This window comes from Annulohypoxylon truncatum (assembly GCF_022578515.1).
Source record: "Annulohypoxylon truncatum strain CBS 140777 unplaced genomic scaffold F4807scaffold_10, whole genome shotgun sequence".
Classification (NCBI taxonomy): Eukaryota; Fungi; Ascomycota; class Sordariomycetes; order Xylariales; family Hypoxylaceae; genus Annulohypoxylon; species Annulohypoxylon truncatum.
The window spans coordinates 1-478,547 of NW_025953796.1; the positions used below are offsets into that span (position 1 = coordinate 1).

Consider the following 478,547-nt stretch of genomic DNA (forward strand, 5'->3'; position numbering starts at 1 on the left):
AACCCTAACCCTAACCCTAACCCTAACCCTAACCCTAACCCTAACCCTAACCCTAACCCTAACCCTAACCCTAACCCTAACCCTAACCCTAACCCAGATGCTATCCACTGATCCTATCCACGCGTGTTACCCAGCTGATTCGTCGGAGTTTCCGTGATGCGAGTTACCCGGCACAACAAACGATACCTGGTTAAGTATTTTATTATTATTATTTTTTTAAAAATTTCAAAATATTGTATACAATATAGCTTCACTTGTAGCTGCGCAAGTTCATTGAACCGACGATCAGACTGTGTACGCCTCTAATTGCATGTCAATTAGATGACCCACCGCTCGTCCCCATGATCCTAAGTCGGCAAGTATCCTTGACTTGTCCATTACTACTTCGATCTCCAGACTCTCATATCACTTTATGTCTTTTCGATCCCTTGCCACTCGTGCTTCATTTAATTGCATGTTAACTAAACAATCCACCGTCCGTTCCTATAAGTCAACACATGTTCTTGACATGTCCCTTGCTACTTCGATTTCCATACTCGAATATCCCTTTGCGTCCGTTCGATTCCTTGCCACTGATGCTGCATCCAATACCTCGTACCCCGAAGCTTCTCATGCCTATCGCCTACTACACATCACTGTCTCCGAATTCGTGCCTGTTGAACCCTCATCTTGATCTGTTGACACTGTAGTAAATCATATCTCAGCTACAAGTTTAACTATAACTAAATCGCAACAATTGCAAGTACGCAAATTCAATCTTTGTGACTAGTATGTAGTTGAGCAGCAATATCAAAATACAATGACCCCGATCGAACCCCTTTTCAACTGACTACCCCTAATCCACGCCTCCTGTTAACATTATTTACATACCAACTCTGCTGGTCGACCCTTAATCCCACAGTTATGTAAACTCTTCTCCTCGTCTCCTTGTCCGTCTCCTTGTCCCTTGATCGATCTTCAAGTCTTTTATTTGTATGCCGGCCTTAACTATCTGTCCGCTATTCCACCATCCTGCACTTTCCGCTCCTTTGATCCGATCTAAAGAACTCGAAGTAAACGCTATACAATGACATCCCTGACCTCCAAGCTGTTCCGCGAAACCATTCCGGACCGTCATCTCATCGACTTCTTTATATCCGCTGGTCCCTGCAGATAAAGATGTAAAGATTTACTGCCATTATATATTCGCCTACCTTAATCTCGCCCGTTCCAATGTTCAAGCTTTTCAAGAACATGCTTCTCCTTATCTTGCAAAGTCTTAATAACCTTAGTTAATGCCTCGTCCGGTTTAATCAACGAGCGCAATGCAAACTAATTTTCAAAACATGACAATTCAAATAGACTTAATATCGAGCATTATAAGTTTCCCCAACCCCTTCCAAGAAACAACAGCTTTCCCTTACCTTAAACTACTTAGCCACTTCCTCGGCATCCTCCAACACCGTTTCAACGATATATACATCGCGCTCTTTAGCACCTGAAACCCTAAACGAAATTAGTCGCAATCATCTGGCAAACCATTCTTACCAAGCTTAAACTCTTTTATCCCTATGCGTGTCCTGATCATCTACCGGCTGCTCTACCTGCCTACACTTCTTAACCCTTTGATCCGATCTGAAAAACTCGAAGTGAACGTTGTAAAATGACATCCCCTGACCTTGAAGCGGTTCGGCAAAATCATTCCGAACCTTCGTCCCATCGACTGCGCTATATTCGCTGCTCCCTGCAGCAGATCATTGGTAAAGATCTACTGACTGTCTATGTTTATCTGCCTTAACCTCCCGCATGTCAATGTTCGAACTTTTCAGCGACCATGCTTCTCCTCATTTAACAGTCTTAACAACCTTGGCTAATGCCTCGCCCGGCTTGATCGACAAGCGCAATGCAGACTGATCTTCAGATAATGATAATTCAGATAGACTTGTATCCAATATTACAAAATTTCCCTGTACCCTCCGAGAAACGACAGCTTTACTTGAACTACTTGACCACTTCCTCAGCGTCCTCCAGCACCCCCTTCGACGATACGTATGGCCCGTTCTCTAGCTCCTGAAGCACCTAACGAAATCGGTCACAGTCATCTGGTGCATCTCTTCCTCATCTAACCAGCCTTTCTTATCGAGCTTAAAGTAGTTTGTTTGTATGTCTGTCTGTCTGTCTGTCCTATCTAACCGCTGTATTATCCCTTGCTCCCGTTCCTCCGGTCCTTTACGTCCCAGTTGCCGCATTTCCGTCCTCTTGCCTGTTCCTTCCATTAAGCGGTTTCCGGCGAGCTCTTCTTGTCGCGGTTCACACTATGCCATCCAGCAAACTACGACGTGAAAGACATGCTTGACTTACTCTTGTCCAAGCGGTATTTGGTTAATGAGCAAGAAAATAAATGCCCTGGCATATGAAATTAGTAAGACGGCGTTTTATTTGCTCGGTAAAATGAGATGATAAGCATACCCTACATGTTGTTCGCTTGTCGAAAAGAACCCCTTAAAACCTCACCCGTCCTTAGAACGTTCCGGTATGAAGATGCAAAGATCAGCTTATTAGATAGAATATCCCATTTGCCTTGTAGACGCTTTTCTCATAAACCGCTCAGCTTCTGGTACCTGACAATGTCGCCCTCCGTTTCGCAAAGACTTCCCGTAGAAAAAGACGATCCATTCAACAGCAGTAATGATGAGAAAGCCACGGTTGTCACTCGTAAACAAGTACCAAAAACTTATTGGCGTGATTTACGGTCGGAAACGTAACTACGAAGCATGCTTACTATAATATGCGTTGCAAGTTACAGTAAACCTCATTGGCTAGAAACTAATCCATAGACTGTATTGATATATGCAACAAGAACCAACACACCATTATGAAGCACTTGGCTCCAGAATGTAACTATAACGCCTTGGAACGAGATAATTCCGTTTGATCCCTTCTAAAAAGAGAAGAATCAAAGACGTTGGAGCCAAGAAAATCACTAGTTGAATATGAACACACGTTCCAAGCTATACCACCTTGTCATGACAGCCAAGTTTTGTCTGCTATGAGTAACAGTACGTAAGATTGCCCATGTGCGCACCCACTTACCTACCGCTATCAATAAGATTCTCCGTGTTGCCAATTAGCAGTATCTATATAAACGTCCCTGACCGAAGCCGAGCGACGCTTTAGTTGATTGTCCCGAAAAGAACTTGACACCCGAAGTCTTCACTTATCCCGGTGGTTGGCACAAGACTACAACTCCATCAGATTTTGTAACTACACCGAGAACAGCCCGAGTACAGTGGCACCCTCAGATATCAAGCTTGGTTGGCTCCATTCACTGTACAATCTTTCTAAGAACCTTCACTTTTACGAGACTGTTCCACCAAGCGATCATCACCATGTACACTGCCCGTTTTGCGGAGAATGTAGTCTTGCGCCAAGATATCCCACTCGCATTATGATCTAGTCAAGAGCAGCATGAAATTGGTGGCAGATTGTTATCTCGCAGACTATGGCTACACGCCTTGGAGCCGACGCATTTGGTTCAACATGGTTCACGAGAAGTAAAGCAGTGCAGCGGTACAGACGCCGATGCAGAAGTAGTATCTTGTCCACAGCCTAAATCTTAGTCAGCTATTTTGGCCCTGTGAGAAGAGATTACTCCTGCCCTGTCCTATCTTCCAGTTTCGTGGCTGAAGAATCTTCAACATACACTTAAAGTATGCCGCATGACTACCTATGTGTGCGCTGCCGCCAGCAAGCTTGTTCCTAATCTTAATTCAATTTCCGGAAGATGTTTCATTAACAAGTCATTCCGACATGATCGCCTCTACATCCCCCCCTCGCGCTTTCGCATCAGACATCGAGTAAATGGAACACCAGACTTCGTTGCGCTACATGGAGTTGTAAGTAGCGTCGACATCCTGGTTGCCACCTTGGGCTGCTAGATCAATACTGCTGAGAAGGTGGGAAAACGCCTAATCGCTATTCATTTGGAACCTTCCCCTGTTTGCCGGTGACATACGAACTTCAGCCAGCGGATTTATGAAGTGCGATTTATCTGCTGGCGGTTTTATATGGAAATTGAAACTATGTGCTGCCGCCAGCAGAAAACTCAAATCGCCATATGAAACTGCCAGCACATGGATTCTTAATTATGTGCTGTCCAATTTGTATGGACAAATGAACGATGTGCGGGCGACAGCAGAAAACTTAAATCGCCATACAAAACAGGCAGCAGATAAATTTCCACTCCTAAGATTTATGTGCTGTCGGATTTGTATGGGGATTTGAGTTTTGTGCTGGCGGCAGCACATGCTTTAAATTCCCATACAAATCAGCCAGCACATGGATCGCACTTAATAAAAGTTTATATGCTGGCTGTTTTGTATGGGGATTTAAGTTTTGTGCTGCCGCCAGCACATCCTTCGTTTTTCCATACAAATCAGCCAGCACATAAATTCCACTAGCGATATTATCCCTTAACGCCGGCATGAGTGAAGAACAATCTACTAGAAATGTTTCCTTGCTTCCACGAAGTGCCCCTGACCATAATAAGCACGTTATCGCAAGATTTCGCAATACAATTAGTGACTAGAGTACGTACGTATTTGAGTATCCAGGCACTCAATCTAATATTTACGACTGCCATTCCAAAAAGCTCATGCAATGCATTTGAAGAGTCCTCTACGGTCTTCTAGCAAAAGAGCTCAATGGACAAGTCGTTGACGTCGTCGCCGGGGGTTATGGTAATGGTCCGTATCGCGTAGTTTTGTATATGGTGCACTTGTTAGACTTGATTCTTAGCTGATGACGAAGGTCATGTCTCTTCACGATGATAATCAGATTCAAGGATATCGAACAGATCTATTATTACTTTTCTCCGAGATAATCCAACCGAGCTCCAAAAGTAACTGGAACGGGCCAGGTGTTTACGAATGGCGATGGAGTACGCCATCGGCCAAATCGCGTTGGAGAACACGCTCCTTGTCAGCCATGATAAATCTTGAGAAGCAGTTTCCGCTAATCCCTAGTCGAGAGAAGTAGATCTTGAAGATCTCCTCGACGAGCGGGCTTTCCGACACCTCTCAAATGGCAGAAGCATAGGACGAGGAGGCCGCAACGCCTTTTATTTTAACCAGCGTTGATAGCCTGCAGTTAGGAACATTTCTGTATCTTATATTATCATGTGTTATGCGATTGTATCAGCTATGTATCCGCGTTTGAGATTTTCCCTCTTATTTCGCGGCCCTACCCCCCGTGAGCTGTAATCGTGCGAATATGTTGACGGGTCTCTGCTATTTTATGAGATATGCGCAGACGCGTGCAAGTTAATCCCATTCGACGAGAAAGTCCAGCTTATATGAATCCCCGTCTCCAATGCTATTAAGGCCGGCTGGGCACGTATGGCACTTCACCATAACGGCCAGAATCGATACGCCATTATAGTATTACGGAGCCGCAGCGGCAAAAGTCGGACGGCTTCGTAAAGTTAACACCTCCTATCTCAAAGTTATTGTGACGGATCAGCTTTATCACCTGTAATATCGCAAGGCTGTTCGACTTGCGATCCTCGTCTTTTGGTGGTTGTCTGGCTCAATTGGCAGGTGATAGCTTCCACCCGCAGGTCTTTGTCCCTGTCGTGACAGTTATCAAGTTTTTGTAAATCCATGGCTCCTAATGAATCGCTTGTGATGTAACGGTCTGAAGTTGCTAGCTTCTACTTTCATCCATTGCCGTGACGATCATAAATTTACAGTTAGAAATCGCCCTCTCGCTAAAGAGGACGATGGTGAAATGAAGTTAGTTGACAATGAACAATTAGAAAGAGAGTTGTAGGTATGTTTATTTGTTTAAAGTCTGTGGGAAAAAGCCGGCGGACTTTATTCCCAACCCCCTAAGTCTATGGGACGTCACGAGCATGTGTGCATGAATTCAAACAGTGTCTCAAGAACTCAACATTCCCGCAGCCAAAACCTGAACGCGTAGTAATCTTAAGGCTGATCGAAACTTGTTGCCCTCAAGATATCGCCGTAGTGCGTGGTCCTCCCCCTGAGTCCTGCCAGGACGTAAGGACTGAGCCCCATGCAGCCATGCTTGGTGATTCTTACCTGCCGATTAAGCCAGACCACCAAAAGACGAGACATTACAAGTCGGAAAACTTGCAATCTATTGCAAGTGATATGGTCAGTCCGTGACAAGCCCTTCAGTCATAGCCGGAATTTCCTCCGCCCCAGTAAGGCAAACCCCGTGGGCAAAGCCATCTTCGTTGAGCAGGTAATGCAGGTACCTCCCAGTCGCCGGTATCGAGGTTCGAGCAAATCACACGCGCAATCAGTGCCTGGTAGCCACCGTTCACTCGTACCGCGTAGAAAAGGGGGGAGGTTTACTAGTGAATTATTCTGCTGGCAGAATTGTATGGGGATTTGAGTTTTCTGCTGGCGCTAGCACATACTTTAAACCCCTATACAAATCTGGTAGCATATGAATCGCACCTTACAGAGATTTATGTGCTGGTTGTTTTGTATGGGGATTTAAGGTTTCTACCGCCGCCAGCACATGCTTCGATTTCCCACACAAATCTGGCAGCACATAAAATCCCCCTCCTAAGATTTATGTGCTGGCGAATTTATATGGAAATTCAAGGTTTCTGCTGCCGCCAGCACAAAGTCGAGATCCACATACAATTCCGCCAGCACAAAAACCGCACCCTTCAGATAAGTCTGGGTGCATATCCCTTTGGCATACAACTACAATTTCCATTATAGGTCAATTGCAGGTGCGCAGTTCAATGAACGTACTCTTAGATACAGGCAAGGTCAAGCTAGTTGACTTTGGACTGGCTGCTCCGGTAAAGCAATATAATTCAATGCAGCGGCTTAAATTAACGGCGCCTGCTCGTCGCTGGCTTCGGCTTCCGGTTCTGCCATCTGTCTGTTGCCATCTGCTAGTATATAACCATGAACGTGCGGCTGTAAACAGTTATCTATGATGAGCTTATTTAGAGCTTTCCTTACTCTTCTACTCTTGCCCCTTAGGATCTCAGCCGGGCGAATTGCTTTCCATGGCACGACAAAGTCCCTCGAAACGTCAAAGCATCGTTTGACGAGGCCATGACACAGGGGCGTTATGACAAACTTGCGTGAAGAGACCTCTGACAGCACCAATGTCTTCCGCATCTCCCTAAGCTGCCGGATTGAGGTTCAATCTTGAACGGTGTACTTTCTCTGACTTGCTTGATGTCGGTGTCGGTTTTCTAGCAAACACTACCCACAAAAGTCGAATTACGCATTATCATCGATCGTGCCAGACTTATGATGCGCCGCTCCGGCAGCTTGGGGTATAGCGCCGCACCCTCAACCGCTGCGTTATAGTCTACGGCGAGCCCGACTACACAAATGCTTGAGAAAGCGGCCGTGGAGACTAATTTGGATATCGGACGGATGCATCCAAAGAATAGGTAGCGAAGCCTGCTCATTTCCTTGATAGTTACCTGAATTTGACCATGGTGGCCGACCGGCGGCGTCTCTGCACGTCAACACATGCGGGGGAGCGCGGCGGCCTCGGCGGTGTATCTGGGGAGCGACGGCGTGGCCTCCCGGGGCGAAAAGAACTCGGCGGCGGGTCCGGTCAGACATAACCTACTCGGAGCATCATCGGGCGTTCTCGTCTATCAGGGTAGTGGCTCGCCATGGGATTGCCATAGGGGTTACAGCGTTATGACTCCCCGCAGGGTTCCCTGATCTCCTAGCTGCATGAACGCCATGCTTTGTCGCCGCGGTTCTTTTGCCTCTCTCGGCGTGAGAGCCATGCATTCTATTACTTAGTACATAGTACGTAGCGCGATGGGATCGTAACAACAAGGCTCGCGGCTAGCGGCATACTTGATCGCCTCAACATCATGAAAAGACCAACCGGCTTCTTCCGTGGGATAACGTCTCCAAGGTGAAATAGTATGCTAGTATGGGCTGTTTAGCTAGAGGCGTTGCCCATTTTCTTCCTTCCCTATATGAGGGGGTCATCGACGCGGATCCTTCGCAACCAGGATATGTCCATCAACTCAGCGCTGCAGTTCTATACTTCCGAGGGCTCGGGCTATCCCGGCCACGTAGAAGTTGTCAATTTTACCCGTTATTAACAGACTGAATTACGGGTCTAATTAGTTAAGATGATGCTAAACGCTACGGAATGATCCTGGGACGATACGCCTCGTGAAAGGAAAAATCAAAGTCTCATACACGTCTCGGTATTAATATCGTGCCCAAGTTGCGCAACTTGACGAGTCCGTATTACTGCTGCTCCATTGTTCTTGATATTCAGCTGATAGAGCGAAGGACTTGGTCCGCCGTCATCGCGTGTGCGAGCGGCGTCAGTGGGTACGCCGGCAGCGGTTTCGGTAGCGGGTCCGTCGACTCCGGCACCGAGACGCTGCGCGGCCCGCAGAGTGAGCGCGCCCTGTCAGATGCTTCTATGAGCCTTCCTTGAGAGCGGGAGACAATACGCGGGGTTGATTCTGCGGTAACAGAGATGACGCCAGGGTTGGATGACGTTGAAGGAGCTGGAATTCATCGTTGGCTTGTCGAGTCCGACCATTATATATCTATGTTCAGTTGTTCTCTTCCGGATCAAGCAATATCATGGTAGCATGGTTTGAGTTCGTTAACAGCGTGGCATGTGAACTAGAAAATCAAGGTTGATGCATCGTTTGGCGGCATCAGCATCGACATCGGCATTGGCGTTCGCATTAATGCGCTCGACAGCGGAGCTAGCACGCTCTCGACGCTACCACCGCCGCCCCATCGGCTCCCGTTCGCGACGGCGGACACGACCCGCTGGCAGTACCCCACCGAAAAGTACTACGAGCACTACCAGCTCCGGGCCAACTTCGCCGTCGCCATGAGGGCCGGGGAGTTCTCGCTGATTTCCGTGGGATTTTGTATGATTACATGAGTTTATGTCAAAGACTTTGATCCGGGGTTGCGGAAACAACGGCGTCCTCCGTCACCCCGTCAAAACGATGTCAACGAGATCCGCAGATAGATCCCTTACGAACCCCTGCATCTACCGCCCCTTTGCGTGCACTCGGACCAAACCCATACCGGCGTGTAGCTTTAGACGAATCGAATCGAATGGTGCTGTACGGAGGGCCGGCGAATCAGGAGTCGTGTTGTTGGTCCCGATTTCTCTTCCCGGATATCCCTTCCCGGCGTATGTACGATCCGATTTTATGCGCTCGCCTGCAGCCAGCCTTGGTTATGGCAATCGTTAATCTTCTTGATCGCATCAGGATCCCCAACAATGAGCTTCAGGGCAAGGTCAGGGGTTGGGGCTCTTTTCAAGAGAAATTTATTATAAAACATAGCTTTGGAATCAACATCATTCGGCTCTCTAATATCCCCCGTCCATCGTACCGTAAGTACGAGTCCGACCCAAGTTTCCTCCGTTCCTGCTGCTGCTGGAGCTTCGATAGTGGCATATCGACGGAGCTTTTGCTAGTGAAGCGGTTCTTGATCGCGGCGACATTTGTGACGGTGTCGTTCCCAGTCCCCATTATCCGACCTCTGCGTAACAACCAACCAGAACGTGCCGGCAAACAGCTCCAAGTGCGCAAGGACAACAGCTTGCTCGGAAAGTTCGAGCTCACCGGTGTCCCACCCGCAGCATTATTGCTCACGAAGACGGCTGAAGGCATCCGGTTGTGACACCAATCGATGGAGAAACAAGTTAAAGCCAATTCCAGACCATGATCATCATGGTGTACCTGCAAGGCGGCGACCATCGGCCCTTCCTCGAGACCGGGTTTCCGGCAGCGAGGTTCACGGAGATGCACGAGTCAACACTAACTGAAACGGCGCGCCGGGCGTCACGATGCCGTTGGAGTGTAGAGGGATCCGGAGCCGACGATGGTTCCGTATACTTTATCCTTGTATTTAGTCGCGTTGGTAACGACGGCGGCATGCTCATGCCAAGGCGCCTCAAGTCGGGCGTCAGGCCCACGATCGCTCACAGCGGCAAACTCGTAACGCCACCGTTGAAGTCGAACAACAGCGCGAACAAGGGCGCCAGCAGCCAGCTCAAAGTTAATGGGAAGCCGTTCGTCTCAACATTCGAAGGCCCAACCTGGACCGACAACTGAACTTCGGCGAGCAAACACCGTTCTTGGCCATCACTGTTACAATATCCGTGGTCATGTGGACGCGGACGAAATGCGACTAGCAATATACACCTGCGCCTCGGGGTCTGGCTTTGCTTCGCATATTATAGGTACCTAGTGATATGTTGGGTCATGCCCGACTCCTCAAAGCTTCAGATAGCCCGTTACCGTGTTATACATTCTACTTGATACAGTGAAGAGGAAGTTGGCTTAACAGACAAGCTTTCTAGGGACGTCACGCACGATGCCCCGCTGTAGGGCGGCGGCTGGGCTTGCAGGTCCCAAGAGGAGCGCGCACCCGATGTTGGCGCAGATATAAATCACGATGCGCAACCAGCGATTGCAATGGGTGGTGATGAATCCTGTTCTCTACTTTCCCCTGTTGCCCTCTATTAATCCCTACTTCTCGCGTCCGTACCTATGCACCGGTCTTGTCGGTTCTTAGGACCGGCCAACCATATCAACATATACAAAGCATTGCTTCCGTCGTTGGCTCTTTTATGCATTAAAGCGTAATGGCGAAAGCAAGGGATGGCGTCAAAGAAAGCGCTGTGTTGGTACCGATTGGTGTTATTCCGAAATGTGTATGCTAGTAGGATTACCCTTAAGGTAAGGGGTTGGACGGCACGGCATTGAAATATCAGTTTACAGCCATAACATCTCAAGCAGAACTGATACCTTAACTTCTCTTTCTCCAAGCCCGAAGTTTTGACTCATGATATCTTCGATTATTTTGCTTGACCTGCTTGCGCATTTATACCGACATGAATTCGAGTTATATGGACAGCACTCCCGCTAGACCGCCGCCTCCAGGACAGGAGTCCAACTTTACTAATCCCGAATCAAGGTGCTACCAGTTGATAATTCCCATTGCCGTATTTACTGCTCTCATTATTGTGATTGTTTTTTTGCGCATATACGCCCGGCTAAGGATCACCCGTTCGTTCGGTGCAGATGACTGTATGTACTCTAACGCATCCTTTGGAACGAGTTCACAATTTAACTATTTCGCTAGGGCTATGTATTGCTGCGACGGTTAGTCGCTTCTTCCCTGGTGTTGTCAACTTGCTGATAATGAATGGCCTAGATTCTCACCCTGTCCTACTCTGCTCTCATACTTAAACGTGGGTAAACCTCATTCCCATAACTACGCGTCTTACTAAGACAACGATACAGTTCTCTGGAGGCCGGGGGGCGGTATATTAGGGATTCATCTCTGGGATGTGCCGCTTTCACATTATGTCGAATACGCCAAGGTAGGCAAGACTCCAGCCTCAGAGGAAACAGCGATACTTAATCGGATCTATCTCCAGGGCTCTTTGGCCGACTCGGTTCTGATACGTATCACCAACACCACAATCAAGGTGGCTTTTCTAGTTTTCTATCTTCGGTTGTTCGGCCATGTCAATTATGTCAGGTACATGATCTGGGCTGGCATGGCCGTGGTGATTACCTTCTGCGTCGCCTTTGTTATTATCGATATTGTGGCATGCGCCCCATGGCCGAGCGAACATGGGAACTGGCTCGCACCATCTTTAACAGACCGTTGCGACAATATTGCGGTAGACCTAGTCACTGCTGGCGCGTATTTTAGTGTCATCAGCGACTTTTACATCTTGTTTATTCCACTTCACCGAGTACCGAAGCTCGGCCTTTCCAGGAGAAGAAAGATAGGCGTGAGCCTTATCTTCCTCACAGGTTTGTTGTATGTCATCAGCCTATCCTAAATGAGCGGTCATTGACATGATTACCTATAGAGCTACGTGTGCTGGGTTAGTTAACCTAATCATCCGCCAAAATAAAAAGATCTTCGATCCGTCAGATTTCTCGTGGACGATCGTCCCCGTATACGCCACTAGGTGTGTATAGCTTCTATTACTCTTCTTCCGTTTTTTAATAGGGATTCATCCAAGGCACAATGAAACCTAATGTTAATTATTTCGTATCCATACTAACCCGCGCCGTGATAGTCTCACCGAGATCAACGTCGGGCTGATATGCCACTCATTGCCCGTCGTGTTCGTCCTCTTCATCGGCCGCTTCACGAACCTTAGTAAGTCCGTAAGGTCTTGGGTTAGAGAACGGCCTAGTCCGCGACAGAGCGCGGGCGACAGTTCTTCAAATCTGGCACCGAATGATAGCGCGGCACCGCGTCTTTCATCTGTTCCAAGTGATACTGAATTCAGGGCTTGATTCCTTATATTTATTACACCACACAAAAGTTGGATAGAGGGATAACTGCACACAACCCGTAATTACATGGTTATCGGTCTTGGTGGTTGTTGTTCCCAACTCTGTTCATCGTTTTTTGTTAATCATTGCTCTCATATCGTGAATACGGTTATACGATAAGGTTGCTGGATCGAGTCTGGTTGCATATGGTCATGGCTTTCACGACATATATCCAGCCATTTACGAACCACATCCAAGTCAACCTCTCTCAGGGGTCGGTATTTGGCGCTCCCACATCTGAAAGTCATGGCTTGGGACGGGTACATCGAGATTTAGATAGAGATCAGGAGCTTCGAGCAACAGTTCAAGGTTCCTACCAGCGTCCTCCGAACTATTGCCTCGACTAAGCTTTCTCAGTAAAGTACATGTGACGCATGCGATAGGCGCAAAATCGTCCATGGAAAGGTCCGCGTCAGGCCGATCCAACATCGGGTGATAGGCACAATGCGCAATCTTGTTAATGAAGGGTACCATCTACGTTCTAACCGCGGGTCGATACCAAGTATTCAACCCGAATTCTTTTTTCTCTTCGTGATAGAAACCATATAATCTTGTCCCTCCTTAACCGATATAATACCCAACACAGGTCGTCCTACATCCGCCTCCGGCATTGGTGGGTCTCCTACCATCTCGATGTCGAAACGGTGCAGCACTGTGGCCACGAAGGCGGTGACAAAGTACTTGGCTAGAAACCTGCCGCTACACTTTGTCTTGCCACCGCCGAAGGGTCTCCATGATGGGCTGTTTGGCAGCTTCCGGGCCGCCTCGGAGCCGAGCCACCGTTCGGGCCGCCAGTTGTCGATATCGTCGCCGAAGACTTCCTGGTCAAAATGTAGCAGGCGGTGCGGGACCATGACTCGGTTTCCGCTACGCATACGCTTACCGCCGATAGTGACGTCGCGAGTGACCAGTCGCACAGACGCTGCCCAGCCGGCAACGCGTAGCGTCTCGTGCCAGATGGCGTCGATCTGCGGGCACTTGGTCGCGTCCTGGATGTAGCTCACGTCCACCAGCTCGTCGTCGCGGAAAGCCGGCGCCATCTCCGAGCGGAAGGCGGCAAGGTAGGACGGGTTGCGCATAAGGTGCGTCAACATCCAGAAAGACGTCTTGCGCGCGTTGGTGTTGATCCTATCCAGCCACGCATACCTTGTCAATAAATAGACGAAACCGGTTGTATTCGAACGATAGGTGAATAATAGATGAGTGGTACTTACGCAAAGTAGAGGTGAAAAATCATCACTGCCAGATTCTCATCGTCCACTCCTAGACTTCTCATCTCGTCCTCCATGGCGTTGATGATCCAGGCGGCTTGATCTCTCCTCTGGTTCGGAGGAATCTGAAAGTACGCCTTCAACGACGCCATCATATGGTCGCGAGGCTTGGTCATGTCACGGCATAGGAATGACGGATACTGGTACAGCATCTTCCATATTACCTCGTCAAAGACGACGTAAGCCGTTGCGTAGTCCGGATCGACCTGGTGCAAGACATCCCCAAAGTAGATGTACTGTCCGAGCCTGACAAAGTAGTCAGATGTCCACTGATAAAGGGGCAGCTGGATGTGCTCCGGACTCCGCGACGGCGAATACGTACATTCTTTTCCGAGAACGTCAAGATTAAGCTTGCGGTTGATCCAATCTTGGGCCTTTCTTTGGAGCACGACCATGTTCTCGCCTGGATAGAGCTGGTGCTTGTGCATGCGCTGAGCGAGGACGCCCAAGGATAGGCCGTCGGGGTTTGGAAAACCGTCTTTTTCTGTTGGCAGGGGGGAATAGACGGTCCTGATGGTATCTTCGTCATTTCCGTTAATCCTCATAAGGGTTTGGACGAACTCCTCAAAAGAAAGCGAATCCATGTTCCTGTACACCTCGGCGGACTGCTTCGCGTTGGTGACGACGTAGAAGGTGTGGCCGAAAGCGGTCAGGGCGAAGGGCTCATTATCGTTGGAAAAATACCTTCTGATCATCGCGGTTAGCCAAAGGCGAACCATACAGGCATCATTCCACCAGTTACTTGCCTTGCTCGAGCGAGTAAACCGTTTGAATCTTGGAAAAAGGCTTGACCGTGGCCTATGTATTATGTATCAGGACCACCGCTAGGCCGGGCTCGGTCGGTTTAGCAGAAGTTCTTACCCAGGACTATAATATGATTCAATGAGCAATCGTGACCTTATATGGCGCGAACAAGAAACTCACTCGGTATCAAGTAAGGTAGTTCCTTTGGCTCGTCAGGGTGCAGCTTGGGATGGATGGCGAACCTCCAACACCACCACGAGACCCAGACGAGCACAACGAAACCCAACAAAGACGATATGGTAGTGTGTTCATCTAGGACAAAAATCATTTTTTGCGCGACTATCTCGATATAGTTGCTCAATTGGTGAGAAGACATCTTGACGTAATGAAATGGATCAGGAAAGCTGTGAGAGGCAACTAACGGCTGAAGACGTATAAACAACACAATATAGAGATATTGGAATGCACGAACACCAACGTCGCACTAATATATACCTAATGAAAGGGGAGATGGCAATAATATACCTACCTATTTGGAGGGAATATGGGAAAATACAACGAGGCTTACATATTGCCATGGTTTGAACCCCCAACGTCAGGGGCAGAATCCACCGTGAAGAGTCTTACTACATTAGGTATACAGCTTACGGCGTAACGGGTGTGATTTGACGGACGCATGTCTGTAGCCACAAGTGGCTTAATTGAATAATGGTCGTTATGAAATGTATGAAATTATCCAAAATATGGTACCTGTCACTTTATTTACCCCCTTCCTCAAGCTTATCTCCAAAAGTCCTACCTACCTAGGTATCAAGTAAGTAATATTAAGCTTTCCTGCTGCCAATATAAATTTTGGCTTTAATGCCTCTTCGAGGCAGCACTATTTTCCTTGTCTCACAAGGCGTCTTAACTAACAGTATTGTACGAGCACCGTCACTTTATGCTATCGGTTGAAATCTACTATGAGTTCTACGCAGATAGACCTTTGCGCCGTTCCGGCAGGACCGTCCCCGGACGGAGAATACAATTTCGAAAATCCGACAAACCTGACGCCGGTAATAACTTCTATCAGCACTATCCTGCTAGCAATCTCTGTGATTCTCGCTCTTCTTCGAATGCGCACAAATCGGGAAAAGCTGCACCCCGCCGACTGTATGCCAACCTTGCAAGCTGGTTTTCAGCTTAGTTGCTAACAACGTACACTCAGGGTGGACTTTGGTCGCTGTTGTTATTAATATCGTTTTCACCGGTGTCGTATTGGCTCGTACGGATCCAGTATCTGTCACTTTCTTGGTCCATTCTGACGTTTTGCCTTCATAGAGCATAAATTCAACCGCCATCAATGGGACATACCGGTATGTTGGTTCACGGGCACGTACTTCAGGATCGTGTACGTTCAAGCAATGCTCTTCGCGCCCGTTTTCTTCACGTCGAAAGCCGCCATCTTTTTGCTTTACCAGCAAATTTTCGGGGTTCAGAGACGTATCAGGATCGCCGTCAAGATTGGCTTGTTATGTAGCCTCGTCTTATATATTCCGAACATACCTCTCTCTGCGATTTTCGTGGCTCCTCCCCGGGGCCAGCCGTGGGTGTCGATGTTGACGTCCGACGCGCCAAAGAAGATGGTTATATGGGGTATTGTGCAGAGTTCTATTACTATCCTGCTTGATTTCTACATCTTCTTCCTCCCTCTCCCCGTCATTCTGAAACTCAACATGCCAATGGGACGGCGGCTGCAGCTTTTTGGTGTTTTTACAACAGCTCTCATGTGGGTGAAATTTCTGCGCGAGTATTCCACTCCTTGATGAAAAGCTCACACGTATTTAGGGGTATTGCTGCAAGTGCTCTGTCGCTTGCCTACCGCATCACGCTTTTACACACGACCGACGCGTTGTGGCCGCAAACTATAGTAACCCTTTGCGCGTGAGTTCCCTCTCGAGATGCTGCTGCACTTTCCTGATCGTAGGGCTAACGGCCTGATTATGGCTCTAAGAGTGGTCGAAGTCAACGTGGCTATCATCGTTAGTTGCATGCCAGCGTCGGCCCATCTATGGAAGTTGCATATTAGCCGATCCGTTCTTTTCCAATCGTTGCGGTCACAGCTCTTGAACCTTGCCGGTAGTAGCGGTAGCAGGCGTTCCCGTGATGAACCCAAGGACGACAGACCCAAAATAGCAACCATTGGCTCGGCTGAAGCGCCCCGGCGACGCGATTATTACGAATTAACGGATACTGCCATCTTAAAGTCGCAGGTCACAGTCGAAGATAACATTCCAGGGACTCGTAACTCCCCACCGAGCGGCATCGTCCGTTCCGTGGGATTTTCTCAGCACTTCGGGTCTGAGAGCAACGAGAATTTGACATAAGAGAGCACTTGGAGCAAAGATCCTCGCATTTTGTTCAGTTCTGGGCGGTAAGGCATTGGTTGCTTGAATTGTTTGAGGGATGTAATAGCCTGCAAATGGTATATACCAACACTACAGAGAGAGACCTTGCGCCAAGTTTGACAACATTTGAAGTTAGCAACTATGTTCACTCCTAATAACTATATTCATAGTATAATCAGATTCCCCCCATAGTGTGCATGATTAAGACAGCAACTCTTGAGATATTTTAGATTACCTATGCATCTAACGGGGTTTGCTTTACAGCAACAAGATGTCTACTTCGCAGTAACAAGAGAATAATGTTAGGCGCGAAATTATTCCTGTCCATCCTCATCAGTTACGCAGTTGGATGCCTGGGCACCTGGGTATGGATCAGCTTCGGCCACTTTACTTCCTTAGACATATCTTTCAGCTTACATGGTCCTTGGCAATTAATAGCCATACGTCCTTGCCGGAGTAACATCTGGGATGGCTGCATGAACGGATCTTTCCGTTATTGAAGGTTTAAGTATTAATAGCAACACCGTTGAACCCCCTTCGCAGATATGGGATATGTAATACGTCAGTTTTGCTGTAAATATGCAAAGTCTTTTGCGTACCTAGTCTAGTGAAGACCTAGGAGTTCCTGTGGCTTGAGGTTTTCACCGTGGAAGCTTCCCTCCGCCATTCCTAATCATAAACCTTCCTATAACGGCAGTGAAAAGCAATGGGGCTTTCTTGTATCAGATATAGAAGGATGAAATTTTACGCTCCTCGAGAAAGATCACAAGAAATAACAACAAGTTTATCTGAACGATAATTGGTTGCTACTGAATAAACGACGATTGTGTTGGTTCAAAGTATGATTGATGTAACCTAGGCTTATGGTGTTATTGTACCTACATATGTAAGAGCGGCAACATTGCGACGGCCCGTTGAATAACTATCCCCAAAATTCTTGGAAATCGTGCGGCTAGGTCCCTACTAGGTACGATAATGTCCAGCTTCGCGGAAATATCGCAAAGCGCGACGAGAGACCATCCAACAATGAAATAAAATGGCACTCGAAGTAACCTACGAAAGGAGCGGTGTGTTTAACAGCACTGATAGGGTCACATCCAGAAATACGAAGCTAATTGTGTGCGGGAGCCTTATGCGTGGTTGAGTTGACATGTGCGGATGAAGATTCGTTGGCCTGAGCCTCGTATGTATGCTTGCTACAAAATCTCATCAACTATGTATTGTGATATTGTGATACGGAGATTAATAAAATAGTACACCCTGTAAACTCGCGTATATAGTTGCTTTCCTTATTTTCAATAGAGCTATGTTGAAGGAATATTATCTGGATAACTGATCAATCGTATTTACTTGGATACTTCGAGGAGCTGAAAAGTGTAAGCAAGCTGTAAGCGAGCTGAATGATACCGTTTACGGTCGATGTTAACCGGTTTGAAAGATTACACAATATTTAAATGTTGCTACCTACTTCCTCCCCTCGCTCAACCTCTTGACTGGCACTTGCAACCAAAGCCCACCCATCAGATCGTAGCCAAGAAATGATTCCTAACACTAACATCGGTCTCGTATGTGTGAGAGTTCCTAATTTTACGTTTTAACCCCCTGAGGTAGTTTCTAACTAGCTTATAGTGCGAGACGTTGACTGCTCTTTTAGGCAGAGAGAAGGTGTCGCTTCCAGGAAGTGCATCTTACAATGCATCTCTGTCGTCATATTTCTCGTTGCAATCGATCGCCGTGCACCCCGTATGCATTGTCTCACCACAGACGGTTCGTGACGTTTCAGCCTTGATTGGGTCGCTGACCGCCACCGCCTCTAATGGCTCATGCGAAGTTGCCATTCGGTCCGGCGGCCACATGTGGTTTGTCGGTGCGTCCAATGCTCCGAGTGGGGTAACGGTAGACCTGCGGGGTCTGGACTCGATAGATCTAAGCGCGGACAACTCTACCATATCTGTTGGTGTGGGCGCGACGTGGGATGCTGTCTACGGCAAGCTGGACCCCCTTGGGCTCAGTGTTGCCGGGGGTCGGGTGGCCGGCGTCGGTGTGGGGGGCCTTACCATTGGGGGCGGAATCTCCTACTTCGGGCCTCGCTATGGTTGGACTTGCAACACGGCATCTGCTTTTGAGGTCGTCTTAGCGGACGGCTCCGTCGTCGAAGCCAACGAGGAGCAGAATTCCGATCTCTTTCATGGACTTCGCGGGGGGTCGAACAATTTTGGTATCGTCACCCGCATCGATCTAAATACGTTCAGTCAGGGACCAATTTGGTACAGCTCTACCTATAATCCGCTGTCGACCATTGACGACCAGATCAAAATCTTCGCCAAGAATGTTGTGGCGGAGAATTATGACGAGAACGCCTCCTTCATCACCGGATTTGGCTATTCGCAGTCTAAAGGATTGACGGTCATTAACAACGAGCTTGCCTACACGAAGCCCGCGGAGAGTCCGCCGTCGTTCTACCAGGAATTTCTGAGTCTGCCATCTATCTACAATTCGTCGTCCGTGACAAATGCGACGGCGCTATCGCAGAATGTGGCGCTGCTCCTGCCTCCGGGTGTGGCTCGGTAAGCAATCCTTTATGTTGCACAGCATGATGATAACTAACCCCGAGAAGGTACCTATTTGCGACGGTGACCTTCCGGCCCACGGAAGCGATGCTGCGCGCCGCATTTGACGCCTGGAACAGTAGCTTGACGGGGATTAAGGATATTAATGGGCTGACGTGGTCTCTTTCGCTAGAGCCCCTTCCGCCAGCCATCTACCAACGCGGCTCCAAGGACAATGCGATGGGACTTGCCGATCGTACCGACACGCTCGTCGTGTGTTTGCTATCGCAGGCGTGGGCTGACGAGGCGGATGATGAGCGCGTCTACGCCGCGAGTGCCGCACTTGTGGTCGCGCTCCAAGAGGTTGCTCGTTCCCTAAATGCCTACGACCCGTTCATCTACCTCAATTATGCCGCCCCGTGGCAAGACCCGATTGCGAGTTACGGAGAAGAAAGCGTGCAGAAGTTGCGCGAGCTGCGAGCCAGGGTGGATCCTACGGGCGTCTTTACGCGTCTCGTTCCCGGCGGGTTTAAGATCCCATCGGATGACGTGCGCAAGTAGGATTCACAGTATGTAGTCATACCTGGTTATAGATCTCTCGAAATCTCGATTCATGTTGGTGACCAATAGCCGTTTCATCATAGTCCTGGATATGTGGAAAGGGGGCGGGGGCGGGGCATTTCGGAAAGCCGCAGAGCCGGTAAGGCTGTAGGTGGATACGGTTTAACCCTGTAATCCATGCAGGCCATGCATGCCATGTTAGTGGTGACATATGTATCCATGTATGTATGTGACATCTAACATCGAAGGATTCAATTAATAAACTAGGTATGCAACGTCGAAGAATTAGCCTCATATAATTTGTCACCTAGCAACTGTTGGCGGCCATCATCCTTCAGGCTTTGTAAAAGTGCATATTTATCTTACCAACACGTCACATCCCCTTGAACCTATCAGTTTCTGTAACTGCCCAGCTATATACCTACCTAGGTATGTCTCACGACGCCACTTCAAGGGCCTAGAACTTGGAAGTACCTAGGTAGGGATTCAATATGCCGGATTGAGTCGAAAACCCCGCCAAATCATGTCAAAACATGAAAATATTCAAGATATACATGGGCATATACTACATATCCGCCCATACTGACTATACGTATCCGAAGACGAATTCATTGAACAAGGCTCGAAGACTATCGTATACAAGAATATGCATGTTCTACAGGTGTGTGCCGGTAAGCTCCATTCCAGCCTCTTCAATACATTAGGAGGTATGTACCTGAACCGTAGAAGCTAACCGTGGTTCTCCTTTCAACGCCTGAGCTAACAGCGATGCATGTTGGTTCTTGTACTCCGAGGTACAGCATAAGTACCTCCTTTGTCGCACAATATGACAAGATAATGGAGTTAGTAATGGAGGGCGCTTATGCTCTAGCAGCTCCATTCCTGGCTTCTCAAGCTTCTCGCCTACCTTTTCTTTAATCTGCGAGCATTTCAACCAAGGTCCACGATGACAGCTCCCAAAGGCACAATCCTCGTAACGGGTGCAAATGGCGGCCTCGGCACTGCAATTGTCAAGAATATTATTGCGAGGCCTGATCTAGCAGCCTATCATGGAGTCTACACGGTGCGAGACGTAGCCGCGGCGAGTTCGCTCCAATCAGCTCTACGAACTGCGAAATCCCACCCGCACGACGTATTGCCGCTCGACCTTTCAAAACAGTCGAGCGTGCGCGAGACTGCGGCGGTTATCAATGCCAAGGTCTCGAACGGGGAGATCCCCCAGATCCGGGCCCTGATTCTCAACGCGGGTTATCGAGAGTGGCCGGGCCGGACCCGGATCGAAGATGGATTGGATATCACCTTTTCGAGTAATTACTTGGGGCATTGGCTGTTGACTTTATTGTTGCTGCAGAGCATGGACCGGGAATCGGGAAGGGTGGTTATTGTTGGAGGATGGGTTCACGAGTAAGTAGAACCGGCATCCTAGGCTACGGTGTCTTCGCAGGATAGGAGATTAATCTTCTCTTCTAATCTTCTTGTTGAGATAGCCCTCTCGATGAGGCCAATAAAGCCAACGGCGCCTTTGAAGACGAACAGTGGAAAAAGATCTTCGCCGACGCCAGCAGCGAAACCGTCGAATCGGTCGCCAAAGCTGCGTGGAGTCCTAGCCCGGACGACCCTTCCAAAGATCGGAAAGGGCTCAGCGGAATTCGGCGTTACGGGGCTGCTAAGCTGTGTAGTGTCATGATGATGTATGTTCTCCGTCGGCCTTCGACGAGGGATCAATTTAGGCGGTGTTAGCTAACCAGACCATTAGTTTCGAGCTTCAGCGCCGACTCGACTCGGACCCGGAACTGAGCGGCATCTCGGTCCTTGGTGTCGATCCGGGCATTATGGCGACCAATATCACAACTATGACTCTCGGCTGGCTCGTTCGGATCATATTTTCCGTCGTGGCGCAAATCGCGAATTGGGCCAAGCCCAACGGCATCATGCGCCAACCTCACAAGTCGGCTGGTGATGTCCTCGCGGCAGCCCTAGAGACCGATCCGCCTTTTGGCAAGCGGCCGAAAGGGATGTACTTTAACGGATCCGATCTCAAAGAACCGAGCGCCGAGGCGAAAGACGCGGCGAAGAGGGCAACTGTGTGGAAAACCAGCATCAAATACACCGAGCTGAAAGAGGGAGAAACTTGTCTGACTGACTGGTCATGATTGGAGAGACATGAGCAAGACAACCTACGAACACTCATTTCGGAAAACTATCAAATGGCTTGCCTAGCTTACATTATGTGCTTATATTGGATGATATTTTCATAGGTACCTATGTATTATGTTAAAAGTAGGTACTTCCAATTAGGATGTATGTCGTGGAATGTTTATGGCTGCTCGGGTGGCTAGCCTGCTATTAGTTAAATTCGTACTCGAAAGCTTTCATATTGACTCTAAAACAAGAAACTCCTGTCAAATCATGAAAATCAGTAGATACTTTCATCTTTTTCTTGCCCTTCATCTACAACGTTCAACTGGATCCCCCCCGCCCCCTTGCCAAATCCAACTCCACTTTTCGGCTCCAAAGATACCTAGGTAAACGACGTGTTAGTGCTATATTCTTATGTTCGTTTTAGGAGTTCTTATGGAGGTTACATACATGAGGCTTGGTCGGCATTATAGTACTACTACCCTATCTGGGTACCTAGGTATATTGCCCTCTGGATGCAGCTACATCGTGTGTTACGTGCATGCATATTCCAAGGTGCAATGCAAATCCTACTCACCACCACCAAGGTGAATGTACTGCTTACGACCCCAACCTTTTCCCCGATAATCCTGCCTCGTAATAAAGGTAAAGACTAAGTCAAAACGTACTGGAAGCTACTGGGTCTTCTGCTAGCCGCTCGTATGCCTACCTAGGTAGGGTAATCTACTGATTTCCAAGTATACCAGGAATAAGCTACTAGATCTATAGGTATCCTATTTGTCTCTAACTTTCTTACACCCGAGCCCGGTTACTCGACAAGCTGCAGCGTTCTTAATATTCCATCACTCTTGTTCGTATCATGATTCTCTCACTACTCTCAGGCTTAATCCTAGCCTACTTTGGGTGGAGCGTAGCACGCTTAGAGGTGAATGTGCGTAAAGCTCGTGCTATCGGAGTACCCGTTGTGCGCATTCCGTTCGACTTGAACAATTACGTCTGGGTTATCGCCCAACCGTTGGTATGGGCGGCCATAGCCTGCGTGCCGATCCCCTGGAGTTCTTATCCCGACTTTGTCCGCTTTTCTCACCGGAACTGGCATTTTCTCGAAAAGAACAGCCCGAATTCCCGCTTTGGAGCTGTCTGGGCTCTCGTATCTCCCGGGGGCGTCCATCTGCATATCGCGGATGCGGATGCTATCCAAGAAATCTGTACACGATGGCGAGACTTTCCTCGCCCTACCCAGATGTACCGCAAGTGCACCTCTTAGCTTTCGAGCGTTGACATTTCTAATCCGCGACCAGGGATGTTAGCTGTCTACGGGCCGTCCGTCTTCACGGTTCAGCAGAACGACTGGCCTCGGCATCGTAGAGCTGTGGCGGCGCCCTTTAACGAAGCCATTATGAAATCGGTATGGAATCAGTCGCTCCGTCAAACTCGGTGTGTATTTCCTCCATATTTCGGCTGGTAAACTCTCAAGCTACTGGTCAGCGCTGACTTGGACGGGCGGGAGGGCGACGGTGCACGATTGGATCTCTAGATCCGATACCGGTATTCGAGGTATGCCGGAGGACATGCAGACGATTACGCTTAGTGTGCTCGCGGCGACGGCGTTCCCGGAATCGTACGAGTTCGAAAGCTCTGCGCACCCGAAAGAACACGAGGCAAGCTCTGAAGGTATCCGAGATGCCTTTTTTATCGTGCATAAATATGCAATCTATCTGATGCTGATCCCTTATGGCCTTATGACCGGACCCTTGATGCCGAAGAAACTTGTGAAGATAGGACGAGCAGCTGCGTCGCTGAAGAATTTCATGGAGAAGACGGTCGTGGAGGAGGCGGGAGCGCTCTCTCGGGGCGAGCCGGGATCGGGCGGTCTGATAACGCATCTCGTGCATGCTCTCGAACGAAAGGCTATCCGGCAGACTGGATCCGGGGAAGATGAAAAACCCGTGAAAGGGGGTCTCTCTATGGACGAAGTCCTTGGTAATATCTTCGTGATAAACTTTGCCGGCCAAGACACTACCTCCATAACTCTCGCTTTCGCCGTCATGCTTCTAGCCGCGCATCCGGAGGTCCAACAGTGGATCCGCGAGGAGATTGCCGTCGTCACCCGAGGCGAACCCGTGGATCGCTGGGATTATGCTCTATTTCCGAGACTGAAACGCTGCCACGCCGTGTTCCTCGAGACGCTGCGTCTCTATCCGCCTATTACCGGCTTGCCCAAGATCACATCGGAAACGACGAAGGCTCTTCGAATTGGTAGTCGCGTGCTCGAGATCCCCCCAGGTACTGAGACGTACCCCATGATTCTGGGAGCCCAGACGGACCCGAGGTACTGGAAGGATCCTCTTGTGTGGAGGCCGTCACGCTGGATCGTGGGCCCGGAAAGGGGTATCGACGAGGAGGTGGTCTTTACACCGCGAAAGGGCTCGTTCTGCCCGTGGTCGGAAGGTCCGCAGGGCTGCGCTGGGAAGAAGTTCTCTCAAGTGGAGGGGGTTGCCGTGCTTGCCTGTTTGTTCCGTACTTGCAGCGTTCGACCGAAGACCAAAGCGGGCGAGACGGAAGCGCAGGCTAGGAGACGCGCCCAGAATTGTGCTGACGATGTCAATTACCAGCTTATGCTGAAGATGAACCACCCTGATCGGGTCACGCTGGAGTATGTGACAGTATAGAAGTTTCAAGACAGATGTATTGTAACGAATTTGGTATTATAATATATCAAGCGTCACTCGTCCAATTCATAGTATTTAACATGTTACCTAAGCAGATACACAGGCGAAGACTCCGATCAGCTAAACCCTCGCTTTGGAGCTTTCGATAAAGACAACGCCGTGAACTCTCAGAGTACGTGGCCCGCCTCGGGGTTTCGACCGGTACATATAAGTCCCATAGGAGTGCGCGTCACGTCCTGTGACCTTCGTCGAAGAGACAGCCACTCCAAGAGAAATTGAGCAGGGTCGTCCGCCAGCCGATTAATCTCGGCGTCATTCGAAAGACTCGGTTGGAAATATCGAGTGAGTAACTTCCCTTCGTCAGGATCGACGTAGAGCCTTCCGGCGAGTATTCCCAACTCAACTCGGAACCAATCAGGAAAGATATGATGCGTCGGGAGTTGCGGCAGGCTGTAATATCGAAATTCGTTAAAACCCGTCATAGTCTTCGTGACCGGTGCGGCATAGGCGATTAGGTGAACGGCGGACCTACAGCCCCGTAGTCGGAAAAGCGGTATGAGCAGCTCAGCCTCCTCGGGGATGATGACCACGGCAGTTTGGGTCGAAGGACTCCATAGAATCCACTCCACTGGACGCTGCAGGATCTGTAAGCTAATTTATCTCTCACTGTCGCAAAGACGTCTCGAGCACGATCGCGTAATCGCACACTCGCACTCACCAAGAAATTATCGATCAAGTCATATTTTCCCGGAACGTTAACCGTTCTCTCAAACTCGTTAGACACGAATAGTGCCGACCCTGTGATGTGCACTTTGTGTCGTTTTCCGATGTCGGTCCTCGCTAGATAAGCGAATGCGTGCGCGAATGCGGATGTCTGGCCGGCCGGTGCGAGGTCGAGTATGCCGGTCTCCGCGAACTTCCGAAGAGCGCGATGGAGACCTGGGAATGGGAATGCCCCGTATAGGGGTGGTCTCTGTATCTGCCGGACTTGCTGGACTTGATTCTGTACCTCACGCTCCCTTTCTACTTCTACCTCCTCGAAGACGCCCGTCTGCGCTACACCGGTAGTGCGGCGGGACCGAAGTAGCTGATTTAAAAATCCTTGCAGCTGTGGAGTGGACATCACTTTGGTGGAATCTGTGGCGGGTGTCGCTACATCATATCCGTACATTTGCTCTAACGTCTGACGCTCTGGCTGTTTCAATATCTGAAGCAGCCTTCTACGGTGCGTGAGTTTGGTTATAAAATCTCCGTAGCGTGACGCCGCGTCGGTGCGATCGCAGAAATCGACACCTTGGGCCACGTATAAACCCTGCATGTCCACGATACCGCGACAGGTTTGCTCGAGTAGCCAAGCAATGACATGCGAGGAGTCTAGCCGCTCGTTATGTTTTGGGTGGCAGCAATCTCGGATGCTCTGATCGACCTCGGGAGGAGCAAAGAAGGTTACGCGCTGGGTGCTACGGAGTTGGCGAAGCCGCATTGCCGCTGCAAGATTAGATAATTAGACCTTGTATGCTTGACGAAGAATACGAATCGGAAGAGACGAGGGTGATCACGGGGAACACATTGACAAAAAGATGTACCACTGACCTTGCATTGTAAAGTCTTTTGTTTGCTTGGGCGCGAGCGTCAGGGCGCCGTGGGCGTCCGACGGGAATTTGAGGTCTACGCCTCGTGTGTGCGCCTCGTCGAGGTATACGACGCATTCGCTCAGATCGTCCGCGAAAGGCGTGGCCAAGAGAGGCACGTCGCTCTTCGCCTCGCCTCGGTAGTGGACCCAAGCTTTGCTATCCCTTCCGAAGTAGATAGCAGCCTTAGCTGCGTGATCGATCTTCAGCCACGTGTCGGCGAGTGTCTTATTGTCCATCTCGAGTATGTACGCTCCGGCGTCGATGAGGACTCGAATTTCCTGTTCTTTCAATTGGGTCAGAAGATCAGATTCGCTCAGACGTTTGCCACGATGATTTGTGGTCACCTGGTATCCGCGGTTTCGACGCTGCAGGAGGTATGAGAGAACTTCGGCGTTTGTCTGTCGTAAGCTGGGTAGCTCGTCTTGTCGAATTGTCAAGGGTAGCATCATCCGATTATCGTTTGTCCCGCTGAAACCCGTCGTCTTGGCCTCGTGCTGTGCCTTCGACATGAGCGGAATATCCCATGCGGATGCCTGCAGCTTGGTTTCAAATTGTCTCGCGTATGAGGGGAAGACGAAGTTATTCATATGATAATTAACGACGATACGGTTAAACCGCAGGTGCTTCCACATCTCTTCCATCTGACCCGCGTCCTCGACGTTGATGGCTCTCCAGTGCTGCAACGACTCGGGTAGGGTGCTACACCCCGAAATCCACCATCCGTACTGCAGAGCCGGGTCGTCCGACTGGAGGACTTGCTTTACGCTCCGGCGAAGGTCCCCAAGTGGCAAACCTGTGTAGTAGAATGACAAACACGTAAACAAAATCGCGACGTCCGGGTGGCCGAATTCAGACTGCTCGGACGGCGTGCCTTTCGCTTCGAAAGGTACGGCGATGGGATCGCGGTCCGGATGTAGGCCGTACTGAACGTTCCAGCGTCTGCTCAAGCAGAAGAGCAATATTTTATTTACCACGAGACCTCGGACGACGAGGAGTGTCTTGGATGCTCTCTGCGGGTCGACAAACGCGCTCGACGCTTCGGTTAACGTGCGCTCGTCGGGTCGCTGCGCCGAGAGAGCTTGTCTGACACTTGCTTGCCGTTTCGGAAAGCTCCCTTTTGCGGGACGAAGGAAATTGGCTCTTCCCGCACAGATATCGTCCAATATACGATCTCGAAGTTTGTCTTCCATGTCACTTTTTAGGAAGTGCGCCATGGGGTACGATCCCGGGCGTTCTCGTACGTCGATGCTGCCGGGAAACTCGTCTCGCAACGACGAGATATGATCGGCTGCCAAGGCGAGCAGCTCTTGGGCAACTTCCCACCGATGAGGCTGCCCGTCGATGGCCATCTCGGATCCGCCGGGATAGTTGAGCTGGGTCTTAACTGACAGCGTGAAATCGCATTCGTCCAGCACATCTCTGCAGTGATCGTTCAGCCATCGCTGAAATTTGGTCATGGTCGACGCCGTCTCAAGTCTGCCGTCGGCCACGTGCTGCCACCCGCTTAGCTGGTAGGATAAGATGTGTTCGTGGCTGGTAAGTACCAGGCCTCTGTTAATGCGCGTGTCGTGGTGGAATCGGGCGTACTCGTCCAGCATTCCAGGGGACATCCGAGTCTTGCGCGAGAAGGGGATGTGGCATATCTCGCGGCCTACGAGACCTCCTAGTCGAGACTGTACCATCTGCGCAGTCTGCGCTAGAAGTGCCTTAGGCACGACGAGGCGCGAGAGGTTTTCCCCGTCGGCTATGACGGCTATAACCATAGGGACGATGCAGGAGGTTTTTCCTGAACGATGTTAGCATTCTTCAAATATAGGTGTCGCCGTGACCCCGAAGCGAGACTCACCCTTGCCCATGTTCATCTGTATGACGCTATTCTGACCTGACGCTGGTTTGATGATGGCTCGTGCTACGTCCACCTGCTCGGGCCGGATGAGGATGTCGCTTTCGATCTCCAACAAGAGCCAGTCCGGATGTTCGAGGGGCGACCAATTCTGGTGGCCCAGGTTGCGAATCTCCTCGCTCATCACCCGTGTATCTGCTCTTAGCAGGGCGTTTCGAATACGATGGAGTCGTTGCAGGCTTGTGATAGCGAGGCCGTACTCTACCAATGCTTCTTTCATACCCGGGCCAAACTGGTGACATGAAGCAGATCTAAGCAGCTCCAACAATTCAACTGGGGTTGTACAGGGCCAGATACCGCCCAGTTTCAACCACGTGGATCGACCATCGTTTGCGGAGAGGGCTGTAAAAATCTGACCAGCGTGGGAAGCGGTGATTTGGCGTAGTGGCTGTAGGGCGTTTGCCACGGAGTTAGACGCGGGTGCGGGATCTCCGTGGTCTCTCTGCGTAGCGGAGCTGGCGTCTTTAAGAGCTGCCAGACTCTGAAGAAGATCCGTGCCGTACTGTGCACGTAGGTCGTCGGGGGACTTTGCGAACCCTCCCAAGATTCTCTCGAGCTCTTGAACTTCGCTCGAAGGGTCGCTTCTAGATACCTTAGACGTTTCGGCATGCTCAGCCGCACTTGCGTCCTTGAATGTTGTCCCAGGACCTAGATTACCTAGGTCATTGCAGTTCTTCCCTACCAGTTCCCTAGCGGTAGGCGGGATTGCTCGCGATCTCTTCGGGGAGATGAACGCTGGCTCTTCGCTGTTCCGGACGCTTGGTGAAAAAACAATTTTCGGCCCGCGGCGGCGCGAGTCCAGAACTAGTTGAACTTGGTTGATATAATCCTCTAACTCTGCGTTTCCTCTTCTACGCTCCCACTCGACGACTATCGCGTTTAGGATGGTTGGGGCATCGATAAGGTCCATTCTCAGGCTTTTGGTCGACAACTCTTCGGCAGGAACCGGCCACTGAGACAGTATATGGGTAGCAATCCTCTGGCTCTGTACTCTGTCTCGTAAATGATGATTGCTTCTGGTTGTAGAACAGGTTTGAGTGATGATTCTCTGCAAGACATCAACCGAGGGTCGCCCGCGAGATGCAAAATCCGAGAAGCTACCATACGCGGGCTGTTCTAAACTTTTTAGCTCGTCGATGCAAGAAAATGCCGCGAGCATGCGGAGAGTGTCCATGTCGGGGCTGGGGGCGAATGCCAACAACCCAAGACGAAAGAGCACGGAAAATTGGTTTTCGGCTTGCCGACTGAAATTGACGAGATCCCCCCATTGCTCGTTTATCGGGTCCCCAATTTGATTAGCTAGCGGTTTGACGTGTGATAAAGAGACATTTTCGCTGTTGAACCCGCTAATAATCTTCCAAGACTCGAGTATGGAAATCAGTCGGGTATTGAGATGAATATCACGGCAGCTGGTAAGGACTAGACGAGCGATCTCGTAAACTCTACCGGCGTGGGGTTTCGTCCTCTGGTCGCGGGTTCCGCAGACTGCGTCATTTGTGATTTGGTCAGACGTATCCAGATTTGAGCGCCGGTAAAGATGCTGACATATTTCACCGCGGCGGCGGAGGTCGGTTGGCTTCGCAAAGTTGGAACCTCCTGTCTCGGGGCTGTCAAATTCTGCGAGTCGGCTTGACCTCTCTATGATATCTCCGATTAAGGACTCGTAGCCGTCGTGTTGGACAGTCATGGTTAGATCTGGATCCCACTTGACCCTCTGAAATCGCTTCAGATGGGGGGGATAATATTCTCTCTGCGGAAGTAGCGATGTCAGTATTATGAGCGGAGCCATGCCCTCTCTTTGTGAAGTCCATGGCTGAGCAGCGCCAGACCGGAGAATGTGAGATGCCTCTTCCGTGCCTGTGCGACCGGTCAGGGGGTCGGGTAAACAGAAAGATGTAAATGCGTGGTATAGAGCCTTCGTATATAAGAGCCACGGCTCTGGGGGGCACGAAAGCCTATTCAAGGTCTCGTCGACCGTATACCTGCCGTAATTCTGCGCTTCCTCCGTCCGGACCCTGATATGCATGCCATGCCTAATGGCAACTACCTTATTTCCAAGTGGTACGATGATACTTCTTTTATGAGAGATGACATCTCTCAACACGATCTTGCTCTCAAGGCCATACCAAGTCCCTGCATCCTGATCAGGGTCTATCTCCGCCTTCAGCTGACGGCATTCGAGAAGACCACGTGTATTCACAAAGAAGGACAGCTCTAAATGGCGTAGCTCAATTGATAGCTTGCCGTAATCTGTCTGGGGCTGGAATACTGTCAACCTTCTCGGGGTCTCGAAATATTGAAAGGCTCGGGCAACGTTGCGGAATAAATCCGACTGAGGATTGACAAGCATGCTATTGGCACGGATAGCTTGCCGTTCCTGAACGTTAACAATCCAATTCCGCATTTTCTTTTTCCAGATTTCCGGCTTTCGGCGTACTTCTAAGCATTTCGAATGCAAGTTAAGCCAATGTACGCAGTTGTCAAGCAGTTCTGTTGGCAAGTCGAAGTTATCGTGCCCTGGGCCGACGAAGATATCCCTAGGCACGTGTTCGAGTAGACCATCCCTCGAGACGATACGAATCACTACCCGTTCACCGCGCAGTCCAAAATGCACCCACTGGCCGAACATATTGGTAGCCAACCGATGTGACATCCCCGGTAGGGGCGAGGGATATGTCAAGAGATGTTTATCGCCGAAAATTTCTTTGACCGATGAGTCGTTGCGAATCTCGAGTGGGAGCTTCCCTCGTGGTTTTTTATTAACCAACAAGTGACCTTCGAGGACGTGGCAGTGCACCACCTGGCTAGAATGGCACATTTCCTCGTTTTCGAACATCCCAGCAACAACCCAGAAGGTATCTGGTTGCGGAAGAAAACTCCACTCCGTAAAGGTCAGGGGTACATTGTCCGACGAGTCGGTCCAGCTCATACGAATCCCGTCTCCGATGCTAGCAGGGCGGGCACGTATGGCACTCTGCAGCAGCGGCCAGAGCCGATGCGCCATTTTGGTATCGCGGATGAGCATGCTTTTCATGGTTTGTGGTAATTTTTCGATCTCGTTAGGGATGTTTTCCTGCAGGGCTATCGAAGCCTGGACCCATGATGCTAGATCTTCGGAGCTGATAACCTGCCCCAGATCGGCGTGAGCGGTGAAAGTCCGCCGGCACAGCAATGCCGCGCAAAAGCCGTATTTCGCAGCCCGCATCGCCGCGTGAGCATCGCCGGCGGATCGGGTTTCCCGCCCAAGACGAACCGTCCAGTCCAAGGTCGCGTCTCTCGCTTTTCGGAGAAATGTCTTACCACGCTCGTTAGGTAATCCGGAAGATAGCTGAACTATCCGCAACGCGAGTGTGATCAGCAACTCCATTTGATTGTGTTCCCGCCAGTTTGTCGATATAGCGTCCAGTCGTTTCTCAATTATATCCGCTAGGCGTTCTAAGAACGCCGGCTCCTTAAAAACGGCATGGACGGCTCTCAAGTCTTCGCCGTTTGACTCGGGGCCGGCTTGAACGGCGAGCTGGCATAGTAATCGAGTAGTGTCCTCGCTACTGAAGTTCAGATTTGAGGAACCCAACTCGACCAGGATATTGGGCCAGCGGCGTAGCTTACCCGCGAGTAGTTTCTGACACGCCGAAAACTCATGGACGGACATATTAGTGGGGCACTGGCCCTCGTTGGCCTGGATTTGATAAGATGACGGCCCCTCCAAGATGTTAGCGGTGTTTTGAACTGCCGGAATGACAGTGTTTCGAAGCCCCGTAGGGATATGGACGCCGCATTGACGCTGGAACGTTAGAGGCTCTCTAAGGTCCCTGATCCAGAGCTGGGAATCGCGGTCGTAAAGTTCGAAATTTGCCCCAAAGGGTAACATGATATCCGACAATGGGGCCTTGCCACGAGCAAACTTATAATGCGTCTGCTGGAAGCACTTGATCGTAGATCCCAGCGAGATCCCTTCCGCTTCGGCCGCGAAGTATGGGCGGAGGGGCTTGCAGTCCGTTAGCTCAATTGCAGGAGCCGAGGATCTCGCGAGACGGTCTGGATGTGTCAGCGCTCTCGCGATACGCCAAGTAGCATTCCTGTACGCGGATATGTGGCCAGGGATAGCAAGTTCAAATATCAGGGCGGATCTCTGCGGGTCTTTCGCTGGGAGGAACGCCTCGTGTACTTGAATCTCGATACGATTCCGAACTCGCCAGTGCCAGCATTTTGTGCAACCCCGAACATCACGTTGGCCGTCGCGCCAAGTGCAGCAGCATATGTCATCCGCGATAGCTTCCGTGTGCTCGTCATACTCTCGACAGGACGATTTCCATTCGAATTCCTTGACTATACGAGCTTCGTCTGATGCGTTTTGGATTGTTGAGCCCAAAGCTTTCATGCTACGTGACTGGGCGACATAACGCACAGCCAGACAGTCTGAACTGATATCGTCAAGAATACTACCGAGATGAGACTTCTTGTGGCGTTCAGATAAGTAGTCCTGGATTTCTTGAAGCTGGCGCATAGCACGCAATGTCGGGAGCTGTAAGACGTCAAGTATCTCGGGGCGGAAAAGGGGGCGGTGATCGGCTAAAATGGGACAGGCTTCGATAGCACGTTTGTCAAGTTGAATCCACAGGGTGAAGATTGAGAGAATCATATTGGACATCTGCTCTGGGTCCGAGCCGTACGTCGTCCCAACGTCTTCAAAGACGCGGCTTATTTGCCGAGCAAGTTTGACGCACTGGGCTTTGCAGGTTTCGTCATTTGATTCGTGATCACCTGCCGTATCGTTACTAAGTTCCATACCGCGACGTATACGAATCTCCTTCGATGCGAGATTATGAATATGATCCGTAAACTCTTGCATTCGTTTTATGGTTTTGTCGAGCGGTTGCGGAAGATCGAGAGATGAGAGAGATTGCCGCTGCGGCGCTGAGAACGACAACAAACGGTCGAGGTAGTCACCGCTGTTAGGGAGGGAGAGCCGAAGAGCATCATCAGTTGCGCGCAAGGGAAGCCGCGGAATCTTTCTCGTTGTTGCCTTTTTGAAGGAGTTCCAGGCAGCGTCGATTTGGGCGGTCACATTCTCTATAGCATCCTTGACTACGGGACTGATTCGCGTAAACGGCAACTCGTATATGGGCATATCTACCGGTCTAGTCTTGGTCCTTTCGACTTCCAGCTTCGCCATACGACGGCAGAGTTTAGCGCGCAGCAGGATGGTCAGTTCAGGATGTAATGTTCCGGCGGATTCCTTCAATAGTTCAGAAAAGAGTATGCTCATGAGGAATTTGTAGCTCATGCGGCCCTGCTCGTTCCCCAGTAATAAACAGAGGTGACGTTGACTTGCGACGCGTAATACTAGCCAAAAAGGAAGTCTTCGCCATGGTAAATTCCCCTTCACGATGTTAACATCGTCTCTGACTCGTTTTCGGAGTATCGGGGCCTGAAAGTGGTCACCCATAGCCTCGAGAAGAGGTATGAGCAACTGCGTGATAAGCGCTGGATTGGTCGTGTCCCTAGCCTCCGTGATAGATACTCCCGTCTTCTTGGCGTGAGCTTGAAGGCTATGAAGTGATTCGATGCAAGCCTGCTCGAGAAAACCCGCGAGAGTGTCCTGGAAGGCTTGATCAAAGAAGACACTAAGAGGAACCTGGGCGGAACGACCCGGAAAATCCCATTGCATAGCCTGGTCTGCGGCGAGGACTTGTTCGGAAGTTGCTGACGCTTCGAAAGCCTCGAAGATGACATGATCCTGGCCCTCACTATATTATGTAAGTAACGTCAGTCTTCGAGGGGATTATATAGTTTGTGAAGCACTAACAAAACTTCGCGCCGAATGATCAAGGCAGCGTTCTGCTCGACGACATGCAAGATGAGCATATGGTTGGGCTCAAGCCGGTGGAAATGCTTTAGCAATGTTGTCTTCTCTAAACGGCCAGTATTTAGATCAATACAAGTGGCCAGGGAGACCCGAAGGCATTGAAACGCTTGAGACCAAGGCTGATCTACGAGACTGCCAACGCCATCACATGCGGCGAGAATACGTTTTCCGATCTCGTGAGAGATTATTTCGATATTCTCATCCTGTTCCCCCGGAAGCTGGGGAGGTAGCACGAGATGATTGTAGATGCTTTGAAGCATGTCCATTTTCGTAGCGACTATGTATCAGTCAGTGATTACCCTCCAATGTGGTATGACAGGGACACGACAGTTATACGAGAAGCAATCTCGGAAACGTCAATGAGGAGTTCTAATAGAAGGGGAGTAACGAAGTGAGAGTTAGCATCACATACTATACTTGCAAGAATATTGATTTGGTTGTTTTATGCGTAATAATTCCCTAGCAAAGAGATAAACACTAGGTAAAGGAAGATTGGACGAAGTGAGCAGACTCCTAGCTTCTAATATCAACGTCAGGAAGGCTACCTATCATATAGAAATCAAATCGACATATCAGATTGACAACACATCCATAATCCTCATATGTGTTTAGCCCGGAAGACGGCAGGAGGCTACTTCCCCCCAAAACAAGTTTATAGATACGGGGACGTGGTGTGAGAATTCAAACAGTCCTAGGTGCTCCGTGTAGTTCGCAGCTACAAGGACGGGAAAATTAGATGCTGGTTAGAAGATGCATCGTGTCTTCCCCCTCACATACCTGTCGAACAGATATGAAGCAAACGGACTCGAAACCCTTGCCGAGTGGCAAGCCTCAGTACTTAGGTAGTACTGATATGATTAGTTGGGCATCTCTGTTTGGATTATCCGTTTGGCAAATTGATATCTCGTCTCTTGAAGTTGATTGCCTGAGGGCGTTTGTTGTTGACAGCAATTCATGCTCCCATTGGCAGCCTCGCCGCGTGTACCGGCGTCTCGTGTTGCCGTCGTGCGCTTATCTTCCGCTGTCGCTACCCGCGCACATATGTACCTGACCAAAAAATCATGACGAGACCTCCTTTTGAAATAACTTTTGCCATGATTATGCAGGTGAGTATTAAGTGAGTACATTGTATCTAGGTACTCGGGTACCTAATATCTATTAGTTTTGCGTATTGGATCTGTCAGTCAATGTCGAACAAATTTCGTTCAATCACACGCAGTTAACCACGTGGAAGAAAACTAGAGAATAGTACAGAGAAAGATGATTTATGAGATCTTACAAGTAAGATTGGAATTGAGATGAAAATGCCCGGATTGTGGAATGACAGGAATCGGAGTTAAGGGGTTCGGCATCGGAATAAGCTTACTCCGCTAATAATGTAAACAAATGTCGATGTAGAAGTGGGGTGGCTTGGAACTCCACCAATAAAACATCAATTCACCCCCTATTCTTTTCCTACATACAATACATACTACTAACGGAGCGTGTCACGGCACCCCTAAATTACTGCCAGGCCGCAGCAAGTTTTGGCACCGCCTCCCCGGCCATCTTTACATAAGCGTCGGGCTCCATGTCATCATCGATACCCAGAAATCTCTGGTTGGTAGGGAGCTCGTTATTCCTCAGCAGAGGCAATATCGCAGTCCCCTCATTCACTTCGTCGAACATGGCGCCAAATATAAAGTTAGGCTTCAGGTTTACCGCGCCATCCAGTTGCTTTTGATAGAACGTCCCGTTCCATCTTGGAAAGTGGTCGAACGTCTCACTTGGGTTCGCATTGCTGCTAGATCCTCCGGGCCACACAACAATGCTGCTCTCTATTCCCAGATCCCGCAACGCGTCGGCGTCTTCGACAGCCTGTCGCCCGTCGTGGAAGCTATCGTAACTATTGATGTCGTAAGCGCCGACGGTCCAAGGTTGTAGCATGTCGGCGAGTTGATACACTGGTCCGTATCCGCCCGGTTGGTTCGCCGCTAGCTCCGCGTGCCACGCCTGTTGTACACCTAGAATCACGTACCAGCCGGCGTTCTTAAGTGCGGTAACTATCGCTATCCCGTCGTCGACGGTGACCTCTGTGACGATACCGAAGCCCCATATCTCAAGGACGGGCTTCCCGTTATGGTGCATATATGCCGGAGACGATATTATATAATTCAGAGCCGCAAGGTCGGCGAGGAAGGTGCTCGTTACGTTCGTCGAGGCTGTGGCGGCGCCGTTAAGGTCGTATTCTATCACGAACCCTCGTCCGTATTTCTCCGCCGCTGTCTTCGTGTAATTGAGAATCTGCTCCGTAGTTAGAACAAATATAGCTACCGAGGAAGTGCTTAACAGACGTTGACCCAGCCCCCGTTGGCCTCGTTGATGTAGCCGTAGAAACGCTGCATGAAAGCGCCGCTGATGCCGTTGTCTGCCATGATCTTGAAATGAAGATCCACGACGCCTTCGCAGTCGTTTGTATAGAATGAGGCGTTTCCGCCGTCTGGGAGCGTAAAGGGCGTGTCGAAGAGACATTCGGACGGGTAACCCGTTATATTAGGTATCATATCGACACCAACTGCAACACTGGTCAGAATATGACTGGTTTATGAATCTTTCCATGCTCACCGTGCCCAACCTCTGGCGAAGGAGTGTCTCTATGAAGAGTTAGTCTAGTTGGTAAAAGATCATATAAGCGAAAGGTGCCTAACGTTGTCCAGTGTGAGTTTCCATCATCTTCCAGTGGTTTGCGGAACCATGCTTGGTAACCCACAAATAGCTTCCCGTTTAATGTAGATCTATCAATGCTTGAGGTTTGTCGCTCATAATATTGGGTTGGCGCTGCGCATGCTCCAAGACCGATGAGAGCGGCAGCCGCCACGCAACGTAATAAAGATGCCATCGAAGATATCTTTCTTTGTAGGACACTCAAATTTTTTCCCTGGGTCGATAAACAATCAAGGAATATGGATAGAACCGCTCCTATTTATAACTAGGTAGAGTACGTGACTAAGCTTACATGAAGAAACGCCTTGCTGACGTCTTCATCAAGACGAAATGCCTAGGTCAACAACCAATTCGATTCCATTTCCGTACACGAATCAATAGATCAGCTTACTTCGCAACTATTTGATTGCGCTCACACTTGTCAGCCCTGTTACTCATTCCCCTTTTCTCTTTTCGGATTTTATTTTCAATTTGTTTGGTTGACCTATGTATACCACATAGATACACTTTTATGCCGGCAGCTGGCCCTAGATCTCAACTTTCTGTTCACAATATTGAGGATTGTTAAGTGCTGAATGTATATTATTTGATTGAGAAGCCCAAGATGCCTTCTAATGATCCATGCCGTTTGGTATTACAACGCCACTTGATCGCGCTTAAGGATCGCATCGATATTTTCACCGATCGTTCAACGACACCTGGTTAGATTTGTCTCATTACGTACTCCACGACCTGGGTAGGTACCTATTTATCTACCTAGACAAGCTTCATAATAGTAAGTCCAGATAGTAAGACTGGTCTGGAAACACAAAGTAACTATATGACTTAGAACTCATTTCGTCGTTGTATTTTATAATGATTATAGGTCTATTTATTCAATGATCACCCATTCTATGCCCAGTCAGGTTTATTGCAAAGAACCTAGGATCATGAGCTCAAAGATAAACTAGGTAGGTAAGTGGATTTAGTGGAAAATAGCTAGGATGACATATTATAAACAAAACTCATATTTTAGGACTCTGGGCCAAATAGTCGCTGACTGCCCAGAACGACGGCTGCCTACATACAGATCTCCCAACTTTTTCACCACGATGATTAAATGCGTTGCCCCGTTGCGTCGATGCTGAATATATCGCTTTCGACTGTTTTCGTTGCCTCTCGGCATCTCACCGACAGCCTCTATAAAATACCGTGCACATCTAAGTAGGTACTATGAGTCGTTGTTCGCCCTAGGTTATATTCACTCAAATAAAATGTCAATTGGGGATTGCTCATGCACTCTCGCCGAATATCGAATTGACAATCTCCCCGGAGCGGGTGGCCAATACAGATAGCAAGGTATCGCTCAGCTAGAATGCAAAGTTAGCGCATGCCGGATTTAGGAGAAATTCTCAAGTGTTCCTACCCCGTGTGTTCCCTCGCAACAACCTTGAAGCCAAATACCGGAGCGCGGTGATACTTTACCAGGGGCAAACTGAACGCTGTAATCACGCGAGACTCGCAGCGCATGGTCCTTAATCCTCGATTCGGAAAATTTAGATCCGAAACCGTTGCTCGCCGATGTTCCGTTCGACTCGTTGGCTCTGGGCAGAAGGTCGGCCACGTCCTCCATCATAGCGAGGTGAGATTGTCGCTTATAGCCAGTTGCTGCGATGACGAGGTCCACTTCGAGGATCTCCTCTTCGCCTGTACCGTTTTGAAGACCGTTCTCGCCCGAGCTGTAGTCGTGAGGTTTTGTCAACCCCAGAGGACGCACTGTTAGTCGCAGTTGGCCCCCCTTCGTATCGAGACCGACGACATCCGTAGCACTTAGGATACGGTGCGGCCACTTCCGCTCGTCGCTCCCGATTTCGCGCCGCTGATCGTACATTCGTTCGTAGAGGCGCTCGATAAGTTCTAGTCGTACTACTCCGTAGTTCGTGCTCCGCGCGCCTTCTAGCAAGGAATGCCTATTCTCGGCAGATCTTTGGTATAGAGAATCCACAAATGACGGGTTGAAGATCGAATTGACGCTGTCGTGTGTTAATATCTAGGTAGGTAAAAGAGGAAAGTCCGACTGAAGTATCGGGAAGACATTTAGTATCTGGGTGAACTTACAAAGGCGAATCGTCGCTAGGCTTCAAAAACTCGGATCGCATGATTAGCGATGTTCGGGAATTCGGATAGAGCGTCTGGACATTGTTGAAGATCTCGGCCGCGCTCTGCCCCGCGCCGACTACGGCTACGCGATAAGGAGAATCCCGGTTGTCGAGGATTTGCGGCACGAGGTGGGCGTACTGGGAAGAGTGGATCACTCGAGGGTGGTTCGAAGGAAGGCACTTTGGAATCGACGCCTGTCCTCCGATGGCTAACAAGACGTTCTTAGCTGTATAACTGGTCAAGGCTCCCGTCTTGATATTCTTCGATGTGACCGTGAAGGTGGAGACTGAGCCTGCGGATTCCGATGCCTTGTTGGGAGAGACCGAGACGACTTCTGTGTTATATTGGACGACGTCGTTGAAGAAGCTTGCGCACCATCGTAGGTAGTCCTCGTATTCGACTCTCGCCGGCAGGAAGGTGTTTAGGTTTGTGAATTCGACGAGCCGGCCGTTCTTGTGGAGGTAATTCAAGAAGGTGAACTGCGAGGTGGGGTCCCTCAAGCTTGCCATATCTTTGATGAAGGAAATCTGCATCTTCGCGCCTGGGAGAAGCATGCCGGCATGCCATGCGAACTTCGGCTGCTTTTCCAGGAAGAGGACTTTCGGCGACGATGCATCTCCCTTTTTTAGGAGGTTCCCGCGTTCGATAGAATCGTGTAGAGCAACCGCGATTGCGAGACTAGCAGGCCCGAACCCGACGCAGACTAGATCATGTACGCTCTCCAGAGGCGTCCTTTTCAAGTGCGACTGGTTGTTGGAAACACCGTTGCCCGGTTGTATGCTAGAGTCGGCGTGGGAACCGTTGTGCGAAAATCCGTTGCTGGTGGGACCATCGTCGTGGCCGTCTAATAGACTATGCGGCGCCATGGCGGTGATTTGTTGAATGATACCGCCGCTTGCAGTCGGTAAGGTGGAAATAGTAGTTAGCTATGACGAATGACGTAGTTGAGCGCGACCTTCGCACGAGCCAGGTTGAACCGAGGTGGAAACACGAGGAGGTTTCTCGATTCTCCAAAGGTGTTACTTAGAATGACGCAAGAGACTCTCCGCTCACCAAAGAGGATGATGGTAAGATGAGGCTACTTCAGACTTGTAAATAGAGCAGAGAGGGTGGGAAGGATTGTCTTCCTCGGTATGGAGGACGAAGGATGCCGGAGCGTTATTAAAATAATCACGACGGGGTTATGTAAAGGTAGCAGCAGGATCTAAGATATATATAGGGCGGGTCTTGCCTCACGCATCCCTATTTGGATCGTGGAAAACTTCAGCAGCCAGGGGTCGGGATGGCGCAAGCGGTATGGCATGACACACCATGCATATCGGACGGTTGAGTAGGCGTGTAATAGTACGAGGGAGAGAGGAAAGAGAGGCATTCATGGATGTTCTACGGCCTTGACCTTGTGGAGTTTTGGCAGGCTAGTACTACCCGGGTAGGTACCGGAGACTTCGTAAAGGAGATTATACATGTAGACGGGAGCGATATAGATCGACAGCTGCCTCGGGTTCGAGAAGCAGGATACATGCCCTAGGTGACTCAAATGTTGGAAACTGGTGGGTTGCGTATATTTGGATTCGGACGGCTAGGTTCGATGGAATGGCCCGAAGAGGATACCTGAATTCGAAACGACCAATACTCCACGCCCTCGCCGGTCTCACTTCGAGACTAGATTAGCCGGCTTCGACGCGCTAGCATTGGCAGTTTCTAAGATCAGCTTAGGCCTCGCGGGCTGCTCCCACGTAACACGACCTTAAGCTCGCACTCATGTGTAATAGGGTGTGCGGAATATGGATTTCGCTGGTCGGCCGTTCGACCCTAACCAGGACTGAGGGGAGAGGGGCCGCCGTGGCCGCAGTGGCATTAACCTGGCGATATCGGCCTTATCTTCGGATCAGATAAGATGGTCGTGCATGAAGACTAAGTAAATAGAATGCCGATGACGGCCAGATCTGTAGTCCGGCTCCTTCTTCCCCCATCTTTCTCGGTCTTGGAATTCCCCACAGCTTGGAACTTGGGCGTACCTACTACGGATGCTTCGTGTATTTCATCCCATGCGCCAGGCGAAGCAAACAAGCGTACGGTGAAGATTGTTTGCGGCATCCTTTTAGCGCCGAGCCGGCAGGAGATAGCATCAGTGGATATAAGGGCGCGCTTCGCATAGAAACTCTCGATATTTCAAGACCTCCTTCAAGTCTCGTACGTGTATAATCTCTTCCTGTCCACAAAAGAGCGTCTCGGCTAGAACGAAGAAACGAGATCCCGAAGCCTCGGACGGGGCCGGTCTAGTTTTTTCGAGGCCGTATTCTCATGCCACACTATTTGAGCGCATACATAGTAACTCTTCCAGGTTTCGAGAAGGGTTTAATACTCTTACTGACTACTCCCATCGTTGCATTCGCGATGGGACTCCTTTCGTAGTAAGACAGGCATCCTTGTCACTTGGTTACCATGGCAAACCTGGTCAGCTAAATGCCTTCGCTCTAGTTCCCGGCCGAGCTAAATGGCGGATCAACTACCTAGAGCAGTAACCAAAACGGATAGTTGGACTAATTACCTACATATGTACGCTAAAGGTGCCAGAAGAAAAATAGCATCGTCGCCCTTAGGTCTCCCTCAAGGATATGTTGGGTACGCGTCGCCTACAATTCAGCAATCTTCAAAATTCTATGAATTGACGCAACTTCATATGTCGCGGCGACAACTAGGATGGCATTGGCAAGAGGCTAGAGGCTTAGCTGAAGATCGGCATGAACATACGTTCCGCTTATGACCCGCGAAATGGTGGAGACGGATCGGAGAATAGAGAGGGTTGAAAAGAAAAAAAATAGGAAAAATTTTCCCTCTCTTGCATCGTTACGTGGGGAAAATATGTTTAATGAGAGAGGGCGAGTTGTGGATAACCCATACGACCAAGCGACTCGCTTTCGCTGCGAATCGGTTTCCACAATGGCTTGACGAGAGGTACATGTGCAGTAGTAATTGGTCCGTGAGGGCAATGTATCTGATGATCTGATAAGATCATGTCAAGATCTCAGCCTAGAAGATGGGTCTTGGCATTGCCAGGGTCCTGGATGAACGCCGGAGCTAGGGGGTACGGTACGAACAGAAGAGGAATCGATTCCGAAGCAATCCGTCCAAATTATTATACATCGGTACGTAAAACGTTCCACGCCCAGCAAAGGAATCTTCGTACCTAATGGCAAATCGAGAAAAGGGAAAATGCCGAGAACACGAATACGCAGTTGAATTGCGCCTATTCGCGTACGTGTCCAACGTATAACAAGTTTGCCGTTTGGCAAGTATTTGCTTATATTTCATGTTTTCGTCCTTCAATATTTCTTGAATATTTCTGGGTTCTCATGAATGCTACTCCTCACGATACTTGCTTTGTCACAAACCTAGCAAGAGTACCTGGGTCTGTAAGCGACGTCCTATCTTTCTACATAGACGTAACTAGGTAGGTAGGTAACTTGGATGTAACATGAAAGTATGCACATGCCCAGGTAGGTACCTACCTAGGTACCTAGATAATTTCTCTGGAAAAATTCGTCGAGTCCCGCTGTGATCCATTCCGCCGGGTATCAAATATCATCCCATAAGTCTACCTCTAGGTAGTACAGTAATATTTTGACAGCGGGTTATACCTAGTATCGCGAGTACTACGTATTATCGATAAACTAGGTACTAGGTGTATGGGTATTTAACTACAGGTAGGTCATGAGGCGTTGGGCAACGGAACGAATATTGATATTAACGCTAATAGTAGAAATCGCCCAAGCCTCTTCTCAACAAAGTCCATCCCCCACCCTACTTTGCTTCGTTACATAGATAATATGTATTAATGGATTTCGAATCTACGGAGTCTTCCTACCATGTAATTGGGTGTAATCGACAAGTATCTACTATACTATTAGTATGTGTATATGCATGTGCGTATGCATCTACCTACTAAGTAGGTACCTACATGATCTAGTAGATGGCGCTAGCATGTGATGATGTAAGGTCGTACGTTACAAGTACATACATAGTCTCATGTATTGTACTTCATTCATTTAGCGTTTCTATTAGTCAATCACCTAGGCAAGAAAGTAAACGTAATAGAATTGTGACGCTTGACGCCAACCAAAAGTCAAGAAAAAAAGCCTCAGGGAAAAAAAAATCGACCGGCTAACCCACCTTTCAACCAATACCTACCTACCCAAGCTTCGCACCAAATTGTGACGAGCTCTTCTCGATCTGGCATTCATCTAGTTTGATTAATCTGGTTCAGGTTATGGCCATCATTGGCGTACCTTTGTACTGTGGCTTAAGCGATCCGGACTCGCAGAAGGCATCGAACCTTGGAACCTCAAGCTTCTCGGCCAGTTGGCGAGGTAATTCCCTGACTGCCTGATTGCCCAACCTATCGTGCCGTTCCTACCGCGCGGGGAAAAGCCACAAAAGCCACCTAACGGCCCGTTCCCCCTTTTCCAGCTAGCTCTGCCGCCCTGCGCCACCCGGCCTTAAATAACCTGTGGACCAAATTCGATATCGAGGTACCAAGATACCTGAAAGGACTCAAGTTTGTAAGTTCAGATTCAACCACCCGTGAGGACCATTCTATGCCTTCAGGTCGAAACGACATGCGGTTGTGTGTTGCTTCTGTTTGGTAACTTAAGGCTAATTCTGATTAGGGTCGACGGCAGCTATTTCTTGCCTAATGATCCTCAATGTACCTAAGGTTATGATAGGTAGTCGATGCTAAACAACGACATCGTCATATGAAAGACATCAAGCCATCCTCCGACCTATAACTTCGAGTCATAGTCTTCTTATACGTCCACTCGTGGAACTGGTGTCATAATATGACATGCTTGCACGCAAACAAGAACAAGAGGTCCTCAGCTCATTGCCTTTTCCCTTTGTCTCGCTTTCTTATGAATAACTTCGTCCACATATCACAATGGAGCTAGCAACGGACTCGAGGGGGTTGTCAATCCTCAATCCTTCCCCTAGTCTTGTCCGGGGACCGACGCTCTTGCATGATCTCGTGGCGCTGTCGAGTAACGATGATATGCTAGCGATAGATTATCGTTTCCTTGCTGGCGATAGATACCGCCTCTCCTATTCCGGGTTACGTAACGCCGTGGCAGCCTTAGCTGTGCGGATATCTAATGTCTTGCGCTCTTTAGCTCGGGAAGACACCGGTGAGAATCTCGTCATCCCGATCCTTCTGCCGCAGTCGCCGGTTCTTTACGTTGGGCTCCTTGCGGTATTAAAGGCCGGCGCTGCTTTTTGTCCTCTAAGCCTTGACGCCCCGAAAGAACGTCTAAATTTCATGTTGAAGGATGTCAGGGCTAAGATCGTCCTAACCGACGCCAAATCTGAGCCGAAACTCCCGGTAGATGAAGAGGTGTATAAGATTTTGATAGTCGACCAACCATCGGACAAACCTGCGCAAGAAGAAGCCCAGTTGGCTCCTTACAGAGTACCCAAGGCTGAGGACTTAGCATATGTCATGTATACGTCTGGCTCGACGGGTCTGCCCAAGGGCGTCGGTGTATCCCATCTCGCCGTGACGCAGAGCTTGCTCGCTCATGACCGCCACATCCCGCCGTTCGCGCGATTCCTCCAATTCGCGGCGCCTACGTTCGACGTATCTGTGTTTGAGATTTTCTTCCCTCTATTCCGTGGCCGCACCCTCGTGTGCTGCGACCGTGCAGATATGCTGACAGACCTCCCTGCTATTCTAAGGGATATGCGCATAGACGCGTGCGAGCTGACTCCCTCGGTTGCCGGCAGCCTTTTGAAGAAGAGAAGCAACGCCCCTGGATTGAGACTCTTATTGACCATCGGCGAGATGCTCACCGAACCAGTCATCCGGGAATTCGGGGGTGATGAGAATGAAGAAGGCTTACTTTGGGGAATGTACGGCCCCACAGAAGTGGCTATCCACTGGTAAGTTTTTCTCACTTCTTCCAGTCTCGATGACGTACTCATCTGCGAGAGCATAGTACGCTGCAGCCTGCGTTTTCGAAATCGTCTACTAGGAATAATATAGGGGTCCCACTTGACACCGTGTCGGCATTTATAATAGACACAGACACGACCGAATTTCGAGTGCTTCCTATCGGCGACTCTGGGGAGCTCGCCGTTGGAGGCCACCAGGTTGCCACGGGCTATTTCAACCGACCGGAGCAGACGTCGGCGGCTTTCGTCGATACGCGTTGGGGCCGGATCTATAGGACCGGCGATAAGGCGAGAATGCTGCGAGATGGCACTATTGAGTGCCTCGGGAGGATAGGCGGCGGTCAGGTAAAGCTGAACGGGCAGAGGATAGAGTTGGGGGAGATAGAGCATGCTCTCTTACGCACGCCCGGATGCCACGGCGCTTTCGCGGTTGTTGTCGCTAATGTTTTGGTGGCCTTTGCGGCGGTCGAAGAAAGCTCGGAGCCTGCAGGGATCCGTGCGGCTATTCTTTTCCAATGCAGGTCCTGGTTGCCGGCGTTCATGATCCCTACCGATCTCCAGATAATGAGACATTTCCCCTTGCTACCTTCAGGTAAAGTTGACAAGAAAACGTTAGTCGAGCACTACGAGGCGACAGCTTCTCATAGCCCGTGTGCGGAGGAGACATACGAGAATGACCTGGAATTTCGACTCTGCGAAATGGCTGGGGCAATCCTTGGCCAAAAGGTTGCTCCGTCGACTCGTCTACCCTCCTTAGGGTTAGATTCCTTGTCGGCAATTGAATATGCGTCGATGATTCGAGCCGTCGGAGTTGTCGTCAACCCGGTTGATATATTGGACGTGCCAACCGTGCGAGAGCTGTCGCGCCTTGTTAATGGTCGACGTGATTCGGTAAACTCGCTTAGCTCCGATGAAGATTCTCTAGGTTCTATGCGTTTAGAGCAGCGCGTAAATCTTTTTGCAAATGACGGCGCGATGCAATCACATCTAGATGATGTCGAGCGTGTAGAACTGTGCAGCCCTCTCCAGGAAGCGATGATTGCGGAGACCCTAAAGGATGCAAGATTATACATCAATCAGACTAAACTCCATTTCCCTAGCTACCTCGCCATCGAGTCGATCAAATCGTGGTTCTTAGCTCTAGCCCAGCGCAACGAAATCTTACGTACCGGGTTCTCGCACTTAAGCCACAAGCTCTACCAAGTTATTTGGAAACGGCTTAGGGAAGATCAAATCAATATTCTTGATCGTACTCGCCCTTTTGAATGCCTCGAAGTCGAGCATTTTCTTCGTCGTCCGTTCCAACTTGATATTATTCCTAACGAACCCGGGCCGAACTTCCATACGGCTATACTAACCCTACACCATTCAATATACGATGGATGGACTATAGATCTGCTAATCGAAGACCTTTCTTCGCTGGCGCGCAATGAACTGCCAACTGACAGACCTCAGTTCAGACAAATATCTCGCTACCTTGCTACGTTGCCGGAAGCCGAGATGATGAGCGCTAGAGAATTCTGGGCGGAACATCTCCGTGGACGCACTCCCCCAGCTCTACCTAACTTCAAAACCAAATCTGTGCCAGAGTCACAAATCAGAACGGTGTGCAGGGAGATGGGGCTTAACCCTACAATAGTGAGGGACTTCGCTCTCGGGGCGTCCGTCGGCCCTCAGGTCGTATTCCAAGCCTGCCTAATGTGGCTTTGGGGTACAGTTTGTGGCGTCGACGACACGACATTCGGTTCTGTATCATCCGGTCGCACTCTCCCGATAAGTGGCACCGAGAAGGTGATGGGTCCTTGCATGACCACGCTTCCGTTAAGAATAATTACTAGTAGATATACTAGCATTGTTGAACTCTTACAGGGAATTCACGCTATTAATCGGGAGACTCTTAGACATGGCAACATTCCCCTTGCCGAGATCAAGCGGGCAGCTGAGATCCCGCTCTCTCAGAAACTGTTTGATGTCATATTTGCCTACCAAGAATCCCTTGTTAGCCGCAGGCGAGACATTACTATCATCCGCGAGGACTCGCATCAGGATGCCGTAGAAGCTAAGCTTCTCGTCGAGATCTCGCCCTCGGAAAGTCAGTATTCATGTCAGATTACATGGCACTCGGATGCATTTTCGAAACCGCAAGTTGAATGCTTATTTCAACACCTAAGCCATTTGGTCAACTACTTTGTTAGAAATGGCAACGAGCCACTAAGCGGTGTCTCGCGGAGTTTCCCACTTGAACGGTTGTCTCTTTACAACGAGAAACCAAAGCGTCTTAAGCTACTATCAAGCTTGTCGGAACTCGTAGAGAGGTCGGCCTCGACCTTTCCAACTCACGACGCTCTGTGTTTCGCTTCTGCCATCGGCGCTTCGGGTCTAGAGGCGCGCGTGTTGACATACAAAGAGTTAAATTCGAAAGCAAACCGTATAGCTAGGTATCTTCAACGATCCGGCGTCGTCGGCGGGGGGGTAATTGCGGTAGTGATGGATAAGTCGACATTGATGTATTGCGCCATACTCGGAATCCTAAAATCCGGCTGCGCATATCTTCCCATACTTCCTAGCACCCCGTCGCAGAGGATACGACTGATTCTTGAGCAGGCTCGAACTCAATTTTGTCTCATTGACGGATCCTTTCATCTACAGCTAGTCGAGGGGTTCCCTTGCACAATCATCGACATCGCGTGCTCGACGTTGGCTGAATATTCTGATACTAATCTCGAAATTCCCAAGAACGCGTCCGATCTTGCCTATGTTATCTACACCAGCGGAACTACCGGCACTCCAAAAGGCGTCTCGGTTACTAACACGAATATATTGAGCAATATCGAAGTCCTATCCCGAATCTACCCTCATGAGCCTTCCGACCGAATGCTCCAAGCTTGTTCCCAGGCCTTCGACATGTCCGTGTTCGAGATATTCTTCTCGTGGGGTACCGGCATGTGCCTGTGCTCTGCTACCAACGACGTCTTATTTGGGAACCTTGAAAAGGCTATACGAGCGTTTCGGGTAACGCATCTCGGCGTGACTGTCACCGTTGCCTCTCTGCTAGAGCCTCTTCAAGTGCCTAGTGTCAAGTTCTTAGTCACAGCCGGCGAACCAATGACTGATAGAGTCTTGGAGAGATGGGCGGAACAGCTCTGGCAAGGTTTGTAAATACCTGCTAAGTCCAACTCACTATTTTGGTACTGACATGCTTAGGATACGGCCCTTCGGAGACCACGAATATTTGTACCGTAAGAAAGGTATCGCAAGGAGACTCGTCGCAATATTTAGGATGGTCTTTCGAAAACACCTCAACTTTTGTCTTCTCTCCGGGCACCGAAGAGCTTGTCCCTCTGGGTTGCGTAGGCGAGCTGTGTTTCGGGGGCGATCAGGTGGCCGCGGGCTACCTGGAGACGCCCGAATTGACAGCGGCAAAGTTTTTCGAGCATCGTGACTACGGTCGCCTATACCGGTCCGGGGACGTTGGGCGCATGCTTCCCGACGGCTCCTTGGTCATTCTCGGAAGGATCGACACCCAAGTGAAGCTCCGCGGACTAAGGATCGAGCTTCAAGAGATACAAGCGATTGCCCTGAGGAGCGGGTTTGCGAGCTCTTGTGCGAGTGTGCTTATTACGCTCAGGGGCACTTCGTCCCAGCAGCTGGCGCTATTTTATGTTCCTACTGACCACAGATCTACGACATTTGGTTTCTTGTCTCTTACGGACTCGATAAGACAGGGGGTCAGCATGATACGGCGGGAACTGAGAGCCTTTCTGCCAGATTACATGGTGCCGTCATTCATCTTTCCTATATCTGCCCTTCCATTGACGTCATCTGGAAAGGTCGATTATAATCTACTAAGTCGTTCTGTCGACGACCTCTCCGACAGAACTTTGAGTTTATGCAGTCATACGGAAGATCCTGATGAAAGTTCCGTGGAATGGACCGAGACCGAGATTCTCATATCAGAAGTGATATCAGAAACACTTGGTATCGATAGAAAGGCGATCAGTCGTTGGAGCTCATTCGCTGCCCTCGGAATAGATTCCATCTCCGCAATGTCTCTAGCTCGAAGACTTCAAGTGGTATTTGAAAAGAAGATTTCCTTGCCCGGCATTCTGTCAAATCCGAGCGTCGGAAGACTAGCTTCGGTTATTAATAAGGAAATGTCTCCCGTGATGGCTCATCCCGAAGGACGAGCTAGTATCCTCCCGGGGCGGTTAGTTGAAGCGATCCGACGCCGATTTGTGAGCCGCGGATTTGAGGAGGTGGAAAATGTTCTTCCGTGTACTCCGCTGCAGGAAGCTATGCTCTCGTCTGCTTCTCAATCTAAAGCGGGCTCTTATTGCAATCAAATGCTTTTCCGACTCCATTTACCGTCCCAAAATTTGAAGAATCATTGGGCTATGATGTTTGAGCGACATGGAATCCTACGAACGTGCTTTGTCACAACCGAAGATCCCCAACATCCGGTGGTCCAAGTAATTTTAAAATCCTACTTTCCTACTTGGAATACCATTCAAGTAGATAAGGACAACTTTCAGGACCGTATCGTCAGCCACGGGAGATCCCTTCCGGCCGTGCTCGAATCGGGCCAGCCTCCCGTGTCACTCGCCTATTTTATGCTCGATGACGCTACAGAATATTTGTCTTTTATTTGTCATCATGCTGTCTATGATGGTGTTTCGATGAGATACCTACTCTCTGAGATCGAGGCGGCATCCCGCGGTGAGCAGCTGCCGGCTCCTCTGTCGTTTGAGCCGTTCCTTCGGGAAACCCTTCCTTTACCTATTGAAGTAGATGATTTCTGGGCAACCCACTTTGCTTCCTTTTCTCCTTTTCACTTTGACAAGTTGCTACACGGAAACGATCCCGAACCAGATGTAGTATCCGGAAGCGCTTCCAGCAACTCGTTCTCGTACGTTGCGCGGCGGCTCCGAGACCTAAGCGTGTCGCTACTGCCGCTATGCCAAGCCACGTGGGCTATTACTTTGTCTTTGTTACAGGGAAATGGCGATGTCTGCTTCGGAAACGTCGTGAGTGGACGCTCTATCGATTTAGATTCAATTGATACCCTTGTGGCGCCATGCTTTAACACGGTGCCTATGCGATTGAACTTGTCAAGTATCACTTTTCTTCACGAGATCATCAGGAAATTTCAACAGCTCAATACCGAGATCATGCCATATCAATTTACTAGTTTACGCCGGATACAATCACGGCTTCCCGTATCACGGCTCTTCGACACCATACTCCTCCTTCAACCCCAGTCTAAACCCCTGGACGAAACTATATGGTCCTTGGTACAAGAGAACGGCGCAATGGACGTAAGTTGTAATTGGAACATTATCCCTTTGCACCCTAAACTAAGATGGTAATAGGTACCTCTTGTATGCGAGATCACCCCTTTACCAGAACAAGATGTCGTAACATTGCAACTGCATCGAGATCCGTGAGCACTAAGCCCTGCCCGAAACCCCTTCTAGCGCGCCATAAATCCACGTACTCACTCTTGAATAGTTCGATATTTACCCACCAAACCCTTGTACTGATTCTAGATATATTTCGGTTCGTTTTTGACGCCTGTCTTGAACACCCATCTGCGCATGTATTTACCGTCCCCGAATTACCTGCGCCATGGCAACACGACATCGCTCAAATATCTGTAACGCATGAATCACCTCGAGAGGATGCATGCGCTGCAATTGTAGAACAGCCTAACGACAGCGAGAGTTGGACCCAAACTGAGATGGCTGTTCGTTCGGTATTATCTAAGTTAGTCAAGACCCCAAAAGAAGAAATTAGACGCCATACGTCGATATATCGCTATGGTCTAGACAGTATCGGCGCCGTCCAGTTTGCGAATCTCCTCCGTCGAGAGCTCTTTGCCGTTTCAGCGGTGGACGTAATCGAAAACCCGACATGCGCCGGTATCGCCTCTCGTTTAATGGATCAAGGAAATGGCGAACAGTTATTTTCTTATAACTTCGATGCTTTCCAAGCTGCCGTTAGACGCGATCTAACCAATGTCCCAAGCCCGGATAAAGCTTATGAAGCATTGTTGCCATGCACGCCGACTCAACAAGGCATGATCTCGCAGTTCCTTAGCTCTAAAGGGGCGCATTATTTAAATTTCATGAGCTTCACCTTAAGACCGGAAATTGACCCTCAGCAAGCTGTCGGGGCGTGGATTCATCTGGCAAGCCGCCACCAAATACTCCGTGCTGGGTTCATGGCGGTTAATCATGAAGACACCTCCTATGCGATGATAGTTTACCCCAGCGTAGACTTCTCAGCCCCGATATCAGTTCGTTGTCAACCCAAAACGTTCGACGATTCTGAATGGCGTGCGGAGGCCACCTCGGAGGTCATAAATAACCTTTTGAAGCCTCCTTGGCAAGTCGTGATTGTCAATCATATGCGTGGTCCTCCAACAATGCATGTTGCAATGCACCATGCATTATATGATGAGAGGTCACTACGACGGTTGCTTTGCGAACTAGCAGGTGTTCTTTCAGGCAAGGTAGAAGATGGGGAAGCCTTGCCGATTCGATCAGCCATTTCTACGTGCCTTGAACCCGTGTGTTCTCAGGCTACCGCTACCTCTGAAGCTTTCTGGAAAGGGAAAGCCGAGGATCTCGTGATTAACAAGTTCCCAACAATGACGCCACTTTACGTTACCGAACGAGTCCAGTCTACCGTATCTAAAACGTGCGATTCGTCCTCTGAGAGTCTTCGCCGTAGTGCTGCCAGAGCTGGTGTCACGGTCCGAGCCGCGTTACAGGCAGCCTGGGCCCGTGTCCTTTCTTCCTATCTTGGGGAAACATCGGTTGTTTTCGGAGTCGTCCTTGATGGGCGGACTACGAAGGAAGAACAGGACGTAATATTCCCGATGGTGACGACTTTGCCTATTCTCGCACGTAATTCCGACTCCAATGCTGAGCTTCTTGAATACATGATGCGATACAACACTGATATGCGCCGACACGAGCGGACTCCCCTTACTAAGGTCCAACGATGGCTCGGGCGGCCTGATGGTCGACTCTTTGATACGATAATAGGTTACCAGACTGAAGATGTACCAAAAGGAAATCTTCCGTGGGAATTGTTAGATGAGATTGTGTCACTTGAGTACGTGGCCGCGTTAGAAGTTGTTGAGATATCTTCAAACGAGCTACAACTAAATTTAACGCATGACGCCCAGGTTTTACCACCGGGCCAAGCACATATTCTTCTACGACAATTCGACGCGGTACTTCTCGACCTTTTAACGAATCCCCAGAGTTATGCCAACGAGCTTCCGCGTCGTGATCCGGACCTTTTCTCTATCATTCCGGCGAGCCATCCAGAGCTTCCGTCTCCCGCCAGTTTCCTCCATCAGCTTGTAGAACAAACTGCCCAGCGCGTACCTACAGCAACTGCCCTTGAGTTCGTTGAGGAGTTAGGCAGCCCAATCCGACGAAGATACTGGACCTATCGTGAACTAGATGAGATGGGCAACCGTGTGGCCAACATGCTTTTGCGTCGCAAGATGCCTCCGGGCAGTATCATCGCAACGTGCTTCAACAAGTGCCCAGAGGCTTACTTTTCGATTCTCGGGATTCTCAAAGCCGGTTATGGATTTCTTTCCCTAGATCCTAGCGCCCCGGCATCCCGGCTCGAGTTTATCCTTAGCGACTCAGCAGCTGCGTGTTTGCTAACCGAGTCGGAGTTGAGTGTTATTTTGAATACGAATACGCCAACGTATACAGTTAGCGAGCATGAGCTCTTGGATTTCCCGGTTTCGTGCTGCGATGCGTCGCAAATATCGCCATCGGATACATGTTACTGCCTCTATACGAGCGGCACGACGGGCATTCCAAAGGGCTGCCTAATTAGTCACGACAATGCTGTTCAGGCCATGCTTGCTTTTAAGCAGCTTTTCTCTGGGCATTGGGACGCGTATTCAAGGTGGCTACAATTTGCCTCGTTTCATTTTGATGTGTCGGTATTAGAGCAGTACTGGTCATGGTTTGTCGGTATCACTCTCGTCGCAGCTCCGAGGGACCTTATACTTAGCGATATAATAACGACTATATCGACTTTAGAAATTACTCACATTGACCTTACCCCAAGCCTTGCGAGACTTATCCACCCTGAAGACGTGCCAAGCCTATGCAAGGGCGTCTTTATTACCGGGGGAGAGCAACTTCGACAAGAGATCCTACAGGCGTGGGGACCTACGGAAGTCATCTATAACGCATATGGCCCCACTGAAGCCACCATTGGAGTTACGATGTTCCAAAGGATGCCCGCGGATGGAAGATCGACTAACATTGGCACGCAATTTCCGAATGTAGGCACGTACGTACTGGAACCAGGCACCGAAGTCCCGGTCCTCAAAGGCGGTGTTGGGGAGTTGTGCGTGTCCGGGCGGCTAGTTGGTAAAGGGTACCTAAACAGAGAAGACCTTACCAATGAGCGATTCCCAGTTCTGGAGCAATACGTAGATCGCGTTTACCGCACGGGAGACCTCGTCCGTGTCCTTCACGATGGTTCGTTTGACTTTTTGGGTCGCGCTGACGACCAAGTCAAGCTACGCGGTCAGAGGCTCGAAATTGGTGAAATAAACCACGCCATCAAGACTGGTCTCTCTGGTCAGTTAGCTGATGTGGCTACCTTCGTTACGAGGCAGGCTGGGCAAGAGCGAGATCTCCTCGTCTCCTTCTTAGCTCCCATTGACTACCAATCCGGCTCCACGGACTTGTGCATCTGCGCTGACCATCGTTCTCTCAAAATGTCTCGGGCAGCGCTTGAAGCCTGTAAAAGCCGCCTTCCTGGGTATATGGTTCCTTCTTACGTATTATGCGTGCCGTTCATTCCTCTGTCAGCAAATAACAAAGCCGACGTCAGGCGTTTAAAGACTCTCTTTGCAGAATTGCCTCACGACCATCTACGAAGTCTTATGACGGACTCCACTATGTCCCGAAGAACACTCGACGAGAAGGAACATTTAATATCGTCGGCAATCTCGGCAATTACACAAATCAGAGATGTTGAGATACTCCCGTCGTCGTCAATTTTTGAACTCGGGATCGACTCAATAAACGTAGCGCGCTTAGCTATCATATTGAAATCCAAGGGTTTCGTCCGCGGGAGCGCTTCACTCATCTTACGCTATCCTCAGATAGACCGTCTCTCTCAAGCTCTGCAACAGGCGGACCCCATTTCCCTTGATAGACAGGCTCTTCAGGTCAACCAGTCTATTCGTGCATGTTACCATAGGCATATCGGCATGGTTTGTAGAGTGCTGGGGATCGACAAGGCAGACGTGGACTACGTGGCGCCATGTACTCCTCTTCAAGAGGGGATGATCACAAGATCAAAGATAGCCGAGAGTCAGTCGGTTTACTTCAACCAATTCCAGATTGATCTTAACACGCATGTGTCAGTCGAAGAATTAAAACGCTGTTGGGACAGTGTATTTAGAGAATGTGATATACTGAGAACGGCATTTCTCGCAACTACCGATGGATATATCCAAGTAGCCACCAAGCAAAAAGCCATCCCTTGGTTCGAGATTAGTGTAGGGGAAAAAGAAATCGATTGCATTGTATCAGAACGTCGAAGCATTTGGGTTACTTCGAATCAAAACATCTTACGAAATCCCGTGGAAATCGATCACTTCGAATATCGTGGAAGACAAACTATTCTAGTCCGACTCTTCCACGCCGTCTACGACGGACATAGTTTCGAACTTTTGCTTCGAAGAGTCAGTTCGAAGTATCGTGGCGAACCACCTACGCGCGCCCCCGAATTCCTTGACGTGTTATCTCGTGGACCATTGCTCAAACATGGTCAATACAGAACGTTCTGGGAGAATGTTTTCCGAGATCACGCGTTTCGGCCACTACCGGCCTTGACCAGTGAGCTTGGCGCGTCCGATGTCTTCGTTTCTCGGGTTTTTCGCGTAGATAAATTGGAAGCTCGACGTCTGGCTCTCAGGGTAACGCACCAGACCATGATACAAGCTGCATGGCTAGTTACGTTGAGCAAGCGCGTCGGATTCGTACCAACTATTGGCATTGTCTTCTCTGGGAGGTCCCTGGTTCTCGACGGCATCGAAGATGTAATAGGCCCTATTTTTAACACGCTGCCATTCCGAGTAGACTTCTCCGGACGGACTACTTGGGTATCGCTTGTTCGGAGTATCCAGGAGTATAACACTTCCGTTCTTGAGTGCGTGCATACACCGCTCCGAGATATTCAGAAATGGTGCTCAAGCGGACAGCCGTTATTTGATACCCTCATGACCTTTGATCGTGAAGATGTTTTTTCGGAAGAAAAGACGCCTTTATGGTCTTCCGTTCATTCGACAGCATCGCCAGACTATCCTCTTGCGCTCGAGGTGGTTCTATCACGAGACAACTCCCTAACAGTTAACGCTGCCGCTAAGGGAAATTTTGCTACGGACGCTGCGGTTTGTCTGTTACTAGAAGAACTCGGACAGGCTTTTGAAGACCTCGCTAGCTCGGATGATGATACACCCCTTACTAGTAGCTTTACAGAAAGTAATGGCTCAGCGACCTTACAAGAAGCACCTCGTGCAACAGATCCACATATTCCGAGCACGTCGACTACGGGTAGAACAGAGCTTTTCAAAGATATCAAAGCAAGAAACGTTCGACACGAGGTTGCTTCCTTAGCTGGATTGGCAGATGAAGACGTACTCGAGAACACAAGTCTCTTCGAGCTGGGTTTTGATAGCATTGATGCTATCAAGCTCGCCGCGAGGCTCAAGAGACTTGGACTTCATATCACAATCGGCGAGCTGATGAAAAACCCAACTATACGCAGCATCATTCTGTCGTATAATGCCGCAAATACCAATGGCACCTATGGACAGAATGGGATGGCTAGTCTAATAAACTCGGCTAACTCTTTGAGGGATCATCTTATGCGGGACGGACTAGACCTTCACAACGTCACAGCCTCTCTACCACCGACGCCGCTGCAGGACTCCATGGTTGCAGAAATGCTTTTATCTGGCTTTCATCGATATTTCAACCATGACGTATTAGAGATCTCTCCCGACACGAATATAGATCGGCTAAAGTCGGCCTGGGCGCTTGTGTATGCCAACTCTCCGATCCTGCGCACCTCGTTCGCTGTCGTCGATCATCCGAACAGTAAAACCGCGTTCTGCCAAATCGTCCGTGATCAACCGCTTAAGTTCAATTCGGCCGCGGAGTTTTCTAGTCTAGACGATATTTCAACGGTGATTAGCCAGGCCCGAGATAGGGCAGCTGCGGCAAATGGAACATCTGATTTATTCCAACTGACACTTGCGACGACACCGACAAATCACTACCTAGTCATATCCATCGCCCATGCTCTATATGATGGGTGGTCGCTTGAGTTGCTCCATAAGGATGTGTTAACTGCGTACGAAGGTCACTATCGATCTCGAGGAGGGTACGAGCCGTATCTTTCTCGCCTTCTTTTTGATTCTGTGACCGCAGGTGAAAGCTTTTGGGCCGACTACCTAAATGATGCCAGACCCACAATACTTCAGCCAGTTGCGAAAGTAGTCGATAGCCGTGAACCAACTATACATCGGTCAGAGCTAGTATCAGCGTTGAATCCGGATGCATTAAAGTCGTTATGCCGAAGATATCGTATCACTCCGCAGGTCTTAGCTCAGGGATGCTGGGCACCAGTGCTAGCTTCATTGACCAAATCCCTGGATGTGGTGTTTGGCATAGTCTTGTCGGGAAGGGATACAGACGATGCACAGGATCTCTTATTTCCAACCATGAATACCGTACCATTACGGGTCGTGCTTCATGGGACCGTCACCGAGTATTTTAATTATCTACAGGCTACCATGTCAGATATCATGGAATTCCAGCATTTTCCGTTGCGGGAAGTGCAAAAAGTAGCTAACCTCGCAGGCGAGCCGCTGTTCAACAGTCTTTTTCTCTTGCAAAATACCAAGGAGCCCAGCATCGGACCATACTCACCAATTTACAAGTCTGTTTATGCGTCGTCGGCCGTGGAATACCCGTTATGCATCGAAATGGAACTCACAGAAAGCACAGCTCTATGGCGCATAGCTAGTGACGAACGTTATGTGTCTCTTCATGATGCCAATCAGATTCTAAAGGATATCGAACAGATCCTATACTACTTTTCCGGAAACCACGACGATATTCTCGAATTCTACCACCCGTCCGAGCAGGTATCCATCTGCGGCCTTAAGCCTTTTAAGTTAAGTAATGCCGTCAATGGCGGAGCGGATATGACACCGTCGGATATGTCATCATGTAACTCGTACTCCTTTAGTCTAGAGTCACCCATACTCGACATCTTATCAGAGTTGTCAGGAGTAGAGAAACACGACATCGACCCTAATCATTCCATATATCACCTTGGACTGGATTCTATAAGTGCTATCAAGGCGTCATCCATGCTTCGAAAACGCGGTCTCGAGATATCCGTTCGAGATATGCTGAGAGCAACATCGATCCGCGAAATTGTGAATGGGCGAACTGAACGCGCCGACAGTCCGGAACATATCACTCTTGATACGCCTCTGCGATTAGAGACAGTCTCAGGTATGGCTAGAATGGAGACACTACTCGAGAGCGCCGGGGTGGGTCAAGACGAAGTGGAATCCGTCCTTCCAGCTCTCCCCATGCAAATACACATGTTAAGCACCTGGCAAAATACGGATGGGTTCCTCTTCTACCCGCGATTCGAGTACAGTATCTCTGGCAAAATAAACTACGAGATAGTCGCGAATGCTTGGTCTAAGCTAGTCGCTGAAAATCCAATACTTAGAACGCGCTTTGCTGCTACTGGGTCGGTAGAAATTCCCTTCGTCCAGGTCATCACGAAGTCAAAGCCGACAAACCCTGCGAAGCAGGTTACGCCAAGCCCTAGCCAAGAGAACTGGATCTATGAGGAGGCCGTGACGCCTTTTGTCTCAATCTGCGTTGATCATTCGCACCAAGGAACATTTCTGTATCTCCACATCCATCATGCGTTATACGATGGTATCAGCCTTTCTGCAATAATAAGTCGCTTCTCAGAATTATGCGCCAACATCTCGACTCCTTCTCTGGGACCTCGCCACTCCAGATGGTACGAGTTTGTCTCGAACCATTATTCTCTTCAGGTTCGGCAACGGAGACAAAATTTCTGGTCTTCATATCTTCGGGCCATAGAACCGAGACATCTGCTAACGCTACAAAGGTCGGTAACAACCGGCCAAAAGCCTCAACAAGTCGGACGGCTTCGGCGCGACGCCATAAAAAGCGTATCTGCTCTCAAGGCAAAAAGTTCGATTTATGGAATTACACTACAAGCGCTCTTCTTCGCGGCATATTCCAAGGCACTGGCAGGTTTACGGCGCTCCGAGCTTAGGGGGCTGGGTCAGGACGTCATATTTGGTATATACCTTGCGAATAGGACAAGTTTCGGTGGTCTTGAAGAAGCTGTCTTTCCAACGTTGAGTATTGTACCTCTGGTAGTTAGAAAACCGCTAGCCCGGTCAACTGTCGAATTAGCTGTGGATATTCAGAAGGATATCCTCGAAGTTGGCAAGTTCGAAAATGTCAGCGTCGGCTTATGGGAAATATACGAGTGGACCGGGATGCAGATCGAGAGTTCTGTTAACTTTCTCCCTGCCTTGGAGGATTCGATCACCGCATACACGAACCGTAGTGTTACAATGACCGAGGTGACTAGCCATTCAAAGTCAACCCCTGAAAGCAACGAACCACCGTCGAGCCTTGCACAGCCAAGCGCAGACTTTGCATCGCGGAATAAAGCAAGGAAAGCATTTCTAGTAAGTTATTCATCATTCATGCTGGTACTAAGGAGTCATATCACAATGCTAATCATAGACCCGTCAATAGCACACGATAGATGTCGAAGCGGCGGTTCATGGTGATGCCATGGATATTGGCGTATTCTGTCCGCCTTCCTTCTCAGAATCCAACGTAACGAGTTTGGTTGACGACCTCATTATTTCATTGGAGGCTGTACGTTAGGCTCCAGTACTTCGACGACACCTTCTGAATGGTGATCGAGATGACTGCCAGAATAGATGCCTCCCGACGCCACGATGCTATCAATATAGAATTCATTGGCATTGCATCTAACAGATTAGACACCATAATGCCCGCGCCAGCACGCCTTAGCTGTGTTCTTTAGCGGAAAAGCATAGATAGCCTTTGAATTCACTCGACTTCGGTTACAAGCTTCTGTAACTCTCGTATTATCTTCAGGCCTAGTATTAGTCTAATTTACCCCTGGTAAATGTCACGCTAGATGCATGTCTGGGTATGGTTTGGTAGCCTTTCGTTATGAGGCTATTGTTACAGCAAGACATTTATATATTCTCAACTGTCGAGCCGCCATGGTATATCAAGGTCTGTTGCTAGAGATATATGTGGCATGGTTATCACGAAAAGAAGAGAAGAACAAAGTGCTAATACAAGAGCCAACGGTCGAAGACAAAAGGAAATATCCTATTACGACATGTCCCATTGAGATTCTAGCCAATGCCTACCTACTAAGTACCTAGGTAATCAATGTTTACGAACTTGCCAAGTTAACTTCCAGACAATATAACATGCTACAACTAAACCGATGAGGAAGTTGCGAGGTTTTGCATGTCGCCATATATCTACCAGGTAGGTAAGTACCTAGGTGGGTAGTTCATGCGATGACCGTCAAGGCACTAGCGACGAAAAATGGAAGTCGGTCGGAAGCGGGGAAGTGCTCAAGAAAAACGTCAGCGAAGGCGACGATTATTCCTAGGGAATTTCCAGTTAGCTCAGTCCGTTCAGGAGTTGAGAACAGGAGCCGTTTCTTAATAATGCTGACATGAATGTCGGCCAGAGATCTCTACCCAAGTATGCCAAGGCTAAGATGTCGGGGATTAAACCGTCTAGCAGTGGCACGTTACCTAGCAGCCCCTCCGCCGTCCGTCAGCCGTACAGCAGTGGCACAACCGCTACAAGGGCATATAGGTAAGTATCTCGTGCAGCTATCCGGGGAAATAAGGTAAGGCCTGTGCGGAGAATTCGAGCTGTTCGTACCATTCATGATCGTCCCTAGGATGTGATATGCGCTGCGACGGCTGCATTTGTAGCCTACAGTACCTAGTCTAAGCAGTATCCTCTAGGTACTTTTTCGAACACTACGCGCTAGGTGCTGGATGGGGATGGTGTTGGGGATGGCATCGTGACTAAACTAGTAGATCAGATACCACGGTTAGTATGTAAGTTGACTAAGAGATAATTGCTTCGTATCTCATTTGAGGTTTTGACAAAATTGTAATACCGCGGTTCAAGCTTCGGCTGGCTTACTTCTATAGGAAGGTCTGCAAGATGAGAGAAACAGGAACGGACCAATGCCAAAGCTTTAGAGTTGTATCGACCACATATTTAAGCGCGACCATCCCGCAGCCAAGACTCGCTATAATATATTCATGTCTTAACGATATGCGTTAATGTCAGAGTCGCCTCCCAGCTAGGCAACACACGTCCCATCTGCCAGGCTGAGTCCTTCTTATCTCAACACGCCATGGCGTACAGAGTATACCTACATACCTGTAGCACATCACCACCGACCGCTGCGATTGTGCTTCCTTGTCCGCCAAGCTGTATATTGCGACATTGGCGCAGCGAAAGGGTCAGCCGATGCGCCAAGGCTGCCCTCTCAGAATACCAGGAGATTTATAGACTAGGCCTTGACAAGAATGTGCCATGGTCAAGAGGTCTGCTCGAGGCATCGTGAACAGAGAAGAGGTTCTCGAATTGGCAGTCGGTTTGTCCCATGTTCAACTTCCAACCATATTGACGACCGCAGAGTTAGGCTACCTAGGCAGCAATAGCCGGACCCTAGATATTCTACCGAGAGAAATTTCCAGAGTCGATTTCAGTCCTTCGTTGCGCTTCAGCAGCCTCGGTTGTGCTGGTTCTCGGCATATCTCTATGAAGAGAAAATCTAACAATAAGTCCGGGGCTCGTGAATAGGAGAGGCACTATCGTTACCCACAAGCGCCGGGAGAAACCTATCTGGAAAGCCTGCCGTATCGTAGAATTGAAGCCCTCTCGATACACCAATCCGGCGCTATTTCGTCCCACTCGTCCCTCCGATAGCTTGGCATGCGAGCAAGCCGGTCTACCGCGCCCAGGGACCTACTCCGAACGTCATAGGCCCCTGTCAAGACGTGCGGTATACCACTGCAACCGATAATCACTTTCCTTTCGTGAACTCGTATCGGGCAAGGGGGGAAGGTTATCAAGCTTCTCGTGCATCGCCGCCAATGGCGTTAGGACGAACATACCCGGAAGACCTTCTCGAACAAAGGAGCTTTCTGCGAAGAAGACGCCCGAATGATGGCACCCGACCGTATTCAGCGGGGCGAGGTAAGGCATGCTCGACCCCAACCCTGCCGATAAGCACCATGTCTGGTCCGTCAACAATCACGAACCTCTTCTAAAGAGGAAGCTCAGGGACGATGAGTGTCGAGGTCCAAATCGAATATCAGGCGCCTCGAGCTATATAAAGCTCAACGCCGGGCTGCCATAGACTAACCAGCAAGCTCAAGCATCTCAGGTCATCTCTGCTGTCCCTTTTTCATCATGATGCGATCTCTGCTATTACTCGGCCTTCTCGGCGCGTCGTTGCCCGCGCACGCCCACCCCACGCAGCCCTACAAGGCTGGCCTCCGACGCCGGACGGTAGACCTCAACACGTACCGCCTTAAGGAGACGGCTGAGTACAGCAATAAGGCCGCGACGAGCTCCAACAAAGCCGTGCGCCTTCTCAAGCGGGATGCGTACGTCGACACCGCGACCGAGCTTGTCAAGAGCGTTGCCCCGGGCGCTACTTTCCGCCTAGTTGACGACCACTATGTCGGCAACAACGGCATTGCGCACGTCAACTTCAAACAGACCGCGCATGGCTTGGACATCGATAACGCCGACTTCAACGTTAATGTGAGTCTCCGAAGCGATCGCCAGAAGCAGCTTAATATCCGGTGCTAATCCTCATCAGATCGCCTCCGACGGTAGCGTTTTCTCATATGGCAACTCCTTCTTTACAGGCTCCATTCCCGAAGAGAGCCCGCTGAACAAGCGGGAGTTCTCGGACCCTACCCAGGCTCTCACGGGAGCGACCAAGGTTCTCGAGCTGCCAGTGACCGGGGAAGCCTCCGCGGAAGCCGCCGAAGGAACCGAGACCTACACTCTCAAGGGGACTTCTGGCGCGCAGAAAGACCCTGAGGCTCGCCTGGTCTACTTTGTCAAGTCCGACGGTAACCTAGCCCTTACGTGGAGGGTAGAGACAGATGTCCTCGACAACTGGCTATTGTCGTATGTTGACGCGAACACCAATGAGGAGATCCATGGTGTGGTCGATTATGTTGCTGAGGCTACGTACCTCGTCTTGTAAGCGAAGTAGATTCCCCAGATCGGTTCCCACACCTGACAATTCTACTAGCCCCTGGGGAGTGAATGACCCTGACGTGGGCACTCGCTCGGTTGTAACGGACCCGTGGGACCTCCAGTCGTCCGAATTCACTTGGCTGTCGGACGGAAAGACCAACTACACGACGACTCGCGGTAGTAAGTTAACGACCGAATCCTGAGCTTCCTCTTTCCCGCAAGGAAAAATGATGACTGACGTATGAATTTATCGACAGACAACGCTATCGCGCAAACCAACCCCGACGGCGGCTCGGATTACCTCAACAACTACCGCCCGTCTAGTACGTCTCTCAAGTTCGAGTACAACTGGGACGCAACTTTGACGCCGCCTTCGACCTACGCGGACGCTTCGGTCGCTCAGCTCTTCTATACGGCGAACACGTACCATGACCTGCTGTACGACCTCGGTTTCACGGAGGCCGCAGGCAACTTCGAGTCTAACAACAATGGACAAGGTGGCCAGGGCAACGACTTCGTCATTCTCAACTCCCAAGACGGCTCCGGTACCAACAATGCCAACTTCGCCACGCCTCCGGATGGACAGAACGGACGCATGAGGATGTACCTCTGGACCGAGTCAAACCCTCCAAGGGACTGTGCCTTCGAGGCTGGTGTGATCATCCACGAATACACGCACGGATGTAAGTGACTATGCTTTCGTCGACTCTCACCAGTCAGAAGTCTCAGAAGCCGATCTAGCTAACCTTCCCCTCCGGAACAGTGTCTAACCGTCTGACCGGTGGCCCCGCAAACTCCAACTGCCTGAACGCGCTCGAGTCCGGCGGTATGGGCGAGGGCTGGGGTGATTTCTTCGCGACGGCCATCCGCCTACAGCCTAGCGACACCCGGGAGACGGACTACAGCTTGGGCGCTTGGGTCTACAACGACCCCGCCGGCATCCGAAACTACCTGTACTCGACCAGTCTTACCACAAACCCGTACCAGTACACGACCCTGAACACGTACAACGAGGTTCACGACATTGGTGAAGTGTGGGCCACGATCCTATACGAAGTCATGTGGAATCTCATCGACAAACACGGCAAGAACGACGGTCCCAAGCCCGAGTTCGATAGCAACGGCGTCCCGACCGATGGAAAATACCTGGCTCTGAAGCTTGTCCTTGATGCCATGGCCATGTAAGTGATTCAGACCACGTTGACTCGGAAACGAGCGACAGCTAACAACATCTCTCCCCTAGCCAACCCTGCAACCCCAACTTCATCCAGGGTCGCGATGCCATTATCGACGCTGACGAGGCCTTGACGGGTGGCGAAAACGTCTGCGAGCTGTAAGTAACATTCCTCTCAGCTGGGTTTCACTGTAACTAACACTTGAAATTTCAGCTGGACTGCTTTTGCTAAGCGAGGTCTCGGCCAAGGTGCTGCATACTCGAGCACCAGACGCACGGGAAGCAACACGATTCCGAATGGAGTCTGCTAGATGCGCTTGAAGCCGGATTATATGTATAATATTCACGGGATAAAATAGTTCAGTCTCTTGGTTAGTAAGGAACTCCTGGTCGCAATGGCTGCCATCGTGTGATAGGACGTCGAGTGTGTACCTTGCAAAATCGGAGTGCTTCAACTAATTTCAAGCACTGAGGATGATCATATAATATAGTTAATTCAAGTTTCATTATATTGTTCACAATTTGATCTTTTATCTTTCTTTTAATGAAAGGATAATAGGCCAGGGAAATTATTGAAATATTGAAGTATCAATGTCGATACCTAGGTAGGTAGGTAGGTAGAAGTAGATTGAGGGGGACAGGGCTTGTATTTGTAGGTACCTACCTAGGCAGTCTAGGTAAGATACCTACCTAAATAACAGTCCAGCAAGGTACTCATGTTTTAAACCCCCAAACCCATCCTGTTTTGACATGTCCCAAGCAGTTCCCTAATGTAGGTAGTAGCTGTCGCAAGCCGATATGGGTTTACATCCGATAATACCGGTACAATACTAATTTAGATGTTATCCCTTGCACCATGAGTAGCATGTGATGCAATCCAGACTCATAAAGTATCAATACCTATTCGCCTACGCACTATCGAGACTTTCTTCAGACCATGTCGTACATCGAAGTGTTCTAGATAGAACCCTTCAGTTTTGCTTTCTCTCTCGAGTCCTCATTCACTAAAGATTCTTAAAGAATCTGTCCATCTCGTCGCTAATCCAGCTCGATCTCTCTGCAATATCTTGGACAGACCAAAGCCCTTCGTCGGTGATGTATCCGTGTATGAAGCGAGCAGGAACCCACTCGAAATACGTGTTTCTCACTTGGAGCTTTTGCGTTGAACTACCCTGAGCATCAGCAAGGGCGCCTTGAATGATCTCAAAACTTTTAGAATTCCCCGTCCAAGCCTGTATCACCTCTGACGGGTCATTCTCTTCTGCTGAATGCTCCTCCATCAGACCTGGACAGGCTATTTTTTCGGTTTCGCTCAGTATCACCACTTTTGCATTAGGGGCGACATGTCTTTGGCTTAGGACAATGGGTAATGATCCGATTTTCTGCATTCCGCGTCAGTAGCTATCTAGAATTATTATAGAAAAAAGAACTGTGGCAGCGCCCTTCGCAATTCATTTCTGGTCCAAAAGGAGAATATAGGTAGGTAACAGAGTATAGAGATAAGCCGACTTACGTTGCTGACGTCGCCTGTCGTGCTAATGCGATCGGCCCCGAGCACAACGACATCGACGGCTTCTGCTGCTAGGGCCATTGAAGCGTCCGTGTATAGTGTCACTGTGAAGTCTACAGACCCCTCTTGAAGTTCGAGCAATTTTGCGGCTAGTGCTACACCTTCGCAGAGAGGTCTCGATTCCAAGATACGAAGGTCGAGCGAGACATTCAAGTAAGCAGCGGCCTGCAATAGGCATGCTGATATTGTAGAGCTAGAGGATAAGGTTAATATGCAGATCCTCTTCTTCGGTTCCGTTGTTTGGATGACATTTTGACGGAGATAGTTAGAAAATGTATCGCGGATACGGTCGGTCGTAGACTTGCGCTGGATCAGTTGATCATCGATGGATTCGATCATCTGTCGGAGCTTTTCTGGGGATGGAAGATCTTGATTGAATACGACTTCGACCCGATCAAGGGTTTTGACGATGGCGCTTGTGATTGCGGCACCCATACTCTCGCGGGCCTTACAAATATGCCAGGCGGCCATTCGGACATTTGCCCACCACGTATCATCAATAACATCAGATTTCATTTCCGTGATGAGAGTCTTCAGAATGGAAACTGCTTTCTCGGCGAGCTGCCTAGCACCGCTTTCATGGTCGTCCCGTAGCCTCCGTAAGCCGAGCGTTAAGACCTGGCCCGCATGGTGTCCTAGATCATACTCGGGCCACACCCTACGCAAACTATTTACGAGTTTGGGAACGCCGCCAAACTCGTCCGTCTCTTTCACGTCTAAAGGGTCAAACCATTCAAACCCCTCGTGCTCCCAGTCGATGGTGATCCCCTCTTCACCAACACCTCCCTCGGCTTTGTCCTTGAGGCGGAAGCCAAAGGGGTTAATAGTCCACTCACGCCCGATAGACGCGTCGACAAAGGTGTAAGGTTTGCCGACTCGAAGAAGTTCGATCGAGGAGAGGGTCAGACCGGTCTCCTCATTGATCTCCCGCAGTGCCGTAGCATATGGGCTTGCGTCATCCTTCTCGACACTGCCGGATATGGGCGCCAACTTATGTTGGTAGGTACTAACTTTGCCACTACGTCTGAACAGAGCGACTTGAACTGGCTTGTCAATACCGTTGGGGATTTTGAAGAGAAATGATCCGGCAATAGATCGCTTCTTCAGTCCGCCGTTCCCGCTTGTCGCCTCCTTTGAAGCCATATTTCGATTTTGATCAAGTAGATATCTGGAGTGAATAAAAGCAGGGAATCGTCTCAGGAGATGTCGCAGAGAAATTGCCGATGGGGAAATAGAGAAGAGGGTGCCATGATACATCCCAAAGTTGCCACAGATCATGTAAGTCGGTGGTACGTTTAATTCGTGATTAGTTGTAGTAAATCGTGAGGAGCATATGCTATAATCTCATAATCGAAAGATTTGGTAATATGAGGATATGAAGGAAAGTAGATTTTGACCAAGAGGTTATGAAATAAACTAAGATTAAAATGTTAGCGAGGTTACTGGAATACATGTATGAGTGACTAGGTAAATTCGCACGCAGAAATACATATAGATATCTTAATATTTTAACCTGCTTTACAGCATATATACAGGTACTTTTTATGCAATCCCGCTAAACCTAATGATAAAAGCCAATATACCGCCAGCCAATGATTATAAAAACATAGTTACCAAGAAATAAAAAGACATAATGAAGAATTGAGGTTTTCGAAGAAGCGCTTCTACAGTTGTAATTGGCACCCGTCCAGAAATCATACGTTCTGTTCTCCCTTCGAGCTCTGCGTACTCTGCGTGCTCTTTTCCGCTTTGTCGAACCTTGCGTATGGCTTATTCCTCAGCGCATTCCGGATCGCCGACTCCGGTCGCTGCACCCATACGTTATAGTTTGACTCGCTGTGAGGAAATAGGACCTTGTTCCTCGGGTTGTCGACCCATTCGGAGAGACGCGGCTTGGGGCGCGCCGCGATGGTCTCCATGTCTTCTACGATCTGCTGGCAAAAGAGCTCCAGGGGCAAGTCGTTGACGTCGTTGCCGAAGGGGTTCTCAATTTCGTGTCCGATGAAAAAGATGCCGAGAATGATATAAGATGCGGCAACGGTAGCCGGGATTGTGATCCAACCGAGCTCCAGAAGTAATTGGAACGGGAGGAGAAAGACGTAAAGCCATGTGATTTGAGAAATGGCGATGGCGTAAGCGATCGGGAGAGGCGTGTTGAGAATACGCTCCGTGTTGACCATGACATCGTTCAATGCTTGAAGACTGTTGTCTGTACCGAGGTGGCCTGTCAGCAAGTTTACACACACAATCAAGCCAAAAGCGACTTACAGGCAGCGGTCTGTTGCATCCCGACAGGCAATTGCCCACCGATAGCTAGTTCGTCTACATATGCCGTCAAGTAGCAGAGGATCTCTAGGGGGAGATTGCCAAGAGGGGTCTGAGCCTTCTTCATCAATTTCCGCGGGTTCGATGCCGCGAATGATAATCCGAGGTTCTCTCCAATTGCCTTGAACATCCCAGGCTTCGGTCTCATCTCGTGTTCCTCGGTCGCGGCTTTGGCAAAAGTATCGATGTGACCAACCAAATCTACAAGGTCGTCGTAATATGTGTAAGGCTCAAATCGAAGCTTGTGCTTCATGCTCGCGGCGAAGGCCACGATCAGGTTCATGGCGGTTCTAAGCTTGGTTAGGTAGCTGGCCCGAGTTTAATGTAAGTGAAGGGGCCCTACAGTTTCGCCAGAATGTCTTGCTTCTTGGAACCCTCGCGTTCGACGGCATGCAGCCAAAACACCCTTCCAAGCGCTTGGCTGGTGAATATCAACTGACTCCAATACTTTCTGCCCTCAGCGTATCGCTCGTACGCGGTCGAACTACGGAAAGACAGACCCAAGCCCACGACGAAACCGGTAATGGTAAGCAGGATAGAACTGATTCCTAAGTTGACGTTCGGGACTAGTTTTGATATAACGGTCACGAGAGTTGCCCAAGCAGCCACGACAAGCAACGGGACGATCATCTTGGGGAGGATACTGCCGTGCATCTGCATGAACAGAGGCCATTTCGAATGCTTAGATAGGTCGCGAGGTCCCGTCTATCGGAGAAAGGGTTAGCAACCACGATGAACTGGTGGGGTTAGAGCGAGTATCATACAAAATAATCGTCTATATCCATTGTCGTGTTTCTTCGGCTGAAGGGGTTGGGCGTTGCCGTGTGTCGCTGCGGCGACATGGGATATTCCTCTTCTTGGATGACGTGCGGGCTCTTTTGGCCGATGGAAACGTGGTGCCCCTGTTCGCCATCGTGGTTTGTATTGACCGTGATGCCTGAGTCCTCCGACATCTTGAGATATGGTAGAGGTCGAAGCGCGGGAACGAGTGGAGGTCGTGATCGACAGCGACCAGTATTGCTCAATTAATGGGAAATCTACAAAAATAACGATTGGTACACGCCTCGGCAATCGACTCGATCACGATATAACTTTATCTTGTGTACCACGACTGCGGATTGGAACCTGCCAAAATAAAAAATGAGCGGAAGAAGAGGCGTAGTAATGATGGAGTTTTAAGATCGGAGATCAAGAGTGAAAAGAAAGCACCTTCATGACAAAGGCCTAGAACATCTCCCTGTCGAATCCACTCCTTGTACGTACATCAGGGGACGGGCAAGTTTTAAATATCTGCTGTCCGTCAGCCTGAGATGTTGTCGAAGTTATTGGGTAGCGTCCAATGCAGGGCCTTGTAAGTCGCCCTAACTGTAAGGGTCCTTCATAGCTAGCTAATACCGTAGTGGAGTCGATTGAAACAAGAAGAGGTTTTCGAGAAGACCAATTAGAAGGGAACGGATAGAATAATTGACGAATCATACGCCACTAGCCAACGTAGAATTTCCACCGTTCCTGGATCCTAGAATAGGACCTTGGCAGCGCAGGGGGATCATGCATCGCTGGTATTTTGTATCATGAGGTGGTATTCTGTCCGATTACTCCGTCTTGTGCCTGAGCGGTTTCATACCGGTCCAAAAGCTAGTCCGTTGAAGATCGAGGTGAAATGGATACCTAACAAGTCGAGAGTACTCAAGTTGCCATCTCGAGCTGATGGAATCATGAAAGTTAGAGGTCCTATGGGGGAGACCAAGAGGAGCATACGTGGACTACGTGCAATTTCTAAGGCAATTTCTAGGAATACGAATCAGGCGGGCTCCCTTGCTCTGTAGGTACCTCCACATAATCTAGCTGAAGAAAATGATGGATCGATCTGAAACGCTCGGTCCAGAAAAAAGAAGCTTCTAAAGTTTTTCAATGTCTAGAATTCCATCTGTTTAGCAAGTGTCGCCTGCTTATTTCATTATACATACACCTACCTAGGTAGGTATCTACATGAATACCAAGTATGTGGTCTTGAATTGCTTTAAATCGCCCGCCGTTGGCGTAGGATTAACAGAAAATTTTGAATCCGCAGAAATTAGGGGGACCGTCACATACGTAACGTATGCAAGCGATCCATCGCCTGCCCCTAAGGCAAGTGATGACTAAAAGCCGCGCACTGGGGGCCAAATCGTCCGAATCTAAGCCACGCGAATGAGCGGCTGAAAAATCTACATTCTATGAATATAATTAATACCAAAAGTACCTATAAATCGAACACCTAGGCTCACATAGGATATTTTACAAAAAGACACTCTAAATCTGAGCTGAGGATATGTATGCGTCGCATAGTCCGATAGCACCCAACCCTATTGATGAACTAGATGCAAATCAAAGCCTGTCAACTGACAGATGCGTATATCAAATGTGTATGTAAGTTACCTTAGTTGGTACCTGGTTAAGTTCTTGACATATACTTTATATTGTTCTCCGGCCCATGCTCAGATGCTATAAACTCGAAATAAACCGTACATACACTTTGAGACCCTTTACATTGTCTTCATCCCTAATAAACAGATCCTGTAAGGCGAGATCGCTCACTTTATGCATCATGCCCCGTTCAAAATGTTGCCCCTATAACTCCGATAAACTGAGTTTGACATGTCTTCGACCCTGGTATCCCCCTATTGCTGTATTGTGTACCTGTACCTGTAGAAAAGAATTGAAGCCCGGATAATGACTACCGAACCACCGAGTAAACTCGTTCTTTCTCCTCCCGATCCTTCTTCTTCTTGAACAAGGACTTAAGCATGTTGTCCTTCTTAGGACGGAGCACCACGTTGATGGAGTTATCTCGGTCACTGCGACCGTCATCGATCGCCTTAATTTCCACCTTTCCGGGTCGCTTGGATTTGGTGGTGCGCTCCGTCGTGTCAGTCCGATGACTTCGGTGGCTCTGGGTACTCCGATGGCTGCGGTGACTGCCCGCCTCACTCGCATTGTCGGCCCCCTTCTCGCTACGGCTATCTCCGGCGCTGTCCCTCCGGCTCTTGTGCGTCTTGCTCGTCTTAGACGTCTTACTCGTCTTATTCGTTTTCGCTGTCCGGCTGGTCTTGGACGTGCGAATGCTGCGAGTGTCATCACCGTTCTGTTTGCGAATCGCGCGATCAGCCTCGGGGCTAATGAGCTCGAGGTCGGCTTGCTCGTCTTCTCCAAACGGCACGATGCCTCGGCGCCAACTCTCGATGGTGCTCAGCTCCTCTTCCAGGACGAGGGCCTCGTCGAACCCGGCGCTTATCTCCGACTCCGGGTAGTGATGTCGCTCGGCTTCGGCCGGCCCTGGCTGGTACGCCGGGAAAGCCATTGGCGTAGCGGCCATAGATTCCGCCTCGGAGACACGTTTGACGATCTTCCAACCGCCGAACATGACAACCGTAACTCCCACTGTCACGCCGGCGGCGATCAGGAACTGTGGGCTCGCAAGAAGAGCGAAGATCGCGGGACTGCCACCTTTGAGGACGGAAAGGAAAGAAGGCGACATCTTTCCCAGCAGCGCAGACAGCTCGGCGAGCGTAAGCGCGACGGCGGCGGCGGCATCGGGATTCCCCTGTAAGTGTTGAATGATGTGCGTGGCAGTGTGATGCAAGCATTGGGCCTCCGTAAGCAGTTTTTCTATCTTCTCTATCAAGTCTAGTGCGTTACGTTCCTTCTGGGCGGCCTTATAAGCAGGGTCTAGGTCGACCCTTTCCTCTAGATCCGGTGGGACATTTCCATATGCCAAATCCATATCGATCTCCTTTCGCTTCTCTCTCAATGCCGGATCCGAAACTGATCGAGGTACAGTTACGGTGTGCATCGAGGGCGCGATAGAAGGTTCATCGGCATAGGCGGGCATCGTCGGCGCATGCGCCAGAGTAGGGCGACTCAATGTCATCTCTCTGCCGGCAGTTTCCGCATATGGGGAACGGTAGGTAACGGGAGGAGGGCGTGAAGGAGCTGTAGAAGAGACTTCGCTATGAGTCTGGAGGTTGCGCTCGGTCAAGGCTGATCTCGTCTGCGATGCGGCCCGTTGTTTAGATCTCCTGGATCCATAACTCCTACGAGACGTCGCTTGGGAGGCACCATCGTCGTGAGATGCTCGCCTAGGCCAATCCCCATATTCGACTTCATCATAATAGCGCGGTGAGGGCGGCACATCAAAGGTCTCGCTGCGCTTCACGGCACGCTCTGCTTTGAGAGCAGCTTTCTTCTCTTGGTAAGTGGCCTTGGCCTCTTTTAAAACGTTGAACAGGTGTTTTCCCTGTAGAAGCGATGATTATTAGGTTGTGAACATTTAAGATACGGGCTTCGCTTGAAGTGCTAGACTTGGCTGCGGAGCGAGATATTTTTGTGCGGGGCGTCTATGGAGAGACACCCATAGCGTAGACGTAGCGCCGGGAATAAGGGTGATTAAAGCAGATTGTGAGAAATATACGGCTCGGAGTCAGGAAAACCAACGACCTCAACTTACATTGCTAATTATCTTCCCCGAAGAGTTCACAATGGTGACTATTTCCACTGGCATGATGGCAGTACTGTACTTATCCTTCTCGCAAACTTGGGAGTGAGTGAGCGAGACAAGAGAAGGGAAGAAGTGTATTATTTAGTTGCTCCTGAAGTAGCGGGAAAAGGAAGAGGCGGGAATGCAACCGGCTAGCTAGCCAGCACGGTTGTCATTCGTCTGTCAGGGCAACAACACGCAGCGGTGAAGGGATCGCTGAACATTGACGGGGGTAATAAAGTGGAAATAGGAGGTCTACCGTAGACGTACGCGATGACTCTTCTTATGTGAAACAAAACTTATCTACATAATGTCTATGTACAGTATGAGAAGCCGACGAACCGAATATTATATATGTAGGAAAGATATATATATCGAGAGAGAAACGGGAAACGCCTGGGGTAGCAAGAATCCACAGAAGGGCCAACAGCGCATCCGAGCCATCGGTCTCGGAGAACAGGTGTTGGTGATTGGCTGGGTAGGGGGGCAGAAGTAGATCAGGCGTGCTTGCAGCGCTTCGGCCGCACCACGTCGTTGATGGCCTTCTGGTGACCGCGAGGCGCAAGAGAAACAGGCGAGATCAATATGCAATATGATGTATACTTTTTATTCGAAGACCCGGTTTGGTTTCCATTACACCGCATCTGCGTAAACGAAACGGCGTACCATCTGCGGCCGCTTTCGCAATCCCAGTGGTTTGGATCTCAAAATGATCACGTTGTGGTCTTGGAGGCCGCCTAAAACCCGAAAGGGGAAATCGTACATGTAGGTACAACCCTACGTTGAGAATAAGGCGAGGAGACAAGATAGGATCACGACCAAAACAAGAGACGAGAAAAGACCAGCGACGAATTGGGTATGCGCCGGGTGCCAATTGATCGAGCTCAGGGACGATCTAGCTAGCTCAGGTTGTAGTGAAGCCAACATGCTCAGCGCGTTCGCCTCATTACTAGGTATGTGTCTACCTACCTACCTTCGCTGCTTCAGTACATAGCAGGAAGAGGGGTGAATGGCTGCTGATCGACGGCAATCGGGCAGCGCTCATTTGCTTGGCTTCTGATAGTAATAAGCAATTTGGCGAAGAAATGCAGGCTTTGAATGGAGACAAGTGGCGGCTATCGTGACCGCCCAATCGCTCAATCAAGCATCAAGCCAACGATCCCCCTCCCGTCGACGGGGGTCGTTGCTGAGCATGGGCAGCATGGGATGACAGCGGCTCTGACGGGACTGCGGGAGATGGCCGCGGAAAGAAATCTAAGGCTGGAATGGAATATCACTAACTAGTTCTATTGTAGTGTAGTATAGCGTAGTGAGTGGCTTTGATCCACATCGTGACATCCCTCTAGTCGTCGGGGTTCATTGGCCTATAAACCCATTGATCGCCTGTGATGCGGTGGTTTTCGACTTGCTGGCTCCTGCTTTTGTCCACCGCCATGACGATCAGAGGTTTTAGAGATGGAGATCACGAAAACGTCAATACCTTAAAACCCACGTTCCGCCCTCGTGAGCAAGGAAAAAATTTCGCTGCTGGGTCTCTGCACGCTGGCGGGATGACCATATAGACATGCGCGTAGGGCATTCGTGTCTGTTTCAAATGCTGCAAAATGCTGCAAAATGTTGTAATGCATGGCCTACTTATTGTGCCCGCTGTGCATAAATCCAGGTTCACGACAGAAAATATGCGAGTTCCCTGAGCTGGAAGTGAGATCTGGTCTGGAAAATTTGGAAAATTTGGAGAATTTTCAAGGTTGTATGACCCGTCTGTCTGTTCGGACCATTTATTTTATGTGCCTAGCACGTAACTCGAACTCCTCTTGGGCTCTGACCGGCGCCACATTGTGGCTAGTCGTCGTGTCCACGAGGACGAAAGCACACACCGACTTCCCTATTGTGTCTATTCTCGAGAACTGCAAGGTGGATATATCCATACCTGCTATGTATGTAGGTACCACGTACTACTAGTAGATGCTGCATGCAAAATTCTATGTATGTCTAGCAAAATTACCAACCAGGCAGAAGGGCCTCGGAATTAGTGCCCCATGTAGTAATAATACTGTGATACACTGTATGCACTTTATCACATAGGCGTACAGTGTATTACAGTATTATTACTACATGGGGTACTAATTCCGAGGTCCTTCTGCCAGGTAATTATTAGCGGGTCCATTTCGCCCAGTTGAAGCATTAGACGACGATGACGATGACGATAGGACGGATGCATAATTTTTATTCGATGCACAGAACAAAATATGCACATAACGTATTCTCAAGTCCTTCAGTTCATAGCTTGCTGTACAATTTTCGACTCCCTGATGCGAAAGTTATTATTTCTCGTCGATGTTTCTAGGCATGCGTGGGCAACATTGCCAGTCTGGAGGGAATCGCTAATCCGTCTTATATGAAAATCTCTTGGTAGCTGTGTAGGCCCAGAGTAAGTAGGTAGGTAGTTATCAACGTAAAGTCGAACATATTCCACAACTAAAAATTAAGAAGAATTAAGAATAAATACTAAAATCCATTGACTAGGACCTATGATGCGAATAACCTCAAAAGAGCTTGCGCGTAAAATTCCCGTCCCCTATTCTCTAGCCCCGCATTCATATACGCATTACCGGTACCGTCTCCCGTTTAGCTCTGTTGGAACGCGCTATCCTCTCTCCTCGTCTGACTTCTCGGTTGCCGGACATCGCCTTCCAATCCGAAGCCGTAACGCACATCCCCACCGTCCCAAACTATTCTTTCGTTGTATCCCGCCTGCTCCTGTAAAACGCCGAGGCCGCTCGCGCGATGGACAATCCCGTAGCCAACCCTGAGATTTTTCACGTCCCGTGGTAGGTCGCCCCTATCGTCCCCTCCGATCCAACCCAGCTTCTCTAGCGCCGGCCCACGCGTCGCCGCCACGATGCTCGAAAAACGGGTGCTCCGCAGCACCCACTCATTTTCCAATATCGCTAGCGTGCCTAGCACCATCCCCACGATGGCTAATAAGATCGTGAGGCTGTACACGATCCATAAGTCTCGCTCGTGGTAGTCGTAGACATTCTCCAACCGGGACCTCATACACGGATATCTGGTCGACTCGTCTCCCGCGGCTGTTCCGGAGCTCTCGCCCGGCTTGGCCGCCCACACCACGCTCACGAACTGTTGGTCGGAAAACATGGACAGTATCATGTCCTCGTATAGCGCCGGTATCGACTCCAGGAGATTCGACGACGGAAAGCTGTCCTGCGTCTGGTTCACCAGCGCTGTTTGGTCCGCCTTCGTGTTCTCGATCGGGTTATTGACTTGATGTGAGTCGATCGTGCCTTCTAGAAAGCCCCGTAGCTGCGTGCCCATCGCATGGTACGCCGCCACTCGCCTATAACGGCGAAGATCTCTCGGGTAGACATAGTTGCTCTTTGGGGTCGCCGTTGTGTTGTCGTTCGTGCCGTCGTTCGCATCTTCGCCTTGGATCCAGGTTGTGCTAGCACCTATCAGTATCGTTCTAGTTACTTGAGGTGATTGTGCACCGATATACGGGCACTGGATATTTGAATTTGACCCAATCGGTTCATGTTTAGGTAATCACATCGAGGGGTAAAGCGTTCCTATTCGAAGGTATTCACTTACTCCATGACACGACCCAGGAGCTTACGCTCCGTCACATTCGTGAACTGCCGGCCGCCAATCCAGTTGAACAAGACAGTATAATGGGCCTCATAGTGCTCGCACCCGATGACTTTGGGAACGAAGGATCCGTTCCAATTTGGAAACGAGTTGTTGAGAGGTACGGCTTCGTTCGGATTAGAGATTACGGAATATCCCACCCAGATGGCTGGTTCTGTACGGAACGCTCCTAACGTTTTCGGAAACGGAGGCTGGGTTTTCGGAATACCGGCTTGTCCAGTCTCGTTCATTTGTGGGGAAGCATAGTCACCACCGTTCGTAAAGGCATAGTAGCTATAGTTACCTTCGGGGACCAGGAGTGTAGTGTTGAAGCCATCCGGCGGTTTCTGCATACCGAGCGACTTGACCTTGGAGCCGACGCCGCTCGCTAGCTCGGAACACTCGTACGCAGGTGCCGTAAAATTGATCGTGTAGGAACAATTCCACCCAGAACCGCAGATGTCGATATCGGCGCCTGTTTTCCCAATTGGTTGTCCCATAAAGGCCGCCTGAGTCGCAACTCGAATTAAGGGGTTGGTGGGACCGGTATAATAGTCGAACCAGTCCGGCGAATTGGTATCCAAGCTTGTCGTATTCCATAGTGACAAAGATTTTCCATATAAACCTTTGATCTTGGTAGGAGTTCTCCATTCCTACAAATTTGTTAGACAGTTCTACCATGAACAAAAAGGTGGCAAGTCACCTCGAGTTCGTCCCGCGTAAAGTTCAGAGTTCGGATGCCGGGGCATGTCGTGTTGTCTGTCCGCAAAACCAGTCTCACCGTCAAGGTATTACTCGTCAATATGATCATGATAGGCGTGAGCCAGACGAACATCGCCAAGACCATGGCGATCTTGGCTCGCTGGTAGACTTCAGCGTTGAACAGGGCCGACATGTCCTCTGTTGCGGCAAATAGGGAATCCAAGGCCGCCACGCTGAGGAACTTGCTCCTTACCGTAGTCCATATGCGCTGTTTGAACGCAATGACTATGGCTGCTACAAGGCCGGCTTTGGCTAAAAACGATAGAATCGTCCCGTACCGAAGCATGGTGATCTGGGCGTTAGCCGGCTTTCCATCTAGGGTCTTATAAAAGATATGGTGGCCGACCGCGCAAGCTACGCCAAAGAAGAATGCCAGATACATGGACCATACCGGCCGCCAGTGCCACCACTTCCTAGCCGGGGGGATCACGGCCGAGTAGGGCGGTGGGGTTCGCGGACTCCTCCACGTCGTCGTGCTAGGCGTTGCTAGGAGATGTGCGCGGGAACTCGTGCGACTATGCTGAAATCGACCACGAGGGGAGAACGTCGTGTGGGAGGATCCAGGGGGAGAGTAATAATCCATAGGAGCATCTTCAAACTGCATCGGAGCTGGCTTGGGCCGCGGACCTTTAGACGAGGGATCCGGCAGACCTTGGAAGCTATCCATTTTAGGATATGATTGAGATGAAGAACTTGGAGTAAATTTTGATGGTGCGAATGATTGAGGACCTAGGTCGATCTCACCAAGCCGATCCACCGTTAGAGTCGATGCTGGTGGACTGGCCGGCCCAGTTGCGCCCATAATAGGAAGCCATTGTTGCGGTTCGGATGATACAGAGACAGGGCGAGTGGAACCAGATATGTTGTCGATCTGAGATCTTGAGCTAAGAGAGACATCGTCACTATTAATTCTACGGTGGGTGGTCGATGTTGAAGAAGAGGCTAGCTTCCTCGCAAGCGATTGCTGGCTCTGCCGAGGCTGGATTATGTGTTGACTAGTCGAATCGCCGGTATCAGCCATGTCAGGATTTGTGTCTTCGTCAGAATGGTGAAATACATGGAGCTTCCATTGAACTGTTAGTTCTAGGAGTAGTATGGTAGCATGACAGATAACGGTCTACTACTTAGGTACCACAGCCAAACTTTGGAAAAGCAATAGCATATGTAGAACCAAGGAAGCTCATCAGATATAGGTCCAGACGACGGGCTGACCCCACAACGAGCCCGGGCTATACAATATAGGACACTGAAATTATTCGTCGATGCGATGGAGAGGATGAGTAGGTAGTTTGTGATAGACTAACAAAGATAATAATCATTTATTATAGGAGGTCGGTTGCTTAAAAGAGGGGATACCTACCTACCTATGTCCTTGACCAACGCCCCATGACAACTAATCTGCCGTGTCTGTGTGCCCAGAAGAATTACACAACAGTTCTCCCCGAGCGGAGAAGCTTCGAAAACCGGTCCTATGGATCGCAAGTGCAAGACCGGTAAGATGGCATATCAGCTCTTGCTGACGATAGACAAGTCTATAGCGCCACCCTAACCTGTCTGCCACGAGCTCCGCCCCCGAATCTCCCAATGGAATCTTCCCAGCGGCGATCAACTCGAATGCCAAGTAAGAAAGGTTCTAAATTCTTACGGAAGCTTCAGCCACTGATAACTCCGTAATCATAGTTCGGTGCGGCTGAGAAGGAAGACAAATTTTCCGTCTCGGTACTCGTCGATCCTGGCAGAGGGATATTACGGACCTCATGTCTACCCCAGATCCTACCCATCACATCGTAGCTGACAGGGAGTAGATAAAGTTCTGTCTAATCCTGAGTATAAGGAAGTGCAAATATGAGATACTACCTAGGTGCCTATGTACCCTACCCTAGCAAGTGCTGCACTGGGTTATATGGATATCGCACGAGGAGTGAGACATGAATCAACATACCAGAAGACCCAAATTTGAAGTCTTTTGCTGCTTGAGATATTGGTCTCGTTTGTATTATACCTACCTAAGCTCCGATGTCTAGGTCCAACGTTGCTTTTTCGAAATGAATTTACAATTACCCATCTAGGTAGTTGGTCATGGTGGTTATGCGATATCTATAATTCGGTTGCGCTATTCTCCAACCTCAGATGCTATCTTAATGACGATCTAGATTACTTGGCTTTCTGAATGACCGGATTATTTACACAATACTCGTTTTCATTCGTTAGGGTGGTGATTCCATGTACTACGCACTATGTCCTTTATAAAGAGGATACACAATGCTCTTGTAACGGACTCGGCGTAATGAAAACACACAGCTCGGCACGCAGTATATGTCGCGGGTGGTTTCGGTGATTCCGTTCTGTATGCATACTTCTACTTCGTCCGGCACGATTTGAACGATAGGTACCTAGATAGGCTGGTATGTAATGCAATTGATGTAAACGGATCCATTGCGATATGAAGTTCTTTTGTTGTTAGAAGGTAGAGCTGAACAATCTACCTAGTAGGTAGAATTTCACTTTGGGGAAACACATCACCTAGTTGGCTTACGAGGCTTATGACGTTTTTATGAAGTACTCACCGAGAGATACGGCCTCACTAGTTGTGATATTGGGTCAATGACGAGAAGCTTTCACCAAGAAATACATCTTACCCAGCTAGTGATGATGCGGCGGACGCATATTCGTAAAGGATGTTAGTTGACTTATGCTTGAGCTTTAGCCTTGGCCTATCTAGCCGCGTCATGTTCTAGTCTGACATCAGTTTTGGTTCCAGCTACATCTCAAAGACGCCTGATTTAGTTCCTATTAATAGCAATCGAGATTCCATTTCTTCGATGGTGGTAGAACTTAACCACTCTCTTTGAATTTGAGCTGCTATTACCACTATTGCCCCAAGGCTAAGGAAACTCCTACAGGCCATTCTTTAGCGGATACATTTTCGAGGATCTCTGCCACCCTGGGCCTGGAACATGACCATTTCAACAAATCGGCGGCGGACGCGTAATTTGCATGTTTGGATGTATCTTTGAGTTTAGTCAAATGCTCAGGGCCGAAGCTGAAGGTCGAGACGTCTGGCCAGAATCATATATCTCCGGTGGGTATCAGGCCCCGCCGAATGTGTAGATAATTCCAAACACACTATTGACACTTGGATTTGGCTATATCGACGTGTGTCCTGAAGTGAACCTGCTTTAACCCGACGGTCGCAACATACCCCAAAGTAGTCTCCTTCACAATGAAGAAAGAAACTTCGTTATGCGAGGGGCGGTAGGTATGTAGCACATTGAGGTAAACACCAGAGTAGAGAAGTATCGATTTATTCGATGTTCTACGAAGCCCACGTCAGCACCATCGTCCACTGATCCTGTCGGCTAAGGGGCAGCAGGATGGACTCGGAATTCCCGTCCTAGACACGAATGGTAATAGGTCCATGGGTCACTAGGCTTCGATGGGGGTATGAGAACAGAAGGTTAGTAGATGGTGCATAGAGTCACAGGTGCGTCATGGAGCCTGTTAGAACAATGGATGTCCCAATATACAATGGGGTTCCTCGTCTAGTATATCATCTTTGTCGGATATTCTTGGGTTTTCTCTTTTTGAAGATAACAGTCGGGGCATCGCCCTCTGCGTTCTCTTCTTGCTTGACCGAAGCTCCTTCGACATGTTCAACAGCTGTTGGTTTGATATCTGATAACGGTGTATCCTCGTCTGTCTCCTTTTTGATGCCCAGCGAGGGATCTTCCTTCTTAACACTTGGTAGATCTTCCTCCTTAGGGGTATTTTCTGACTTCTCTTCTACCTTGGACGGGTTTGTGAGGGTTCGGTTGAGGAGCGCATCCAATTCTGCGTCGCTTTCGGGGACATGTTTCGTATCGCGACCCCATTTCTTAGGTTTCTTGAAAAGCCCTTTTATGGCATTCTCCTCCTCTTCTTCTTCCTCTTCAGGCTTTGGTCGCTTTCGCACGCCAGACGCGATGGCGTCGACGTTGCCTGGCTTGCTATCTGGGTCGTCCGCGTTCGATGTGTCTTGGATAATTCTCGTGTTGGTAACTGTCCACTCTCCAGCCATGGCCATCTCTCTTCTCAGCTCTGTAGGGAAATCGATACCCATCTCTGCTAACTGTTCCCATTGCTTTTGGCGCTGAGAACCGTCAGCGCGCGGCTGTGGTGGCGCTGGCACGCTGCCACCCGCGGAAGCTTTGCTGGTACTCGCGACATTGGCCGCAGACGCGGAGCTGACAACACCATTCAATCTTTCAACTTCGCGTTTCGCGCGCTCCTTCTCTCTTTGATCTTGTTCATGGTTGCGGTGTAGGTCTCGTAGGAAGCGCTTCAGGGCGCCTTGGTGCTTAGCGGTGGCCTCGTGGTTCTGTCGTTCGAATTTGGTGTCGCGCACATAGATGCTGCAGTGCTTACACCAGTATTTAGGCGTTGATTTCCAATATTCCGACATGGCGATCGAATAGATAGGCGTAGGTGAATATGACTTAAGGGTGGTGAAAGGACGAAATACAGTGAGAAGGTAGTGGCTAAAATTAAAGTGTTAACTGTACCCAAGTAGGCATCGCGTCATCTGGTATAGTGGGGTTGGGGTACCGGGGGCTCTAGATGCCGGCCCCGGCAGCTTCGATCCAGCTCTTTTTCTTTAGTCGTACCTACTAGAGCACGGATTTATTTATGTAGGCACCCAATCTAATCTTTACAACTACTAATTCCAACGAGATCATATAACGGGTTTCTAGAGTAGACATATTCACCCGTTTGAAGAGGCCAGCTACCTTAATAAGTCATTGTGATGTCCCCATCATCTCCGACAATTACCGTGTTATTTGGAATTAGCCCCTATCCACGATCAAGTCACGATGTCACGATAAATCCTCGTCTCACTGCCCCGGTCGTCGAGCATCAGTTCTGGTCATCAAAGCCACCATTAGATACGAAGGAAGACAGGCAAGCAGGTAGGTATCCGTTGGCATGACCCATTGGATAGGTACAGGTAAAGAGCCCCACGGCGAAATAGTCCTAGAGATATCAATTTATGTATGAATTGGAGTTTGCATTATTTCCCAACTCCTGCTATGCTGCAGCTATTATCAAGTTTGCTTCTCATTTCCATTGCAAAGCCATTTCACGCATTAATTCCATCTCATCGTTACCAGCATTAAGTCCCTCCTCGAACCATTGTCCGTCATTCTCCGGCCTATTACTTTCGAGTCCTCCTTCATGAACCTCGCAATGGGGAATGATGAGTTATATTTACAGGTAGAAGAATGCTACCATGGCCGTGATCACCAGAGCACCGACAGATCCCACCGAGACGCGCGATGATCCGCTCTGAGGCGGTGCCGAAGTCGCCGCCGGCGCACTGGAGCTTGCCGAAGCTGAAGACGGGCTTTCCGAAGAACTGGCGCTAGCGCTAGCACTGGCGCTGGCACTTGCACTTGCACTGCCGCTGGATACAGCCGCGCTGCTGCTAGGTGCGGGTGCTGAGCCCGAAGCAGACGGAGCAGGCGCGGAGGGAGCGGAAGGTGCGGATGAACCAGCCGTCGGTGTGGCCGAGGGAGCCGGTGCACTTCCGGGGGGAGTCACTTGAATCTGACCATCGGTGTACTCGCTCACGGGCACATACGTGCTGGTCGCGCTAGCCGTGATAGAGGCACAAGGCGTGCTTCCTTGCTGAACTTGACCATCGCTGATCTGGCAGATGGGAACAGGAACCGTCGTGGTGACGACCTGCGGTTGACCGTCCGGCAGAGCGGTGACGATAGTAGTTTGCACGACGCTGGTGCCGATAACCTGACCGTCGGGGATTTGCGAAGCCGGGTCATCTGAGCCGCATGGTACGGCGATGATCGAGACGGGCGAGCACTGAGCGGCCCAGTTACGGTCGTAAAGGTTGTAGAAGTCGCCTGATAGGCATCGGTAGAAAGTCTTGTTGCTACCGAGCGCGAGGATGTTGTTTTCGCAGAGAGAAAATCCACTGGTGTACAACGCACCGGCTTGGGCAGGGTCATCAAATTGGAATTGGTAGTTGGATGCGATATAACCAGTTCGGTCCTTGGCATCAGAAATAGTCCCGTCCTTCAGCGTCGACACAAGAACACCGTCGCTACCACACTCAGCACGCTTCTGCAACGAGGGTTAGCCAATCCATTTAGGTGCTTCAGTTGTTGGTTGGAAGAGTCAGCTCCCATCCCGGAATCTCATGTCCATACCTCTGGTTGAGAGAGACTTCGCTTCTCGGTGACCTCTGCGACGGTGATCTCGAACTTGCCGTCGAAGGTGCCAGTGCAACCTGCCGGTGCGGCACCGGTAGGAGTCAGCGTTTCGGTGACGCCCTGGGGGGCCGCGACGGCGACGCCTAGAAGGGCGGAGACGAGAGCGAGCGTGTATCGCATATTGTCGATGTGCGTTGTTTTTATTCTTAAGCGATCGGGACTGTACGTATGTCGACAGTGGTTTCGGAGAAAAGGTTGGATATTGTACAGACGGGTTGAATAGCGAGTGACTTTTTGCCTCCAATGTCTCACTTTTCGCCTCTTGCCTCTTCACCCTACTCTTATTACGAGACCGGTGTAAAATAGTTAAAGGGATGGGGGAGGAAAAGGGAAAGAGGGAAAAAGATCAGAGGGGGGGAAGGCGACCTTTCTTCCAGATTTATATGACTGGCGTTGCTGTTCATCAAAGCTTGGATTCCTAGGATGCGTATGCCGAGCCTTGATTCGCTGATCTGTGCCTTACGTGCCTTCACATACGCACCCATCAGCTAAGGTATCATCTAACCACTCTGCATATCCGAAGTCCCATTGTCTTCGACTCACACCTTATTAGTGTAGAGCCAAAACAAAACAACCCGTGGATGTATTTGATGTACGTACATACAGACAGACTAGATGTACGCAGGAGTCACCCCGGTTCACTCCTCATGCTTCCTCCAACCAGGATTCAGGAGCCCCAGAGGGATCGGCTCTTGTACCCTGCCCTACACGTAATTCACGGTTGTTGCCAGTCGATCTCCTTACTGTCCATGGTAGTATTATTGAAATCTCCTATAATTATGACTTAATCTTGGAGGTCCGGAAGCCCTCTTTGGCCGTCGAGAACCAAGCTCTCAGCTCAGATATTACTCCTTTCTAAGGGAGACCAAGCAACGTAGCTAACCGGTTTTGACATATATTAAGGTAAGTGATATAAGTAGGCTGGTAGGTACTTACTTCTTTGTCACACCTACCTATTGTCGTCCTTAGGTATCCCTCCGATTACGAGTATCATAATTATTTTCTAAGACAGGACTGGCACTACCTTTATGCTGTAGTGTATGATTGGACCTGATACATTTTGCCTGAATGGACTAGGAGGCTTGGGAGTTTCGTGTTTTCTTTGACGAAGAAAAAAAAATCTTCACGGCCCAGGCCATAATATTCCTGAGTCTTCTCTGTTGATAAAGTTGATAATCATTTCTTTTGAGATGAGATGCTGATCACCTTTACAGCTCCTCCTGTTTTCCCTGTTTTCCCAATTAGTGTCAGTTAGCCTGATGACGATCCTCACTGTTATCTACTTTGGCATTTCCAATACACGTACTCTGGGCTGCCGAGGAGGCCGTAGTATGCTAAGTGAATCAGGTAACTGATGTGTGTATGCATGTGCTCTGTTATCTCTTCTACAAAGGGGATCGAAAGGATCAACACCGACCAGCTCCATAGTCAAGGCTCGGTGGGGAGTGGAGTAGCCCAAATGACATGGGCTTGGTGCCGCTATCTTTCCAGTCAAGATCACACCAGGGCTTGGATAACTATGACTGTATCTATATGAATACTAGGTAGTAGGCACATGTCGCCGGATAATATGAGTTCTCAATGCATACTCAGATATATAGCAGTCTAGGTAGGTACCATAGGCAAATTCTAAGCTGTGATCAATGTCACTTGGTTACATAAATCCACTTGCAACCAAGCGTCACTAGTTTTTTCAGCGTAGCCACATTTGTTTGAGACTTCAAGCGTGCTGTAGCCCGTGACACCACTACTGCCATGAGCCTATGCCTGACTGCTGTACCCTCGTGCTGTAGAACCTTTCAGAAGCACCAACCTAGGTGGGGTGCTTGAGCTTTGGAATTAGCGGACGCGTGCAGCAATGTTGCAGTAGCTCCGTGGTGTTCCCTCTTCGGGCACGAAGGCTTCTCTGGTTCGTCCCCTGCTTTGACCTTAAAACCATCTACATGCAACTAGAGTAATGTAGCCGTCCTAGCCGTCCTACAGATATCCTAGGCCATGGCTGGACTTTTTCTTTCTATCTGAAACGTGTATATTTTAATAGCATCTAGAGACGGCCCGGGGAAAGACAAAAGATAACGACCTACCTAGTCCGTCCGCCTATGTCAGTGCGTATCTCCTCACTTGACAGTTTTCTGGGATGGAAATCAAGCTTCAACCGCCCCAGACCAGCATCCCAGGCGCCAATCACCATTTCCCGTCCGCGGCGGCAATCGAACGACGGCAACCCAGATCGGAGATGACGTTCCTTACCTGGCGACCCACCGGCATAGACGAAATGTATTGGTGGGGAGACAGGGGAAAGTGAGCTAAGTGGCAGGGGGGTGGTTGGGAAGAAGATTAGAAGCTGAGGAGATCTTGAGTCTAAAGGATGCTTTCACATTCTCGTTGATATTTCTATCGTCTCGATCTAAATCCTACTCCTTTTTTTATCGTGCCATACGCATCCTACGAACTGGAATACTTGACAGCGGTATCGATGTTGGGAACTGTGCACGAAATTTTAATACTCGGCGGAATAATAACAGCCTGTATCAATGGCCTGAGAGAATATTCCGCCTACTCCAACCGAACAACCGACCTCACCGACATAGCACGAGGTGAGTTGCGCGTAAATTTCCCTTTTAAAATAGGTACAGATAAAAAGAACAATAGCACAGTATCAATTGTAAGCGGGGAGGATCAGGGGGGATTCAGATCCCGCAGTCTGGGGTAAGGCAGTGGAAGAACAGGGGCAACAGAGGCCTATAAATCTCGGACAGTGTGCTATTCACTGTCCATTATGGAGTTAACGACCTGGACGCTCGAATGTGTCAAAATGCAACCCTACCCTTGACTATAGCCAGTGAGGCTCGCACAGATGGGCGCAATATTAACTAATCGTAGGGCCGTTCTATTCGCCTATTGGGTAGAGTTCCCGTCAAAAAGACTCACTTGCATTGGAAATAACAAGAACCAAAGAAAATTCAACGCAGCACGCAGGGGGAATCGTTGCAGTGCGCCAGCGAAATGCACGACCCAACCCTCCCCGACCTGCCAGCTTGACTGGGCAGGGGAAAAGAGAAGCTGGTGTGATGGTCGTGATGTGTTGTGGTACGAGACAACCTTACTATGTATGAGACGTTGGCTAGCTGCCGGTTGGCGGACGGACTGATGTTGTTTACCACTTCAACCAATACGAAGAAAATTCGACACGAGCCAACCTTCTCAGGATAAATACCGCTATAGAACGCCACGTTGGCTGAAGGTTATATCGTGAGTGTTTTAGTCAGCGCCAGAAGATGTAAATTTCCTACAAGGTAGCCGATAGAAGAGACGGTGGCTAGAAATTGTCCGTCAGTCCTGTCCTTGACACCCACAACTATTCCTTAAGTAGCCGAGGGAACATTTATGCGGCCTAGAACCATTGAACTATCTGCTCGTCAAATAACCGCCCACGATCTATATCACTTTGACCTCGCTTGGGTTTCGTCGACCAAATCTCGGTTGCTGGCTGATATCAGTTAAATATTGCAAGCGATTCACCAAATTTTCCAGCATCCCAACCACCTTTCAAGCCTAGTTCCCTCCTGCCATGCGTTTCATCGCTGTATGTTGCTACCTACCTGGTTATAAGAGACATTCCGAGAGACAGGAGAAATAAGATCGAGACATCTACAGCGGAAGGGGCTCATACGCGTGAACATAAAGCAGAACACGACGAAATTAGTGTTATGGGCATTGGTCCCCGTGATATGTTCATTGGCTTTCGTCGAGATGAGTGAGACCTTGTCATCTCGTCGTCTCGCGCACGCGCTCCTTCAACGAAAATAAACCTTCATGCTAAACGTAGTCACGTACGTAGCGAGGTCCCATTGGCCTGTGGATAGTCCGAGGGTAGGATCACAGGTGACAGAATACCGTAAAGAGACTGATCTGCGGGGCGTCTGGTTGTAGTATCACGTACCCTGACTCAGTGGTAGTTCTTGAAATGAGACATTGCTACATGGCTGGTTCCGAGGCAGAGCAGGTAGGATCTGAAACCTCGAAGATACCTGGAAACTGGCAGGTAACTTACTTGGTTCGGGAACACCGACAACAACTTAATCACCAACTTCTAACGTTAGTGTCGATGGTTAAACTCTTCTTATCTAGCTATACTTCAACAATGAGAGGCCAAGGGGAGATAATTTGGCAGGGATCGGATTACCTATTCCCGGAAGGTATGGGTTTCCAAAAGGCGTCGGTTCAAAGTTTTGTAAACAGATAGATGTGCATATTCCAAATGGCATCATATATTGTTAATATTGAATATGCTCTTGAGTCTGTCTCAACCAATATCACTGTTGTTGACTTCACCTTATTGTGATATCTCACTAAGAATAATCGTACACAAGGCCTTGAGTTCTGCCCAATGTGCTGATCGAGGTTTTGTTCTATGCAAATTTTATCATGCACTTTCGTCTAACGCTAAAGCATCCAGCTAGCAGAGCACGGGGGGATAGTCCTGCAATGTGACATCTGGGAATCAACTGTTGGGGGAATCATTTATGTACAAATCCGATGACCACCGTACCTCCTGTTCTTCATGGACTCATACGACTCGTCTAATCATACCCGTTTGCCGTAATGTCCTTTTCCTAGTCGCCATTTAACTACCAGATCAAACCTACAATCCTACCCAGAGAGAGCGGAAGTCATGCCAAGGACCAACTCCTTCGTATGCGGATCGAGCTGATCGTCGTTTGCTTCGAGAAGCCCTCGGAAGATGTTCACAAGCTTTGGAGAAAGCTCACGCACCGTCGGGTTTTCCACTGCATCTGAAGACGCGCTGTTAGAACGGTGAACTCGGAAAAGAAATTATCACAAGGCTGATGAAATTGATGACTGTGAGCGGTTAAGTAGGACTTACAGAGCTGGTAGATGCATTGGTAGATGGGCTTGTTCTCCTCGAAGTCCTCTTTCAAAGGGAGCAAGTCGACGATAACAGGAAGCACATCTGCGATTGGAACCTTGTCGGGGTGGGCTAGGATCAGGCGGCATGCGCATCCAGCCGCATTGTCTTGTAGTCGGGCATCCGTGATCTGCAACAACGGCTCTAGTTTACTTAGAATCTCGTTATACGCAGGGAGATACGTGTTGGCGTCCTCCGAGTGATACACGAGCTGTCCAATTGCATACGCGGCGTTCGACTTGGTCTCCTTATCCTCGTCCGAAAGACGGTGCAGCAACGGGCGCAACAGAGTTGCGGTGTGGGGAGTGACTGCGCTGCCCATGAAGGACACGCATTCAGCCACGACACCAACAGCAGTTGATCGCTCGATGGCTTCGTTGGAGCTAAGAAGCTTAACGATGAGCTTCTCGAAGGCCGCCCAAATCTCTGCAAACTGCAGGCCGAGCGCGGAGGCGAGCCCAATCAAGACGTCCAATGCCGTGTCTACGACGAGCCAATCCCATTCAGAGCTTCCTTGGGCTCCATCCTGCTCATCCTCTTCGCTTATATCCGTCTGGCAAGGGTGCGAACGATTGACAATAAGCTTGAGAATGGAGGCAGCCTGGAGTAGAAAGTCCTTCTGTCCGAGTATCGCCGGCCCGCAGGTCTTCAACGTAGAGGCAACGCTGCGGTTGATTTCTGTGATAACGTCCCTGATCAAAATTTAGTATCTGCCTTATTTATAATATGTCATAGTGAAAGTAGGCAAGAACGGTTAAAATCAGATTTAGTTCAATTACGTGTTCTCAGCAACCGCATGTAGCGTCTGAGTGAGCTGGGTATAACGTAGAGTAGTCATCATTAAGACCTGCTAGGAAAGGACAAGGAAAAAGAGGGAAGAGAAAACTTACCGATCAGAGTCTTCCGTCCATAGGTGTATAGTGGCAGTAGAGACGATTTCCCCTAACTTCGCGATGTGGGGAGATACCTCAAACTTAAGGGGCAAGCCCGGTTCCCACTTACGGTCAGCCTGGGTTTCCATGACTTCCCAGACGCAAGCATACGACCGCCACAGAGTCCCGATTGCGGTCTTCCGGCATCCTTCGTAGTTATGCTCGACGAAGGGGGCTACAAGTTCGACCGTCTTTTCGATATAAGGCGTACTCTTGGCTTTGGCGGCGTAGATGACATCGCCAAGAACCTCTAAGGCGATTTCTTTCTCAAACGCTTGAGCAGAGACCCCAACCATGTCATCCCAATCATCATCGTCGTCGTCGTCATCGTCCATGATGTCGACGTATTCGTCATCTGCTTCTTCAGAGCTCTTGGCCTTACCTTTCTTCAAGATTTCATCTACAAGGCCTTCCTGGCCTTCTGGTTCATCCTCCTCTTCTTGCTCAAGGCAATCGAACAGGCCTTTGAAGATTCCGGCAAGGGAATCGCCGAGGTCCCCTTCATATACCGTAGCTAGTTGACTCCATAGTATAAAAGTCGTTTCTCGGAGGCGGGGATTGCCTAGATGAAGGGCTTTCTCGCTTGCCACTAGTAGCGGCATCACGTAGGGACTGAATTCTTGAGCACCGACACCGACGGCCATACGGCCCATAGCATCACACACGGAGCTTCTCAAAGCCAGCTCGTCTTCGCCACTCTCGGCTACAATGTAAGTCGATAGGGCTTCCATGGTCTGTTTGAGGTAAGGGATAAATGCGCTCTTGATGGAGGCGGCGATGGCACCAAGCGCGCCAGCAGCCGAAGACTTGACCTTAGGATCCGGATGAGACAGGAAGGCTCCGATGCGCTGAATCATACTCTCTCCATACTTAGCCATGACCTCGGAACCTAAGCCCTCAGCCAAGGACTCGACAGCGCCACAGACAGAGCGAATGATCTCGGTATTCTTTTCGTCAGATTCATTGGTGCTAGCCGCATCCAGGTTCATAACCAAAGCTGTCATGATTTCATCATGATAGGCTGACATACTATCGGATAGATCTTCCCCCAGATGAATCAAACCTAAGAGAGCAGAATGACGAACACTCTGCTCGGGGTCCTTGAGGAGATTCAGGACTAGTGGCATGACTGACGAAATCTGAGTGGAGACGAAGTCTGGTGCACCCTCAGCACAGGCGCCGAGAGCTAGAACGCAGGCCTTGCGCTGTCCGGGATTTTGCGAAGTGGCATAGCTTCGAAATTCATCTAGCAGAGGAACGACGACTAGACGTGGCGGCATGTCAGTGGCGAGCTGGTCTATGACGGTTAAAGCCCTTCTGGCTGGCGTGTTATCCTCATCGTCGTCGTCGTCGTCCGACAATTCGGACAGGATCATTAATGATTTCTTCATGAGCTGGGCGCCCATGTCACGGATCGCCTGGATCTTCAGGCGACGGTACCTGACACAATGTGCCAGGAATCCTAGTGCTTGGGTGCGTACATCATCTTCCGCTGCCGTGTTCGTAGCTAGGTCAAGCATAAACTGTACCAGATCCTTGAAGTAACGAGTGAGCAAGGCACTGTCATAGGCCAAGAACGTTTGGAAGACTTCGAAGCATTGTTGCACTTTTTCATCATCCCCGTTTGCAACGGCGTCCTTAAGAACCTCGACCATGAGAGGGGTGAACTCTTGGATGGTGTTGAGAGATTGCTCATCCTCGTCAGAATCAATTAACATTAACATGGCACTGATAGATTGCATGGTGTTGATCCTAACATCACGACTCTGGGGGTCTCTAATGGTCTTGGCGAAGAGTTCGAACAGGGTGGACAGATGATCCTCGAAGTAAGCAGGGTTTGCTTCGATGAGGCTGAAGATGATGTATGAGCCAACCTCGCGATGAGTGACATCGTCGGAGTTGGTCAGTTGCATGACAGCAGGGAGTAGATCAGCCCACTGTCCATCGGTGAAATCTACGGTCGCGATGGCGGCAATGACGCGAGACAGACCGTGACGGCACTTCGCATTCTGCTCTCGGATGATTGCTTGGAGAAGTTCATTGCGAACCGAAGGTTTCTGATCGTCGCCAATATTCTCCCAGTGCTTCTCAACGAGTCGAAGGGCCTGGACAGAAGCAAGCATGCGTACGGTCGCCTCGGGATGGGACACGATGACATGAAGGAGGCCCAGTAAGGAGTCAGGATGGGGATAGAAGTTCTTGCGCAACTCTGCCGTTGCTGCCTTAACCTTCTGCGTATCGGCTATAAGATGATGTATGTAGGGTCAGAAAATCGTGTCTCATAGTTACATGTTGATCTTGTGACTTATCACTTGAGACTTAGTGGCTACATAAAGAATGAAAGGACCTGAAACATACGAATCTGGGATGCCTGAAGCAACTCGACGAGTCTTTGTTGGTCCATGGCCAGGGGGTAGTGGTGGTCAGCGCCGAGGCTGACCGTGTCAAAGAAGGCGAGCGTAAACGAAGGTGTCTAGCATAGGCTAGGTGAATAGATTTACGAAAGTAAAACTTCAACCGGATTTCATCGAAGACCTAAGGTCAACGATGTGATCCTCGATTGTTTGTTTTCTATTTTCAATGAGGCACCCTGGAAGATGTGAAAATTTGCTTGGTTTATGCAACCGGAAGGAAAGTGAAAAAAAAAAGATTTATTTATTTTGAAATAGATAACCTCGAAGGTGGGGTTGTCGCAATCAAAAAATTTTGATGGGTCGCATTTGATAAGCGCGATAAGTGATCCATTGGCACCTACCCCTCCATAAAGATCATTAAATGCATAATACTCTCTATATAGGTATGCGTATAAAGGTTGATGCTTGCCTAGATCCATAATTGATTAGCATACTTGATTTCTTCGCGATAATCCTTTCTTAAGCTTCATCTTTACTTCTTTCTGATCCATGATTTTATGCGATTGTTCTCATTTCTCATGCTTAGTATAAAATGATTTATGTTACCTACCTACCTAAGTATTTAGCTAATTAAGAATGAGATTCCTATGTCTTCGTACGGTTCGCCTATGATTTATTCACGCAGATGAGCATCTACGCAGTAGGGGTCTACCAGTCTTTCAGTATGCTTTAGCGCGTACGGTTACCGATCACCCCTGCTAGAACCGAATATCATTAGGAGCTAAATTGGAGTCCCAATTGTAGGTAACATTCGACTACCGGAGATCCTAGGACGAATTCAATAAGAATTCAATGAGGATTCAGCTCGCACTCTGTACAATGTCTCTCCTACAGTTGACGTGGAGAGAATCAATCAAGTCTCAGTCAGGCATCGCAGAATTGCCGTTCAAGTGAAGAACACGGATCTGGATTTGCCCTACCTACTAAGACATCGTGAGCCGTATCTCTGGTGTCTTAATGGTGGCTACTGGTCGATTAGCGCCGCTAGTCCTAGCACCACTTTCTACTAATCTCAGCTCAATCTAAAACATGGCGGAGTGAGTCGGAGGGGAGCCGGTGAACGAGTTCGAGGTGATTCCGAGGGGCTGAAAATGGCCTGTCTTCTTGGCAGCGAGCTGAACGTCCCGAGTCTCTCGCAATCTCGACAGACTTTCCTTTCTTTGTTAGTCACTGGGACAGAGGCAGAACTTTTCATCTCTACGCTGTTGGTGAGAGACGACTTCACGGAGCCATGGGACACCCACTGTTCTCGATCTTACTTCGACTCGAGCTCCTCCTTGTAGCTTCAGCCTCGAGGCTGATTCTTCCGCCCGCCGTCACCCAACCAAGCGATGGCGCATTTGCAGGTATACGGCATCCCGCGCCGACTGCTGCTCCCGAGTCCTACGCGTCTATGGAACTACTGAGACGGGATGGCTACAACATGGGTCACGATACCTGTGGTTTCGGTTCCCTTGACCGTAAGAATCCCCCACTCGAGATAATGTCGTTGCGAGCCTAGCTGACCTCATACTACAGCTGGAATCACGTATACCTGTTATTCCAGCGCCGGAACTTGCGAGGATATTGGTAACTATAGAGGATGTTGTACAGGGGGGTTGAAGGCGTGTTCATCTACTTTCTGGACACAATGCGATGACTATAACCCGACAAGTGTTTGTGGAACGAGCGTGAAGACCCGTTGTTGGTAAGCTAGCATCCCCTTGCGAACCTCTGTAGCATCTTGGTGCTTATACTTACTTCTCGCGCTCTAGCCAATCAGCCCTCCCGTACTGTATCACATGGTTGTTCTCTGTGAGTGTGAAACCCCCAGATCTGGAGTAACGATTCCTCTGGAATTTCTTAGCTTTTTGAAACCACAAGATATCCTCATTTAGTATCTATTAAGAGAGATCGAACGCTGACTGGTTGCTCAAGACAACTGGCTCAACGATTACTGCGTGGGACTGCGATACTCAAAGCGACATCCGAGTATTTGACATGCTTGCTACGCCTCTAAGCCTAATAGATACCACCGCCTCTTCAACCGACGATTCGACAAGTGAGTCTGCGACAGGGGACGCTACCGCTTCATCTTCCACTACAACTTCCACTACAACTTCCACTACAACTTCCGTAACGACCACTGATGCAGCTGTTGAATCTTCAACGTCAACAACCGACAGCTCGTCTTCCACCGGTGCTGGTTCATCGTCGAATAGTAAGTCTGGGACTCCTGTTGGAGCCATTGTCGGAGGTGTTGTCGGTGGTCTTGCCGTTGTTGCCTTAGTAGTAGTAGGCATCTTCTTCATTAAGAAGTACCAACGAGGTGCCTCTACGACCGAATCGCCGCCACCTGCGCCTTCCGGGCCTCAAGAGCTTCCTGGTTTCGGAACGCATTCTTATTACGCCCCGGCGCAATACGACGCTACAGGACAACCGAAGTTTGAATTACCGATGGCCGAGACTCCGCACGTTTACGAGGTCCCAAATACACCTGCCGCCGGGACCGGCTACAACCGAGCTGAATTAGCATGATGCGATGGAAGCTATGGTAGTTGGATATATATATAATAACAGGTTGTTTAAGTTATGATAATAACGCGTATCAATAAGTAGACCATCATCAGGGGTTACAGTGTCTCGTCAGGTTAGTTTAGCGGTGATTCGGGTTAGCCCTGTTTATAACGGCATCGGTTTAATTTGATAGACTGTAAATAACCATTTTTCGCTGATAAAGGGATATTATACAAAGATAATCGCATGAATGTCTAATATGGTTTGATCAACCAATCCAATTGGTGTCGGACATTCATAGTGTTTCCATACCTAGGTATTAAACTTGCAACTGCCTACCTGTGTATATCCTACGCGGAATACGTTGGATAAGAAGGTTCACTATCCTTCTAATGATCATAGTTCGGGAGAATTGGGAAACGACATTCCACATGGTACAATTAAAAATTGTTCCACATGCCGTTACGAATATTAAATAAAGTCAGTCAATATTTATGATCTACCTAGGATATTCAATTCTTGCCCACGCTCGAGATGTAATTCCTACCTACATAACGTGGTAAGCAGTCAACGCGCCTCGTGGGCTGGGATCGTTCGTATTCGGTTGTATTATTATTACGCCCCCTTAATATCTACCAATGCTTTGATATGTCTTGGACGAAGCTACTACTGAATAGCTCCTAGCGCTTCCGACAAAGATTTCATCCAACTGAAGTGTCCCATCCTAAGAGTCACTTCAGTGCCTACCAAGAACATACCTATATAGGTGAACATACACTAAAACGATAACCAGAGCGTAGTTAAACTGGTAGGATGAGGAGGCGGTCGAGGAAGAAAGAGACAGCTATAATCGACTACAGGCATCGATGGCCCACGCAGCAGACTTTATACGAATCTCGAATTCTCGACGAGAATGCATCAGGGAGCCAACCCACATCGCGACGGGTCAAGGCACTAGAGGCGGTATCGGTTCCCCTTCACTGGATAAACCTGAAGATTGAGTCTTAGCAAGACGATATTGACCACCACGCGGAGCTCATCGAGCTGCGGAAGCGAAAACGATTCAGCACGTCGACCTTGTCTGAAAGTCCTCAGAGACAAAGGTTCATACCTACGAATGCCAAGCCTGGAAAGAGTACGCACCCTTACGATACGGGAGTTGGAGAAACAACTACAGTAACAGCAGAGGACAGCATACCGCCGAGAACATCATCTAGGTATACGGAACGAATCGCTACACTAAAAGGCCAGTCAGCACGGACTCCCGATCATCTGCGAAAAGTCGATAAGATCAAGTCGACTCCGAGTCTTTTTAGAGACAGGGCGCATGGCCATACACCTCAGAAAAGGGATGATACAAATCCCAGCCCAGAATCTCACGATAAAGGTGGTTTCCCGAGCCAACGTAGAATTACGTTTCGAAGCATTTCAGGGCTAGATAGAAAGAACCGGAGCAAGATTTCTCATACGAATCCTTCGGAAACGATTTCAACATCCCCACCTCAGACACCAACAGGACTAGACACCCCAACAGAAAATCGGCGGGCAAGATGGTGGAAGGTCAAGAAACAGAGAAGCGTGCATGAATACGAACGAGATCAGGACATCACATCCGGTCTCATCGAGGCACCACCGGTGCTAGACGAGGACGAAGACGAGATAGGGGATGATCTAGCAGCAATGGTTAGACCTCGATGCACACGGAAAAACGTCAAACCTCGCCACGGAAGTAAATATCACAAAGGAGAGGTTACGAAGAAGGTGCCCTCAGGCGATATGAGAAGGATTCTTAAGAATTCCAGAGGAGGTAGCAGGCAACAGGAAGAAATCCACCAAGGAGCATCGAAGGCTGCACATTATTATCCCTCTTCACAGCCAGATAGGGATTCCTTGAAGACTTCGGGTCCCGGGATCCAGAGAGGTCATCGGAAGAGCGTGTCCTCGTCCCAAGCTCACCCAAGCACGACCGGGACAAGCTCCACGCCAGGTACGACAACCGTCCACAGGGACTTCGCACAAGACGATTGGCGCGAGACACCGTCGCCGATGACGCCAAACCAGATCCTACGCTTCTTGTTCGGACCAAGGAAAACCCCTCTGTCGGGAACAGTAACCCAGTCAGAACTTCCCGAGGAACCCAAGATCAGCGTATCGACAAGCACTCCTCCACTTAGACGGCAAAGCCGGGAGAGTCGCACTTCTGGTAGACCGTCAACGGAGAGCAAGAACAAGACTTGGTTTCCTTTCCGGATAACGCCTAGGCCGCAACTAGACGCCTCACCGCAAGACAGCGGCGAGAAAAGCTCAAGAGGGGGAGGACAAGGAGAGCATCTGGAGCCAATGGCGGGAGAGCCGGTTCCAAGCAGATCGCCAAACCTGAAGAAACCTTGGGACAGGATATTGCGAAAGAGATGGCGAAGCGGATAGATTGTTAAGGGCCCGGCGTTATCGAAGCAGATTCAAAGCTGGTGTCGTGAGAATTCGAAGGGGGATATCCGGAGTTAAGTGGGTTTAGAGGTGTGGTTTGTTAACCCGATGAGAGTGGGTAATAAGTATGTACCTACTCCCTAGTAGTAATATACCATATCCTTTCTATAGTGCCTGTTGTAATTGGCTTTGTAATACGATGTATAATCATACCTGATGTATGTATGTATTACAATGCTTCTGACTAAAGGGACACTCTCACTTTTTATTGGGTTGATGAAACGACACTTAAGTAAAATATAGGAAGCTGTTCTGGGTAACATGCAAGTAACTTGACGTGCTTGTCCAAAGGTACCGACGCTGAGGTGCTGATGGATACAGGTACAGGTCCTCGGATACCTCGCTTTGCGCCTCAAGAGTGGGACTGGGACGGCGGGGTTTGTCTTAGACCCCCGACGCCAGTGGCCAACCAGGTATTGTATATAGGTAGCACTATACGTACGTAGTACAGGGCAATGGAGGGGCGAGTGGGATTTAGAGGGGTCGACGAAGCCGGAATAGCTAGAAGGAAGCTTTTCTCTAAAGGAAATAAGGAGCTTCGTTGCTGATAAATATCTGTACCTCGTTCCTCCTCTTTGCGCCAATTACTATCCTGCGTCGCTCACACACCTTCAACTCTTCTAACTCTTTTTGATAGCTATCATAGCTCTCTGACAGTTTACATAACCCACACACGTCTGCTTACATAGGACCTACATATAAGTACCTAGTCATCGGCATAAATCGAAAATGGCATCTAACCCTCCCGGAGACTGTTGCACCAAGGGCTTCAGATATGAGTAAGTTCTACCTCTTTTTTTTTTTTTTTTTTGTGTCTTCTTTTCTTTCCTCTCTCCTTCACTTGTTCTATGGGGTTCCTAAGTTGAATCTTAACTGACTAAACCACCGTGCAGAGGCACCCCAACAGGCAAAGACTTCAAAGTCGGCGAGCACGATGCTTACCTGGCCACTCCCGCCTCTAACGCCAAGGCGGACACTGCTATTCTGTTCATCCCGGACGTCATCAGCATCTGGCAGAACAGCAGGTTGATCGCTGATCAGTTCGCTGAGAGAGGCTACCTCACCCTTATCATCGACCCCTTCAAGGGTGATGCCCTGAGCCTAAATCGCCCCGACGGCTTCGACTTTGTTTCCTGGTTGACCAAGGGTAGCAATGGCCAAAACCCTCACACCACCGAAGCCGTTGACCCTATCATCGAGGAGGCTATCAAATATCTCAAAGACGCGCATCACGTCAAGAAATTAGGAGCTGTCGGCTACTGCTTTGGTGCCAAGGTATGTCCTTGATCTCCTTCCTGGCAAGTAAGAAAGTTGCTAACAATCTATCTCCGCAGTACGTTTGTCGCCACTTTAAGAACGGTATCGAAGTCGGCTTTGTTGCTCACCCCTCCTTCGTAGAGGAGGATGAGCTCGAGGGCTTCAAGGGGCCGCTGTCTATTGCTGCCGCCGAAACGGACGCCATCTTTCCGGCTGAGAAGCGCCACAAGTCCGAGGAGATCCTCGCCAAGAAGGGTGACCCTTACCAGATCTACCTGTACTCCCAGGTCGTCCACGGCTTCTCTGTCCGCTGCGACACCAGCAAGAAGATTGAGCGCTTCGCCATGGAGCGGGCCTTCGAGCAGGCTGTCGTCTGGTTCGATACCTGGCTGATCTGATAAAACCGTAATCTTGACACACAAACCCGAGGAAGTCACAGGTAGTCGTCATGCGATGTGTGCTATGTCCGACGGAAGGTTATAGCCTACAAATAAATCCATAGATAAATGAAGGCTCGACCTAGACGTTCGAGATATCTCTTGGTGTACATTAACTGATGCGTACCTAGGTATTTGCCCATCGCGAGACCTCTTGACCGTGAACTATGCCCATTGTGAAGTTATCATGTAGTGAAAGAGTACAGTTACTCACCGGTCTCGCCGGTCTTTTGCGCAGCTAACAGTTGACTCTGCAAACCCTTCTTGCCCACATTCATCGCCTTTTCCAGTTCGCGCTCTTCCTCTCTTAAGGTGGCCTTTCCATATTCCAATTGTCGCTTTTGTCGGCGCTTTTCCTCGGCTACGACGCGCTCACGCTCTTCGAGCGCCTTCTCCCGCTTCCTCCGCTCCTCCCTCGCTTTCTGCGCTGCCTCGTCCTCTTCGATCTTATCTTCCGTAGGTGGAGGACTAAACGTCTGGATGTACGCTTCGATTAAGGGGTCTCGCGTCTGCGGGTCGAGACTGATGTAGCGCACATCGGCGAGCACTTGCGGAGGGAGATTTGCTAGATGAGTAGTCTTGTTGAGGTCACGAAGGGATACACTGCGTAGTAGTGCAGTCAAGTCTTTCTTAAGGGTATCCGGAGGAAGCTTTAGTCGATTGATATGTTCGCGGTACCACTTCTCGCGATCGCGATCGTTGAGGGAAGAATCGCGCATGGGCGGTTCCTTTTTATACTTCCGGCGGAATTCAGGCCAGTACAATTTAGGCGTTGCTTTCTGTTGCAGAAATGCAAGGTAAGGGATCTTGGGGTCCTTCTTTTCTTCCTTGGCGCGCTGCTCTTTCAGAATCTGTATCCGTTCACGGCTCCACTCCTCCCAGACTTCTTTGCGGGCTTTCATGGTGTTAAGCACAGTATATCGCGAATCGTCGATGATGCGGCCCTCCTCAATCAGCTTCTCCCACGGCGAATAGGGGTTGATACCATAGTCATTTAATAGGTCTTTGAATAACTCTTTCGCATCTGCGTCGGAGAGAGGCAGACCCTCAGCACCTTCGGGCCACGCGTCGGGGTTCCCATCGTCATATTCGCCGGGGTCGAGACCATAATCGTCACCCATTGCTTGCAGTTGATAGGCAAAGTCATCCTCGTTGAATTCGACCGGCATATCTTCTGTGGGTTCTTCCGTACGCTGGCGTTTTGCGTGGTGTTCATCGGCATCGTCTCCTTCTTCGCCTTCATCATCCGTGACCTCCACTTCTTCGTAATCGGAACCTATATCAACCTGGTCTTCTACTTCGCTAGCTGCCACACCAGCAGAAACTTCTCTTTGAGGTTCCGCGGACGTAGATCCCTCGGTATTTGCTCTTTGGCCTTGGATACCAGCGGCCTTCTCCTGAGCACCTTTAATATCTAACTCGAGCACGCCCTTCATTACCTTCTCAGGTATCCTCCAGTAGCTTGCGTTCTTGACAGGGTTATACGCAAACCGGCGACCGTATTTGGTGTACACCAGCAGCCACGGCTCGCAACCTGGAATGGCGACCTTGGACTTTGGCTTGTCGTTGGGCTGCGGGCGCGGGCGATCCCCTCTCCCATCTGGGGTCCCACGGCGTCCGCCACGCCCTCCATGTTGCTGCTGCTGCGCTTGCCGTTGTCGCGCTGGGTCATACTGGGCGAGGAAGGCGTTCGCTGTCGCGGGGTCGGAGAGTTGGGGTACGGTCGAGTACTGGAAGAAACTGGCGTGAGGGTCTCGAGGAGGCGGAGTAGGTTGGGCAACAGCTTCTGTTGTTGGAATTGGTGGCGCAGCTGGTCGTGTATATGTTGATTCTTTCGTTTTGGCGTTGTAATAGTATGTGTGGCCGGTAGGTGCTTTATGTTCTGTCCAACCAGGAGGTAGAGGCGGTGGGGCATTCGAGGAGGGTTTATACGTTGATTTTAACATAGCTGTAGAGTTGACAGATGAGAAGGGAGGGATGTTTGGTATCGAGGTTCGGGTGATCTGGCGCGGGCGACAGAGTGGATGGTTGTAAATACGATGTAAAAAAACAATTGCGAAAACAATTGAAGATAAAAAAGTTAGATAGGTATGTACTTAGGTACCTACATGGCTTAATTCAATTTAAGTTTGACTTACAGCGAAAATATGGGGTAAATGCAGGGTACCTAATGGTACCTGCTAGCCTGTAGGCATACATGTACTTTTCGGCACCTAAAGGCCAAAATTGAACTCTCGTCATTGCTGTCAAACTCCTTATATGGTACATAATTGGGCACGCGACTTACAATTTGCCCTTACAGCCTAGCCTCATTGTTCCTATTTCTTTCCCTTTCGACATTGTCTTCCTACTAATCGATCTAGTTCCAATTGTCGTCGTCGTTTTTATTGTTGTCGTGCTTCGATTCTCTTGTGCTTCCTTCTAGGAAATGTTGTGGAGTGTCTTTAAGGCTCTACGTGGACGGTGACTTGCAGCTATCGTGGCAATGACTCGGAGCGACTCTTTTCAGCAAGGAGGAATATTGGGATCTGTTGCGAGGTTCTGGACTGTATGGCTACGTCTTCATCCCTACCTACACATCTACCTCGAGAACATCGTCCAGTCAGAATGTACCTAACCGTTTCTCAAGCATTCATATGCGCCCGATTATGTAGGATTCGCCGGCCTACTGACGGCATACCTTCTAATCCAATTCTTCGTCGAACCCTTCCATCGCATGTTCTATATCAACAATCTAAACATATCGTTTCCTCACGCCGAGATCGAACGAGTGCCCGTCTGGCTTAACTTCGTATATGCCCTATTTGTCCCCCTTGGGGTTGTGTTGCTGTACAATAGCTTCTCCCGAGCCTCGTTTCATAAACACCATAGCACTATCCTCGGTCTCGCCATTGCCCTAATCCTCAGCTCATTCCTCACCGATATCGTGAAGAACACGGTCGGCCGTCCGAGGCCGGACCTGATCGCCCGTTGTAAGCCAGCCCACGGCACCAAACCCAACGTCTTGGTGACCATCGATGTGTGTACCGAAACGGATCACCATACTCTCCACGACGGCTGGCGATCCTTCCCTTCGGGACACTCTAGCTTCTCATTTAGCGGCCTCGGGTACCTGGCCTGCTTCTTAGCTGGTCAATTGAGGATCTTCCGTGATAGGAAGGACATAGGTCGTTCATTAGTCTGTCTTGCTCCTCTAATCGGGGCCACCTTAATAGCTATCAGTCGCTGCGAAGACTACCGTCATGATGTGTATGACGTTTCCGTGGGGTCGATACTGGGCTTTACCGTAGGCCTCTTCACCTACCGCAGATACTGGCCTCGGTTGAGTAGTCGAGAATGCGACGAGCCGTATCCACCTCCTGGAACAGAGGCAGACGATAGAGAAGGTTGGAGAAGAGTCCGAGATGAAGAGGAAGGGGGTTCGATCGTGGGACGAAACGATGGGTATGAAATGGCCAACCTGATAGGGAGTCATAGCTAACATGTGTTTACTAGATGATCAAATCTGTGACTCGTGCGAAGTATTGGATATGTTGTTGCTTCGGTGCTTCATTATTGATAGGGATAAATCGTAGCTTCTCATCTGAGGCTGTAGCTCCTTAAAGGCACGAAAACATTGCTGAGTTCTTCAAACAATCGTTGTCAAATATGAAATTGCAAATTCTAACGGAATCAAGTCGGCTTGGAGCTATGTGAGATTTCCTCCAGTTCTTGATACATATGACCAAGTAATAGCATTGTAATGCCGGAAGTGGGATACATTGGGAGTCGTGAAGTACTAAGGTAGGCATTTAATTGTATATATTATAGGTACTAGTGGCCAGAGTGAGTTGTGAAAAGTGAGGCCGTAGATAGGTAGTTAGTAGTAATAGGTAAGTAAGTATATGAGGTAGATTCAGACATTGACAATGGTGTTTACAGTGTGGATAGCATCCGAAGTACTCCGTGCGCATGCTTCTCTGCTCTTCCCTGTTATCTAGAAATTGATAACTGATATCTTCACGCGTATTCACCCGATAGCATAGAGATTTGTATAAGGAATTGTGAATTGCAGTTTGCTTTTTCTAAGGTTTGTCCTCAGCCAATCATCTTCATCGAGATAACTGCGCAAGTCCCAGGACTGGCTGAGGACTGCTGCCTATCCCGTTCTTGTACCCCGCTACCAGCCACCGAATGTGCCTACCCCCAGGCAAGTCAGGCACACCCCGGCCGCTACCTAGGTACCATAGGTTTAAACGTGAATAGCTACTCCCTTATACTCTGTACTTAGATGGAGAATGTTAGTGTACTCGCATACTTTTGCCTGTTTCGCTAACAATCGCTATCATCTCATCGAGTTTCTTTTCACTCAACATCACAACAGTTACTTCAGCTCAGATTATGACTTCAAGGTGTAATGCGAGTCTCGAGTCTCAGGTCCCTTCAAATTTTTTTCCCTCTCTTCTCCCCCTCCCAGTGTTTTCCTCTTCTTCTTTTGTTTTCTGCCCACTAACATCCCATCCTAATTCCTCGTTTCGCCCCATCACGGTTGTCTCCTACATGCATGTCGTCCTCAGGACTTCAGAAACTCATTTTTCTACCACCTTACTATATCAGACACCTGGTTATGATCACCCCAATCTCATGTTAGATAATTCTCTCTAAATAGTTATCCGGAGTTGACTTACTCTAATAACCGTCACTATACTCTACTATTCTATAGCTACTCTCCATGTAAGTCCGATCCTCAAATTTCCTCATTATCGTCAGTGCGTGTTTTCTAACTAAAACGTAGCATGACTCGTCTTGGTAGCAAGGTAGTCAAATATGAGCGTCTTGGCTCACCGGCGGCAAGCTTGATATCAGACAATACCATGCCGCCGCCATCTCCTAGCCCGCTAAAGCGGAAAACGCCTCCAACTGAATATCTACCTGATAATCAGTCTGTAGCCAGATCATTCATTAGGTCTCATGCTCGTGAGTTCCTCCTCAGTCTCCTACGTATTACTTGGCTACCTGTAATAGTGCTTAACATCGTATACTTATAGCTAGCGCTGAGACGTGGCAACGACGCGACGACGACGTGGAACCTATTTTTATGGAAATGAGACGCCTGCCTGATAGTTTCAAACAAGGGTCTCCGGTTTCCCAGACTGCCGACGCCAGTTTTGCCCATCAGAGCTTCGCTCACCCAACGTTCACCGACATTGGCCTAAAGCAGAAGGCCTGCAATGACACGCTTGGTGATCTTCAGACGCTGGGAGTATCTCGTAAGTAATGATTACCTACCCTAGGCCCTATTGTTTTATAAGTGCTCTCACGAACATACCAAACCACTTCCGATATCCCCCCTATCCTCGTATCCATATAAACCACAAACAGAATAGAAACGTATTAATTAGATACCCATTAGATGTGGCCGCTCTGCCCGAGCTGGTCCTCGTTGGCGACCAGTCTGCTGGAAAATCCAGCTTGATGTCTGGTCTAGCACGGGTTAACCTCCCGCGGAGCGCCGGCGTCTGTACGCGCTGCCCGCTTCACATTCGTCTGATCAGTAGCAAGGTTGACCACTGGTCATGCAGCGTATCTCTTCAGCGAGACTATGACTTCCGGCCTCTCCCGGATCGGAAGCCTAAGACTTCGGACGTTACCGCGGCGAACCCCTTTCCCCCCTGGGTTAAGATGACCCATCGGGACACCAAGCCGTTCAAGACCATTTTCGATCCATCTGAAATTGAAGAAGTTCTTCGATGGGCTCAAGTCGCCATATTGAACCACAACCGGAACTTCGAACTCTTTATCCCTGGCGAAGGTGCCATGGCCAAACAAGAATCCCTTGACAGTAAGTCCGCACTCAGCTATTTCAAGTCGTAACTCCCTGTCTAGACATCCCCATCGTACCGTACCCTTCATATTCTGTATTCTCATATCCCTATTAGATATACATGTTTTGCTTACTCTAGACTACTCCAGCGGCCGCTCGTGAAACAGATGCCCAGTTCTCTCCCAATATAGTCGCATTGGAGATTAAGGGCCCTGGCCTTCCCGATCTAAGCTTTTATGACCTACCCGGTGTATTCCAGTCACCAGAAAAGGAAGAGGATGAGTACGTAGTGAAGGTAGTCGAGAAGCTAACCCTCGAGTATATCAAAAGGGAGAAAGCGATCATCATGTGGGCTCTTCCTATGAACGTCGACTTGGAGAATTCCACCTGCTTGGGTATCATTCGCAAGGCCAAAGCAGCACCCCGAACAATCGGTGTCATGACCAAAGCAGACCAACTCCCTCCTCAGAACATTCCTAATTGGTTAGCTATGTTCCGAGGAGAAAAACAGTTGGTTGGACAGGGCTTCTTCGCTACGTCGCGACCGCCAAGCCAACCTCTCGAAGATGCTGCAAAATGGGAAGAACTCTTTTTCAACCGGCAAGTGGATGGTAATAGCCCATGGCCGATCGAATTTGCTGATTTTGCCGGTCGTTGCGGTGTTGAGGTGCTGCTAAACGTAAGTACCCGTTCTCCTTAAGTTTCAAAGCAAGATGTGGCATCGCCTCCCGTGTTTTCTCACTCAATGCACTTCTCTAGGTAGCTTGTCATGTAGATAAGTGACTAACATGTAGTAGTTCCTGTCCGGAAAACTCACAGAGGCTTTTGCCAGAAGCCTACCCTCCATCAAGGAGACGGTGCATAGGCGTATCATCACCATCAAAGAAGAACTGGATGCTCTCCCTGAACTTCCTGCGAATGTAGAACACGAAGTCAAGAGGAGTCTGTTCAAATTCCTAGAGCAAGTAAAAACTGCTATAAGGAACACCGGATTCTCTTCCGAATGGAATACCTTGAATAGCCAATTCCAGACTTGCGTGTTCAGAATGAAGCCGACTTGTAAGGTCAAGGACTCGGAACTTCAAACTATCGACATTTCTGGTGGTGATTCAGAAGTTGCAACGCCCAGTCCTTCAAAGAGGCCACGCCCCAGCGACTCAACTATGCGGAATGTTTCTACACCAACCAGGAGGCCGCGCCAGGACAGCGTCGCTACCCCAGTGAAGCATGAGGAGTTCGCAACAAGCAGCCTATCCCGTGCCTCATCTGTCATGGGCGCGCCGGAATCGCGGCAGAGCCCATTCGTCAAGTATTTCAACCGCGGCCGGTGCGCGATGGACATCAAAGATATACGTAACAGGATACTGAGAACCAAGCGACCTGGCATGCCACGAGACTTAGTCCCAGACGAGGTTCGCGAGACTTTGTGCCTAGACGCCGTCAAGAAGTGGGAGGAGCCACTAGACACTTACATTCTCAAGACGGCAGAGCTCTTAGAGAAGACTGCTAACGCCGCTCTCGAGGAGTCTCTCGGTGTGTTACGCCGTCGTCTGATTTTTAAGGACTGCCAGGACCACCTGAGACAATTTATCGAAGAGGCAGTCGCTTCACAGAGAGCGCGTCTCTCAGACATGTTCAACTCTGAGACATACCAGCTCTATATGATGAACGACGATGCCTTTCACCGTTATAAAGCGCAGGAGATGAGCCAGCTTCTACGCGTGCGGGGAATAATCCGTTTGAAGTCTTTTAGTATGATCGATTGGGATTATACTGCTAAGAGGCTGGAAGATATGTCGGAGGAAGACAAGATCAAAGAACGCAAAATGCTCGACGCCAACCTTCCCAAGCTTGGAAAAGACCCGTATGACACCGAAATCGAGGTGGCGGGGTTTGTCCGTGGTTACTACATGAGTATGTGCTCCCATTGATATTTTACGATATCAAGACCTCTCGAATGCCTTTCAGCATTGCTAACTCGTTTCCTTGTACAGTGGCCGCGGCAAGATTCGTAGAAGGAGTAACGATGAACGTCAATTCAAACCTCTTGCGTACGTTTAGAGAACAACAGCTAGACATGGCTCTGGATGAGAAGTTTCATATCTACAGTCACTCTGGTAAGTCGAATACTCCTAGGCATTTTGCCGTGACGACGAAGTTGGTAAACGATACTAATGGTGGCTGGCAGATCCGAGTCAGTACAATAGGTTGATGGAAGAGGATGACAGAACGGCGAAGAGGAGGCTACGACTCAAGGGAGAGATGGACAAGCTGTTGAGGGCCATGCAGAGTATCAACGAGCTAGGGAGCTTTTCCGGCGATGCTATTGACGCGCACAGTTCTAGCGGTGTCCACGGTACAAGCGCCGACCACCTCCACGGCACCGTCGAGTCTGACTGCGAAATGGACGATGCCGTATTGTGATGGAGGATGTGGTGGGTTGTCCAGGTTTGATATTATCACAGGAGCTGTCCTTGGTACACTCGTTTTCCGTTTCATGTTAATGGCTCATCGACTGGGCATGCAAGCCCAGAAATACGGTTCAGAGTTCCGTGGTTATGGATAGGTCACAAGGTATAAGGAAAAGGGCGATAGGATGTACTGGAATTTGGATCCCCGGAATATTTCTGGTTTGCTAGTGTGTATCAATTACTACTATGTAAAAGCATGTTGCTTGACTGAGTGATATCAATAAGGGAATGAAATGTCAGAAATGCAGAGGCCTAGCTTTCAGAATTACTCGAATTTATGACTTAGTATGTTATTCTGTATTGTGTCTGTGTCGGTATCTCAATGATTTTGGCCACAGCTATCTCGTGCTTCTACCTAGTCTACGATACCCAGCTCTTTTAATAAAGAAAATATATACCTATCTAGTTATCATGTCTATCCCTCTGTCTTAAGTCAAAGACGACGGCAATGTTGTGCATTATGCGATGTGTCATAAGAGAGATCTAGTTACCTAAAGAGAAATAGAGGAATAAAATGACTGGTTGGAGCTTGTTGGGCTCTGGTTCCGCGTCTAGACTTATCTTGGTAGCCATGTTTCATTCCGACATTTGCCAATTAGCCGGCCGGCCCTTTTCTGGTCCACGATCAATGCCATCACCTTCAATGCTGCTACTAAGTCGAGAAGAGAGATGACCAATGGTAGTCGAGCTGTTGGCTAGGTTCCCCGGACTGCATGCATGCGATGGAAGATGCAGCCCCGAAGTCTAGAAGAGTTCATTTTTGTATCCTGTCCTCTAAATCTGGACAAGTCGAGCAAGGTTCCTTGTCCCTCAAACCCGGGTAGGTAGGGGTGTCTTTCAACTCTCGCCGTCTTAAGTTCCATCGTGAACCAGTGCTGTTGCACAACCTGGGGAAGTGAGCCATCATTAGGTAGCTTTATATCACGTTCCACATTTGATTACAGACTGATATTCCCAATCTAGACAGATGCCCTTATGAGTATCCCTTAGATGTAATCAAACTGAGGCAGGGTGTCACACATCATGTAGGTAGTTATGAGTCGTTCTCAATACCATCGTCACCACCATTGCCTTGATCAAATAACTCTGATACCTATATGATGTGTAAGAGGTAACCTAAGGGCCAAGCTTGAGGGTGGTCTGAGGGTGGTCGAATACGGATTCCGCAGCAGCTGATGACCGCGGACTTCCCAAATATGACAATTCGGAGCCTCAGACGTGCCACAAGTCTCTTCATTCTGGATGCGAGGGGGGAGAATCTCAACTAGATCGTAGCCGGGCTGTCGGTTTGATAGGCCGCTAGTCAGCAAAATCCCAGCGGAATCCTGGTCGAGGGTCGCGGGTCACTCTCCAACTACTACCCGTCTACGATCCTCTATATATTATCCCCGCATTATCGTGACATGCATTAGCCGTCGTCACGGTATCAGCGTGGTAGAGCCATGGAATCTGGCTCATTTATACGCTGGATACCTTCTTGGCGAAGGGTGCAGGCGGACATGCTTCATCATGCTGTTAATTACCAGCCGCAGCTGTGCTGCCGACATAACATATTTGAATGGCATCATATCCCTCCTCGCATCTTGCGGGCTCTGCGTTGCTTTCTTTGCGTTTGTACCTTGGCTTACCTATCGAAGCTTACCTAATAGTTGAACTAATAAAATTGACTTCGACAACAACCTACTTATATGTGAGGAAGGCAATTCGTAGAGGTCATCATGGTCCATCCTCGCCAAGCCATAGCCAAGGGCCATGAGGAGGAACATGAACAGTTAGCGCAAAGGGTGGCGCCGGAATTTGAATATGTCTACTGGACCAAGGAACCGCATCTACGGAAACTATATGCCTGGGCCTGTGTACTGATGATAGCGTCGGCGACTACTGGATACGATGGGTAAGGGGAGCGTTAGGACTTCTTATATTTGCTTCATGGTCGACTAACAGCCACGTAGAATGCTCGTCAACACTTCTCAGCAAATTGATCGTTGGAAGCAGTACTTCCCTAAGACTCAGGTCGGCCCCGACAACTCCCAGGAGGTGGCCGACAGCTGGCTCGGGCTTCTCGTGAATATGTTCAACATCGGGAGCATATTGAGCTTCTTCCTCACGTAGGATCACTCCCACGGTATTTCATCTAGATACGGGACCTTGCTAATTATGCCAATAGACCGTATGTTGCCGATAATTGGGGCCGGAAGACGGCTATAACCCTCGGGTGTATCTTCATGATAATTGGGGGATGTGTATCGGCGTTCTGCAACGGATATGAGAGTACGCGAAGGAGACCAAGCATGTCCACCTGCGCAAATGCATCCTGCTAACACATGGTCTAGTGTTCATCGCCGGTCGTCTGATCCTTGGCTTCGGCAACAGCTTGTCACAAATGGCATCTCCTCTGCTTCTTACCGAAATATGCCATCCCCAACACCGTGGACCCGTAACGGCGGTCTATAACTGCTTGTGGAATCTGGGCGCTCTCCTCGTCGCGTGGGTGGGCTGGGGAACTGCTCAGATCCGGAACGACTGGAGTTGGAGGTCGATCACTCTGATCCAGATCCTACCCTCGTTAATACAGATCATCTTCATCTACTGGATTCCCGAGTCCCCGCGATATCTCATAGCGAAGGATCGCCACGACGAAGCGCTCGATATATTAGCTCGATACCATGCCGGCGGCGACAAGAACGACGTGCTTGTTCAGTTCGAATTCAGGGAGATCAAGGAAACGATGCGAATGGAGAAACAAGTCGCGCGCGCTGCTGGTTATCTTGACTTCCTACGTACCAAGGGGAACCTCTGGCGATTGGCCATCCTCATTTCCTTGGGTGTTATATCCCAGTACAGCGGAAACGCGTTGTTCTCAAATTATATGGATACCGTCTATGAGGGTGCTGGGATAAAGGTTCAAGACCAGAAGCTCGCTGTAAGGTCACTCACATAAGACGTTGGAATCGCGGAGTAATTACTGACGTGTTTTTTATAGCTGAGCGGTGGGAAAACAATTCTCGATCTCATTATAACAATTCTCGCCGCCTTGAACGTCGATAGGTTTGGTCGACGCCCACTCTTCCTATTATCAACATCGGGGATGGTGGTGTCGTTCGTGAGCTGGACGATCTGCGGTGCCATCTACGAGAACTCGAACTTGACTAATGTAGCTTCTGGTTACGCACAGCTTGTTTTTATCTGGCTGTTTGGTATTTTCTATGATATCGGCTTCTCGGGTCTCTTGATTGCTTATGCACTCGAAGTGCTCCCTTTCAAGCTGCGCGCCAAGGGCATGATGATAATGAACATTACAGTACAGGCCATCCTCGCGCTCAGCAACCAAACAAACAAGATAGCTTGGAACAGGATGCCGAAGCACTGGAACTTTATGCTTTTCTATACCGTAAGTCCTCTTTCTTATTTTTATTGATCATCTCATTAAGATACAGTAAATGCTGATATGTTTTTTCTTGCGCAGCTATGGGATTTCTGTGAACTAGCCTTCGTCTATTTTTTCTACGTCGAGACGAAAGGTCCCACGCTAGAAGAGATCGCATGGATTTTCGACGGTGCAGACGCCGTTGCCAATATCGACATTCGGCAAGTTGAGAAGGAGATGCATGAGATGGAGAGGGAACAGAGTTTCGATTCGACGGCACTGTCATCTAGGGGAAAGGGAGCTATCTAATAGGTCATTTCATTTTACGGTTAGTCGTGGCGGGTGGCATTATGTTGGTGGGTAATGAGTTAACAGTAGGTTATGGCGCAATGGTTCATAGGTAAGGTGAGTGGCCTATTTCATTCCCAAGTTAGGCGTCGGAAATATCAAAAAAAATAATCGGAAGGGGACTGGACGATACCAAAATATTCAGCGTAAATTGCATCCAATCAATACTTGTCTTACCAGGTGTGAACCACCGTCCTGTTAGACACATAGTGACCTCATGTAAGCTCGTATATTTTTATACAGTAGAGGAAATAGGAAAGAAGTAGGTATATGGACACAATAGGCTCGTGCTATGGCATCAAGAGCTGCATAGCGAAACAGCTTATAAGTCCTCGCAGTTGTATCGAACTTATCACCCCCGACTATATGAACTCCTTGGCAAGTTGAACCCCTTATTTCCAGAACCCAAGAGGTATCTATTTAGAAAGCTCGAATCTCAAATACAAATCCCCGTTCACATACCTAAACCACATATACCGCCATGACTTCGAGCGAGAGAACAACACTTGAGGAACCAAATGCTCTCGCAGGCTAGCGCTTCATGTCTTGAATTATCTTGGAGACGCCAACAAAGTTAAACTCCTCCAGCGTTTCTTCCCATATCTGTTCTTTCAAAATCTGTCCATCTTTCGTGTAATAGCACGAGGGAAACCTGTTTTGCGGTTAGTTTATGCGTCAGAATCGATAGGAGAGAGTATCATACGGTTGGATAGTCCAGTCGCTAATATAGTTCCCATGGGTCTCCTTGCCCCTCGCAACCACAGCGTCGAGGATGGCGTTCGTCCCAGCACTCACATTCCTGCCATTTATGCCCTGGAATATGGTGAAAATAGTCCTACTGACGAAGCCCATATTGGCGCTCGAGCCGAATTCGGTACCTCCGCAGAGGCCCGGGTTTGATAAATTGATGATCACGTCGTCAGGGTCAACATATTCCGCGAGCTTAGACACGAAGAACATCTGCAGTAATTTACTCCGCGGATAGGCCGCCATCGGTACGTAGTTCTCACTAATGTCGCACTGTGGGAGGATCGGGCCGGGTGACTTGAACGGCGGAGCCCAGTAGGCCGTGTCAGACGTGACGATAGTGAGGCGCGGCGGCATCGTGGCCGGGTTCACCGACTTCTTAGACTTGAGGACGGGTAAGAGCAGGATGGCCAGTAGAATGGTGGAGAGATAGTTGATCTGAAAGACGATCTCGTGGTTGGTGACGGCGTGGGGCCGGTACACATCAGCCCGTATACCGGCATTTAGGATGGTGATATCTATGCGCGGGAGCGTTTCGCATCTCTGCACGAACGCCTTGATAGAGTCATACGACGCCATGTCTAGAAGCCAGACGGAGACCGTGGAATTCGGAAATTCTTTCCGCAGCTTATCCGCAGCCGCATCGCCTCGAGCTTGCGACCTCACGGCCACGATGATGTGGGTGAGGCCTAATTGACAGAGCTGTCGCGCGGCTTGGAAGCCGAGGCCGGAGTTTGAGCCAGTCACGATGGCCGTCTGGCCGGAAAGATCAGTCCCCTTGGGCCATGGCTTCGGGTACATGAGCCATTGGCGGTATAAGAAGCCAATGAAATGGGTCTCAAACGCGGCTCGATGCTCAAGATGTTGAGACATACTTGATATACGTATAAGTATATGGGTATCAGTTGGTCGGGAAAACTGAACTCCAGATTGTAGATTAAGAGACCATCAGTGTTGTAATGGGTGGCGTATGTAGGTATGTATGTGAGTTAAGCAGTCCTCTATGAGTAGAAATCTATGTCCAGTTATTCCGATCCCCTGCCTTAGTATATATCCATCTTTTTCCATCTTCTTGCATAGCGCAGGTTTTAGATCAACTTGCGTCACCTATGGTGTACCTTTGTCGTCCTTCGGCCGATTACCATCCCGCTGCCGTGGCTGATTATTAGGAGCTCGAAGTGTTTAACAAATCAACGTCTCCATCTAGCGCCCTGGATGCGGTACCGTCTACCGCATGACGCACTTGAGCGGATGTATCGGTCTGTTCGGACGCCGTTGATATAGTAATATTATTTCCTGTCCAGGTAATATAACGAAGAGAGGTTTATCACTGTCACACCCGAGAAATTATATGGTGGCTTTCTAGGAAGGAATCAGTGCTGACCCAACCTCAACTACACGTAAGCACGGTATCCCCAATACTGGGATAGGGAAGCATACCGGTAACTTCGGACTTAGGTACCAGCAGAGTCACAAAACACCGAGACACATGCAGGTGAAAAAGCAAAACCAGTCCACAGGAAAGGCTGATTGATTATCCCTGCAAGAGGTCTTAGCTTTGATGGGATTTGAGGTACATAAGTCATAGATTCCGGTCTGCATAGTCGGTCAACTGACTCGGGACCGACATCATGTCGCTCCTTTCTGACGCCCAGTTTGTACTACCGACCCTGCCACCCTGAGCGACATATTTCCTCCCTTAGCTTTTGGGGCTCACTGTTCCTGACACCTCGTAGACACCTACTAGGCAGGCATTTACATGCCTCATATTTCTTGCGAGACCAGCACGTATAAATAAGTACGCAGCCTCATCTGCCCTCATCTGCCCAATGTCAGATCCGGGTCGTGTCACTAACAATCTTCAAGACATGCAGATTTTTGGACTGCTTATACACCTAGGCTACCTACCTACCTAGGCTATAATAATATCTACATGACCTATCATTTCCCCTACAGTCGTCCGCGGGCTCGAATGGCTTCCGCCACGGCTTTTTGCATAGGCGGAGGGGCCGCCCCGATCAACCGGTCAATCTCCAGATCCGGATCCCCTTTCTCCATCGCCCGCTTATACCCATCTCGTGCGGCGACGCGCTGGAGGTAAGACAGGACGTTGGGGTAAGCGCCGAGGTCGTAGGGTGCGAAGCAGCGCATCGTCGTGAGGCAGCAGACATTCATTATATCCGCCGCGGTGAATTGCTCGCCGCCGAGCCAGGGCACTTTGGATAGGCGTTGGTCCATGAATTCGATGAGCTGCTTTTGCCTAGCGGTATAGCGCTTGAACGAACTGTTCTCCTCATCTACTCCCATCCGAGACATCATCATGAGCGTTAATAGAGTTGGCTGCAGAGTGCCGTTTGCGAAGTCTCGCCATATTGTTAGCTACGCCTGCTCGTACATTTCCCAGATGAGGTTATAATTTTGGCTTACGGAACCAGTATAAATACTCGGCGTAGTCCTTGTCTCCCGGAACAAGCGCCAGTTTCCCACCGCCCCGGGTGTGCAAGATGTACTCCACACAGGCACCGGATTCGGCTATTTTAACGTCGCCGTCTTCGATGACCGGCGCTGAGCCTAGCGGATGCAAGGCCTTGAATTCTTCCGGTGCCATGATCGGGGCCCGGTCGTACTTCTTCAGCTCATAGTCAACGCCCAGCTCTTCGCAGAGCCAGACGACTCTCTCGGACTGTGATATGCCAAGATGGTGAACCGTGAGAGTCATCTTGATTGGGATTGGAGTTGCAACGATCTCAGCTTGGGTTTCTATGCGACTGTGATGCGAAGATAGACGATTTGGCTGGGTAACGTATATTCTTATATTGGACGTTGATAGCTAGAATAGACGACTTACTGTCAGAATAACGTGAGACTTAATAATTTAATTAATTGTGTGAAGAAAATTCTATCTTCTTAATCTAGGAGATTCTGGCTAAGACTAACTGTAAAATCTTTAATGGTCTTTATATTGTGTCTTAAAGGAGATCACGTGAAAACCAGAGATTTGAAGGTATTAAGGCATTAAAACATACGGACCACCTGATAACACAAAAATTATGAAATTGTATCTGACACTTACCGAGGTAACTTTTACGGTATCATTGTCGATGCTCAGGGGGTGGAGCAATCTTGCCCATCGCGCAGAATCGGGTGTCTCCCGAAGTATATCCGTCACTATTGCTCAGTTAGGACGTAGCTATAATACTATATGTCAGATACAATTTCATAATTTTAGTGTTATCAGGTGGTCCGTGTATTTTAATACCTTAATACCTTTAAATCTTTGGCTTTCACGTAATTTCTTCTAAGACATGATATAGAGACCATTAAAGATTTTGTAATTAGTCTTGGTTAAAAATCTCTTAAATGGGGAAGATAGATTTTTCTTGACATAATTAATTAAATTATCAAGTCTTACGTTATTTTGACACTATATTGGTTTGGCCGCATAGTGTACTTACTAATAGTTAGATAGGGGAATCATCGAGATGATATGATGACCTACATACTCTATTTAGAACGTGGGGTAGGTCAATCCAGTGAGACTCATAGGAAGATGGCCTAATAGGGTAATTGAAAGATTTTCTAAGTTTTTCGGCATTGATAGGTAGGTAGTTTTCCACTCAAGTGCCTATGGGCCTATGGATGATATTTACCTAAGCATTCGACATTAGGTACCTACTTATATAGCTAGGTATCTACCTATGATGCATTCCATATGGGCAATTTCAAAAGGTTCTGAGCTAACTTAGCGTAAATAGAATATGAAGCTGTATTCTCAGCTCGAAGCTTCAATTTTCATTATCATTTGGTCTTCATCTTGAAGAGACAAAGCAAACCTGAGGCAACTCCTTACATACAATCATACAACTGGGCAACCAGCAATTCTCAGAATCCCACTATATAACGTAAGAATATTCATGTTCGTCTTTGTCGTAAGGTAGGTATCTATGTAACTAACTTGCCTAAGCAGCCTAAGATGTCACAGTTTGGGGAAGGGATCATCTCAATAAAGAGCTCAGCTTTAACAGCAAAAATGGGTAGGTAGCTCAGTAAGACCTGATATTTGACCAGGCATCTATGAAATCGCAAATTCATTGCTTAGATACCTACATGGATACGGCTGAGCAGGCGACACGCGCCCAACGCGCAGGTGACATGTCGGATTTGTAGGACGGTAAACGGTTGGGAGCCGTTGTCAATGGCTACGCCGCTGAGGCCGCCGAGGAAAAACCATGCATGCCCGCGTTTCATCATCAATAACATTTCAGCGTTGGTCCTGAACTATCGTCAACTTCATGCGAGGCTCTGGCTTTGCTTTGGGTCCCCGCCGCCCTCTCAATGGTTGGCTACACGTGGCTGTGCTTGCATTTTGACGCATTGGTCATTGAAGCGACGCCGAGATTGGTCGCACCACATGGCGGACGAGACCTTCGCGTCCATCTCTCATAGGTGCCCAGGCTGAATTCTTAATCCCCAAAATACCACATCATATCACATCACCCCGCCTCCATTCGTAAAAACAATGGGAGTTCCTCTTCCCATCTACATCCATCGAAAGAAAAACTCCCCCTTCTTCAAAACATACAATACATTGGGATATATAGGTATATCCAGGTACATGAGAGTCGTCGCCCCGGGTCTAGCTCAGCCCGACAGCCCCAAATGATCTAGATGCCTGGTATCACGGTAGCATCGGCAACGGCGACGTCGGTTCGCAGGGGAGCGCGCGAGCCTCGCGAGATCGAGACGCTACGGCTGCCTCCGCAGCTGGCAGGATGCATACTATGGCTACCTCGCAAGGAAGAGCAACCCAACAACCGCGATGAATACGATTCGGAACTCGAAGAAGACCGATGCAACCATCCGGTCGTGGTGCTCTCGCCGTGTCTAGAAGATGGAAAGGTTGTATACCTTATGGTACGTCTTCCAGATAGGGTATCCATCACAGCTTAATTCGATTCGTCCTAATGAAAAAATGCACTAGATGACATCGCTCAAGGGAAAGAGACTCGAGACGCGCTTCCTGAACCAACCCAACGTCAGACGCGAGCACCTCCCTATCCGGCCCTGTGACCCACACCCGGACAATGGGATACTACTCAGCCTCGAGGATGTTGCGCTCGAGTTGAAGAAGAGGACGTATGTCAAGACGAAGAATCAACACCGCATCCGATTTAGCTCACTAAGGGCCTACGACCGTCATGGCCCAGACTACATCCTGTCCAAGAAGTCTTACCAGGACCTGATCCGGTACGCCAAGTACACACCGGCGGCTCCTCATCCGGCCTCAAATACCGTATTTTCACCTCCGGTGTCCTCTCCTAGACGAACCCAGCAATCCCACCCTACGATCGCTATAACCCGAGAGCGCAGGGGCAGTTACGGCGAGTACGTATCGGCCCTCAGAGGCCTGGAGAGCCCGACCAGTCCGCCTCGCGCACAGCATGTTCCGATCTCGAGTCCGACCCCAACTCGGCATACCCGCACGGTTGTTCCAACCGAACGAGATTCCCTACTGCCTTCTCACGGATATTCTCGTCCTCCATACACCAATTATCCAGGCAGTTACCCGAGCAGCCACTCTTTCGGCTCTCCGGCTGCTCATCCGGCATACGGATACAGATCGTCGGTCCAAGCTGGATATCGTGGACCGGAGCCGCCAAGGCCATTCAACTGGGCGATTTTCTGGAAGAGGCTAGGAAAACTCTTGCTGGTCGTGGTAGCGTTTGGCGGAGCATATGCAACGTACCGATTGATTGGCTGGATGATAGATCTCGCTAGGGGGGCAGGTTATCTTCTGAAGGTCACGGCTGGTGACGTCGGTAGCAAAATCGGCGGGCTCTGGTCGACCTTGACAGGTTTGCCAGGCCACAAGGCCCAAATCAAGAAGAGTCTTCTATCGCGGGGTTTAAATAGCCTGGGGATCTCTATTTGACTACCTAGGTAGTTTTACGACTGTATGATTTAGCAAGGGATGGGTGGCTTGGGTTGGATGGGCGGTAAAACGGGAACTGTACGGATGACACTTATGGACTGGCGCATATATGGGGACGGCCCCTTGGGAATTGACGAAGTAGAATGATGACCTTGACTGATTAATGAGAAGCTGATTACTGAATCGCCGCGGTTGCCTCCAGGTCAGGAACCGTGCACTCATTGATATACTGAAAAGCACTGCTGGTCTCTTGACAACTCGGCTTGAGTGTCGTGGTAGAAATATGCCTCACGGTGGACCTGTAAGTGTTTGGGCTTAGCATCTTATCGACAATTTTACAGTTGCCGTTCTTAGGAAGGGCAAGCGAGGAGACATACTGATCGCCACAGCTCCAACTTTGGTTCACACTCAACTGCCATTGGTCCCAAATGATATGCGCACTGGTACTAAGAGGAACCTCATCCCCATTCACCTCCAAGCTCTGATCAACACACTTGTACCAATAATTGCTATCGTCCCCCCATTGACCGTTAACCTCGACGTTCTGAGGGCTACACCCAGTTGAGACGCCGTTGGCGTTGTTAACCACTGTAAAAACTAGTTGCGTCGAGTTGGGAACCGTTGCCATAGTTGGATATTGTTCTATTTTGATGTACGATATCTGCGATAACGAGAATGTTGTTGGAGCGGCTATGTCGTCGCAGGACGAGATTTGTTCGGTCTCAGAAGACGGTAGAGCAAGACAGAGTCCTGCTTGGACGACCGACATCGTCAGTAGGAAATGGTATTGGCGAAAAGGCTTCATTTCAGATATGTGCTGTGAAAAGGATACGAGTCACAATTGTCGTAGGACTTGATTCACCTGGAAAGAAAGGCTTTTGGACGTTTTTATCCGATCACCATATCCTAAAATATCATTATCTTACGATCAACCGCCCTTCCCGTTATGGCACCGAGAATCTGGTACCATAGTGATCGTTATCATACGGCAGAATCGGATATCCTGGTTGATGTGGCATTATCATGACTTTATCCAGGACGGCTACCTGCGTTGCGGGTAATTTATTGTATGCAGGTGAGGTTCCATATGCAACGCAGGTCATTCCCGTTTTATTGGTTGACTTGATGGTTCGGCTTCCTAAGAGAGAAAGAATTAGACGCGCGTCCTCACAATGATACCATGGTAGTAATGGTAATAGACATTGCGTGAATTGCCCAGGTACATAACCTACTGATAGTCACTATTCGAATTCTGCTAGAATTTCGAATTGGGCATTACTTAGGTAGCTTTAATGGGCTGGTTACTGACAAGTTCTACCGTCAATTAGGAACCTCCGTATTGTGTAGCACTGTCAATAGACTCCAACACAGCATTGCATGTATTGTGGGATCTTTGGGCACTATCCAGCTGTGCTTACCGGCGGGCCTGAAATATAAGGAGAGGAATGAGGACACAAATCGACACCATACGTAAGGCAGAACGAGGATACCTCCCCCTTCTTCCTTCGTTACCCGCCTTCATTAACGCAGACCGATGGTAACTCATTGTTTCGCTTCCAACTCATTTGCTTCCTCGCACGCCTTGGTGAATTCTCTCAGCAATGACTAAGCCACAGTGTGTTAGTTTAACTATCACCCAGAACCGTTCGTGGATTATATACCTTGAAATCGTGTTCAACTAGCGATCCGAATATCTTTTGATAATGGAGCTTCAACTGAAGAACCCGGGGACTTTTGATGCCAAAGGCGACACGCGTTAGGAACCTAGGATCGTCCCGCACGCGGCAGACAGCTAGAACTTTTCGGATGGTATCCATGTCAGCAGGTAGATTCGGCCGAGGCGACATCACGATGCGTTTTCTTGAGAGGCAGTGAGTGCAGTGACCGCATTTGGTCTTCTCGTCCGGCAGACCCATGCCGAAATGCTCAGCTAGGGCTAGAGCGAAACACTTATCGCCGGTGATCAGGTCGACGACCTGCTGCGTGCGTTGCAATGCATCCTCCTCGCGTGATTCCATGTCGGCGAAGAGCTTGTCGGTCATCTCGTCAATTTCTTGCGGTTCGCTAGGGAGTTTCTTGAGGACCTTGTAACGATTCTCGACGCCGCCTACTTTCAACATGATGATGCCTCTATCATGATAGTCATTGAGCTTCCGTACTAGGTCCGCTCGTAGGAGTCCGGTAACCGACACGACGTAATTCATATCGAAATTGTACCACTTCGTGGCCTTTCTGGCGTGTTTAAAGATGGCCTTGCCCTCCTCGGACTTGTCATTCTGGGCAACGTGATAGTAGGTAGGCATCGCTTCGAACTGATACGAACCATACTCGGGGGTGATAGCTCTGAGCAGCCCGAAGCGCAGTTCCAATGTGGCGAGTAAAATGGCCAAGGGGCTTGCACGCATGTCATAGTCTCGGCCTAGAGCTGTCTGGTTGAGTTTGATGACTTCACCCTCTGGTGTCTGGTTAGTGTTCATATGGAATAGGTCGTGCAATAGCCGACGGAGCGATTGTCGTGACGGTAGGTCGCCTCGCGCAAAGTTCTCACGGATATAGAAATCATCTGGGCAGATGTAAAACATGCAATGGCTAGTCTTTCCATCTCGACCCGCACGTCCAATCTGTTGCGAATATTCTTCTATTGTGCCGGACAGGTCGAAATGGAGAATATTTCGTATGTCTGGCTTGTCGATCCCCATGCCGAACGCAATTGTTGCTACGACAATGGTTACTTTATTAGCCATGAAATTGTCTTGAATAAGGGTCTTGACTTCTGTCTTAAGCCCGGCATGAAATGCCACCGCATCAAAACCTTGGTCCTTGAGATCGTCTGCAAGCATCTCGGCCTGTTTCTGAAGAGTCACATAAACGAGAGTAGGGCCGGGATGTTGTCTTAGAAATTGGAACATCTTGGGATACTTATCCTGCTTCGTTTTTACCGATTCAGCTAGTAAGTGTAAATTGGGCCTATAGGGAGAGGTGCGAAATATGTTGGGCTTCTTGATCTTGAAAGCCTTTGCAACATCGTCAGCGACGCGGGGAGTGGCCGTAGCGGTAAGACAGATAACTCTTTCGGCCTTGATCTCGTCGACGAAGCGGGCGACCTTAAGGTAATCAGGGCGAAAGGAGTGTCCCCATTCGGAGATGCAATGAGCTTCGTCGACGGCCACTAGCCGAATGCCTCCGGGGACATGCTTCATACTTTCGACGAAGCCCTCATTGTTCAGTCTCTCGGGCGCGCAGTAGAGCATTCTCAGCCGGCCTTCTCTGATGTCGGCCTTGATCAGCTGGTTTTGCTCGTGGGTCTTGGTAGAGTCCAGGCAAGCAGCGGTAATGCCTCTACGTAATAGGGCGTCTACCTGGTCTTTCATCAGAGCAATCAGCGGCGACACGACAATAGTGATGCCTGATCCTATGTCATCTCTGTCGTTTTTCGCAGCATCTATCTTCTCAAAGGCAATTGCGGGAATCTTGAAATTAGGCGAGCATTAGTAAAGGAACATGGAACAGGGGTTAGGGGGCTTAACTTGATAACATAGGGACTTCCCGGCTCCGGTGGGAAAGACAACTAACACATTCTCGCCTCGCAGGATGCTTTTGATAGCGGAGAATTGTTCGTGACGGAAATCGTCGAAACCGAAGGTCTCCTTCAAGATGTTCCTAGAAAGGTCTCCGAGGAAATCATCACCGCTGCCTTCACTTCGTAGATCTTGTACTTCGGAACGCTTGGCAAGCTTGGTCTCGCGCGTTGAATGATCGTCATCCGGAGAACGCGAACGCTTCGTTCCGGTGACGAGAGCATCCGCATCGATACTCTCTAATAGTTCATCGCCTGAATCATAATCAGACATGATTCGTTTAGCTACTGGGTTTGGGTCTACTTCATCAGGAAAAAAGTAGTTGCTAGTATTTTCTTGGGAGGAGAAAACGCGAAAAGAAAACCAGGAAAGGAAAAGGGAAAACAGGAGACAACAAACGCGTTTACTGTCAGGTGGTCAATGCTTTTGACCCTGGTTTTAAGGTTTGAATTATGTCAACTGATGTTAAATATACAACTTTGTTACTTGGACAACCTCAAAGGCATAACACGATACATACATACATACTATTGTATCAATAAGTACCTACTACACTTAGGACATAAAGCATCACAACCTAATCGCAACACAGCCTTTCGAACAGCTCTAAATGTGACTCTTCCTAGGAATAAACTAGAAGATCTAGCTACTTGCGAAAATCCAGGACCAAGAAAGATATTTGCACCCAGGGAGTACGTCTCATGTTTCCAAGACGGTCAACAGAAATACGGCTTAACCACAGGTATGGATATGCCAACGAGCACAGCCTCGTCATCAAGACTTCAAAGAGTGGCACGGAAGTTTAGAGGGGAGTATTCTAGAGATATTCATTATACTTGTCGAGAATGGATCTCTCATTAAGAAGTATGAGAGTCACTAGGAAAGGTGACGAGTTGCAATGTCTCGTTTCATATTATGGATAGGCGGACCCGGTAGGTAGTCCAAGGATGACGAAAGGAAGCAGCGGCGATGCTACTAGAAGTTTATCAAGTCTGTTTAAGATATATATTACTTAAATAAAATGCCCCCATCAGGTACATTGAACTTACGAAAGGATATTATGTTGAAATTTCATGTGGGCATGTAGGTAGGTAGGTGAACGGCCTCACACAGGTCTCTGCCTATTGTACCATTCGACCCTTTTTACTTTGATTGGATGATATCCAGAGGTCCTTACCCAATACCTCTTAGCAACCCCTATCTTCAGCAGTGTTACATAGCTGTCAACGTTAGTACCTAGAGGTAAGATACCAAATCTCAGTACTCAGTGGAAACCAATACGAATCACTTATAGTAAGACTTTTGATTAATCTCATCAATGTGCTATGTGCTTGTTTATGCCGACAAAGTGCCCATTACGCCTTACAATGCTTTCTCTCGGGTACATGAACGCCCACCATGTGTAATGCCTTGAACGCCTCCCCTCGACCTTGATCGATGCTAACTTAATGGAAGTGCATTCTCACATTTGCGGAGCTCATGTTCAAATTAAACTTGACAATGCCCCTCCCCAAATTCTCCGTTGCTCGAGCTCGTCCAAGAGCCATGAATGAATTATTAGCAGCCGGCGACCATACGCCCTCAGTTGCACGGCCGATGACGGGCATTTGTGTGACATATGCACCGTCTCAACATATTCCCATGAATAGTTGAATGTCGTCATTTTCGTCCTAAAAAAAAAGCTTCGGCCAGCGGTGGCAAAAAATTAGAAAAGGTTGCTACACTAGCAACGTTCTCACGGATGAATGTGGTCCTCGTAGACACTTATAATGTGAAAGACTAGGTAGGTATGGAATGTCTGTCCTATACTGAGTATAGAATATGGGATGGTAATTGCGCATATCGTCTCATGCTTCGCCTCGTAGTAGCATATTATCATATGCTCATGGTATAGTAATGGGCAGCAGCCTCAAGCTGCAGAGTAAACCCCTTCTCGATGTCTTTGCGGTTTAGTTGAGCGGATATGAGAGTGAGCGCTTCGAATCGAGCCACGCCGCAATCGTCGAAATCAACTCACGTCCACTCGGGTCGCTTAATTGTCTTCGTCTATAATTCGCTGGACCTCGGGGGCATTCAGGAGAATACGCTTGCCAAGTTCCTCGGGAGATTTGCCGTCACGGACTGCACCGAAGTCAAGAATCTATCTCAGGGTTAATAATCAATCCGTTATAAGCCACAGTATGAGTATAATGGTTCAACTTACCTCGACATATGTCAAGTTGTCTCGCTGGACAGCCGCGACACATCGGCGTTCATCAAACCTGACCTGCCAGACCCCACTAAGGTCCGTGAGAAGGTCTTGGATGCATTCGCCTGTGCGGATGTCCCACATCTTGAGGGTTCGGTCGCTACCACTAATAACCTTTCGCCCGTCATGTTGGAAACAAGTAATCGCACCGGTATGGGCTGTCAGCGTCGACTGGCATCGCCCGCTCTCGGGGTCCCAAATACGAAGAGTGCTATCCGCCGCCGCCGAGACGAGGCGTTCGTCGCGAAGGTCAAGCAACCCGACAAGCAACGAATGTCCTTCGAGAGTGTGCATACACGACCCGGTTTCAAGATCCCAAATCTTCACGAAGCTATCCATACTACCGGAAATGCATCGGTTACGAGCGACGTCTAGTACGACGCTGTACACTTTCTGGGAATGGCCTTGCAGAACGTGAACTGTCTCTCCCGTGCTGATACGCCACACACGAACGGTGTTATCATAACTTCCGCTGACGAGTGTGTCGGCATGAGCAGCGATAGCACGGACAGAGTGGTTGTGACCTTGAAGCGTGCGGATGAAGTAAGGACAGTCGGCATCATTAGCCGGCGGTCCGGTTTGTATGTATCTCCTAGACCCGGATTCAGGCAGACGCCAAACCCGTAGCTGGCTGTCGCGAGACCCCGTGATAATAAGAGGCTTAGGCGGCATCATAACAGACTGCCCGTTCTCCACCTTCCCGGTGTCTGTCGGCATGAGAATCTGTAGACATCTTACAGTACTAGTGTGACCATAAAATACTTGGGTGCAAAGACCCTTCTCGATGTCCCATACGCGAACGGAGCGATCCGTTGAGCCAGATACCAAGACGTTCCCTTCGTACTGCAGGGCCCATACACCACCTTCGTGACCTTCCAGGCGGCGACGGAGCTTGCCGGTCTTGGTGTCGTAGACGTGGATAAGCATATCGTCGCTCCCGGTAATAATCTTATCCTCGTCGAACTGCAGGCAGGTAATGACGTGGCGAGGATGAGCCGCGAATGCGACGTGACTGGGCTTCACCTTTCCACTTGTCCAGCTCTTGCGAATCATGTAATGGCGGCGATAGAGCGACTTAAACAGGTGGAGCTTCCTGAGGCTCGGAAGGCCGATGTGCGGATCGGGAACGGCTAGAACAGCGGCGTTGGCGGCAGACATGGGTCCCTCGGACTTGTGGACTCGTTCGCCCGTGTATGTCTTCTCATCTTTGACCATCTCCTGTGCGCTGGCTCGTCGTTTCGATCGCTCAGATCCAAAGCTATTCAAGGCTCTCTTACGCTTTGAAGTCCGCGATTTTTGCGGAGGCGGGTCGGGTTTTGAGGATCGGATCAGTTCAGATTCGGTAGACGTAAGTCGAGCCTGGGTACTATAATCACGCTCACAACCTTCAGGTCCCACTGGATCTTGCCAACCCCATCCTTCTTTAATAGCCCTGTCAAGTTCGCCGGGCGCTAAGGTGAAGCCGTCACGATCGAAGAGTTCCTTCCATCCGGTCTCGTTACTGTCGATGATGCCCCGCCAATGCTTCGAAACTTGGGCGGCGCGGCAGAGATCACGGAGATCTAAGTAGGAAAGGATATGTAGGGTCAGTTCAAGGGGTAAATCTTTCAGGATGTCGCATTTCAACGCCGGGTTGACTACGTCAGCAACAACATGTAGCGTTTTTCTGGAACATCTACGTAGAAATTGGTACATCATGAACGATTTCATCTCGACGGGCATGGCATCGAACGTCTCCAGCATCGAGCGGGTGTCCAATATTGTCGGCTGAGAGGATTGGGAGGCGTCTTCGAAACGTCTAACAACCATTGATGGGGGGTCGGTGGCAGCAGAAGACGGGCCAGATTCGTAGTCCATCGTGTTCTGGCTATCATCTTGGAAGATGAGGGATACCTCCTCATCCACGACGTTGTCCCCATCGTCCTGTTCGAGTTCATGAAACCTTGAAGCCTGCAAGGTTGGAGACAAGCGCGGACTAGGTAAGCTTGCATCCTGAGCGGCAAGAGTGTTGATGGGTCGCGGGTGATGAAGAGCCCGAATAGACTGCTGGAGGGACTCGTCGGCATCGGCATCGGCGAAGGGTTCCGCATCTGCGTCCGCATCCGTAATGGGGGGAGTAGCCACATTACTGCTGAAGACTGTATGCGAATCGCTGCCAGAAGGACTCGAGATATCAAAAAAGGACTGTGATTGACTGGTATTATTCGATTCCGGGGTGTCGAATGAGTCGAGATTCGAATTACGTAGCTTGAGAGATCGGTTCGCGTTACCGGGGATCAACTCAGATGCGTCGGGAGTAACCGGGAAATCGCTCGTGGCCCTGCTGGTATTGTTTTTGATAGCATCCCTGCGGGAGCCGTTTGTCAAGGCGCGACGTAGTTTGTCGGATACCGCATTCGGGAGATTCGGGGTAAACGACCGTGTCGACTGCTTCTGCGAACTCTTCTTAACAGATCCACCAACAACAGGCGAAGCGGCTCGAGATTCAATCCTATGGCTTCTGCGTGAAGATGACTGTAGATGAGGTTTCGGTGCACGCCGACTGGTTTGGGAATGAGAAACATCCAATGATGGTTCTACCTTGATCTCTTGACTAGGTTCATTACTAGTGAATTGTTGAGACTGAGATGAGGCCTAAAGTCCGTTAGTGACGAGGAAATAATAGACTGAAATAAAGGAGGAACATACATCTTGTTGGCGCTGATGCTCGATATCGTCATCAACAGGCCAAGATACGCCGCCATAATGGGCAATATTGAAGGTGAATTTGGCTAACTCGGGAGGTGTGGGCTTCTGGGCTAGGGGATATTCCTTGGCGTCGAGAGTCGAGAGTGGTTTGGACTCTCTCACAAGAAGCGGCGGGTAGGATCGCTTGGTGGTGGTAGTAGTAGTGATCGTTTTGGTCTCGATGCACTCCGCGACGCCGAATTTGATACGCGGATGGGGAGATAAAGAGTCGGCATCGTCGAAGTTGACCGAGACCGTAGTCTGGCTAGATTGAGGTCGTCCGGACTCCATCCTTTCATCTGCGGATGGTGCCGGTATCCTCATATTATTCCCTTTATCGTTCTAGAAACCATGTATGTCGAGAACTCGAAGTCGTAATCGTGACACTGGCGTGAAAGAAATAGAGATGCCGTGGGTCGATGTTGCAAGCGAATCAAAGGATTATATCACTAAAGAATCTAGGTTTGAAGAATAGAGTCGAGGTTCTAAGATGTCGAAAGCCGAGGTCGGATCCTAAGTAGTGGGAAGAGGCGAGCCAAGGAGAATGAAGGGAGGAAGCAGAGGGAAAGCAGAGAAAGCAGTACTTCGAATAGGGCGTGGCCGCGTATTCTCTAAAGTTGTCGTGACGTTTCCCTTGTTTCTGATTGCAGGTTAGAATGGTTCGAGAATAATAGTGGCCTTCGATACCATATCGCGGGGTTGCTTTGGATACGGGTATGTACAAAGGTGGGAGATGATAGAATTTTGGGATTTGGCGGTTAGACGATTTAGCGATTTGGACGATTTTGGCGGGAAGGTTTTTGGTTGTAAATGACAAAATGCAATGTTCAGAACTCAAGGAGGGGAGGCGTCGGGAATGGCCTAGGCGGCTAGGCACTAGAGAGTCACTAGCCTGGTACTGTCAAACAGTTGGTGCCAGCAACTTCCCAAGGTACATCTACTGTACATGCCTCAAGGAAGGTACAACACAATCCTTCCCCAACTTTACCACATTTAGGTACATCCAACCTCGCCGAGGCGCGCTATCCAGCGCACGTACCAACCAGCACAGACGCGCTTTCCTGAGGACATCCAATGTACTGTGCGTTGTACCTTCAAACTGAGGCACAGTGCCCGCATTAAGTGCTAGCGTCACAAAAAATACTCAGCCGAGGGCAGTTACCGTCGAGGTGGCGATTATGTAAAACCTCACTAAAAGCAAACTGACAAATCTCTACTCACCTATTTGACGAATATTTCGCATTTACTCAGATATGCACACCTGTTAGATGCATGCTGCCTCGAGAGTAGAGTTCACACATTACACTAGAATGATAACAACAAATAGACTGTGCTTACCCCAAAATAACGTACATCTTATTCGACCCCACAGCCATTCACAAAGTACCACCTGGTTTCCGTTCTTGGGGAAGTGACAACAAAAGTTCAGATGATCCCAAATTTCATAATGACATTTCAACATAATAATATGCATCCCCTTATCCATCCCCTTATTCATCCCTTTATTATACCTGATGTAAGAATGTACATGTACATTTCTTTTCCATCCTTTTTTTTTCATCCCTCCTTTTCTTCCACGAGGCTCGACTGGATGTCTTCGTGACCATCACGCATATGGTACCTAATATCAGGCAGAAGAGAGAGGTCGATGTTGGAACCTGGATCCTCTTTTCTGTCTTTTCTACCCCTTCCCTTTCCTCACCTTTCTTTCCCTTCCCCTTTTCCTCCTTCGTTCGGCATTTCCAAGCCATCCAGCCTCTAAATATACCATTCTTCATTCCTCGTTCTCAATCTTACATACCTACACATGTGTATCTGTCGCCGAGGGATGTTTGTGTGGATGTGTGTCTGACTGAGGATTTGGAGTCTAGTGGGACTATTTACAAATGCGTGCCAACACCCGCATATGCTTTCCTTGACTGTTCCCTGCGGCGGGAAAAGAAACCCGGTGTCGTTCAAACGCAATGCATCTCGATCATAATGTGATCTGACTACCTGTTCTGCGAAGGGTGAGAAAAAACGAGTGGTCGATGGTTTAAATACTATACAGATCCATGTGTTCGGGATATAATATGTGCGTGTATGTGTATACTTCCATATTACCTGTACCTGCTGTACATAGCGTGCTTGGGAATATACATGTAGACTCCTCGAAATCCTCTAAACAGAAAGTATTCGTCTAGCCAAGACATTGGAATCCGTCCGAGCACAGTAATGGGTACCGGTAACCAATACAATACTTAATACCGGCCTCTGCTGTTGCACCCTCTGCGCATCCCGCGCAAACAGGCGGCCACTGAGGAGTACCTGTCACGCGTGCGTCTTCCGTGGGATGAAATCCATCCGTGATCTATTGATGAAAAATTCCAGGCGTCCCCGAACTGCCAGACTGCCAGATTCTGTCCGGATCAGGGCTAGGCCACAACCGGTGCTAGTTCCGAAGATGCTTAGCCTTAGCCGTGTGTCTTCACCGCTGAATCCGAGCAGATAATGGAATCGGCCTGTATACTAAATAAGTAATAGGTAATTTCCATTTTCCGAGGTTATTTAGCATGCCCTAAGTCGTCTGTGTGTCTTGTTTCCCTTCTCCCTCCCGTCCTGATACTCCGTATTGAACAACTTTACCGAATGACCAACACAATACGTTGAAATCGCGCAACAAAGAGGTAACCGTACAGTCGAGGACGGTCCGGCCTTATGGTACCGGCAAGAACCCCTCGTTCTAGCCATGCGTAGAAAAGCTCTTCCGCCAATCAAGTGGCGATCTCCAGACCTGGTTAGCATCTCGATGCATAGGAGGCGCCGTTGGAGAACATGGAGAACAACACCAAAAATATTCTCAAGAGTTACAATCACTTTGCAGGTCTGCATCTACTTGAATGTCCGCTGTCCAATGGCGAGGAGATTGAACCAGACTCTCAAATGACCCGACCGTTAATGCCGTACCGTCATAGGCCAACAGCTTACTGAGATATGAAGCAACCGTTCCAATGATGTTAGTCTTTGCGATGGTGGTCATCGGCTCGTAAATATCTTCAGCATCGCCCCGAGCTTGCTTTTGATGCCTACCTACCTAGGTAGTTATCGTAGTAACGCGTTTTGATTCAAGAGGCAACGAAGATAACAAGAAAAACGGTAGTTATTCATAGTATCCGGGATAGGAATAGGTTTCCTTGACTCAGTAAAAGGCTATGTTTTGTCCAGGTCCCAAAGTGCTAAGCACACTCGTCCAGTATCGTATGTATAGTACAGTAACTTCAACAGCTTCCAGCTCGGGTTTATTTTTAGCCAGCTAGCTTGCGTATAGGATATGTATAGAAGATTCTTCAAGAATCACCAGAGTGGGCGGCTACTGAAGACTTGAGCGATCTAATAAAACAAGTACGTAGAATGACGACTAGCACTTCCTACCAGTCAAGCCACCACGTAGCATATCAAGACGCAGTCTATTGTACATCGTAGGAAGGCCAATGTGGACATCTGCCATAGTAAACACGTGAGATTCGGCTAAAGCAAAGGCGATGAGAAATTACACGGAGTCATGCGATGCGTAATCAGACGCTAGGAATGAATCCAAGCTGAAGGCTAGCGGGTGGCTTTGCATCGAACTTTGTACGTATGCCGTGTAAGCCTTCACGACCGACCACTCGTGCCAAGACGATAGTATTGGGGCTGTTGCTGTGGACTTTTATTTAGTGCAGCTCAGCTGAAACTATTTCGAGCCGCACCGTTCCTACGACAAGAAAATAGGCAGAAATATACATCACACTCACTCAATGCATAGATTGAACCATATTCAATCCGTCAACTTGCTAGTGGATTGAAGTGTACCTGTCTCCGGTGAGAAACTCAAGCATAGTAGCCACATCTTCATGAACTTCCTATCATAAGATCCAACGAACTTCTGTAGCTGAATCAGCTAAGTCGAACTTTATCAGAGCAGTTGGTAAGGCATCAAGTCCAGGTGAAGAGGACGGGTATGTCTTATTACGGGCCCAATAACCCGCCGCCGCTCCCGCCGCGGAGCCCTAGACCGACTAGCCACCTCACACCATCTTCGACAGGATACCCAAACTGGAACTATCCGCCGCCTCCCCCCGGACCTCCTCCTCGAGGCTCGGGATATCCACCCGATCCCCAGCCCCCGCCTCTTCCTCCGAGACCCCCTGGATATGAACCCTCGAGTACACAATCTAGTCCGAGCCTGCACCCTCCTCCAAGCTTCACTATCCCACCTCCACCTCCGGGCCGGCCTCCGGGAATGGTCACACCGGGCTTACCTAACTCGCCGGTGTCTCCGTATCCTCAGTTCAATATATCCGGTCCGCCTTCGCCCTTAAACCCAGGTCCCCAGAGTCCTGATGCTTTGGAAACATTCCCTCCACCTCCACCAGGACCTCCTCCTCAGAATGCCAGGTACTCGAACCCGCCTATTCCACAGCGTCCGATTAGCACTTATACTTCATATACGCCAACTAATTCATCCACAACGCCAAATCCTACCCATCAGATTTCCCCGGGAGGAACTCCCTATTCTCCCCCTGTGTATATGCCCCCGAAAGAAACATCCAATAACCGACTCCCGGAAAAGTCACCGAATTCTTCAGTTCCACTATTGCAATCTTACGTCCAGACATCGAATCCTCAGCCACCCAGTCAGCCATCACCTTATGCTCCTTATGTCGTATCTTCATCCCCATCACCAAACACATCGCCGCAACCTAATAATATAGAGACTCGATTTCAGTCTCTAGCTATAAATAACCGGCCAACAACTAGCCCACAACCACCCGCTTCCCACCGTACCCCTCAAACTTTGCAGTCAGGTAGTCAAGCCAATCTATCAAATGTTCCCGCATCACTTTCTCTTGGTCCTCAGATATCCCTGCCGGGTCAGCAGATCTACGAGTTACCCGCAGAAGATAAATCCAAAGACACGCATGCCGAACCCGCATTATCTACGCCATCAGCGGTCACATCGTGCATCGACAGCCCCCTTACCTTCACAACAGACTGGTACTGGCACCCCTCCGCGCCCGACTTTCTAATCTGCTCAAGATGTTACGTCGACCACATACACAGAACCAAGTTCAGGGACTCCTTCCAAAGCAAGCGCTTTGACGACGGCAAGGCGCGAGTATGTCGACTCAGCAAGTCTAGGATGCGGGACAACCTCTTCAAGGACGCAATCACGACGGGCTCCCTCGAATCAGCACTGTCTTGGATGCACACGCGGCCGCAGATCCCAGATTGCAAGGGCATAGACGGCGTTAAGGGGACAGTCGGTATCAAATGGTACAAGCCAAAATCAGGTGCCATCCCAGGCTTCGTAGCGTGTCAGGCGTGCTACGAGGACTACATCCTAACGAACCACTTCTCCGCCAACTTCGAGCCCGCGCCGCCGCAGCCAGAAGGCGAGACCTGGGCCTGCGACATGGCCGTGCCCTTTATCGAGAAGGAATACGCGGCGCGGGGCAAAGCCTCCGATTGGGCCGGCTTCGCGAACGAGACGAAAGCGCGGATGTCCATAAAAGCGTGTCCGGGGCGCGGCCGGGCTTCGACCTACGGCAAGAAGTGGTTCGTCCCCAAAGCCGGACCGGAGGGACTGGTGCTGTGCGCGGCATGCTACTGCGACCAGGTGATCCACACCGGCGAAGAAGCGAAGTGGGAGGTGGCGGAGAGCTACGAGAAGGCCACCAACAAGCACGTCCTATGCGGGATGGGCATCTTCAGCATCAGGATCGCCATGTCGCGCGCGCACGAGACGAAGGACTACGCGTTATTCTGGACGGCGGTGCGCAAGATCGCGAACGAGAAGTTCTGCGAGGACGACGGCATCGAGGAGGGCATCTGGCACTCGTTCCCGTCGGACCCGAGCAACTTCGGCGTCTGCGCGCGCTGCTACGTGGGCATCGCGGAGCCGCTCGACGTGGCACGGTTCTTCGTGCGGAAGCGCGAAGCGCAGCCCTCCGGAACGAAATGGCGGTGCTGCTTCAGCGTCGCGCACCCCCGTTTCAGACAGTTCATGCAGCAGCTTCTGGAGATGTATTATACGCTTAACCCGCGCTCCTTTGGTGAATTTGCCGCTGTGTATGCTTCCATGCCGATATGTCCCCGCGACGAGGACGCGAAGGACAAGCGCTGGTACGGGTGGATGGACTGCACGATCTGTCCTGAGTGTTATCATGAGTTCGCTCGACATACGCCGTTGGCAGCGAAGATGCATTTGAACAACACGCTGTTAGAGACAACCGCGATGTGCGAGATGTACAGTCCGCGTATGCGCAACCTGTACAAAGAGTGTAGCGACGCATCGCCACCAGATGCGGGACCGCTGCTCGCTTACTCGGCGCAGCGGCGGCTCGTGTGGGCGGAGACGGTGCCGCAGATGCGAATGATGCTGTTCCGGGCGAAGATGGCGTTGAAACAGCAATCTTTCCTTAATACGACAAGTACATTCTACAATTCGCTCGGCATGCTCCAGCAGACCTCCATGGGATCGTCGCATACGTACGGCGCAGCGGGGGTTGGGTATGGCTACGCGAATATGAATCTCTTGCAGGGAGCCATGTACGGCCAACAAGCTATGGCGGTGAGTTCTAGCGCGGTGAATGGCGGTACGGTAATGTTAGTTGGACAACTAGAGCAGCGATGGAGAGCTGTTGAATAGGTATGGACCTATATAAGGGATTTTGCTGTAGCAATTTGTAAATACCTAGATCTCATATAGGTAGGTTATAATGTAAGACAGCAAATACTCTGGATACATCGGCTGCGTTCTCGCTAATCTAGTTCCCAAGAGTCTCAAATTGTCTTGTGAACAGTATTATATCAACGAGACCTTGGGTTAGTTGTTCAACTGTCTTACCGTCTTACCTTTCGGTTATCATTCCGAGCCAGATCTTTAAAGTGTCAAGTGGAGAGTTATCCAGCGGGACGGAAAGCTCGTTTTAGTTAGATCTTGGCTGCCCTTATGGCCATATTCTGGGGTTGAGCCGGAATGTTCTCGTGAGCGGCGCTGGAAGCGGAAGATGCAACATATATCATACGAATTCACAATTACGTAAATGCCTACATAACTTATGTTTCGCAATCTCACGATATTTACATAAGGTTCGTTTCATCGGGATTTATTACTAGACCCTGTCTTCCCGTCTGATTTACATACCGGGTTCAGGGGTCGACATTATGACACTTCTGGGTAGGAGGATCTTACATACATACTGCCTGCAGACCTTTTAAAAAGGGGTTTACAGTAGCATTCGCTATGGCATTCGAAGATGGAATCCTTCATTATAAATCACTTGCGCAATCCGCTTTCCAGCTTTGCAACCGAATGTTACCTACCGTTTCAATCGGAACAGGGAATCATTTGCTTTCCTCTTCAACCCCTAAATGTTCTTCAAAATCCCCTTTCCCCGGCCACCGAACCTATTTAAATATAAGTTCCCGTTAGTGGCTCCATTCGTGAGAGTAGTCAATTTCCTGTTTTGAGAATACAACGCGCTAGCGAGCTCCGGGATATGATACGTACCGAGGCAACTAATACCGACATATGTAGGTATGTAGGTACCTGGACATTCTCTTATATAACATCAGTAGGTAAATATCCATATTCTATCTTTTCGTTCTTTCGTCCTTTCATTCTTCTGTTTCATTCAAGTCCAAGAAATTCTCTAAATTCCCGGAGCAGGAAATGTGTAAGCCGGGCGAGACACGGAAGGTCTTAGCGTTTCGATATCACGATATTGGCTTCTCATAGGTTGGCCCGGCTTATTTGAAGGTTGTACAAGAAACGCCATATTCTATGTCTGCATATGTCAATGCCTCGATTGGTTCGCTTGCCCTTCTGCACACCATCTTCTTAGTTTCCGCATAACCGTTCATTCGTTAGGTGCATGCGTGTGGGATGTTCAAGGCCTATGTAGCATCGGACGGCTCGCCGAACTCCCGGAAACGTGAGAGAAATATCCATTATATCCGTAACATCACTCGCTCTTTGTTCTGATACAGAAACTTATCAACGAGGGATGGTTCGACGAAGGGGAATACCAACGCCACAGATCGCCTGCCTGCCACCAACGGCAAGGGAATCCCGTTCTAGCGGAAGGGGACATGAATGTCCCAAACACGTGGCGCCGACCTAGTATTTCCCAACAACCAAAGGAAGACAGACTGCGGAGTATTTCTAAAGATCTGCATTACCTATTTATCGCCCTATCTTTAGACTATGCAGAAGCTGCTCGTGCGTATCCGACGATACAGTCGTTGCAGCACACCAGCCGACGACAATAAAATGAATAGCAAACATCAACCAGATAGACCCCTGGACTTTATCCTGAAGGGCAAAGTCTACATCGAAGAACTCCCTCCAGATATCGAGCCGATTAAAAACTTTCTCGAAAAGTACAGCGGCATCCGCCCCAAGGATATCGACGAGCATGTTCACGAGATAGTACGTATAATCCCCCCTTTCTCTTCTATCCTAGCCTAATACGAATGTTACTAACTTGGCTTATTAGAGAGATCGGTTATGGGATATCTATCCTTACATCTGCATTGGCCACTTTCGCTTCCTCTCGCTCAAGTTCACCCAGGATCCTCGATACCAAATAGCGTTAAATCGACTACTCGCACCCAACTCCGAGGCTAACTTCCTAGATATAGGCTGCTGCGTAGGACAGGTGCTGCGACAGCTCGCCTTTGACGGTGTCGATTCTTCGAGGCTTTTCGGTACTGATTTGGACCCCCGATTCCTCGAAGCCGGGTACGACCTCTTCAAGGACCGTGACAAGCTGAAAGCCACCTTCGTAGCAGGCGATATGCTCAGTCAGAGTGACGAGGGCAATGATAGCGAGAGAAGCCTTGAAATATTTGATGGGAAGATGAGCATTATACATGCGATGAGTTTCTTCCACCTCTTCACACGGGAGGACCAGATACGGGCAGCTCAGCGGATGGTGCGGTTCCTTAACCCCAACGACCCAGATGTCATGATATTCGGACGTCAGGCCGGCACGACGACACCCGGCGACAGGGAAGGCGCTAAGAAGACCAAGAGGTTCCTACACAACGCTGCAAGCTGGCAGGAATTATGGGATGAAGTCGGCCAGCTAACGGGGACGGCGTGGCGAACCGAAGTGGATGAGATAGAGGAACCCGGCATGCACCCGGATGGCAATGCTGACGAGACGCTTCGGCGCATACGATTTGGTGTCTTCCGGGCTTGAATTGTTCACGTTTACTTAGCATGTTACGATGGATATCGGAGTTTGGAGCATAGCCTATGGGATACTGTATTAAAGATAAGCATGGATGAATATTGGACTTGGGTTTTCTTTGGCCTACTAAGTTGCATAGGTACCTACATACCAATCAAAAGGCTTGCCAGAGGAATGACTTGTTTTTGGTTCCAACCCTAATCTGACGAGAATATTAGAAAAGTTGACCTCTCCCTAAGATACGATGTAGGCTAGAAGGTGGTAAGCTGGTCAATGAGATACGGGTGCATAAACACCAGTGATGAGCTGATGATCCTAAGTGAGACGAGATAATCAATGATAGAGTAGCAGCTACGATACCAAGGACTCAATGATATTAAAATGCCCTCAAACGCTCAAGAACTATGCTAGACGCCACACGATGCGAAATATAATGCAATAGTTAGTCTAAAGACGTTAACGCCATATCTTGTAGGACGAGGCTGGATAGGCCGGATTACTATGGCTCTTTACCATATCCGCTTCGCCACCATTTCGTACCTCACCACTTTAGATAACCCGTCGTCGCCTTTCTCCTTAAACTTTTCTTCGGCCTTCCTCTCTCGATCTCGCATCTTCTTTAAGCCCTCCTTATCGTCCTCATAAATCCACTTCCTTCGATCATCTCCGATCTCGACCGTTCCCCAAGACCCAATGCGTTTACCAGGTTGTGAGAAATTCTCAGGTTCTGCTTTTCCAGCAGCGACCGCATGCTCCTTGAGCTTCATGGCTGCGTATCGTTCTCTAGAATAATGGAGTAGAGCCATGCCTAGAAGCAGCTTTACAATAAGCAGTACAACCCATGTGAGGAAGAAGAAGATTAGCATCGTCAGCAATGCAATCGCATCGTCGGAAGAGAAGGTCCAGAACGGCCGGACGTGAGGAGACTCATATGGGTAACCGTATACGGCTCGGCCAAGAGCGTTCCTAAGTAGCGTGTCGAGATGCTCTAATGCGGCAATCATGGCAGGAGAAGACGGAGTTGATGATTCAACTGAAAGCTCAGTGGTTGAGGTTGGGATTGGGGGGCTAAGGTGGGTGGCGAGGAACATGTGGTAGACCTGAACAGATGCCCGGATGAAAAGGCACGATAATGGCAAGACCGGCAAACCCAACCGTCGAGTCAACGAAGGTGCAGAAAATGCCTATATATAGATATATTGTGAGTAACAAGCCTGAAAGAGCTAACTTGACGAATTTGACTTACGTTCGTATAATAATCCTTACATAAGATGTCTAGCATCCTGTTGTAAAGTGTTGGTTTAACATTGTTGAACTTGTTGATGTATGCATGTTTAATCCAATCTACCATCATCTCGATGCCTATGACGACGAGGAAGGGAGAAAGCACTTCGCCAGAAAGAATCCATGACGGTAGGACAGTGAAGCTGTTGGGGATGCTTGAGCTGGTATGAACCGGGCCCGGTTTTACAGCGCCACCGTCTAGTTCGCTCCCGGCTCCCACTACGGAGAGCCCTCCTACTTCGACAACGTTCCTCATCCCGATGATTAGGAGAATAATCCATAGCTGGAATCGCTCAACGACGTCTGAGCAAGTCAGCTGGAATAAGTTCTCCTTTTCGATCCTCTTGAACACGCTTCCCTTAATCTCAACGAATTGGTTGGATATCAAGAGAGTGAGTAGAGAGTTCGAGTATGAGTTTACGGCAACATTCAGGGTGATAACCTGATAGAATAGACACATTGTGTGGATAACGTTGTAGATCAGTGAGAGGATGAACATTCCAAAGGGCAAAAGGACCTTAGATCGCCCAGAGCTGTTCCTAGAAAGGGTCTCGGAGCTGAAGAGACACTCCAGGATGTCTTGACCGACGGCCGAGAGGAGCCGATCCGCAACCTCGAGAATGTTATAGATGACGTACAGTTTCATTGAAGACTGAGCGCGAATAACATGATACATTCGACTGGCGTCTAGGTTCATGAGTGCCATGGCGCTACAGATGAGGACGAAACCTTGGAGGAGGTCGGCTTTGTGGTATGATGTTAGATTAGACGGCATCGACTTTGTTCGACGGTGACGATATCCTCCAGGCCGAGATATGGGGTGTTTTGGAGGGTGGAAAACACCATTTCCATTCAACCGGGATGTCTCTTGGACCGATATGCTTGAGGCGTCAGACGAGGTACGATGTCGCATAGTCCCGTTCTGGTGAGGAGTAGTGTGATTCTCGCTCGCCCGGCTCTGGCTTCTCTCAGATTCGCTGACAGCATGACTGCTCTCTGATCGTTGCCGCAACATGGCCCGCCCTCTCTTTCCCCTTTGCCACAGACGCCAAGTGCCTTGCCAGACATAACCGACAACCCATTTGGCTTCCTTCCATATCACGTACGCCCACCACTTTAAGAGTACACCAAGAGCAATGAGAAATCTCATAGGCAAAATGGTGAAGGTATACAACCAGGCATCAAGACAAGCTAGGGTGCCAAAGGTCAAGATATGCTCGAGGTATGGTGGTAAGAGCAGAGCATTAAGCAGCCTCTCGAACTTGACCGCACTAGATTCGTACGGCGTATCAGCGGACTGTGAATGGTGAATGTAGAGAGGACTGGGTCGCTGGCCGGCAAGTTCGAGCTGAAGATGCGTAGGGAGCGACATAGGCGGGAGGGGCACGGCAGGAAGTATAGGGGATGGCGGCGATGGATCGGCTCGGTCTGTTTTGGGAGGGGGCACGGGAGGGTTCGGCGCAACGAAGGAGAGATTCAGAGGAGGCGGTCGAGGAAGAGGGTTGAAGGAATTTCGTCTTGTAGCATTCGGCTCGCCTCTAAAGGGGCCAGTGGAAGATCTCCTGTTGATAGGAGGAGTGGAAAGTGTCCGTTGCGATGCAGGAGGTCGTCTAAAGTCGGCCGCCGTTTTGGGAGCATCGTTATAAGCTGGCACGGGCGTATCCTTTTCTGCGACTGGCACGTGGACACTATTTCGAAGCTGCTCAGCCATCGATGGACGAGACCCCAGCTCGGCAGCGCCAGCAGACATGGGATACTCGGTGCCGTTGGGCTTGCGTTGAGGAACTACGGCAATAGGCAGTGAGTCGGGCGACGAGGTTAACGCTTGCATTTGAGAGGCGGAGAGCTTCCTAACACTCTCATGGCTCGCCTTCTTCGTAGCAGATTTTGAAGTCGACTGTGTACGAGGCTTGGTAACGGAATCGGCAGTTCGGCTAGAGACAGCCTTGTCTGCAATATTGGGTGTGGTGATGGACGAGTAAGAGTGTCCCTTGACATGTTTGTTGCCATAGCCGTTGGCATTATGGTTCTGGTTGCTGTTGGGTGCCGAGTGCTCGTCTAATGAATGTATTTGTCTACTTCCGTTACTCACAGCCTTCTCGTCTGTGCTACTTGATTCGAAGTCTGATTCGCGTCCCTCGAGTTTTGGCGTGACAGGCGTCGAGGAAATGACTTCGAGGGTAGGAAAAGGATCGGCTGGCGGTGTGGGATATTTTTCAGTCTTGACTACAGAAGTATCTCGATCCTGCTTCTCTCTCTCTAAGCTTCTCCCACACCGATCATCTACCACCTCCTTCTGCGAATTCGTGGGGTCTTCATTATTGCGGTTGTCGTTGACAAACCCGCCTTCACTTTGGTCTCGTGTGATAAATTCCGGCATTAGGGAGACGACGTCGTTTTCGTTCGGCCCATCCTCTCTACGACCATAGCTTGTTCCGCTACTCTTCAAAGGAATGGTATTCACTAGCCTGTAGGATATAAGGTCATCGAAAACTAAAGACCACTGAGCTTATTGAACGGACGGGCAAGTTAGCGATCGTAAATTTATTCGTCGGTGTAGGTGGGAGTTATGGAGACGACAGATAGTAAATAGGTACGATAAAAGATAGAGATAAAAGAGGCCAAGTTGAACAAATTCCACCTTTTCCCCAGGGTCCAGAACCTTATCGATCAACTATCGTTAGCGTTGCAGAATACAGTGCGGGAAGCTGCAAGCTACTACTCCAAAAATAGCTGGGTTGTCCCTGGTCATGAGATGCCACTGCAACTTCAGCAAGTACGAGGTACGTCATTTTGTTGTCAGCTCGTACAATCCATTGTAACCTTGGGAAATCGTAGATCCGACGTCGCACTGTATTTTACCCCTGAGCCAATTATCCACCGGTAATATTCACATCAATGTCTTTTAATGTCCTTTATTAAGACATCCGATTTCGAAAAAGATATCTAAGTGTATTCATAACTCTACGAGATGACGTCTAATTCAATTAAATTCGACAGAAAAATAAGGCTATGCACTCGCCGATAGCTTTTAGATTCGTTCTATGTTCTATTGGATGTTCTAAACTACGGGCTGCGCAAGAACCGAGAGCTATGGTGCTATGTATATCAAGCCCTACCTACCGCTGCGGCTGATAACCCCTCATCATCTAGGTACTATCACGGCAGAATCGGAATGGTGGTCGACGGGCCAAGTCCGGGTTTCTATTCCGGTAGAGCTGATCACCCCGTGGGGCCAAAGACCGATCCAACCAATCAAAATACCGAATGAGCCATCAAGTTGGACTCTCTAGTCTGTTAAGCAACGGCGACTATTTGAGCGGTGCGAATTACATTCTAGGATTTTCAGCTTCTTCCTTCGTCCCTTCATTCTCTACTTCAATTTACTCATATCTATAGGATAGTATCATAATCTCTTACTACCAGTGGCTGAGTTGTGATGAGGGTAACTCGCACTTGGCTCCATACCGGAGTCAAATTAGCTCCATGCTACGGCCTGGCGTTGTCTTCTCATAATGGGTTCTGATGGAAGAAATGAGTGAATCAACATATATATAGCGGCGATTAGGCCCTACTTAGATCGACTAAATGGTAACTCGACAAGATTCTTGATCCAGCTACTCAGACGCAACATGTTATCTCGACACAGCCCCTTAACGAACGTTTTCGTTGCGTTGGCATCCAGCAACATTGCCCTCGCTGCTCTCAATGGACATTGTCCCCCTTTAGGGCCAGTCCTACCTGCTCCGACGAATCCCGCAGCACACGAGTCGGTCCAGTTAGCTGTACATAATGTTGTAGATACCCTTCAGAACCTTACTGCTGATTTTGATTCTACCGGTATATCGATCGCAGTCAAGTCCATACATGAAGCCTCTCCGCTACTGGAGTTCCATCACACACCTGCGGTTCTTAACTCTAATGGAACCTCCGTTATCGACTCCCAAACGGTCTACCGACTTGGAAGCATTTCCAAGATATTCGCGGTTCTCTCACTTCTACAGCAGAGCCAAGTAAAGATGGATGACCTCATCACGCAATATGTTCCCGAGTTGCTTGACTTGAAGGGAGAGACGGACGAAGTCACTGATATTACGACCGTCAGGTGGAACGAGGTAACGCTGGGTGCACTTGCTTCACACATGAGCGGTATCGGCACGGATCGTAAGTGAACATGATAGCATATGTTTATCTATATTCTTGCTAACCATATGTAGTGGTCAATGATCTAGCTAGTTTTCCGACAGACTGGACCCAAGTTGGTTTGCCTAAGTTGAACGCGACGTCTAAAACCGGGTGTGCGGGAGTCCTTGGCCTTCCACCGTGCAACCGAACGGAATTCTTCCGAGATTTCGGGAAACGCCATCCAGTGTACGCGCCGTTCACGAACCCTGTCTACTCGAATGTCGCCAGCGTCATTCTTAGCTTTGCTCTCGAAGCCATCACTGACACAACCTATGAAAACTATGTGAGGCAATCAATCTTCGATCCTCTCTCCATGACGAATACTACGATATTCACTGGGCCGAAGAAGAATTCATGGGGTTTTATTCCGGTGAATGAGACTTGGTGGGGGAGTAGCTTAGGATACGAGGACGTGTAAGTCACGATACCAACTAAGTATAACTAAGACTGACAGTAGATAGAGCTGGTGGTTTCTATTCGAACACACTTGACTTGCTCTCTTTCGGCACTGGTATTCTTAAGCACACCGTACTAGAATCGGCCAAGACAAGGAAGTGGATGAAGCCGTTGACGTCGACTTCCTCGTCTGGCCTCCTTCTGGGAGGACCCTGGGAAATTATCCGGTCCAACACTGTGACAAAGGACAAGCGCCTCATTGAATTTTATTGCAAATCTGGAAACCTGGCTTCCTATAACAATCAGCTGTGCCTCGTACCAGATTACGACCTTGTCATTACCATTCTCTCGGGCGGTCCACAATCCAATGCTGACCTAGTCGATTTGGCTCTTTCGAAGGTTGTCCAAGGCCTGCTTCCTGCCATTGAGGATGCTAGTAAGGCAGAGGCTATGCCAAAATTCGGGGGTACCTACACAGATGCTACTACGAACTCGACTATCACCCTTTCTCTCGACGACGCGCCTGGCTTCGCCGTATCTGATTGGGTTGTACGCGACGTCGATATCATCAATAACTACGCCTCGTTCACGGCATTGTCGAGTAGTCCGACGGATCAAACGGTCTCTGTCCGACTGTATCCTACGAACTTGGATTCAGAATGCCACACTGCGTGGCGGGCTGTTTTCGATATCGGCACCCCTGAGCAACTCGCCGCAAAGGAGGCAACCTTATTCTGGCCCGATGCAAGTTGCCATACATGGGGGACCATGGATAGGCTCACCTATGGATTTCGCTCGATAGACGAGTTTGTCTTTGATCTCGAAGGCGACGGATCAGCGCAGAGTTTGAATCTTAGGGCGTTTCAAGTTGAGCTGAGGAGGGAATCTTGAAAGGCTGGATCGCTTTGACTTAGGGGTCTAAAAGGCATGGCTCTACTGGGGCTAAAGAGATATACAAAGGGTTGTAGTAATGTCTAACCTAATTTACTTCACATATATTTTACTCACTATTCCTCTAGTATTAGATCATTTTTTACATCACGTATTAGCTATATGGATAGAGATATTGTAAACAGCAAACTTTCTTATTAACCAGGAAACAGAGGGTAAACTAACTCCAACTAATGCAAGTATAAGCTAAAATGCGCCCCCTAACTTACGGAGTAGATGAAGCTCAGGTCATCCAATCCGTCAGCTAGCAAGAGCCTGAAGTACTCGCCCCGGTAGATGGGATCACTGGAGATTTACTTCGCCTTTGCTGCATTCACTGCCTTCACCTCGATAGGACGCTGCTCCTTGAACCCTTCCTCCAAGGTCTTGCTCAAGCCCGCGCGTCGAGCAATGGACATAAGCGCGGCTCTGTCGCCGGAAGGCAAGCCCTTCCAGACCGCATTCTCGCGATCGCGCCAGTCCCAGACGACGTGCGAGCCGAAGAGCTTGACGAGGCCCTTGCGGTCGATCACATCCGGCATCTGGATTATCGTCTTGAGCAGGATGGTGCGCTCGACCTTGCCCTGCGCGCGCTTGCCGTGCAGGTAGTACTTGACCTGCTCGCGCGCGTTCTCGTTCAGCTGGGCGATCTTCTCGGGCGTGAGGAGCTCGCTGTTCTTCTGGCTCTTGTTCGCGGCGGCGATGTGCTCTTTCGCGAGCTTCTTCGAGCTCGCCTCGCGGGACTCGGCGTACCGCTTCGTCACGTACTGGTGCTTGTCGGCGCCCTTGAGGCCGTTGGCGAACGCGTCCATCTTCACCTTGCACTCGTAGCAGGGGTGGTTGTTCGTAGCTGAGGCGTAGACGGTCGTCACGGCGTGGAAGTCCTCGGCCTTGTGCGGGTAGAATAGGCAGAACTTGGCTTTGCCCATGCTGGTGGTGACTTGGTGACCACAGCTGTGGTTGGTCTGGCGGACGGTTCGACACATGGTGGAAGATTGGAGTTTGGATTTGCTTTTCTTGAAGAGAAGTTTGAAGTGCGAGAGACAAGAGTATTTGCGAGATTAGTAGACTTGAGCTTTGAGTACGCTGTCCACGTTGGCTTGGAGTTGCTGTTGTTTCTGGTTCTGATTTGAAGAGGTGAATTAGACTGATATATATAGAAATATCTTTGGTGAGGGTCCTGTCGATGCTGTTCTATTCTTTGTTGAACAATAACATTGTTCCTTGACTATCTCATTACAACATCGTCAGAGTCAAAGCAATTGTCTGCGTTAACAATGCTAGTTCATATACGAATCACAGAATTAACACTCAACCTTATGAGCCGTCGGAAGATGCATTACTTAGTCACAGACATTGTCGTCTTATAATTGTCTTGATGCTAAAGCATACAAAATCTTCCCTCCACCACCGTGTTAGAAGAGCTCTAGAGTATATCCTTTCCCCATTGACTCATCCAGAGGTGAAAAGAGATGAAGTTAAACTTTGATGATGTGTTGCTATTTCAAATCCAGCATATTAGGTACCTATATACCTCTTATATATCTGGAGCTCTTTAGGTATTTTCCTCTAGCATTTTGTTTATCATGAAGGTTTTCTTAACTACGAATTTCTCAAGTGTTTGTACTTTGTTGAGAAAGCATTGACAAAGGTTAGGTAACACATCTGATCCACATCCACCTATTTATAGGATACGATTACGTTATACTTCCCATCACAATGTGCCAAATTCTGCCTCTTCTACAGCAAAGCTCTGTGGCGCAGCGGAAGCGCGCCGGGCTCATAACCCGGAGGTCCTCCGATCGAAACGGAGCAGAGCTAATTTTTATCGAATTCTTTTTTCTTTCGGCCATACCATTAGGGCATGCCCCTATTGTATCCACATTGTGGGGACTTTGAGTCGACGAATTTTCCTGCTTAGATTATATTTTTCAAACATTCTGTTATAGATTGTGCCTGATTAACTTTTCGAGCGTTGATTTACATATGACGATGCATGGTAGAGACAATTGCACGTGAATCACCAGAAGTCTGGAGCGACAATTGCTAAGATGACCACATAACCTCCTGTCAGTGATGCGATGCGAACTAAGTCGAACTAGAACTAGGATTGGTCCTTGTGAGTGAGGACGGTATTAACCGGGGTTATGGACGCGTTAGTTGCCGTTTGAAGTCGGCCTTTGTTCCGGCCTATTGTCTCCGATTATCTCTGCCACATCGGCGACCATTCCCCGCAGAGGTGAATACCAAGGTGATGACGTGATCACTATTGATATGGCGATATATTGGCGGAATCAGTAATTCGATTGCATATTCTAGCAAGCATGCAGACTATCTGGATACCGAGGTTGCCTGCATTAGCCATTGCGTCACTGTCTGTTGACCTGTAAGGGATGTATAAGACTCCCGTCACCAGTCTCAAGATACGGTGACAAACATGAGGTCCTAACTCGTATGCCAATCAATACCAATCATCACTTAAACAATTATTTCTTCCAATCACTATCACAAACATGACTTCGCCTATCCAGAAAAATCTCGTGGAGAAGAATGCTGGGTATGCCAGCCATTTTACAAAGGGCGACCTTGCTCTCCCGCCAGCCAAACACTACCTAATTCGTATGTACCTAGTATTATTGACACCATAGGAAGTACGAAGTTCAGAAGCTAACAATAACTAAGTGACTTGTATGGATGCTCGTATCGACCCGGCTGCTGCATTCGGCATTGACCTTGGCGATGCCCATGTTATCCGGAATGCTGGCGCCAGTGCGAGAGACGGCCAGCGTTCCATAATCATATCGGAGCAACTTCTCGGCACAAAGGAGATCATCCTCATCAAGCATACCGGGTGCGGCATGTTGACCTTTTCTAACGAGGACGCCCACGGTCTCGTCAAGAAGAACCTGGGTCCTAGTGCCGCTGTAGAGATCGCTACGCTCGACTTCCTCCCCTTTAGCAACTTGGAAGATGCCGTTAGAGAGGATATTGCCTATCTGAGGAAAAGCGCTACTGTGCCGGAAGATGTTGTTATCAGCGGTTGGATTTATGAGGTTGAGACGGGCAAGGTTAGACAGGTTGTGTAAGGAAAATGTGGACCGGGAATAGTGAATAGGGTTAATGAGAATGGAAAAGGGGTTGGAAGGTTGGCGTGTTGATATCAAGCTTCTCCTGATGCTCATTTCCATTATCCAGAAAATACATACCTAATGATTGAAACCAAACCTGGTCCCCTGTGTCAGTTCATGCCGTTCGTGTCTCTCTGGAGAAGCAACATGTGAAACTAATACTTACGATAGAAAGGGGTTGAGAAGTAAACTCGACTGGGAGAGCTGGTATTTAGGCAAGCGATCAGCTGCGATTATTAGCATATTCAATTGGAAAAAAATAAGAGAGTGGGCAATGTTTTTTATTTTATCGTTTCCGAATCCATCGCGAACTAAAATCATTGCAACTTATGAGATTCATAATTCCCACTATCTTCGGGAACTTCTCATGACCATGTTTGTCCCTGCAATTGGTAGCAAAGCCGAATGAAAATTGCATATTCCCCTCCATCACCTTTTCCCCGTCTCGAGAAGCCATGAGTTTGAAATAGCCTTAAAAGAAAAGCAAGCATCATGTGTTTTAAAAACCAGACCCTCCCTCGTCCGACCTTTCATCCCTACTCCTTCTGCTTTCAATAGAAGGTCGTGAATATTGTCGGCAAATGTGGACAGCATCGTACTGCTGCAAATTATGGGCACGTGATCCCATCCAAGCTTGTCACAGATGTCCTTTACTTCTTCCGGTCGTAGGTATTCTTGGTCATCAATACTGAAAATGCCGAAAACGAAGAAGACGTGTTGGTCTGGTTCGAAACCGATGCTATTGTCCATAATGTCGAAACCGCAAAGCTCTCCTTGTACTACGATGTTTTCCCGAATCTGACGAATTCTCTCAATAATGCATTGTTGTTTGGCGACTTTCCAGTATAAGGATGTTGAGGATTCGACCAGATCCTGTGTTCGATTGCATATGCCAATACGAGTTGTTTCGATCTGCTGTGAACCATCGGGGAGAGGCGGCAGGAGTGAATGCCATTTCGAGTTTTTCTCAATAGCATAGACACTCATCGGGATACCGTCTAGCTTCTCTGTAATTTGCCACGTTTTCTCTCCGTGGTCTTTGAAAAGATCCGGCAAGTTCTGTACTCTTTCGCAACCAGGTTGGGGGAAGAATATCGGTGGGCAATGGAATTTAGGGGTAGGATCTCCATAACCGATATTCTCCCATTTCTTGACTCCCAGGATTCCTTCGAAAGACATTTTTGTTATTATCATTTCGGTGAGTTCTTTGCCATAAAACGTCTTCATTCGGGAGTAGAGATCGTAAAACTCAGCGAATTTGTCCAGATGGAATATGAGACCCTGGGAAAGATGTTTGCATATGATCATAGTCGTGACCACATAACCAGATTCTTTGTTCGAGAAAGCACCAAACTCCCAGAAATTGTGGTTGGGCGGAAGTAGGCTATCAACCTCGAAGTATAGGACCAGCTGACCTTCGATGAAACTCTCTTTTTTTCCTACTACCACCTCCCATCCATCCACTGAAACGACCTTGTACGGCGATCCAGTAATAGGCTTGATATTGGCTATTCGTCTTACAGTGACGAGCCTTCGGTGGATTTGTTGCGGCATGATGAGAATTCGTGGTTGGATAAAACGAGATTGTTTGGAAAAGAAAAGGAAAATCTATCAAGATTTTGAGGTTAGTATAAGAGATTTAGAATTGGATAGTTGAATAGTTGTCCAGTTAAAAATAAAGAAAGAAAGGCGATTGACAGTGCAAAGATGACGAAAACGCGAGAAAACTTACTTCGAGTTTGTGACTAGTTGAGCAAATTCCACCTCGAGAAAGAAAGAAACGCGCAGATAAAAGCAGATAAAAGCGGAAAAAGAAGCTTAATCGAAGCCAGCAAAGTTTTCTCGCGTATCATGGAGGGTTGTTATTGCCTACGCAACGGGAATTGGCTGACTGCCACCCGTGCCAGGAGGATCACGATCAAAATTGCCGCCAGAAGGACCATCAGGCTCGTCGGGCTGCTCCACGAAGAGGGATTCTTCCTCGTATTCGGCGTCATCTGAGGCGTTTTCTTGCGCCTCTCTTTCCGCATCCCGCATCTCCCGACGCTCTTTCTCGGCCATTTTTCGACGAAGGTTGGTCGCTCTCTGCTTGAGCGGCTTGGAATCTCCCTTCATTCCATGTACGGAACGAGCGTGTCCCACCAACGAGTGGAAGTTGGGGTAAATTCGGCCCTCGTTGACACAATCCTCGTTCACGCAAGGCCAAATCCCTGCTCTCTGATTCTTCTTATAAGCAGAATCATCGCGGTGCTTCTTGGAGATGTGAGATCGAATATTGTGTTTCGCGTTTAACATCTGCGCTCCGCATCGTCGTCCTCCAACTGGCACACGACACTCGTAGAGGCCGTTCTGGAGGATACGGCCAAAGGCATTCGGCACAGCCGGATCTGCAAGTCGGTTGTGCGTCAGCTTCTTACCAGCCACCTTGGTCTTCTTGTTAATCGCCATTTCCTAGTAGAATGATTAGTTAGCAGACGAATCACACTGAAAAAATTGTAGGGAATCAATCGTAATATGAATGTAGTGATAGTAAATAGCAATGGGTGTGTATACGCAACGTGTTGATGATGAATATACGCATATTACTTACTGCTCAGAAACCACACGAGCGTAGATGGTTAATCAAATTAGGATGATGAGTGAGCGACTCAGTCAGAGTCTATTGAACGTTGACTGAATTACCTGGATAGTATCGTGAAGGATAGGATAGGTGTCGATGTGGAAGATTGGAAGAGAGAAGTTGTGTTGAGGTAGAGATGGATGAGTTGTGGGATGATGAGTGGGATGTAGGTGTGTAGGTAGGTGGTTTTAAATACTTACTGTCACACTGTTTAGAATCAGTAATTTGGAAGGGAATATGGAAGGAGTATACTACATTACTCACCAAACTATCCCCAAATCAGGTTGATTTGGCCGATTTCGCCCAATTTTGCCCGATTTCGAAGAGTCTAAAGGAAGGTACATGACCTAGCCAGCTGCAAATAAGTGTAAACACCTTTCCGAGCAACTGATAACAAGGGATGGTAACTGCTTTGAGAAGGGAAGAGGACGACGAGGACGGCGAGGTCATAAAGGATGGCAAGTACGCGGCTAGGACGGTAAGCATAGTAAGGGTAAGAACAAGGGAAACCATAATAACGGCGAGAATGATGAGACGACGAGGGCGACGAGAATGGTGTTATAACAGCGAAATCACCGCTTAAGGAAAAGACGGCGGATATCCTGATGGAAATATTAAAACGCCGAATTCGACAGTTAAAAAGAAAATGGCGAGTTTGTCAAGGTAAGGAGAGCTTACCGTTAAGCTCCTGTCTTACGTCCTATCATCGCCGCCTTCGTCGTTTTCGCCTCTTTCTTCACCTCGTTTAAAGTCACTTTTAAAAGGTTACCGTTAACGCCGTTTCCCCTTATCTTACGTCGTTTTCATATTCTATATCGCCGTTTTATTCCTTTTGCTACATATTTCTCGCTTCACAACACCAAGATTCATTCAAGACGTCTTATCCTTAACGCCGTTCTTTGAGTTATCATATTTCTGTTCATTGAGTATCAGCATATATAGTACTAAGTAGATTCAATAACAGGTAGGTGCCTACTTTAGCTACATGAAGAATGCTTATAATATGGTGATTGCAGAGACAAAAGGGGGAAACTAGACGTAGAACTTCAGGCAGTATGCTCCGCAGCACAAACAATCACGGAACAACTGGATTGTCTACGCAAATAAAACTCACAGCCTCCTTGTTTTATATAGCTATCTAGAATGTTCATTAAGAACTACCCAGGTACTTGTCTTGAGTAGATTCTCCCAGGGAGGACCCCTACGAGGAAACTATCATTCTGGTCAATACTTACATGTTTCCTCACGGCACCGAGAATAATAACCATATAATTATGGGGTACCTAGATATGGGAGAAGAAGGGAAGAAAATCACGTACTTGTATCAGCTCAGGATGGCTCAATCAAAATTGACATTGGTATTATCTATTCATGTAGTGATTTAATGGACCTAGACACAGGCAGGTGTCAAACCTCATGGCACTAGGCCTCATTACGATAGCCTCCCGTCCTAAGATATTATATAACCGTTGCGGGTTACTTGTCACTGGATTTGCCTCAATTCGGATTCTCCATTTCATCCCACGTAACCGACGATTCTGAGATCCTTCTCTGGATGGAGGTTTGGGACTGTGCTAAAAGGGAGGAATATTCTTGTATCTGGCCCAATACTTCGGTGCTTCGGGATAGCAAGCCTTCAATATCTCGAGCGAAGAGCCGTAGGTCCCGTTCACGATCCGTCTGGTTTTCGAACTTATCAAGAAATGCCGGGTCAATGCTAGAGAGGATAGTAGACGGAACCTCAGATTCGTAGACTCGTAAAACTTTGTAAGCGAGAGAGGCCAGTTCCTTGTGGAACTCTCGGAGCACCTGCGCGACCCTGATTATCTTCATGACGTCTGAACTAGAAGCGAGCTTGGCGGTATCTTTGGTGTCTTTAATAGGTTCCGACTGGTCTCGCACCTGGCTCAAGCATGCAGCCCAGATGGAATTTGAGGTCGTTTCAGTCTTGTCGGACGTGCATGCGGACAGGATCAACTCTCGCAACTTGTCGGCACTTTTGCCATCGATATGGTTGGTGATGGGCTCAATAAATGCCATGGTTTATTGCTATATCCTTATATATTGTCAATCATGAATCTTGTTGTAGGTGATATCATCTTACAAGTCTGGACGTACCTGAGTAGAAAGGTGCTCGGTATTCATACGCAAAGATGTCGGTACGCCGTAATTCAATCTCCACGGAAAATGATGCAGCTTCTATGAAAAGGAAGAATTATTCTGTTTGAGATGTTTTCCAAAGTTGTTGACTAGGTAAGGAAAAGTGCAACATGTACCTACCCTCTTATGTACTTGGTAAGGTATCATTTTAGGAAGGATTCGTAGAGGGCATTTCAAATGGAAGTTACTAATACTAAAAACATATGGGGAGAACACATGGATGTGTTCTAATCCAGGTAGCTACTGCCTGGTAAATACATAGATATCCATGCAAAGAAAGAGTAATGCCGAAACCAAAGCAAGGACGAGATCAATAATGAATGAGATCAGCGACGACTTGGCCGGGTTGAGTTGGCACATGCATCAATCCATGATTGATCTTTGACAGACTTGTCGGTTCATATGTACCTAAGTAATCTTATCCGACGAACAGAATACATTCTCTCTGAGACGTAACTACCAGCTAGCTATATAGGAAATATCAACCTGGAACAAAATGGATGCGCCCATATTTGTCGTGAACGGGACGTTCGTTGTCTTTACATATCCATCTCGTCTCGGGTTCCGAAGTGTTCACTCCGTTGGGGTGGATATTTTCCATCTCAAGTCTCATCTCAGACTTCGGCTTACCGTCTTTGATCCGTTGTTTCTCAAAAAACACATACGCGCCGTAGAACACTGGGCTGGTGTTTCCTGCCATGGACCCCTTCTTGTCCAGGAATGCTTTTAGCTGCCTGGACTGTACCTTACGTTCCTCTTGGGGGAAGCTCGTAGAGATCATCCTGCAGAAGGCGGCTTGGCTGACGTCGGGCTTCCGCAGAAAAGCCCGGATCTTCTTGCGGATTTCGTCGCAAGTATCGTGCACCGGCACTTCTTGCGTATCCTCGCCCGCCAATTCTATGTCCCCAACGTCTGGTCCTTTCGTTACTTCGCTCTTCTTAGGCTTCTTGGGCGGTGAGGTTCTTAATCCCTGCAGCTCGCGCTTCTTGAAGAAGGCAAAGGCTCTGCCGTGCACCACTGATTCGCTGCCCTCGTATGTACCGTTCTGTCTCATGAACCGCTGATATGTGCTCGGGGTCACCTTGATGGCTCTTTGAAACTCGCTTACTTTCATATTTCCGCCCTCGATGAAATTCTTGATCTTGCTGCGGATCTGGTTGCATGTTTCGTCGACGCAGTGAAGGCGGGGATCACTGTCGTCTATTTCAGGTACGCTCTCGTGGTCCTCCACTGCATCCGACTTACGCTTCCGGGACGCAGCGGCGGGCTTGGTTGTGTCGGTAACTTTGTCGCAACCATTCTCTTTGCCTTGCCCAGGTAGAGGCTACAATTGCGCGACCTATTAGCAAATATTCATAATGTCTGGTGCATCAAAAGAGCTTTAATGCTTACCGCTGCCGTAGAAGGAATATTGGTCTTCCCTCCGTTCTCTCCTAAAGGATTCATGTTACTGCGCTGATAGGAATTTTGTATGAGTAATTGGGGTCAAGAAAGCTGTCTCTGTGGTGCTATGTAACAATTCGGAGTAGAATTACTTTGCTCGATTCATAAGACTTCTATTCTTTTAGATGCTTAAGTAGAATGTTGTCTTCTAGATGTATAGATTAATGGTCATTTGAACATGCCGTATGGAATCTGACGTCAATGACGCGGGTACCTGAATAGATCAACAAATTGACGTAGGTGGTCCAGGGGAGTGAGAGCGACGAGCAAACAGTTCTAGCATTAGGGCGTTCGGGACGGGGTCCCAAGTCCCTGGATGATCGCCAAACAGTGCAGCCGAGCGCAGATCATGACTTCAAAGTCGTTTCGTCCCGTAGGTATTCTTAAGAATTACCAACTTCTGATCTCGATGACAAGAGCTTTCAATCGAAGTTACGTTAACTGTAGGTTATCCAAATGCTAGATCTGACAGCGCTCAGACCTTGCCCCCGTTTCTACTCAGCTCGGTTCCATTGAAATCACCGCGCCTCCAACGCGTTAAATATTCAGCTGTAACAGGTGGTGGTACGCAAGCCGATTCGTCTCGAAAACCGGGATTCCCTGCCTCTCGTGACAACTGAAAGGTTAGGTTCTCATTTCTGCATCCGTCAACTAACATCATAAAAATGGATCGAGCGAAAGGAAAGAAGCCAAGTCAGGTCTGGAAGACTGGAAGAGTATGTTTCGTACGACATCATGCGCCGGATAATGTCCCTGAATCGTGAATCCCATAATGAATTATTAGTATATCTATATTTCTAAAGTCTTACTCGCACGCGTTCCCGAATGGCTACCGATCGCCATACTGTTCCTCATTATTCTTTAACGCCCATCCACATCTCGTAAGCCAAAATATCACCATGGGCGGTGTGGTCAGCAGTCCCAGCACGGCTCCCTGAATGAGCTTGAAAACCTGCGGTGCCCACACTCTGTCGTAGTACCAGTCGTCCCCTTGCCACCTGCCCGACAAGACGAGGAAGCCGATGCTGGGTCCCCAGATGATAGGGAAAAAGACGACGGCCATAATCAGAGATCGCAGGATCTGAGAGCGGAGGAAACCTAGCCAATGCACGATGCTCCTGACCTCGTGCGTCTGCTCAGGCCGATCGAGAAACATGAACCAGCGTACAAGTCGGTTCTTGGGCTCTGGGATGAAACCGATAGGATGCACTCCGCCTTTCCTCAGATCCCGATTGACGAGGAAGAGTTCTATGTGCCATGTGATGAGGCACTGTACAATGATAGTGACAGCCGCATCTCCGGCAAGGGTGTTGGGGAACAGCCATAATCTAATGGGTCGTGTTGCGATATCCTGGGTCGCGTACATAGCTGTGGCTGTGTCAGCAATGGAAGTGTGGCTAGGTAGTTAAATGATGCGATGCAGGGATCGTGAACCAATACCACCCTACAAGGTAATTGAAGGAATGATGAGTCGATTGAAGAAGACCAAGAAAGATTCAAGTGGTCGTTTCTTACCATATGCAATAGCGAAGTTGATTCCGCCGGACAGGATCATGGCACCTATTCCATCAAGGATGAAAATATAGAAGATTTGGTGAGCGGTGAACTTTTCTGTCGGCTCCTTGAAGCCATCATCACTGCTTGGAATCTCATGTCGCGCGCTAGAACTAGGCTCGAGAGCCTGCTCAGGATTAGGATCAGAATTAGCGGCGGCGGCTTCAACATCAGCCGTAGCCTCGACCGTCGGCGGTTTGAAGAGAGGATTCGTGGCCCAGGGCATAGTTGGGGATCTACGGCTGTGGGAGAAGAGACAGGGAGAGGTAGCACAGGTAGGAAGGGCCTATGAGTCTATGGATAGTTAGGGATAAACGATGGGCTTATGCGTCATATCATGTTGTTGGTGTTAGCCAGGAGAATGGAGTGAATGCTTCTTTCGGGTGCTGACAAAGAAGGAGCAAAAGCAAGAAAGGGAGAGAAAATAAACAATGCGGATCGTAGGCGATGCTGCTTTCCGCCTCATATAATAATAAGCTTTCTGGATGGATTCTCTGGGTACCGGCAGATTAAAATAAAAAAGACAGGGTCCAGCTGGCGATCCTAAGGGTCTAACCATCCCCCTGTCCGACGAGTCCAGCATGTCCTTCGGCTGTCCGCCTATTTTTTTAGTGTTAGTCCGTCGGTCCGCAGTACTCAGTGCTCACATCGCCGACTGTATGTACAACATCGAGGCTGGCTCGTGATGGCTCCTACCGGAAGTCTCGGCGCCCACTCGGATCACGGCAGGTAAGCACATACGGCCGAGTGAGAAGGTCATTGGACGCATGCGATTTCTTGTGACAGGCAGCCATAGGGCGATTGATAAGCAGCGATCTTGCAGAATACAGGAACATGCAGGAATTAGCTGCGGCCAGCCCTAGGTAGTTGGCTTAAATTTGTTGAAGTTCCAAAGTTCCAAGGGTTGAGACTGGTCCAAATTAATTGAGAAATTGCCAAGCCACTTAGCTGCTGCTAGAACTAAACTAAACTAGCTCGATAGTACCACTAGTCTTTCCCGGATTCGGCCACAAATGGTAAAACCGAAATCTCCGAATACTCTGCTTATCTAGGTACGTATGTAGGTACCCGGAGATATATGCAGTAATAGAGGCCCTAGCAAATATCCAGCAGATTACTCCATGAATCCTGATTCTCACTCCTTCAATTCTCATCTTCATCACCAGAACGAGCACCTACAACGATAGGATGACGAGACGCATCACGAAGACCATGAACCAACAAACTTTGAATTATTTGCGATAATACAAGTTACAGTACTACATTCGTCAGCTTGTCTATGATTTTCCAAGCCCCGAGCTCAATGATCGCCTCAGCCGAGTTCGAATATATCAGGAACCCCATTTTTGAGATACGGCGTCGTATAATGTCTGGTTGATGGGTAGAATGCTTCCGTGCCGTAGGTTAGTCGGAAATGCTGATCGACTACTCGCTGTCCATTTATTGCCGTCTGGGTCTACGCTCTCGTACGGCCTGTACCCATCGCCGCCGTAAAAGTCCAAGAGTACATGAATCTTGGCATCGTCCTCATTATCGCGGTACGCGGCAGGGCCTTCTACGCCAGATGTAATGATGCCTGTACTTCCTCCAGCGCGAGTCCAAGTCCCGAAAAGTCCGGTCGTCGAATACTCAACGAATACCGTCTTAGCCGTCTCGTCCTTCATGAATCGCAGATAGCTCTTCCCCTCGGTGTCAAGCGGGAGGATATCGAGGTCGATGATGTTCGTAGGTGAGTAGTTGATGTATGTCTGAGGTGCACTAAACGTTTTAAAGTCGCTTGTATAAGCGTACCTAATCTGAATATTCGACGCCGAACCGGTATGCTGAGTGTCAGATGACGAGTACTATAACTCAATGTTAACAAAATCCGCTACTCTAGAACAAGTCCACCTACAAACTTCGAAGCCCAGTGAACTAGGTACTGATCTGGGAAAAGTCAGCACTATCTTTCGAAAGATCAAATACTCCCAACTAACTTTTCGACGCGTCCCAAATTGCTTCTGGCGCCCATACCATGCCGGCGGTCTCGTCTTCCACAACCACGAGACGCTCGCCGGTCCAATTAATGAGATCGGTGCTGTCCCAGACGAGTATACCCCTAGAGCCGGTCCTCTGGGATGCGTCCCATGTCGTCTGCGATGCCGTCAGATACGATGCCATCTCCATGCTAGCAAGTCACTCACTTTACCAATATCGAGATCGGTGCCAACAATGTACCATTTTTTGCCTGCTTCGGCACCGCCGCCTTGTACAAGATAGGGATCTCTCACACCACCAGTGCCCTTCGTTGGACGTAGAATAGGTTGGCCGCCATTCATCGCCTTAAAGGAGAGCGGGTCATTGCCGTTGCTCAGGTAATAATATACATAAGGATCTGCCCCAAGAAATATTGCGCCGAGGTAGCCGACCAGTCCAGCGTCTGCCCGGCGCTCAGCTCGGAGGCCCAGCTCGTTAAGGTCAACCGGGTTGGCTAGAGACAGATTAAGGCAGACGCCAATCGAGATGGCAAGGTGAAGCGCACGGCGTATAAACATGGTTGCGACGATCCCGAACAGAAAATAAATGGTGTACCGTAGACCCGGTTCTCGACTTCACACACCTGGGATAGATCTCGCATTTGTATTAATGCTTCTCGGTAGATCGGTGTCCGAATTGACCAATCCAAGGCGCTGGAGAAATTGGCATTCCGGTACTTTAGCCTCAGATCTCATGATGCGAAGCCAAGAAATAAATATGGGGAACCCTTGTAAGTTATAAATACGAGATAACCGCATGAATAGCATCCATCCATTCCCAGACCGCGGTGGAGAGGCTCACATCGTTGGAATACAATTACAATGGGACGCGGATGCTATCCGCAGTATCCACACGCGCTTAGAGGATACAGAAATCATACGGGGCGACGTCCGATGTCATACATGGATTCAGTCAACAATTACATCCCTACCTAGGTAAACAGACATACGATGGTGTTTTACCATAACGCAAACTCGTGCAAAAAAGGGGGTTAGTGCTTTCTGAAAGCGTTTCATGAATTCGTCTTCGAGGCTAAGTTGTACATAGATCTACGATTAGATCTAGCATGTTGGCAACTAATGATATTAGCTCGATGAATCAATACGTGATATAATCGTGGGAATCAATGGCACTCGTGTATTTTTTGGCACTAATGAGACTTCGTCTTAAATTCATGAGACGTCGTCTTAAATTCATGAGACGTCGCCTACGACTAGAAAATAGGACGGTAGCGGCCACGAGTTCCCCATTTCCACTCATCTTCATTTCCGCCAAGCTTCCCAAGTGGCCCGAATTCCTTAGGCCGACTCTGCGTGCGATGCCTCCATTAAACGCAAATGACTTTCAGATTTAGCAGTTTCCCTGCTTCGTTTCCAGTTGATTGCGGTATTCGATCATACCGATTCCACCCATAGCCTCGGTTGGATATATTCCCCTACTCGGAATCGTAGTCGTGGAGCCACCACTTGATCTCGACCTTTCGATCAAGGGCCTGAAGCTCGAGGTCGCTATCCACGTTGATCTTTCGCGGAGAGGCGATGCAGAGGTGGTAGAAGACGAACATGTTCGTAAGGGCCAGGACAGCGAGCATAAATACCATGATGCAGACGAATATCTTGTCTTCGAGGGCGGATGATGCTTCCATGGCGGCTGCCTCTTCGGGTGATGGGTAATGGTAGAATCTAGACATCTTTGCTGTCGATTGAGTGGTTTGGCTGTTGAAGTTGTTCGCTAGGCATGGTTAGATGCCAAATAATATGTGCTCGAAGGTCAGAATTACTTACGTGTATCTTCTGCTGAAGCAACCTGTATTGGCTATTGGCTGAGGATGCCTTTGATGGGAAGTATCAAGAATGAATGCGGTCTGAAGAGAGATGTTTTGTTCGAGTTTGTGATTGCTCTGGTAAAGAGCAGCCTGTGCCTAAGAGGTACTGAGTCACTCTCATACATCACGAATTTTCACCGTCTGCCCCACGGCTGCCGTTGAGGACTCAGATTCGATTACTCAGATGCTCACGCCACGACGCTCAGAGGAGATTTGACGTATTCCAAAAAGTGTTCCTCAGGTATGTATACGCCGAAAAAGAGGTGATGCTTGCAGTAACTATGAGATTTCTGTAGTAGAGCAAAACTCCGTCATAGACTGTATGATCAGGTCACGGCTCTTGGACATGGCAGCCACTTGGAATATGATGGTATATAGCTTATCATTTTCATCCTACTACGGGGGGAACACGCGCCGATTCAATCCGAGCAATGCCAAGTGCCATATTGAACATGATGATCGTTTAATAGTGTTAACATACTACCTAGTTGACAGTCATGTCAGCTACAGATAACAATTACTCTGCACCTACTCTATGATATTGGATACCGTGGGGAGAGGCCCAATACGGATACATGGTTATAGCTTCATACTAGGTACATGACGCTATTCCTATTCGGCCTCTTTTGGCGCCCCGGCACGACGTTTAGACGCGCTAGGGGGCATGTGCCGATGTCTCGCGGGTCCAAGGCACCGTATCGCATACTGGACGCGACAGGAACCTGTTTCCTAGGTACCAATGTGACTAGACGATTAATATAATAACCCGAGAGCAGGGACATAAGTACCTAAGTAACTAAGCGACCGCGTGAAACACGCGGGTCTTAATCGCGATATATTATCTTCCTAGGACAGCGCGTAATCAATCTTAAGATCCCGTGATATTCAAGTATGCCTATTCCTGCATAAACGGATAGCTTGCCTCCTCATTGTCTCGAGAAGCGCGCTTGGAGGTTCGGATGCTTTGCCGAATAGAAATGCTGCATAGTGGTAACATCCGGTTCTCCAGTTTCCCCAGACTAAGCCCCGTAGCTCTATGTAGTTGGACCTAAAAGGAGTTATGAACATGGAATACGGTCCGATGAGCGCGTGGAAGTAAATTGTCTATATAACAATAGGCGCAGGCGAGGCTCCTACGAGGTTGGCAACCCCAGCTTTATGGCTAAATATACGAGAATTCAGCCTACTATTGGATAGCCCTACCGCAGAACAAGCCTTATTCATTTAAGGAATTGCCGGGGAGGACTGGGAGCTAGATTAAGTCTCATTTAACCGGTTAGATGGCATGAATGAAGACGGCGTTGCCTACTTTCTACTTGACATGTGGGGTCTAATATCAAGGGACATCGTAGATAGGTATGAACTAGGAAACAAGTTTGTGGCATGACATCGTATGTTCTAAGTGACAACATATCCAGACGTTTATATTCGACGATAATCTTATAGCCTCTTGCGAAACCCAAAGCGATGAATAAAGTCACGGGGACAGCTTCTCATATATAGCTCAATATATTTTAATTTTGAAATACTTTAAAAGTCCTTACGGTGGAATAAGATGAAAGTTAAGCTACATATAGTACAAGCTCCGACGACATTTCAGAACGGTGCTCCGGATTTTGTAGATAATTACCTAGTGAATAAGAGATATCTCCTGATACATGACCAAGGCCTGTATTAAGTTGTATCTTGAAAGAAAATTGATACGATAAATGAGAACTTGAATCTACTTGATACCTAATATCTTACTTGGTAGTAGGAAATGTCACAAACCACTTTAAGATGAAAGGATTATCAACCTAAGTCGGACTCCATATCAAACCATACGTGAACAATCAATTAAAATAGGTACATATAATCTTGAATATGTACATTGTGAACAAAATGATGCTTCAACCCAACGCCGACAACATACCTAACCACAGCGGAACCGGACTCCGGAATGAAACTATGCCCCTATCGGAGGACACCGTAGGAAGAGCGCATATAATTAAGTAGGGGTCATCACGACGTTCTTCAATTTCTAGAGATATTAGCGAGTTCTACAGAACAAGTAGAAGACGATCGCAGATAGCATGCGTAAGCAGGAAGTAAATGACCGAGTTATTAGTATACATGAATGTGCAATTTGACCCTTGGGTATTCTCTAAGTATTCGCAGCATTGTTTTTTCCCGATTTCTATCCCAATCGTTTATAGCAAAAGTTTTCCTCATCACGCTTAAGCAGTGTCCCTTGAAGAGTATATCAGAATACCTGAACGTTAAAGCATGGGAAGGACATGTTTTGCTATGACGCGACGGGAGAATGGGCGAAATACCGAGCTGAACGCAGCAATGCAGGCAATGCAATGACGATGTGGACGAACAGAGGAAAAGATCAAGTGCCGGACGAAAAGGAAGGGGGATCACGTACAGTAAAGCCAACTCTAGATCTCCATGAATCCGAGCTTTCAGCGTAACCTCGACCTCGAGGTTGAGGTCAAGCCTAAGTTTCAAAGTGTCCGACTTGCTACCACCACCGTCTCCGCCTCCCTGGTTGAGCGCGCCTCCGGCGACGTTTCCTAGCGTGCCCGTGGCGGAGTTGGTCAGGTTGTTGGCCGTCTCGCCGACGTTGTTGACGGGGAGCATCTGGTCGACTCCGCCGACACCAACTCCGCCGAGTGGACCGCCGCCACCTTGTTGCTGCTGCTGCTGCTGCGACTGGTTACGCTGGCGTCGACGGCGCTGTGGTTGTGGCTGCGGTGCTGCTTCGGCGTCTTCTGTGCTGTCTTCTTCCGAGTATTGCTGGTCTTGGGGTTCCGGCTGCGGGGCGGTAGCCTGCTCCTGTCTTCGGGACTGGTTGCGGCTGCGGCGACGGCCCTGGCGGGATCGCGACACGGAACCTGAACCTGAGGGAGTGGGAGAAGACATATTCGAAAAGTTGGTGAATAAAGTGTAGGTGTTGGAACGGATGACCTTGGTGCTTAGAAACCGAGGTGAGTTGTGTATAAGAGAATTGATATCGAAGTGACAATATTATGGGCTTCCAGCTATAAGCGATGTGCACCAAGGCGACATAAATAGGATGGCCTATCTATAAGGCGTAAATTCGCCAGCCTAGACCATGTACATAGGTAGGATACGGTCGAGGAGGGCTGTGAAACCTCATCGATACATCGACCTCGAGTAGATTAGGTATGTCATACTTGGAGACGGTACGTCACCTGTGGTCTAGATCGGGAAACTTGTCTTGTTCGTCAAAAGCAATCGAATAGCAAAACCCTGATTTTACGCCTTCGTAACTTTTGCACGTCTCTTATCCCATATGTAGAGAAGTATCATGTGTTGACGCCGCCAACCGCATGCAATATCTAATACGGTGACTTCAGGGGGTCTGGATATATTACGCGTGGCATACATATTGACGTCAGCCACAGAAAGTCCGTCGATCTCTGGTCCCTAGCTACATATCCGACAGGGGTGCGGATTTAAGGGAAGGGTGTGGAGGGTTTATTATTAGGTACTGCAAGATAGTTTACTAGAGCCACATGGATGTATTTGGGATGTATTCGGCACGTCCTTTACTATCAGACGACCCTTAGTTCCCCATACCGCTATCACTGCATCCTGAGGTTCCTGCATGTGAACCACTTTCCCCTGAGAAATTGTCCAAGCTAAATCCTGTTTATTTACTTCGTATATCGACTAGATACTCCAAGCTGCAGGTCGCGATGTAAGCTGATATCTACCACGTCGCAGTCTAACACCTCATCCAAGTCCCCGGCTTTATCGTAATGCAGGTTCCAGGTGCCTTCATCATTCTCCACGGCCACGAAGTCTTGGCCATCCTCGAGCGTGAGCCATTCCTCATCTTCCGTCCAACTCCAGGGCCCGATTACATGACCAAGAGAGTCTGATCTTGATCCGTGGCGTAGTAGTCCCGTTTCTTTATCAGCGTAGATCCAATTAAGCATTGGCGGATCGTCTGCTATGGGCGCTACCAAGCCTTGATGGTTTTCCGGCCCTGGGTAGCCGAAGTAGTAACCGTTGAATGGATAGCCTTCCACTGGACATGCCGGATGGTTTAGGTAGAGCTGTCCTGAAGATTAGAAGATTGGATTGTTGGTTGGTGGGATGATAGCGTGGAGTAGGTTCTAGACGCCACACCAACATGGGTAGCTGTAAACTTACCTTCTTATCTTTTAACACTACCGAAGCTTGCTGCGCCGGTGAGACGCCATCATGTGAAAAGTTGGCCGTTAACTTGAACTTGATTCTGTCTTTCGCTTGCTGGTTTTGTTTCTTCTGGGCGTCGATTGCTTCTGCGACGCCAATGACCGTTGGTATGGCGCAGACCGTGAGTAACCCGAGGGTCGAGAGAGCCATGTGTCTCGTAATTGAGAGGTACAATGCAGGAACTTAGCTGCGACCTCGAAGATCCCCTTTGTCCTGTTCGGAATAAGAGAATGGATTAATGGTGAAGTGATGGAGCCGAGAGCTTGGCCTCACTGATGCTGATATGTGTGGGTGGCAAAACAGGTTTTGAGCCTCCTCATATCGCTATTGGGAATACTCAAGGGTCAGATGATGAAACTAAACAAGGTGTGCTTTGCTCCATACGAGCTGCCTATATTCTTAGCCACAGTAGAAGGGGGCCAGCTGGAGGGACCCGAAACTTTGTTCGTGCTTGTGTAAGACCAGTACATGACTTCATCCTTGATAGACCACTAAATCTGACGTTGGGGTAAGGATGACTCTGCACGACTTCGGTGCCGGAGTCTGTTGATTGGTGAAGGAACTTTGAAAGCGGACAGGGGTCTAGATGCCGGCCAGAGCAGGGTTACGAGCAGTTCATCTCGATTGGGATGCGACTCAGTTCACTCGACAGCGCCCCATTGCGTCACAATGCCGACGCTTATCATATGTATACACGGTGTATCATATGGTATTTCGAAAATAGCATTCTGGTTCGAGTAAATAAAACAAAGGTGACCGCCACAAGTACAAACAGTCTCTGCTCACTTCATGTTATGACATTTATTCTCTGCCATATCTATACACATCAAACGGAATAAATTGCAGGCCCCAAGCTAAATCATTATGTCATCAAATGACGATAAGACGTCTCAGCAACCCAGTGAGGGAGGTGAGGTGAAGCAGGAACAACAAGAGCAGCCCTCCCCGCAAGCTGGACAAGCACAACATGAAGTGAAGCAAGAAGACGGTCAACAAAACGACGACGTGTCGAAGCAAAACGGCGGGAAAGAGCACGACGACATTAAGAAAGAAGAGGACGACAGTGCAAAATCCCGAGCTCACTCTCCGGCGGAGCCTGAGAAGAAGCCACCGCCTCAACCACCTAGGCCGTCGCGTGTGGAATCGCAAAAGCCAAGTCGGTCGCGGCGACGTCGCCGCAATAATCAACCGGCGTGGATGGAGGACGACAAAGAGAACGATTACGGGAAACAGATGGCGCCTCGCCCACCACGCCGGGCTCCGTCTCAATATCAGCAGCAGCAACAACAGATGCAGATGCAACCGCAGCCAATGCAACAAGTTCAACAGCAACCTCAAAAGGACAACGGCGGAAAGAATCCGTTAAAGCTGCGGTTAGATCTCAACCTCGAGGTGGAGGTGACGCTAAAGGCCCGGATCCACGGTGACCTAACCTTGTCGCTATTGTACGTGATACCTTTTCTTCTATCCCTGCCCAACACCCGATACTCCCCTATCACATTAGCGTGCGCTCCTAGTCAGGGGGTGCGCCAGCTATTTATTCATCCACATGTCCACGAGACACCCAGAAACTTGTTATGCTGGGTGTCAACCGAACTGACCTCTGCCAAAGCGACACTTAGGGAGATGAGTCAATAACTAACAGCCTTGCTTGCTGCTAACAGGGAAGGTCTGTGAGCCTGTATCGTCTAACCGCGAGCCCATGCAAGGGGGAAGTGGGTGACGAGTGGTTGCGACGGCTGGGCAGCCGGAACAAGCGACTAGTGTGATATCTTTCATCTCGCATGCATTTAGAGGCGCGATTTTACCTTCGGATTGAATATTGGGCAGGATATTTTACTCTTCCCAGTCTTCCACGGTTCCAGTAACGTAGATCATCTCGATCCTGGTCGGTGCCGAGGATTTTGGACTGGCTGAGCAGGATTAAAGAAATTTACATATCTATGTACTCAAATGTATATAATTATGACGGCGCATGTGGTGGCTATATGCATAGAAGAGGATATATTTGTAAGTGATAGGAGGGGTTGGCTAATAATAACTACAACAATGCGACGAGGATGGGAAAAGTGTTGATATCATTCCCCTAATAGAGAAGTTTAATAGCAGATCTACTGCAGTTCCGACTGTCGAGGTGTGAAGTCAGAAGAAAACAGCTTCAGGGGTAAGAATTAGTGGATGTCAACTCTAGCTTCACTTTAGCTTCACTTTAGCTTCACTCTAGCTTCGGAGTTTGGGGGGGAAATCTCCACTTAGCCCTATGCACAGATTCCCGACAACAGCCCAGCAGCCCAGGGAGTGGATACCGGTGGATACTGAGCGGGTACTTAAGTAAGCAGATATCTAGATATGTACTTGAATATTCCTCGAATGGTGTCAGCCGCAGCCTCTATATTCGTTGAAGGATCACGCAAAATTGGGAATATTCCAAGTTTATGGTGACTTAATACCTGTAATGTCTTAAAGCTATCAGGATAAGTCCAGGAGAATTCAAAAGAACAACGAATCTTACACAACCGATTAACTATCAAATTGCCCAATAATGGAAAGATACATGTAAGTACCTTGCTTACGGGAGTGACGGAGTCTCATAGCCACACTCGTGCAAATTCGTGTTGAAGCCACAAAGACAGCTCCCACCAATTAAAAGGCGCTAATGTCAACCCACTTTCTTTAATCTTTCCAACTTTTCCAACTTTTTTCAACTTTCTCAATTGCCTATCCCACAAGTCCGACAAGCATAACACCCCAGAATCTGTCAAATTGATCACAACGTAGCAGCCGTGAATTGGCATGGCTCGCTAGCTGTTACTAGTCAATGACATATCTACGGCACGGTTCGGCTCGGGTGTCATCCGCATACCGGGGGCTGAACTGACCAGGCTGCTACGTAGTAGGTCGCTATTCTTATCCCAAATGGTCTCCCCTTTATGATCCAAAAGAGAAGTGCGCCCGAAACACGCTACCCGGCCTGCAGATTAAGTGGTCTCAGATACTCGAGAAAATGGCTATCTAAAAGTTCCGATATACGTACCTCGTATGTTTCGATTAACTTTTTGTTATACGCCTTGGGAATCGTGGCAGAGGATCACAGAACAAGTGTCCATCGTTTCTTCTAGCGAAAGTGCTAGTATCTAACATCAACTAAAATGTTCGATGTTTACCTAGCTGCTTAGGCTGCCTAGCTGGAGCTTGCTAAGCTTCTAGCAGGACCGGAGCAAAATGACCGACAACCTAGGGTTCACCTACGGTGCTAGGTGCTAACATGAAGCCGAGCCAGCGGGTGAGGTAATGGACTGCTCAGTCCCCTGTCAATCTGTACGCATGGATGGGATACTAAGATCGCGATTCGGCGTCGATCGCTTTGGAGCTCCCCTCCCTGTCCTCCCTGCTTTTTATGACGCACGCGAACCACGCCGGGGGCGCTTATGAGATGGGGTAAGATGTAGGTGGTGCAGGTGGTAGGATGAAGTACCTCTTCAGCTCCTGTGACTAGTAGCAGGCTCGTTACTAAACACTCTAGTTTATTGTTAATGCTTCACCTTTAGAGTTTCATGCTGTCATTCCTCCACTTCGTCTTACCCCTATCTCATCTCCATACAAACTAATTTCGTAGGTGAATGCCCTCGTAGCTTTACGCTGCTGCTAAGCTCGTGTTAGTGAATGATATCTCTCGCATGGTCTGGGATTTCCGGATTTGACCTCTTCTGCCACATTATCCTGGCCGTATACTTTGCTGCATTCCTCTTTCTCCATGCCAATCACATCCGCTCCCTGACCCTAGCCATGGCCGACATGATGAACCCACAGACACCACCAAGGAAGTTATTCAAGCCTTCCAGTAAAACCAAGACGCCAACCCCCGTGAAAAGGCCTAGGCCAATCACTCCCGCGGCCTCGAGCACCCAGTCCCGCGACGTCTTCACTCCTACCGAGACTATTAGTCGAAGCACAGACGGGCCTAGTGATTTAGATACTGGAAAGGACCCCATCGACAGCTCAATTGAGGAGGGCAGTGCTTCGGATCAAACTATTAGCCCATCCAAAAGCATTGCTGGGAAACCTCGAGAACTTCTTTCTTCCTCGACCGACGATCTACCTGAACCCTCCAATCCCACGGACACTCTGAACTCCCCAACAGACATCGCCAAATACTTCGCTGAACAGGGGAACTCCGAAATGAGTGCATTTGTATCGGCGCTATCTGGCAAGACGTCGAGTGACCATGCGATGGACTCTGGTAAGGGGGCGTTGGATGAGTCTTATAAGACGATGAGCCACGTCACCGACGAATCGATGAAAGACGTATCTAAATTCGTGAAGGGATTACCTACATCCGAAGCCAATGAGGAAGTTACTGGAGACACAACGTCAAAGACACCGGATCTTGCAAATATGACCGAGGGTTCTACTGAAGTAGATACGGCTGAAGCGGCAAACTCGAGCCAAAGTCTTCCTGAGAAAACCGCAAATATTCCGAACCCTGCAGACGTTTCCAAGAAAGCAGAGGGAACCACGAACGACGTCAAGGCCCAGACATCAGGCCAGGCGCCAATTAATAACATTGGTGAGCCTGATATGTCTAGAATCTCGAAGGAGGCACACGTTGGGGTGCATACTGGAGAGGGAACCCCGAAGGACACTACTCAAGGCGCCACAGAGGACGTCGACAAAAAGGCAGATACTGGCACGTCAGGAACTACGGAAGACGGAACGCGAATCGCGGATAACATGGGTCATCCCGCCCATATTGAACGAAGAATTGAAATCCCCCTTCCACGCCCCGAAAAAGTAGTAAATAGCCCTCCTCAACCGGCAAAGCCCGATATGAACAATATCGCAGCTGGTCTCAATGACCCCAACGACCTTCCCGGTACGCATGGCTTACCAAGCACCGACGACCTACCTGAACTTTCGGAAGAACTACAAGATCCACCGGAAGAAGTGCTAGACCCATCAGTGCATTCTCCATCCTCGAATGTCTCACCTATTCCAAAAATCCCGAAGATCACACCCATTGGCGCGGCACCGCCTCCCGATCTTCGTCGTCTCGCTCATGGCCTTGGAGGTAATGTCGTCGACGACGTTGGTAATATTGTCGATGCGTCGGAGAAGGTACTCGGCCATGTCACAGGCGATCTCCCTGCCATGGTAGGGAAGAAAGTTTCCGATAATGGCGAAGTCTATGGAAACAGTGGTGAACTCATAGGATACGTTTCAGAAAATTTCACCGGCCCACCACCTCCTACAGAGATACCTGAGAAGGTATTGGGAGGGTTGAAAGTGGATCACGAGGGAAACATTCTTGACAACAGCGGTAACATAATCGGTCGCTTCAACGAGAAGGCTGGGGAGAACGACGACTTAGCTCCATTCATGAAACCATCCAAAAAGGGTGAATCTGAACCCGATGATGAACCTGAGGAAGAAGAAAAGCCGAAGGTTAACGCTCACACAGGTGGGAGCCCTTCTGATATCTTCTTAGATGTCAAGTCTACGACGGATGGTATTCAACTGACCATCCGCATCCCGACAACGTTCGGGAAACGACCACAAGAACTATGAACGGTGTTTATATATCTAAGTAGGAAGGTTATGACTCTGACTAAGGGGATGTGGAAAATGCATAATGTGTGGAGCGAGATTGGCGGAATATGATACCTTGGGTCTCTTTCATTTGACGAAGCGCGCGCCGCCATCGTTCATGAACAGTACTTCATTAATATTCCAATCTTGTACACTATATGAATACATAATTTGAGTGCCGTGTACCAATCAGGTACATACCTAAATATTGTTGAATTTTCAAAACCAGCTTCCTTGTGTTACTATCATCAGGTGTACTCAATGCAAGGAGGAAACACTGAAGCTCTCAAGCTCGAGATACAGTACGTTGAAAGATATGTCGGCCGAAGGAGACGGCGCTTGCGCCATCCACTATGCCGTTTATGACGTTAAGCTGATGCCCACCCATGTCAGGTGTGGCTTGTCAAACTGCAGGGAAAACCGGTTAAGACAAAGGAGACCGCGTATGCACGAAAAGTGGGTGACGTTAGCTATTACCCCCTAGCTGTTAGTCGCTGGCGAATAAGGCAGTTGCATGTAGCAACTCCTTGGTGTCAAGCCATAAAACGCTATGATAGCTAGGGTAGTGTATAAACACCGGCAACGAGGTGGCGTTCAATCTAATATAACCTAACCCATACGACCAATGATCACTTACTATAGGGACCTAAGAGCTAGGGGTGTTGTTTAGATGTGGCTGGAATGACGACTAAGACTTATAGTGCCAAGAATTCCTCAACCTCCCTCGTCCATGTCACAACGAAATTGCCATCAATGGATGCGGTCAAAGGTGTAGAAGCTGCTGCAGACTATCAACAAATTTCCCGACAGCTAGCCCAAGATCGAGATTTGCAAACGGCGCCCCCCAGGGTGGCTGATAATCTGTAACCACAGCTTCAAGAGGAATCCTGTTTTCTATGCCGCCCTTTGGTAACGCTCGACGAATGATAGCTCAGAACTTCCAAAGCCTTTATGCTGGAAAGCTACCTAGGTAGCTTGCAATAATCGTTCAATCCTATCAGCTAGTTGATGCGGATAGACGGCAAGCCACGGGCTCAGCATCCTATGCTTGTCGGTGGCGTATCATGGTTCGAGATTGCTCGAGATCGACAGAATACCGGCTTACACCGTAGCCTCATTCGTGGTCGGGCCTCATCACGAAGTTTGTCTTAAGACCCCATGGCTAGGTATTCCCTACTCATGACGTTCACAGCCGTTTATCGAAAGTAGACAGCCGCAGTCATGACGTCGAACAGGATGTGTGAAGGGTCTTCCAAAAAGAAGCTGGGAAAGTGAAAGGATCACATCGCACCCGAGCGATTGGGATGAGGTAGGTGATTCTCCAACCCTGTGACGTAAGTACTGGCCTTAAAGGCAAAGGCCAATATTTCTTCTTGTTTTCTCGTCATGATCATGTCCTCATAAAAGATCCAATTCGTCGTTTCGTGTACTGTGGATTTAGAGATCAACACTTTATGACTATTCCCCATAACTATACCCAACCACAACCACAGCAGACACATCAAGAACAATACGGTCCAGTAGAGATAACTGTCACGACACGAAGAATCACTACAAGTGAAGATCCAGTAGAATTCATCCACCCAGCCGCCATGTCTAGACTCGGAGAGGCTGTCGGCGGGCTAAGCAGTCCGCTTGGCAAAGCTACGGAGAACGTTCCCGGCGGAGGGAAAGACGACCACCCACAAGAAGCCGCGTCACAAGCTTCGGTACCCCGTTCCGTCCCAGACACTTCTGATGGAAACGAGGGTGAAGGCGAGATGGTCCCGGCAGCGGGACGCATCAACGACAAAGGAGAAGTGATTGATGATGAAGGGACCCCCATCGGTAGGGTGACTCATGCCGAGGTGAAAAACCTTTCCGGCCTCATCGTCACAACAGAGGGTGACATACTAGACGAAGACGGAGGCGTGGTCGGCAAGGCTGAACCCCTCGAGGATGTCGCGTCAGAATTCAACTACACGACAAAGACTGGCAAGGACACCGCTACACAAGGAGGACAAGAAGGACAAGAACAAGAAGGAAAAGAAGGACAAGAAGGTGAACAGCCACAGCGCGGCGGTGGAAGTAGATTTGGTGGTGCGCTCTCTGGAATCTCAGGGACCGCGCAATCAGCCCTCGGGGGCGTCACGGGTGGACTTGGCCAGACTGCCAAGAGCGCTACCGGGGCTGCTGGTGATACGGCCAAAGGTGTCACAGACACTGCCGGTGAAGCGACCGGAACTAAAGATGCTACGGGTGAGGCCGGGGATGCGGCTCAAGGCATTACGGAAGCGGCCGGCGACACCGCCGAAGGTGCAACGGGAGCCGTAGATGATGCTGCGCAAGGTGCGACAGGAGCTGCCGAGGGGACCGCAAAGAACGTCGACGTACCAGAGACTTCCGACGTTGGTGGCGATGCTGCTGACGTTGCTGAGAAGGCAGCTGAAGGCGACGTTCCGGGCGAGCAAGAGCTTGAAGAGGGAGGAGCTCCGATTGAACTTAAAGACGAAGAACCCGAACTTGGCTCCAAGGTTGGCGATCTTACCAAAGAAGGTCTTGCCCCAATTGACATCCCTTCGTTATCTCCTTCCGTCGCGAATAAGGTCGTGGCGCTATTCGAAGGTCCCTTTACTATCGCAGATGGTGGCAAGGTCACCGACAAGCAAGGCAAAGTCATCGGCAAGTTGGCCAACGGCTCAGATATTCAGGACCTAGTGGGCAGAGATGTCAAGGAGATCGATAGCCAAGGAAACTTAGTAGCCGACAGCGGTACCATCGTCGGCAAAGTCGATATCGCGCCAGAGGGCTCAATCGCTCAACGCATCAAGGAAGAGGTTCCCGAAGCCGCAGACCGCCTCAATGCCATCGAGCAACAAGCCGAACAAGCCGAAAAAGCTGCGCCAATCCAAATCCCCTCATTTGCCCCATCCGTAGCCGATAAGGTTATCGCAATGTTCGAAGGTCCTTTCAACATTGCCGAGGATGGTCAGGTCACAGACCAGAAGGGCAAAGTTCTTGGCAAGCTCGCGGAAGGCCAGGAGTATGAGCATCTGGTCGGCAAGGACATCAAGGGTATCGATGGTCAAGGTAACTTGCTCGGCGACAACGAGACCGCCCTTGGCAAAGTCGATTTGATTCCCGAAGGCACGATAATCGAGCGGATAAAGGAAGAAGTGCCAGACGCTGCGCCCAGACTCGATGCCCTCGATGCTGCTAAGCAGCAAGCCGAAGAACAAGCCGAAGAGCAAACTAAGTTACCTGACATTTCCACTCTTGAGGGCAAAAAGATCAACAAGGCCGGCAATGTTGTCGACGACAACGGTAATCCTATTGGAAAGGTGAAGAGCGGTGACATCAAAAAGATGATCGGTAAGGCTCCCGATAAGAACGGAAAAGTATGGGATACACAAGGAAATGTTATCGGCGAAGTCGAAGTTCTCCCCGAAGCAGTTCAGAATGTGGCTGCGCCGTTCGAAGATTTCCCGGATGCTACCGTGGATAAATTTGGCAAGGTCATCTACGACGGCCGCCAAGTTGGTGTTGTATCTGGTGATGATTTCCAGAAGTTGATCGGGAAGAAGGTAGATGCTGACGGCGACATCATCGACAAGAATGGCAACGTTATCGGGCATGCTGAGCGCGCTGAAGCCGAGGAGCCCGAGGAACCAGAGCAGGAAGAAGTCGACTACTCTATGCTCCGCGACAAGAAAATCAACAAACTCGGCAACGTCGTGGATGATAAGGGCCAAATTTGGGGCCATGTTGTCCAAGGCGTTCTGAAGAACCTCGTTGGCAAAAAGGTTGGTGACAAAGGAGAGATATTTAACGACGCCGGCCAGGTCATCGGCAAGGCCGAGCCTCTCCCAGATAGCGAACGCGCAGAAGTTAAAGAGCCCGCACCATTCGAGGATTTCCCCGATGCCATCGTGGGCGACCAAGGAAAGGTTATGTCCGGTGATGAGCAAATCGGTATCTTGGTAGAGGGTGATCCCAAGAAGCTGAAAGGGAAGTCCGTCGATGCCGATGGTGACATCCTGGATAAGGCAGGAAATCAGTTGGGCCGTGCGGAGCGGTGGGAAGAGGAAGAACCTGAACCTGAGCCAGAAATCGACATGTCGGCTCTTGCTGGCAAACGCATCAACAAAGCTGGTAATGCCGTTGACTCGCACGGCGACATCTATGGCCGCGTGGTTGAGGGTGATCTCAAACGCCTCATCGGCAAGATGTGCGATAAGAACGGCTTCATCCGCAACGAAGGTGGTGATATTATCGGAAAATGCGAGCTTATCCCCGAAGCTGAGCGTGAGGGCATGAAAGAAGGCCCCTTCACTGAGCTCCCTGGTTGCACTGTCAACAAGGAGGGTAAAGTCGTGACACCTGGCGGCGACGTTGTCGGACGACTTGTTTCTGGTGACCCTAAGATTCTGTTCGGTCGCGCTGTCGACGACGACGGTGATATCTGTGACAAGAATGGAAACGTGCTGGGTCATGCTGAACGCTGGGAGGAAGAGCCAGAGCCTAAAGACATCAACCCCATGTCTGGCCGTAAGGTCAACCGTGAGGGTAATGTTGTTGACGAGAACGGCGACCTCATGGGTAAACTTACATCAGGTATCTTGAGCGAGTGTGCTGGCAAGAAGATTGACGACGATGGTGATGTGGTCGATGGCAAAGGCAGCGTCCTGGGTCATTGCTCGCTGCTTGAAGAGATACCTCAGACGCCCGAGCCCGAGGAGAGTGAAGAGGAGAAAGAAGCTCGTCGGCAGCTTGAACAAGACAAGAAGATTGCGGGGCAGATCTCATTCTGCATTGAACAGTCTCTCGATAAGATTAAGCCTATTTGCAAGATGATTACTGATGTAAGTCTACGACTCCGTTGTGCTGCCTTACGGTGGAACCCCTTTACTATTACCAAACTCATATACTAATAACAAATTCTACACCACAGAGAATCGACTCCGAAGAGCGCAAGCCAGAAGATGAGCGTGATGAGGAAGAGCTTGTCAAGCAAGTCCGCCCTCTCATTGAAGAAGGCGGCAAGATCCTAACCGAGGCCAACGGCGTCATCCGGGGTCTCGACCCTGACGGCCGCATCTCAGCCAACGCCAAGCACAAGACAGCGGCGCGAGAGGCAACGCCTGAGGAATACCGTCTCGCGGATCTACTGAAAGAACTCACCGGCACGGTAACCGAGACTATTGAGAATGCTAAGCGCAAACTTGAGAACCTACCTCATGCTAAGAAGGGTATCAACCCACTGTGGGGTCTCCTATCCGAGCCTCTATTCCAAATTGTCGCCGCCGTCGGTCTCCTACTCAGCGGAGTCTTAGGCCTCGTCGGAAAACTTCTTAACGGACTTGGCTTAGGCGGCTTAGTTAACAACTTATTGGGTGGTCTTGGGCTGACGAAAGTCCTGGATGGCCTCGGGTTGGGCCAGATCTTGTCTCCTATTACTGGGCAGAAGAAGAAATGATCTAATGTGGATTCTGAGGAAGCTTGAGATCTTATCTGCACGATTGTAATGAATTGACTGTTTTGTATTATTTCTCTACTTATGTCTTGTTCGAAATCTTTAAGGTGGCATTTGAAAAAGTTACAGATATATGAGCTGGATTGTATTTGGCGGGCAGAACTAATTTCCATTTTACATACGTAGTTACATAGTTATGAGTAATAAACAGTGAATACTTAATATCGCGATGTCCTCTGTTTGCATGAGAGTTTTTTCTGCATTTTCGCGTTGTAAAGCACGAGTAAGGGGTGTCGACGAGATACTGACATTCAGGAGGTGGCTTTCCTAAGCGCATTGTGGCGTCTTTCATCCCTGGACTTTTAGTCTGAACTAAATCAAGGATATAATCGAGAAGCTGAAGCTTTAGTGACGTTATAAATGACGTGTTGATGCGAATATGGAGGGTGTGTGTGACAATACGTGTGACAATGCCAGAGGCAGTTGCTAGTTGCTAGTTGCTAGCTGGTATGCCCTACAAAGAGCACTGGCACGTTTTACTAGCACTGAACTAAAGGCTCCTATCAATGACCAACCAGGATCCTACCTCATATACCTACTTGCACCTTAAGAAACCGTCTCAGTGTGACTACCTGATATCTCACAAGTCGCTTATTTTCCTACCTACTACCTACTACCTATGAAATCTCACTTATCTTCAGAATGCCTCGAACATTATTACTCTGCTTCATCCACGGATTTAAGGGGGACGACGATACCTTCCGAACATTCCCAAACGATTTGCAACAGAGAGTAGCCGGCAAACTCCCGGATCATAACGTCGAGTCCATAGTGTATCCGAAATATGACACGAGAGGCGAGTTGGGTCCATGCTGCTCATCATTTCTATCATGGTGAGTTTCAAGAAACGAGAATTTACTGAGTTATTCAGTACTAATTAATGCGCTAGGCTAAAGGAAAAGGTAATGGACGTGAGAAAAGCACGTTCTGAGAAGCCCTGGCCGCCTCATGACAGAGACGTAGGAGTTATCTTAGTCGCGCATTCAATGGGGTAAGATAAACTCCGTATCATACGTACACAGCACATGACTGAGAGAATCTTCAGGGGGTTCGTCGCTTCAGACACTCTTTTCCTTATTCTGAATGAGCGGATTGCGCATGGACAGGAAGGATCACCAATCTTCCCCCTAATCCAGGGGGTTCTAACCTTCGACACACCGTTCAATGGTCTAGCGCGATCTATGTTCGTTTATGGTGCGTTCTCAAATTACCAGAAAGTGAGCACTGTTTTCAACGTTATGACTGCCCTCTCGGCGGCACCGTCGGCTCTCGGGAAGTCTGCCTTCAAGAAGACAGCGGCGCGTGTCTCGTCCACAAAACCATCCAACCCAGCTTGGAAGGGCTGGCAACTCGTTGCGGTGCGTACCGGTACGGTCGGTGCCATAGCCGCTGGTGGCGTTGCCGCTTATGTGCACCGCCAAAAGATTATAGATGGGATGCGTAGCATGCGAAACCTCAACAAAGAGTCAGTTAAAGAAGGGTATCAGCAAAGCATGGATACGCTCAGTCAGGGGCTAGCGTATATCAACCGCGGAAATGTCGGAAAGTCATTTGAATACCTCTCCGACCACTTCACCTTTGTCGGCACACTCATGAAGCAACAAGAACTGGCTCGGAGACTAGAACGCATGGCTGCGCTTCAAGGCATCGGTATTCATGATTTCTTCACTTCTCTGGGGGAGAATGGAATGTGGAGCGGGGGCTACTTCGTACCCGAGCGAACATTCTGCGCCATCCCAGTGAAGGATCATCAAGCGTACCACATCTTCTCGCGGCAAGTCATCAAGAAGGTAGAAGATGAAGTTCAAGCGCACATGAGCATGTTCATTAGGGACAAAAACGAACAATACGATCAGATGACGGAGGAGGCTAGTAATCTCGTAATTCGCTGGTTCAATGATGATTCCAACATCGTGGATGATCCCAAGTTTGCTTCGCCCCCGCCACCAGAGCCCGTTGAGCAACCTGTCACTACGACGGAAGATGGCCAAGAAGTCCCGATAATAGATAAGGACACCGAGTCAACGCTGAAAGAAATGGAGGACGAAGGTCAGGACGACAGTGAACTTCCCGATACATCACCGTTGGACATTACTGCTGCTGCATCTGTCGTCCCATTGCCCGACAGCGACGAGGAATTCACGCAAGACGACGAAACCACAGAGGCGAGGAAAAGCACATACATGCGATACCTCATGCAAGTTGCACAGCAAGCAGGAACCGGGGTTAAGTCTTACGTACCAACTAGAATGCCCGAGATGCCTCAAATCCCGTCGGGGTCTAGCTTCAAGTCATATCTCCCTACGCAAATGCCACAGATGCCGAGTATACCGAAACCATCTGTCAATATGTTTTCCAAGAAACAAGAGCCGGCGGCTTCTGAGACAGATAAACCCGTAGAAACGTCAGAACCCGAAGCCACCGGAGAATCCACCGGCGGGAGGGAGAGAGCGGATAGTGGAGTGCACCTTAGTTCGGAGCCTACCGGGTCAACCGAGCTTCGTCAAGACCCTGACACGATGGAAGAACCGACCATAGCGGCAGCTAAATAAGAGATAGGGGACAGGATGCTAAGGTCCATAGATGTGTTTGGGGATGTTTTGCGTTAGATGCGTAAGGTACCTGCCTACAGAGTATCTACAGTACTCACCTGCATAATACAGAACGGAATACGATGAAGTCAGATTCAGTAACAAGCTTTCGCAGTGCATCACGAGCACGAGAAATCGCCCCCTTAATTACTGAGTAGCTTGAATCAAGGTAGAGTTAAGAGATGCAATACATTTGATAAAAGTCAACCCATCGTTGTCGCCCCGTACACAATAACTCCATACCTTCATGGCGCTGCACTTGACTAGCTCAAAACGGGAACCGTCTGGATATAGCTTCGATCTTGAGGATAGATTTTACATCGCACTATCCGTACGCATTTCAGTAGCCGTACCTAAACCCAGCGTCGCGTAATATATTGAGATCATTCATCTTGCTTGCCGTGTATGTGACCTCATAGCCAACAGTCAGAACAGCAGGAGTACGTCACGAAGATGTCTAGCGTAAACTCTCTTATGAACAGCAGTACGACAATTTAAGAGAGCAAGACTAAGCCAGGAAATGCCTTTCGACTTCAAAAAAATCGCAATTGAATACTTGCCCTCCAAAATTCCCAGCCAAAATCATTCGCGTTTCAAACACATCATAACTCGAGGAACAATCAAATAATCAAAAGATTCTAATTCATCCACACCATGACCGAAAACAGCGGAAAGCAGACCAAAGAGCAAGGCGGCGGCAGCGGCCTCATCGGCAGCGTCGTCAGCGGCGTCGACAGCATCCTGACGGGCGGCGACAAGGCCAAGGGCCAGGGCGGGCTCGTCGGCGGCCTCAACAGCGCCATCGGCAAGACGACCGAGGGCGCCGGGAACGCCCTGAACCAGACCACCGAGGGGCTCGGGAACACCGCCGGGTCGGCGACGGAGGGCGTCGGGAGCGTGGGAAAGGACGTCACGGGCACGTTGGATAATACTGTTAAGGGGGTTGCTGGGTCGGGGCAGGAGCAGCAGCAGCGGAAGTGAGGGAAGGGGCTATTGCTGTGGTCGGAATGAATAACGGGCTGGAACAAATAATGGCACGGCGATGAATTCGGCGTGCAGGCTTTTTTCTACGGGGGCTATGATAAGGAGGCTGGTTTACTAAGGTCCGTGGCGGGGGAATATGTACGATTGATTATTTGTTAGGTGGTTTCTACGCTAGTGAATCATTATCTTTGTCCCATCTCTATTGTCGTTACAATTAGCATTGTTTTATGAGGCTCCTCGAATGGTAGTACCTAGTATCAATCGCATTTTCTGCTGATTTCGGGATGGTAGGTAGAAAGTAAATATATAAATAAAAATAAAATAAAATAAGAGCTACTTCGCTCAGACGCACATTGATGAATTGTCGGCTTGCTAAATGGCGCAGTTACAGCGAGCGCTCGAGCTTTCAGGGTATCATGGTGCGCACCCATCTGAAAATTGGGATGCCCGACTCCATCTTCATCTCATAACCGCGGACCTGAAGAATGTATTAGGGGTGGTTAAATCTGCATAAGTCATCTCATTGCTTAGATATTAACTTTTCGCATTAATTATGTTACTGACCTTGCCCAAGCTATGCCAATATCTTCTACTATTCCCTAGAGGGCCAAATGTCCTAAGATCAAAACGATCTACTCGATGTCGGCTCCAAGCGCCACCAATTCAACCGTCATTTCCGGCACTGGTTACAGCGCAGCGGCGCAGCAAAGCCCATAGCCGACAATCTACCCAAGGTTGCTCTAAGCTCTAGCGGCTTTCATACTAGCATAGCGTCGACTTGGACGCTGTTGAATCATTGACTTGGGCTGCGTAGTCAACTTCCACAACGGCCAGAGTTGAAAGGGAAGATCGATTGGGTTGGCGGGAAATTACCCAAGGACTAATACAGGGAGATGCCAAATTATGATGTCGCTCGAGTTTTCGACGTCAGGTGCCCGTCTTAGGCTTAACCGGATCGCATTCCTAGCAATGCCGTAGAGGGGGCTAAAGAGTTAATTAACGACTCATGTCGTACATTGTAGGTAACGTCGTAAGTCGGGTCTGCTCAACTCTCTTGGCGATCAGCCACGATGTCTCACTAACTAGAGGCTATTCTTGTATATATAGTTGGCAACTTCACGATCTTGTAAGATGTTCATATCATAAGAAGAATTCAACTAACTCGACCTGTACTACGTATTTTCCCAAAGGATGAAGAATTGATATAAGAGGGAGTGGGGAGGGGAAAAGAAGAGGATTCGGGTCTAGGCTACTCCCTTCTAGGGTTCGTAATATTCATGCAGGATAGTGGAGAATCTGCTCATCGCCCCGGATTTTACCCCAGGTTTTGAAGCTGTAGAGCACTATACCGATTCGAGTAAGTATGATGTTGCAGCTCACCGGCGGAGCTCAGCGAACCACAGCTCGAGATGTCACGCGATGAGCACACCATCCGTGTCTCGACAACACCTTACTGTATTCCACCCCGCCCAATCATTACGAAATCTAGTAGCATGGAACTGCATCAGCTGGTCGCCGATCCATTATGGTTCCTCGTACGTACATTTCGGAACGTCAGAGAAGGCCAGGGGCCCCTCTCTTCTCCCGAAGCCCCCTTTTTCCTCCCCTTCAAATTGCCCTCACTTCCCCTCTTCCTGCTTTCCTTCTTATTTCTCCTCGTCTGTCCTACAGTCATCGACTTCCCAACAGTATCTGTACCTGCATTCATCATCATTATCATCTTCCCTAGCTGTTCCAAGGTAGCTCTTAACTTACTCCCAACCTAAACATAATTGGTTTAATCCCTTTACTAACAACTGCCGGTTTAAAGTAGCTAGGCCAGTATAAGCTCCAATTCGATATATATAATCCCGTATATATCACTTCTAGCATCAATCCATCATGGCGGAACCTCTCACCAGAGTAGACTCAGCCGTTCAAGGTCTCGAGCCTTCTTCGCCCGTGAAGGAGAAGGTCTCCCACCGGAGAACTAGCTCAAGTGTAGCTGGAGTCCAAAGCATGAAAGATCTGAGTATGTGGTTTCCTCCACGTAATGTCCACCGGATATTTCGGATCGTAACTAATTGGCACTTGCACAATAGAAACAAGCCAAACGGAGATACAAGTAGCGAAAGAATCTCAAGGAACGGGATGGTAAGTAAACCAATTCATCTCATCCAGGCCACCCGACTTCAGTCTCTCCCTCCTCGATGTTGCACCTAAGATACCATTACCCCGCATTAGACTAATAGGGGTTCTCGATTAGGAAGATCAACACATCCCCTATGACGGTTGATGATAAAGACATCTTAAAGAAGCCATTAATAACACCACTCGTGAGAGCTGTTGACCTTCACTTCCAACATGGCGTTGTTGTAACAGCGCGGAACCGGCAAGGCGTCACCATCAAGGATGCCATGGACGCCATACATAAACCGAACAAGAAAAGAGTATGTTCCATCCGATCTTATTGCATCCAATTTCGCTTAGTGATACCGTCCGACTAACATACGATTGCCCAGGCTGACGATGAACTCTCCGAACCGTACCTGAAAGGATTCGAGTGGTTACCGAATCACCCCCAACTAAAAGACGACCCAGACAAGGCGGAAGAGCGGGAGGCGGAATGGGATCGACTATACATCCACCTATCATCAACGCCCGGCGTATCAAGCTTCGGCGGTGGCAAGAAGAAGAAGAATAAGAACAACAACGCTGACGCCGAATAATGGCCTCATCGGTCTACATGTCCTTGTCTTATCCGATACTTCCCGGAGCCGTTCAGCTCACTGTCTTCCCGCTCAAAATCATTCGAAGGCGTATGGAATACCTTGATAGACAGCTTGGATACTGTTTTGGATATTATTATCTAGTGTATAACCTTCATGACGTAGGTCTGGGACTTACCATTGTCGACATCTTTATAGTAGTCCCAATATACAATTGAAACTACTACTCATCATACATCTTATCGTAACCGCGTACTTGACAAGCGACTTTATAGACTGCTTGCTCTTTCTCAACTACAAGGGCTTGTGAAATGCATGATGCATCGCGCCATGTGAGTATACACTCTTTGAAAGCGTACTTGAAACGGCATACCAGTTCTATCCCATGTAGTGAGGCTCGTGAGGCTCTTAAACCACACTAACAGTCTTTGTTGGAAATCGACTAAATAATTCTCTTTCAAAGTCACCCTCAAGGTCGGTGGGTTCTTTCAACCATACCGACCCAACTCGACGGTAAGACTGGGACTGGTCGTCCGGGATTAACGCCAAACCTTGCACCTGCACGTAGGAAAATACTTTGGCTTTGTGTGGTTCACAAGTGAAAAACAACAGGATTACCGTTTCGCAGCTGTCATCAATGGTGTCGAACTGGAGATAACGCGTGCGAAGATCTAAATCAACAGGCATATCATTTTCGGGGTGGTGGAAATCAACGGGTGCGTCGGATTCGGGGTGGTGAAAAGAGCCGATAGAATAGATCTCGCGCCGCTCGTTCCGAGTTTCACGAACCCTCTTGGACCGCCGTGCTTTACAAATATGCCCTCGCAAGGTAAGAGTGCCACTGACTACTTCACCAGTCACATCATTTCCGTGGGGCACCATCTCGGCCCTGAGAAGTTCCACGCGCCATCGGGACTGTCTGCGAACGCTCCTGAAATCAATATCCCCATCAAGGGAAGCCCATGACCATGAAGGAGCTCGGTATGAGGATATACGGCTCCCTATTATTTTAGGCACCCACAACAAGCTCTCTGGCATTGTGTGTTCCCACAGGCCGGCCAAATAGGTGTCATATCCATCCCCGTACTCTGTCCTCATGATGTACCCCATACGTTTCGCCAACCCGGATATGGCTACGAGCTTGTCGCAGGGGAACGTCAAATTGCATTGAGAGTAAGTAAGAATCACACTATCCCAATCTGTTGGCTGTGCTATAGATCGCCCTTTTTTAGGATGTATAAGAGGCTTCCACTTGTATGTACTCGATTCAGTGCGGTGAAGGCGTGAATATGACGGGTAATTTGACGGTTTATCCAAACTGGTATTTGGGACAGTCTCGCAACAATTAGTTTCGAAGCATTCCCAAAAGACTTGTTTACTGCCAAAATACAAGTTTCGAGTCGAAAGGATCCGCTCCTGAAGAACCCATGCACGCGAAAGTAACGGCTGCCCTTCGAAGTCTTTCATCCATGCCTCCCGCTCAGCCTCAAAACGATAGAACATACCAATACTTCCGTCCCGGGGACCCAGATCGACAATGGTAGGGGCAACAGAGGCCGGGTCACGATCAAAGAAACATCCAGCTTGGTCATCTGGAGCGCTGAGCGCCGCAATGTTTAACAAGCCATGTCTATAGACGGATTGCATAGTGGAGGCTTCTGCTCTCCAATCTTCCGCCGAATCTTGGACTATGCACAGCCTATCAATCCATATATATCGAACTTTGAGTCGAGCGATGACCTCGAAAGCATTCTGAAAGGTTTTAGGAAGAATGTCTACAGAGAGACCATTCCGTAGACCATCTATCGTTGACTTCAAGAGTCGCAATTTCGTCTCGGGTGGGCCAGGTCCCCAACAGTGACTTAGAGTGACGTATCGTTCTGTAGAATCAAGCTCTTCCCGATAGACAAGACGGAAGAACTTTTCGTCACCAGTCTGTCGTAATTCTAGAAGTCGGGTCGGCCAGAAGATTTCAGAGTCCTGATGAAGACATAGTTCGTGGTTCGCAAGGCATCTATCCATCCAAGTTTGAATGTGGGCCCATGTCTGCAAATCCGAGGTTGAATGTGAGATCTCGGAGTTGACATCGTCGTTTTCTTAATCATTGCCTCTTTAGTGCAAGCTTCATAGTTTGGCGATGAAACCCTTACCATCATGCGCAACCATATCATGGGGAATTTGCTCAAGAGGTTCACCCACGTACACGGCCATCGTCGCTTGGGAGGCCTCACCTCGAGGCAAGAGTATTTGGAACGCTGAGTAATAACCCAAGTTTGCAAATGATGGGTTCAAATCATCCTCGTCGTTTAAATCGCTGAACTCGCTGCAGACGACGCATCCTAACAGTTTAGACCGTAGCATGGAGTTGTAGTCGGTGTGGTGACCGAAGACGTAACGTTCTGGTTCTCGTAGTTCTCTCTCGTGCTCATCTGTAGATCGTAAGTCTAGGTTGTCAACCGTCCGAGACCTCAAACATGCTTACCTAGTACTTCATCATAATTTTCGTCTTCGACTTCTGGAAACAACTTTTCTAGCAAATCGGGGAAATCCTCGAGAAGTCCAATCCTCCTAGTGTTTTTCGGATCCCACACACCTTCCAGGCCCGTGCGACAAACATCGCACAGCATATCTTGGACTAGATCTCTTTGGAAATTATCATGAGTAAACTGTGTTACCTTAACCCAGCAACAGAAGAGCGAGTATATCGCTCATATATAGATAGAGCTGGCATTGTGGGCTTGCTTTCACTTATAGATGTGACGAGTAGGTGTAATGTTGGTGCAAGACATTGTATTTTGAGAGAACTAGGATTGTGAGGCTGTTGGCTGGTCTGACAAAATGCGGGCGCCATGCATCTGCAAGGGTATCGAACCCGCTGCTACGGCTCGCAGCGCTTGCTGACGCCTGAAGTCTTCTCGAATATGCTACCTCGAGCGCCGTTCCATATTCTCGGGTCCTATCACGTCGATTCTCATACGAGTTCATATCCCACAAATAAGTCAAAGACTCAAAGTCTCGTTGGAATACGTCTCCTTCAATCCGTATTGGTTCAACTGCATACCTATCATTCCATGCACTTTCCACTCGTTCCCTGGAACGATATTGTGTTGGCTCTGGCAAATGTTATAGCACGCCGAGAGAAGTCGTGCTTGCTATGATCAATTTATGACGGCGATAGGGTTAGTATTTGGCCAATGTCTTTCGTGCTAGAGATACGATCAAATCATTGTGGAAACTGTTGCCGCTTGTTGCTTTGGAAGGAGATCGGTCTTTAGGTGCTATTACTGAGACCGCCCAGCTACACTTCAACGATGAATACCTCATATTCTCGAAGGTAATACCTTAGCTATGTAGGTAACTATTTTTTCTTTAGTCGACTAAGAAATAATCGACGGATTAAAACGGTATTGAATTCGTTGTTTCCTGGTATTATCATGATCTTCGCTAAATTCGGCTGTCGTAATAAGTCCCCACGGGCATTAAACCAGGGTCAACTCCCCAGTCTCGTAAACTGGCCGAGTAGTAGCGGGTAATCAGGTAACTACCTAGGCAGCTAGGTAATCAGTGATCGCGATGACGCCTAAATAGTTAATCTCATCGATTCCAACGGATTGAAATATCTAACGCTAATAAGAGAAGCGTACTTGTAAGCAGTAACTTTAACCACACGACACCATTTCCTGAAAAAAACGACACCTTCCTAATTGGGACTAGCTGGGACCCATCTAATTTAGCAGTGTTTTTGTCGCACACCTTACCTACCAATTGTACACCTTATTACCTAATATCCTCAATTGACTTTATTACCTAATATACTCAGTTTGTACCTATTATGCCACCTCCCACTAATTTTGTATGGCTACTGCCATCACAGGTACTTACTCTTACTGCAACCTTGGCTTTTGCGATATTTATACCATTATCAAGTAGTATAAACGGCATACAAGGTGCTGCAGTCGCAAGGTCCTTTAAGTCAATTACATATAAATCAATTAGGGTGGCTGTTAGAATAGCGATTACGTAAGCCAATCAGGTCAAATCTGATTATGTAATACACCCGACGGGCCATATTGTGGTCCGTGCATATGCTTACATAGCAAGAACAACAACAATTATCGCGAACCTTATTGTCCTTGTTATATAGCACTACCAACGTCATATTAATAACAATACCCAGGTAATTAATATAATCGATATAATCGACTTTTTAATTTTTGATTTAACTTAAGTGCGTAATACTAGATTTTGAGTTGTAGATTAGGTATATTGACTTGAGAAAAAAATTGACTAAGTTTAATTGACGTAAGAGCATATTAGGTAATAAAGTCAATTGAGGGTATTAGGTAATAAGGTGTACGGCACTGAATTAAGGTGTGCGACAAAAGAAGTTAGGCGGGTCCTGACTAGTCCCAATTAGGAAGGTGTCGTTTTTTTCAGGAAATGGTGTCGTGTGGTTAAAGTTACTGACTTGTAAGCCCCGGATCATTGTCCCCATATTTGCGGCATATGATCTAAAAACTCCAATGTTTTTGAAGTCCTAGCTTGTACATAATAGGTAGAAGATCAAATGTGAGTCTTTCATGTGCGCGATAGGACAATTCTTTGCTTGGGGAGCTTGCCGGGAGCTTCTAGTTACAAGCCAATTATCAATGAGCCAACCTGATACCGATGTGTTGGCTCACTAGCACTACACTAGAAGGCCCACGATGGTAATATGCCGAGGTAGGTTACATGTTTCGAGGAATTACCTGACTCGCGTAGCTGCTTTGTGAAAGACATTTCGGGTCTAGCGAGAAGCCATCTACAGCATATCAGGTAACGCGGCGTCCCGGTAACAAAAAAAATAGTAGGCACCCCGGTCCATATTTGGAACCAGAAGATCCGATCCTTCTCAATCGTAGTGGGGCAGTTCTTTTGTCGCGATCCTACTCCATTCAGCTCGCCTTCGCCCTCGCTTTAATATCTTTAATCCTCAAACAGAATGCTGGCGACGACGTCCACCTCTTCCACCATCAGTAGATATACGGGTAATCTGAAGGGATGGGATTATGGAATTCTTCGAGAACCAAGTCGGCGAGGTGCGATACTTGACTACTCTGGCTGAAACCCCTGCTTCCGCGCCGCCGGTATCTCCAGCGTCTCAACAGCATACTAGCAGCAGTGGTATAGCGACTGCTGCCGGCGCCAAGAGGAAAAGCAGTGCGGAAGAGTCGCCAAGTTCCAAGGGGCCACCTCAGCAAAGAAGTAAGAGGAATAGATATATATCCATAGCTTGGTGAGTCTATCTGCATTCGTCTCTCCCCTTCAAATACGCGCGCGATGTAGTGACGCGACTTGACTCGAATTGCGTTATGTTGACCGAGTCCACGCCACCCATCCAGCAACGAATGCAAGCGGCGCAAAATAAAATGCAATGGCGAAACTCCATGTCAACGATGCGGGAACCTCAACCTCCAATGCCTCTACGCGCCTAATTGTTGCTCTAGTTCGTTCAAAGACTCGGACGAATTCAAGCAGATGACTAGTAAGGTCAATCAGCTGCAGGAACAGGTCGATGCTCTATTCGCAAACATGAACGCTTTGAGATCGGAAGCCTTGCGCCTGGCCCCCATCCAAGATCGACCGCCAACCTTACCATCCACGTCGAGTACTCCGTCGTCATCTTCTATACCTTCCATCACACCCATACATAGGCCGGCCGAACTAGCCCAATCCCGACAACCCGGCTTCCGTGGGCCCACGAGTACCCGATTCAACTTGGATGTCGCGAAGAATACCTTGCATAAGATGGGCTATAGCAACCCAACTGATGGCAGCGAGCAGGATGGTTATAGCCAGGAAAGTTCCGCACCCTCACCGAATATGACGACTCATATAGCTACAACTCCCAACAGCCCTCGCGATCCACTATGGGAGTTTGACAAAGACGATTTGGTGCGCTTATGCCGGTTGCATGATGAAGAAATTGGCATCATGTACCCGGTGGTTAAGATGGATACGGTCATCCGCCATGCAAAATCTCTTTCTTCATGGATGGAGGCAGCCAGAAAGAACTTCATGATATATGGCGATGAAAGCAATCTTAAGGACCGTAATACTGTTTTGCTCAAACTCATCGTTTGTTGCGCATTGCAAATTGAGGAACACGGAAATAGCGAGAAGGCTCAAAGGGTCTTTCTCAGTGTCCGGCCGACGACGGACAGGATGTTAATGTCCGATCCAAGTGACGTGAAGAATATGCCAATACTAGCTCTTGTGGTATGTCTTAACCTTTCGTTTACGATGCGCCTTCTTATGAGCCCAATCACTAGGAGACAGAGACTCAGGGGCTAATATATGCAGGCGGGATATTACTTCCTTGCCAATGATGAGATTCTAGCTTGGCGTACCATGGGTCAAGTCACACGCCTTTGCTTCGAATTAGGACTTCATCGGCTGGATGCGATCCAGCGAATAGAGAACGAAGAAGAACGGAACAACGCGATCAACTCATTTTGGGCGGCTTACGTTTTGGATCGTCGGTGGGCTTTCGGTACAGGTTTGCCATTTACCGTCCCGGACGACGAAATTGATCCTCAGTTACCCTTTCCCGTAAGTACCTAGATGAGATCATAACCATGCTGACATACATATCTCCCCTTGTCGCTTGGAACGTTAAGAGATCTATCAGTGCTGACCTTAGTCTGAAGGATTCGCACCCTTATCTAGTCGCCATGATTACCTACTCAAAACTCAGTGCGAAGGTATGGCGACTCGTACGGAATTTTGAACCTAACACGCCACTAGAACTTCGACCAAATGAAATCGAGGAACTCGACCATCAGATAAAGCAGTGGTATAACGAAGTGCCTCAAGAAACTCAACTTGAGCTAGCTGATTGGGAAGCGTTACCAAGATATCTGAATCCACCAGTCAACTCGCAGAAGGATTACGACATACAGAGACTACAGATCTGGACTTACTTACGCTTTAACCAAATCCGTACTTGGCTCTATACCCCTATTCTGCATACTCATAGTAGCATCATGGAAAACATGCAATTTGCTGAGCGTGCCGTCAAGCTTGCAAAAAACACCATCTGCTATCTAACACATCTAAACAACACGACCAACATATATAGGAAGATTCAGGTCTTTTATCACCAATTTCTGTTGGCCGCCATCGCCGTGCTCTTCCTGGCATCCTGCCATGCTCCGGTGAACTTCAGTTCAACATGTCGAAACGAGTTCTACATGGCGCTCGAGTTGGTGAAGGACTTATCTTCTAGATCATTTGTCTCGCAACGTCTTTGGAGCACTATTAAATCACTCCGGGAAGTGGCACCTCGTCTCGGACTCGCCCAAGACCCTCACTCCACGGCAGCGCTCACGATGGCCGGGCTAGCTACCGGCCAGATGGGGGTCACGCCTCTCATTGCTTCCGGCTACGGGTCACAACCATCGCCCGTCTCGGGGGCGCCCCCCACATTTAACGGCGTCCAGAATGGACACCAGATCTCGAGCGAGATGTCGCGGATATTCGAAGGTTACATGGGGAAGAACAGCAGCCCGGGCGACCAGCTGGCGGCCGGACCGCCGCCGCCCGTTGACGATGGCGCGACGATGCCTTACGGTGTCGGTAGCGTGTATCAACACTTCAAGGATATGTTTTAGCCTTTTGTGGAGCATTACTTGGAAATTGATTAAGGGCATGGTTCTGCATAGCGAATGGGGCGGGTAGCGAGTAGAACAGGCTCGGGGTTGGTTGAATCGGCGCATTGATGCCTCTCAAGGAGTTATTCCAGGACAATACCTAATATGTCAAACCTACCTACCTAGGTAAATATAAGCATCTGTATTTATGTGCATCCTTTAAACTGGCACAAGACCACAATTTCCATACAATCGGGTGGAGCAGACCTATTGGACCTGGAAGCATTGGGGCTTTTATAGCATTGCACAATGATCTTCAGAGTACCAAAGTAGAAAAGTACGAACGCCTACCCCCTGGAAAGTCAACATACGAGTCCGCGATTGACTTGGTAATGCTATTCGAAAATCTCCGAATAGCGTCCTTGGGGCTTCGTCTGCGAGGATAGCTAACATATTTAGACGCCGATATTTAAGACGTACAAATACCTAGGTGTATGAGGCAGAAGTCGTCGAATTCGTCGGGTGATAGCTAGTCGCTAGCATTGTGGAAGCCGTACTCATTTGACTTTCCTGGACAAGGACGGCTGGGCGTGAAGAGTCTTGCCATTGTCAAGATAACTACCCTCGATGCATAGCTTCTCAATCATAATTATTGCGCATTCTTATTGATACATGACAGTGTTATTACAATATTCACGTCCTTCTTAGTGGGCTAGGAAGAAGTATCTTCAAGTTAGGCACATACCAAAGCGTCGACTCATGACAGAACATTGGGTGTGTTCTCGCCTCATGTGCCTAAGGGCTGTGGAAAGGGTTGTAGTAATCTACATCTAGAAAACAGTAAGCATACCTAACATAGGGTATTATAGTTCGAAGTCCCTTCCAGATGCCTTATCACGAAGTTGAATTCCAGTCGTGTTTCTCGATAGGATAGGTACCTAGCTTTAGTCTAAAGTAGCTTCTATCTAAGAGCCTGGGGAAATAAGAGTCGTTGAGAGGCCCTGATTGAGCTTCATATCTATACAAGCCCGAAGTCGTAAAGGGCCGTATAATATCTAGGCATTGGACTACTCGATTACTCCTTTCCTGAGTCATTGATGTGGTACTATGTTGGCCCAAGGGGGGAGGAGAGGGGGGGATCAACACGGTCATTTCGGTTTTAGAAATATATTGAGATTAACAACAGGTAGTCACATCCGAGTACATATCATAGTCCCATCCCTAGACTTTTTAGGAAATCTGATGATGGTGCGAAAAAGGTCGTGCCCGTTAATGGCGTCGAGAAATCAAGTATCCTATCGTGCAAACCAGGCGGATGGCCGATGAACATACGCTGCAACATCTTCTCTATAACCCATAATCGCCTTGAATACCCTATAAAGTAAGTTCCAAATTCACCCGAACCCGGAGACCCAAATGGCATGTTATCGCGAAGAATGTCGTGCTCATTACCACTCTCATCTTCGATTGTGGCAAGCGACTTGTGAGACTGTTGCTGACCCTCTGCGGCATCGTCCAACTCGACGTTATCGAGCTTCTTGCGCCCGATTATGGCTTCTTGCTGCTCAGTGGAGAGCCCGCTCCATGCCTTCATATCATGCACATATTTCTGAACAACGATATAACTGCCCCCAGCGTAGGATGCGTCCTCTTCCGCCACGAGGACGGAGTCTGGCACATCAGGGCCTACCGGATTAGCCGTGCCATCGACGAATCCTAGAAGATCGCGAACATCGAAATAGCGGAAGCCAATCGTCTCATCAACGACAGTAACAGAGTCACCAAGCGCGTCAAGCAACTGCTTCTCAAATTCAAAACACAGATCTCGCCGTTCTGAGCGGATGTGGAATAGCAAGTCCCCCGGTGTCGAGACAGCAGTATGTTTCTGACCATGGACTGGGGGGAATGGATGAAGCTCTGCCGGAGGCGGGATCCGAGTAAGCGAGGACCATGCGTTGCTGCCGATTCCTACGGTGCAGGAGGATGCGGCGCCAAGATCTCGGATAGCGACGTTTTTAGCTAAACTCCCGATGCTTGAGAGGACTGAGCATACGACACGAGCGGCGTCTGGCGTAGGAGCGATAGCGACCACGAGAAAGGTCGCAGACTGGGTTAGGGGTGCGTCGACACGTTGTGGTTCGATAGGAACCCGGTGTGCGGACCGCGTGCTCATGGCAACTCCTTGGCCTGGTGCGCCGATGGACGATCGGGATGTAGCACCCCGCAAAATATTTCCACGTTCTAGATGTTTCCTCAGCTCGCAGAATGAGGCTGCTCGGATACCCGCGCGGCCTGATATCCGAATATGACTTGTCGAATGCAACCAACTGAGAGAAGAGCGCGAAGGAATTCCGAAAGTCTTCGATGAGTTCATATCGCTGCTGTCAAAAGGACGACCAAGGTAGGCTTTTGACGTAGCTACCGCACGCCCTTCCTCGGATAGTTAAGCGCCAATGGATTTTGAATAGGAACGTAGTGGTTGGTTACTTCGATCTCGCCACTGCTCCAATTGCTGCAAGGTGCTTACACACCCTTTACTGACTTCGTATCAATGCTCTGGCTAGCCTCCCATTGGCCCGCGCTCCTCTCACTCCTGATATACTAATTGCTATGATCGCAACTAAGGGCCTGCTTAGAGTTTTGAATAGGTGGTATTAGTAATCGGGCGTTTATGGGCGGCATTTGGTAGATACTCACTGGGTAGACGAGCACTTCTGTTGCACAAATCTCATGCGACAGGAAAGGGGACGGCTGAAATTCCAGTCACACACGACAAGTCAATATTCATGTTTTATTAGACGCAGGAAATATGTTGTGTGTCAATGTAAATAATAGATAGGTACCAAATGGTCAAGATCATGCCTGCATTAATGTGGTTGGTACCTCAGGTGTTGGCAAAATTCAAATTTATAACGTAATTGCCCCTATTTTCATATACCCTTAATTCACTACCTGGGTAAGTATCTATATTAAGTATTACTTTGACATAGGTTGTTATATCGAACTACTTACTAGTTAAGCACATTATTAACACTCAAGTAGGTATCTACCAACACACAGATACCGGATACATTTATTGCAATAAATCTGGGGTATCTTAGTAATGAACTAGAGACGTACGCTCTCAGGGGCTGGCGGAAGTCTCGGAAGGCATGTTGGACCTTGTGATAAAGGACTTGGTGTCGTGAGTCAAAATATGGCAGGAATATCATGACTCAGAAATCAATATTTCTTGATAACTCCATAGATCTGGTCCTGAAATCCTACATAGTCTTTCAAAAGTTCTAGCCTGGTCTTTGAAATAGTCATGTCTTTACCTTGCTGGAAAACTCGGTTGTTCCTCAGGAACGGCGTCTTTACTCGTCTCATGGTCCGTATATCCACTTGTATCCTGCAAGATCGTACATGGTGCACACATAGGTGTGGCGTCTAGGTTGATAACATCTTATGATCTAATCACATTAATATGCTTTCCACAACCAGTAAGAGACAGATTGCAAGGGTAGGATTCAGTCTAGCTAGGACAATGCCTACAGAATAAAACGAGATGTGATTATACGCTGGGCCTGGTCAAAGGAGTTGAAGTCTTCATGTATTATACGATTGCGTGTACCACAATCCACTGCTGCAACATAACTACAGAATTATTATGACCCTCAAAGCCACATTGCTTAGGTAAGTAAGTACCTATTTACCTGAATAGGTATACCTGTGTGGCCGTTTGAAACTTGTATTTGTATATTCCGCTAGCTAGTGAGGTAAAAGTCTACTTGCCCGGCAGGTAAATTTACTATAACATTATAATTGAATGACTTTATAACTTGTGAATAAATCCTCTATAATTATATGATAGTATTATTTATCTATAAGGTACTTACGAAAGTATTTCAATAGTAAATATTCTGTAAGTTCAACTCTAGTACGCTTGTTTTCCAAAGGTTAATGATTATAATGAGGTACATCTATATGTTTCATTAGGAAGAAAGTTCTCGTATAGGAGAATTTTGTCAATAACGTACCTATGTAAGTTGGTTAACATCCATGAAGTCCGTGTAACATCTTGTCATGCAGATAATCCTCAATCAAACCACCCACCTAGCTTAAATCCTTCCTCCGGAGCTATACACCGGCTGTAAGTTCGCGGTCATTACCAGAATAGTCCGCCCCTTTCTTATAGTCGTAATTGCACAATGAAGCAAGTGCCCGCGCCGCCGCTGCAAGTGTTGGAGGATACTACCATCTGCCCAAGGCCCAGGCCCTATCTATACCTTGTACATCGTACCATTAATAACCGAATCGAAATATATGTAGGGCTACCCTACCAGCCATACGTCAGCGGCTGTGGTAACGTCACATTCTTTCATCATATACGAATTCGCTTCCTTTCCAGGCGCGCGTCTACTACATTTCCTGTTGAGCGACACGACAACTCGAACACCGAGTATATCATTCTGACGGAGATAATGGAGATTTCTACCCGATCATCCGTTGCCGGCTTGCGTGGCTGCTCGTATGGAGATAGGAGAAATGGTATGATGTGAAATATCTAGTAAAAACGTAGAAAAGGGGGTTTCTGGTGAGATGCTCCAGAAAATCTAAGTTTGAACAGGACTACAAACCATAACTCGTAGCTCCTTGGGCCGTTAGTTTCAAAGCCAAGTATACGATGCTTAAATTACTGGACTAGTTGCCTACATAAGGTAGGTGCTAACATATAGAAGTTTCAAATCTCAACATTTATTGCAAAGCGAGTGGAATTTGTTATAGAAGATAAAGTTAGGTATCTATTGAAATTTTGTCAAATTCTAGATAATTCAGAATGAGTGCCTCGGTGTGAATGTGTGTCAACGAGTGGCTCATGGGAGGCAGACACCTAACCCATGGAATAGACTATCAACCTCCTTAAACGATCGTAACAGGTTGCTAATCCATGCTCTACCTAGGATGTCGTGTCCTCAGTGGAATCCGCTGTCGGGGAATCCGCACCGTCCGTCGATGGGGCCACAGCCCTCAGAGTAACGATCACCTGTCCCTCGGTGGTGTCGCCAGTTGAGTTCCAGTTCAGGGTCCAGATGCCGTCCTGGCCGGAAGGAAGGGCGTACCACATGGACTTGAGATCTCCACTGGAGGCCTGGTGGAATAAGTATTGACCATAGAATATGAAACCTGAAGCAGACCTTCCGCTGCTGTTAGTCGACGAGTTGCTGAAAGAAACCTGATGACCGGCCGTGATAGTGTCCGGAACATTGAAAGTGAGGTTCGACCAGGTGGGAGTGGTGTCAGTGGTGTTCGGGCTTCCCAACAAAGAGTTATCCGTGCCGACATCGACTATCCTTAGAGTTAGTATAGAAGATATTTCTGCGAGATAATCTCATATAACTTACACAAAACGGGAGCAGCTTGAGTACTGTTAGAAGCAGATGCCGAGCCGACAAAGGCACCCTCTATAAAAGGTATTAGTACCGATCACTTTAGCAAATTGGCCTTGATAGTTGACTTACGGCCGGTGGTGAAGACCTGAGCGCCACCGATACCATCGCCGTAGGCGTAGAGGCTGAAGTTGGTGGTGGGTCCGCGCCTCATGAGGGCTGGTGAAGCGGCGAAGGCCATGGGAAGGCCGATAAGAAAGAGACTCTTGAGTGCAGGCATTGTGGATAAGTAACGAATGGAGTTGACTTTTTTTGATTTTTCGCAAAGGACTGAAGAACTTGGGTAAGATGATAGACAGCAAGACCCTGTTTGTGATCTGGAAAAGTTATCAACCGAGTTGCGGTCGTTGATAAATGATATTTCGACCCAGCGCCGGTCTTTTCATCTTATTCATACCCTCGAGTTGTGCCCCTTTCCTGAACCTGCTTGAATATCGATTCGTCAGCTCGTCCTTAGAATAAATCGTCAACTATGCCATGACGGTGTTAGTATCTATATTCGGATTGTGGGCCGTCGCGGGGGCTGCGGGAGGGTCCGGGGTTGCGGCGAACACAAGCATAGCAGGGTCCCATGCAGTTAAACGCGTAATCATCCCAACGTGGTTATTCGTCCAAACCTTGCTATTTTCTATTTTTTTCGATAGTCGAATCCACTTGTTTTTCTCGGCAGATGCAGGGGCCCGGAACCTTTTGACAGCTACGCGACGCCATCGCCGGCGGCCAACCCTGATTGAAAAAGTTTATCTAATAAGATCTAGGATCATCGATCTATTCTATCAGCTGGACCTCACAGGGCTTACAGAACATTTCGTAATCCCTGGAGCTGATAAGTTATGCACACAAGGCATCGGGGTGGGTTCGATGATGCGGCCAACCGCCCGCTACGACTATCTATCCGATCACACAGGTGGCTGAGTGCGACTTCGTCGCGAGCTCGGACTGGTCGATATTACTACACATCAAAAGAGTCTAGACTGGTTACTCTATTGATCTCTATCGAATCCAGGAGTCGTCCCTAAGCGACGCCTTACTAGTATACCCCTCGGCGGCTCTGCGGCTCAGGGGTTCACTGCAAGGCATTATCCATGAAGCTCCACAGAACACGCCGGTCGCCTCATAGCTGGACGCGTACCTCAGCAATACGAAAGCATCGTGCAGCAAGCATCTAAACCAGCTTTCTCAGCTTCCAAGGGGTCACCTTGGTGCGACTTCACGATGGTGGATTTTTGTGCTCAGACCATTCCACGTGCAGTATACTGGAAGAAGTCCATGCGATGCTACTCTAGGACGAAGCATTACAATCCCAAGTATCGAGCCGTCTAATCCTATAGTCGGCAAGTGGATCACAGGAGGTCCGGAGAGGAGAAGATGGCGAACATAAAGACTGCCCGAGTTCGTTCGTGATGTCAAGAAGAATAGAAGGGACAACCAAGTCGTTCTTTGCTCTTCAGTCTCCTGGAGACTTTTCTTTAAAAAAATATTAAAAAATCCTTCATTTTTCTTCTTGGATCTGCTTTGAATTCGACTTATCGGCTACAGCTGGAGTCTTTACATCATGTCTGCCTTTAAACTATCTACTCTTCCGCTGTTGTTCTTGTACGGGACGGCGGCAGCCTCTCCGTTCGTCCCTGAGGTGAACCTGTATCCGCGAGCAGCATGCTCGGGGAATACGGCTACGACCAGGAACGAGTGGTGTGACTACTCTATCGACACCGACTATATGACCACGGCTGTCGATACTGGAGTGACCAAGGAGTATTGGCTCGAGCTTACCGACGTGACCGTCGCCCCTGATGGAGTCTCTCGAACCGCCATGGCCGTTAACGTAAGTCCTATAGTGGAATCTTAACATTAAACCCCTTAATGCATAAATCGTTGCTAATCATCTATTATAGGGCTCAATTCCAGGACCAACCATTTACGCTGACTGGGGTGATACCGTGGTTGTGCATGTCACCAACTCCCTCACCACTTCCAACAACGGCACATGTGAGTATAATCTCCAATATTTCCTTGATTTTCTCGACTGTGCCGCAAAAGCATAGAGAAGTCAAACTAGTTTCCCCCCCGCTACATCCGCCTTCTACCTTTGCCAAGACGCTGAGGGCTAACACAATAATCAAAGCCATTCACTGGCACGGTATCCGTCAGAACTACACCAACGAGAACGATGGTGTCGTTTCCATCACTCAATGCCCGCAAGCACCTGGGGAGACCAGGACATACACTTGGAAGGCACTCCAGTACGGATCTACCTGGTATCACTCGCACTTTGCACTCCAAGCATGGGAGGGTGTTGCCGGCGGTATTGTCATCAACGGCCCAGCTACTGCCAACTACGATGAAGATCTCGGAATGGTATTCTTGTCCGACTGGGATCACGAAACGGTAGACGAACTTTGGATTTCTGCAGAGACAAACGGCCCCCCTACTCTGGACACTGGTCTCATCAACGGTACCAACGTCTACAATGACACTGGATCGAGATTCAATGTTTCGTTCACTTCCGGAACTTCTTACCGCATGAGACTCGTTAACGGTGCCGTTGATACCCACTTCAAGTTCTCTATCGACAACCACACCATGCAAGTCATTGCATCTGATCTTATTCCGATTCAACCGTACAACACAACCATCCTCAACATTGGCATGGGACAACGCTACGACATCATTGTCACGGCTGACCAGTAAGTGGTATTTCTTAGGACTTTTGAAAACATTGCTAATCATACCATTTATAGAGCCTCAGTCGCAGATAACTTCTGGATTCGAGCCATTCCTCAGGCAGCATGCTCTGAGAACGACAATGCGGACGATATTCGTGGCATCGTTACATACACTGGTACCGTGGATACGCCTACAACTACCGGCTACAACTACACCGATTCTTGTGACGACGAAACCGCGAACCTAGTTCCATACATCTCCAAGACTGTGGGAACTTCCAGCGTCTCCGACAACGAGGATGCCTCGGTTGCTCTCACCGACAGCGTCTTCAGATGGACCTTAAACAGCACGTCTATGCTAGTCAACTGGACTGACCCCACTCTTGCGCAAGTCTTGGATGAAGTTACCGACTTTGAGACCGACGACTCCGTGATCCAACTATCAGAGGCAAATGTGTGGTTCTACTTGGCCATCACCACTGAACTTGCCGTCCCCCACCCGTAAGTAGCTCATCTGTTTCACTGGTTCCCTTTTTTGGCATGCAACATTTTGTTAACCTATGCCATAGGATCCATCTTCACGGACATGACTTTTACGTCCTTGCCCAAGCCACCGGCACCTACTCCAGCAATGTCACCCTCAACCTAGACAACCCACCTCGCCGAGACACGGCTATGCTGCCCTCTAGTGGATATCTCGTTATCGCCTTCGAGACCGATAACCCCGGTGTCTGGCTCATGCACGTAAGTAACACCTTGAAACCCCACTATGTTCTAGAATCATCAGAAACTAACTTGATTCACACAGTGCCACATCGGTTGGCATACGGCCGAAGGGTTCGCGTTGCAATTCGTCGAGAGATATGATGAGATCGCGGGTATAACAAACTCGACCTTATTGACCGACGAGTGCGCAGCCTGGACGACATTCCAGGACGCAGAGGACATTGACCAAGACGACTCCGGAATATAAAAGGAATGAGTTGATACATAGGCGTATAGGAGGCTATACAACCTATGATGTATTATTTAAGGCGGAATCACATGCCTATACAGGCGCATACACTCGTGTTCATAGCAATCCACTTACTCTCGTTTGATTTTACGGTCGTTCACTGTCTTGGGAAGCATAATAAAATCAGTTGTTCAATTTTTTGATAAGCGATGCTAATATGTGACTTGCATTCCTTGATAGAAAACTATCCCCCTTGACTAACATGGTCGTTGGCTCCATTAAAACCCCTGGTACTTCAAGGACCAATGATTAACACAGCATCTATCCCTTTAGTTGGCATAAGACTACAGTCTCCATAAAACCGGTAACTGTACATTGGCGATAGCGCAGGCCTCTTAAGCCTGTAAGCGTTGAGGCTCTCACAGCGATCTTCAGAGGCGTCTAACCAACTAGAAGTAGGATAATCGTCGTGGAGCTGTAGTCTTATGCCAAAGGGATACCTAATGACGAATAATTACTACACAATAATTAGCTAGCCTGATATTTTGCGGACATTTCACCTTACTACGTACTTTACTACGCACCAATGTCCGCCCATTGTCATCAGTTACAAAAGGGCTTCACAGCTTAATGCCTCGTGCCAATTAAGGGGATTATCCCAACTCACACAAATTATTCCTCGTCTGAATTTTTTTACACGAGTGTAATAATATGTAGATTAGGCTATTGGGTCTTTTTTGTCTCGCAACTTTGACCTATTTCTACAAAGACCCCTTGGGCAGAATTTTTAGCGCTTTGAAACGCGGTTATCGCCGTCCAAACGCCAAGATCTAAGCGTACCCCTAAGGGGCATAAGGTGAGGCTCCCGTTGCATCTTGCCTCCCTCCGGAGATAATTGAAACCCCTCAACCGAGAATAGGCGAGATGTTCTTTTCGCAACTATGTCCGCTTGTGTCAATAAATACCTCCCTAGGTTCCTAGTGCGGCATAGTCTACCGAGAACCTCGTCATCGACGTCCCTGAATTTCTTATTGGAGGGCATTAAGCCTCAACTTGGCACTGGCAGCCATTACGTGGCCCAAGCAACTATTTAATCTATTTTAGTCCTGACGTACCCCACAAAGAACAGCCTCGTGGGTCCTTTAAGATACCCCTAAATCCGACAGCGGACGATAGTACCGAATCCGCCAACCCGCCAATTCATCAATCCCCTTCAAGCTAGTAGACGTGACGTGGCCCGAGCTTAACCCCTATTAAGGGGTGAGTATCTATATCTCGATCTAATGGGAATATAGTAAGGTGAGAAGGCACGATAGGCCACGGGCGATAATTATTCGTCCAGAGACGTAGCATGGCTTATGGGGCGAGAACACGCGAAGATATCTTTAAGAAAGTTTTGCGTTTCTTGGAAGATACAGAAATGTCACGATGTCACCATATTTGTCTACAAACGCGGCATTGTGGGCACTAAGTGTCCAAGTGCCTACCTATCTTATACATGGTTTGGGCCAAGTTTTGAAGAGGTTGAGCTCATTACTATGCTACCGTGGCTACCAAAGAGAAGTTCACTCCGCCATCCCAAGCCAACACTATTTCAACCCATTCGTAAATTACATCGTGTGTCTCGCACTAATCTGTACTAGAACATCTAAGCTCCTGTGCTAGTGATGTTCCATGGGCGGCACCTAGTAGCAGCGCAAAACCCATTGCAGCAAGGAGCGAGGTATTTGCCGCCGTCGAAGCAAACCCCATACGTCGGAGTGCACGCGCCGTTGCAGCTAACGCTAATGATAGGCTGGGGAGGCCCAACAATGATGGACTGGAGACCAGTCTGAGTGTCGATGCTGCTAACGAGTGTCTTCTCACTCGCAGTGTTGAAGGTACACTGGGTTATGGCGTCGTAGTCCGGGGCATCAATGATGCTAACGGAAATGTCATTGTCTAATTGCACGTATGGTGAGTTAGCGGGAATCTTTTACATCGTGATGGCCCTATGGCTTAATAACGCACTCGTGTTGACTACCGAGCCATCAGCTGGCACAGCAAGATCATATGAGGCCGGGCCTCCGTGGAAAGTGAGATGTGCGACCTGGACATCACGTTCCTCGAGGGGGTGAGCTGAAGAGCTAGCAACAAGGCCGATGCCGAAGAGAATTGCGCTTGAGAACTTCATGATTGAATTTCAAGAGTATATGTTCTTATGGGCGAGTTGTTGATTTGGTATCTTGGTAGAATGTCTGGTGTTGAGTTGGGATCATATTCCCATACAGCATCGGAAGGGAACTACATCTTTATACTTGGAGGCAATTCCGTTACGAGGTAATCCTATAACTGACTGCACCTTCCAATTCGTCCACGATTGCATCGATCTTACTCAAATACGAGATATCAAAAGTCCTAAGGTAGTCAATGACAACCTATTCTACCAATGGGGGAAATACGGACTCAATCTTTGTTCTTCTTTCTTTGCCTGCCTACCATCTAGTCCAATTCAGCCCTAAAAGCTAAGCTGACCATAGAGATCGTGATCGGATGCAAGCCACAAGGCGAACTCATCCAATTATCATTGCAGAACTTCTTCATGAGGACAGACACGTTTTTCCGCATTGCTAGTCCGCATAGGTGCTTATTGTGCAGTTTTCTATCATCTTAACTGCTCTGTTATATGATTGTTAGTCTTCAATATATCTTATCGACTCAATATCCGTTACGAGATATCTTGATTGCGCTATACGTTGAGCCGTCAGCCCGTCAGCACGGTGAGGCTTAGCGGTCGTGGCGAGCTGAGATGACGGGCACCTTCGCGGGATCTCTCCAATATAAGGCAAAGGCTTTTTCATGCTTTAACCAATATCGGTTGTCATAGAATGGTTAAATAACCGACGGTTCTAGTGCTATCGTCCGATCATTGGCAACATTGTGATGTCAGATGACAACATTGTCCGATTCTTCGGTGCAAAACATTATTCCGCGGAGTCCTTGGTGGTGAGTTCAACCACGAGAATCGTATGTCTTACATAATACCAAGCTTCCACAACATGCACCATCATATTTCAGTTGACATCTAACTGTAATTATTGGCTTGAACATTAGGCTATTAGTGTAAAGTCGGAACATTTTCACACTTCCTTGTGGTAAGCATCGGGGATTGAAGTTGATGGGGCTTGGCATCTGGAACCATCCTTAATTCTTTGGGAATATTAGATTAGACAAATATCTACCTAATGGTGAATCCCAATCTGAAGGACAAGTTGACAGGTATCTATGAATTCCGGTATCTGGTAAGTGTTTAATATCAGTAAGTATTCGATTCAATACCCTTCGAGGATGAATTTACCTAGGTAGTATTCGCCAAATTTCGATTAACATCCAGCTGTAGTTTTCCCTGACAACTAAACCTCTCACTAGATATATCTTCGTCTTCGAAGCCAACACACTTCCAACACTTGAAAAGACCTTCAGGGTCATACTTCTTCTTGACCTCAAGCAAACCTGCGTAATTATCGCCCCACCATGATTCACGCCAATTGGGTGTAAAAGGGTTTGCTTCGTTAGTGTATGTTCCTCCTTCAGTGCCAGTTAGTTCTTCCGCAAGGAGCGTCGCCCTTGTGATTGCCGTCATATTTTGCAGGCGCTGATCATATGATGCGCCCCATGGTATTGTCAGAGAAGTCGAAACATCCCAAAGAGAATCATACCACGCTGGGTGAACAGAGGTTGCAGGCCTAGTTCCGTTCCCAGCCTTCAAGTTCATCGAGCCGTTAACGACAAATGGAGTACCCACTGGACAGTAAAAATTCCGCGGATCAAAACCTAATTCCTGAGCGGCTTCCATGAAGGCCATCAATTTGGTTATTCCGACTTCATCTTCAAAGAATTTCCGCGGTATTATTCTTGTTGCCAGTATGCGAGTTACTCCTGCCGTTGCTAACGCCCCTGGAAGGACGTATTTGTTCCATACATCAAGAAAGCTTGGGAGAACCTCTATGTCACTGGTCCCTCCAATAGCGAGTGCAAATTCCGTGGCAAGGCTCATTGAGTCCTTAGCAGCAGCAGCCCCGTCCGTCAAGTTGGCGATAGCCGGCAATGGATTCATATAGGTCAGATACAGCCCCGCCGCATGACTTCCCCAGCCCTGCTTACCCCAAGCTAAGGACTGCCGCGACATCAACTCGATCCATTTTAATGACGTATCGGCGGTTCCATTTGTGGAAAGTTGGATATTGGCGACCGCAACAGGCATCAGGGGCTCCAGACGGTGTGAAGCTTCTACTACAACACCGAACGTGCCGCCGCCCCCTCCCCGTAGAGCCCAAAATAGATCTTCGTGCTGGCATTTGTTGGCAACTCGGACAATACCGTCAGGGGTAACAACCTTGAATTCGACCACACGGTCGACTCCGAGACCATACACAGGTGATAACACACTATGCCCACCACCGAGGACCCATCCTCCGGATGCCGCAATTGTGGGTGAGTAACCGCTGATAAATGTACTTCCGTGTTCATGTGCGAAATTTTGAATATCACCTGCGCTGGCCCCAGTGCCTGTTGTGACAACACGGGCGACGCTTAGATTTGCTGCGCATCCTTCTAGTACATAGTCCTCATGGAAAACAAGGCTTTGCAGCTTATGCACCCAGAGAGCAAGTGCTCCTTTCTGACTATTCCTAGTCATGTAGTCATGACCGCTGTTCTTGATTACTAAGGGTACGCCGTATTCCCGGGTGAAATTTAGAGCTGCGCTGATGTCCGAAATCTCTTCGACCTCGATATAGTATGATGGAACGCTCCCCTGATTACACGAAGACCCCGGGGCGGGTTCTGCAGCTGGGATTACTGAATTATTGAGAGTACATTCGTCTAAGGGATTTCCTAAACATAACTCCCCCTGAAGATTCAGGTACCCGCTGGGGAACTCTGCGCGAATCGAATTAATGGTATAATTATTTCGAACAATGGAGCATGTTACTTCATCAACTGCAACTGAATTGCCATTATAAATCGAGTAACACGGCAAAGCAAAAGGTCTGTCTGCGTGAAGACGTCCACCGGTGCTGGCATTCAGCGTGATCCACGCTTCTTCACTCTGCCCCGCGCCAAGAGGAATGAGTCCAGCAAGGGTCCAAAGCAGAGATTCTTTCATACTAAATGTCGTGACGTGGTATCATATATAGGTATACAACTGTCGTCTTTAATTGACTTAATTTTGCGAAGTGCTAAACCGTGAACGATGTGGGGATCTTCTTTTCCCTCTGCTTGAGGCTATAGTTGAAGTCGTGCGAAAACGGGAAATGTGCCGCAGAATAAACCAAGCGACGCCACTAATGCCGAATGTATCAGTAGGACCGCCTTCCGATGCAAGAAATCCCGACAAAGACAAAAAGGCACCCTCACGAGGGGTATAGGTGGTATGGATGAACCTTGACATATTTTATTGGTAGTCTCGTAACTGGGTGTAAGTCGTGAGAGACGATCATACCCCGCTAGCCTATAAGAGTTATTCCGCGGATGGGGACCGAGTATGTTGGATACAAGCATTACCAGGTGCACTGTCTGATACCAGGTAATATTCCGCGAGACTTGCTTCTGAGATGGCCTAATAGAAAAATAAATAGGAAGATCCCATCAGTAGCTGAGCAAATCTGGAACCGCGCGAACGTACAACAATCGAGCGCACGCCGAATCGTTATTTCCGGCAATGTCGTTTTCGAGTATCATCCACTTGTATTCACAAGAGCTAATGCGAGGTAATTGCCGCTCTCAAATTCGCTCGCTAGTATCTTCCTAGGGAATTCGAGTACACGATCCCACTGTTTTCCAATGTGCCCCATAGCCGTAGCCGCAGCTCGTTTAGCCCAGCCGACCATATACCAACGTCGTGGACAGCGATGCATTATAGAACACCAGTAGACGAAAACGACGAGGGCTACGGGATGTTTCTGAGAAAGTAACGACAGATATTGCCCCGAGATCTCGGCGGGCCATCTAATATAATGAAACCAATTCCTTGGACGCCCATCGACCTGCATAACCCATTTCTTTAGTGCTGCAATGGAGTGCAGGCATGCACACCTCGTTTCTTCCGTGGTTTCTGCGGGATACTCAAGCGAGTCCAGGCAGCATATAGCATTCCATGTGAGTTCATCCAAGTGTAACTTAAGCCTACTTAGCTGAGGTCCAGTAAATTGCATGAGTGGGCTCGCATGCAGATAAGGTCCCAGTTCCGCAGCTAGTTCGAAGGAGTTGCGCAAAACGTAAAGTAGCTCCATATAGCTACCGTCTTCATCGGATGCCTTTTGGGCTGTGGCAAACTGGAAGACAATAACCCCTATTCCAAACATTATCATGGCTAGCCAATTCGCCTCATTAACTTCGACTTGCGAGTTTCTGAACAGTATTGAAGCTTCGATCTGATAGCGATATGCGGCACTGCGGAGATTCGAGTGCGACGTCGCCTGACAAGACTCATGAAGCGCGTAAAGTGCGGTGATTGTACGGTGCACATATTTGAAAGAACTTGCCTGGCGGTCAAACTCTTGAGCAAGCATCGCTCTCTCAAGGCTCGATAGCCGAGAGATGAAAAACGTCTCCTCCATGACCGTGACCTGCCACATCCACTGTAGACTGTCTACATCGTGGAGACCGCTGAGCATGGGAGAGGTTGCAAATTCCAAAGGAACGTAGCCATTGAAGAGGTCATCGTCATTGGACTCTCTGGTTTCCGTGGTATGTGGGACACTTGAAACCAAAGCCTGGTTTAAGTCTTGGTTTTGTTGCTGTTCATAAGAGCATAGGTCATTACGCCTATGACAGTTAGAGCAAGTAGGCGGCTGCAAATTACACTAGGTATAGTAAGCATGTAGGTGACAGTCTAGAGACCAGGAAAATACCAGGAGCTTACTCTAACGCGTCGCCTGCGACAGGGTAGACAACTGTTCCGGGATTTCCTATGAAACCGGCGGGAGACGCTTCGGCGCTCTTTATTATGAGTAGTGGCCATGTGAATAAAGGTCAACGCAACAGCTCGGAGTTGTCCAGAAACATCGCTAGCCCGATGTGCGGTGGATTAGAAAGAGTTTAGATCCCTTAGATGAGAAAGCAAGCGAGCTTGACAATCCATTCAAGCATTTTTACAGTGTTCGGGCTGTGCATCAGGTTCAAGAACGGCGAGTTCGGGGTTTGGATCGGTCTGGAATATCCGCCACTCGGACCTTAGACCATTAAACCCAGAACTGTAATGGCACATTGACGGAACTTGAAGATTGAAGATTGTTAGAAGCATCGGGGAATATTGAAAGGAGACAAGACAATATGTACCTAGGTACATCTTTAGCTGAACATTTCAAGGTTTAATCTCCGCATTCCGGATTCCGAAACGTCATCAACGTGCTCTGGTAATGTGACCCTACCTGATACGCTATCCCTTTCTGGGTCTAGTGTACGAGTATCCCTGCAAACGCCCCTGGTTTTATTGATCTTAAGATCTTGGCTAAGATCTTTCACCTTACCCTCCACCATCCTGACTTTCATCCACTCTCCATCCTCCGATCACTTCACCAGTGATGAGTGCCGCATCCTCACTTCCATACAATTCTACAACAATATCTATCTTCCAAAGAACCCATCTGTCAATATGACATAACAGGGCTATCAGACTGGGCCTCCCGAATGGGCTGAGCCCTGTACTTATATCCTCTCTGAACTATTTAGGTTTAGTGTACGAAGAGTTGAGATTTACTCATAATCACGAACCACTCGTGAGTCGAGGAATAGAAGATATCATGTAATTTGAGTAGGATGTGCAGTTTATGCTTCGTATACGGCCAATCTTCGACCTCCATTCATAGGAGCGCGTAAGTCCTACGATGTGTCGTTTCGCAGGTATATAACATGTTGTAACCAGCGGCGAGTTTAACTCAACATCAACCTCGACATCCTATCTCCGTGTCATCTTTCACTAGCCTACGACAAGATGCATTTCAGACAGTTGATCTCAGTCTCGTTTCTTATCTTCAAAGCATCGAACGCTTGTCTCCACGACCATGTTCCTGCACCGCAACTACGAGATGTGCAAGAGGCTCTCCGTAAGCGCGATGTACCGGCCTCCGTCAAGACGGCCATCCAGAATGTGCGAGTTTTCGATGGCTATACGATAGGAGAGCCTCAGACCGTCATTATAGACGGCGAGTACATCACTGACTGCGATGATAATGTCGTAAAAACTATTGATGCCGGCAATCGCATCCTGATCCCTGGTTTAATCGACGCGCACGCTCACGTGCAATCAGTTGAAGGCTTAGAGAATATGACTGCATATGGCGTTACGACCATCTTCAACATGGCCTGTCCTAGTTACGAGCTTTGCGACACGCTCAAATCAAACCCGGGCCTAGCTACCCTATTCGCTACCATGCTACCTGCTCTCGCACCGTCTGGAGGGAACGCAGCGCTCAATCAAGCACCGGCCTGGCTGCCTTTATCCCCCGGCGAGGATCCGAAGTTCGTCGTCGATTATTCCTTCGGCAATGGTTCCGACTATTTCAAGATCGTGGGTGCGGCTGACGGTCCAACCCAAGATCAACAGAATACAATAGTCGAATACGCGCACTCTCTAGGCCATTTCGTCGTCCAGCATGCGCCCAGTGTGGCCCCTTACACACGTGCTGTATCAGCGCGAACTGATGTCTTGCAACACATCCCCGACGATGGCTTACTACCTCCCAACATCTTCCAGTCGATCAAAGAATTCGGTCTGGCCACCACGCCAACCGTCGAAATCTTTAGGCGCGCCTACACAATACAGCCAGAGATCCTCCAGGTCCTCCGCGGAAACAACAGTGCCAATGCGTCATATGAGCATGTAATTACTAATGTGAAACAACTGCACGCTTCTGGGATACCGATACTAACCGGCACCGATTCCGTCGGCAGTACGTTCCCTATCATTTACTTTCCATTTGGTGTGTCGCTGCATCAGGAGATGGCAAACCTCGTGGATTTTGGCATGACCCCGCTCGAGGCTTTACGCGCCGCGACGATTGTCCCAGCCACGGTGCATAGGTTGAAGGATAGGGGTGCGATTAAACCTGGTCTGCGCGCCGATTTGATTCTGCTGAATAGCAATCCATTGGAGAACATCACAAACACTAGGGACATTGCTCGGGTTTGGGCTGGGGGTATAGAGTACCCTAACGTTGCCCCGAAGTCTGCCACAGGTTAACATTTAGGATAGGGGATGATATCGAAAAGGGGGATCTCAAATTCAACTACCTGTCCTTCAATTGACTTATATTTTAGTGGCATTCCCTTAGGAGTTTTTGCCTGTATCTTCCTACACTTCCTTTCTACGCATATATTGAAATATCTACCTAGTCACCTGGACACGTTCGTCTCATTAGTCACCTTGAACACAATTACGCCGAGATATATGATTCGTTATTCTTAGCTTAATCTCATCTTTAAAAGCGTGAGAACACCTACTATAGTACCCTAGATAACCGTGACTTTATTAACAGCAGCCGCTGCTACTAATTTTATTTACACCAATACCAACTCCTGTATTTCCCCTCTCCTCTTATTAATCATGTCGTTCAGATCGTCATCTGCAAGACCGAGCATCAGGCAAGTACCCACGAGCTTGAACCTCTCACCTTCTACATACCTCAGGACACAAGGAGAACATGCGCCTACCAAGAGAGTCACGACATCTCCGGCTTGTACTATATCTTGTACCATACCCCTCCGTCCTTCTTTCGTTTGAAACAGCCGCCTCCCATGTAACATCTCTATATTGTTTTTCCTGGCAAACACATCCACCATAGCATTCTGTATGCACTCCTCAGTCCACTTGAGAAGACCAGAGACGGTTGAGATTATCAAGCCTTGGACGTGGAGTGTGTTAGCCTCGATACGCGTCACGGGAAGCTCAGGGACTTCGATCCTGGTTGGCCATATAGAAACAGATATGCCAATGGTTTTGCGGTGTTGATTGGCATTCCACCGTGGCACCCAGCTGGGATAATCCGACGCAATTGTCCCCGCAGAATGCGAGACGGCACCAAGTAATCTTAAGTCATCATGTTGCTCTAACAATTTCTTGGCGACGTCCAGATACACCTCCTCGGTAGTCTTCCTATAGTTAGGAGTTATGAAGGCGTGGTTTACGTCATTAAATATCTCTTCATAGTCCATGCTCTGGTCGTTCTCATACGCATATTGCCTTCGCGCGGCGGGATGGCCTAAGAAGGCGTATACGTGATCTCGCGGGTCAGTAGCTTTGCAGTTCGAGCCGTCAACTAGAACCTGAAGGAAAGGATTTTGGGCCATGAATTGGTCATGGTCTCCTGGCCAGTCGCTGCGAGTCACGCGACTATACTGCAACCACAAATTCCGTGTTCCTCGCACTGCAGATGCATCCCCGATGAACCGAGCTCTCACTGCATCACCGACGTTCTCCATCCAGATATCGAAGCCGAATACATCTCTCACATCGACCGGAGGGGCGTCTCCCCAGTAAAAGAAGGCCTCCTTTGAAAGGCCCAGCTCTTGTTGCACCCAAGCGCGCTCGAACCAGGAATTTCGATAAAGCTCCGCGACTCCTCCCCAAGGAAGCGGGTCGAGCGAGGCGGCCTGTTCTTTACTAAAACTCGACAGGCTAGCATCGGTCTTCCAATGTGCAGCTGATATCGGCTTCACGGCTTCGAACGCCATCTTTGCAACCCCTCGTCGATCCGGACCGAGCCAGATGTTAACTCTTGACGCCGACCAGTATATCAGGCCCATAAGTATGACTTGGTTACTGCGTTCCTCGTGGTCCTCCTGATTAATACAAATGGCGTCTGCCCAGATAGTGCGCGGTCGCGACGGGTGCTGTAAGGCTCGAAGGGCGTCATTGAGGTTCTTGCGAATCTTCAGTTTGAACGACTCGGCATCAGGCCCCACAACGAAAACATCCTTTGCTTCGCGGTCTCCATCTGATGTGCCCCAGGCATACGAGAGACATTCATACGTCGGGTCATCTTCCAGACGAGTTGTTCTCAAGCCAAGCCTGAGTGCTTCATCCTTAGGACCACCCGGAAGAATATCGAGGAGGCGAATATGATGATCCCCGGGTCCTGATTCTGGAAGGGCTGTATAGCGATAATTCTCTATAACAGATTCAGGCATTGGGGCCATGGCGGTTGTTACAGTCTCGAGGTGCTTGATAATAGTGTGAAGCTGTGAGTTTGACAACCCTTCAAAATCGAAATAACGTCTAGGTATCCTTCAACCCCAACAGATAGTCAAGTCGATCTGATGTCAGAAAATTTACCTATGCGCATGTCGATCACCGTCCACAGCCTACTTTGCCTACCAACACGTGTATCACGGCGGTGTAAGTAGCCACCGACGGCGACCGTCCAAATTATACATAGTAAAGCTGAATGTAATCGTCCTCCAGGTTAATAGCATACCTAGTTACCTTTTCAGTTCTGGTCTGGTCATATTGGATTGAAGTCAACACATGAATCTGCCGATTATCCGGATTCTTCGTAACGACTATTGCCGTATTGCCGCATTGACATCGGAATTCAGGAATAGCTGGAAATTCAGCACAGTGCACTAAGTCACCCAGATATCTGGATGATCAACCGTATTGTGGGCACCAACCACCATTTTAATGGAGGACATGGGTCTATATATGGGTCTGAATAGCCTCATAAAAATTGTCCCCACTCAACCCGGAAAGATCAAATTTTGGTTAGCCAAGTCAATTGAATCCAACCATAACCAAATTAATCGAATAGAACAAACTATCTAACCGTTCGATCTACAGCATCCCCCGCACCGTTCTCGAATGTTCACGGCCTATGTACTTCGTATTAATATTGTTCATTCTTCATTTGGAGCAAAGTAGACCGCCCTCCCAGCACCAGCCTCCTTCGCCGCAAACTCCAGCGCAGCAAGCCCGTCCTCCAACTTGAACACCCCTTTAGTCACCAAGCCCGCTTCCGGCCCGGTCTTCAGCGTCCCCGTCTCAATCAACTTGAGCATATCCATCGCCTGCTCCCGCGTGTACATCTCAGTCCCCTGCAACCTCAATCCGCGGAACGCAACGAGCCGGTACGGGATTTCCAACGCGTTCACATTCCCCATCATGCTAACCCTGCCCTTCGGCCGCATGGACATGATACCCGCCTGGATATGCGAGGTATTCTTCGCCATCGGCGGCGTCAGGTCCAGGAACACGTCGACGGGACCGTACTTCGCAATGCTCGCCACATCAGCCTCAACGCTCCCACTGAAAACGACCGTCTCCACTTTCCCCGGCGCCAGGGCCTTCAGCTCCGCGAGAATCTTCTCGTTGCGGCCCATGGCGACCACGCGCCCCGCGCCCATCGCGAGCGCGACATGGACCGCGGCGCCGCCGAAGTTGCCCGTCGCCGGCGAGATCAGCACGGTCTCTCCCGCAATGAGTTTCACATCGCGCAGGCCGCCGTACGGCACGACGAGCTGCGCGTAGAACGCCGCGTCCCTGATCGGGATACCGTTTCTCTCGAGCGCGGCCTCGTCTATGCGTAGCACGTTCTCGATAGGCGCCTTCACGAGCTCGGCCCACGTGCCGTTGTCCGAGATGCCGATGGCGCGGAAGTCGGACAGGTGGTGGGCGCTGCTGTCGCGCTCCTTGATGATGGGGTCGACGACGACGAGGGCGCCGACCTTCAGGTTCTTGGCCTCGGGGGGTACGGCGGCGACGCGGCCGATGGCGTTGCCGCCGCCGGTGAGGGGGAAGGAGACCGGGTAGTTGCGCGGGTTGCCGTTGGTGAATATGTCGCCTGCGTAGCCGTATACCCAGCTGTAGAGGGGCCTCACGATGACGGTGCCGGGGTCTGGCTTGGGGGTTGGGAGCGAGGCTACCGTGGGATCGATGGAGGCAGATTCAAAGAAGAGTGCCTTGTAAGTGCTTGGGGGCTGAGCTGAAGTTAACGAAGACATCATGAGTGTTCAGATGGTGGGACCACTAAAGTAAGTCTGGAGATTGAGTAGGTAATTGTTACCTACCTCGTTGTTTATTTTTTTCAGATACTAGTTCTACATATCTTATTTACATTAACCCTCTGTTTTGCTCTTTCATATGTCTATTCTACGGAACTTTTGACTTCGACGAGGTTCGCTTTGGAGGAATAGAAACGGCTTTCCTCCGCATTGTGCCGTCGGTGGGATTTGTCATTGCGGACGAATGCCGGTTACATTTCCTAATCGGGCGACTGACGGTGGCCGTCGGCCGACCGGTCATGGATTAGTAACGATTGTAGTGGATTATGCTAGAGTCCCCGGTTAGAGGCAGCCTTACTTGTTAAGACCTAGTTACGACAGCACGAATCACGATGCAAGCTAGGATACTAATCCGAACACCTAGAACGCCAGGACAACAACACCCGCAAGAGTACACGAGATAGAATGAAAATTATTAATTCTATGGCGAAGGCCTTGGTCCGCCGTTGGCGTTAAGGATTATCTCATATGGAGTGTGACGAAACAAGAGAAGCGGGCAATGGGGCTAAGAAGAAAAGGGGACATAAGATAGTAAGTGTGGTATATTCGTATATCTGATTGTATCATATAAATAGATATTCTCGGTGGCGGAGATAGGTTAAAGGTGAATACTCGGGTATGAGATATAACACGGAGGTACTTGTTGCTCAAGAGACTGTGGTTTATGTGTTTAAAGCGATGATGACGCCAACATACAGGTTTCATATCCAGCGCCATTCTCTTCAGAATGGTCTTGCGTTGTATTTTTGGCCATTCATTAATCCAGGTATATATAAGGAGTCCATCTGATAGAGCTCTATGATCGTAGTATGTTTCCTGGTCCTTTCCATCGAAGAATCTCTCATCCAGCAGGCCCAACAGAGCTTTCTGACTATTCCTGCCCAGTGCTCCTCTACAGTAGGACTGATCTGCTTACGAGTAGTCAAACCCTGTAGTCACCCACATCCCGAAACTCGACGGTATATGAGAACCCCGCATAACCGAAGCTGTAAACATGATCATGGCGAGATCTCGCTAGCACAAGGTCAGCAATTCGCAATCGAATTCACAACTCCATTACTCTAAATCCCCTCCCTCAGACCGGTCACATGCTCTAGATCATACAGAGCGATCAAGCATTGGGTGCATGTTGCGAGACTGCCGGGCTGCTTAGGTCTGCAGTTGTGACCCTGTATTCCAAATTCACTTTCGCGATAACATATTCGCGACTCCCAACAATGATTGTGCAGGATAATCCATAATGCCTACCTAGAGGATGTCTGAGGAAAAGGGGTACCGTGGTTACGCCAAGGGTGGTTTAATGCATATATGTATAAATGGAAGTTTAGTAGCTGATACAATCATAATGCTGGATACAGACCTTTCTAACGGGTTGAAATGTATATTGAAGTTTACGTAATTTAATGTGGCCCGAGCTCCCCATGTAAAGTCCGAGGCTTTTGCAGTTTGAAGCTCGAAAAGAAAAAAAAGAAATGTCATCATTGTGAATTAACTTCTAAGTTCTCAGTCAACTCACCCCCTCCCACGCGCCGACTCGACTCGTGACGTGGCCCTCAGCCAACATTCGTAGGAAGGAGAGAAACGGAAGCGTGCGGAACGTGGAAAGGCCGCAATCATGTCGCTGACCAGAGCTGAGAGCGTCGTCTTGTCGGCCTTACGGCAAGGCGCCACACGACAAATACCTCGACAAGCAACGAGAAGGCTGCTAGCACCGTCCCTCGCCCTGGGAGCCGTCCGAACTTTCCAAACCACCGCAAGATCCTCTGCCCCGTCACCCACCGGTCTCACCGGCCTCGGCACTCTTCCGCCCTCCTACTTCCAACGCCCCTCTCTCCCCGCCAACACCATCATCCGCTTCGTACCCCAGCAGACGGCATGGATCGTCGAACGCATGGGCAAGTTCCACCGCATCCTCGAACCTGGTCTAGCCATCCTCGTCCCCTTCCTCGACCGAATCTCCTACGTCAAGAGCTTGAAGGAAGTCGCCATAGAAATACCTAGCCAGAGTGCCATCACGGCCGACAACGTCACCTTGGAGCTCGACGGCGTCCTGTTCACCAGGGTTTTCGATGCATACAAAGCTAGGTACGCCATTCTGCCCCAATGCCTCTCCAACGTCTCCTCATTTCTCCCAATTACCTTATGCACAAGCCAATCTTTACTCGGCCAAAATCCACAATAATAACTAACACCCCTCCAGCTACGGCGTAGAAGACGCCGAATACGCCATCTCGCAGCTCGCCCAAACCACAATGCGCAGCGAGATCGGACAGCTAACGCTCGACCACGTGCTGAAGGAGCGCGCGGCCCTCAACACCAACATCACGGCGGCCATCAACGAGGCGGCGCAAGCGTGGGGGGTAACGTGCCTACGTTACGAGATCCGGGACATCCACGCGCCCGGTGCCGTAGTCGAGGCGATGCACCGCCAAGTCACCGCCGAGCGGTCCAAGCGCGCCGAGATCCTCGAGTCCGAGGGCCAGCGCCAGAGCGCCATCAACATCGCCGAGGGCAAGAAGCAGAGCGTCATCCTGGCCTCCGAGGCCCTGCGGTCCGAGCAGATCAACCGCGCCTCGGGCGAGGCCGAGGCCATCCTCATGAAGGCGGAGGCCACGGCCCGCGGCATTGACGCCGTCGCCCGGAGTATAAATGAGGGCGGCTCGTCGGCCCAGGGCGCGGTTAGCTTGAACGTCGCGGAGAAGTACGTCGATGCGTTTGGCAAGCTGGCGCGCGAGAGCACGGCTGTCGTGGTCCCCGGGAACGTGGGCGATATTGGGGGCATGATCGCCACGGCGCTGAGCGTGTATGGTAAAGTGGGCGACGCGCAGAGCCGGACTATGGCGAAGCAGTTATTGGAGAAGAGACAGGCGGAGGAGGACGCGGAGAATGAGGACGAGCCCAGCGTCGTGGATTCGATGGTGAGGGAGTTTGATAACACGGCTGGTAGGAAGTGAACGGAGGGGAGTAAGAAGGTATGAGATTAGGTAACAAGGGCACCGCCCCTTTACGAAGACATGAAAGCTAGGGGAACATAGAAGAAATGGACGGGGTAAGGGATGAGATAAGATGAGATAGGGCCTCGTGCGTGAGTCGGTCAAAAAAGGTCACTGTAACACCAAGCTCTCATATATCTATCGAAAAGGAGGGTTGAGATTCGTCACATCACTCCGCAAGGGGGGAGAAGGAAAGAGAAAAAGAATTTTCTAAAAATCGGCTGAGCATGGCGTCGGCGGACACTGCGGTAGAGGCATTGTCATCATCGTTGGTATAATTATCCTACTTGGGGCTTCAGTGTCTCATGTACGGATATGTAATTCTACGGCACTCATAAAACGACCACGCAACTCATGGGAACGTATGACGGGGGCGGATCGGGGAAGGGGGACCTGGGAGTTTAGGTCTTGTCAGATAGGTAGTTAGGCGGTGGCTCCCTGGGTGTGTCAATAAAAGTCTTGAAGGAATATAACTCTGATGCATGCAACTCTTTTTTCAAGATCATTTTTGGGGCGATGTAGTTTACTTGGTCTTCGTAAGAATAGGTTCGATTTAATCGTACAGATGCCCTAAACCAATTTTATGGAACCTTAAGTCTAGTGGTTTATGAATCCAGCCCCTCGTCGTTATCATCGAAGTCCACAAACCTCAAATCCCCAATTCCGATCCAACAACATCCAATGCCTTTGTCAGCAACTCCAATACGCCTTCATCCCCACTCCTACCGGCGACGCTGCTCGCACTGACGAGCAACGGGTAGAGTCTGAGAAGATGTTTCCGGCTCTCACTTTCGACGTTGGCCGTATCTGGGATGGCCTCGGGTTCGCTCCGAAGCTCTACTAATCTTTCTAACATCCGCGATAGTTCCTTGCGTTGACTAAGCGGTTGCGGCATGCGGCCACGTAATGGTTGATCTGCGATATAGGCTCTCAGCGTAAGAGCTGCCCTTAGTATCAAATATGGTGCAGCTGTTCTCGCCAACCGCACATGAAGGGCATGAGGGGATTCGAACGGCATGTTCGCTGCTGCCGCCGCCGCACTTGGTGGAGGGAAAGCTGGAGTCGGCGGTTGAACTGTTATATGAGGTGTTGAAGCTTCGCTGTGGTTGGTCACTAGGGCGAAGAGTTCATCTATGCATATGTAACACATCTTCTCCCGTTTAGCGGGAGGTGGATCGATAGTACGGCCTCTGCGTGGTTTATAAAGATTTGACAGCCCAATTATATCGTCCCCATCGCCTCCATAGATAAGTGCAGATTCGGCAGGGGCTGGCGCATGTATGATGGACATGCGGAATAGGTTTTCTGCGAATACCTTTCTCGTCTTATCCGCCACAACCTCTCCGCCTAGGGAAGGGATAATAAGCTCACGGAGTTTCAGGAATGAAGAGATATCGAAATCTTGATCCTCTGCTATGTTAACCCGGTCTGGTGGTGCATCACAGTCTGCGCTAATAACCCCGTTGGCAATGGTAACGATCATCTCCCAAATATCCTGCAGATTCGATCGGGATATGTCGAGTTTATGAAGTTGCGGGAGAGTAGCTTCTAGAATAACCAATGCAGATGTTGTTGATAATCTCCAAGGTTGTTCTGTCTTGGTGATAATAGGAAACCTGTATTTGAGCACGATTGGTTTCGACAAGGCCGTGAGAGCAGTCAGGAATGCACCGTCGCTGTAAATGTTTACATCAGAGGCGTGGTTAACGATCAATGATTGAAGAATTGACATGCTAGTCTTGGACATAGCAACATAAGTGCGCTTTTGTGTATTCCGTTGATTTGACATGGCATGCTCTTCGAGAAAGGCTAGAGAGATGAACTCGGATGTCTGAGATATCACGGCAGACGGCGCCCCTGGTAGGTCAGTTCGAAGTAATTTTATCACTTCCAGTACCTGTCCTTGTAAAGGCGTGACATGATCGATATCGGCTACGTATGATCCAGGAGTAGCCACTTGCATAACTTCTCGCAACAGTGTTAACATTCGACGAATGCGGTCGACGGTAAGGTCAACTTGTATAAGACGATACACATCGCGAAGAGCCCCAACATATGCGAGAAGGCAATTTTGATTGTCCGTGATCTTGCCGGTGTTGCCTTTCTTGGAGACGGGGACGCCGCGAGACCACAGATCCCAGGCCAGGTCAATTGTTGTCTTGTTGAAATTCTGTTTTGTGCCGTTCTGGCTTTGTGAGAGCATCTGAGTCAATGCTTTGAATGTTGCTGTACTGATCTCGAGAACTTGGAAATCGAGCAGAGAAGCAAAATGACCTAAGAGCTGCTGCCAGTATGAGTTGAATGTCGGATGGACAGTCAGCACATCGAGATAGTTGGCAAGGAGACTGGATATGCCATTGAGTACTACGACAGCTGTGTCATGCCAGTCGTAACGGATTTTCTCATCAACATCTTGCTTGCCAACATCCTCAAGCTCTTCTTCTATCGACGAGAGAAGTTTAAAGATGACAGACTTGATACAGACAGACCATGCTTCAGGCCCGAGCCTTTCTCCATACGCATCGAATATTCGTAAAAGTGTCTGGATGGCGCCTAGAGATGCTATCAGCGTAGAACAATAATAAGATATCGAAAGACCTACTGTTTCTTAAATCAAGTCTCTCGTCGCTTGTCACAGTTGTTAATCTCAATAAGAGGAGCATCCACAGGGCCGCGTCTGATGATGCATCTTCCGCATTCGAGGCCTTCTCAACCAATGAGATACCGTCGGGATCATCCACGAGAGTATCGGTGATTGGAAGTAATTTGCTTTTACCAGACAAGAAATCAGACAGTACCCAGAAGAACGTTACAGTCTGGTAAAAGAAATATTAGTATGGACCACAGGTGAGCACGAGTGTGCGGAGTGACTTACCGTGAGCGCAATATTTAAATCATCGTCCTGTGAACAAAATTTGTACAGGGTATCAACAAGAATAAGAAAACATGATTTGGGTAATGACCCGAGGAAGTCAGAGCATATTAACTGCAAAGAATTAAACGCGGATCTAATAAGCTTGCTAGATCGCGTTGTAAGGGTGAAGGATTGGTCTCCAACGTCTCGTGTGTCGTCGTTACCGAACTTTCTGGGAATGAATATGCTACCAATAACCTCGAATGTGATCTCCCATCCGCTTAGAAGTGCGTCACCACAGTCATCAAGAAGGCTTTTGAGGCCTTCGAGGATGATCTTATGAATATCAATATCCGTCGAATGAGTCGCCACAGAAGCTGCACGATCCTCCATTTGTAGTGGAAGCAATGAGTCACGGAGTGCCTCTAGGAGACGAAGTTGAACTCGACCGCGAGTTTCGTCATCAAAACCAACGACGGATTTGGCCGCGTCCAGTATAAGATGCACAAGGATATCTGCAGCGCGGTGCCGAATCTGTGCAGGCATATATACGGAACTTAATGCACTAATAAGTTCGGTCGTGATACGTGTCCAACCTGATACATCTGGAGGATAGCCTAGGAGCCTCTCAATGTTGATACTCGCAATTTCGCCAATTTTTGCAAGGGCAAATTGGTCCTCTTGACTAGGCCCAGTCGGTACTATGGTAGTAGAAATGCTAACGAGTCTCCGGTGTTGGCCACTCGGCGTCCGAAGGCCTGGCGCTGGCGTCGGCGTTGTTAAGGAAGCCGATGATTGCGGTCGGCTTGATGCTTCTGAAGCTTGGTCTGTCCGCTGGTCTAATAGACCACATATGGCATCAACGACTTCCACAAAAGCACCGTTAGGGAAGTCAACTGTGCTTTCAAAGAGTCTGGATGCAGCGGTTTCTACAGCCCTGATCTCGGTGCTGAAGTTAGCTAAAAGTGAAGAAGCCTCGCTCTCCGCTCTCGGGTCCGGACCCTTCCCAGCAATTGGAGTCCTACCGGGAGACTTCCCAGTTGTGAACAGCACAAAGTCAGCTTGTTGTAAGGTTTCCAAGACAATTGACCAAGAGTCACTGAGTGTCGGCCCTAAAGCTATCCCCAGGTTTAACAGTGCTCGTAGGCAAAGGAGGTTTCGAGTATTCAAAGTTTGAGGTATCGTGTTAGCGTCCATAGATGCTTGCCTCTGTCTCTCACCGGCGGCGCCAACCGGAGTTACTAAGTTATCAACGCTGAGAAGGCCCCTGGCATTGCCCAAGATACTGTTTGGGGGCTCGGAGACGGGACTGGCGGCGGCAGGCTTAGGTGCGCCAGTGTTGGTACAAGCAGTGAATACGTTTGGTGGCACAGCTGCTTTGCCTAAAGTGGTGAGGAAAGCATCTCTTGGGGTAGTAAGGTGAAGTAATCCTGCAACATGGGCAAATTTCTGAAAGGCTCGAACTAAGCCATGATAATATTCCGAATCAAGCGCAGCATATAGAAAGGTGGAACACGTTGCGAGAATGGCTGGCCAGCATTCGTCGATGATAGCCGCGCATATCTCGACTTCGGTATGTAAAGGGTGGTCCTTTACAGCGAGGGGGTTAAGAGGCACTGGATTTTTCTTGAACGACCCAGATCTCTCTAGGGAGTTCTGAGTGGCTGTGCGTTCCGCCGCGGTCTTCGAAATATTGCTGTCATCATCAACCAGACTGGGAGAATTTCTCCCTGTGTCTGGCTGTTTGGCACTGCGTTTGCGAGCTCGATTGTCAGGAGGAACTGTAAGTGGCAGGATGAATTTAGCCAACCCTTCAGACAATGAAGTAATACAAGACAGGGTCAACGCATAGATGTACGACTCTGGAACCAAGGGCGGTTCAGTCTTGTCGAGCTGGTCAATGCAAGCGACCCGGACCGTACTCCACTGGGAGCTGATTCCAGTATTGCCTCCCTCGCCAACGGATCCGCCAATAATCCCAGTAACACCGCTAGCCTCTAACATCGCCTGATCCGATGAGCCTCCTAAATTCGCATACGGATTTGCCACAGGGATGGTAGACTGGTGGCCCAGACCAATTACTACTGGTCTTTCTGTGCTGACCCTAACAAACGTAGCGGTCAGATTTTTAAGAACATCTTTCTCTCCTTCTTTGGAATCGTAGAGCATGTAAATGCGCCTGAGAAGAGGAGGCTCAGAAAATATGCCACGAAACACCTCCATACATAAGGCTCTCCTCCAAGCAGCCGTATCTTGATCTAGTAGTTGAGTGAGCGTGTCAAGAGCTTCACCACCCTCCGACGGCAAAACTTCTAGGTGTTTTCTTAGCAACGTGTATAAAATACGGACAAGACGTACAGAGGTTGCAAAATTCGGCTTTCCAGATAATGACTTAATCACAAAAGGCATTACCCCTGTGCGGAGTATATGCGCCTGTTCCGGATGACGTGAGTCAGTGAAGATAATAGCATGCTGGCTCAAGACTGATTCTATCAACTCTAAGCCGAACGTCTGCGGAAGTCCAGTAAACCTGAGATATTCTGGTCGTTGATTCTCTGTCATGAGGCAGATGTCTTTGAAGATACGGTAAGCATCCATAGATGCCGCGCGAAGTTTGACAGCGCCATCGCCGGTGGGGGCGTCGCCAACGAAGTTTCCATCAGATACCAATTCTGGATGATATTAATTTCCGGAATTGAATTTGAGCCAGGTTTGAACTCACTATCTTCGGCTGCTACTTTTTCAAATACGGTCATAACAAGCTGCTGAAGTGTAGCAGCGGATGTATTATTGACGACCCCATTCTTGGTCGTCTGCAGAATGAAGCAAATATTCAGAGCAGTGACAAGTAGATCTCCCTGAATCTCCTTGGAGTAATTCTGGAGTAATGTTGGCAGAGCCTGTAAAATCTTAAGCTGAACATCCAGCCCAGCAGAGGTAGCCTCTCGTAAGGCTTCTAAGACCGGGCTCAACTTCGACCGTGGGAGTGCTGTCACAAGAACGAGGCGGCACAAGCAGACAATGGCTATACCGGTGAATTTGGCGTTCCTTGTACCACAGGCTATGACAAAAGGGTTGACAAAGTTGACCTTTTGAGAAAGTTCTATGTATACCATAAGTACTCCTCATTATCCGGATAGTTAGGAACAGAGAGCATACCAGCAGCAAGGTGTGATTCACTTGTGGCACGAATTCCTTTAAGTTCCTCTAAAGACTTCTCAGCTGCCTGAATAATCGATTAGTACATGTTTGCATCGTTGCATTTATTCCCCAAACTCGTATACCGAGAGGTAGGGTAAGTTGAAGTGGATGCATGCCTGTCTGAGATCGTTGTGTTTCCGTTTGCTCTCTTGTATGAGATTGGTTAACTCCGTAGAGAGGAGCTGCGTGGTCATCTTGGCCAGTCCGGTTGAGTAGAATCCATCTGATGAAGAATACGAGCTAGAAGGTTAAAGATTTAACGACCGATTCTCGTGAGGCATCGAACAAAGGTAGAAGATTGAAGTGATTAATTAAGTTGTTTAAGTCCAAGTCGTAAGCTCCAGAGCTTCTTGCCAGATTCGTCGTAAGTCCGCTTGCCGAGAAATTGGCAATGACTAAGCAGCAGGGTCATCAGTTTCAGCCACAGATAGTGGGACTGCAGACAGCCAAATTGAAGCTTCCAGGAAACCCCGCTTACTTAAACTTCGGCAGGAAGTACCTGATATCCAGTGCGACGGGACCTTCCATCCAGGTACATGTATTGTACCGTAGTCGCACCCGACTTTCAACCCCACCATCCCGCATCATTTATCTTTATCGCTGTAAGGCTGCGTTACCTATCTTCTCTCCTACACATTCAAAGGCTCCGGCAACACAAATATCTACAAGACGAAGAGAATTAGATTTAAGAACCTCACCTGATCGAGAACGCGTCCCCTTACTCGATACGTACCAGATTATATCCAAGATGGGTGCTAAGGTCCCCCGAAATTTCCGTCTCTTGGAGGAATTAGAAAAGGGAGAGAAAGGATTGGGAGCTGGTATAGTCTGCCCTTGCCTGCCCTCTGCAAACGAGATATACGCATCTCCTAAACCTCGAGTGTGCGCTTTTGCTGACGTGCAATCTATGATATGTGCAATAGAGGCATGCTCTTATGGCTTAGATAACCCGGAAGATCTCCTAATGTCCGACTGGAACGGCACTATCTTAGGACCACCCCACGTCAGTTGCAACATGTGTGCTTAATGATGAGTTGGGAGATTAGAACTAATGCGCGCGAGTTCAGAGCGTACACGAGAACCGAATCTACTCCGTGAAGATGCACTGCGGCGATCAATACCCCGACAAGCCACCTACGATTCAGTTTGTCAGCCAAGTCAACCTCCCATGTGTCAACCAGAAGAATGGGATGGTAGACCCGACCCAATTACCCTGCCTAGCGAACTGGAAGCGAGACAATACCATGGAGACCATTCTGATTGAGCTTCGAAGGTTAGCATATTTCACTGTAGTGAACCGAACCAGGTCCGGACTTTTAGATATGACGGCATGCTAATCAAAGGTCTACTTTAGATACATGGCATCGAGCCAGTGCAAGAAGCTTCCCCAACCACCCGAAGGATCAGTTTACCCCGGCCATTGAAGTGTTGGCATAAACAAGCTTGCGATGAGAAGGTTGAATTTGACAGACAACACGCAACCTCCAGCATCATGCGTAGTAGGCATATTCAAGGGTCTAAGAAGAGGCCCGGATTCTGATCTCGTTATTTCCTTTTTCTAGTATGACTGTACTAGTTCTTGTTAGACCACCTCATTGCATCATAGCGAGGCCAGAACCACCGCGGAGGAGTCTCCAGTTGAAAGGGGTGGAAGGTCAAGCCCTGGAGTTCGGCATGAATCAACAATGAATAAACACTATCCCCAACTATACGGTACTACTTATTCTTATGCCATCGTGACTATGATGTTATTTCGGTGTATTAGTAACCAATGTTCATGACATGAAATATGTACATCAGTATATGTGCACGTGACCCCGCGTGGCTAAATTAGCGCGGAATCGTTCCGTTCTTTAATTGAATTTTAGAACTTCTAATTCAGGAGCCTCTGAATACTCGATCCTACAAGCTTGGAAGCGGACGAAGGACGAAACTAAGGGGACACAACACCCAAGAGCCTCGATGCCCATATGCCGAGTTTTCTCATACCAGCCCGCAACTCACGGCATCGGACAGCATGTAAGCTAACTTCTATGATTTCCAGCGCATCTAATGTCGCATACTACCTTCTACCTACCCACCTGCCTACCTACATAGTATGTATCGGCACTACAAAGACTAACACACACCCCTCAACCAGGCTTGGCCCTCTACCGCGCCCTCCTCAAGCAAGCCCCCACCATCACGCTCCCCGGTAACCTGATCCGGGCCTGGGGCCCCGGCAACCCGATCAAGCACCTAATCCGGCGGTCCTTCCGGCGCAACCTCGCCGACACGAGCCCGCGCATCGTCTTCCCCGCCCTCAAGGCGGGGTACCAGATGCTCGCGCTGCTGAAGGCGTCGTCGCCCCCCTCCGTCCAGTGGGCCCGCAACCTGAACCACGAGTCCGTCATCGCGTTCCTGCGCGCGCGCCTGCGCGAGCGCAACGCCACCCTCGCCGCCAAGGAGCTGCACCCGCCTAATAGCCGCAACCCGCCTAAGCTGACCAGCGCCCCGCGGAAAGATACCGTGCCCTTGCTCGTCGACGTCACGCCCGCCCCTACGCCCGAGAACCCGCGCCCGACGCCCGTGTTCGCGACGCCGCACCGGCCGCGCCCCGCCGAGGAGTTGGGAGGGACGGGAAAGAGACATGTCCCGCGCTTGGACCTGGCGTTCGATATCCCGTTCCTGAGGATCAAGAAGCCGCAGCCGCCGGTGCTGAGCCGCGTGCTGCACCAGAAGATCAAGAAGCGCGTGGAGCGGTTCGAGTCCCTGGGCGAGTTCTCGGAGTTCTCGCTGCCGGAGGCCGAGCTCGAGGATATGTGGGAGAAAGGCGTGGGTGAGCTGTTAAAGAGACATCAGAACAGCAACTCTGGTGATGGCGGCAGGAGTGCCGGGAACAGAATAATCCCAGATAACCCCGAGGTAGGGGCCATATATAACGATATCTGGGGTGGGGAAACGTTCCAGAGCACGACGAGGAGACACGCTCTCGACTACATATATGGTAAACTCAACGAGGAACGGGTCCGAGAGGTCGCGCGAGCAGACGCCATGCGCAAGCTGATCGAGGAAGAGACCGCGCTGGCTGAGCAGGAGAAGATACAAAGAATCCAACAGAAGCGCGCCATGAAATGGGGACGTAAGTTGGCGAGGGCAGAAGGCAAGACGGAGGAGCCGCAAGGCGAGCAGTGGGAGAAGCTCGAGGCTGCTAGTAAGGCTGCTAGTCTGGCTGCTAGTCGGCCTCCTACTCAACCTGCTACTAAACCTGCTACCCAACCTGTTAAACAAAAAGAGCGCGAGTCTCGCCCGGTTCAGTTCTTGGAATGACCGGGTAGGGTCTCGTATAGTGTAGATGATATGCATTTGGTATGCGAGCGAATAGCTCTGGCTACATAGAAGTATATATACCCTTATACCCCTTACTCCTTGCGCGAAACGATTGATGCCGCTCGAATTTTATATTTTCGGCTGTGGCCGAAGCAAATTGCCGCCCATATAACCTTGGTATATATACCTCTCTATGTACGAATAAAATAGGCAAATGAACATAACGCCGGTTAGATCCCTTCCTCGCTCAGTATCGTGTATCTATACGTGTGTATATAACAGAAAAGGCACGCGAGCCAAGTCTTAGCTTGTACCATGTATCATTCAGACACCACAGCGCCCCAGAACGAGTTTGCGATATCTTTCGGCCTAAACGCGGGGGCGCGTCCGAGGCAAGTAGCATGTGATATCATGTCTATTACAAAACAGTTAGTCATTTTCATAAACGCATTGAAATCGTATTCAGACATACCAGAGATGAATCGATTGACGTCCAAGACAACTCTCTTAGATGCCGGGGGTTGGATAGGGGCCGCCGGTTCTTGATGTGGATAGATGTAAGACGGAGTGTTGGGGAAGACATTAGCCATGTTATCAAGGCCGGTAAAATTCGAGGCGCCTCCGTCTGCAAGCTGCGAAGCTGCATAGAGATTTGATGTGACAGAAACATGAGGCCAGGAATCACCTTGTGTCGTAGGAGGTCCCGTAGTAGGAATATGTGGCCTGGCTGGAAAGGTAGGAAGCCCTGTAGGCGGCGAGCTATTGTCAGATCCCCCAGAAGCAAAAGATTGGTTTCCATGTGACATAGGTGAAGTATTAGGAGGTATGGTCTGCATGAGCTGGATCTGAGGCGGTACTTGGACATCAGAGAACGCATTTGGTGGAACCTCGATAACATGTAAATCAGCTGCTGTCGGTATGACTATCCCGTTCTGCGCTAAATAGGTCTCTACCTCACCCGAGTCGAACCAAGTACCTTCCCAACCGTTCATATTGATATACTGAGACACTCCCAATAGGGTATCGCGCACTCTCGTTGTCCGTTCATTGAAGGGTCCGGTACCAAAACCGGTGCTGTGATAATCTGATGTTCCCGAAAGACTTGAAGGACCGTGTTCTGAATAATGAGTACCGGAGCCACCAAGCTGATGGAAAGGATGCTCCCAGTAATTCAGAGGTTCATTTCTAATCCGGTTAAGAGTTGCAGTTGTTCGTGCTCTGATCTCATCGACGGTTTCGAACAGCATAACGAAGCCAAAAACCCGTGATAGAACTGTCGGAGGTGGATTAGGCATATTGATCAGGGCTGATGCCCTTTCGACGGCATGTCGGTGAAGCCTCCGAGCAAACGCCCATTCGTGAAAAGACATTGTTCGAGGACCAGTAAGCCGATTATATGGGTGCGTCGCCCAATTTGTAAACGCAGGGTTGAAATTCATGTCGAAAGGGAGACGAGTCCCAAAACTGGCATTGTCAGGAGTTGGTGCCGTAACAATCTCATATTGATGTTGATGTAACTGGGGATTAATTAACGAAGGATCTAGATTAGATGCGCTGGCTGATGTTTCCTCAATCACGGGTTCGTGCGTCACTTGAAACCCACCCCAGGGGTTTACCGGCTGGCTCTCGGGCAGCGTAGGAGGGAGTGTAGAGGGTAATGTCGTAGGCAGTGTCCTAGGAATAGGCCCTTCATTCAAGGTGGCGATGTCTTCAGCCCCCTGTGTTTCCCGGACATTGTCATCGAAATTCCCTTCCGGGCTGTCCTGGTCACTGAGCTTAGGGATGTCCTCTTCTTGAGTTTGCTTAATAAGCGACTGAAGTCTTTGGAGTTGCTGACCAAATTCGGGTGCCTGGGCCAAGAGTCCGCGTTGCGAGGCATAGTCAAAAAGATTTTGATATGCACTATTGATCTCGTTGTTCACGTCTTTTAAATCGTTAATTCTTGCCTGAAGGTCCGTGATGGCACTCTCCTTTCGGTTACGATATGCTCTCTGTGCGAGTCGGATTTGGGTTCGTCGGCGCTAGGTTAGGCGTAAGCACATATAAATTCAAGGTCTACCAACTTGAGATATTCAAACCCAAATCGTCTATCAGACTCGACGACATGAAATAACTCTACAATAGGGAGGTTGGCAAAATATAGGGGTTGAAGGCCTCCACTAACCTCGGTGGGAGTCTGGTCTTTCGTTTCAAGACGTGGGCGACCTCTGGTTCTCTTGGCTTCCTCATTTGCTTCTCTTTGATCATGGTCCGCTGGTTTCCTCCCCCTCTTCCTCGGATTAGGAGCCTTATTGGCATGGACAGCGGTGATATTTGGCTTTTGATTTACTTTAGAGGAAGACCGCTTTGAATAATCCCCTTCCTCATACTGCTCGACATTGAGCACAGGTAAATCGGTATGAAGGTACCTCATTGGTGGCGGTTTTGGCAGTGATGCTGCTGGTGTCCCACTAGCAGTAAATTGAAAAACGGAATGCTCTGGCTGAGAAACCGATTCGACTCCACCATCCCAAGAAGCGTGTTGAGCCAGTGAGGTACTAGTAGATAGACTAGGGCCTTCATTTACGCTGTTGTTAGGTTCTACCACTTCAGATGATCCGAGAGGATGATAAATGTTGGAGGAAAATGGTAGTACAGATGTTGTCAGGAGGGGATCTGACAACGAACCGTTATGCGCGGGATTAGACCGATTAGGATAACGCTGCAAGTTGTCACCAGTGTATTGGGTCCGAATGGTGGGATTTTGCTGGGACATCGAGGACATAAGGAGGCGCTGCTAACAGGGGCCTAGGCCCCATGTTGTGTATCAATGCAGGTGGCCGGAATGCCTCCTAGGCGTTCCGTACTAGACCTGAAGGCTAACGTCAAGACCTTCTCCTGTGAGGCCTTGATAAGACACACTCCTTCCCCGCCGTTCCCTTCGGTAGGTAACGGGCGGTGAGCAATACACCACGATTTCCAAATCGTCAAATCGTTGAGTGAGTACCCGTAAGTACTTGTACTAAGTGTAATATCGAACGCTTTTGCCAGTGACTTTCACCGTCAGAGGCCTGTGATCGTGATCGTGACCTGTACCTATGCACTCGACTCGCTTATGAAACCCAAAATGAGCACCACAGCAACAGTCTAAACGGATTTGTATTGGTCAGTGGTCAAGCAATCAAAAAAGGACAGGCTAATATTTAATGATTAGTGAACATTAGATTTAGAAGATGAACTAGTAAGCTTCGCGAGAAATCGCGTCGGCGCTGATTCGATGCATCTGTGTAACATGACAAAAATCACGTGACAGTAATCAGTAATTTTAGTCATTGGGATTGTGGCACGGATTACTAAGTGGCTCTTACTAAAACCACTAAAGGGTACTTCGGTACGTGCTAAATCTTGGTGCAAACGCCGTTGAAGGTTATTGTTCTCTTCATGGATTCATATTCGAGCCAAGCTGTATCCAGGGTTGTATCCTTCACTACATATGTATTTTATTGACAACGTTGTTGAAGTCATACCACTACCGTACGGAGAAGCAGCACTGACAAAGAATATGCAACTCGAGGTTCTATTCTTAACAACCGAGAAACCCGTATGAAACTCCTAACAACCATATTCTTAATGTTTAAGTAGCCGCCCACCTAGAATGTAGCCAACGCCGCTCACATATTTTCGCCAATTGCGCCGAGTCCGAACATATTGACACTATTTCTCCATGCCGCTGCAGCCACCTCATCCACGGTAACCCCTTTCAAGCCAGCAACGACATAAGCAACTCTCTCAATCGCACAGCTCTCATTCCTTTCCTTAACCATACATTCCGCATCCCACTTGTCCCTCTTCTTACTCAGTGGCAAAGGCGACGCGTTAGCTAGATATCGCTTTGCAACCTCACTTCCACTCTTTATTTCTCCCCACGGAGCGTCCGTCTCGATTTGCAAGCGCTCTAACGGGATGGCAGCCACCATTTCCAGACTCTCCTGAGTTTGGAAGCTGAATCCATTTACGCTTATGTCAAAACCCAGCTCTGCGAGCTTCTCCATCTGCGCTTTAGACCCAACGAAGCTGTGTACCAAGCCTCGTCTCGGCAATCGTCCAAGATAAGGGGTTATGATTTCGACGAAGTCGTCGAACGCTGCACGGCAGTGCAGGAATAAAGGTAAATTCCACTCATTCTCCACGAATAGTTCCAGTTGCGCTTTGAATGTGCGGATCTGTATCTCCTTCGATGCATGACTTAGCCGGTCGTAGTCGAGGCCTAGTTCACCAAAAGCCGCGAGAGGGCATGGTGTCAACGCAAGGGTAGTTTTAATACTTTCTACCAACCCCGCCAAGTATTTCGGCCCTTCGATATCAGGTTCAGCGGCATGGTATGGATGAATACCTATCGTGATGAAGCATTGAGTCGGACGAGACTGTGCAATTGCGAGATTTATAGGAATATCAGACAGGGACATCCCCGTCAGCATAACCTTCTCTACACCAGCAGCCAGAGCGCGATCCAACGTGTTCACGAAATCGGCATGATGATATTTCTTGTTTCGGTAGATACCATCAAACTCCTTAGCAGTAGCGGTCACTGCAACCTATACCTACAAGTGTTATAGACCAGAAATAAAGTGGGATTGGTAAGATAAGTTGAATTAGACCTACATCTGCATAGCGTAATGTCTTTGTAGGCTTCGAAGGCGCTTTCTGAGGGAGGCTGCTTAAATCCAATTGTTCAGACGCCATTCTGAGCCGTGAATCGTGATGATAAGGTTGATATGACTCATACAAATCTCAACTTAGTGGTCTAAAAAAGTTCACACTAGATCTCCATTAGATGGTATCTACCAGTTCAAGAATGATATACGATGAAGGCATCCAAGACAGTTACAGCGCTCAGTAGATTATCTGATACCATGATGCCGTCTTCGCTCAGAAATTCACGGAAACTCCACATTAGGTTCCACTCTTATCTCAATGCGGCCTAGTAGGATGGTCTAATTGCGAAGGACATATGAAGCGTGTAGCGAATGTCGTCGTTCTGCGACTTCGTGAAAACGACAACATAAGTGAAGCCTATCATCGCTAAAGTGGCGGTTCAGTTCAGGCCTAAATGTCTCCCGACAGAAGATTGCTTCCATGTATGACTCTCAGCTGTGATAGTGGCTGCAGAGGCTGTTGAATGCAGCACATCCCACCTAGGTACATAGGAGGCCAATTATACACCCTCTTTTCTTCGTCACTCCATTTCAAATTTCAAGAAATTTCCATTAAGAATCAAGCCCTCGTCAAAGCAGGAACGATAAAGTACTATGACACGCAACAAATTAGCTAAATGATCTTGAAGGATCATGGATACCTACTAGGTACATGTGACGAGGCACATATTGCAAGCCATTCGGAATTAATGGACCTCTAGGAATATGCGGCTCTGACAGTCTTACACGTTCGACAACTACAGACGCTAGACTTCTTAACGGACTATTATGAAGGATTCTTTGCCGAAGATCCGGGAGGGAACGATGGCACCGAACATCTGCAAACTCCCTGGGTTGAGGGGTACGTCTAAAAATGATAGGTATCTGATTAACTAAGTAACGAGGGGAGGTCTATAGAAACTCCGCTCCGCAAGCCCCTATATATGCTGACGATGCAGTACAAGAAAAAAAATATGCAGTATCCGTCACTCGTTACACTACCAGAATGAGTTTCTAGACGACTCCTAGTATACCTCAGCCCCTATTCTGCAAGCCACCGAGCTCGATCAATGCCCCTCTTTGCCTTCCTGGGCCTCGAGAGCCTTGTATATTCCGTGGTAAGTACAGTTGTCGTCCATCACTTTGTATCTCTCATCTCCCTTGATGCCTCGTTGAGTTCTCCGAGTGTTAGCGAGGATGCGCGCGGCGCGTGGCCGTCTTACGCTGTCTATCCGCTTCAGGATCGCGGGGACGTCATCGCGTGTGACACCGGGCTCCATCAAAAGCCTGAAGGCCTCGGCGTCCTCGATACCACAGTTGGCACCTTGGCCTTGCATAGGCGTCATCGCGTGAGCAGCATCGCCGATGACTATTGCGCGGCCCTTGTTCCACGAGTCAAGTGGCTCCATGTCTTGGAGTTCCCATAGCTTTACTTCGGTCGCCACGCTGCATAACTGTTAGCTCTGGCTGGTCTTTCCAAACATAGAGGATTGGGACATCCTTGCTTACTTAATAAGCGTGAGTAAACTCGGGTCGAAGTCGTGGAAGATTTCTAGCATTTCCTGGCGATTACCGTCGGCAAACCAGGAATTGGTCGTGCTCTCCTTTTCTTCTTTCGTCACGAAGATACAGGACATATTCATGTAACTCAAGTGACGAAGGCCGTATATGACCATGATACGGTCGGTGCCGTCGCGAGCCTCAAAGACTAGGATGCGACGGTCGCCGGTCTTCTGTTCCTGCCACCAATCGGGCAAGCGACCGAGCGCTTCGATGGCCTGGTTTGCGGAGACGGCCACTCGGCAACATGTCAGTCCGCTCTTCTTGGGCTTAGGGCAGTCCGGACCGGCGATCTTCGGTCTCAAGCGAGAGTGGATGCCGTCCGCGGCTAAAGTCATATTGTCAGCAACCCCACAGCAACGACTTATAGATTAGGTGCTTACCTATGATCACATCCGCCTTTGCCGTCGTTCCATCATCCAAAGTGACCTCACCAGCCTCGGGGTTGATATCCTTAGCGCCGTTGTTGAAGATAATCTTCGCAGGCTCGCCGCCGATACCTAGTTCCTTAGACGGAGCTGTAGCGAGACGCAGCAGTTCGGCTCTGAAGTCGACCCTCATATGGGATAAAGCGGGAGCACCATATTTCTCCTGAAAAGGAAACTCGGTGTCGTAGACCAGGTTACCGAGCTTGTCGAGTGTCCTAAAACCTTGGACAGGCACCGAACCAGTCCGCTCTGGGTCAAAGCCTATTTGCTGCATGATCTTGATGGCATTGGGAAAGTTGGCGATGCCCTGGCCTCCCGTCGCAACCGAAGGTTCGCCACGCTCATACACGGTAACATTGTGCTTTTCCCGCAGGATACGGGCAGCGGCCAGACCGGCCAGACCCGACCCGACTATTATGACGTTAAGTTGCTGGTCCTGCTTTTCGGCCATGATTTTGTGTTATAGTTTTCGGAAGACAGCAGCTAGGTTTGCTAAGGCTATCATTACCTGATAGATAGACGAGTGCGAATTTGGATAATTCTCAAGCTATGAGGGAAATTGTTGGATGTATAGAGTGATATTAGATTATAGAATTAATTTATCGTTGTTAGAGAAGAAACTAGGTTGCAGTAGAGTACTATTGTAACGCATCCATGGCCGCCTACCTTTTATATATGTGAACATACCTTCACTTGACCTACCTGACGTCTCCATGAAGACGACATTGAGTCGCCGCTGCTTGTGACTGGGCATCAAAAACACATCATCATACTATTTTTCATGAGCAAAATCCGAGCAACCTCGAATCTCCGGCCGTAGTGGCTCGGATCTCGGATTATTGAATATATGTCAATCAACGTCGTTTTGGTCATTTGTGTAGCTTATAGTAGTGGGGAATTATGGATACCTACCGAAGTAGAAGGATATTGAAGGCTACGTCAAACTGCACATTGCTTCAATGCGGGAACTAGGACATGCATTTTGGCTTCAAGCATAATACCTCGGGAAGTAATCAATTAAGTAAGACAATTGGATTCCAAGTTGTGTGAATACCTAGGTAAGGAACATATTCACATGACAGGAATAATAGTTAGGAAGTGTTGTACCTGATTCGGGACAAAGAACCAAGTTAACGATCTCTGAAACGTTTGACCATATCCATGCCTTCTAAGATCATTTGATTTTCAACAGCTTTTAAGCACAACTGTCGCGTGATCGGGTAATGGCATATTCCTCTTAGGAACATGGCGATTGGGAAATTGCATGCATATACAGCTTTCCCTTTTTAGGAATAGCAGATTTTGAATGCCGATAGATCGAAGGCAAGTTATGGAAGCTCGCAAAATTCATCTTATTCACGAGTTGATATGATGCTTGGGGTACAGACACAAATACCTCAGCATCTTACGTAGATTTCACATGTCTTTTCGACTTTACAGTTCACCGGATGCATCAAATGACCCCCTAATAGGCATTTAATATCAGTGGAGTTATTTAGTTTGCTTGAATATCTGCTACGTCCGTTGACCTAAGCTATAATTTGCGAGTTGATTCTTGTAGAATATTAGGTACTTACCAAAGAGGATATCCGATAATTCCGAAACAATCGGATATGATCGTCCGCCGTCGATGGTCACACATGAGAGAATGAACTACGTACCTAGTGCATGTCGTGGCGTCCTGCCAAATACGCCACCGTCGTCAATCCAGAGACTCGGGTCAGGTTATCATTATTTTATTACTTCCAGCCAAGATCGCGGTTCGCTCTTTGTCTGTAATGCCGGGCCTCATCGCCTACATTTATGTAACTACCCGAGGATCCCTCAACCCGGTCCAGGCACAGGAACGTACTGCACTATCTAGAACGCACTCTAACTATCCAGACCGCTGTTTGCCACGCATAACCTGTTTATTGCCGTTTTAAAGTGATTTTTTTTACTAGTCTTGTGACATCAAATCAATAAAATCAATTAACTTCGGTGATAAGACCCACTATGCGGTGACCGATTCCGAGAGTTTGCCCCCGGAAATGCCGTTTGCGAGGTGAAACAGCGTCCCTCCGCAGCCGGGTCGCGCCTGCCATTTATTAAAAGTATTGACCATTAGCTGCGGATAAATATCCGTGCATACCGGTACTTTCGCCTCCAGAGGTAATAGATCATATAAGATTAACTGGAACATAGCCAATAGGTACGCAATACCCTGACTTCAGAATGGAGCAAAGATGATTCAGAATATTTAGAGTTCATCGGCGAAGCAAGTGTGCAGTGTTGAATGTCTCCCAAGTCACATCGTCCTGCTCTTAGTGAGCTGCATCTCGTGAATACGTACACCTCAGCCAAAAGTTATTTTACAATTGTAAGGCTTAATACGCTCGCTCATTTGGTGGTTTATAGCGATTTCAGTGGGAAGTCCTACTCATATGAAGGAATTCAATTCGCTAATCTAAGAAACGTAAGTGATAAGTGCGCCAAATTAAGCTCATAAGAATTGCACGAATTACTTCCTTGGCCATTAACTTCTGTTGCGAAAGCCATACAATCACAAGAAGACTGCGCAACTTAGCTTGGCTTACAACTCAGAGGGAAACATCATGTCCCAATCTTAAAAATATAAAATTGGTAGCAGATACGGCTCTATTAGTTAACCCAATACCTCAAAAACTATCAGCAGCAAGTTCAATATGCAAGCTCTCCCTCCCCGCTACTCTCAAGCAAATATGGCGTTTACGAATTCCACTACCATCACTAACGCTCTGAAATCAACTGGACCTTACCTATTACCAGCTCTCCGAAAAGCACCTTACAGGCTAAGATGGGTTGACATCGTTCCACTAATTCTCTGCCCTCTGTATATACTTATAGTCACGATCGTGTTAGTCAATGTGTTCGTGAACAAGAGAAGAATTCGGCCGCGTTGGAAAAGGAATTTAATCTGAAAAACGCTCTTTTCGGATAATACTTTAGTCGCTACCCTCACGACTACGCGGGTTAATGGGGCAAAATGAATGCCTAGGGGCAGAACAATGTGGAAACAGGAGTTTTTGGCTGTGATGATGGGGCTGGAATGATAATCAGGGTGTTCGTTATGGGATTCCTATCACTGGTCAGTTGGCTACCACATTGATTGATACAAGCGCTGTTTATAAAGGAGTCGACCTATTGTTAATCTACTTCGTTTACCAGAAATGTTGGCATTCGTAACTTGAGTACCTAGGTACTTTAGCATACGCAGTTGCGGTCCTCGATCCCCGTTTCCACTCGGCTTCGGTCAACGCTTGTTCGGCGCTGACTATAGGTACCTAGAAAATGCTGTGGCGGCTCAGAAGTCGGGCGATATATTTACCAATCATCAGCTTTTAGAGACATGCTTCGCGAATACCATAATCGCGAGCTATTGATGGCACTACTCGTCCGACAACGCATAGGGTATCACAACACTATGTCGTGGCATCAAGAAATGGGAACAAAGTGGCGATTGCCTTCTAAACCAGAACGTTAATCATGTTTTCTGATCTGCATGTCTATCATGCTGCTTCGAGCTGTTCGAGTCTTGCGCGGAGCCAGGCCCCATACCCAGCAAATAGACCAACTTGCCTCCACGAATCACAAAAGTCCGCTATGGATTTATACCTCTCTTTGACGTATTTGTCTTTACCAGCTTCATCTCGCCCTTCCAGTTCGCAAGTTATCGCATGAGATACCTTGCTAAGGCACACCGGACATAAATAGGGAGGTTGTCGGACGTCTTCTGCCATACAGGACGAGCTCTGCATCACACAAGCGTAATATACGCAGTGAGCAAAACCTAAACAGTGCCCAAGCTCATGGACCACCGTCCTCGCAATTTTCGAAAACCATAAGCCTCGTAGATCTTCCAAAGCCGAGTTCTCAAGCCCTCTTACTGCTTCCACAGCTGCGCTCAGCGGCCCGGGAGTACTTTTTGTCTGGATGTTCATCCCTTCGTCTTGTTGGAGACCCTCTGCCGCGCAGAATCGGTCAACGTAGGATTTACAGTGAGATATCGGCCACATATGCGCAAAATCAATGTTGGCGTGATTGTCTAGGGCAGGATGGTATCTGGCGGTGGAAACCACGGCAACACGATTAGCTCCGTAAGCCCGACCACAGCAAAATACGTCTTCCTCATCCTCATACATGTCGTGATTGACAAGTAAAAGGATGGAATACGCGTCTCCAGGTAGCATCTCGATAACGGCATCAATGAGATCGTTGAGATTTAGTTGATACTTGTAAACACCATCAGGAGATGGCCTGTAGCGGATGCGAGTGCAGCCATTGCCCGCAATGAGGCCAACATAGCCAGTGCCACTGCCTGGTTTGCGTGATTTTTTCGACTCTTCCCAAGGAACGAACTGCAGACAGGTACCTGGAAAGGCTTCAACAGGTAGCCCATGATAGAAGACACGTGTGTATCTGATGACATCTTCTGGCAGAGGAGGATCTACCTGTTTGGTAGCGACTACCTTGCCACCCATGCTAACGACTGGTTGCAGCCCTGTTTTCATGAAACTTACGGCCGACGTGATCTCAGGTGCAACTGCAACATACAATGTCTTACGCCTCCTGTTCAACTTTCGATTCTTGCGCAGTCCCTCGTTGAGCCAGGATCGAAACGACTGTGGCGGGTCTTTAGGGTCTAGGGCTAGTTCATCGCCTGGTAGGATCAACGGGCCTGGAAATGCGCCAGACAGCTTGTTGGCAATACTTTCGCTCAGCTTCTCTACATCTTCAGCTTTCCGGCCCTTCACTATCAGGGGGTTCCGCCCTGATTTTGTCGTTGCGGCTAATCTCCGGTCTGGACAAGGCCAATTATATCCAGCTTCTTTGGCGTATGCTGAGGGTTCTAGTTGCAAGGCCTCATGCGAGCAAGTACTTTGAGCTCTAGACATGATTGCTGATATTATTAGACAAGAATTATCGCACGATGAGAAAGACCTATTCCACTCGGTAGGCTCTAAAAGTTGACATGGGCAAGGATGAACGCGTTGTCGGTTGTTGCCGAGGTAACTCAGGAGCAAGACGCGACTAATTTGGTTCAATTATTCAATTACACAGGGTGAATATACTTATTTAACGAGATATGTCGACCACATATTGCGATATCTATTGTTCTATACAATATATGTAGTAAAGAGCACAACAACCACCTCCCGCAAAATGGACAAGTAGAATGAGGAAACGTACCCAATCCTAAGCTGTGTGATAGATAATTTATTCGATTAAGATAATTTGCGTATTTACAGTTACTAATATACTTATCAAAAGCCTCATTTAGGGAAAGGGTGTAACTCTCTTCACCAAATTCTGCAAGATTTGAGAATTACGGTTATGCATTAGTTAGCAGGTTAGGTAATTGTCTAGCTTGTGGTTCATGTTCCATAGCATAGCTATAATGAATTCGTTTGATTATATAAGGAAGACGTCGGATATTTCATCTCCTAGTTGATTACTCAAAATCAAGTGAGTCAGCGCTTAGGCAGATTCATGACTTGCAACTTTATTCGTAATATATAGTAAACTTCTTGAGATCTACCCGCCTGTGATAGTCTGGGTTGCAAGGGAAAAGTTACACACTTGAGATATGGCATCTAATATTTCTCCTAAATTAATATCAAGGTCGTACCGTACCTAAGTAGGTAGCTTTAGAGAAACCTTAGGGAAACAGTTAATAGACTTCTTATACAGAGCTTGCCTGGACTCAACAAGAATACACTAAAACAAGATATACAGGAGTAGCAAGCTTGGAATTTAACATATCAAGCATGCCTACCGTTAAAATAACCGCCTATCTTAGGATTTAACGAGCTATTGCAACAACTTATTATATTGCTTTGTTAATAGGTATGTAAACGTATTCCATGCTTTAGATAATTTAATCTATAGGTTTAAATAGGTGGACATCCCCCTAAGGGACACCTCTATGCGGAGATTAATCAATACTTCGTTACCTTAGTCATTGGGCAGGTATCAACTTAGTCCAACTAGACCCTCATCAATGCCATTAGAACCCGATATCGAAATTAGGGGAACTTTTAAACACCCGCAAAACAAGCTTGACAACAGCTGAGTAACGACTGATGAACCATTGACTCAGCTTCCATTAAAGGTAGGTATTAAACTTGCAGTGTTTATAAGTTTTACTCATAGTGGTAGAATAGTTCGCTACCTGATTTTCAAGAACATGTGACTCCCACATCCTTAAACCCTACCATATCCCGAGCACCTTGGTAGGCTTGCGTCAGCGAGCCACTGTTAGTGCTTTGTTGATATTATTGGCACGACCTTTAGATGGAAACTGTGGGATTCTGGACCAAGACCTAGCAAACCAGTGCAAAACCCGCGTTGATAGATGCCAAAGTATTCACCTGTGCTTGGAATCCTACCTACTCCCCTCTTTTAGATCTCGTTACGCCTAATTGATAGAGGGGTGAGTAACGACACTTTATGTATAAAACCATGTTTTATTATACAAATAGGCCTATGAATCTCTTTTGCTTCTTCTAGAAGCTATAATGGTTAGTAGAAGCAAGTTGGAATGTTGTTTAGCGGTGTTTTGCATATGTGCTGTCTACATGAGCAAAATCATGGCGTGGATATGAGCGGAATCTTGCCATGTAGGTATGTAGGTAGGTACCTATCTACCAACCTTGCCCAGGAGTCATCTGGTTTAAAATCCCCTTCCTAACAGCTAGAGACTGGTTTGAGTGTGTAGGAACACTCGTCGTACGTTAGTGAGGCAAAATCTGCTAAATGAAAGGCATCGGCTTGATGCGTATGATGAGGAAGGTGAAAAGAGGGGTGGTCATGAATCATGAGCCGTTACAGACCGCCAGGAGGCTAAAATATCAACCTATAGGTTTATGCGTACGGAAAATCTTTTCTCGAGGTGTTTATGCATCCTTAACCAGGGGGAGTGTTCGAAAAGAAATTTTGACCAGCGTGTTTCCTCCAATCACCACCCGTAGATACTGAAGGATCGAATTTCGTGATACAGATGGAGCTTCAATGAAAAGTCAGATGACTAGCAATCAACTACCGTACTTACTGCGATATTCCCACACGTTGTGTAACTGGGATAGGTTCTATGACGCGGCATATATGCTGCTATCGTACGGGTACCTACGTCGATGTTGCGCTACCGTCAATCCACGGCGCTGTAACGGTGTGCCGCATTGTAACGAGGGCAAATCTGGTCGCATGTTCTCGGCCAGCCAGCGAGTAATTGCCATAGGTTAGGTAAATAGGCCAACCACGCGAAGGCTTGCCCAGCCATGCAGCGCATCTCAGGTGCGCCGGAGAATTAATTTAAAAAGCGGCTACGACGGGGGCCTCCTCATCTGGCTTCTCCAGATCAGACCGTTGCAGAAGTCCATGTAATTACTACGCCACGGGTCCAACGGCTCGAGGTGCCACTCTCGGCTCGGTCACCATAGGTCCAAGGTCTCTCTCGTCTTCCAAGCGGGTTGCTATCTTGGTGCCGAGGCCTGCTGTGTATTTTACGGGGCGCGTTACGGGCTTCTCGTAGGCTAGAATATCATTACTATGTACTTGCAAGTTGAATGGGAGCCCTATTCTATGACTAGGTACGTAACTGGAGGTAACATGCGTAATTAAGATGTCGGATAGAAGAAAAGCCTCAACCGGGGAAGGTGACAGAAACACTCGGTGGAATTCGGTTCCCAGGTTTAGGCCAAAGTTCCTAGTCAAGCGCTAGAAACTACATACCTACCTACGTATCATTGTGGTGGTAGGGCAAAAGGACAGAATCTGCTCTTGTATGGCTTCCGGGAGATTAGGTTCCAGAAGAGATCGATAGTATCAGTACCTGGAGAGAGTAAGCAGTGCGGTGAGGAACGGGAGAGCAGCAAGCTCGCAATTGCAACAGCGGCAAAATTGCTTGGCGGCTACTATGGATTCGTAAAGGTAATTCGACTTTCATTTTGTTGGGAAGTTAGGTAGTTAGGAAGTAGGATAGTGAGTGGCACACGTAGCAATTCGCGGCTTAAAAACGGAGACCAGTTCGATATACTTGAACGAAGAAGGCTAAGTTGATCTGTCTATGGCCAAGACCATGACTAGATCTTCGACATTGGACCCGAAGGTAATTCTTAGCAACGGCAAGGTCCAATTCGCCGCAAATAAGCACCTATCCTAGATATCGTCTGACTTAGGAATAATCATGCCATCTGATAACTATATGGACTATTATAGAAGAGTGATTTGAATAATCTGAATAGTATTCGAGTCCTTTGTCGTTTTCACGGCTAAGGGAGAGTCATTTACTAGAAAGGCTACAGGGACTCAGTACCTTGAGCAAATAATTGTGTAGTGCTCTTGAACACTGAGCACGCGATGTAACGACGGCTCGCGGAAGTTGTACCCTTGTCGTCGATGGGATCAACTCAATGGGGTCCCTGACTCCCCTGTCTTGCAACCCTCTTAGTGCAGTACCGTGCACCCTTGACATGCTAGGGTATAACTGAGGCGTGTTATTGCTAGGTATATATTCAATAGGTTTAAAGTGAATGGTAGTTAGTGTCGGAGATAAGGATGGAAAGAGGTAAAGCGTCCTTAACTAATTTGACTCTCTTCAATAGAGCCTTCTCGATACCTTGACAGCTCTCCAAGCTAATAGTAGTAGAGAGAATACAAATTAGATATGTCTGATTAGAGGAGGATTGTAGAACCTGTAGCGGGGATGACAAGAGGAATGGAATGTTCATTATTAATCCTCCGAATTTGGGGTATCCTACCTGCATCTTGACAGCTCCCAAGCCCTTTCAAGCTCGTGAGGGGAAAAACGTGGTATCCGGGTGAGGAGTCCGTGTAAATGGACAAGGGGGGGCGGGTGAACTGCATTCTAGTCGACAACTTAACCACCCAAGCTATGTACATACGTCGTTGATGTCACCTGCCGATCAACTCGTGCCGTCTGAATCTCTCTATGAGTTTTCTAGCTAAAGTCAAAGATTAACTACTTTGTATCTATTACTAGTAACTCACAGAGCTATATCATGATTGGCACGGCTCAGAGGTGCTCATCTCGCTTCTTGTACAGTACGTAGAAATGCAAACTAGTTGGAAAGGTAGTAATCCTACCTTAGGTAGGCAGGTTGGTACTTTTAAACGAGAATAGAGGGACAGGCCGGAGATGTATGTATCTTGTCCACTTGTGACATGGGCGCCGTATGTCGAGATGTTTACCCTAACGGACAGTCGGTAGGTCCCTAGGTATTCTAGGTTCCGGAAGCAAAGAGGCAAAACAAATGCATGAACGTATGAGATGTAGATGATGTACGTAATTGTAGCCAAGTAGTTCTTTCTCGATGCTGGCTTGGTACCGAAACATGGTTATAACAGTCCTTAGATGTACTACAGATCTTTCAAGCATCCATCCTGTCGTTGCAGTTTCTGCCAACTAAGTTGACAGCGAGATGGACCATGTTTGGTCGGAAGATTTGAGAACTCGCTACCCGAAAGCTGTCTAGAGAGGTTAAACTTTGCTGTACTCCGCATGCAATCAATTTATCCCCATAGTCCAGATCAAGGAAAAGCCACCATTTGAGATTACCGTTTTGGGACTGATGGTGTGCTTGTTCTGCAGCTCCCCCTCCCCTACGCGTCTTTCAAGCTGCAACCCTAGTCATCCGCGCCGACTGCGGGCAGACTTGCATATGTACGTTGCTCTGAAAATAGCTCCCGTTGGTGCTGAAGCGAGATGTCATTTTCCTAGAGCGCTTACCTGGTCCAATCTTGATGCCAAGTCTATAGCAATATACGACCTGTTTAAAGTCGCGCGCGACTCTGAGGAGCCAAGATGGCCAAGCAGGGCTCGGTGTGATAGGACATGGAAGAAGATTGCATATATCGCGTGCTCGCTAGATACTGTGGTGGTTGCTGGCAGCGTCATCTGCTCATATCTCTAACGTTCGTTTTCCTATCATGTTCCTTTCGAACGTGTGCTACGCCCCCGACTCCCCGGCTAGCTTCGAAGATGGCGATACCGGATTCGGCCAATGTGAATATCGGAGAATATTTTCGGAGGCTAGGGCCGAGCAAAGATCCTCGTAAGTTCCTCGGATCTGTTAAACGTGTCGATACTCTGCGTAGTACCTATCATACCTACATACATACCTACTTACAAACCTGGTGTCCGCTATCTAGGGACCGAGGTAATGTACATACCGGAGGATGGCTGGGGTGCTAGGTAGCGAACATGGATCATGGCTCCGCGTGGATGAACAGATGACAGGGTATAACAAGCAGGGGTTAGCTCTGAAGAACTCCACGTTTCAACGGTTATCTGTAACTTCGAGAAGCGAGTCGTTCGTCGTTCAATAGTGGCTGCGGATCCAAATGCAACACCTTGAGCATATCATAATTGATGATAGCTACTTCTCCAATCTGTACAATGTACTAATGTGGAGATTGTAATACATACTGTATCTCGTTTCTCTGAGAATCATTAATTATACGAGAATGTCTGGTTGAGATGAGGGAATGCCCGAAGTCTCGAGGAAGTCTGATTGGCAAGGCGAGTTAACTTACCGCCATAATATTGATTTGGCTCGGCTTCGACTCAAATTGGAGCGGTTATGAATGTGAAAAGGGCAAATTAACCATCTATCCAGTAACTACCTAATGTAAACAAGCTTTTCCGTGCCATTATCTAGGTACCTGACACTGAGCCTCTGCACAATGCTGCTAGCAAGAACTTCAAAGGGGTTTCTAATTGTATTATATCATTGTAAGCTATATATTTGCTTGTCATATAATTATCTCCTTCATATATAGGCCTGATTAATATTTCAAACATCAAAGCGTACGTACTTGAAATTTGTTTCACTGGGGAAATCCGCCATTTTCAAGTCTGCGAATATGAAACCCACGGTACTAGACATCATAAATACAAGCGTTGTCACAAGAGTCGGACGATCCCCAGTGCCTTGGGTAAAAGCATTCCGGGGAGCTGCGAGTTAGAGAATAATAGAATCTACCGAGTAATAATAAGATGTGTCGGGTACAAATCCCGGGCATGGGTTTAATGGAGTCTGTGTGGCTTAGACTCGTTATCAATTCAGGGTTTACATATACATAACTAGGTAAGTAAAATATTGAATGCTCTATTAGATCAGAGGTCGGAGAAATGACTCCCATGATAAAAAGTAATTGTTCATAGCTAAGAAGTCGTCATCAGTAATTGCGGTGTGGCTTAAACAAACAGAGACGAATTAGTGTAGAGGTAGTAGACGTACATTGGATTCTTCTGGGGTGCCAGAGCAAGGATCAACTGTGTCATGACGACCAAATAGACTCTACATAGTAGATGAGAATGATTAGAATGGTTAGGTAATTACGGGCAACCTGGTAACATTCCATGTCAGCCAGAAAAGGAATGGGCACAGTAGATAATCCCGACAGTCACTTGAGTTATGTGACCGCTCGACTTGACACCTGGTAGGTTTCTATGACCGCTATGAATAAATATGTATGACGGCTCCAACGGCATATATTTTTACAGAACCAAACCCAAAAAACAGTCTCTACCTTCCAATGAGGTCTGCGAGAGGCTATGGACAGTAAGCAGCTAGATGAATTGCATTTGACGGGGGCTGGTCTGTAGAATCCTTAGTTATAATGGTGTATTTGTCAAGAAACAACACATAATAGTTCAAACACATCATCATGCTTACAACCAGCCACACGTTCATGTACATACAGGGCTGCGGAATATATGACAGCAAAACTGCCAATCCATAGTTCTGCAAATAATAATTCGCCGCTGGGGCAAGCTGGCGGAGAGGCTGTAGCACTCAATGCACTGTACTCGGCCACCTAAAAGCCCTAATTGTCCCTGTATCTACTCACTGTAGTGGACGCATTCCGAATAATTTGCAAGTCTGGTTCCGTCCCTTGCGGGGATTGGCCAGCTTAGCTACCTTGTTCTGAGGATATCTCGACCCCATGGGCTATAATATGATATATAACAGCGCGGACATAGCACACCCTGTCTCATAGTACTTCTATTATTGGTTTATAGATCTGATGAGAGATAACTGATCTGTATTGGGCTACCTACCTACATGGTACACAAGGCTGCAGCTAGAGCACATGCCGTTATGCCTTGATTTATCGTATGCAAACGCGTCCCCAAGAACTGCAATGCACTTGTATCACACCTATATCCTGAGTTGGCAAGCGGAGACGTCTTAGCCGTGACTCTCCGGCAAGCCCGAAGACGAGTACCTACCTATATCACGGGATATCGTAAGAGGAAAGATATAGTACAACTACCTACATACTCTTACTAGAAACAGTTACTCGGAGTTAGAATCGCGATCGATGAAGCACGATTCACGTATTTAGTGCCAAGCTCGTAGTAAGTCGAGTCACATTGCAGAATTAAGCATAGCATTGCAGTGATGCCTTCATTTCTATTTTACTCTAGCAATTAAGTCGGATTCTTGAAGAGTGCTCGTGGTAGCTTTTGTCATCGTAATACCAAGAGCCTCCAGGGGAGAATCCATTAACCCCTTGACGTGCGTAAAGTAGTAGTAAACAAAGGGGACCTCGAATGGTTGCGCAAAGGGGGAATATGGGGAAAACCAATGACGCAGAATAGCCTCCATTTGGGTATCTTTCAGAGAAGTGCTTTTGAAAACCCGTGTTGCCGTACAAACTCAGAAGGATGAACCGGAGGAAATACGACTGTCCCTCACTATGCATCAATTTCCCTTTCAAAAACAATAAAACAGAAAACAGGTAAACCAATTCCGACGCATGCACATACGCACATACACACACCAACGCCACCTGCCTTCCTGTGAACTGGAATAAGTTCCATTTCGATGCAATGTTCCGTGGGATGCGTATGACAAATATTTCCGAAAACGAACGAGAAAACGACTAGACGGTTGTGTAAATAAAGTAAGTGTACTGTCATAATGTGCCAACATCGAAATCTTAAGTATTATTCTAAACCGTCAAGTGTTCGTCCAAGCCGAAAAGGGGTATGAAAAGTTTTGCTGGTACGCCAGCAATTAATAAACGTTTAAGCTCGCCAATAGTAATCTTTCCTCGTGGGAGGTGTCACATTAGCCATCTCTAGTGGTCTTGCTGTGTTTTATTGACCATATGGCCAAGATGGTGATCGAAAGAGTCCGCGCCGCCAATTGGGTAAGAACCGTTCAAACTCTCAGACGGCATAGTCGCTGTCAAAGGTGTTCCTAAGCCGTGCTCGCGTAAGCTGCCATGGTCGTAGGCATTCGTCATACTTTGATATGCTCCTTGGTTAGAATAGGGTGAATGGTGGGTCTGATGTGTATTTGAGGTGGGAGGTGCTGTGGTGTATAGATTAGGACCTACTGGCGACGCAGTTCCTGAGGGCGGTGCGCCGTTCAGCGGTCCATGTGATCGAGGCGACACATTATGTATTGGCGAAGCCATCGCGCTTTGGGGGTGCGTTGGGATCGGCGCGAGATTTAGCGGCGGATTGTTTCCGGTATTAGAGCCTCCTGTGAAGATAAAGGGGTGAGAAGAGTTTGGTGCAGTTGGATTTCCGAATTGGATCGGTGAGTGATTTATCGGAGACTGTCGCTCGAAAGCGTGAGGGCCTTGTAGCGAAGAGAAGTGGGTTTCGATACGGCCGGTTGGAGGAGGCATCGATACTGTCGTCGCTGAGCTCGGTGGTCCCGTAGTCACCGACCCTAAGGAAAGCTGTTGGGACGTGTATCCTGGGCCCGCGGGAGCACCATATGGCCCCCAGCGTAACTCCGGACCCCCTTCCTGCGTAGGTGTCCCAGGGTTTATCGTAGAATATTCTGTTCGGTGTCTCTTCGCTACGGGTTCGTCTCCATAATCGTGATAGGAGCGCTCGTCAATAGGCTGCATGCCACCGTTCTGTGCGGCTCCACCTTGCCTGTGTCCTGCCTGCTTGTCTATGTCTGCCATACGCAGATTCTTTTTCTTGTTCGCAATTTGCCGCGAATCCTTGCGTAGTCGAAGGCGAACTCCCTGATCGCTAAATGAACGAGTCAAAAACGTAGATTCTGCCATACCAGGGAATGCCCTCCCAGCATGGACTTTAAAGGGGTCGCTCGTCACCGAACAAATCGTGACCCAAAATTCGCCTTCATCGAGATTATCCATCGTCATCTGTAACAGGTCAAACCGAATGACATATTCCCCTTCACTCTTAATCGTAAGATCACCAAACACAAAGAACGCCCCCTCTTTATTAGTAGGATCCTTTAGTCGGTGTAATGATGAAACTGTTGTACCCGCCATCATGTTTGCTGGCGGAGTAGACTGCCCATTCGGACCCGGAGGGTGCGCATACTCTAGATATGCAACGGCTATAAGATAGGGGCCTGGAGAATGTTTAGTGTTCGGGTCAGGCGTCCTCGCAGGCAGGCCAATACTCACTTTGCCGGTATACACCATCGGGATCTTCGTCGCTTGGTACGTGTAGTTGGAGGATCGGGGGAGGGTCGACGGGCTTACGGTCTTCTCAGGTAAGTATTATGTCAAATATAACGAGGGAAAATCTCTTTACCTTTGTCTTTACCATTGGCAGCTTTGGCCATGGTAGGTTGTTGTAATACTTCTAAGCGATAGGATTCGGGACTATACCTAAAGACTTAGCAAACAGGTTCTTCGGAAAGCTATAAAAGCGGATTATTCACTAACCGTTGAGGTTGAGGGCCACTCTGCTGTGGATGTGGCTGATGGTGAACCTGAGGAGGCCCAGATAAGGGTGGCATTGCTGGGCTCATTGCTGGCATATATCCAGTTGGAGGTCCATGGCTGACCCACTGGGTGCTGTGATGAGTATGGAACGCCATCTCTTATGACAAAAATTAGACGCGCCAGATAGACTTAGGGATCGTAGAGATCAGCAATGGGGACACTTACCGAAGCAGTCATGCGGTACTTTATGCGTAACTCGCAAAACACTTTATATGGTGGGTTTTTTCGTTCCGAGTCGCAAAATTGGGACTAAACCTGTAATCTGGTTAGAAATGTAGGCGACTCTAATGTAGTGGTAGACAAGTGGACTTCTAATGTAACATCTCTGGGATAATGGAAAAGGAATAACTTTTGTCAGAATTCTCCAAGAGTTGGGTGTATCGAGGGAAAAAGTGGTAGCCAGATGGTGGCAAACAGGGAAAATAGTAAAAAATGGAGGGTACTGACAGTTGCGTGTCCCGAATCGTCCCTTTCGCTAGTTCACAACCCACGTCTCCGCCCAACGGAGTAAACAGAATGCGACTTCTCCTTCGATATAACCTCAAGATTCAAGATTCTCGAGATAATCGTGATATATCCGATCCGGAGGTGAGAAGCTACCAAATCCGTGTCCAAGATAACCCACCAAACTAGCTTTCATGCAAAGCGTAATCAGCGAACAGGTCGAGGTATTCGGGTTTTCAAACAGAACTGGTGAGAGCAAGTACAGAAGCACTTTTACAAAGCAATTCGTGTAAAAGGGCCGTATAGTCTCCTTCCTTTGCATGTGTATTAACTTCCTTCCAAGCCTTGAGCCTAGCACCTCTTGTTGCTCGAAACCCCTGACACCGACTTTTTGGTAGGATCTACGTCTCTTCCCAGTTGAGGCAAATAGCTCTCACACAATAGCAACTCTACTGTGGAAGCTCGATTAGTGAAATAAATCTTTTTTCCCGTTTTACAATCCTTGCCACAAGCCAAACTGAAGCCAAAAAGGTCGCCACGACCATCCAAGATACTACTCTTCCACATCAACTTCGCAAAGCGCGACAGTGGCGTATCGTCCGTCAACCGTGGACAACCGTGACAAGGCGCATAACTTGGTAGATGAGCCGCAAATTGAAAAATCCGTGGACGTAGTCTCAACCGCAACGCTCTATTACGAGTACCGTCAAGGATGAGGGACCGTAGCTGCTACTGTGAGGGTTAGAACTTAGCGCAAGGCTTTGATTCGTCTCGTCCGCGTAGTCAAGTGATACGGTGAGTATAGCCCGGCAAGGTTGGAACCGCTAGGACAACTGCCCAGTACTAAGAGTCAAAGGAACAGCCAGTGCCTGTTGCAAGATCAAATGGGAGGGCGTTAGGAATCGGAAGGTTCTCTAATTTGCGATGGTCTTCTCAACTTGAAGACGGCGCCGGCAACCTGATGGCTTTTTTTATATATCTGATCAGGGTATGAATGCCCAAGGTCTCGCGATCTCGGATTCATACGACGATGAATTTCCGGCACCCTTCTCTTAAATTTGTCCAAACCCAAGGGCCAGGGAGTGCGCTCCAAAAACCACAACTTGTCAGGATAATATGTGCCTAATTCAAGGTGGTCGGTCCACGTTTCCCTGTCCTAAAGAATGGGGATGATGCCTGTTGCCTGGGTTCGCGGGCCTAGAGATCAAGGGCCTAGAGTCCTGCTGTCGTTCGGGCCGCCTTTGGAAAGAATCAGGAATCTGCCGTAGCCCAAGGCCGTCGCTGTCGGTGGGATATTCGTCTGGTATTATTTGGATGAATTGAGTTTAGTCGTATGTATGATGGTATAATCCTGAAGCTCTACAGATCAAGAGAGGAGGTCCAAAGAAGACGAAGTAGAAAAGACGAGAAATCTAGCAAGGTGGGCGAGAGCTTCGTGGGGGTATTTCCGCTTTCCGGGATCTTCCAGCAATATCGATAGGCCGGTCGTGCGGAGGGAGAGAAGGCTGTCTTTACCGTAATCACAGGTTTTTGTAGAAGTTTTCCGTCAAGGCCAGTAGAAGTTCGATAGTGAAGACAACACGACGTCCTCGTCGTGATTGTTCAAGAAGGTTATTCTGGAACTAGTCGTGTATTTGGGTGGATGGATTTACCATGTGGAGAAGAATAAACTACGGTATACCATATTACCAACGGGAAGGCATAAGCTAGGCAATATGTACCGGTCCAAGTACAAATGGCACAGTAGATATTCGAGGCAGGTCCAGAGACAAACGATAGTGGTGTGATCTGGCCAATAACTGCAGAAAGCTCCAAAGAAAAAAATATGCCAACATTAAGCACTGTGATGTACGGGGAATGACGATGGTGGGCCAAATGTCTGTAGGGATCAACCGGTAGGTACTCGACCCTCGAGGGTAGTGTCTAAGAGGGTACCCTTGATGGGTGTATACGAAACTCGCCCATTTTTGTACCTTGAGTTCATGATTGGCATGGCCAGCAACCTAGCTCCGCCTTGGCTATTGGTACACCAGACCAGAAGAGAGCTATCTCTGCTGACGAAACCATGCTGTATTGTATGAAAGTAGACATACATACTTCCCCCGGCAAGGGTCGAGCTGCAGGATGAGTACTTCGCATCGAGGTACAACAACGAGCCTGCATGGGGCGTTGTCAACCGCTGTCAATGATCAGAGTAGAGAGCGACAGGGGGGGTCGCCGCTTCAAGCTTTTCTATCCGCACAAAGACTTATGTATTGTACATGGGCAGCCTAGCTCATCTGTCCGTGCTTTGCATCCGAACGAGCGAGGGACTTGATGCTGGCACTCCCGCACCGCACCAGACTATCGAACGCGGAACCCCAACGCGACTTCGCGCTTCCCTATCCCCACGTATGATATATATGTAGTTTAATATGATATACACTACTATTTCTCAGAGCAAGGTTCTCCTTGGAGGACGGGCAAAGGAGAGGTCTGATGAGACTGTGGATATAGAAATATTGTTCGAGCTCACTAGAGCCTAGGAGATTTCGAGCCGGCAGGAATAAAATAACACAGTGTGTGTGGTGTGGCTAGGCTGCCAGGTAGGTAGTCGGCCGGGACGAACCACGAACCCCGGTCTCTCTCTTGAATGGCGATTCCTCCCAGTACATACAATAGAGAGAAGACTGCCGCACACGCGCATACGGTAGCAGGTGATGAGACTAGTAGGCAACTCGGCGAACAAAAGGTACATACGAAAGACTCCTTCTAGAGCCGGACAGTCACAGTAAGTGCAGATAGGTATGCGCGAAAGAGCTACGCCCCCTCGCATGCGAAGTGGAGGGACGTGGACGGTGAAGGCGAATGCTCCACTATCTATCAAAAATGTGTAATCCCCGGGCTATGCCAAGTATGGTACATCAATTGCATCGTCCCTCTTTTAAGTAGCCTTCGAGGAGGGCCGATGCCACCTAGTAATTAACGCCGTACAAGTATAGGTACGGCTCCTAAGACCCCATATACTGAAAAGATCTACCATGCCAAAGTCTTCCGGGACCAGCAAACTGACTGTGGCCTGCCGGTAGAAGAACTCGTGTTAAATTAGCCCAACATTTTATTTAATTCTTTTCAATAATCCTGGATGTCGTTACCGAAGGTGACATTACTCGCACGGTTGGTTCATTAGCATAGCATCAGGTGTGGGCAATATTCGGCGTTGTGTGAAAGAGGAATTATTTTATGTACTCTGCCGTCGCATTCGTGCGTGGTTGTAGAAGATCTGAATTATTCGCCGAATCAGCTCAGCACCTGGTCAGCATGAAGAACTCTCCCGCATTCAAAAACCAACGAAAGAACGCAGAGGTCATCTAACGGGCCTGCCGCTAAACCAGGCAAGGACATGCCAGGCCAGGTCAGGCTGCCTATCTGTCTTCTTATTTCGAGATCGGACGGAATCCCCAGCCGGGACTGGGCCGGCCGTGTTTCAGAAGCTTCCACAGCCCATGCTAAAGAATGCGCATCGAAAGAAGCCATCAAACGCTAAAATGGGTAGGGCGATCCGGTCTTCACAGCCTCAAGGTCGACCGCGGCATATCTCCCCTACCTTAATTCTGACATCCCATCCCGCTGCTGTAGCACGTCAAAACCCTCAAGTTGGTTGAGGTAGATGTCGTGCCGCATGCCCCCAAAGAGATTCGACATGGTTCAGGGTTCAATTCTGTACACTAATAATAAAGGGGTAGCGTTCATGTGGCGAAGTAGTTCGCGTTCCTGAATCCTTACTACCTATGTAAGGCCTGGCAGCCTGGGTAGCTGTTATGACAGGTTCAAGGAGTCGCCGTAAGTGAACGGTATCCGAACACCATCGCCATTATTTCTCATTGCAGAAAAGAGTAACAATGCCTGATGTGGATGAATATAGAAGAACTACCTAATATAGATCGATGCATTCTGACCGATTATCTTACGGAAGCTAAAAGCTTTTTAATTTTGTAAACTCTTAAGGCATTGGACAGCTATCTGTTGATATGTTAGGATATCCTTGTCCGATCTATTTTGTCGCGTTTTCCTATTAAAATACGAATAAAAATAAATAAATTCCGAATGCGAGATCCTGCACCACAACGACTTGGCCATCACAGCATCTCGAAGAATGTCACCTACAAAATTATTACGTAGACAAATAATCCTGTTGATGAAAGAGGTTTAGATATATGTATTGGTACATCGTAGAGCACGCCACGTTTAATGGAACTGACCCACGTGAGAATAGGTAGCAAGGGCTTTAGTGCTTCAGTGTTGGCGATGCTAAAGAGGAATTCCCACATACCATTTTAGGACATGGCCAGATACCAATTGATTAAGAAGCAATATAGACACCTGAATCAGGAAAAGACTGCGAGCAAGACTGGTCTCAAACGAGCCAGGCGACAGAGCTGATGGGGCAAAGCAAGCAGTCACCTAGATCTTGGTCGGCGATTTTTAGCCCTGTATGTAGGGTGTACCACAGACCTTTCAGCTCCGAAGTAGTCGTGGGGATCGGACGAACGACGAGAAGATACATACCTGCATCCTGCTCCTCTCCACGTCTTCCTCTTTCTTCTTTCCCTCCTTCTAGAATTTGAGATAGACTCCTGCAACAACCCGTACGTCAGAGATTTGGTGCGTGCGAGCCGGCACGGACGCTGCGGGTAACGACATGGCAAGTATTAGCAAGATCCCTAATTCTAACAAGACAATACAGGTACTCGAGACGAAGAGGCACGTTTGCATGTACTTCACTAGCTCTGCGGTTCGTGGCCGCCAAGGCATAGGCCTGCGCAATGCATTAGAGATGCATCGTGCGTAGCCCTTTTGGATAGCCACAACATGTGAGGGCCAGCTGTCAAAGCAGCATCGGGCATCTCCAACTTGTCACGTTCTTTGACCCTGCATTGCACCTACAATCGGCGTACATAATGTATGTACCGCCGGTCCATATGGTCACACTGATCTTGTCGGAAAGGCGGAGATCAGGCCGGGGCTCTGGAGCTCCAGACGAAGGAATTCTTTAGCGCGTACAGCCAACGGCGCGAGCTAATTCGTCGGCCGCCCCCTTGCCGAAGATCACGATTGGTTTTGACAATGCTGATGCTGCTTGCTGATGAGAATTAGGATGATGGTGACGATGATGACGACGATTGACGATGACGACGGTTAGGATGATGCGATATATTGCCAGTTTCAATAATAGCCAAAATAGTAACAACGGTCTCTCGTCGTACAATATGTAATGTGTGCACATATCCTACATGACTCGACCACTCCGCGCGATGGAACCACACCACGAATACCAACATCCATAGTACCAACGTAGTGGCATAACTAGGTAGGCACTCGATAGGGCTTCTGACACTTGTCTCGCTTATGCCGTTCGTCTGGCTCATGCAGATTATGGGTCTTTTGGCGTGCATATGCATATCCAGGGTTTGGTCGGAGCATTGCAGATGAGAACCTACCAGTGGGGTGTATTCCGGCTCGGTGTGGATGGTAGCTTTGCTGCAATAATTATTCAAATTCGTTAGATGGTCCCGCGTGGTGGATCTTATTGGTCGGCCGGTTAGTTAGTCACCAACCATGGAGTTGCGGAATGACTATGGTGGTGATACCGTTGGTGGTAAAGGCTATGTAAGTGCCGGAAAGAGGGTGTATACATTGTAAGACACTATAAGATGTCTGTACCTACTACCTACCTGCTAGCTACAACACCAGCTACAACAGACAATACCTCATATGCAATCTCGACGACGGTGGCTTAGAGTGGGGGATCTGCCTCTACGGGGCTTGACGGGATCAGGGGTCCATAAGCCGCTGCGAATTTTGAGGTGAATTCTTGGGAATTCTTGATATAGAAGAAATAAGTAAAACTTACGGCACATTACCGTATTAACAGTCCGAATCGAAGTCCCCTATCGTAGCCCATAATGGGTAGATACACCAGCGTCTATATACTAGGTACTTAAAGGTTAGGTATATTCGCGAAATGTTGCAGCGTTTTGGGCCGCCAATTAATAAAATCTTTAACAAGTAATGTACCCTGTCGTCATCCTTGTTTTAGCTCTTAGCACCATCCAAAGTCGAATCTCAAGATTTGAAACTTCAACATCTACTCCCGACTTCTGCGCTTCCTTGGATCACCTACCATCTACTAGGTACGGTATTCGGAACTCCTAACCAGAAAATTGGGGCTCGCGGTTCGGCTCAGATCGTCGTCCATTTTCAAGATTCCACACCCGCGATCTAGGGTTGAGTCTTTCAAGGTGAGATGCTACTAGGTACTAGGTAGGTAAGATACTAGCCCCAAATTCGACGAGACAATGGTCACATAAGGCTATCGACATTAATATCATTATCAGAACTTACCATACATGACTTAGGACGGGATGACACACTCGCTCCGTTGCCGTACCTACATTAGACACTCCACGCAGCGCCCGACCATGGTTCACGGCCGAGTTACGGTATATAAGCCGCATAGCAGCGCCAAATGTTCATATGATATGCCAGCTTAGAACCGCTTCCTGCCGGTGCTTTACCTGGATCCAGGGTTGCCAAGATCAGAAGGCCATGCTACCCCCTTGTTTATTCGTCATGACTCGTGGCTTCAGAGTCCAAACTCCCCCACGAGATTCTTCTACAAACCGCGTAACAGATTGTTACCAACGATCCGGCATCCTCTTCTAATCCTAGCCGGCTAAGCGCTGGGTATCTCATCCCATATATAATTCATCTCATATCAAACGCTCATCTTTTCATCGTCAACAATGCGGCCTTCCCCGGCTCGCCTCCTTCGGTTAGGTTAGCCCTCGCCTACGATGACGCCCCACAAGATAGAGATGTTGCAAGGCGTCAGCCAGGCTTTACGATCATCGGTTATGCCACAGTTTACGATCCATTCTGTATCTCGCCGAATCGAGTTCTATATCATTCGTCTCTATAGCAATCATAACAACTTACCCCACGTAAATATCGCACGTCGATATCGGCGATACATGTACTTATCCTTGCTTCCAAAAACGATATATCTAGGTAATTATTTTCATATTCTCGAAGACTTTATTGCCTGCAAGATGGGTCATACTAGGAATATCGGCATTACGTGTCGGACGGACAAAAAAAGCCGTGCAGCCCTTGAATCAATAGTTATCTTCGCGTAACCCACCACCGCCATTTACTTCGCTGCAACTTGTCGAGACGAACTACCAGTTCGTCTGTAATGCAAAGGTCGTCTGATACCGCGCCGTTTTGTGTAGGTACCTATGCGACCATGACTTTTCTAACATTCTATGATACCCCCAAGCAATACATCTTGAAGCAGAAAGGACAAGGCATGATCACGTCGCCACAAACTACCTAGCATAGTAATGTGAAGCTCTTTAAACACACACTATGCAGTACCTAGCTACTTCAAGCCTTCAACGTCTAATACAACACGCACAGGCCGATTGAGAGCCCGGAACATTCGGCATCCCAACCACATGGTCCAGACCCCAGATTTGGCAAACGGGCTAATTATGGCTAGACCGCTCGCCGCTGGAGCCCGTGAAGAAGGCGTTTGCCCATATTCGTTTTAGGAAACAGACGGTCGATAACAGAACTGCCCGCTTCTGAATACGGCAATGCCAAATACATAGCAAAAAGCCCCGGTGGCTGGAAAGCGTTCATATCAGGTGCTTGTTGGCGCTATCTTGCCAACCTCTCCAATATATTAGTGCATGACACAAAGGAAAACGGCACTGGCCAGGTCCGCCTAAACAGAGCACTGATTTACATAGTACCGATGCGTTATAACACTGCCTATTATTATAATTCACATATTATACCTCCCAGGTACCCATAGCTTGCCGGTCAGGGATGTCATTTGTATCAGATGTCCGTCATTACCATTTCCCTGCAGTTTCTTTCCTTCGATCTCCGCATTCCAGAATGGAATTAACCATGCCAACCCAAGTAGGGTAGACCTAGGCACCATTTGGCCCTATATAAGACGCATTAATAGGCGCTTGGTCTTTTACCACACGATATCTAGGGATAAAACATATTGTGGGATGAACATCGGCATTTGTCCTTGTCGTCGACTCTCTCGCAACGCTCCTAAAACCCACGTGCGCTGCAACGTCTGTCGCCAGCCGCCAACATAGCGGATGCGGTGTTCCTTTCCCACTTCGTACAATACAACAGTACGTACATAACTATATCCACACATCCATACAGCGCTATACAAGACCCTGCTACTACGATGCAGTCGCTACTGCAGGTGCCATGTGCTGAGTTGTCCCACCTTCATGCTACGACACAACGTACATGAATAGCAGTATACGGTAGCCGTTGACGGCGGTGGGGCCTACACAGGTCGCTGTTATTGATTAGTGATGTGCAGATTCTGAAGGTGAGTTTCTCTTTTCGGTCGTGAGATTGCTAGAAACAGAGTTGCGAAACCAGCTCCTATTCCGGAAGCAGCAGGAGGCTGGACGCTCACCTCATCATCTGGCGGGAACCAACTGGAACCCTTCCAGACCAGGTGGCAATAACATCTTACTTCTAAGACGATCCCCTGTAGTGTCGCATAATCCATTGCCATCGTTGTGGCTTTCTACCCACAAGCTCTTGATTTCCCCATACCCGCGATCTTTTACCGGCTCTTAGATACCGACTTTTCCTCTGCTCCACTAGGAACAAAAGAGCCTTCATATCCATTGCTCACGACATTCAATACATTGCCAAGTACCTAGTCAAAGGAACGAACCAACACACATTTATTTCTAACCACACTTAGTTAGCAGATGGCAAGATTCAAGTACGCGTAGCGGCTACGCAGAAAAAAAATAACCTTGAACCGATATCTATGCCACATAAACTAAACCAATGCCAGAATATCATAATATATCATAATATCAAAGTAGTTATACTACGTTATACTGCTATGTACACGATAACACAACCCTGGCTTCCCTACATAATTTTTCTATCTCGTGCAAGGAATATCATGACAATCGCATTGTGTTTCAGGCGACGCGATTGCATGCGTATCTCGCCTGTTTGATTGATTCATCCCCTCCAACAAATCACCATCTCTGCCTCGCCGCAAAACTGCGTGCTCCTTCATTGACACACTTGCGTTCCTCGATACCACCTACCTGCCTACAATCTGCGGCACAAGCCCATCTATTGTAGGTATAGCTGACAAGATATTTCATTTCGATCCTATATGCTAAGATCACCCCTTGCTACCCTAAATCGCTATTTTGCAGCTGTCCTTGTTTCTATTTCGGGTTTTGCATATGCGAGCTGAGCCGGCCATGCTGTTGTTCAATCTCTGACAGGCACAAGCTTACAGCTCAAGTAAGAGTCAGCAAGGTACGATACGCATAACTTGCCGATCATCCGCCAAGAGATGACGATAGATATCATGCTATGTTCAACTCCTTATACTTCTCGACCATGTACCTACAAGCTGTATGCGCGTGTGTGAAATTGGTTTCTCCGCCGACATTGATGTGTTATTCGTGGGGGAGGACATGTCATTGAGCCTAGCCGTTAGAATAGAGGCGTTCTCGTCATGTTATTCGCTGAAGTTGACCGACGGGTGGATTGGGGATCGGAGACTACGATTGGACCAGTACCGGCGAGTACCTCTTTTTTTCTCTCTTAGACACGACGAGACACACCAGCTCACCGTTACACCGGTCGTGAGCCAGGATGTTCCTGTCAGCTGTATATTCCCTACGATAAAAGTGTCATAATTTTTATATTATTTTTCCTCATTAAGAAATTCATCGATCGACATATCCTCGAGGAGCAAGATAGATTGACTTGATCTGATTCTCGAAATGCGCCGGCTGTCGAATCCACCTCGACTTTTAGTCGCTTCCTCTACACCACCCCCCCCGGTCATCAAAAGCCGAGACCACAACCTGGAAGATTCGGTGGCAGCTCTCCCCCTCGGCGGGCCCTCGCCGCAAGATCCAGGATGGTGCATATTATCGCTGTTTCTTCTATGGTGCTTTTCTATGCTTCTCTGTGCCGTCTTAGTAGTAGCTGCTTGAACGGCATCCTACAAAAACAGGTCGCTAGCGACACACTACGGTACTGGGCTCTTTCTGCATACAGTATAAGAGGACTGTGTGGGCGGATTGGTATTTACCCTTGCCCATGCCTACAGCTTTCGAACATCTAGAAAAGGACACGCACACACGCATGCTTCCACTGCAGAGATACGAGGCGGCTCAGGACAGAGAGCTTTCCTCGACCAAGTGGGACTTCCACGATGCACCGAGGCCTAGCCATTTCACTCCCAATAGAGCCCAAATCTTGGGAACAGCCCGCTTAGCTACGTGTATTCCCGTCTGGGGAAGCTTTCCACCGATTCCTACATCGGGGATCTTGGGACCTCACGCCATCACTGAAAGGGATTGCAGGGCTGCTAATCACCAGGGTCGTCACATCGTTCCCGCTCATGCGTTGTTCCTCCCGGGCATATGCACCGGTAGTTCCGGACGAAGCTTCAATCTGGGAAAGGGCATGGGAAGCGAATAACCCTAAGGGTAAAAATATAACAAACCTGCAAGGCTTAAAACCCAGTTTCCTTGAATCGAAAATGTTGCTACATCGGACCTACGTGCTCCTAAGTTAGTCATACACGTCTAATTATCGATGAATAGTAAGTGTTAATGCGTCTCGTCGACGGCCACGTCTTCCTCCTTTGCGTCCTTTGCGGCCTTTGCGTGCCCGAAGAAGGACATGCCTCCCTCTCGAGTGTGTGGGTGTGGGTGTGGGTGCCGCTATGCGCGGGAGGCCAGACTGCAAGCATCTTCGGCGTGTGGTCGGCGTCTGCCGCGATATCGAAGCTTTCAGAAGGAGGACGAGACACGATGTGTGGCCGTCTGCACTGATTAGCACTATTCATGCACATCACCATTACATCAAGAATGATAGCCTAATTCGTCGCTTTCTGTAGATCAATCGTGGTGGTGGGATAGTGTTAGAAGGCCGGAAAGCGCTCAATGGTGCTCAAGGCAGCTCTGCTTCTGCGCTGTATGTCTCGTAATGTTCTAGGATGTCCTATCCCACCTCGTAATAGTCCTTCAGGTGCTGAGGTCACTCAAGAGGGGAAGCCGGATCCTCGGCGGCTATCGTTACTCAATAAGTCACGAATTTCCCTGATACGAGAACTCCCCTTAAGTCCGCTCGCCACAAACTCTCACAGCTAGAGCCACACCATCACGCCTCGAAGTCGCGGGCTTCCGTAACATGAAGCACGCCTATAACGGTTGTCTACCTGGTTATCTTGCGAATTTCGGGTTGCCAGTTCCTACGGCGCTTCACCCCCACTACGAAACCCACGACTCCCACTACTCCGCCTTCCTAATCAGCCTCCGTGCGGCTCAAGACCGCCGTGGCATCTCCGCCCAAGGCGTACCAATGGGGGCTAGTGATGTGAGGTGTATTTGTATGCTGAAGCCATCAAATCGTGATAATGGGCTAGGGGTATCCCGGTGCCTGCTATGCTGCCTAAATCAATATTGCTCCTAAAAAGAGTCGGAATTCCTTGGCGGGGTGGCTGCTCCTCGAGCAACCTACTCAGATAGGTATTCGGCGAAGCGGTATTGCCCTCGGTCCAGAGTACCCTTTGTTGGTAGAGCCACAAAATAGTCAATGAACATCTAGAACGTTCATAATTACATAGAGATAGTTCGTAGATCTAAGCCCCTTGGCCCGTGCCATCCTCGAAATGAACCCCTATTCTTTACCAGTGAACTAGGAGGCTCCAACAAGGCTTCTCAATACGGAATAGAGTATCCAGGTGTGGTGGGAGCTTGGTTCCGCCACAATAAGGACATCATGAAAGGCGAATTTCATGAACTCATCTCCGAGGAGGTCTAGTTGGGGTGGTAAACCTTGGAGTAAACTAGAGAGGGCAGATAGGCTTTGAAGGGAGGAATTAAGATCGGGTTGAATACATGATTTGATAAGGTTGGTATCACAAGCAAGCAGACGAGGCTGTCATTTCTTGTTGATAACAAGGCGTAGGAATGTCGTCGCTTATTGACGTTCTTCTAAGCCGGCTCCGTCCTCCCTAAACGAGCCATAAGCATTGTATTGATTGCATTTAACCCATAAGAACGTCTATGTAAGCCTCTCCCGCTGCATATTACACAGAAAAGCCGCATAAAATATCCATCGGGCCATTCATCAGATAACCCATTCTACGTACGTGCACAGACCTTGGCTGCTCCCGGACCTCGTCGTCTTGTCCTGCTATAGTTCAGGGAAGAATCGCTAGAACACTATTATATTCGGCTCAATCCCTTTGTGTCGCTATAGAGTATCTCACACCTCCTTTTTACGGATTGTTCTATTGTTGCGAGGCGAAGATAAAGTAGGCTCTAGTATCGTGGCGGACATCTGCGAAGAGACCGCCGTCTTAGAAGTAGGTTGCGTTATGTAACTCTTGATGAATATCTTTATGGAAATAGCGACTCTACTAACTGATATGTACGCTCAGTTCGACCAATTCTACGACTTCGACGACGCTCCTAGTATTTGGCAACGCGGGTCCTGCTACTTCGCCCCCCTATCGTTCTGACGAATCCCTGGAAGGATTATTATCGAATGACTGGAACTTCCTAAGTAGTTATGTGTGGTATGCCCATGTCTTCTAAGTCCCTTGGCTTTATTGGCATGTTCATTCAAGAAGGTTGTGTTGGAGCAAGATAGGGGGAAGGGATGGAGCCGACGGATTCGTGAATCGCTACTTGATTCCGACGACCACTGGCAATTAGCTTCGATAAATGGCCAAAAACACCGGCTAGTTTTCTACGAAATGATAAACCTCTGTTCGATCCTACCAAATTCGAAGTCAATCTTTCCCATCCATACGTCTAGGCTGTATGTCGTCTCGTACAGGGGAGTCCATTACCCTGCTATACGCACCAGGAAACAATTCCACGACATCATAGACATATACTGTATTCGTCAACTGGGATACAAGATCACAGCGCGCAAAAGGCTAAACAAGTACCTACCTAGTCATGCTAGATGTCAGTGGGTTTCGACAACTACCTACATAGGTACCTACCTAGGCATCTATATATCTTCGAGCGTTTGGCCCACTGGTTTTGAATCTTACCTAGCTCTTACTTAATTACAAAGCCTCGAATCGCGAATCTAGGACTTTGCCTTCATGGCACTATTTAAAGGAGTATCAAAATACGAAGCATGCGAATTGCGAATGTCATAGCGGCGGGGCGAGTAATCTACCCCTTATTGACTGGAGCAAGAAGTCGCTTCACAAGCCAGGGGCTTTTTATACAGTGCACCACGAGCTGAAGAGGCTGACCGCCGATAGCCGAGCAAGGACCACTCCGTGGAGGCGGTGACGCAGTTACCGTCGTCTAAGCTTAGAGCCTCATGATCTTGTTCGAAGTCGGTGTTACTCTAGGTTGAGCGCAGTTCGGAAGCTATGTCAAGATGCGGGCCTAGCGAGTGCGAAAACAACGACACTATTGAGCGAGGATCTCTAAGCCTCTTTGCCTAGAATTACGGTATACCTATAGAAAATGGGGTTTTACTTTTTTTCACACTGGCTAGGCAACGCCGTAAAGAGCTTGTCATGAAATCTACCCCCGCTCCCGAAGGAATCTAAGCATCTAGCATCTAGCATCCTGCCACCGTCTAAAGTCTACCTCTAGACACCGACTTCGTCCCAGAAGTAAAGCAACGCGCTCTGTCTATCTCCCGCCAGCCCCTCCACCAACCCCGAACCCGCCTCCCCGTCCCTGAACTCCTTTACTACCTCTGCTTAACAAACTTAGTATGCGACCCATTCGCCACCACCGGCCCCGGCACCCCATCAACAACCTTCCTAATAACAACCCTCGTGAACCCCAGCGAGCCACCGACCTTATCCGCCTCAGCCTCGATCTCAACCTCATCCCCCTCGCCCGCCGAGCTGAGGTACGTGACGTGGATATCCACGGAAACCCCCGTGCGCCGACGCAGATCCCACGTCGCGACCGCCATGCCGCCGGCCCAGTCGACGATCGCCGCGCTCGCGGCCCCGTGGATGCCGCCCCCGGAGTTCATGTGGTTTCTGCCCAGCGCGAGCCGCGCCCGCATCGCGCCGCGGCGCGCGCCCACGATGCGCACGTCCGATAGCAGGAATTTGTAGATGGCGGAGTTGGGCAGCTGGGCTGCCGTGAGCTCCTCTAGGTGCGCTTTGATGACTGCCTCCTCGTCTTCTTTGCTGCTGGGGTCAGCTGCTGCTGCTGCTGCTGCTGTTGGTGGTGGTGGTGGTGGCTGCGCTGAGCTGATGGACCCCATGATTGCTGCCCCGTCAAATACCTGGTGGAATGACCTGGCGTGGCGAAATACCCGCGGGGAGATGCGGGATGTGGGTTTGGTTAATTGGCCGCGGATTTGGATCTTAGGTGAGTAAGAATTTGTCGTAGTTCAACAGAACAGTAAATTGTTGAGAACTTGACGCCAGTTGTCGTCGAGCGTAATACTGAAGCATCCAGCTGTTGGCCAGCTGGATGATTATACTGCCACTTGGCAGATGGATTGGAACAATCATCATACACTTCATCAGTAATTATTCCCTATATTGCACGAGGTAACTACTATAAAAAGATGGATATATCAGCAACTGGCATATCTAATTGATAATAAATATATTGAGACGATCGACGTTCGGATGAAAATCACATCGGTTTATTTGCCCTTGAGACGCCCCATATTTGCCCATATACCGTTGTGCGACGTACCAATGCAACGAGAATCATACACGTTGCGGTCAAGTTCAAGGTGTAATTTCTTGCCTCTTGCCACCCTGGACACTATATCCTAAGTCCCTATGTGGAAGATAGATGTGTCACTGCCTAGATTAAGCCAACCGTGCAAGTCTACGAAGACACGGCCATAGCATCCAGGGAGTGAATGCCGATGGCCTCTTACAAACCAAGGGCGCTTGATGAAAAGGGTTTTTATGAAATGTGTACCCAGTATATATTTTATGCGCGGCTATAACGGTTTAGGGGCTCTAGGAAATAGACTTGGATTATATTTAAAGAATCTAAAACAACGATGTTAACTTTATAAGCCGTTGCTGTGAACACACATCCTTCTATCTTACCCCCACAGGTTCGCAACTAAGCCCGTAGATTTATGTTTTAATACGAATATTTGTTGCCACGTTGTTGGCCATACCCGGCGTTCACTAGCATTGGCGTACAAACAAGCAGATGTAATTCAGTAAGGAACGTTGGTAAACCTTCGTCCAATATAGCACATACTAAAACGGAACAACTTATTCATCATGGTACTTCTTTTCTACAATCGTATACTTCCTAAGGCCTACCGGCGGTATCAATCGCCAGATAAATGCAGATATAACCGTACCTATTCGTGGTATCCCGAACGTGTGCGCGCCCTCACGGATTCCTTGTGAGACCTCATTCATGACCCCCTCAACATCTATGCCAAGTAGTATCTGAAATCATCAGTGCCAAGAGACGCCTTGTCCGGTGTATCCTCGTCCCACCCTAGTGGCCCCTAGTGTACACATCCGGTATCCTAGGAAAACATGCCGTATCGTGATTAGAAGTGCCATATTCAAGCCATTGGTCCTATATGTCTCGACCTGGCCAAAACTCAATGGCTGAAACATCTAACCCCCCAGTGCTCGCTCTTATGCAAAGTAGCTCTTCCAGAGAACACCTTCGAGATCTTCGAGTTGCTCGTGAGTGAAATACTGTGACACGTTAACATACTGTTCGTCCTGCCCAAAAGAAATGCTGCAGCTTACCTTCTGATCAACTCCCCAGCTATCTTGTCTCGTCTTCTTGAATTCGGATAGGATTCCCTTCGTGGCCTTGCCAACCACGCCTGGATCGCTTGCTGCACGTCTCGCAAGGAGTGCCAGAACTTCCGGCATCCAACTTGGCGGCGGAGTTGCATACGGGAATGCTTCAACCAGTGATCCAAGTCCCAATACAGCAGCGTGTCGTCTCACGATTTGCTGCGTGACATTGATTGGTGTTTCCGTACCCGGCTGTCTCTTTTTTGGCATCGGGTTTCGCGCTAGCTCCCTCTCAAAGCGCGACTTTAGTGTTTCAATAAATGGATTCCGTATTGTAGCCGGGGAGCATCTGATCATGCCAGCTAATGTTGCGCTGGCGACGGTTCGGACCTCAAGCTGGGGATCGGCCAGCATATCGCTTACAGCGTCGAAGAGCAACTCTCGTTGCGGAGCGTCCATTAGGAATAGTCGTCGGAAATAGATTACTTGCATGTTCACCAGAGCCCTAAGACGTTGGTGCCAGCTTGTAGCAGCCTTTCCGAGGCGAATTAATGCTGCGATGAAAGGCTCGTCCTCGCCAGTACGGAAAGGGATGTTTGGCAAATGACGATAGACGTGGTAGGCTAGGCGCATCAACTCCGGATCCTCCTTGACATCCATCATGTGCAGAAGTTGGTCAATGAAAGGATCTGGGAAGAAAGGGATGAGTTGAATGCATTCCTGGGACGAGAGTGTGCTGTCTAGCCAGATGAGGACGGTCTTCGACCCAGACGTGTAAGAGGATGGTGTCTGCTGCCCCGGTGTACGCTCGTGGCGCCACACTTCGAGACGATCAAATACATCCTTGATAGTAGCAGCAAACTCTTCGGTTGGCTTGTACGGTCGGATGCCGATGTTTGAATCTGCTTTATTCTGCTCAAGGAGAGCAGTGACATTCTCAAATGACTCGTGGTATCGAGTTCTGTAAATAGTTGCTATGACGCGGCCAATTGATTCACGCACGGCCTTGTACGGGTGATCGATATGTGCTATAAAGTCGTCTAGGATTGGTTTCTCATGGCGATAGTGCCACCCACAGTCGTTAATCAAGAACTCGAGAAGCTGCACCTTCGAAGACTCTTTGAAAGCAGCGTTAGAATTCATGTCTAGGCGGAAAGAGCTAAGGCGGTTGACAAGCTCATTAGCACGACGAGGATCCTTTGTATCAATGATAAAGTGGAGGCATGTGATCCAGTACGAGAGGTTGTCCGGAGTCAAGTTGTCCGCGAAGACATCGAGAATCATTGGTTGCGCAAAGTTCCATACTTCTTCCTTCATGTCAACGGGGTCGTATGCTGTACCAACCATCAGAGCACCGAGAATCTCTGCCGTGGCGCGGTGTTGATGCTTGTCGCTCCCATCCCCGTATACATCGGCGACCAATTCTTTGACGTCCTCAAACTTGAGTTCAGTTTGCCCGTAGATCATGAGGTCGAAGATATGCATGAGCAAGACAACGTTTGTGGTCCTGAACCTGTCAGATGTTGAATCTCGCGGTTCTTGCTTCATATAAGCGAAGCACTGAGAAAGCCAGTCCTTTGTTATAAGTTTACCGATTTGCTGTCTAGCTGCCCTCTCAACATCGTCGTATTCGTCGAACTTTTCCGGTTTCGCTTTGAATGCATTAAATTGCTTGCCCCAGACCAACCATCCAGGATGATCTGTGTCAACGAAATACTCAGCGTTCTCGGGGTGCTTAAAGCTCTCTAGGAATTCCTGCGTATACTCATCGTCGCCTTTCGAGACTGGGATAACAACCTTATTAATATCCTTTTCCTTCTCCTGGAGGTAATTGGCGTAGCTGTGCCCATACACAGCGCGTTGGTCGATCGCCGTAAATATGTTCGAGAATGCGTTGAGATAGTTTGCTCTTAATCCCGGGTGGGGATCATTGGTACCCTTAACGATGAGCTCGATGAACTCGGGTGGCGCAATAGTCTCGAAACGGAGGCAGAGGTTGGTCGTAAAGATAGCACACCGACTTGCCGTCTTCCAGTGGGACTCCTTTGCAAGTTCCGTCAACTCCAGTCCCAAATCCGACTTCTTCTGCTCGACTTTCTTCCTGCGTTCTTTTATGAAGTCGTGTCTCGTCTCGATGGCTCTAGAGCAATCCTCGGTAGGCTTAATCAGATCTACAGTCGGCTCATCTGTTATCACCATCAACTCGAACCGCTTGCCGAAGTCAATGAGTGGGTAGATAGCAGTTGCCCCCAGGTTCTGGATTGACGTTTTGTCAATGTTGGCTGACTGGATGTATAATCGCATTAGATCAGGAGCAAACCTCCAATCTCTCATCAACGTCCTGAGCAAGCTTGTGAAGAGTAGTGTATACATAGCCCCCTTGATCCTGTCATGATCGGTCTCGTCCAGTGCTTTACGGAACCTCTCCAAAATAACGGGGATGACGAGTGGGCGGCCGCCTATCAATGCTTTAAGTGAAGCATCTTGCGCACCTTGCGCTATTCGTCGCACATCCGCGTACGACGAAACAGACGATTCTGCGAGGTCGAGCAGTAATTGTTTATCTAGATCACTCTTCCTACGGACTGACGCGTTGTGCTTGACTCGCTGTAATTGATAGGCATCGGCTCGCTTGACGAGTAGCGGTCGCGGGTACGGTTTTCGTAGCCCGCTGATCTTGAAGGGGGCAATATCTGCTCTGTAAAGGCGAACAAGTCGGTCTAATGGATGTGCCGATCGCTCAAAGCCTACATCTGTAATCCAGGTCCGGTAGGTATTGTATAATGATGTGAAGCAAGAAACATCGTCTTCCTGGTGATCATTGAGGAAGGAATGTGTTCGGGAGAGCAGCCTTCCTATATCATCTCGAAGGTCGTGGATCCGATTATAGAGCGGGCTGTCAGGGGTGAGTAAATATCCGCTCGGATACTTGAACTGTGGCTTTGTCTCGTCATCTTCTCCAACCTCAGCTAGCGGGTTCTCGCTGTCGTCATCGTCATCGGCCATGGTTTCGTCCTCTTGACTATCGATTTTTCCATTGCCATTGACGTGTCCCGTCGAGCCACCAGACGCCCGTTTCGGATCAAACAGAGACGCAAGGCCGGAGATCACTAATCGCAGTTGGGACAACTGACGAGTGACTTCATCCGACCACTCCTTGTTTTTTCCCTTTCGGCTCACAGGAGGATTATCACTCATGAATGACTCGAGGCGTTTCATAGCGCCTTCGGCTTGGGATTCAAAGAGTTCGACCGCGAATTGAATTTCTTCCTGCAAGGGTCGATGCCATCGAATCGTCAAATCTGCTGGCGATGTCGTCTTGCCCCAATCATCAACGTCTAAACCGCGTTTTATGACATCAGGTTCGTACAGCGAAGTGTCTATGGGATATGTATGTGTGAGATTGAGCAGCAGGTGGTGTATGTAATTACTAATATGGATGGTAGGGAGGCCTCTGCACTTCTCTTGCATGTACTCTGCAATTTCGAAGAGGTCTTTCTTGTACTTCAGCACCTCACTACCAACATGTACAACGCACATGCTCAAGATACTCACGTGCCATACGAGAGCCCTGTCTCGGGGTAGCACTTCAGTACCGCTACTCCGATCAGACGCGGCTCCGTTGTAGTCAATCTCATTGCGTATGTTGGCGATCAACACGGGAATGAAAACCTTGAGTGTTTTCTCCGGGTTCACCTTGCATAATGCGTTGCAGATCCAAGCCATTGCATCGCGAGCTTGATGGACAACGTGACTGGAAACAAATGCTGAGAGCTTTTCCAGAGCGATTTCAAAGAGCTCAGGCGACAAAGAGGCAAACATCGGAGTTAAGGCAGCCGGCAAAGTATTGATGATGTTATCCTCGGGAGAACCAGAGCGCACTTGAGCCGCGTCGGGGAGATTCTCCAGCAATGTGAATACCTTGCCTAATAGTGCAATGAGGAATTCACCGAAACCCGCAGTTGAGGAGCGGACAATAGCCGCTTCATCTTCGTCGGTTAACTCGTTCTTGTAATCGATCTTGACGTCCTGGCCTTCGCGTTCCATACGCTCCATTTCCCCTTGGACCCACTGCATAGCAAGGCTAGTGTCATGGACGGTATTGTCCTCCTTCGTCAAAGTCACAAATGGAATACTGTACGCAACACTTTGGATAAAGTTCAATGTATACTGAGTCTTGTTCAGATCATTAGCATCAATACCAGGTAAAGCTAATGCTAATAATGCAGTGATGTGGCATCTAAATCCCTTCTGGCGCGACATGATATTGGCAATCATGTTAAGACCACAGAGACTGGATGTGGTTCGATGAACTTCGACTAAGCCCTGCAAACTCGGATAGAACCTCTGGAGCGCACCCGGCAGAATTAAGTCGGGCTCAAGATAGGTAAGGTTCTGAAGAGAGTTGAAGTACAAGCCTGTGATGCTAGAACTTTTCCCAAAAAGTCCCATAAACGTAACTTCTCGTAGACTTAGGACAAATCGACGCTTCAGAGCGTCATTGATCCTGCGTTCGGACGGGGTATCTTGCTCTTCATTCTGCTCTCTGTTCCAACGAGAAACGAAAAGCTCAGTTAGGTAATAGGTGAGCTGGGCCAGCATCTTGGTCCACGAGCCCTGGTTCGACGGATGGAAGAAGGTATCCACCGACTCCATTAGTCCTTCTAGACTATCTAAAATTGAATTTTTCCTATCAAGACAGAGGGGGGACAGAGAGCATATGACCCAGCGGGCAATAATGTACGGTATTGGATGCTTCTTTTTGTCCTTTTCAAGGAACATACCCATTCCAGCTGAATAGTCGAGCGAGGTGTATGGGGAATTAGCCTGCCCAACAGGAATCTCAGTTAAACGAAGGATCGCAGTGAAGATCAGGTCGGATTGCTCTCGTGTGAAAACACCGTGCTCGCTGAAGGGTACATGTCGACATGTTAGGTAATCCTTGGCGATCCTAGAGAATATATCGATGAATGCATTATCCACGACCTTGGAACGGGTCATCAGCGACCAAAGGTGGAAGAAGGTAGGTACGAAATCCGACGGTTGAGACTGCGGCTCCGTAGGAGGGGCCGGAGTAGTAGGCATTAGAATATTCAAGACGCCAATGACAATGTAGGCATTTTGGATATCCGAGGTACTGAAATAAGGCAGGATCTCCTCTAACATGGCACGCCGCTCTCTGGGATCGAAGTACATCTGCGAATACAGGCACAACTTTCTGAGATGCTTAACCCCTCGCCTCCTCGACGAGTGATGCGCAGCTGCTTCGCCAGGCAGCACAAGCGCCTTCAACTCTTTCCACAACGGTCTCCAATCGAGAATTAAGTCATCCTCAGGTTTAAGTGCTTGTTTTCTTCTAATAAGAGTTACCACCATTTTGGAAAACCGATCGGCGGAATTATTGTCTAGGCCCTGGGCCAAGGAGAGGTGGAAGTATAGCTTGACAAGCCTGGCGCGTTGCTCACGGGGCATGTCGAACTTCAACGAAAGCCATCCTTGAAGCTGGCGCGTCCAATGGAGGGCGCCAGGAGAGAAATCTTCGGCTTTTATAGCTATGTAGAGCTGCTTCAATATTCCTCGTAGGGCGGCATCTCGCTCCGCATCGTCCTCGACGGGGTAGGGTAATAATTGGAAGTATGCAAAGGTTCTCGGTCGATATCGTTTAGTGTCGTCAGCATCAAGTGGAGTAGAAGGTGGCAAACCCGGAGAGGTTGCTCTCGAGATTGTGTCGCCTGCGACGTAGGTGTTTAGAAATTGCGATGCAGCTGCGGCAGAGAAGGCTGCGGCAGATGCAGGATCGAGAGCCTCATCCATGGTTGCGGAGATATGGATTTGGTATCTGGTTCCTTGTTTTGGTTCAGCCCTGTGTTATCGTATCGAGTTTTATTTCTGGGGTATAAAATACAATGATTGTAACACAACCTCTGTTGTAAATTTTGGTTTAATTGCAAGGTCCGATCTTTGCTGTCGATGTCCGTTCAGCTATGAATCTTGCCCACACACACGCACACGGTTAACGATGGTAGTTGACAGTGCGCCCGTTGTAGTTTGATGGTGGCGGCTGGTCTCGTGCTGCAGCTAGGTGTGCTAGGAGTAAAGTGCACGCTGACATGTCGCAGCTCTCGGAGCTTCTTTAGCTGACTGCTAGCTGCTCTGCGGGCTTGGGGCTACTCGAAAACGGGGAACGATCTACTCGAGGCACCGCACGCTGCGCACACCGATACGCACCCCTCACTACGTGCGACGCTCTTCTCTGCTGGCCTCGCCGCTGGCACTGGATAGCAGGACTGTTTGTTTGGGTGTAGACGGAATGTTACCGAACGGGCAGCAATGACTGATGGCCAACACCGTTGGTAGACGATACATGTATTTGTTTTAAAACGAGCAGTTGGTTATGCGAAGGTTGACAGTTGGACGAGAGGTTGACTGGGGGGAGAGGGAATGACTTTTAGGTCGGTTTGGTCAATTTTCAAGTGGGGAGAGAGGTAGTTAGTAAAAGCGTTAAAAGTCAATTAGGCCAGTCGTCGCGCTTCCCTTTTGTTCTTGTTGCCCAGAGGCAGAAAGAGCGGTACGTAATAGGCCCAACCCATCTGTAATCATTTGTAGGTAACCGCAAACTCCCCGTGACAAGCAACTACGAATCACTATAGCAGCCTACGCTTCGCCGTCCGCCTCGTACCTTCTTCCATCAACTTCCAACTCTGGAGCTTAGAATGTCGGGTTTTACAATGACTAAGATAGTACTAACACGTGCGACTTCGACTTAGCGGTACGTATCTCAATAGGTACATAATACATACTACCTATTGATTTGACAAATTAATCTCGGTCAACTTTAATCAATCTCTTATTATTATTCCTCGATCTCATTCACATACAATAGAATTATCAAACATTGAAAGGCCGGGTTTATTTCCTCCCTTCAAAATATTTATTCTATATATTTGCCGTGCAAATCAAGCCCGAGTCAATAAATATCAGATCATGAACCCTGTCGAGTCCCGTTCACACGGGTTGCATTGGTACCCTTATCGAAGCCTTGCATCAAATATCGAGCTAACATGCAGCATGGGATAGCTTCTGATTACATATTAGACGTATCACAGGCACATGCCGGTGATCAGTCAGTTGTGCCTTAGGTATAGATCCGAATATCATGATAAAATGGAATGGACAAAGAATGCATCTTGCCGCGAATCACCAACGGTTCCTTTGGTAAAATCGAAAAGCTAGAATCTCGAGAGCTATCATAGGCTACAGCCGCCACGACGTCATGCACATAATCAGACGGATATTGCGGGCGAGGGTGGACGTGCGTTTGGAATCGAACCCGATTTGACGGGCACAACTCCCGCGAGTAGCCCAACCCTTGGCCCCCAGCTAGCCACCTTGCTCTCGGAAACTTCATCAATTACCTGCTACCTTAGGTAGGTAGAAGCCACTCTCTAGATTTATTACATATATTTCAGCTAACGGTTCTACCCGGTTTACCAACGTCTATACTCTAACAGTGCGTGAAATTCTCGTGTCACCTTTTCTTACAACCTTGCCGGCAGCATGTCAGGATGCTCACATGACTTTCATGTGTCGCTGGGAGATATACTGGTTTTCGTGTCATCGCAAAGAGATGGCTATTTTCTTTTCCCTTCCCTCAAGGTTCCATCTCACAGAATTGCTAGCGCAACTCAACAGCCCAATAATAACTTCCACGAGGATAAATTGCTACAAGGTATAGTTAGGTAGTCAGGCGCAAGCAGCTCCACGACGTGATATCAGTGGTCCCTGGAAGGCATCAATGCATGTATCTACCGATGTGGCGGTATACGTATACTTGCTACCTACCTAGGTATTTGCCTACTACACCGAGATCTCCACAGCCGGTAAGGAGAAACTACCAGGAAGGATTCGCTCCAGCCATGCCATGGCAAGCGTGGTGTTACGGAGTATTCGGATAAGGGATCATATTCAAAACCAATCCTATCGCAAAAGATCGTCATCTCGTACTCGCACAGCTTCCGCGTCCGTCGCATTCGACCATATGGAAGGATCGCGATGAAGAACATATCTGGTTGAATTCAAGTTACTTTCGGGGCTGAGAAAGCTTCGTCACTATTGTCGCTCACTTCAAGCTACGGCACTTATTCCTTATTCTCCTCACGTGTGCTAGATTTCCGGATACGCGATTCGTTATGTACAATCACTCCCTTTTCTTGTCCATCCTAGGCAGTCCAATCCAGAATATCAAGATGACACCAAGGAGGGCGAGGATAATTGGTTGCAACACTTGCACACCCTTGGCCTGAGCGATCGCTCCGACCGCGAAGGGCAAAACCGCAGCACCGCTACCGCCAAACGCTGCTGCAAACCCGATAGCTCCGACGTGGAGGTGTCGCGGGAGCAATTTTGACATGGCGACAATGGCGGCCGGGAACAGGGGCCCGATAAAGAATCCCTGGAGTCCCACAGCGACAGCGGACACATAGAATTGGGGAACTAGCCAAAACAACAATTCTAGACCCATCGTTACCGGGAGATATATCTGTCGACCCGCCAGTCAGTATGCGGAATTGTATGGGATATACGAAAATACTTGCTGTGATTGCCAACTTCTCTCCTATTTTCGGTGTTATGAACCCCAAGACGAAACGGCCGATCGTCAAACCTAGCCAGAATCCGGTGGCAGTCATACCACTAGCGAATGGCGCGCCCTTCCTTACTTGAATCATGAACTCAACGATCCATCCCCCGAGAGCGACTTCGAGGCCGACATAGCCGAGCAAGAAAAGGGCACAAAGCCAAGTGACACGAGCACCGGGGTTCTTTAGCAGGGCCTCCTTGAGGCTTCCTTTAGATGAGTCGGAGTGTTTCGCGAGGGATTCTCTGTACTCGCGCCCGGTGGCCGTCCAAAAGCAACTAACCGATACAACTACTTCGAGCGCAGCCATCCCAATCTAATGAGCTAGTCAGGTCCATGTTTTCCTTCGGCGTCGACCGACTTACCATGAGATAGTAGAAAGCATACCATGGCAGGTTTGCCTTGGTGATCATGGTCGTAGCAATCAAGGGGCTTAAAACGGCGCCGGCTCCATACAGGCCATGAAGAATGCCAAGCAGCTCATTCGCTCGCGCCATATTACCGATCCACGCATTCCAACCGGCGTCACATATGCCATTGCCAAAACCAGCCAGCATAAATGAAATCACCAAGACTGGATATGGCGGATGAACCGCGATGATTATGTAGGCTACCAAGTGGCATCCCGAACAGAGGATGGCGACACCCCTCTGGCCCAGTTTGAGGTGGATGAAGTTATTCAGGAATGCTGCCGCCGTGTATCCCACGAAAGGCGAAAGGAAGATGAGCGACACGACTACGTATGTGAGGCTATAGTGCGCTTGGATCTATGACCCATGTCAGTTTATCATTTCCCCAGGCGAAATTCACCCTTGAGACTTAGGACTGTCTTACATATGGAATAAGAGGCTGGCCATAGTTAGTCAGTATAAAATTGACCCTGTTCGGCTTTAGGTTCTTCAATAAAAACTTACACCATAGGCGGCATCATTTGAGCCCATGACGGTAAAAGACCAAAAACACGAAGCAACACGTGGGATATTCTTCCGAGGGTAATTCCATCTTTGTGCAACCTCAGCTACCATATTAGGGGGTGGAAGCGAGTTTGTTTCCTGATCAAAACTAGTTGGGCCACTGTGTTTACTGCTTGCCGGGCGACTCGGTCCACGGGCTGACATGTGAACTTTGGTATCGTGGTCCAGGGGCGGTGAGGACATGTAGACTGGCTCTAGTTCCATCTCCATGACCGAGGTAGAGGAGCTGCCATTCTGTTGCACACGCATGGCTATAGCAATAAGATGGTTGACTCTGGTTTCTTTTCTTTCCCGCCTAGAAACTTTCAAACGCGGTCTTCTAACCAAACTGACTCAAGGAAGGAGAGGACAAATGGTCCTTAGAAGACAATCAAAGGCGCGCTGCGTGTCTCCCGCTGCCTACTTTATACACGCCGATAAAGAAGCTCCGGTACACGATCCGATCCTCAGTGGAACAAGGGAGAACCGAAGGACGGAATTGTTATCTTCCATGAACTCTGGGGCAAAAGCCGAGTCGGGGAAGCTCCCGAATAGCACCGGTAGAACATCGGCTTCTCCACATCATAAACAAGGTTTAAGCCATCTACGATTCGTCGTCATCGTGGTAGAGGCTGGTTTGGAAATCTCCCGAACGGGTAGCTCCGCCACCGGCTTGCGCTCTCCACGATCTGGACCGGCATCGGTCGTCTGACGAGCTCCGCAGTCGTATCTATTTCCTCGGGCCGCACATCCACCTCTCTATCCCTTTAGTTGGCGTAAGACTACAGTCTCCACAAAACCGGTAACTGTACATCGGCGATAGCGTAGGCCCTTTAAGCCTGTAAGCGTTGAGGCGCTTGCGGTGATCTTCAAAGGCGTTTACCCAACTAGAAGTAAGCTTTTGCGGGTGCCAGCACAGCTCAGGGGCTGCTGGAAGTACAGTTACTAATCGTAGTGGAGCTGTAGTCTTACGCCAACTAAAGGGATACCATCTCTATATGCACTGACCCCGCGGAACAAGCACATCGGATACTCCACCTAGATGATTCATTTGTTAGCCAAGATGGGGGGAGAGTAAACTCATATAGTGCCTCTCATTCATCTAAACGGTACCTAACCCTTGAATTTGTAGACAATGAATCACACCTTGCCTAAACTCGAGAAGGCGACCAATTCGATTACCTTTCTTGACTGACGGTACTCCAGACGTCCTATGCGCTGATAGGTGCGCGCTGATGTACGTACCTTTCATAGTATGCACATCTTCCGGACGTTAACACGCTCATCACCATCTTCAGAGATGTTGAGACACCTGATAATTATCCTCCTGGGGGGGAGGGAATAGATAGGAATATACGTCATATCTGACCAAGGTCAAGACCGGTAGGTGGTAAGTAGTTTAACATGGGTGTGCCTCCATCTATATAGATATGTGGTGGTATGAATACAGGTGCATGTGACCTCCAAGATCTGAGCGATATATGACCACCCTCAAGTTTCGTCCAACCGTCCCGGTGGTAACACAGACAATCCACACTTCCTCATTAGGAGACTCGGCGCCGAACAACGCGGGTACCACGTGCGTCGATCTCGGTACACTATAGCGACCCGAGAGTGCGTACGTACCCGAGCGCTAGCTTCGGTAGTACTCGCATGATACCGAGACGCAGGTCCAAGTATCTTCTGGCGGCATTGATGCCTGACTTATTCCTGGTCTTGGGATAGTAGGTAGATAGGGCTGGGTAGGCAATTTCTATTTCGAGAATTACACTAGAACCTACCTAGGTAGTGTATTGTAGATGTCCATCCGAGTTGAGAGGTTGTCATAGATACCTCGAGCTGTAGTGGTGAATGAATCAAGCTACAATGCCATCGATCCACCATGAATGTGAAGCCATCACAAGATAGATAGGACATAATAGATGTTCTTTCTATTTAGACTATTTAATACCATCAGAGTTTTTAATGCTACCCGAGGCCGTTCTCTTTTCTTCTTTTAGGAAACTGAATAATTCTGATCTCAGGCAATGACGATTCTTGTGAAGAGGGTTCTCTTCGCCCTCAACCCCCATGGGTGTATCCGAATTTCTCGTTTCAAGTCTTTGAATCTTTGCGGGGTTCTAGTCCGTGAAACTAGATTCAACCCTCTTCGCAACCGGCGTAACCGTAAACACCCAAAAAGAAGCGATTTTCCATCCAATCCCAATGCTTTGTCCCCTTCCTCCCCCAAACCCTGTAACTCCGGTCCCATGCAAGTATGTATATGATACAAGTTTTTTTCGTTTTCACATCCACAAGCAAGTTCGTTCGGTCGAGCCCGACTGATTCCGCTGCTCACGTGCAGAGGCATAGTCGGCAGTCCTACCGCCCCTGTAATTTCCGAAACCAATTCGTCAGGCTCCTCAGCTTCTGATTCTTGGCCTTGTGTTCTTGGCCGTCCTTTTGCCCATCTTGTAGTGGGCCCTGGAAGAACGAGTTGCGTTTACTATCGGAAGCTTCAATAACTTCGACGTTGCCGGTGTTAAAAGGTTTAGCGTCTACCGAATAACATGCCGAAACAGCTCGTCGTTTTTTGGATAAAGGGGCGGCGGGGGTCAAGGTCTGGGCGCTGCTTTGCGCGGACATCTCGGTAGGAGACGAGGTTAGCGGTGCGTCTAGCACAGCTGCCAACGAGTTGTCTACATTCCGGTTTGCTTGTCCACTCCAGTCGCCGCTGAATGGTCGCCTGTTCTTTGATCCTTGCTCAGGTTTAGTACTTGCTGGGCCGGGATTTGTATCTGTAGCGCAGCGTTTCGGCATGAAAGGGGCACCGATAGATGTCGCCCTCCTAGGTAGCACGCCGGGTACAAACTGATCACTCTTCAATGAAGCCCCTGGAAATTTCCTCCGACTGCTAACTTCGGCAAAAGTAACTTTAGGGGCTGCATCCGTATTAACACTTAGTGATCGCTTGCGAGCCACTCCGCTTGTGTCTGATGGTGGAACCGGAGTAGACGTGCCCAGATCTGCTGGTTTATAATTGGGAGAAGAGCCATGGCGGAGTATTACCCAGATAGCCGATATAGTAATGAAGGTCTTCTGCCAATCTTCAACTTTTCGGGTTGTTCGCTCAAGGTAGCTCTCTTCGCTAGTAGAACTAGATATAGGTGTAGATAACAAAGGAGAAGTCGGTGGGTAACGACTAGCAGATTGAGAAACGGTAGTATATGTGTCGAGAATATCGAGAGAGGAGTTTGTAAGGGTAGCCATGATGGGATGACGTCGGCAATTTGGATCAATTATACTAAAGGTAAATTTATAGTCGACTGAAGGCGGAGGTGGTGTGGAACCGCGTGCAGTCGTCGGCGTCGCTGGCAGCGATTTAGTAGTCACCTGTTTGCGAACCCACCGGGCTGTGATAGTATTTCCGTTCGAATCAACAGAGACGAAGTCATACGAGCATGAACTGGTGCCACTCAGCCGAGGCGTCGCGATCCAAACTGTCCCATCAGCTTGCACAATCTCAGCTTTGTCCTCCGTCCTCGACGGACTTAATATAGCTAAAAGTTCGCGCGACTTGATATCGTCCTCGTCGTCCTCACTTTCTGACCCGGAGGCCTGCGCATAATCCTCGCTCTTTACCAGCATGATATCCTGTCCGCCTAATTCCCGTTTAATACGGGCAATCAGAGGGAATCGCTTCAACAGAGGTGCGATCAAGAATCCAGCTACGGCAGACGAAGGATAGACGTCGATAATCGGTCTTGGGCGTTGGTTAGCAGATAATTGTTGAATTTGAAGCAATAGCTTCGGGCGAATATGGATCAACAGTTGCTTATTGCGTAACTTCGGAGGCGGGTGGGCGAAAAGAAACGTGGTACTCTTCCGCGGGACCCTTCGACGGGTACGACGAGGGGACGACGAAACCCGGCTGGCGTCACTATCGGAAGCAATCGAGCCCTCATCTTCGCTCATTGCTTCTCGCTTCGCCGGAGTCGGAGGGTCGCATTTGGGTTCCTGAAATCTTACAACCTGTTGGGTGACTTTAGGGATTTGTTCTGATAGTGGCCTAGGTCGTCTTATGGGCAGTGAATCATCTAGGGGATTGGTTTCAGCAGGAGGAATCTCGGTACTATTACGGTAGGACGATGTTCGATTTATAGGTTTAGCGAAAGCAGACCGCAGGAGTGGATTGCGTCGGTGACCAGGTTGAGGGGCGGGTCGGCTCGAATATTCATGGCCGTGGAGGCTCGCTCCCGAATGCAGGAACATTATAAAGAAGCGGCCATCAAAGCTTCACTTCCTGCAATCCTAGTGGGGGGTTGTGAAAAGCTCGGGTCGAAATGCAGCTTCTGTCGGCGGATAATAGGTGCCGAACCAAAATGATGATCATATCGTGTCTCTTGATACTTCACTTGAGCTCAAGAGTAAAGAAGAAAACGAAACGGGCTGAACAACCTTCCCAATCCTTTTTTAATATAACCCGTATAAATCGAGTGCCGAAGTGAATATGAAACCAAACAGGCGATTATCGTGTAAGGTATTGACGCTCGAGGGGGTAGAAGGTTAGAAGGTTAGAGGAAGTAGTAGGTAGATCAAGTGGAGAGCTGAGAGTTGTATCGTTTGATGGCCTGACAGGCTGAACCACTTGGCAGACCCCCAGGGCTGAAATACGCATTTAGCACCAGGGGACAGGGGGTTTTAATAGGGGCTACGCGGGTAGAAGGCAAGCATCAGTGGAGTCTGATCGCCGTCAGCCATGTGTGTGCCCCGTCGTCTTGGTTCCAAGTTCCACAGCCTCAGCTCGAATCGGAGCCGACTTTCCCAATAATAATCCGCAGACGTTTGAAGACTTGTAGCAAAAAAGCCCGAATCGGATACTCGCAACAGCCCGAGAATAGATCTTAGCTACCTCTAGTAGTTAGGTAGCTAATCGCTGGCTTGGCCCATGAGACCGAAGCAAAAGACATCCAACGAGAAGAAAAAGAGGGTCGTTAGAGTTTTGACCGATTCGACAGATCAGGTACTTGCGTGAAGTAGGTACGTAACTAATAGATTATGAAGTTGCAATCTAGAAAAGGGAGAGATCAGGCAGATAACGGTTGGCCAACGTACGTTTGATCGTAAGGGCAGAGGAAATGAAATGGCAGGTTATGGGGTAGCATTGAATGGTGCATTGAATGGTGCACCGAACGGCGCCCAGATGGTGTTTATTATTGATATAACGGTAATAATTAAAGGCTGGAATGGGAGAATGCACGATTCCAATGCGAAAACAAAACAGAAAAAAAATCCGAGACCAGTATGTGCCAGAATGCAGATGAGAAAGATGGATCAGATACGGTCCGACCTCTCAGGGCTTCGACAGCGTAATGGATCAAGGGGTCGGAACCTGGTTGGCCGGCAGCTAGTTATGCACGTAGCGGACGACTATCCTCCCTAGCGTCTTCTAAAGCCCCCATAAGGCATACACTAGAAAATCGCAGAAATCGAGGTGAGAAATCACAGACTTCGACCGATCAACCGGTCTATGTACATACTATGGATAGTAAAAAAGAAACAACTCCCCGAAAAGAATCGAGCATCCCAGGCTTCCGTATTCCTCTCCTCTCGGTTGGTGCGGATGTCTCCTGCCTCGCATCCTTATGCAATACATAGGTACTATTATTGGACCTTCTAATCTTTCCTTGGGGGCCGATTGGACTAATTCAACCAATACTTGGCGATAGGTGAGAATGCCGTTGCCGAGCCCGCTATCTTGACCATTCTTGTCAGTGCCGAGTCATGTGAAGCAGAGCTCGAAATTCGTTTCATCTCATCATTTCGTCATTTAGACACTTCTGTTAGATACAAATAAGCTTAAAAATATATCCATGGATAATAGTCTGTGATCGGTCTTGGTCTAAACAACTCTTGGGTTGTACTTATATGAATCAATCAATCAACCACTGCGGCACATCAATATTGTCTTGTATGTAGGTACATAGATCCCAAGACGCCCATCCAACTCGTTTTCGTATCCAATCATGATTGGTAAGAGAGCGCCATTAATATGTCGGTGAGGCCACAACGCCGCGGGAACGTTGGATGCCTGATGATCATGGAACCAGGTGTCTTAGCCGACTAAGAAGTCAACTCATTTTAGTCGGTATTCTTGTATACTTAGTAGGTGTAGCAGCTTCTTCGGACAACACACAATCCGCGAGCTAATTCTTCAAAAGCGGTTGGTAAAGGTCCAAGAAATCGACCATCTTCCCCATATCTTCCCGCGAAAGCCGAGGCAGATGACTAGCACTGATGACAGATGCTTACAATGAATGCTCGAGAGAATTCTATGATTGTTGATCTAAGTCTTGTCCGTTACTAGTGTAACGAAGCTATCGAGGCTTTTGTTTATCGTGACCTTGACAGCCGGGGCGGTCATCCAAGATTTGTGATGACAATAGAACCCTGTAAGGTCTGTAAGTTTGGGAACGGATAGACAAATTGCAATACGTGATTGTTAGACGATGACGACATGCCGCGAATTCCGTTGATCTGCCTGTCATATCCGGCATTCCGTCTACGTCTGTAAACTTTCACGTCTTCATCCGATGCATCATGCGTGTAAGATTATGTTGTTATACAACGTCGACGTCGACATCCACGTGCTTCTTTTCCTAAAAGGTACCGAGGCAAAGATATATCGCGGGAAAAAAACCCTCAGAAACGCCGGTCTGAATAAGATTCGGCGTTAGGCTTGAGTGGGCAGAAACGTTTTATCAATTGCCATGTTATTCTTATGATAGGCGACGGCTGCAAATGTAATTTCAGCCTTAAGGGTGGGAAATCGGAATTGGGGAACATTGGAAAATTAACGATGCAGGGCTGGTCACATCATGCAATAAATCCCTTGCTCAGAGGTGATATCGACGATGCTTGGGAATTGCGTATCGACGATTCCCTACAACCTTGAACCTTGCTGACCTTGAATTCATTTCCGGCGTCCTGCAAATGGTGGTATCTCTCGAGAAATGTGGCCGTGCTAGGTTGCAAGCCACATTTATGTTTCACTACTACCTGTAATGCTGTGGCTTAAGCTTTCCCTTGTTGACCCATATTTTCTGCAACTTTCCAACGTTGAAGTTCCCATACCGAGATGGTTGGAAACAAAAATAGAAACAACAACGTTCTCTATTACAACCTTTCTTCCATTCTAACCATGCTCTCTTTAGATCATAAACATCCTATCCAATCATTACTCGTCACGTTTCTCGCATGGAAGACCTTGCTTATAGCCATTGCTATCGGAAGCAATGTCGGCCCAGCTTATGATACCTCAACCACGCTGTTATCCCCTGAGATAACTTCATCGCATGAGTCCACATTCGACCTCGCCACGAAGTTGACGAGATGGGACTCTATCTATTTCATTGAAGCATCTCGCCGGGGTTATCAGTATGAGCAGGAATGGGCATTTGGGAAGGGACTGCCAACCGTCATCTCCTTTCTCATTCAAGGTACTTAGATTCTCTGCATACAATGGTGTGTATACCATCCACGAATACGTGCTCTAACTTAGCCTGGTAGCCCTTTCTAGTGTTGGTGTCCAAGCACATGGCTCCCTCGAACCAAGTGTTGGAATCTTAGTGGCTCATACATCCCACCTGCTCTCCGTACTTGCCCTGTATCAGCTTGGACTCGTTGTTTGCAAAAACCAACGGTTATCATTCATTGCAGCTCTTTTGCATATTCTGGCGCCGGCTGGGCTCTTCTTGTCCGCCCCTTATCAAGAGAGCACGTATGCTCTACTATCCTTCACCGGGTACCTCTTCCTTGCGAAGGGCCTACTAGGACCAAAGCGGACTTTTGCCCACGATGTAAGCTTAGTCGCTTCTGGTATGTGGTTTGGGTTTGCCGTCACGTTTCGTAGCAATGGTCTATTCAATGGTATTCCGTTCGCCATTGCGCTAGCCAAGGAACTCACTACATCACCGAACTTGACTAGTATACGACGACGCTGTGCCTTATTGGTTGGGGGTCTAGCGATCGCAGTGGGCTTCATAACGCCGCAGTTAAGTGCCTACCAAATCTTCTGCTTCACCCAGCCTTCTAGGCCATGGTGTACGAGTGGCATGCGTAGCATATATTCGTTCGTCCAAGAACGCTATTGGTTCGTAAGAAATCCTTTCCTACAGTACTCTATACTAATAGTGGTGTTAGGAATGTTGGCTTTCTCCGTTACTGGACTCCATCAAATATACCACTCTTCCTACTCGCTATACCAATGATTTATATTCTCATCAAGTCAGGGCTAGAATTTATAAAGTTACCTCTAGACCTTGTGACTAAGGAATCCGCCCCAGCTGATCCAATCCATCTGTCTTTGTTGATCCGGTCAATGGCCTTAGCCCAGCTTGTCTTAGCTGTTCTGGCCATCACAAATTACCACGTCCAAATTATCACGAGAATATCGTCGGGGTACCCCCTTTGGTATTGGTGGCTGGCAAAAGTTCTCTCAGACCCGAAAAACTCGATATTTGGAAGTAATGTTGTGAGATTCATGGTTATGTACGCCGCTGTTCAAGGGGCCCTCTTTGCGTCCTTCCTTCCGCCGGCTTGACTGTATAGGTACCGTCGCCGACAATACTAGTTCTTTCTCGATACACCGTTGTGATATCACATCCTTAAACAATTCTCTCTCTACAAAGATGACCCGAGATATTCTATCTATATTATTCTGCTCTACACACTCGTATAAGATTCTAGTAAGGTAGCTCGGCTACTGCACAGGTAGCAGCAACAGACAAAAACCCCTCGTTGAATATAAATTGAAGATGAGGCAATTTACCTACCTAGTAGTTATGGATATTATATAATAACGTAACAGGGGTATGGCTGTGGTGAGCACTTTCCCTGACACAGAGAGGTAGCTAGTGAATTAATGGAGCTATTTCTACAGCTGGGGGCACTTGATAGGCCTCCTATAACCCCCCGTTCACCTGTCAGGTAGTCTATCGTTTGCTACACCTAAGATGATGCCTACCCGTTATCGAAGCGGCAAGGTATTGCGAATGACTCACCATCTTAGTGTCGTGAACTGCCCAAGTGAAGAAAGGACAAGTCAAAATTGACCTTAGTCCAAGGTTCTACACCAAATATTATCGCGAACTTTTCTCTGCTCTTCCCAGTGCTGGTTCCTTCCCAGTCCAGCCGATTTGGAGAGACCGACAGCATTGCCGGCCTCTTCTATTGCCCTAACACATTTTTGCGTGACTCAAGGTGGATGACCATGAGGTCTTCCTATAGAAGTAGTGAACATAAAAGGCCATTCTGTCTCCCATTTATATTCTTTCTTCTATAACCTTCATCTACATCACTCTCTTATTCGAACCGAACCGTATCACTCACGGCTGCTCGTCAGTACATGACACTCCTTTCAATACCTACAATCTTCATCTAAATACTATCTTCAGGACACAAATCAAACCACATCTTCCCTAGATATTTTTCTACCTTCGTTATTCTACGATTATCACCAAATCCATCCGTTATCTTTTCTTTCAGCCCTAAAGACGTCCCTCTCCAACCCATAACCTTCTGATCTCGTGAATAAATTACTTCTACCATACCTACCATCACCTGCACTCACTTGAGCCCAACTGAAATACCTAGGTGAGTTAACTGAACCATAAATCTCCCCAAGACACACGCACACAAGTTACTTACCTACTCTTCACGTAGGACACTTATTCTGTATTCAGAAGACCAACAAGGATTCCTTTCTCCTACATACACTCATACTCACCAGTGGATAAATAGCCATGTCAAACTTTGACCTTGCTACCTCCCAGCCTGGCTATCATCGTGACCACCATCAAGGTCGCGATGATGCCAGCAACGGCAATGTGGAGTCGATGCTCTCGAGCGATCTCCAAGACTGGCTACAACTCACTCAGTGGCATGATGTTGAGTTCCGCGAGAAGGAGCTAAGCAACTACAGACAGAAGGATGAACACAAGCCCGATGTGGTGGGTAATCATCGTACCTACGACAAGCCCGCTAAGGAGGATGAACTAGCCCTTGCTACCATTGCTGAGGCTTCAAAAGGTCCCAAGACGAGTTTCGCAGTTCCGATTCGCGAAAACGCTGGTTCCCGGAGACCTCGTGCCCGTTCTACCTCGCCTGTGGATTCACACCGTAACAAGCACACCAACTACCGTGTCCGTGACTATCCAGAGTCCCGCAGTATGGGCCACAACCAGCGCCGAGTTGACGGTGGACTTCCAGCCGGTCATCGTCGTCGTCTGACCGAAATTTCGGCATATGCTACCGCATCGCCATCTGGATCTGACCATCACGGCCCGAACGGTGGCCAAGAAGACGCGCGTGACCTCGCTCGCGAAAGAATTGCTCGCCGCCGTCCCAAGTCATTCGAGGTTGGTGATAGAGGCAGTAAGTCTGATATAAAAAATTGCTTTAAACTCGAAAAGTACCTGTGCGACAACAGACCTGCTAACATTGACTGTGTTCTGAAGCGGTGCGATTCTTCGTCATGAGATCTGGCAGTTGGAACAATCTCTACAACTCGATGGTAAGTTTTAATATTGAAGTTACGATGATTCAGAATAGCTAACAAACCAACAGGAAGATGGCATCTGGGCCACCAACGTCACCAAGGCAGACATGCTTGGCGAAGCATTATCTCAGGGCATTACTGTAGTGCTCTTCTTCGCCGTCAATCATTCTCACGGCTTTCAGGGCTATGTTAGTATTCTTTTTTTTTCTAAGGCCTCTCATTTCTCCTCTTCCCGTAACCCTCCTGTCCCTATTATCTAGTCGTCGTTCTTTGTTTACTAATTGGTGTGATCCTTGAATATAGGCCGTTATGAAGTCAGCACCGTCGAAGGACGTCTATCACCCAAACTGGTGGTACAACGTCAAGTGGAAGATCTCAGAACCCTTCGAGGTGGAATGGATTGTTATGGAACACGTCGAGACCACACGTGTATCCCATATCCTCAACGGCCTCAACTACGACCTTCCTGTCACCCGAAGCGCAAATGGTCAGGAGCTCAGTTACAGCGCCGGCCTACAAATGGTGACAGTTATCAATGGCTACGCCCGAGACACATTTGCACGCACAGGACGAGTTCGTTAGTGTGCCAAGATTACCGAGATGCGATGCCTTGGGGCTTTCATACGAGGAAATTTACTTTTGCCTCTACGGAAATGGGAAGCCCGCCCGGATGGATGGTGGAGATCGCATTACACACCTTTGCTTTTCACATTACATCGCTGAAGCCTGATGACCGTGCTGAGGTTAAAGGCATGCAACTCATAAACATTACAGATACCTATGGCATTTTCACAACAGCATGAGTATTTTGCTTGGCAAGCTTCTGGACGCCAATAGCTTCCGGGAGCCATGCAGCTAAAACTCGGAATACTCCGCACGAAGTCCCCTAGCCCGACGTTAGGGTTGACAACAAAACACATGGCAAATAGCTAGGGATGAAGAAGATGATGATCATCAAAGTACACAGATAGTAGCTAGATCGCAACAGAATATCACCAATCGGAGATTTTTAACACATCTATCAAAAAGCCATGCGACGAATGGTGTGACATAAAGCTCACAGGCCTCGAACATCTTGGAGCTTCGTTGATCGTAAGCACTAACTAGGTACCGACAGTGTGTTCCAGTTCCCCGATATACCATTGAAAGGTAATAGTCGTAACGCGCTGGTAATTATGAACAAATATACGGTACATAAAATGTATTGGCTGATGTTTGCTAAGCTAAAACCAGCCCTAGACTCTAAGGGATCGCAAGATACTTACTTACCTGGCAACTTGGAATCAACACGAATCCTTTTGAGTCGGCTATGAGCGTGGTACGCCAATCCTTATTCGGATTCCACAGATGCACCGTCGACGGCGTTAGCGTGTTATTCGTGATATTTGATTAACTTGTAGTAATGACGTGCGTGTTGACTTGCGAAGGCGCGGAAATACCGACAGAAAACCGAAGTATGGATGGATTAAAAAGGAGGTATCAAAATTACCTGAGGCAGACTAACGGCTATATACGAGTCATGGTTGGGGGACATATTCTTTTTTTTTCCGCAAGCGTTCCGCGGCTTTTGCATCTAAAGCCACGCTAAGGCGAGCTGCTGCTTTTTTCTCCATTGCGTACCTGACTGATTTATGACGCAGACAATACTTAGGTGAAAATAAGAAAAATAAGGAGAAATTACGACGCCATAGTCGGACGCTATCCCACGCCAGGAAGCCCGGGTGGCCGCCACGGGCGACCGGTTTCTATAGCGTTCTCTTTAACAAGTTCTGCTTGCAGAACTTGACGGTTCCTTGCAGAACTTGACGGTTCCTTGCAGCCCGTCGTTAAAGCTAGCATCCTCCCGTCTGTCACGGTGTTGGCATTGGGTCTAGTAGTACTATAGGTAGCTTACCTCGGTACCTCGTTAGGTATGCTGCACACCGAGGTATGGTATGCAGTATGCCGTATGCCGTATGTCGTGTCACCTATCGCGACGGATGCTTCAGGCTAAGACATCCACAGTGGCTTGTGTTTAACCTGCAACTCAATTGTCTTGGACAAAGTGGACCGGAGAAACGGTGTGACGATTCACGAAAACGAGGATGCCATGTGGCGACTCCTGCAAATTACCTTAGCAAAAGGTTAGCTGCATCGCAAAGCGCATGGCTCGAGAGCTAGAATCTATCAAAATCTTCCTGCGCCTATCGGAAGGCTGGCAAATTAGCGGAGGACCGATATGTCACTATGCTAGTAGTGTATTTCGGCAAGGATGGCAAGGGCAGTAAGTGGTGCTTTGCGGGTGCTTGGACATCGAGCTAGGAAGCTAGGAAGTTTAGCATAGAAAATCGGGCTGATGCTAGAACTCTTCACCAATCTTCTTCAGGGCCACTGGAAATCCATGGGCTGCCCGAGAGTCTGAGACAGAGTTGAGGCTGATGAGGCTGGACTGCTGAAAGGACTCCCATGAGCAGCATCGTCTCCACTTCCTGACGACGATCTTTTTGGTACGCCCGGCCTTCGTCGTCGACGAGAAGAGGGAATGGCGATAAAGGATTCCAATACCTAGGATAGACGCTCGCGGGTTGCTACCGGATTGTATGAGCTACACTATTGAACTGTTGCTTTTGCTTGGGCAACAATCCTTTTCGACACCATTGATACCGACTTCCATGAACCTGGCCGTTTGCCCCAATTTAGCGGCAAACAGCCGTATTTTAATAAAAAGAGACGGGACTGTTCAATATTTTTATTGATTCGAGATGAACCAACTTCGTACGTTATTCACTAGCGAGCTGGAATATTTATTGGTTATGAAATTGTACCATGCAGAGTTTTTTAATACTTTTCTTGATTTATGCGGCCTTTTTTGTTCCCTAACTGCCTAACTATTTGATCGCCCTGAACATCTTACTGGATACGTAGCATTACGTTGCATTGTATTGCATTATAAGACGATATAATATAGCCGTACCTTACATAGCTGACTCTAGGCATACAATAATGGTGCCGCTGAAGAGCCTGCTACCACTTGCTACAGGGGCTAAATTCAGGGGTCTTCAACCCCCCTCGCTCCTGGATCTGTAAGTGGCTTTCAAGTATTTGCGAGGTGGCTTAGGTGGGTCAACGGGCATAGACGGTTGATTTGAAGAACATTTTGCAGCAATCTACCTGCAGGTCACCTTGGCAGCTTGGGGCTCCTTTTGGTTTGGCGCCGTCTCTATCGTTCCATCGTGCCGGTGGCTTGAGTGGAGATGGCGTGGATAAGTGATAGGTTCGTTGGCACAAATTTTACCTAATAGAGGAACTGGGTCTAAAATAAGCTATAATTGTTCTAATACGGCCTTTAATCATTCGAGGAGGAATCAGGATACATACATATGCAGGTCAACGTTTTGTACCGACATAATACCCAGGTATGTAAGTAAAAGTATGTAGGTATATATCTTCGCATATGCAGATGTGTAGATGTGCGCAGATGTGCCAGTAATTTCGTATTACCTACTGTATGGAGATGTACATCACCTGGATTCCCCAATTTTAATATCCAAGTAAAAAAAAAGAGTCCGTGTCGTGAGGAGGGCCATCGTTCCAATCCCTTTTTGTTTTTGTTTTCCCCCCTCCTCTGATATCCCGTCTTCATACATGGAGTCACGCCTCCGAAGTTTGACGTTGAGATCGGACGAGGGTCTCTGAGTTTTGGGGAGAAGACGTCGGTAAATAGCCAATTTACAAGATCTTAAACCCTGGATCTTGGCTCGCGGCGGCACAACTCGAGAAGCTTTCTGACGACAATCCGACCTATATCGTGGGATTTCGATCCTCCCGAACCGGCAATTAAGCTTTTGACTCTATTCCAGCAATCAATTACGTCGAGATATGCGATTCTGAGTACGACCGGAATCCCCACCTTAGGATATGAGAGGAGGTCCCTTGATATGCTGATTGAAGCCTACTTAAGTTAACGTCCTGCTCGCCCACCGACCCTACGACTGTCCCATAATTGACCGAGGTCGGTCCTTTCGTTTCACCTTGACGCCGTTCCTGAACCGTACCGTAGTTTTCTTTCTCGGTATCTGAATTACGTATACATTGTATGCCTATCCAACTTAGAGCGTTGTCTTGGGAGAGAGACGAGGCGAGGGACGGGGATCAAGGAACCCTCGGAACACACTAATCGACTTATTGGATTGCCTTGCACACCGAACGACAGCGCCTATCCCGACGATTCAACCTCCAGGTATTATTGCCAGTCTATCTATTGGTCGAAGGACTTGTTTGCGTGTAAGATGGGTCATAAATCTAAATTCACCTTCCCTATGCCGGGACGCTCCGCGAGGCAGACTCCTGCCGTGGCGACATCGAACTCTCTCTCAAAGGCGGAAAAGATTCTGGGAACTGGGTCTCCCACAGCGACGAGGGAACCCGGCCGATTGTGGGAAACGGAATCGAATGGCGGTATCAGTATATCGATATCAGAAAGTAGCACTAGCCAATCCGGCGTCGTAGATGAGGACGACGATATACTTGCCGGAACGAATTACGGCGGAACTCTATGGGAGGAGGAATCTGAGGCTCTTCCCCGACGACTGCGTAGCGCCAATACCTCGTTCGGCAAAGGATTAAAGACAAAGAGGTCGGCGGCCACCCTCGGTGCTCGCAGTCGAGACGCTACAACAGATGACTCGAATCCTCCCCGACCTCAGTCCAGTTCTACTGTTTACTCGCATTATGAATCGGCCAAGATGCCGCTCTCAATATCCCAGCAGACTTCGAATTCAGCGATGGCAAAGGGATTACCATCGAAAGCCGGCGCGTTATTGGACATAGACGGAACGCTTTATGGCAAGGGTCCGGGTCCGCAAAAGAAGAAGCCTTCGAAGTTGGACTTCTCAAAGCTGAGGTTGAGGTCTCGTAAGGACCACGTTCGGGACTCCCATGCAGTTGGTCCCGTTTTAGGGAACAATTATGTGATGAGATCACCATCTGTTATGTCACATATGTCACATTCCTTGGCTTCGTCGAATTCTGATGAGAAAACACCGACACCAGACATGAAGATAACATCTCAAGCAGCCCCTCAGATGTTGGGGAGACCTGGCCGCTTAAAGGGTACGAACGATGCGAGTACACTAACTCAACTTTACGACCATTATGAACAAATGTCGTTCCGGCATGCCGAGGATTTGCAAGAGGAGGACGAAGAGGATGAGGTGTTGAACAAGACGCTATCGAACCAGCAACGCTTACTACCCCGTACTTACGAACCCGAAGTTCCTGACACATCTCGCGAGGATATGATCACACCACTGCCAAATAATGCGAGGTGGACACATAGCCGAAACACTTCGCACTCGAGCAAAGCCACGGCAACCAGAGCTGGAACACCAAGCACGTTACAAATACGCCCGGCATCTAGGAATGATTATCCCGCAAGTATATCGAGCCGACATACGCGGACGTCAAAGGCCACCCCGTCCATCATGAGTACCTTGGACTCTGATCGGCAACAACAAAGCGTGTTGTCGCTTACCGATTCGGATTCGGACGAGGAGGCCGCGTATTCTGGACCAGGTTCATCTTTACCCTCGTATGAAAACAGCTTTCGTGATGACATTAGCGTATCCTCGAGCCAACGGCAACCTAGTACATCGAGATTATCAATCAGCAGTCACTCAACTAATCCCAAAGGGGCGTCTTATGCCCAGCTTAACGATTTCCTCACTATCCCGCAGGCTTCTCCGAAGACGAAAGCTGGCCGGTCGGCTTCGACGAATACGAATTACTCAGCAAATTCATCTATGAGCACGGCAACTCATGCGTCCCTGCCTTCTCACTCCTCTCAGCGGGAACATAGAGGATCTGTATCAACGACGGGAACGGCAGGATCTATATTGTCTCCCACCTACAGTATCCCGCCTAATTACAAGGTGCAGGAAGCGAAGGCAATCACTTTCACCCCGCTAGCCTCTACTGCCGAGGCTGCATCGTCAGTTACTGTTAGTCGTATATCGAAAAACCTGGATCGCAAAGTCTCACGACAAGGAAAGCAGCGTACCATATCGCAAAATTCTCACGCCTCAGACCAGCCAACGCCACCATTATCACCCTCGAGTATCGACTTCCATAAGAAATCGTTAGAGACGGCACGGCAGGAAGCGGCGGCTGACAAGAATACCGAATCGTATAACGCACGGTTAATGGCTGTGACGAGGCAGGAGGAGATGCTTCTCGCCGCGCTGAGGAAGAAGAGGGCTAGGATGCGAGAGAATATAATAGCCGAAATTGAGGAAGATAGGGGTCCCCGAGGTAGCGCAGCTGGCTCAGCCGCCGAAGAAGACCTTGAAAAATTGGCATCGGCGAACCTGAGAGACGCGGAGAGGCAGGCTGCAAAGGAAACCAAAGAGGCTAGGGAGGCTCGTGTCAAGGCGAAGCAACCGAAGAACGTCCCCAAGAGGGCATCGTCTCTAATGCGGCAAACTCGACCACGCGATCATTCTAACGGACCACGTGGCGTGGACAATCCGCCATCGACTAGCCACAGCGACCCGGCAGAGAAGGGATCTCTTCGATTAAGGCTTTCCCCCGAATCTGAGCCTCGACGAACCGGGAAATCTCGTCACGAGCGCGTGCTCCTGTACTTGGACCGGCCCATTGATAGTATCGATGTGATCGACCAGGCGGAGCCGAGCCCTGATTTAAGCGAATTCCTGGAGGAGGAGTTGGACTTCCCGCTTCCGGGTGGCCGCCAAAGTAGGACGAGATCCAAACTCGGCCATTACGAGGGAAATGGACGACCGAGGCCTGACTCAAGTCCAGTGAGTCCGAAGACGAACCCGATGAGACTTTTACCGAAGACGAAGCCCGATGCCTATGTCAATGAGGACATCGATGCCGACGACTTTGATGACCACGACTTTGCCGAGGAGGTTGCCGATAGGCGCAAAATGGCATTACCGCCGGTGCCAGAGAAGGGCGTTCCTAGACCGGATAGCCCACTCTCGCCAGACGATGGGTTATTATCGCCTTCCGTCTTTGGGCACAAGAAGGGCAAGAAGAGTGCTGTGGTGAGACTGAGTGCAGTGGGACAGGTCAGCTCTCCGATTCCTTGGTGGGGCGATGATGACTGAAGTGGGATGAGTTGCTCATCATTGAACCGACCTGAGGATAAACATTTTCTTCTCACGATTTTGTCGGGCTAAACAGGACCGCACGTCACCATCTTCTCTATGTCTTTAAGATGCACGCATTTACAGTTCGGTTGTTTGTTTAGCGCTTGATTTCTTATTTTACGACTTTTTCAAGCAAGCGAGTTCAGGTTGGGAATCAGAAAAAATTAACAGGGATCTTTTTTTCCGTATTCATAAGATGGGAAAGCTCGGCATCACTGCATACGATTTAATATTCTCGTTGCGATCGATCGATCTCCCTTTTATCCCTATGTCCAAAGTTTCGAAACGCGTTATGTCTGCCATTGTATTCTAGAGGGGGAGAACGGAGCTGCTGTCTTTTTATTGAGGCCTGCTGGACGTGGAAAAAAAGCGACCCTGCAAGTTGGGGTCGACTAACCTACCGCCTAAACCTCAGGCGCATATCTCATAAGTCTGGAAGGTAATTTTGCTTGCTTGCGTCGATATTGCTTGCTTTATCGCATGCATGTACCACCGAAGAAAAAGCGAGCATTTGTATTATTAGGGAATGGAGCATCGGAAAGACTATTGACGACGGATTAGATAATGTTTGGTTCCCCACGCTTGTGGGCGTGGGCGTCGGTGTCGGGCGCGGGCATGTTACATTGTATGTGTGTGCGCATCAAACATGAAGAGAGCGTCTGTTTCGAATTTGTTGTAAAATACCTATGTAGCAGACGTGCGAAAGCAGAAAAAATCAAAAATTCACTAGAAATAAACAAGTACCTTGCTTTGCCCTTCGTGGTGGTTGTCGTCGTTCCATATCGTCGTGTTGTGTTTAAATCGATCTACTTTGTGTGGATGCATGTGGTTGATGGTGGTGGGTGATTGGTGTTTGCTAGCCACTTAAAATTCATTGGCTGGACGAGATATGGGGTTTAGATATAAGGTGCAATATCCGCACTTCTTGGACAAGTCAATAGCCAGTTTGGCCGAGGTAAGATAATTTTCGCACCACCCAAAAATATTCATGAGCTAACATCGAAATCAGTGGTCTAAGGCGGTGGTTTTAAGTTGTCCCTAGGGATTTATCTTGTACACCATTATCGAGAGATGCGCAGGTTCGAACCCTGCAGCTGGCAAACTTCATTTTTTAATATTTTCGTATACTATTGGAATTTATCTTTCTATTTTTATTCTTCTGGTGTCTTGAATCAGAGGGGTCTTTTGTCGTCACATGTCTCATGTTGCATGTAAATTCTAGTCCTATCTACTACGTCATTGCAGCCAGAATGGCCCCTTCGATCACCGAGACTTTTCATCGTCGATTGACAATTGTTCGGTGCATTTCTGCTCCACGTGAAGACATCGATTGGCATTAAGCTCACCAAGTGGACCAGGCAAAAGAACCCATCCCCACGCTACGAGCTCCACGATCTGACCCAAGCGCTCCCTGCCCTCCGCAAATCAAGATGATATTCGATGCTGGCTCAATTTTATGCCGCCAAGTGGTAGTGTAGGATGATGACTTGCAGTAGGATGCTGCGGGATTATGAGGCGTTTTTATCATTCGCTTTGCATATCCGGATTCCCGTCAGGATGTCGAGCAAGAAAGCGGATGGTCCGGCGTAATTCAACTTTTACTTTGATCTTAGCGCAATGATGCTGGCGAGGGTTTGCTAGCAAAACAATTACTGCGGGAAGCCGAACTACTATCGCTGATGATAGATAGAATCATGCTCTGAAATCATGCGGCCGTAATGCATGCATTGGTACTGACGGGGCTCGGTGGAAAAGACTAAACAAATCAGCGTATTGGTAATAGTCGGCCATGAAGCATCATCAAGGAAGTGAGGTGCCTTTCCCGGTTGGTGCTAAAACAATTCGAAACATACTTCGTTCGAAGTCAACCGGCGGAGATCAACGATCAACTCTTTTCGGACAACCCCTCTACGAAAATCAGATCGTTCCGTGACGATCACGGAAGCCTTTCGGAGGTCAAGGCGTCAATCGACGGACCAGCGCATCGCGTCCGTGCCATCGAATTTGCTAGGCATTGCCGGCCTATCGAATATATACCTCTACTAGGTATTTCGCACGAATGAAAGCTAATGTAGAGTTCAGACAGCCCAAATCGTTGCTGGCTAGATCGTCATAAACTTCAAAAGGGGGCAGAGGGGTTCGCACTTCATTAAGTTCCCTGTCGTTATCATGACAGACCCATGCCTAAGTAGGAAATAGTAGGGAGTACATGGAGCATCAAGGGTTGGAACCGGATTGGATCTGAAATCCCACAATTGCTTCCTAGATTCGATATCATTTGCAGAATCGTGGTAATACATACCCTGTAGTAACCAGGCACAGCGCACAGCGCACCGCGCACCTTGACGCTTCGATGATCCTTACGTATTGGGCAAGAATCGAACGCCATTGATATCATCGACCTATGATATGCGCTAGCCCTAACAACTCGTACATGTAACTTGTAGAGAGACAGCACATATGTACATATTGCTTTGCCGCCTTCTACTGAACGACAACTCCTGGAAATCTTTTCTTCTGTTCTTTTCTTTTCCATTTCTTTCAGCATAAACTGAAACCACAGACCTGTCCGCCTTCAGGTATGTACAACGCTTCAGAGTTAACTTAACCGCCGTTGGATCTTGAGTGTCACGGACGGTTTGTGTGCTCCAGTACGGATTAGCGGCGTCGCATTCAGGGCACATTCAGGGGTCAAAAGAGCTTAATAGGCCTGGTCCCGTTTTGGGAGGGAGTTGGAGTGGCGTGAAGCGCGAACACCCAAATCGGCAATACTTCAATTCACCTTGCATCACCTTTTAATTTTCTTGACAAGACGCGACGCATCTCTATCGTCTACCATTCAAGATTTATTTTTTTGCTGGAATACTGATAGTCTAGGGTGACTCGTCCGGCACCACATTGGCAACGATTTTGACAAACATTAGTAATATCGCATGAGTGTTTTCGGCGCATCAATTATCTGCACTATCGATTTTTTTCCTTAACCGAAAACCTGAACGGCTAAGGACGGTTTCACAATCCCAAGGGAGGGAAAAATAGGAGAGAAAGATATTCTACAAAATAGAAAACGAGACGAATATTGAGTTGGCCAAGCTGCAACCGCATTTTACTATTCATCATGGCTCTCCTTGATGGACCCCCGCAAACCGTGGGAGGGCCGACCCTCTTCGGCATGCCTATGAAGCAGGTTTCCCTCATTACGGTATGTATTTGGACGATGGGAAAGGAATCGCATTCGCATGAGACAAAAGCGCAGTATTGGGGTGCCTACCAAGCTAATACATCGCTTTCTCTAGTTGACTTTCCAAAACTCAGCCTTAATTCTACTTATGCATTATTCGCGAATGATGCCCCCGAGCGGCGACCACCGATATTTCACCTCGACAGCCGTATTCTTAACGGAAGTGATTAAGCTAGCGATCTCTCTGACCTTTGCCTTGTACGAAGTGTCAAGAAACCTTGCGCCCTCGACGCCCGCGACCGTCATATTCGAGCAGATTTACAATTCCGTCTTCTCGGGCGATGGGTGGAAGATCGCCATCGCTGCGACGCTATATACTCTACAGAATATACTGCAGTATGTCGCTGTGGGGAATCTGGACCCGGTGCACTTCCAGATCTTGTACCAGCTTAAGATTCTCACAACTGCCGTCTTCACGGTCACTATGCTTGGTCGGTCCCTGTCTGTGAAGCGCTGGGTTTCCCTGATTATCCTGACTATTGGCGTTTCGGTCGTGTCTATCCCGTCCTCAAATTCGGAGGAGAGCTCGTTTATGATCCACGATATGACGGACCATTTCTTCCCTCGCTCGGTGCACGAGTTAGGTCAGGTCGCAAATGGCATGGGCGAAGTTGCGAGGGAGCTGACCAAACGCGGTATGGAAACCGCGGTTGAAGTTGGACAAGCGCTAGCCAAGCGATCGGCAACGTACGAAGGGATTGAGGAAGACCAAAATAATGCGCCCGTCATGAACTATTCTATTGGAGTATCGGCCGTGATGGCCGTGGCAGTTATTTCTGGCCTGACGGGGGTTTACTTCGAGAAGGTCCTGAAAGACACCGAAAACCCCGCTTCAGTCTGGACTCGCAACATCCAGCTGTCTTTCTATTCGCTGTTCCCGGCGCTACTAGGCATTGTGTTCAAGGATGGAGAAGAGATCGCGAAGCACGGGGTTTTCGACGGATACAACTGGATCGTCTGGGCGTTGATTATTCTGCAAGCATTCGGTGGTGTTCTTGCGTCGCTCTGCATTAACTATGCGGATAACATCGCCAAGAACTTCGCGACGAGCATAAGCATTATCATCGGTTTCCTCTTTAGCGTCTGGTTCTTCAAGGTCCAAGTGACATTAGCGGTAAGATACATATAACCTAAGGCAACCTGAGATATATGTTAGTTTACTAATGCCTCCTAGTTCTTGATTGGTACGGTTTTTGTCTTGGTTTCAACCTTCCTCTATACTGGCCCTGATCGGAAGCGCGGCCGGCCGCCACCGATCAACATCGTCAACTACGAGAAGACGACGATCGACCCGATGAACACGCCAAGATATACCGACGACAAACTCAGCGTTCCCGATCCGCTAGAACATATCAAGGGGATGGGTCTCTCAACTTCGCGTCCCGCTTCGCCACTGCGACACCATAACAGAGTGCCTTCGTCGCGGGGCAAGAATCGGGATGAATGAAGCCACGATGCATATTAGATAAAGACTACGTGTAGCGATCTTTGAACCCTGAAGAAACTTCGACCGCATAAGTGCCGAGCCGAAATTTCAGGAGCAAGTTCGCATGAGTGTACTAGAGATTCAAGAGCATCATCACAGGATATCATCCAGTCCTGAAGTGCGCGGCTCAGTACGTTTTTTAAAAATGTCGATGGTGGACCCGGAAAAGGTGGAACAGGACTCAAACAGGTTACGAGGACTCGATCTGGGAAAATGGAGGTCGGCAAGAAGAAAAGGATAGGCTTTGTGCACGTTTATATGAAGAAAATACTTCTCATCTTCGACTTCTTCATTGTGGATGTTTCAACATTCTTGTGCATTGCCTTGCCCCTATTGACCTCATCACGTGCTGTTATGATTGCCTTCATGCTAGTACCTACTGGGTAGGTAGGTACAATTGGTATCGTTTCAATCTGCCGTGGGAAAGAGTGAGTGAGATAGGATGGGAGTGCACCTACTACAATATCTGAGCATATACCCCTATTCATGCTAACCCTAGGTAGGTGCGATCCTTAAGCGAGATATTCGAACCTTGAACTACACAAGATGACGTTTATTCTTTCTCATACATCTTCATTCTATTCCTCGCTAGATTCCTCTATACTCATTTCCTTTCATTTACTATTACTGCTCACGTTTTACGAACATTTAGATCGCCTCGCACCATAGAATTTATTTCATTGTCGGTGCCATGTCTGGTGGTCCTGAGCCGGACGAAGATAGCCATATTTATGGCTTCCCAAATCGAGTCAGACGCGATAGACATATCCGGAACATCATCGACCACACTAATACCCTTTTCCCGGACCATAGTTATCAATTCCTACGGTTTAACCCCTCCAGCCGGGCCGACGAAGATGGCATGTTCATGAGTCAATCAAGAAGCGAAATGGGAGGTGATGAAGAGCTGGACGAATTTGGTAAGTTTGCTAGGAATTTCATTTCAGCTGTAGTAGCTCGACTAATAGATACCTAGATCGCAACTTGCTAGGCCGACCTCAAAGGTCCTCTCATCTCCAGGACTCGGGATACTCTAGTCGACGCTTGTCATTGTCACACGCCAACACTCCTAGTCAACCGCGGCGTGTATTGGGAGATGCTAGCCATCACTTCGGAAACTTCACCATTCGAGATCTAGACTATCAATCGCCATTTTCAAGCGACACGATTCACTCAGGGAGCATTAAACCAAGTCCAGCCTCTCGGCCTATTTTCGAGCGTGACGGGTCCCACAGAATGAGAGAGCTTCAACCCGGAGCGCAGATGGCTACGCCTCCTTTCTATACTGGTTAGTTGAGATCAACGCCTGTGTTATAAGCATATCTCTAGATTACTGATACTATGAAAAAGCCCCTAATTTGGCACCGGGCCTTGAACACTCACTTAGTAGTAGCTCTCCTATGAATCCTGGCGGGTCTAGTCCTTCTGCACGCTTCAGCTTTAATCGAAGGTCGAAAATTATAGATAGTCCCTTGGCGACGCAGAAGAGAGTAAGCAATCTCAACTTGGATCTCACACATGCCCCGGACAAACCTCCGTCGGTAAATGATACTCGCCTTATTGACCCACGACAAGCACTGCCTGATAAGTTTCGAACTGTTTTCCCCTACGAGCTTTTCAACGTCGTCCAGTCTAGAAGTTTCAAGCGTGTGTATGAGACAGATGACAATGTTGTCGTCTCCGCTCCAACGGGATCTGGCAAGACGGCCGTTCTTGAAATGGCTATTTGCAAGCTCATAATGAGCCCCGGAAGTGAGAATCACAAGATTGTCTATCTAGCACCTACGAAATCTCTATGCTCGGAGCGCGCGAAGGATTGGCAGAAAAAGTTCAGTCACATGAACTTGCAGTGCAGTGAACTCACTGGCGATACTTCGCAAGCGCAGGCGAGCCGAGTGGGTAGCGCATCTATCATCGTAACAACTCCTGAGAAGTGGGATTCTATTACAAGGAAGTGGTCGGATCACCGAAAGCTTCTTGATATGGTTCGGCTAGTTCTAATCGACGAAGTACATATCCTAAAAGATGTCCGTGGCGCTACGCTAGAAGCCGTTGTATCGCGAATGAAAACCATTGGGGCGAACGTTCGTTTTGTTGCCTTAAGTGCCACCGTCCCAAACATTGGAGACGTTGCCAAATGGCTCGGACGAAATCACTTCAACCAGCGAGACGAGGCCTTAACCGAGGCCTTTGGCGAAGAGCTGCGACCAGTCAAACTGCAGCGTTATGTTTATGGATACGATGCACATCAGAATGACTTCACTTTCGACAAGTCACTTGATAACAAGCTGATCGGACTCCTTGCGAAACATTCAGAGAAGAAACCGATCATGATATTCTGTTTTACGCGGAAGTCGTGTGAGAGTACGGCTCGAAAGCTGGCGGAATGGTGGTCAGAGTGCAGTACGAATGATAAGGCTTGGCCTGCGCCAACGGAGCGAGTACCTGTCGTGAACAGAGAACTCCAAGAGATCATCCGGTTTGGTGTCGCTTTTCACCACGCAGGCCTCGATGCCTCAGATAGATCGGCCGTAGCGCAAAACTTTCTCGACGGCCAGATCCGTGTCATTTGTTGTACGTCTACCCTCGCAGTTGGCGTGAATCTTCCTTGCCATACTGTCGTGCTCAAGGGAACAACTGGATATTCCGATGATAAGCCTCAGGAATATTCGGATCTGGAAATTATGCAAATGCTTGGTCGTGCGGGTCGTCCGCAATTCGATGATAGTGCGGTGGCTATTATTATGACCAAAAAAGCAAATGTTATCCGGTATAAGAAAATGATATCCGGCGATGAGACTCTAGAAAGCACGCTTCATAGGAACCTTGTCGAACATCTGAACTCTGAAATTAGTCTGGGTACTATTCAAGACGTCCAGACTGCGAAGAAATGGATTGTGGGCACATTCCTGAGCGTACGAGTATGTCAGTACCCGTCGCTTTATGGCATCAAAGATGTTAGCAACGCTGAAGATGCCGAAATGAGGATGAAAGAATGGTGCGAACGAGATGTCCGACTCCTACAGCAATTCGGACTGGTAACCGAGCAGTCGCCATTTAAGTGCACCGAATACGGACATGCCATGTCGAGATACATGGTTAACTTCGACACTATGAAACAGCTCTTGTCGATTCCCCATGGGGCTCCTCTTAAGGAGATTGTAAGCCCAGAATGATCAATGACCATTATAACGTGAATTACTGACCAGGCTTGATAGCTTACTACGCTCTCCAAGGCTATAGAGTTTAAAGACTTTCGCTTCAAGACTGAGGAACGCGCTCTATTTCGAGAATTAAATAAGTCACCCTTCATCCTCCATTCAATCAAAGAGCCAGTATCGCAGACTTGGCATAGAGTTTTCCTTATGGTACAAATCCATCTCGGGGGCGTCGAGCTACCAAGTGACAAGGGACTTGGTCATTCTAAGTACAAGATCGCAGCGGATAAAGCGGCCATATTCGATAGAATGAACCGCCTGGTACGTTGTTTCGTGGACTGTCGAGTTTTTGATGGGGACGGCCTGGGTACAAAAGCTGGCCTTGAGCTCATCCGTGGCCTTGTCGCGAACTCGTGGGAGAATAAACCATCGCAGCTTTCCCAGATCCCGGGGTTTGGTCCTGTAACGGTCCGGAAATGGGTCAGCCATGGAGTCCATACAGTCCTAGAACTGGCCGATAGGGACTTCAACGAGATTGAGCGTGTCTCAAGTAGAAATCCTCCGTATGGGATGAATCTATTGAAAACCTTGGAGAAATTCCCTCGGTTGGATATGAAAGCACATGTCATCCCACCGCCTGCGCATCAATCGCAACCTCAAGAAAGCGTGACGGTCACATTGAAAGTCAACCTTTGTTATTGCAATACTGGGGGACCGCCGACCTGGAATAAAAGAGTGCCAGCAGTGACGTTTATGGTCCTGACTACGGATGGCAATCTCGCATATTTTTGGCGCGGGAACCTGTCGAAAATCAACAAATCTTTTGGCCTCGACCTGAGCTTCCCTGTTGCGATTAATGGACCAGACCAGAAGATAAACTGCTACTTCAGTTGTGAGGAAATTGTTGGAACCCAAGTTATGAAGGTAGTTGAGCCTGGTATACCTCAGGCGGCATTCAACAATAGAAGGACACAATCGGCCAACCAGACAAGACCAACCATGGACCTGTTCGACGACAATATGGATTATGGCGACCTACCTGATGAGGATATGCTGAGTGCAGCTCTAACAGCAGACCAGGATGAAGAAATAGAGTCGCAGAGCTACCAGAGCCGATTGGATAGCCTCGAAGAAGATATTCCATTCGTCGACGACTTGCTATCGTACGAGGAAGGCCCTTCAACTTTTGAGCCTACTCAGATGGATAATGGAAAGTGGATGTGTAATCACCACTGTCGCAATGGTGGCCTCACCGCTGCGGGGAGACCTTGTACTCATCGGTGCTGCCACGAAGGCCTCGATAAACCCCGACCACCCCGACGAGAGAAGAAAAAGAATCCAAGTAAACGTGATATGGGAGATGAGAATGATAAGGAACGCAGTTCTGCTCTTAAATCTCCAACTAACACGCAAGTTCCCAAAAACGGTGTGGACTTCGGGACAGGCGTAACTAAGGGAAAGGGATTTGCGAAATCGGCTTTTAGGACGGATGAGTCTTCTACTACGCTGCCTACAATGAAACGAAAGCGCCCGGTAGTCGATAAAAATAAGGGCGTGAGGCCTTCGAAGATGAGCAAACCCACCGAATATACTTCGGACTTGGATATACTTTCCGATATTGATTGTATCGACCTTACTACATCTACTTCCTCCAAAAGGGGAAGCCCTCAGCGCCGAAACCAGGTAACCCAAGGAAGCAAAGGAACTCTATCCCTGAACATGGATAGTGGCAAGAGTCGAGCCCCTTTTAACTCATCCGAGTCCCATCTCCATGGGAATTCAGGAACGTCGAGTAAAACAGAGGCAAAGTCAAATCGTACCAACGTTGGCACGAACTATGATGAAGACATCTTTGGCCAGGAAGACGAAGACGAAGATGAATTTCCTGACGTAGAGAGCCTTATTCGACTTAGCGAATCAAAGGACACAGGCAAATGTCCGACAGGGTTAGATAATGATGAAACTCTATGCCCTAGTGTTGTTCACACACTGAAGGAAAGCATGGAATATGGTTAGGAACCAAATCTCAGTTTTACTACAGTTGATGAGTTGTGTAAGGCATCTGACCGTTTCGATTTGCCTTCAACTAATTCTTCGAGTCGGGATACCTGTCCACAGTCGGGTTTAGCGGCATGTGAAACCAAAACGCCAGAGCCAGGTTTGCCGTTGTCAGATTCGTACGAGGTCATTCAAACCTCCCCTACTCCCGAAACAGATGATCGCGAACCTCTTTCTTTCGACTTACATGCTTCACGAGAGAACGAGAATGGGGAATCTATCATTGTCCCGAACCATAACGAGCCTGAGTGGTTGTCAGAGTTCGACCCCGATTTTATCGATAGTCTACGTGGCTGTGTTAACTTTGTGGACTAATCGTAGGATGGTAAAAACGATATATCCGTTGCGCAATAAGCTGTTTGCTATCTTTTCTTCAAAGGCCTGGCTAAGGGACGTTTCGAAGTAATGTTCACTGATGATGTATTCGACATGCGGAAGCTTGCACCATTTTGCTAGAGATACGAGTCAAGATGAATGCAATAATGTAATGACTTTATAATTGGCAGTTGATACGAACTTGCTATTAGCTCATATGAAATTACGCCACTTAGCAGTCCCCGTGTATTCCTTCCCTAACTCTTGTATTAAGAAAACCTTTAGCTCTGCTTCCTCCAAAGGTTGCTCTGACCGTCCTGTGTATTGTAAATACGTATTGGAGCTTGCTTCTAAGGTAGTTGGATGCGTCAGTAGTCTCGCTTCCCTGGATATAAACAAGCTCATCATCATCATTATCGTCACTTTTAACCCCTTGTTGCTAATAATCATCTAGCCAGGTCATGATATCCCAGCGATATGAGATTCGAGTCTGAACTGACTTCCTAGTAACAGCGGTCACCTGCGCCTCCCCCAGAATTACCCTCAGCGAAGATGGCCACATCTTCGTCTCTGTCGGGGGGTTGCCCGTCGCAGAAGATTGTGCCACAGAGTGAGTGAGCACAGAAGTTATCTCGCCTTTGGCTCTCTTGTAGATAGTAAAGGACCTTGATTAATGCCTGTCTCTCTCCCAAAACCCTTCGGGGTCTTCGGCCCCTTGTATATCCGTCCCATGTATTATACAAGCTGCAGCTAACTAGCTGTTATCTAGCCTCTTGCTTGTAGGCCCTGACAGTCTCCGTCAACTCTCCATCTCCGGTTCCTCTACATGGAACTTATCTACTCATGTTCATCCCTTATCATAATCAACCCGCCGCTTCGTAAAGTTTCGGGCTACTGCAAGGTCGCGAGAAGCGCACCGTGTAGTAGTAATAGAAGTAGTAGTTGTTGTCCTCGCACTCTGAATTTATGTGCTAGATAATGATATGAGGTCGCGCTGGCCAGCGCGGGATAGGGGTTTGGGGAGGGTCCCGACCCCTTGATCCGAACGCGTTTTTCGATCGAAACGGTCCGGAGGGGAGGGGGAGTGTAAGGGATGGAGAATATGACTGAGGGCTGGAATGTAGGTTAGTACTATCTCAGTGACTATCACTGCGGCTGTTGTCTTACCTGTTAATAAAGCCGTTTCCTGGCTGGGACTTGACCTCATTTGAGTATCTAGTCCTCGGCAGCCATGACTTGGCTTTCGCCGCCCGGTCGAATATGCTGGACTGATGGGCAGCACATGCCGGCCGCCGCGGTCCTCTTGCCGTTGTCGATGGGTACTACCCATCGACTCCCGGGTACACCAGACCTCGGATCGGACCAGAGTATGGCCCGTAGGCGACCATCTTAGTGGTCAACACGAGAGAGGAGAAGACAGAGCTCGTCTTGGTGCTCATATAGCAACCCTAGACGAGAGTTAACTGGTGCTCCTTGTGGTATAATGTTGTTTACTTACTTGCTAAGTCCTCCTCGTTCTAAATTCAGCCAATCTTCCACCTCCCATCCTACGATGTGGGGTTCACATAATCGTGACCCCGCGGGTCTCCATCACGGAGTTGCAGGGCAGGTCCAGCGGTCACAACCTCTGTGACCCGGGGGAGGTAAACGAGGCGGTACCTAGGTGTCTAGGTATTATTTTGTCCCGCTTGGTACGTTACGACCCCAAGCGAAGAGGTTGTGCGGGAGGCACTATGATTTCAATCAGTTTCAGCTAAAAAGACCGTGTAAAAACGTGTGAAGTGTGGAGGTACCTTTATAATCTCCACGCGCAGTGGGCCTTGAGGGTTCATGGTTGCCGGTGAAAGAATCCGACAAATGTTGTACCGCGTCAGATATACGGCATTATTTTTACCAACGAACATCAAGTTGTCAAAGGCGCTCGTATATTTTACGAACGCCTTTCGTTGGTGAGGCGGTTGAAGAACCAGCCAGGACGGAGAGAGAAAGAAGAGGGAAAATTTTGTGGCGGGGACGATGGATTTTTGAACGGTGGTTTTGTGCCCTCCACGGAAAAACTTATGAGTCATACGGCAATAAAGGGAGCGGTGACGAGACTCCTCACAAAAGAGGACGACTCGTCAGTGGCCGAGTTATGACCACAAGTATTATTTTACACGGTGCCCACAGTGGTGCTAACCCTAGGTTTAGCTCATACAATGTACTTAGATATTCGTTGATGTGACGACCGAATGAATAAATTGTGCTGTTTTCAATAAACGTAATGATAGTTACCCAGTATAATGGACGTCAAGTGATTATTGGAACAGTTTAGTGCATAGTGATGCTCAATTTGGTCTATCAACGTAACCCTAAGCCCAGACGCGATCCTAACCCTTACCCCATATCCCAAGTTGAAGGAGTGTGGATCAACACCAGTCACCACCATTACCTTGTTACCGTTTCTTCATACATATACATCCTATTCGTAATGACCATTAATTCACACTTCACTCGTGTCCTTCTATGTTTGGGTATTGGTTCTCAGATACCCATTGTCGTTTAGCTCGGAGGACAGCCTTTGTCATGTTTCTTACGCTTCTAAGCATGAGACTTCCTCACGACACCGACGTCCTTCCAGGCCTTGCGAACGACAGCCGCGGCATCGTCACCAAAGAGCTCCTCGGCCTTGTCGACTGTCACATCCGCGAACTGGATGAAGGTGCAGCGGGCCGGAATCTGGCCGCTGTTCATCGTCTCCCACCAGATCTTGCCGGCTTTCTCCCATCTGTATGGTGATAATTAGTACTGACAGCTCATACAACGAAGCTAGGTTTCAGAGTGGCTTACGAGTAACCGCCAAATGCGACAGAAGCAAGATAGAATGCCTTGTTGGGGATGCCGGAGTAGAGATGGACGCCGCCATTATCTTCCTGGGTTACTTTGAAGTCCTTGAAGTTTGCGGGTTGAGGATCCTTGCCCTAGTAGTAAGTTAGTATCATGTAACGCTGCTACGTTAGATAAGGGAGTCTTACGAAGCGAGGGTCGTCATAGGCGGTGCCGGGCGCTTTCATACTGCGCAGAGCAACACCCTTGACGCCGGGCATGAGGCAGTTCTCACCGATCAGCCAGTCGGCCTTGTCGGCAGTTTCGTTCTCTACTCTCTGCTTGATCATGATGCCGAAGACATCCGATACATGCTCGTTGAGGGCGCCACTCTGACCCGTGTAGTCCAGCGGCGAAGTATGTTCGGTAACAGCGTGCTATCAAGGAGTCAACAAATCATCTAGCGGATATTAAGAGATAAGCGGCATCATACGGTGAGCTCATGGCCAATGACATCGACAGCTCCAGTAAAGTTGGTCAAAAAGGTATGGCCATCACCGTAAACCATCTGAGCAACTTCGGGGTCCCAAAAGGCGTTTTCATAGTTGACACCGAAGTGCACTGAGCTTATCACGTGCATGTTGTGGTTGTCGATGGACTTCCAGTTGAAGATATCGTTGTAGAAGGAGAGCACGAGACCGGCATTGTCATAAGCCTCGTTGGCGGACTCGTCCTTCGAAGCCTTCTGACCTTCGACACGAAGGACCTTTCCTGGAAGGTGGTCTTCGTTGGAGTCATGGTTGGCATCATATACGGCGCGATAGGTCTTCGAGGAGTCCTCCGCAGGTTGCTCGGCAGCTGTAAGAGTCTTTTGACCAGAATCGGTACGGAGGCCCTGCGCTTCCTGGTACTTGGCGTGGACTTTCCTAATGTGCTCGAGATCACGTCTAGCACAGGCGCGGGTGTCGTCGTCGACCTCCTCGCAGTCGGCAATATGCTGAAGCATATGATCCGGGACGATGCTTTGTTGCCTGGTTATGCTGGCCGCGGCTCTGCTGCCGCGGGGGGCGCACAGGGCAGCGAAACGTTTCTCGCGTTTGCCGACATAGTTCTTGTGGACGGTGAGAGCGTTGCGGGCGGATTCGCGGATGTGATCCTCGTTGTGGCTGCTGTCGGCAATAGCGTTAAGCAGATAAGGAGGTACTACACTGCATACGTGATGGTTGCGGGTCGACATCTTCGGTATCTGTGTGAACGTTGTACGAAAGATAGCTGTACGCTTCGGGAGGATACGATATAGGGACATGTAGGTAGGTATGGGATATGCTTAGGCAAGAGAAGAAGGATAAGGGTCTTTAATACTTAGAGGAGTGGCAATGTTGAGGTCACGGAGAGTAGAGGTGATGTAAGTGATGCTGAACTAGTAGAAGAAATACGAAGATTCTGGTTAGGGATATTGTCTAGGGTTAGAAGGCAACTTTCGTCATCTACCTACCAAGCTGTTCTGGAGACAGAGCGCCAAGGCGATTTTTATGTAGGCCCTAGACGGATCATGAGACGGAAGCAAGCTGAGTTAAAGGAGCTTGCCGTCAACGTCTTTGAGCCAAACCCCAGCTGCCGAGGATATGAGACAGTGATGGAGGCAGCTGCATCCTTAAAGATAAGGATACGAATAATACCACAATGCATACTGCTTCCTGGTGTGGCATGTGCTGCTGGGCTGACTCACGTACATAGCTGTAAATGAGATCGATATGTCTCTATTCCCGGGGAAGTGGGTAGCGGGAGGACTAAGATGGACTACGTTAGTTCAAGAGCTGATCTTGACTTCCAATTTTGGCTACTTTATGATGTATTCTCATTCACCAACAAGATCCAGGAAGAATCTATATCGGCACAACGTCAGTATGGGGCAGAAAACCTTATCTTCCCCATGTCGTCGTCTTTTAAGAGCTGTGCCTTCTTCAGCTCGGATAGGCCAGAGGCCCGTGGCAGGCGTGGGGAATGTTCGTCATCCGGTAGTTCAGGACTAGAGACGAAACAGGGAATCGAAGTTGCTTAACGAAGTGACATATTCTTTGCCACGGCACTGCCGCTGTGACTACCCGGCAGTGGTACGACTTAAGTCAATTCCATCCATCTTGTTTCATGGCGATGGATGCGACTTGAGGCCTCATCTACCAACGCTCTAAATGGACAAGGCGAGGCGGGTAGAGCATGTAAGGAACAGGCCTAAAGGTCGAAGGCTACCTCCCCAATAGGTACGTAGGTGCTAATATCCGCATGAGGACTGAATCCCGTGATAAGGAATATTCAGGAACATAGACGGGCTGTGTTTCACTCTGAGATGTGGGCATGGATATAATTCAAGAAATGTGACCTTGACACGTCGTTGTGTGTATGAGTAACGATGCGCTACGTAACTGCGGTGGTCGAGAACTTGGAAAGACACGTACGTAAACCGTAAGTGCCCCGTAGCCCCACTAGCCTATAGGTCGGGAAGCGCCGTAGAAACAGGGGAAACAGGGGTTGCGACAGCGACCTCAGCTGCTAGCGGCTTGGCTTTGAGCGTTGAAGGGGCCTGAGGGGCCTATGATATCAGCTACCGAGATCTACGATAAGATACGTGCGATACGTTACCCCTTTTCAGATGAATAAATATCGATAAAGCCATAGTGTGACCATTTCCTCATGGAAATAGAAAATAAGTGAAATGTCTTGCAGCTGATGGAAGAACTGGTCGTCGAAATAGGCTGACCTGACGTTGAGGTCAGCTGGTATATCTCACTTGCTACCTTATCGCCGTTACATTCGCCCTCCTTTACGGCCTCAACGCACATCCGCATTGATACATCGACTGATCAAGGGCGAACTGATGGGCGCGGGTAGAACTGGTTAGATAGGGGCTTGATGTCTGTTAATTATTGTGTGCCGAAGACAATTTCGACAGCATGTCCTATGATGCATTTATCGTGCATTTATAAGATAGACGCCCGCGACGGTTGAGAGGAATAGTAATGCTTCGCTGTTGGTTGGCTGTTTGCTTATATGCAACGATGAGGTTGAGATGGACCAGCGAAGCATCTATGGTTATTTCTAGACACCGATTACATCAATTAGAACGATTTGTTTGCCATTAAAGGCACTCGTTACCTGCGCAGTACCCTTCGGTAACGCACCGGTGTTTGATTAGGTTCGAGTACGAAGAGGCTCTTCAATCCGCTTTCGAACAAACACCTAAGATGAGATTCGATGGATTCTACACTGCTAAACTCAGCGAAACTTTAGGAAAGCGGCAATAAATAATATGAATGAGGGATATCATCATGATGCGTTTGTCAAGCACATGTCCCCCTAGATAAGATGCTCATTAGCCCCTGAGTCTAATAAGCCTCTGTTATGAGATGAATGCTAAAATCTCATAGGGGAAACTGTAAATGTAAAGGTCATTCACCCATCTTCAGCAGGAATAAGCTCACTGCGTGTACGACCTATCGTATAACCTTATGTCGTTTGCTGTTACCTCAACATGGAAACATGTCGAGTCAGAAAGCGCAAGACGAAGAAACTGGGCAAGAGCAAACGAAATTGGCGTGTTACTCTGGCAGATCGCCCCCTTTTACGACGTCGTACACTTCCATCTGAATCCTATCCTGTCCCCTCTCCACCACCCACCGCCGAAATTCCCAACGTATTTTACATCTTGGCTGCTGCTCCTTGCTCTCGCTACAATTCTTGAATACCTACTCAGCCTGAGACACTCAACGCTGCTGGCACCACTCGTTTTAAAACCCAGCTACCAACTCCCTCCCGTCTCAACCGAGACATCCACGCCTAGGTATTCTTATTCAAACCATTCTTCAGTCCAACGTTGAGAAGAATAAAGCCCATTTCCGAGACAGAACGGCACAATGCAGCTCCTCTTCCTCGTTCTCGCTTACTCGGCTCTCGCATCCGCCACGACGTACTTCCTCACCGTCTTCGCCCCGGACACCAACATCGACGGCGCCCTTCTCAACGCCGCCGGCCAGGGGTTCTACAGCGGCACTTCGGGCCCAGCGACGTACTGTCCCGAGGATATCGGCAAGAAGTGTCCTGAAGTACAGGGAACTCTCGTCTACGGAGGACTAACCGGCATGGCAGTAAGCACCTATACCCGTTCTCATACCCTTTCTTCCAGATCCTTGACACACTAACCCACCTCCTAGGTCCAAGTCCCCGGCGGCCAATCCATCTACGTCGCGCCCTCAGGCCAAGTCGAGTACTCGCGCGCGCACTCAACGTACGTGCCCCCCGGGTCCTTCATCGGGGGATGGTACAACAAGACAGTCCTATCAGACTGCGAGCCCACGCGCTACGTGCTCGACTTCCTGACCACCGACGGCACCAACATCGGCGGCGTCAAGCTGTGTCCCGACATCGAGTCCTGGATGTCCGGCACGGGCGCCAGCTACCGTCTTTACGTCGGCACGCGCAACTTCAACTTGACGAACTGTATTGATGCTGTGGGTTTGAACTTGAATGCCGTCGCGGCGGATGTTGGGTGTTGGCAGTATATCTGATGGATGGCCCAGCCGCTTATGAGTGGCGAGATACCGTAATGTGAAGCGAAAAGGTACCGTGAGCAAAATAGTGTTAGCCTTGATTTTGCCAGGACGAGCTCTTGCGAGTGTTTCCATAGGGATTTAGCATGAGAAAAGTTGGTACGGACCTGGTTTTAAAAAAAGGGGATTTGAGAAAAACGTTTGCGCTTAGGACTTAATGGCGCGATGCGACGGAACTATACGGTTAGCAATGAGTAAATGAAGTGTGTACTTCGTCCTTATGAAATGAAAGCTTTGATTTTCAGTTTTATATACCTAATCAACGCTACGCCTATTCCATCCATCCGTAAAAAGGGGCAAATTGCTACCTATATATCCATCTCCACATGCGAAAAGAAACCCCAGCCAGATACTCAACCTAATCAAGCAGAACCTCGACATCAAACTCCCGATCCGTCCTAAGCTGATACTGCGGCAGCGTCGGCGGCCCACAGCTCCCGGTCCCCAAACCATGGTGATACCAGTCCAACCTAACAATATGATCGTCCCTCTTCCTCTTTTGCAGCTCATACGGATGCTTGCACTCATCTATATCCCTGGTACTATACGGCGCGACGCTAAAACTCGCGCCCTCATGCTCGCCGAAGCGCGCGCGCAGGAGACAGTCCGGGTACCGCAGGTCGCCGCCCCAGCGCGTGCGCAGCTCGACCCAGCGCACGTCGGTGCGGTTTCCGCTCTCCTGCGGGAACTCGTAGTGGTGGAAGAGCGCGTCGGCGCTCCAGCCCCACGTGTTGACGAGCTGCGCGCGCTTCTTGTCGCTGTACGACTCGCCCGGCCCGCGGCCGAACCACTCGACGATGTCGAGGTCGCGCAGCCCGAACGAGAGGCCGAAGCGCGCGAAGGTCGAGGGAAGGAGGAGACCGCTGGGCTTCGCTTGCACGCGGATGCTGCAGTAGTCTTGCGTGATGGTGTACGTGGTCGTGGTGTCGACGCCCCAGGCAAGGACGGGGGGTGCCACGCGCCCTTTTACGACGACGGTGCAGCCCGATTCGGTTTCGGTGGTGGTCATCTGCGAGAAGTGGTTTCGCGTCTGGTGGACTCTCTTCTCGATCCATTCCTGGCCGTGAGGTCCGCCGCGGTCGTTGTCCGTGAGAGCGCGGTAGAAGTCTAGAGCCAGAGGGACGGTGATGATGTTGTGATCTGGCTTCGAGGTGTGCGTTAGAGATGATAGGGTGCCGTTTCCCGTATCAAAGCCGAACGTTGTGCCTTTGGCGATTGTGACGTAAAGCATATCGTCGGTGCGTTGAATACGCGGACGGCCCGGCATGGAGGGGGATTTGAGGAGGGCAAATGTTCGGGGAGGAGTGAGGGCGATCTGGCTTCGAGCTATGATTCGACCAGGAGTTATCCATTTAGTTCCGTTACGAACCATGAATTCCAACGAAAGCCACGCATTCGTTGATAAAGTCTTTGGCATTCCACCTAATACTATCGTCGCTTTTGTGTGAGGTTTGACTCCCGCTGGAATAAATATCTCTTTACCAATCACCTGCTGCCGATCGGAGATGAGTTCCCAAAAGCATCTTACGTGATCCAGGGTCAGGAAATCATAGCGGTTTATAATTGTTATCGCGGTTCCCTCTACCCCAAGGACTTGAATGGGCTCGATGGCTTTGCCGTATTCGTCAAGCCCAGGACCCGGCAAATGTGACGAGTTGCACAGCCCGTCCATGACGAAATTCCCATCATTTGGTTCATCAGGTTGAAAGTCGCCGCCATATCCAAAATACTTATCGCCGTCTTTAGATTCGGTGAGGAGACCCTGTGTAAACAGACGTTAGCATATACTAAGAGAGCCATACTTATACAGTTACGGGTTACTTACGTGGTTTGCCCATTCCCACACGAATCCCCCCATAAGCCGTGGGTATTTATAGAAGGCTTCGATGTATTCTTGTATAGCTCCGGGACCGTTACCCATCGCGTGGATATACTCGCACATGACGAATGGCTTCTTCCAATCCCTTTCCTCGGCGTGCTTGATCATTTCGTCAACGGGGGTGTACATTCGACTAAAGATATCCGCTGTCTGAGCTTCTTGGTCGCCCTCATAGTGTATGAGGCGTGTCTTATCAATCGCCTTGATAGCATCGTACATGGCCTGGTGATTTCTACCGTAGAAGGCTTCGTTCCCGAGGGACCACATGATAATAGAAGGATGATTCTGATCCCGCATTACCATCTGCACAGCACGATCTACGTACGCATCTCTCCAATCTGGGTTGTCTGATGCAAAACTTGCTGGATCGCCGCCAACTTCGCCAAATCCGTGACATTCGAGGTCTGCTTCATCGAGCACCCAGAATCCCATTTCGTCGGCAAGGTCGTAGAATCTAGGATCGTTTATGTAATGGGAAGTGCGAATGGCATTGATATTAAATGCCTTCATCGCCTGGAGATCCCATTGAAGGGATCCGTAAGGGACAGTTCTCCCAGATTGCGCATTGTGCTCGTGACGGTTAGTTCCCCTGATCTTGATTGGCTGTCCGTTGACACAAAAGACGCCATCAATCAGTTCCGTCCTCCGAAACCCAACCCTCTGAGTAACATACGAGGAAGAACCAACAGAAAGCACCAGAGTATATAGGTATGGAGTCTCAGCTGTCCATTTTTCTGGATTGTCCACACGGACTTTACATCTAGACCTCCGCCCTTGCGGTGTGTACGAATAATCGAATATGACTTCGCCATCGCCATCAATAAGTTTAGACGTGACAGCTTCACCAAGCTTGTTCAACTTGATATCTACTGCAAGCCACGCATCCTTATAGTCGTCGTCAAGGATCGTCTCAACACGAAAATCTTCGAAGTGAGTGGTGGTAAATGAATGCAACCAAACATCCCTAAAGATGCCGCTGAGCCACCATTGGTCCTGATCCTCGATATAACTTCCGTCGCACCGTTGATATACCTCGACGCAGAGAGTGTTTTCGGAATCGAGATCAAGGAATGACGATACATCAAACTCGCTAGGATTTCTCGAGCCTTGCGAGTAGCCCACCTCCTTTCCATTCAACCAAATCGTAAAGGCTGAGTCAACACCCTCAAATCTTAGCCGCCATTGATCTCCGTCCTTGAGAGTGTCTGGGACGGTGAAGCGTGTGATGTAGCGGCCACACTCGTTGTCATCGTACGGAACATGTGGTGGATCCACTGGGAAGGGGAAGTTGACGTTCGTATATTGCGGCCCTTTACCAAACCCCTGAAGTTGCCACATACCCGGAACGTTGATGAGCTTCCATTCCGAGTGGTTGAACTCGGGCCTATAAAAGTCCCGGGGGCCCTTAAACGGTCCAGGTGACAGGTCGAAACCCCACGTACCCGAGAGCAAGGCAGCTCTAGAGCGGCTCACATCTCTAGAAAGTGCATCATCCTCAGTATTGTAAACGTGGAAATGACTTCGAGGTGGTAAAGTATTGCGATGAATAACCTTGAGATTACTCCAGTCCGGAATTTCCTTTGGTTGGATTTCTGTGTGGCTTATTTCGAGTGTATTGAACACAGAAGACGTACAAGATGGATGAGGATCTGATGGTTCCGACCAAGGATCAGGATAAGACGTAGTGACTTGTAAGTCTACGTGAAGATCTGCGTTCTGTCGGATCACCAAGTTCCTCTCAGACGACCCAATGTTGTGAGAGGACATAGTAGAGTGTATATGGGAGTTAGTGATAATTAGAATCAGGTTATTAGACTCCCTTCATTCCAAGGTCCTTGCCCTAATACCAGTAATATTATCAAGTGATGATACGATCGTGAGGGCGCTTCTTAATTTGTGGTATAGCTGTCATTAATAGGATGGACGCAGCCCATGTACCTCCATCTAAGAGGGATAACAATACACTGAGGAAAAAGATACCAAATAATTTCGACAATAATATTAAGAAATAACGTTTTACTTTGGGATTGCTAACAACAATTAGACTGGAAAGCTGATTGTTCGACTCGGAATGAATTAAATATTGTCTTGATTGAGTTGAAGTTTGAAAGTTCCCAAGTAGCACTGTTGGAGGTGGACTAGGTAGTTGGAAGTGCCTGAATTCTAAATTGAGTGCCTAAGTGGTAGGTAGGTAGCTAGGTCAACTGTACCTAGCAGGTGACGTAGCCAGGGCATCAAATGGTTGGCTCGGGTTGTCCCGCCCTCATGCGGAGGCTGGGGGATAGAGTTTGGAGGCTGGAGGTTAGTGGGGAAGACTCCAATAATGGACAAAACCATCCAGTTGCTTCCAAGGTTGTTACTTTGAAAATATTCGTCTATACACGTGGTATTCAACTTATTGGTGTCGATTAATATGAATAGGGACCTATCTGTAATATGATTTTATGAGTTGCGAAAATCACGGAGTAGAGAAACAATGATAAAATCGACCATTCTGCCATTCAAGTCATTTTTCTTCGTTATTTATTAATATGATTTTTTGACAATGCAAAGCTCTCTCTACCTTACGATCATGGTTATGATGAAATGGTCAAACAACCGCCCGCGAGGACTGATTGCACTTCTTACCAATTACGCCACTAAACCAGAGAACGCCCATGGCCAACTTAGTTGCCCTCAGCTATAGGATCGTCCCGAATCTTTATCATGTTAGCTAAAGCCTAAGAAACAGCAGATATCAACGGTGTCAACTTACCCGAAGGTCGTCTTGATGCTCCTCACGTAATATTCTTCCCAGTTGCGCTTAGTCACCTCTTCTTGGCCTACGGGGACGCCACTCCAGGTCACTCTCATCACAGTCACACCGTCGACGTCGTTCTGGTCAAATTCAATTACCTGCTTCGAGTAATGACCTGCCGGCCACTGGTTTAATCGCCAAGTCTGGACAATCTTCGTCGGTTCCTCGAGTTCTTCATATTCGCCAGACACGTTGCCCCCGAACAGCTCAAACTGTCCGCCCTTCTTGGCACCGTCAAATCTCTTTGGCGGAGCACGGGTGAACGCCGCCAGCCGTTGAGGGTCAGTGAAGGTCTGGTACAGTTCGGCGGCGGTAGTTCGGAATTCTTCTTGGTCATTTACCGTTGTGGTGTTGACGACGCTACCTTTGTTGTTTTGGGTGGTAGCGCTGGCATCGGGCTTCGCCGTGTTAACGCCGCTTGGTGTGTGGTACTTCGGTGTGGTGAACCCGCTCGAGGGATTTGAGCCAGCAGCATGTTGGATGTCTTTCCCATGTTCGGCAATTAAGGCTGGGGTAAGCTTAGAGAATTCCTCGCGTAGCTGGGGCGTTAGCTTGGATCGAACCAAGTCCTTCACCGGCTGCTTCTCCTGAGACTCCGAATAGATGTCTATGTCAAACTTTCGCGAGATCAGTACTAGTCATGATGGTCATAGCGACATGCATCTACATACGACGAAGTCATCGGCTTCGGTGTCATGAGCAACTTCAGGTACGGTAATGGTGCCCGAAACATTTTCTTCTCCAGGCGCAGATCCTAGTGCAAGTTAGATAACTTGGCTGCCTTGGACTACGATGTATCTATGGGTTATAACGAACCGGAATATTCTAAGACGAGTTTCACGTCATAAATAGTAATAACTTTGCCCTTCCGTTGGCTTACGTCAACGTCACCGTCCATGCTGACAACCTTATTGATCTTGGCGGTGACCTCTCCATCTTCGGCCGAGACCTTGGTCAGATTCTCTTCGAACCATTGCTTAGTCCATTCACTGGCATTCTTGCTGACCCAATGCCAGTTGTTCGGGTTGTGGAGAACCATGGTGGGATGAGAAGGAGGATAATTCGGACGAAGTCTGGATTTGGGTTGGAAGCTAGAAACATGCAGCTCTGTCAGCAATTGCTTCTTCTGCGCGTGGGCAATAATAGATTCGATGCGAACAAAGTAAGTTGATCAGATATAAGTCTCGAGGACTACAGCTATTTAGTCATCAAGGAAAGGGAGTACAAGTCACTCTATGACTGGTGCCAGCTGGTGTATCATCAGAAGATCCACGGTGGGATTGGAGTGGAAGAAATAGCTGAATGGTAACTTACCGATGACAGATGGACGGGTAAGTTGACTACGGAATCAATCTATAATCATAGTAGAAGAATTGAAGAGAAGAAAACGTCTGCATGAAGGGCACGCAGCCGGCTACGAGAAGTTGTAAGGTTAGAAGAAAAATGCAGCCGAAAGCTCTAGAATTTCTACGAAATTTAGTGCCAAAGTCAGACTTTCTAATATCTTCCACTGAACCAATAGAAGAGGGTCTTTACCCGGTCAAACATCGGCCCGGAAACTCTAAAGTCTAAACCCGACCCGACGCAAGCAACTGCAAACGACATTATTGCTTGCCTTATTCTGTACCTACCCGCTATTTTGCATTTTAGTTAATTACCTAATACATAAACACATGTATGTATGTAGCGAATTCACATGCCTCAATCTTCGTGTCCCCTTATGAGACTACGGCGGTTAATAATATTCTTCTCGACTTCTTGATATACTTTCAGCATTCTCTTACCTCATACTGTAATTGCCTCCCAATGAAGCAAACGTATGGGCCAGTTTGAATTTAGAGCAAGTGATATGGAAAGTAAGGCGACAGTGAATAATGTACCTAATCCACAGATGACTTCAACTTTCGAGGAGCCATGAATAATCTCACGCGTCTTATGTCAAACTTGGATGCGACCTGCCGTCGTGCTTCTCCGGGAAAGCGAATTACCGCGTAGCTGCAGACATCGCTTGTTTCGTTGGTTGAGTTGTGGCACTCGACTGTCGAGACATCCTAGGCTACCTACATATATATCTACCTATGATCCTTGGTTAATGCGTTGACGTGGAAACATGGATATCCTACCTGCGGGCTACTGAATTTGCACACTATTTATATAAGTCGTTATTCAGGCAATTTCTGGGAAAAGTTCAAAATTAGACCACATTGTGTACCTAATAACAACCTCTTATTTCCCAGCGCCGACATAGTCGAAATAAGTTGGTACTCGCTTAGACAGTGAGTCGGCCCGGGAATTTGCAGTTTCCACGTGAAACTCGTGCTGCTGCTACTGTGATAAGTTAAGTGGCATTTCTATATATAAATACCCAATAGCTAATGCCAACTCGGAAGTCTGCAGGTTATCATATTAGCTTCACCGTACCACATGGGAACCGGGATGTCCTTTCCATTCATCGTCAATACGTAAATGGTTCTATCACAATAGAACATGGAAGCTCCATCGACTAAAGTCTCTGAAGCTTCTTAAGCTCTTCTTCGCTTGACTTTAAGCTCGAACCACCTAACCGATTGCTTACCTAGGTAGTAGGAAACTTAGCCTCGTTCATGCACAACTATGAGCGATGGATCTCAAGGTGTGTTGCTTTGCAGCGGAAAGCAGATTATGCGGATGATCAGTGCATATTTACATTAATATTCCGTCCTTTATAGATGACACAAGCTCTATTATGTAAAGTCTAACGATGGTGAAGGCCGGATATCATGAACTTTCCCCGCCCATTAAAGTCCAGAAGATGAGCCAATCACAGGTGGGGACATTCTATGTAACCGTTAAGCGCCGACAAGGCCAAACCCACGAGGGGCACGAAGAAGCTGACCAATGATATGCGACCCAGGGTTGCAAATCTCTAAATATAGATTAATATCCACACGATCATGAGCCAATCGTGAGCCGTTATTGAGATATACCAAACTCGAAGTACCGACACACTCTATTCCTAAGTCGGTCAGCCCACTAGGGGGGCCAACCTCTCATCACTCCATCAATTGATCTCCTTCTTGCTGCATTCCGCCGTCTTTCTCTACTCGTTCGCCTAACTGCTTCTTGATTGAACACCCTCTTCCATGCAGATCAGACCCATTACCATGCAACCTGGGGAGACTAACCTACATACACTAACCAAGTTAAGCTCATCCTTATGCTACTACACAGAGACCTACATAGAGGAACGCACGGAAGAGGGGCCCCTAGGAAGTTCCTACAGGGCATAGTCCATGTTCAAACTGATACATATGTAGTACGTGCAGTGCTGAGGACGAGGGGTCCTATGTTGTATCGCCCGACTAAAAGGGGGCTAAATATCGTATGGTTCCTACATTTGTCCAAGTGTTCGCGGATGAGGTGGATATGATCACGCCCATCGCTCGGAATTTACCTCCCATTCTGCCATTAACCAGTCAATCAGCCCGTGCCACTGTATGCGGACATCCTGGGATCTGCCAAGAAACATCCTTTCCCCCACGTCCTTGGCCAGGGGATCTGGATCATCGTCCTATCCAGTCCATCCATCACTTTTTGTCTCCTACACCCTCTTTTTTTTAACATTGCACAGAAGTCCTCAGCCGCGTCTTGAATGAATCTGTCGGCTCTTTAAATCGTTCGTCTCCTATTCGATATACGGAATATCGGGTCATGGGAGAATAGTCGGCGACAAGGTCGTTCTCCAATTCCCCGACTGAAGGACGAGTGGTGAAGGTAGCGAGCGCAGCGAGTGCCGGCCGTAAGGCACTTTAGGATATCAGTACCAAGCGCAGTTTAATCTACATCCCGCTCGCGCCAGCGTCTATCCCGGATTTATCTACTGTCGTCTTCCCCGCGCGCCTCTATTTGAGTCAGTTGCGACTATTATAAGTGATGATGACCAGTCCGCGCGAGAGTGCAACTTCTCGACTTCGTCAAACGCTTAATCCTTTGCGGACGACGGCTCTAGGCGGATTCCACAACCAGCTGAACACACCACATTCTGCAGTTTCAATCAGCTCATCGCACACTTTCGCCGGGCTTCACACGCCGGCGAGTTCTGTACAACCCTATAATCCTCAAGAATGGGTGCCTTCTCCTGTGGCCGGTCCTGAGCGAACGCGACAGTTCCCTCCACCATCGTCGCTACGCGATTCACAATGTAAGCTATTCATAAAATACCGTCTTAAGACGCTAGTCGGTGAAGCGTAAGCTGACGAACATGATAGCGGCAGCTCCCGCGCCACCTCCGCCTTATTCCCCTCCGCGCAGTCAGGGACCGGCTAGCACCGTTTATGAGACGCCTCCGGCAAACATCTCTGCAGTTCGGGTTCCCGCTTCGAGCGTTCATCGTCCTTCTCCGGAACCAGCGAATAGTCAGAACTTTCCTCCGCCGCCGGGCTCAAATGGGCGCGGTGCTTCTCGTGAAAGGCGCTTTGGTCTACCGTCTTTAACTCGACGGAGAGATCGAGGCACACCTGAATCATCGCCTCCTGATCCTCATCCTCCCACTTCAATATCCCGACCACAACCGCTTGCAATTCAGGTCCCTACCCCAGTAAACCCGTCAAATCCAGCAGATCCTAATCTCTTCGTTGCGCCCCCTAGTGCGCGCAGAGCGGCATCTGCGAGCGCAATTGACACGCCGACTTCAGCGCGGTCCAGATCGGCTTCTCAATCGAGATGGGAGCCCGGCATGCCTCTACCTCCACCGCCGCCGGGACCTCCTCCCACTCAGTCCCGATCCCAAAGTCTCAATAGGACCACCGATCCTGTCGTCTCTCCTCCTACAAGGCGGCCACCTCCTAGTGGAGTAACTGCTCTTGGCCCCGTCCCGCCAACTCCTGCCGACTGGGTCAATGACGAACGTCAGGCCGCCCGTGGTAAATCGACTAATCCGCTTGGATTAACAATTGATACGTCCGCCGCCGCCGCCGGGTCTAGTTCCCAGGCTCCCCCTGAGTCGGGATCCGCATCGGGCTCTGCCGGCCTCAATAGGACTGGTGCTGTCCGAGGTGAAAAGTCCTTGCGTGAAAGGCGGAATGAGAGTCGAACACGACAGAGACCTGAGGATGGTATTCAGCCTTTAACTGACATTATAGTTCCTAGCGGATCGGGCGTATCTAGAAAATTTTCGGTCCATAAAGGAACTCCACGAAGCGGTGGTAAATCAATAGCCGACGTGCCAAGATCTGGTGACGACGTGAACTTCGACTCTAGAAACTCAACACCTCGTCCGTCTGCCGGGCTCCACCCAGAGACGCCGACGCCACCCTTTTCACCGCGTCCGCAAAAGGGATATCCGGTCACAGAACCGGGCCACGCCATCGCTCCGAAAGCCCTTCCCACCCCGCCACCGCAAAGCCGGTCCGCCTCTAACTGTTCCCAAGCACGGCCTGAAATTCAAAATTTGATGAATGCCCTTTCACCAGCCGCTTATCCCACAACCAAACAAGCCGTAATCGGCCAGACGGCAGAGCAGTTCTGTCGAGGCAGCATAGAGCGCTTTCAAGCATTCGCCAACCAAGAAGCCGTTGCGGGATCGGATGCCGAGCGAGTTAAGCTCTTTACTGACTTCATAGTCAATGAGTCTAGGTTACGGCGTGAAAGATATGCAACGGCTATCGGAGCGATGGGATCTGAGATCTTTGATCTGACGCGGGATTTATTCCGCCCTATGAAGGTTCGGCGCGACTCATCTAACTCACAGTCCGGTGAATGGACGCCACAGATGTCCGAGACGAGGTCACAACGAAACTCAATGAATTCTGTCTTCCGTGAACAAGTCCAGTCAAATTCAGCTCCAGCTTCAGCAAACCTTCCTGCCTCTCCCTCTCCCATGAATGGAACGCCTGGAAACACGAACTGGAACTCGCAATATATGCCATCGCTATCACCCATTCTTAGCATGAGCGTTAGTGAGCATCCTGATGAATCTAGTTCTCGAGGACGGCCGGCGAGTCGGTGGTGGGAGACCGAATCCGGCGGGGAAGGCAATAGAATAGAAAGGACAAAACGAGAATCGAAGTATATGGGTGTACCTAAAGAAGCTAGAGAAGCTTTACAGTGGCAGGATACACCGGGAAGCATGGATAGTCTCGCCGGACCCAGTGAACAACATTACGCAGAAAACGAATACCCTCCTGAAAAGGTTGGGTGGCACGAATCGAAGCAGACGCCAACGCCTCATCCATTCAGAAACTCACTCTTATCCGTGGCCTCGTCAGCACCAAACACGCCGAGTCCATCTCAACTTGACATATCGCGACTCGTGACACTTCCACCACCATATCCGCGTCACCACCCCGCGGTAAATAACAACCACCCAGAACTCTCCTCTACGCGCACTCTCGTGCGAGCCCTCAGCGACCTGCGAGAAGTCCAAGCAACCAAAGACCGCTTCCAGCAAGACACGCAGCGAGCGCGGGACGAAGCCGCGCAAGCAGCCAGCACGCGCCAAAAGTCGCTGCGCGCAAACCTGCACCAGGAAATCAGCGCAGGCAACATGTCGTACGCCGAAGCGGCGGCCATCGAAGCCGACACGCAGGCGTCGGAGAACGCGAAGGCCAAGGAGGTCGAGAAGCAGGAATTCGACCGGTTCCAGAACGCGGTAGTAATGCCGCTGAACGAGCTACTAACAAGCCGCATCGCGCAGGCGTCTTCGCTCTTCGACGAGCTGCGCTCGCGCCTGTTCGTCGAGACGCAGGCGCCCGACCCCAACATGCCGCAGGAGGAAGGCGACGAGCAGCCGGAGCTGCTGGAGAAGCTAACGCTGCTAAAATGGATCTTCGAGGCGCGCGAGATGCTGCACCGCGAGATCTACGACCTGCTCAGCGACCGCAACGACCGGTACAAGGAGATGGTGGTCACGCCGTACCGGCTCTCGGGCAACGAGGAGAAGCTGCGGACGGCCGAGGCCTTCTTCGTCGACGACGCGGATAAGCGGCGTCTCGCGTTCGCGAGCGAGGTTTTGCAAAGGACAAGGGAGTTCCGCGACGTCGTCGAGGAGAACGTCGTCCGCGGCGTCGACATGCAGCTCAACGCGTTCTGGGACCTCGCGCCGCCGCTGAAAAGGCTGCTCGACAAGATCCCCGCGTCCCTGGACCAGCACTTCCGCATCCAGATCCCGCACGCGGAGTTCGAGGAGAACCCGAGCTACCACACGCACCCGCTGCAGTACCTGTTTAGTCTGCTGCTGCACGCGGAGAAGAGCACGTACCAGTTCATCGAGTCCCAGACTAACCTCTTATGCCTGCTGCACGAGGTCAAGGAGGCGGTTACGAGTGCGCGCGCGAAGGTCGGCGAGGCGGAGGGCCGCGATCCGAGGGTTGTTGAGGAGGAACGTGGGGTGGAGCAGACGCGACTTACGGACGACCTTAAGGAGAAGGTGCGCGTTGTCCAGGATCAGTGGGAGGGCGCGCTCGGCGAAGCCATGAAGGGCGTCAAGGAGCGTGTAGGCGAGTGGCTGTTGTCGACGGGTGGTTGGGATGAGAGCCTTGAAGATGGAGGCGTCGGCGGTGGCTAAGCTAGGACATGAGGATGACGGTATTGAGGACGACGGTATTGGAAGGCGATGTGAACGCAATTCCGTGTTGGTGTAATGGGACATCTGCGGGTGACGACTTGTACCCGCCTGTTTGTGTGATACCCCTTTTAGTTCATGATGAATGGTATGAATTTATGGCTCGAAGTATTTCATTTACTCTCAATTACCTCGGGTAAGTTTGGGAGATGCCACGATTATCCTTAGATAGATGCTAGGTACGTAGGTACTCAAGTACCTGATTAACGAATTGATACGTTTACCTATATTCAAACGCTTTCATCCCTGCTGCTCCAGTGCTGTTGTTAAAGCTAGGTCTGTTGATAAGGGTAATTGAATCAGAGGGCTAGAAAATGCCTAAATGATATGGCAGGTTCTCACAGTATTTACAGATTTTTTCTTTAAAATTTGAAGATTCATCCCTAGACTCGAACTTAGGCCCTCGAAGCACCCGTGGTGTCTGGTTTATGACTGGGATTTCAAAATATAGCTGGAGGTGATATCAGACCATCATATTAAGGGCATGCTATTTCTCCCTGGTTAGTTAATATCCGAGTTAGCAAGAGAGTTGAAGGTATGCAAAAGGGGGCAAAAAATGTCCTCAGAAATTGCAGAATCACAGGTCATCAGGCATTCAGCTTGGAACAAACATCTTTTATCATCATTGGACACGCATAACCATGACCACTTAGCCACAAAGGTCATTGCTTGTTGATACTAAGAATATCTATTAAGTATTATGACTTAGGTGTTAACATTGAAGCTCATCAGTCGTCTCTTTGATGTACGAGCAACAATACTCGTTATTCGGGGGCATTGTTCAACAATTCTACAACTCTTATGGTTGTTACATACCAGACTCGGATTAATAACACGTTAGATCCATTAGTTGGTTATGCTTCACTATGATCCTAACCCTCTAATTAGCAGAGATCTTAGAGGTATTAGGGCTCTCCTTAAAATTGCCTTCAGCAGTACGATAACTCATACTACTGTTCGTCCCTAGATTACACCCCTAAAAATAATCACGAAGGGTTCTTCATGAACATAAAGTTAAATACCTCACCCTTCGCTTGTTAGCTTCTCACACACATACCTAAGTACAGCCAGTTCTCTTAGGTGCAGGTTTTCAAATGTGAATAGACAATTTCATTCTAATGTTCCACATCTATTGGCAATATTCTTTAGGATAGGTACCTCTAGATGTCGCAGTAGACATATCGTATTGATGATTCTTACCTAGCTTCTTAAAGACTAATCCGCACCTCCGGCTATGATCGGGTCACCCCTGTCCAGTTGATGATTTTTAGGTAAATCATTTTCGCCATTCTTTGCTAAAATTATTGTAATAATATAATTGTCTCAGAAGTCTATTTCTGGTTAAATTATTGCCGAAGCTTAGAGACAATTACAAAGCAAAATACTTCCTAGACGACACTGTGAATTGCTCAAGTACTAGGCAAACTGAAGCTGGGTAGGCAATTACGACCGATATACCGGATGTGGGTCTTCCGCATTTTGCCCGGTCCCGACGTTTAACGTCCCGGCATCGGGGCGGTTTCCGGCCTTTATCTCGATTCTTGGTAAGGAAGTTAGAGCAATAACAGAACGACGACTGCTGCATAACGCTATCTGCGGCGTCGTCTTTCTTAATCCAACGCGGTAACAAAAACAATAAAAAGAATAAATTAAATAAGACTTTTCCAAACACATTTAATACGCATCATTTCTCATTCGAGTAGTAGCCTAATGCCGTTCAATGTTATCATCGAATTCATAATCTTATTCAACTAGTATCCTTTGATCCCATAATCCGAAGCCACTTCGTCCATTTGCCGTTGCTTAAGGTTGCAATGTCCTATATTAGATGATTAGTTTATTTTGCGATATTTAGGAAAATAGAGAACGATTACGAACCATCGGATAGAATCGAAGTAATTTGAGAATCCCTAGTGAATCTGGTTTGCTAATCGTGCTATAATGATTCGACGAATTAGTGAAAGGATTTTACGGTGAACGCTTTATATACAGGTACTTACCTCGAGCGATGAAGGCGATGAAGGCTTCATCTAAGCTGCTCTCCGGTTTGTAGGGATCTGATTGATCCCGTAACCCGGAGGAATCTCCTCTGAAGTCATGGGGATGACGACGGTAATGAGCCAGCAGCGCATTCCAATTGCGATGGTGTGAATCGCAATCGGGGCATGCCCAAACCATACCGTCCAGCTTAAACTGCGTCTTCTGGTAGGCCGAGCTGGGGTTGTGGACTTTAGTCAAGTGCGAAGAAATGCAGTGTGAATCATTTTTGACCACAGCACCACACTCACACATGAGTTTGCCGTCAGTGCTAACCCAGCCATCAGCTCCGGGGTGGCAAGGAGCTGCGTCCGGGTCGGCGTCGGGGAGGGCGTGCTTAGTTTTACGCCAATTACGGATAGTCACCATCGTGGCGGATCTTTTCTTCGAGATTGGGAGTGTGGGTAAAGAGGGAAATGATGGTTAATGGTAAATTTGGCAGATTGGAATGGAATTAGAGAATCTTCCTACGGGTGGTGTTAAATAGAAAATGGCCTTACCTCCTAGGCGGTGAAATCAGTAGTACCAGGTATCTACCTCAGTACTTTGCTTTCCTAGGACAGTGGTGATTCTTCAACTTCTGACTAATTAGGTTATGACAGGGAAATCTTTTGGTGTAAAGGAAGGAGTGGAAGGTACTAATTCTAAGAATAGAGGCATTTTCAACGCATACACTTGCCCAACTCTACCGAGTTACGAGGGTCGAATGTGTCCATGCATTCGTTCTAAGGACGGGCCTTGCCATAATAGTCCGAAGCGGGTCCTCGTTTGTTTCTTAAAAGGCGAGTGGTATCTAGGCAAGAGCCATATTCAGACAGAAGCAATGAGCTATTTCCTCGATTTATTTTTTCGGGTTGTTTCTTAACAAGATTATGACTGGTTGAAGCTCGACTTCGATGATTATTGAAGGAATGCACAGATCGAAGAAGCTACAAGCTTCGATGTTAGATCATGAGACTCTACGAATGATGTCGTACTTAGTAATACTCATAGAATGCCTTCCCAAGTAATTAATTGTTTGTCATGTTTCATCTCCACAGCTAAGCTAATTACATGATTGGGGAGGAAAGAAAACGTCTATGTTCACAAATCATACTTTGATGAGTAATACTTCTCTTTAATGGCAAAAGCAGATATTTGGTTTATAGTTTTATGATTATCTTCGTGTATGTTGATTACATTGTCGTTGTAGCGTTAACGTTTACTGTTGCTGCGTTAGCCGTCGTTGTGTTTCGTTTTCGTACTTGTCCTATTATCCACGTAACCCGCAGAGTTCTCCTAGATCTTTGTAATTGAGCTTACATAGTTTAAGTAAATGCATACCACTTGTTACATAAAGCTTGAGCCGGGCTGATAAAATCATGTTTTAACCAAAAATCAATAGCCATTATCATGATTATTTTATTGTGTCGCCGTTGTGCTCGTTGTCGTTTTATAGTAGACAGGTAGACAGGTAGACAGTTGTAACCTTTGGTGGAAAGAACTCGGCAACTGCTAACTTGTAAAATCTTAAGGATCCAAAACATGTCATGATAGAAATGACTTGAAACTTTGTAAATTCTAGGTAATTAATTTTTCATAGGTGCAGATCAAATCAAGCTGGTAGCTCGTTAAACTAACTTCATCCATTACCACTAAGTTTACTGTAGGAAAGGGGAAAAGGGCAAAAGAAGCCTTGTTTACATCCTTCTCAAACATGTAGCTAGGATCAAGCAACCCCCTGAACTGGCAGTAGGTACCTATCTAAGAATATGTAGTGAACGTAATGTACCTACACGAAGATTTATAAATGAGAAGTAGATAGCACATAAAGCTAAGTGTTTATTCAAAGTCCATTACCATATATCAACTTCATGGTTGTTATAAAGCATTGTTGTACAACCAAATGGATTATCATGTTCGTAAAAAGTTTCCCGTTTCGTGAGAAATCTCGATGATAAACACGGCGTTCAGTCTGCAGGTCTCATATATCCTTCGAAAGTATTTTCCATATAGACACATTTTTGCATTGATGCTGACGTATTTCCCTGGGATGATATACGCATACAGATCCAACAATCTGCAGAAAATCGAGCCAACTATGATTGATAACTGAGGTAGGGTGATACATTTAGTCTTTGACTGCATGATTCCATGACGCAGATGTTGTGGCACGAGGCTTTTAACTTATAACTGACCGCTTTTCATACGTCAGTTTTAACTTGTCTCTCCATGTAACCACTTACTTTACGTAGCCACTGCAAACTCTATTAATGATATGAGTAAAGAGAAGTTACTGAGACTTATTTGACGGTGATATCCTCCGTTTCCCACCGCATTAGCTAAAAAATGTCTATAGAAAACCCAGCATATTAATATATGTGCGTGTATTTATTACGTGAGATGTCTAAGAATTCGTACTAATCAGGGATGATCTTCACTATTTCCTTCCTTCATGCTTGCAAGATATTACTTTCAAAGGAATCCCCTACTTCCGTTGTCGTACGAAGTTTTTCGGAATTACTCCGAGGGCTTATGGTAAGGTATTACCTCGTACCCATATTAGAAACTCATGTAATATGGTCAAGCGTTTGTATAAGCAGGTAGCTTCAAGCACTTACTATAGTAGCGATGTGAAGTGACAGACCTATGATAACCTTTCTAGCTTGTCTCCTGGAGGTAGTGCATATGTCAGGCTCGTTTTCTATGACGAAAGGAATGGGGATGGCGCTGATAGAAGGAATTTTAGATGTGGAAGGGCAAGTATCTAGGTATCAAGTTATCTCTTACCTACTTTCCTGCATATATTGGGATTTCGTATGAATAGTAAGCCTATGTACGTGATGTCCGAAAGATCTATAAAGCGAGGGACTGCCCCCTGGAATTGAGTCCCTTAAGTTTATCATCGGCATTCGTCAACTTGGTCAACTATTCAACCAATCTACTACAAGAACACTATTTCGCGAAATATTCTATCACCACTAATATTGAAGATGCAGATTTCTATTGTCACTATTGTTACATTTGTATCCTTGGCTATGGCCGCTCCCAATGCACAGCCGGAAAATGGCGGGTTGGAGAGCCTTGTACGCAAGGTAAATTTTCTATAATGAATGACCCATACACGAACGCGGACTCACATTACTGCTATGTAGGATGGATGCGGTGATAAGTATAATTCCTGCGGCGAGGAGAACCAACCACCGTGCTGTTCTGGCTTCACCTGCGATACGGGTACCTGTCTTTGAACGATTTAACGAGATCGATCCGTGTAAACCCTCGACGTTAAGGCAAGTGTTCAATGTCTAAGGCGTATGTTGCAAGTGCCCCTACTGACCACTATGGAAACAGGTGTGTCGTATGGTTAGGGGCTCATGGGTAGACTACGTGATGGTCTGGAAGTGGGATTTACATTGTTGGAACAAGAAAGTCCTCGAGGCATTGGAGACATTCATTCCTACCGCGGCAAATTGGAAAGAAAACCTAGTAACTATACTATTTATAGGCCAACACACTCGTTTTTAATCCAAAATGGCTTACTCACCTGGGCAGTCGTGATGTAGCAGTTTGTCTAATTGAAGCTAAATAGCTGTCGCCTCCTTGTTGTATTAGGGTTGCCTTCGTTCAATGCCCAATTTTCATCCCGCCTACCTAGATGCTTACGTAGGCAGGTAGGATATTTGCATTCCGATGATCTTTGGGTATATGCTTTAGAAAGGCAAGGGAAAGGGTACGCAATGGTCATACCCTATTGAAGGAAGATCAACGATTATTCACGTGAATCCGTATTAACGTCCTGATTGACACTCGGTATTCCACCATAATTTGCTAGCAGTATATGCAATCGAGGTACTGCTTTGAGGAGTTCTCGGTTGCTTCAACATGAAACCTGCAATAAGAACAGGCATAGATACACCTAATGCAGCTGGGTATCGATATGAGAGACTCGAGAGCGTTCGGGATATCATTGCGAGCAGTTTTTCCAAATACGAGAAAGCTATGAACTTGCTTTTATCTATTTCCCCATGTTTATATTTGCGAACTCATCCCTCAACTCTTTTCGCTGCTCTTCTCGTATTCTATTGGTAAGTCCATACCGACTCGGCGGGCGGTCAACCTGACGCGCTCTTCGTCGTCCATGTTCATGCCTGGATTGTATCGCTCTAGTAATGTTGTATATTGCCTTTGTGCTTTCAGATATTGAAGCAGCTGGTCGGCCTGGGCGAGTGCATGTGGGTGCGGTGCGTCGTCCGAGAAATTTTGTCTTAATCGTTGATGTAGAGGTGATCGAGTTTGTGATGATGCTGTAGACGAGAGCGGTTTTGGCGGAAGCTCGCGGAGTAGCGAGCGGTATAAGGAGCGAAGTTGCGACTGTTTCGACATGGTCGCTAGCAGGTGGATGGCAAGGAGAGTCGAAGATTTGATGATGTAGGTGGGACTTCGGGATGTTATGAACATTACTAGTAACTTACTAGTAGTAAGGTTCTCGAGTCGCTCCCGCTCCCGAGTCACGGTTTTCAAATTGCGATAAGATCGATAAGATAATGCACGCGCGCCACTTATCATTACGTAAGCTAGGGAAATCTTAAAATTTTCTTAGCTCAATCAATTCTTTTTTTCTCTTTTCCTCTTCGATTATCCAGGTCGCAGGTGTTTTACGATGAGAGCACCGGCCTCCAATCTCTACTTTTCGGATTCTACAATGGATTTGCGTCACGTAGTCTATGCTGCGCCTAAAGTTGTTCCTCTAATAACCTTGAAAGTCTGAATTCGGTCAATCCGATAGCACTGCTATCAAAATGTCTTGGACGAAGACAAATCAATTCCACCAACTCCATGCGCTTCTAGCGATGCCAGCTTCGCTACGGCTAGTCTTGGTTGGCAACACTTCTCGACTACGATTTAGTCCTACATACAATCCTTTGACAAACCTTAGACACTATGCCTCGAGGTCAAGAAACAGAAAAGGGAACTCGGCTGAAATCGCTGCCTTCTCTCTCCCGGAATTTAGTCCGGCTGGCACCACTCCGGTTGGACACATCTCGCACGAGGAACTCGACAAGAAAACCATTTTAACCCCCTTCCGTCACCTTCCTCTCGATCAAGGGCTGAGAGCCTTGTTTATAAATTCCACTCCCAAACTATGGGATTCCACCGCAGATTTCTATTTGCTCAGGAAGAACACGCGCGTTCCCGAAGTCGCCATTCTTGGTCGGTCCAACGTTGGCAAGTCATCCTTCATTAACGGGGTCTCTCACACTTTTAGAAGCACGTTGGCGCCTACCAGTCAGAAGGCTGGAAGGACGAAGTCGATAAGGTTGTACGGGTTTGGGCCGCCGCCAACCGTACAAGATTTCGACAGCCAGGCGCCGATGACGGGCCCGGAAAAACCCCATCAATATTCTCTTTATGTCGCAGATACGCCCGGATATGGTGAGAATTCGTTGATAGCATGGGGAGACCATGTCAAGTTATACCTGGAGAAGAGGGCGAATCTAAAGGGGGTTATAGTGCTGATTGATGGCGTGGTTGGGCCAAAACGCACAGATGCGGAGTTGTTTAAGTTGCTATGCTCCTTGGAAATGAGGACTAGCATCGTTCTCACTAAGGTAGACAAAGCCCTTGAGTGGGTGAACCGTCTGCGCCTAACATGTCGTAATTTGGAAATACTTATCCGCAAAATTCGAAAAGAGCAGGTGGAAAAGAACTGGATCGTGGATTGGGATGTGTATGTTACCGCTTGCGACGCACGTGACAGTAACCTCCTACATGCGACGCTAAAGAGTGCGAGGATAGCTGTTGTTCGTCAAGCCGGTATGGTGGAAGACAACCTACCAGAGACGGACAGGAATAAAAAGTGGTCCGGCGATATTGTTTCGTTTGAGGACCTGCAGTACAAGACGGATGAGGATGCTCCCACAACCGCTCCGGAGGCCAAAGTGGTAAATACTCCTCCTGAGATTCGAGCCGCCCCCGAAAAGAAAAATGTCCTCGAAAAGAAGAATGCCCCGAAAAATTCCTTTTCTTTCGCCGAACTAGAACGAGCCTCGTCAATGCAGCAACGTGTTCGTCCTAGATTCGGACGGAGCCGGTTTTTTCACACTTCATCAGACGTTAAGTCTATGTTGGAACCACAGTCTAAGGCTTTCGTCCGAAAGTTCCACAGTGCGACCAAGAAGCATGGATCGTCGCAAAGTCCCTCTCGTAAGACAGATGAGGACGTCTTTGATGCCTTTATCAATGATTTGAGGTATTCCAGCACGAAGGGGAACTACGCGCGAAACGTGCGAGATTCACTTAACAAGAACAACTTACCACCTATGCCGCCTCTGCCTCCGAAAAGGATTCGAAAACGTACCCCAGAAATAGCGGGTCTGGCGTCGAAACTGAAAGTCAAGAGACTAAAGCTTGCGGAAATAGAGAGAGAGAGAGAAGTGGCTGGAACGAAGCAGAGGGGAGGGACCAAGGCGAAGAAAGCCCCGATCGATGACGATGATTGGCCAGCGATGCCCCAGCGAAGTAGCAAGAAGAAAGGTTCAGGAGGGTTGGGCGACATCATGAGTCCTGATGCATTCAAGACCATGGTAACATCGTCTGACATTCCGCCGGAAATGGAGGAATTGACAGGGTCAAAGAAGAAGAAGAGGGGCAAGAAATCTAAATCTAAATCTAAGAAGTCAAAAGCTGGGAGGTCGGAGCCGCTCGACCCTTTTGAAGCTAAGTTCGGCGATGCATTCACAGCAAGTAAGCAGAAGATTCCTGCTCGAAGCTCGTTTTAGAGGGGTTTCGTCGGCGTGGCGATGCGCATGGAAAGCATGCTGCGTTCTCGTCTATGTTGTACCTTGTGTATATCTATGAATTCGATAGGTCCCAATGTACAAATGCCAATTCAACTCCTACCGTCAGGAGCTCTAATGACCTATGAACTGTGAAGTTGTTGGTAGGACCTGGACGATTGGGTGGGTAGGGGTCTATATGTCCGATTCGTCTCGCGTATTTCAGTTAGGTAGTTATACGCATATCAAATCACCTAGTCACGAGAAGTACGAAAACACATCTCCATTCACTCCCAGTAAAATCCCATTACTCCAACGTTTTTACCATTACATTCGTATACTACGTAGCAGCAGCAACCAAACTCGACGCCCTCGGCGCCTTGGGCGGCTTCTTAGCCCTCCTCTTGCCCCTCTCCAGATCGGCCGCCGAGCCCGAAACCTCGGCGCGCTGGAAGGTGTAGTTCGGCACGAAAACGTCGACCAGGTTGTCCCAGAAGCCGAGGTCGTACAGGTTCTCGATGTCGCGCAGGCGCCAGACGCGCTCCCACTCGCCGACGCCCGGGGCGTCGCGCGCGTCGGGCGGGGCGCCGTCTTCCGTGCGGATCAGCACCTGCATGGGCTCGAGGGGCCAGCGCGTCCAGGGGGCCTCGTGGTGCGGGTCCTTGGCGCGGTCGCCCGGCAGCGCGCGCTTGAAGGCGCAGCCGTCGTCCATCTCCATCTGCCAGTCCTGCCACTTCATGCTCTCGTTCGTCGTCGTGCCGCAGTAGATCAGGTACAGGTGGTACGCGAGCAGGCCCCAGACTAAGGGGGAGGTCATCAGTGCTAGGAGGGTCACGGAGCCGACGCCGACGTCGTCTTGGATGCCCATGGTCAGCGCGACGAAGTACTGGCTCCAGGACCAGGTGTGCGGTTTAGGGAACAGCGAGAAGTTCTTGTTGTGGTTGCGCGCGGAGTCGGCGACGGCGACGAGGCCGAGGAGCCCGCCGTACAGGGTTAGGGTCGCGGTGGAGAGGAGCAGCAGGATGAAGTAGTGCTGGTTGCCGTAGCCGACGCAGTTGTTGATGAAGACGCAGTGGTGGTCCATCTTGTGCACGCAGCGCTTGCATACGGAGCAGTGCTTGGAGCGCGGCGGCTTCAGGAGGCCGCAGGTTCGGCATGGCGAGCCCGGGTGGAAGAGTGAGAAGTCGTATGGGTAGTGCGACATGTAACGCGAGTGCGTAGCCGGGGTGATGACGCCAGGATCACCAGCCGCGGCGAGATATAGGAATAGATACGGCAGGATGATAGATATGCTGCCTAGAGTCTTGTGGGTGAGGCTCAGGCGCGGCCATACCCCTGGTAGGTACATGTATTCGCCCACAGAGAGTAGTAGAATGAAAAAGATGAGCACCGTTGGGTGCCGATCGTACATGACATAGCGACCAAATCTACCTAGTGCCGTAGAAAGGCGACCAGAGGTAAGTCGCTGGTCCAAGGCTAGAACCGCGTTGGGGGTGTACACCCATATTGCGCGATGTAGCCAGGCTATTGGTGTATGTCTGCACGTCAAGTTAGCGCAATATTTCATTTATACGATGACAGGTACATACCTCAGAGCCGGAAGCCTGCCAAAGAATGCGACAAAAGTCATAGAAGAAATAGCGAGAACGACCAATACGATCTTCGTGAATGCTCCCATGGTCACGTCTCAGAAGAAATCGCAGCAGTAAAACTTGTGTGGGTTAACGAAACATTTGAACTAGTGCAGACTTTGATATCAATCATTGTCAAATCCTCATACACCGGGCTAGGCGCTGATACGAATCCATGTGAAACAGAACTCGGTGGAAATGCGCAGATGGGTATTATACCAATTAATGAGAACGGTCACGAGAGTACGATAAAAACTCGCTGCTGCTAGCAAGAAAATTAGAACAATATCGTAGACGGTTTTCGCCTAGGTCAAGTAATGTGCCGTCGTCAGCTGGGTGTTCATGTTCTAATAAAAGACTTTGGGTTGACACTTGTAACAAGCTGAGGTGTAGCACTTGGCGTACAGCGGCATACAGTGTCATCAGGGGGAAACTGTGTCTAGGTCGTCGTACACATTTGATTTGATTGGTGGACGACCTGAGGCGGTGCATAGGTCATTCAGCCTCTTTTGTCAGCACCTTAAATCGTAGATTGAGGCTGCTCTCGGTTAAATCGATAAACACCCCGCGACAAGCATAATACCTAAAACCCACATGATTCCCCCAAATCTAAGGAAATCGCGATTTAACATCACGCGTCGCATAAAACTTTATTCACGAGACTTTAATTATAAACTCCCAAGGTTGTGCCTGATCTCTTTTTTTAACAACAATAAAAGGGAATACTCACCCAGAAACTCGCTTTACCACTTTACATCACTTTTCCGAGATTACGCTTATGGATTATGAGAAGACGCGCCCAACGCCACCTTACATGAATGATTTCAAGAATCTCAAGGATCCCACATCCGATTGTTGCTAAACTCCTGAGTAATTATCGGCACCCACAACACACCGAGAAACCACTAGATTTCCGCATATAGCCGTTCATAACTTAGCTACATAAGTTGATCCGACTAATTTGTACTCTGATTGTCGACTTTGTTATCCATTTTAGGGCTTAATTTGGTTGTGAAGTTTACCTTAGGGTTAACTGAGGGTTAGGGTTAGCAAAATGGCTGCCCCTATTGTTTACGAAGGGGCCCTCGCCCCCAAAGAACATCTTCAAAATGGACTGTTCAAGAACATAAAATTCTGGGTAGCGCAGCGTGTTCCCATGAGGCTTACCTGGATCCAAAATATTCAAGTGAGAGGGTTATGTTCCTGGCCTGTTGCTTTTCATACTAACATATCGGACAGGACAATGGCGGCAAAGTCATTCAACTGGAGAAGGATGCAGATATGCTGATTGCAGATCATCTAAAGAAGAATAACCCGCCTGGGTCGTATTCTTACGAATGGATCCGGGATTCTCTCAAAGCTGGCGCTCTCCAGCCTCGGGAAGGCTACCTATGTGCGCCTGCTAAGCAGTCTAAACCTACTAGTTCAGCTGTACCTCGGAAGGGTACAAGGGCAGCTTTCACACCCGAGGATGACAAGATTCTCACAAATTGGGTTATGAAAAAGGAGCTAGAAGGCGAGTCCTTAAGTGGGCTTCAGATATATAAAGAACTCGAAGAAAAGGTAAGAGCTTGCCGGAATAGCACCCCAAATATGTCAGCGGTTGACTAATGGATTAGCATTCAAACCATACATATCAATCGTGGCAGGCCCGCTGGGTCAAGAAACTGCAATACCTTCCTCGGCCTGAATTGATCGATGAAGAACCACCTACTCCCCCAAACAAACAAACCGCAGAGCACTACGCACCTTCATCTCCATCTATACCGAGGACACCAGCTCCCCCAAGAGTGGGCCAGCGACCTACTCGGAATCCTACGTCTCGGAGTCCTCGGACTCGCGCAAAGTTTACTGAAGAGGATGATAGGATACTAATCCAGCACATTCAGCAATGCGTACTTCACAACAAGGCAATCAAAGGAATTACGATTTTTCGTGATTTGGCTAATGATGTACGTTTTATATTATCTTCATACTATATTGTTCGCCGCTAACTAAGACTAGTTCCCACAACATACGGAGCAATCCTGGAGGGACCGCTGGGTTAAACAACTTGCGCCAAAATACGAGGATGATATTGTTCACTGGAGATCCGAAACTACACGAGAGGAAACGCCAGAAATCCAAACATCTCCAGTACAGGAAACTACAAATATCACGACGAACACGCCCCAGAAGTTACATACAAGAGGCAAAGAACCGGCCCAATCTGTCATCTCAAGGGGCGATGATGAGGTTGGTGACGAAGGTGCAAGTCTGGAGCGGGATTCCCCTTCTGAATTTCAGGCGAGACCCGAAGCTCCAACAGATGAACCTTCAGATGCATCTAGTGACATGGACCAATCATTCACCGGTGAATTCACCACGAAAGAGGAATTTCGTCGTTGTTATAAGACCTTCATGGAAGCTCAAGACCATATATTTGTTCCTTTCCTCACTATAAAAGGAATTACATTCGAGCCTTGGGACCTGTGGGAAGCTGTCGCCTCTCAGAAGATGGAACCTGAAGAGCGTGATTGGCAACAAATTGCTGAAAAGCTTGGCTTTAACTGGGTTCAACATGAAAATGTTCACGATGAGCTTCGTGTATGCTACGAGAAACATCTTTCCCTGTTCGAGGAGTTCTGGAAGAACTATCAGGAGGAAGAGGAAGAGGAAGAGGAAGAGGAAGTAGAAGATGAAGAAGATCAGGATCTGGAAGAACATCTACCTTCGTCGCCACCGGTAATTTCCTCTTTAAAGCGATCATTAGATGCCCGCCAGGTTTCTTCCGACTACGCATATCCGCAATCTTCGCCCAAGCGACGAAGGCTCAATAAAAATGCAGAAATTCCGTCGACCCCTGATCACGTCAATGGAACCTCCAGTCTACGCCACCAACCTGCCGTTGAAGTGACGCCTAGCGCTCGTCGCTCAGCACAACGCTTTGCAGATGGCGGAGATGAAGAGGACGAATCCCGAGATACGCTGAACGAACTCCCTGCAATACGGGGTGTACGGAAAAAGGTTCTAGAGCCGGAAACACAGGATTTTAGATTTGATCCAGAAACTCAAAATATCATGTTCGACACGCAAGGCGATATGGAGATAGAATCGCAGTTTAGCATCACGCCATCGCAGCAACTACGCCAAGAATCCGATGCCGTATCTCCAGATATCGCAAACGCTTCCCCTACTCCTAAAGCCAGGAACAGGAACGCCACTCAAGGAAGTCCTACTCCAAGAAGGTCGATTCGGAATCCCTTCCAAGAGGACTCTGAAGGGGAGACGTCAGCACCTGCTACTGACAGTCATATTGATGAGGCCACCAAGAATACGGCTGCTGCTGGTAAAGCGAAACGTCGATCTCTACCAGAGTCATTTTCTCTCAAGCCATCTCCCACTGTTAATTCTACGTCAGTGCGCCTTAGAACACAAGCTCAGTCCCATTCTCCAGAATCACCGCGGCCAGCACATCGCCCGATACCCGCAAAAGAAACTCCAGATGATGTTATCGATCGGTTTTGTTCGCTTGGCTACCCGAGGAACATAGTCCTCTTAGCGCTACGGGCCACGACCTGGCGCCTTGGTGACGCGGGCCAGGTTATGGAGATGCTAAAACGAGGAGAAGAGTTGCCGCAGAGGACACACGGAGTTTGGACGCAGCGAGATGACGATGCCTTGAAGTTAGTGACTTCGGACGAACCGCCGAAAGACGAGAAGGAGAAAAGAAAGCGTGCTAGGATGCAAAAACGGCTAGAGGAAAAGCACGGTCCAGAGTTAATGGAGCTTCGATATAAGTATCTATGGGGGGTTGTATGAGATGGTGGCAAGCGTACACAGTGTAGCGAAGATGAATTCTAGTATCCTTGATTGCTATGGCTCATCAAAATCAGCATCCTGCTCATTCATACTGTGCCCCCGCATGTCTTCATCATGGAATTACACCGTACCTATGACAACATGCATTCGATGAAAAAGTACTATATATATGGCGTATTGTGCTTCTATAAGGACGACTCATGAAGTTCAAGGCATACCCAGCGCCATTGTAAACCCCGTTTACACCTCATGTATCATATATATCTTTCCAGACCACATGTCTAAGTCTTCGCTGCCAGGTTTACTACTCTTAATACTTGTGTAGTCGTAGACATTTTTCTAGCTTTAAAATTGAGTGGTAGTTGCGTAGGTAGACAGTTATCTGGCTACTTAGGTAGTATTGCCAGAACCATCTATCAGAGCATCAGAGCAGTTATTTCCATGAGGCCCATAGCATATCGCACTGTATCTTAGCATTCCGAATTAGAGCCACCTTTGAGCTGTCAGGTGTACTTTGACAGTTTCTTAGTACCTGTCTGCTAAATAACACTGGGTGTTAATATTAGGAGGAAGGAACAACAGAAGTCACAGAGGCAATAGCACTTGTGTCACTCCAAAATTTATGGCCATCACACCCTCCATTACAACTTATTTAAACTGCCAACTGCCAAAACTTTCAACTTTATTACATTCAACTTTCCGCCTAGTCGACGAGCACTTAACCTACCAAACCTACACTCTATCATTCAATTATTGATGTTTTCTCCAATTCACTCTCGGTCACGCATCGATCAATTCGACTTCAACAACAGCGCAATCAACATGGAACTCAATTACGTACGTCCCAATCCGCCTAACGAGGTGTTTCGATTGCTTGATCTCCCAACCGAAGTTGTCCTTGAGCTATGCGATACCTTCCTACCTGGCAATGGTCCATATCTCACCTTCAAGGACCACGAAGAGGCCGTAGAAGGCTTCTCAGATTTGGCCCGGTTAGCTTGCACCTGTAAAGCACTTTCGCGCATCGTCAGAAGCTTCTTCCACAACCGTAGGGAACACAGACAGTTTATCGGTATAATTCCTTACACACGAAACATCCTCCAAAGCCCAGAGCTCGCTCTCCGCGAGACTACGTTCAGAATGGTCCCATCACAAACGATCGGATCACTCGAGGTAGACGATATTGAATTATTTGAAATTGTCTCTCGGGCTTTAGAAGGCCATTCGCTCGGGATTTCCTTTCTCAGTCTCATGCTAAATCGCAACATAGAAAATCTTAATCTCCCAATCTTTTACGGGAAACGCGGAGATCTTGCGTGTCTCCTCCTTTTGAATCTCCCTAACCTAACCTCCATGTCCATTGATTGCTTCCCCGAGTATCCATTTTCTCTACTACAACACAATCCATTGAAGCTCCATTCCTTGAAGAGGGCAAGATTCATCGGCGTTAGGATTCGTCCAGGTGAGTATTCAAACGGTGTCAACATACATGACTTGCGGGATTACTACGATGCGGCACCGAACCTTGAGGTTCTTGAGTTTGAACGTATGGAGGCGTGTCGCCTCGAAACTCGTCTGCGTCATGTTCACTCCTTAAGCTTAATCGACTGCTACTTAGGAGTGGACGATGTGGATAGACTCCTAGGCAACAGAGATGGGATGCCAATTGAGCGTTTTACTTATATTACGGGCCTCCATGGTAATTACTTGCGCAAGAAGGCCGCTGCCCAAGGCCAGGAGATGCTTCCAAATAATCTGGTCAAGTCACTCAAGCACAGCAACTCTCGTAACCGTCTTGAAACCCTCAAGGTCGATCTCCGGGAACGAGGCGACTTCTCGACAAGCTTGGAAGCCGTAAAAACCTTGGACTGGTGGTATCATTTCCATGAACACGATGCCGTTTCGCATTTTATGACGACACTGAAATTTTTCCCGTCGCTTCGTCACGTTACTCTGACGCAACAGTGTCTCTGGGAGCCGTATTACAACTGGGCTGACGGTTTCGAGAAAGACACGAGTCTAAGGAACCCTACAAGGCTAATTCATTTGCTGCCTGAGACCATCGAATCTTTCACTCTGGTGGATGTGACCGTGGAATTCATCCCTGCTATCATCAGCCTTGCAGCGGTTGTCAACAGCAAGCTGCGGTTCCCGAATCTGAATCGGGTAGGATTACGCCCTCACCCGGACCTAATTCGACAACATTCCCATGCGAAGGCACACGCGGATGATCCTAGTTTACCAAGAGGCATTTCGAACGATATGCGCTGCATCGTGGATTCCTATCTCGAACCATATAGGGCAATGATAATCCGACTATTTCAGTACGCAGGAGTGGAGGTTGAATTTCCGCTGGAGGTCTACCCAATCCATACACGCGACGAAAAGGACCTAGAGCGTCAACGACGCCTAGGACACTGGTGCCGCGAGTGCCACTTCCATGGTAAGTGCTTTACTTGGCGCCAGATTTTAGCATAGTAACTGATGGATCATCTGTAGGTGACACTCTACGTGAAGTCAGTTTGGATAATGTGGGGGAAGAAGGAGGGTGTGTTTCTGCACATAAATGAAAGGATATTCTGATTCTGGATATATTTTAATAATGGATTTCGAATTTAATATGAATCATCCTGGGAGATTGATTTTTGTAAGAAAGGGGCATTGTGGAGCTAGCATGTCCAAGAAAACCCCTAGGACGATGCTTAACCATAACGAAATGGGAGATACTGGTTTTCGGGTCTGTATATAGGACCTGAAATATGACAGGAATTGAGAAATTATGAAAAAGACTGACTGTATTGCTTGAGTCTTCATTACGTGGTTCTAGGTTGATGATGAATGTCCCCCGAATCACACTTAGTCGCCATCAAATGGCAGAGAGGTTAGCTTAAACCTCCCTAATCTTTATACGGGTCTGAATTCAATTCAGTCTACAGTGTTATGACTAGTAAGTTTCCAAGATAATCCATATTTAGGAGGCTACAACTAGGTATGCATGGCCAGGTAGTCATCGTTGGGTAGATATGAGAACTTGCACGAGGCGTATAAAGACACTTAAAAGGTACGCATTCCAGAGACTATACCTATGAATACCTATCCAATGGCGTACTGGGAAAGTCATATTATGCTGTGGATGTCTACCGAAGTTACCTAGGCGGGTAGGTATCTAGGTATAGCTTTTCTAATTAACAAAACATTTAAAATCCAAGATTTCTCTCATTCAGAGAAAATGAAAGGCCACAGAAAGCTGCCGAGTGGCCAAAGTTCTATCGGTAGCTATACATGGGGATACAATGTGCTAACCCCTTTACCCTACGTCAAAGCAATCATATCGCTCTTGGTCACTCGAATTGAGCCATCAATGGCTTGCTAATTATAGAAATTTCTAGTAGAAACTATTACTTTGAAGTCAATGACTGACGTAGTATTGAAAAGCCTTATAAAACTATGCGCCGTAGCCCGCGTATGTGGTAACCCCTTAAGTCATGTAATCTACAAATACGACCTTGCACACTAGAAGCCACATTGCCAAAGCTCGAAACTCAGACCAATACCTCATTTGGTCTTCCTGGTAAGAGGATGCAACATTCGGACTAGACGTAATGCCCATGCCAAACATAGACCCCATCATACCGGGTCCATTCCAATGTGGTGGCAATGACCCACGGAACCTCCCAGACCTCGACGACGAATACTTGGACGATTTAACGGCAGTGCTGAAGGCCCTAGCTAAAGGAAGTTATCCTCGTTTGGACTCGGTTCCGCTCGCGCTCAATGCCTACAACTGTAACCGGAAGGAGGACATAGATCCGTGGGCTTATTTCCACCCGGTCACCATCATCACACCCCTGGACGCAACAATGAAGGTATTGCCAAGTATCGAACTAGACGAAGACGTGATAGATGACCTAGCGAAGCCATGGGATCCCATACGGTACACCGGAGGCCAATTCAACAGAGAAGAACAACGATTCGAGAGAGGAGAGTGGACTCCGCCACCGGGTTCGGCACGATACCGATTCTTGTGCTTCATACACAAACATAGGATCGATCGTAGGAGCACTAGTCAGAAGGGCGTGCATACGATTAGCATCTGGGACCGCGAGGTGAGTCCCAATCTGATGATGCTTCACATCGCCTTTAGCTAACAGATGCGAAACCGCGTAGTGGGACGAGCTCACTTGGCACGACACGTACCACGTGGGCCGCGAGGTGCGCATTGGCGAGATCCAGCGGTTCTGGCGGTGTGTCAACATGCCGAACCTAATCGGGCACGGCTACAATCGGGAGCAATTCCTGAAGCGCATACGTTACCGCATCGTGTACGATATCTGCGAGCACATCGAGGACACTCTACGAGATGCCGGTGAGTGTTCTCATAGTTGCCCCACTTAACCCCTTATTTCTCCTTATTTTCTCTTCCTTTTCCCCAACCCCAAGCTCTAACCAAGATGGATATTACTGACTTCCTCCATCCCCCAGTACCGCCGCGAAACACCCTCTACGCCGTCATCGGCGCGGCCCTGCACCACATGAACAACGCGTGCGACCCGCAAGTCAGCATCGTGCCGGACCGGCTCGAGCTCTTCGGCGCGCAGGCCCTGCCGCTGCTGCCGCGCTTCTTCGCGCACCTGCTGTGGCTGTGCCTCGACGCGCGGCCCGGCTGGACGCGCGCCGAGCAGGAAGGGTTCGTCAGGCAGTTCCGCATCCTGGAGAGGCTGCGCTGGATGCGGGTGCTCGTGCGCAGGGACCTCGAGCGCAGGATGGCGGAGGAGGAGGAGATGGAGGATGAGGAGGGTGGTGGGGATGGGGAGGTTAGGGAGTGGGTTTTTGAGGTTATGGGGATTTGAGAGCTGGGTTTTGGTAATTCCATGTTGTGTTGAAGGGTACGAAGGCTTTCACATCGAAGCGTTGTATGTGGAGTGAGACATAGACTGCGGTTTGCTGTCTGCTGAACTATTAGCATATCAGATCGTTCCTATGAGTTAGAATGCAGGTCCATACATGATGCAACCGAAAGAACGTTGCAGACACATAGTTCATAACTAAACGCAATATGGGTATCAAACCCATAAACACGCTAGGATACCAAGATCACGAGAAGGGCTTTAGTAACAGCTTCGATATAACCCCCCAAAAAACTCGAAGCTAGCCCCTCAACATTCTACCCAATCTGCCGCATAGGCAGCTGGCCGAACCGCCTAGCTACTCTTACTACTCTTACTACTATCACTACTCGAGCTCCCCCTCCTCTTATGCCCCTTATGCTTCTTCTCCTTCTTATGCTTCTTCCCCATCTTATGCCCCCCATACGCGCCCGCCAGACCCACCAGCCCCGCCGCGGGAGCGAACCCCGACGACCCTCCTCCTCCGTGCCCGCCGTACCCACCGCCGTACCCACCCTGCGCATGTCCACCTCCTCCTCCGTACCCGCCGTGTCCACCGTGTCCAGACGTCTTGCCGCCGAGATAATGCGCCGCAGCCGCCGCACCCAAAGCCGCGAGCGGTGCGCTACCGTGGCTACCGCCGTGTCCGTGTTTACCCCCTCCTATAACGCCGCCTAGCATCGAACCCAGTCCCTTGTTATCGGGGTTGTGCGGGTCTGCGTACTGCTGGTACTGCTGGTGCTGCTGCGGCGGGGGTTGGTGAGGCGGGTACTGGCCCGCTGGGGGCGAGTACTGACTTGGATAACCCTGAGGAGGCGGGTACGCTTGGCTGTGGCCTGAAGGAGGGCGGTGGTCGTATGGAGGAGGGGCGCCGCCGCCGGGGTACGGCGAATGGCTTCCGTGTTGGGGTGGCGGCGCGCCGTAGCCTTGGTTCGGCGGGTAGGGTGAGTATTGGCCTGGCGGTGGCGAGGCGTATGCATTTGGAGAGTGTGATGGCGGGGGTGCGCCGTATTGGTTGTGGCCGCCGTACTGGTTATGTTCGGGTGGGTATTGGCCCTGGGGCGGGTACTGGTTCGGAGGGGAGTATTGGCCTTGAGGAGGATACTGGTTTGAGGGCGGATATTGGTTCGATGGGGGGTATTGGTTTTGGTACGGGTTTTGCGCTGGGGGATAACCTCCGCCGCCACCGCCGTGAGAGCCGTAGTATTCGTGGCCTGACATATCTTATATCTTTCTTTCGATGTTTGTAAATGCGAAGGCGATTGAGGAAATGGGGTAAATGGAGGGAAAGAGATGTCAGGAGTAAGCTTGAGGAGGATTTATAAAGAGCGGTTCGTGAGGCCTCATTTTTGACAGTGACGGGTAAGTAAGCTAAGATGTCAGGGGTAAATAGAGGGGCAGATGCGCGGACAGGTTACGCATTAGGCAGTTAGGGACAAAAGAAATTGTCGTGACGCGGTGATCCTTCCATGGCGTCGCTACGTATCGCTAAGTACCTAAGTACCCGTCTAAGCATTGATTGGCCAATCGTGTGGCTGTGCTACCTGAACCCTTAAACGCGAAAACTCGGTATAACTATTCCCCGCTCATCAGCCTTGTGGGTCATGGCCGTTACGTGCCTGTCCCGAAGGAAGGGAAATGCGGGGCTAGCTGAACGCTATCGTAAACCCTGTACGATTTTGTGTAACTTGTGGCGTTTCCAGCACAGCCCAAGCGTTTCTTCAAATTATTCCCTTTCAAGAGCAGTAAATCAATTTGATATGACGGTATCTTACGAAACAATTCAATCCTTATAAATGGTTCTCTGGTGATGGTGAGGCCTGGAATTGGGATTCATACCAAGGGCTACAGACTTTTACGTTTTCGATTCTAACTCCTTCATGGTGTACTGCTGCAAGCTTCGCCGGCTTGATTTCAGCTTCGCATATAGCTTCTGCACTTTCAATGTTATAAAACCGAAAAATGAGTGCTGGGGCTGAGTAAATGTTAGGAAAAGGCAAATCAGTACAAGGTCTAGTGTAACCACCCATTCTGAGACTCCGAGCCGTACCAGTCCTAGGTGGTCAGGTCAATTCCTTGTTGTGAATGCCGCCTTCTAACTACGCTACTATGCACATATATCCGTTCAGACGACCGGTCAGAGTGTGCTTTAGAAATACACGCCACATTGCGCCTGTTAAGTCATATCGGCGAGTGGAAGAAAGCCACGACATGTGCGCTAACAGGGATGTTGGTGACGTTAGATTAGTGGTTACTGGGAAGTAAGGGAAGCTCGAATCGATGGAAATCCCGAGAAACCATTCTACTATCTTACATAGGTAGACTATGGCATACCTGAGAAAACAGCCATTCGACCGCGAAGAACGTTTCCTTCGTAGTTTAAACAGAGGATAGCATTGAGGCTTTTGCCTACCTAGTCCTAGCTCAAATGCTGTTCAATTGCACGGAAGGATCTTTATATACATAGGTTACCTAGTAAAGGCGTCGAAGTAATTAATTACCTAGGCATTTTGATACATAATGAATTTACGAAGGGTATCGAATGTGTGCTAGCGACCGACTGCTGCTGCTAGATTCTCGGATTGATCAAAAACTTTTCCCAAAATTATTGCTGTCGTGCGTCCCAACTCCGAAACGAGAAAAACCTCCCCCAGAGACTCCTTTATGAATGCCAACATTGCCTAGATATTACTTCTCTACCATGACATTACGGGTGACATTGCTCTGCTTCCGCCAAGTGGTGAACTCCCATAGCACGAGGATCGTGAAGCCGAGCTGGATGATGAACATCGGGATCAGGTTGTATTGCCACCCTCTCATAACGGACAAATGGCTTTGGATGTCGCTTCTCGCGTCGACTAGGTCTAGCTGAAGTACAGCCGAGAACCAGTTTTGCGGTGTCCAAGATTGTTCGGGATAGGGACTGCCATTCAGACTTGCAGCCAGCGAGGCGTCGATCGTCTGCCCGTCGTGCGCGTTGGTGACCGCGAATACGTAGGCGAGCGCGCCTATCGTGAGGAGGAGTGCCGGGATGTTAAGCCCTACCCAAAGGTAGTATAGGAACCGAGCGAAATTTCCCAGCCCGCCCACTTTGTCGCGAGCCCAATACCGAAGCCAGAGAGACACGATGCCGCCGAGTCCGATGAGGACAAAAGCGGTTCCGGCAGCACCATTACTCGTATGGCCTTGATCACCTATCAAGTTTAGAGGTTTGCCGGCTAGGAGATAGGTTGTGCCATCTTGGTTGACGGTGAATCCTTTGCTGGCTGTCCGGTGTAACCATGCGACCATGCTGCTCACGAACGACAGCTCGATAATCGAATCGATCATGAGCAAGCCTAGAGCGACTTTCAAGGCGAGTGATGTCTTCCACATCTTGCTTTCGATTTATCCTCCTTTGTCCTGTTGTTGAGAGCGACAGAACGACGGTCGGTCGGGGAGTGAGAGGCAAATGAGAAGGTCACTCCCTTGCTTGGGAGAGCGAGCCTGATTGATTTTATGACGGCTCATTTTCAGAAGCCCGAGGCTCTGTCCGTTACCTTGGGTTAGGGCTGACGATATCGGGGTGTCCGGAAATGTGCAGAAATCGCCAATTATACATTCTTGTTAGGTTCGCTATTCGCGTCAGCTGAGATTTATTGGCTGATTATTTGGGTAGCGCTATGCATATAAGATGACGGTGATATTGAATCTCACCCTCCACGAGGCGCGAGTGGCTCCATCGTATTCCAGCCCCCAACAGCCAAGAAACAACCCCGAAAGCGATGGCGTTGATCTGCGGGCCGCAACATGGTTTTCACATGAACTAGACTCGCTAATTTTATCCCAAATACAATCATTGCCTACATGGGTTTTTGATATGAGTTAAGCGCAATAGGGCGCACCACTCTGAGATGAAAAGCAAAAGCCCATTTACCTACCAGGTAATGGTGGACTTTTGGACAGGGTATACATAGGTAGTAAACGTGGAGTTGGCCGCTTATTTGATTGCCTACCCGCTTGGAGAGGCTCGTTGGGGGCTTTTAGGACAACACGGGCGATGATTAATGCATCATACCTGGTGTAGTTGTCGCACTGCATGTTTGTCCCATTTAGGACACGAGAGTTAGCGAATAAGACGAGAAGAACAATATGCGTGTTGGAACGAAAGCGTTGGATGTTATGTCAATTAAAAATTATACAGATTATAAAACACCCTAATACGAATAAGGCAATGATATCTCCGCACTATCACCAGCCCTACACCACCGGGGTCTAAATAGTAAGAGACCTGGGCAGGCCGTCCGAGACATGCAGAACTTTCACCTGTTCTTGATAAGAAGCTGCTTCTCCTTCTGCAAATTTTCGGCGACGTCAAGCGGAATCTTCAGGGTGGTAGCGACGATGCCTGCTGGCGTCAGAGCGAGCCACTGCGTCAGGGAAATGTCTTCGACCCGATCGCTCTTATAAATCTCAATCCACACCAATTCCTCGGTGTCAGATGTGTTCTCAATATAATGACCTTTATTTTGATTAGCTCATGTAAGCAGGAACATCATGAGATTGGAACTTACCGCTATTATCAGGGAATACGCCGGTGTCTCCCGCCCTGAAATCAAATGTTCGAGCAGCAGAACTGCCAAGGAATACAGTCGCACGTCCCTGACCCTTGTGGAAGTAGAGCCATTCTTCCGCCTGTTAAAAACTCAGCAATCAGTCTACGGACGTAGGCAGCGATAGTTCTTGGAACTTACATTCGGGTGCCAGTGAAGTTCTCTAAGACCTTTTGGTTCGAGAGTGACTACAGTGGCTGCGATCGTTGTTGCGATGGGGAAAGTCTTTGAGTCAACAATGCGAAGCGTACCGCCTCCTCCCGGAACCTTCTCGAGGGGGTGATCCTTTGAAAAGTATGCGAAAGACGCATTCCCGGTGAGCTCTCCATTGCCACCCGTTACATTGTGGTGATCAACAGTACCGTTTGTGATATACGGGTTCGGGGATGGAACTGTGCCAAAGACGTCCTCGGAAAGACCAAAGTTCTTCGCTAGGATAGACTTAGGGGTATGGGTGATCCAATCGTCCACATTGAATGTGGTTCTAGATAAATTAGCCTGATATCGCCCGTTACTAGGTAGGCTAACAAGACCTATTACTTACCCAACAGCGTCGAAGTTGCCATCGTCAAATATGAGGAGAAACTCATTCTCATCATCAAGGCCCTGTACGGTATGCGCCACCCCCTTAGGGAAGTACCAAATGTCCCCTTCTTCAAGCGTCGCAACTTGGAACTGGCCATTCTGGTCAACGCCGGAAACCGAAATTGATCCCGCGTACACATATCCCCACTCAGCCTGGGGTTTTGCTATTAGCGACGGAATTGCATCTAGTACGTATTTCACATACCACTCGATGCCAATGCAGCTCTCGGATGGAGCCCTTGGTCAGGTGCTGCTGGGCACCCGAGATGTCCTTACTGGTGGGCAAATCTGTAACGACTTGTTCACGAACCCAACCCCCTTTCAGGATCCTCGTTTTGGAGTCCGAAAAACTCCACTTGACGTTAGGGACGACACCATTATCGGTGCTCTGTTGGCCCAGATTATCCGGATTCTGAAGGTCGAGAGCGTGATTGGTGCCGCCTATTCATGGTTAACACCCAGGCTTCAGACGAGGGCAAGTGGGAGGAAACTTACCTAGAATTGGAGCGCCTTTGCCATTGCCGTCAATTGGTTGGCCATCCTCAAAACCGCCTCCATTTTGACTCTCTAAGACAGCGCCACTAGCACCAGAGGCAGCGAGAAGCAAGGATGAGATCTGAAAAACTCGCATTCTGACAATCAGCCTATGGCATTAGGAATGAAAGTAATGGAGGACATGTTAAGTCTTGGGCGACGCTTCGCGGAATTATAATAAAGGTACTTATACACATTTTCCAGTCTGATCTATATCCCGTAGGATCCAGACTGCAATATCCAGGGCCTTGGTTACTCTCGCTACTTCTGCCTGGCCATGAGGACGGCCCATGCGAGCATCGCGAATACACCCCACATACAAACATCACAACGCCAAGCAGGGTCAACCCCGGACATGTTAATGAACTCGATGAGATCTCCGTGCGATGTTGCTAAATCCCATGTGCGGGGGCCTATAATCTGCCGCGATCCCCAAAACACCATCCATATTAAAATAACGTCATCGCTTGGCAAACACTCACAATGGGAAAATAAACCATGCGTAGTAGCTGCATACTTAGATGCGCCGTACTATTAGGACGCTATTATAGAAAGAATAAGACCTCGAACTATTTGCGATTATCACAATTATAATGTTTTTAGTGACCTCTTTCGCAATCGTAAAGCTTCGTTGCGGCATCCCGAAGAATCATTACGATAATCGTCAGGGGCAGGTTCAGCTGGATCCAAAGAACAAGACACGTGGGAGTGGAAATGTACCTAAGTTCTCCTGAGAATGACATCAACGACGTTGAAACAGAGTAGTCTTTGTCAGATCCTTAGTCGTCTGTGTGAATACTAAATAGGTACCTGGTAGCTTATTCAGAGCTTATAGCTAACCCTTAGATAAGTCCTATGCAGACGTAGTATCCCACGAAGAGCAAAGAGCAGTCGGTCTTGACGGCCGGGTTCCAGGCGTAGAAGTCGGCTAGCTTGATGGCGGCATCATCTGCGACTTTTTGACAACTCTCCCCGGCAGTAACTGAGAGGATTAAAGCGTTAGCAAAATTTTTCCAATAGTTCACCTTAACTTAGGTCTATATCGTATCTAGATAAAGATCTCCATATGTGAATGACTAACCTAAATGGAACTTCTTGCAGTTTGTTGCCATGCCTGTTTGTGTTGGCGTAGGCGTCGAAACGCCATTGCCAGTAGTCGATGATGTCGTGATTGTTGGCGAGGCCGTGGTTCCACCAATCACGTTAACGCAAACCTTCAGGAGACATGTTAATGAATGGTATCCTATGTGATGAAAGGAGTTGGTGGCTACTAACATAGTAGTCGACGAAGAGCAATGAACAATCGTTTTTGACAGCTGGGTTCCAGGTGTAGAAGTTATCCAAACTGATACCATGTGTGGACGCTATGTTCGCGCAGCTGTCGCCAGTGACAACTTTGTAAAAAGTGTTACAATTACTTACCATATCCGTCTGTGTGGGAGTTGGAGTTGAGATACCGTTCCCAGTAGTGGTGGAGGATGTCGTAATTGGGGTGGTGACGGTTGTTCCGCCGATGATTCCAGTACATACGTAGTAGTCCACGAAAAGTGAAGAACAATCTGTCTTTACAGCAGGGTTCCACGCATAGAATTCAACGACGCTAATGCCGGCAGCCTTTGAAATATCCGCGCAGGTATCGTTAGAAACGACTTTGTGGAAGTTGTTGCAATTTGTAGCCATTCCTAGCTGGTTGGGCGTTGGGGTAGTTATGCCATTACCCGTTGAAGTGGTAGTAGTAACGCTGCTCGTTGAGGAAGTGGTTGGTGGTGGCACACCATAATTCTCTTCCACACAGTACGAGTCACCGACTACTATATGACAGGTAGCTGCTGAAAGAGATGGATTCTATAGTCATATTGAAGTTAATGTCATATAATAACCTTCGCGATTACCCCTTTTTTGACCTGCTTGAGCATGAAGGATAAGGAAAGGCCTTAATCTGGCCAAACATACGTATGAATAGAGTTGATCTGGCGTAATAGTTCCATCTGAAGCCAGAGTGCTGCATGTATCTGAAGACACGGCAACTACCCAACGTGTGCAGTACTTGATGGTGTCGCTCGGCGCAGTCGTCGGAGGGTCAACAGTGTACCCAGATACCAACGGAACTATCGTCAGGGCGATGAAATAATACAAAGGGTGCATTTTGAAGGAATTATCTTAATTCAGTATTTCAGTCTCGATTAATCAGGAAGGTAGGCAAATAAAATGTATGTCCGTGATTTATATCAACCAGATGTATACTGCCCTACGTACACGGTGTTTCCTCTCAGAATATATATCACACAGACACTCAATGGTCGATCCTTCGTCATTAATAGGACTTAATCTCTTAACTTACCTCTATGAATGACAGTTAACCTATGGACTGTTACATTTACTGTTGGATCTTACCGTCAGAATCCCAATTCGCAGTTCTCATGTAAAGTGTAGTAGTCATATCGGTTCTACCATTTTAGATCAACGTTAGGTCACATCTTATACGGGAACTTCTCGTATCATCTATATGCGTCCTATACTTGTTTCATCTTGATCGTTGGCAGCATTCCGTCTTACATGGTGTACTAGGCGTAGTGATTAGTTGTTGGACAATGTCATACCCGTGCCTTACCCCTATAATCTGTAATAAGCCAACACGCCAACATTGTTACCAAGGAATGAATGATCATTCATTGATCCTACCATCTGAGCTTTTGGAGAAAGTAGATAACGTTTGGTTAGGTACCTATGTAGAAGGTTGATATTATGAGATAGGGGCTGAATATTGCATATAGTACCCTCAATTTTTTTATATGATGACTTCTAAAGAGGGCTTCATAATCCAACATTGCGGTGAGGAATCTTCGCGAAATTTTGCTCTGCATTCTTTTAAAAAGACTATACCGAAGTAATATTCTCCATATCATTGACAATGATACATTTCCGCGACACGATGCCGCTTAAGCTCATTGCAGCGACGGTACTGCTCTTCTTCACGACGAAATGCCAAGCACAGATTCAACTCCTTAACGTATCTGCAGCTGATAGGAATACCTCATCCACTTGTATCGACGTTCTCAACCAACAAGTGACCTGCGATAGAGCCCTCGTATCTGCTGCATTCGCGGTCCAAAGTGGTCCTGTATATGGCACTCCGTTGTTCTTGAATTCTTCACAGTTGACGGATCTGTGCACAACAACTTGTCAGTCGTCATTAAAAATTTGGGAAGGGAGGATTGCTGGTGCATGCGGTTCGACTCTATATAAGCAGCCTGATGGCGGTATGGCTATACTAGCAGCCATAGCTGAGAACTATGTGGAAATTTTTGACTCGATCTGCTTGAAGAACGCGTGAGTCCCATGTTTTAAGCATTTATGAGTCTAAAACAATAACTGATGAGAATAATCCACCCAGAGAAGGGGCATACTGCAACTCGGTGATAGGGAACATGCTAGAAATAAATCCAGTAAACCAGCAAATTAACGGATCTCAACAAACTAACGGAACTCCTGGCAAGTCATAGATATCCAAGCCTTTCCATATTATGCACTCAAATATTGACTGAAAATTAGTCTCAACAGCGTTCTGCGATGATTGCTACCTATCATTGATGTCTACCCAACTTGCCATGCCTATTGCATCTACTAGCATAATGGCGAGTGATTTCAAAATCTTCACATCTTCATGCAAGAAGACAGGATGGACACTTTCTCCTCCGCCAACAGCAACGAACTTCACAGTCAGGTATGTATTCAAGCCTCGTGTATAAATATCGAATCTTGTATTTCTGACTTATGAAAGGCCTTCCGCAACATCAACCACAGCTCCATCATGTATGGGCACAACGCATATCATCACGTCATCTGAAACCTGCGTCGGAATATCCATGAGTGAAGGCATCAGTACCGATGACCTGACATCGTACAATTCACTTTCATCGAAGTGTAATTACTTCCCGAAAGCGGGTACAAAATTATGCATACCGTCCTATCGCAAATGCAAACCGTACACGGTCCAAACTAACGATACTTGCTCTTCTCTGCAATCGAAGTTTGGTGTAAACTACGCTCAGTTGACATCGTGGAACCCGTCGCTTGGGCACAAGTGTTCTAACATAGCGAGCTATGTCGGTTACGTGATATGCTCGTCTAACCCAGGAGGCAATTGGGTCAATCCCAGCCCGACAAACGCATCAACGACGTCTCGACCCTCAGATCCACCTCTCTGGACTACGACTCTCCTTCCCATGAGCTCGTATCAAAACGCAACTTACGTCGCCTCAACGACTGGCGCTCCTTATGCCAATCTAACACGGCTGGACTGCAACACTTACGTCACAGCGCCTATACTTACGAACTACACGCTGAATGGGACGACTAGCTTCGCCTGTGCGGACGTTGTCAAGCAATACGGTGTGACTATGGACAACTTTCTCGCATGGAATCCGTCGCTGAACGGGTCAAACCCTTGCCGTATGGCTAATAATACTCAATACTGCGTGGCAACGTATGCGACCATTTCCCAAGGTATTGTTGGTGCATGCGTCCAAACGGACGCGGCCCCATCGGGCTACGACTGCAACGGGTTCATGGCGATCCATGGCCTTGACCAAGACCGGTTCTCACTTTGGAATCCTGGTGTAGGTGCGAATTGCGAAAAATTCAAGGTTGGGACATACTATTGCGTCGCCGTCGCACATTACAAGCAGCCAGGTATGTTTCTATACCACATCATAACCGTTGAAACTTGACTGGGGTTCTCTGATATTGATTTATACTCATAGGCATAACATCGAATTGCAATAAGTTTGCTTCTCCAAATAACACAAATTGTACGTAACACGTCCTTGACAATCATCTCACTGCGTCACGCTAACTGGATGAAAAGGGGCAAGTCTGCCATGTCAAGTAATCGAAACCCAATTTGGGTTAAGCCACGATCGTTTCGTCGCCTGGAACCCGGCTGTCAAAGATAACTGCACGGGACTGTATATGGGCTATGACTACTGTGTATCAATACCCAACTATCAGCCAACCTTTACTACTACCATGGCGATTGGCTCGGCATCCACCACCTCTCCATTAACGAACGGGACAACCTCAGTGACTAGCACTGAAAAGTCTTCAGGTACATCTACCACTACGAAATAAGGCAAATTCATGGGATAGGAGGTGATGTCGCGTGAGAAGATGTTCCTAATTAGAGTGGTTGGAGTTGACTTGAATAAAATCATGTTTAATTATATAGAAATATTCAATGGCATCGTATGGACCATATATCAGAAGCCGTAAAGTTTATATTGAAAAGATCCAGAAGAAGACAGTATCTTGTGAAAGCAAGCTATCATCGAGTACACCATCACGGGTTGCCTCCTGCGTCTTCTAAGGCGCCTCTTCCCAGCAAGAACTCTTTTGCCTCAGTATTCCCAATAAGTATAGCAGCTTGCAAGGCAGTCTTTGGATCCTGCCGTTCTCCATGTAACATCGTTGCGTAGTCCCATTCAGCTCTCTCTCTTGGATTAGTTGGAGGAGGTCTATTGAAAGGACCAGGCCCCTGGCGCACGTAATTTACATTCATGTGATGCTTGTCTAGCAACCACTTCAAATTCCCTATACCACCTTCAGGCCGTATCTCGATAGCCTGGATGAGCATGTCATTGGTCGGGGTAACGGAGTAAAGATCGAAGAAATATTCTGTAACTTCAGGCTCGCCGCTAGTGAGCGCCATCTGCGGGAAGACCTGCTTATTCATAGGGTTGGCGTGCATATCGTAGCCAGTTGCAACAATAGCTCTTAGTAGGGCAACACCATCTGGCCCGTTGGTGCTAATTCCTGCCCAAGTAACTAATTTATCCGATGGCGGTGCCCATCCTTTCACTACCAGAGCGGCCCACACACCAGCTGGTATGCTTTCTTTGTCAACGAGGGGCGAAATCCGCATCTTGAATACGCATGTTTCAGGTGGTGGTGGGGCCGTTGGCTCAAGATCAATAATATCTCGGGCGAGTGTATTGTTACCGCTCTCCAAAGAGGTAACCATAAGGGCTTGGCGGAAAAGGGGCGATGCCAAGACATTCTGACTGTCTAACATTCGGATGGACTCGATGGTCTGGGAAGCGACCGTGCATGCTACGAATAGAGGCACCAATCCTTCAGCTATAGCCAAAATTAGGGGAATGTGTTATAAGGACGTAGCATCGAGTGACTAAGATATGGCAACGAACCATCAAGTGATCCCGTCAAGCTGTCGGGCTCGCATAACTTAATCGCGGCAGCTACGGGTCCAAAGCCGTCCTGCCAGAACAGGGCGCCCAGCTGTTGGCGAGGATTTGCATCTTCTGGATGTTGGGCGCGAGCATTAGTAGGAGTAAAATGACTTAGACACCTTGAGAAGAAGTCATGGGTTGAAATGAGGTTTTTGGCCAGTTCCGAAACGGCGTGGTAGTAACATCCGGGTGTGATCCGACTCATCTCCGTAATGACGATTTCTCTAAAACTAGATAATTTCGGCCGATGATACCAGGGTACTGGGATTGGAGGAATATGATATATTTACTGGCCGACGGAAGGATGTGTGTGTGATTTAGCTGATTTTATACCTACCGAGATTCCAACAACAACAACTTAAATGTTAGGTCGTGTACCTGTCATCCGTGACATAGTGTAATTGTGCCTTGGCTCAGCCAGTAAGTAAGCCTAGGTAGTATTATAGGGTTCATCATATGCGGTTGGTAGGTTGAACAAGTGGTCTTCCAGGGGCTCTGTAAATACAGATCTGTACAGCCCCACTTAGATGAAGGCAACAACACATCACATGCTGCAGCAGTGCCTATAGATGTTTATAACCAACACGAAATATTATTGACACAACCTTGTATTCATGTACTATGACTAAATTTTAATGGATACAATATGAAATTCCATTGAAGTCTCGACCCTCCGTCTATTACTAAGCCATCTTCCACTGTCAGCAAGATAACCGAGTGAATGTCGTACAATTATACTCTCATCCAAACCAATCTTCACCCGGCTCTTCATACTCAACATTGTCGGTGCAAGTATCTCTTGCCTGAAGCATTGACTCGCTAACTTCCAAGAAATCGGGATCTCTAGGTGGCAACGGGTCGAGTGGCTTTTGTGTGGTCCAGTCCAAAACGTATTGAAGGTATGGGTTAGCCGCATCGATAGAGATGAGTTTTGTCGGAGCACCGCCTTTTCCAGCTGAGTATCTAGCTAACAACTGCGGATACTCTACATTCCCCCAGATAAACTTATATTTGTATAACTGCATAGGACGCATGGACATGACATCTGTTACAGTTTTGATGTCGGTTAGTTACTTCTATACTCGCTGAAGCCTGTCGAGTTACTCACATATTGTACCGCCACAATGACGTGCCATAGCCCTCGACATGTTCTCGAAGTAAGTAAATCTTGCGTCAGTTCCGTCGAGGAAATTGAGCCAACTTCCTTTCACATGGACTTCCCAATAGTTTCGCTTGCTAGGGATATCTCTGCCACCAGAGACATCGTTCTCACCGGAGTACATGTTCTATCACAAAAGGAATTAGAGGCTTGTTAACAGTCATATTTTTGTGTTATATTTGGATTGTTTATGATGCTACTTACCCAGATAGTCACTTTGTTATTGGAACAAGCCCACTTGGTCGCTATTAACGATAGACCGTGGTGTCTATCCTCGCCGCCGAGTGCCACGCGGTTGAAAAACTCGGCCCTGTCTGCTGTACTCAACGGATCTTTTCTTGGATCTGGCACTGATGTGTAAAACACACATCTGTCTTGGAGAAGAGAATCAGGCAAGAGAATCTGCTGCTCCAGATATTCCGTGGTTAAGTCTGCTAGAGTAACGGTTCTGCCTTGTGATGCTTCATAACATCCCAAGCAACTCGGCAATTTGAATATCGGATCATCTGGTGTGCTGCCGGGCGAGCGCTTAAAGATGTTGCCGTCGCGCGTGTTCATTTGAGATGGTATCGGGCGGATTCCCAATGCCGCTTGAAGTGCTGGGTCTGACCACGAGAAATTGGCTTGATAGCTGTCGTAAAACACATGGTCCTGAGGGATATAAGGCACGGGTGCAGCCTCTTCGGGTTTCGAATCGGTCTGTTTTTGACCGTGACTGGCCTGCCCTGTCACTTTGATGGACGGCGCTTTGTTGGGATGGAGGTTTTGTGGAACGGGGTGGGCATGTCTTCGTTTGACCACGGGAGGTGCAACATTTTTCCCAAGGCCGGAAAATGGTAGTAAAGTGAGAATGATCAATATCTCCAGAAGATTAAGCGCCATGTTGACATGAAGTGAATATTGCACATTCAAGAACATTAGAACAGCTAAAGACTAGAATTATCAACCTAATCTAATAGGTTGGAATTTTAACCACTACATATTCACCAGCGTCTGTCCGATATTGATTTTCCGATGAGCCCTCCGTATGGCATACTGTAAGCATGGCCCCCTAACGAATGTATGAAGGGGCACATGCTGAATCCTTTTCTTTTCTAAGATGGTTGGAAGAAATTAGTCAGATAATTTGGCTACCAACATCGAGTAAGCAGATCTGGCGATGCCGAGATTAAGACATGTATGAAGGTCCTGTGTTGGTATGTGGGCGTATATGCCCCTCCTCTATCTGATGTATCACTCCTTTCATTATGCATTACAAATTTAGCCTTTCTAAACCAACAGTAAGAAAACTGATTCGTGTGACTATGAAGGATCTAACCCCAGCATATTACAGGTGAGGAAGAGAAAAAACTGACCGTTGGTGAACTTCGAAGTCAAAGAAGGATGGACATATTGGCGTCAATACCCCCTTTTCCCAAGTGGCCTTGATATGTTAAGATATCTCTGCTATTCACCTTTACTATCTGAAGAAATCTTCACCAAGCACTAGTTGTATTGAATCTTCAAGATGGCTTCCACGAAGAAGTATCGGCGCCTCATAGTTGCTGTCAGTTTTATCGCTCTTTTCACTCTAGTTACATCTCAACATCGGGATACGCCTACAATCTGGAATTCGAGTCTAAGCAATACCACGCCGGTGGAATTCTCGCTATTCCGGAGACTAGATCCAGGGAGATGTGATGCTAATACGCCGTGTGCGGGAGGTGAATGTTGTGATGGACAGTCGTGAGTTCCACCAATTATACTCAGATCACACGAGTGATTCTTCATTTACTAACCAAGGGAATATCTGATAGCGGCTATGTATGGATTACCTGTCTTTCTCGCCTAGCACTCTTCAGTTTGGAAGAACTTACCATGAGACAAGTCACCGAGGTAAAGAAAAGGCTAACTGATGTCCTTAGTGTGGCTTAGATGCAGAGCATTGTGATCCAAAAGTGTGCACCTCGAATTGCGGAGCTAAGGCAGAATGTGGTGCCTGGGGCAAAACTGCAGGGCAGGAATGCCCCCTTAAGGTCTGCTGCGGTAAATCCGGGTACTGCGGCACGACGGAAGTAAGAGAGCGAATATGCCAGTTTTTTGTTATTGTTAACTCACTATGATACTAGGACTTTTGTGATACATCGAAAGGCTGCCAGAGCAATTGCCCACAACCTCCCAGCACGGGACTGAATACAGGAAATGTCACAAATATTGTGATTGGGTAAGTTGAAATCAACAATCACGACATGGGTCTCAAATTCGTTTGGATAGGTACTTTGGTAGCTAATTTTTACGTAGTTATTACGAATCATGGGCTCCCTTTGAACGAGGAGCATGTAAGTTGATACCATCTCATGAGTTGTATATTTGGTATTAGAGTCATTGACAAGCTTTATATGAGCTAGGTCCCAAACGTCCGCCTTCTTGGATCAAAACAGATTCTATTACTCATTTATATGTGGCGTTTGCCTATATACGGCCATCGACATATGATATCGTCCCCATGGATGGGACTGATGACGACATTTTTGAACAAATTATGGCCTTGAAGGAGAATGCACCGGGACTGAAGATCTTCCTTTCCCTGGGCGGCTGGACTTTTTCAGATAACGGAACGTGAGTTATCACGCGGCCCCTATTCCTCCAATATGTTACACAAGCTAGTTTCATCCGTCTCCTAACCTATATATAGGGATACACAACCCGTGTGGGGAGATATAGCCTCTACTTCAGCGAATCGACAGAAGTTCATCATGAACCTGGTCAACTTTATGAGTATGTCTCATTCGCCGAATAATTCCAGATTCGTTCGATGATTATGCGAAGGACCATACTAATTAAGAACTAATACAATAGCTCAGTTCGGATTCGATGGTGTTGACCTTGATTGGGAATACCCTGGAGCCCCGGATCGGGGGTAAGTTATCAAGGCAAATTCTGTTCACTTCGTTAAGTATATATAACTAAGGCTGCGTCATTTAGTGGACAGGATAGAGACACTGCTAATTATGTATCCCTGCTTCAAGATATTAGAACATGGTGGACTGCGCAAAGTAACGGTGTAAGCGAACTTCCCGTTATGCTCCGAAATCTTCTTATAGCGCTTATTCTAACCTTGGGCGGGAATTTATCCTGTATTATAGTGGGGTCTCTCCTTCACTGCGCCAACGTCATATTGGTATCTACGCTGGTTCGATATTGAGAATATGGTCAAAAGTGCGGATTGGGTTAATCTCATGACTTACGACCTACACGGAAGTTGGGACTCTCCCGAGGACCAGATTGGCTCGTATGTATATTCACATACGAACCTCACTGAGATCGAAGAAGCATTGAACTTGCTATGGCGTAATAGCGTTCCAGCAAACAAAGTCAACCTGGGCCTGGGGTTCTACGGGCGTTCTTACACTCTCAAAGATCCGACGTGTACGCTCCCAGGCTGCCCCTTCACAAGTGGCGGTTTAGCTGGCGCCTGTACAGGGCAATCTGGAATTCTTTCATACGATGAGATAACCCAAACGGCGAGCACGTACAACATCAATCCTGTAGAGGATGATAAAGCCGCATCCATGTATTTTGCCTTCGGAAAGGATCAGTGGGTCTCCTACGATAGCGTGAAAACAATCAAGGAGAAGGTCGACTACGCTAATAAGAAGGGTTTACTTGGACTATTCATCTGGGCATTGGACCTTGATAACGACAATTATGATGCTCTGGCAGCCGTCTTAGACAGCCGGGGCGGCCTCGGGACTTTCAGCGCCCAGAACGGTGTTGGGCCTTCTTCTTCAACCGACTGGCAGCCCATGGACGGTGCGTGTCATCTCAGCGAATGTGGCGGAAATTCTGCTTGCACGGGAGATTACATCAGCGTAGGCCCTCAACTCAGATGTGACAACGAGAACGAACATCGATGGGTATGCTGTCCGCGGAGTAACGCCCCAGACGCGAACACCTGCGAATGGAAGGCCTCTTTCCAATCTTGGGAAGGTGTCACATCGGCACCTTGTGTGGACAGCTGCGAGAGCGACGAGGTGCTGATTGCCCAAAGCCAATGGTACATCGAGGAGAATCAGGGCGACAGGAAATGTTCTAGTGGGACTGCGCAGTATTGTTGCAAAACCAACGAGAACGCGAACCAGGCCTGCGGTAGGATTGCTGGATTTTGTGTTGGTAATGGCGACCCAAACAATTTCCCCAAGATAGATCCGAACGCAGACCCATGCGAAAGGTTTGGTCGCAAGTATGTAACCTTCTCGCAAGACACCTGCAATCCTGGCTATTGGCGGCTTTGGTGCTGTGACAAGGAGTACGATTCATCCCAGTGCAAATGGCAAGGTCCACAATCCGACAATGATGCCTCCACGCAGTGCGAGAATGCCAAGAATTGCCCCAATATGATCAATATAGGCGTTTCGGAGAAGGGAGGAGGGACTGACTGCATACACACGTACGATACACCGGGGGGAGTCAAATGGCCCGCCGTCGATACCCCTTTTCCTGTACTTGGAACCGGTCAAAAGTCATATCAACGTGCCTTATGCTGCCCGGCTGGAGATCAAGTTATTTATAAGAAACAGGCACCAGTGCCCCTATCCTGGCTTTTTGTTGATACTGTGAGTAATCATTTACGCTCTTCCAAAATCACCCCCTTACACTAGCAAGGTCTCGAAGAGATGAATACTAAACACGTGGCTAGGTGCCTGATTCCGATACGCAAGATTTCGTACTTGACGTTGAGTCAGACGTGAATGCGGATCAGGATCCAAATGAGAACGGATTCGGTTGGGTTATAATGACGGGTCCTCAAAAGGACTTGACGTCGCTAGATAAGCGTGACGGCTCCCACTGGGAGTTGTACGATTGTCCTGACCGTTCCTCTATAACGGAGGACTCTAGAACTACCGTTCGGGCCGTCTGTACTGACGACTCCGATGACAGCAATTGCCATACCTTATTTTTAGGGGGTGTATCCGAAACAGTTGTCGAGATGCCGCATCACTGTGGTATCGGCCGCTATGCGATGGCCGTCAGCATGGAACCAGCAGCCGACCAAAAGCTGTCTAGTAACCTTATTAGACGCCTTGTCAAGCGTGGAAGCAACCTCAAAAGTCCACCGACGATATACGAATTCACTTTTGATTACAATTTCTCAGTCCTTCACGGGCGAGATAGCTCAGACGTTCAGATACGCATTGATTACTCAGAAGATCCGGGGTACTGGAAAGCGTTCGTGGATAACGCACCAGGTAACAACCCCTTGAAAGCAAAACATAAGCGTGATATCGATTTGGAAGTTAAACGTAAGCATGGTGGCTCGTGGAAGCGATATGTCGACCACACATATCGAAAGGACAAGAGAGAAACACCCCACCACCTCTTGCCCGAATTCCAGAGAAGGTGGACGGATGTGAACGATGATGACTGGAGTAAGTTTATGGCGGACTTGAACGAGCAGAAATTTGACCAGGAGGTTCCTCTCGGAACTCATCACATCACTAATCAAGTCCCGTTCTACTTATTCAACGAGAACCTACAATGCACACTCCTCGGCCTTCCATATACCGCGTATTTCACCGTTTGGGCAGACCTTCACGTTGATATCCAGACCTCGGCTCAACTAACACTCATTGTAAGTTTGAATGATGGGCATCCTCATCGACCTTGAAATCAAACTAACCCATTATCTTTTCTTAGGGCCGCTTGAATGACCTCAGTTCCTGGAAACAGTCCCACGTACTTGTACGGAATAAAGGATCTATACAGACCGGCCTCCACATGGAGGCTCAGGGCCAGATGCGATTTTCTACTGGGAGAGTTGAGCTGTTCGGGTTGCCGAACTTCGCGGGAAATTTCCAAGTGCCCGGTCTCGTAACCATTGGGCCTAATTTTAGGATCACAGGTGTAAGTTTTGAGGTCCCTTCTTCGCTACCTATAGTTCTAAGAAACATTGACAATCCTTATAGGAACTCACTGGAACCTTCACCGTACATACGTAAGCATTCCTTCTTTCTAGGTCTCCTATTCCTTCAGTATAATTCTTGATAACTAATTCATCTTGCTTATTAACAGCGAAGCACACTACAATCTAGAATTATCGCAATGGGATTATACACAGCGATATCCTAATCCTAACAACGATGTTGTGTCAGGCTTAACTTCAACGTCAAAGCTTGGAGATACGCAAACTGCCCAGGTTGAAAATGGCACAAAGGGGTTTAGCGCGGATATCGGAGTCGAAGGTGACTTGACATTGAGGATGTAAGTGATTGAGCTCGACGTCAATTCCGATTCCTTTAAAATAGGTACAAATTGGTCGACATACGTATGACTAACGAACATGTAGTACTCCGCTTGTTGATTTTGGAATCCGGTGGGATCCTAAGTATAAGATCCAAGACACGGCTATTTCACTCCAACTTGCAACGTAAGCCATATGAATGCATCCCCTTCCGTTAATTTATGCTTACTGACTTTGGTGATAATAGATACGCTACGCTCTACGGCAGTGCAGGCATTGGCACAAGCAACCCCCAGGGCTCTGTATGTTATGGCGCAGTTTGCGGTGCCGATCTCTTCGCTCAACTTGAAGGGCCGTACGTTAAACAATTTTCTCTCTGATCGAACTTGTTCGTATCTTGGGGTACTTAGCTAACTTTCTTCGGATACAGAACCATTTTCGGTGTCGACCCCAACCGCCGGTGGTCCTTTTATAAGCATGATGTAGGTTTATTCTCTCTGCTTCTTTTCCACTACTAAATGCTAATCAGTCATAAAACAGTTTAATATAATTGACGAAACGTGTCAACCGTTGACGAATTTCTTGCCAGACAGCCCTAAGAGTGATTCGTAAGTAGAAATCTGGGGGGTGATATCACGTCCTGGTAGAAGACGAACGTAATACTAAACAACAACAATAACAACAACAAGAATAAGTAATCGCAACAACAAATCTTTACAAGGCAAAATAAGTTGTCTTTCTTTTATTATTTTAATATTAAAAAACTTTGTTTTATCCCTTTTAACTAATTATTTATTTTTTTTTTTTTATTATAATTAATAAATCTTTCCTTCCTTAAAATAAGGAAGGAAAGTTTTATAACATGCCCCTTCCGAAAAATGCCGGTTTTTAACGGCTTAAATTAATATTAATTTACTATACATTAACCTAAATACTTTTTCCTATATTTTATTTATAATTTAATTTATATTATTATTTTATAATTAATATATAAATTATATACGGCATTATTTAATTATAATATTATTTATATATTATTTAAAATTAAATAAATTATTATATTAAATATATTATTTATAAAATTATATATTAATATATTAATTATATTATTTATAATAATATTTATAATTAAATATATTACATTATATACGGTAATATTTAAATTAATTATATTATTTATAAAAATATAAATTATTATTTTAATTAAAGTTATAGTTTTACGTGTTATAACGCCGAAAATTAAAATCCTTTTTTATATTATTTTTTATTTTAATAAAGCTACGATATTACACGTTATATTATTAAGAATTAAAATTTTTTTTTACGTTATTTTTTATTTTATTTTATTATTTATAATTTCTTTTTTTATTATTTTATAAATATATTAAAATAATTATTTTAAAATTTTTATTATTAAGTATTTTCTTATTTTTCTTTATCTTTTTTAAATATAATTTTATTTTTTTTTTTTTAAGGGTTATAAAAAAATAATAAACTTAAACTATAATTTATCCATATATACTCGTAAATAATAACGTTCGGTTAATTTAATATTGTTTTTACGTTTTATAAAAATATTTTTATAATTAATATAAAAGGTTTATTAAAAGTTAATTTCTATCTTTTAAAATAAAAAATTTTATATAATCGTAAAACCATATTTTAACGATTAAACAAAGCTATATACGCAAAATACTTTAAGATTTATAATATAAAAAAATACTTAAAAACGTAATCTACTACTTTTTTATATATAAATTTTAATAAGCCTTTTATTAATTTTAAATAAAATAATAAACGTGTTTAATTAAATAATATTAAAAACATTAATAAATTACTTTAACGTATTAAATATACCATTTTATTTAATATAAAAACAACGGAATCATGGAAATAATTATTTTATAAATCATCTACGTAAAAAATTATAAAGGTTAAATAAAAAATATATTTATTATATAAAAATAAAAGTTTAAATTTTTTATTAAATAAAAAAAAAATTTATAAAATTATAAAAAATTACTTTTTAAAATAAAAAAAATGTATAAATTTAATGGTAAATAATAATTAATATATAAAAATAAATTATTAAATTAAAAAAAAGTTATAAAAGTAAAGAAAAAAAAATATTTATAAAAAAAATTATAATTTTTATAAATATTTAAAATTAAATTATCTTTATAAATAATTTTTTTTTTTATTAATATATGTTTTAATGTTATTATAATTACATTTTAAGGTTATAATTTTTATTAAAAAAAAATTAATTAATTATAATAAAAATTTCCCGTTTTTAAAAAAAATAATAAAAGTTATTATAATTTTAATTTAATTTAATTTATAATTTTTTCTTTATTTTCGTTTATATTTTTATTAAATTTTACAAGTAATTTAAAAATATTTTAATGAAATAACTCTTTATTTTTTTAAATTAATTTATTATAAATTATTTATTTAATTAAATATTATTTTTATTTATCCTTTATTTATTTTTAAAAAATTTATTCCATAATATAAATATTTTTATTATTAATTTTTAAGAATTTAAATGTTAGTTATAATTAATTATATAAGTCCCGTTTTATTATTTTTAAATATTATAATAATATAATTAAATGTTATTTTAATTATTTAAGTAATTTTAATTTATATTTATAAGGTAATATCTTTTTTTTAATTTTAAAAAGCTTAATTTTTTTAAATAATAATTTTATTTAATTATTTAAATAATATTTTTATTATTTTAATTTAATTAATTTTATATATATATATGTTTTTAAGTTTTTAAAAGGTAAATATTATTTGTTATACTATACCTTTATTTTAATTTCCGCGAATTTAATAACGTTAAAAACATTTTATTAATATATTGTTTTAACGGATATGAAATCCGTCGTATCTTTTTAAAAAGTTAGGAAATATTTAAATTTAATGCCGTAAAAAGTTTAAAATGAAATTTATTTCGTATTTTTATAAACTAATATATTTATAACCATTATTATATATAATAAAAAATTTAATTAATTATTTTAATTTTATTTATTTCCGAAATAAATATATAATTTTATTTCGATAATTTTTATTATCGATTTAATTTATTTATTAACTTAAAAATAATATATTAATATTATTTTTATATTTATTTTCGTTGTTTTATATAACACGCTTTATACCGTAAATAGAAATTTAAAGTTCATATCGTTAATTAATACGTTTAATAATAATTAATTTAAATAAATATATTTAAAAATTACATCCGCTTATTTTTTTATTATCCATGTCGTTTTCCCACACAAGGTTTTCTTAAACTTTATTAATTTTTTAATTAAAATTAATATTATATTAAAACTTTCTTTTAATATTAATAAGCTTATTATAAAATTTAAATAAAACACCTTTAATAATGTTTCGAATAATAAAATTAATAATAAATTATTTTTTAATTTATCGTTATTTATTTTAATTCCTTAATATAATAAATAAAATTTAATATATGTTTCCATTATTTTTTTTAATATTAACATAAAAATTAAATTTCTTAAAAAAATATATATTTTATTTATTTTAACATATATTTTATTATCGTAAATTATTTTAAAAAATTATTAATATACTACATACGAAATATAAATTTGTTTTTAATCATTATCCATAAAATATAATAATTTTATCTTTTTATTCAAAATAAAATTATATAATTAATTTCATTTCTTATCGTTTAAAACTTAATCCTTTAATTTAATATAAATTATTTAAAACGTTTTATTATTTTTTAAAGCTACGGTTATTATTTAAATTAAATCGTTTAATATTTATAATTTTATAATAATAATTTTTTTAAATTTTTATAAAACCATTTTTACATCCGGGTATAACATTATAATATCCTTTTATATTTTCTTTTCCACTTTTTTCGTTATATTAATATTTTATTATCCTATCCTAATTTCCGTTATTATTTTAATTAATTTAAACGCCTTGGACCGTATTTTCATTAAAAAAATACAAGTGATTATTATATTCAAGGTATTTTAAATAATTATTAAATTTAAATACATATAAAATAATGCGTTTACGTTAATATAATGGCGTTTTAATTTATAAATGAATTTAATTTAATTTTTATATTAATTAAAAAAAAAACGCCACGCTATAAATTATTTTTATTTTTATAAAATGCCGCTTTTTTTAAAAACATTTTTTATTATTATATAATCCGTTATTATATATATTTTATTATAATTTAAAATATATAATAAAGTTTAAAATGTTTATATTAAATATTTTATTTTTAATTTTATTAATTAATAATTTTTTTTATATTTTAATAAACTTTTCGAGAAAAAAATAATAAACTTATACTTTTCTTTTTATATTTAATATAATTTTATTTTATACCCTTTTATATTACTATTTATATATAATATAAACGGCTTTTTATAATTAAAAAAAATTAATTTAATTACTTTATAAAACTTATTTTTTAATTTTATTTATACCTTTTATACATTTTTCCAAATCTTTTATTACCGTATAACTTCTTTATTATACTCCGTAATTTAATCTTTTATTATTAAAACATTAAGTTTTATTAATAAAAGTAATAATTTAATTTTCTTAATATAATTAAAGCGTTATAAATTCTTTAATAACCTATTTTTATAACTTAAAACTTTTAATTTAAATAAAAGTTCTATTATTATAAAATATTTTATAATAAAATTTTAATAATATTTTATTAACCTTAAATTATATTTAAAATCTTTTAATATAATTAATTTTAATTTATAAATGGCTTTTATTTTTTCTTTTATTATAAATAAACTAAATTAAAATACCTAATGATTTAATATCTTTAATCTTAATTATATAAAATGGTATTTTCTTAATAATATTAAGATTTTTAATTTTTTTAAAATTATTAATATTAAGTTTAAATGTTTTATATATTTTTTAATAAATCGGTTAAAAATAATAATATTATTAATATAAATAAACATAAATTACCATAAATATTACCTTAAAAATTTTTTTATTTAATATTAAAAAAAGCCGGATAAAATTATTAAACTTATTATACTTATTATTAACTACTCGTAACCTTTATATAATATAACGAACGTTATTTTTTATTTATTATTTTATTTTATATTTTATTAAAAAAAACCTTTTATTACGTTTATTATTATAAAAATAATATAATTATATATTAAATTTAAAATATTATTTTACTTTAATAAAAAATAAACATTAAAAATTAATTTTATATTAACTTATCGTAAATTAATAACAACTTTTAATTTTTTATTTTTTTAAATAATAAAAATTAAATTAAATATTAAAAAACTAATTATTAATAATATATTTTTTATTATTTTCATTTCTTTTAATAAATTTAAAATATTATTTATTATTATTTTATCCCTTCGGGACATATAATATAACTTTTACTTAAGGTTTATTAAGTTAATTTTTTCCCGGAAAAATATTAATATTTTAATATTATTATTAAATTTCTTAAGTTTTAAACGGAAAAAGTACATATATTTAATAATAACGCTTTTAATCCTTTTATATATTAATTTATTTTAGTTTTCTAAAATATTTATATCCGTTAAATTAATGTTTTTTAATATTAACATATAATAAAAATAATTATTAAAGTATTATTTATCTTTAAATTTTTTAAATATATTTTTATATTTTAATAATTTTATAAAAAAAATTATTTATATTATATTTAATTATACTTTAATTATTATTACGAAAGCTTTTATAATTATTTATATATATACTTTTTTAAATGTTTTAAAATATTAATTTTATTTAATTTAAATAAAGTTTAATTTTAAGTTTAAAAAAAAAAAAATACGTTTTTATTTTATTATTATTATATTAATAAGGCTTTCCATTATAAAACCATTTAATAAAATAAACATTTATAAACATACGTAATATTTATTTTTAGAAATTGGAATATTTAAGAAATTTATTTCGATATTTATACCAAAACTTAATTAAATAATTATATTTATTATTACCCGGATAATAACGCATTTCCGAATTAACCCTTTTATTATATTTATAACAAGTATGAAATTTTCGTTATTTTTAATCCGTAATTTATTATTTTTATTTTATTTACCCCAAAAGATATATAATTAATTTAATTTTAAAAAAAATATTCTTAAAAAAAATCTATAAAATAAAAAATTAATAATATATATTTTAACGTTTTCTTATTAAATCTTGTTATTATTTATCTTATATTATATAAAAATAATAATAATTTTAATTACTTTCAATTTAATATTAACCCCGGATAAATTAAAAAAGTTAATAAGTTTTTTTATTATTATAAATAAATAATATTTATTTAAAATATTTTTTAATATTATTCTTAATAAAAAATATATATTTATAAATAAATTTATAAAGTTTATTTTTATAAATATAATAACTTAAAATTATTTAAAAAATTTAAAATAATATAAATTGTTATTTATTAAAAAAAAATATATAATATTTTTTCGTTATTTTTAAACGTTATTATTTAAAAAATTTAAACCTTTTAAAATTATTTTATTATTTTTATAAATAATTTAATTAAATTCCGTTTCTAATAATGAATTATTTAATTATTTATCCCTTCGTTATAATTTTTTATATTTTTTTATAATAATTTTATATTTATTTAATAATAATATAATAAATATTTTTTTCGGCAATTTTTATATAAAACCTTGTTTTAAATTATAACTTAATAACTTAAAAATCCTTTTTAAATTATTAATTTTTAATTTTTTAAACTTATATTAAACATAAAATTTTATACCATATAATTTAAATTTTCTTAAGATATTATTATTTTTAACCTTATATTTAAGTTTAAAATAATTAATATATTATTAATAAAAAAAACTTTAATTTTCTTTTTTTTATTATAATAATTTCCCTTACATATTAAGTTATAATATTTTTAATAAAAAAACTTTTTCCACTATAATTCCTTTAGTTTAATATTTTTATTTTTATCGGCCGATTTATTTATAATGTTTTATTATTTCTTATCCGGGTTTTTATTTTTATCCTTTATTAAGTCATTAATATCCCGGTTTTATAATTTATTTTTCGCATTATCGCACACTTAATATATAACATTTATTAAAACATTAAATTTATCGCACTTACTTTTAATATTTTTAATTTTAATTAATTCTTTTTTAAAGTAAATAACGTAAGCCGTTTTATTATTTTTTATTATTTTATTTTATTAATATTTAACGCGCGTTACGTATTTTAACTACATAAACTAAGATTTTAAATCTTAAATTATATTTTTTTTAAATTTAAATATAATACATTAAATTAATTATAAATTTAAATAAAACTTTATTTAATAAATTTAATTATTCTTATTATCATTACTAATTTTATTATAAAATTAAATTTTTTAATTAATATAATTATATAAAAATAAAATATCTTCGTTATTAAATAAATATTTTAATTTATTAACCTCGTATAATATTTCACTTTTATTTCTTTAAAATTTCTTAAAAAAAATATCTTTTTATAACTTAAAATTAATAATTATATAATTTTATAAACTAATAAATAATAAATTAAAAAAACTTATTTTATTTATTTTTTTTATTAAAATACTTTATTTTAAAACATTTAAAATAATATTTACCCTTTTATAATAAATTAAATAATTAATTATAATTATATATTTCGTAATAAAAATCTTTTTATTATTATATATAAATAATTTAAATTTAAATTAATTTTTATTTATTTTATTACCGCTTATATTAATAAATAACCGTAATTATAATTTTAATAATATTTTATTATATATTAAATATTTACTTTAAATAAATAAAGCGGGGGGTAGATATTATCCATATAATAAATAATAATAACCAATTATATTTAAAAAAATATATATTAAAAAATAATAACTAAGAATTAATAAATAATAATTAAAAATTAATAAATAATAATTAAAAATTAATAAATAATAATTAAAAATTAATAAATAATAACTAAAAATTAATAAATAATAACTAAAAATTAATAAATAATAATTATTTAATAATTAATATAACATTATCCCGAATAAGTATAAAGTTATTGTTAATTTATAATAATTTTTTAACATATAAATTATTAAATATAAAGTTTATATATAAATTAAGTTTAATATTATTTCGTAACTTTATATTCCGTTTAATATTATACCTTAAATTCGGAAAAAAGTTAACAAGTAAATTATAAGCGTTATTAATATAAAAATTATAATATATTAACTTAAAGTTAATTAAAATAAAAATGTTAAAATTAAATATAAAGTATAAATAATAAATATTTTAAAGTAAAAACTTTATTTATTTAAAATTAATTTATTTTCTAATTTTTATATTTATTTAACTTATTATTATACCGTTTTAAATAATAATTTAACGTTTTAATTTTTTATAACGTTCCGGAAATAAATAATAATAATAAAAAAACTTATTTTTTTATTTATTTTTTTATTAATTTTTACGGTTAATTAATTAATGCGGTTCTTATTAAATAAATATAAAATTTTTAAAGTTTTATTCCATCGGTTTTAAACGTTATTAATAATAACTTTTAATATTATTAATTATTTAATTATAAACTTTTTATAAATTACTTAAATTAACACGGTTAATTTTATAAAATAAATTATATTTATAAAGTTTTTAAATAAATATACGTTTTTTAATTAAAATAATTTAATTATAACATTAATTAATTTTATAATAAATATTAAATAAAATAATATTAATTTTAATAATAATAAAAAATTAAATAAAGATAATAATTCCGTTAATAAAGATATTAATAAAAATAACCGAAATTAAATAAACTTTAAGTTAATATTTTAAATTAAAATTAATAATAAAATTAATAAAAATAATATTATTTTTATATTTTTTATACGAATCGGCATTATTAAATTCATTTATAAATAATATAAACCGTTTTATGCATTATAAGTAAAATCCGAAAAAATTAATAAATAACGTAAAATATTATTACTTGTTATTATAAAAAATACGTTTTAAAATAAAATAAAAATATTATAATAATTATTCGATTTATCCGTAAAAAAAAAACAATAATTTTTTAATAATTAAATATATAATTTTATTAATAAAAAAATATAATATAATTAATTTATTTAATTAAAATTATACCTATTAAATAATAAAAATAAAAAAATAATAAAATTTTAAAAATTATAAAAAAATATTAAAAATTTAAATGTTAAAGTTAAAAAATGTTCTTTTTAAAAATTATAAAAACTTATACTTTTTCTTTTAAAATAACAAGGGAAGGATTAATTTATATATTTTTAATATAATTCGTTTTAAATTTTTAACCTGAAAAATATTATAACTTTTTAATATATAATATTATTAAAAATAAATATATTATTTAAGTAAATTATTTAAATTAATAAAAAACTTTTATCCTATAATATTAATTTATTTAATAATTATAATTTAAACCTTAAATTAATAATATCTTTAATAAAATATTTTAAAAAATTTATTTTAATAAATTATTTCCTTATATCGTATAACTTAACATTTTTCTTACTTTTTCTTATAAGTAAATAAATAAAAATAATTAATAATATTCCGAATCGTTCCCGTTAAATAAAAAAATATTACCATATCACGTTTTAATAAAAAACAAACGTAATATTAAATAATAACAATAATAATAATAAGAATAAATAATCGCAATAATGAATCTTTACAAAGCAAAATAAATTATTTTTCTTTTACTATCTTAATGTTAAAAAGCTTTATTTTATCCCTTTTAACTAACTATTTATCTTCCCTTCCTTATCGCAGCTAATAAATCCTTCCTTCCTCAGGGTAAGGAAGGAGAGCCCTGTAACAGGTGATGTCATTTTTTCGTATGTAAAAGGGGCTGGCTACCTAGGTACTCTACCACATTAGCATATTTACTTATACAATTACGAGATTGATCTACTTGACCCATGCAACTTTAGTTGATGTGTAAACGAGTACCGTTAGGTCAATCTAGGCGCTAAAATATTTTAAGCTATTGTGAGCTGTTGACAACGATCGCATCACCCCATACTGCCCCACTATCGCATATGCCGACTAACTGAATGCTAGCCTTAAGGGCCCTGTCAGTCCGGGGGTTGCAGCGCAGACTATTAGGGGAATTAGCTTGGCCCAACGTGGATTAGGGGTTTACCAAGAACCACGATGTTGGATCGCGCAGTCTTCAGCTTATACCAACATACACCCATGTTCGTTGACGCTCAAGGTTGTTGAAATAAGCTATTGCTGTACCAAAGCTCTGGTATGACACGAAATAGGATACAAGGCGCTGATCGAACCTGTAAGCAGCTATAGCTCAATGCAGCTTCAGTTTTTTACACTGACGTGACTGCCCACCCTAGGTAAATATACCGAGTTAGTATCAGAAAACTTCTTCATTGACATCATATTACCCAATAGCACTAGGCCTCAGTAACTTATGCTAGAATATTATCACGATCGAGACCTTTATGACGCTATTCGGCCAGGCCATGACAACATTTAAGTGAAATTCGGATCAACAACATGTCGTAGGATATTGTGCAACATGTGAAGACATCGTTCGTGATGAAAGCCTCTAGTAGGTGACTGTGATGGTTTAGGTAGAGAAAAGAAACCTTGGCATCTACACGCGTTTGGCATGATCTTGAGTATATAAAGGCATGTAATTTGCTCTTACTTCCTCATATTCTCTCAGCAGCTACAATCCAGTCTCACGATATCTTCCTTCGAACCCTGGTCACCAGCATTCAAAATGTCTTCCTCTGCAGCCCTAATACTAGGGGCATCGCTATTGACGTCATCTGTGTCTGCTCTGTCTTTGCCTCCCCTTATTCCTTCTATTCCTGGTGTTACTGAGGCCTTGAATGACATTGCTCCGCCTCTTCCCATTCTACAGGTTCCAACTCCAGCATTAGATAGCCCCCCTTGGGAGGGAAGCAACATCAAGCCTAAGAAGATAGGCTACTTCTGGACTGCCTCTGGGGACAACCAGCATAAAGGTTAGTGATGACTAGGAATAGGAGAGTACAGCTTATTAATGGTATACAGACTTCCTGGCGACATACAGTCTTGATGATGTAAGTTAATCTGCATGGACTTATCGCGGAACCAGAGTGACCCCCCTGGTGTGGCCCAAGTGTCAGTCCGTATAAGGACATTTTCGACATTCTCAAGATAACTCCCTTTCGTCCCTTACAAGGCCACCGTCTTCATTACACCTACCGCAATAGCAATCTTTGGAATACGTTCATGACTGACTTCGTAGGATACCTTTGGAACTCTTATTTATGTAACCGATGTTCCCTCAAGCGGCAACAGCCCCCACCATCTTGGACCTTCTTACGATGGGAAGACCCTGATTGGTGGCGGATTGCTCTCATTATTGAAGACGCAAGACACGGCATTTTACTTTGACGTTTCTGATCCGTATCAACCTACCTTTAAGAAGAGCAACCGCGGAATCCTCTCGTCTATCGTGGATGAGATCCGCGCAAAGCCCGATGGGTAAGTCCTTTTCCAATGAAGACTCTCTAGTAAGATTCTGTCTAATAATATGAATAGGGGTTTCTTCATCACATACATGGGCTGTAAGTTTATGGATCCCTTTCGTGTCGCTATGTCATGCTTACATACGCTCTAGCTGCTCTTGGCACTTCTCCTGGCCGTCTTATTGAAACTGATGCTGATTTCAATATCATCCACGAATGGCCAGAGAGCGTAGAAGGTACCCTCAACATTCTCGGGGAACAATTCTCCCCGCACGGTCTTTCTGTCGATTTTGACAGAAATGTCATTTTGACTTCCGACTTTATCGTCCCCCTGAGCATCCTAAAGCCGAGCTTGGGAATTCAAAGGGCCAACACCCTTAGACTGTGGGATCTTCCAACTCGTGAAATCATCAGCACAATTGAAATCCCTGACGTATGTATATCCATACTGTATTCATGCCATAAGACTTCTACTAACAAATTCTACAGGGTGGTGGTATCCAGGACGTCAAGTTCATCCCCGGTAACTCCGAAGGAGCTGCTCTTGCAACCGCGGTCCACTTAGGTCAAGTCTGGATCATCTATCCCCACCGCAAGGACAGTAACGGCAAGCAAGGCGTGGCCAAGCTTCTTTTCGACTTGGGTCCTAAGGCCCGCGACACCACTGCTATCTAGTAAGTGCACCATCTACCACTCCGTGATTACCTAAGCATCCTCTTCTTGTAATCGCACCAAGAACACAACTAACCTTCCATCCCTGCAGCTCTGATATCTCATCCGACGGGAAATTCGCCTATTTCACCCTGACAACAGCAGACCACATCGCGGCCCTCGACATTTCCGACCTAGACAACGTGAAGCGCCTCGACAACCCGGACGAAGACCAGCCCACCATCGGCCCGCACTACATCAAGATCACCCCGGACCAAAAGCACATCGTCGTCACGGACTACTTCGTGCAGACGGGCGACATCGGCCTCATCAACACCCCCGCCGACTACAAGGCCCTGTACATCGACATCCTCGACGACGGGTCGCTGAGCTTCAACCGCAGCATCGATTTTCAGCGTGAGTTCGCCAACCGCGGCGGAGCCAAGCCGCACTCCTCCGTCGTCTTCGACCTTACGGACCCGGAGAACCCTGTTTACTATTAAGTTAAGAATGATGACAGTAGAGGAGACGTGGGATACACGAAATACCAACTACCTATGTAATGTTTGAAGCTAATTGCCTACTTATCTACGCTTTCGATTTAATCTCGTTTTTTTGGGGGGGGGGGGGGGGGGGGGAGGTGGGGGTAAAGGGGCAGGGGGTAAAGGGGCAGGGGGAAAGCGGGAGGGATTGAGTTTTCATAACATCATTATTTGGTAGACAAATATATTACTACCTGTTTAACACACTGGGAACGTAGAACACTTAAATACAGGGAGGTATGTGCCAGATTCAACTATAATATAGTAGCCTACAAGGCCTAATCCCATATAGATTGCAGCGGACCCTTTGTCCGACGTCAGCTTTTGCTACCAACAGAATCTCAGCCCCCCATCCCCCCAAAACGAAATTATACTATGTACACCCCGAAGCTGTTGGTTGCCGGTTGCATAAACAGAAGCAGGCTGAGGCCAGGTGATTAGTCAAAGTGAGGGGTTGTCTATTATGGATATCTTGAGATTGTGCACACATATTGACTGCGAGCGATGCCTTGTCGAATATAACCAAGACCTCTGGAAAATCGGTATGGTCAAATGTCTCGAAGAACCTTATTGACTTACAAAAGGTACCTAGACAACTCCAGTGGAGCTATTTCCGATAATTTCCTGTGGATCAACTAGTACGAACAAGAAGCTTTTCTACCTTTGTAAATTATTCTGTATCTTTTGCGCGTCAATACCTCGGAAGATATGGCGGGTGAAACCCCTGATCAAATATCGAGCATTTTTTGGGACTATATGTTTGTAGGCGGTGGATTGGCCGCGTCGGTTGTGTCTCATCGGCTGCATCAGTTCGACCCAAGTCTCAAGATACTCGTTGTTGAAGCAGGCCCAGATGCTAGCAATCGATCTGACATCATCTGGCCAAACTCCACCAATCTAATTGGTGGTGACTTTGACTGGAAAGACAATAGCGTTAATCAATTGCACCTCGATGGTCGCAGCATCAACCTGCCAAACGGTAAAGCCCTAGGCGGAGGGACGGTCATTAACGGTGGTATGTTACATTACTCTTGTTTCTAAGAGTTCCTTGAACTATGTTAACTTGGAGCTCTCAATTTAGGGGGTTGGCTCCGCGGTGACAAGTATGACTATGATCTCTGGGGCTCGTTGACGAACGACGCGCGTTGGAGCTATGATGGACAGCTTCCTTACATGCGGAAGACCGAGACGTTCTGGAACAACACTACAAATCCGGACCAACACGGCCATAACGGGCCCGTGCTCATACAATCCGCCACATCAACCGACCGAGCGTTTCCGCTTCGTGACTACGCGCTGAGGTCCTGGGCAGAAGTTGGGATCGACCCTTTGCTGGGCCTCGATGCCAACGCGGGCAATCCTCTAGGGGTTGGCGAACTGAACGAGAATAAGGAAGAAGGTAGGCGGGAAATCGCCTCAAGTATCTACCCACTCGATGGAATCACCGTATTAACCAATACCCTCGTGGAAAAGGTTCTGGTCGAGAAAACTGATCATGCAGAGGATGGCAATGGTGCGGTAGCCGTTGGTATCCGGCTGGCTTGTAATACCGAAATTCGTGGACGTGAAATCATTGTAGCAGCCGGCGCCGTACGTACGCCTCAAGTGCTCATGTTATCTGGCGTTGGTCCGGCTGGCGAGCTTACTAAACACGGCATTCCAACCCTCGTGGATCACCCGGACGTCGGGCAGAATCTCGCTGATCACGGCCTGTTTTTCCATGCGTGGAAAGTGAAGGACCCTAGTGCCGGGTGGGCGGTTGGGTCTCCCAATCCGCTATTCAGCCAACCGCAATACGGATTGGGCTTTCCGTTCGATCTGATCGTGTCTAGCGACGTACGTAAAGAGGGCCTCGCAGCCGCAATCGCCGAGGATGAGGGCGCAGTCCCGGATCCGTCCAGCCACCCACTCCTGGCTGATAAGCGCACCTTTGTGGAACATGTCTTCATGTATGCCGGAGCAGCGGATGGATCGCTGGTAACGTTCGGCGCCATCATGTTACTGCCGACGGCTCGCGGCTCGGTGAAGCTTGCATCGGCCGATATCAGAGAAGCGCCGCTCATCGATCCGAATTTCTTAGGTACAGCTGTGGACCGCTACGTAGCGCGCGAGGCCATCAAGACGCAGATCAAGTTCGCCGGTAGTGACGCTACGGTCATCGGTCGTGAGATACTCAATGGGGAGGCGGGCGCGGCTGGCTTCGATGAGGTGCTGTCGACCAACTCGACCGACGAGTATATCGACGCGCGCATACGGGCCGGGTTCGGGTAATTCTCCCAGCATAACAACTCCTATAATCAGGGTATATTTTATCGCTAAGACATTTAATGTAGGACGAGCTTCCATCCGATGGGAACCGCAGCAATGGGCAAGGTGGTCGACAGTAAATTGAGGGTGAAAGGGGTCAGGGGCTTGCGTGTGGTCGACGCCTCAGTGTTTCCTGTGGCTATCACCGGACATCTACAAGTTGCCACTTATGCTTTAGCTGAACAAGCTGCTGAGATAATCTACGCCGACCACACCAACTCTTCGTAGATTGCCAAATGGCCTCTCGTGGGATAGTTCGTATTAACCTCTCTGTCCTACTTTTATGACTTTGAATAGTATATTCTTTCATTTCCCTTGAGATGAATCACATGATAGCAAATGAGAGCGGTCTATGTACCTAGATAACTAAAATGAATGCAAGATCATACTATCATGTCAGGATGGTGAGCCGAGAGGGAAACTACTTGATTGAAATACAGGAGAGCACCATGAAACCTTGGATGCCAGGCAAGATAGCTAATGCCTTTCACCACGTGAGACCATTGGGATAGCTCTTCGAAACCAAGTAGCCAGCTATACCATCAATGATACCTTTGACACAGCAATCATCGTTACCAAGCCCATTCATCGAGTTCGATTTTATCTCAGTGGACTCAGACCAGAGCCCCGCTTTTGCAAATATGAATCCCAACGCTGTGGGGCATGTTTGAGCAAGTCGGCATCAGTCACCATGGCGGGAACTTGCCACCGAAAAGGATACTGTCGCAATTCAAGTCTGCATCTCTCGAATGCAACGCGCCGTCGTCCTAATGAGTGGTATTATTGACAGGCTCCGCGATTGACCCATATGTACCTATGTAAATCCTGGAACCAGGAGAGGAGGCGGTTGTGGCGCTCGATAAATGGCGTGTATAATTGATAGATTGTCCTACATGTTGAGGCCTGGCTCTCGAAGTCTTCCGGTAAGACTTTTATGATTATTTTGTGCTGTAGATCGTAGGGCAGGCTTGTAAGGGTTGGAGGAGCCATGGCAGGGGTGTGGGGGGTTACGGATAACGTACTTGACCTCTCTCCAGCCACATCCGCATGGTACGTGTCATGGGTGAGTAGGTAGGTAACCGGAAAAGGAATATGTAAATACGGTAACCATTGTTCCATATATGTACAAACCGTACACAGCTAATAACTGTCCCATCCAGGAACATTGATGTATAGCCTAGTTTTATTGAGAGCCAGCCAGATTCTCAGAGGTTTCCTTCAGACCTCGCCCTTTCCGATCCCTTACCGAGTCCGATCCCCACTGGGAGCCAGTGACGAGAAGATGAAAATACCCAAAATCATAAATCCAAGCTCGTAAACAAGGTACTCTACAAGATTGGGACAGATCAGATCCCTAAACCCGCTCCTTCGCCCACGGATGTTGGCGATCGTAGCCGTCGCCTACGGCGAGGTTGTGCTCGTACCCGCCGTAGTCCTCGCGCGTCACAAAGTGCGTCGTCCGTATTATCATGCCGGCCTCGGGTTCGGCGGGCAACATGTTCGTCTGGTCCTTGAGGTATTCCGTGGACTCGCTCGGCGGCTGGCCCTGCGTCGAGTCGATGGTCGTAAGTTGCATGCCGCCGTGCCCGTTCTCGAGCTTGCGGTAGTACGTCCGTGACGAGTCCGCGTGAGAGTTGTTCATGATCATGCTCGAGCGCGGCCACGACGCAGCACCACTGCCGCTTCCGCGCGACGAGGAATTCCTTTGGAATCTGCCTCCTAGGGATCGTAGTGATGAGGCGAGCTTGCTCGGTATGCGTAGGTCGGACATGATCTTGGAGCCGCTTGGGACACCGAAGACAAGGAACATGCACGTCATTTCGGCTAACGCCCATAGTAAGACGGGCGAAATATTGTAGATGACATCCTCTGATTTGGTGTAGTCAATTTCTGCGCCGAGACGGAAGCCTGCTGCGATAATGCATCTGTTGTATTGTTAGGTTTCAATCTTAAGTCGTGCGCGTGTAGTACATACATGATACCGAAGGCAAATATAATGGATACACCAGTCTTCGTCTTTGTCGACATCTTCAGACCCCAGATAATGCGCTGTGGCAGGAGCAGGATGAATATGTCGGAGCAGAGATTCAGTACGGCCGATGCGATGTTAACGGCCTGCGTATTGATCGGACAAGATCCGCCAACGAATAAGGGGTCCCAGTTTTTCTGAACCGGCGTGCAGGCGAAGTTCATGAGAAAGAGCACTATGATGTAGAATATGGTGTTGGCGCCCAGCACAGCATAGACGCACCAAAAGAAACGGTTCCGTACCCCGTACGGAATGAATATTCGGGCCCACTCGAGGAGAATCGCCGCCTTGATGGTCAACACGACGCCGATGTAGAAACTAGCGCTGAGGAATAAGGGATACAGGACGCTCGACATATCCTTCACACGAATGTCCCATGTGTGAACGAAAACCCCCGGATTCTCTGTTAAGCGGTATCCAAAGACTATATTTGTTATATAACAACCATACGCAATTGTCATTAATACTGAAGGTGAATGTTAGAGCAAGCGAGGCGATTTGATGTCAATCATATAAGCTAGGCTCACCGTCAGGCAATTCAATCTTCTTTATGCAAAATATCCTGGCCCAGACCCGGAGAAAGACCGCTATCGTCGTCAACACTAGACATAACGGCAATACTGCTTGAGAGATATAATCCTTATTATCCCGGTTATCAAAGTTAGGTATGACACCGTCCGGCGGCGTGAGGGCCGGCCCGTCGAGGAACTGCTGCAATTCGGCCGGCGATAATGATGAAAGGTCCGGCATTACGCTCTTGTTTCGGGCAAATTATGCCGTCCACCGTACGTCAAAGGGTCAAAGGCCGGAACGGGATTGAAAATGGCTGGTTGCGATCGGGGCAGCAAACAGTGATCTTGAAAGGAAGATCCATCCAGGTCGATGCCTGCGCGCGAACGAGTGGATAAGAACTCTATCTATACGTTAGGCTTCAACGATCACTCTTCGCTCTGAGTGGTGCTACTTCGGTGCAGGATGCGTGGCCGACCGGCTGACTTACATGGATGAAAGCATGGTGAGTGGATACAGAGCCTGGAAACGGAGCTCGTGGGAGTCAGCACTACCACCCAGCTGAAATGCAGTAGGGTGACATCACGCAGCGCATCGAAAGGCTATGCTATTTTTTATAAAACACCGCGGTGCTGCGGGCTTACTGGGCTGCCAAGGTCTTGTACTGCTGGATATAGAAGATGGCAAGATGAGGTCGAACGACTCACATTGGTCAGACCCTCTGTCGCATCAGGCACGTTGCTGGATTTGGCTGGGAGGGTCGCATTTGGGGGATATAATCAACATCATGGTTGCGGGACGAATGGGTGAGCCACGGGCTATATTATGTTGCAGTGGCGAACAAACGAAGCAAGTTAGAACGCATCGCGAAGGATTCCGTTGCAGGCGTCCGTGCGGGCTTTGGTCAATCATGTGTGGCCGGAAGTGTAGAGGGTGGTATTAAATTGACAATTGCCACGTTCCGTGGAACGATTCTCGCCTTAAAGAGAAACGGTCGAAGATATACCTATTATCTATCTGCTCCTAGATGAGGCTAGGAATTGCGAGAATATGCGTAGCCTAGTAGTATTTTAGCCCCTAGGAACCAATCGTCAATTCACGATGAGTGCAGCAGTATGCGAGATCTGAACCAACCACGACGTGCGGCACGGCACCTACACAGCATCCACCACATACTACGCGACTTATATAGCTACAGCTGCGCGTGTCGAATTTCAGAGGCAATACAGCAAGTTTGTGTCCCTTTAATTTCTTTTTCGCCCGCCCCCATCGAGAACCTTTGAAGCAGAGGGATTGTTTTACGGCACTTCAGATCTACCTATGGAGACGGGAACGGGAACTAATTATTTCCTCTAATTCATCAATTGATAGGGCGGGGTTATAGGAACTAGTTCCTGACGTCAGCTTAGGCTATACCGCATTTTACCATCACGTCCGATCTAGCATGCTATCTTTACAAGGCTTTGAATCCTCGCGAGGCGGGCAACGGTTTAAAACTAAAGCCCGTCCGCGGTATGTCCATCTGCTGTGCTAAGTCATCGTCGTAGCGTCGCCTAATTGTCCTTTCAGGGCTGTATAGCACCTTATCTTGTCCTAGCCCGTGGTGTCGGCACTGCTAGAAGCCTGTGCTTTTGAGCTGAGGGGGGTTATGGTTCACATCTTACATCGTTGATATTAAGCCGTGCGGCACAGCATCCAGGCCTAGCAAGTCTAGAATCGAAAACCTGCCAGCTTACTTGATTACGAAATAATAACTCATATACGAAGTAGGTTTCTCGAGTCATAACCCCGGCATATCTCTTGGTAAAAATCATGCGACTCATCCCTTTGTATCGAGATTTGTGAAGTAACTTTTGAACCTGCCTTGCCGCCTGTCCGCTAAGTCCAGCGAGCATTCTAATAATAGCAACTGTCACAGAGTCCAAGCGCTGGAAATGGTACACTAGAAAATAACCTTAAAAGCGCACAGTCCTCGGCGCTCCAGGGCTCAGGGGTCCTAGACTACCCTGGCTACCGCATTAAGTTAGAATCCCCTCGCTGCCCTTGCATCGGAGAAGGAAGGCAGTTTCATGGCAAGATATGGTCGGTTAAGATCAGGAAGGTAACTTGTTATCAAGAAGGAATGTGAAAGACTCGATAATATATCTTCGGTCAGAAAACTCTTTCGTTATCTCGCTCTTCAGATCGGAGTGCGAAAGGCGATAGTCTAGGAATTCGAATCTTATGGAGAGGATCTTCAATTGCCATTCTGCATTTCTTTTTGGCTTACATTCAAGATCTTCTAGTCATATGACCACTACATCTAATTATCCAAAACAGTTGTGCATGTAATTGCATCATCATAATAGCGATGAATGGTCTCTTATACGACACGCATAGAATATTTGAAAGCATCGGAGTATTAGATTGTTTAATGAAGCCATCGCATTATCCAGCTGAGCCAGAGTTTTCCCATGGTTTAAATGAACCAAATGTTAGTTCTTAGGTGCTTCGATGTCCGAACTTCTTTTGATTGATATAAGCCATCGCCCCCGCGCCGCCTATGGTAACAATAGTACCTACCTATATAAGGCTTTAGAGAGAACGGTGAAGTATTGTACCTGGTTTATTTGCTGCTCCAGGTTTACAGTCCGCGGCACGTTTCTGCAGATAATTTAGAAATATTAGAATGGATTGAAGGTTGTCTGCGCAATTGACCTTAGTTATTTATTATTGTTCTTGTAGAAGTCTTAAGCCGAGGGACTCCATAATCTAGGGTCTTGACTACAGCTATCTCGCCCTGATCCAGATTAAGATACACACACCGTCTCTTAGCACTTGGCAGTATCTCCCCAGGCCAATCCACATTTCGGCTTGATAGAGAGCAGTTTTGAAGCGCATCTTTTGCTTTACACCTATGCTAAACGACAGGTACGCGTATGGTTACACCTAAGAGGAGCTGCTCTATCTCCACATCGATTGCTAGGCCCCGCCAAAATGTGCCACTTACTTACTGTAGTCGGGACACCTCCTTGTAAGACCGGAGGTATGGAATGTTAGGCATAAATTTCTAGGCGGCTTGATTTTTACGAAATGCACCGATGTATGTGTGGGTGCTCCATCCCGCTTTAATAACCTGCTAAAGTCATGGAAGCCTCACCATTACCTACCTACCTCCCCATTTACATATAACGATACCAGCGCTATCATATAATAAGCCCGTTACAAGAAACCAATTGCGTGCCGGAGTTAATGAAATGGCGGAAACGGGAGGTTTCTGTCCAAGCAGGTACTTAATGGTATGCAGGTATGTGTTTGTAGACGGAATGTTGCGATTACCCCTATTCCTTATCGATAAAGAATAGGGGCTCGTGTGGGAATAGGGGGATGGTCAAGTTAAAGTTTCCTTACTTAGGTAAGTAATCTCGACTCAAATTCAACGATAGGCGAGTTTGTATTTACTTTTTATATCGCTACTATCAATGTATCATCTAATACACCATTTGAGCATTAGGGTACTCAGTTCCGTCCTTGATTCAGCATTTGGCATTCCTCGCTACCGTCATTATGATTTATAGCTTGAAGATAAACGTTTAACCAAAGCAGTCTCTTATTCCTTTCGTTATATACTTAAAAATGTTCAGAAGGTGCCTTGATGTTGCTCGTTTAACTCTTTGGAAAATGTGAGCGAACCGAAAATCAAAATTGGCCTAAACATTCGAGGGCATTACCCGTACTGAATGCATATGATCATGATCTCATGACATTTCCCTTACCGCAGTGGCAAGTACCATTGGAATTCATCTTATGTCTACGAGTATATTTGTATCAAGGCACCTTCTACCGGCCAAGTACCTAGTAAGTGACTAACTAATACATTCTAAGACCAATTGCCATGCTACTTACATCGCCTCATTGATCCCGTACTGCCTAATACTGGGGTAAAATCTGTAAGATGTTTGTGAGTCATATAAACCCTGATCAACCGTTGGAAATATGTCTGAGGATCGTCCACTTGCCTTTATCATTAGAATTAACACACTGATACTTGTTAGGTGATTAATAATGTCGGTCCTTCGGAGTTAGTAAAAAAAGGGAAGGGTTTTACATCCCGACAGCCTCATAATACCGCATGGAACTGGAGTTAAGAACAACTATGATGCTAATTGGTGAACTCATCCATGAGTACTCTGCAAAGGACATGTGATATCGCGTTTGAACCGTGTTTTGACTCCCCTGGCACAGGCTACTCGGCTATGATCAGCAGTCATAATTTCCTCATACAGAAATAATAATTCCATGATGGAAGTTTATTCAAACCAACAACTTCTGCATAACATGGATAAGTTAATGAGTAAACTCACCAACGTGAACCAAGCGCGCTCTACGATACTAACCTTTGGTGGGGGCTTGATGATGACAAACCAAGAGAATACCATGCTATATCACATCAATTCTTCTTTAAAATGACTCTCTCATCGCTCGCTATAGAAATGCGAAAACTTGATCACTCATCCACAATTTGACCACGGCGAAAGACTTTCCAACGTCAAGCTGATCTTCTTCAAGTCGCCTTCGCCTTACCAACTTGTTTTCACGATCATAATGACTCTAGTCAAGCCTTTCTACTTGTTTTCTGCCCTAGCTGGCCTTGGCTTCATTGCCCAATGGATCTTGATGATATTGAATGGCTCACTTTTTGCTATGATCTTGGCTTCGTGGACAAACACATTCCCGGACGGTTCGGCACTCAAGACCTGGACGGGATTCTGGCCCATTGACTTTACTCTCGGTATCCTCGTTGTGTTCTTCGGGGGCCTTCTCGATTCAACCGACCTACTCAATCACGAACCATTTCTTCTCCTTGCCGATCTAATCTTATCCCTTGCCGTCTGCGGCACAATGACCTTAGTCGAAGACCGACGGGACAGGAAGAAAGGTCCACTAAGATTGTAAGACTTTCCATTTACCTGTGTCTAACTTACAAAAGCTGAGTGCTCAGGCTAATCACATGTGTCCGAATATTGTAGCCCGGCATTTTGGCAGCTCATGTGGAACTTCTTCGGTGCAGCTTCCATTATGCCCACCTTCTCTCGCTATTATGTCATGAATCGATGCGTCAATAGTCCAGGTCTATCTCGTGACCAAGCCCAGGCCCTACCCTTCACGGCGCTTTGTATGTTGGCCATCTCGAGCGCACTTTTCGCTCCGGCATTACTAGGTGCTGAGCCCTTCCGAATCCAGGACAGCGTGATAGTCTGGTTCCTTGCACCAGTCGCTGTTGGTCCCTTTCAGGACTTAGTGAGCGCTCTCATCTCACGCAGCAGCTCTGTATATAAGGGGTTTGGGAGCCCAATTTCTGTTGCTTACTCTATCGTTGGTACAGTCAGCGCGGTTATCCATATCTTTGTTCTTCTTCGGACATTTCAGAACCCGGAACTTAGCTGGAGTAGGGTCTATTGGCCATGCCCTAGTGCTGTTCAGCCTGGCCCAACCCTTATCCATGAGTCTGCTCTGCTCTTCATTCAATTTGGCCACATGACTGTGTCTGCATCCATACTAGCCATTGGTGCCTACATGATCGGTTCCAAAAAGGCTTTAGCCTCCAGCTCATTAGCTGAGAGATTATGGACTAATACTCCTGTATTGAAGCTTATGGCTGTGGAAGGAATTTTTGGTCCGGGAGCTGCTTTGGCTTGGCTAATGTCTACAAGGGAACGAGAAAGAAATGTTGATGATGCTTTGAGTAAAAAGGCCTAAATCAAGAAAAGCCATATTTTGGAACTCTCGAGCTTAGTAGCTCGCGGAGTTGTTACCTTCGAGGTTTCTCCGCATCAGGTGGTGGTGAGCTAGGACAAGGAAACTCTTAAAGCCATCAATAGGTACTTACCTACTCCGTCATCCAATATATATTTCTATCATCACACTATGAGAGATTTTATGCTTATGAAGTGGTTCTGATCTAATTCTTAAAAAATGAGAATGGTATCTTGTAACGGACAAGATATATTCAATTTTCAAAAAGACGTGCTCTATCAGAGTCACGAATAAGGCGGCCGATCCACTTCCGACGTTCATGGGATGGTTATCTTAGTCGGGGATGTTGTTCTCTCATTAAAATCGCAGCATCTCTGTGATGATCTTAACGAACAGGGGCGTGTGGTGTGGTTTTACATCTACCCTACCGTCCACGGCACAATCTCGCAGCATGAGCCGCCTAACATAAACCTGATTTTCTTCCAGTCACCTTCTGTGGAATCCTACACATCAGACGCATCATCTGTCTACATATGTCTCAGTCCTCAAAAACATTAAAAGCCGTGGCAGAGCCCAGGTAACTACAGAAATAACGACATCCTCGAATTTGGGCTTGTTCAAGATCGGACTGATTTTGCGCTCACCGACTTGATGACTGTCACACGAGGACAGGTGCCAAGAACCTATTTATAAGGTTTCAGGATCGGCTATGCAGTTAAGAAGCATAATGTATGCGTTGGAAGTTATATTAAACCTCATTGGCATGAGACTGATCAGAAGACTGTATCAATATATGCAGAGAAGCACATGAGATTTTCAAGGGTGTAAGACTAAAATATATTAACAGCGCCCAGAGTTGAATAAGTCCACTACATCCCATTGAAGAAGAGAAAGGAGGAGCCAAGAACCTTAGGAGCCAAGAGGATTATTACTTGAATTCAGACATACGTTCCAAGCTATTCCAACTTATCACAGTGACTCGAGACAATATGTTGAGACATGGTTACTGGCAATGCTATTGGTTATGACATTTCCTGTTGAAGAGCCACTGACTTCAATGGCATGATCTTTAATCGTTATTGCCGTATTGATGTATCTTTTGAGACTTGCAATTGAAAAAAGTGATAGGGATAATGACAGAAATACGATAACAACGTAGAGTACAATCAAGGGCTTTATTCCAAGATGTAGTTATAAAATTATGAAGAACTGCGAATTTATTATCACGGGTTAGGTAAATACCCAGGTAATGTAGGCAATTGACGTAAGTCGGATTGTCTAAAAGCACGGTAATCCACACTGGCTATTCCCAACCCGGGCTAGTCTTATAGATACCTGCTCCACAGTACAAGACCTATACAGATTCAAGTATCTTTTCGACGCGTTGCCATTGAAGGAAGTCTTAAAACTTTGATTAATCTACTTATATTTATTAGCAATCCCTCTTGTTATTAAGCTCCTAAAAGAGCTCCTTTGGCCGTAGTAATAGGAGGGCTATCAACAGGCTGGTACTTCCCTTGCAGCGTTAGCAATAATCAGCTTGAGAAAGGCTATCAAGGGCAACAGCAAAGTCAACGATAGAAGACTTTAGTTTTTAGTAGCAAAAGCATCGAAGTCGAAAAGATACTTTAGATCTGTATGGGCATTGTATCATAAGATCAGGTATCCATAAGACTAACCTGAGTTGGGAGTAGTCAGTGTGGATTACCGTGCCTTTAGACAGTCCGGACCTAAGTATTTCGCTTCCAATTATTACGAGTCTTGTCCTTGTTTATGATAGGGCTTATGTGGCTTCCAATAAACTATGCCATTGACTGATGGCAACAGCTGCAGCAGAAAAGATTAGCAAGTACCTCCTTAGGTGGGAACCTATTTTCAATGTATCAGCTTCGTCCACAAAAGCCTCTTATGTAATAAGTATTATTAAGGGCAAGATTTTCGACTTCGCATTAACTAGAAGCCAGCCACAAAATGGACACTTTGGCCGCCCCTTGGAGTTGAGCCCGAGAGGCACCACAGAGCTGGCAGCATAATCTCGTCATGGCTGCATCAGCTGCGACAAATCAAACAGCAGTGAAATCTTCTTTCTGAAGTAGTAGTGAAATTCTTTTAACAATATCCCTTTGTAAGCTCAAGGTATTATTTATGGACGGACTAATAATCTTAGTCCTCTGGTATATCGCAGTGCAGCAGAATGCGGGTATTGTTGCGGAAAGACGTTTTACAACGCCAGAATGAGGTAAACAATCTCTAGTAACCAAGCAAAATTTATGCGAACGTAAGCGTTGCAGTTAACCCGAGTCCAATTGGAGACCGCGGCAGGGCTGGGATGACAACTTGAAAATTCAGATATAACTGACTGCATTGGGTATAAAGTTCGAAACTTGACTTTAGAAGTAGTTCGACCAGCTTGTGCTGCTTGAAAATCTGCAATATGTTCCAAGACGGAGCAGCGGCTGCTAAGAGGAAGGAAGCAATGATACAATATACGATTATAAGATTCATCGTGGTCACCGATACGAAACATTAACAAGTAACCCAAATGGCTTGATTAAGACGACAATAAGCAGTCCTTCCAGACTGGAAAAGAAGTGGCGTTAGAAGTGAATCTAAACATCCCCCAATGATATGGCCTCCTTGAAACCTAAGCTGTGACAACTTGCTTCAATACACACTGGCAAGCCAATCCGTCGCAAACATCGCAAGATACAGTTGAATATCTCAGGTTGAGATCCTCTAACACACCTGTTGCAGCATAATGCCCACTGATCATGGCCGCAACAATCCCACGAAACAGCCCACAGGCATCACCAGCTACCCATACAGGTGCGTTGAGAAGTCTCAGACCGGTATCAACTTTGGGATACCATCCAATGCCTTCCAAGGTTGGTCCAATAAGCTCTGCATCGACATCTGAGGCTAGATCCTCAAAAGAATTTGCAAGAGAAGTGAGCCCCTTGACCATCAGCTCTCGAAGCTTGGGACCGTAAACGCGGTCTAATTGCGCCAATACATGTGGATCACCTTTGAGAACGTCGGACACTTGGAGTTTGTAGTGAACCTGAGCATTGCTAAGGGATTCCAATAGGGGTCTCAGCGTTTCTTCGGCGATTTCCGAGTCCGTTATCCGACTGTTAAATCCGCAGTTGGATAAACCGGTAGGCGGACAGTCTGATCTGCCAGATACAGTCCACAGTCCACCGGTTTTAGTGAGACAAGTTTCTCCCCGTCGACAGACACAGAACGTGCGCCACTCGATACTCCCATCAGCTTGTTTGATTCGTAATTTTGGGTCCAGTTGTTTCATGCCGCGAAAGAAAGCTTTGTCGCTGTGTTGCTGGATGCGAAACCCCACTTCCAACCGTCTGAAAGTGAAATCGGTGGCCAATTGCTTCAGGGAGTCTTGTAGTGGACCAAATCTACCAGTGGCCATGATCACCCGCCTAACTGTGAGCTGCCGTGACACTGCTTCTGATGTGGACTCGGTTTCTACACGAAATAAGTCGGCAACCTGGTCGTGGGATATACTACGGATGTTCGTCTGGCTGAAGATTGTAGCTTTGGAGCTGGCGACCAGTCCGTCGATGAACTTTAAACGGCTGTCTAGAGACAAATAATCTGACGGGTAAGCCTTCAAGATCCATTCATCTACTCCTGGTTCGTGACCCGAATATTGGTCTATATTTTGAGGGAATGGCGGGGTGTCAAGTCCGGCAGCTTGAAGGACGGAGCAAGTCCACTCATAAGCTTTCCGCAGTTGGTCGCCCCTGAGAGACCATAGCTCAGAAGCCGAAGGGAAAAACGAGAACTTCCCATCAGAGAACAACCCTGCTCCACCATGACCCTTCGTGGCATCATTGAAGTCTTGCCGATCACGGTCGTAAACGGCCTTGCCACTGTCGACAATGGCAACTCTCAGGTTAGTGACTCCAAGGCGAGAGCATGCGGAAAGACCGGCAGGGCCCATTCCAACAATTAATACGTCGAAGTTGGTTTCCATATTGGATCTTGAGTGGCACAAAGAACAGGTCGAACCTAAATAGCAGCAGATATTAAGAAAGCATAAAAATGCGTAGCACTGGAATTGGATTCAACGAACCTCGGTCATTATCAGCCCCTTTATATTACATGAATAGGAGGCCGGTGTAAGGACTCTCCGCATACTAGTTCTCTAAACAAAATCTATATAAGAGTTAGGTACTTCGGGGGAATCCGGGGAGTCCGGGGAACTCGAGAAGCAAAAAATGGAGATTTCTGACCGTTGCATAAAGACATGATTCTAATTGAAAGCTGAAAGCTGAGCAATTTCTCGGCCTCCACGACATCGTGATATCTGCAGCTAGAGGCTTTTAGATCACACGTAACCTTGGCTCTGATCTCCACCAAAAAGCCACTCCAAGTGTCCTATGCACCATCATTGACGCAGACTTTAATTATCTTTACCTAAGTATAACACTTTTTGTTACCTGCCTACCTAGCAGATAGGTAGGCAACGTCTCTTGGACGTCTGCAAAATCATCGTCATTCTGCCGGGTTCAGGCCAATCGAAAAATAAAATCATGATGAAGACACTTGGGTTTACGTATGCAATGCGGCCGCTTGACAAGCTTACAACGGATGAATCAGTAAGCTGACGGATGTCTCAATACACAAATTAGGTCCATTCTTCGAATTATTAATCTTAAAATCTTAAAATCTGGAGCCTGAGTCAGCATATAAGAAGCCATCACGATAATAGGATAGGGGTGCCAATAACGTGGCCTTGCAGACGTCATGAGCTCTAGGCTCTTTTTTAAACAAATAGTAGATGAACGTGATCAGTCGTGAAACATCGGCATTTGAAGGGGCATAAACACATCTCCGGGGATTCTCCTAGACCTTGAGAGTCTGTACGGAAGATTCCAGGGTCGATACATGCTGTATCACACTAGTTATATCAAAGTATTAGTAACAGATATCTTTCGCAGGCAAAAACAAAATGTTGAGGGCGCCTTCTTAGGTATTAGAATCATCAAATTTCATCAGCTTCCGACCAAGTGGCATTGAACGACCTCCCACCCATCATCCCCAATCATGGAAACATTGAAAGTTCCCGAGAACGGGATCATGACCTGTCCACCAGCATCGTTGGAAAGGGTCCCTGAAGATACTCCGCCAGAATATTCCGTATTTGGCTCACGGCAACGAGCTATCATCATCGCCATTGCCAGTATCATTGGCCTTCTTAGCCCATTGAGCTCAAACCTATACACGCCCGCCATCCCCGAGATCGCGGACAACTTGGGCGTCTCGAAGGGGTCAATAAACTTGACCGTCACATCCTATCTCGTACTTCAAGGCATCAGTCCAATGCTCTGGAGCACCATCGGAGACCGCGTCGGCCGACGACCCCTCTACCTCACCACCCTTCTTGTATACCTAGGTGCATGCATCGGGCTCAGCTTCTGTCAATCGTTCGGGCTTATGATCGGTCTACGCGCCATGCAGGCAATCGGATCGTCGCCTACCACTTCCATTGGCGCAGGTGTCATTGGTGACCTGGTGGATTCGAGACGGAGGGGGAAGTACATGGGCTTCTACAGTGCCCTTGGTGGCTTTGCCACCGCCTTCGGGCCAGTCCTTGGCGGTGTCTTTGCGCAGTACACAGGGTGGCATGGCATCTTTTGGTTTCTACTTGCATTGACAGGCGTGCTGCTGCTCACCACGGTGTTAGTGATGCCAGAGACGAAAAGAAGCATCGTTGGGAACGGCCAAATAGAGTGTTCGCCTTATTGGCGGCCGTTATTTCCGTATTTCGATGCTCCTAAGCAAATCAAGAAAGTCAAGACCAACCACTCTGCAGTCAGCTTTGTTCCTATTGGGTTTCGGCTGTTGGCATCTCCAGAGGTCCTTTGCTGTGTCGTCTTCACCGGTGTGTGCTACGCTGTCTGGCAAATGACTATGGTAGCGGCCGCCACTCTATACTCAGAGAAGTACTCTCTCCAGGAGCGAGATATCGGATTGACATACATCTCGAACGGCGTGGGTTCTCTCTGCGGGAGTCTGGTCACCGGCAAAGCACTTGATTGGCAGTACTCGAGACAGATGAAACATCAGAACAACGAGAGTGACACAGTGCAAGACAAGATTGACAACATCGAGCGAGCCCGTATTGTACCTCTCATTCTGCCGACAATACTCTACATCATATCTGTTCTTGGGTTTGGCTGGGCAGTCGATGTTCGGGCCCATGTTAGCGTGCCTATAATCCTGGGTTTCTTTATCGGAGGCTTCGATACTTGCATCCTCGCTGGCTTCTGTGGGTCATCTTCTTTTAAATGTGAATTTGTTTATCTCTTCTAGACTAATCCATACCTAGCAACCCTAGTGGTTGACCTGTTCGAAAGTCAAGCATTCAGCGTGACCGCCACAATGAACCTATCGAGATGTCTCTTAGCTGCTGGTGGGACTTCTTTCATACAGCCTCTAATCGAAAGATTGGGGGTTGGATTCGCATTCACTGTGTGCGCGGCTGGCTGTGTGGCTGTTTGCCCACTTGCTGCAGCTGAGCTATTTCGAGGAAAGCATTGGCGGCATAAACGAGCAGAGGCTCAGTCATACTAAGTACGGACATCCTACACAAGGCGGATCTAAGAGGCTGGAAAACAACGATATTGTTGAGCAGGGGTTTTTAAATTACCTACCCCTTGCCAAGGAACGCGGTATACTTGCATAAACCGTTTTTATAGGTACCTACTTTGTTCACAGGGCTAATTGCTAACGGATCTTTGCCCTAAGTTTACTTGCGTTATTGCGTCGGCGTTTTTCTCTTTGGAAAAGGTAGCCCTACAAAAGTGCCCTTTTTGGATAAGAAAAACTATTAAAATAAGTGCTTGAGTTCACGAGGGATATTGTGCTGATTAGATTCTCACGGGGAAGAGACGGAGGTACATTAGGTAATGAGGCTTAGGAATACATATTAAGCTTATATAATGTGTCACCCAAAATATGAACGTGGGCTTCGCGCATGGATTATGTAAGATTTGAATTTTATAATATTCCAAGTATCAGCCTAAAACCATACAGTGACCACCCCGCTAAAGTTTAGTGGATAGCCGCTGTAGCTTAGGGCGTCCATTTGCCGAAAAGGCGCCTCACAGATCATCCATCTAGCTCTTGAGCAAAATGCGCGACATTTTATAGCCGACTTCGGATGGAGTGTCTAGAAGATACCTAGTAAAGTATGAACCAGGTCACTACGATGGTTAACACATAATGAGTATAAAGCAAAAGGATGATCGTTAAATTGAATTGATAGATACTAAAAATAAAATCGTTCATAACCTCTATAAATACCTCGGTACCTAGGTAGGTACCTATGTACCTGACACCCAACTCGTAACAACTCTAAGCCGCTAATACTGAATCAAATCTACCTCTTCAACGACGGCATCTAGTAAACTTCAAGTACGTATCGTCCATCCTCCTTAAGACGATCGATTTCTTTAGTCGCATCCACCTTCTTTCCAGTTGCCTTCGCCTCAGCCGCAATGGCTTCCTTAAGGACGTCGGTAACATCGGGCACAGGCCAAGTAGGACCGCAGAGGTAGAAGGAACCCTCCTCTTCGATGTATGCTTTGATAATATCACTCAAGGTCTGGCGCATGCGGTCTTGAATGTAGATCTTCTGAGGTTGGTCTCGTGAGAAAGCTGCACCAAGCAGGGTGATGACGCCCGCGTCTAGATATGCTTCCCATTCTTCGCCGTAGAGATATTCTTCTCGTTGATGACGAGAGCCGAGGTATAGGAGGATGGCACCAATATCCTTACCCTGCGCCTTCTGCATTGCTCGGTATTGAATAAAAGCCCTGAAAGGGGCCAAACCAGTTCCGAGACCAGCCATAATAAGGGGTGCATCATCACGTGTCGGCAGCTTCATAACCGAAGGCTTGACAGATGCGGTGACGGCAGCTCCGACAGGGAGGCGGCTAAGATAGCGAGTCGCTTGGCCGTAACGCGTTCGTCCCTTAGAATCAACCCAGTCCACAACCACAATCATTAGAGCAACGGCATTCGGGGTTACGGCTTGGGCAGAAGCAATAGAGTACTCGCGACGCTTTAGGGGCCCGACAAGACGAACAAGCTCCGGGAAGCTAGGGTGAGCAGACTTGAATTCCTCAAAGACATCAGCAAATGTGTTTGTGTCGACTTCTGAGCGGCGCTTGAACTCTTCGGCGCCTTCTGGAGAACCGAGGGAAAGGAGCTTCTTCTTTTCAAGCTCATCAGTAGCAAACTCCGCCAGTGACTCGTAGAAGCGCTTGGGGGGCTTTCCGAAGATGTCGATGTTCTGTACCAGTGACTGATAGACTGTTCTTGTTTCTAGAATGTTGGCATCTTCCCTAGACGGGACCTGGACAAGATCATCTGCGTTCAAGCCATAAGACTCGATGAATTCGCGGACCAAATCGGTATCGTTATCCGCGTGTATTCCAAGTGCCTCTCCTATTTTATATGTCAAGCCAGAGTTGCCAAGGTCAAATTCAATGTGGAAGATGTTTCGATCGTAAGTCATGGGCGTGAGTCTACGATTCTCCTTGACGTGGATAGTGTGCGTCTTAACTGTCAAGTCAGGGCGCAGAGTGATGTCAGTGGCAAAGGCTTCTTTGAAAACTAGACCCTTGGCAGCAGATTCCCAGCTGCTGAGCTGTAGTTCCTGTTCTGCTTCCTGTTTTTCGAACGGCGCAAAACTGTTTGTCTTAAGTACTCGAGGAAGATTACGAGATGTCTCCTCGGTAGTCTCCGCCCAAGACTCCGGAACCTCGAATTGCTTTAGGCACTTGTCTAGTGCATCAACGCTCTCTTCAAGAACTGAGGGGTTAGCCTCTAAAGCAGCCAGCTTCTCCAAAATGTCTTGCTTAAGCTCAGAGTGTGCTACCTTGAGGAAAGCAAGTTCGACAAGCAGCCTGGCAACATTGAAGTCGCTCTCGAAAGCCGGAGACAAAGAGGAATCGAGGACGTAAAGTGAAATATTCCTGGCGTGCACATCTCTGCGAACCGTAACGGGTACTCGTTTTTCCACATCTTCGTCCTTGAAATTTGGCAGCTTTAAAATAAGTTTACCATTATCCTTGACGCTGTTGGACGCGGCCACTTCCTTCAACAATGTCTCATCGCCGACTAAGACTACGTCAGCCTCCTCAACGGCGTAAGGCGCGTCAATTGTCTTCTTCGATGATCTCAGGTCGGAACGGACGACACCACCTTGCACCAGGTTATCGTAAGATTCGTTCAAATAAACATTGCTAGTAGAGTCTCGAGATAAAAGTGATCCGATAACAGTTGGAGCAGAGATGGCAACAGAATTGTCAGTATCCCACAATATGTATTGCTGCACAGAGTCGAGCTGGGGTAACCGGATTTGAGAGATAGGTGTTTTGCTTGTCGCTTGAGTGATCGCAGCAGCAAATGTCGATGGAGTAAAGGCGTGCGAAGCTGGATATTTAACATCCGTAACTGCAGGAACTGCGACCCATTTGCTCGAGAAGGACACCGCAGTCAGGACATCGGAGTACAGGACAGATTGAACCGAAGAATCTAATGCAGCGGCTTCGTTCGCAACTTGTCCTAAGACAGCAATGCGTTGAACAGAAGCTGGCAGGGCCTTAATAAAAGCTTCTTCAATGAAGGGCCTGTATATTCTGACAACGATGGCGCCAACCTTTGCTCCGTCGGTGGCAAGTTTAGGCAATACCTGCTTAGCCAGCTGGGCTTCGACGCTACCAAAAACCACAAATACAGTCTCAGCAGCGTCGTGACCAACATACTCAAAGGGTTCGTAATCGGTACCAAGCTCGTCATTGAAAGACTGAAGAAGTTCGACAACCTTGCCGGCGCTATCGAGGCGCTTGTTCAAGGTCTCTGCCGTCTTTGAGACTTTGTTGAAGATGTCGGCAACACCAACCTGGCTCAAAACATCGATAACTCTTAAGGTCTCACGCGACGTACGAACACCATCATAGAGATGGATAGTAGGTAAGACCTTGGCCATCAGCGTGGCGAACAAAGAGATATGTTGAGCCTCATAGGCAGAACCACTGGAGACAAGTCCTAATCCAAGCTCTTCGGATAACTGCAGAGCAGTGCCATACTCCGCGACAAGGCCGGCATCGGAGGTATAATCGGTAGCGGCGACATGAGCGACAAAAGGGCTAGCAACTCCGTATAACAAAGCCAATTGGTCCAGGGTAGAGCGAAGATGGCGCAAGCTAAGCGAAGGCGCAAGCAGAGTCTGGGGAATATGTCTCTTGCTTAGATCGAAATCCTTGGAGAAGATATAACCGAGAGCGAACGCACCAGCTCCCGAACGTGTTTGGAGGGGTACGACAGCAGTGGGATATCCGTGGATATTCTTGTCTCCATCCTTAGTCCAAGCCTTCACAGCAACATCGAGGTCAAAAGTCTCAGGCGAGTAAGAGAAAATCTTATCGGACAAGGCATAAGCGATCTGCTGGACGAGCAGTTGACCGGTGACATAGGTAGGTCCAGATATCGAGGATAACGGAACGGGTTGGCCGAATGGCAGAGTCGAGGACTGCTTGATGAATTCGGCGCGAGTAGTCTTCGTTTCCGGCACAGTTACTTGGTCGGCGAGAGCACCGCCACTACTTTCAGGTTGTTTGAAATGCATCCTAACTGATTGGGTCGGGCTTCTTTGAAGCCGGTACTTATGGGAGTAGGAACTTGTGAATTCCTCCTGGAAACACAGATACAGTAGATTAGATCGCGACGATTTAAGGGAGATGAGGATACTTCCAAGTAAATGGAAGCTTTATATCTCGAAACAGGTGATCAGGCAATGCCAGATATGACTGATCGAACCTAGGAACGCCTACTTCGAGGGAGGAAGAGTAGGGAGATGGAGATACCACGGTAGGTATCGAATTGGCTTTACAATCGGCACCAAAAAGAGACTACCTTCGGAAAAGGAGACGATATGGATTTATTAAGCACTCTCCACTCGCGCACTAAAGAAAAAAAAAAAGAAAAAAAAGTGAAAATAACCTACCTCCACGCCAAAGACGGTCCATACTGTTCCTGAACCCATTCTGCCTTTTTTCGCCAACCAACGGTTCTCGGTGGTGAACCGGCGGCGAGGAAGCGGGTGTCGAGGAAGATGGTTGGCGCGAGAAATTGTTAAATCGCGTCAAGGGAATGCGAAATTAAGAATTCGTCTTCGTAGTAAGTGATCACGCAATAGTACGCTAGTCCGTAATAGGGTTAGCGTTTGAGCATATGTCAGATTGCACCACTGGCATGCCGCAATTGATTCCGGGATCTCCTGAAAGGGCAGAGGTCTTATCGATTAAGAAGCCGAACCGTGGCGTTGGGCGGGCAGCGCGGGATCGGGGATCGCGATAATTCTAGAATACGTCTAGAATTTTGGAGCTTTTTGTTACAATGCAGTCAAAATCTAAGCATTAGTCCATCACGCAATTCCACCTCAAGTGAGCGTGTTAGCCACCGATGGCCTATTCCGCACCTACCTACCCCTAGTACGTGTTTTCCAATAATAGGAAGACTGACAATATGAAAAGTTCAACGCCATGTTCTTTTAGTAACCGCCTATTCCCTGTTTGAAATTTGAATATTAGACATGTGTACTGTCGTATTCACTGCATACTTACAACTTGCTTCCGTCTCTGATCTGAGTATAAGCATAATGCCAACCTTCTTTTTTCATATCTTCCCTGACCTTATAATTGTTCTCCGCTATTTTTAGTACGTCCATGTCCAAATCCACAATGGAAATCCCTTCAGCACGCCCCAGTTTCCCAAGTGAACCGATATGGGGTACGCTGACTTGACTCAAGCCCGCGAAGCTAGTCTTTTCCCCTTTCTCGGGTGGTCCTCCCGCATTGACGAACACGACCGCGCACGTATTTTCGAACGCGCGACTGACCACAGTGCTCTGCAAAAATAGAGCCTCCCCATCCGGGTTAAGTGAATACCCCTCGTCCGTAACGTCTTTCATGCTCCAGAACGTAGGGATGCAGATAATTTGCGCGCCGTCTGCGATAAGTTCCCGGAATGCCTCGGGGAAAGCCAGATCCCAGCATATCAACAGCCCCACGCGCCCCAGTGGCGTGTCAAAAGCCACGTGCGGCTCATGGGCTGACGATACTAGGTGTCGCCGCTCAGGATGCCAGAGATTCTTCTTCTGGTATCGCCCCAGCACATCGCCGCTCGAACCTATGAAATACGCGATGTTATGGAGGGAATCGCCTTCTAGTTCGATGATCGTGCCGGGAACAATACAGATGTTTAGCTCCTTAGCTAATTGCTGATATTTCTTCAGGTAATTTGCAGACTCTGCACATGATTCCTTGAAATTCGGTTCATCCGGGACCCACGAAGTGAGGTGGTACTCGGGTAAGGCAGCCAGACGACATCCCTCATGTGCGGCATCTCGTATAAAAGCTTCGGCCTTGGCAAAATTGTCGGCCGGCGAAAGAGGCTGCATAAAAGTAAGTAAGCAAAAAGGAAGGTGACTGGTAGCCCGATCACGGTAGACTTGTAATCGTCTGTGTCGTAGTCGAGCCAGATGAGGGGTCGAACGGCGCTTATACGATACTGTACAGAAGTAGGCACTGACCTTGGGATGAAGCTGAATAAGAGCTACTTTATGAACAGGTGACATTTTAGTATCGCAACTTATGATTATTGCCTACCCACTACCTTTTTATCAGGCAATTGCTAGTAAAGTTCAAATTCTAGGTAGCTTTTGGCCACTCCTTGGATAGGTACCTAGTTTAAGTTTTGAGGTGAACCGGGGAACGTCGGAGACGTTCACGTCGATGGCGGGGCAAGGCTTGCTTAGATACAACCCCTCAATAGCTGCACTGTCCGAAATTAGGAATATATTCAGTAAAGAGGTAAGTCGCCAGTCGAAGTAATAAAACAATTCAAACCTGGTCAATTAGGTACTTATTTATATGAGAATCCTATTAGAAATATTTCATTTATTCTTTATTAAGCGATAATACGACCATCGCCATAAGCAAAAACATCATAAGTAACATCAATTACCTACCTTGGTGTCTAGTAAGTAGCCGTTCGAGGATCTAGAGATAGGCCAGATCTATCATCATAAGTTCTTCTAGGATACTATCATAAACTTACCATAATAAAGGAAATAAAAGCACGAATCATTCATATGAGTAAGTGATCAGGGCACGTAGAATGAGTTATAAAATGACTTGAGTCGACATATAGGGGTAATCGAACAGAATAGGGGCGTCGCCACGATAGAGTACAGAAGATTCAGATGCATATAGGCAAGGAGTTAGAAATAATTACCTAGGTACCTAGGTATCTAGGTAGAGTTGTACAGATATTTAATTGTTGCTACCTGGTATGATTTCTCAAGAACTTTAGGAAGGAATGATAGTTCGTCTGCCCGTCCCCATTGCCTAAAAGCGAACCAGGCCTTAGTACATCCTTCCTGCTTCCCCTTTCCATGTACCGGACATAACTACCTACATTTCTCGTCTCTTTAAATTACTTCTTAAAACATGGAAGCACGATCTTTATCAATAGACTCGCACAATCGTTACTTCAGAGAAGGTGGTTGGATAATTTTGTTGTAACTGAAACACAAGGCAACCTAGGACAATGTTTCCATCCACGAGGACATCTCGCCCATCTATTCTCGTGGGTTATGAACGGCAAGGTCCTCAAATAATTCCCTCGAGTCTTTTAATCCTCGGAAACCTTTCCTAGAAATAGAGAATCTCTGCAAATACTGCACGATGCAGGCCCTCACTACCGTATTCACGCCTCCGTCATGGTGTGCGAATAGATATGAAGTCTATATTGACAATAACCCATATCATTCGAGTACACTATCGCCTTCAAGTGGATGGGTCGACCCATCGTTCTCTAAATGCGTCCCAAGTCAATATACGACGAAATTCCAAACGATCAGCCCCGGGGTATGTCCCGATCATATGACCATGGCGAGGACTACCTCAAATATAGATGGTAGCAAGACTCTTTGGACTGGAGGATGTTGCCAAAGGTTGAGGCTCCTTTCTCCCTTTCTAGCGAATAGGGCTAATTCGTCATAGCGGATTCACTGGCATGGCCGAATATTATTGCAACTCCATGGTCTCGACCCCGATGGCTTTCCTTCTCTTGCCGAATATCAGCACCGCCGATATCTACACCACGCTGTCCAACATGTGGATAGGGCACGATCAGATAACTATCGGATGGCAGGAGACCGACTTGAAGCTTCTTCCTAAAGAGGTTGCCACGAACTACGCGTCGATTATGGGTATCCCACTCGCGACTACAACACGTGAGAGTGAGAGCTCTGTCACGACCCATACCACTTATTCCACAAGCGAGAAAACTTCAAGCACCATCGTGACTACGTCGACTAGTACAACGCCAACCGCGACAGTGGTTGTCATTCCTGTGACTGATACTAAAACGGGGTTGGTCACAGGAACAACAGAAACATCCGTTACAACATCGAAACCAACATTGACAACTACTTCCGATGCCGGGTCCCAAACTCCGCGATGGATCATTACCCTATCAATTATAGGTCTGGCCTTGCTGTGGATAGCCCGCTAGCATAAGTACAATGATGAATAAGACTGTAGTCAGGAGATGAGCAGGCAATTTGGACTTGTTGTGGATCACGGCAGATTAGTTATATCGGTGAAAGCAAGAGACCGTTGAATACAAATCGAGGGTGATTGGTGGAAGAGGCGAACACAGCCGGGCCTCGGTTTATTTACTACCAACTCTGGAAGTCACGATGCCGAACAAATGAGCAATCAAGCTTCTCTTGGGTATGGCCCCGGACACTAGTCTATTACCCCAACTCTTGGCAACCTAGACGTCCGTCCCTTGTTACCTCATGGGAACTGGGGTAGGTCCGGTGCGGGGTGCAGCTTGGATATCGTGAACATCACTGCATATCCGCCGCAGTAGTGCATTTCACTGACGAATAGACTTACTTCTCGCCGACGGTTCTAGCAGCGATTGACTGGTTGAGGCTCTTGATTGAACTATACTCTCCATCTCATACGTCTTAGATTTACTTCAATTTGCCATTGTCGAGTTGGCTTTCGTATTTGTGAACGTTGTTTACTCCAGGTACCGTTCCTTTGTTATTTTAGACATTCTCCGCATTCATTCCCCAAGCCCTGTCGTCATTGACGCCGTTCATCCCTGCCCGCCTCTTTCCGAATCTGTTGGCCCCCAGCCGGGTTCGTTAGCTCTTGTCCCAGTATCGGCTGAAGCCAATCAAGAGAAGGGCCGACTTCATTTTAGATCTTCTAGACCCCTCATGGGGGCAATAGAGTTGGCTTACATAGAATGAATATTTCGTATTTATGGCATGCCTTTCCTATCGATGTCGATCCTGCCTTAACGACTAATCCGGCGTTGCCAATCCTACACACGATGTTGTCGACATTACTATATGTCTTAGCCGGCCTAGCTGGCGGCACCGCTGCTCAGTCTATCATCACCGATGACACCTATTTCTACGGCCAATCACCGCCTGTATACCCGTCACGTAAGTGAACTACCTAAGTATTAAGCCACTTATGCTTCACGGGAATACTAATGACAGCATAGCCAATGGCACGGGCTCCGGAGACTGGGCTGATTCTTACTCTAAGGCCCGAGCTCTCGTAGCCAAGTTGACCTTGGAAGAGAAGGTCAACCTTACGGGAGGTATTGTAGCAGATAGCTTGTGCTCCGGCATCATTCCTCCTATTGAGAGAGTCGGCTTCACTGGCCTTTGTCTTAGCGACGCTGGCAATGGAGTACGTACTACCGACTTCGCATCGAGTTGGGCTGCCGGTATCTCTGTTGGCGCCAGGTAAGATTGGCGTCCTTTGTCTTAAGTAGTGGTTTCCAACTGACCTTTAATGTAGCTGGAACCGAGACCTAGCTAGCAAGAGGGCCGTCGGGATGGCGAAAGAATTCCGTGCCAAAGGTGTTCATATGGCTCTAGGACCGGTGGTAGGACCTTTGGGCCGCATTACTGTTAGTGGAAGAAACTGGGAAGGTAAAATATCGAATTACCCCTATTCTTGACTAGGTACCGACATACTAATACCTCTTTAGGCTTCTCAAATGATCCCTATCTGTGTGGAGCTCTAGCAGCCGACACCATCAAAGGTATTCAATCCGTGGGAGTATCAACGAGCACCAAGGTAAGCTCAAGCGATATCTCTACTAAGAAAGCATCTAATACCATTGTAGCATTTCATCGGCAATGAGCAAGAGACAAACCGAGTCCCGGAAGGAAATGTCTCGTCAGTGTCTTCCAACATTGACGACAAGACAATCCATGAAATGTATCTTTGGTGCGTATAGAGGCATAATCTCAAGTCATGCTTGGCTAACCCCAAATGCAGGCCCTTCCAAGATGCTGTAAAGGCTGGTACGGTAAACGTCATGTGCTCATACAACCGAGTGAACAACAGTTTCGGCTGTTCCAACAGTAAGAACCTAAACGGGCTTTTGAAAACCGAACTAGGTTTCCAGGTACTTGAACCCTCATGAACTCTTTAAACGAGTTATTAACAAAATCGACAGGGATTCGTCGTATCTGATTGGGGCGCCCAACATGCCGGCGTTGCTACAGCATTGGCTGGGTTGGACATGGTGATGCCGTATGGCACCGAATTCTGGGCTGCCAATCTAGTCCAAGCCGTCACCAACGGATCGGTTGCGGAGACTAGGCTAGATGATATGGCCACGAGGTAATAACTCCAAAATCGCATTGAGGCGAATCAAACACCTGTTAACAAGCGTAGAATTGTCGCAACGTGGTATAAGATGGGCCAGGACAAGGGCTACCCGACTATCGGCGTTGGCATGCCAGGCGACCTCTCGGAACCTCACCAGCGAGTCATCGCAAAGTCGCCGGACGCCAAGCCAATCCTCTTGCAGGGAGCGATTGAAAGCCACGTCCTGCTGAAGAACACCAACAACGCACTCCCTCTTAAGTCCCCTAAGCTAATCTCCTTGTTCGGATACTCTGCGAAGCCATTCGATCAGTATACGCCTGGATCTGGCGGCTGGAATGGCGGACAGCAGCCCCTGGCGCCGCAGGATGTGCTCGCCGACAGCGATGGTAACGTTATTCACACCCAGATTGCCCTGAACGGCACGTTGGTTACTGGCGGTGGATCGGGAGCAAACATGCCAGCATATGTCAGCTCTCCCTATGATGCGTTGAGCCAACGCGCCTACGATGACGGTACTAGTCTGTGGTGGGACTTCCACGACAGCAATCCTGAAGTAGACCAGGCCTCCGACGCTTGCATCGTTGTGGGTAACGCGTATGCTTCGGAAAGTTGGGATAGGCCTGGCCTACACGATGATTACACCGATGCTCTAATCCAGAACGTTGCCGCGAACTGTAGCAACACAATCGTGGTCTTCCATAATGCCGGTGTCAGACTGGTCGACCAGTTCATCGACCACCCTAACGTAACAGCACTCATATTCGCGCATCTCCCCGGCCAAGACTCCGGCCGTGCCCTAACCTCGATCCTGTACGGCGACGTCAACCCTTCGGGCAAATTACCATATTCCGTCCCACGCAACGAGTCCGACTATGGCAACCTCAAGAACCAGACCTATCCCGACGGCATCTACTCGCTCTTCCCGCAATCCGACTTCACCGAGGGTGTCTACATCGACTACCGCGCCTTCGACGCCAAGAACATATCCCCCCGCTATGAATTTGGTTTCGGCCTAAGTTACACCACCTTTGGTTACTCCGGCCTTAAAGTGTCCAAGACCAAGGGCGCTGACACATCCTCTTACCCGTCCAAGGCGGTCGTCGAGGGCGGCCAGGAGGATCTTTGGGACATCATTGCCACGGTCTCCGCGACGGTCACGAATACCGGTAAGGTGGCGGGCGCTGAGGCTGCTCAGCTATACGTCGGAATCCCCAACGGCCCCGTCAAGCAGCTCCGTGGCTTCGAGAAGCCCGTGCTCAAGCCCGGCCAGTCGGCTACCGTCAACTTCAGCTTGACCAGGCGAGATCTGAGCACCTGGGATGTCACTGCGCAGAAGTGGCTCCTGCAGAAGGGCGGATACAAGATCTACGTCGGAGCAAGCAGCCGTAACTTACCTTTGACGGGCACCTTGACAATCTAAAATCGTCGAGTTAATTCTCTCCCCTCCGTAATGTTTAAAAAGAAGAGTCGATGTGTTAAAGGCAGTTAGCCAGATTCGATTATGGTCTGATCTGGCATTTAATTCTTGGACGCGCGACCCTTTGGAAACATGAGATTATGATAGAATAATATTACCATAATGTTAACCAAATAATCAGATGTTAGTGGCTTTGTGATTTATTGGTAAGCTCAACGGTTTCCACCTATAAGCACGACGGTTATGTCATTCAGGGGCAAATGCGTTCCCGTCTTCCCGTCGCAAAGGTTCAGCCAACCATGATCCTCCCCTTAGCCAAATCCAGTAAGACATAGGCAGCTCTCTAAGGTTGATCCCAGTACTCGTTTTCGGGTATTATACCGCATTTGCTTTAGCTTATAGAAGTTTCACCAAGGTAGTATCTTGGCGGCCGGGCGATCCCGAGGTTTTCCTCTCGTACGAAATCGATACGGATCCGTAAATCAGAATCCTTCCTTCGACAGGGGCCACTCATATCCATGATATGCGCAGTCTAGAACCCCCACTCCTCGGTATGGTAGCAATCATTCAGCCAGGCAGTGCCAGGCATGCAAGGGACGAAACACGCCTTACGTTATCTTTTTTTTTTCCTATCTTTTCCTTTCTTTCCGTATTTCCCGGGTTCCCATTGTCCTCTCTAGACTTCCTCCTAGATATTTCTCAGGTGTATTAGTAGGTGGTTTAAGGTATCCTGGGCAGTTTATAAAAGAGATCGGATCTAATGGACACACTTCACAACGCTACCCTCCCGCAGCCCAACCCCATCAATGGCCTCAGCGGCGCCGCAGATCCGGGCGATCCGGCATCGCCCGCCGGGTGGCGCATCATCGCGCCGACCGTCATCGTGTGCTACCTCACCCTAGTCCAAGTCCTGCGCTTCCGCGCCCTCCGCGCCCTCGAGCGCAAGTACAGCGCCTACGCCGCGGACCCGTACGCGCTCGACTACCGGCAGGCGGCGGAGGTGATGCGGCTGCACCAGCTGCGCGACACGCCGTTCCTGTTCTACTTCGGCACGCAGTGGGCGTTAGTGAAGAGCTACGGCATGGCGACGGGGACGCCGCTGCTCGTCAAGACGCGGCAGCTGTGCGACCCGGCCCGCGTCGGCCGCCGCGCCGAGGACACGGCTATCCTGCTCATGGAGCTGCTGTGCGGCGACCTGGACTCGGAGAGGGGCCGCCGGGCCACGGCGCGGCTGAACTGGATGCACGGCCGCTACGAGAGCCACATCGTGCGCGCCGATTACGTGCACACGCTAGCGCTGTTCGTGCTCGAGCCCGCGCGCTGGATCGACCGCTACGAGTGGCGGGCGCTGACGCGCCTCGAGAAGGTCGCGTACCTGGTGTACTGGCGCGAGCTCGCGCGGCGCATGGGGTTTTTGGAGCTGGTGCCGGAGACGCTGGAGGCGCTCGAGCGGTGGAAGCTCGAGTACGAGGCTAAGCACATGTACTTCATCCCGCAGAACAAGATGGTGGCGGAGGCGACGGTCAACTTGTTCCTGAGGGGCGTGCCGACCTTCTTGCATGGTGTTATGAGGAGTCTTTTCATCTCGTTTATTGATGAGAAGCCTGTTCGCGTTGCGCTGGGCTTCCCGGAGCCGCCGATCTGGGCGACGGCGCTGACGAAGGGGTTCTTTCGCTTGCGTGGGTTCGTGGTGCGGTATTTTTTCTTGCCGCGCGCTGTGCCTATGGATCCTCTGGCTCGGCCTGCGAAGGACGGGCGTTTGTATCGGAGCGCGCGTTTCGTCGGGTTCGAGCCGTGGTACGTGGCCGATACGTTGTATAACCGAGTAATGCTATGGCTTAGTTCGGGTGGCAAGGTTACGCCCGGTGGAAAGTTTCAAGGAAGGGGTTACGTGCCGGAGGAGCTTGGGCCGGCTGAGTTCGAGAAAATGGGCAGGGAGGAGGTGTTGAAACAGGCGGAGGCTATGAAGGAGTTCGCAATGGGGGAGAAAGATGAGGCGATAGGAGGTGGTTGTCCCATGAGTTTTGGCTTTTAACCACGAATGATGACTTACGTCTACTCAAGTTGGCTATCGACTCAATCAAAATTGTCATGATATTCTTACTACCATGAAGCGATGATCGAGATTTGTAAGTTTTTTTTTGGCTAAAAACACCTTCAACCTCTATATCTAGTGTGTGAATGAGCGGCCCTATCATTATTCTACCTAAAAATTAACTGATGAGAATATAACATTACGGTACATGAAGCTTGAAATCATTAAGGGGCATAACAGTCTACCGACTCATCCTGGCCCTACACCAATCCATCTCCCCACTTTGGTCCCGCCGGTCCGCCTTGCGATGCTGGATTCCACATTCAATCGTAAAACCGGACCTCCTACATGACCTCATTTCCACTTCAAAAATGGTAGGAAGAGAGTACCTAGATAGGATAACGCTGAGAGCTGCCAGGTTATGAAAGTCATAATCCGAACTCATATGGTCACCAAGCGCTCAACCAGTATTCTTATTCTTTTTTCTCGGCACCCATCCCCGACTCAGTGACTGGCGACACATTGTATGAAGATACGACATTTGTGGTCGCTCCTAAGGCCTCGTTGCCCGTAGAGGTCGTCACAGCCGGTTTCGAGTCGATTCCAGGTCTGAATGATTAGCACTAAGCCCGTACATGGGTAGGAAGAGATAAAGGAAATGTGAAGAGTTGATGCTTACTGGTTCTCAACAGATCTCGGTGGATTTGCTAATACCGTAGTCGTCTCGTGCGATCCACCGGCCGCAAGCTTCCCTTGCAAGTCGCTCGAATCGAGAGCAGTAACGATTCCAACCGGAGTGTAGTACATCAACACAATGGCTATTAGCCAAAGGCCGACGAACACGCTAGGAATGACGATGACTACTAATGTCGATAAGGTTTTGATTTCCGAGCTCCAGACAACGAAGTCGGCGACTCCATCTTTCGTCTGGCCAGAAGCTCCCACTGCCACGTTGCGCACATCTCTGCTCGCCCCAACAGGATACAAGGTTAAGTCGGTCAAGATATTTACAGTAGCTACGTATGCAGCTTGTACCAGACGCTCAAGGTCATCATGAACACTGCTTGACTTAGCGTCGAATATCTGATTGCTAGCTGTGGTCGACGATAGAAGAGCTGAGGACTGAAGGTGTTGGCCGACAGATTGTATCATGGGGCTGCCGAGGATGTCCAAGAGAATGCTTTGAAGGTCGTCCGAGAGTTCAAGGCCGGGTAGCGCAGTGCTTGTCAAGTCGTCGATGGTGCTATTATGGCCTTTATAAGACCATACGTTATCCTCCCAGCATGACAGAGCCGGTCGCGCTGTCAATACCGAGTACGCGGCACCCGTATCACTTGTACCAGGCCCTGTAAGATACCATGGGTCGGTTCCAGGACTAAAGCTGGATCTATTCACGGACGAGACGACCACCCCCCAAGTAGCATTGCTGGTGGGAAGTATACCTTGGGTGTAGTTCCCCGTGAAGAACGACGCCATCGGCTCTCTTCCATCGAACAGGGACGCACTCCATTGATATGTTGTGTTGCCAAAGAGATTGTACCAGTCCACGGCGATTATTTGGTCATTGTATACTACGGGGACGGTCTGGTTGAACCAACTGTAGTTCGTGGTGCATGAGCCCAAGACGTTTAGAGTCAACTCCGGGAATTTCTGCAATCCGAAGTCGGCTCCCGTCGCATTGTACGAGTAGTCGATCTGCAGTATTTTCTCACCGTCGCTGGTTTGTCCCACTTGCTTTGCATCACTGACATTGACTTTGTGGCGAATTTCTTCGTTCACTGTACTTCCTAAGGCGCGAATAAACCGCGGCACTTCCAGAGGAAACAGAGCAGCCGAAGAGGCGTCGTTGTCGTTAGTACGATCAGGTGAATATATAGCATCCGGGTTTACAGGTGCCGCAGTACCGAGAGTGAGGAGAGGTGGAACGAGAACTCCCGTCGCCTTTATGCCAACCCAAAGAACAAGGAACAGGAGCAGCAACAAGACGACGTTTGGTTTCATCCAGTTTTCCTTCGTGGTGCCCGTTTCCAAGATCAGATCCGCAAGATCGGATCTTTTGTTCCAGATAGTAGGAGCCAGAGGACTGAGCTTCGTCACTCGATCTCTAGGGTCGTATCTCCGCATGTAAAGATAGAGGCTGATGCCAAAGAGTATAGTCAATAATTGTACCAGTGCCATATCTATGATGAGGGTATAGGCGGAGTTGAGCTGATCGGCCACCAAGTTTGGTACGGCAACAGCATCTCTGGGGCCATTTTCGCTGGGGAATTTGAATCTTTGCCAAAGATTGTATGTCGAACTGAGTTGATTAGCTGTTGAGACGACCATTTTTGAAGAGTATGTGTCTAGTCTCCGAGATGCGTATAGTTGCAGGAAACTGTCAAAAGACGATCGGCTCAGCACGCCCTAGTAAGATGTGGGCTTAATTAAATCATGGACCACCCCCCTCTTGACGTTGGTCCTCTCTATTCTTTCGCCGCCGGCAGGTGCGGCAGTTGGTTTGTTGATTAGGGAGCCTGCTTGTCAGCTACGGTGCATCGAGATCGCGAGAGTCATGTACATACAAATTCAGACAAGTCACCGAATAGCCCTACCAGCTCGTATCCGTGTCTTTCAGCGCTGTAGCTAAGTTAGATCAAATCATACGACGCATCACAGATGCATTTTCGGCGTTTGACATGGTCCTGGGAACGGCGACTTACAGGATTCTCGACAATAGGATCAGCTCTCGCTTCAGATCCCCGAAAACATGCATAACCGACTGTCCAAATTGTACGCGTCGGAGTAGGACTACACGGCGACCTAACAGCAGTAGCCTGACCAGACGAGAATGGAAAAAGGCGTGGCAGGCAGTGAAAGGAAAGGGATAATTCAGCTGCAATGTTTCTCGGTGCCAAGACCTATATCGAGTGGTTGATATCACCTAAGTCCTAGACTCCCATATTTGAATAACGAATAGAATAGGAAGTTGGCGCACAACTACGATTTCTGTGTCAATGCATCGGTGCCCTACCGAATCAAGTGCGTAAATCCAATATTGTCACGGCTGTACAAACCTTGCATCTCAGGTAGACGCTTGACCTTGTTCGGCAGCACCCACATGCATAAAGCTGCGTGTCGAAGAGGTTGATTAATTATGATTTTAAGCCTCCAGAATATTGTAACCTCCAAGGCCGCGAGGATGGCATCTACCGTACCTGAGAAGGTATGGTACATCCAAGCTTTCTCCCATTATCAAATTTAAATAAAGAGCCCACGGAGACCCGCCATAATAATAACCAACCCCTCCTTACCTCTCCCAACACTCGCTTCTAGGCATATTTCGTCTTTAGAACACAAAGAGGTCTTGATTATAGTACCGAAACTTTCTGATCTTATAGAATCATAGAAATCGGGGACCAGTCACAAGATGTTGCCACAAGCCCGGACTGCCGTGCTCCTCCTGATGGGAATCGCCGCCACAGCGGCGTCCCAATCACTGCCTACTCTTGTTGAGGCCCTTGTGGCGTCCGGCGCTTCTAAGTTCGCAACCTTCATCCAGTCAGATCCGGAAGTTCTACAACTATTCCTTTCCGGACAAGTCGGGACGGTCTTTGCGCCTTCGGACGTAGGATATGACATCGAGACCCTGCTTGGACGAGATCTCTCCGCCACAGATCGACGAGCAGCAGCATTCCAGTCATCTCGAGCGACAACCACCTTAGAGAGTTCTAGTCGTTCGATTCCCGGTTCGATCCTCGAGACAAACGCTCAGACTCCGTTGCTTGGAGGCCAAGGTCAACGAATAGTCATCGACACAAGACCACTCAACCTCACTTCACCTACCAAACGATGGATGCAACCATCTTTCCTCCGCCGTCAATCCAACGGAACAACCCCATCATTGCTCAGAATCTCCTCTGGTCTGGGAAAGATCACCAATGTCATCAAAGGCGATATTCCATACAGTGGTGGCTTAATCCATATAACGGATAGGTAGGTCACGTCTTCCTTCTTCGCGAACATGAGGGGTTGTCTAACACGACATGCAGCTACTTCACTGAGCCTGAGTCGCTCTCGTCGACAGCCCAGTTTACCGGTCAGACAGCCTTCGCCAGTCTTCTTTCCCGTAGTAACACGACGAGTACGCTACAGAACACTCAGTCCGTCACTGTATTCCTGCCATCCAACGCGGCATTCTCCGCCTCCAACTCGAGTCTTCCTGCCGCGCAGTTGGTTTCGAACCATGTCGTCGCCGGCAGCGTCGCTTACCTACCCGACCTGAAAGATGGCGACGTCCTGAAGACGCAGCAGGGCGAGACCCTCGCCATCAGTGTCCGCGCTGGGCGATACTACGTCAACGGTGGGCTGATCACCCAAGCCAACCTAATCCTCGAGAATGGCGTTGCGCACGTCGTCAATAAGGTAAGGCTTCAGCAACTATGTTAAAACTTGCTTTCCCTTTACTCCGACGCTAACATTTCTGATAATGTAGGTTCTGACCCCCACGCCGGCAGTGGCAACCACTAGCGCCGCTTCGTCTAACTCGATGAGCTTCGCCGGCTTGTTCGGGGTCGCGTTCTACATTGGAATGATGGTTCTGGCTTAACCGCTTAACTGATGTTGGTGGAGATGGCGGAATGGCACAAGGGATGACTCATAATGTTTAATCGTGTTTCCTTCATCATTTTGGCTGGATTGATGAGCGGGTTGATGTTGTTCGACGACGCCATGTATCCTAGATAGATTAGGTACTTAATGAATATGCAGCAGTAGAAGGACGTGGATCTTCCGTGAAAGCTTGTCCTAGTTGTCAATGCTCTCCGCGATAGCCTACCTCTGCGCGTGTAAATGTTCACACGAATCCGCCAATACGTGAAGTTGTTAGTTGTCTGAGTCAATGTTGTCCTAGTATGAATTCATACGCTGCAATGTTGATTTGTTATGTCGTGATGTCGCTGCTACCTTGCCCCTTTATTCCAGGCTCCACTTTCAGCCGCTGTAAATCAATAATTCATGCAGAGTTCCGAGCTGAATGCACATATATGCGTGTATATTACGGCATTTGGCACCGATCTTCGACTCTCCAACTCACAAAGGTAATAGATGGATGCTTATTAAGCCCCTGAGTGCATCTTTGTTTCATATTGTTTCTGAACAAAATCAGTGGTGGTGTAAGTGAAGCGCATCTCTGACAGCCTTGTAGGGTCGCATGAGGACAAGTGGTCCTGGTGATTAACGAAGATGTGAAATTCTCGGACATCTGCAGTCGAATAGTCTTTCATGTTTAAGAAAACACGACTGAAGATGTTCTAGGTAGCTGGAATATCTGGCATGTGGCGTGAAGGCTACGATGAGTCCAATAATTGGTTGATTGATGTAAGTTCTAAGATGAGGGATTACTAAGAACCTACTAGTTAATCTAATAATGTCACATGACGCGACAAGGGACGTCGCTTAGTCATCATCCGGAACCCTACCAATGATTAGAACAAGATTATTCCAATCCGTGTTGAGAGTTCCCGGAACGTCATCAGCTAGCCTAACTTTAACCTACTTACCTTATTCAAGTTGTATTATGACTTCGTTCCTATCAAGCCTCAGGGGCTTTGCGCGAAACGTCCATCGGGCATGATAAAATCTCCCCCAGGACTCCATATTACCAGATGGAACCCAGTCTGGCTTCCTAAGGTAGGGAGTTGCAAGTCATCTAATTGGCAAAATGAAAGATTCATTTGAAGACTTGAACTTGGACCCTATTGTTGCAACATGGTTTTTCGTCACCAGATAACAGAGATATTATCCACACTAGAAGTAGTGTTTTATCAATAAATAGTTCTAGAGTTAGACGCGTGGTTTCTTAGCCCCTGAAGTATCTAGTTGTTCAACTTCAGTAAAGCGCCATACATCATCGGTACCCTGGAACACCACCCTCATCGCCTTTGCCTTCTTTTGCAGCTCGCCGCTACTTGCGATATCAGAGATGGGACCCTCGTTACCTACTTCTCCCAGTCGATGGAACAATAGCGCAAGAGGCGAAGATTTGTAGTCTTGACGGCTCCCTTCATTCCTCCTTGTGTGGTCCATCGTCCACGCAAGGAAGATCACTGTTCCTAGCATCAGGGAAAGGGGACATGCCAACCATCCCCATCGAGCATTAACGCACGTGTTGCTCATGTATACCTGCCCTGTAACATTCCTAGTACCTTGCTCGCGCGCCCACACTGTCAAGGATTGCGCGATCCGATTGAACATGTCGTCGATGGTGGAATAGGTGACGTTACCTCCCTGGAAGATTGTCTGTAGAATTGCTGGGCCGTAAAGGGCGCCTGGTGCATAGCCGAGCTCGCCGTTGAACATAGTTGAGAGGTATCCGAAAAGGTGGGAAACTTGGGGCCCGACTGCTTGGTAAATGCATTCCGAACGTGGCATCGCAGTTGCACGGGCTCCGTCACACTCCACCCACACCGTTTTCTTGGGGTCAAAATTGCAGCCGGCATTCTGTAGGGCTTGGATCTCAGAGGCATTTAAACACGCGACATCAATGGAATCGTCCTCGTAATCTTTCCAATCCCAAGTAACGGATGTAGATATAAGAGTTTCCGTGAATGTACCGTCTTTTACTATGCCGGTATAGCTCCTAACACAGGGATCGACGGAGCATTCAGCGGCTCCGAACCCTCGTTTTCCCCAAGGCGTATCTGATAGCGGGTGCGCCGTTCCATTCTTGTTCCATCCCAGTATGGCTTGGATTGTGTAGTCAGAAGCGCCCATTACGAACGTACTACTGCCTGGTATTGCAGATAGATTCGAAGGCAGAGTAAAATTGACTGCACCCTCTTTCGAAGAGCGAACTTCTATCTGATCGGAAACATCTTCGCAGTGGCTACACCACCCCATTGAGCGATATACCCGAGCAAAAGTACAATTTCCAGTCGGGCATGTGAATGGCACTTGTTTAATTTCGCTGTCGTACACCCCGCTGTTTATCACAGCTTGTGCACTGGGGACTATACTAACTGCAGCTCCGTTATATCCGGCAGAGGCGAAATTCGTTTTCGGAATAGACGCACTAAGCGTCGCATCTAGGATAGTACATGAATAAAACTGGACAATCTGCTGCCTATATAACCGATTAGTATATTATGAGAGAAGGGGAAGGGGGCTTAAACAGACGTGAAGGGAACTAATAGTACTGAAAGAACCATCATGATTCCACCTATCGATGGTAATATCGCCCTAAGAGCTCCCTATTAGATAACTACTAGTTACCATTTAGCAACAATTGCGTCGAGTCTAAAGCCTACCTTAGACGTATAGCCCATAAGAACCCTAGAGATCCCCATGGGCCACGGGACGCGTTATCATAATGTTCTAAGTGATGTAGAGGACGTGGAGATGTAAACCAACTCCACTTCAACTGACTCAGGCCTAGTTAGGGATAACTGTTAGTGATTAATATTTCAGTAATTATATGAAAGCTGGAAGACCTCTTACAATCACCAAGAACTAGGACCATTGCCGCCCTCATCACCTCGGAGTAGAAGGAAACGATGGTATTGATGGGGAGGGAATAAGGCCATCGGGATAGCGGCTGACCCTGGTAAGGTTGAATCGTGCCCACAAGTGCAGCGATCATCGCAACCACGAGTAAGCATGAAACAATCTCCAGCCACCAGATATTTGTTAGTCTCATGCTCTTGGCCGTTGAAGATTTAGAATTTGATATTGTGTCCCTGTTGTCAGGGCCACTACCTCGATTATCCTCGCCTTCTTGAACCTGAGTTGCTGTATTTTGTGGAACGTCAGTTGGGTTCACATCCAACTCCTGTTCAGGAGTCGACAAAGGTTGTAAATCGATATTTTCGACATCATCCTCCGTATTAGCTAGAGTATTATTCGAAGTTGTTAGTCCCATCCCTGAAAGTGTCCTTTGGGTCCAGACAGTGGCCGTCGATACTGTAGATACAGATCGATATAAGTGTCTCGGATCCATAGCGTCAAGTCTTACACTATATTCAGTCGAGTGATGTAAGAGTTGCGGAGCGATAGAAGGACCTGGATAGATCTCATACAAGCTACTTACATATGCGAACCGGGTTGTCACACAAATTATAGGTATCTTCTGTATCTCTTCGATTACAAGGCGGACTGCTTAGGCTAGTTAAGAAGATCGAGAATATGCCTAGAGCTTTGCGTAACTACCTCAAGGGGCTCACCAATAATGGTAGAGTTATTTCCCGCCTTTCCGTCGCACAATCTGACAGAAACCTGCATAGAGAAGTCACTAGAGCAGTGTTGTGCCTAGGACTTTGTTATGTTCGGGCCAATCGCGGACCGCCATCGCAGGAGGCGTCATTGAGATGTCGCACAGAATTCACAGCCTCTTCCTAGTCGGATACTCTAATTGGTGACTAAAATTAGGCATTGGAATATTCTTGCTGTTCGTTCATTGAACCGCTAAAGATAAAACAATAGCCCCCAACGCATCTGAAATTGTTTTGGGGCCGGGAACTTCAACGTATTAGCTGAAAAGTTCACATTAGCTGTCCTTCCAGAGCCTTAGAACACTCAAACCTAGACTACCTTTAATTGATGACCATATGGTAGAACACGTTGATGATCAAGGATACATATTCGGGCCAAGTGTTGGCTGACCAATGCCCTAGTTGGATAGATAGGTAAACATGACTCCTCTATGATAGAGTTCCGCACATGTAATCGTTCAGATGCATTCGCTGTGATTCTTCCTGACAGTTAACTTCCGAGAGTCAGATCGATATAAAATGGATGTATTTTTGTCCTGGCCGATAACCGAACCTAGCAAGCTCCTGATCAGTTCGCGACGAAATGCTGATATCCTCGCCCCTTTTTGCCTGGTAGTATACAATGATTACAGAAGTATAAGCAGCCCCGTCTCTTCCTAACCTGACTGGGGACTAACGGGCCCATAAATGCATCGAAACTCCTCAATAACGCCAGGCCATGCCATTCGAGTGAAGATGCTTTTCCCCTAATGTTCTTGGGTATAGTGGGTGAACAGTGTCTCCGATAACACTCATCCCATGCTTGATTTTGATTATTTCATTTGGCGAGAATCGGAGTCGCTATCGGTCCTTGTACACCTTCGGCTTGAATCCTTCTTTTATTTCCGCCTCCTGCGCGGCCTTCTCCATAGCAGGTCTAACCTCGGCTTCTATTCGTTCCCTCGCCCTTAGGATTTTGCTCTGTAGGTAGAAACTGCCACCCTTCTCCGGATCGTTCTGGTCGAAAAGTTTCTTGAACCGAGACATGACCTCCTCCATATCTGCTTTGCCTCCCTGAGGCGGTTTGACGTTCAGGATCCTGCAGGCCTCATCTAAGGTCATACCACTGGAGAGGCTCGCTCGAGCTGACGGCGCATTCGGATTGATTTTCGCTTGCGCGCGAGCGTAATTGGAGGAAGCTTGTGCTTGCTTGTAGGCTTCAGCGAAGGCACGGCCGAGAACTCGGCTGCCCACCAGGACGATCTGGGTTATGATGCGGTGCGCCTAGGTAAATGGTTAGCCGGAGTGACTTTGGCGCATCGACTGATTCACTCGGCTGCAGGAAAATCTTGTTTGCCGACATACCATCTTTGTTATGTAGTGAAACAAAGCCGTGACACAGAAAGCTGCACGCTCAATGAAGGCGTAGAGCAGTATATCAGGACTGGGAACTAAAGGCGAGGAGGGGTTCTCTTGCGTAGTGTGTTGAGAGAAAAGGAAGTCGTCACAACTAGAAAATTGTCGCGATAACGGTTCGATTAGAAGGCCATATCGGAACTGGTGCTCCGGCATTCCGGCATTGTAAAGGCGGCGGGGTTGGACCTAAGTCGGAAGTGGGTCTTTCAAGTCGAATTTTAAGCCACCGCCACAACTCTATCCATGGATGGATGTAACGGTAGCCACGTCACCAGCCACACAATACAGGGGAAGCTGCAAGCAAAAGAAGGTTACGTATTGACCTTGTGAAGACAGATTCATTTTGGCGGTTTCTCTAACCTAAATTACTTGTTACCTGCAAAACAAATCTTGTCTACTACAACTTCTCTCGCGCCATACACGACGCAACTGGTCAACTACTACATTCGCTTCCGGAGTCTTTATGTTTTCTACATAACACAAAAAAGAGAACTAAATTATTTCACACCATCTTTTTTCCTTCTATTTTCCTACACGATCCCTGTCGTGCAAGGTGAGAAGTGCTTCGACTCCTGGCCCACCAAACATGTCGCAATACTACGGCGCGCCTCCTCCAAACCAGTTTGTCGGTGGTGCAGCAGCAGCGCAAAATCTTCAGTTTTACCCTTCTTCATATTCGCCAGGCGTTCCGGGCCAAGCAACCGCGGCGCAATCATATGGATACGGCGCCCCTACACCTGGACCTAGTGGATATGGCGGTTTCGGTGCCGCGCCGGGCGTGAGCGGAAGGATGGGTGAGCAGGGCGGCTTACGAACAGGTTGGCTAGCTGCCTTCTCGACGGAAGGATACGATGGAGAGCCGCCTTTACTAGAAGAGCTAGGTGTCAACTTTGATCACATACAGATGAAGGTGAGCTTTCTTGCTAGCTAGCTTTTTTTTTCCAGCTCTCTAACAGCAATGCTAAACATCATCTAGACCTTAGCAGTCCTCAACCCCTTCGGACGTATAGATCAACACATCATGGACGATTCAGACCTCGGCGGCCCTATCCTCTTCTTCCTTCTATTCGGCACGTTTTTACTCTTCAGCGGCAAGGTGCATTTTGGATATATTTACGGACTAGCGCTGATGGGATCAGTCGCGCTACACACAATTCTATCCCTCATGTCTCCCGATGACGCTAGTTCTACTTCGTCTGCGGTACCGGCATACTCAGCTACCCCAGGCTATCCGGGCGATCCCAGCGCGGGCGGCAGAGATGATAACAAGGTACATTCGAGCAACAACCTAACATTCGCAAGGAGCGCGAGCGTTCTTGGATATTGTCTACTTCCACTAGTCATGACGAGTTTGGTTGGCATTGTTGTGCCAATGGATGGACCGCTCGGCTATATCTTGACAAGTGCGGCTATCGTGTGGTGCACAACAAGCGCGAGCGGCATGTTCTGCGCTGTGGGACGGATGATGCAGATGAGGGCTCTGGTGGCGTACCCGCTAATGTTGTTTTATGTCGGCTTTGGTCTTATGAGCATTTTCAGCAGCAGAGGATCTGGTAGCCTGGGCAAAGCGGCAGGCGTGTCATGAATTGCTAGTCGGATCGTTGAACATACTGAACACTTAGTCTGTCGAAAGCCGATGATAGCAGAGGGAAGTATCCACAGTCTGGTTCGACTGCGACGAGAGATTTTGCCCTACATCAAATAGGCCGACAAACTTAGAGAACTCTGGGTGGCTTGTTATTCCCCTATGGGAGTTAGGAGAAGTCCTAGGGAAGGGCGTTGTAAAAGGTTTAGCGGACGGTGTTGATATTAATCGGAATTAATGTCCCGTCATCCATTAAGCATAAAGGTGTATAGCAGTGAATGAATAATATGATGAAAGACTTAACAAATGCTGCAGTTTTCAATCTATGTGTTTGCTCTTGTCACAAGCAAAAGAATAACTTAATTTAGGGGTTTGAAGTACTTAGGTACCTGCGGAATGCACGTGTCCGGACTTCTCCCAGGCAACAAAATGGGCAAAATGATCCCCGCATCTTTAATTTACACCTGACAAACAGAATCCTAAAATTGGGACACTTCACAACATCCACCATAACGTTGATCTCGCAAGCTTACAAGACCAAAAGGGGGTTACAATACTTACCCGCCTAGATACTTGCTACTGAGCTAAGAAACACCTTACCCACCATGGAATTACCAGAGCCCTCAGGCATGCAAATGCCGCTGTTCATCCCGCCGGCACACCCACCCCCAGCCACCACCACCACCACCACCACCGCGCGCAGCGGCTCCAAGTACCGCGTGTACACGGAGGAGGACATGGAGCAGGCTGCGCACGCCATCACAGTCGAAGGCATGTCGCTGCGACAAGCGTCGATCCGGTTCCGGGTGCCGAAGACGACGCTCGCGGACCGGATGGGCGAGCGAAGGCCGCGCCCCACGCCGCGCAAGTCCGACGACGACAACCGGCAGCGCACGCGGTACCAGTGGACGGAGCAGGACATGGCTCGCGCGGTCGAGGCCGTGCGGGTCGGCGGCGACAAGGTCGGCGACGCGGCGAGGAAGTTCGGGGTGCCCCCCAGCCAGCTCAACTCGCGCACGCGCGGCAGGGCGCCTAGGGACCTGCGGGGCGAGCTCTCGCGGCTGACATTACGGCAGGAGAGCTTGTTGGCGGATTGGGCGAGGGCGCAGTGCGCTTTGGGCGTGCCGCCGTCGAAGAATGAGCTTTTTCGGTTGGCGGAGCGGGTCCTTAGGCAGACGGCGGATAGGAGACTGGGCAAGCAGTGGATTGTGCATTGGATGAGGAGGTATCCGAGTATTGAGGTCTTGGAGTGGGAGAAGGAGGAGGATAAGGAGAAGGAAAAGGAAAAAGAGAAGGAGAAGGAGAAGGCGAAGGCGAAGGGGGCAAAGGGGGCAAAGGAGAAAACAAGACAGAGAGCTGGTGAGGCGGAAGGCGTGGATATGATGGGACACGCGGACGCGGACGCGGACGCAGAGCCAGACCCGCGTGCGCATGCGGCGATGGCATATCCGATGAGTGGCCTTGGGCCCGTTATGGCACTTAATGATTTCTGCTATAGTACTGGAGTCGCATGATTGAGGATAGTGTCATCGGTTGAGCGTACCACTGTCCACGGATTCGAATTGCGTTCCTGGAAGTGGTGTTGGAGTGCTGAGTATGGGGGTACTCATGATTTTGAAATCAGCGTTATAGGGGCGTTTATGATATCCGACGGATGATGCTCGTATCGCAGTCATTTCGCCTAACAGTCCAAAAGGAGTTGAGGGAAATGTCGTGGAAAGGCCATAATGACACCGGCGGTATTACGGACCATTGCGGACTCGCCACTTCACCTTGTCTCGGACTCACTGACATTACATCTATTTCAAACCCAGAGATCATGTTCATGGCCTGATAATACGATTAAAATATGAACAAGTTTTCAGCATAGATATCAAGCTACGGGAGTATTTCTACGACCGGTGTCGAATTTGGGCAAACAGGGGGAATTATTTCCCCACCATCCAGTCAGAATTAGGTCCGACTTCAGTTTCGGAAGGATTCCCGGTTTGAGGGTGTTTGGTTGAGTCTGGACTTATTTACTTGCCCAAGAAAAAAGCACGTGGGAGCGACGTAAATCGATCTAAATAAAAGTGACTGTTAAAGAAAGGGATACGAACATGGTTGAACTTAAGCTGCCTGCCCCCGATAAACAGGGCTAGCTCCGGTTATGCGGATATGCACAGCTACGGCAAATCCCACGCTGTCAAGGGAGGGAGAAAAGTGTCCCCGCCGATGACCATGTACCGAGCGGTTAGATCTTGTTGTCCGAATGCATATTTCCCGCAGGAGACTAGGGGGTTAAATGATCATGACCTCCTTCGAACAAACCAAGATATTGTTCTGTTTCTAGAAGTTCGAGATGGCATCACTATTAAACACTAATCGTTAGTGGATTGTGGGGAATCAGACCTAAATCAGAGACCCCTGAGATTTGAAGCTTGGCATCTGCGGGCCGTTGGGCTAAAGGGACCTCAAATGCAAGAAATGAGATCTCGCAATCAATTTTTATGAGAAGGTTGTATCGAATGCTTCTCTTTTGCTGATTATGTAGGAGGTAGCTATTTACGTGTGATATTTGTCTTCGTCCCTCACGTTCGGAATAACTACTAACGTAGTACATACCTACCTCGTCGGTCTGGACTGTTTGACACACAGCACATAGACCTCTCATCAACGGCATACGGGATAGCTACCCACGAAGTAACCTGGTCCAATGCTACGCTTAAGCGTTCCGGTATTACTCAACCCTGCATCGACTACTTGACGCTAGACTGCACGATGTATCCCTGGCCGCTGTCAAGGCTCTGTAGCGTACCGTACACCAACCCGCACCAATGCTGAGCTGCTGTGTTACTCCGCAAGATTACCTCCAACGACCTCCACTGATTCGACGGTGACGGGCATCTCACCTCCAAATGATCTCCTACCTTAGCCCGCGATAGCTCCGGCTGCCACCTTTCCCCGCGTACTAGTTGCGCTATCCGTGGCTCCCTGTCAGCACGTCCTTATGTAATTACTTACAAAAGACAACTGCAGAAGTAATTACGCGTCCTATCATTTTGCTTCTGGGGTTAAACAAGATGCGGCCTTGTGTTGATTGCTACCGATTATGCATGTCGGACCCATCCCTTAAAGTCGCCCTACGTACGGAACCTAGGATCTCCATGCATAATTCATATAAAATATATGTCGCCGTCGCCGAGTTAAGCTTTAGATAAATAACCCTGCAGCTACCCGCCAACGCAATTTTTAACGTCCTCTCGTCCCTTGAGCCTTGGCCCCTAGTATTCTAGTGGCGTTTTCACTTCTTGAAGGATCTACTTTCACGCGTACGCCTCTTATTTCTAGTAGATGGAAACATAGGTCAACATGACGGCGACAGACGACATAAAACACTCTTCCGACGAGGCTCGGCCAATGTCTGCAACTTATGAGCGACGCGACGAAAAAGATGCTCACCTTGCTGCTGAGGAAGGCATCGCGGCGACGGACAGGTGAATGATAAAGCTCACTAGATATAAAATGTGCATACACTAAACCTCATCACAGCCTTGGCGAGTCCATCGTCCAATTTGACAGACTAGCCGAGAGAAAGCTTCGGAATAAGATAGACCTAATGGTCGTGCCTACAGTCTCATTCTTATATCTCTTTTGCTTTATCGACCGCGCGAATATCGGTACGCCGCCGCCCCCGGATCTCCCAATCCACTCACTCTAACTAGCTCAAGGCAACGCGAGATTAGCCGGACTAGAAGAAGATCTAGGCATGTCGGGAAACGACTATAATATGCTTCTTTCTATCTTCTTTATCGCTTATATCGTCTTCGAGATTCCGTCCAATTTAGCTTGCAAGGCGATCGGTCCGGGCTGGTTCATCCCATTCCTATGTTTCGGCTTTGGCGTCTGTTCTATGGGGATGGCGTTCGTTCGCAATTTATCGTCGGCTTGCGGCGTCCGCTTCCTCCTTGGTACCTTCGAGGCTGGAATGATGCCTGGCATCTCGTATTACCTTTCGCGATGGTATCGCCGTTCCGAATTGGTCTTCCGGATTTCGCTGTTCATCGTTATGGCTCCGCTAGCTGGCGCATTTGGAGGGCTGCTCGCTTCGGCGTAAGTGATTTTTTTTTCTTTTGGTTTATTAGTCAATTCTTTCGAAGGACAACTGAAAGCAAACGTACTTCTCTCGCAATTATGAGGAAGAGATGAGATCATAAACGAGATTTGGAATTTTGTCGACGTTTATAACCAATCACAACTAACTCATAATCTTATAGCATCCTCAGTCTATCTAACATCGGCAGCGTCACAAGTTGGCGCATGATTTTCCTCGTCGAAGGAATTATTACAATGGGATTAGCCCTAATCGCCTTCGTCACGCTAACCGATCGCCCCGAAACAGCACGCTGGCTCTCGGAGGCAGAAAAGACCTTGGCCATCGCCCGTGTTAAATCGGAAATGCTAGGGCAGACCAAGGTGCTCGATAAGACGGACCGTAATAAGGTCTGGTTAGGATTCTGGAACCCTGTCGTAATAGCGACGGCCTTCATCTTCTTGTTCAACAAGTATGTAACCCCCTTGACTTTTAAGAACTCTTTCGATTATAACGAGTGTTTATGTCGAGTACCATCCACCCCTTCTTGAGCCACAAGCACTAACCCGAATCCCCAGCATCACCGTGCAAGGCCTGTCCGTCTTCGCGCCCACCATCGTCGCCAGCATCTACCCCAGCTACACGACGGTGCAGAAGCAGCTGTACACGGTGCCGCCCTACGTCGTCGGCGCCGCCTTCGAGGTCGCCATCCCGCTGCTCAGCTGGCGCACCGACCGGCGCCAGATCTTCCTCATCGCGACCGCGCCCCTCACCATCATGGGCTACATCATGTTCCTGGCGTCCAAGGACCCCAAGGTGCGGTACGCGGCGACCTTCTTCACGGCCATCAGCACCTTCGCCGCGGGGCCCCTGGCCAACGCGCAGGTCTCGGCCCAGGTCATCAGCGACTCGGCGCGCAGCATGAGTCTGGCCACGAACATGATGTTGGGGAATATCGGCGGCCTCATCGCGACCTGGAGTTATTTGTCTTGGGACGGCCCCGATTATCCGATTGGTAATGGGTTGAATTTGGCGGCGTCGAGCATGTTGCTGATTATTGCGACGGCGACGCTGTTCTGGATGAAGGCGGATAATAAGAGGCGCGAGAAGCTCGATGTGGGCAAGGAGCTGGAGGGCTTGACGCGCGAGCAGATTGAGAGCTTGGAGTGGAAACACCCCGGTTGGAGGTGGAAGCCTTGAATGGGGGGGTGCGGCGAGGTTATATATTTTTCGTGCCTGTCGTTGGTTATCATCTGTTTAGATTGTGGGCGGATTTCTCTATACGTAGGAACGTGTATGTGGTCCTAATCAAGCGAGCGTCTAAAATCGGATTGGGGGTTATGGGTTTAATATCACGAGATATCTATCGTCTATCTTTCATATACAAAAGGTTTCGCTATCTATAAACAGTACCTAGTATGTAATAAGGTGAATGTACAACACATCTGACACAATAAACTCCCTACCCCGACCCACTTTCTTTACGAGGTCGTCTTCACCCTCTTAAACAGTATCTCCTTCGTCGGGTCGGGGAAAGCGTCGGTACCCATCTTCAAGTTAGCGTAGCGCTCGGTCAGGCCGTCGGGCATCTTCATGTCGTAGTCGAGCAGGAGGCGCGCCAGGATCAGCTTGATCTCGTTGGCGGCGAAGAATCTGCCCGGGCACGAGTGCCGCCCGTATCCGAAGTGCATGAAGTCCTTGGTCACCGTCACGAACTGGTGCTGCTCCTTGTTCTTATATCCTAGCAGGTCCTCCGCCGTGCCGTTGCGTAGGTTGAGGAATCGGGCGGGGTCGAATACCTGTTCGGTGTTAGTTATTGAACCTGCACGATTCTTAGGTAGATAGGTAGTTAAAGAGGATTCTTACCTCTGGGTTCCGGTACACTTCGGGGTCATGCACGGTAAGGGCATGCGGACTCTCGATCATGTAGCCCGCCGGTAGGTGAGTGCCGTCGCTTAGGGTCACGGGCTTGGCGACGTAGCGCTGGAATCGGATCATGCTTCCCGGGTTCATGCGCTGCGACTCCTTCATGACGCTGTCTAGGAACTTCATCTCGAAAAGCGCGTGGCTCGTCATGACGCCGTTGTTGGCCGCGAGGACGGTCCTGATTTCTTTCCGTATTTCCTCGATGACGTCGGGTCTAACCACAAGGTCGTAAAGGCTATCACGATAGGGTTAATATAGGTATCACTAAGTTAGGGAGGGGTTTGGAGGGGAAGGAAATGAAGTAGCTTACATCATGGTAACCGTCAACGTCGTGGTGTGAATAGCAGCCATGCTCAAGTTCAACTGCGTCTCGGCGAGGTTGTCGTCGGATAGACCGAACTCGTCAACCTTATTCAACATCCATTGCAGGGTGTCATCAGGCAACTCCTGGCCGGCAGCCATGGCCGCGCGCCGCTTCTCAATGACGGGTCGGAGGAAGGTGTGCGCCTTCTTGCGATCGGTGAACAGCTGGTCGACTTCGGGGGTGAAGTATCGGCCGAGCCAGCGCCACCGCCGGCTCCACTGCTTTAGCTTGGTCACGGCGTTGATGAAGTCCAGGGTGTACCCAATGCTAGCCTTCAGGTAGTCCTCCGATCGACATAGCTCCGGTCCGATGAAGATAGCCCCCGAGATGGTAGCCACTATGGTCAGCATCGTCTGGTATGCTACTACTGGCGTCCACTCGTCGGCAGACTCCGGCAGGTTCTCGCGGATTGTGCGAGCAGTCTCCTCCGAGAGGCGCGGGTTGATGCGCACTTTTAGGACCTCTTAGTTACATTTCCAAATCGACCTAAAACAAACAGATTGTGGGAAAGTGTCTTACCCAAGCTACGGGTCAAGTCGCCGCGGATAACGTGAATGAGAAATTCAGTCTGCCGAATGTCTCCCATGCCGAGATGCTTTTGCTCGTTCATCTATATTTTGCATTAGTGCATCCCATCTAAAACCATCATGGGGAACCGCTCTAATTCGTACAACGTCGAAGGCCTTGTTGATGTCGATAACATCATCCGGAAGCCGCCTGACTTCCTCCATGAGATTCCGCGGCAAGACGATACGGTCGCCTATGTAACATGTTAGCATCTTCTTCGTCCGTCCGAGCTATCTCCGCCGGAAAAAAACCGCTGTATTCGTACCATCGAGTCCGGTTAACATGAACGCCTTGGATTTGAATAGATCGTATCCTTTCTTGTAGAATTCGTAGCCGTTGGTGATGAATGCCTTCCTACGCTTCTCGGCGTTTCCGACCTCTTTGCCTACCAGCGGTATATTCACATTATCGCTATCTCCGACCAGTAGAGACGCGACGAATGCGGCGACGAGTATCGCAGCGACGGACGCTAGGACGGGTCCTCGCTCCTCGACTACTTTTGCGATGACATCCATCGTGATATCCATCGTAGTTTGCTACTGCTACCGAAATCTAGGTATGCAGCTAAGTATGTAGAAGCAACTTTTCTAGGACAACAAGAGAAGATCCAAAAGTTCGTGGGCGGTGTGACATATGTAGTCTCTGCTTGTCCAATGGTATGTTATCTAATACGTCTTCTGTGCCGTATGTACTACAAGGGAACGAATCCAACGAAGAAGATACATAGTACGTTCAAATACGAAAACGAATAGAAATCAGAAGTATCGAAACTCCAGGTGAGTCTAGAGCGACGGAATCAACCCAGTCAGCAAAAAGAAGGGTATTATGTAGGTAGGCCCCTTGCTTCATCCCTGACATGGAAATTTCTCGGGTCGAAGAGGGTGTCCCCACCGAGGCCGAATTCTTAGGGAAACAGAGAGGATCCATTCGGCAGTACTTTTCTCTGCGACTAAAATGGTTGCTTCGTGGATGATCCCCGCCTACCTTACCTGACAAGCTCGTTGGCTTGACTTGCCCCATGTGGGTAAATTCGATTTCCTTTAGGTGAATGGTGAAAAGTAGGGTATTGTTTGGTTTTCCACTCCAATTAGTCTAGCTTCGAGACGAGCCGAGCGGTAATACCAGGGTCCCATTGAATCAATAAGGGACGCTGCAGTGGAACACGGCTCAGTCAAAAGCCGAGTTGGTGTGTTGGAGAGTGGCTCAGCACAGACGATCGATGCAGATGATTTTAAAATCGTTAACATTTGACGCCAGCCAATTACCATGCGCCGTACAGATTAATCTTGTTTCCTACCTAATTATTAATCACGAAGGATTCGACTATAATCACCTCCATACTAGTTGACCCCACAGTCACAGCCGCATTTCGACCAGACTCTGAAAACAGGCTTCAAAGCTCAGCCCTGACACAGGCTAGTATGAGACCAAGGCAGTTTTCCGTGCATTAGAGCTTACGGGGAAGTGAACTGGCAAGGATCGCGAAGCGAACACTCGCTAGTGTAGATGGGGCATCTAGATATAAGTACCAATGCCAAAGTTGGGAATTGTAAGCCATGCCTATTCAAGAAATGCTCCATTAAATCCGAGGTATAACTCACATGTACGCGCCTATGCTTACATATCAGCTGCTCTCTCTACTATCAACTAAAGACGAAGGCGTCATTAGAGTCTAGCCAACAGCTTCCTAGGTAATTTCACGATACATTGTTCGTACTCAGGAAGTCATCGAAAAGTCCCTTACATGATCCATGCTGTGACTTGTGCCAAGCTTGATCGCGTTGATCGCCTAGGGCTGTTGTGGGCCATGTTCAGCCACCACGCCGATACCAGGTAACCAATTACAATTAAGTTTCAGACAGACCCAGTTCATTACCAGCCAGGAGGAGGCCCAGGAGGCCCAGGAAGTTGGAACACTCATGCCATATCTCACGTGACTCTTCAAGCCGCGTACTGCATAGGTAAGAACGCATACCAGTGCCACGAACCTAGCTTCTCTTCATTGTCTTCCATTTCACATACAGGGAATAGCCTTGAACTCGAGAGCCCAATCGTTACAACCCTCCTCCGCATGCCTCCAATGGCAATCACCACAACCGACGGCTGCATCGAGGCCAAGGACGAAATGGTATACCTAGGTGCCAATCGTGAATGAGTATGGTCGATAACCGAGAGGAAATCCGTACCACGTTATCCCTTTAGTTGGCATAAGACTACAGCTCCACCACGATTAACAACTGTACTTCCAACAACCCCTAAGCTCCATTGGCACCCACAAAGGCTTACTTCTAGTTGGTTAGACGCCTCTGAAGACCACTGTGGGAGCCTCAACGCTCACGGGTTTAAAGGGCCTGTGCTATCGCCGATGTACAGTTACCGGTTTTGTGGAGACTGTAGTCGTATGCCAATGAAAGGGATACCCTTTGCAAGTGATCCAGGATTGATCGTAGCTAAGGTCATTGTCGTGCCCTTTTTCTACTTGGTTACGGCCTGATTCAGGGGTTTGAGTCGAAGCTAGGATTCTCCTCGTATCTAAAGTCCCATTAGTTATTTCAAGGCGGTCGATTTCTGTATCCAGGTATAAGCCGGTATCATCAAACAACATTGTATTTACCTGTTTGTTTGAGGGCCCTAGTCTCTATACTCCAAGTCTCAATGATATTATCAGACACCACGGCCAAAAATTGCGGGTCATTATAGTATATCATCGATTGAGTCAACCCCTGAGTTTCTCTACACAACTTCATTTGGGGGCATCCAGTCGATACATCCCAAATATAAAAGTCAGAACCCCATGCTCCGCCCAAAATCTTCGAGTAGGCTATATTCGGCGTTTGTTGGGAAGGCGTTAATATCACCGCCGCAGCTAAAATCTTGACGGCACCCTTGCTTAACGCCAAGGCCAACAACATTGAATCATGTGAGAAGGCACTCGCTAGATTTATATGGGATTCCGAACGATCCTTGCAGCTTGTCCGTTTCCACATCCCAAATTCTGGTCTGGCTTTCTGTGCTTGAAGCTAAAAGTTCCAAGTTGTGAGAAAACATCACTGAGTAAACACGCTACTCATGGGTCTCAAGTGTTCGTTGGAGAGATTGTATTTCCACATTCCAAATTTTGATACCATAGTAGCCTTGTCCCGAGGCTAGAAGCTTTAAATCATGAGAGTGCAATCGATATGGCTGTATTTTAACAGTGAAAATTTGATGGAGGGACCATGTTTCTGTATCCCAAATTTTGACGGTTCTATCATCTAACGCCGACGCCAAAGTTTTGGAGGTAAGGCTTGAAGCACACGTTCCCAGGTAGGTATGTAAAGTATGGGGTATCGAGTTTTCTAAGAGCAAGAATTAGTGACATGACAGCAGTGCTGATGATTTGAAAAAGATTGCTATGCGGCTCTAAAGCTCCGTGACGTGTGTCAACCCAAGCTCCCTTCAACGATACCTCATGCTTGTCAGGTACGTAGGTACCTACCTGTACGAATAGGGGTAATATATTCCATTTAAAACAAAATCGTGTTAGACGAATACCTCAATATCGCTTATGTTCATACTACGGCTTTCCGCAAGTATTACAAATCATTGGAAAACGATTGCCTTTAAATTGCTTTCTAGGTCCAAGTAGAAGCATCGAGTGTCAGATTAAGGTTGATCATCAAAAGAACGACATTTGTAAGATGTGAGCTGTGCAAGATAATAGGTATGATTCAAAAATGTAGTTGGGCCCAGTTGGCACCGAGATCTTGATATTTCCAAGGCGAAGGCGCTAAGATTAGTCAGAAGAAGCGACGTTACGTCATTTTCATAGCACCGAAAAACGCGGGGTGTAAACGCGGGGTGTGTGTTTAGTCGGTCGCTGTAGCCCCCGGGCAGGGGGTTGCCGGTACGGAAGAGCGCCGACATGGACCATTATTGGTCATCATGGCCATTGAATTGCTATGTTCGTATCATATTGACGTTGAGACCTGGCAATGGTCGGAATGTCGCTTCTAATGAATTACGATAAATATCATGTTGCTCCTCTTTCGTTTTTGTTTTCTTTGTTGTATCTCACAAGATATTCATTGTTCATCATAATCACTTAACTACCTATCTTTTCAAGTTTCGATCTTACATCATAATCCAGTACTATCCAGCAACCATTCAGCAATTATCAGCAACTTTCAGCGATTTTCAGCATCTATCATCATGTCTCGCGCACTCCTAATTACCGGGGCCACTGGAAAACAGGGCGGCGCTGTTGTGAACGCACTAAACAATGCGAATGCCGATTTCGAAATCCTAGCTCTCACGAGAGATTCTCAATCGGCATCCGCTCAACGACTCCAACGAAAATTCCCTAAGATCAAGCTCGTGACGGGAAATATGGATGCACCCGACGATATCTTCGCCAAAGCCAAGGAGTTAACCAAGGCACCTATCTGGGGAGTCTTCAGTGTACAGCAGGCAATTGGCGGTGGTGCTACCCACAAAACTGAGGAGGTGCAAGGGAAGGCCCTGATTGATGCATCGCTCAAGAATGGCGTCAAGTATATGGTCTACTCTTCAGTTGACAGGGGCGGCGACAAGTCGGATGATAGCCCGACGGATGTCCCACACTTCAGCAGCAAGCACAACATCGAACAGTACCTCTATGAGAAGACAAAGGGTGGAGAGATGCAATGGACTGTTCTTCGACCCGTCGCCTTTTTCGAGAACCTCGTGCCGGGCTTCATGGGCAAAGTCTTCGCCACGAGCTGGAAGATCACTTTGGAGAAGAACCAGAAACTGCAGCTGATCGCCACCAGCGACATTGGGTTTTTCGCCGCCCAGGCTTTCCTGAAACCGGAGGAGTATAAGAATAAGAAGATCAGTCTGGCAGGTGACGAACTCACTTACGACCAATTTGCGGCTGTCTTCAAGGAGAAGACCGGTGATGAACTACCAACGACGTTTCATTTCATTGCGGCTTTTATCAACTGGATGGTCAAGGAGCTCGGATATATGTTCAGATGGTTTCGCAATGTTGGATATGGTGCGGATATTGCATCTTTAAAGAAGATGAATCCCGATCTCAAGGATTTTGGTACGTGGCTAGCTCAGGAAAGTTTGTTCAGGACTCGACCTTAAGTCGGGGGCCTGCGTGGGATAATATAATATAAGAATAGACAATTTGCGTAAATAACAACGGCACTCGCTTCAAATTACACGTCCCAATTGATGTGATTGTGACATAGAGATAAGATATCTACATAGGTACCCTGCCGAATCCTTCCGACTTTCCGGTACCGTAGTCACTTGAACCGGGGGTAGAGTGACAAATCGCGTAATGCCGAAGTCGGCTCTCGACCGTTGCCCCGCGAACTCCGTGCCCAGCCGGCCATTGCCACACCGGCTTTCTTCTTCCTAACTTTATCTCCTGTGAAGAATACAAAAAAAAACTAATTGCTTATTGGATATATTAGCAAACCGAACCCTGTCTGGAAAGAAGGTTAAGCTAAATGTTTGAGAAATTTCAAAAGTCCCTGAAGTGGTTTTACCATGAATTCGGACTCGCTGCTATCCATGAGACTGGCCTTGATGCCTACCTCATTATTCTGGCGCGAACTTGTCGCATGTTCGCCTACGGAACCAACGCGCTTATCTTAGGTATGAGCTTGGGGTAGACGATGGCTTCATCTGTACCGTTTCTGTGATTTTAACAAACTTTGTAGGCATATTTTTCTCCTCCCTGGGGATATCCGATCATCAGATTGGCCTGTTCATGACATTTACGTTACTGGGCGATGTAATATTGGGAACTCTTCTTACGCTCGTTGCAGATCGCCTTGGAAGACGAAGAATCATGATTGGGGGTTCTTTGATGATGATACTAAGCGGCGTAATATTTGCGCTTTTTGAAAACTTCTGGATTTTGCTACTCGCTGCAGTGATCGGTGTTATTAGTGTCACCGGCGGCGATTTTGGTCCCTTCAGAAGTATAGAGGAGTTGGTTATATCCTCCCCACGGCGTTACATGTCATTAACAATCCTTAGGTCAATGATTTCGCAACTCACCACTCCGGCAACAAGAGCGGACGTACTATCGTGGCATGTCACCATAGCCCTGTTTGGATCTTCTTTAGGAAGCGAGTTATCAGGACGAATTCTTCACTTCCTACAGAATAAAGATGGATGGTCAGATGTCGATGCATACCATACCTTGTTCTGGGTATACGCGATAATGGGTGTAGTGAATCTTGGACTGGTTTTGCTGTTGTCCGATGCGTGTGAGCTCTCACAGGCGAAGAAAACTTATACACAAGTCCCACAGGAAGATACCGTACGGAATACCAACGATGGCACTGAGAGCCCTGCAGAACCACCTCCTGAGGATTCGGCCACAGATCGAAACCCTCAGAATTGGATCATTCGGAGTCTCAAGTGGTTTTCAAACCAACTAGCTCAAATATCGCCAACAACTCGATCGGTGATGTATAAACTATGGTTCTTACTGGCTGTCGATTCGCTGGCTGATGGTATGGTGCCATATTCTTTGACGAATTACTACATGAATGAAAAGTTCCACCCTCGAAAGTCGACTCTCGGCGATGTTACCTCGTTCAGTTACTTTCTTGGAGCGATTTCAGCGTCATTCGCCGGCCCCCTGGCCCGAAAGATTGGATTAATCAACACGATGGTGTTCACGCATACTCCATCCTCGACTGCCGTTTTGCTCTTCCCGTTTCCTCCTTACCTTTGGATGACGGCGGGATTGCTGCTCGTTCGTGCAGGATTGAATAATATGGACCAGGCGCCACGGGCAGCATTCATCGCCGCAGTAGTCAAGCCGGAGGAGCGAACAGCAGTAATGGGCATCACAGCTACGGTTAGGACATTAGCCGCTACGACCGGGCCTACGGTCACGGGCCTTCTGGCCGCGAGTGAGCGTTTTTGGATTGCATTTGTCGCAGCCGGATGTTTCCGACTGTCATACGACTTTGGTCTTTACGCCATGTTCGTGAATATGAAAATCAACCAACATGAGAACAAACCGGTCGACTTGCCCAGTGGACACGATGCAAGGCGTATTCCCGACGAAGAGATGGAGCTAGAGAGCCTAGCTGATACGGTTGATACTGACAGCGGTAGCGAGGATTCAGGCTCCCTGCAGTTAAAGCCCGACCCTGTCCGCCTCGAAGTTCCTGATGGAAATCAAAGAATTCGAAGCAGAAGTCCACGTCGGGAAAGATATATAGACAGTTAGGATCCATACTTACTACGGGCATTCAATTGCTTTTTGTTTTTGAAGATGGGTGGATTTCGAAGATTATGTTCGTTTGGGGATTAAAGCATAACGGCATATAACTCCGCTACACTAGGGCTTTGGCGCATCGGACATGATTTTAGCCGGTCATAGTTTAACTCCTAGACAAATATATATGCTCTATTTGAGTATGATATTCGGACATGGCGATATCCGAATTCCTTAAGTCCCCAGTCAGAATTCACTAATAACTGATAACGTCATTTGCGGCATGATAATTGACCCGACATTTGCCTTGGCTGCTTGGTTAGAGAAAGCAATTTGAAGCTAGATACGTTTCCTAGTTTGCCTGAATGTTCCGTACTTGCCTCTTATAAAAACTCATCTCAAGCTCGCGCAACTTGTGCAATTCACGATCTCTTCTGTACCGCATCACACGAATATTACTTCTGAAACATGGCGTCCACGGCTGCAGTGATCGGTAGCACAGGCCTCACCGGGTCTCACATCTTGTCGACACTTCTCGGTCTCGATGCCTTCAAGACCGTCTACACCATCTCTCGCCGAGCTCCCGCAGCAGAGTCGCCTAAATTGACCGCTACCGTCGAACCCGACACAACCAAGTGGGCATCCAGCCTATTCTCCGTCACGCCACCGCCGTCCGTAGTATTCTCCGCTCTGGGAACCACGCGAGCTCAAGCCGGCGGCCTCGCGAACCAATGGAAGATCGATCATGACCGTACGTCGCAACCTACCTACCCCTCGCGCAATTGCCATGAAACATAACAAGAAAACACAACATAAATAGAACGAGATAAAATAAAACTGACCACATCCATCATCCACAGTCAACATCGAGCTCATAAAAGCCTCCCGCACCGCCGGCGTCAAGACCTTCATCTTCGTATCCAGCGCCGGCACGCGCGGGCTCCTGAGCGCCTACATCCCCTACTCGAAGATGAAAATCGGCGTCGAAGACGCCATCCAGGCCGCCGGCTTCGAGCAGGCCATCATCCTGCGCCCGGGCTTGATCATGGGCAAGCGCGAGGTCGAGCACGCGGGGGGCCCGCTGATGAATACGCTCGTGCGCTCCCTCGGCAGGGTCAGCCAGGCCGCGCAGGACGCGTTCGGCCAGGAGTCCGAGGTCATTGCGCGCGCGGCCGTGCGGGCTGCTGTGCTGGCGGCGGAGGGGAAGGCGCCGGGGAAGGTTTGGGTGCTGGAGCAGGGGGATATTGTTAGGCTTGGGAGGGATGAGTATAAGGCTTAGTTATGCTCAGGTAGGTAGGTTTAGGAGAGGAGTTGGAGATGGGGAGAGAGAGAGAGAGCCAGAGGATTAAGGCTTCTGCTCTTTCTCGCGGTCGCGAATTGCTTTTTCCTTGGGTGAGCTTGGCGTTTGGTTCTTGGGCTTTCGTATGCGTCGATAATGGGGGTAAAGAGAGTGAGAAGAAGGAGGGGAAGGGAAGTTCGAGAGCAATTCAGATGCTGTAAAACCGACGCGACGATGGTCGTCATGCGGCTCTAAAAGCTTCGCCCTCTAAGGCTAGGTAGGTTTTGGGTATTGGGACGATGTGACTGCCCTTGCCTACTTACTTTCTGGATATATGGCTCGCTATTGGCTGGTTTATACGACGTAAGGAGTCTTGGGTAGATCGTGTCCCCACTGTCGGACTCTTTCACCAGATCAGTACTACCAACCGTTAAATACAGGAACGAATTCCCTTTTATTCGACTTGGTGTTTCTTGCTCTTTTTTCGGAAGGGTTTACGTGCAGATGCGCTAAGGGTTTTGTGCACTGGTTCTTGGCAATATCGTTGTCTGGTAAGCAACGACCTATCATGATGGATTCCAGTTATTTTACACTTACAGTCACTTCAGTCAAGCCGCGGTCAATTTATTAAAAAATCTCGAGATTTAACCCTTCGCTATAGTACGTATCACGTTAGATCTAGAGCTTCTTCATTTGTCTATTCGGAGCACCTCTCAGTCACGACACTAGTATTCCTCAAGCCTCATAATCTCGATCCACGCGATAGTCACTTCTTCTTCCCCATAAACGCCTCCACAATCCTCCTAAACTGCGCACGCCGCGGCTCCTCCGTCACATCGAACCTATCCTTCACAATACCCACCGGAATCTCCTCATCCCCCCTCGTCAGCCCCGCCCACGCCTCGTCCAAGAACTGCTCAAGGGGAATCCCGATATTCCCCTCCCCGATAGCCACCAGCTCCTTCTGCTGCGAGTGCAGCTCCGTCTGCACGGCCGGCGGCAGGATCTCTATGACCTCGATGTGCTGGCTTTTCGCGTCGTAGCTGAGCTGCGCCCGGATCGACCAGAGCAGCGAGTGCAGCGCCGCCTTCGTCGCGCAGTAGTTGCCGCACCGCGGCAGCGGGACGAGGGCTAGGCCCGATGTCACGCCGACTAGGGCCGCCGGCTTGGGGGCCAGCGATTGTAGGTGTGGGAGTAGGTACGTGATCAGGTATAGGTAAGAGGTGTAGTTCGTGCCCAGCTCCTGCATGGTGCGGGGCAGGTCGATGGCCGTAGGCTTGGTGAAGTCGAGGGTGCGTTGGATACCCGAGTTGAGGATCACGGCGTCGATGAGGGGGTACGCGGTGGTGATTCTGAGTGCGGCAGTCAGTTTGGAAGCTCTTTGGGCGTTTCCTCGGTTGTACGGTTGTAGGGGCGTACACTCACTGTTGGACCCACGCCTCGATCTTGTCGAAGTCGGTAATGTCGAATTGCGATGCCGCCGCCTTTTCGGGGCCGTGCTTGGCTACGAATGCGTCGAGCCTCTCCTTTCGGCGGCCGACGCCAATGACGAAGATGCCATTCTCGATCATGCGCTCGGCTAATGCCTGGCCGATGCCCGCCGTGGCGCCGATTAGGAGCACGTTTTTGTACGGAAAAGACATTTCTCTTTCTTATATCAATAATTAACATCTACGACTCAATTGGGATTTCGAGGCGTGCCTGATGAGTTTGAAGCGATGATAGCACTGGAAATAGTCGACGCTGGCCTGTTTACAGACCCAGTTGATTATCCCAAGATCGTTAATTCGCCTACCGGTAGCATTTTACGGTTCAAGTCAAGGCACCTAGGTGTTCAAACGGGGTAACACCAGATTCCATAAGGTATCCGTCCGGGAAATTCATTCGGTACCTACCTGGTATGTAGCCGTCTACTCCCACATGGATTCATGGATGCTACTTGATCTTAGATAACCCCACACGAAGCTGCAATATCGACGATCCGAGGGGGGAACATTGAACCACATCGGCAGCTCTCATCCGACGATGATTGGAGAAGCAAGACGTAGTTCCTAGGGAGTAGCATTGCCGAGCTCTCCTCACGAAAACCTGGTCCGACCCCAATTCGGTAATCACGAGACTTACCCAGCGACCCTAGGTAAAGGCGATTACCTGTTTGAAACCTCGCATTTTACACCGAATACTAGACTATACACCGCATTCAATAGATTTACTATTGTGCTTCCATTCTCCAAGAGGTATCTTGAAGGGTCATGTAAATTAATATTCCTACCCACCGTTCTTGGTATATGCAATACGAAACTTAGATAGATTCAAGTTGATCTCTGGTTCTCCTGAAGCCAGTCTTTCCATTGCTGATCTCTCAAAATCGAACGAACCCTGGCTTTGAGCCATTTAGTGTTACCCCAAAACCCCCAAGAAGCCTGGAATCTCAGCCAGTCCACCAGCGCCGTCTCCCAATGCCGAACGAAGACATCCCACTCATATATTTGAGTGCGTCCTCGAGAGTCTTTGAAGTCACTGACCAGTCTCGAGTGGTAGTACTTCAAGAGTTCCTTCTCACCCTCACCCATCAGAAGCTCGTTTGGGATGTAGCCCCCGTCCATGAGTAACCTTAGGGGCACCGAACACGTAAATAATTTAGCCAAGTCACAAGCACCGAGTCCGAGACCGACATATTGGAAATCGTAAAACGCAACCTTGTCACCGGAGACGGTAGTAAACAAGTTCTCGGATTTGACGTCTCCGTGAATGAGTGTCTCATACTCTCGGCCACGCGGAGTCAGAAAGTTGGCTACCAGCTCGGAGATCGATTGACCTCCGGGAGTAGTCGGCTTAGTGAGGAGACTAGACCACTCCGAATCGCCTTCGGCAAGCGATGCGTACTCTTTTCGCCGAGTGGCAAGATATGTATAGCCTCCATTAAGCCACAACGTCTTCCCAGGAGAAGTGCCCCTGGTTCTTCTCTCTGCCTCCTTGAGCGGCGGAAGGAGGAATTCTTCAAGTGTATCGGGTACCAACTTCCGAGTCGTTCTATGAAAACTAGATAGCCAATCCAATGCAGCAAAGACCTGCTTCACATTGAGTTCTGATCGCTTTTCTCCGGCAATTGGGAAAAGGGGTCTTAGGTCAGAGATGACTACAGTAATGAGTTAGTGTCGAAAAGTTCAAGGCATATTGACGCATCAACAGTGGATCTGAGCCGTGAGTTTCATGGTAATATTATCCGTGAAACTCTTAACTCTTTTCTTTTCCCTTCTAGGAGGGACGAGTAGTAAAGAAAGGAGCTTCGATTAAAATTCCCGGGAAAGGGGGGGTTACATACTCGTCGCAGTGATACCCCCGAGAAGCTCAGCACCAGGTTTCCCGCTTGCCTCGCGCGTAGTAGCGACACAATCAGCCACAGGAGTTTCATCTTCCAGAAGCGGTGCCACGGAGCTGTAAAAATACTGTTCTACCTCATAGCTCATGAGTTTTCGCAAATGGCCTTCATCCATAGAATCCAGATGCGCCTGCGGAGGCGCAATATATTTCAGTATCAGTGGATATAATTCCGCTCTCGTCTCATCTTGGTCTCGAGCTATGAGTTCGTAAATATCGCCGTAACCAGCCCAAAGTGTTTGCACCTTGTTCAAGGAGACTACCTCAAGAGAATGCCAAGATAACATGACAGCAGCCACGCGCTCGGGCTCGATAGCGGGTTTAGGGGCAGCATTGCGGCGCATAACGGTCCATATGAAGACTAGAAGAGCTAAAAGCTTGATAATTGTACTGTTTCTCATTAAGTTAATTTTCGAAATGACACGAAGATAGATTTGAACAGTGTTAGCGGTGTGATTCGATGTTGGTGAACTAGCTAGACCCATAATACCCATAAATACAACCCTACTAATATTCTGTACACTAAGACCGGACCGATGCAAGGGCTTAATAGCTGCTAGTATCTAACTCCGTCGTCTTTTGAACTTCATAACAGTCCAATCCTATCCATATCTTCTTGCTATTGCTTCGGAATGACTGGAATACATGAGACTTTGCAAGTTATCACCAATGAATTGCCGACTAGAACTGGATTTGGTGGGGTTAAAGGGGAATATGTAGGTAAGTGTCTGCTTAGTAACTGCTTAACTCCGAACAAGGACTCACGTTGATACCTAAACATGTAGCTACAATGAGTTAGATATTAAAAGTTAACACATGCCTCACGGCAAGGTATTGTCCCAAATACTGCTTGCACCGACCCTACTCTCCCATCCTACTTTCTTCCCACTATCCTTCATCACGTTATGCTTGATACGCTTCTCCTCCCCCTTTCTCAACAAGAACCCATTCTCCTCAAAGGCGACAATGACCTCGTCGGCGTCGTCCTCCTCCAAACTCACCCAAGTCCAGATACTCGTCCCTTTTTCAGCCCTGATCACAAATTCCTCGGTGCTATTGTCGTGTTCGACGGTGAGTCCAGGGTCTACCAGCGCAGCGGAGGCCAGGGGAGTGGGTGTCCACCAATTGCTATGCGTATAAGTCTTAGTCGCCTCAGAGTTCGGTGGTGTCCCCGACGCCGTTAGATTCGCCACAAACACGACGTCTCTCGCGTTGAGAGTTGAGTTCGATTTAAGCTCGCCAATATTCAGTGTTGCCAATAATGTGGCATTCAACCCTCCGACAATAAAGTTCACCTCTTTTGCCTCCGTACCAATATTGGCTGCTGTGCCGTCCCAACTAACCCATCCAAGATTCGCCGTGCCTTTCACTTCATCCCATAGGTCGCTTACCGCATACACTTCCAAGATGCCAGTCGTAAGATTCCACAACGGCGCGATGATAACATCTTGGTAAATATCCTTGGCAACGCTATGCAGCACCTTCCACCTGCCGTCGTACTCAATCCCCGCCCACGTCGGCGCCTGCCAGATATCCTCGAGCTGCCAGTACAGGCTGCCGAGCTGGTGCTCCGGCCTCCCGGACCCGATGCGGTAGAACTGGATCTGGCTCTTATAGTAATCGGCCTGGAAGATCTGCGTCGTGTGGATCCAGGCCGAGAAGTTGGCCAGGGGATCCGTCTTCGCCGGCACGGGATAGTACAGCTGTGCCGCGACGGTCATCTCCCCCATGCCCTTGCTCGAGTTGGCGAAGTTCGACGTGTTGAGCCCGCCGGCGGGGTAGTGGTGGTTTCGGAGAACGATCGTCGAACTGTTGAAGTGTAGATCTTCTTTCGAGACGGCCTGTTTCCACGAGTTGATGCTTGGCATGCTGTGGAAGCCGAATTCGTTTGCGAACCGCCCCACCGGATAGCTAGACGTGTTGAATGCCTGGTCCGCGTGGTAATTGTAGTGATCAGAATCACCGTAGATCTCTCCAGGCGTAGCGTTATTGTAGCGCTCGGCCATTGGGATCGAGTTGTTGAAATCGAGCGACAGGTACCCATTCGATGTGCTACTGGGGGTGTACGAGATACTATGGCTGTTGCCATAAACAGCTGGCAGAAGTGTACGTAAGAACAAGGTCTCATACTCCTGCTGGTAGCGATAATATTCAGGTGTATTTGGTGTAAGGGCTCCAAGTTCGACAGATTCAAGCTCGTTTCCACCAGCCCAGAGAGCTAGCGACGGGTGATGGTTAACACGCCGGACTTGGTAGACAGCCTCTAAACGGCAATTCTCGAGGAAATCCGGATCGACGGGATACAGGGAATCGCTGTACTCGAATTCTGACCAGAGCAGAATACCCAACTCATCCGCAATGTCATACATGAAATCGGGAGAGTATGCACCACTTGCCCAGACGCGAAGCATGTTTTGATTCCCGGCAACGGCGGAGTTGAATAATTGACGGATTCTATCAGGCGTCACCCGCGGCCAGAAGGCATCTGGCGGAATGAAGTTGCTCCCTTTGGCGTAGAATGGCTGGCCATTTATTTCAAAATGCCAGTTGTTCCCTGGAGCTATTCCCTTAGACAGCTCTTCTTCTGAAATGGCACCCATATTTAGAACAATCGTTCGAAATCCGGTTCTCTTCGTTACCGAGGTTAGAATCTTGCCTGGTCCCGACACTATTTCAATCGTAATGTTGTAAAGATCCTGCGATCCTAGTCCATTTGGCCACCAGAGCTTGTAATCATCTGCGGCAAGGACAGCCAAACCAGTAATAACATCTCCATCGTTCGTAATGTTAGACAAAGCTCCGCTGCTCACTTCTTCCTGAGTGTCAAGGTCAACAATCTTGAAATTCATACCAGAGCCTTCCGGCACGGTACCGATCACGTCGACGCTGGCATTCAGTACCCAGTTGGCAGTCTGGTCAGGTGGAAGATTGTTCAATTGGCCTTCACGATATATGTCCAACAATGAATTGCGAGAATAGATCTCGTCCCCGCCAAGTTGAAGAGCCCATGCCTTCTGCCAAATTCCCGCTGGAGCAAATGCTGGTCCCCAATCCCAACCAAAGTCCGACTGTTCCTTCCGAATAAATTGCCTGTGAGTGAATTCGAACAACCCTTCGATCCCCCACGGCCAGGTCTCCTGACCAGGTTCATTCGCAATCTGTTCGGCAATTCTTGGGGCGCTGCCAAAATGAACTCGGAGCTCTGGGGGGCTTGACGCGCAGCCAGATAGAATATCGGTGACGTTAAAAAAGTATTGACGGAATTGATTGTTCGTATTTGCCACAGGCTGAGAGCAGAGTCGGATATCAGCAAAAGTATCGAGTCCGTTGAAGAGAAGAATCGTGCTAGTATCCTCCGCCGACGATGGTACCAGAAGCTTAGAGGTATAAGTCCAATTTGACAAGGCGATCCATCGCAAATCGAAATCGTTAAGTCCGTAATACGGGTCGTCTATCACATTTGACGCATATAGATCCAGGTGCACATGAGACGGGACTTTTCCAGGGACCGATATATTCATGCCACCATTCTGAAGCGTCCAATTTGCGTCGGACAAATCGACGATGTTGACGCCAATGGCATCGACAATTAAAGATGCCACGGCGACAAGAAGGGCAAGATACATGTTGACTATTGTTGTTACCGAGACAGGTCTAACCTAACAAGCACCACTTTTCGACCTAACCAGGGCCCCGTTGACTTTTATAATACCTGATAAGCATGTTCGGGACATAATATGCCGTGCAACGAACGGTGTAACAAGCCATCGTGGGCGGAGAACGCAATTATCATTTATACAGCTCCAGGGCGGTCCGATATAGTCTCTTTGTATGATGGCGGATGCTACGGGTTGTCATGGGTATGGATCTTGGAATGAGGGGAAATGATGTAGATGTCCCGCTCTCTGCCCGGATCAGGGACCCTTGCTCTCCTCGCATGTAGACAAAGAGCATTTGAGCTTCTTATCTTGGATAAAGCTATGTCATCGATAGAAACTATAGCTTTTTTCGAATAGAATCGGCATCTTAGCGCCACGACTTGGTAGCACATTCAGCTTGAATGGCATTAAGTAACCCCTTTCAGCCATTTAAGCCGAGACGGCCTCTTCAAGGGTAATCTGCGACTATTCGCGTAAATATATAAAAGCGTGTTCAAATAAGATGTCCGTCATCCGTAAATAAAGGTCCTAACTTGAAATTTGGCAGTTAAATCAAATTCGAATACGTCAACACCATCAGTATGTCAAGCTTAGAAATCAGGTACCTAAGTAAGATAACCCGCTCGACCTGCTACATGTTATAAGGCAAGGTGAATATACAAACTAGACGAACCTTGGGATAGGTATTTTGGCTACCAGGTAGACACTAAGGTCAATGCAAAGATTAGGGGGTAAACTTTAGGTGTTATAATTAACTAAACCATAGGTACCTATCCGTACGCTGTAGAATAAACTGTGGTTTATAACTAGAGTCGCACTTCTGGTTTTCAACCAAAATTCCATCTGAATACGCATTTGCCAGCTATTTTGCTGAATACAGGGAAACCTCCCACAAGGACAAAACCTGTAAAATATTCTGGAATATCCCATATCTCTTCCTCCTCTGTTCCTCCCCTGTTCCTCCCCTGTTCCTCCTCTATACCGCAACGTATTTTCGATCGATTTGGTCCAAGTACTGATCTTCTTCCGGGTGGCTTGAAAGTCATGTTGATTTGAATAAGGTCGTGGCCAGTCTAGTGGTTGACGTCTTTTTTTTTTTTTTTTTTCGTGTGTCGTTGTTGTCGTTGTTGTCGTTGTTTGTGCCTATTATTTTATGTGTCCTTCTGACGTAATGAGTCCCAGGTTCTTAGCCCAAAGGACACTGCGGCCTTGACTGGACGCTGGTGCATAGTGTTACCAGGAAGAGGCGCTCTGTCTGGGCGGGCTGTCGGCTGAGCTGGTGACAAGCCCTCGTGCTCCGGCGCTGGTCCGCTTAACTATTGTAGTTCGAGCTCCGGCTCGGTATATCCTTGATCGGAGCGTCCTGGAGGGTTTGCTTTGATAAACCGTCCTCGGGCGTCGCGTAATCGAGCGCCTTTCTTGCCGTTCCCCATTGGGTGGGCGAGTGATAGTAGTAGATGATCCGAATCGTGCCCGTTAAACGGAGAGGTGCTACGTAGATGAAACTTGTAGCTTCTTGCATAATTCCGTCGTTTTTTTCCCCCTATCTGCTAGGTTCGTATCGTGATAGGTGTCAACTTGGTTGCGAGCAGCCTTTGTCTCATCCTTTGAAGCGGCCAATTCTTTCATTTGTACCGCGGCTTCCCGTCTAGATGCATCTAGGTCGTTTTTCAGACCATTGGCCCGCATCTGTTCGACACTGCGAATCCACGAAGCCTAGTGGTGAGCTTCATCATAGTCGTTATTGATGTTGTATTATTCGCTTCGTATAATAGGCTGAAACGGTATCCCTTTTCCTGCTGGTGTGCTATGCCGTGTGACCATGATGATTGCGGAAGCGTCAACGCAAAGAGGTCGTATTAATCAGGTTGTATAATTAAATTTAGGTCGACACTTAGATAATGGATTAATGGATGAGGTAGCGTCGGTCGACGTGGCGGCAATCCAATCGTAAGTGGTTCTCTTGCTGTTATAGTTCGAGTTTGTAGAGAGTAACAATGGTGTTGGTCGTAGCGTAGAATAGGGTCTGAATTTTATTGGTAAATGCCCCATCTGTTGTAGTTTTGCCAACAATTTTGCATCTTCGACTCTTTGGGCTTAAGCATTCGAACAACAGCAGGGTTCGTCCAGCGCGTAGCGAAGCGTGTACATTTCGCCATGTCGTAAAGGAGACCTTTCAGGCTCTCCTGTGTCATCCGCAGTCGTCTGGGGGTCTTGTCGAACTCCTTAAGTGTCGACGAGGGGACAACAAACGTTCCGGGGATGTATACCCAAGATGTCTCCGGCTTTGGGAAACGCCCTCCGTCGGCGAGCTGGAGGTGTTGCTGGTCGTAGAAAGGTTTCTCCGAACCAGCAAATGCGCGGAAGAATTCACGACGCTTGCACTTGTGGTTAAATTGCTTCCATGGTGGAAGATAATTGTTTTCCCAGCTAGAGCTATAAGCTGAGACGGTGGTGATAAGGAAGTATTTGTAATCATTCGAGTGCTCTAGAATGATAACTGGGTGCTTTGTTGCTTTCGTGTGTAGGTATCCGCTTTCTATTAATGCGTCGTATTCTTCTATTGAGAATTCATCTACCCCTTTAAGGAAGGCGATGTCTCCATCTTGCCAGTGGTGTGTTGTTGTTTGTTGTTTTTTCTGTTCGTAGTAGCAGGAGAGCTTCGTATATTTTGTGTGTCGTGCCATATTTATGTTAATTTAATTGGTGTTTTTTATGTTTATGAATTGTAGGGTTTGGCAGGTGATCGACAAGATGCTGTTATTTCGAACGATTTTTGGGAAGCTGTTAAGCTAGACAAGATGAGCAGCGAGGATGAATGCTTTATATAGAAAATAGAAAGAAGAGAAGAAATTTTGACGAAGGGCGGGTTACGGCCAGGTATTTATACCCAAATTATTGCCCCCTTCGTGGCGCCTAAGTTTGTAGCTGAAGTCCATCTGATCAAGTCAGACTCCTGAGTCCAGAGACCCGGCGTTAACGTTGACGACTCGAAGCATACTAGGTAAGTGCCTAGATAATTATGGATTTTCCGGGCATGAAAAGACTGTTTTAAGTTCGATGTAAGGCGCCATAAGCATGGTCAATGGCTGAACATCGTCCTAAAGAAATATAGGTCGATATGGATGTTAATATAGATAGTTGGGTATTTGAGGAGAGCTGGCTGACGGATACGAGGGATTATGAATAGTTCTCGAAATAAAATAACCTTCCATAGCCAGGTACCCAAAGAAGCTACCATCAACGAAAATATTACTACAAGATACCTATACGGAAGGACTATTGCTGGTTATCTGTACCAAGATTACCGCAGCGCTTAGAAAGTTATTTTTCTGGTAGAAGATAGATGTTGCCGTTTGAGCTCGAATTGAGTTAAGAGGGGTCAAGATTATTTACTCATAACGGCTGCAAACTTGAGATGGGATGAGTCACTAGTAGTTATTTATAGATATCATTCTAATGCTCAGATGCCATATCCTGTGGTTATAGCACCGAGTCAATAATACACATGAGCATATTCTCATCCCAGAGTTTAAACTAGGTTTGCATTACCGACCCGTACCTACCTACCTATTTCTTATCTCACTAAAAATAGAAACATGACTACCTCAATTAAACTCAATATTCACCATCGCGCCAAGGTGGGATTTGGTGGCTATTTTATACTTTGACGAACCAGACCCGATGATATTGGAAAACTTCAAGTGACTATTTATTCTCTATAGGGACTGTCTGGGTAGGACGTTAGTGTTTACCTTCGCAATAATGATATTGATAAAGGGCAATGTATTTATTCACGAGTCGGGTTGTAATTATTGTAATTAATCCTGTTAAGAGAACTGAGTGTGTACAACCTATCTGTCTATGTAGAACAAGCTGCGAAATACTGGCCAATAAGAATCAAGGCGCTTGTTCAAAAGGGTAATGCAATGAGACACACGAAAGTAGGCATGTACCTGGGAACAAGGTTTTTACTGAGACATTTTCCAGAAGCATTTATCGATAAGGATCACTCATTATCTAATCTACAATTACGTGCCTAGAGGTACATGGCAGTGCCTACATCGCAGTCCCCGCTACGCATCAATTCCATAGACGTCCACGAGTAGCCATCAGACTTTCTACTCAGCATTCCGTTGCCCTTCAACTTCTAATAACTTTCGCTCTTTCTAATAGACTCGCAATATAATACCCAGCTAGACAGCAGACTCCCTTGTCCCTTAATAGACCTACAGTGGACTTCCTAACCTTTTTCCGGAAATAATAAAGGCACCGATCAGCAAACCTCTCCATAGAAACTCTAACCCCGCCATCCCCCAGCCGATCAACCACCAGCTTCGCGCCACCCAATCCCAACCAACCAACCACACCCAACCCGCCACAATCTGTCCGTCCATACAAAAACCTTAGAACCTCAATGGCAGCGGAGGCAGAGCGCCCGCGAATCCTCTACGGCGACGCGGGCCCGGAGCCGCCGTACCCGCTGCGCATGGAAGGCACCGTGATATCCGGCTTCGGGCGCGGGTCGAAGGAGCTCGGGATCCCGACGGCGAACCTGCCCGTCGACGAGGCGGCCGCGCCGTGGATCGCGACCGCGAAGTCGGGCGTGTACTTCGGGTACGCGTCGCTCGCGCTCCCGGACACGCATCCGGACCACGCGCAACACCACCGCCGGCACAGGGGTAACCCGCGCGCGCCCGCCTCGGCGCCTCCCGCCCCTCTTCCCCCGTCCTCCAACGACACCGCGGCAGAGTCTCCCTCGTCCGAGCCCGAGCCGCCGTCGCGGTGGCAGATCTACCCGATGGTCATGTCGATCGGGTACAACCCGTTCTACAAGAACTCGGTGCGGTCGGCGGAGGTGCACGTGCTGCACAAGTTCGCGGCCGACTTCTACGACGCGCCTATGCGCCTGCTGATCCTGGGCTTCGTGCGCGAGGAGCGCGACTACCCGTCGCTCGACGCCCTCGTCGTCGACATAAACGTCGACTGCGAGGTTGCGCGGCAGAGCCTCGCGCGCCCGGCCTGGACCCCGCGCCAGGGCGTCGTGGACGGGCCGGGCGGGGAATTCGACGGTTCCTGGCTTGTGCGGGAGGAGTGATTGGGAGCGGGGGAAACAGAACAGAACAGAACAGAAGGGAGGGAGGGTGTGATCTAACGTTAAGATAGATCTAAGGATTACATATTACCTACTCGAGTTAAGTCTGGCTTGTTTTTTTTTTACCAGCCTTTGGTGATATAGGTACAATACCTATGTATGTAACTATACATATATATGTATCGTATCTAGCATGAGCAGCGGTACGAGGCAAGATGTCTCGAGCGTGGGTAAGGGTAAAGTCGGGATTAGGAGGGGTAACGTAAGCGAAGTTACCCGAGGCGGCCCGAGGCATCCAATGCGCAAACTTCCGAAAGCCCGCGGGACACGTGCGACGTCATAACACGATACAATCGCTCTATAGTCGTTCTGACTTTGCTCATTGGTGGTTGAGCGCTCACCTTATAGAATAATACACCAAATCAAATGTTATTCGAAGGCAGCATCTTTTAGAATAAATGAAATTCATGGTACTCGGTCGTAGAACCTATACTTTAAGGCCCATGCTCTATCCCTTGTCTATCTACCTTGTATAAGTCCGTGAGATACATGCATGATGTGACCAGCTCCCGGTAAGGGGAGAGGAGCTCTAAAATGCGAGCCCCGTCCAAAACGCCGCCCATGCTGACAATAGGCTCCGTGTGTGCTAAGAGAATAAAAAGAACCCAAAATCATGCATGCGTCTATATCGTGCATCCAACTGAATCGGCAACCCCCTATAACCCCTATACAGCCAATTGGTCCTGGTTGCGGTAGTAACATGGTAGGAACTGAAATATTATTAGCAACTACTCTTGGAATATTAAGAGTGTAGTGTGTTGGAAAAGAACTCACATTCATAACAATCAACATTGGTATATCGAAAACGTCACGTTTAATAGTCCAGCAGAACGTGCAGTCAATCTTGCCGTCCTTCTCCAGCTTAGATATCCCATGCTCCCCATCTATCCTAGCAACTCTATTGCTCAGGATACTATTGTTGGCTCTTCGGTCCTTGTGGGGAGATGACTCATCACTGCTCAAGCATTCGCTCATTTCCTTTGTTCGATATTTGAGTAGTCGGCACTTCCTTGTCACGTGGCCGCGGCTATCGTTAAATGCCAACTGAGCGAAATCCTCGTAGAATTGAATAACGCTGTCGTCGTCCATGAACTCGGCAATGAAAACCGGTTGTGTCTTGCCTTCCGAGGCTTTTCCTAGGTCGGGTTGGACTGTTCTTAATCGCGGGGTGGCGTATTCTGGCTTGCCTGTGCTGCCGAGGCTACTCAACTCGGATCCCGATCGACCAATATTGGCGTTCATGTTGGGCTCTTTACCCAGTAGAATGTTCTTGGTCCACCCAGTCAGCGCAACAAATTCCTTGTTGACGGCCGCCACCTCCCCTGTCCTTCGGCAAACAATGGTTGGCGCTGAGCAGTGCCCCATGAAGTCTTCATACTCGAATAGCGTCCGTTGCAAGCATTTTTCCATGAAAATAAGATCTTGCCTATTGAGGTTCCGCGTACAGGAAATAAACGAAGGTCGGATACTGGCAAGTGATTTGGCGATGCGTAGAGTTTTGTTGGCGGAAAATCTTCGCTGGACGAACGCGATCAAATTGTGAAACCCAGTAAGGTATGGATAAGGCTCCGTGACAGTATCGTAGATCGCAGACGGATCGCGATGTCGTTTACCTAGGACAGATTGGGGTCCAAACCGGCTAGTTGAGTTCGAAGACTTCGGTTTCGGCCTCGTAGGTTGAACGATTGGTTGAGAGCTTGCAGGCGTGTATGTGCTTGCCGTTGGTGATTTATCGAAGGAATAACCTGTAGGTTGCGGACTAGATGTATTATCTGTGCTGGGACTAGCCAAGCTATTTGGCGTGGGCCCAGCAGCCGCTACGGCATACGCGTGAGGCAGACCATGCTGCAAGTTACCTGGATATGCACCGCCGTTGCTCGGGTCAACATTCATGAAGTTTTCAGCCATGCCGTTTTCGTATACCTGGTTATATTGGTTGACCCCATTTCGGTATACTGCCGTGGGTCCATAGTTGACATCCGTCCCAGGAGGTTGGGCTATGGCGTCTCTAGGTGGTGTTTCCGCAGCTCCGGAAGACATATGGCCAAGCATTCCAAATTCGAGAGCGCCATAGTGACTTCCAAAGTTAAGGCCTTCAAGGTCGAAGTTGAAAATTGCCGGGTTGCTTGGATCGAATAAAGCCGTAGAAAAGCTATTATTCATCTCACTAGACACCTGAGGAACATGCATGGAACCTATTTGCGCTGCCCTAGACGTACTCGACGGCTGATACCCAGGAGTTACCGGAGATTGCTGTCCACCGAAAGTCATATTCTCTGGCAAAGATGCCATCTGGCCTTGAGGATTACCACCATATATAGAGTAGGTTGAAGAGTTGGAAGCCTCCGAATAATACGGTGAAGTTTCGGCATTCCCGTTAGAAAGATGTCTTCCATTGGTTGATTTTGCGTGAGCAGCTGGATTATAAGTCGGCCCAAGAACGGGTCTGAGCGCTTCCGGAGGAGCATCGTGAAGATATTTGGCCTTTTTCCGTACACCATCTTGGCAAGCATCAGCAAGACCACGCTTGATACATCTTTGGCAAGGACGTTCATCTCCTGTCAAATTGTCAGTATAGTTACTTATGCTTAATGTTTAGGGTCTCAGCGCAATTCACACTGAAACATATAAGCTAGCTGGAGCTTGGCTGTGGGGTTATTGAAATAGATGTGCTTAGATGAAAATCTCAACACATAAGTATAAGGCTGAGACTCACCGCATGTTAAATGAGCCCTCTGGCAAGCATAACAGGCACGTCTAGCTTTCTTTCTCCTTGGACGATGTGGATCTTTAGGATCGTACTTCTTCTTGACTTCTCCTGACTGCTCAGTTCCAGGCTCAGGAGAAGTGTTTTGGTCAGCCAGTTTGATATCTTCGTCCTTGATAGGTTGTTCCATATCGTCGTACTCGTTCTCATTCTCGGACATAGCATCTGAGACCTCTGTCCCATTTGCCTCAACGTCTTCCGGCATCTTGTCTTAGTTATATATAAAACAGCTTATTTTCAGCTCTCCACGCTCAAGGATGTGTGTGCCAATGCAAGTTCTGGGGTGGGTGAGTCTGGCGCAACCACACCTCTTTGGACGATGACTGTAGCTGATCTTTCCAAATGCCGTGGGAGTATCACCGTCAACCAGGGGGATCTTATTCTTATTTTTTTTTTCTCCAAAAAAATAATAAAAATAAAAATCAATATTTTCTATTTCAAAACACTGGCACAAACTTCCCACCGCCTCTTAGCTTCGACTTTGAGCACTGACCCTTAGCTTGAATCGTGGACCAGTAACAATGAGTTTGTGGCGTATGCAGGCCAATAAAGTTGCCAAAGAAGGTGTATATCGAAGCTGGAGAATAGCTAGGTGCTCGAGATATTGTATGTAAGACGCGGGCTTAGGTATTATGGCGCTGTACGCTGCCGCGGTGCGACAGCCGTGTCTGGGGGCCGGTACCCCCAAGAGGCCTTGCACAAGCACGGCGCAACTCGTATTCAGCGCGTTGAAGAAGGGAGGACGCCAATGGGCTCGTTCCCCGTTACAAAGAGGCGTTCCTTGTGCAACGGGGACAAGGCTTGCTGGGTCCCGTTCGACGGGTCTATCCGCTCTGTTCGTACAGATCGCGGGGGGTGTTATTTGTTTCCAACAAGAATTATAACGGACCGGGCAACGCGGGGGGACAGGTCTTCGCTCATGGAGTCACGCGGCGGCGGATAAGGCACTGAGGAGTTTGGCTGGGATGATATGCGGGATGCTCGATGGTTATGCAGCTACCCGCGATGTCTGAGCCTGTTCGCATTTGGTACTGGGGCGCACAAAGTTTTGTTTTGTCGTCGGCGATTCGGATATGAAGATAGCCCTAGGGGCTTATGAGGGGGGGGAGGTGGAAGAGATCAAATGTGGATTTGTATGTACGTATGTACGTATGTATGTCTAATCATGGATGTATGTAATGTATTCTGAAAGTATTCTGGATCGGCGGGTCTATGTAACTAAGGTAACGTATACGCACGTAGTTGACGAGAGGCTACGGAGTAGGTTATGCGGCATGTAGTGTGCGTAATTCGTTATTGTTGCGCGGCGTTTCGAGGATGATCGACTATGGCGCGGGCTATCTGATATGGATGCATCTAGCGACGCAAAGATGATCGGCGCGAGTAATCTGAAAGAGAGAGGGAGAGGGAGGGTTAATGTGGACGAGTGAAGCTACCTAATGAAGCTAAGCCAGGGAGGGAGAAGGGAAAAAATAGGTAGCCCTGAAAGCGGAGCGAGAGATAAAATCGCAGGCGCAAATACGGTAAATGACCAAATATTGATGAAGTTGGCAACAACAATAATGAAGATTGTCGGTTGTCAAGTTTTACTTTAAACTCGTCAAGTGGGAGCGCCAACCAATTGGTGTCTAACGGTGGTGGCGCAAAAGCAAAAAAAGGTAAGGTTAAAAAAGATCCCCATCAAAGGATGAGGTAGTGAGAGACGCTGATGTCGACACCAATGACACGGACCCTTCAAGCTTGGTGAGCCAGCCGACCAGAGAGAAAAAAGCTAGAGATTGACGATATCGGTCGGTAGAGAGGTGAACCGAGAAAAGATGGAATCGATCGTTCTGATTGGCAGATGGTGTACCGCATTCTCGAATAATCGCCTTCCCTACCTTCCTTGCCTGCTAATCCTTCACCCGAATTGCGGGGTTCCATCGAACTCTGTTTTTATTATTTCCTATTTCTTATTTTTTCCCTGATTTTACTTTTTCGCTTCTCCAATTTTTATATACTTCTCTTTTTGTACTTTCATTATTTTCAATTTACTGTATGCTCATTCCTTCCATCCTTCAATTCCATTTTCAATTTTCAATGTTCCCGTTCTTTCTTTCATCGTATTCGTCTCATCGCACGTGAGCATGATAAAATTCCTAAGCCGAAATAGGGCTGGTGTTGCGTAGTGTTGCGCGTGGACTGCCTAAGAAAGCAGGACTAGAATTTATCAGGAATAGCAACGAAAGGGAGAAAGCCAAGTCCACGCTAGACCTAAATTTGCAAGTGCTAATGCAGTTAATGCGGTTAGAAGGACCCATAAGGCCAAATCGACCAGTCAGGCACAGACCAACCAGCGCCAAGATTTTTGCCAAGGATATCGATTCGAACCACGATACAAACTCGGATTACTAACAAAAAAACGTGAGAACCTTGCACGACATCATTTCTGAGGTTGCTTTCTCCCATCCACCATCCCTCCTTACCATCATCATTAAGCAATTGCCAACGCCAGCCTTAAGCCCCGACAGCCGACAGGGCTCTGTGCTGTTTGATCGTTTGATGCACCCTTTCCCCAGACAAGCACAAATGGTTAGCTTGGCGATCACAGTCACCAACATATCGAGCATCAGTGATACGTCGATATCTTTGTAGACATGTACATACATACCTCCGTCACTCATAGTTGGGTGTACGTATGTAATAAGCGAGGCGCTTATCCTCCTCTATGTTCTAGGGATTCAAGTTGAATGGATATTGTTGTCCCTTACGCATTTGGAGCGGCAGGTACAACACATCGTGCGTCTCGCACTGGCTCTTCCCCCTATTTCCCCTCAGCTGCTCCCATCAATTATGAGAGGAAAGAGACAGTGTCAGATACAACGATACAACGGTACAATATCAACGTTCTTTCCATCAATATCAAAGTTCATATAGGTACGTACATCCATATATACAAATTACCTAGGAGTCGTCAGCAGGCAGGAACCAGCTTCAAATCGAATACCGATTACTCCATCGATCATAATGTCTCCAACAATTTCTCCATATTCATTCATATTCGTATTCATATTCATATTCGAGTTCAAGTCCAGCCAGCCCTTTTAATTCTCCGTCTTCAACGTTGCTATATACTGCTACACACTACATACTATATACTACATACTGCATACATATTGCATACACAATACTTCATCACGGACCACACTCCGTACACTCATTTCTTCCAATTCTAGTAGGTTACTACGCCGGTCATCTCAAATACAGAACACGTATACGCACCTCTTCTTAAAGAAAGCAGAAAATTTACACGGAGCCACTGCGGATGGACCATTAACGGGCCATCGATATGTGAGTATATCCAATAACAAAAACAGCACCCCCAAATTAACCCCCCGTCAAAACGAATGGCGCTCTATACATACGTGCATAGCATGGCTGAATACATCAGCGCAAGCGAGGCATCCTCTCGTCGAATCATGGTCCACGTATCCGTTGTGCCGAGCCTAACTGAGAAGGAAGATGCAAGATGCAGTGCCGAGGAGTCGACCCCATCGTGGGTCAAACCACATGCGGCATGCAGTCAAAATTGGATGGGCCCAATCAATGTCCAACGGACCAGTTAAGGTCCATTCAGTGATCAGCCAAGAACCAGTCGAAGCTTCTATTGACGCGTCACTGAAGTACTGCCGTACTGGAGCATTCAAATCGAAGGGACGTTGATCATGAACTGTTACTACATGCTACACACACGCAAAGGTTCCTCAAGGGTCGTGAACATTATTTGCAGATTTCGGATTTCGTTCTCCAGCCCGTTGCTACGTCGGCCACTCGCCAAATCTTAATGAAACAGGCAGGTCGCCGTGTTGATCTAGAATCTTGAATCTTGCTCCAGGTGAGTCTATCTATCTCGTCTGCTGTGTTGTCCGCGCCCTCTTCGCCCTCCTATCGCCAACCTTCCCGAATTCTCCGGGGTGCCTGAAGATCTCCACTGCAAGAGACTGCAAGAGACCTTCAATCTTCCATTGTGGCCACTATCTAGAAGCAATCACGAGCGATCACCCTCGGTGCGACCAAGGGAGGCCGCATCCGACCTTTTTGGTCGACCTTTCGCCACTATTCTCAACAGACAGGTTGCATCTAATCTGTATACCGTTGGCTTTACCCGTCGTTGTCTCGATGAAACTACTTCCAACGCACCTCAACGCAGGTTATCCGCATATACAGGTTCAATATAGTCTCGTCCATCTGAGATCGCTTACCCAACTCTATGTAGCCCACGGCGCCAACCGTCCGCTGCTGCAATGTCGTGCATCTGCATGAATAGCGCACAACTATTCCTGCGGGATGCAACCTCACCCAAGGCTTGTTATTCCCCTGTATACCCGTCATGGATAGTGGACGCGGTCCCTTTCGGCGCTTGTCCACTCGCGTCTTTTTTTAACGCCGGGTACTGCTGTCATCATGGCATATCATAGGGCACATCAGCCCTGCTCTTGGCCAAATGAACTTGGGCAACACAGCATGTCAATCCTTTGGAGTACCATGCAATAGTGCAAGCCAGCTATACTCAAGCTCCAAGAACCGTGGCATTTCAATGGCCCAGGACCTGTCTTTTAAAAGCCGCGAATTCATAATTAAAGTCACGTGTCCCACCTGCATACGACCCTCGCGCGTTGCAATATGCTATGTGTTACGCGAATCGTGGAGAGCGGGATGGTAAAGAAGATGTGAGGGAGGTACGGTGGGAGGCACATTGTGACTCAAGTGGCTAATAAGGTCTTCCAACCAGCTGTTGACTACTAACTGGGGTAGATGCTCGAACACACGGCACTCGATGAGGACCAACGAACTCTCCATACAGCCAGCTGAACGGCTACAGGCTTGGTGCAACTCTGGAAAGGAAGCGCTCCTCCGAATGCGGTCCGGCTCAACGCAGCATAAGCAGTCCTAGGTACTGCCGACTGTCCAGACCATGGATTCCTATTTTACCAACATATTATGGCTGCCCGTGGTGGTATCACACATGATGTCACGGTTCCAAGCATGCCCGCACATGATGATCGCGTTACCCATAATCAATATCCTACCACTAACTTGAACCAATAGTACAGGATATTAGCTTGAAAAAAACTGCTTCGGAGATACAAGATCATAGTTGTTCGCAGAGCCCTGACAAAGCGATTACAAACAAGCATTTGGAGGACGTTCTTCCAACTGGTTCCAACTAGGTACTTTGTGCTTGTTCCACCGACCAATCCTCACGGTTCTTATACAAGGATTGCTCGCACCGGTAGTCAACATCATGATTTACGTTGGGCCTCAAGTCTTAGCTTCCTTGGCAGCATTTAGACGATCCCAAATGCTCCTCTAGATCAGACAAGACCTTGGCAATTGCTTAGGGACAACGAAGTTGAATGCTATTTTGTTACACAGGCAAACCCCTCCAAAAATAGGAGAACCCCTGGTCTGGTCATTGTGGAATATAATCGGACTTCCGGCTAGCCAGTATCATGCCATCTCTATTCGAACCACTTTCGACCCGGTTTAGTTTGCACGTAATGCAAAAGCCGACCCCACGGTACTATGTAAGAACATAGTCATTGTCACTGCTAAAATTTCAAACGTCAGCTGGGTGATACCCAGGATACCCAGAGATCAGGAGGTAGGCGTTGTGTCATCCCCTATGATCGTGAGACGAACGTAAAGCGGGCTGTCCACCTTAGGATGAGATACTTCATCTTACATGAACGATACACTCATTAGCTATCCTCGTACATCGGTTGTGGGCATATATTGAAAACTTGATACGAGGTTACAGAGCCGCCGCTGAGGCTTCTAGCAATTAATTAACACACGCATGGCCAAGTGTTTATGAACCGCTATAAGATAATCTATGATTGGTCCCGACAAGGTGGAAAGGATGATTAAGGGGAGGGTTCTATGACTGGCATACCCGGGCAGAAGCATTCGTTATATGGGTGGCGCCGTACATTGCATATCAGACGAGCTTGGACGAACCAATGGTTTACCGGTAGCCACAAAGCTTGACATCACTCGGAAATGAGGTGGCGTTCGATAGAATCCAGGCCTAGAACAACGAAAGACGAGGAGAGCGTTTAATGTCTATAGCAGGTACGCACTCTCAGGAGATTAGGCGTTGCTTCCGACCACGACGACAGCAACATGTTATTCTTGCGGCATCAAGCGACGTGTTTCCTTGGCATGAGCACTCGGCGTCGGTTGTGGAATCCTCCTTACGGCCGCAGAAACAGACCGCGCTAAGGCAGGTCCTGTCTTCCGTCTTGCGTCGTAGCTACATACACCACTTACTCTATTACCGGTACCCCTAGTCATGGTTCTTCTGGGATTTTCACTAAGGCTGACTCTTCGTCATAAGCCGTATACGTCCACCACAGGAAAACGGAAAAGCGGCCTGGGCACGAGCCGCGTCTTGCGTTGCTTTCAAATCCCGGTTCTTGATTCCTCCTCAAGATCCGTCAAAACCTTTCCTTCTCGGGAGTTGGCTACATACGGCACATGGCGTTTAAAATAGACCCAGCAAGGAAGCAATTTGCGAACCGCCACCGCCCAGCCATTGCCTTGGTACGGTTTCAGACGGCAGAGGCGTGATAAGATTACTTCTTATCTCGATTAACATCTAAATGTGCCGAATCAAACAGAAAAATATGTGTGCTAACCAGGTTTCTCGATACAATACCTCTAGGACGCGCAACAAGATATCCACATCGATCAGACCACTTTCGGATTCGGGCGTAGTTTATTGTCTACGCAGTTAGTGAAGGAACACAACGAGTGGCCATTACGAACGACTCAATCCATACGAGAAAGTTTTCAGCCAGCCAGCCGGTCCAATCGTGTCAATCTTGTCACTCTTCCGGCCCTCCCTCGACAGTCGACGAGTGGTTGGTCCAGGACAGGTAGCTATCCAGATTGCCGGGCTTTTCAGCCTCATGATGTCCGGAACCTATTTAACTTACCATTCGTATACGCGCCGCACCCATACTTGCATAAATGCAAGCTCGCCCCCTGTCCTGTCCGAACTGGTTCGACGACGATCAACAGATGTGCAAGAATATCAAGCCATTCCCTCCTCTTCCTACATAAATTCCCCGGACTTGCGGTGCCGCATCTAGGGTTTCCAACCGGTCAATCTGACAGCATACATATTTATATGTATGATCAGCCGCAAATACGACGCTGTGGCGTGGCGACGATCATATGAAAACCCTTTTGGGTAAAGAAAGGGCTGCAGATTTGTCGATGTTTCATCAGCCTTCTAGAGGGAGGCCCCCGCGTTCTTAATGCGGTGTGAGATGGCTGGCTTCCTAGAGGTCGAAAGGCTATATTTCCAAAGCCACACCGAGATCGCCGACTACTAAAAGACGCCAGCATGACTCATATCACCGGTTTCAAATACACAGCCCTCCCAACCCTAAACTGATCTATCGATATGCACAACCGTTAAAGCCTTGTAGACGAAAAGAGACAAGACTGCAACCCTGTTTAGACATATAAGTCGAGATTAACATCCTTTGATCGTCAACTTCGCAGGCAGGAGTTTCAGGACGGCATATGCATGTCGGCATTCATTAATCTTGCAGCTGCTTAGGTAGATATTTCGCTCACAGAGTACCCAATAGGTATACAGGTAGTAATTCCCAAACACATTCGCATGTATCATCCATATCCCTCTTCCTTCCACCCCACGTACATCGTCAATATACATGGTAGCATTAGACAAACAGTAACCCCGATAACTCCAGAAATCCCAGTATATACTATGCAAAACGTTCGTTATTGCAACCAAACTTTATGTATAGATCGCATGAGATAGCGTAGTACTCCGGCGCGCAAGCTTCCCCTAGTTCCCTCCTAGAATGGGGAAGAGCGGTCATGGTAGGTAGTCAGACATTAGATGAAAGCGGGTAGGATATAGCGGCTACCGCTCTATCTCCGTGTCCCGGTAAACCCCCTTTCCCGCGCCCCCTGCGAAATTCGGAGCGCCGTCGCATCTAAGTTCTTAGCAAAACATAGGCGCTCTCAACCTTTACACACACAAACACCCACACAGGCACACACAAGCGTCACCGTCCCGGCTACGCGGTTGATCTCGGAAGTAGCCGTTCGAATATATGTATAGCAATATCCGAGGGATGCATGAAAAATGATCGTCTCCCCAACCCCCACGGGTTCATGCAATTTTAGAAACACTAGTTTCCTTAGTTTCCTTTTCCCCTCGGTCTGCGGTCAGCAAAAACCGCGTCGCGCATGAGACGAATCACGAGCCGAGCCAGCCCATGGGTAAAAGCAAGGTCTAGCGCCAATGCTAGAGAGCAATCGCACCACCACCACCACCACCGCCGCCGCCGCAAAACTCGACCCCTCTCCTAACCCCCCTCCTTCAGTACGTCTCGCTAAGCCCCGAGAAATCAGGCACGTCGCTATCGCAGTTGAAATCCTTATCGTAGGCGGTGGCGGGCAGGATGCCGGCGGCGAGGCCCTTCTTGTAGCTCCACTGGGGCGCGCTCTCGGTGTCCCAGGTCCAGTACCACCAGCCCCAGCCCTTCTCGAAGGAGACCATCTGGGCCTCGGCGAACATCTTGAGGAACTGCTTGTACGCGGCGCTGTACTGGCTCGGGTCCGCGTTGGCGCCGTCGCACGTGCACGAGCTGTCCTTGGTCGGGCACAGCGGCGTCAGCGCCTGCGTCGACGCGTTGCCCGAGTCGTACGTGCCCGTCCACCGGTTGCCCCACCCGACGTTCGTCAGGTACTGCGTGCAGTCCGTGTCGGCCTGCGACCACTCGGCGAACATGGTTGGGCCGAACCCGGTCGCCGTGTTCATGCTCTGCTCGGTCTGCTGGGTCCAGCCGTCGCAGGCGTACTGCACCTTCTTCTGGTGCGTGTAGATGATCTGGTCGTTGTTGAAGATGAGGTACTGGTGCACGTCCAGCACGAGCCCGTCCATGCCCGTCAGCTTGCCCTGCCAGTTAGCTAGGCCCATGAAGCCGTCCCCGAACACGATGTTGGCGGTCATGCCGTTCTTTCGCACGAGGTTGTACGCTTGCGTCGTCCAGGAGATGACGGCGTCCGCGGAGAGGGAGACCATGCGCGGTTCGTTGGCGAGCCCGTAGAAGGTGATGATATTCTTGTAGCGGTCTTGCGCGAAGAATTTGGTTAGGCGATCGTGGACGTCTAACGACCGCTGGCTATTGAGGTCACCGTTAGTGCCGTTGAGCCAGTTGACGAGGCCTTGCCTTCCACTGTGATTCCATCCGTTCTGACTACCCGGTAGGCCGTGAAGATCGAGGTTCACTCGTAACCCGTACTTGCGCGCCCATTCAATGCCACGCAAGAGGTAGCGCCAGGAGGTGCGGAAGACGTAAGGGTCATCGTCGTATGTCTGCACAGCCCAGTAGCTGTATGGTATACGGACGTGGTCGAGTCCTGCGGCTTGGATCTCCTGAAAGGTCTGCTCCGTTACGAAGGTCGCATAATGTTTCTCGAGGGTGGAGGCTGCCGTCTTAGCGCCTAAGTGGTTACATAGAGTCCATTCATCGATGATTCCTAACTTGCTATCGTAATTAAATAGCGAAGGTGTAATGAAAGGCTCTAATGAGAGCCATCCACCAAGGTTGACACCACGTGCTGGGGTCTTAGAATAGTCTCCCCAGCCCTTCTCGATGGCCGGAACTTTATCGTTAGCAGCCTTGGAGTCGTCCCAATCCGTGAAGAGCCCCATTATGGGTAGATCGCCAACCGTTTCGTTCGTGTACGTTACGTTAAGGTCCGTTGTATCATACCATGTGAAAGGATCTAGATATGTTCCCCGGGCGGCCACAGGGATGCTATCTTCCGAGACGCCGCTTAAGTTCGATTTATCTGCGTCAGAGTTGTTGGAGCTGTTCTTCTTGCTCACGACGACGGCGACCACAATGATAATGATGAGCACCACAAGCGCGACACCCGCTATGATCCCTATTCAAAACGTCAATATCGTATCCACCACAGGATATTCCAAACCTACATCTTTTCTTCTTTCTGTTTCCCCAGTATTGTTTGAACTCGAAACCCGTGCTTGCCTTCTCTTTGGCAATGCTGTCGTAGCTATCATAGCTACTATGTTTGCTTGTGGCACCACCTCGTATTGCTGGAATCGCTCTACCTTCCTCTACAATGGCGCCACTAACCACTCTTCGATCTTTCTTGCGATGTTTCTTTCCCTTTTCGTTTGGTATGTCTTCTTCGTCCTCAGTTTCGACCACCCGTTGTCGTCGCCTTCGTCGCCTCTCCTCCCTGTCATTAGATTCGTAACCTCTTGATTCATATCCCCTTGACTCATACCCTCCATCTCCATCTCGGTATCCCTCTTTTCGTCTCCTTTCTTTTCTGGGAGCATTACGTTCTCCTTCCGACTGACTCGCACGCCGGCTCCTCCTCGGGGGATCGTATTCTGCATCAACGGCCTTGTATTCGGGTTTCCTACTTCTGTCTCGCTTTGGTTTGCGTTCCTTCTCTCTAGATGGTTCTTGCTTAATGCCTCGAGTGTTATATTCGTTCAACTGGGCGAGAGCATTCATAGATAGTCTTTGGGCCGTACCCTGCGACGTTCCTTCAGAGCCCGACGTAGGCCTTGCCGAGCCATGTTCTCTAGATCTTTTTTTCTTGTGATGTTTATGGCGTGTCTGGGAATCCCTACGCCGACGGTTGTCTGTTTCCGAGTCTTCGCGAGCCATAGATGTGAGTAATGTGAACAATGAAAAGCCAGGCTTTAGGAATGTATGTGTAGATACATTGACAAAAAGCCAAGAAATCTGGAATCTGTAAACTTATGCAGGCCGATAGACTCTTTGCGGTAGGAATCTGCAATGATTATCGATTGCGTCAAGGGAAATGAATTGTTGAAAGCTTGCGTGTTCATTTACGAGCAGGGTATTAAAAATACTCGACTAGTCGAGTATTGTGGGTCTTACTAGACTAGTACTAGTATTCATGGTCAAAATACTAGTACTAGTTTGAAATACTAGTCCTAGGCCTAATTTGGTTAGCGACACATAGCTAAACCTAATCTGGTTAAAGGCCCCCGCTTTTCAAGTGACTTTCCTTGGCGTTGGATGGAAAGCTTCCAAAAATAATTATACAATATGCTTATATAATCAACTATTTATGCCTATATTACGTAAGATGTTACGTAATTTTCAAAGTTCAACTCCAAATCACGTCACTCAAAAGTCACGTGACTGGCAAAATAGACCCACTTTTCTTCGAAAATTGTTCCAATTCGGAAAAGAATGGGTCCAGTTCCCCAATCGGGCTTAGCACTAGTATTTACTAGTAATACTAGGCTAGTATTTACAAAACAAAATACTAGTCTAGTACCAGACTAGTACTAGTACTAGTAAAATACTAGTAGTATTGTTTAGAACCCTGTTTACGAGGTAGCATTTGACGGTGAGAATGTTGTTGACCGGGCAACTATCGCTTCTAAGTCAACATCCCTGGAAACTCTCGAAACTTGATAGTGCAAGCTCCAAAAGCCCCACCATAACCCGGCGGCTCGGTCCACCAATACAAAGGTACATCTTTATAGTAGCGGGGAAGACCAGCCATGTAGCTAGCGCTGCGTGAGATCTGCCGCTTTATAATTCAATAAGAACTCCTTAAACCGAACGCCGCAACTAAGCGACGTCGGGTCTTCTGCGTATGACGCTTCTCGGCTGACTTGACCGATCCCTCGCATTCTGTTCTTTCGTTCTTTCTTAGAACGAAATCAATCTCTAGTTAGACATGAATCCACACAGGTAGCAAGTAGACTTGTAACGATGAAGCCTTTTATTTCACCTCGATCGCTCGGTCTGGCTTCCAAGTCTGTCAGCAACTTGTATAAATGTCAGCGTTCGATTGTGTGCACTTCTCGAAGTCGAAACTATTCGACGCATCCGCCGAATGCACGGCTCAACCTACCAACTGACTATTCGACAACATCACTATTATCACACAGTTCGCAAACAGCACTCAGCAATCCCGAGTTGCCACCCGAAGCCAGGAATGGCACAGCGAAACGTATGAACTTTTGTCAAGCCATTACCGACGCTCTATCAACCGCACTTGCCGAAGACGAGAATGTCCTGGTATTTGGCGAAGATGTCGCTTTCGGAGGTGTGTTCCGTTGCACGGTGAAACTGTCAGAGAGATTCGGGGGTGCTCGTGTATTTAATACACCCCTGACGGAACAAGGTATCATGGGCTTTGCCATTGGCTTGGCCGCCGAGGGAATGCGACCGGTAGCCGAAATTCAGTTTGCGGATTATGTATATCCTGCGTTTGACCAATTGGTAAATGAGGCTGCAAAATACAGATACCGTGAAGGCAAGACGGGGAGAAACGCGGGCGGGTTGACGGTGAGAATGCCGTGCGGAAGTGTTGGTCACGGCGCACTATATCATTCGCAATCACCTGAGAGTCTCTTCACTCATATTCCTGGTCTTAGAGTGATAATGCCGAGGTCGCCAATACAGGCAAAGGGTCTCCTGTTATCAGCAATCCGGAGCAACGACCCATGTGTCTTTATGGAGCCCAAGATTCTGTATAGAGCAGCCGTCGAACAGGTACCAACAGCTCCATACACCTTACCACTCTCCAAAGCGGAAGTACTCAAGGAGGGCAAAGACATAACTATAATCTCGTACGGACAGCCGCTCTACATTTGCAACGCAGCCATCGAGAAGGCGGAGGAAGATTTCGGAGTCTCTATAGAACTCATCGATCTGCGAACCGTATATCCATGGGATAAAGAATGCGTCTTCGAGAGCGTACGAAAAACGGGAAGATGCATGGTAGTGCACGAAGCCATGGTCAATGCAGGAATAGGGGCCGAAGTGGCAGCGGCAATACAAGAGAATCCGGATACGTTCAACCACCTCTCAGCTCCAGTGTCGCGAATAGCAGGATGGAGCACTTTCACCCCACTGATGTTTGAGGCATTCAATATTCCCGATGTCGCTAGTGAGTATCCTATTCTGTGACTATTAGATGTCCAAGTAGTTCCTAGTGTGGTCTATGCTAACGTCAATATAGGAATATACGATGGTGTGAAGAAACTGTTAGAATATTAAATCAATGGAAGAGTAAGATTTGCGAATATGCTTGCTGTAGTAGGTATAAGAGGGTATGAGAAAGTATATAGTCGATCCATGAAGACCAGATGAAATAATCGCATAAGAGATCTAAAAATATTGTTGTTTTATGAAGTTTTCAAAATGTTAATCGTGAGATGAGAACTTTAACCTTACAAGAACAGATGGAAAATATAGTGGAGCATATTTCTAGGCGTATGCACAATGACCTGATGGCTGAGAGCTGAGAAAAAATGTCTTGGCATTCTTTATCGATAGTAATACGTAGGTGTACCTAGGTACAAGGTATGTAGGTCCGCCCTCTTTGCCCCGCGCTCTATAATGGATGGACATCTGCATGTTTCAACAATCAACACCCAAAGTCCAAAGTAAGGCGGAAGCTGACGACGCCGATATCTTCATAAGCTTAGGTCCTTCGTTATTTAGACTCCAATATCTTCATTGAAATATAAGTATAATTATGGCAACTCCTCTAGAAACCGTCGAGTCCTTCGTGGAAGGCGCACCGCCTGGCGAGGTATGTATAACGAGACCTTATAAACAATTTATAGGGGTTGGATCGCGAGCTGACTTATAGATGCAACACAGCTAGCAGATGTAATCAACGGTACAAGACTAGCCCAGCCAACCACTCATTATACAAGTGAAGAAGATGATTCTAATATCATGTTTCCTTCATAGACATCAAAGCCCTAACCATCAACGAGCCCGACATCGTCTCCCAGCTAGGCCCGGCCTTCGAGAAGTACAACGAAGAGCAGTTCGTCACCGCCAAACTGCCCGGAAGCAGCCAGCAGGTCATCATCAGCTCGCACAGTTCACTGGGCGGCGGACGATACTTCGACGTCGAGAGCTCTTCGAGCTTCGCCTTCGACCACGCTACCCAGAAGGCGAGCGGCGTGCAAAGCTACGCGTTGGAAGGCACTCAGGCAGACTTGGTGTATGAAAGACCCACCTTGACTTTATTATGGGGGGAGAGGAGGGACAGGAATGGTCTACGTAAAGAGCCGGGCTGATAACCAGTGTCGCAGGAAATCGACGTTGAAGAGCCTGTCGACGTACGTCAAGGAGCATTTCCCGAACGCATCGTACGGCGCCTATCCCATCGAGAACGACTCCAAAGTGGCCGTCATAATCGTGGCCAACAAATATAGCCCGAATAACTTCTGGTAGGAACAGCATCCGATATCCAGGAATAGACTAAGGGGGGGGAGCCCACTAACCCGTAGATAGGAACGGACGATGGCGTTCCCTCTACATCTTCGACCCGGCCTCCAGCAGTCTCGGAGGCAGCATCAAGGTCGACGTGCACTACTACGAGGACGGGAACGTGCGGTTATTAACCAACAAGCCCATCTCCGGCTCCGTCTCGTCAGGCACGGGTGCGGGAATTGCCAAGGATATCGCCGCGGCGGAGAGGAAGTACCAGGAAGAGCTCAACAAAGGATTCACGAGCCTAAGCGAAGGTGCGTTCAAGGGTCTGCGAAGACAACTTCCCGTGACGAGGCAGAAGATCGAATGGGACAAAGTCGCCAGCTACCGGGTGGGCCAGGACATCGGAGGCGGTAGCTCGAGAAGATAGGGTCGAGGGAGAGCTTTGATAGACGTTGTTTCGTGATGTACCTGGTGCCGAGTCGACTTCGATACGGATATGGGCGTTTCAGTTGCTTGGCCATTTTAGAGGAGCAGACACCAAGGAGAGCGAGATTCTAGTAAAATGAGGAATAGAGATAGCAAGCGAGTTCGTAATCGGAAAAATACCGCCTGCTACGCCTAGTGAAAGTCTAGTGGATTATAGTCATCATCTCCGTCGACACACGTACATGTACACATACAAGACCGCCTTATTTGTTGATATATATAATCTACCATGCGTCGTATGCAAAGCCCAAACATGCCACGATATCCAAAAGCCCATGCTTAGACCTCATAAAATCACACAGTTGCACGGCGAGACCCTACCTCCTTACCATCGTATACGCTAAACAAACTCCCTCCCAAAAGGAAGCCAAACAAAACGTAAAAAGGAAGAAAAAGAATCACGGCAACCTAATCCGCCCCTCCTCCAACCCAATCGAATCCACCAACTGCACGCGCCCAGGCCTTATAAACGTCAAGCGCTCGACGCCCGGCCCGCCCAACGTCCGACTAAACACGTACTCCTGGCCGATAATCAGCGCGGCGAAGTACGCGAGGGCCGCGCAGCCCGTGAACGCGAACGCGGGCTCGAAGTACGAGGGCAGGGCGTAATAGGCGAGGGCTTCGACGCGCCAGCACGGCGGCCGGACGTGGGCGAACAGGTGCGCGGCGGTGCCGTGGGGCGGGCGCGAGAAGTACGGCAGGGCCAGGGTACAGGCGAGCTGGAAGCAGGCGCGCACGGGCAGCGAGTCGATGTTGCGGATGGCGCGCGGCGGGTCCGGGTCCAGGCGCGTCTTCGCCGGCGTGTAGGGCAGCACGAGCATGTAGTACGTGGCGAGGACGCGCGCGATGCCGAGGAAGAGGTAAGGGCCTGAGGGGATGCCGTCGGTCGAGTCCTCGGCGGCGCTGGACATGAAGCTTGTGAACATGCGCAGCGTGCAGTAGACTAGCCCGATGTAGGCGGGCACGCGGGTGCGGAGGATGTGCGAGAGCTCTACGGTTAGGGAGATGGTGGGGAAGAAGCTGGGGGTTGTGTTAATACGAATGTTGGAAGTAAGGAGGTAAGGTAGGTAAGTAGGGTGGAAAGTAGGGGAGGACGAACATCATATCTGCTATCATCAACGGGATGCCCAGCACCTCCCCTTCGTGCGGGGGAGTGTCGGCGCTAATGAGCCAGCATATCCTTATTACTACGAAGGAGATGGCTGAGAGGACGCAGAGCCTAGGACGATGAGTTGAGTGGTGATACTATGCATTTTGATCAGGTGTAGTTACCATTGCGCGTATACCGCTGTATGCTTGGTGAGTAACGAGGTTCAACTTATAAAAAGCTCATCGTAGGCCGGAAGACTCACTTGCGTTTAGTAATCGGGCATCCTTCCAGATGTTGGAAAACACGTTCGTCTTTACGCTAGCAGGCCAATCAGGCCAACTCAACGGCATGACTATAAGTCGTGCTCAACCCAAATCTCAATGGAAAATAGGTATAGTTATTCACCACATCCGTTCTTTGATATGCTCATATGTTCTTAACAATGACGAATGATGAGAAGCTGGGATTCGTAAAGTAGGGCTGAGATTCACTGGACATCTGAAGGATTCTGAGGCTGTGTCGCACCTGAGACTGCGCCGCTGAAGCTAACCGTTCATATCTGAAACCCCCTGGAAGTGATCTGTCGTCTGGTTGGCTGGCGAATCTAGATATAGATGTAAGCAGCCACATTTTAGGCAAGCTAAGAAACTTGACTGTAGGATGGAGCCTATAAGTCCTAGAAGCCCATAGCGATGATCGTCGTCCTTTCAGGTTGCGGCGGCTTGTAAGCATCATTCAGAATCGACCAATTACTGTTACGAAATCTATCAATCTGTCTTAGACGTGGGGCAACATGCCAAACCAACAACTTTATGAACCCATAGGACCAGAGGCTATACGTTTACTCTTGATTGCGCCGGGTTTTGCGTCTGAGACAATCAATTGTACCTTTATCGTCGTCGAGGATAGGAATAATGCGCCAGAGTATGATGCGATCTCTTATGTATGGGGCACCGAAGTATCCGACGAGCCCATCATGTGCAATGGACATGGGGTGACAGTCGCAAAAAACTTGATCAAGGCGATGAGATATCTTCGTCCTCTCCCGAACTGGGATTCGGTTATTACTTGGCCAAAAGACCATCAACTCCACTCGAGTCGCAATGCCTGGGGCTCGTTCGCTACCAATCGGCAAGAAGAACAAGAGCATTCTGTCTCCCAGCAAGAAAGGCCTATTTGGATTGATGCTCTTTGTATCAATCAAGAGGACATGGCTGAGAAGGAGAACCAGGTCAAGCGGATGCACGAGATCTATGCAGACGCTGTTACGGTTAAGATATGGCTGGGAGAGGCAAACGACACCTATAGGGCTGACTCCACACGTCTGAGGGCATTAAGACCGAAGGGGTTACCCGCGCTAACACATCAAGTTCACATTGGACAGTACGGGAAAACGCCGGTCGTCCTCGCATTTATCGCCCAAGCATTGAGAAATGTTGATGCCGGTAGAGATTACCTTACGGTATCGAGAGCAGATACGGACACAGCATACCGAAATCTCGTACATGGTTTTCCCAGCTCGGACGCTCCTGAATGGCAAGTCCTCCACGATTTTTTTGTTAATCCGTGGTTCGAGCGCATATGGGTTGTCCAAGAAGTCGTCCACGCCAAGCGAGCTGTCGCTATTCTAGGGGACTGGCAGATCGAGTGGGAGGCTTTAGGGAAAGCTGCAACATGGTTCCAGGCGCACGGCTTCGCCTTACCCGCTGACATCCAGTTTCACGGAGATAAGAGAGATCTTCTGCCAGTTTCTAAGGTTGCCGCGATATGGTCCATGACGGGAAATAGACGCCCCTTACTTCGAATGCTGCGGGAGCTTCGAGGACGAAAAGCGACGCTCAAAGTGGATAAGGTATACGCGGCCTATAGCTTGGCAGAAGAGACTGTCTATATTCGTGACAATAATCAGAAATTTGATCCGTTGATCGAGCCAACGTACGATCCAAAGCGAGTTGACGAGGTGTATCCGAATGTAATACGCTTCCTAATAATATATCATGGGAATCTCGCAGCACTATCTCACGCAGGCGGAATCCAAGGCGTGAAAATATCCGGTTGTCCATCATGGGTGCCAGACTGGAATCAACCGAAAATATCTACTGAATTGGTCAACGATAACCGAAACGAGTCGCCTTATAACGCCAATGGCGATGAGTTTCTATCAATGGGAGCCTCTATAGACCCATCATGTCTTTCTGTGGAGGGGATCAGGGTTTCCGGTGGCTTAATAAGAGCGTATGGGGACAAACTTATTAGCTATGGGTTCCGGCATACATCATACAAAGAAGAGCATGATTTTGTAAAATCGGCGTGGAACCTGGTGGCACACCTGGCCAGTGGTAGTACGTCAGGAGACGATAATCTGGAAATGTACCAGCCCGAAAACATACCTCATACTTTCGTCTCAACGCTTAGCGCAGGTCTCAGCGAGACAAAGCAGCCTATCGACGAGGATCCAAAATTTCTTGACGACGCGGCAGACTGGTTGATTCAACAGTTCGGAGGCCAGATCCCGGTCTCGGGCATTGGCAAAAAATGGAGATTGCCAACTGCCATTTGGAACTATTCAAGTTCAGGCCGGTTCCGTGAGGCTTTCACACGGGCTTGTTTGCATAGACGATTTTTCGTCACAGCAGGGAGTTTAATGGGAATAGGCCCTGAAACGATGGAAAGGAGTGATATAATAGTTATTTTATTCGGCGGGAAGGTCCCGTATGTGGTAAGGGAGCTCGGCGAGGGCAAGTATTCGTTCATCGGGGAGTGTTACGTGCCGGGCTTGATGACCGGGGAAGCAGTCGAGCAGTGGAAGAAGAGTACGCGCAGGGCGGAATTCTTCAACCTCGTGTAGTAACATTTGATCTCTTCTGTGACTGGCACTTGAGCACATGGGCACATGTGTGTGCTCAGTGTCCCCGCTCTTCGTATTCGTTCAAGCACGTTATCCTACATAAGTCTCCGAACGCCTTGAATTGGGGTATCACGTCCCTGAGCACGGTAGTTTTGGCCGCCCTCGCGTACCTGTTCATCACTCAGTACCCCAGGTTAAGGGGCCGCTATTTCTAGTCGATATGACAGGCGAGACTCATTCATAGCATAGGTATGGACTGCAAGCTCTCCGATACGGAGTAATTAGGATCTTAAAACATTAATTGCCCTGGTGATCATAGGGACGGACCGCTGGTTCCAATTAAAACTCCGAATCTCCGCATTATGACGACGACCTGCCGACAGTGACTAAAGGATCTCCAAGACGGCAAGATTCCTCGTACGCCATAAGTGGAAGGGCAGTCCGGAACGTTCGGTCTCGACCTTGCAGCCTTGCTGATTGATCTCTAGAGATCCATGATAAACCCATAGATATTAGCGGCACGGAAGGATGAGATAGAATTAGGTAGAAGCGGAGGAAGAACGGCAAGATTCCGGACCCTAGCACTTACATATCTAGTTTCAAATGCACATAAGCAGATAAGCAGTTATGTGCCAATGCGGGGACTTGACTTACATAAGGTAAAACGTCTCGATCTTATCTGAACCCTGTATCAGGTGGAAGTGGAAGTCTCCAATCAAATGGTATAATGGCATATTGCATAAAGTTGTGCTTTCGTATGGCAGCAGCGAATCAGGTACCGACCTACCATCCGGGTTTAGAGAAGTACAACCGACCAACCGAGGCGTGCATAACCTACGACTATACACAATACCAAAGTAGGTAATCGTATAGAGAATGCTAGGGTAGATGTTCATGTAAGGGTCCACTGGGCGGATTGGAGGAATTGTCCTGTAAAAAAATAAAAATACGTACACTAAAAAAAACGAGGTGAGCTAACTGTTGATCCCCACAGCGGTTTGATAAATTGATATAGGTAGTCTCTGATTGGCTCAAATGGCATCCATAGGATTCGGATTACCGTACCCTCCGCTGACCGCTAGCTCCCTAAATTTTCTAGGGGACAGAAGCCATTCGAAGTTTAAGAAATCAAATCACCAAATGCAATTGACTAGCTCCATCTCACCTTCTTATCCATCCTACTTATCCTTCCTTAACCCCAACTGTCCTCTTTACTCCTCCCTCAACCCCCGATCAATCTCCGTGCCGACTGCGCTTGTGTCCGAATCTACACCTGTACATCTTTCTTGACTTCGAGCGATCGATACCCTTAGATTTGTTTCGAGGAAAACAACAAAGTCAACAAAATGGCAGAGTTGAAGGAGCTTACCTACCAGGATATTGCTGAGCACAACACCAAGAAGGATCTTTATATCGTTGTGCACGACAAGATCTACGATACCACCAAGTTCATTGATGAACATCCGTAAGTGCTACATTACTATTTTCCACGTTATGCGATTTCAATTTCAATCGACGTCGCAATTGTGTTCGTTCTTGTGGATCAATTTCGCGGTGTGGCCCGGGCTTTTGTGCCTACGTGTACAAATGTCAGCTAACATCCTTCGTCCACACAGCGGTGGTGAAGAAGTCCTATTAGATGTTGGTGGCCAAGACGCGACAGAGGCTTTCGAGGACGTCGGCCACAGTGACGAAGCCCGAGAAACCCTCGAGCAACTCCTTGTCGGTACCCTAAAGCGAAAGGTAAGAATTCCCGTCTCCCGATGTCTTTAATCTACCCTTCCCCAATCATACTCCGGTATGCTAACGGACCTTTAATCCAGCCTGGTGACCCTCAACCCAAGGCTCAACAGCCCTCCCTTGCCCCAGCTGCCAACACAAGCTCGGCCGGCTACGGAACCGCCCTGTACGCTGTCATCTTCATCGGTGGACTGGTCGCTTTCGGTGCCTACCAGTACCTACAGGCCCAAGAAGGAAAGGAGGCCTAAGTGGCTGACTCTTCTTGGACGAGGTTGTTGGGGGAGTAAGGAGTGTGTACTAGTGGGTCGAGCGACGAGTTGATGGATGCCTTTACGGTAGCATATCTATCCTCGATGCTTAATAGATCTGGTTTGGTTCTTACCTATTTCTCGGTGGTGTCTTATCAGGCTATTTGGTGTATGACTACCAGGAGTCCGATGAGAATATGATTGTGTTACTGGCAGAGTTGATGGACCAAAGAGCCTAGAGGGATTGGATGGCGGTTACTTAAGTACAGGCATTTTTAATAAACCCGATGAACGCTATGAAGTACTTGTTGCGAAATGGTGATCTCATGTCAATCTGGTGCTAGATAAATTCAAGAATTGCCGACATCCAGTAATGTCAGAGTGATTACATATTACCTTTAATATCCTATTTCTATTAAAAATGCGATTCATGCTTCGATTTCGTCACAATATGGCCATTTAAAGGTTACAACATATTCTACATAGTAGTTTCTCAACATCAACGCGCAACCAACCAACCAACCAACCCACTCACTCAATTACTTGCAGCCCTTCGCAGAATCAAATCGTATCACCCATCTTCAAACCATTTCCCTCTGAGGCAATTATGAAATGCAAGTTTTATCTTGTTCCTCAAGGATGCATCTGGGTTATCGGCCCCATCCGATCCGCACTCGATTGCCAAATTAGGTAAAGGAAATGAGAAAGCATCGAAAGACATCGTTCAATGCTGACACTTCCTAATACAGAACTAGAGCTGGCCTCAATTGTCCTAATTGTACCTAGGTATTAGCCTGGGACCCGAGTGTATGTCAATTGAAAAGAACCTAACGTCAAGTTAATTGGACCTCACTAAAAGGGCCGCTAGCCCATTTCACGCTAAAGACCCACGAACACCTTCAATTTTTAGCGTTTTAAGCCATATGTTACTATAAGCCACACTTCTTCAAAGATACAACAGTACTTAGATACATAGATACCAAATACCTGGGGTACTCCACTTATTGGGCTAACCTTAAAAGATTACATAACACATGCAATCAATTGACACCTCTCAGCCTTGTTTCGCATTCATACTTTCACTTTCTTTCTTTATCCATCCATCCATTGATGAGGTTGGCATCAAACAACAAAACATCTCGCCATCCCACAACAAGGACCTAAGGAACTCACCCGACTGAATCAATCATTCAACCATCATGTCTCCCAAAAAACCCGCCGGCGGCTCGACGAAGGCGTCGGCCCTTTCGCCATCCCCGTCTAAGGTGACCAAGTCCGATGGCGCGGCTTCGAAGCGTCAGAAGCGCGACGGAATCGCAGCCAACAACGCCTCGGCCACCCCTGCCGCAGCAGCCGCCGCCGCCGCCTCCCAGGACTACGGCTCGCACATCATCACGCAGCTCACGTACGCGGTCGACTTCCTCAAGTCGAAGGGCACGCCGAAGACGCTGCAGGAGATCATGGACCACCTGACCCTCCAGCACTATCCGGAACACGTGCAGAAGTTCTTCGCGACGACCATGCAGCGCCACTCGCGCATGCAGTACCGCCCGGACCCGAAGGCCAAGTCGCTGCCCGAGTCGGAGCAGTGGCGCGCCGGCACCTACGAGTTCAAGCCGATGCTGCCGGGCGTCACGTCCAAGGTGACGCTGCTCGAGTACCTGCAGAGCAAGACGGACGCCTCGGCCACCGAAGTCAAGGCGATCAAGGACGGGTGGCCGAACTGCGACGAAGCGCTCATGGAGCTCGAGGCCGAGCACAAGATCCTGACGGTTCGAACCAAGAAGGAACAGACGCACAGATTCGTCTGGCTCGACAACCCGGCTCTGCATCATAAGGTAGATGACGAGTTCCGCGCGATGTGGTTTAAGGAGCCGCTGCCGTCCGTCGAAGAGATGCCCCGAAAGCTTAAGGCGCTTGGTCAGAAGGCGACTAGCGGTGGCACGAAGGCCAACGCGAATGCCGGTCAGAAGGCCCCGCCCAAGCGCAAGAAGGCTTCGCGCGTGCAGAAGAAGTTCGAGAACGAACATATGCGGAGCATCTTCGAACAGCACAAGCGTTAATCGTCTTCTGAGAGATCGCATTCCAGCATAGCATGGGGGGTTCCGAGGCATTGCTGTGGAAGCAAGGTTGCGTTGATATCCGGCCAGGAGTGATTTTCCCACGGCACATTCCTCTTGTGAGACAAGGGGACAAAACTAGCATTATCGGCGTTTTAGGTTGGTCAAAAGAAACGTGGCATTTCGAATTACGAGGTAAAGGCATTGGGCTATAAGATGTCAATGCCCCTACTATAAACTTTGGCAAGCAAAGGGGGGCTCTGGAGAGCAAAACCCTCTCGGCATTGCACCTTAATAAAAGGTATAAGTACAAAACAAAGTTGACTATTATGATGTGACTTAGATTCTGATTTACCCCGTTACTACCGTGGCAGATGAACGCGACGCTTTTTCAAGTCATTTCGTTTTACTCCTTTATCCCTCCTTCTCTCATGACTTGCTCTCCCTGTTGTTCACAGGAAAGTTCCATATGTTATCCAGGCTAAGCAGTCCGGTCGAAGCAAAAGGTGACTTCAAATTATAGCCCAAAACCAATAAACGAACGAAAAAGATTCGTACAAAGTAATGTAAGTCCGATTATGAAGAATTGCATATGCTAACTTGTGGTATCCATACTAAGCGATCCAATCCCTTTACCCTCTTATCCCAAGGTTTCTGAGCCGCTCCTTGCCCTAGGCAGGTAGCTAGGTATGACCTGATGCTAGATATCCCAAGCCTGTTTCTTGACTACCAAGATAGGCACCCTATATGTTGACCATCCCCTCTCAAGAGATCCAACCTCCCTGCTAGACCATCTCCAGTATCTTTCGAAGTCGACGATATGCTCCACAGATCCATACATACATATTACACCCCACCAGCCCTCCACGCCGCCTCGCCAACATTCTCTCCTCCCAGACCTCACCTCCCCTATATATCCCTACCTACACAACCGACGACCCTCCCCGCCCACCCCCCTCCTCATAAAATCTCTCGCGCGCGCGCACGCCCCCCTCCCCGGCCGTTCCTCCCCCTTCCCCTTCCCCTATCCCCGTCTCCGCATCCCCCACCCCGACACCATCCCTAAACCCCCTCCCAGCACCTATCCGTGCGAAAACATCAAGCAGAAACCCCACGCTCTGCGCCCCGCCGATCACGTACCGGTCGTTCACGACGAAAGTCGGCACCGCGCGCACGGAGAGCCCGGGCCGCTCGCGCGCGTCCGCGGACAGCGCTTCTATGGCGCGGTCCCAGGATGGGTCTTCGAGGAGGGCGTGGACGGTGGAGGGGGTTAGGTCGAGGTTGGCGTGGTTGGCGTGGTTGGGGAGGGGAAAGTTGGGAAAGTTGGGAGAGGAGGAGGAGGAGAAGAGAGAGGTGAGGAAGGATGGCGAGGATATATCCGCGCTGGTCTCGTGGTGCGCGTGCAGGAGCGCGGAGAGCATGCGCAGTTGCAGCGCCGGGCCGCGCCGCAGCGGTTCTGAAGAGGAAGAGGACGAGTGGATCCCGTTGGGCCCGGCCCCGCTTCCCGGCGCCGGTGCTGGAGGAGGCGGCGACGACTGGTTCTGTCCCACATTGCGATTTCGCGAGGCGAAGGCTGTGCTCCGCGCCGTCGTGGGCGTCGGTTCGAGCGCGTACCGCAGCAGCTTGTGCGCGTCGCGCGTGCTCCCCGTGCGCCCCTCCCAGGTGAAGTCGATGCCGGCCTGCCGGCCCAACTCGCGCCAGTGCTCGGGGCTATGCTTCGGGCTGTTGAGGTACGTCGACTTGTCGTATGCTGGAGGTGGAAAATTTTACGGTCAGTTACGAGTATGTAATTAGCCACGGGGGCTTTTTGGGTGGGTTTTCTTGTTCCTAGCGGGTTCCCACAAAGTTCGACGTTCGAGGAGGTCGGTTCTGGGATACACCTTGAAGTCTAGGGGAGACGGTGGAGTCGCTCTAGGCCGCCAAGACCTGAGGTAAATTGCGGCCTCCCCCGTTGCTAGAACTAGGTACCTGGGTATGACGGTTGGATAGGGTGAACTCACCGCTTCGAGTGGCCAGCGGATCGAGCAGGTACGGCGAGCAAACCACTTCGAAGGTTGCCTCTGGGTGGGTTGCCGTGTAAGTCGCGATGGCGGCGGTCAGGTTCTTGAAGCCGATGTAGCAGTACGGGCAAACCACATCTAAGATGAACTCCACCACAAAGTGTGTCGTCTCTTGCACATCCTCGATTCCAGAGAATGTGTCTTGTCCCTTCGCTCCCGTCTCTTTGGAACCTTGGTCGACAGTGGGTGACAACAGGTCTTGTATGCTTGCCATGTTCTGCGAATCTGGTTGATGGTGACCTAGATAAGTTTCAAGGGGTAAAGGGTAAGGCTCCTAGAAGAGTTGTATATAGGCCCTTAATTCCCCGTGTTACGACGGAGTTCCGTCAACATCAGTAGCCTTTTATGACCATGTGTTAAAACAATAATGGTTTGGTTTTCAACAGCAGATGAGTTGGTGGAGAAGGAATAGGTCGATAACAATAGGGGTAGAAGATTAATCAACGCCCACCGTCCTCGGCTCTTCCAGGGTTTGTAAACAGCTACTTCTTTCAGACAGCGAAGTGAGTTTGCGATCAGTCCAATAGAATCCGGGAAGATACATTTTATTTGGATAGATGGCATCAGTTCAATAGTAGGAGAAATTTTTAGTTCCAGGGTCCTCTTCAGCTCGTATGTGCGGTGCCATACAAGGTGCAGCAGGTGCTTTTGTCACACCAGCAATCCAATGCAATGATCGAATAATCAGAAATGTTTCCTCAAGCGGCTCGGAACTAAGTTCCACGCTTATTTAGACGGCCTGCATGGCGTTTCGTTGTCAAAGATCGAAGATCTCCCGCCAAGAGATGAAAGTAGATTTTAAGGGACCACGAGAGCTTGTGAAGAAACATATTTGCCCCGAGACAGGGGAGATATATTCGAAGTTACCGAGAAATTTCGCATGGTCAATGGTGACGGGAGCGACCGCAGTATCTTGGTTTTAGCTGAGGTGTATCGGCAGCGTCGAGAAAAAAAAATGAGAAAGAAATGTGCGTAGCCCCATATGATCACAAATCAAAAAATCGCGACAAAGTCAAATCCGGGGTGACCATCCACATTTTATCCCCCTTGATCGCTTAGCCGCCGCCAAAATCGTCACAATCGTACGAGAAACTATCCGTCATTGATGATTAAACATTTATTTCCCTTGAACCAAAACCAGCCTCGTGCAGACGTCACCTTGTACAGTTCTACATACTGCATTATGGGCCATGATCAACAGTATAGGAGAAGGAGTCGTTAGCCTAGCCCCGTGCGGTAGCTGAGGTAAGGTATGCAGGAAACAATAGCTATGCAAACTTGCCGGGGCACCTTCATATAAATACTACGTGACGTTGCGATAAAGCATGATACCCCAATTGTTTGTCGCATCCATAAGTGGCTCTTTTTGCCCCTGGCTGCTTCTTAGCGTGAAGATCTCGTCCCGTAGCGGGAGACCGTGGCGATATACATGAGCAGGTGGATATCGTAAGGCCTACAATGTAATCAAACACATTCACGAATTCCTAGTAGTTACCAATTTTCTATAAGCACACTCCACTCTCAAGTTTTGCAAGAATACCATGTTTTCTGTTCTCAATCCAACCGCAAGTTGATTTACTATCTAGACTCTGGCCTCTTATCTCGACTGGCGGTGTCTAGCAGGCACCAAGAAACCCAGGAGAATAGCCCGTCTCTAACGCGTATTGAGGATGAGAATCTTTTTCATCAGAAAGGTTGCCGAAATTTCTCAATTCAGTCTTGATTGCTTCATATCGGCAACAGATCTTTCTGCTGACGCACTATCGGGACATAGCAATTGGGCTGCTTATTGCAAAAAATTCACCGCAAAACGTGATCCCAAATGCAAGTCTGCAGCCATTAGGAGAGAAAACGTATACGTGCGTCCGTAACCCAACTAGTTCCTTTATCCTCATTCCTAGGTAATTTTCCTTTTTTCCCTCCTTCTGCTCCGATTATGCCGCCTGTGCTGTCGTGATATATCGCCGAACCCGACCAGGGTATGTTGAAAGAGGAGGGGAGAATCGAAGTGGGGCCATTTCAACTTTAGTTGAATCCATCAAGGGGCAAGTCAGGCCTTTTATATTATAAAATTCCACTGGTGTTTTGGGTCGGTTACTTTAGGTCGATTAATTGCGAGGTGCACGCCCCGAACTGAGTTGGGCGGGCCCTGAAGCTACCTCGAGGCAGCTGGATACCTGATCTGTGGTCTCCGATGGGGCAAAGAAAAGAAAGAAAAAGAAAAAAACAAGCAAAAAACGCCGTTTGGTGAACCCCCTCCCGAACGCATCGCAAATAATCACTCCTTGCCGTGCCGTTGGGTATTGTGCCTTCCGTAACAAAAGAAAATGCAAGGAACAAATGGAATCATCTATTGGGCGCCTCCGAAAAATCGGGCACCGTACGATGGATCATACTGAGGGTATTGGTACTGACCCTGCTGCGACTGATCCGGCTGCGGGTATTCGTACTGATTCTGCTGCGACTGATCCGGCTGTGGGTAGAAGAATTGACCCTGCTGAGACTGATCGTGCTGCGACTGACCAAACTGGGGTTGGCCAAATAGAAATTGGCTGAGCCCTGAATAAATCTGCTGGTCCGTCGCATATTGTCGGTGCGGTTCGCACGCCGTCTCCGCAAAGGGCGACGGCGCTTCTGACGGTGATGTCGTTGGTGCCGCTTCTGGTGACAATCCCGAAGTCGACAGCGCCATGTTGTCCAGGGGTTCGCCTAAACCGCTCTGGTCGCCATCCTATTGACTAGCCCATAGCGCATCCGGACGAGGCTTCACATCATAAGCAGCTGAGCCAGGATCAGTGCTGGTCGGTCGTCGAATCTGAGCGCCTGCATTGTAATACATCTGACCCATGTTGTTGCTGCCCAAAAAGGACTGCTGATCAGGGTCCGGGTACACATAACTGCTGCCACCAGTGCTGTGAGTCGGTGAGCCCATGTGTGAGGGCGATTGCCATCCCACACTGCCCATATGAGGGCTTCCGCCGGTGCTGCCAGTTCCTGGCTGATGCGATTCAATGCTAGGTTCCAGAGTGGGTGGAGGCGGATAGACCGTAGGATGCGAAGTAGGTCGCATGGTGGCGGCATAGGCCGGGACTGACGTAGGGCTCTGAGATTGCATATCCGTGCGAATATGAACTGGGAGCGACCCATTGCCCACATACGAATAGTCGCTGTTCCGCATCGCATTCGCGGCAGCCAACTCCGCGCTAGGCGAAATAGACAGCTGTCTCTGGCCTGGCGACGGTGTGTTCAGCGGAGATCCGTGGTTCGAAACAGGTTCGCCGTCGCTATGGGCTACCCGACCTGCGTTCGCCGCCGTTCTGCTAGCCTGGGCAGCAGCTAGGGCATTGGCTGTAGCCGCTGCCGCCTCTTCCACTGTGCCAGTGTGCTGATTCCGGTGGCGGGTCAAAGTCGTCTTTCGAGTGAAAGTCTTCTGGCAGTTGGCATACGGGCATTTATACGGTCTCTTACCCGAATGAATGCGTCTGTGCCGAGCCAAGGAGCTACTGTCACTGAATGGCTGACTCGCTGTTAGCATATTTCCTACATATATAGGTGGGTAAGATTAATTCATACCTTGCCACATCGCTCGCACATGTGGGGTTTTTCACCCGTGTGGACTCGTTGATGAACCGTCAACGCTGAGCGTTGAATAAACTGCTTACCACAACCTGCATAGTCACAGACGTGAGGTCGAATTCCGGTGTGGATACGTTCTAAGACCAGGGATTAGCGTTATAATTGTATCTCGTAGGAAAGCAACGTACCATGTCTAGCCAGATCGCTTCGTCGAGCAAACGCCTTGCCACAGTTGCTACAAGGGTAGTTCTTGCTCGGAGGCTGGGGTCGCTGCGCCATCTCGGGCGGCTTGTTGTAGGCCATGGGAAGACCATGGGCCATCGATCCATGAGTGACCGGTGGCATGTTCGGTATCATCATACCAGGAGGCATGCTTGGGTCGGATAGAGGCATCGTTGTCTGCATTGCCGAAGGGGAACCATAAGATCGTCCATTGCTCATCCCATTCAATGCCTCTAAGGGCTGTCCGACGCGGTGGCCTGAGTGATACGAACTCTCCGATCCATGTGGTGAGTTCGAGCGATCCATGGCGGCTGAGGAGAGTTGAGGATGAGGTAAGAGCTGGTGATCCGGAGAGGGACCCGATGCTGCGGCGGCGGCGGCAGCAGCTGCTGCTGCGTCCTTCTTGCCTAGCATATTCGTAATATTCATCACCTCAGACGACGGTGACTTGGACATGTTGACGTGAACAAGCCGACAAGTCCCGGGCGAACAAGCGATATCTATCGCGTTCCGAATTATCGATGGTACCACGTGAAGACCGCACTGCGCGTTCTATGTAGATGTATGTCTTTTTCTTGGTACTCTTTCAATAGAGTTCAACACCCGATAGCACGAGGTCCGTTCGTAAAATCCTGTCCTGTACAGCTAAGATGCTGCGTCGCGTTTAAGAGTAGGCAGATATAACACTATCGTCCTAGTCGTTGGTAGTAGGTAGTCTTGCGGAATATTCCCAGCTCGATACGCGTCAGCTTCTACTTCAATGAGCCTAAATCTGCCGATGTATTGTTCTAAGGTTGTCTGGTTGCCGATGTACCAAGGCAAAGGTTGCGCAAAGATCTTCCGGTATTATTATAGTCGAGTAACGTAATGCGCCAAGGCGTCTCTTTCGGATATGGAGGAAATATCTGCACAGCAGTACAGTCCACGTTGCGACGTCTTTGTTTATAGGTCTCGGTCGGATGTTAAGGAAGATGACAAGGGCGGGGTCGAGGTGTCGCGGCTGTACGCCGTATGAGTCGAGGTTAGGAAGATATGATAAAGGGAGACGGTGGCCAGAAGTCGTGATCCTAAATCATCTATTGGGGCAAAATGTCCGTAATCCTATGGACAAACCAAGTCGAGTCAGCACTCTCGAAAGCAAGCGAATGGACCTGATGAAAATGCAAGGAGATAAGAGCCAAGGCCAGCTTTGTGATATTCATAGGACACAAGGGATGCAGGGTAGTGTTTGTAAACTTCGAGCTTGGTCATAGAGTCAGAGTTGTACCAGAGACATCTGTGATGCAAGATACTTGGAACTCGTAACCGGTAGAAGAACACGACTAACCCATCCCAAGATACCAGATCGATCAAGTAAAAGACGTTGACGAAGATGCGACGCGTGACAAGGACGTGAAAGAGTGCTCAGATCCCAGAGCGGTGGCAGCAACAGGTCGTGCAAACCGGGCAGTGGATATCGAAGCAACAAAAGAAAACGTGTGGTGTGGATCTAGAGCTCGCCGATTAAGAGAGCTGGAATGGGGGCAGCTTGTGATCCCAACATACCTCGAGGAATTATTTAGGGTCCGAGATGGTAATATCGAAGAACGATGTATGGAAAAATAGAGAACGCCTTCACGGAGGGCAATTAGGTTTCCGTACGGTGATCTAGAGAATGAAAGGTTGTTGAAAGAATTAAAAGAAAAAAAAGTATGTGTGACGATGGGAAGGAAAGGAAAATAATATGGAAGGTGTTGAAATGATCAAATTGAAGTATGGTATTTAGGTAAGCGTATGAGTGGTAGGTACGTGGGTACTTGGATTTTAGTAGAGGGTAGAGTGCAGGTAGAGAAGTGCAGGTGTGATTTTGGCGGTGGACAAACCTAGTAACGTAAAAGTGCAGGTGGGTGGGTTGTGCATGCGAGTTGGTAAGGAACAGGAGCATGGACCACCTTAAGTAGGGACGTGTACAAAGTACTAGGAACGAGGTAGAGGGAAAAAATACGTCCGTGACTGCCTTACGTACCTTATGTATGTATTTTGCGTAGTAGTGTACAGTACGCCTGAAAATGCGACTCGAGATAAACGCACGGTATCCGAACTTGAGATGCAGCAGTCCATGCACTCATAGGATCAAGTGTCAGTGATAAAGTCAGGAGTGAGTAGAAAAAAAATTCGCCTGTTTAAATATAGGATTGATGTCAACAAACTTTTCTCCTTTTTCGTTTTTTTTCTCATAACCCTGCCACTGTCAGGTCCAATGAAACCGCATCTCAGTACATAGGGCTACAGCTACATACCTAAGTATCTAAGTATCCTGTGTGCATGCACGTTCGACACGCTAAAGGAAAATTAGGTTCGCACTAGCTATTTCGAGTAACATTCTCTATACTGTGACTCCTTTTTGAAGGAAAGTGCTATTCTTATTTTCGCACTAAGTATTTCGGTATTCTGACATCACGCTATACTACATATTGTCGAAAATTACCGGGAGTTTTCCGTTTATTCCGGTTCAATATATTCGATTATTTTCGAAATTCTATACTAAAATATTCTTTTTATTTTTTTCTACCCGGCAAATATACCTATGCAAAACATTAAACAAATACAGTATGCATAGTTACTTACTTCTATCGTGCCGTTTCTATTTAAGCGTTGAGAACCTGTCTGAGCACTGTTCATCTTGGCATTTACTATGTACTATGTAGAAGGGACAAATATGACCCCAGCAAACGACCCGCAATGCATGCTCCGCTCATATTATCCGCAATATTGACATGATCTCCCCAGACATCCCGTCTTGCATAATGACTCCATTGCAACGAGTGAATGACATTAAGGGTGACTTTTCTATGAAAACTTAGAGAGTCGAGATACGCGTGGAGTTTCAATGTCGACTACGCTTTTGTTGCAGGCGATGTCAAGACGGCAATGCCGTCCATGCATATAATACGCGTTAGGTGCATATGCACTATGCAGCGCCGAAGGAACATTACTGGAAGCATTACACCTAGGTATGCAACATGTACATACATACGTAGTAAGTATACGTATTTGTCATTCGGGAGGTACGGGTCTCGGGAGATTCTCAGTTATTAGATCTTATTGGAAGCATGATGACGAGTGGCAAGCAATAGAAATACCGAAAATTCCAGTTACCTCCCGTCGGGACTGGACTGGCTGGTCTGGGTGGTTTTCAACATCTTAAGTTGTCCAGGTGTTCAAGGGAGGATGTGGGATTTGGGATTTGGCTCGTACCAAAGACATGGTAAGATTTGATGAGACAACAGAATATCCATGCGATTTTACAGTATGGGATGCAATTGCTTGCCTTATTTACTTCAGTCCGGCTTTATGGAAGCACCCCGTTTCCATAAATAGCTGTTTAATAACGATTATGGACAGTGCCAAATTGCTTGTACGAGCATATTTCCATCATAAGAGATGAGGTGAAAACGAAAAAGATGGGTTGGTTATGTAATAAGACAGTAGCTATTCAAGTACCAGGTAGTAGATACATTAGGTATGTAGTGCGCCCAGGTGCCTGCCTCGCGCTTAGGCCGTCCGTTTAACTTTGATTTTTATTTGGTACCGGAATGAAACAGCGCGCCAAACGACCGGACCCGACCCGGTGAGCAAGTACACCTAGCAGACCTGGGCATCACCTACCAACTACCTAAGTGCCATGGTATGGTACGTACATACCGTGTATTGAAATATGCATGCAAGTATTATGCGTTTTACAAGTTGCATACTACTAATTATTTATCAGATATCAATTTTTACTTTTACGTATAAAGCATCAAACATCACCAGCGTCGTATTATTTGATGAATAATGAAAAGATCATAATACATGATCATCCCTCTCTTTTCTTTTCTCCTCGCGGAAAGACGCAGCCAGACCCTGACCCGGTCTCAAGGTTTCTAACTGTCCTAGGTACTTACATGGCATACGCAACGATGTCTCGTAACTCAAGCCCGTATTTTAGGTATGCATCGTGCAATGCTCAAGTTCCCATCTTGAATCAATTCAGAGGAATATATGACAGCGGCATACTCAGCTGAGGGTCGATGCAGCCATCCGCAAGTCATGGCCTCGTGAGGTCGTACATGTTCCTCAGCTATTCAGTCAGAACAGGACACGAAACGATACGAAACCACGTTCTCGACAGTGCGTCCTCTCATGTGGGCTACGACAACTCTTCTGCCGTTGCCCTATGGGCCTATGGGATGGGTGCTTGTGGGGAAAGGGACATGGACTCATCAGCCAACGTACCCCGGCGCATGAGTTTCCTAGACAGGCTTGAAATTGGCCCTATTCCCAATGTGGCAAGATTCTGGAAGATTTCGAGAAACGCAACATGATTATTTTTATTATTACTACGTAGGTGCCTAGTAAAGGCGCTATCCCACTTACTATGTGCCTGTCTCACGCAACCGTCGTGCAACGATGGCGTACATAGGCATATCTAACGACGCCAACAACAGGGTTTGAGTGCGTTGGTAGTCGCAGAGTTATTATCACGGCATGTTGCATCTTCTTCCCTCTTTATTTCAATGTGATAATCTTCGATCTTATGGTGATCATGCTTCATTCCCTCGGCATGGGGGCACGTTTACCTTGGATTGGTTCAGGGAAATGGACCGTTGCTTGATCCGTGACATGGGAATCTCCCGCGCGTTGTCTAGCGGCACCTTCATTTCACAGGCATTACGACAATGACATCAATTCATTTCGAGTCTCGGAGCTAAAAACGTTCTCGAAGCTTTTCCGCATCCTTGATGCCCAGCGCTAACTTACTATGTCAGAGCAACAACAAGAAATATATTGAATACGTGCCATCAATAGGTCACAACCCTGTGGGGAAAGATGGCGGGCCTTGATTATTTCCTGGTTCCTACTCAGAAGCGAACAAGTCCCTGCACTCACAGTTTCTATTCTATTGTTCTAGAACCATACTACTTGTCAGAATGACCTTCGAATGGATTGGCTTGTTCCCGCATATGTATATATGTGCACGAATGACATATCACGTATTTTACAATCAAAGTGAAAATCATGCCGGCTCTTCCATGCTACTTATCACGGCAGTTGTAGGCAAGGTCGTTTATCGAATTAACTCAATCATACATCCTAGTGATGGTTACCAGCTCAGAACGGATATTGGAAAGTTAGGATAGTTACATTATTAATACAAAGACCATAGAAGGCACTTCTGTTAATACTGTTGTTGCCCTATTAAGGACATCATGTGATTCCCCAAAGGGTGGGTGACAAGATTTTTCATGTGGTATTCGGATTACGATTCCTCGTTGAAAATGAAGCTTTAAAGCGTAGTAGCAGCCCATTCCAGGGTGCTTGTAATTTACAAAACATATGATCTTGTGACAAACCAGGTATATACCGGAATGGTCCATGACATCTCAGCATGATACCCTGCCAACAGGACTGATAAAAAAATATCGATGTCAGAAAGGACTCCAACTTTGATCGAAGGAGGAGGATCTTTAGATTAATCGTCCAGCCAGCACTTATCGTGTCGTCAAAAACATTCCAGGAAGAGCACATGATGGTTCGCTTAGGAGCGCTATCGTCGTGCTCTAACTCAAGAAGGTCAAGTACAAAACTCGATGCAAGATTAGTATATGCTTGGAATTGGGTCCAAAATCCAAAGACGAAGAAAAGACGCCAGTGCGTGCCACGTTGCGAGCTGACACATAGAGTTCCTCAAATGACATCTAGTTTAGAAGGTCTCCGGTCCACCTCGAGACGATGCCAGCAACCCAAGCATGGTGTTGTAGTAGGTTTGAGTTGTTGTTCCCACTCGACACGAGAACGTAGACCCTTATATCGGTTTACAGAAACAACTGAAGTAGAACTTCCAACAATAGAAGAACCTAGCTCACCGTAGTCTTCCATTAATCGTCGCCAGATTGTGGTCTACACATCTCGACCTCCACTAACACATCGAACTAAGAGGATCCACCAGAAGGCACCACAAGGCGTAGTCCATGAGTATCTTACGGTACAAGTTCGGATCAGGATATCTACCCGCGGCCCGAGGGCTAATAACTTGACGGCCATGCCGTAAAGGAGTATGAATAGGCGTCAAGCAACTCTATTCGGGAAGCGCGAAATTATTAGATCTCGGCGCAGCCCGAGTTCCAAGTCACAGCGAAGACAATGGAGCTTCAAGATAATGACGACGATACAACACCCGCATTTCCTCCCTTGCTGCCTTAGGTCCAACCAGGAAAACGGCTTCTTCAACTCCCGTTGTAGTGGACACTGGGGGTTAGTAATTAGATGGATGATCAATAAGGGGTGCCGCTAGTTATTTTTACCTGATGACATACATGCGTTCGATACGACCACCACAAGGATCTTTAGCTACAGTTCATATCAACATCTCGTCGTTAGATGAAATCGACATGCTTCATCCTGTACTTTCGATATCACACAAGCAGGAACGGCCACCATTGCAAGTGCCGTTAACGAGGGTAGACTTCAACCTCGAAATCAAGGGTGGCGCATAGTTGAGATCGTCGTTCAAAAATCCTTAAATACCTAGATATGCTACATACCTATCAATTCCAATACATGTCATCTCCACGCTGGAATATCTCGCTACCGTCAGGTCGTCCCTGTCATAGTGATAGAGCCGTCGAGAGTTGTCGTAGCGAGCTCGACACCCTCACCGCTAAATGGCGCTGAGCATTTCCTATTACTTACACTTACAATGTAAAGCGTTCTTGGACGGCGGCCATGAAGGGTCCACTGGTGTATCGTAGATATACAAACCTTGACCTTCTCCATCAGTGCGCATGATAAGTACCAATATGATGTTATCGCAACGACGGAAAAGCGCCCCTGAAAAGATAACTAACGCTAGACATCAACGGCTATCTCCCGTAGTGAAGATCTTAACAAGTTCGTAAGATCGCCAGGTGGCCAGTACGGGTTTACGTACATACATACATACCTACTTACGTATGTATGTATGTATTCCATAACCGCTCAACGAGTTTGGATTGAGAGTTAAGCCCTTGGATTGCTATCGTACAATATGCTCGAAAATGAAGAAATTAAATAGGAAGTGCACGTACCGTATAGTTAAATACTATCGGCGCATATTATTCGATAATATGCAATGCCTGGCAGCTGTCGTCCTTGTTGAAAACTCGGTTGTCGGCCTGTTAACCCCCATTCTGTCAAACCAGGGTCGCCCCCGTCAGCACGGCTCCCGGATCGCCATCCGCGCCCATTCGGACCCCATTTTTGTTGCTACGTATTAATGGTAGTAACGGACCCAGTGCTACCTTGCGTGAACCCAGAACCGGTGAGAGCCCTGGTCTGAAGGTCCCTTGCCTGCCAATGCCACCCCTGGAAACCCTTCTACTGGGTCAACCGACGCTCTGGGACGCAGAAATGCCCGAAGAGAAGAAAGCACGGTTGCCCGGGCGCTTTAATCGTGCGTCGATTCGTCTGCTCTTATACAGAACACAGTTCACAATCTAGTCACTCCGGACGGGATATCTCTGTGAACTCGCTCGGTTATCGACGAACCTTCTCCATAGCACCATCTCGACTAGTTTGCACGTGTGTTTGCCCTCGGGCTTTGCTATTATCAACCAAGACCCTTGCTCGCGCCAGGACTTGAGACAGCGGCCTAGACCACTTGCGTCAAGCTTCCGAACCAGCGAATTTGCCATTTATTTCGAGCGAACCCTGTCTTCCGTTGCACTCCCCATAATTTCTGTTTACCTACGTTGACGTGCATATGAACCTGGTCGCGCAACCAGCCACAACGAATAAATCGGTGAGGCGGACGTGTCTACGCAGTATGGCTTCGACAGACCACTGCCCACCAATACACCACGTTACGAAACCGATATCGCAGCACACCATTGAACACACGTCGACACGATGTCCTGTTTGACATATAGACGTCTATATAAAGCTTTAGCGGTGAATATATATGTTCTTGGCACATTATGATAACATTGACGTAGTACTTGAAATGGTTAATATATTCAATACTCTTCTACCGATAGTGGCACGGACGGAGTTGGCGTTTAAGTTCTTCACTAAATACCTACCTACCCAGGTCCCTAGTCCACTGTACTAGGAAGGAATTGTAAGGATGAGTAGAGAGAAAACATTGTATCTATGACTAGTGAAAGCACCAATAGCTGCTACATTCAAATAGAAGGTGACGAAAATTTAGCACATACCTACCTAGGTGACTGTTTAGCCAAAGAGAATTCACCGCTTTAATTGAATGCATTAGCGTTTCTAGATCGTGATCGCTGCTCCTAAGTTCTTCACCGCACCGACCTTATGTAGTTATTGAGTTTGTCCTTACCGCAAGACAGCTAGCGCCGGGAAGGTCCCGATGCAAGCAAGAACAATATCAATCCTATTACATACCCATTTTGAGGATGCAATTGCCAAGTGAATCGTAAAAGCTGTATAATATTTTAAAGGAATAGGGTTGCGTCCATACGCACACCCCTTTTTAAAGGGGCTATCGAAAATTCATCCTACTTCGGTGCCCCTTAAAAACCTTTCGTTTGCCTTTGAAGTTTAAAGCAAATGAGAAGCATAGGTATCTACCGTGGTGTGAGTTCTAGACATGGCGACAGCGGCACTGCCAGCAAGGTAATATTAATTCCTAAGATAGCAGCGGTACGCATACACCACCGTTCCTCGTCCCGTTACCTCTCTCGCAATATAGATCTCTGATGCCTGAATAAAAGGGCACCAAAGCAAATGCAAGATGTGTTAATGATACGATATTTCTTCATATGCCAACAGCTTAACAGGTAACCGTACAGTATTACTTAGGTACTTATACGACCTAAGTTACCTACGCTTTTGCTGACGCCCTTCTGCCCAAGGTCGATGGTGTATACGGCTAGTCGAAATTCTATTCATTACCTGCCTCGGAATCATGTAAAACCTGCATATGGAGGCTGCATTGAGGCTGCAGCAAGGTTTCTATGATTTTGAGGTAATATATTGACATTCATTGCTTTCGGGATACGACTCGACCGGTCCCTACTCAGCCAACTAGTATCAAGCGTTGTAACGCAAACATCCCATAGAGTGATGAATCAGCTCTGTATGTTGACACGGGAACTTTCAATAAGGCTCTTTCCGTGTTTGACGGGATGAAAATCGTCGAGGGTACAACACGGCAAGACTTGTGGGTTGTCGTATGTTTCTTGCTATGGTGGTTAGTACATGTTATTAAAACTCTCATAATGACATCTGACTGAATTTGGGTACTCGTAGGTACATATATCTTTATATTTAAAAAGTAGCGAGCAGTGTATCTCCCGAGGGTCCGGCGAAGCATCTTAAGACGGATGGGATAATCACTAGAAAGGCCCTAAAACCCGAACTACGAGCTATCTGCGGCATGCCCTTCCTAGTTTGAACAATCTTGGCCTCCTAGACATCGCTCACCCTGCTGGCGGCAACTTAGCATTGACGGTAACGATGTTACGTAGGATGTGGTACCGCGGTACTAGATTGATGCCCAATCACCAAGGAACTGGTTCCTGCCCACCGATCGACCTTGTTTCTACGAAGCTTGATAAAACGTGATCTACCATAAAATATCCGACAACAACAGAAGTAAAATATATATACCTATACATATATAAAAAGGCCGATGGCGTCGCGAACGGTTGATGATGCCTTACAATATTTCAAGGGTCCGCGAGCGCCGGGGCATTGCCAGGATCCATCGGGCGAAGTCAAGACGAGGCAGTGACAGATAATGTGGATAATCTCAACGCGAAAGTTCGTTCCATGCGGTTAATGAGCTAGTGTAGTTGAGCAGGCTGCTTAATACAAGGCTAGCTGATCCTTTCAGGGGGTGAACACGTTTTCTCGGGGTTTGGTGTTAGCTCGTGTCGAATCGTCCGGTCGTCTCCCGCCAGCTAGTTTTCCTAGCCGCGATGTAACTTCACTTCCTCAGGACATCCATCTAGAATCTCCAAATGAAGTTACTTCCGTAGAGGAAGCGGTTGATTTCATCAGTATCGTCTCCACCTCATCATCGATATTCAAACCCCCACGGGGCCTTGAACCACGAGCTTGGATGATGCGCTAGAAAGTCAAAGCGTTGTCTTAGATTTTTCGAGAGGCCCATTGGAAAAATTCTACAGAATGGTAATTTGCATCAATGGACATAGCAGGGATTTCTTGCTCCGTGGCTGAGACTCGATTTATGCGGGTGACTTGCGATGGCTTGCTTTGAGATCGATAGTCAGATCCGGCTTGGTATGCTTCTCTCGACAAACTTTGTACCAGCTTGTACGAGCAAGGTCATGGATTCATGTACTAATATTAAATCAAAGTCAGTCCTAAGATAAAATAAAGTTTCTAACGAATCAAAGGCTTCCTATGAAGCCCCTATTATACTCCCACGTCATCTTCTTCTAAGTTTACAGCTAATGTTGGGGTTATAATGAAATTAATATACTTCAATGTAACGGGATATTGTAAAAATTTTACTCAAGGCGTACTTCACTACCTATATGCTAGGGGATGGTTATGGAAACCCTGGTCTAGTACTTAGAGATCACCTTTTAAACTAACAGCGTGAAGCAGTTCACTGGACTAGCGTGTTGCACCAAGTTACGAGACTAGACTTCCTACGAGTATTATTGCCTAACCATGTAGGTTATTCTCTACTTAAACTCTAGGTCACAGATATCTTGGCCTCAAGATAAACAACCCATCACAATCCTTAATAACGTCATATACTCGTCACTGAGCATCTTCTTTTCCTCTGCAAACTGTAAGGGTTTACCTACATATTTAGGATTGCATTCGTAAGCAGATGGCTCGGCAAGCATGTAGATGTAATTATTGGATGTTACCGCGTCCCAGGGGGTTTGCAAATTTCCTCCTACACGGGTCTAGCGCCGCGGGATTTTAATAAGACCTTTCTACGAAGCTTCCGTCCCTAAAGAGAACTTACAATTTCGTAAGATCATATCTCAGAACGCAGATAGATGGACCTAGGCCAACAGAAAGAACACGCTCCTTTGGTTCCCCCTTGAAAAAGGTTGTAGGTTGGATCTCTGTTACTCCCTATCTGCCTACCCACCTATGGCAATGGGTATAGACTGATTCTTTTTCTAGAAGTTGCCTTGAGCTAGATAAATCTCAGGGCGTCGAATTCGATACAGCCACGAATAGCTCACAAGATACATTTCAATATGAACGAACGGGAACTTAATAGTCGAATCCTCAATCATATCCCAGCTTTCCCTTTCTCAGATACGATTACGTGATGGAAGTATCTCTTCCAGCATGATCTTTGCCGTAATACAAACATGACCTCCAGAAGGAGATAAGGGCTACGCGGAAGAGGCGGGAGAAGAGTTTTATGTGATTGGAATTTGATGTTCAAGCGCGCCACGAAAAAAAGATATCCAGGCTTACATGCCACGAAGGGGTTTACACCTTCATCGCAAGAGACATGTCTAGTCATTCTCCAGAACCTTTCCCAGGTGCTTGGTTTGCCTTGAGATAGTTTTCTCAATCCTGGCCTAACCAGAGACTTGAAATGGTTTTCCACGATGGACATCTTGAAGAATACCATCTACGCCAAGTGGCTACAAGTTCAAAACTACGCGTAATTTTTGACAAGTATGTCTGATCATGACCTGCGCTTGCACTCAAAAGCTTCACCATGATATTCCCTTTTGTAGTCTATGCTGTCTTACTGTGGGAGGCACTAGATATCACGCAAGCCGTTTGACTACACTAGTAGGTAAGGCGATGCGACGCGACCACCCATACCGACAAGGCTCTGGTTCCGTCTAGCAAGCGGAATCGCATTATCGTTACGGATCCTATCGACAGCCTATTTACTGGTACAAAGCCAGGCTGCAACGAGCTAAAAGTACGTACATATAACGTTGTATTGGACTAGGTTAATGACAGGTCTAAAGGTGCCCAGGTGGTGATCTAGATTAGTTCCCTAACCAGTCCCAAACTATTGCGTCTTTCCCATGTCGGAAGTCTTGGCATTCAGAATTACTTTGGCAACGGCACAGCGCTGATAACATAGTACTGGATTTCTATATTCCGTCAGCCTTTTCAACTGATCTTTTAGTATTCATGATAAGATTCCTTGGCGTAAGATCTAGTGCCTACCTAGCTATTATCTCCTTAAGATTAGATGATGG

At 47.8% G+C, this 478,547-nt stretch overlaps 141 protein-coding genes and 1 non-coding gene across 142 annotated transcripts; 67 read left to right on the top strand and 75 right to left on the bottom strand.

Annotated features, from left to right (window-relative positions):
* Positions 1-7,474: 7,474 nt before the first annotated feature.
* Positions 7,475-8,919, top strand: F4807DRAFT_458692 (uncharacterized protein; the record flags this gene model as incomplete). Its single annotated transcript, XM_048001248.1, has 4 exons — positions 7,475-7,593; positions 8,304-8,426; positions 8,495-8,507; positions 8,653-8,919. The coding sequence occupies 4 exons, from the start codon at positions 7,475-7,477 to the stop codon at positions 8,917-8,919; spliced, it is 522 nt and encodes a 173-aa protein (XP_047855640.1).
* Positions 8,920-9,721: 802 nt separating this feature from the next.
* Positions 9,722-10,105, top strand: F4807DRAFT_458694 (uncharacterized protein; the record flags this gene model as incomplete). Its single annotated transcript, XM_048001249.1, has 1 exon — positions 9,722-10,105. One exon carries the CDS (start codon positions 9,722-9,724, stop codon positions 10,103-10,105), a length of 384 nt encoding a protein of 127 aa, XP_047855641.1.
* A 782-nt stretch (positions 10,106-10,887) lies between these two features.
* Positions 10,888-12,431, top strand: F4807DRAFT_466462 (uncharacterized protein; the record flags this gene model as incomplete). The annotated part of the gene is made up of 6 exons (XM_048002388.1): positions 10,888-11,083; positions 11,139-11,158; positions 11,211-11,247; positions 11,300-11,828; positions 11,881-11,982; positions 12,094-12,431. The coding sequence occupies 6 exons, from the start codon at positions 10,888-10,890 to the stop codon at positions 12,314-12,316; spliced, it is 1,107 nt and encodes a 368-aa protein (XP_047855642.1). The 3' UTR covers positions 12,317-12,431.
* Positions 12,432-12,489: 58 nt separating this feature from the next.
* Positions 12,490-14,938, bottom strand: F4807DRAFT_419121 (putative cytochrome p450). Its single transcript, XM_047997384.1, has 5 exons — positions 14,551-14,938; positions 14,488-14,493; positions 14,373-14,424; positions 13,570-14,313; positions 12,490-13,483 (listed from the first exon to the last, which is right to left on the bottom strand). The coding sequence occupies exons 1-5, from the start codon at positions 14,744-14,746 to the stop codon at positions 12,862-12,864; spliced, it is 1,620 nt and encodes a 539-aa protein (XP_047855643.1). The 5' UTR covers positions 14,747-14,938; the 3' UTR covers positions 12,490-12,861.
* Positions 14,939-15,172: 234 nt separating this feature from the next.
* F4807DRAFT_25650 (uncharacterized protein) lies at positions 15,173-17,114 on the top strand. The gene is made up of 5 exons (XM_047994439.1): positions 15,173-15,522; positions 15,578-15,634; positions 15,691-16,138; positions 16,198-16,293; positions 16,364-17,114. The coding sequence occupies exons 1-5, from the start codon at positions 15,333-15,335 to the stop codon at positions 16,734-16,736; spliced, it is 1,164 nt and encodes a 387-aa protein (XP_047855644.1). The 5' UTR covers positions 15,173-15,332; the 3' UTR covers positions 16,737-17,114.
* Positions 17,115-17,924: 810 nt separating this feature from the next.
* On the top strand, positions 17,925-20,174 carry F4807DRAFT_419126 (putative oxidoreductase). Its single transcript, XM_047997385.1, has 3 exons — positions 17,925-18,322; positions 18,387-19,324; positions 19,375-20,174. Exons 1-3 carry the CDS (start codon positions 18,296-18,298, stop codon positions 19,865-19,867), a joined length of 1,458 nt encoding a protein of 485 aa, XP_047855645.1. The 5' UTR covers positions 17,925-18,295; the 3' UTR covers positions 19,868-20,174.
* Positions 20,175-20,813: 639 nt separating this feature from the next.
* F4807DRAFT_450894 (putative short-chain dehydrogenase) lies at positions 20,814-22,020 on the top strand (the record flags this gene model as incomplete). The annotated part of the gene is made up of 3 exons (XM_048000177.1): positions 20,814-21,271; positions 21,355-21,558; positions 21,624-22,020. The coding sequence occupies 3 exons, from the start codon at positions 20,814-20,816 to the stop codon at positions 22,018-22,020; spliced, it is 1,059 nt and encodes a 352-aa protein (XP_047855646.1).
* A 611-nt stretch (positions 22,021-22,631) lies between these two features.
* F4807DRAFT_25778 (putative cytochrome P450) lies at positions 22,632-24,762 on the top strand. The gene is made up of 3 exons (XM_047994463.1): positions 22,632-23,256; positions 23,308-23,443; positions 23,517-24,762. Exons 1-3 carry the CDS (start codon positions 22,866-22,868, stop codon positions 24,676-24,678), a joined length of 1,689 nt encoding a protein of 562 aa, XP_047855647.1. The 5' UTR covers positions 22,632-22,865; the 3' UTR covers positions 24,679-24,762.
* On the bottom strand, positions 24,762-34,652 carry F4807DRAFT_25762 (uncharacterized protein). The gene is made up of 6 exons (XM_047994461.1): positions 34,497-34,652; positions 34,025-34,361; positions 28,159-33,965; positions 26,272-28,098; positions 25,397-26,166; positions 24,762-25,313 (listed from the first exon to the last, which is right to left on the bottom strand). Exons 2-6 carry the CDS (start codon positions 34,348-34,350, stop codon positions 24,846-24,848), a joined length of 9,198 nt encoding a protein of 3,065 aa, XP_047855648.1. The 5' UTR covers positions 34,351-34,361; positions 34,497-34,652; the 3' UTR covers positions 24,762-24,845.
* Positions 34,653-35,517: 865 nt separating this feature from the next.
* F4807DRAFT_419130 (uncharacterized protein) lies at positions 35,518-36,605 on the bottom strand. Its single transcript, XM_047997386.1, has 2 exons — positions 36,418-36,605; positions 35,518-36,367 (listed from the first exon to the last, which is right to left on the bottom strand). The coding sequence occupies exons 1-2, from the start codon at positions 36,496-36,498 to the stop codon at positions 35,588-35,590; spliced, it is 861 nt and encodes a 286-aa protein (XP_047855649.1). The 5' UTR covers positions 36,499-36,605; the 3' UTR covers positions 35,518-35,587.
* Positions 36,606-37,897: 1,292 nt separating this feature from the next.
* Positions 37,898-39,961, bottom strand: F4807DRAFT_25998 (L-lysine 6-monooxygenase (NADPH-requiring)-domain-containing protein). The gene is made up of 3 exons (XM_047994473.1): positions 38,885-39,961; positions 38,193-38,799; positions 37,898-38,136 (listed from the first exon to the last, which is right to left on the bottom strand). The coding sequence occupies exons 1-3, from the start codon at positions 39,790-39,792 to the stop codon at positions 38,059-38,061; spliced, it is 1,593 nt and encodes a 530-aa protein (XP_047855650.1). The 5' UTR covers positions 39,793-39,961; the 3' UTR covers positions 37,898-38,058.
* A 3,904-nt stretch (positions 39,962-43,865) lies between these two features.
* Positions 43,866-58,896, top strand: F4807DRAFT_458704 (uncharacterized protein; the record flags this gene model as incomplete). Its single annotated transcript, XM_048001250.1, has 6 exons — positions 43,866-44,860; positions 44,917-48,023; positions 48,077-50,187; positions 50,242-50,312; positions 50,381-58,691; positions 58,762-58,896. The coding sequence occupies 6 exons, from the start codon at positions 43,866-43,868 to the stop codon at positions 58,894-58,896; spliced, it is 14,730 nt and encodes a 4,909-aa protein (XP_047855651.1).
* A 2,604-nt stretch (positions 58,897-61,500) lies between these two features.
* F4807DRAFT_450900 (elastinolytic metallo proteinase Mep) lies at positions 61,501-63,789 on the top strand (the record flags this gene model as incomplete). Its single annotated transcript, XM_048000178.1, has 7 exons — positions 61,501-61,857; positions 61,916-62,307; positions 62,360-62,484; positions 62,562-62,987; positions 63,068-63,485; positions 63,548-63,637; positions 63,693-63,789. The coding sequence occupies 7 exons, from the start codon at positions 61,501-61,503 to the stop codon at positions 63,787-63,789; spliced, it is 1,905 nt and encodes a 634-aa protein (XP_047855652.1).
* A 693-nt stretch (positions 63,790-64,482) lies between these two features.
* F4807DRAFT_450901 (nagb/rpia/CoA transferase-like protein) lies at positions 64,483-66,191 on the bottom strand (the record flags this gene model as incomplete). The annotated part of the gene is made up of 2 exons (XM_048000179.1): positions 64,483-64,860; positions 64,992-66,191. 2 exons carry the CDS (start codon positions 66,189-66,191, stop codon positions 64,483-64,485), a joined length of 1,578 nt encoding a protein of 525 aa, XP_047855653.1.
* Positions 66,192-66,742: 551 nt separating this feature from the next.
* On the bottom strand, positions 66,743-68,326 carry F4807DRAFT_458707 (UPF0187-domain-containing protein; the record flags this gene model as incomplete). Its single annotated transcript, XM_048001251.1, has 4 exons — positions 66,743-67,257; positions 67,317-67,663; positions 67,717-68,078; positions 68,138-68,326. 4 exons carry the CDS (start codon positions 68,324-68,326, stop codon positions 66,743-66,745), a joined length of 1,413 nt encoding a protein of 470 aa, XP_047855654.1.
* Positions 68,327-69,747: 1,421 nt separating this feature from the next.
* On the bottom strand, positions 69,748-72,193 carry F4807DRAFT_26387 (uncharacterized protein). The gene is made up of 2 exons (XM_047994501.1): positions 71,860-72,193; positions 69,748-71,649 (listed from the first exon to the last, which is right to left on the bottom strand). Exons 1-2 carry the CDS (start codon positions 71,911-71,913, stop codon positions 70,090-70,092), a joined length of 1,614 nt encoding a protein of 537 aa, XP_047855655.1. The 5' UTR covers positions 71,914-72,193; the 3' UTR covers positions 69,748-70,089.
* Positions 72,194-74,517: 2,324 nt separating this feature from the next.
* Positions 74,518-77,317, bottom strand: F4807DRAFT_458709 (uncharacterized protein; the record flags this gene model as incomplete). The annotated part of the gene is made up of 3 exons (XM_048001252.1): positions 74,518-75,352; positions 75,499-76,187; positions 76,238-77,317. The coding sequence occupies 3 exons, from the start codon at positions 77,315-77,317 to the stop codon at positions 74,518-74,520; spliced, it is 2,604 nt and encodes an 867-aa protein (XP_047855656.1).
* Positions 77,318-79,846: 2,529 nt separating this feature from the next.
* Positions 79,847-80,737, bottom strand: F4807DRAFT_458710 (uncharacterized protein; the record flags this gene model as incomplete). The annotated part of the gene is made up of 1 exon (XM_048001253.1): positions 79,847-80,737. The coding sequence occupies one exon, from the start codon at positions 80,735-80,737 to the stop codon at positions 79,847-79,849; it is 891 nt and encodes a 296-aa protein (XP_047855657.1).
* A 239-nt stretch (positions 80,738-80,976) lies between these two features.
* F4807DRAFT_419163 (uncharacterized protein) lies at positions 80,977-82,878 on the bottom strand. The gene is made up of 2 exons (XM_047997387.1): positions 82,500-82,878; positions 80,977-82,413 (listed from the first exon to the last, which is right to left on the bottom strand). Exons 1-2 carry the CDS (start codon positions 82,680-82,682, stop codon positions 81,541-81,543), a joined length of 1,056 nt encoding a protein of 351 aa, XP_047855658.1. The 5' UTR covers positions 82,683-82,878; the 3' UTR covers positions 80,977-81,540.
* A 3,951-nt stretch (positions 82,879-86,829) lies between these two features.
* F4807DRAFT_419172 (ARM repeat-containing protein) lies at positions 86,830-91,061 on the bottom strand. The gene is made up of 4 exons (XM_047997388.1): positions 90,783-91,061; positions 88,383-90,666; positions 87,451-88,184; positions 86,830-87,358 (listed from the first exon to the last, which is right to left on the bottom strand). The coding sequence occupies exons 1-4, from the start codon at positions 90,826-90,828 to the stop codon at positions 87,216-87,218; spliced, it is 3,207 nt and encodes a 1,068-aa protein (XP_047855659.1). The 5' UTR covers positions 90,829-91,061; the 3' UTR covers positions 86,830-87,215.
* Positions 91,062-91,722: 661 nt separating this feature from the next.
* Positions 91,723-93,594, top strand: F4807DRAFT_26711 (uncharacterized protein). Its single transcript, XM_047994537.1, has 4 exons — positions 91,723-92,298; positions 92,357-92,525; positions 92,593-92,632; positions 92,756-93,594. Exons 1-4 carry the CDS (start codon positions 92,070-92,072, stop codon positions 93,353-93,355), a joined length of 1,038 nt encoding a protein of 345 aa, XP_047855660.1. The 5' UTR covers positions 91,723-92,069; the 3' UTR covers positions 93,356-93,594.
* A 553-nt stretch (positions 93,595-94,147) lies between these two features.
* On the top strand, positions 94,148-95,831 carry F4807DRAFT_466488 (uncharacterized protein; the record flags this gene model as incomplete). The annotated part of the gene is made up of 2 exons (XM_048002389.1): positions 94,148-94,297; positions 94,343-95,831. 2 exons carry the CDS (start codon positions 94,148-94,150, stop codon positions 95,759-95,761), a joined length of 1,569 nt encoding a protein of 522 aa, XP_047855661.1. The 3' UTR covers positions 95,762-95,831.
* Positions 95,832-96,317: 486 nt separating this feature from the next.
* F4807DRAFT_26746 (dienelactone hydrolase) lies at positions 96,318-97,599 on the top strand. Its single transcript, XM_047994542.1, has 3 exons — positions 96,318-96,600; positions 96,715-97,096; positions 97,156-97,599. Exons 1-3 carry the CDS (start codon positions 96,551-96,553, stop codon positions 97,474-97,476), a joined length of 753 nt encoding a protein of 250 aa, XP_047855662.1. The 5' UTR covers positions 96,318-96,550; the 3' UTR covers positions 97,477-97,599.
* A 122-nt stretch (positions 97,600-97,721) lies between these two features.
* On the bottom strand, positions 97,722-99,461 carry F4807DRAFT_450907 (uncharacterized protein; the record flags this gene model as incomplete). Its single annotated transcript, XM_048000180.1, has 1 exon — positions 97,722-99,461. One exon carries the CDS (start codon positions 99,459-99,461, stop codon positions 97,722-97,724), a length of 1,740 nt encoding a protein of 579 aa, XP_047855663.1.
* A 299-nt stretch (positions 99,462-99,760) lies between these two features.
* Positions 99,761-101,558, top strand: F4807DRAFT_419183 (acid phosphatase/Vanadium-dependent haloperoxidase). The gene is made up of 2 exons (XM_047997389.1): positions 99,761-100,063; positions 100,145-101,558. Exons 1-2 carry the CDS (start codon positions 100,001-100,003, stop codon positions 100,994-100,996), a joined length of 915 nt encoding a protein of 304 aa, XP_047855664.1. The 5' UTR covers positions 99,761-100,000; the 3' UTR covers positions 100,997-101,558.
* A 732-nt stretch (positions 101,559-102,290) lies between these two features.
* F4807DRAFT_450909 (P-loop containing nucleoside triphosphate hydrolase protein) lies at positions 102,291-105,742 on the top strand (the record flags this gene model as incomplete). The annotated part of the gene is made up of 7 exons (XM_048000181.1): positions 102,291-102,471; positions 102,543-102,764; positions 102,908-103,336; positions 103,468-103,997; positions 104,116-105,232; positions 105,313-105,435; positions 105,507-105,742. The coding sequence occupies 7 exons, from the start codon at positions 102,291-102,293 to the stop codon at positions 105,740-105,742; spliced, it is 2,838 nt and encodes a 945-aa protein (XP_047855665.1).
* A 1,396-nt stretch (positions 105,743-107,138) lies between these two features.
* F4807DRAFT_419193 (sugar transporter-like protein) lies at positions 107,139-109,714 on the top strand. The gene is made up of 6 exons (XM_047997390.1): positions 107,139-107,683; positions 107,742-107,897; positions 107,957-108,060; positions 108,123-108,712; positions 108,773-109,180; positions 109,256-109,714. The coding sequence occupies exons 1-6, from the start codon at positions 107,508-107,510 to the stop codon at positions 109,463-109,465; spliced, it is 1,644 nt and encodes a 547-aa protein (XP_047855666.1). The 5' UTR covers positions 107,139-107,507; the 3' UTR covers positions 109,466-109,714.
* A 321-nt stretch (positions 109,715-110,035) lies between these two features.
* On the bottom strand, positions 110,036-111,124 carry F4807DRAFT_458719 (NAD(P)-binding protein; the record flags this gene model as incomplete). Its single annotated transcript, XM_048001254.1, has 2 exons — positions 110,036-110,156; positions 110,208-111,124. The coding sequence occupies 2 exons, from the start codon at positions 111,122-111,124 to the stop codon at positions 110,036-110,038; spliced, it is 1,038 nt and encodes a 345-aa protein (XP_047855667.1).
* Positions 111,125-111,701: 577 nt separating this feature from the next.
* Positions 111,702-113,255, bottom strand: F4807DRAFT_26906 (glutathione S-transferase). The gene is made up of 2 exons (XM_047994554.1): positions 112,679-113,255; positions 111,702-112,614 (listed from the first exon to the last, which is right to left on the bottom strand). The coding sequence occupies exons 1-2, from the start codon at positions 112,968-112,970 to the stop codon at positions 112,202-112,204; spliced, it is 705 nt and encodes a 234-aa protein (XP_047855668.1). The 5' UTR covers positions 112,971-113,255; the 3' UTR covers positions 111,702-112,201.
* Positions 113,256-114,815: 1,560 nt separating this feature from the next.
* Positions 114,816-116,271, top strand: F4807DRAFT_26902 (uncharacterized protein). Its single transcript, XM_047994553.1, has 2 exons — positions 114,816-115,165; positions 115,233-116,271. Exons 1-2 carry the CDS (start codon positions 114,920-114,922, stop codon positions 116,181-116,183), a joined length of 1,197 nt encoding a protein of 398 aa, XP_047855669.1. The 5' UTR covers positions 114,816-114,919; the 3' UTR covers positions 116,184-116,271.
* An 87-nt stretch (positions 116,272-116,358) lies between these two features.
* On the bottom strand, positions 116,359-116,952 carry F4807DRAFT_458722 (uncharacterized protein; the record flags this gene model as incomplete). Its single annotated transcript, XM_048001255.1, has 1 exon — positions 116,359-116,952. The coding sequence occupies one exon, from the start codon at positions 116,950-116,952 to the stop codon at positions 116,359-116,361; it is 594 nt and encodes a 197-aa protein (XP_047855670.1).
* A 773-nt stretch (positions 116,953-117,725) lies between these two features.
* Positions 117,726-120,034, bottom strand: F4807DRAFT_458723 (ATP-dependent DNA helicase; the record flags this gene model as incomplete). The annotated part of the gene is made up of 3 exons (XM_048001256.1): positions 117,726-117,788; positions 117,845-119,653; positions 119,711-120,034. The coding sequence occupies 3 exons, from the start codon at positions 120,032-120,034 to the stop codon at positions 117,726-117,728; spliced, it is 2,196 nt and encodes a 731-aa protein (XP_047855671.1).
* A 1,027-nt stretch (positions 120,035-121,061) lies between these two features.
* F4807DRAFT_419217 (WD40 repeat-like protein) lies at positions 121,062-125,553 on the bottom strand. Its single transcript, XM_047997391.1, has 3 exons — positions 124,698-125,553; positions 121,965-124,643; positions 121,062-121,901 (listed from the first exon to the last, which is right to left on the bottom strand). Exons 1-3 carry the CDS (start codon positions 125,058-125,060, stop codon positions 121,794-121,796), a joined length of 3,150 nt encoding a protein of 1,049 aa, XP_047855672.1. The 5' UTR covers positions 125,061-125,553; the 3' UTR covers positions 121,062-121,793.
* A 3,328-nt stretch (positions 125,554-128,881) lies between these two features.
* F4807DRAFT_419220 (uncharacterized protein) lies at positions 128,882-131,850 on the top strand. Its single transcript, XM_047997392.1, has one exon. It carries the CDS (start codon positions 128,998-129,000, stop codon positions 131,404-131,406), a length of 2,409 nt encoding a protein of 802 aa, XP_047855673.1. The 5' UTR covers positions 128,882-128,997; the 3' UTR covers positions 131,407-131,850.
* Positions 131,851-132,716: 866 nt separating this feature from the next.
* On the top strand, positions 132,717-134,543 carry F4807DRAFT_27188 (uncharacterized protein). The gene is made up of 2 exons (XM_047994581.1): positions 132,717-133,191; positions 133,259-134,543. The coding sequence occupies exons 1-2, from the start codon at positions 132,967-132,969 to the stop codon at positions 133,964-133,966; spliced, it is 933 nt and encodes a 310-aa protein (XP_047855674.1). The 5' UTR covers positions 132,717-132,966; the 3' UTR covers positions 133,967-134,543.
* Positions 134,309-137,936, bottom strand: F4807DRAFT_419225 (DUF747-domain-containing protein). The gene is made up of 2 exons (XM_047997393.1): positions 135,204-137,936; positions 134,309-135,141 (listed from the first exon to the last, which is right to left on the bottom strand). The coding sequence occupies exons 1-2, from the start codon at positions 137,619-137,621 to the stop codon at positions 134,467-134,469; spliced, it is 3,093 nt and encodes a 1,030-aa protein (XP_047855675.1). The 5' UTR covers positions 137,622-137,936; the 3' UTR covers positions 134,309-134,466.
* A 768-nt stretch (positions 137,937-138,704) lies between these two features.
* F4807DRAFT_27255 (beta-lactamase/transpeptidase-like protein) lies at positions 138,705-140,890 on the top strand. The gene is made up of 3 exons (XM_047994589.1): positions 138,705-139,405; positions 139,459-139,840; positions 139,888-140,890. The coding sequence occupies exons 1-3, from the start codon at positions 138,874-138,876 to the stop codon at positions 140,711-140,713; spliced, it is 1,740 nt and encodes a 579-aa protein (XP_047855676.1). The 5' UTR covers positions 138,705-138,873; the 3' UTR covers positions 140,714-140,890.
* Positions 140,830-142,272, bottom strand: F4807DRAFT_27251 (uncharacterized protein). Its single transcript, XM_047994588.1, has one exon. It carries the CDS (start codon positions 141,736-141,738, stop codon positions 141,067-141,069), a length of 672 nt encoding a protein of 223 aa, XP_047855677.1. The 5' UTR covers positions 141,739-142,272; the 3' UTR covers positions 140,830-141,066.
* A 229-nt stretch (positions 142,273-142,501) lies between these two features.
* Positions 142,502-142,573, top strand: F4807DRAFT_t56. Its single transcript has one exon. It is a non-coding gene; the product is annotated as a tRNA-Met (tRNA).
* Positions 142,574-142,980: 407 nt separating this feature from the next.
* F4807DRAFT_419227 (carbonate dehydratase) lies at positions 142,981-143,976 on the top strand. The gene is made up of 2 exons (XM_047997394.1): positions 142,981-143,371; positions 143,435-143,976. Exons 1-2 carry the CDS (start codon positions 143,266-143,268, stop codon positions 143,836-143,838), a joined length of 510 nt encoding a protein of 169 aa, XP_047855678.1. The 5' UTR covers positions 142,981-143,265; the 3' UTR covers positions 143,839-143,976.
* Positions 143,977-144,219: 243 nt separating this feature from the next.
* On the bottom strand, positions 144,220-145,434 carry F4807DRAFT_466496 (RNA ligase-domain-containing protein; the record flags this gene model as incomplete). The annotated part of the gene is made up of 1 exon (XM_048002390.1): positions 144,220-145,434. One exon carries the CDS (start codon positions 145,432-145,434, stop codon positions 144,310-144,312), a length of 1,125 nt encoding a protein of 374 aa, XP_047855679.1. The 3' UTR covers positions 144,220-144,309.
* A 315-nt stretch (positions 145,435-145,749) lies between these two features.
* F4807DRAFT_458732 (uncharacterized protein) lies at positions 145,750-146,328 on the bottom strand (the record flags this gene model as incomplete). Its single annotated transcript, XM_048001257.1, has 1 exon — positions 145,750-146,328. The coding sequence occupies one exon, from the start codon at positions 146,326-146,328 to the stop codon at positions 145,750-145,752; it is 579 nt and encodes a 192-aa protein (XP_047855680.1).
* Positions 146,329-149,040: 2,712 nt separating this feature from the next.
* On the bottom strand, positions 149,041-150,136 carry F4807DRAFT_419228 (uncharacterized protein). Its single transcript, XM_047997395.1, has 2 exons — positions 150,053-150,136; positions 149,041-149,984 (listed from the first exon to the last, which is right to left on the bottom strand). Exons 1-2 carry the CDS (start codon positions 150,104-150,106, stop codon positions 149,142-149,144), a joined length of 897 nt encoding a protein of 298 aa, XP_047855681.1. The 5' UTR covers positions 150,107-150,136; the 3' UTR covers positions 149,041-149,141.
* Positions 150,137-150,848: 712 nt separating this feature from the next.
* On the bottom strand, positions 150,849-152,535 carry F4807DRAFT_27318 (uncharacterized protein). The gene is made up of 2 exons (XM_047994597.1): positions 151,619-152,535; positions 150,849-151,471 (listed from the first exon to the last, which is right to left on the bottom strand). Exons 1-2 carry the CDS (start codon positions 151,881-151,883, stop codon positions 150,933-150,935), a joined length of 804 nt encoding a protein of 267 aa, XP_047855682.1. The 5' UTR covers positions 151,884-152,535; the 3' UTR covers positions 150,849-150,932.
* A 367-nt stretch (positions 152,536-152,902) lies between these two features.
* On the bottom strand, positions 152,903-154,310 carry F4807DRAFT_27351 (glycoside hydrolase family 43 protein). Its single transcript, XM_047994602.1, has 4 exons — positions 153,841-154,310; positions 153,634-153,790; positions 153,552-153,583; positions 152,903-153,501 (listed from the first exon to the last, which is right to left on the bottom strand). The coding sequence occupies exons 1-4, from the start codon at positions 154,189-154,191 to the stop codon at positions 152,989-152,991; spliced, it is 1,053 nt and encodes a 350-aa protein (XP_047855683.1). The 5' UTR covers positions 154,192-154,310; the 3' UTR covers positions 152,903-152,988.
* Positions 154,311-155,067: 757 nt separating this feature from the next.
* Positions 155,068-155,618, bottom strand: F4807DRAFT_27405 (uncharacterized protein). The gene is made up of 2 exons (XM_047994605.1): positions 155,458-155,618; positions 155,068-155,404 (listed from the first exon to the last, which is right to left on the bottom strand). Exon 2 carries the CDS (start codon positions 155,361-155,363, stop codon positions 155,109-155,111), a length of 255 nt encoding a protein of 84 aa, XP_047855684.1. The 5' UTR covers positions 155,364-155,404; positions 155,458-155,618; the 3' UTR covers positions 155,068-155,108.
* Positions 155,619-157,317: 1,699 nt separating this feature from the next.
* Positions 157,318-158,730, bottom strand: F4807DRAFT_419247 (uncharacterized protein). Its single transcript, XM_047997396.1, has 2 exons — positions 157,909-158,730; positions 157,318-157,518 (listed from the first exon to the last, which is right to left on the bottom strand). The coding sequence occupies exons 1-2, from the start codon at positions 158,403-158,405 to the stop codon at positions 157,512-157,514; spliced, it is 504 nt and encodes a 167-aa protein (XP_047855685.1). The 5' UTR covers positions 158,406-158,730; the 3' UTR covers positions 157,318-157,511.
* A 247-nt stretch (positions 158,731-158,977) lies between these two features.
* Positions 158,978-160,162, bottom strand: F4807DRAFT_27463 (uncharacterized protein). The gene is made up of 2 exons (XM_047994620.1): positions 159,666-160,162; positions 158,978-159,568 (listed from the first exon to the last, which is right to left on the bottom strand). The coding sequence occupies exons 1-2, from the start codon at positions 159,858-159,860 to the stop codon at positions 159,164-159,166; spliced, it is 600 nt and encodes a 199-aa protein (XP_047855686.1). The 5' UTR covers positions 159,861-160,162; the 3' UTR covers positions 158,978-159,163.
* A 1-nt stretch (position 160,163) lies between these two features.
* On the top strand, positions 160,164-161,870 carry F4807DRAFT_27457 (uncharacterized protein). The gene is made up of 2 exons (XM_047994619.1): positions 160,164-161,155; positions 161,323-161,870. The coding sequence occupies exons 1-2, from the start codon at positions 160,575-160,577 to the stop codon at positions 161,330-161,332; spliced, it is 591 nt and encodes a 196-aa protein (XP_047855687.1). The 5' UTR covers positions 160,164-160,574; the 3' UTR covers positions 161,333-161,870.
* Positions 161,871-163,053: 1,183 nt separating this feature from the next.
* F4807DRAFT_27494 (uncharacterized protein) lies at positions 163,054-165,593 on the top strand. The gene is made up of 2 exons (XM_047994624.1): positions 163,054-163,322; positions 163,371-165,593. Exon 2 carries the CDS (start codon positions 163,374-163,376, stop codon positions 165,273-165,275), a length of 1,902 nt encoding a protein of 633 aa, XP_047855688.1. The 5' UTR covers positions 163,054-163,322; positions 163,371-163,373; the 3' UTR covers positions 165,276-165,593.
* An 864-nt stretch (positions 165,594-166,457) lies between these two features.
* Positions 166,458-170,791, top strand: F4807DRAFT_27511 (uncharacterized protein). The gene is made up of 2 exons (XM_047994625.1): positions 166,458-170,137; positions 170,227-170,791. The coding sequence occupies exons 1-2, from the start codon at positions 166,751-166,753 to the stop codon at positions 170,749-170,751; spliced, it is 3,912 nt and encodes a 1,303-aa protein (XP_047855689.1). The 5' UTR covers positions 166,458-166,750; the 3' UTR covers positions 170,752-170,791.
* Positions 170,792-171,450: 659 nt separating this feature from the next.
* Positions 171,451-173,500, top strand: F4807DRAFT_466502 (uncharacterized protein; the record flags this gene model as incomplete). The annotated part of the gene is made up of 3 exons (XM_048002392.1): positions 171,451-171,641; positions 171,698-171,799; positions 171,854-173,500. 3 exons carry the CDS (start codon positions 171,451-171,453, stop codon positions 173,358-173,360), a joined length of 1,800 nt encoding a protein of 599 aa, XP_047855690.1. The 3' UTR covers positions 173,361-173,500.
* F4807DRAFT_419258 (uncharacterized protein) lies at positions 173,434-174,504 on the top strand. Its single transcript, XM_047997397.1, has one exon. The coding sequence runs from the start codon at positions 174,054-174,056 to the stop codon at positions 174,378-174,380; it is 327 nt and encodes a 108-aa protein (XP_047855691.1). The 5' UTR covers positions 173,434-174,053; the 3' UTR covers positions 174,381-174,504.
* A 1,090-nt stretch (positions 174,505-175,594) lies between these two features.
* F4807DRAFT_419267 (uncharacterized protein) lies at positions 175,595-177,327 on the top strand. The gene is made up of 5 exons (XM_047997398.1): positions 175,595-175,918; positions 176,194-176,394; positions 176,465-176,516; positions 176,629-176,812; positions 176,885-177,327. Exons 2-5 carry the CDS (start codon positions 176,265-176,267, stop codon positions 177,089-177,091), a joined length of 573 nt encoding a protein of 190 aa, XP_047855692.1. The 5' UTR covers positions 175,595-175,918; positions 176,194-176,264; the 3' UTR covers positions 177,092-177,327.
* Positions 177,328-179,915, bottom strand: F4807DRAFT_419272 (HET-domain-containing protein). The gene is made up of 3 exons (XM_047997399.1): positions 179,574-179,915; positions 179,242-179,520; positions 177,328-179,187 (listed from the first exon to the last, which is right to left on the bottom strand). The coding sequence occupies exons 1-3, from the start codon at positions 179,716-179,718 to the stop codon at positions 177,500-177,502; spliced, it is 2,112 nt and encodes a 703-aa protein (XP_047855693.1). The 5' UTR covers positions 179,719-179,915; the 3' UTR covers positions 177,328-177,499.
* Positions 179,916-181,526: 1,611 nt separating this feature from the next.
* On the top strand, positions 181,527-185,379 carry F4807DRAFT_419276 (uncharacterized protein). The gene is made up of 4 exons (XM_047997400.1): positions 181,527-182,366; positions 182,473-183,349; positions 183,434-183,682; positions 183,781-185,379. Exons 1-4 carry the CDS (start codon positions 182,140-182,142, stop codon positions 184,741-184,743), a joined length of 2,316 nt encoding a protein of 771 aa, XP_047855694.1. The 5' UTR covers positions 181,527-182,139; the 3' UTR covers positions 184,744-185,379.
* A 494-nt stretch (positions 185,380-185,873) lies between these two features.
* On the bottom strand, positions 185,874-187,255 carry F4807DRAFT_419279 (uncharacterized protein). The gene has a single exon (XM_047997401.1). It carries the CDS (start codon positions 187,094-187,096, stop codon positions 185,930-185,932), a length of 1,167 nt encoding a protein of 388 aa, XP_047855695.1. The 5' UTR covers positions 187,097-187,255; the 3' UTR covers positions 185,874-185,929.
* Positions 187,256-189,547: 2,292 nt separating this feature from the next.
* Positions 189,548-190,789, bottom strand: F4807DRAFT_419281 (uncharacterized protein). Its single transcript, XM_047997402.1, has 3 exons — positions 190,224-190,789; positions 190,107-190,166; positions 189,548-190,050 (listed from the first exon to the last, which is right to left on the bottom strand). Exons 1-3 carry the CDS (start codon positions 190,369-190,371, stop codon positions 189,662-189,664), a joined length of 597 nt encoding a protein of 198 aa, XP_047855696.1. The 5' UTR covers positions 190,372-190,789; the 3' UTR covers positions 189,548-189,661.
* A 917-nt stretch (positions 190,790-191,706) lies between these two features.
* F4807DRAFT_458749 (multicopper oxidase) lies at positions 191,707-193,790 on the top strand (the record flags this gene model as incomplete). The annotated part of the gene is made up of 6 exons (XM_048001258.1): positions 191,707-191,976; positions 192,047-192,140; positions 192,277-192,838; positions 192,893-193,318; positions 193,387-193,561; positions 193,626-193,790. 6 exons carry the CDS (start codon positions 191,707-191,709, stop codon positions 193,788-193,790), a joined length of 1,692 nt encoding a protein of 563 aa, XP_047855697.1.
* Positions 193,791-195,022: 1,232 nt separating this feature from the next.
* On the bottom strand, positions 195,023-196,546 carry F4807DRAFT_419288 (uncharacterized protein). The gene is made up of 2 exons (XM_047997403.1): positions 195,783-196,546; positions 195,023-195,713 (listed from the first exon to the last, which is right to left on the bottom strand). The coding sequence occupies exons 1-2, from the start codon at positions 195,943-195,945 to the stop codon at positions 195,421-195,423; spliced, it is 456 nt and encodes a 151-aa protein (XP_047855698.1). The 5' UTR covers positions 195,946-196,546; the 3' UTR covers positions 195,023-195,420.
* A 363-nt stretch (positions 196,547-196,909) lies between these two features.
* Positions 196,910-199,207, bottom strand: F4807DRAFT_27869 (FAD-binding domain-containing protein). Its single transcript, XM_047994656.1, has 3 exons — positions 199,170-199,207; positions 197,110-199,096; positions 196,910-197,050 (listed from the first exon to the last, which is right to left on the bottom strand). The coding sequence occupies exon 2, from the start codon at positions 198,916-198,918 to the stop codon at positions 197,110-197,112; it is 1,809 nt and encodes a 602-aa protein (XP_047855699.1). The 5' UTR covers positions 198,919-199,096; positions 199,170-199,207; the 3' UTR covers positions 196,910-197,050.
* Positions 199,205-201,053, bottom strand: F4807DRAFT_27861 (uncharacterized protein). Its single transcript, XM_047994654.1, has one exon. It carries the CDS (start codon positions 200,426-200,428, stop codon positions 199,490-199,492), a length of 939 nt encoding a protein of 312 aa, XP_047855700.1. The 5' UTR covers positions 200,429-201,053; the 3' UTR covers positions 199,205-199,489.
* Positions 201,054-201,298: 245 nt separating this feature from the next.
* Positions 201,299-203,218, top strand: F4807DRAFT_419294 (uncharacterized protein). Its single transcript, XM_047997404.1, has one exon. The coding sequence runs from the start codon at positions 201,748-201,750 to the stop codon at positions 202,993-202,995; it is 1,248 nt and encodes a 415-aa protein (XP_047855701.1). The 5' UTR covers positions 201,299-201,747; the 3' UTR covers positions 202,996-203,218.
* Positions 203,219-203,262: 44 nt separating this feature from the next.
* Positions 203,263-205,210, bottom strand: F4807DRAFT_419295 (uncharacterized protein). Its single transcript, XM_047997405.1, has one exon. The coding sequence runs from the start codon at positions 204,948-204,950 to the stop codon at positions 203,313-203,315; it is 1,638 nt and encodes a 545-aa protein (XP_047855702.1). The 5' UTR covers positions 204,951-205,210; the 3' UTR covers positions 203,263-203,312.
* Positions 205,211-205,509: 299 nt separating this feature from the next.
* On the bottom strand, positions 205,510-207,491 carry F4807DRAFT_419297 (alcohol dehydrogenase GroES domain-containing protein). The gene has a single exon (XM_047997406.1). The coding sequence runs from the start codon at positions 206,751-206,753 to the stop codon at positions 205,647-205,649; it is 1,107 nt and encodes a 368-aa protein (XP_047855703.1). The 5' UTR covers positions 206,754-207,491; the 3' UTR covers positions 205,510-205,646.
* A 788-nt stretch (positions 207,492-208,279) lies between these two features.
* Positions 208,280-210,307, top strand: F4807DRAFT_419303 (uncharacterized protein). The gene is made up of 2 exons (XM_047997407.1): positions 208,280-208,895; positions 209,011-210,307. Exons 1-2 carry the CDS (start codon positions 208,426-208,428, stop codon positions 209,762-209,764), a joined length of 1,224 nt encoding a protein of 407 aa, XP_047855704.1. The 5' UTR covers positions 208,280-208,425; the 3' UTR covers positions 209,765-210,307.
* Positions 210,308-216,184, bottom strand: F4807DRAFT_419306 (uncharacterized protein). Its single transcript, XM_047997408.1, has 6 exons — positions 215,975-216,184; positions 215,817-215,883; positions 215,380-215,760; positions 212,679-215,329; positions 212,406-212,619; positions 210,308-212,356 (listed from the first exon to the last, which is right to left on the bottom strand). Exons 1-6 carry the CDS (start codon positions 216,050-216,052, stop codon positions 210,453-210,455), a joined length of 5,295 nt encoding a protein of 1,764 aa, XP_047855705.1. The 5' UTR covers positions 216,053-216,184; the 3' UTR covers positions 210,308-210,452.
* Positions 216,185-216,373: 189 nt separating this feature from the next.
* On the top strand, positions 216,374-217,567 carry F4807DRAFT_419309 (UBC-like protein). Its single transcript, XM_047997409.1, has 4 exons — positions 216,374-216,679; positions 216,782-216,861; positions 216,926-217,131; positions 217,213-217,567. The coding sequence occupies exons 1-4, from the start codon at positions 216,607-216,609 to the stop codon at positions 217,280-217,282; spliced, it is 429 nt and encodes a 142-aa protein (XP_047855706.1). The 5' UTR covers positions 216,374-216,606; the 3' UTR covers positions 217,283-217,567.
* A 176-nt stretch (positions 217,568-217,743) lies between these two features.
* F4807DRAFT_27982 (uncharacterized protein) lies at positions 217,744-219,327 on the top strand. Its single transcript, XM_047994678.1, has 2 exons — positions 217,744-217,877; positions 217,999-219,327. The coding sequence occupies exons 1-2, from the start codon at positions 217,829-217,831 to the stop codon at positions 219,165-219,167; spliced, it is 1,218 nt and encodes a 405-aa protein (XP_047855707.1). The 5' UTR covers positions 217,744-217,828; the 3' UTR covers positions 219,168-219,327.
* Positions 219,328-222,365, bottom strand: F4807DRAFT_27978 (uncharacterized protein). Its single transcript, XM_047994677.1, has 3 exons — positions 221,332-222,365; positions 219,640-221,188; positions 219,328-219,582 (listed from the first exon to the last, which is right to left on the bottom strand). Exons 1-3 carry the CDS (start codon positions 221,929-221,931, stop codon positions 219,488-219,490), a joined length of 2,244 nt encoding a protein of 747 aa, XP_047855708.1. The 5' UTR covers positions 221,932-222,365; the 3' UTR covers positions 219,328-219,487.
* A 452-nt stretch (positions 222,366-222,817) lies between these two features.
* Positions 222,818-223,889, bottom strand: F4807DRAFT_458761 (Mg-dependent DNase; the record flags this gene model as incomplete). Its single annotated transcript, XM_048001259.1, has 2 exons — positions 222,818-223,741; positions 223,809-223,889. 2 exons carry the CDS (start codon positions 223,887-223,889, stop codon positions 222,818-222,820), a joined length of 1,005 nt encoding a protein of 334 aa, XP_047855709.1.
* A 1,018-nt stretch (positions 223,890-224,907) lies between these two features.
* Positions 224,908-226,279, bottom strand: F4807DRAFT_450933 (FAD binding domain protein; the record flags this gene model as incomplete). Its single annotated transcript, XM_048000182.1, has 3 exons — positions 224,908-225,286; positions 225,350-225,728; positions 225,784-226,279. The coding sequence occupies 3 exons, from the start codon at positions 226,277-226,279 to the stop codon at positions 224,908-224,910; spliced, it is 1,254 nt and encodes a 417-aa protein (XP_047855710.1).
* A 3,076-nt stretch (positions 226,280-229,355) lies between these two features.
* F4807DRAFT_458763 (uncharacterized protein) lies at positions 229,356-230,741 on the bottom strand (the record flags this gene model as incomplete). Its single annotated transcript, XM_048001260.1, has 1 exon — positions 229,356-230,741. One exon carries the CDS (start codon positions 230,739-230,741, stop codon positions 229,356-229,358), a length of 1,386 nt encoding a protein of 461 aa, XP_047855711.1.
* Positions 230,742-238,956: 8,215 nt separating this feature from the next.
* Positions 238,957-240,695, bottom strand: F4807DRAFT_450935 (velvet factor-domain-containing protein; the record flags this gene model as incomplete). The annotated part of the gene is made up of 4 exons (XM_048000183.1): positions 238,957-240,221; positions 240,277-240,357; positions 240,407-240,477; positions 240,541-240,695. The coding sequence occupies 4 exons, from the start codon at positions 240,693-240,695 to the stop codon at positions 238,957-238,959; spliced, it is 1,572 nt and encodes a 523-aa protein (XP_047855712.1).
* Positions 240,696-254,533: 13,838 nt separating this feature from the next.
* F4807DRAFT_28232 (Thioesterase/thiol ester dehydrase-isomerase) lies at positions 254,534-255,537 on the bottom strand. The gene has a single exon (XM_047994699.1). It carries the CDS (start codon positions 255,385-255,387, stop codon positions 254,857-254,859), a length of 531 nt encoding a protein of 176 aa, XP_047855713.1. The 5' UTR covers positions 255,388-255,537; the 3' UTR covers positions 254,534-254,856.
* Positions 255,538-256,753: 1,216 nt separating this feature from the next.
* F4807DRAFT_458767 (uncharacterized protein) lies at positions 256,754-262,678 on the bottom strand (the record flags this gene model as incomplete). The annotated part of the gene is made up of 2 exons (XM_048001261.1): positions 256,754-256,816; positions 256,871-262,678. 2 exons carry the CDS (start codon positions 262,676-262,678, stop codon positions 256,754-256,756), a joined length of 5,871 nt encoding a protein of 1,956 aa, XP_047855714.1.
* A 1,959-nt stretch (positions 262,679-264,637) lies between these two features.
* F4807DRAFT_28347 (MFS general substrate transporter) lies at positions 264,638-267,059 on the bottom strand. Its single transcript, XM_047994711.1, has 6 exons — positions 266,414-267,059; positions 266,334-266,348; positions 265,865-266,266; positions 265,459-265,815; positions 264,988-265,403; positions 264,638-264,929 (listed from the first exon to the last, which is right to left on the bottom strand). The coding sequence occupies exons 1-5, from the start codon at positions 266,720-266,722 to the stop codon at positions 265,062-265,064; spliced, it is 1,425 nt and encodes a 474-aa protein (XP_047855715.1). The 5' UTR covers positions 266,723-267,059; the 3' UTR covers positions 264,638-264,929; positions 264,988-265,061.
* Positions 267,060-268,280: 1,221 nt separating this feature from the next.
* F4807DRAFT_28433 (uncharacterized protein) lies at positions 268,281-271,139 on the bottom strand. Its single transcript, XM_047994724.1, has one exon. The coding sequence runs from the start codon at positions 270,701-270,703 to the stop codon at positions 268,814-268,816; it is 1,890 nt and encodes a 629-aa protein (XP_047855716.1). The 5' UTR covers positions 270,704-271,139; the 3' UTR covers positions 268,281-268,813.
* A 2,493-nt stretch (positions 271,140-273,632) lies between these two features.
* On the top strand, positions 273,633-275,033 carry F4807DRAFT_450939 (glycosyltransferase family 76 protein; the record flags this gene model as incomplete). The annotated part of the gene is made up of 3 exons (XM_048000184.1): positions 273,633-273,930; positions 274,001-274,583; positions 274,634-275,033. 3 exons carry the CDS (start codon positions 273,633-273,635, stop codon positions 275,031-275,033), a joined length of 1,281 nt encoding a protein of 426 aa, XP_047855717.1.
* Positions 275,034-275,634: 601 nt separating this feature from the next.
* On the top strand, positions 275,635-277,625 carry F4807DRAFT_28563 (YTH-domain-containing protein). Its single transcript, XM_047994747.1, has 4 exons — positions 275,635-276,865; positions 276,949-277,004; positions 277,058-277,177; positions 277,293-277,625. Exons 1-4 carry the CDS (start codon positions 276,235-276,237, stop codon positions 277,569-277,571), a joined length of 1,086 nt encoding a protein of 361 aa, XP_047855718.1. The 5' UTR covers positions 275,635-276,234; the 3' UTR covers positions 277,572-277,625.
* Positions 277,626-280,934: 3,309 nt separating this feature from the next.
* Positions 280,935-284,401, top strand: F4807DRAFT_28649 (uncharacterized protein). Its single transcript, XM_047994751.1, has one exon. The coding sequence runs from the start codon at positions 281,258-281,260 to the stop codon at positions 284,096-284,098; it is 2,841 nt and encodes a 946-aa protein (XP_047855719.1). The 5' UTR covers positions 280,935-281,257; the 3' UTR covers positions 284,099-284,401.
* Positions 284,402-286,973: 2,572 nt separating this feature from the next.
* Positions 286,974-288,954, top strand: F4807DRAFT_28653 (nucleotide-sugar transporter). Its single transcript, XM_047994752.1, has 3 exons — positions 286,974-287,342; positions 287,437-288,495; positions 288,556-288,954. The coding sequence occupies exons 1-3, from the start codon at positions 287,259-287,261 to the stop codon at positions 288,826-288,828; spliced, it is 1,416 nt and encodes a 471-aa protein (XP_047855720.1). The 5' UTR covers positions 286,974-287,258; the 3' UTR covers positions 288,829-288,954.
* Positions 288,955-289,558: 604 nt separating this feature from the next.
* On the top strand, positions 289,559-294,141 carry F4807DRAFT_466525 (P-loop containing nucleoside triphosphate hydrolase protein; the record flags this gene model as incomplete). Its single annotated transcript, XM_048002393.1, has 4 exons — positions 289,559-289,787; positions 289,844-290,155; positions 290,218-292,028; positions 292,086-294,141. 4 exons carry the CDS (start codon positions 289,559-289,561, stop codon positions 294,039-294,041), a joined length of 4,308 nt encoding a protein of 1,435 aa, XP_047855721.1. The 3' UTR covers positions 294,042-294,141.
* A 2,837-nt stretch (positions 294,142-296,978) lies between these two features.
* F4807DRAFT_450943 (Metalloprotease) lies at positions 296,979-298,440 on the bottom strand (the record flags this gene model as incomplete). The annotated part of the gene is made up of 4 exons (XM_048000185.1): positions 296,979-297,165; positions 297,228-297,358; positions 297,413-297,640; positions 297,697-298,440. The coding sequence occupies 4 exons, from the start codon at positions 298,438-298,440 to the stop codon at positions 296,979-296,981; spliced, it is 1,290 nt and encodes a 429-aa protein (XP_047855722.1).
* Positions 298,441-300,981: 2,541 nt separating this feature from the next.
* Positions 300,982-301,965, top strand: F4807DRAFT_28849 (uncharacterized protein). Its single transcript, XM_047994775.1, has 2 exons — positions 300,982-301,345; positions 301,412-301,965. The coding sequence occupies exons 1-2, from the start codon at positions 301,115-301,117 to the stop codon at positions 301,763-301,765; spliced, it is 585 nt and encodes a 194-aa protein (XP_047855723.1). The 5' UTR covers positions 300,982-301,114; the 3' UTR covers positions 301,766-301,965.
* A 75-nt stretch (positions 301,966-302,040) lies between these two features.
* F4807DRAFT_419394 (glycoside hydrolase family 2 protein) lies at positions 302,041-305,825 on the bottom strand (the record flags this gene model as incomplete). Its single annotated transcript, XM_047997410.1, has 2 exons — positions 303,633-305,825; positions 302,041-303,569 (listed from the first exon to the last, which is right to left on the bottom strand). Coding segments are annotated over exons 1-2 (3,221 nt in total), but the record flags the coding sequence as incomplete, so codon positions are not given.
* Positions 305,826-306,069: 244 nt separating this feature from the next.
* On the bottom strand, positions 306,070-307,950 carry F4807DRAFT_419395 (activator of Hsp90 ATPase). The gene is made up of 5 exons (XM_047997411.1): positions 307,798-307,950; positions 307,300-307,574; positions 307,155-307,237; positions 306,442-307,100; positions 306,070-306,385 (listed from the first exon to the last, which is right to left on the bottom strand). The coding sequence occupies exons 2-5, from the start codon at positions 307,520-307,522 to the stop codon at positions 306,367-306,369; spliced, it is 984 nt and encodes a 327-aa protein (XP_047855725.1). The 5' UTR covers positions 307,523-307,574; positions 307,798-307,950; the 3' UTR covers positions 306,070-306,366.
* Positions 307,951-310,395: 2,445 nt separating this feature from the next.
* Positions 310,396-314,026, top strand: F4807DRAFT_450946 (uncharacterized protein; the record flags this gene model as incomplete). The annotated part of the gene is made up of 2 exons (XM_048000186.1): positions 310,396-310,663; positions 310,731-314,026. 2 exons carry the CDS (start codon positions 310,396-310,398, stop codon positions 314,024-314,026), a joined length of 3,564 nt encoding a protein of 1,187 aa, XP_047855726.1.
* A 1,967-nt stretch (positions 314,027-315,993) lies between these two features.
* On the bottom strand, positions 315,994-316,489 carry F4807DRAFT_458779 (uncharacterized protein; the record flags this gene model as incomplete). The annotated part of the gene is made up of 2 exons (XM_048001262.1): positions 315,994-316,019; positions 316,084-316,489. 2 exons carry the CDS (start codon positions 316,487-316,489, stop codon positions 315,994-315,996), a joined length of 432 nt encoding a protein of 143 aa, XP_047855727.1.
* Positions 316,490-319,603: 3,114 nt separating this feature from the next.
* F4807DRAFT_419400 (uncharacterized protein) lies at positions 319,604-320,590 on the bottom strand. The gene has a single exon (XM_047997412.1). The coding sequence runs from the start codon at positions 320,555-320,557 to the stop codon at positions 320,150-320,152; it is 408 nt and encodes a 135-aa protein (XP_047855728.1). The 5' UTR covers positions 320,558-320,590; the 3' UTR covers positions 319,604-320,149.
* Positions 320,591-320,720: 130 nt separating this feature from the next.
* F4807DRAFT_28940 (uncharacterized protein) lies at positions 320,721-323,047 on the top strand. Its single transcript, XM_047994783.1, has one exon. The coding sequence runs from the start codon at positions 320,899-320,901 to the stop codon at positions 322,876-322,878; it is 1,980 nt and encodes a 659-aa protein (XP_047855729.1). The 5' UTR covers positions 320,721-320,898; the 3' UTR covers positions 322,879-323,047.
* On the bottom strand, positions 323,047-324,640 carry F4807DRAFT_28944 (zf-DHHC-domain-containing protein). The gene is made up of 2 exons (XM_047994784.1): positions 324,465-324,640; positions 323,047-324,413 (listed from the first exon to the last, which is right to left on the bottom strand). The coding sequence occupies exons 1-2, from the start codon at positions 324,551-324,553 to the stop codon at positions 323,216-323,218; spliced, it is 1,287 nt and encodes a 428-aa protein (XP_047855730.1). The 5' UTR covers positions 324,554-324,640; the 3' UTR covers positions 323,047-323,215.
* A 503-nt stretch (positions 324,641-325,143) lies between these two features.
* Positions 325,144-328,666, top strand: F4807DRAFT_419402 (TRF2-interacting telomeric protein/Rap1 C terminal domain-containing protein). The gene is made up of 4 exons (XM_047997413.1): positions 325,144-325,692; positions 325,746-326,069; positions 326,126-326,458; positions 326,511-328,666. The coding sequence occupies exons 1-4, from the start codon at positions 325,561-325,563 to the stop codon at positions 328,305-328,307; spliced, it is 2,586 nt and encodes an 861-aa protein (XP_047855731.1). The 5' UTR covers positions 325,144-325,560; the 3' UTR covers positions 328,308-328,666.
* A 463-nt stretch (positions 328,667-329,129) lies between these two features.
* Positions 329,130-330,877, top strand: F4807DRAFT_458784 (uncharacterized protein; the record flags this gene model as incomplete). Its single annotated transcript, XM_048001263.1, has 2 exons — positions 329,130-330,750; positions 330,807-330,877. The coding sequence occupies 2 exons, from the start codon at positions 329,130-329,132 to the stop codon at positions 330,875-330,877; spliced, it is 1,692 nt and encodes a 563-aa protein (XP_047855732.1).
* A 1,032-nt stretch (positions 330,878-331,909) lies between these two features.
* On the top strand, positions 331,910-333,306 carry F4807DRAFT_466532 (uncharacterized protein; the record flags this gene model as incomplete). The annotated part of the gene is made up of 3 exons (XM_048002394.1): positions 331,910-332,413; positions 332,475-332,673; positions 332,790-333,306. 3 exons carry the CDS (start codon positions 331,910-331,912, stop codon positions 333,155-333,157), a joined length of 1,071 nt encoding a protein of 356 aa, XP_047855733.1. The 3' UTR covers positions 333,158-333,306.
* Position 333,307: 1 nt separating this feature from the next.
* Positions 333,308-334,642, bottom strand: F4807DRAFT_28967 (uncharacterized protein). Its single transcript, XM_047994790.1, has one exon. It carries the CDS (start codon positions 334,412-334,414, stop codon positions 333,509-333,511), a length of 906 nt encoding a protein of 301 aa, XP_047855734.1. The 5' UTR covers positions 334,415-334,642; the 3' UTR covers positions 333,308-333,508.
* A 910-nt stretch (positions 334,643-335,552) lies between these two features.
* F4807DRAFT_28986 (uncharacterized protein) lies at positions 335,553-336,717 on the bottom strand. Its single transcript, XM_047994794.1, has one exon. It carries the CDS (start codon positions 336,566-336,568, stop codon positions 335,882-335,884), a length of 687 nt encoding a protein of 228 aa, XP_047855735.1. The 5' UTR covers positions 336,569-336,717; the 3' UTR covers positions 335,553-335,881.
* Positions 336,718-337,347: 630 nt separating this feature from the next.
* On the bottom strand, positions 337,348-339,091 carry F4807DRAFT_29000 (putative oxalate decarboxylase oxdC). Its single transcript, XM_047994795.1, has 6 exons — positions 338,866-339,091; positions 338,576-338,811; positions 338,330-338,523; positions 337,927-338,269; positions 337,747-337,867; positions 337,348-337,694 (listed from the first exon to the last, which is right to left on the bottom strand). The coding sequence occupies exons 1-6, from the start codon at positions 338,999-339,001 to the stop codon at positions 337,495-337,497; spliced, it is 1,230 nt and encodes a 409-aa protein (XP_047855736.1). The 5' UTR covers positions 339,002-339,091; the 3' UTR covers positions 337,348-337,494.
* A 629-nt stretch (positions 339,092-339,720) lies between these two features.
* On the bottom strand, positions 339,721-341,049 carry F4807DRAFT_466534 (uncharacterized protein; the record flags this gene model as incomplete). Its single annotated transcript, XM_048002395.1, has 4 exons — positions 339,721-339,886; positions 339,986-340,118; positions 340,180-340,749; positions 340,858-341,049. 4 exons carry the CDS (start codon positions 341,047-341,049, stop codon positions 339,747-339,749), a joined length of 1,035 nt encoding a protein of 344 aa, XP_047855737.1. The 3' UTR covers positions 339,721-339,746.
* A 787-nt stretch (positions 341,050-341,836) lies between these two features.
* On the top strand, positions 341,837-342,407 carry F4807DRAFT_458790 (uncharacterized protein; the record flags this gene model as incomplete). Its single annotated transcript, XM_048001264.1, has 2 exons — positions 341,837-342,234; positions 342,299-342,407. The coding sequence occupies 2 exons, from the start codon at positions 341,837-341,839 to the stop codon at positions 342,405-342,407; spliced, it is 507 nt and encodes a 168-aa protein (XP_047855738.1).
* A 129-nt stretch (positions 342,408-342,536) lies between these two features.
* Positions 342,537-344,034, top strand: F4807DRAFT_466536 (uncharacterized protein; the record flags this gene model as incomplete). Its single annotated transcript, XM_048002396.1, has 4 exons — positions 342,537-342,628; positions 342,686-343,596; positions 343,668-343,715; positions 343,772-344,034. The coding sequence occupies 4 exons, from the start codon at positions 342,537-342,539 to the stop codon at positions 344,032-344,034; spliced, it is 1,314 nt and encodes a 437-aa protein (XP_047855739.1).
* A 118-nt stretch (positions 344,035-344,152) lies between these two features.
* F4807DRAFT_466537 (uncharacterized protein) lies at positions 344,153-345,354 on the bottom strand (the record flags this gene model as incomplete). The annotated part of the gene is made up of 2 exons (XM_048002397.1): positions 344,153-345,039; positions 345,108-345,354. The coding sequence occupies 2 exons, from the start codon at positions 345,352-345,354 to the stop codon at positions 344,243-344,245; spliced, it is 1,044 nt and encodes a 347-aa protein (XP_047855740.1). The 3' UTR covers positions 344,153-344,242.
* A 442-nt stretch (positions 345,355-345,796) lies between these two features.
* On the bottom strand, positions 345,797-347,190 carry F4807DRAFT_466539 (uncharacterized protein; the record flags this gene model as incomplete). The annotated part of the gene is made up of 3 exons (XM_048002398.1): positions 345,797-346,194; positions 346,258-346,435; positions 346,513-347,190. 3 exons carry the CDS (start codon positions 347,188-347,190, stop codon positions 345,890-345,892), a joined length of 1,161 nt encoding a protein of 386 aa, XP_047855741.1. The 3' UTR covers positions 345,797-345,889.
* A 1,603-nt stretch (positions 347,191-348,793) lies between these two features.
* F4807DRAFT_466542 (family 18 glycosyl hydrolase) lies at positions 348,794-353,140 on the top strand (the record flags this gene model as incomplete). The annotated part of the gene is made up of 13 exons (XM_048002399.1): positions 348,794-348,906; positions 348,983-349,065; positions 349,147-349,207; positions 349,273-349,351; positions 349,434-350,756; positions 350,811-350,903; positions 350,987-351,919; positions 351,985-352,224; positions 352,406-352,548; positions 352,634-352,714; positions 352,776-352,883; positions 352,959-353,010; positions 353,069-353,140. 13 exons carry the CDS (start codon positions 348,794-348,796, stop codon positions 353,138-353,140), a joined length of 3,381 nt encoding a protein of 1,126 aa, XP_047855742.1.
* A 10,260-nt stretch (positions 353,141-363,400) lies between these two features.
* On the top strand, positions 363,401-365,290 carry F4807DRAFT_466543 (uncharacterized protein; the record flags this gene model as incomplete). Its single annotated transcript, XM_048002400.1, has 7 exons — positions 363,401-363,647; positions 363,697-363,725; positions 363,914-364,152; positions 364,210-364,235; positions 364,289-364,569; positions 364,626-364,810; positions 364,900-365,290. The coding sequence occupies 7 exons, from the start codon at positions 363,401-363,403 to the stop codon at positions 365,288-365,290; spliced, it is 1,398 nt and encodes a 465-aa protein (XP_047855743.1).
* Positions 365,291-365,859: 569 nt separating this feature from the next.
* Positions 365,860-368,140, top strand: F4807DRAFT_29117 (putative GMC oxidoreductase). Its single transcript, XM_047994810.1, has 3 exons — positions 365,860-366,344; positions 366,411-367,596; positions 367,663-368,140. Exons 1-3 carry the CDS (start codon positions 366,038-366,040, stop codon positions 367,862-367,864), a joined length of 1,695 nt encoding a protein of 564 aa, XP_047855744.1. The 5' UTR covers positions 365,860-366,037; the 3' UTR covers positions 367,865-368,140.
* A 732-nt stretch (positions 368,141-368,872) lies between these two features.
* Positions 368,873-370,529, bottom strand: F4807DRAFT_29131 (uncharacterized protein). Its single transcript, XM_047994814.1, has 3 exons — positions 370,193-370,529; positions 369,612-370,131; positions 368,873-369,561 (listed from the first exon to the last, which is right to left on the bottom strand). The coding sequence occupies exons 1-3, from the start codon at positions 370,413-370,415 to the stop codon at positions 368,991-368,993; spliced, it is 1,314 nt and encodes a 437-aa protein (XP_047855745.1). The 5' UTR covers positions 370,416-370,529; the 3' UTR covers positions 368,873-368,990.
* Positions 370,530-374,759: 4,230 nt separating this feature from the next.
* On the top strand, positions 374,760-375,914 carry F4807DRAFT_458799 (uncharacterized protein; the record flags this gene model as incomplete). The annotated part of the gene is made up of 2 exons (XM_048001265.1): positions 374,760-375,106; positions 375,185-375,914. The coding sequence occupies 2 exons, from the start codon at positions 374,760-374,762 to the stop codon at positions 375,912-375,914; spliced, it is 1,077 nt and encodes a 358-aa protein (XP_047855746.1).
* A 2,543-nt stretch (positions 375,915-378,457) lies between these two features.
* F4807DRAFT_466552 (FAD/NAD(P)-binding domain-containing protein) lies at positions 378,458-380,265 on the bottom strand. The gene has a single exon (XM_048002401.1). It carries the CDS (start codon positions 379,909-379,911, stop codon positions 378,556-378,558), a length of 1,356 nt encoding a protein of 451 aa, XP_047855747.1. The 5' UTR covers positions 379,912-380,265; the 3' UTR covers positions 378,458-378,555.
* A 719-nt stretch (positions 380,266-380,984) lies between these two features.
* Positions 380,985-382,514, top strand: F4807DRAFT_466554 (major facilitator superfamily transporter; the record flags this gene model as incomplete). Its single annotated transcript, XM_048002402.1, has 2 exons — positions 380,985-382,209; positions 382,270-382,514. The coding sequence occupies 2 exons, from the start codon at positions 380,985-380,987 to the stop codon at positions 382,512-382,514; spliced, it is 1,470 nt and encodes a 489-aa protein (XP_047855748.1).
* Positions 382,515-383,170: 656 nt separating this feature from the next.
* Positions 383,171-387,110, bottom strand: F4807DRAFT_29193 (uncharacterized protein). Its single transcript, XM_047994830.1, has one exon. The coding sequence runs from the start codon at positions 386,575-386,577 to the stop codon at positions 383,344-383,346; it is 3,234 nt and encodes a 1,077-aa protein (XP_047855749.1). The 5' UTR covers positions 386,578-387,110; the 3' UTR covers positions 383,171-383,343.
* Positions 387,111-387,570: 460 nt separating this feature from the next.
* F4807DRAFT_458803 (putative hydrolase, carbon-nitrogen family) lies at positions 387,571-388,587 on the bottom strand (the record flags this gene model as incomplete). The annotated part of the gene is made up of 2 exons (XM_048001266.1): positions 387,571-388,404; positions 388,543-388,587. 2 exons carry the CDS (start codon positions 388,585-388,587, stop codon positions 387,571-387,573), a joined length of 879 nt encoding a protein of 292 aa, XP_047855750.1.
* A 1,315-nt stretch (positions 388,588-389,902) lies between these two features.
* On the top strand, positions 389,903-390,559 carry F4807DRAFT_466556 (uncharacterized protein; the record flags this gene model as incomplete). Its single annotated transcript, XM_048002403.1, has 2 exons — positions 389,903-389,967; positions 390,017-390,559. 2 exons carry the CDS (start codon positions 389,903-389,905, stop codon positions 390,528-390,530), a joined length of 579 nt encoding a protein of 192 aa, XP_047855751.1. The 3' UTR covers positions 390,531-390,559.
* A 352-nt stretch (positions 390,560-390,911) lies between these two features.
* Positions 390,912-394,259, top strand: F4807DRAFT_419434 (glycoside hydrolase family 3 protein). Its single transcript, XM_047997414.1, has 8 exons — positions 390,912-391,482; positions 391,545-391,791; positions 391,847-391,980; positions 392,040-392,128; positions 392,178-392,281; positions 392,333-392,462; positions 392,514-392,680; positions 392,735-394,259. Exons 1-8 carry the CDS (start codon positions 391,281-391,283, stop codon positions 394,086-394,088), a joined length of 2,427 nt encoding a protein of 808 aa, XP_047855752.1. The 5' UTR covers positions 390,912-391,280; the 3' UTR covers positions 394,089-394,259.
* A 443-nt stretch (positions 394,260-394,702) lies between these two features.
* F4807DRAFT_419436 (uncharacterized protein) lies at positions 394,703-396,220 on the top strand. The gene has a single exon (XM_047997415.1). The coding sequence runs from the start codon at positions 394,846-394,848 to the stop codon at positions 396,118-396,120; it is 1,275 nt and encodes a 424-aa protein (XP_047855753.1). The 5' UTR covers positions 394,703-394,845; the 3' UTR covers positions 396,121-396,220.
* F4807DRAFT_419444 (uncharacterized protein) lies at positions 396,221-399,022 on the bottom strand. Its single transcript, XM_047997416.1, has 3 exons — positions 398,823-399,022; positions 398,685-398,739; positions 396,221-398,636 (listed from the first exon to the last, which is right to left on the bottom strand). The coding sequence occupies exon 3, from the start codon at positions 398,446-398,448 to the stop codon at positions 396,796-396,798; it is 1,653 nt and encodes a 550-aa protein (XP_047855754.1). The 5' UTR covers positions 398,449-398,636; positions 398,685-398,739; positions 398,823-399,022; the 3' UTR covers positions 396,221-396,795.
* Positions 399,023-399,433: 411 nt separating this feature from the next.
* Positions 399,434-400,860, top strand: F4807DRAFT_29287 (FAS1 domain-containing protein). The gene is made up of 3 exons (XM_047994844.1): positions 399,434-400,095; positions 400,152-400,524; positions 400,595-400,860. The coding sequence occupies exons 1-3, from the start codon at positions 399,530-399,532 to the stop codon at positions 400,706-400,708; spliced, it is 1,053 nt and encodes a 350-aa protein (XP_047855755.1). The 5' UTR covers positions 399,434-399,529; the 3' UTR covers positions 400,709-400,860.
* Positions 400,861-401,492: 632 nt separating this feature from the next.
* Positions 401,493-404,187, bottom strand: F4807DRAFT_29334 (uncharacterized protein). Its single transcript, XM_047994852.1, has 4 exons — positions 403,597-404,187; positions 403,407-403,530; positions 403,276-403,338; positions 401,493-403,222 (listed from the first exon to the last, which is right to left on the bottom strand). Exons 1-4 carry the CDS (start codon positions 404,093-404,095, stop codon positions 401,944-401,946), a joined length of 1,965 nt encoding a protein of 654 aa, XP_047855756.1. The 5' UTR covers positions 404,096-404,187; the 3' UTR covers positions 401,493-401,943.
* A 662-nt stretch (positions 404,188-404,849) lies between these two features.
* Positions 404,850-405,917, bottom strand: F4807DRAFT_466560 (Pam16-domain-containing protein; the record flags this gene model as incomplete). Its single annotated transcript, XM_048002404.1, has 2 exons — positions 404,850-405,629; positions 405,711-405,917. 2 exons carry the CDS (start codon positions 405,915-405,917, stop codon positions 405,207-405,209), a joined length of 630 nt encoding a protein of 209 aa, XP_047855757.1. The 3' UTR covers positions 404,850-405,206.
* A 193-nt stretch (positions 405,918-406,110) lies between these two features.
* On the top strand, positions 406,111-407,653 carry F4807DRAFT_419462 (Yip1-domain-containing protein). The gene is made up of 2 exons (XM_047997417.1): positions 406,111-406,671; positions 406,738-407,653. Exons 1-2 carry the CDS (start codon positions 406,348-406,350, stop codon positions 407,344-407,346), a joined length of 933 nt encoding a protein of 310 aa, XP_047855758.1. The 5' UTR covers positions 406,111-406,347; the 3' UTR covers positions 407,347-407,653.
* Positions 407,654-410,353: 2,700 nt separating this feature from the next.
* F4807DRAFT_29371 (putative MFS transporter) lies at positions 410,354-412,759 on the top strand. Its single transcript, XM_047994854.1, has 5 exons — positions 410,354-410,822; positions 410,878-411,005; positions 411,057-411,438; positions 411,603-411,890; positions 411,997-412,759. The coding sequence occupies exons 1-5, from the start codon at positions 410,698-410,700 to the stop codon at positions 412,616-412,618; spliced, it is 1,545 nt and encodes a 514-aa protein (XP_047855759.1). The 5' UTR covers positions 410,354-410,697; the 3' UTR covers positions 412,619-412,759.
* A 51-nt stretch (positions 412,760-412,810) lies between these two features.
* Positions 412,811-415,438, bottom strand: F4807DRAFT_419466 (cytochrome P450). The gene is made up of 6 exons (XM_047997418.1): positions 414,541-415,438; positions 414,380-414,468; positions 414,228-414,318; positions 413,655-414,159; positions 413,285-413,579; positions 412,811-413,217 (listed from the first exon to the last, which is right to left on the bottom strand). Exons 1-6 carry the CDS (start codon positions 414,800-414,802, stop codon positions 412,900-412,902), a joined length of 1,560 nt encoding a protein of 519 aa, XP_047855760.1. The 5' UTR covers positions 414,803-415,438; the 3' UTR covers positions 412,811-412,899.
* Positions 415,439-416,595: 1,157 nt separating this feature from the next.
* On the bottom strand, positions 416,596-417,992 carry F4807DRAFT_419472 (uncharacterized protein). Its single transcript, XM_047997419.1, has 3 exons — positions 417,754-417,992; positions 416,890-417,613; positions 416,596-416,807 (listed from the first exon to the last, which is right to left on the bottom strand). The coding sequence occupies exons 2-3, from the start codon at positions 417,260-417,262 to the stop codon at positions 416,632-416,634; spliced, it is 549 nt and encodes a 182-aa protein (XP_047855761.1). The 5' UTR covers positions 417,263-417,613; positions 417,754-417,992; the 3' UTR covers positions 416,596-416,631.
* A 120-nt stretch (positions 417,993-418,112) lies between these two features.
* On the top strand, positions 418,113-419,461 carry F4807DRAFT_419476 (NAD(P)-binding protein). The gene has a single exon (XM_047997420.1). It carries the CDS (start codon positions 418,467-418,469, stop codon positions 419,385-419,387), a length of 921 nt encoding a protein of 306 aa, XP_047855762.1. The 5' UTR covers positions 418,113-418,466; the 3' UTR covers positions 419,388-419,461.
* A 216-nt stretch (positions 419,462-419,677) lies between these two features.
* On the top strand, positions 419,678-421,727 carry F4807DRAFT_29453 (MFS general substrate transporter). The gene is made up of 2 exons (XM_047994860.1): positions 419,678-420,245; positions 420,294-421,727. Exons 1-2 carry the CDS (start codon positions 420,022-420,024, stop codon positions 421,501-421,503), a joined length of 1,434 nt encoding a protein of 477 aa, XP_047855763.1. The 5' UTR covers positions 419,678-420,021; the 3' UTR covers positions 421,504-421,727.
* A 1-nt stretch (position 421,728) lies between these two features.
* F4807DRAFT_29469 (NAD(P)-binding protein) lies at positions 421,729-422,780 on the top strand. Its single transcript, XM_047994862.1, has 2 exons — positions 421,729-422,242; positions 422,352-422,780. Exons 1-2 carry the CDS (start codon positions 421,960-421,962, stop codon positions 422,768-422,770), a joined length of 702 nt encoding a protein of 233 aa, XP_047855764.1. The 5' UTR covers positions 421,729-421,959; the 3' UTR covers positions 422,771-422,780.
* Positions 422,781-423,275: 495 nt separating this feature from the next.
* Positions 423,276-424,772, bottom strand: F4807DRAFT_29520 (putative NADP(+)-dependent dehydrogenase). The gene is made up of 3 exons (XM_047994868.1): positions 424,472-424,772; positions 424,196-424,421; positions 423,276-424,122 (listed from the first exon to the last, which is right to left on the bottom strand). Exons 2-3 carry the CDS (start codon positions 424,411-424,413, stop codon positions 423,537-423,539), a joined length of 804 nt encoding a protein of 267 aa, XP_047855765.1. The 5' UTR covers positions 424,414-424,421; positions 424,472-424,772; the 3' UTR covers positions 423,276-423,536.
* A 310-nt stretch (positions 424,773-425,082) lies between these two features.
* F4807DRAFT_458818 (phosphotransferase enzyme family protein) lies at positions 425,083-426,495 on the bottom strand (the record flags this gene model as incomplete). The annotated part of the gene is made up of 2 exons (XM_048001267.1): positions 425,083-425,909; positions 426,096-426,495. 2 exons carry the CDS (start codon positions 426,493-426,495, stop codon positions 425,083-425,085), a joined length of 1,227 nt encoding a protein of 408 aa, XP_047855766.1.
* Positions 426,496-426,602: 107 nt separating this feature from the next.
* Positions 426,603-430,186, bottom strand: F4807DRAFT_419493 (glycoside hydrolase family 2 protein). The gene is made up of 2 exons (XM_047997421.1): positions 426,937-430,186; positions 426,603-426,871 (listed from the first exon to the last, which is right to left on the bottom strand). The coding sequence occupies exon 1, from the start codon at positions 429,775-429,777 to the stop codon at positions 426,973-426,975; it is 2,805 nt and encodes a 934-aa protein (XP_047855767.1). The 5' UTR covers positions 429,778-430,186; the 3' UTR covers positions 426,603-426,871; positions 426,937-426,972.
* Positions 430,187-431,816: 1,630 nt separating this feature from the next.
* On the bottom strand, positions 431,817-432,497 carry F4807DRAFT_466562 (uncharacterized protein; the record flags this gene model as incomplete). Its single annotated transcript, XM_048002405.1, has 1 exon — positions 431,817-432,497. One exon carries the CDS (start codon positions 432,495-432,497, stop codon positions 431,844-431,846), a length of 654 nt encoding a protein of 217 aa, XP_047855768.1. The 3' UTR covers positions 431,817-431,843.
* A 1,298-nt stretch (positions 432,498-433,795) lies between these two features.
* On the top strand, positions 433,796-435,349 carry F4807DRAFT_419496 (riboflavin kinase). Its single transcript, XM_047997422.1, has one exon. It carries the CDS (start codon positions 434,228-434,230, stop codon positions 434,906-434,908), a length of 681 nt encoding a protein of 226 aa, XP_047855769.1. The 5' UTR covers positions 433,796-434,227; the 3' UTR covers positions 434,909-435,349.
* Positions 435,350-435,415: 66 nt separating this feature from the next.
* F4807DRAFT_29563 (uncharacterized protein) lies at positions 435,416-438,150 on the bottom strand. The gene is made up of 3 exons (XM_047994876.1): positions 437,682-438,150; positions 435,740-437,523; positions 435,416-435,675 (listed from the first exon to the last, which is right to left on the bottom strand). The coding sequence occupies exons 1-3, from the start codon at positions 437,935-437,937 to the stop codon at positions 435,631-435,633; spliced, it is 2,085 nt and encodes a 694-aa protein (XP_047855770.1). The 5' UTR covers positions 437,938-438,150; the 3' UTR covers positions 435,416-435,630.
* Positions 438,151-440,180: 2,030 nt separating this feature from the next.
* F4807DRAFT_29618 (uncharacterized protein) lies at positions 440,181-441,090 on the top strand. The gene has a single exon (XM_047994884.1). The coding sequence runs from the start codon at positions 440,462-440,464 to the stop codon at positions 440,945-440,947; it is 486 nt and encodes a 161-aa protein (XP_047855771.1). The 5' UTR covers positions 440,181-440,461; the 3' UTR covers positions 440,948-441,090.
* Positions 441,091-445,631: 4,541 nt separating this feature from the next.
* Positions 445,632-448,630, bottom strand: F4807DRAFT_29621 (glycoside hydrolase family 5 protein). Its single transcript, XM_047994885.1, has 2 exons — positions 447,760-448,630; positions 445,632-447,710 (listed from the first exon to the last, which is right to left on the bottom strand). Exons 1-2 carry the CDS (start codon positions 448,466-448,468, stop codon positions 446,137-446,139), a joined length of 2,283 nt encoding a protein of 760 aa, XP_047855772.1. The 5' UTR covers positions 448,469-448,630; the 3' UTR covers positions 445,632-446,136.
* Positions 448,631-449,420: 790 nt separating this feature from the next.
* Positions 449,421-450,982, top strand: F4807DRAFT_419507 (thiamine diphosphate-binding protein). The gene is made up of 2 exons (XM_047997423.1): positions 449,421-450,737; positions 450,810-450,982. The coding sequence occupies exons 1-2, from the start codon at positions 449,555-449,557 to the stop codon at positions 450,845-450,847; spliced, it is 1,221 nt and encodes a 406-aa protein (XP_047855773.1). The 5' UTR covers positions 449,421-449,554; the 3' UTR covers positions 450,848-450,982.
* Positions 450,983-451,328: 346 nt separating this feature from the next.
* Positions 451,329-452,450, top strand: F4807DRAFT_458825 (subunits of heterodimeric actin filament capping protein Capz; the record flags this gene model as incomplete). Its single annotated transcript, XM_048001268.1, has 5 exons — positions 451,329-451,385; positions 451,457-451,475; positions 451,550-451,808; positions 451,900-452,037; positions 452,102-452,450. 5 exons carry the CDS (start codon positions 451,329-451,331, stop codon positions 452,448-452,450), a joined length of 822 nt encoding a protein of 273 aa, XP_047855774.1.
* Positions 452,451-452,672: 222 nt separating this feature from the next.
* F4807DRAFT_29798 (uncharacterized protein) lies at positions 452,673-454,170 on the bottom strand. The gene is made up of 4 exons (XM_047994904.1): positions 453,862-454,170; positions 453,782-453,797; positions 453,609-453,728; positions 452,673-453,529 (listed from the first exon to the last, which is right to left on the bottom strand). Exons 1-4 carry the CDS (start codon positions 453,947-453,949, stop codon positions 452,908-452,910), a joined length of 846 nt encoding a protein of 281 aa, XP_047855775.1. The 5' UTR covers positions 453,950-454,170; the 3' UTR covers positions 452,673-452,907.
* A 222-nt stretch (positions 454,171-454,392) lies between these two features.
* F4807DRAFT_458827 (heterokaryon incompatibility protein-domain-containing protein) lies at positions 454,393-456,447 on the top strand (the record flags this gene model as incomplete). The annotated part of the gene is made up of 1 exon (XM_048001269.1): positions 454,393-456,447. The coding sequence occupies one exon, from the start codon at positions 454,393-454,395 to the stop codon at positions 456,445-456,447; it is 2,055 nt and encodes a 684-aa protein (XP_047855776.1).
* A 1,346-nt stretch (positions 456,448-457,793) lies between these two features.
* Positions 457,794-458,435, top strand: F4807DRAFT_458828 (cytochrome b5; the record flags this gene model as incomplete). The annotated part of the gene is made up of 3 exons (XM_048001270.1): positions 457,794-457,912; positions 458,064-458,190; positions 458,271-458,435. 3 exons carry the CDS (start codon positions 457,794-457,796, stop codon positions 458,433-458,435), a joined length of 411 nt encoding a protein of 136 aa, XP_047855777.1.
* A 1,199-nt stretch (positions 458,436-459,634) lies between these two features.
* F4807DRAFT_458829 (transcription initiation factor IIE, beta subunit) lies at positions 459,635-460,498 on the top strand (the record flags this gene model as incomplete). Its single annotated transcript, XM_048001271.1, has 1 exon — positions 459,635-460,498. One exon carries the CDS (start codon positions 459,635-459,637, stop codon positions 460,496-460,498), a length of 864 nt encoding a protein of 287 aa, XP_047855778.1.
* Positions 460,499-460,824: 326 nt separating this feature from the next.
* Positions 460,825-463,033, bottom strand: F4807DRAFT_30108 (uncharacterized protein). Its single transcript, XM_047994937.1, has 2 exons — positions 462,496-463,033; positions 460,825-462,245 (listed from the first exon to the last, which is right to left on the bottom strand). Exons 1-2 carry the CDS (start codon positions 462,767-462,769, stop codon positions 461,419-461,421), a joined length of 1,101 nt encoding a protein of 366 aa, XP_047855779.1. The 5' UTR covers positions 462,770-463,033; the 3' UTR covers positions 460,825-461,418.
* Positions 463,034-465,198: 2,165 nt separating this feature from the next.
* On the bottom strand, positions 465,199-467,060 carry F4807DRAFT_30133 (uncharacterized protein). The gene is made up of 3 exons (XM_047994941.1): positions 466,320-467,060; positions 466,129-466,268; positions 465,199-466,072 (listed from the first exon to the last, which is right to left on the bottom strand). Exons 1-3 carry the CDS (start codon positions 466,807-466,809, stop codon positions 465,287-465,289), a joined length of 1,416 nt encoding a protein of 471 aa, XP_047855780.1. The 5' UTR covers positions 466,810-467,060; the 3' UTR covers positions 465,199-465,286.
* Between the last annotated feature and the right edge of the window lie 11,487 nt (positions 467,061-478,547).

What these genes read in the sequence shown, in the direction of transcription:
- F4807DRAFT_419217 (XM_047997391.1), bottom strand. Translation starts at nt 125,060, where the DNA reads ATGAGGATACCGGCACCATCCGCAGATGAAAGGATGGAGTCCGGACGA. An exon ending in AGCATCAGCGCCAACAAGAT is followed by an intron (nt 124,644 to 124,697) that starts GTATGTTCCTCC and finishes AACGGACTTTAG; the next exon opens with GCCTCATCTCAGTCTCAACA. An exon ending in ACAACTTGACATATGTCGAG is followed by an intron (nt 121,902 to 121,964) that starts GTAAGTTGAACC and finishes ACCCTGAGATAG; the next exon opens with ATTCTTGACTTCGGTGCAGT.
- F4807DRAFT_29334 (XM_047994852.1), bottom strand. Translation starts at nt 404,095, where the DNA reads ATGGATCCGAGACACTTATATCGATCTGTATCTACAGTATCGACGGCC. An exon ending in GGTCCTAGTTCTTGGTGATT is followed by an intron (nt 403,531 to 403,596) that starts GTAAGAGGTCTT and finishes ATCCCTAACTAG; the next exon opens with GCCTGAGTCAGTTGAAGTGG. An exon ending in GTACTATTAGTTCCCTTCAC is followed by an intron (nt 403,223 to 403,275) that starts GTCTGTTTAAGC and finishes TCGGTTATATAG; the next exon opens with GCAGCAGATTGTCCAGTTTT.
- F4807DRAFT_419462 (XM_047997417.1), top strand. Translation starts at nt 406,348, where the DNA reads ATGTCGCAATACTACGGCGCGCCTCCTCCAAACCAGTTTGTCGGTGGT. An exon ending in TTGATCACATACAGATGAAG is followed by an intron (nt 406,672 to 406,737) that starts GTGAGCTTTCTT and finishes AACATCATCTAG; the next exon opens with ACCTTAGCAGTCCTCAACCC.
- F4807DRAFT_26906 (XM_047994554.1), bottom strand. Translation starts at nt 112,970, where the DNA reads ATGACTCTCACGGTTCACCATCTTGGCATATCACAGTCCGAGAGAGTC. An exon ending in CGAGTATTTATACTGGTTCC is followed by an intron (nt 112,615 to 112,678) that starts GTAAGCCAAAAT and finishes CAATATGGCGAG; the next exon opens with ACTTCGCAAACGGCACTCTG.
- F4807DRAFT_29618 (XM_047994884.1), top strand. Translation starts at nt 440,462, where the DNA reads ATGGATATTGTTGTCCCTTACGCATTTGGAGCGGCAGGTACAACACAT.
- F4807DRAFT_29621 (XM_047994885.1), bottom strand. Translation starts at nt 448,468, where the DNA reads ATGGCTCGCGAAGACTCGGAAACAGACAACCGTCGGCGTAGGGATTCC. An exon ending in AAACAGAAAGAAGAAAAGAT is followed by an intron (nt 447,711 to 447,759) that starts GTAGGTTTGGAA and finishes CGTTTTGAATAG; the next exon opens with GGATCATAGCGGGTGTCGCG.
- F4807DRAFT_27869 (XM_047994656.1), bottom strand. Translation starts at nt 198,918, where the DNA reads ATGAAAGAATCTCTGCTTTGGACCCTTGCTGGACTCATTCCTCTTGGC.
- F4807DRAFT_26746 (XM_047994542.1), top strand. Translation starts at nt 96,551, where the DNA reads ATGGCATCTAACCCTCCCGGAGACTGTTGCACCAAGGGCTTCAGATAT. An exon ending in ACCAAGGGCTTCAGATATGA is followed by an intron (nt 96,601 to 96,714) that starts GTAAGTTCTACC and finishes ACCACCGTGCAG; the next exon opens with AGGCACCCCAACAGGCAAAG. An exon ending in GCTACTGCTTTGGTGCCAAG is followed by an intron (nt 97,097 to 97,155) that starts GTATGTCCTTGA and finishes CTATCTCCGCAG; the next exon opens with TACGTTTGTCGCCACTTTAA.
- F4807DRAFT_29193 (XM_047994830.1), bottom strand. Translation starts at nt 386,577, where the DNA reads ATGCATTTCAAACAACCTGAAAGTAGTGGCGGTGCTCTCGCCGACCAA.
- F4807DRAFT_29131 (XM_047994814.1), bottom strand. Translation starts at nt 370,415, where the DNA reads ATGCCGGACCTTTCATCATTATCGCCGGCCGAATTGCAGCAGTTCCTC. An exon ending in GAAGATTGAATTGCCTGACG is followed by an intron (nt 370,132 to 370,192) that starts GTGAGCCTAGCT and finishes ATTCACCTTCAG; the next exon opens with TATTAATGACAATTGCGTAT. An exon ending in ATATTTGCCTTCGGTATCAT is followed by an intron (nt 369,562 to 369,611) that starts GTATGTACTACA and finishes ACAATACAACAG; the next exon opens with ATGCATTATCGCAGCAGGCT.
- F4807DRAFT_28849 (XM_047994775.1), top strand. Translation starts at nt 301,115, where the DNA reads ATGCAGCTCCTCTTCCTCGTTCTCGCTTACTCGGCTCTCGCATCCGCC. An exon ending in GAGGACTAACCGGCATGGCA is followed by an intron (nt 301,346 to 301,411) that starts GTAAGCACCTAT and finishes CCCACCTCCTAG; the next exon opens with GTCCAAGTCCCCGGCGGCCA.
- F4807DRAFT_419258 (XM_047997397.1), top strand. Translation starts at nt 174,054, where the DNA reads ATGACCGAAAACAGCGGAAAGCAGACCAAAGAGCAAGGCGGCGGCAGC.
- F4807DRAFT_27188 (XM_047994581.1), top strand. Translation starts at nt 132,967, where the DNA reads ATGCAGAAGCTGCTCGTGCGTATCCGACGATACAGTCGTTGCAGCACA. An exon ending in ACGAGCATGTTCACGAGATA is followed by an intron (nt 133,192 to 133,258) that starts GTACGTATAATC and finishes TTGGCTTATTAG; the next exon opens with AGAGATCGGTTATGGGATAT.
- F4807DRAFT_28232 (XM_047994699.1), bottom strand. Translation starts at nt 255,387, where the DNA reads ATGGGGTCCATCAGCTCAGCGCAGCCACCACCACCACCACCAACAGCA.
- F4807DRAFT_419288 (XM_047997403.1), bottom strand. Translation starts at nt 195,945, where the DNA reads ATGAAGTTCTCAAGCGCAATTCTCTTCGGCATCGGCCTTGTTGCTAGC. An exon ending in TGGCTCGGTAGTCAACACGA is followed by an intron (nt 195,714 to 195,782) that starts GTGCGTTATTAA and finishes ACGTGCAATTAG; the next exon opens with ACAATGACATTTCCGTTAGC.
- F4807DRAFT_419436 (XM_047997415.1), top strand. Translation starts at nt 394,846, where the DNA reads ATGGACACACTTCACAACGCTACCCTCCCGCAGCCCAACCCCATCAAT.
- F4807DRAFT_28940 (XM_047994783.1), top strand. Translation starts at nt 320,899, where the DNA reads ATGTCTTGGACGAAGACAAATCAATTCCACCAACTCCATGCGCTTCTA.
- F4807DRAFT_28986 (XM_047994794.1), bottom strand. Translation starts at nt 336,568, where the DNA reads ATGTGGAAGACATCACTCGCCTTGAAAGTCGCTCTAGGCTTGCTCATG.
- F4807DRAFT_419276 (XM_047997400.1), top strand. Translation starts at nt 182,140, where the DNA reads ATGGAATTCTTCGAGAACCAAGTCGGCGAGGTGCGATACTTGACTACT. An exon ending in AGATATATATCCATAGCTTG is followed by an intron (nt 182,367 to 182,472) that starts GTGAGTCTATCT and finishes CCACCCATCCAG; the next exon opens with CAACGAATGCAAGCGGCGCA. An exon ending in TGCCAATACTAGCTCTTGTG is followed by an intron (nt 183,350 to 183,433) that starts GTATGTCTTAAC and finishes TAATATATGCAG; the next exon opens with GCGGGATATTACTTCCTTGC.
- F4807DRAFT_26711 (XM_047994537.1), top strand. Translation starts at nt 92,070, where the DNA reads ATGGGACACCCACTGTTCTCGATCTTACTTCGACTCGAGCTCCTCCTT. An exon ending in TGGTTTCGGTTCCCTTGACC is followed by an intron (nt 92,299 to 92,356) that starts GTAAGAATCCCC and finishes CTCATACTACAG; the next exon opens with CTGGAATCACGTATACCTGT. An exon ending in GTATCACATGGTTGTTCTCT is followed by an intron (nt 92,633 to 92,755) that starts GTGAGTGTGAAA and finishes TGGTTGCTCAAG; the next exon opens with ACAACTGGCTCAACGATTAC.
- F4807DRAFT_30133 (XM_047994941.1), bottom strand. Translation starts at nt 466,809, where the DNA reads ATGTCCAAGTCACCGTCGTCTGAGGTGATGAATATTACGAATATGCTA. An exon ending in AAGCGATCTGGCTAGACATG is followed by an intron (nt 466,269 to 466,319) that starts GTACGTTGCTTT and finishes CCCTGGTCTTAG; the next exon opens with AACGTATCCACACCGGAATT. An exon ending in TGTGCGAGCGATGTGGCAAG is followed by an intron (nt 466,073 to 466,128) that starts GTATGAATTAAT and finishes ACAGCGAGTCAG; the next exon opens with CCATTCAGTGACAGTAGCTC.
- F4807DRAFT_419493 (XM_047997421.1), bottom strand. Translation starts at nt 429,777, where the DNA reads ATGTATCTTGCCCTTCTTGTCGCCGTGGCATCTTTAATTGTCGATGCC.
- F4807DRAFT_28563 (XM_047994747.1), top strand. Translation starts at nt 276,235, where the DNA reads ATGTCAAACTTTGACCTTGCTACCTCCCAGCCTGGCTATCATCGTGAC. An exon ending in ACAATCTCTACAACTCGATG is followed by an intron (nt 277,005 to 277,057) that starts GTAAGTTTTAAT and finishes ACAAACCAACAG; the next exon opens with GAAGATGGCATCTGGGCCAC. An exon ending in CTCACGGCTTTCAGGGCTAT is followed by an intron (nt 277,178 to 277,292) that starts GTTAGTATTCTT and finishes CCTTGAATATAG; the next exon opens with GCCGTTATGAAGTCAGCACC.
- F4807DRAFT_27255 (XM_047994589.1), top strand. Translation starts at nt 138,874, where the DNA reads ATGTTATCTCGACACAGCCCCTTAACGAACGTTTTCGTTGCGTTGGCA. An exon ending in GAGCGGTATCGGCACGGATC is followed by an intron (nt 139,406 to 139,458) that starts GTAAGTGAACAT and finishes AACCATATGTAG; the next exon opens with TGGTCAATGATCTAGCTAGT. An exon ending in AGCTTAGGATACGAGGACGT is followed by an intron (nt 139,841 to 139,887) that starts GTAAGTCACGAT and finishes GACAGTAGATAG; the next exon opens with AGCTGGTGGTTTCTATTCGA.
- F4807DRAFT_29798 (XM_047994904.1), bottom strand. Translation starts at nt 453,949, where the DNA reads ATGCCGTTGAGTTGGCCTGATTGGCCTGCTAGCGTAAAGACGAACGTG. An exon ending in TTGATGATAGCAGATATGAT is followed by an intron (nt 453,530 to 453,608) that starts GTTCGTCCTCCC and finishes CACAACCCCCAG; the next exon opens with CTTCTTCCCCACCATCTCCC.
- F4807DRAFT_419227 (XM_047997394.1), top strand. Translation starts at nt 143,266, where the DNA reads ATGACTTCGCCTATCCAGAAAAATCTCGTGGAGAAGAATGCTGGGTAT. An exon ending in AGCCAAACACTACCTAATTC is followed by an intron (nt 143,372 to 143,434) that starts GTATGTACCTAG and finishes ACAATAACTAAG; the next exon opens with TGACTTGTATGGATGCTCGT.
- F4807DRAFT_419172 (XM_047997388.1), bottom strand. Translation starts at nt 90,828, where the DNA reads ATGGACCAACAAAGACTCGTCGAGTTGCTTCAGGCATCCCAGATTC. An exon ending in TGGACGGAAGACTCTGATCG is followed by an intron (nt 88,185 to 88,382) that starts GTAAGTTTTCTC and finishes AATTTTGATCAG; the next exon opens with GGACGTTATCACAGAAATCA. An exon ending in CCAATGCATCTACCAGCTCT is followed by an intron (nt 87,359 to 87,450) that starts GTAAGTCCTACT and finishes GCGCGTCTTCAG; the next exon opens with ATGCAGTGGAAAACCCGACG.
- F4807DRAFT_28433 (XM_047994724.1), bottom strand. Translation starts at nt 270,703, where the DNA reads ATGTTCCTGCATTCGGGAGCGAGCCTCCACGGCCATGAATATTCGAGC.
- F4807DRAFT_419279 (XM_047997401.1), bottom strand. Translation starts at nt 187,096, where the DNA reads ATGAACTCATCGAAGACTTTCGGAATTCCTTCGCGCTCTTCTCTCAGT.
- F4807DRAFT_29117 (XM_047994810.1), top strand. Translation starts at nt 366,038, where the DNA reads ATGGCGGGTGAAACCCCTGATCAAATATCGAGCATTTTTTGGGACTAT. An exon ending in AGGGACGGTCATTAACGGTG is followed by an intron (nt 366,345 to 366,410) that starts GTATGTTACATT and finishes CTCTCAATTTAG; the next exon opens with GGGGTTGGCTCCGCGGTGAC. An exon ending in CGCATACGGGCCGGGTTCGG is followed by an intron (nt 367,597 to 367,662) that starts GTAATTCTCCCA and finishes CATTTAATGTAG; the next exon opens with GACGAGCTTCCATCCGATGG.
- F4807DRAFT_419466 (XM_047997418.1), bottom strand. Translation starts at nt 414,802, where the DNA reads ATGGATATCACGATGGATGTCATCGCAAAAGTAGTCGAGGAGCGAGGA. An exon ending in CATGTTAACCGGACTCGATG is followed by an intron (nt 414,469 to 414,540) that starts GTACGAATACAG and finishes CATGTTACATAG; the next exon opens with GCGACCGTATCGTCTTGCCG. An exon ending in TCAACAAGGCCTTCGACGTT is followed by an intron (nt 414,319 to 414,379) that starts GTACGAATTAGA and finishes TGCAAAATATAG; the next exon opens with ATGAACGAGCAAAAGCATCT.
- F4807DRAFT_26902 (XM_047994553.1), top strand. Translation starts at nt 114,920, where the DNA reads ATGCCTGGTATCACGGTAGCATCGGCAACGGCGACGTCGGTTCGCAGG. An exon ending in GAAAGGTTGTATACCTTATG is followed by an intron (nt 115,166 to 115,232) that starts GTACGTCTTCCA and finishes AAAATGCACTAG; the next exon opens with ATGACATCGCTCAAGGGAAA.
- F4807DRAFT_419193 (XM_047997390.1), top strand. Translation starts at nt 107,508, where the DNA reads ATGGTCCATCCTCGCCAAGCCATAGCCAAGGGCCATGAGGAGGAACAT. An exon ending in ATATTGAGCTTCTTCCTCAC is followed by an intron (nt 107,898 to 107,956) that starts GTAGGATCACTC and finishes TTATGCCAATAG; the next exon opens with ACCGTATGTTGCCGATAATT. An exon ending in ACTTTATGCTTTTCTATACC is followed by an intron (nt 109,181 to 109,255) that starts GTAAGTCCTCTT and finishes TTTCTTGCGCAG; the next exon opens with CTATGGGATTTCTGTGAACT.
- F4807DRAFT_25762 (XM_047994461.1), bottom strand. Translation starts at nt 34,350, where the DNA reads ATGGACATGCTTCAAAGCATCTACAATCATCTCGTGCTACCTCCCCAG. An exon ending in AAAAGACTTTACAATGCAAG is followed by an intron (nt 26,167 to 26,271) that starts GTCAGTGGTACA and finishes CTAATCTTGCAG; the next exon opens with CGGCAATGCGGCTTCGCCAA. An exon ending in ACTTGATCGATAATTTCTTG is followed by an intron (nt 25,314 to 25,396) that starts GTGAGTGCGAGT and finishes CAGATCCTGCAG; the next exon opens with CGTCCAGTGGAGTGGATTCT.
- F4807DRAFT_419126 (XM_047997385.1), top strand. Translation starts at nt 18,296, where the DNA reads ATGATTCCTAACACTAACATCGGTCTC. An exon ending in CTAACACTAACATCGGTCTC is followed by an intron (nt 18,323 to 18,386) that starts GTATGTGTGAGA and finishes ACTAGCTTATAG; the next exon opens with TGCGAGACGTTGACTGCTCT. An exon ending in CTGCCTCCGGGTGTGGCTCG is followed by an intron (nt 19,325 to 19,374) that starts GTAAGCAATCCT and finishes AACCCCGAGAAG; the next exon opens with GTACCTATTTGCGACGGTGA.
- F4807DRAFT_26387 (XM_047994501.1), bottom strand. Translation starts at nt 71,913, where the DNA reads ATGCCAGTGGAAATAGTCACCATTGTGAACTCTTCGGGGAAGATAATT. An exon ending in CGGGGAAGATAATTAGCAAT is followed by an intron (nt 71,650 to 71,859) that starts GTAAGTTGAGGT and finishes TCGCTTCTACAG; the next exon opens with GGAAAACACCTGTTCAACGT.
- F4807DRAFT_419395 (XM_047997411.1), bottom strand. Translation starts at nt 307,522, where the DNA reads ATGGTTCTCCACAACCCGAACAACTGGCATTGGGTCAGCAAGAATGCC. An exon ending in ACTCGTCTTAGAATATTCCG is followed by an intron (nt 307,238 to 307,299) that starts GTTCGTTATAAC and finishes AACTTGCACTAG; the next exon opens with GATCTGCGCCTGGAGAAGAA. An exon ending in CCGAAGCCGATGACTTCGTC is followed by an intron (nt 307,101 to 307,154) that starts GTATGTAGATGC and finishes ATCTCGCGAAAG; the next exon opens with TTTGACATAGACATCTATTC.
- F4807DRAFT_29563 (XM_047994876.1), bottom strand. Translation starts at nt 437,937, where the DNA reads ATGCCGGAAGACGTTGAGGCAAATGGGACAGAGGTCTCAGATGCTATG. An exon ending in GAGGGCTCATTTAACATGCG is followed by an intron (nt 437,524 to 437,681) that starts GTGAGTCTCAGC and finishes ACAATTTGACAG; the next exon opens with GAGATGAACGTCCTTGCCAA. An exon ending in CAATGTTGATTGTTATGAAT is followed by an intron (nt 435,676 to 435,739) that starts GTGAGTTCTTTT and finishes ATAATATTTCAG; the next exon opens with TTCCTACCATGTTACTACCG.
- F4807DRAFT_25778 (XM_047994463.1), top strand. Translation starts at nt 22,866, where the DNA reads ATGATTCTCTCACTACTCTCAGGCTTAATCCTAGCCTACTTTGGGTGG. An exon ending in TCGCCCTACCCAGATGTACC is followed by an intron (nt 23,257 to 23,307) that starts GCAAGTGCACCT and finishes ATCCGCGACCAG; the next exon opens with GGATGTTAGCTGTCTACGGG. An exon ending in CAGTCGCTCCGTCAAACTCG is followed by an intron (nt 23,444 to 23,516) that starts GTGTGTATTTCC and finishes GACGGGCGGGAG; the next exon opens with GGCGACGGTGCACGATTGGA.
- F4807DRAFT_419267 (XM_047997398.1), top strand. Translation starts at nt 176,265, where the DNA reads ATGGCGGAACCTCTCACCAGAGTAGACTCAGCCGTTCAAGGTCTCGAG. An exon ending in CCAAAGCATGAAAGATCTGA is followed by an intron (nt 176,395 to 176,464) that starts GTATGTGGTTTC and finishes CTTGCACAATAG; the next exon opens with AAACAAGCCAAACGGAGATA. An exon ending in GAATCTCAAGGAACGGGATG is followed by an intron (nt 176,517 to 176,628) that starts GTAAGTAAACCA and finishes GTTCTCGATTAG; the next exon opens with GAAGATCAACACATCCCCTA.
- F4807DRAFT_419309 (XM_047997409.1), top strand. Translation starts at nt 216,607, where the DNA reads ATGGGTGCTAAGGTCCCCCGAAATTTCCGTCTCTTGGAGGAATTAGAA. An exon ending in CTATCTTAGGACCACCCCAC is followed by an intron (nt 216,862 to 216,925) that starts GTCAGTTGCAAC and finishes GCGCGAGTTCAG; the next exon opens with AGCGTACACGAGAACCGAAT. An exon ending in ATTCTGATTGAGCTTCGAAG is followed by an intron (nt 217,132 to 217,212) that starts GTTAGCATATTT and finishes GGTCTACTTTAG; the next exon opens with ATACATGGCATCGAGCCAGT.
- F4807DRAFT_419281 (XM_047997402.1), bottom strand. Translation starts at nt 190,371, where the DNA reads ATGCCTGCACTCAAGAGTCTCTTTCTTATCGGCCTTCCCATGGCCTTC. An exon ending in TCAGGTCTTCACCACCGGCC is followed by an intron (nt 190,167 to 190,223) that starts GTAAGTCAACTA and finishes TACCTTTTATAG; the next exon opens with AGGGTGCCTTTGTCGGCTCG. An exon ending in TCAAGCTGCTCCCGTTTTGT is followed by an intron (nt 190,051 to 190,106) that starts GTAAGTTATATG and finishes CTCTAAGGATAG; the next exon opens with TCGATGTCGGCACGGATAAC.
- F4807DRAFT_419507 (XM_047997423.1), top strand. Translation starts at nt 449,555, where the DNA reads ATGAAGCCTTTTATTTCACCTCGATCGCTCGGTCTGGCTTCCAAGTCT. An exon ending in CAATATTCCCGATGTCGCTA is followed by an intron (nt 450,738 to 450,809) that starts GTGAGTATCCTA and finishes ACGTCAATATAG; the next exon opens with GAATATACGATGGTGTGAAG.
- F4807DRAFT_28649 (XM_047994751.1), top strand. Translation starts at nt 281,258, where the DNA reads ATGGGTCATAAATCTAAATTCACCTTCCCTATGCCGGGACGCTCCGCG.
- F4807DRAFT_419220 (XM_047997392.1), top strand. Translation starts at nt 128,998, where the DNA reads ATGGTCACACCGGGCTTACCTAACTCGCCGGTGTCTCCGTATCCTCAG.
- F4807DRAFT_419295 (XM_047997405.1), bottom strand. Translation starts at nt 204,950, where the DNA reads ATGGCCCCAATGCCTGAATCTGTTATAGAGAATTATCGCTATACAGCC.
- F4807DRAFT_419272 (XM_047997399.1), bottom strand. Translation starts at nt 179,718, where the DNA reads ATGCTGTGCGATGTTTGTCGCACGGGCCTGGAAGGTGTGTGGGATCCG. An exon ending in AAATTATGATGAAGTACTAG is followed by an intron (nt 179,521 to 179,573) that starts GTAAGCATGTTT and finishes TACGATCTACAG; the next exon opens with ATGAGCACGAGAGAGAACTA. An exon ending in TGATATGGTTGCGCATGATG is followed by an intron (nt 179,188 to 179,241) that starts GTAAGGGTTTCA and finishes GCAATGATTAAG; the next exon opens with AAAACGACGATGTCAACTCC.
- F4807DRAFT_419434 (XM_047997414.1), top strand. Translation starts at nt 391,281, where the DNA reads ATGAATATTTCGTATTTATGGCATGCCTTTCCTATCGATGTCGATCCT. An exon ending in GGTATCTCTGTTGGCGCCAG is followed by an intron (nt 391,792 to 391,846) that starts GTAAGATTGGCG and finishes CCTTTAATGTAG; the next exon opens with CTGGAACCGAGACCTAGCTA. An exon ending in ATCCATGAAATGTATCTTTG is followed by an intron (nt 392,282 to 392,332) that starts GTGCGTATAGAG and finishes CCCCAAATGCAG; the next exon opens with GCCCTTCCAAGATGCTGTAA.
- F4807DRAFT_419472 (XM_047997419.1), bottom strand. Translation starts at nt 417,262, where the DNA reads ATGTGGAAACGGACAAGCTGCAAGGATCGTTCGGAATCCCATATAAAT. An exon ending in TAGGGCCCTCAAACAAACAG is followed by an intron (nt 416,808 to 416,889) that starts GTAAATACAATG and finishes ATGGGACTTTAG; the next exon opens with ATACGAGGAGAATCCTAGCT.
- F4807DRAFT_27463 (XM_047994620.1), bottom strand. Translation starts at nt 159,860, where the DNA reads ATGGCTCTCTCGACCCTCGGGTTACTCACGGTCTGCGCCATACCAACG. An exon ending in TAGTGTTAAAAGATAAGAAG is followed by an intron (nt 159,569 to 159,665) that starts GTAAGTTTACAG and finishes TCTTCAGGACAG; the next exon opens with CTCTACCTAAACCATCCGGC.
- F4807DRAFT_419247 (XM_047997396.1), bottom strand. Translation starts at nt 158,405, where the DNA reads ATGTCTTCTCCCACTCCCTCAGGTTCAGGTTCCGTGTCGCGATCCCGC.
- F4807DRAFT_27494 (XM_047994624.1), top strand. Translation starts at nt 163,374, where the DNA reads ATGATATCTCTCGCATGGTCTGGGATTTCCGGATTTGACCTCTTCTGC.
- F4807DRAFT_29000 (XM_047994795.1), bottom strand. Translation starts at nt 339,001, where the DNA reads ATGCGAGTTTTTCAGATCTCATCCTTGCTTCTCGCTGCCTCTGGTGCT. An exon ending in CAAAGGCGCTCCAATTCTAG is followed by an intron (nt 338,812 to 338,865) that starts GTAAGTTTCCTC and finishes AACCATGAATAG; the next exon opens with GCGGCACCAATCACGCTCTC. An exon ending in AACTTCACTGGCACCCGAAT is followed by an intron (nt 337,868 to 337,926) that starts GTAAGTTCCAAG and finishes AGTTTTTAACAG; the next exon opens with GCGGAAGAATGGCTCTACTT.
- F4807DRAFT_419225 (XM_047997393.1), bottom strand. Translation starts at nt 137,621, where the DNA reads ATGCCGGAATTTATCACACGAGACCAAAGTGAAGGCGGGTTTGTCAAC. An exon ending in GTAAGGATTATTATACGAAC is followed by an intron (nt 135,142 to 135,203) that starts GTAAGTCAAATT and finishes ATCTATATATAG; the next exon opens with GCATTTTCTGCACCTTCGTT.
- F4807DRAFT_27457 (XM_047994619.1), top strand. Translation starts at nt 160,575, where the DNA reads ATGTCATCAAATGACGATAAGACGTCTCAGCAACCCAGTGAGGGAGGT.
- F4807DRAFT_28944 (XM_047994784.1), bottom strand. Translation starts at nt 324,553, where the DNA reads ATGGGAGCATTCACGAAGATCGTATTGGTCGTTCTCGCTATTTCTTCT. An exon ending in GGCAGGCTTCCGGCTCTGAG is followed by an intron (nt 324,414 to 324,464) that starts GTATGTACCTGT and finishes CTTGACGTGCAG; the next exon opens with ACATACACCAATAGCCTGGC.
- F4807DRAFT_29371 (XM_047994854.1), top strand. Translation starts at nt 410,698, where the DNA reads ATGACGGCGACAGACGACATAAAACACTCTTCCGACGAGGCTCGGCCA. An exon ending in TATCGACCGCGCGAATATCG is followed by an intron (nt 411,006 to 411,056) that starts GTACGCCGCCGC and finishes AACTAGCTCAAG; the next exon opens with GCAACGCGAGATTAGCCGGA. An exon ending in GGAGGGCTGCTCGCTTCGGC is followed by an intron (nt 411,439 to 411,602) that starts GTAAGTGATTTT and finishes ATAATCTTATAG; the next exon opens with CATCCTCAGTCTATCTAACA.
- F4807DRAFT_419228 (XM_047997395.1), bottom strand. Translation starts at nt 150,106, where the DNA reads ATGAATCCTTTAGGAGAGAACGGAGGGAAGACCAATATTCCTTCTACG. An exon ending in ATATTCCTTCTACGGCAGCG is followed by an intron (nt 149,985 to 150,052) that starts GTAAGCATTAAA and finishes GCGCAATTGTAG; the next exon opens with CCTCTACCTGGGCAAGGCAA.
- F4807DRAFT_27861 (XM_047994654.1), bottom strand. Translation starts at nt 200,428, where the DNA reads ATGCTCAGCGGTCTCCACGATGTAGACAGTCTACAGTGGATGTGGCAG.
- F4807DRAFT_28347 (XM_047994711.1), bottom strand. Translation starts at nt 266,722, where the DNA reads ATGCGTGTGCAACAGAATGGCAGCTCCTCTACCTCGGTCATGGAGATG. An exon ending in ATGCTTTCTACTATCTCATG is followed by an intron (nt 265,816 to 265,864) that starts GTAAGTCGGTCG and finishes CTAGCTCATTAG; the next exon opens with ATTGGGATGGCTGCGCTCGA. An exon ending in GAGAGAAGTTGGCAATCACA is followed by an intron (nt 265,404 to 265,458) that starts GCAAGTATTTTC and finishes GCGGGTCGACAG; the next exon opens with ATATATCTCCCGGTAACGAT.
- F4807DRAFT_419400 (XM_047997412.1), bottom strand. Translation starts at nt 320,557, where the DNA reads ATGTTCATAACATCCCGAAGTCCCACCTACATCATCAAATCTTCGACT.
- F4807DRAFT_419496 (XM_047997422.1), top strand. Translation starts at nt 434,228, where the DNA reads ATGGCAGCGGAGGCAGAGCGCCCGCGAATCCTCTACGGCGACGCGGGC.
- F4807DRAFT_27318 (XM_047994597.1), bottom strand. Translation starts at nt 151,883, where the DNA reads ATGCCCTGGGCCACGAATCCTCTCTTCAAACCGCCGACGGTCGAGGCT. An exon ending in CAACTTCGCTATTGCATATG is followed by an intron (nt 151,472 to 151,618) that starts GTAAGAAACGAC and finishes ACACAGCCACAG; the next exon opens with CTATGTACGCGACCCAGGAT.
- F4807DRAFT_29287 (XM_047994844.1), top strand. Translation starts at nt 399,530, where the DNA reads ATGTTGCCACAAGCCCGGACTGCCGTGCTCCTCCTGATGGGAATCGCC. An exon ending in TTAATCCATATAACGGATAG is followed by an intron (nt 400,096 to 400,151) that starts GTAGGTCACGTC and finishes CACGACATGCAG; the next exon opens with CTACTTCACTGAGCCTGAGT. An exon ending in TTGCGCACGTCGTCAATAAG is followed by an intron (nt 400,525 to 400,594) that starts GTAAGGCTTCAG and finishes CTGATAATGTAG; the next exon opens with GTTCTGACCCCCACGCCGGC.
- F4807DRAFT_27251 (XM_047994588.1), bottom strand. Translation starts at nt 141,738, where the DNA reads ATGTGTCGAACCGTCCGCCAGACCAACCACAGCTGTGGTCACCAAGTC.
- F4807DRAFT_28967 (XM_047994790.1), bottom strand. Translation starts at nt 334,414, where the DNA reads ATGTCAGGCCACGAATACTACGGCTCTCACGGCGGTGGCGGCGGAGGT.
- F4807DRAFT_27351 (XM_047994602.1), bottom strand. Translation starts at nt 154,191, where the DNA reads ATGTTTATACGCCGTGCGCTTCACCTTGCCATCTCGATTGGCGTCTGC. An exon ending in CCGATCTCGATATTGGTAAA is followed by an intron (nt 153,791 to 153,840) that starts GTGAGTGACTTG and finishes ACGGCATCGCAG; the next exon opens with ACGACATGGGACGCATCCCA. An exon ending in AATTTGGGACGCGTCGAAAA is followed by an intron (nt 153,584 to 153,633) that starts GTTAGTTGGGAG and finishes GACTTTTCCCAG; the next exon opens with ATCAGTACCTAGTTCACTGG.
- F4807DRAFT_25998 (XM_047994473.1), bottom strand. Translation starts at nt 39,792, where the DNA reads ATGGCGCCGCATAGTCTATTAGACGGCCACGACGATGGTCCCACCAGC. An exon ending in CCTAGCGACGATTCGCCTTT is followed by an intron (nt 38,800 to 38,884) that starts GTAAGTTCACCC and finishes AACACACGACAG; the next exon opens with CGTCAATTCGATCTTCAACC. An exon ending in GTTGCGAGGGAACACACGGG is followed by an intron (nt 38,137 to 38,192) that starts GTAGGAACACTT and finishes TTTGCATTCTAG; the next exon opens with CTGAGCGATACCTTGCTATC.
- F4807DRAFT_29453 (XM_047994860.1), top strand. Translation starts at nt 420,022, where the DNA reads ATGACATTTACGTTACTGGGCGATGTAATATTGGGAACTCTTCTTACG. An exon ending in CCCTTCAGAAGTATAGAGGA is followed by an intron (nt 420,246 to 420,293) that starts GTTGGTTATATC and finishes AACAATCCTTAG; the next exon opens with GTCAATGATTTCGCAACTCA.
- F4807DRAFT_29520 (XM_047994868.1), bottom strand. Translation starts at nt 424,413, where the DNA reads ATGTCTTTTCCGTACAAAAACGTGCTCCTAATCGGCGCCACGGCGGGC. An exon ending in ATCGAGGCGTGGGTCCAACA is followed by an intron (nt 424,123 to 424,195) that starts GTGAGTGTACGC and finishes TGCCGCACTCAG; the next exon opens with AATCACCACCGCGTACCCCC.
- F4807DRAFT_30108 (XM_047994937.1), bottom strand. Translation starts at nt 462,769, where the DNA reads ATGGCAAGCATACAAGACCTGTTGTCACCCACTGTCGACCAAGGTTCC. An exon ending in TCCGCTGGCCACTCGAAGCG is followed by an intron (nt 462,246 to 462,495) that starts GTGAGTTCACCC and finishes TTCCACCTCCAG; the next exon opens with CATACGACAAGTCGACGTAC.
- F4807DRAFT_419303 (XM_047997407.1), top strand. Translation starts at nt 208,426, where the DNA reads ATGTCGCTGACCAGAGCTGAGAGCGTCGTCTTGTCGGCCTTACGGCAA. An exon ending in TTCGATGCATACAAAGCTAG is followed by an intron (nt 208,896 to 209,010) that starts GTACGCCATTCT and finishes ACACCCCTCCAG; the next exon opens with CTACGGCGTAGAAGACGCCG.
- F4807DRAFT_25650 (XM_047994439.1), top strand. Translation starts at nt 15,333, where the DNA reads ATGAGTTCTACGCAGATAGACCTTTGCGCCGTTCCGGCAGGACCGTCC. An exon ending in CACCGGTGTCGTATTGGCTC is followed by an intron (nt 15,635 to 15,690) that starts GTACGGATCCAG and finishes TTGCCTTCATAG; the next exon opens with AGCATAAATTCAACCGCCAT. An exon ending in ACTATAGTAACCCTTTGCGC is followed by an intron (nt 16,294 to 16,363) that starts GTGAGTTCCCTC and finishes TATGGCTCTAAG; the next exon opens with AGTGGTCGAAGTCAACGTGG.
- F4807DRAFT_28653 (XM_047994752.1), top strand. Translation starts at nt 287,259, where the DNA reads ATGGCTCTCCTTGATGGACCCCCGCAAACCGTGGGAGGGCCGACCCTC. An exon ending in AGCAGGTTTCCCTCATTACG is followed by an intron (nt 287,343 to 287,436) that starts GTATGTATTTGG and finishes CGCTTTCTCTAG; the next exon opens with TTGACTTTCCAAAACTCAGC. An exon ending in AGGTCCAAGTGACATTAGCG is followed by an intron (nt 288,496 to 288,555) that starts GTAAGATACATA and finishes AATGCCTCCTAG; the next exon opens with TTCTTGATTGGTACGGTTTT.
- F4807DRAFT_27405 (XM_047994605.1), bottom strand. Translation starts at nt 155,363, where the DNA reads ATGTCTAGATTCTACCATTACCCATCACCCGAAGAGGCAGCCGCCATG.
- F4807DRAFT_419402 (XM_047997413.1), top strand. Translation starts at nt 325,561, where the DNA reads ATGGCTGCCCCTATTGTTTACGAAGGGGCCCTCGCCCCCAAAGAACAT. An exon ending in ATAAAGAACTCGAAGAAAAG is followed by an intron (nt 326,070 to 326,125) that starts GTAAGAGCTTGC and finishes CTAATGGATTAG; the next exon opens with CATTCAAACCATACATATCA. An exon ending in TTCGTGATTTGGCTAATGAT is followed by an intron (nt 326,459 to 326,510) that starts GTACGTTTTATA and finishes AACTAAGACTAG; the next exon opens with TTCCCACAACATACGGAGCA.
- F4807DRAFT_419294 (XM_047997404.1), top strand. Translation starts at nt 201,748, where the DNA reads ATGCATTTCAGACAGTTGATCTCAGTCTCGTTTCTTATCTTCAAAGCA.
- F4807DRAFT_419476 (XM_047997420.1), top strand. Translation starts at nt 418,467, where the DNA reads ATGTCTCGCGCACTCCTAATTACCGGGGCCACTGGAAAACAGGGCGGC.
- F4807DRAFT_419306 (XM_047997408.1), bottom strand. Translation starts at nt 216,052, where the DNA reads ATGACCACGCAGCTCCTCTCTACGGAGTTAACCAATCTCATACAAGAG. An exon ending in TGAATCACACCTTGCTGCTG is followed by an intron (nt 215,761 to 215,816) that starts GTATGCTCTCTG and finishes TGGTATACATAG; the next exon opens with AACTTTCTCAAAAGGTCAAC. An exon ending in AAAAGTAGCAGCCGAAGATA is followed by an intron (nt 215,330 to 215,379) that starts GTGAGTTCAAAC and finishes AATATCATCCAG; the next exon opens with AATTGGTATCTGATGGAAAC.
- F4807DRAFT_419444 (XM_047997416.1), bottom strand. Translation starts at nt 398,448, where the DNA reads ATGGTCGTCTCAACAGCTAATCAACTCAGTTCGACATACAATCTTTGG.
- F4807DRAFT_419297 (XM_047997406.1), bottom strand. Translation starts at nt 206,753, where the DNA reads ATGATGTCTTCGTTAACTTCAGCTCAGCCCCCAAGCACTTACAAGGCA.
- F4807DRAFT_419121 (XM_047997384.1), bottom strand. Translation starts at nt 14,746, where the DNA reads ATGTCTTCTCACCAATTGAGCAACTATATCGAGATAGTCGCGCAAAAA. An exon ending in GGTTTACTCGCTCGAGCAAG is followed by an intron (nt 14,314 to 14,372) that starts GCAAGTAACTGG and finishes CGCGATGATCAG; the next exon opens with AAGGTATTTTTCCAACGATA. An exon ending in ATTTTTCACCTCTACTTTGC is followed by an intron (nt 13,484 to 13,569) that starts GTAAGTACCACT and finishes GTGGCTGGATAG; the next exon opens with GATCAACACCAACGCGCGCA.
- F4807DRAFT_29469 (XM_047994862.1), top strand. Translation starts at nt 421,960, where the DNA reads ATGGCGTCCACGGCTGCAGTGATCGGTAGCACAGGCCTCACCGGGTCT. An exon ending in ATGGAAGATCGATCATGACC is followed by an intron (nt 422,243 to 422,351) that starts GTACGTCGCAAC and finishes CATCATCCACAG; the next exon opens with TCAACATCGAGCTCATAAAA.
- F4807DRAFT_419163 (XM_047997387.1), bottom strand. Translation starts at nt 82,682, where the DNA reads ATGCGATACACGCTCGCTCTCGTCTCCGCCCTTCTAGGCGTCGCCGTC. An exon ending in GAAGTCTCTCTCAACCAGAG is followed by an intron (nt 82,414 to 82,499) that starts GTATGGACATGA and finishes CCCTCGTTGCAG; the next exon opens with AAGCGTGCTGAGTGTGGTAG.
- F4807DRAFT_27511 (XM_047994625.1), top strand. Translation starts at nt 166,751, where the DNA reads ATGACTATTCCCCATAACTATACCCAACCACAACCACAGCAGACACAT. An exon ending in TTTGCAAGATGATTACTGAT is followed by an intron (nt 170,138 to 170,226) that starts GTAAGTCTACGA and finishes TCTACACCACAG; the next exon opens with AGAATCGACTCCGAAGAGCG.
- F4807DRAFT_419183 (XM_047997389.1), top strand. Translation starts at nt 100,001, where the DNA reads ATGACTCGGAGCGACTCTTTTCAGCAAGGAGGAATATTGGGATCTGTT. An exon ending in CTGTTGCGAGGTTCTGGACT is followed by an intron (nt 100,064 to 100,144) that starts GTATGGCTACGT and finishes CCGTTTCTCAAG; the next exon opens with CATTCATATGCGCCCGATTA.
- F4807DRAFT_27982 (XM_047994678.1), top strand. Translation starts at nt 217,829, where the DNA reads ATGCCGAGTTTTCTCATACCAGCCCGCAACTCACGGCATCGGACAGCA. An exon ending in CTCACGGCATCGGACAGCAT is followed by an intron (nt 217,878 to 217,998) that starts GTAAGCTAACTT and finishes CCCCTCAACCAG; the next exon opens with GCTTGGCCCTCTACCGCGCC.
- F4807DRAFT_27978 (XM_047994677.1), bottom strand. Translation starts at nt 221,931, where the DNA reads ATGTCCTCGATGTCCCAGCAAAATCCCACCATTCGGACCCAATACACT. An exon ending in AAGACCAGACTCCCACCGAG is followed by an intron (nt 221,189 to 221,331) that starts GTTAGTGGAGGC and finishes CGCCTAACCTAG; the next exon opens with CGCCGACGAACCCAAATCCG. An exon ending in CGTCAATCGATTCATCTCTG is followed by an intron (nt 219,583 to 219,639) that starts GTATGTCTGAAT and finishes GTTTTGTAATAG; the next exon opens with ACATGATATCACATGCTACT.
- F4807DRAFT_419130 (XM_047997386.1), bottom strand. Translation starts at nt 36,498, where the DNA reads ATGGCAGACAACGGCATCAGCGGCGCTTTCATGCAGCGTTTCTACGGC. An exon ending in CCAACGGGGGCTGGGTCAAC is followed by an intron (nt 36,368 to 36,417) that starts GTCTGTTAAGCA and finishes ACTACGGAGCAG; the next exon opens with ATTCTCAATTACACGAAGAC.
- F4807DRAFT_466552 (XM_048002401.1), bottom strand. Translation starts at nt 379,911, where the DNA reads ATGGAAACCAACTTCGACGTATTAATTGTTGGAATGGGCCCTGCCGGT.